This window comes from Caretta caretta, chromosome 17 (assembly GCF_965140235.1).
Source record: "Caretta caretta isolate rCarCar2 chromosome 17, rCarCar1.hap1, whole genome shotgun sequence".
Taxonomy (NCBI): domain Eukaryota; kingdom Metazoa; phylum Chordata; order Testudines; family Cheloniidae; genus Caretta; species Caretta caretta.
The window spans coordinates 20,375,268-20,948,456 of record NC_134222.1 but is presented as its reverse complement, the minus strand read 5'-3'; the positions used below and the strand labels follow the sequence as shown (position 1 = coordinate 20,948,456).

Genomic DNA, 573,189 nt, shown 5'->3' with positions numbered 1-573,189 from the left:
CTCAATTAATTTCACCCACAGTACAATGTTGTAAATTACCATAATCTACTCGACAAGGACACACATCACAGCTTTGGTCAATACATTACAAAAGAGTTGTAATGCAGAATATAGGCACAGGCTCCAGCTATTACAAATATTGCCTTTTTACAAACAGGGATTTGCAAAATGTGTGTCTTCTTACCTATCATGACCTAAAATCAGGCTTCTGAGTAATGCTGGGCAAATTACAGTTTTTTTGGTTCACTGGCAATTTTCAGAGCAGGCCGAAAATGAAAAAAAAAAATTGTCAAGTTGAAAATATTTTCACTGCAGATGGCACAAAATGTCATTTTGACAAAATCAGAACGTTTCATTTCCATTTTGACCATATTCAGTGTTTTAAAAATAAAGCTAAGGGAAAGTTTGGAACCAAAAGCTGTTGCCAACCTTTAGATCTGGTTCCTTTTGTCAATATGACAATTGGATACCTATAGCCATGTCCACATTCCCATTGAGAAGCTGCACATCTCGGTTTGGGTACCTCAAAGTCTCTTCCCCACTGTGACAAAGCTCCTCCTCTACCTTGGTGGGTCCTGCACTTATTGGCAGATTTGGCTCGCCTCATCGATTCACAGTAGCCCTCAGTTTGCCACTTTCGTGGCTCAAATCTGCCGTTCACTCAGATAACCTCATCACTGGCCATCACGGGGAAAAAAGAGTAAGAACAATCCCCACAGTTTCTGCTGATCCACCACGTGGGTCAGGGACCAGCTCAGAGACCTCCCCTCTGGTGGAAGCAACAGTCCAGGTCAACTCCTCCGGTATCAAGTAGGGAGTTGGGGGGGATGGAGGGATGGGGGGAACCCAGGCCCGCCCTCTACCCTAGGTTCCAGCCCAGGGCCCCGTGGAATGCAGCTGTGTAGAGTGCCTCCTGGAACAGCTGTTCGACAGCTACAACTCCCCGGGCTACTTCCCCTTGGTCTCCTCCAAACACCTTCTTTATCCTCATCACAGGACCTTCCTCCTGATGTCTGATAATGCTTGTACACCTCAGTCCTCCAGCAGCACATCCTCTCCCTCCCAGCTCCTTACACGCACACCTCACTAACTGGAGTGACAGCCTTTTTAAACCAGGTATCCTGATTGGCCTTAATTAATTCTAGCAGCTTCCCAGTTGGCTGCAGGTGTCCTAATTAGCCTGCCTGCCTTAATTAGTTCTAGAAAGTTCCTGAGTTTTCTGGAATAGTCCCTGTTATCTTACCCAGGGAAAAGGGACCTGCTTTAACCTGGAACTAATGTATCTACCTTCGACCACTCTCTTGTAGCCATCTGGCCTGACCCTGTTACACCACCTAAAGCAAAACCAAGCCACTTAGCAGTTCCTGCTCCTATAAATTCTTTACATTTTCTGTCATCTTTCTCATCCACTGCTGCATCCTGTATGCCTTATATGGCAACATCTCTTATTTGGCATTCAGGACACCTGGGTAATATAATCCAGTATCTTGCTTGCCTTTTTTATTCAGGTTTTATTTATTGGGCTGATGGTTTTCCTGCATCTTCAAACATTGTATCCTGTTTCCACACAACTCCCCCAAATGTGTGTGCTGAATGGTTGTTCAGTCCTTATAGAAAGGACAATGAGTTGGTCAAGTTCAGGATCCTGACACAGGGAAGAAAGGTAAGTAGCAGAATACGGACCCTGGACTTCAGGAAAGCAGACTTCAACTCCCCCAGGGAACTGATGGGTAGGATCCCCTGGGGGAATAACATGAGGAGGAAAGGAGTCCAGGAGAGCTGGCTGTATTTTAAAGAATCTTTATTGAGGTTGCAGGAACAAACCATCCTGATGTGTAGAAAGAATAGTAAATATGGTGGGAGACCAGCTTGGCTTAACGGTGAAATCCTTGCAGATCTTAAACATACAAAAGAAGCTTACAAGAAGTGGAAGGTTGGACATATGACCAGGAAAGAGTATAAAAATATTGCTCGGGCATGTAGGAATGAAATCAGGAGGGCCAAATCGCACCTGGAGCTGCAGCTAACGAGAGATGTCAAGAGTAACAAGAAGGGTTTCTTCAGGTATGTTGGCAACAAGAAGAAAGCCAAGGAAAGTGTGGGCCCCTTAATGAATGAGGGAGGCAACCTAGTGACAGAGGATGTGGAAAAAGCTAAGGTACTCAATGCTTTTTTTGCCTCTGTCTTCACGAACAAGTCAGCTCCCAGACTGCTGCGCTGGGCATCACAACATGGGGAATAGATGGCCAGCCCTCTGTGGAGAAAGAGGTGGTTAGGGACTATTTAGAAAAGCTGGACGTGCACAAGTCCATGGGGCCGGACGAGTTGCATCCGAGAGTGCTAAAGGAATTGGCGGCTGTGATTGCAGAGCCATTGGCCATTATCTTTGAAAACTCGTGGCGAACGGGGGAAGTCCCGGAAGACTGGAAAAAGGCTAATGTAGTGCCAATCTTTAAAAAAGGGAAGAAGGAGGATCCGGGGAACTACAGGCCAGTCAGCCTCACCTCAGTCCCCGGAAAAATCATGGAGCAGGTCCTCAAAGAATCAATCCTGAAGCACTTACATGAGAGGAAAGTGATCAGGAACAGTCAGCATGGATTCACCAAGGGAAGGTCATGCCTGACTAACCTAATCGCCTTCTATGATGAGATTACTGGTTCTGTGGATGAAGGGAAAGCAGTGGATGTATTGTTTCTTGACTTTAGCAAAGCTTTTGACACGGTCTCCCACAGTATTCTTGTCAGCAAGTTAAAGAAGTATGGGCTGGATGAATGCACTATAAGGTGGGTAGAAAGTTGGCTAGATTGTCGGGCTCAACAGGTAGTGATCAATGGCTCCATGTCTAGTTGGCAGCCGGTGTCAAGTGGAGTGCCCCAGGGGTCGGTCCTGGGGCCGGTTTTGTTCAATATCTTCATAAATGATCTGGAGGATGGTGTGGATTGCACTCTCAGCAAATTTGCGGATGATACTAAACTGGAGGAATGGTAGATACGCTGGACGGCAGGGATAGGATACAGAGGGCCCTAGACAAATTGGAGGATTGGGCCAAAAGAAATCTGATGAGGTTCAATAAGGATAAGTGCAGGGTCCTGCACTTAGGACGGAAGAACCCAATGCACAGCTACAGACTAGGGACCGAATGGCTAGGCAGCAGTTCTGCGGAAAAGGACCTAGGGGTGACAGTGGACAAGAAGCTGGATATGAGTCAGCAGTGTGCCCTTGTTGCCAAGAAGGCCAATGGCATTTTGGGATGTATAAGTAGGGGCATAGCCAGCAGATCGAGGGACGTGATCGTCCCCCTCTATTCGACATTGGTGAGGCCTCATCTGGAGTACTGTGTCCAGTTTTGGGCCCCACACTACAAGAAGGATGTGGATAAATTGGAGAGAGTCCAGCAAAGGGCAACAAAAATGATTAGGGGTCTGAAACACATGACTTATGAGGAGAGGCTGAGGGAACTGGGATTGTTTAGTCTGCAGAAGAGAAGAATGAGGGGAGATTTGATAGCTGCTTTCAACTACCTGAGAGGTGGTTCCAGAGAGGATGGTTCTAGACTATTCTCAGTGGTAGAAGAGGACAGGACAAGGAGTAATGGTCTCAAGTTGCAGTGGGGGAGGTTTAGTTTGGATATTAGGAAAAACTTTTTCACTAGGAGGGTGGTGAAACACTGGAATGCGTTGCCTAGGGAGGTGGTGGAATCTCCTTCCTTAGAAGTTTTTAAGGTCAGGCTTGACAAAGCCCTGGCTGGGATGATTTAATTGGGGATTGGTCCTGCTTTGAGCAGGGGGTTGGACTAGATGACCTCCTGAGGTCCCTTCCAACCCTGATATTCTATGATGCTATGATTCTATGAAAGTAAGTCTATAGTAACCTATATCGACAGCAACAAACAATGTAATAACATCCATGGTGAGCTTCACTGGGTCTAGCACTGCGGAATATTGCACTGAAATTCCCTCATGTCAAGTAACACCTAGTGCCGAGCATGAGTCCTAATTCACAGATTAAAAGGAATATTCAGCTAGAATGATTTGGGTCCATTTTTAGTTGTCTGTCTTTTCTGCTGACCACTCCTAGGGATAGTAATAAAGACTTAACTGGGTTGTTTTTATGATTGATTAGCCACCTGATAGGAGAGAATATCGATTGTCCTGTAGTAATCCTAGTGGGCAGAGATTATGTTCAAAGGACAAATGCAATTTTTGCATGGTTGGTACTTCCAAGATAAAGCCAAAGTGCCCTTTTATAACACGCAATATATCACACCGAACACAATCAAGCCTGTCAAACAAAGGAGTTGAACTAGTCCTGTTTATAAATGATAACTCTAGGAGTATGCATTTTGTATAACCTTATACCCTGGTGAGGGAAGGGTGCTTTCTCCAAGCCAGCCCTGGATTTATTGTCCCCATGGTTAATATTGCTTTGTTCTGTCAAAATAGAAATAGTACAGATGTTCATAAAGGTGAACCCTGTAAATCAATAAAAGACATTCTTGGTAAATCCTACTCTTACTGATAGAAAGATCTAAGCAGTATTGGGGTTTTTGTGCTGATCCTTCCAAAACACGGAAAAATGCATGTCACGGAAAGAAATGCTTTCCCCTTCAGGGGCCTGAGCGATGGAGGGAAGTCACTTTGGATTGGAAAAAGTTAGATCCTCCAAGGTCTTGTCAAGCCCTCAAAGTCCAGCTATGTCAAAATGTATTCTACTCAGCCAAGATCGATAGGAGCAGCTCAGAGGAATCTTTCCAGTGCTAGATGTCTCTGCAACATTGCTCAGAACTTCACATGATCTCTGGGAAGGGAACATGGTGCTTTTCACAACTCCCCAGGTTTTCAGGCTGGCAGAGGTCAGGAGGGACATGATCGTTCCCCTCTATTCGGCATCGGTGAGGCCTCATCTGGAGTACTGTGTCCAGTTTTGGGCCCCACACTACAAGAAGGATGTGGACAAATTGGAAAGCGTCCAGCGGAGGGCAACAAAAATGATGAGGGGACTGGAACACATGACTTGTGAGGAGAGGCTGAGGGAACTGGGCTTGTTTAGTCTGTGAAAGAGAAGAATGAGGGGGGATTTGATAGCTGCTTTCAACTACCTGAAAGGGGGTTCCAAATAGGATGGCTCTAGACTGTTCTCAGTGGTACCAGATGCCAGAACATGGAGTTTCAGTGGGGGAGGTTTAGGTTGGATATTAGAAAAAACTTTTTCACTAGGAGGGTGGTGAAGCACTGGAATGGGTTCCCTAGGGAGGTGGTGGAATCTCCTTCCTTAGAGGTTTTTAAGGTCAGGCTTGACAAAGCCCTGGCTGGGATGATTTAGTTGGGCACTGGGCCTGCTTTGAGCAGGGGGTTGGACTAGATGACCTCCTGAGTTCCCTTCCAACCCTGATATTCTATGATTCTATGAGTTCTAGCCTGAGCTCCTGCATGATACACACTATCATATGAACAAGGAGCTTTGATTGAAACTTCTGATGATCTGAAGAGCAGAAATAGTGCTGATGACTAAATATTGCCTGGCACTCACAGGTCCAGAGTTTCTAACCATTCTGAGAGAGACGCACGCACGCACTTTATTTTCTTCTGGGCTTTGCAATGAGTGTGTGACTTGTTAACAATAAAGGAACAAGGTCTGAAAAATAAGCAGCAGTGTAGCATTTCCTCAGCATCACTGAAATAGGAGGAACCTCTTAGTTGTCAGCTCACCACAAAGTGATCCAGACCCATATTCCAGCACTAGACTGTGGAGAAGAACAATGGATTACCCACATCATGGCAGTACATAGATCTACTACATCTGATGAAGTGAGCTGTAGCTCACGAAAGCTCATGCTCAAATAAATTGGTTAGTCTCTAAGGTGCCACAAGTACTCCTTTTCTTTTTGCAAATACAGACTAACACGGCTGTTCCTCTGAAACCTAAAATCCATATGAGATTCCTGAAGAGCACAAGGAAGAGTGGATGAATAGTGGTCACTGCTTTAGGGATAACAGAGCATGTCCAGCTGAGCAAACAACAAAGCAAATACAAGGAAAAATGGCCTTGTAGCTAGGCTACTGGATGGAGATCAGAGGTCAATTTCTAGTTATTGGAAAGGACACTTAGCTTCTTTGTGTCTCAATTCTCCATCTGTTTAAACCAATGGTTCTCTACTGTGGTCCACCACTTGTTCAGGGAAAGCCCCTGTCGGGCCGGGGCGGTTTGTTTACCTACCACGTCCGCAGGTTCGGCGCATCGTGGCCCCCACTGGCCGCGGTTCACCGCTCCAGGCCAATTGGGGCCATGGGAAGCGGCGCAGGCCAAGGGATGTGCTGGCTGCCCTTCCTACAGCCCCCATTGGCCAGGAGCAGTGAACCGCGGCCAGTGGGAGCCGCGATCGGCCGAACCTGTGGACGCGGCAGGTAAACAAACCGACCCAGCCCGCCAGGGGCTTTCCTTGAACAAGCGGTGGACCACAGTTGAGAACCACTGGTTTAAACTCTAAGCTCTTTCAGTCAGAGGTTGTCTCTTACTAAGTATCTGTACAGCGTCTGGCACAATGGGCCCACAATGGGACTACTGTAAATAAAAAAGGGGGAATGGGAATATTCCAAATTTTCATCTCCAGCTGTCAGTTGGAGGGGTTTGTTCTGCTACTGTTGACTTGATTTTTAAGTCTTCAGGAGATCTACAGATTAGAAGACAATCACTGTTTTCATCCAATTTCCATACTCATAGTTAATTTCAGGTGGTGAGGATCCATTGGCTGGAAGCGGAAATTGAGACATTCAAACTGGAAGGGAGACACCAATATTTAACCGTGAGGGCAAACAACCCCTGGATCAGAACACCAAAGGGATCCAGTGAATTCTCCATCACTTGGGGACTTTAAATCCAGACAAGATATCTTTTTAAAGAATATACTAACAGACCCACAGCCTGTAGGGTTGGATGCAGGAATCTCTGGGTAAGCATATGGCCTGTACTATGCAGGAGGTCAGACTAGATGATCACAGTGGGCCCTTCTGAGCTTAGAATCTATAGGCCTGATAGTTATTTACACTAAGGCCCTTTACATCACTCTAGCAATGTAACAGGACCTTAGAGTGGATCTAGCTGTAATCCACACCCACTCCAAAGCTCCTTTAGCATGAACAGAGCGTTGTAAAGGGGCCTCAGTGTAAATGAGAATCGAACCTTATGAATCTAGGAGTTTAAGCAGGAGGTACATCACTTACAGCCATTGGCGATATCGGTGTCAAGCCTGCCCATTGGTATCAGAAATGACAGGAGAAGAAGCCCCAGAAACCCAAAACCCTGAAGAACAGTTTTCTTCACAGGGTTCCTTTGTTGCTGCCCAACTTTGAGGGTTGTCAGGATCCCAACAAGGGCAGTCAGGACCAAGAGCCAAAGCAGGGGCAGACCTGGGGCTCGGAGTAGCCGAGGGGTTCATAGTCAGATCCAGGCCAGGGTTGCTATCAAGGGTTGGGGTCCAGGTTTCAGAATCCGAGTCAGGAGGCGACGTGCAAATCAAGCCAAGGTCAAGCCGGGAGTTCAAAAGCATAGAGCAGGAACAGTCATGGCAGCTACAGAAGATCTGCTCTGCTCCCTGGACACTTCCTGGAATGCCTCTTGGGTTTATATAGAGCACGGGGCCAATCAGGATCCAGGGGCTGCTGCCTGTCAAACCCTTACGGCAGAATTCCCCATGGTCGGTGTCAGCAGCAGGTCATAGGAAGTGGAGCACAGATAGGTTACAGCTGCTCTTGGGTGGCAGCAGGGAGCTGGGAGCTCTGCAAGCTTGGGTTCTAGACCTGTGGAGCTGTGCCAGAGTCCATTGGATGGGGAATCAAACCTAGGGAATCAAAACTCCATCGAGCCCAGAAGACAGGCTGCTAGACCTGGCAATTTGCTCCAGATGACAGGTCCGTTTTAAGCAGCGTGGGCACAAGAGAGAAGGAACCCAGTCCTCTGTGAGTTAACGCAGAATCCTGCAGGAGCATGAGCACTGATGTTGATAGCAGTCCACCGGATTCTTAACCTCTGTCGAAAACTGTCACACTAAATATACGGCTCGCCCTGGTGCGTGCCGCTTTCACTGACTTGTCACGTAATATCTTTGAGGGCCAGAGGCCACCCCAGTGCTTCTATCAATCCAGCTGCGTACCTTGCCTTTTTGCATTAGTCCCTTATGTTGCTGTCAGCTCTGGTAGCCAGGCAAGGCTGTTTACTGATATCCACCACATAGTCAATTTCAGAGTGATCTTGATAGTCGTGACCCCTCTCTTCACAAATCACATGGGTTGAAGGCTATAATTATGGAACGTAATTAGAAGTTGACTTTCATTTAATGGAGGAAGCAACATGTCAAGAACCCCAAGAGCCCACTGAGCTGAAGGCTATGAATTTTCCCAGCTCCCATCCCCCTGCTGCCCTTGCTTCGGAGCGCTTGAAGGCATCCGCATATTTGTTGCCAAATGCCAGTTGCACTGGGGATGACCTGGACTAAGATGATGCTCTCACCTCAAATATACTGTCTCCTGGCGGAGCACTGCGCTTAATCACTGCAAATGCTTTTGATTTAGAGATGTACCTGATGGGATCTACCAGGAGTATGCGATGCCTCGCCAGCCAAAGCACCAACCCAGCGGTTCTCCAACTTTCCCACACTACAGCCTCCTCATCTTGATAGGCCTTCCCCCCAAATATGGGATGGGCACAGTGATCACCACCTGTAGGTTGAGAACCAGGCATTACACTGATGCACCAGTGAACGTGGTAGTCGGGTGAGGTCCTCTACTGGCAATGGGATGGAAGAGATGACTTTCCCGGTCGTGTCCCCTGATTTCTGTGAACTGCTTGTTCTGAGGGATGTTTGTACTGTATTTGCCCTTTGTACAGAGGTGAGTTTCACCCACTGAAAGTGACAGATCAAACCTTGTGTGATGCAGCTGAGCGCTTCAAAGCTGCCTAAGGTAACCGGATGCTCAGTTCCCATCAAAGTTACCAAATCTTCTAAGGTCTGTGAAAATCTGAGCCTTGATTTTTCAGTCTAATGTAACCCTATACTTCCCAGTGTGTTCTACAGTTAATTTTGCCAGGCCATCAACTGGCAACTATTAGCCATTAGAGAATTATTGCAGCAAAATCCCAAACAGAAAATGACAACACGTTTCCCACTGGGGACAAGCATGATCACAGCCAATGCCTGCTTCCTCTACGTTGCTCCACCAACATCTTACCCCTGCAGTGATGGGATGGTCCTAGGAGACAGGCTCTGCAGCCGGCTTGACCCATTCAGTCCGTGATTTCACTGATGAAAGGCCCAGTTAGTATCAAGTGCAATGCTGGCTTTGAGATGTGAGCTCCTGTCTATTGGGCACTGGACTGAAATCAGCAATTTGTTTCTCACAGATCCATAGAACAGTAATTTGGTGTTGCTCCCAAACTCTGGAGATGGATTCAACCGAGTAACTTAGAAGTCCATGGATCTGAACCCTTTGAGCCATCCAGTCCACCCAAATCCAAGCCGCTTTTGGCATGACAGCCAAAATGGAGACTCGTCACTAGATCGCAGGTCAGCTTGGGAAACTGGCACGACCACTAGGGGGCTCAAGAGAGACAGAGGTAATTAAAGGGTCTCTGGCACTAAGAGGAGAGTGAGTCATGGCTCTCAGCAGGGTCTTGGTTTTGATGGGCTTAATGAATATGAGAAGCTGCGATTGTTTACATGGCATAAAACTCTGAGAGCAAATGCTCTGATTCCCAGCGTCCCCAGTGCACTCAGAAGTCCAGCTCCCGCTCAGATGTTTGAAGCAATGCCAAGTGCCAAGAGAGATGGCACCAGGACACAGATCTTTGATGTCTGGATGCCCACTGCCCATGTTGCCAATCCAAGTCCCAGTTTTCAGGAGCAGGAGATGGCACAAGAATGTAAATGTGGATCTAAGGAGACCTGGGATTTCGAGTCGCTCTTTGAGGGGTAGGCAATGGGGGCAGAGATAGAAGGCACTGAATGCTGTATACATTTTGCTGTGGTCCATGCCTTAGAAATGTAGATTAGCCTGTGATATTTTCACTCCCCATGTCTCTGATTAAAAAACATTAAGAAATCTAGCTTGGAAAACATTATAATAATTCATTAATTAAATAAATACCAGAAAGCAGAGAGAAATATGCCAGGGTGCTGGGATCATAGGGGCTAGGAAAGACACAACCATATAGGATAGGAATTAGATGAAGACCACCAATTCCAGCAAAGCCACGTCCACAGTATGCATCCCTCGGCCCCTCCAGGCAAAGACCTGCCTTGCCCCAGTGAAATCATTCAAGCCAAAAGCATTGCTGGATTCCAATCAGAGATGAAGGAAGATTTTTGAAGCTACTTCCCAACTGTCTTGAGTGAACATCCCAGCTCACTTTCCTCCCCCGTGACAGAGCAGGGTCCAGGGAAAATGATGAGGTTTTTATAGCTCTCTGTGGTAAGCAGTTAATATCTCTCCGCGGCTATAGCTCTGGACTCCACTGCAGGGCTGGACTAATTCACCGCAAAATCTGACTTTTCATTTATCACCCTGACACCTAATAAATATTTCTTGGTAAAGCCCAGGAAAAGAGGTGGGGGGAAGGGAGAGAGAGAAGAATACATGCTTGTAGTCACCAAGTGCTTTCAGTTCAACACAGTGTGTGTGGTATTGGGAGGGGGATTAGGAGAGAGAGAAACTGGCTGGAAAGCAGGGGGCTGAGACTTTCCTGACTGGACAGCACATTTTAACTGGAATGCTTTGTCATATCAAGAGAAATAAAACTCTTCATCACCTTGTAGTCAAGGTGCTAGATGGAGCCGTAGGTCCAACTCCCAGCTCCGCCACAGACTCCTTGAGTGACCTTGGTCAAGTCCCTCCATCTCTCAATTGCACATTAGTAAAGTAGGGTTAAGAATCCGGTAGGAACTGAGTCTTGCTATGTGTCTGCACTGTCCTAGCACACGGGCCTCTCTTCTCAGCTGGGACCTCTCGGAGCTACCGTAATGTCAATAATAATGATTCAGGACAAAGGACCCCACGTGCAGTAAAGACGTGATGATGTGTACACGAAGATGAGAGATCCCACAGAGTCCTAGAGCTGTATTCTCCTCCCACTGCCCCGGTGCGCCACCACCGACGTCTGTGGAGTTGAGTGACACCTCTGAGAGGAAAACCAGGCCCTTGTTGGCTACTGCATCCATAGAGACCTAGCTGCCTCTACAGCCACCATCTCTACAGCATGTGAGGGCCTCACAACCATCCCCCCGAGCCTGCTGTGAGACAGCCAACTATCACCCCATTTTACAGAGGCAGTACTGAGGCACAGAGCGATTAAATGACTTGCCCACGGTCCCGTGAAAATCTGTGGGCAAATCAGGAACTGCACATGGATTCCCCTAGTCCTAGCCCGTGACTCAACCCTGAACCCAGCTTTCCTGGCACTAACAGCTGTTCTCCCACGTAGATGATGAGTAATCCCCACTGAATTCTGGGGAGGAGAATAGAGCCCTTGGAGTTCAAAAATGCCACAGGAATTCCTTTTCCACGGGAACTCTTTGTCAGTGAATGGCACTTACCCTACAGGGTGAGAAATCCCCTACAGGAGATGCCCCCAGCACTGCACTTCATAGAATCATAGAACCATAGAAGATCAGGGCTGGAAGGGACCTCAGGAGGTCATCTAGTCCAACCCCCTGCTCAAAGCAGGACCAATCCCCTCGGCCCTCCCCCCCCAACCCCCCCGCAATCCCCTCAGCCCCTCTGAAACTGCAGCTGCCTCTGGGGTAAAACTCAGGAGTTCCGTAATGCTCACATGCTTTGGGTTGCCAATGGCCAGCCGCTTTTGAGTCAGGCTCACGGCAAACGGCCACTTGGAATTTGCTCTGCAGGGTTCGTTTGCCTGGAGCGATGAGTGAAAATAGCCACAGATGCTAGTCTCTGTTACAATGTTGGGTATCCGAGCACGGTTTACCACAAGATATAAAGCAATGGAGATCCAACCGCGCCGGAAGCCTACAGCCTTCTTCCCAATCATGCTGCTTCAAGCCAGGAAGGGATCTGTCCCAAAGGAAGTGCCTGAGATACATGCCCATCAGTCACTCTGATATCATCACGCTTTGTTGCTTCATTGTGTCTCACACAAGGACAGGGTGAAGATTTCTTTCTGTGAGACAACCTTGCCTTTCTCCCCCCCGGGGGCAGGCTAGCCCGTGCTGCCAGCCCTATTTAAAGGGACAAGCCTGAGCAGAGCTAATGTGGGCACGTATGCCCACACTGGGACTTACGTTTCCCAGCTGCTGTGTAGACTAACCCTACGACAGCCGGATTTCTGCCCAGCACAGAGGGCTTCTGGGAGTTGTAGTCCCAGGACTGATGAGAGTTAGAGGCAATCATGGCAAGGAACCCTGGGAAGGCATGTCAGAGGACAAGTGACCCATTGTGGGGAAAAAATATTTGATAATGGGCTCTTCAATCTAGCAGACGAAAGTAGAACAAGCTCCAATGGCTGGAAGTTGAAGCTAGACAAATGCAGGCTGGAAACAAGTGAGGGTAATTAATCATTGGAGCAATTTGCCAAGGGTCATGGTGGCTTTTCCATCACTGACAATTTTTAAATCAAGAGGGGATGTTTGTCTAAAAGATCTGCTACCATGCAAACAGGAGTGATCTGGGGGACATTTCCTGGCCTATGTTATACTGGAGGTCAGACAATCACAGATGATCACAACGGTCCCTTAGAATCTATGAATCTTCTACAGAGAGGCATACAGAGTGACGGAGAATACAAAGTAACTAGGGGACCCATAGGTGTTTCAGCCTCACCAGTCCACGGATCTGGAAAAGGCCTAAAAAAGACAGCTGAAGGCCATACTAAAATAGTTGAGGGCAGGTTAGATAGAGAGCTAGATTGAGCTGAGAAATTCAGGGCATGCAGCAGAGCAAAGGAGGCAGGTTTGGAGGAAGAGAAGCGGGGGGTTTTGGGGTCAGGCCTGCTGCCCGTTTCATCATCTAGCTCCCCAAGGCTGGATTTTACAGAAGAGGGAAGGTCTGATTTCCCCCACTGGGTGTTGCTGTATGACTGGGAGAAAGGAACTGGGTGGAGACCTGCTTGTCCTTTGGACTATGGTTATTCTGGAAGAGATGGAGTCCTGGATCAGCTACCCAGGCAGGAAGACAGAAGCAGTGGCCTTCCCCCTACAGGGAAAGGGAAAGCCATTGTTGTAACTGTTATGGAAGAGTTTTAGCAACAAAGACAAAACAAACATTATGTCGGGCACAATATTGACTCATTTAATTGGTGAGCAAGATGTTGGACCGGCCTCCCACATGGCTTAAATTGTACATTCGCAGAGCACTGTCTTAGCTTATCATGCTCTCAGTGGGGAAGGCTCCATGCAGAGCAATCACATGCTGCCTCAAACCAGATCTTCGCAAAACTGCAAATCAAAGGAAAATAGCACACAACAAAGTGGGAACAAAAGGGATGGGGAAGAAGGGCCGGAGGAAAAAAACAAACCTACTCCCAGGTGCACCTTGTTGTGGTTCAGAAAGGAGCAGAAAACTCTTCTGTTGTACTCATGCTGGTAGACATGTCTGTTCTCCTGCTTCCCTTGGCCAGTCCATGCCAATCTACCGTGACGATTGCAGGATGGGATTGCAATTAAGGCAATGGAACTTGGAAGATCTGGACCCAAATTCTGGTTCTGCTACTGACTCCCTGTCTGAGTCACGTAGGCCCAGATCCTCAAGTGTAGTTAGACGTCTAATCTCTCTCTGGGCCTCTGTTCCCCATCAGTAGAGTGGAGATCATGAGACAGACAAAGGACGGATTATTGTCTCTAAAGGCCAGATTTTCAGAGGTGTCTGAGGTTGCACATAAACACCTAGCAGTGAGGCTCCTAAGTCACTAACGGTACATCTACACTGCAATAAAACGCCCGCGGCTGGCCTGTATCAGCTGACTTGGGCTCACACTGCAGGACTATAAAATTGCTCTGTAGACATTTGAGCTTTGGCTGGAGCTGGGCCTCTGGGACTCTTCCCCCTCACAGGATCCCAGAGCCCGGGCTCCAGCCTGAACCAGAACATCTACGTTTTAATTTTATAGCCCCAGACCTCGAGCCCTGCAAGCCCAAGTCAGCTGACACAGGCCAGCGATAGGTGTTTTATTGCCATACCAACATCCCCTTAGGGCCAGATTTACAATGGCATTTTGGTGCCTAAGATTACAAGTGGGATCTACAAAGGTGCCTAAGGGAGTTAGGAGCTCCTGTAAATCCCACTAGGCACCTGTCTGCAACCTCAAGCACCTAAATCCCTTTGTAAATCTGGCCCTAAGATCTTTGGGGCAGGGGACTGTCTCTTGCCATGTTCATGTACAATGACCAGCACAATGGAGCCCTGATCTCAGTTGGTGCCCCTCGGTGCTACCGTAACACAAATAACAGGGCAGCTGTCCCATGGTATTTTGGTTCCAATGGGACCCTCCTAAGTGTGCTTGAAACCTGCTAAGAAACTTTGATCTCATGAGATCTCAGACCTGTGTTTTCCCTGCAGGTTCTCATTGCAGCCATGGGGTAAAGGAGCTTGGAACTCATAGACTTTAAGGCCAGAAGGGACCATCATGCTCATCTAGTCTGACCCTCCTGCACAATTAGGGGCCTGAATCTTCCCAGCCTCTCACCTGGGGCATGTCATTTATTCCAGTGCAAAGTACCTTCCCATTCAGATCTGAGGAGGCCTCGCCTTCCAACTCTGTGCTGCAGAGGAGGCATGGTGCATACTCCTGTGAGTTTTCTCTCCTTCTCAGGGGCCCTACTGGGCTAGAACCCTCTCCCAGAGCTAATAAACCACCGGGAGGCACAGTCAGACCCAGGGAAGCCAATCATCTTGCAATCTCTTGACACATGAACATGGTCGATGGCACAGTGGGTTAATGCTGAGGTCCCCACAGATGGACATTGAATCTAGACTTGGCAACAAATCACACCAGTTTGGCTCTCCCAAACACGCTAGAAGCTTTTTCAGTCACATCAGCATCACACAGCTGCAGCAAGCACCTAAGGCTCTGGGTGGCAGGAATAGCTCCTAGTAGGAGAAAGTCCATCTATCCCTCCCGCGCTCTGGATTGAGTGCAAAGGTTTTCATGTTCAGGGTGGTGGAATTATTCTCATGGGATTTGAAAGAAGCTTGGAATAGGATTTAGGGATGTCTGCCATGGAACCTCTTCAAGGCGGTCTGTGACTTCCTTGTTGAACATGAGCTCGTGGGAATGCCAAAGAAAAGCTGGCGACGGGCCATGTGGCCAATCGACATGTTTAATGTGGAGATTATAGTTCTCTGGTTTAACACTGCCATGTGAAACTTAATCTGTTAGTGCAGGACTTACTGTCTCCGTTTGTATGTACTGTGCCTAACCCAGATTGCAGTCATTTGCATGAACAGGGCTTCAAATTTGGTTCTGTCAGCACTTCCATTCCAATTCCAAATTCTGAGGAGTTTTTCTAACTCCCCATAAAGCATCTGCTCCCAGATGGAATGTAGCATACCAGAGGGGGTGATATAGCTGCATAATTCCCATTAATGCTAATGTTCATGATCTCCTGGGCCCTGTAGAGAGAAAATACTTTCAGAATTCAGACCGGGAGCCGATGTCCTTCCCACATGCAGTCTGCAGACATTTGGCTGGGGAGTTTTGCTTACGCCGTCACTAGGCTGGCAGACTTTGCCGACATGTATACTTCTCGTACTTAGGGGGAGCCTAAAATTGGACCAGAAGTCAGCCTGAAAGGCAGGGCACAGTGGGCATGAATTATGAACTCCAAGCATGCGCTCAGTGGCAAGAAGATATTCCATTCACAAACGTGCCTCACTTTCTGACACACGCCTGCGTGTCTAGCTACCATCGAAGTGGAAGAAAGCTAAACAGGGACCCGCAATGAAGAGACGAGAGGAGGCCAGTGCACTAAAGAGCTGTGGGGGAGGGGCAAGGAATAGCAGAGCGGAAGGGGCTTAGGTCAGGCCTGGGGTGCCTTGGTTGATCTGTGGGAGCACACCCAGCATTGGATGAGAAAGATTTCTGCAGGTCAGGATGGAAGGGCCAGGGCAGAGCTGTGAGAGCTCCTCTGGAAGAGCAGGGGCCACAACCTACGTTGACCTGAAGTCTTAGCAGAGCTGTGCGTGGGGAACCACGGCTGGCATAGCAGGGGTGGTTCTGTTCATTGCATTGGGAGAGCGGGGTCAGGACTAGCCGTCACGTGGATTCACGCACAGGCTGCGGGGACAGGTTGAGATCCTTTGCAGGAATGTTTGCACGGAGCAGAATGCAATCAGTTTCTGCAAAGGCAGACCGAGGGCTGTCCCTGTTCACCACCATGGAAGGGGTCAGCCACCTCCTCGGAACAGCCGGGGCCAACCCCAGAAACACAGTTTAAACAGAGGGAGATGCTTGCCCTCAGATACAGTTTGCCACTGAGTATCCTCAGTGGATACAGTTTGCCACTGAGATCAGACAGAAAATTCATTTCCCATGAGGCTGCTTCCAACCTTGACTCCCGGGGGTACAGCCGCCAGGAGAAAACCAGAGATACTGTTTCAAGGCCACAGCCTCTTCCCCTCCTCCCCCTCTGAAGTTCTATTATTCTCTGAGGCCTGGGATAGCCTCTGAAGTGGTTACAAATTGGGGGGAGCATTTCCAGCAGAAGGCAGGTGACTCGGAGCAGCAGACATGCAAGGCCATTGATGTAAATATTGTGTGGAGATGCGGCTCTGGGAGTCCTGCAGTGCCTGGGGGAGGTTTTTCCTGAGCTCCTTGTGGGGGTCCTCCTCTCCTCATCTGGGAGCTACTGAAAGGTCAGTGTCCAAAGAGGAGAAAGGTGCTAATCAGCGCTCTCACCGCCTCCCACCCCAAAGCCGCATGATTAGCGCCCCAGGGCAGCGAGCGGGAGAGGAGAGACCTACTGCTTTCAGGAGACCTTTCCCCACTGCAAATGGGATGGGGAGGGGGGTATTGGCAGCTTGTGCCACCTCATCCCCAAGCCCATGCACAGAGCATGGAGGGAGGCAGGCTGAGGCGTGACATGGTGGGGAGCAAGAATTTGCCAGGCGATCAAGTGGGAGATCTCCGCACTTACCCTGTGCTCCGATCAGTATGGAGGGGGATGTTAGGACAGATGAAGGAAGAGCTAGAGGACAAGCCTGGACATTGACAGATCCCTGAGAGGGGCTCCAGAAGCAAATGCTTGGGGCCAACTGAGAATGGGGATTCATCGTGCAAGGTGCTGCACAAAGACAGAGCAGGACAGTCCCTGGACAAAGGGTTTGTGGTCTAACGAGACAAGCCAGGGAAGGGGAAAGGGATGGAACATACAAGCAAAGGGATGATTGCAAATGTCATGTTAGTCCCACAATATCTAATATCTATCTTCTTTGGGTGGTGTTGCGTTAGGAAGGGGGGAGGGAACCAATTAACGGCCCGGAGCCACCCTCTTCCAGCCAGCTCTGAGTAGTGTTCACTGTGGGTAGAAGCTCCAGGGGTCAGATTAACAGAGTCATGGATTCAAGGCCAAAAGGGGGCCACTGTGAGCATGTTGTCAGATGCAGTCTGGCCGGAGGTTTGATGCAGTAGCATGCATTCAAGGACTGGGGGGAATCTCACAAACAGAGCAAGGCCCAGGACAGGTCACCTCTCAGAGGGGAGACTTACAAAGGAAAACCCGGGAACTCGTTAGGTGACCCTCTTGCCTTTCATTCACGGGTGACCCAGCACGCGGCGTTAGCAGATGTGCTACTGGAAAGACTGTCCTTCTGATAGGATGTAAATCAGACTCCATGGCACTCGTGCTCATTGAAGATCCCATGGAAAAGACTGCTCAACAGAATGGGGTGTTATATTCAGTGTCTGGGCTGAGGGCTTTAGACATTGTGGTTTGCTAGTATTATTCTTTCTTGAATACCAGCGACTGTGTACTTGGCATGTTTCAGATATATATGGAGGCAGAACCCCTGCCTCTGAAAGTTTACAGTCTAGATTAGACTCTTAGACACATCCCACCCAAGAAGTGGCTGCATTTCAGCAGTGAGTGAAGGGAAGTGATCATGATAAGTATCTTATAAGTTTGTCAATGTCACCTTAATGTCTGCCTTTGGCTAGGAGTATGGTGAATCAATATGATATTGGTACAATCCAGCATAACATCTCCTCATGTTAAAGCCCCAACATCAAGGGTATGAGAAGCAGAGTGCTCCCAATGGCAATTCCATGGCTCAGGGGTCTTCTGTAATGCAGATCAACACAATTATGGTCTATACTGCAGGTGATTATATGTAAATGATTGGAGCGACTCATATTTCCTCTCCGATTTTCATCAATCCCATTGATAAAGAAACCAGGAAACCATTAAGCACAAACCTACCTTTTATTAAAGTTTTGTTTCAGGAGCAGAGTGTTAAATCCGCACACGGCTACAATAGCTCACAAGGAATTCACGCCCCCCGTGTATGGTCTCAGCACAAAAGCCTTTCAGCCTTGCAGTCTGGGAAGTGTGCCAGCCCAAAGGGGGCAGTAATAAAAAGGGTGATACAATGTGTCGTAACTTATGCAAGAGACAAGGCTGAGCAGAGGGGGCAGTGCAGTGGGTTCGTGTACTTGTCTTTCCCCTCTGCAAGCCTGAGCTCAAATATTGCCTGAGGTCCCCGGCCTATGAGATTCCACAATCTATTCCCCATATTAAAGATGCAGCCAGAGCTTTCCCCAGAGCTGGCAGGGCAGAGCTAGCTACCGCGGATCAGCTCAATGCCGTGCTCTCTTGGGTCAAACTATTACTGTCTTTAGCATGGCTGCATTAGCTCAGCGACGGGCTACTTGCAATCGCCCCCCCCCCCGCCCATATAGTGATTATTTGCAGTTTATTACTCAGCCGCTAAAGCCTCTGCGTGTTACACAGTTCCAAACAGGGCGTGTGCCATGGTAAACAGAGGAGGCAAAGGACACGTGCTAACCACGGGGTTAACCCATGTCAGCTTGTGGTAGCCCAGACCACCAGAGCACGGCCACACACACTGTGCTCTCACTGGCTCTGGGTCTGGCTGTGGCCAGCCATACAGCTACCCGGGATCGTATCCCCAGACTATCACCGCAGCTCTCTCAGTCACTCTGTGCTGACATTCGCAGGGTTGGACAACTGGTCTGCCGGCTCTGGGGGAGCAAAACTCCTTGTTCTGGGTCTATAGCGAATACCAGCCAAAAGGGGGAATTGGCATGAACTCAAAAGAACGTGAAATAAGACAAAGTGAGTCAAAAGAAAACTGCTTTTGAAGCTTGTCTGCGCAGAGTTTACGATTAACTCTGTGTGCGGACACACTTATAGAAGAGTGTGCCTTAAATTCACCTCAACCCACATTAACCAACCTTGATTCTCCTCGTGATCTGTATGGAAAGCAAAGCTGGAGAGAGGGAAGAGCTTGTAAAACCTTGCACTGCTCTGTCTTTACCTAGGTTTAAATGCTCAAGCCAGCCTTTATAGTAGGCTAGCAAGGTGTTAATGGCGCTCACTGAAAACTCAGCTGAAGGCACTAAGGTTTTGTCCACACTGTCAAGCTGGTGCGCTGTAGATTCACATCCTGGTTTGCGGCACACTACGCACCATGTAGACAAGCCCAAAAGCAGCATCAGAGTTATCTGCAGGTTCCCCCAAGGGCGGTGGAGAAAGGTTTGGAACCCAGTGTCTGAAATCTAGTAAGGGTTTGTTCACACAGAGACACTCAGGAAAGTTAATCCAAATTAAGTGAAGGTGTGAATTTAAAGCAGATTAGTTAAACCTGTGTAGACACGCTAATTCAGAATTAATGTGGCCTTCATTTTGCTTTAATTCGCTTCACATAGGCTTGTTAACGGGCACTGTTCTGCTGCATCAAACACTGGGGATCCATGAAGCCGGGCAAGCGGCAAGCAGAACACTGAGCAGAGGCAGAGTGATCATCCACATTCAGTCAGGGGACAGAGCATAGGTAGAGATCGCAAGATGGTCCCCAGCAATGGGTGCCCCGGGGGGCTTATGGGAAGGGATTGCAGGACCGTAGCAGCTCGATGTGTGAGATTGCCCGGGGCTGCTCATTTTCACTGCAATTACCTCGGGGTAGCCACACGTGTAAACAGCTGCCTCAGGGTCTGCCCTATAGCTCCGGGAATGGTCTCACTTTGCCGTGGGCACTCACTGAGACGTGTGAAGCTGGAGCATGTGAAGGGGAAACCCAGGGCCAGGATTTCACCACTCCTGTTTTAAGACGGAATGTAACCGTCTCTGGTGCACTTCCAGAGCCAACGAGCACTGAACCCTTAAAGTCCCAGGAGTTAGGAAAGGACAGTGTAATAATGATAATAGCAATATGGAGCCGTCTCTGTTTGCAGGAGAAAACCAAGTGCAAGGCGACACTCCGATGCTGTTTATAAGAACCTGGGACTTTCTTTTAAAGAGACAGCTGGGGGGCTTTTTTTAACCTCAGGAGTCCAGAAACATGAGGCAGTAACAACCCCTGGCTGTTTGAGGAACTCCAGTCACACCCTGACGTGTTATGTTGCCCTCCTTTGCTTGCTGCAGTTAGCGCTGCTCTCTCGAGTCTATTTAAAATGGCTGCATTGACTCCCTCTTGAAAGAGGAGGCTGGAAATGCAGCATTAGGAGAACGAAGACGGCAGCAGAGCAAGCTAACCGCCTGGCGTCAGGCTGTGACAGCAAGGTTAGAGAGCCACATGCCACCCTTCCCATAATCCTCTGCGCTGCTGCAAATGGGTGCCAGAGGAATTGGCCCAGTGGTTTATGAGAAACTCCTGGGCTCAAGTCCATCCCTGGTGTAACTCCATTGAAAGCAGTGGGAGTACACCAGGGATGCGTCTGGCTCCCAGTGATCCAGCTGCAATTTTGATTGAGCCGGGCTGCATCTGAGGAAGGCTGGACGTTGGGAAGGGGAGCAGGGAAGTGACTTCCCTCCTCCCTATTCTCACACAACTCATTTAGAGCTATCCCTGGAGTGGAGCAGAATGCATCGGCTTGGGAGCCCTGGGATTCGCACATACGGTTCGCTCTGGATGGGTTCACCGTCCCGGAGTTCCAGGTTCGAACAACCCCACAAACGCAAAGCAAACCACAGCAGAAACAGCCACGCTTCCTGCTTTCTCCCACTTGACTCCATAAAACCAGCCCAGGTCTGCCCAAGACGTCAGCCAGGCGTGTTTGGATCTCTAAGACTCGGGTTAGATGTGGCTAGAGTGTTCTCCACTCCGATACCTGGGCATGCAATCACCCCATCTCTGAGCTGCAGCCCCCACAAGTGACCCAGACCCTGCTCTGTGGAACAGGCTACCGGTTCCCCAAACCCAGAAAAAACCCTGTATCACGTGAAGCAAGAATGAGCTGAGGAGTGGCTAATTGTCTTAAGGGGGATAAAACCCAAGGATGAGGATGGATCACTTAGGGCAGCCCATGGGGTTCTAACTAGGAGTGGTGGGACTCAGTTAAGCAAAGGGAAATTTAGGCTGGCTATGAGGAAAGCTTTCCTAGCAGCGGGGCGGTGGAATATGCTCCCGAAGGGGCATGGTGGCAGCAGCATCATTTGGGACATATATAACTAGACAAAGCTCAGTAAGGAACAGGTTACGCACACTCCCACAGGCCCTGCTTCTGGGCAGGGCGAAGGAAATTAACTAGATCAGTGAGTCTCCACTTTTTCCTTACCAAGATCCCATTATGATGTGTATTTCCACAGCTCCGCAGTCAGGGACCACGACTCCGTTGCACTAGGCCCTTCCCTGCTAGCTAGTTGGGATCTTGCCAGGGTTCCCCTCCCATTTAGCACTATGGGGAGATGATTTGGAGGTGGGGTTGGGAACCCCTGAACTAGCAGATTTAACAGGGAGGGATCCAAGCCTCAGAGTTAGGATCTGTGGATCAGGGAGGCTGCAGTTCATGGTCCATCTCTGCCCTTCCCTGCTCAGGCCTTGTTATGCAACGGTGCCTTTAAGAGACCCAAAGAGGCCAGTTCTTGGCAGGTGTGTAAATAAAGATAGGAAGGGCTGCTCTCCTGAAGAATCCCTGCCCAGAAGTGGTGCGTAGGGGGAGAGGGGTGGTAAAAATCATTACCTCCAGCCCAACAAATCCCCCCCAGTGACCACAGCAGTCAGACATTGCCTGGTGGCAGTGGCAAGATAATTAACGCCCATAACTCTCCTGCCTGTGAACCACGGGGAATAGCTGGCAGATCAGTGCTTCCTGCCTAGTCCTGTCACCTCGAAAACTCCCTTCAATGGAAGAGAATCATTCCTCCTGGTCCCTACTGCAGTCCCAATCCCACATCCTCGCTCCGCTGCAAGGCTAGGCTCCTCAGAGAGGCCAAGGACTAAATGAATACAGGCACCACACTACCCTCTTGTCAGAGGTGTCCAGAGAATTGTATTGTATTTAGAGGGGAACGGAGTTGAAACCACTTCTCAAATCCCATCAGCACAGGGGTGAGATCAAGATCCAGCCCACCTCTGCCTGAGCCAACAGCCACCTTCCAAAGCTTTGCCCATCTCTGGCTGCAGCCCAGAGTTTGGTCTGATGCACTAACACATAGCTATCCACATATGTTTATATACCTCTCAGAGGACCATTTTGGGTATGCGCTGAAAGCAGGGGATGTAGAGTCAGAAGAGCTTGGGCCTAATCCCAGCTCTAACAGTGACTCTGTCTGCAACTTTGGGGAAATCACGTATTGTCTCTTTGCCTCTTCTGCAAAATGCAGGTAACAGTACTCACCTGCCTCATGTGGGTTCTGTGAAACGTTATCAACTAATGTCTATGGCACTCCATTCAGTCTTCCAGCAGAAGGCACTAAAAAAGTGTTAAGTGTCTTATTCTGCAAAAGTCAACTAAAATAGTTAATACTCTGGGGCTGGGTACTCTATAGAAGATGTTCTATAGAAGTGGAGAGCTGTTCTTCTGACTCAACCCTACCAGACAGATCAGGTGGGTCTCATTTGCTGCAGCTTAGGAGCAGGATAGACTGAGTATCTGAGGCAAAAGAAGAAAGGAGATAAAGGAGGAGATATCATTTCTATAACATCATGAATGGTGTGAAGAAAGTGAATAGGGCAGTGTTATTTACCCCTTCATGAAACACAAGATCCAGGAGGGAGAGGTGTCACCCAATGAAATTAATAGGCAGCAAGTTTAACATAAGGAAGAACTTCTTCACACAACACACAGTCAACCTGTGGAACTTGTCCATATGTCTGTGGAACTCACTGCCAGGGGATGTTGTGAAGGCCAAAAGTGTAACAGGGTTCAAAAGGAGAATTAGATAAGTTGATGAAGGACAGGTCCATTGATGGCTATTAGCCAAGATGATTAGGGTGGCAACCCCATGTTCTGGGTGTCCCTAAACCTTTGAGTGCCAGAAGCTGGGACTGGGTGACAGGGCATGGATCACTTGATAATTGCCCTGTTCTGTTCATTCCCTCTGAAGCATCTGGCACTGGCTACTGTCAGAAGACAGGACACTGGGCTAGAAGGACCGTTGATCTGACCCAGCCTGGCTGTTCCTATGGGAGCAAGCAGAAGAACTGCCAGCTCAGGTGGGGGGCTGCTTTTGTAGGTTGTCCTGCTGTGAGTTTTGTGAATGAAGTGAATATTAATGGCAAACCCCTGAAAGTGGGTGACATTTTTGGACAGTGCCCTATTTGTGCACATGATGGTACCATCCCCCCATTCATCCCAGCAGTCCCACTTCACAAGCTACATATGCACAGGTAGGCCGATTCAGGCATTGGCTGAAAGGCAGCAGCCTCTGAGGTGGAACGTAGCAACTGATTAATGATGTGCACCAACACCACACGTGATCTCAGGACAGATGCAGGGAAGGAAACCGTCTCCAACCAGGAGGATTTGACGGCTGTTTCTATTGTGACAGCCAGATGGAAATGGATTTTTTACAGTGTCTCATGCCAGCCTCCCTCACTGTTACCATTACGAGGCTGGGAAATGCCGATTGCAATTAAACCTTTCATTCCTCAGCGAAAGGCAGAGTTTGCACACAGTGAAAAAGGCGCCGGTCAGCAAAATAAGTCCAGCATTCTTTGCAAGATGGCCGTTCCCAATATGCCATCGCTTTGCTTGCCAGCCGCCCCGAGATCTCCCCCGGGCTTCCTTTATCCTTTCTGAACTACAGCTTGGCAGAGACGCACGGTAATCTGAAGGGGTGGATGCTGGCAGAGGTGGGAGGGCACTGCAACCCAGCCACGCCGGTCATTATCATAGACTCATAGAATATCAGGGTTGGAAGGGACCTCAGGAGGTCATCTAGTCCAACCCCCTGCTCAAAGCAGGACCAATCCCCAATTTTTGCCCCAGATCCCTAAATGGCCCCCTCAAGAATTGAACTCACAACCCTGGGTTTAGCAGGCCAGTGCTCAAACCACAGAGCTATCCCTTCCCCATTGTTAACTTCTGCTGGAAATCTTCCTCCCAGAAATCTCTGCAGACCTGCTCCTTTCGATAAATAAATAGTGTCTCCCCGGTGAACCATCAGCTGCAAAGCACCATCCTGCAGAGACGCTGCCATCATAATTTGCCGTGTCCTGACTGCCCGACAGCCTCAGTACAGAGCCGTCAGGTTTATGTGCCACTTAAAACCAACCTATTAGCAGCAGAAAACGTCCTTCCTATGTGTGTTGACTTGAACGCGAGGGAGTCAGCAACACTGCGAGCCATGTGCTGTCCATGCCGTGTGGCAGGAGTCCCAAAGGAGCCGATAGGTCCATATATATATGTATATGACCCGATCTTCACCGGGGGCAGCTATGTTCATGTATGTGCAGGTTCTCTCTGTGCAGCTTATAGAAAGGCATCGCTCACATCCCGCAGTACACAAGCAGACTTTGAACACCAAGGTCAAGAGGCACCTGTAATTTCCCAGCCATGCTTGTATTCTCTGTATATAGGTCACGAGTCGAGCTTGATGCTTTCTACATTAAGACACTGAAATATTTTTAACAAGATTAAAAATCAAATGTAGGGTCAACCCAATTATCCCAAACTGTCCCTCCCGCTTTGCGACATGGCCTTTGGAAAAATCTAGCCTTTCTCCTCGAAGAGCACAGGGCCCTATTTTCAAGGACTGAGCACATGCATTCAGGGCCAGCTTTTCCACAGAGCTCAGTTCCCCTTCAGACACAGACATCGTTTTCCGACAGTCTCAGCCCCCAGCCGCTCCGCTCTCAAAAGAGCTCCTCGCCAAACGCCCCAATGCACTGAGGTCTCTTGCAAACCCGGCCCTGGTTATGGGTGCTGAAAAGCTGGCCCTGTGACCCAGGACTGTGACCCGCTCATTGAAAATACACCGAGGGCTGAAATTCAAACAAAAAGAAATAGAAGAAAGAAAGAAAGAAAAAGAGTTGAATAACTTTCCTTTTGGTTTTAGCCTAGTAGCATCATAAATGCTGCTGCATAAATCACCCCTAGACCAAGGAACTGAAATAATACAGGGGAAAACACTGACTTCCCATTCATCACGCTCCCCTTGACATATAATAAATGCTTCTCATTCAACCAAAATGAATTAGCATGGTAGCTACACCAGGCTTACAGACTGATGCCCATAGATTACTCCACTGTTTGCACTACGGCTAAGGTACCTTTTCCCCTCCCACCCGCTCTCAGAAAGTCATAACTCAATCCTCTATACAGCGAGCCAGGCTTGTCTGCAGGGATCGGCAGCATGAAGCTGCTGCTGTGAAGGGGCATGCGAATGCTTAGAGCGAGAGTAGCACCTAGAAGCCGCAACTGCGATGAAGGGCCCGTGATGTTAGGTGCGGTACAAACACACAGGGAGAGGCAGTCCCTGCCCCAAAGAGATTGCAATCTAGCTAGGAACCAAGAGGGGATGCGACTCACCTAAGGTCACGTAGCAGAGCTGGGAAAAGAACCTAGGTCCCCTGACTCCCAGTCTGGTACCCTGCCCACTGAGCAGCACTGCCCCTCCGAAAGTCACTGGTATCCGTTTCTAGGACCCACCAATGTAGGTCATGCTAGCACCACTCTGCAGCGACCTCGGGAGACAGTCTCGAGGAGTGGCAGCCGTGTTGGTACCATGTTCATGGACCCAAGGCAGCAGGGCCAGGCCACAATGAACATGCTTTCTCCAGGCTGCAGGGACCCTACAAAGCAAGGTGCTACTCTATAGGGGGCCACAAGACAGGAAAATGGAGGGACAGCCATACTGGCTCCAGGATGCAGTTAGCCCATGAGCTAGGGATGGAGCAGGGAAGCCATAAGGGCCTCCAGTCTGCAGATCCTAGAAGACTATTCTATAATGGCGAACCCAGGCCAGCACCTGCCTTGAAGGTCACAGAAAGAAAACCACATCAGCGCTGGTCTGTGGTGTCATGGCAGGAAAGCTATACTGGTACCCATCTGCAGGAAGCCTGAGAGCCAGAGTTACAAGGGGCCGCCATCTGGGGGCTCCTGATGGAGAATCCATCCACGTCAGTCCATGGAGACGGAACAGAGCGAGGCCACCCGCAGGGACCACATCAGCCGGGGTTGTGATAGGAAAGCCACATCAAGGCCAGTTAGAGGGACCCCCCTCCTGGGCACGACCGTGGTGAGCGAGCCAACACGATGGGGCTGTGGTGCGAAATCCAAGCCCAGTTTATTGGGACCCCTGCTGGGCCAGGTTGTGCTGCGGGAGGCCATGATGGCACGCCATTTTAAAGCAGAGTGACGATGACTTTCACTGATGCGCTGAAACTTTGGTGGGTTAAAACAGTTTGGAAGCTGGGAGGGGCGAGTATTGTGTGAGGGGTGAGTGATTCCTGGGTGTCAGACTGGAACGGTGTGAAACAGGTGATAAATATTTAAGCGACTGAGAGGAGAAGTGTGTAATGGAACTGCTGACAAATCCTTAATTAGAGCCTTGTATACACACCGAGAAAATACATTTAGCCATATAGCTGTTCTGGGGGTTAGCGCCTTTTCACAACGTGCTTAGGCTAAAATAAACATTTATTTTCAGATTGGGCAAGTTGTTCACCCAGTTAGCTTAAAGTGGAGGCAGGCGAAAAATTCACAACACATAATTTACCCCATTCATTTAATTTAGCTTCTTTTTCTTCTTGGGAATATTTGGCAGCTATTTTGCAAACCCCTGACTCACAACAGGGTGCAATTGCTTGTGTGAGTTGTCTGCCACCTGCCTGCTGGGTGACTTTGGCCAAGGCACGCACTCTGCCTCAGTTTCCCCACACAGCCTTGGCTATTTAGCTCTTCGGGACAGCGTCTGTTATGATGTGTTTGTACGCAGTTGGGATCTCTAGGTGTTCCTGTGATACAAATAATTAATAATACCTAGATATTATATAGCATTTTTCAGCAGTAGATCTCAAAAGCGCTTTACAAAGGAGGTCAATATCATTATCCCCATTTAACATATGGGGAAACTGAGGCACGGAGAGTGGAAGTGGCTTATCCAGGGTCACCCAGCAGGCCAGTAGCAGAGCCAAGAACACAACCTACATCTCTAGAGTCCAGTGCCCTATCTACTACGCCACACTGCCTCTCCCCACTGAAGTCAGTGGGGCTATACCTGTGAGTCACTGCCCACCAGTATGAGTCAGAAGTTCATAGTCTGATAGCAGGTGGCAGCTTACCCAAATGTATTTGTTGCTTAAAACAAAATGCCCCCCAACAAACCCAACATGTTGAATAATTTCAAATGATCTCTGTTGATTATGAACTGTCCTCTGCCACCGTGCAGTAGATGAGTTCCCTAGTTCCGTTGCCTTTGGTCAGATAAGGCCCATTGGATCCTTTCTGGTCCCTGACTGGCTGAGCGGGCGCTGCCTATAAAAGTACTCATGTTTGATGTTCACCCTCTGCAAACATCCACTGTCCTCAAGACTCGCTGCGAGACCTCCATTCTCACGAGATCAGATCACTGAATTGAGCCAGCGCTTTTTCAGCAACTCTTGCTTCTCAGTGTCTCTTTCTCGTCATCCATTTGGCCTGATATTCTGACCTGACTGGCAGATCATTAGACCCAATTGGACCATGTTTTGCTGTTGTTTAAGACTCGTGGAGCCAGAAGGGACCATTACGATCATCTAGTCTGACTTCCTCGCGCAGTGGTTCCTGATAGCTTTTGAATGTCAACACCATCTGCCATCTCAGCTGTTTGGAATGGGCACTCGTATAAGTGGTTCCATTTTGTATGTACTGTAATAAATAAATTAAATACGGAAGCCAGCCATTTGTGGCCAGGTTTTCAAGAGAGCTCCGGCATGTTGGACCCCAAGGCCTTGATCCTCAAAGGTATGTAGACCCCTAACTCCCAGGATCTGGGCCCATGTTCTTTGGAAAATCTGACCGTAAGTATCACAAACAGGGGCTGAGCACTTTAGCAAATGTAGCTCCAACTTGGGGTGCTGAGCCTTTGAACTGCTGTTCCTTGGTGTCCACAGCAACATGGCAATGCTCTGGGAATGCCCAAGTCCACCCTGGTAGACAGGGATGTGTTGGGTTGTGGGAGATTGATTACCCTGCTGTCTTTGCTTACTGCTCTTTGGTTGCCAGCCAGTGGAACCGATGTCCTGCTTTGCATAACGCTTGTACTGCAAATATTATTAACCTCATATATCACTGGGGCATGTGCACAAACAGGGAGCACCAGCGCTATTCAATCTGCTTCTATAAACAGAAATGGGGCCATTTAATAAGCGTGAGGCATCTGGTGTCTTTAGTTTTTCCAAAAGACAAATGTGTCCAGGAAATATTCCACCTTGGGTTGTAATCTCATCAGCTTTTACAAGCTAAGCAGGGTCAGGCTGCGGTCAGTGCTTGGATGGGAAAATCCACAGGGCTGAGAAATATGCTGTTTCGTTGACGCTGTTTGCAAAGCAGGGTCAGGTTTGATCAACTTCCTGACTTCAAAAAAAGGTTTGAAATTATCTAAATGTTTCATTTTGACCTTTTCAAAATGATCAATTCTAGTTCAAAATTACTTTCATTTAGAAATTTAAGCGAATTAGACGGAAGGTTTACGAAAAAAAGAGATGTAAACAAACCCAAAACATTCTGAAATTATCATATGGAAACATTTTGATTGACCCAAAATGCAAAGAATTCCATTTTTTCCATTTGCAAATGTTTTTGAGATTTTGACTTTTCATGCCTATTCGGGTAGGGGGAAAATGTTCAAACCTTTGGAAATATTTGTGGGATGGGAAAATTGTCTCCCACCCAGCTGTATTCCCCAGTGCTCAATGTTTCTTTTTCATGTTGGGGGACAAGTTAATACAATTAGTACAATTAGTTAGTCCTAAACTAATCTTAAAAAAAACCAAACCCCACAAACCCTTCAAAAATGCAACAGATCAAGTTGCTGGCATGGCTTACTAATGATTTACAAATACTAGACTTAGGTAAAAAGTCTCCTGAAAACCCATGCTTTGGGAACGTAAATGTTGACATTGTGTTCCCCATAACTTCCCCAGTCAAATAAAAAGTAAAGGTTACGATATGTATACACATATTAATATACATTGAAATATAAAAATGATGAATTGTCGAATGATAACGAGTTTTATTAGCTTCGTTTAATAGTTTATAATTGATAGGGAATGAGTCTGGCAAAGGTAACACTTATTTCAAGGCCTTGGCTTGTATTGTTTTGCCAATCTCTTTCTTTTGATTTGTTAGATAATGCTTATTGCTGACAGGGCAAAGGTGATGTTTTGTTCTTGCGTTGGAGGACTTTGATAAAAGGAAGTTAATTAATATAATAAATACACAACAAATGTAATGCTAAAAGTCCTTGTGAAGGAAGGAAGAACTTACGCTCCAATCTGCGCGGGGAGCCCCTAGGACGCGTGGAGGGGCTGCAGGGGACTCTGGCCGTTCAGGACAGCTGACCAGGCAGGACTCTGCCGCGGGGGAGTCCTCTGCGGCGCTATATTCTCCGCGCTTATCTCGGGGTTACATGGGGTCAACAGCTGGTTACATTCTTATATATATAATTTATGCTTATTACATAAACTGACTCGTTTACAGGCAAAAATATGCTGAGCTATGCTACAGTATCTTTTGGCAGGGTCTGTCAGACAAAGTTCATTGAAACTGCCTGCATCATAGAATCATAGAATATAAGGGTTGGAAGGGACCCCAGAAGGTCATCTAGTCCAACCCCCTGCTCGAAGCAGGACCAATTCCCAGTTAAATCATCCCAGCCAGGGCTTTGTCAAGCCTTTGTCAAGAGCTTTGTCAAGCTCATCCACCGCTTACCTCCAGTCACATACTCAGTCCACGACTTAGCTCCTCGCCAATCTTCCGCAACCTTGCCCCTACAGCCCCAGACGGAGTGGAGGCCAGAGACTGAAATGACCATCACGAAGTACAAGAGAGATTCCTGGTACCCTGGAATTCAATAACTCAGGCCCCTACCTATTCACCCTTATCTGTTTGTTGTCTGTCATAAATATATGATCAGAAACTATGTCATAATAATTCTGTCTAAAAATGTATAAATAATCAGTTTTCACCTTCAAGTCTAAACTGGGTGAGCTCATGACTCAGTTTCCCATCTTACATTCAGATGGGATATAAAACCGGAAATGCCAGCCTAAGAGAGGTCAAAACCTCAAAGACATCTAAGGGAGTTGGGCGCCAGTATCCGATGTGAGTGGGACACAAAGCTCCCTTGAGCTTATTTGCGAATCCCAGCCTTGGTCATCAAAAGCCCCATGAGGCTCAAGAAGGACTGTTAGCCCCAGGGTTGCAACAAAATTCCCCATTGCAAAATTACATGCCGCTCCCTACATTTCCCCTAAAATTTCAGATGCATACAGTATTTTTGCTCCCAGCACTGAACTTTCCTGTACTGTTAAAGCTACCCTCATCCTACCTCAGTACTGGCTTCATTTCCCTGGTGGGCGAAAAATGATTTCTGTGTTCACTAGTCTGTTAATCACTTTGAGATGAAAGGCCCTATAGAAAAACGTATAATAAGGCTTCGATATTGTATCATTAATCATCATTATCGCTTACCGCAGTTGTTGCATACAATGGTCTTCATGAGATCAGAATGCAAACACCCCAGGCCGCATCAATCGAAGAACAGAGAAAGGGTTGGGAAACAGGCCACCGCAGGGCATTGTGCTGTTCTAAACTCCCCATACATCTTCTCTGGTTTTTTGAACATTTTAATTAGGAGCCCATGCAACAGTGTTCCAGGACCTGGAAAGGATCCAGGGGTCTGAAGTACAACAGGTGACAGCTCTGCACATGTGAGAACACGGGATCAGTCTGGTAATAGCCTTCTTAAGACGCAAATGAAAAAGCAGGTCACAGAGGCAGCTGCAGCTTACGCTGGAGGCCCAATGATGAGGAGGAATGGAGATTAGTGCGATGCCCGGGGACAGTTTGGATGTAGGTGGGCTCTGCTTTAAGGCTGGGTAGGTGGGTTTTAAAGGAGATTGGAAGTGAGAGGACAAAAACAAACCACCGAGGCTGGAGAGAGGGTTGGGAGAAAAATATGAGGCTACAAAAGTGAATGTGCACCAGTGCAAGGAGGGTGGCCGTGGCATAGCGGGGAGAGGTGGAAGCTGAAATCACGATTCTCATGAGTGGGATGTCAGGACAATAGACAACTTGCAGGAGAGAGGCAAACAGGGATGCAGACCTGGCTGGTTGGTGTTAGTCTGTGTTAGGGAAAGTGGCCACAATGCTTGCAAGACACCTTGACGATCAAGAGTAGCCTGGTGCCTTTTGAAATACTGTACAAAGGCAACAATTACAGACCACCACCACTATCCCTCCGGCCCCAACTGAAAAAGAGGATGAAAAATTTCTGCAGCGATTCTTGAGGGACTTGGTTTCTCCCGTGCGTGTCGTATCCTGTGGTTTCAGCTACCTGATGTCTCATGAGCAACATCCAACCTAAGGCACGTCAAAGATTATTCTTTGTTAAGTGGTGGAGAAGACAACTTCTTAGTCTTGAGAAAGTAGAGAGACTAGCCAGAGAGAAGTCATCTGCCTCTAACTGCAAGGGCTGCTCTATCCAGATCCCAGTCTGGATTCTGGAGACACTTACATTATGGTGTATGGAGGACTGAATTGCAATTGCAGGCTATCACTTTAAGGGTGTGGGGCAGGGGCATTCCTGGACCTGCTAGGGGGCAGGCTAGGGGGCTCTATAGGGAAGCCTGTGATAAGAATTGGTTCTGCAAAAAGCCAGTCCACAGCAAGGTGGGTTGAGTTGGGCGTCTCAGCTGGCTGCTCCCTAAGGCATTGTCTCTCTCTATTTTGGGGTTCTTGTGTTAGGGTTCTGAATTCTAAGAAATCAAAGAGTGTTACATTGCAACCTTCCAGCAAGAGAATTTTACGTTATTTAATCTAACTTCTCCAGGTTTATGCCTTGAACATAACACCTATGTTCCACTCTAAGGGTCTAGACAAAGCCCATTGTTAAGATGGGAGCCAATCATAAGCACTGGAGCTGGATCTGCATTCAAATTTCAAGCCTTCCCTCCCCTCCCCCTTCCCTTCAAAGTTCTAGGATATTCAAATCCAAGCTTTGGGTTGAAACCCATCTCTAGTGAGCAATAAGGAAGGTAGGGGACCAATGATCACAAGCAGCTGAAATTCACCAGGCTAAAGAATGGGTTTGCAGAAGACAAGAGTACAAAACACTCAGATTTCTCAAAGGCACTGTTGGGGAATTAAGACAACTAAGATGCAATGCAAGGAAGTACTTACAAAAAGCCAGTGTTGTCACCAGTTATCACTGCTCCAGCTGCGTGGTCGTAATGCCACTGAAATCTGGATCCAGAGTTCTGGCTCCTCTCTGGAAAGGTAAGTGTAAACCAGTGGACTCTCACCCACTCCAGGGAGCTCAGCAGACAATCACTAAGGTGAATTGGCCCTCTGGCTGAGCCCAAATCCCATAGCTCCAAATGGCACCACGCCTGGCCCGGTGGGCCAGGATGACCAGATCACAGCAGAAATGGGGGTGGAGGGGAAAGGACATCAGCGAGAATGAAGCTGTATTTGTAAGAGGGTTTATCAGTATTCAGTTTATCAGGAATTCCGAAAGCCTTTCGCCCCATTTCCCCATAAGTTCTCTTACCTCTTAGGCAAATCCACAGTTTCCCAAGGAAAGCAAGCCTTATCTGGTGCCCAAACTCAGGATATTTTCCCCCAAGGTGACGGCCATCCTGCCTTTGTCTTCCTATAGCTGTTTTTCTCCCATTGCCTCTTTTCCAAAATCCCAGTCTCCTTTGGTATTGCCTCTCCACCACTCTGCCACATTCATGGAATGAGCTGGGCCCGGCTTATATAGATGCCAGAGTAGACCCCGCCCCTCCCAGTAGTCTCTGAGAGGAGTGGTTAATTGGAGTCAGCTGACGGAGGGTTTTCCTCCCCCCAAAGTGTTTTAAGCCCTGTGTTTGGAAGAAAGGAGAAAGGTAAGCGCTGAGATGTATTTATGCTTTTGCCTCTTTTTAATAGCAGGTGCATTTATAATGCATGATTAATTATTTTTCATTTCCATGTGTCCCGTGAAATGTAAATGATATGCAATGCGGCCTCCCCGCCCCCCTCACTATTCAGCCCTGCTCCATGTAGATGTAACATTTGTCACTGCTGTAGGATGCAGGTTATTTATGAACCTGCTATTCACTGAAATATGTGCAGGTGGTTTTACACTGACACCAGGGTGAGAATTAACCACATTTCGCTGCTCGTGTGCTGCTTTAACCACGTCACCACTGCTCTATTCACCAGGTCCGTGTCTCTGACGCACGCTTGCCACTTTGGTGGTGAATCAGGCATGTTCAGCAGAACCCCCTGGGGGAGTATCCCAGACCCAAGCTATTGAACAGGCATTGTTGGGCATTCACCTCCTAGCACTTCATTCCATCAGCCTCATGAAAACAATGTCAAAGAGGGGCCAGGAAGCTCCAGCAGCCATTTGGGTTTGACAAAAACCCGTGTGAAGCTGAACTCATTACACTTTCCGATTGCTGGAGAAAGACCATCCTAAGATCTCTTAGCGTAGGGTGACCAGGTAGCAACTGTGAAAAAACGGGACAGGGGGTGGGGGTAAATAGGCTCCTATATAAGAAAAAGTCCCCAAAAACGGGACTGTCCCTATAAAAATAGGACATTTGAGTTATTGGGGGAGATTTTCAAAGGTGCAAAGGGCCATTAGCTGCTCAACTCCCCTTTGTGTCTTAGAAAATCTACCCTATTATTATTAATATTTATTGCAGACCCCACTCAGGGATTTGGCTCCTCCTGTGCCATCCACACACAACCCCAAGATGATCCCTGCCCTCAAAGCGTTTACAGTCTAGGGAAGACGATCAGTGCCTACAACAACGAGACGGGGAGCGCACAAAAGTCACAGTGAGACGCTAGCAATCCATGTAAAAAGCCACAGTCACGGCAGACCAGCTGCTTAGCCAAGAGTTCAGGTCTGCTACCTGCTGCGGCGCTTGCATGGAGACCGTCTGTTGGCACCAACATTGCTTCTTGCCCTGAGAACGGCTGTTTCAAACCCACGCGTGCTGCCTGTTGCAGTACACCCCAACTGGTGCCCGAACACTACTGAGCATTTACAACCATTGAGCAGAATCACCAGCTGGTAGATGGACCTGCTGTGCCCTCAATGTGTTTCTGTCGATGAATAGAGACGCTCATGGGCCATACAAAGTAGCTTTATGAGGACAGCTAAAGAGTAGCAACCTCAGCCCAACCACTAGGAACTGTGCTGAGCTTGTCTCTCTCACACGTCTAAGCTTCACCCCAGTTACCACTAGTGAACGGCTTCTTTAAGGCAGACATATTCAGACCAGAAATAAGGTGCAAATTTCTAAGAGTGAGGCTAATTATCCATTGGAACAGCTTTCCAATGATGGAGAATCCACCACAAAATGTGGTATTTTTTAAATCAGAATTGAATGTTTTTCTACAAGATGTGCTCTAATGCAAATTGGTCAGTCCTATGGCCTGTGTTATACAGGAGGTCAGACGAGATGGTCTGGCTGTATGAGCTACGAAAATGCTTTTCCTCTCTGTTAAGACAGCCTCACACTCATCTCCCCTAGAACGCAAAGGGTTCAAAGCTACATTCTGTTCTTCGCTTCCATTTTCTTCCAGCCAAAGGTTTTCACACAGATTTATTATACTACAGTAATAGGGCCAAGTCTTTCCAAGATCTCAGCACCCGTTTAGGCAACTAAATAAAGGCCAGATTTTAAACAATGGTTAGCTCCCAATGGAACAGTTGTGACCAGATTTTCCAAAGAGCCCGGCGCTCAATGAGCTGAGCTCTTGTGAAAATCTAGCACCTTATCCAAAGGTGCTCAGCTTCCATTTAGACAGCCGACTATCTGGCCCAAATTTTGGCTGCATAGCTCCTTCGGAAGTTCCCGACATATAGTGTAATTAGGACCCAGCAACGGTGCGTTTTCTTAATTTCTGTAACCTCTAACCAATGATCGAGATCATACTTTATTCTGGATTCCCATACACACAGAGCAAATATATTGGTTCAGACAGAATGGCTTTCCCTGCGGCATTGTCTCTTAACTTTCATTAAGCTCTACACACACACACACATACAAGCTGTAGCCACATTACTACACAGAGCTGGTTGGAGAATGTCTGGGGGCTTTTCTGTGGAACATTTAAACGAAAGTAAAAATAAATAGTTTTCACTGAATTTTTCAGTGGAAAATTCTAACTTTTCATCCAAACCTCAAGAAAATATATCCATTTTCAGCAACTGAATTTTTGGCTGAGAACCAAAATGTTTATGATTTTCAAAAAAAAAATGGCCCCAAATTTGTGGTTTTGACACATCAAAAACTTTTGAGGACAGCAGGTGCGTCCCGTGAAAAATTTTCTTTTAGCCGAAAAGCCAAAATCTTCAACCAAATCTATAGCACGATATGGGCATGCTCTAGCGCCCCCTAGTTAAGACCCGTCACCACAGATAAAACAGAACAACATTCAGTGACCATAGGAAAATTCAAGCTGTATGCCACATATATATCATCTTACACAGAGGCATAGATACTTGTGCTGTGTTTGAAATACACTGTCTGGGCTAGAGCAAGTCAAATATTTCCCCCCCAAAAGTGTTTTTTCTCTCAGAAAATGCCATTTCATCAAAATGGAACATTTCCCGTCACCTTCAGCCCCCAACTAAAACCTCTCCAACGCATTATCAAGAATCTACAACCTATCCTGAAGGACGACCCATCACTCTCACAGATCTTGGGAGACAGGCCAGTCCTTGCCTAAAGACAGCCCCCCAACCTGAAGCAAATACTCACCAGCAACCACACACCACACCACAGAACCACTAACCCAGGAACCTATCCTTGCAACAAAGCCCGTTGCCAACTGTGCCCACATATCTATTCAGGGGACACCAACACAGGGCCTAATCACATCACCCACACTATCAGAGGCTCGTTCACCTGCACATCTACCAATGTGATATATGCCATCATGTGCCAACAATGCCCCTCTGCCATGTACATTGACCAAACTGGACAGTCTCTACGTAAAAGAATAAATGGACACAAATCAGACGTCAAGAATTATAACATTCAAAAACCAGTCGGAGAACACTTCAAGCTCTTTGGTCACTTGATTACAGACCTAAAAGTGGCAATTTTTCAACAAAAAAACTTCAAAAACAGACTCCAAGGAGAGTCTGCTGAATTGGAATTAATTTGCAAACTGGATACAATTAACTTCGGCTTGAATAGAGACTGGGAGTGGATGGGTCATTACACAAAGTAAAACTATTTCCCCTTGTTTATTCCCCCGCTCCCCCCATTGTTCCTCAGAGGTTCTTGTTAACTCCTGGAAATGGCCCACCTTGATTATCACTACAAAAGGTTTTCTCTCCCCCCACCCCACTCTCCTGCTGGTAATAGCTCATCTTAAGTGATCACTCTCCTTACAATGTGTATTTTTTCATGGTCTGTGTGCATATATAAAATCTCCTCACTGTACTTTCCACTTTATGCATCCGATGAAGTGAGCTGTAGCTCACGAAAGCTTATGCTCAAATAAACTGGTTAGTCTCTAAGGTGCCACAAGTCCTCCTGTTCTTTTTCCATGGGAATGTGTTGATTTCAATGAAAATTCATTTAAAAAATGGAAACGAAGCATTTTGGCGAGGTTGAAACAGAGCAGACCATTTTGATTTTTGGTTTGGCGACAGCTCCTTTTTTGAAGTGATTTTACACCCTAATATAAAATGACAACAGAATATAAAACAGTGTAAAAGCTGGAATCACCTTGATTCTGACTTGCTCGAAAGGAAACGTTTCAGTTGAACCAAACCAACTTTTATTTGTTAAATTTCATTTCAATTTTGATTTGCGATTTTGTTTGTTAAGCTTTGAGACAAAAACCAGTTTTGAAATGTCAGAATTTCCTGCTGAACAGATTTGCTGGGTTTCAGCCAACTCTCACCTGGGTCTGATTCTCCACTAGCTTCCCCACTGCAGAGTTAGCTATTTACACTTGTGCCAAATGGATGTAAAATGATACCACTCTAGTTTAAGCGCATTTTGCGCCACTTTGCACAATTGTAGATGATTATACAGTGTGCAAGGCAATGGAGAATCAGGTCATCTGTATACAGGAAGGGGCCTGATCCTGAGAACTACTAACCATCTTCACCACTCCACCACTTCTAAGGCAATGGAGCTAGTCCTGATATATACCTGTGTAATGAGATACAACTTCATTTGGGGTTGCTGGTGCACAGGATCAGAACCAAATATGGGATCTCCTCCATGAGACTTAGAAACTGTGTCCTCTATCACACTGAGCTCAATGCTGAACAAATATCATTATTCCAAGAAAGTGGCATGGTCCAGGGGATGGTGCCCTGGGCTGAGCATCAGGAAACCTCAGTTCTAATCCCAGCTCTGCTGGCGACCTTGGGCATGACCTCTCTTGGTGCCTCAGTTTTCCCATCTGTAAAATGGCAATATTGAACCAGAAAAGAAATAATATTCAGCTCTTCTAGTAATGAGCATTCCAAATCACAGTCAGACCCTCAGCGGGGTTTCTTCATCTCTTCCAAGGCCCATGGAGGATATACTTAGGATAAAGTCAGGCAGATTGCCAGTGCTTAAAGTTTGTGGGAGATGTTGCTCTCCAAATCAAGGACAGAAAGTGCAAAAGGCATCAAAATGGAGTGAGCTTGTCAGGGTGAGGTGTGGGATGACCATCTCCTTGAAGAACAACAAACACAGATAATAAAGCGGTCCTAATTCCTATTAAGGAGTGTGATCAGACCTTATGTATATGCAAATATTGGTGCTGTCTTTCTCCCCTGTGAGGGAGGGCAAGCTGATTAAAATGTGGCTGATAATGGCAGCGCATTTGCATTTCATCAGAAGCCATTATAAATGTCTCCTCTTTGTTCACGGTGACTTCTGCGGTATATAAAAACATCCCATTGGATTAACAACAGCCCGGTCCTGCTGCCACCTGTTACAGGCTCACCGGTGCCTTGGGAAAACTTTGAGAAACAGTTCCGCATCTCTTGCCTCTTTGTTCTTTGTCACCGGCAGACATTTGCATGGAAACAGGCTCTTTGTTGCTTAGGAATCCATCTATTCCTATTGCTTATTCCACACCTGAAGGCAGGAGACTCTAGTGTGGTTGGTGACAGCAGACAGAATATAAGCAGCTAGAGATGGGAAGGGCCCATTACAAAAGCCATTTTTCCCATCTCTCCACCCCACAGTGTGGGATTGTTCCCTACCGTATATTCTCCAGCGCTTTGTCCAACCCCCAGGAACTAACTCAAGGGATGGGATTTCCATCCAGTGAATTATGAGGAGGACACAAGAAGGGATGGGCAACTAGTGAGGAAAAAGCAAGGACCGACCCAAACCTTTGCCAAATACAGCCAATCCCTCACTGGCTGCCCAATTAATAGAGTCCAGTTCCAGGTCTCCATTACAGCTGGTCAAAAATTTTCCACCAGAATATTTTTTGTCGGAAAATGTTGGATATTTTCAGGAAACAGAATTCCATCAAAACATCCATTTGCAGATCAGAAATGTCAGGTTTCTGAGTCAGGTGTCTCTCATCAGAACCATCTAGAGGGGCCACCCTGGCCCTCAAAAACCTTCCCGTTGAAAACGTCGCTGAAATCAATACATCTCACCAAAGCATTTCAGCTTTGAAAAACAGCCTGCTTCAGCAAAAATCCATTTTGTCAAAAATCTTCTCACCTGCTCTATAAATCAGTATGGCTCCTTTGTCAAGTGCCTGTTTCCCTTGGAGTTACCCCAATTTACAGCAGCTGAAGACCCTCCACTTAGTCCTGAAGACAATAGAGCTCATGGTGAGTTGCGACCCATTATGCATCCAAACTTCTTGAGTCCAAATTGTAGAGTCCTTTTGGGCCTTTCTCCAAACCCCAGACTGATCAGGTCCTCTCGAGGTTTAGTCTGTCTTTAGGGGACTAGTATGCAGCATGAGCAGGTGATTTTTAAAAAATACATAACTTAGTGTTTTTATGCAAATAGCCTTAACAACAAATAATGGAGAGGAATCCATTACAAAAAATCTTTCCCCTTCTATTCTTCTTTTTCCCCCTGTGTCCCCATTTAGCCTTTCAATATGGTTTGGGTAGTTCTTGAAAGATGTACTACAAAGCTTTTAATAAAAGCAAGAATGAAAGAAAGAATACAATTTAAGATCCCAAATCCGTCCCATAGTACATGTCTAGACTCCCACATTACTAATACACTTATTGCTTTTCAAGAAGGTATTTGAAAAAATCCGTTCCTCTTTCAACTCTTCTGCTAGACCTCACACTTGGGAGTCAAAGCATTCCTCATTGGCTATGTATCAAAATGACAATACAAACAGTGACCCCTGTTGGATAACACTGCTGTAAATCATACATAGCACTTATATTATACTTTTCAGTTCTGATTCTCATTTACACCACTCTGGGAGCATACATAGCTTTCACGTGGGTATAAATCTAAATCATTATTCATGGGGGATCCTGCTTTTAATTCTGTATTGTGCACCGGCACTGTGCTCAGTTCTATACAAAATATAAAGTCTTATCAGATGCATCTGACGAAGTGGGTATTCACCCACGAAAGCTTATGCTCTGTTAGTCTATAAGGTGCCACAGGACTCTGCCACTTTTACAGATCCAGATTAACACGGCTACCCCTCTGATACTTTTTGTTACTGATATCTGCAACTTTAGGGACATGGTTTTGCATCTTGGATAGTTCCCATCATAGAATCATAGAATATCAGGGTTGGAAGGGACCTCAGGAGGTCATCTAGTCCAACCCCCTGCTCAAAGCAGGACCAATCCCCCATAGTTGCCCCAGATCCCTAAATGGCCCCGTCAAGGCCCCCTCACTCCTACATCATAGCACAGCCCCATACAGAGCTGGGTGAACAGGGTTGTGAACATTCCTTCACATCATGAGTGCTTCGCTGGTTTGTCTAGTATTGCCCTCTTTTCGTCAGCTTTGCACAAACATTAGTGCAAGCAGGTTTTTACCTGTACAAGCATTTGTGGAGTGGCTATTTACATGCAAATACTGATGTTCGGCCTCAGAAGGGTGTGCGAACCTATGTATTTGCTATTCACCATCCTCATGTTCATAACATTTCAGTCAGCCAACCGGGAAGCAGATAATAATACCATGTAACTTAGGTGGCCAGTTACACACCAGGAATAGCAAATAGTCCAGTTAAGCTGTTTGGGGCAGGGACTGTCTCTTGGTGATGCATTTCGTTCTGCACCTACAACAGTGGAGCCCTGATCCCCCATTCAGACCTCTAGACCCTACTGGAAAACCAGTAAATAATAAATAACGATGATAGATTGGAAGGTATTAACTTTATGTTCACATAAAAGGTCTATTGAACAATTACGAACAGCAAATGCTCCAAAGTCTGTTTCTTAATTTGCAAAGAGGGTAAAAGGGCAACATCTGTTGGTGAAAATAGCTCATTTGACCAGCTCGCGCCCAGATGCTGCTACAATTGCCCGGAACTGTTCTGTACAAGCAGAGCTAGGTGACTACAATACCGACCCTGCAAGCACTGGCATTCTCCAGCGGTTAGGACCAAGCTCCAGGTAATGACACTCCTACCACTGCATGGTTTGTCCCTTTTGGAGGCAGAGGTCAGCTTTGGGGGTCAAGGCTATGGAATGAGTCTCAAGAGATCTGGAGTCAGTAGCACAGACTTGCAAATATGATCTTTGGGCGAGTCGCTTAATTTCTCTGGGCCTCAGTCCCCCACCTGTACAAGCCCCGGGATAATGGGGCTTCTTTTCTCACACCCCTTCTCTGTCTTGTCTGTTTAGACTGTAAATGTAAACCACAGACCTCCGGGGTGTGGTGCTCCGAAGGGTTCAGAAGAGCGTCTGGGTGTGGGGTTTAGCAAATAGGCTCATTTCTCTGCATTGCTCACGGCCCTCAGATCCAAGAGCCAGCCTCGGAGCTCCAGAGCGCCTGGCAGCACCTGATCAAGCACTTACATATCTCGGGGGTCTCCAAAACCACAAATCCATGGAGCAGCCTGCAGCTAAATTTAGAGCCCCATCATCCATGCCTCAGCTGGGGTTTTTTAACTGATTGATTGGATTTCCCCAGTGCAATCGGGGCCTCTCACAGGAAATCCTTGTTTCTTTGGTGAGCTATTTCCTGCCCTCTTGCTCTGCGAACTTCCAGATAAGCCGTTCTGAGCAAAACACGAAGTGCTGTGTCCCAGGTGAGCTCCTTGAATCAAAGCGTTGAGGCTTGATGTTCACATACATACCAACGAATGCTAGTAGCCACATGGCACTGACTCACCCTTGCCTCAGCTTGCGCTGACCTCTGGGGCAGGCAAAGAAGAATCTGCCACCAGAGACTACAGAACTTTCTGCCTTGAGGTATCTGGAGAGGAGATCTCCCAGGGTTTTAGAGGAATGCTGTGCAAAACACAGTCATTTCCATTCACAGGGCTCACTCAACCTGCCTGAGTATGGCTCATAGGGTCAGGTTCAACAGGATCCAAAATTATATAGAAGAACTCAGTCCCCCAGACCAGGCAGAGCTCAGTGAGGCTGACCCATCACTGCTCTATGGCCACTGGATGCCAGCTACAATGTGTCACTCCCCGAAGGCCAAGTTTCTCAAAGCCTTCCAAGGAATTTGAATGCCTATTTCTCATTAAGATTAATAGGAACAGGATTCCTGGGATGGCTTTGAAGAAGGCTTCCTAAAAGCCCCCTGTTAACTAGCTGTTTCTCCCACAGCCTCCTCAAAGAAAAGAACTCTGGTCTTTGTAAGAAGGAAACTGCATTTGACTTTAACTGGTAGTAATAAACTGTGAATCACTAAACATAACCCATCGTACTGCTCAGTGGCTAAGACCCATCGCTGCATCGCCATTCAGGATCACCAACCACATCGATTTACCTAGGTTTCAACCGAAGCTGTGAACCAACGTTTCAAAGCCAATTAAAATATTGTTAAGCAATTGTGTGAATAAACCTGGATGCAGCTACAAACGGGAAATAATGATAGACCAGCAAACCTGGGAATCCTAGTGTATCTAACCTGCTGTGGGTATTTAATGATGACCTCAGTTTGCAGGGTGTCATAGGAATAAGATTGTTAGGGGGCTTATTCCTTCACCCACTTACTTCCCTGGTCCTTCTCACATGAACAGAGAGCAACAATACCCGAAGTCCAAAGGTGCAAACAATTCAATGTTTATTGGGGTGAACTTCCAGCAAGCATGATTCCAGTTTCCTTCCTTAGTGTCCCCCTTCCCAGCTCTGACACCACAGAGCCTTACACCTGTGTCCCTGTTCCCATTTCCCCCTTTAGCCAAACATGATTCCAATTTCCTTACCCCCATTCCCTGTTCCCATTTCCCCCACCCACACACCCACCCACTCACTTCCTGATTGACTGCAGACTATAGAGTAAAACTTGAGTTTGGCTTAGCTATACCTTAACCAATCATTTTCCTGAAATTTAACTAACCAATCCTAACATCTTATAACATGATTATGTAACCAATTATATCCCACCACCTTAATTAGTTTACACCCAGCAAAATTAATGATACAGCAGACAGGAACAATCACAGAACCAGACAGAGATTATACAGACAAACAATAGCAAAGTGGGAACTATAATGACAAAACAATACAGAAGTGAGGATTTCACATCCCAGCTATTGATAAGTGAGTTCTTGCCAGACAGGATGCTATCAAACTAAGTTTCCTTTTACATCTTCTAGGCACTTCCCTTTCTCTGGAGGCGATAGGCATTATCAGGACAGCAGTGTATCCTAACAGCCCACTAGCACCTTCTTTCAATGGGACTAGTTCGGGATGTGAGGAGGTGACCGGTCGCTTCCCAGCTTATGGCTGCCTCTGCTGCTTAGCCAAAGGCCTTAGCCTAAGAACAGGGCCTCAGACTGTCACAGGGAGAAAAGGCCTTATGCAGTCAGACAGTTATTTTGAGTCTCTCTTTTGTACTTCTAGAACTAACTAAGTGATAAGAATACACCTAAATTCTTAGAGTATAGGCCTTTACAGACAGGCCTGAATATCTATATCCTAACAAAGATAATGGCTGTTTCCCCATGTGTACCTTAGGGTGAATCAGAGCTTCAGTCGGCTCTGGGTCTTGCAGGTTTGTAGGGAGCTATTATGAGGAGCATCAGGAAAAAGCCCAGTGCAAGCAGGCAGGTGGGTGGCGAATGGCGCGGAGTCGGGCTGCCAGCTCAGAGAAGAGACACACACGTGATTCAAGGTCTAGACGCTTTTCAGTGAAAGACGTACAGAGCTCAATCTTTACACGATACTCCCAGTCTCTAACAGGGAGAGGCAGAGTACGATTCAGAGGCTTGAAGTTGGAAGTTAGATAAAGTCATACGGGAAATGCGGGGTAAAATTTTAACCATGAGGATAATGAACCAATCGGAACATCTTACCTAGAGCTGGGGTGGATTCTCCATTACTTGGGGGGTCTTTAAATCAAGACTGGAGTTCTCTGGCCTGTGGCATGCAGGAGGTCGGAGTAGGTGACCATACTAGCCCTTTCTGGCCTTGGAATCTATGACTCTATAAATCTTCTCTTTGATTCAGCTCCAGCCAGTACTGTCCTCTCAGCAGTCACTGAACATCAAGCCCGCTTTTTTTTCTCTCCCTCTGCTCTGTGTGTGTGTGCGGGCAGGGGTCATTTGTAGTCCTGAATTCATGGTTGGCTCCCCTGACGCTCTGAAGTTCACTCGCTCAATTACTGAATTCTCAGGTCTCGGACTTAGCTGGCTGATTCTTCACAGGGAACCTCACGGTCTCTCCCTTCAGGGTCTCTGACCTGGCACACTTTTCTCTCTCACTACAGCTCACTTCATTAAGCTTCACAGTGCCGGCCTCTCTCTTTGTTGCTTCCGGTACTTGGTCTTTGCTCCTTGGCTTGGAATGTTACACTCAAAACAACACCTAGGGTTTTATCAAAGCAGATCCTCCAACGCTGATGTTAACACCACTAAAACCAAATAATCTAATAACTGTAAAGCCATTTCATATTAGGCTGGTGGTCTGACACCTGTTTTATAGTGTCTGCAAAGGGGAACGCCTGTTCTTATTTGTGTTATGTTTGCAATTTCTGTGGGAATAAAAACAATAGCTTTCTCTTATTCTTGGTAGTAAATATATATAAAGTTCCAGTGGTGTTTATAGAGATTTAGAGATATATAGAGTGGTAGTTTATAGAGATTTTTAAGACACAGGAGTTGAAGTCTTGGCCTCACTAAGGTGACTGTAAATTCAAGGCAGAGAGCCTAGATGAAATCTTGTCCCTGGTGAAGATAGTGGGTGTTTTTTCAATGTATTGCTCCAGTCTTGAAATCAGATCTGGCTAAGGTACTTATACGGTCTCTATTACCGTAGTGCCTTACAATCGCTCATATCTTCACCCTCAAGACACCCTGTGAGGCAGGGCAGAGCTATTATCCACATGTAACAGATAATTACTCAGAGGGTACGTCTACACTGCAACGACACACCCGTGGCTGGTCCACGTCAGCCAACCCTCCCCCCCCTCGCGGGGTCCCAGCGCCCCGGCTCCAGCCCAACCCACAATTCTACAGTCCCTCAGCCTGAGCCCCAGTCCGCTGACACAGGTCAGCCCCGGAGGTTTAACTGCAGTGTAGACGTACACAGAGACACTCAGTGACATGCCCAGGATCACGCAGTCTGTGAGAGCTGCAAATTGAGCCCAGATCTCCCACTCCCCAAGCTAGTGCCCTCACAGCCAAACCCTCAGCCGGCGCATGGGAGGTGTTTCTGCACCGATCCACCTGCAGGATCGGGGCCTAAGTGAGAGATGCACAGAGCATGAAGCTAAACCAAGGCGGGGGGGTAAGGAAGGGAGAAGCCAAGGTGGGAAACGACCCGTCAGAAGGCTCTGCCGTGAGACTCATACTTAAGGTTGATGGACATTTTTCAAATTTTTTTTTTATGGAAAGTGCCTTTTTTGCCCGAAAAGCTGTTTTCACAGGAAAACTGTCATTTCATTGGAAAACTTTGAGGTTTTGAGGTTTTTCATTGCAAACCAATATTTATCTGGAGCGGGGGGGTTGGTTTAATTTTTTGCATCAGAAAAACCCAACATTACATTTCACCTAGGCTGAAACTCGAGCCCCCCTAGTGCACAGCAGGGCAGCCCTAAGTGGCACCTTATTTGCGTGACCCTGATGGGCTTTCTGATGGGGGCAAAATAGCTGGCCTGCAGGATGTCCCCCAGCCTGCCCTAACCCCTCTGGCCCCTGAACCAGCCTGGAGCCGGTAAGTGATGCTCTCCTTTGTGCCTATGCAGGGGAATTCTTTCTAACTCTGCTAAGTTAATGTTTCCATCCTGCTTCACTTGCCGTGTCAAGCAATTCAAGCACTGGCAGCATTAAGATAAAGAAGTTCGAGTTCCCAATATACAGATTGACAAATTGAGGCTGCTGCTCTCACCACTGGACTCTACCACCTGCATGTGTTCTCCCTTTTCTCCCAGTCAGTTCCCTTAAGAAGTGACTGTCTATTGGCTTGCCATCCCAATAGGGACACGCCACTCTGGGATGTTCTGGCAACACCAAGGACCTGACCTGTGAGGTGCTCAGCAACTCCTGGAGGTGCTGGGTGCTTTTGACTCCCATTCGCTCGGGGCTGAACCTTCATGGGTCCCTCAGTGCTTTGCAAAATCAAGCTTCAAGCACAACCCACTGGCAAGTGTGTCCCATAGATCCTCTTCTGTGCTTTTTATTTTAAGTTCTGGCGATCACCAGTTCTATCCCCGGTATGGCGGCCATCACACAAGGAGGTGATGGGCAGGCAGTTCGCAGAGGCAGGGTCTGGCGGATGGCAGGACTGTTTGCTGCAGGGCCGATGCCGGCAGAGCGAGCTGCGGGTATGTGAGGCTGCTCCCAGACACTTTCATCTGCTGGGTGGGGATGGTTATTAATGCTGCTTCTCAAGGGATTATGGTGGTTTTCATATTTCTCTCCGACAATAGACTTATTGGGAAGGGTTCACAAGGAAAGGAACCAGACTTACTTTTAGGGAGCCTATTGGTAACTTCAAAGATGGAGGGGGGAAGGCGGAATTGGCCTGAGCTATTTCCTGTTGCGTTCCCCTGATATAGTTATTTGAGCAGCTTGGAGCTTCCCTGTCACTAGCTCAGAAGTAACAGAGCAGCAAGCGACAAGCACCGACATTCTGCACTGTATCTCATGGGCCGATCCCTGCAGCCAGCACATTGCGTCTGTGTTCCAGGGCAGTAGTGGCTGCCCCTCCAACTCAGGAAGGAGTTTAAGGGGTAGATTTTGACCTCAAAAGCCCCGAAAGGATTCAGGACCAGACTGCTACAGAGTTCACCCCCTCCAGTTACTCACCCTCCAGGATTGTCCTGGAGTCTCCAGGAATTAAAGATTAATCTTTAATTAAAGATTGCGATGTGATGAAACCTTCAGGAATACTTCCAATCAAAATTGGCACGCCTATCACCCACACCTCCTCATGCCGTACTCCACCCAGCTGTGATCAGAGGATGCAGTCGTGCAAACAGCCCCCTGTTTTAAAAGGAGAGGGCTGGCAGCAGGATGCTCTCTGAGAAGCATTCGGATCTCTGCAACAGGCCCTGCAGGAGAAAAAGTCATGGGCCAGGGTCCCATTGTGCTAGGCGCTGGACAAACACAGAACAAAAAGACAGATTACTTAGATGGTAAAATCTTTGGGGCAGGGGTTAATTAACTAGCATATTATTGCATTATTCTATACATACAGAATATAGCAGTCAGGCCAACAATGAGTGCTTTTGAAAACCCCAGCTTAAAATTCCAGCAGCATCGTTTCTAAGAGCACAGCATACCAAAGATGCCGGCTCCCCGTGTGCATTCCCTGTGTACTATCTGGCAGTCACCCTCCACCCCAGAGGTGGCTGCAACCAGTGCTGTCGTATATGCATGGCCATAAAGTGGGTTTGGAGCCTGCAGATTCAAAAAGAATGAGGACTTGTGGCGCCTTAGAGACTGACAAATTTATTTGGGCATAAGCTCTGGTGGGCTAAAACCCACTTCATCAAATGCATGCAGCGGAAAATACAAATTCAAAGACGCTTTGCAAATATTTTTTGGAAAGTTACTTTTAATAACTCAGCCACTTTAAGGAATATCAGAATAGGGTTTTTTATGGTTTGAGTTCTTATTTCATTTATTATTTATAAAAAAAAAAAGTCTCCTTTTTTGCCAGAAAGAAAGAAAACTTGCCTGAACTCATTGGTGGGCTGACTCAGTGATTTAGTTTTTTGCACTGGCTACTTTTTCACTCCTCTCCTTTTGACTGCTAATTTCTTTAATTTTCCACTTAAATCCTTTATTTGTGTGATAGCACTGTCCAGCCTTAAGCACGTTTTCCTTGTCTTTGAGTTTTATCTCTCTTGGGTTTTTTTAATTAAAAAGCAGCCCCGAATTAGGTCACTGTAAAACATTTCCACTTCCCCACCCCTAAAGAGAACCTCACCCTACATTGAATCCCTCCAGACCTTTATGTTTTTTCTGAGCTTAGCATCAGGAAATAAGGACCTCCATTCTGCATTTGACTCATTGCTGGAGTTCCTTAATGGAACCCTCTCACTGCAGTGAGGAAACATAGAAGATCAGGGTTGGAAGGGACCTCAGGAGGTCATCTAGTCCAACCCCCTGCTCAAAGGAGGACCAATTGCCAATTTTTGCCCCAGATCGCTAAATGACCCCCCAAAGATTGAACTCACAACCCTAGGTTTAGCAGGCCCATGCGCAAACCACTGAGCTATCCCTCCCCCATATATAAGAGTATAAAGCACTCTTAGCAAGAGCTTGTAAAGAAAGGATAGTGTAGAACAAGTCAGGATAGGAATCAAAAGTGCTACCGTCATTCTGGAATAACTCTGCATTTTATTCCACAATATCTGTAGCAGACTGTTTATTCCGCAGTAGCTATTTTGGCCAATTTCCCCATGCAGACAAGCCCTAAGCTTTCCTCTGCTCTGACATTATTAGAAATGGGCCTAAACCAAACCCTCAGTCAGAATTTTCGTATCTTTATAATGCGTCCAAAGCCCAGCCATGAGCAAACTCTCCTGAATTGGAAGGACAGGGAATTTGAAATCAATTCTCAGCTTCCCCCGAGACTTGAAATCCTGGGGCCACTGAAGCTAATGGCAAAACTCCCACTGATTTCAATGGGGTCAGGATTTCACCTGGGGCATCTGCTTTGTTGTTTGGCTTCAGACCATTACGTATCCATTACCAGTCCTCAGTGGATGCAAACTGGTGTAGGTCCGTTGATCTCACTAGGGCTGCCTCAGGTTACACGAACGAGGGAGCGGGATTATCAAACACATCTGCAAACTGAAAAGGAGGACTTGTGGCACCTTAGAGACTAACAAATTTGTTTGAGCATAAGCTTTCGTGAGCTACAGCTCACTTCATGGGATGCTTCTCTTCTCTAAAGTGCCAGAAGTACTCCTTTTCTTTTTGCAAATACAGACTAACACGGCTGCTACTCTGAAATCTGCAAACTGAATCCCACCCACTAGCCACAATCAGACCCTGCATACACATAGAGCCCCATTGACTTCAGGTCGGTTTTCAGGACAGAGACCTTGGACTAATTGGGGATTTAGACGCAGGGTTTTGGCTTGAGCCCAGCTCGAATTGTTTAGCTATTGCAAAGCTATTACATTGCATGAGGCTTTTCATGGGAAGCCCCCGTTTTTCACGGCTTCCTGAGAAATTCTCCCTTGAGAGAGAAACTTCCTCTGATTGGTCTTTAGCGGATTTGCTGTGCTGAGTGTTTCAGTCAAATCCCCATCATCCTTTCTGAGTTATTGGAGGGTGAAAAAAATTACCCTGTTAAGATTCTGCCTCTTACCAGTGACCCAGTCCAGCAGTCTGCTTTGATTTTTATCTCCCATTCCTCCCCCCCACAAAGAGCTGACTCCTCCATTAAAATTATTTCTATGGAAGGAGTTGCAAGCGACTGGACAACCAAGGAATCCCAGGAAGGCTCATTTGGGATCTGCTAAGATTTGAGCAGATCCTAAAGAGGTCCAGTTTCCCACCTAGCCTGGCAAGGCCCAGAGGCCACCACTGGGAAAATCTGCAGGAGAGAGACTGCAAATGCCTCCTTGAAATATACACAGCATAGATGACCAAGAGATGCAAAACAAACCAAATTTGGGGGAGGGATAGCTCAGTGGTTTGAGCATTGGCCTGCTAAACCCAGGATTGTGAGTTCAATCCTTGAGGGGGCCATTTAGGGATCTGGGGCAAACATTGGGGGCTGGTCCTGCTTTGAGCAGGGGTTGGACTAGATGACCTCCTGAGGTCCCTTCCAACTCTGCTATTCTATGAAATTGGAAGGCCAGATTCCCATCCTGGTGCAAACCTGGAGTAGTCCCATTGACTTGGACTGAGTGGCTGCAGGTTTACACCAGAATCTGACCCTCTAGCTTCTTCTGCTGCTGCCAAGAAGACCTGAGCAAAAACCAGACCAGGCTATGAATAGCTTCTTTTGCTACCCTGGATTGTGCAGCTTCTGTTACTGACTCCCACCATGGCTCAGGGCTCTGTGGGAATTATGGATATTTGCAGACCAAAGTATATTAAATAATACATTCACCCAGTTACTGCTCTCCATTCATTCACCTGCCCTGAAATGCTGGCTGCTCAGCAACGGGACAAGTGACATGTATTTCAGCTTCAAGCTACGCTGAACAGAGAGGAGGGATGGTGGGGGCCTGAGAGAGAGATTAAGGCCAGGTCTACCCCTAAAAATTAGATTGACCTAGTTACATTGCTCAGGGCTGGGGGGAAATTTGCACCCTACGAGGCATAATTAGATCAGCCTAACCCCCACTGTAAATGCAGCTAGCACGACAGAGGAATTCTTCCATCCAACCTGCTACCATCTCGCAGCGAGGTGGATTATCTACATTGACAGAAACCCCGCCAAGTATCTACACTACAGCCCGACAGCAGCCGTCGCTGTGGTGTAGATGTATCCCGATTGTGCATGTGTCTGAACCAACATGATCCAATAGGGCCCAAGCCAGGAATGTTGCTGCAACTTTGCAGCTGACCAAGTGAGGCCGAAATGGTAGGAGAACCTAGCATCACTCCCCTTTCATTACAGCCCCTGAGCTTGGACTCTTCAGTGTGATTAGCCACTTGGATCCCTGTGTGATGGGGGATGAGAGGCAGTGTGGCCTAGTGGCTAGAGTATGGGATTGGTCCTCAGAAGGCCTGTGTTCTATACCTGGCTCTGCCACAGGACTGCAGGGTGACCTCAGGCAAGTAACTTCCCCTCTCTGTGCCTCTGTTTCCCCAACTAAACTAAGCTGGGATTGCCCCTCTCCCTTCTGCCCACCTTCTAAATACAGAGCTCCAGCCAGCCATGTGCCCTGCAAAGGGCACCATCCTCCTAGATGATCCCTGCAAGGGACTGGTTTGTCACCAGCCCATGGAGGCCCCACTGCCACACCAGAGTCTTGCCAGGCATAGATACAGGCAGGCACACAGAACAGCTCCTCAGCCCAAGCGGGGGCTATACCTCCCAGGGGATTTCCCCCTTTGCCTCCCTCCGGCCCTCCTGCTTCAGGGCTTATGGCAGGATTCATCCTAGCTCTTTCAGCTGAGCACCATCTGCCAGGATTTATCCCCCCTTCCCCGCCACCGCTGCCCAGCACTTATAGGGAACCCCTGTCCTCTCCTCCGCTGCACCTGGTGCATTCATGAGCCAGGCTGGCTGGTCCCAGGCCTCTGGCACTTCTCGGGGCAGACCTCCCTGTTCCCATCCTCCTACAGAGTGGAACTCCACTAATCTCCTCGAACACAACCTGTTGCAGTTAGCCCCCCAGCTCTGATGCCTTGTCTGAAGCTGGTGTCTGGCCAAATTTGGAGTGCCTACAAGAAGAAAACCAAGCTTTCAGTATTATCTATTTCCTCATTCTTATCTCCTCCCTTTGGGAATCTCCTCGACTACGGGTAACCTCCTCCTTTTTAATTTCTAAAAGCTGATGCTAAGTAATTGTTTAGTATCTTCATTGCTTCCGCTCTCCTCTATCTTGGACTCCCTGCTGTAATTCATGGACGGATCTGCATTTTCTCTCGAAAAATCCTTTCTTTGTTGACTGAGATACTCAGCACTAATTGGCACTTATTATTTCTTTTAAGCCTGTAATTGCTTTTTCTTTTTTAAACTTACTGGTTTTTTTTTCCCTAAAATTGCTCTGGCTTTCTCTTCTAATCAGCCCAAATCTTGTTCTGTGCGAAGGATGCTTTGAGTGTGTGCCAAAGGTTTTCCATTGCTCTACCACCTTGACTCCACATATCCACTGAGTTTGCTTCAACTTCTTGATATTTACAGTAAAAGGTAGGGGTCAGGGGACTGGTATTCTCTAAAATTCCTATGTAGGCACCTAATGCAGAGAGTTTAATGCCAGAAGGAACCATTAGATAATCTAAGTGTGACCTCCAGCAGAATCCAGGTCTTGGATTTATATCCAATTACTCCTGTAATGAGAGCAGATTTCACAAGACCTCAAGCACATTAGATGAACATTGGGTGCTGAGCCGTTTTGGAAATCTGGCCCCGGGTGCTTTATAAAGGGAGCTAGACAAAATGTTATGGGTAAAATAAGAACTGATCCAAACTTTTGCCCAAAACTGAAAGCCAAAGCATTTCTGAGTTTGGAAAGGATTCACGTAACTTGTTTTCACAGACTTCTGAGCACTGGGAATCTCAGCAGAGGTACAGAGCAGACCTAGTGAGGCTTGTTTGTCACTTAAAATATCAGAGTTGGAAGGGACCTCAGGAGGTCATCTAGTCCAACTCCCTGCTCAAAGCAGGACCAATCCCCAATTTTTGCCCCAGATCCCTAAATGGCCTCTTCAAGGATTGAACTCACAACCCTGGGTTTGAGCAGGCCAATGCTCAAACCACTGAGCTATCCCTTGCCCACTGTGAGCCCAGGTTGGTTTCTTCCTGATCAAAAAGGGAGAGATTGAAATTGCTTATTAAACCCCCTTCCCTGAGTTCATACTTTGTGCCCTCTGAGTTTGCTTTTCCTACACACATAATGCTCCCAATGTGTCCAACTAGTGAGAGGGTTGGGGGTGAGCAAACTAGGACATGTAGATGTGGCATTAGAAAGAGGGATAGAATCCTCTAAGCCCTGGTCTACACTAGGACTTTAGATCGAATTTAGCAGCGTTAAATCGATTTAAACCTGCACCCGTCCACACAATGAAGCCCTTTATTTCGACTTAAAGGGCTCTTAAAATCGATTTCCTTACTCCACCCCTGACAAGTGGATTAGCGCTTAAATCGACGTTGCCGGCTCGAATTTGGGGTACTGTGGACACAATTCGATGGTATTGGCCTCCGGGAGCTATCCCAGAGTGCTCCATTCTGACCGCTCTGGACAGCGCTCTCAACTCAGATGCACTGGCCAGGTAGACAGGAAAAGAACCGCGAACTTTTGAATCTCATTTCCTGTTTGGCCAGCGTGGCAAGCTGCAGGTGACCATGCAGAGCTCATCAGCAGAGGTGACCATGATGGAGTCCCAGAATCGCAAAAGAGCTCCAGCATGGACTGAACGGGAGGTACGGGATCTGATCGCTGTTTGGGGAGAGGAATCCGTGCTATCAGAACTCCGTTCCAGTTTTCGAAATGCCAAAACCTTTCTGAAAATCTCCCAGGGCATGAAGGACAGAGGCCATAACAGGGACCCGAAGCAGTGCCGCGTGAAACTGAAGGAGCTGAGGCAAGCCTACCAGAAAACCAGAGAGGCGAACGGCCGCTCTGGGTCAGAGCCCCAAACATGCCGCTTCTATGATGAGCTGCATGCCATTTTAGGGGGTTCAGCCACCACTACCCCAGCCGTGTTGTTTGACTCCTTCAATGGAGATGGAGGCAATACAGAAGTAGGTTTTGGGGACGAAGAAGATGATGAGGAGGAGGTTGTAGATAGCTCACAGCAAGCAAGCGGAGAAACCGGTTTTCCCGACAGCCAGGAACTGTTTCTCACCCTAGACCTGGAGCCAGTACCCCCCGAACCCACCCAAGGCTGCCTCCTGGACTCAGCAGGCGGAGAAGGGACCTCTGGTGAGTGTACCTTTTAAAATGCTATACATGGTTTAAAAGCAAGCATGTGAAAGGATTACTTTGCCCTGGCATTTGCGGTTCTGCCTTTGCAAAAGGTTTCTGGGGAGGGCAGCCTTATTTCGTCCTTCATGGTAGGACACTTTACCACTCCAGGCCAGCAACACGTACTGGGGAATCACTGTAGAACAAAGCATTGCAGTGTATGTTTGCTGGCATTCAACCAAAATCCGTTCACGCGGTGGGAGGAGGCAAAATGCGACCTTGTAACGAAAGCACATGTGCTATGTATGTAATGTTAACTTTCAAGGTTTACCCTGAAAGAGTGTAGCCACTGTTTTATAAAATGTGTCTTTTTAAATACCGCTGTCCCTTTTTTTTTCTCCACCAGCTGCATGTGTTTCAATGATCACAGGATCTTCTCCTTCCCAGAGGCTAGTGAAGCTTAGAAAGAAAAAAAAACGCACTCGCGATGAAATGTTCTCCGAGCTCATGCTGTCCTCCCACACTGACAGAGCACAGACGAATGCGTGGAGGCAAATAATGTCAGAGTGCAGGAAAGCACAAAATGACCGGGAGGAGAGGTGGAGGGCTGAAGAGAGTAAGTGGCGGGCTGAAGAGAGTAAGTGGCGGGCTGAAGACAGGGCTGAAGCTCAAAGGTGGCGGCAGCGTGATGAGAGGAGGCAGGATTCAATGCTGAGGCTGCTGCAGGACCAAACCAGTATGCTCCAGTGTATGGTTGAGCTGCAGCAAAGGCAGCTGGAGCACAGACTGCCACTGCAGCCCCTCTGTAACCAACCGCCCTCCTCCCCAAGTTCCATAGCCTCCACACCCAGACGCCCAAGAACACGGTGGGGAGGCCTCCGGCCAACCAGCCACTCCCCCACAGAGGATTGCCCAAAAAAAAGAAGGCTGTCATTCAATAAATTTTAAAGTTGTAAACTTTTAAAGTGCTGTGCTTAAAGTGCTGTGTGGCATTTTCCTTCCCTCCTCCACCACCCCTCCTGGGATACCTTGGTAGTCATCCCCCTATTTGTGTGATGAATGAATAACGAATGCATGACTGTGAAGCAGCAATGACTTTATTGGCTCTGCAAGCAATGATTAAAGGGAGGAGGGGAGGGTGGTTAGCTTACAGGGAAGTAGAGTGAACCAAGGGGCGGGGGGGTTCATCAAGGAGAAACAAACAGAACTTTTACACCGTAGCCTGGCCAGTCATGAAACTGTTTTTCAAAGCTTCTCTGATGCGTACCGCGCCCTCCTGTGCTCTTCTAACCGCCCTGGTGTCTGGCTGCGCGTAACCAGCAGCCAGGCGATTTGCCTCAACCTCCCACCCCGCCATAAACGTCTCCCCCTTACTCTCACAGATATTGTGGAGCACACAGCAAGCAGTAATAACAGTGGGAATATTGGTTTCGCTGAGGTCTAAGCGAGTCAATAAACTGCGCCAGCGCGCCTTTAAACGTCCAAATGCACATTCTACCACCATTCTGCACTTGCTCAGCCTGTAGTTGAACAGCTCCTGACTACTGTCCAGGCTGCCTGTGTACGGCTTCATGAGCCATGGCATTAAGGGGTAGGCTGGGTCCCCAAGGATAACTATAGGCATTTCAACATCCCCAACAGTTATTTTCTGGTCTGGGAATAAAGTCCCTTCCTGCAGCTTTTGAAACAGACCAGAGTTCCTGAAGATGCGAGCATCATGCACCTTTCCCGGCCATCCCACGTTGATGTTGGTGAAACGTCCCTTGTGATCCACCAGAGCTTGCAGCACTATTGAAAAGTACCCCTTGCGGTTTATGTACTCGGCGGCTTGGTGCTCCGGTGCCAAGATAGGGATATGGGTTCCATCTATAGCCCCACCACAGTTAGGGAATCCCATTGCAGCAAAGCCATCCACTATGACCTGCACATTTCCCAGGGTCACTACCCTTGATATCAGCAGATCTTTGATTGCGTGGGCTACTTGCATCACAGCAGCCCCCACAGTAGATTTGCCCACTCCAAATTGATTCCCAACTGACCGGTAGCTGTCTGGCGTTGCAAGCTTCCACAGGGCTATCGCCACTCGCTTCTCAACTGTGAGGGCTGCTCTCATCTTGGTATTCATGCGCTTCAGGACAGGGGAAAGCAAGTCACAAAGTTCCATGAAAGTGCCCTTACGCATGCGAAAGTTTCGTAGCCACTGGGAATCGTCCCAGACCTGCAACACTATGCGGTCCCACCAGTCTGTGCTTGTTTCCCGAGCCCAGAATCGGCGTTCCACAGCATGAACCTGCCCCATTAGCACCATGATGCATGCATTGGCAGGGCCCATGCTTTCAGAGAAATCTGTGTCCATGTCCTGATCACTCATGGGACCGCGCTGACGTCGCCTCCTCGCCCGGTATCGCGTTGCCATGTTCTGGTGCTGCATATACTGCTGAATAATGCGTGTGGTGGTTAATGTGCTCCTAATTGCCAAAGTGAGCTGAGCGGGCTCCATGCTTGCCGTGGTATGGCGTCCGCACAGAAAAAAGGCGCGGAACGATTGTCTGCCGTTGCTCTGACGGAGGGAGGGGCGACTGACGACACGGCTTACAGGGTTGGCTTCAGGGAGCTAAAATCAACAAAGGGGGTGCCTGTACATCAAGGAGTATTTCAGGCAGGACTGCACGGAGGGTTCCAATAAGAAATGGTGCACCTAAGTTATCGTTGTTATTGGAACAAGGAGGTTAGCCTGGCCTCTGATTGATACATGGCTAGATTTACCTCGCTGCACCTTCTCTGTGAGTGACTGCAGTGTGACCTAGAGGAATGAGTCCCCTAGACAGGGGAGGAGGCAAATGAGTACAAAACAAATCTGGTCTATTTCTTGTTTTGACCCACTCCATCTATCTTTTACATCTTTGGCTGGCAGCAGACGGTGCAGAAGGACTGCATGCCATCCACATCTCATGGCTGCTTGGCAGAAGATGGTACAGTACGCCTGCTAGCCATCCCCATCTCTTGCCTGCCTGGCAGAAGATGGTGCAATACGACTGCTAGCAATCCTCATCTCTTGCCTGCCTGGCAGAAGATGGTACAGTACGACTGCTAGCAGTCCGTATCGCCTGCCTGCTCACCATAAGACGGTTCAATAGGACTGACTGCAGGACTAAAGAGAATGACCTGGTCAAGTCACTCCAAATTTAGTCCCTGCGCCCATGTCTGCCCAGGCGCTCCCAGCCGACGCGGCCAGGAGCACCTCGGACACGATGAGGACGACTACCAATCGTATTGCACCGTCTGCTGCCAGAAGGCAAGGGGTTGCTGCTACTGTGCAGCAAAGCCGTACCGCGTCTGCCAGCACCCAGGAGACATAGGGTGACGGTTACCTGAGCGGGCTCCATGCTTGCTGTGGTATGGCGTCTGCACAGGTAACTCAGGAAAAAAGGCGCGAAATGATTGTCTGCCCTTGCTTTCACGGAGGGAGGGAGGGAACGGGGGCCTGACGACACGTACCCAGAACCACCCGCGACAATGTTTTAGCCCCATCAGAGCGCTCCATTGTGACTGCTCTGGACAGCACTCTCAGATGCCCGATTGTTTGCCATTGCTCTGACGCTGGGAGGGGCGCTTACAGGGTTGGCTTCAGGGAGCTAAAATCAACAAAGGGGGTGGCTTTACATCAAGGAGTATTTCAGGCAGGACTTCACAGAGGGTTCCAATAAGAAATGGTGCACCTAAGTTATTGTCCTTATTGGAGCAAGAAGGTTAGCCTGGCCTCTGATTGATACATGGCTAGATTTACCTCGCTGCACCTTGACTGCAGTGTGATCTAGAAGAATGAGTCCCCTAGACAGGGGAGGGGGGGGAAGCAAATGAGTACAAAACAAATCTGGTCTATTTCTTGTTTTGACCCACTCCATCTATCTTTTACATCTTTGGCTGGCAGCAGACGGACTGCATGCCATCCACATCTCATGACTGCTCGGCAGAAGATGGTACAGCACGACTGCTAGCAGTCCGTATCGCCTGCCCGCTCACCATAAGACGGTTCAATAGGACTGACTGCAGGACTAAAGAGAATGACCTGGTCAAGTCACTCCAAATTTAGTCCCTGTGCCCATGTCTGCCCAGGCGCTCCTGATCGACCTCACAGAGGCGACCAGGAGCACCTCAGACATGACGATGACGGCTACCAGTCGTACTGTACCGTCTGCTGCCACAAGGCAAGGGGTTGCTGCTACTGTGTAGCAATGCCGTACCGCGTCTGCCAGCACCCAGGAGACATAGGGTGACGGTTACCTGAGCGGGCTCCATGCTTGCCATGGTATGGCGTCTGCACAGGTAACTCAGGAAAAAAGGCGCGAAATGATTGTCTGCCCTTGCTTTCACGGGGGGAGGGAGGGAACGGGAGGCTGACGATATGTACCCAGAACCACCCGCGACAATGTTTTAGCCCCATCAGGCATTGGGATCTCAACCCAGAATTCCAATGGGCAGCGGAGACTGCGGGAACTGTGGGATAGCTACCCACAGTGCAACGCTCCGGAAGTCGACGCTTGCCTCGGTACTGTGGAAGCGCTCCGCCGAGTTAATGCACTTAATGCACTTAGAGCATTTACTGTGGGGACACACACACTCGAATTTATAAAACCGATTTCTAAAAAACCGACTTCTATAAATTCGACCTTATTCCGTAGTGTAGACATACCCTAAAGGTGATATTGAGTTGTGGGTGATTTAGAGGGAAGATTGCACTGATCGTTAGCCTGGAGACACCATGATGGCACTTTGCAAATGGGAAGGAGGTCCCCAAAGGCACTAAGATCCTCTGGTGATCTCAGTGACTGATCTGCATCATGCCTTCCATACACAGACTTAAAGGAGCTCCAGCTTTGCTGTGCACAAGTTTCTTAGAGACTCTGGAACAAGTTATATATTTTCAGCTGAGCACCACATGAAATCACATTCCTTCCCAGTGAAAACAGCCAACAGGGATTGTTCCTCACTGCTCTCTCTGCAACTGAGTAAAATCAGATCAAGCTTACCCCGGCCTGATTTAGAAGCAGAGCCAAGCGAATAATTGGGAATTCGTTTTGAGCAGAAACTGAATTTTTTCCAGATTTTAATTCATAATTACTAATTCTTTCAGCCAAAGCTATTCACCAAGTTCAACGAATAGTCACAAATCATTTCAGTGCTCTGAAAAAAAAAATGTCCAGCAAATTTACTGTCCAGCCCCACCCAGCTCTACTCAGGAGTAAAATCTTGAAAGCGTGCTGAAACCCCGCAGTGAAAAAACACAATGAGGCAATGAGCCTCAGGTGACCGGATAGCAAGAGCGAAAAATCGGGACGGGGTGGGGGTAATAAGTACCTATATAAGACAAAGCCCCAAGTATCGGGACATCAGGTCAGCCTAAATGAGCCTAAGTTTCCACTGCCCATGTTGTCATTGACACCTATGTCAATGCTGCCAGCTAGAATTCTCCATTCACACACACTGGTGGCATTTGCACAGGAGTAAATGACTAAGCCAGGCACAAGGCCATGGGGAAATTAGGCCCAAGGTGTATTACACCACACTGCACCAACCAGCTGTTAAGGTGAAAAAGGTACTTTACAGAGCCTTTCCCACAAACTGAATTTCAGGCCAGGGCCCTATCTACTGGAGCCCAGAGACACTGTGGCCTCAGGACACCTGGGTTCTGTTCCCAGCTCTGACCTGCTGTTTAATTTTAGACAAGTCACTTCCCTTCTCTGTGTCCACTTTCCCACCCAGTCTTGGTTTTGTCTCCGTCAGCTGTCTCTCAGTGCAGACAATCAGAGGTGTGCTTGCAGCTCACATAGGCATAATCTAGCTAGCCTGGCTAAAACCCGTAGTGAAGATGCAGTGGCATGGGCTGTACAAACCCACCTGGATCCCTGGGTATGTATTCACGTTGCTAGCCCCCACTAGGGTCCATGCTGCAGCCTCTTCACTGCTATCTGTAGCTGTGCTAGCTAGATTAAAGCTACCTCTGGTATGCCTACCCGAGCCGCAATCGCACCGCCACCTGCAGTGTAGACAGACCCTATCTCCTTGTACAGCACCTAGCACCGTAGGGCTGAGATTGAGGTCAGGGCCTTTAGGTGCAACTGTAATATAAATCATAACCATAACAAAGTCAGTGTCACTGCAATATGGTCCTTGAACTTCTTGCATCCCAGGAGCAGGTTGTGTAAGAGCTGCCATACTGGGCCAGACCTATGGTCCATCTAGCCCAATATCCTGTCTCCAACAGTGCCCAGTACCAGAGCTTCAGGAAAACTGTACACAACAGGGGTGACTAGCTTCACCCCTGTCTTCCACTCTCAGCTTCTGGCAGTCAGAGATTTAGGGTTGCCCAGAGCAAGGGGTTGCATCCCTGACCATCTTGGCCAACAGCCATCAATGGACCTATCCTCCAGGAACTTCTCTAATTCTTTTTTGAACGAATTAAATCCAAATGCATCAACAGGAGCGGAGTGGAAACAATGGGAATAATTACAAACACAGGAAGGTTTCCTGTGGGATTTTCCTTTTTTTTAAGAAACAGGTTTCTCTTTCAGCACCAGTAACCCGATGGGAATCTGATATGAACATTAGCAAGGGAACAACTCGCTAACAGATTCTAATGAAAGATTACTTAATGGAATACAGTGTGCTAGAATGACATCCAAAGCAACAACATCAACAAATAAAATCACAATTAATAAATTAGTTTTAAACTTTTCATAGTATTCCACTGGGTTCTCTACCTCTCACACCCAAGACACAGTGGCTGCATGGACTTTCAAGGTACATTCGGGATTATGATCATTAAGCCTGTCTGACGGTTTGTGTGTTTTCACCCCACAGGAAAGAGTGCCATTTTTCAGAGAGCAAAATGGCAAATTTCACAGGGCGTCATCATGAAATGTATCAATGGCCAATGCCCAAATATCATCTCCATCGACTGTAAGACTTTCCCATCACCTAATCTCTTTCAGAGGGATTATAGCTGTCCTCTGCTTTCGCGAATGATGCTTTCTTTAACGTATAGCCACTCTGCAGTTGGAGTCGTTATTTCCAGCTCTGATCGACGTACTCACACCAGGGCTGATTGAGCTTGCACGCTAAACACAGCATTGTAGCTTCAGTGGCCCAGGCACTGGAAGGGGTGAGCCACCCTGAGTACGTACCGAGGGTCTCAGACAGGGTTGTATTTAGGTGGCGAGCCCATCCCACCGGCCACACCGCCGTGGTGGCAATGCTATTTTTAGGACGCTAGCTCGAGCAGAGCTAGCATGCCTATGTCCACCCGAGCTAGGAATTTTGCCTCCAGCTGGGTTGACGAACCCTAGGTCAGATGCCTTCTAGCCATCAGAGGTCTGACCAGAGTCAACACAGATTGAAGTCTCCACAAAGTGGTGCCCTTCAGGTTGCAGACAACTGCTAAGATGCTCGAGAAGAGGATGTACCTTCATGAGGGGCCCAAGCATGACCTGTGGCTGCTAATTCATCTCTCATATGAAGGTGCAGTCTGCAGGGGTGACAGGTCCCAGAACGCACGGCTCCCTCTCAACCCAAGCGGGTGGCTGCTTAGCTCAAAATGTTGTGTTGCACATGGGATCTGTCCTCTCCGTGTGGCCACGTTACAGACGGCAGCTGCTCTAATTTATGCCAGGTAGGTGCGGCCCTATGTCTCCGAGCCATTTGCTTGGCAGATTTTTGGGGCTCTCCTGCTGTCCTGGATCTCGTTGAGAGACCCATAGCCATGCTGCGGTTCACAGCCCCATGGCAGCTAATGGTTGGTCACATCTTGTCCAGCATCCCAGGAGCCAATGCAAGATTTGTCCCTGCAGCACAGTGTGTTCACTGCATTGGCTTCAGTGGTGTTACTCTGGATTCACACCCCCTGGGGCCAGTAAGAACAGAGGGCCAGATCCTCAGCTGCTGCAGCTCAACAAACGCTCCATTGACTTCAGTGGGGTGAAGCCAGTTTACACCAACTGAGGATCTGGCCCAGAATCAGGTCCGTTCGGCTGTCTCCTAGTCCTAGATGGTGGAAACAGGCGCCACAGTTCAGGGCAACTGGACCCGTATTTCCCCCTCCTTGTCCAGCCAGGGCACCCACTCTAGGCTTCCGGCTCCCCAACTGCTACCTCTCCGCAGCGGAGCATCGTTCTCCCTCTTGACCAGGGTTTCCCCAGGTTGCACAGGTCCCTGCCTAGACCTGTGCATTCCCCAGCCAATCAGACTGCCTAAACCAGCCAGCATCTGTGCTTTGCTTTCTCCACAGGGCTCTGAACAGCCATCATTGCCCAGACCCCTTTCTAAGCAAGCTCATTTCACCCTTAAGGTGACAGCATTACAGGGAAACCATAGTAAAGCAATAAAAGAACCTACACACATGCTGACAAACTTACCAGAGAGATCTTCCCCCCCCCCCCCCCCCCGATCCCCGCCCAACTCCAACAGAGGCTCTGGTAGGAGTCAGTCCTTCAAACCACACCAAAGGGTTTTCCTGTGGTCACAAGTTCATAACAGCTTTTGCTCAGCGCAAACACACGTACGCACCGCCATTCCTTTATTCAGCTGGATTCTTTGATATTCAGAGACTGGTAATAGGTAATCGGTCTGACAATGGTTCTCTCCTCAGGGCGTAGCTTCAAAAAGTTGGTCCAGGCCCCGAAAGGTGGAGAATTTGCTTTCCCCACCCCCCAGATATTTCCGATGCAACTCACTTAACTTTGTTTGTTCCCAAAGTTTCTTCTTGTTTAGCACACTATTTAAATAGTCCTGTGAGTCTCATAATGCTTCCCAGGGTTTACACTGGCCACGTCTCCCCCCTTAGAGACGTTACACCCAAGCCCACACAAATATATAAACTTCGCAATTACAATACAATGCATTCCAAAGCTATTGAAATTGAATTCACGAAGCCCTTGCAAAGATACTGGAGGAAATTGACCAGGAACCTGCTGTGACAGAGGTGGCAAAGTTAAGGTTACAAACATGGGTGTCACAAGGAAAGAGCAGAGAGCTCATTAGATATTTCTATAGTGCACTACAAATAATTTTGCTTTTCTTTTAAATCCCTGCTAAAATAGATTCATGTGAGATATCATTTATTCATCCTACAATTGTGGCAGTGGCCACAGATTGAATATGAATCTGTCCAGGAAATTTTGTGAGGGTTTTAGTTATTTATAATGTGATGCACACTAGGGATTTATTTCACACCATAACTCTGATTGGATTCCAGTGGAAGGAGCCCACCTAGAGAGAGAATGAAACCCTCACCAGCCTCCATCACCCTGGGACTGCAAGTAGAAAGGGCCAAATTCAGACTTGATATTAGTAAGTAATTGCAAATGACAGGCAACATGGCCTAGTGGCTAGGCCACTGGCTGACAGTCAGGAGACCTAGGTTTCGCTCCCAGCTCTCCTGCTAACCTTAGACAAGTCACTTGTTGTCTCTGTTGTCCTTCTCACCCTGTGTCTGCCTTGTCTATTTAGACTGTCCCCTCTTTGAGCAAGGGACTGTCTCTTGCTATGTGTACATACAGCACCTAGCACCTTGGTTGGGGCCTCTACATGCCTCATAATCCCAATAACAGTTAATGATTGAGCTGCATTTCCTGACATTGGGTCTGAATTTGACACCATGCAGCTGATGAAGATGAAAATGAGCTGAGTGACGAGTATAAGCCAGGCCTGCTCGGTGTGGTGTTCTGTCCCCCTCTAGTGATGGCTAGGCCAACTGGAGCTCAAGGAGCCTGCTACTGGCATGGCTAAGAGACAAGGGTCTTTTTGCTTAGGCAGTTAGTGGCTCACACATTAAGATCCAGAAGTCTCAGGGTCAATCCCTGCTACTGACAACCCCACCCAGGAGTGTCCATGTTACCTGATCCATTCATGCATCCGATGAAGTGAGCTGTAGCTCACGAAAGCTGATGCTCAAATAAATTGGTTAGTTCTAAGGTGCCACAAGTCCTCCTGTTCTTCACGTTACCTGAGTTATACAAAGCGTAGCCTGCCGGTTCCAAGGTTTCTACTAAACAGCATACAACCACCCATCACAATGGGAAATCTTCAGTCAACAAGAGAGCTTTTCATGTGGAAGAATTTTCCTTTGGAATAAGGGTGGGGGGGTTGTTGTTTTTTTTTTAAAAAGGAAAGAAAATTGGAGACAGGGGAACTAGCTGCCACCAGGGAACTGGGAACCAGCTTCAGAGCCTCTCACCTAAGCTTACCAGTTCAAATCCAGCCTAGGGCAACCCTGAAAGTTCTTTACTGTCCAACGGCCAAGAGGCATTGCATCTGGTTTTCAGTGAACAACACAAAAACCACCATTGCAGCTGAAATTAATTGTCAATCTGAACTGACACCACATTACCTGAAAGCTATTAGAAACCTTATCAGCTTTATATGAAATGTGGGGAAAGCCATGAAAGGAAGAGATGCCTGTTGATCCCCCACAACATGGGTATTCCTCGAGCCCCAGCATCCTGCTGGTGCAAGTCACTCCTGGGTGGGTCACTGTGCATGTGAAGGATGGATTTTTACAGCATTTCGCATGGGAGATGGCATTTGTCCCCAAACATCTGAAATGATAAATGCAGAAAGAGTAAGGCTGACACCAGGCAATGAGGAACCTTTTAAAAGTTCAACCTGAGGCTCTGGGCCAAATGCAGCAGTGTTGTAAGTGGGAGTGCAAGTTACATGCTGGGTGTAAATAGCACCATCATGTACTTTGCATCTGACATTTATGCTGGGTGTTCCAGATGAGTAATTTACAAGCCAGAGAGCAAAATGAGGAGGTTAGCAGAAAAGACGAGAGGTAGCCACTCAGACACTACTGGGACAAGTGTGGTGTAAGAATCAGAATAGAATAGAATAGAATAGAATAGAGGGTGTCAAACAGAAAAGTAGAAGGAGAAAGTCTATTCCGCTGCCCGTCGGTTAGTTGCTTCTCCTGTTATCTCCCAGCCAGAGCCCCGGGCTAACTGGGCATTATGTGGGCACAGGAGTCTAGTTCATTACAGGATTGGAGCCTAAGCCCAATGATTTTCATTAAACTAAATCCTTTCTGTCCTCAAAACACTATCTGTTGTGTACCACAGGCAGAGAACAGGAGAGACCTAATTGATTACATGCAATATACCTAGATAATCCATGCCCCACACTGCAGAGGAAGGTGAAAAAAAACCCAAGATCTGTGTCAATCTGACCTAGGGAAAATTCCTTCATGACCTGAAATCAGAGCATGTGAGCAAGACACCAGCCAAGCATCTAAGAAAGATGATTTTCTGTACTGTCTCAAAGACTGGGCTATCCCACCCAATGTCCTGTCTCCAGCTGTGGGTAAGCACTGATGCCAAGATGGGGGGGGGGAGCTAAACTACCCAAAATACATCTGGTCAATCATCATGGCGGGTAGGGAGAGCAGAATTCCTTCCTGACCCCCAACAGGTGACCAACTGAAGCCCTGAAACATGAGATTTAGTTGTAGACATTTTCCTTATACAAAGCTGCAAGTGCTGTGAGCATTCTGAGGGCAGAGCAGGCAAATTCAGGGGAGGGATAGCTCAGTGGTTTGAGCATTGGTCTGTTAAACTCAGGGTTGCAAGTTCGATCTTTGAGGGGGCCATTTAGGGATCTGGGGCAAAAATTGGGGATTGGTCCTGCTTTGAGCAGGGGGTTTGACTAGATGACCTCCTGAGGTCCCTTCCAACCCTGATAGTCTATGATTCTATGCACTTTGTTCTCCCCCTAGCCCATGAAGGAAGGGGATGAATAGGGGGAGTCATAGATTCCAAGGTCAGAAGGGAGAACTCTGACCATCCACCCCAATACCCCATCCTTCGCTCTCACACACACACACACACACATACAGTGAGAGAGAGAGGCTGGAGAATTTGTGGATTAAATACTCCGGAGGGGATTCTGCGCCAAAAAAATAAAAAATCTGCACCAAAAAAATTAAAAATTCTGCATATTTTATTTGTCAAAACAATGCAATATAATCACCCCAGTTTCAATCGTTTTGGTAATTTATTTAAACTATAATACAGAAAAAAGTCACAATAACTATTCAGCATTTCCTAAGCACCTGAAAGTTAAGTTACAATCACTTGGTAACTAATCCCCTGCATTCCAGTTATAATCCTGAATTTTCATTTAAAGTACATTACAGAACACCAAACAGCAGAAAAAAAATAGTAGAATGTCCTTTTCATTTGCTCAGGCTTTCACTCATGAAAGTCACACAGTTTTGCTTATCATTGTCCTGGACCTGGCTGGGTACTTTAGGATGTGCTTGGTTCTGAATGTCCTGATATTTTATTGAGTGCCTGGTAAATGTTTTATTTGCCCTCAAAGTCTTTTTCTTTAAATGAGTAAGTAAAATAAATCCTGAGCTGTAATCTAACCCCATTGTGCCACTTTGCCACGGGAAGAAAGTGCATAGATTGTCCTCGCTGATTCCCTTCCTGTCATTTATAAGGCTTTACCTCACTCTGGCAATGTAGGGGCCTTACAACTTTAACAGGTTTTATGCACCTGGGGGAACTGACTGAGAATGGGAACAGTCAACTAACAATAGGAACTTAACAGTGTTACTAGGCAGGCAGGCTGCTACATTTCTGCCTCAGTGACAGAGCCTGCTTCATGCGCAATAAAAAGCCCTACCCCTCCACACCCGACGAGCCAGAGTGGCAAGCGAGAGGGACAGAGTCTGTCTCGCTTGTTGGCCAGCCCCGCCCCTTGATGGTGATTGATGTCTCCCCTGCCGGTACACATACCCAGCCCCCTGCAGTGATTTGCACTCTGAGGCTGCGCCCGGAAAGCTGGAACAGACACAGTGCATGGGCCGCCGGGGAAGAGGCATATTGCCCCCTGCAGATTTCTTTTGCATTTTTCTGCACGGGGGGCACAGAAATATGTGGACCATATGAATTCTGCACCCCCGCACAGGGGCGCAAAATTTTGTCAGAAGCAAAAAAAATCACATCTTTTAGAAAGAGCTAACCTCATTTTACAGGCACAGGTTCAAATCCTAATATAGTCAACTCAGCCCTTCAGCCTTCCAAGATGGATGAATAATGCTGACTTTGGTATGCACATTTCAGGGGACCCTTACAGAATGGAAAAGTCCTGTCTCTCATGCATTGACATTAAGGAGTTCATGGCATTTTTCACAACCGCTGGCCTGTGTGTATAGTGGGCATTTTGGACCAAGACCCACATTGGCAATGAACAACAGGCTGTGTGCTAGTGGGCTGCCATCCTCCACTCCCAGAGACAGCTGCATTTCAGTTGTATAATGTGAATACTCTGTTGTAGGTGAAGTGCTTTGGGATCATGCTATAGAAATGCAAGTTAAAGTCCAACTGGCTCGTCAGAACGATTGCGCTGTGCTTGTGCTTATATCCACTTGAGACAATTTGTCTGCCAAACATTCACTCGCCAGCTGGTACAGAAATGATTGACACGAAGCAATAGCAAATTTCAAGAAGTGGAGTTATATTAGCTAGCCACACTGTTGAGTGCTTATGATCACATGGAGGCTTTCCAATTTCCCTGAAATAAGCAGACACCCAATATAACAGCACAGAACTTGCGGGCATCTGTAAAACCTATTTTTCCTTTTTGTGTAGGACACATTTCTTTCATTCTTGGATTTCAAAATAATTGTGAAGATACTACGTCAGAAGATCCACTTGGATTTCTTCTGTGGACGGCAAATGGTATTTCATTTTATTTTTTTATTGCAAGTCAAATACCAGGACATCTGTCTAATCTATCCAGGCAATCATACTACTTTAATCCATTGTTGGACACCCCGGGATAGAGTGGCACAGTTTTCAGTTTTTATTTTATTTTATTTTTCCTGAGAATGTATCAGTGTTTATTACCACCACAACAAAAACAGGTGAAAATCAGCGCAAAAAACTATTAATTTTTCTGCATAAATATCGAGGTTTATTTTGGTGGATGGAAAGACCGGGGGGAGGGGGGGAAGTATTCTGTAGATTAATGCTCTGAATTCCGTTCATCAATGTGGTTTGCTGCAATACTAAAACAGAAGTCAAAACACAAGGCCACCTCTGAGTTTAAGAAAACAATGAATCGCTAATCCCTCAATAAAACTTTTCATTTGAATAAACAGTTTATTGCTATAGACTTAGAACTATTCGCCTATAAATAGTTACACTTAATAACTGGGCTACACCATTTGCAGCATGTACACTCAACTTCATCCTCTTCTCCTGTTTTTTGTTTTTATAAACTTTCGAATACTTCCTTGCGGTCTGGACCATATTCTGATAAAGATTTTCATTTTCTTCCCATTTTAGCATGTCAGATCTTTAAATCGTTACCTGCTAACACCTTGAAATGTGTACTTGGTGGACGTGAAATTATCAGTACGTTCAGATGCATAGGCACTTCAGAGCTTGCGTTCATGCCTGTTTGTTTATTGGGTGGTATCTTCCAGAGCAGGGATCGGGAACCTTTGGCATGCGGCCGGTCAGGGAAATCCACTGGTGGGCTTTGAGGGTTTGTTTACGTGCAGCGTCCGCAGGTTCGGCTGATCGCAGCTTCCACGGGCTGCGGTTCGCCATTTCAGGCCAACGGGGGCTGCGGAAAGCGGTGGCCAGCACATCCCTCGGCCTGTACCACTTCCCGCAGCCCCCATTGTTCTGGACCTCCCCTGTTACCTTACCCAGGGAAAAGGGACCTGCTTAATCTGGTGCTAATATATCTGCCTTCTATCACTCTCTTGTAGCCACCTGGCCTGACCCTGTCACAAGAGTAATACATACTTCCTTCAACAGGCACTATATATATTACGATAATGCATTAGTCTGTGTGTATATCTCATGCAACGTATTGTATTTTCCTAATAAACCCAGTTATTTTTTATATATTTGAATGATACAAAAGTAGGATGAAAATCAGAAAAACCTGAATAATACTTTTTGGAAAACCCGAGATTTTTTTGGAAAACCGAAAACAAAGGGGCTCAGTTATAGCATGCCACTGGGTGGGCACAACTGTGCTGTAACACTCCAGCTGAACAGGACCCCACACACAGAACATACTGAAGGTGCTGACCTAGACCTCAATTCAACTATATCTAAACATAGTAAAGATCAAGCTACAAGAGAGACATTCAACCTTGGAGTAGATAGGGATAATTCACTGTCAAGTCAATGAGCAACATTCTGACTCCACTGGTGTAAATCCAGGGTAACTCTGCTGTAAACTTGGAGTAACTCTTCCAGTGAAACCTATATCAGAATCTGGACCAGTGTACATTTCATGTTTACCCCAGGGCTAAATCTGGTCCAGGAATTGCATTTAAACAGTATGTGGTTGGTTTGTTTGTTTAATCTGCACATAAGCGCCATCATCTCCCGTGCTGTGTGTCTTGTCAGGCTACATGTAGCAGCTGTTAAAATTTGGCAGATAAGATGAAGCCCCAGATGTTTTAGTTTTTTTGGGGGGGGAGGAAATATCACTTAGAATTTTATATTTTAGAAGATTAATTTAAGACATCCAGAAAATGTATTTTGTTTCCCGTTTCAGACATAGGTCCTCCCCCCGACACATACTACCAGCTTAAAAAAAAACAAACAAAAGCTGCTTTTGTTGAAAAAGAAAAACAAATGTTTGCAGTTCCCAAGTCCCTTTGTGTAGATGGATCTCTTTTTGGTATCACAGAGGAAAGGGGGAAAAAATGAAGGAAGAGCCAATATGTTCAAAGCACCGCTAACATATTCTGACACCCTAGTTTCTTTTCTGGAGCCATAACAGGTGGTCCTCTTATGACTGTCTCTTTCTGGACAGAGATTTAAAGCAATCACACCTTCAACCGCATGAAAGCCCCCAAATGTGAAGCACTTTTCTCCTTTCCTTAGGTTTTTGATAGCTCTTGTCTCCGGGTGCCCAAGAACAACCATCCCCTTTGGTTTAGCTCTGTCACACTGTCTGGAGTGGCTCACAAGAGCGAATGCCAACTTCACGGCAGACTGTCCGGGAACAGAGCACAAACCCCAAACTGGCTGGCTGTTTTATAATTAAATCTCATCAACCAAGTAACAATTGTGAACTCCTAAAGCACTAGAATAGCCTCCCTATGGAGTCACAGACAGCCTTCTGCAGCACTCAGGTCTATCTTACCACCCCAGGCAAGCCAGCCTCTGTGATAGATGGTCCCTTATACCAAAAATCACAACAATATTCAGGTTACTCACAGTCCCAAAGTACCAGTCACTTACCCCAGGTCAATTGTACGCTAGATCCCCCACCAGAGACAGCGCTTATAGCCAAACCTGTAATAAACTAACTAAAGGTTGATGAACTAGGAAATGGAAATAAGAGTGTTATTTACAGGTTAAAGCAGGTAAACACACACCTGAGTTGCAGTCTTAGATTCCAAAACACAATAGAAACTTCTACAATAAGCAAACTCCATATGCCCTTTAAGCATAAGCTAGCAGTTTTGCCTGGGTTAGCCCTAGTCACTTAGGCCTGTCGAGGCTCCTAACTTCCATTTAAATCAATGGAAGAGGAGGAGCTGGGCCCTAGCCTCTCTGTGCCTCAGTTTCCCCTGCTGTAAATTGGGGTCAATAGCCCTGCTCTACCTCACAAGGGCGTTGTGAGAATTAACCCAGGAATGGGTGTGAGTCGCTTACAGGGCCCCCATCACCACAGCCCCTAAAACAGACCGACCACTTGGCAAGTGAGATTATATTAGGCACACATGCTAGAAATAGGCAACAGTCATTAGAGAGAGAGCAGGCGTCGATAGTGGTCAGCTTGCTTCATTTGAGGAGGGCTGCACGTGCGGTTTGTGGAGTCCCAGAGCGGTCTCTGTCCTCTGGAGAAAAGGCAATTTGGTGCCTTTTAAAGCAAAAAAAAAATAAAATTAGGTGTTTTAATGAGCCCCAGAGAACGTGACTCTAGCAGGGAGAGGTCAATAGTACCCAGGGAAGGAGGAATGGCCACCATCCACACTGGGCAATTGTCCAGACCCTCCCTCCCCGCTGACCAGCAGGTATCGCCTCTTGGGTGACAAGGAGGCTGCGTCCAAATCCCTAATGTCCTGGCCAAGACGCAGCACACTCTAATAGAGGGTGGTAACAGTGTGGACATCTGGGCAGCAGGGAATGAGGCCCAACCTCCATGATCTTCTATGTAACTGTGACAACCTCCATGATCTTCTATGTAACTGTGACAAATAGTGCTACACACACACACACACACACACACCCATCAGGAGATTGGCTTAAAAATCGTGAGGGTTTTTTTTTTTAAATAATAAATTTGCAGGACGGGATGTTTTCCTTCTGGTTTCTAAGCCTTTAGCAGGCACTCGGGTCCCGTTTTCACTCTTTTCTCCGCGACCATAGACTCAGAGAAACATAGGGCAGCCAAGAGGTCCATCTCCCCACACTGAAGCAGGGCCAAGTAAACCCAGACCAGCCCTGACAGGTGTTTTTCCAACCTGTCCTTCAAAGCCTGTAGTGACAGGGATTCCAAAACCTCCCTTGGAAATCTGTTCCAGAGCTTAGCTTGAAAAACTTTTAACTCTAGGGTAGCTATCAAACCTCAGTCTCCTTGCTGCATTTAAGCCCATTACATCTTATCTTACGTTCAGTGGACATGGAGAATGCTTGATCACCATCCTTTTTATAACAGCCCTTCAAATATTTGAAGACTGTTATCAGATCCCTTCTCAATCTTCTTTTCTCCAGACTAAACATGCCCAATTGTTTAACCTCTCCTCACAGAAAACTTGACCTAAATCTTTTATCATTTTTGTTGCTCTCCTCTGGACTGTCTCCAATTTGTCCCCATCTTTCCTAAAGTGCGGCACCCAGAATGGGACACAGCGCTCCAGCTGAGGCCTCGCCATTATTGAGTGGAGCTGGACGGTTACCTCCCACGCCTTACATATGACACGCCTGTTAATACACTCCAGAATGATGTTAGCCTTTTTTGCAACGGCATCACATTGTTGACACATATTCAATTTGAGAGCCACTATCACCTTCAGATTCTTTCCAGAAGTGCTACCCCCTAGCCAGTTATTCCCCATTTCGTAGTTGTGCATTTGATATTTCCATCCTAAGTGCAGGACTTGCCATTTGTCTTTACTGAATTTCATCTAAATAGAATCATAGAATCATAGAATATCAGGGTTGGAAGGGACCTCAGGAGGTCATCTAGTCCAACCCCCTGCTCAAAAGCAGGACCCAAACCCAATTAAATCATCCCAGCCAGGGCTTTGTCAAGCCTGACCTTAAAAACTTCTAAAGAAGGAGATTCCACCACCTCCCTAGGCAACGCATTCCAGTGTTTCACCACCCTCCTAGTGAAAAAGTTTTTCCTAATATCCAACCTAAACCTCCCCCACTGCAACTTGAGAGCATTACTCCTTGTCCTGTCCTCTTCCACCACTGAGAATAGTCTAGAACCATCCTCTCTGGAACTACCTCTCAGGTAGTTGAAAGCAGCTATCAAATCCCCCCTCATTCTTCTCCTCTGCAGACTAAACAATCCCAGCTCCCTCAGCCTCTCCTCATAAGTCATGTGTTCCAGACCCCTAATCATTTTTGTTGCCCTTCGCTGGACTCTCTCCAATTTATCCACATCCTTCTTGTAGTGTGGGGCCCAAAACTGGACACAGTACTCCAGATGAGGCCTCACCAATGTCGAATAGAGGGAGACGATCACGTCCCTCGATCTGCTCGCTATGCCCCTACTTATACATCCCAAAATGCCATTGGCCTTCTTGGCAACAAGGGCACTCTGCTGGCTCATATCCAGCTTCTCATCCACTGTCACCCCTAGGTCCTTTTCCGCAGAACTGCTGCCTAGCCATTCGGTCCCTAGTCTGTAGCTGTGCATTGGGTTCTTCCGTCCTAAGTGCAGGACCCTGCATTTATCCTTATTGAACCTCAACAGATTTCTTTTGGCCCAATCCTCCAATTTGTCTAGGGCCCTCTGTATCCTATCCCTGCCCTCCAGCGTATCTACCACTCCTTCCAGTTTAGTATCATCTGCAAATTTGCTGAGAGTGCAATCCACACCATCCTCCAGATCATTTATGAAGATATTGAACAAAACCGGCCCCATGACCGTCCCCTGGGGCACTCCACTTGACACCGGCTGCCAACTAGACATGGAGCCATTGATCATTACCCGTTGAGCCCGACAATCTAGCCAACCTTCTACCCACCTTATAGTGCATTCATCCAGCCCATACTTCCTAACTTGCTGACAAGAATACTGTGGGAGACCGTGTCAAAAGCTTTGCTAAAGTCAAGATACAATACATCCACTGCTTTCCCTTCATCCACAGAACCAGTAATCTCATCATAGAAGGCAATTAGATTAGTCAGGCATGACCTTCCCTTGGTGAATCCATGCTGACTGTTCCTGATCACTTTCCTCTCATGTAAGTGCTTCAGGATTGATTCTTTGAGGACCTGCTCCATGATTTTTCTGGGGACTGAAGTGAGGCTGACTGGCCTGTAGTTCCCAGGATCCTCCTTCTTCCCTTTTTTAAAGATTGGCACTACATTAGCCTTTTTCCAGTCATCCGGGACTTCCCCCGTTCGCCACGAGTTTTCAAAGATAATGGCCAATGGCTCTGCAATCACAGCCGCCAGTTCCTTTAGCACTCTCGGATGCAACTCATCCGGCCCCATGGACTTGTGCACGTCCAGTTTTTCTAAATAGTCCCTAACCACCTCTTTCTCCACAGAGGGCTGGCCATCTATTCCCCATGTTGTGATGCCCAGCACAGCAGTCTGGGAGCTGACCTTGTTCGTGAAGACAGAGGCAAAAAAAGCATTGAGTACATTAGCTTTTTCCACATCCTCCATCACTAGTTTGCCTCCCTCATTCATTAAGGGGCCCACACTTTCCTTGGCTTTCTTCTTGTTGCCAACATACCTGAAGAAACCCTTCTTGTTACTCTTAATATCTCTCGCCAGCTGCAGCTCCAGGTGCGATTTGGCCCTCCTAATTTCATTCCTACATGCCCGGGCAATATTTTTATACTCTTCCCTGGTCATATGTCCAACCTTCCACTTCTTGTAAGCTTCTTTTTTATGCTTAAGATCTGCTAGGATTTCACCGTTAAGCCAAGCTGGTCGCCTGCCATACTTACTATTCTTTCGACACATCGGGATGGTTTGTCCCTGTAACCTCAACAGGGATTCCTTGAAATACAGCCAGCTCTCCTGGACTCCTTTCCCCTTCATGTTAGTCCCCCAGGGGATCCTACCCATCCATTCTCTGAGGGAGTCGAAGTCTGCTTTCCTGAAGTCCAGGGTCCGTATCCTGCTGCTTACCTTTCTTCCCTGTGTCAGGATCCTGAACTCAGCCAACTCATGGTCACTGCCTCCCAGATTCCCATCCACTTTTGCTTCCCCTACTAATTCTTCCCAGTTTGTGAGCAGCAGGTCAAGAAAAGCTCCCCCACAGTTGGCTCCTCTAGCACTTGCACCAGGAAATTGTCCCCTACGCTTTCCAAAAACTTCCTGGATTGTCTATGCACCGCTGTACTGCTCACCCAGCAGATATCAGGAAAATTAAAGTCACCCATGAGAACCAGGGCATGCGATCTAGTAGCTTCCGCGAGCTGCCGGAAGAAAGCCTCATCCACCTCATCCCTCTGGTCCGGTGGTCTATAGCAGACTCCCACCACTACATCACTGCTGTCGCTCACACTTCTAAACTTAATCTTGTTGAATTCAACTTAATCTTGTTGAATTCAAACCAATTCCCCAATTTGTAGAGGTCATTTTTAATTCCAAGCCTCGCCTCCAAAGTGCTTGTGCAACCCCTCCTAGCTTGGTGTTCCTTTCAAGCTTTATGAGAAAACTCTCCACTCCTATTATCCGAGTCATTAATGAAAATAGCGAATAGTTCCAGACCCAGGACTGACCTCTGTGGGACCTCACTAGATACACCCTCCCAGTTTGACAGTGAACCATCAACAGCTACTCTTTGAGTACAGCCTTTCAACTAGCTGTGCACCCCCTTATAGTAATTTCATCCAGATGGCATTTCCCTTGTTTGCCTATGAGACTCTCATGTGGGACTGTGTCAAAAGCCTTACTAAAATCAAGATCTAGCGTGTCAACTGCTTCCACCTACCTGCTGGGCCAGTAACCTCGTCAAAGGCTAGAAACTTTTTTAAAACATAAGAACTGAGATTCTACAGCAAAAACACTGGACAGGATAAAGGTGCTGCGGCATGTAAAGAGTTAACAAGTCCCTGCAGGTCACATGGCATCTTGGGAGCAGAGTATAAAAGGAAGGAGAAGTTGAGGCAAAGGAGAACTAAGAGGAAAGCTGAGTCGTCCCTTCTGGCTAGCTGAGTGAAGTGGAGAATATTGCCCAGTGGTTTTCAGTTGATTTGCTTTTGTCTTGTGGACAGCAGAACAAAGGAGCTTCATTTCCCTTCCCCAGCTGGTAAACCACGTGCCACGTTACAATAAGCAATGATTTATCATTCATTTGTTTCCATTTAACCTGTAGCCACCAAAAACACACACGTGTAGAAATAGCCCCAGCTCCGGAATACTCTCCCCGTTCCCACTAGCTTTCAGTTCCTGGTCTTCCTGGGGTCATCGCCCCAGCTATTTCCCAACAAATCTTCATGTGCCCGCCCCCCACGTTCCTGTGCTTTCCTGGAGATGCATCCAGCAATTTAGTGCAAATGCTAAGCAGGTGTCAGAGCTGGGACCGTTCATAATACCAGCAGCATGTAGCCCTGCCAGCTACAAGTACTGCGGAATTTTAGCTCTTACTGAAAGTTACTAGCCCTTTGGGGTGTGTCACAAACCCTTGAAATGCATCCCAGTGCTGTGCAGTCTGCAAACAGACCAACAATAGCGAGGTTTGACCTGCAACAATCATGCGCAGGTGTTAACTCTGAAGACTAATAATGATCTAAATATCAAAATGGCTATTTATTTCCCTGCTGATTGTCCCAAAGTAGCTGGATATTCCTGCTGCAACAGAGGGCAGAGTTTGAATATCATTACTTCTCTCCACCCTCCCAGTTGGACCCCTGCATGTAAGTACAGGTCTGTTTGGTAATAACTGCCATGAGGTAGTCAGGGCTGGGGCTGAGTTCTAACCCTCATTAGAATTCCACAAGAGGGGTCAGATGATCTGGAGAACCCAACATGTGCATTTTCATCTACACAGAATCAAGGAACTATGGCTTAGAGGATGCACTGGGACAGGAGATACCCCTTCAACTCAAATGAAACAGATTCTTGTTGTGTCCTGTTTCCACCAAGGAGTTGTTAATTACCCTCGGCGGGCATGTCTACACTGCAGTGTAAGCCCAGGGTTAGTAGAACTCAAGTTAGCAGACCCTGAGTTTGTTAACCTAGGTCTTGAGCGTCTACACTCATTTGTGACCCCAGATTAGGAACTGTCAAACCCTGGGTCCCAGCCTGGTGCTCCAGTCTCTACACTGCATTATGGGGGCCTGAGTCCAGCCACCCATCTCCCAGACTTCCTCGCGCCCTCCTCAAATCTAGACACTCTAGCCCTTTGCTCATGGTGCAGTGTAGGAAAACTTGACTGTCCATCAAGTTTGACTGTCTAGAGGACAAAGAAAGTCATCCCAGGGGATTGTGGGAAACTTTGGGGGAACTCCCAGAGCACAAGTCCAGTGTGGCTGCATCTACAATGGCAAAGCAATATGGCTTGACCCAGGCTTGGACCCTCCAAGCCCTGGGTTAGTGCCATTTGTGTCTAGATAGAAGGGGGTTCAGGCTTGAGCCTGAGTTCAAACCATGGTTTTACATTGCAGTGTAAACATACCTGATGAGTCCCAAAAATATTACCATATAACCTGCATTTTTGATGAACAGAAAAGAAGTAAATTATGGACAGGAAATGGTTAACAATGCAAATATGTGGCAAGCACCGATCACTGGTAGGACAGTTGCACCATACAAATATTCATTCCTTGATAGCGTGTGGGAAATTGGTGTTCAGCACCTAGGGCTGGACATCAGCACAAACCCCTGAGATAGATAAATGCAGTGTCCTTCCCTTGTCACTGAGTCTGCCGTGGCAAGGCAGCATGAGAGGCAAGAAATGTATCTTCCTTCGGATTCCAAATCAAATTTGCCTCCACCTTGGGGTGTCTGACTCCACAAGGACGTCTAGGAATCGTCAGAAGCACGAGCTCCATCACTGTAATGCAGAGACGCGACTGCAGAGTTAAGAAAACACACCCTGTATATGATGTTTTTATGAAAGCAAATTAAAAACCCCACACAAAGACAAGCTCTCCCTTCCAAACAGATGGAAAGGTTGGCAGCCTCCTCCGTTCCTTCCAAGACTGTGCATGCAAATAGATCAACACTCCAGCAAGGCTCTTTGAATAGACGTTTCTCAAAGATCTCTCTCTCTCTCGTATCTTATCTTTATGATCTATATTGCATTATCTATAGGCTTTGTAGGGAGCGGGGGGAAAGGAAAGAACCCAGCTAACACTTCATTGATCGTTTCTTATTCTCCCTGTCTTTTGATATGACTGGATTTGACTTTGTAGTCTCACCACTGTTAATACTGATTAAAAATAAAGTATTATATATTGATATCATCCATGACAGCCTCGCCTTCCTTGTCCTTCAGCGTTAGCGAGCGAGGTTCTGAAGCAACTGATGCCCTGTAAAACTTAGTATGGAGGCAAGTGCGTGAGAGAGAAGATCAGAATGGGTTCTAAATACACTGGCATTTGAGTGAGGAAAGGAGCTTAACGGCTTCTGAATTTATCTGCACCTGGTGCTTATTCCTCACCTGAAGTTATAATCCTTTAGAATCAGCCATCTCTATATCATGCTGGTATCGCATACAGAGGATTACAGTAATTAAAAATCCCATGGCACTTTTTACTGGAGTAGGTAACAATGTACAGTGACACTGCCATGTTCAATTCAGCCTCAAGTGAAGTTATTCCCTGTCTGTAGAAGTAATGTGTCAGGATGAAAGGTGGCTTTGTACCTGGAAGGGATTATTATCTCCTACTGCCTGAACCCAGCATAATTTGCTCAAATCCCCAGATCTCTTCTTATTGCATCCTGAACTATTTGAATTATGGGGCTAGAGAAAAAAATATTCTCAGGCAAAACAAAACTATTTTAACTCTAAATCCCCGGTAATAATACAAATGAAGGATTTCAGAGTAGCATCTGAGATCAGAGCCCCGTTGCACTAGGCGCTCTACAAACACATAGTAAGAGACAGGCACTGTGCTAAAGAGTTTCTGATCTAAATGGCAGAGCTGAACAAAAGTCAGAATGGCCATCCTGCAGATGCTCCCTTGATGCACCACACAGCTCTATCTAGCATATTGCCTTATGGGAAATGTAGTCCGACAGAACAGGAGCTGGAATGACAACTCCCATAAGGCGATGCCGTGATAGCTTAATTCAGTTTAATATTTCATTGAACTGATTTGCAACAGAATATTTTGGAGCAGTTCAAAAATCAAACTAGTCCATTTCAAGCCAAACTGACCTGAAATGAAATACTTCATTTCAATTCTCCCAGTGGGAAATGAAACGTTTTCAAGAAAATCAAAATTTTCCCATAAAAAAATGTCAATTTTGTGGAAACTGCATTTCCGTCAGAATCATGCTCCGAGGGAAAATTCCAGACCAGACAAGATAGACACAGGGTGGAAGGAAAGGAAGTATTACTATCCCCATTATGAAACCCAAGGTCACACAGGAAGTCACTCAATCTTTCTGTGCCTCAGTTCCCCATCTGTAAAATGAGGATAATTATTAAAGCTGGTTGTAAAACAGGGACAATATTTCCCCCCAAAAAATTCAATTTTTTCCCTTTTTTCATTGAGATTTTTATGAAAAAATCTCACCAATTTCAGAATCGGAACCAGCTCTACTAATTCTTTCTGCCACCCTTTATCTTGTCTATTTAGGCAATAAGATCTTCAGAGCAGGGACTGTTTCTTACTCCATGTTTATACAGCTCCTACCAAATGGCGTCTCAAGGTGTTGCCGTAAAGGAAATAATTAGTAATAACTGTTTTTTTATCCTGTATTAGCTTATGATTTACTTCAATGAAAACAAAATCAATGAGAAAGTTTTCTAAAGAGAAGTCTCAAATTTTAGAAAGCTTGGAAATACCAAGTTAAGGACCCACTGTACAAAAAAGTCCAGACATTTGAAAACAAGCAAATGCACAGTTAACATAACACAAACAACCTTAACTCTGCCACCGTAGCACTGTCTTCCTCCCACCTGTTTCCAAAATGCAAAGAAACTTATCGTACCTTTTGTGCATGAAGAACGGAAAACGTGAAGCCCTGGTTTCATAGCCAATTTAGGAGGTTTGCATATGTCAATAAGCTAGCTGTGTTGCCCAGTGGTGGAAATGCATAGAAAATAAATTGACAGTTCTTGAACGAAAAGCATCCAGAGGGCAATCATTCCTCACTCTAATTCTGTAGACTGTATATGGCTGTAAAGAAGGTGAGAGTCGGCCCATCCACTGCATGAGCGGAATATTGCCATTTTTGCGGCTACCCTGAGATGAATGGATGAGGTTGTCTCCACTTCCTGGCTGTTTTCAGGGTGGCGTTAGCAGGGCAGAGGTAAGGTCATTGGATGAAATGAAGTGTGCATTTACACATTTTCACCAGGCGCTGGCGGGCTTCCCAGAGGGCATTGCTTTCAGCGAGCAGTATGATCAGACGTCGGAAGAAACTGCAGTAAAACAGGGAAAGGGTAGGGAAAATTTAATAGGAATGAGAGCGTCTGAAGAGACTCAGCATTATTCATTTCCACCGTCATGCCCACTCCAGACAGAAAACTCTTTTTGACATACAACCTCTGGGCATCTCACCAGGTGGATGTGATAATAGGTATCTCTGATTCTTAGAAGGGGGGAAAAACCTACCCTTGGGTCATGCCAGTTTATGGAAATCATCTATCATTTATCTGATAATTTAAGCACATCTGCATACTAAGCTACACACAACCAAAGGAGCTCTCTCTATTCCACAAAACCTTGCCGATGCATTTTTTAATAGAAAACATCAGTCCCAACTAGCCTCAAGGAACAATCCCACTTTAATCATCCACCGCACCAAGGACTAATTTTAGACAAAGGTTCAATGCTCCAAGCCATCTATACCATGTAATAAGGGAGCCAAGTCTTACATTTGTGGGGAAAGGTTCCATCTCCTTTTCAAAGTTGTAATTTCCTATAGTAATTAACACAGGATCTGAAATACATCTACAATGAGACTCAGCTAAGTTTTGCATTAAATGCTGTCTGATCTATTTCTGTTCAGCCTTGAACTCTTTGAGGAACATTTGTAAATGTAATGGGTACTCTGTTTCCACCATTGCTCCTGAATAATTCATGCAGTGGCAGGTCCTACACATGCTTGTTCTGAGAATCAGGAGATTTGGAATTCTTCCCTCGCTCGCTCGTCATGGTTAATGGATTAAGGTTTGCCCATCGGACAGATTACTGCTGCCAGGAAACCAGTCGACTCACCAACATAAAAGTAGCACAGTTCACATATTCACAGGTTCAATTTAGAAGCATATCTGAATGTATACAGACTGGAATTAATTGGAAAGTGGAGAAAATTTAGATTTCGGGGGGGGGGGGGGAAATCATCCCGAATTGGGCAGGAAAGCCAAAATTTCAAAATTGTTCCACAACAAAATTAGTAAAAGAATAATAATAATTGTGGTTCAATCAAAGCATTACATTTTGATACATTCAAAACGCTGCTCTTCAGTTTGGACCATTTTTGCTTTTTTCCCCCCTATATGTAAAAAGTCAATTTCTAAATGAAAAGTCATTTCAAAACGAAAACTCAAAACTTTCCCATTTCAAAAATCTCAGCAGGGGACATTTCAACATTCTCAAAATTATTTTTGCCATTTTTTTCACCAAAATGAAATTGGCCCAATCGTAGTGTTTTTGATCAAATATTCGGTTTAGTCAAAACAGCATTTTCTGATGGAACACTGCTTTGACAACATTTTGGGGATCAGCTCTCTTTAACCTAAGAACTCTCACAGCAGGATCTCAGAAAATTACTAATCTGTCCTCATTTGGGTCAGATCATAGAATTATAGAAGATCAGGGTTGGAAGGGACCTCAGGAGGTCATCTAGTCCTACCCCCTGCTCAAAGGAGGACCAATCCCCAAGATCAGAAATATTGTCAAGAGGCAATTTGGTTGATCCTAAAACAGTCCTGTGGAGTTGTAAAGGCTCACCACTTCTTTAATGTGGGAGTAACAGAACAGAAACGGGGGCACGTTTAATGTCAAGAGGTAGGACTTGCCTTCAAACCTACTGGGAACCAAGCTGGGCATGGGCACTGTGGCTGTGACATGAACTGCTGTATTTTACTTTGGAGAAGATTCTTCCTGAGCTATGTGTCCACACGGGACGAGACCATCATGTAGAGCCCTGCAAATCTGCGGATATCCGCTTTGTATCCGCGGAGATCTGCAGCTGCGGACGTGGAATCGGTTGTATTGATTGCCACCTTTGCGGATCGGACGCAGATCCAAATGTTTGTATCCACGCAGGGCTCTAACCGTGAGATAGGGTGTTGGTGTGGATACATGTAAAAGGGGGATTGTAGATCATGGGTTGAATAGAAGTTAATTATCATGGATGCATATCCAAATTTTTGTATCCAGGCAGGGCTCTGCATTTCAGTTCTGCCCTTAAAATGTGGGAGCAAGCAATGTGAGTAACATCCTGTCCTCATCCTCCAAGCAGCTCACTGACCCTCAGGTCTGAGATGGCTTTCAACACCAGGTGCAACTCAATACTGCTGCTTCTCCTCTGGATTCCAGTATAATTTGTTTGTGCTTTTTCAGGCCCCACACTGTACACCAGCTTTCAGCATGGATCTTCAACAGAGACGTTCACTATCCCCATAAGCACTTCAACATGGGCCAGGGATGGGCAGCCAGGATAACAGCTGCGTTGCCTCAACAGAATCTAATGCACTCAGAGGAAAATTCAGAGCCCGGGTCAACTGGATCAAGAGCTCTGGCCTGGTGGTCGGGGATGGGTGGCAGGTGAGCTCCCTCCCACCCATGCTTCAAGCTATCCGGTGGAGTGTGGGTCCGCTGCTCTATCTTGGCATTTATCTATCCACCGCGCATCCTTCTCCGCCGGAGAACTGGCAGGATTTGGAGGCTAGAGTGGGTGAGCGGCTGCAGAGATGGACAGGACTGTTCCGGTGTCTCTCCCTGCGAGGGAGGGCACTGGTGCTGAACCAGCTGGTCCTGTCCATGCTCTGGCACCGACTCAACACCCTGAGCCTGGCCCCAAGGATCCTGGCCAGGCGCCAGAGGATGGCTCTGGAGTTCTTCTGGCCGGGACTGCACGGGGTCTCTGCAGGGGTTCTGAGTCTTCCCCTGGAGGAGGGAGGACAGGGTCTGGTTTGCTTGCGCAGCCAGGTCCATGTCTTCCGCCTCCAGGCCCTGCAGAGGCTCCTTTATGGTGCAGGTAGTCCGGCGTGGCGCACGATGGTGCATGCCTTCCTGTGCCGCCACCGAGGGCTCCGATATGACCGGCAGCTCTTTTTTCTCCATCCGAGAGGCCTTCCACGAGACCTCTCCGAGCTGCTGGTCTTCTACCAGGACCTCCTCCGGACCTGGAAGCTTTTTTCGGTGACCAGGTCATTTGTAGCCACCGAGGGAGCGGACCTCCTCGCGGAGCCCCTGCTACACAACCTCGATCTCCGTGTGCAGGTGGCGGAGTCTCCCTCGGTGTGTCGGAGGTTGGTCCTGGCAGAAACCACCAGAGTCGGAGACCTCCTGGATTACGACAGGGGGGATTGGGTGGAGCCCCGCGCGCTCGGACAACGCATGGGGCTTTCCACCTTTCCAAGCCCTAGGCGTGTAACTCCAGGAGGTGAAGGCCGCTTTGGCACCTGATTCTCTCGCTTTCCTGCGGCGAGCCCTGCGAGAGGGCGTTCCCCGCCTACCCCTCACCCCTGGCCCTCCGGACATTTTTCTTGGGCCCCTCTTCCATGAGCCCCCCCGGCCTTCCCGCTCCCACACTCTGAGCCGGCTGCATACCCTTCAGCTGGTCCAGTTTCGAACCACACCCAGAAACCATCTGCACACGCTCGTGCTCCATACATTGCATTTCCTCACCCTCGTGTCCCGCCCGGCACCAAATGGTGGGATTATCTTCCACCTAAAGAGGGTGAGGAGCCCCGGTGGGCCAGCCTTTATTCCACCTTGGTCCCACAGCCCGCCGGGGACATTAGTTGGCGGCTCCTTCATGGAGCCGTGAGCACGGGCGTGCACCTGGCGCGGTTCACTCCTATACCTGAGGATTGCCCCTTTTGCTGCTTGAAGGAGAACCTGGCGCACGCCTATCTCGAATGCACCAGGTTGCAGCCCCTATTCCGGCTCCTCCAGAACCTCTTGTTGAGGTTCTGGCTGCACTTTTCCCCACACTTGTTTCTCTTTGCACACCCTATCCGTGGCCCCACAAAGCCGTGAGACCTCCTCATCAACCTCCTCCTGGCTCTGGCCAAAGTCTCCATCTATAATACCAGGAGGAGGATGTTGGACGAGGGGGTGCTCTGCGACTGCGGGGTCTATGTCCGTTCCTCCCTCGTCTCACGCATCTGGGCAGAGTTCCACTGGGCAGCATCCGCTGGCTCCCTCGACAGCTTTGAGGAGCAGTGGGCGCTGTCCAGCGTTCTCTGCTCGGTGTCCCCATCCGGTATCCTCATTTTGAGCCTCTGACCTTCACTCCGATCCCTGTTTTTCATTAGTTGTCCCCCATAATCCGTTGGTCCCTGGGTCCGGTGGTCCCTCCCGCTAGGCTGGGGGAGGGGCCTTTAGTAGGGGGTGGGCTTGCGGCCGCCCACCTCCCGGGTTTTCCAAAACGACTAGCTGAAGGGCACCAGAGTCCCTGAGGCCTCTGTCATAGGGGCAGGGGCATGGTCTGTAAGGGACAGGCCACTACACCCTCAGGATAAAAAGAGCTTTGGGGGACTCAGGCCCCCTTTGTGCAGGGCAAAGTGCACAGGCACAGCGCGAGACCACCCCTGCCCTGAAGAGCTCACAGCCAAAATAGACCAACCTGACAAATGAAGGAGGAGAAACTGAGGCACAGAGCAGGAAAGTGACTTGCCCAAGGTCACCCAGCAAGCGAGCAACAGAGCCAGCAATAGAACCCAGCTCTCCTGAGTCCACTGGACCGTGCTGTCTTTGAGCTCAGCCCATCGGGTTTGTATGGAAGTCCAGCTTCCGGGATGGAAGGCTCCCGAGGCAGGCAAACGATTGTCTTCACGGTCAGTGCTCAAAGCAGATCGCGTGTCGCTTGGCTTGAGCTTCTGCGGGGCTGGCAGACAGATAAACCTTGCTTCTGACTTGAGGAAGGCAACAAACTGGCAGTGGAAATCACTTAGGGAGGATAAATCTGCCACGTCAAGATGTCGGCATACACTGGGGGGGTTAAGCCTTGTCATGGGGAGGAAGAGAGAGGAGCTCTAACCATGCTTCAGAGCAGAGGCCTCCTTCATTCCAAGCTCCCCACCCCCATAAAAACCAGACTTTCCTCTCCTGCTTCGCTGCAGGCTGGCATTGCCAGCTGGCGCTGCAGAGACAAATCTAATAAAATATGTCCTCCCACAAAGACAGTGAGGATAATAAATCACCTTGGAAGGACTCCTCCTGTGGTCTTCTCTTTCCACCCTCTACCCCCACCAAGCTCTTGTCCCATTGCCTCCTTGGTCTGCTTTGCCCCGCTACTCAGAAATGACACACTCTGCTCCTGCTGCTCCACCCCACCCCATCTGGGCCATTGACTGACCACTAGGCTGCTCAGCTTGTGACCATGGCCACAGTCAGCTAATGCACGGCAGGCCAGATCACTGGAAATTTACCCCCAGCACGTGGCCCACTAAATGACCATAGAGACAAGCCCTGAGTTCTATCTTGCTCCTGGGGGAGGGGTCACATTGGCAGGTATCAGAGGAAGACGGAAAACAGAATTTCTCTCTCCCTGGATTTTCCAGCGTTTCAAAACATTTGTTTTCATTCGGCAGCGGAACAAAAATCCGTCGTTTCCAACTTTCTCCCAAAAGTTTTCATTTGGAAACATTGAAAAACCATTTCCTCGGGGTAAGGTCAAGTTATGCTCTTAACATATTAATAGCAGAGTCGAGACAATCAGAAATTAAATGAAAGTCAAAAGCAAAGGTTTCACCAGCATCAAAAAAAAAAGTGAGAAAGTCAGTGTGATTCATTGATACTTTTCGGGGGACAGTTTTGCTGGAATAGGCTCGTTCCCGCGAAACTTTTCAAATTTGATGAAAGTGCGTTTTCCCATGGGAAAAGATGTTCCGTCAAAATAAATTGGACCAACTCTAGCAGGGCCTGGGGAAAGATGCCCACAGTGCAATTATGGTCTTAATATGCCATCATCCAGCTAAAATCCTAAGAATGCGGCAGCCTAAGCTATGGCTGGCCCACTGATCGGGCAGACCTTCCAGTGGTGGATCCTCCGGCCAAGACTTCTGGACTTGGTTTGCTTTGTTCAAATGCCCTTTTCATTCCAATGACAATGCCCGCCTCCTCTCTGTCTTTACTACCATGCCACCCTGCTAGCTTAAGCCTGTGGATCCCCACCTTTATTGGAAGAGCGCCTCCTGCTGATAGCAAGGTAGACAGATGGAGTCATATACCCCTTCGTGCCAACACCTCCCTCCCCCAGCACCTCTCTCCTCACCGTCTCTCCTCTCATTTGTATTCCCTCTTTTGCTCTGTTTTTATTCATTTTTACATCTTCTTCTTCTCACTTGCCTGGAGGACTCATGCTGCAAGGGGAGTCGGTTGCGGGTCTGGGGGTCTCCTAAGCCCAGGTAGACGCTCATGCTAGCAGGACTCAAGGTAGTGTGCTAAAAATAGTAGTGGGGCCATTGTGGTGCAGGCTCTCAAGCCGAGGGGGGTCTATTAGGCCACTATTTTTAGCATGCTAGCTCAAGGACCACTAGTGCAAGTCTATTTATCCCAGGTTGGCCGGGCTCGCTCCCAGCTCCAATGTAGACCTCCCTTCTGGGGCTGGGAGGCAGACTCACACAGCTCAGCTGCGTATTGGGGGAGAACACAGACACCGAGCCTGGGTTGATGGGCTGCTCCCTGAGCCTGCAGCCCTACACACATACAGTGCACCTGGGGCCACCTCACTGGGGAGGAAGAAGGGGGGTTGCCCAAGTCACCGCTGGGAAGTAGAGCTGTCCGACAATTTTTTGACTAAACTCTTTTCCATCGGAAAGTGCCGATTTGTCAAAACAAAAACTTTTTGCGGCAAAGAGGCTGTTTGGACACAATTTTGAACTCGAAAAACTTTGGAAAAGGTTTCAAGGTTGTGGGCATGTTTCCTTTTGACTTTTTCGACATGAAAATCCCCAGTTTTCCAGTTCAGAATGACTTTTTTTGTTTAGAACCCTACGCTCATTGTGATAAAGACCAAATTTAAAACGGAAACAAAACTTTTTGATTGAATCAGAAGTATTTTCCTTTTATTTATTTTAGATTTTCAGTTTGTGAAAAAAAATTTGTTGTTGAGATTTTGGACTTTTTGAAAGAGGAAAAAAAATTTTGAAATCTCTAAAATTTTCTCAGGGTGCGAAAACTGTTTCTTTCCCAGCTTTGGTGGGGAGAACACATAAACAGTCACACAGCTTTCCCCACCCCAGCTGCTCCTCACCCAGCTACAGCAGCTTGGTACTGTAGCACCTGCTTTTAGCTCTGGAGGTCACCGGTTCAATCCCCAGTGTGATGGCCAAGATGGGTGGCCTTGAGAATAGCATATAGTCCATGCTGCAGCAAACAATTTGTGACCCTGGGATTCCATGAGGGACTCAGGAAAAGAGTCTTATTGAAAGGTAGCAGAGCACATACAGGCCCGAGCCAAAGGACTCCTATTTCTACCTTGCTTCAAGTTTCAGAACAATCAGTGGAGGGGTAAACTCATACGCCACATGAGATGGTTAGGGCAAGGCTCAGGGAGTCAGGACTCATGCATCCTGTTCCTTCCTCTGGCTCCGGCTCTGTGACTTTAAACAAGTCACTTGCCCGCTCTCTGTTTCAGTTTCTCCATCTGTAAAATGGGCACAAGGATCCTAACCAAACTTTTGCAAAGCGCTCAGACAACCACACCCTGCACTTTGATTGCACCTCTGACCTGAGGAGCTTAAACTAACCCTGCAGAAGATTGCACAAAGTTAGATCTATTGGCAAAATACTCTACCTTGCATCCGTGGGCTAGCATGACTGTGCCCCACCCACGCACACTTAAGATATGTCGGCAGGTCAGTTGGAGGTGTGATTGCAGCATGATCCGGTGTGGCCATGTGAGCTTTAATAGTAATGAAAAGGTAGCAGCCCAGGCTTTAGCACCAAGGACACTGGGTGCTTGTCGTCATTGCTGGCCCATGTCACTGCATCTTCTCTGCTAGTTTTAGCCATGCTAGCTAGATCAAAACTAGCACAGGTCTGTCTCCCCATGCTGCAATCACCTCTCCGATTGCAGGCTGGACACACCGTTAGGATCAGATTCTGCACTGAGCCCAGGGTGAGGGCTGATTAACATGCAGCCTTCCAGTCTTGGCGGTCCATCTGAGTTATGACAACCTGCCACCAGCTGCTTATGGGCAGCAGCACTGGCTGAAATCCCTGCCACGGGAGCTGCGGCTCCACCCCGACTCCTTCCCCGCCGTGTTCTCTACGCCAGGCCTTGTGAACAGGTCCTTGGCTTCATCCAAGGGCTTTAAAAGCCCCTGCATACGCTATCGCAACCCCTTTCCCTGGCACACTGGCAGAGGTACCAAGCCCTGCTCCTCCCCTGAGCACCCATTATTATTTTCCCCATGGGTGCTCCAGCGCCAGAGCACCCACGGCGTCGGCACCTCTGCACACAGGGGCCAGAGCGGCGATGAGATTATCGCCTGGCTCTCTAAGGACCTGAGTTTTTGAATTGCGGATGGAGCGGTACGCGCTCAGCAGAGCAAACCCTGTGTCTCAGGGAGTTTTTCAGACAGCAGTTCTCTCGTCCACTAGCCCAAGCCAGGTTTACAGTAACGCTCCTCCTGAGGGGCCCGGAAGCATTTCCACTGTCACCGGCAGCCACCTCTTAAAAGGTGGAGGGGGGAGCAGCAGCTGCCAATACTCCACAAAAAGAGGCAGGAGCAAGATCTGTAGCCAGCTACTGTGCTTACAAAACAGCCTCTTGGGAATCTAACGTCCACGCAGCACAGACAGGGGCTCCGTTGATAAGGTCCCGCCTGCATGACCCCCACGTAAAGCCGCAGACTACTCAGTTTATTGATCTCAGCAGAAGAAAGGGCCCAGCTGACCCTTCGGGGACTTGAACCTTCCTTTCCTACTGTGTCTAGTTCTTTAAGCCTGGCTGCTTAGAACTCAAAGCTCTTGTCCCTGGCTTTGTGCTCCTTTCTGGGAGCCTGCTGTTCCTTTTTGTTTAAAGGGCCTGCTTTTTCTAAAAGGCAACGGCAGATCTAGCATCCTCAATGCCACGTACCATAGTCAAGCGCTCAGCCTGGGGACTGGGGAGTACAAGTATCCGTGTGCAGACAGGGTGATCTGCATGTGCACGTTGCAAACACAACGGTGGAAGCTGCAAATTCAAGTGTTTTTGGAAACCCGGCGTCCTCGATACTGTATATGGCAGGATTCGGTACAGTGACTCCCACGTGTAGCCTCAGGGCACTTTAGAATTAACACTACGTGGCATTCCGGGGCGCTGTTAAACAGCAACTGGGTTCCACCCCAAAAGCAGCTGCCTTTCCATAGTAGAGAAAGTGATTTTTTTCCCCCCTGTAAATAGTCTGAAGCATTCTGGGATCCTTCCATGTGAAAACGCTCACGGAGAAGGATTCTGCTGGCCTTTGGGAGGGAAGGTCTTTGAGCTGCTCTGAAATAGCCCTGCTCTTCTTAGGTGCGTCCAGTGGTTAGGACAATGAGGCTCTCATCCCTGGCTGGAGCCTCTTGGGGCTACCCTAATACAAACAGTGATAATAATCCTCCTAGCTTCCCAAATAGGGCCAGGTTCTCAGTGGAGTAGTATGAAGCACAGTCTAGTGGTTTGGGCATGGAAGTAGAAGTCAGGAGACCTGGATTCTGCTGTTCCGGGCTCTCCCATTGATCTGTTCCGAGACCTGAGGCAAATCATTTCCCCTCTCTCTGCCCGCTTAGATTGCGAGCACATCAGGCCAGGCACTGTCTCTGTATGGACAGTGCCTAGCACACTGGGGCTCTGATTTTGGTTGGGACCCCTGAGGCCTTATTCAAATAACGAGCAGAACAGCTCCTCAAGCATAGATCGGGCAAACCTCTCTCTCCCAGGTCGTGCCCCTTCCAAAACCTGCAGTTATTGGGGAAGGGAGAGAATCGCCCAAACTTGATGGCAGTCAGAAAGCATGGGGAAAGTCAGCATTGTGCATTGTTCAATGGCTTATCCGTTCATGATGAAACTTCTAGATGGGTCGCTCAGGATCACCAGCTGGCCGGCCATTAGCTAGCTTGGTATTTATACCTCATTCACAGGATCCTTTTAGTCAGACAGAAGCCACATTCTGCCCAACCAATGTGGTTTAAAGAGTTCCAGGACAGGCATGCGCATCCACATGAAGTCAGTCGGTGATCACAAGGTAGCGCAGCCGAGGCAGGCGTGAAGACATTTAATACAGATTTCCCCAATAAGGCTGCGAGAGATGAAAACACTGCTACAAGGCGTTGCGGGAGGCTCAGAAATTGCTCTGTGAAATCAGCCGCAATGGGTAGTTAAATGGGAACCTTGGGGGTGTTCTGAAGTCTCTTTCATAGCTCAGCGCAAGAGAACTGATCTTTAAACTAAACAGATTTGTTCCTTTTTTTTCTCTCTCTCTCTCTTCCCACAGGTTCTTGCTACTGGAGCGGCTAGGCAGGGAGCTTGCTTGCCCAGGCCTCTCTCAGCATGAGGAAAACCCCAGGGGCCAGCTGCGTGCAGGTACGTGCTCAGAGATGTTGGTGACGGCTGAACCCACTAATGCTAGCTGAGGGAATGGCTGTCCCCATCTATCCAGCACGTACATGCAGGTGGGCTCAGAACAGTGTTTTCTGGGAGGCGTACAGGAAGCTTAGACCGGAGCAGGAGTCCAATTCACCGTCAGCATTATGCAGGCTTCCATGTCCACCACAGGCTACCTGACTCCTGCAAGCCCCATGCCAAGTGTTTGACCTATTTGCAAATATCTCCTGTATCTGCTACAGCTGACGGGCACCAGTTTGGGGGTAAGTCTCAATAACCGGGTAAGAGATGCCCCCTCTGCCCAAATACGTTCATATGCCCCTGATGTGCCCAGTCCACCTGGGCACGCACTCCCCTCCTTCACGAAGACGTGTTTTTTTTCAGTCTGGGCACTTCCTGTCATGTAGGGTGAGTCATTTGGTCTCTGAGCTACACAGGGGTCTCCTCTTGGTTAGACGCAGGGGAAGAAGTCCCCAATTTTCAAGTTCCGGTTTTTGATCCAATTACGATTGGTTTTCTTTTCACCGACTGCTTAACACTGTGGCTGAGAGAGGAGCAGGTGGGGCAGGGAATCATGGGCCTCTGCGGTCGGGTCACTAGCCACGTAGGACAGCAAAATGAAGGAAGGATGAGAACAAAGAAGGGAAGATAGTCTTGTGGCTAAAATCAGGCCTCGGGAGATCTGGATTTGATGCCCAGCTCTGTCACGGATGCCCTGTGACCTCGAGCAAATCACTTACATCTGCCAGTGCCCCAGTTCCCTGCTGTAAAATGGGGCTAGTGATTCTTCTCTTCCTATACAAATTCATCGTAGTTTAGTGTGCTCATGTGATGGTGATGGGGATCAAATAAGCACCTGTAGAGATGGTGAAGAGACTGCCTTAGGCCACAATTCCACCAACGTAAATTTCTCCCGCTACAAGGCAATCTCCATCCCCAGTGCAGAAGTCGTTCCCACTCTCTCAGATGAATCGCTCTCCTTTAGCAAGTGTGACTTTTTTATGCTTAAGAAACCAGGGTGATGTCCCAACTCTAGCAGTAGGACCAGTGACAGGCAAGGGCAGCCAGCTCAGACATTCTGCTGACAGAAGAATCAAAGACCAAAAAAACCCGCTTGTTTTTATTGCACTGCCGAGTACGAAGGAGGTAGCCAGAAATAGCCACCACTGGGATAAATCAGCATCATCATAAATAGCAGCAACTCAAATGCGTGGGGGGGGGGCGGGATTTCTTGAAAGTGCTAGATTAGAGGCTTTGACACGCAGCCCAGGTCCCGAAGCTGCTACATCATCACGCCTTGCAGCACAGACTACATTGGTTAAGCACCCCGCGGTGCAGAAAAGCCCATCTTGCCAGGCGTTCAGGGAAGGGTCTTGGCTATGGCACCCACCCCAGCAAAACAGTGACAAAGCTGCTAAAAGTTGTACCCTAGGCTTTGCATTCATCACGCACTAGTGCTACAAGCTTTTGCCAGTGTGTTTGCATCCGCCTGCAGGAGTCTGCACAGCCAGCCAAACGGGGATCTGTCCTCCAGTCGGTCATGAGTCTGGTCCCACGATAGGGAGAAGAGGAGGCCAATGGCCGAATGGCATCAGGGAGGGATTGGCAACAGAATGGAAAGCCAGCTAGTGAGCGAGATGAGATGGCTGATGATGGATAGGGCAGGGGCTGGGTGGGGGGACATCATTGGCTGGCACCAGCTGGAATGTGCAGGCAAATGTGGTTATCACTGGCTAGAAATAAACAGGAATATAGGTGTGTTACAAATAAGTCCTATACATTTATGACACCAAGTCTCCTGGGCCCAGATCCTCAAAGGATATGTAGGTGCCTAACTCCCATTGGATTCCATGGGAATTAGGTGCCCAAATATATTTGAGGATCTGGGCTACAGCAATTACTGTTACAATGGACACAGAGACAGCAGAATAATAAAACACACCTTCCCCAGGGTCTGAGAGTAAGTTATAGCCTTTGGAATCACTTCCTATCCCAGGAGGTCGACTTGGCCACATGGGACTTCCGCAGTGGGTATTAAAAAGCTAAGGGTAACCCTGCCTGGGCGAGGAGTCAGAGCAGAGAAGCCAGGGGGCTGGGATATTTCAGTACCCAGGTGGCATCTCCAACACCAGCAGGTTTCTCTCTTGGCTGCTTTAATATTTTCGCCACTACATATAATTTTCTAATAATCACCCACTTAACAATGTTCCCTTTGCCACACAATTCAGGATATTAATCCTATTAGTCGGTGCTAATCCTGTGCAAAACAAATAGAAATATCCAGTCTCTCATTTACTCTGTCTAGAAAAAAAAAGGGGTGGGGGGATGGGAGGGGGAGAGAGAGACAAAAATATTTTGAAGGTCTGCAGTTTTGTATATTAATGTAATGGAAGTGGGCTTTCCATGTAGAATTCTATTATCATGTAACAGGGAATCACGCAGCCCGGTGATCAGAGGCAATTTGTCAGATTAGGCATTAACTATCGTGTTTAGAAACCATACATTTTTCAACCCATTGGGGCATCACAAAACAATATCTTAGATTTTCCCTGCTCTTCTTCACTGCAGAATCTATCTTGGGCCATCCAGCCCTCCATCCCCCTACCTCATTAATAAGCCTTGCTGAGTAGGTAAAATAATAAATAATAATAATAATAAGTAAAAGAGCAAAGAAGGGGAAGGGAAGAAAAATGAAAAGATATAGAAAAGAACTTCATTTTCCAGCATGTTCATTTCTCTGACTTCTGTTAAGAGTTTGCTAGAGCCTTGTGTTTGCTTTTTAGCAGCACTTTGCATGGCAAGACTGCCCCCTAGAGGACCTAGAGGGAATCATAGAATATAAGGGTTGGAAGGGACCCCAGAAGGTCATCTAGTCCAACCCCCTGCTCAAAGCAGGACCAATTCCCAGTTAAATCATCCCAGCCAGGGCTTTGTCAAGCCTGACCTTAAAAACCTCTAAGGAAGGAGATTCTACCACCTCCCTAGGTAACGCATTCCAGTGTTTCACCACCCTCTTAGTGAAAAAGTTTTTCCTAATATCCAATCTAAACCTCCCCCACTGCAGCTTGAGACCATTACTCCTCGTTCTGTCATCTGCTACCATTGAGAACAGTCTAGAGCCATCCTCTTTGGAACCCCCTTTCAGGTAGTTGAAAGCAGCTATCAAATCCCCCCTCATTCTTCTCTTCTGCAGGCTAAACAATCCCAGCTCCCTCAGCCTCTCCTCATAACTCATGTGTTCCAGACCCCTAATCATTTTTGTTGCCCTTCGCTGGACTCTCTCCAATTTATCCACATCCTTCTTGAAGTGTGGGGCCCAAAACTGGACACAGTACTCCAGATGAGGCCTCACCAATGTCGAATAGAGGGGAACGATCACGTCCCTCGATCTGCTGGCAATGCCCCTACTTATACATCCCAAAATGCCATTGGCTTTCTTGGCAACAAGGGCACACTGCTGACTCATATCCAGCTTCTCGTCCACTGTCACCCCTAGGTCCTTTTCCGCAGAACTGCTGCCTAGCCATTCGGTCCCTAGTCTGTAGCTGTGCATTGGGTTCTTCTGTCCTAAGGGGAAGAGAAGGGAGAAAAAAACCTTTGCAAACCCGCTTGGTGTTATGGTTTAACATGAACTTTATCTACCTGACAAAGGGGTGGGGCAATAAACGGCTCTGCAGAGGCCGTGGTAGTCGCTCGAGAAGCATGCAACGCACACGGCGCTGACCTAAGCTCGATTATAAAGGTGTAAAGAGAAAAGGCCACTTTGGTGTAAGTGGAGGCACTGTTGCATCCCATAAAGAGACCGGGTTTTGGTTATGTCAACCGGCAAGGGGTCAGCTGCTCAAGAGCTGGTTTGAGAAGGTTTTCGGGGCCATTGCAGCATTTTTCTTCTAAGCCGGTCGTTTAAGAAAGAAGAGCAGACACACAATCAATTCGCTGGGTGCAACACCGAACCCTAAAATAACCTAGCTGGCCTCCATTACCACACTGTCTGGGTACCTCACATTCTCTAGCGCATTTATCCTCAGCACTCCGTGAGGTAGTACTTCCTATTATCCACCTGGTAAGGAGAAGGAACACCGTTCCAAGGGTACATATTTTCAAATGTAGTTAGGCTCATCACGTCCACTGAAATCAATGTTGAGGATCCAGGTGCAAGCAACTTGCCCAAGGTCACATAAGAAGTCGGTAGCAGAGCAGGTACTTGAAGCCAGGTTGCCCAAGTCCTAGGTTAGTGTTGTAATCACTGGATTCGTTCCTCTCACAGAGCTTCTCCTCCACCTCACCAGCCAGGCTGGACTTTGTGTCTTTCTGCCGTCTGCCTCCATTGCACAAACTATGGCCCTTCTCTTCCCCACTCTGCTCCTCTGCTTCCCCCTCTGTTCCTCAGGCCCAGGAACCTCTGACTGTGTGCAGCTCTTCTGAGTACATCGTCAGGTCTCAGCGAGACCTTGGCCAACTGTTGCTGGTCTTCAGCCCTTCGTGAGTTCCTGGGAGCAGGTCAGCCAGAATACACTGCAATCCACGCCCCCAGGAGAGCTGAAGAACGCAGGGTGGGCTTTTCTAAAGCATCTGGTGGTGGCTTCCCGCAGTGAGAGTTTCGCCATGGATTTCAATGGGAGCTGAGCCAGGCCACTTTTGAAATGAAAATCCTGCCCTGACCAATATCCCTGCCCATGTGGGAGCATCACACCCAGCAAAAACCCGCAATGGATTCCAAATGACAGAAAAACAGAGCCACATGGGGAAATGAGAAGCAGAGGGGGAAGGGAAGGCCAAAAGAGAGTGACAGTCCAAGGTGGGAGACAGTATCAACATCAGCCAGGAGACAGGGAGAGGGTTTCGAGGCACAAAGCAGAGCTGCAGGACAGGAGCATCTCACATTCTGGGACCCGCTTCCTGCTAGGGGTAGTTCTGATGTTTGCAAAGTTCTCCCTCCGTCTGCACTAGCTTGCTCCTCGCTAATTGTCCCCAGATATTCCACTGACCCAAACACATGCATAATTGATTGCCATAGCTGCTGTTCTACCCCCACACAATACCAGACGCCTCCTGATTAGCAAGTCTAATTCTCCCTGCTCTAACCTCCTTCTTAGGGGACTCTGCATCTCAAACAAGGGAACCAGAGGCATGCCACAGACCTGTCACTGTTGCCAAACAGAAGGAGCTGTCTGGTGTCCCTGGGCTGGTGTTCATTGACTGATCCTTTCTCCTTACTAGCAACACACACACACACCAAAGTCACCACTTGGTATATGCTAAGCGCTACCTACCATAATTGCTAAGTGCTGTCCAAACATTAGCTAATTAACTCACACCACACCCCAAGAACAACATTTGTAGTCCTGCATACTAAGATAGGGATAATAAGATCCCACACTGTAGGGCCCCAATTAAATGCAAGTTAGGAAGGAATCACACACGCACACACCATGGTAAAATAAGCCAGCTGTGCTCAGGTGTGAGGATGCGGGGAGGTTCCCCTTCCAACAAAGGTGCCAGGATTTACCACTGCCCCAGGCAGGATATCGGATAACGAGCAATGGTCTCATGCCACATGGAGAAAATGGGTTTCCTGTTACACCGGTGCAAATCCAGAATAGTACCATTGGCATCCAGGGAGTTACTCTGGATTTACACTGGTGTAACCAGAATACAATATACACAGCGGCCCTGCTTCTCTTCTCGCATTGAGGTGACTCCAGTTGCTTCTGTGACGTTACTTCGGATTCCCACCAGTGTGAGGGAGAGCAGAATCAAGCTCCCAGGGGGCTTGTTAGTAAATAAGGATCAGCCACCAGCTATCTCCCTGGCTGGAAGCAATCCATAGAGGCAGGGGGTTCTCAGCAACTCAGAGTTCAGCTGTTAATTTGCTTTAATTCCAAACTATCGGGTGGTTCCCTTCAGGCTTTTCTAGATTAACAGTCAATAGACATGGCGGGATGGCCATGAAAAGGTGTGTTCCCCTACTTCTCTCTTTGCTTCAGCCATCCCAACACACTTACACTGATGATGTCCATCTCTGACCCAAACTGGGCATGCCACATTAGCTTTTCCACCACCATGCCCACAAACAGATGATAGGAAAATAGATTTAAAACCGCAGGGGGAGCCAGATTTTGTGTTTGCTTGGGGCAGTATTCTTCTGCTCCAGCCTCAAAGCATAGGTGTGTTGGAGTGTGCGTGTCTAGGCTATGTAATCCTTTAGCTCCTCCTAAAGTCTTTTGGATTGTCTTGCCTGCCGAGGCGTATCATCCAGCAACTCTACACTAGAACTTTTAGAGGGACTCAGACAGTTAAACTTTACTGATGCTTCTCAGAAAGAACTGCACGACAGCTAGTGATACAGTATTTCCTTGAAGATCTAACTGCCTATACGTTCAGTTAAAGACAACTTGAGAACCATCGGTAAAGGCACCATCTAGGTGACTCATAATATTACTGGCCACGTATTCCTCCACTATCCTTGAAAACGAGTGAGCACAAACTACATGAGGATGAGTTTGCAGGGTAAACACATACTAGGGCAGCCCGAGGGTAGGCTGCTCTGGACCTGGGGAGACAGTGGTGAACCTTTTACTCACCTGCCCTTTTAATGTCAATGTTTGGGATTCATTGGCAAGACAACTGGCATGGCCAGAGCTACATATAGGTGGTTTCAGAGTCTCCCACAACCAGAAAGATCTAAGGCAGAAGTGGATGTACGACCCCCGAGAGATTTTCCGTAAGTAGCCAATGCTGTGATTCGGCACTATCAATGGCAGAGTCACCGTTTGGCCAGCTTTCAGATGCAAAACAAGCCAGCCACAGCACTAGTTTGGACAGTTTTCACTGCCATTCAGCACAGTGCAACGACAAAGTGTATCTGGCTGATGAATCTTGCCCATATGCTCAGGGTTTAGCTGATCGCCATATTTGGGGTCGGGAAGGAATTTTCCTCCAGGGCAGATTGGAAGGCCCTGGAGGTTTTTCGCCTTCCTCTGTAGCATGGGGCACGGGTCACTTGCTGGAGGATTCTCTGCTCCTTGAGGTCTTCAAACTACAATTTGAGGACTTCAATAGCACAGATATAGGTGTGAGGTCTTTTTTAGGAGTGGTGGGTGAAATTCTGTGGCCTGCATTGTGCAGGAGGTCAGACTAGATGATCATAATGGTCCCTTCTGGCCTAAATATCTATGAATCTATGAATCTATGAATCTAAGTGGCAACTGGCCTGAGAAAATGGTACGGAATGGCTTGAGGACAGGTGAGGGGCATGGGGTGTTATTCTGAATGTAATTCAGCTATTGCTTTGAGTTTTAATTTAATAAATATTGAGCGAAAGAGAGAAATAGGAACACACAGAATGAGATGGTGGAATTCCTGGGTGCTTTCCAGAGCAGATGAAAGACACGGGGGAATTCTGGCAGATGAGGGAGTGTTTCGAGGTGAAGGTATGGCACAAGGATAGAAAGAGTGCACGGGGAATACAATGCATATATTAGTGTACCTAGTATCAGAGCTGGAACTGTGCTAGCAGAATAGCTAGAGCTGGAGGATATTTGCTCCTCTCCCATAGCGGTGGAAGCAGGAAGGCCCCACTGTAAAATGCAGCTCGACTGGGAATGCCCCTTCAGCTCAGAATGCACCAAGTAACGCACTGTGAACGATGAACAGTGCTGAATGCCTATTGTCCATTGTATTTTGATGTGGCAGGAGCACCCTCTGGCGACTTTAAAAATACCTTCTTTTGTTAATATATGCAGGAATGTTAGTCTCCAAAAAATGCATTAGGCAAGAGTGCACACGCAGCAGCCAGGGGACTGTCTCCTTTTCTCTTTCTTCTTCACTAGCTTGAGAGCCAAATACTGGCTGGGTGATAATTAGGTTCTACACCTGTTATTTCCAAGTAGATTTATTTGTAGGGCCCACGTGATCCTTTATTAGAAGTGAATCTGGGATTAGTTTGGGGCAGGAGGGACTAAGGGAGATGCTTCATGTCCTGCAGCAGGAAAATAAACTCATTAATTAGCCACATCTCCAGCTTCTCTGCTTCCTTCTGTGTGCTTTGCTGGTAGCACCAGGCTGAAGAAAGAAAGATCAGCCAAGAAACGCCCCCGACAGCAACAGAGTTCCAGAACTCACTGGCTGGAGAGAGGGAAGGGTGTCAGCTACTGCCACCCTCCTGCCCCCAAGAAGCGTGGTAACTACTCACCTTCCTAACTGAGTGGCCCCACTGAGCTCAGCTTTGTTTGGTGTGGAGTCTATGGAAGGAGGCCTGGGGAAACACACCCACAGCTCACCCAATGAAAGAGCTGTACAACAAATCCGTGCCAACAGCCACCTTGACATCACAAATGGCCACTGATCTGGTCACATGACATGGAGAACAGAATAAGCGCTGCAAAAATAAATAAAGATCTTCCCCTCATGACCTATGGAAGAATCTTGATAAGTCTACAACCGCATTGGTCCCTATATTTCAATCTGCAGTCACTTGTGCTAGCTCTTTCCTTGCAATGCTGAGTCTGCGATATGAATTGACCTACAAACACTTCTAAACTCACTGTTTCACATGGCTTCCAACCACAACCTTCTCTTCCTGGGTTCATTTGAAGTCAACCAGTATTCATGACACGTTTTAGGTCTTGAACAGAACCTCGGGTCTCCAGCTTCCAAAGTTGAGAAAAATGGTCACGAGAGAACCTAAGTCGAGAATACGACTAAAGGGTAAGAAGAAAAATCTGAGCGGGTCAGATTCCATCCAACAAAACCAGCAGCCAATGCACGTCCCGGTCATTCAAACACCTAAAGAAAAACTTTCAAACTGAGGAAATACTGAAGGCAAGACTAGTCCAACTGTTTCGTCTTTGCTTGTGGAAGAGAAGTCTCTGCTACTCGGAAAACCTGAGCAGTAGCTGGTGTGATGAACATAAAGGATGCTGCCTCCTGTACACAGATCAGATTGATCGTTTCTCTCCAGTGACCTGTTCCAATATCGTACAGACACTACAGTGACAGGTGCCGTATCCAAACCTCAATAGAGAAGAATTAGGTGGAGCCCTGAGGACCATTCTATTGCAAAAGCCTATCTATGCTGCTGGTTATTTATAGTCCATTGTCCCCTACTGAAAGGCAGCCACCTCTGGGGACAAATCAGTGGCTTTGGAGATCTCTAGCCCCTCTCATTTGGGGACAGATAATTTAAAAGCCACAAGAGTGCCGAGATTCTCCTTTGTATTTCAGTCTCTAGCTCTTTTCCCTGCGACAATAGCCTTGGAGAGGGAAACCCCTCGGTGAATTGATGGCGAAGGCTTGAAGGAACAAGGAGGTGGGCTCCACTTCTACGGCTGCAGGCAGGTAAGGAAACCTCAAGATCTCCCAGAGCACACCCACCTTTAAATGAGGCGAGCCGTTGAGATTGAGGGGTGTCCCCACTGACTCTTCCTAAAGACCCTAGGGCAGCACTGTGGAGAGTGGCACCATCAGGGTAAACCAGAAAGTGATTCTGATGGATAAGGAGGATGTTTTGCAGGCAGGCCCCAGAATGGTGTGGCAGGCAATGAGCAGAGCAGACGACCAGAATTATTATAGGGCATCTGCCATGGTAACTAGGGGCATCACAGAGATCACCAGGAACACCACACGTTATTTTAGGATGGGAAATAACTGTAGGTTCTCCCTACCAAGATCCTCCTAGCTTTAGTTACTACCACAGTAATTGGGCCATGACACCAATGTTAACATCCCTGCTCTCTTCCAAAACATGCCAGGAGACCTTTACTCTCTGTTTCCAGTCTTGTCTAAGAGGGGACATCTCCAGCTCCCTAGCGCCTAGCATTGCTTCAGCACTGAGACAAAAAGGAAAGACCAAGTGGCTTGCTAATACCTCTTTCCGAAGCACCTGGTGATGCCTTGGCTATTTCCCATCCGAGCATGGACCAGGCCTCACGCTGAAGGCCTGTAGTACAAAGAGCCAGATTCAGATTACACACTTATTCTTGTCTCGTCTAAGGAATACGCAAGGAGCAAGTTACTACTCGCCAGAGTAAGTATAGCAGAGTCTGGCCCAAGGCAATTTGGCTGCAGGATTAGGGTTGCCAACTTCCTGATTGCAAAAAACCGAACACTCTTGCCCCACCCCCTAACCCCGGGACTCTGCCCCATCCCTTCTCCAAGGCCCCGTCCCCTGCTCACTCCATCCCCCTCTCTGTCCCCCCACCATTGCTCATTTTCACCAGGCTGGGGAAGGAGGTTGGGCTACGGGAGGGGGTGAGGGCTCCAACTGGGAGTGCAGGCTCTGCGTTGGGGATGGGGATGAAAGGAGGCTCTGGGCTGGGGCAGGGTGTTGGGGTGCAGGAGGGGGTACAGGCTCTGGGAGGAAGTTTGCATGCAGGAGGGGGTTCCGAGCTGGGGCAGGCGGTTGGGCGGGGGGTAAGGGCTCTGGCTGGGAGTGCGGGCTCTAGGTTGGGGCCAGGGATGAGGGGTTTGAGGTGCAGGAGGTGGCTCCAGGCTGGAGCCCAGGGGTTCAGAGTGGGGGAGGGGGCTCTGGGCTGGGGCAGAGGGTTGGGGCGTGGACTCTGGGAGGGAGGTGGGGTGTAGGAGGCGGCTCAGGGCTGGGGCAGGGTGTTGGGGTGCGGGAGGGGTGTGAGCTCTGGGAAGGAGTTTGAGTGCGGGAGGGGGATCAGGGCTGGGGCTGAGGGGTTTGGAGTGGGAGGAGGCTCAGGCCTGGGGCAAAGTGTGAAGGCATGGGAGGGGGCGCAGGGTGCGGGTTCTGGGAGGGAGTTAGGGCACGGGATGGGGTGAGGGCTCCGTCCAGGCTGCGCTTACCTCAGGCGGCTCCCGGAAGCAGCCAGCATGTCCCTCTGGCTCCTCGTGGCGGGGCCATGGGGCTCTGTGCAGCCAGGCCAGGGGCAGCATGCGAAGTCTTCCTGGCCGCCCCTGTGCCGAGGGGCTGCAGGGACATGCAGCCGCTTCCAGGAGCCTGCCTTAGCCCCACTGCGCCACCGACCGGACTTTTAACAGCCGGTCAGCAGTGCTGACCGGAGCCCCCAGGGTCCCTTTTCGGCTGTGGCCATTCCAGTCGAAAACCGGGCGCCTGGCAACCCGAGGCAGGGTTTGATCAGAGCTGTTCAGTTCATTCTAGCTTTCCTCGGCCACGGGCTGAACGAGTGGCCTTCACTCCCAGAAGCGTAAAAGTAGGATAATTTTTGAGCAGAAGACTGAATGCCATTGACTAGGTGGTTCCAGTGACTGGTGCCTGCGTACGTACATGCGTACACATCATTACAAAGAGAGGCCTGGAGGAACTCTTGGGAAAACTAGACTAGACGAGGGGCAGATTTCTTAGACCTCCACCGCAGAACCAGGCACAAGCCTAGAGAAATAAAAAGTTTATTAAGATGAATGCTCTTTGGCTTTCCATCTCCAGGCAGCATGGCTCCTCCGTTTCCATAAACCCATTATCTTCACTGCTGTTTCATTTAATTGGAAAATGTCTATTGCATATTCCAACACAAACCTTGGATGTATATAACAGGCACTTAAAAGCTTTCAAATATTTCAAGTTTGCTCAACACAATTATGTTAACGGAAACCCTGTGGGACTTTTAAAAAACACACACACAATAGTCATAAAGCATGTGTTCACATGGCTAGAAATGCCATTACATTTATCCTGATTAGAATTCTCTGCGCTTTTATGGGCTCACGCAGCTATTGGCAGAGGGGGAGAGAGAAGTGGGGAATGACAGTAAATTATTTGGCTGGTGAAGGTCAAGGGAATGGAGATGCTTGTCCCAGAATGCCTGTTTCAGTGCAGGCCCAAAGAATGCTCCCTCCACACACAGTTACTACGCTAACTAGGAAGCAGGTGACGCAGATCCATTTGTCCAATGTTTTGCTGTTTATGCCCCATCTACGGGTAGATCCAAGCAACAACGTATCTGGAGCTAGAAACAAGAGTTATAGCAACTCACACTTCGGGGCTCGAACTATCCACCTGCACTGATCAGGAATGAAATCCACTGCCCCGGTACAACATTGTGCATTGTGGGTAAGGGCAGGGCTCCGTTTTGCCCCAGAGCATCAAAGTCACAAGCAGGAAGGCAGATGAGATAGACACAGAATAGGAACAGGCAGGATCCTGGACCTGGTGGATCAATAGTGTGAACCAATCCAGCAACAGGCATTGTACAGGTCTTGCTGGACCTGTGTGGGCCATTATTGGAAGTAAGAGGGAAAGAAGTTGGCAGATGCCAGTCCATACATGGTCCCTGCTGCCCCTCCCCGAGCTGAGGGTGCCTATCACAAGGGTAGCAGACTTTTTGCTGCATTGACTACCACTGCGGGAGTGCTTCATATGGAAATGGGAAAATAAACCTTGCCCAGTGTCATACTCGCCGACAACGCTTCTGTTGGGAGTAGGAGGTGGAATGAGCAAGATTAAAGTTTGAGTGTCTCTAATAAACCCAAAATTTGTGGTGCACTAGGAGAGGAATTTAGAACATTTTTACTACCAAGCATAATTTGATCCAGAGGCTAATGTCAATTCAGTTTCTATTTCCTCCTCCCTAACAAAAAGCCATTGAACTTAACGCGAAGCTGCTATTTCACTAATGACATAATACTAGCATTAGCTCAGTCAGCCACCTGTGACACAGAAGATCATGAGGTGCTCCTGGCTTAGCAAGACTCAGGGCTACTCTTCAGTGGCTCATCTCATTCACTACTACGCATTCCCAGAGGTGGGGTTGGGCGTCATGCAGGGTTCCATGTAGTCTCCCTTCTGGTTCAGCATTTATGAGGCTGTCAGAAGGGCTAGGGAGGAGGTATGAGCCGTGGTACCTTCCGCATACTAATGACATCCAACCCAACATCGCCATCTCATCTGACCTAGCAGGAGTCATCAAATGCCTTACTTGGGGCTTGGTTATGATTAGGGCACATGTGAAGGAGGATGAGCTGCAAACTGCATGATCTCTGAATCCAGAGTGGCTGAGTGTGGCGTCCAGCATGGCAACTGATCCCAGAGACGTTCTCTTTTCTTTGTGAAGGGCAGGGTGCCCAGCCCTGGGTATGTGGGGCCCAGCCCTTGTAAGAGAATTAGCCAGACAAGGGAGCAAGAGATGGCCACGGACAATGCGAATGTAGCTAGTATTCCCACTCCTGGAAATATTTTGGAAGTACCTCCTCCTTATGTGACTATAAAAGCACTGAGATATCGTGTAATTGACAGATTTCTATTATTGCATATTTGTGAATTCAATGGGCTGAACTGAAAAGAGAAGAAACATGCTGGCAGATCTCTTCCAACAATCCCCAGCCAAGAGCAGCTGTCTGGACTTTCCCAGACAGTCTTCAACTTCTTGCAACGATTTAAGAATAAATTCCAGATTTTTAGCAGGCTGGCTGTTGAATCCATTTCAAAACTACACCCAATTGGAATACTAAAAATTCATTTTGCTATTCAGGAGTACAGCTTGGGGGGAAAAAAACCAGGTACAGATTTTATCAAACTCTTTTTGAGAAAGCCCAAAGGAGGCTTGCGAGACTCTCAATGAAAGAGCCAGATCATTCAAAATATTCTGTATCTATAAAAGGAACCGGAAAAAATATTTGGATATTTTAGATTCTCCAAGTCATGGTACAATAGCAGGTTGGGCCCCAGCAGTTGGCTGCGCTGATAAATGCCTCATTAATAAGAGATGTAATCAGTTGATGTAGCTAGGGAAACTCTAGAAGCAGTCGACAAAAGTAGCACTCCTTGCCTCAATGTGGTGAAAGTTAATGATCTTTGGGGGATTTTTATTGACAGGGTATAACAATTTAAGATTCTAACAACCTAAGATTATAACAAAAATTTTCAACATCTGCTTCCAACTGTTGCAGATTCCTGACCATCTTGGAGTTAATAGAACCATCCATTACTTCTGGAGCAATCTGGCTATCATGATCCATGCTTTTGTCACCTCAAGACCACACCATTAAAAATCACACCGTGGGGCTACACCTTCACGTCAGCCCGGAAACGGATGCTGGCACAGAATGCAAAGCTCCCGGTGAAGCAGCATATCCTGTTGGGAACACACAACGTCAGCACTATGGGATCTACACTGACTGTTGATTGGTCTTTGATCTCTAAAGCCCTAGATGACGTGAGACCAACCTACAGGAGATGCTAGCTACAGCAATATGGCATGGGAAGACCACCCTACTGTCAATTTTTTTAAAAAAAGAAATGCAGCTAGCATGGGTTTGAAACTCACCCCTTTCCCTTCGGTCCAAAATTGCCCAAGTTTCTTGACCTTCAAGGTAAGCTGCCAGGTCCTTCTTGTTATCCAGCAGGGAAAACTACGTCAGGTAGTTCTGGGTGAGTGTAGTGAGGCTACACTGGGCTGGGACACAGTGGAGCAGGGTGGGCCTGCGTCCCCCTGCCCCCACCCCGGTGGAGGGGCCAACTCCTGCCCGACACCGGGAAGCTCCTGCTGTGGAGAAGGCGCCTCCCTCCCTCCCTCCCCAGGCACCCACTTAAGACTGTATTGTTTGCTGGCTGCCTGAGCCCCGCCCAGGCTAAAGCCAGCCCCGAGACAGTTTGGTTCCAGACCGCGTGAGCCTCCTCAAGCTCAGGCCCAGCCCACCTGTAGTCTCAGTTTAAGCGACGACAGTTTTAGTCGCCCAGATCTGGCTAACCCCTGATGGGGACTGTGTGTCACCCCACCCCCCTGGGGGCTCTAGACTGTCCTGTGGACTCTGGTTCTGGCCAAACAGGACTCCTCCGGTGGGCAAGGGTCCACTACAGTGAGGCAGATTTTGTTAGGGCTTGATTTTACTTCTGGCTGGGTTATTGCCTGGTTTGGGGGTGCATGAATGCTGTTTGCCTTTGTAGCTGGTGTGTCTCATTTTAATCTATGTCCTATGACTCTAGAGACCAGGATAGGGGTCTTTTCACAGGGTGACACTGGCCCTTTAAGAGTGAAGGGGCCAGTGCCCCTATAACTCCTCAGCTGATCCCCCAGTTGGGCTAAAAAAGTCTGGAAGGGGCAAGTGAGAGCTGCTGGAGAAGCAAAAGCAGACACTCACAGGGAAGAACAAAAGGTGGAGAACATTATTGCTGAAAACTGACCAAAGCTGGGGTTCCCCGATGATTGGAAGGCTTGGGCAGGGTCCACTAGGAGAAGAAAGATCCAGCTGAGTCAGGGAAGCAGGGCCCAGAAGCAAGAAGATAGATTCCCTGACCCCCTGGTAAGGAAGTTTGGAAGAGTGAGACACCGCAGGAAGGGAAGCGCTGTGGGAAAAGACCTGAGTAAAGGGGCTCAGGGAAGACTGGTGACTCTCGGGCAGGGAGGACTGGGGCCCTAGATCAGGGGCAAAAGGAACTGGGAACAAAGTGCTGAGTGGATCACTTGCTGTTGATGTTCCGGGAGAGGTGACTGGGAAACACCCACTGTGTGTTTATGGTGGAAATTGGAAAATGGTTTGACTACAAGGTTTGGGGGAAGTACTGCACTTGTGTATGTGAATAAGTTATGCTCAGAAGCGGGCATTGTATTAGATAGTGAGCGATTATGTTCCTTTATTTAGCTCAAACAGGAAACTGAGGTAGGCACACCCGCTATGCCATGACCTGCTACAGGAGGGCACCCCAGAGAGGGGCTGCCTTGTCATGGGCCTTTCTTTAAAAAAATCTAAAACTTTGCATGTTTCGCAGGCATGTAGCCAGTGCCATGAGAAATCAGACCACTTTTCATTCTATTTAACAGCGAGCCATTTGAGTGTTGTTCGCGCATAAGCTGCATTTGAGCAACATTTGACCCAAGAACAACATTAATGCTTTACATATTGCAAGTGCTGGACAAACATTCTCCGTTTATTTAGTCAGCCATGCCAGATCTGACCATTGGTCCATTTAGTCGGCTATCGCATTCTCCTGCCATGCTAGCTTCGGCCATCGGCCCATCGTGCCTGGCATCTGAACACCTGCTACGCCAGATCTAGCCCTGGACCCTTTTTAGTTCATTCGGGGGAAACGGATGACAAGTCATTGGCCAGTTCTGCAGCACTGTACCTGGAGGGGAAGAGGACAGTTCCTTACATTTCAGGGCAAGATATGAGTTTTTGTCATCGGAGCTTGGAGATTTGCACGGTTATGAAGTAAGCGGGCCTGGAGGATTATATAAATAGCAGCCCACCAGGAACAAATCATGGAGTCAGGCTGCAAATGGCCCTAAAGAAGAGGAGAGCTTGTCTGGCTAGCAATCTGTACCTGAACGATTGTTCAAAAAAGTTCACCAGAATGTCACATATCAGCAAACACATAGAATCATAGACTATCAGGGTTGGAAGGGACCTCAGGAGGTCATCTAGTCCAACCCCCTCAAGGATTGAGCTCACAGCCCTGGGTTTAGCAGGCCAATGCTCAAACCACTGAGCTATCCCTCCCTGCATGAAAACCTCGGCACCCACCTGACTTCAGCAAGAGCCAGAAGTAGAAACACAGTCATCTTGCTCCCTTCGCTATCTTCTCCGCCAACCATGCCAGTCTATCCAATGGCTACACGCTCTTCCTTTCCCAAGAGCCTCTTGATTCCCCTCATCCCTCTCAAGGGCAGACAGACACATAGCTGCTGCAACAGAGGTCAACAGCAGATGGAATCTATTTCGCTCAACAAGGTTGAGCCACCAACCCTTTCAGATGAGCTGCAGGGCTCCCAAAAATGGAGCTCTCGATAAAGGCATGAGGTGCTGAAGAAGAAATCGCAGAAATCCCCTGACCGCTAACCCAGCTGGGCAGATGCGGGAGGGAAGTAACGACACTGGTTGAGCCAGCTGCATTTTAATAGCTCAGAGTTGTGCTTCTTCTGAGACCTTCTCCCTTCCTTGCTCTGAAGGTGCCACCCACTATGCTGAAACGGCAGCACCCTGGCATCCATTGTCCTAGCACAGCTCCTTCCCCCGCTCTTACCCCTCTGGTTCCAAAGGGCGGAGTTTGTTTTATTCCCCTCCACCCCTCAAAGCCTCTGCATTTTGATCATTTCCACACACACCACCTCGCCAGCATCATTACTAAGAAGTGCCCATTCCCCCAACCATGCAGCTGCTTCATCCAGCACACTCCCCGTTCGAGAGGAAAGCCAACACCACCTGGGCCGTTTCAGACAGCCGTTCGTCTCCCTGAGCACCCGAAAAGGGCACTTGCTCACAGCAGGGACATTTTATTATGAAATACTATTTGGATTCACAGAGCAGGATGGGAAAACGTCCATCCCACTCTGATGCTAAGGGGACGGGGAAGGAATGCCCTTTGTGTCATTTTCCAGGGCTGGTAAAAGACACTGGCTTGACAGCCCTGAGGAATAGCACCAGCCCCTAGCAAGGGGCTGATACCAATGTTCCTCTAACCATGCCATGGAAGAGATCACCACGAGGGGTGAGGATTGTTTTGTCTCTGTAGGCCAGCGAGTCCTCCCTGCTGGGACTGCCAACAAGGGGCCCAGCTAAGGACTGTACCTTCTTTGGGGCAGGGAGCGTCTCCCCCTCTGTTTGGAAAGTGCCTAGCACAAGATGGATGATGCCACAAGGTAAATAATGAATGAGAGCTATTAACAAAGTTTGTATTAAAATGGATGGAGCAGGGGTGCCAGAACAGGGGGGCATGCCCCCCCCCCACACTTTTAAAAGGGCATGGCCCTCCCATTTTTTACCGGCTGTCAGGGCAAGCGGGGGGGGCGGGATCTTGGGGAGAAGGGGGCGGGGCCACAGTTCAAGCACTTGTGCCCCCCCCACTCACACACACACTTAAGGCGTTTCCACCGCTCCTGGCATGGAGCAAACGAAACTGGCATCCGCTCCAGGGTAAGGTCATCCTGCACAGGCAGAAAGGCAATGCTTGTATTCCGGGGGAAGTATCTGAGCCATTAGCCATTATGCCATCAATAACACACTGAACCACCAAAAGAGTTTCTTACTCACTATGTTTTGCATTTACACAGGGATAGAGCAGTGACAGTTCTCCCAGCAGGAAGACATAGGAACAGCTCTGCCTTTTATAAAGGGAGCCAGAGGAAGCACAGAATTGTCAGGTAGAAAGCAAACAGGCCCACACTTTTTGTATTGTCCCCATTCTTACCTTGAAGTGCACTCACGTTAGACTGCACTTCAGGAAAATGATCATTCTCTGAAGAACTAACAGCCAATAAAGTGTAGAGCATTTATCAAGGAAAAAGGGATCAACTGGAGAGAGACTTCTGCCATGTTTCTCTAATATTTTTCAGGCATGAATAGACAGTCTTGCAATATATTTAATTTTACTCTTACATATTGCACTTTTCATAGGGCTCAAAGGGCTTTAATAAAGGCTGTAAGCAGCATCCCCATTTTACAGATGGGAAAAGTAACTTGGCCAAGGTCACACAGTGACTCAGTGGCAGAGTTGGGAATCAAAGCCAGATCCCCCGACTCTCAGCCCTATGATACATAAAGTCACAACTGATAGTCCCCTCCTGCAAAAGGTTTCAGGGCCATTCAGCTGATCTGGAACTATCTAAAATGCCAGCTTATGCCATTCAGAAAGCCAAGAGCTGGTGAAAATCATTTGTATGTGCTGCCAAGAAATACAGACCCTTGATATGTACATGATGATAAATTCATTCATTGAATAATGACCATTATAGAGAACCACAGGAAAAGCACTGGAATACACAATATGTGTATACACACACACACACACACACTATATAGCACTTCTAATGGCCAACAGCACTTCCACTAGTGGGCATGGTGAAGGTGCCCCCCTGCCTTGAGGTTTAGGAGACAGTGGTGCGTGCAAGGGTGATTTGCAGTTAGGAGGGGGTGGCTTTCCAAGCCTGCGGATTCAAAAGAGCATTTTCCTCTCAAGTTTAGTCGGAGGGGCTGGAAGCAGTTGTCTATGGACTAACCTTTCAGACTCACAAGCAGCCCGTAGCGGGAAGGGTAACGGGCAGCTTTGGGAACGCAACCCAGCCTTTGCAATCACCGTTCAGGGCTCTGAATTTTTACGCACACACCACGGGCTCTAGAAACTAGCAGGGACACATTATAGAAGGTGGAAGCAAGCTCAGCGATTGTCCAAGTCACGTTGGGAGCAGCCTTAGCCCCAGCGGGTTATGCAGAGGCCTAACAGTAATTCTAATGGGCAACCCAACGTTTGATCCCGAGCTCATGACTGAGCAGCAGCGCAGTGTTCGGATGAACATGGCACCTCCCAGTCCTGGAGACTGATCATTCCACCAGAAGTGTAGAAAGGGAGGCAGAGCTCTGGAGGTTTTGGCGGGGGATTGATGGGATTCACTCTGAACGACTGGCAAAGCCCCCTTCAGGGCAAACGGGAATTTGAGGCTCCAGGGCCTTAACTCTCTTTCCCCAAACACTTACACACACTTCATATTTCAGCATCTAACCCTTCTGCAGGCTTACAACCATCCCCAAGTCAAGGATCACTCCCGACGCCCCTTCCCCAAGCTCAACAGCACGGTCTGACCTTCCCCCTAAAGTCTACCAAACTCCGCTCCCAGATACCAAAAGGCCCCTTAAACCAGCCACCTGAGGCAGCTCGTCTCCTCTTACCCCACATCCCCAGCAGCAACACAAGCCTTAAGTGATTTTAGCTCCGTTGCACCACAAACGTGAATGCACCGAGCGCTCCTCAAGAGCGCATTTCTAAGGAGCCTGGAGGCTCCAGTGCAGTGTAAATCAAGTGACAGCACCTCGCTGGAGGCTTCATAGTTTCTAATTTCCTCTCCAAGAAAAGCAGTAGCATGAGCTGGGCTCCCAGCAGTTCCCGCATCCCCATCCACCTCCGCATACGCTGTATTTAGAGGAACACTCAAAGCCACCTCATCAATTCTCTCCAGAGGAAACAAAATCCAAGGCAGTATCAAGACTTTACAACCTCTACTTTTCTTGCCACACAGTCCTAATGTAAACCGCGCTGGGTATTTCCACTTACAGACCCTGTCGTTTCATTTTCTCTTCCGTTCGATTTTTTTGGTCAGTCCCAGACAGCTGATTTAGGGGACGCTCCCAGAGGAAGGGGATGAGGTGCATCTCTAGTTGCTAATCCACGCTGAGCGTAGATCTTTGCTACCCACCTCTGCAGGGCTAGAACCGAGACGGCTCCTGCTCAAAGAGCATCTCCCGTGCTACTGATGCCTGTGGGGCTGTCCTTCTAAGGGTCGCCACCCCCAGGAAGGGAAGGGGTAGTATTTGTGTGGCCCTACCCTGCCCCATGGGGGGGGGGGGGTCTCCTGTGTTCCCTCCAGCACTTACCCATTTGTCCGGGGATGAGGTGGTGCTGCGCCAGGCAGCCGTTACCATGAAGGCAACGGTGCACACGCCTCTGCCCGAAGGCTGCAAGGACGCTGATGGGGGGGCCAGATGGAGGTTGACTGAGCATCTGTTGGCTCGGTCGAGCCTGTGGACTTCTTGGCCCACATTGTGTTGTAGGCCGAGCCATGCCAGTTCCTGGCAGACTCACGAGGCTCCAGGGGGAAGGTGTGGCTCGCTCTCTAGCCGTGGGTGGGACTTTAATCTCATCCTTCAGGGTGCAAGGCAAAGGGACCAAGCAGGGCAGTCCACAGCCGACCAGTAGGCCCGCTCCTTCCATGACTCCTTGGTTACCTACGGGATCGACCGTGGATCGCTGCATGGTTCCACAGGCATAGTGCTGCCAGCTGTGAGGACCCTCAAACCCCACAACGAAGCCCACTACCACCACGTTTCTGAACATCAGGGGCTGCAGGGCGAGCATCTGCAGTGCCAGGTACTCTCCTTCCTTCAGGCAGGGCGGTACTCTAGTCATCCTGTAGGAGACAGACGGATCTAGCCACCAAAACCAGGTAGTGGGTAGAGTGGGGGATTGAGGGAGTACTTCAGCCAGCTCACTAAGTTTTCAGGCAGGGTAGTGACCCTGTTCTCCCCAGACTTATGGCCTGCAGTGCTGGGGGCTGGCAAGGTTGTGCCAGGTTACATCCTGCACGTCCCAGCCTGTGCGGAGGGGCCGATCCTCATCCTTGTTAACATCTGTGCCCTGATACCAGGCCCAGAGTGGGCACGTTTTGACCTTCCTTGGCATCTCGGATCCTCGGGAGTGCCTGGTTCTGGGTGAGGACTTTATCATCATGGATGCACAGTACCGCCTCGGGAGAGAGAAGTGCCAGGCCCCTGCAGATGTCCTCTGGGAGATAGCCAGCCATCACTCCCTGGGGGAGGTCTAGCACGACCACCACCCAGGTGAATACCACTTTCACTTGTATCTGGGTGGAGGATGCAGTTCGGCCTTCTGTCATTTTAACAGCAGCCTGCTGGAGGATGGGGGCTTTGTGGCATCCTTCTAGGAGTTCTGGCTGGCCTGGTGGTAACAAAGGCCTACCTTTCCCTTGGCATAGAGGTGGTGGGATGTGGGGGAACCCCTGGCCCTCCAAAGCTAGTCATCAGGTCCCAGGCCCATGAGCCTCCCCCCAGCTGCCCCCCAACATGACACCTGAGTCAGCTGTATACCATCCAGCCAGTCCGTCTCCAAACCATGCAGCCCCTTACCTCAGGCCCTCCAGACCTTGTTATCGGGCATCTGCCCCCGAGCCTCCTCCTCGCCACCATCTGAGCCAGCTGCATGATCTGCAGCCGGTTTGTTTCTGAACTGTGCTGAGGAAACATCCATACACAGTCATGCTCCACACGTTTCATTTCCTCACCCTGGTGTCCTGCCCTGATACTAAATGGCAGGATCTTCTGACACCCATGGAGGATGAGGAACCCCAGTGGGCCAGCCTGTATTCCGCCTTGGTTCCATGGCCCGCTGGGGATATCAACTGGCATCTCCTTCATGGAGCCGTGAGCACAGGTGTTTACTTGGCACAGTTCACCCCTATCCCCAACACTTGCCCTTTTTGTGGCATAAGGGAGACTCTAGCGCACATTTGTCTCGAGTGCGCCTGGTTCCGGACCCTTTTCTGTCTCCTCCAGAACCTTCTCCTAAGGTTCTGTCAGCACTTTTCACTACACACCCTGTCCATGGCACCCCAAAGTCACGAGACCTCCTCATCCAACTCCGCCTGGCGCTGGCCAGCATGGCCATTTATAACACCAGGAGGAGGATGCTGGACAGGCAGGTGCTCTACGACCACAAAGAAAGCAGCGAGTCCACAGGAGATCTCAGAGTAAAGGGGGGTTTGCTGGCTGACCACTGAGCCAGAGTGAGGACAGCCCTGGAACAGGTTTAGATCTTCTCCTGGGGAAAAAGAACTGTGGAGAACAAGCGAGTACAATCCTCAGGGAGGAGGAACCAGACAGAGGAGTCTGCATTTACTTTTGGACTTCGATACTCTGGAAAGGATGGACTTTTATGTCGTGAGTTAGGTGGAGGGCCAGGTTGCTGCAGCAGGTTTCCACGGCCACCAAAACGGAGCCACTGCAGAGCCATCCTTGACCACAAGGGATGCTCTGGAGTCAACAACCCTGTTACCGCCCTCCAGAACTTGACCTTGGGCCCCTGCTTGGAGACCCCCAGCCTCCCCTCTCTGTGCACCATCCAAGCTGGCCGAACAGCTCATCATTCTGCCTCTGAACCATGCCCACACAACACCCCTTCATGTTCATCCTGTGCATGTCTTCATCCTTGGGGCCTGCCCTGACACAAAATGGTAGGGCGTCCTCCCACCTGGTGGGGGAGAGGCTCCCTGCTAAGCCAGCCTGTCCTCCATCCTGGTTTCACAGCACCCCCCTCCCCTCTGCCCCCTCATTTTGTACCTTTGACCCTCACTCACGTTCCTGTTTCTTTTGTTTTCTCAATCAGTTGATTCCTTGCCCTGTGGCCACTCCTGGGCTTTGTCCATGGGGAGGCTCTGCCCCCCAATCACCAGGATTTAGAGAGGCTGGACATGTTTAACTTTGATGTGGGGGTGGGCTGGCATGTGTGGCATTCCCCTATCCCCCTTATCCTGTTTAGGTCATCACCATACTGTGTCTTTAGTGTGTGTGGTTGTGGTGTGCTTGCTCCTTGACTAAAGTCTACAGTGTGGTCTGGTTGTTTCGGGGACGGTGTCCTGAGCCTCGCGGCCTGCTAGGCAAGGCTGAGGGCTTCTTAACAAGGCTTTAATCCCCAAATAGGGTTGCTAACCCTCCAGGATTGTCCTGGCATCTCCAGGAATTAAAGCTTAATCTTTAATTAATCATAGAATCATAGAATATCAGGGTTGGAAGGGACCTCAGGAGGTCATCTAGTCCAACCCCCTGCTCAAAAGCAGGACCAATCCCCAATTAAATCATCCCAGCCAGGGCTTTGTCAAGCCTGACCTTAAAAACTTCTAAAGAAGGAGATTCCACCACCTCCCTAGGCAACGCATTCCAGTGTTTCACCACCCTCCTAGTGAAAAAGTTTTTCCTAATATCCAACCTAAACCTCCCCCACTGCAACGTGAGACCATTACTCCTTGTCCTGTCCTCTTCCACCACTGAGAATAGTCTAGAACCATCCTCTCTGGAACCCCCTTTCAGGTAGTTGAAAGCAGCTATCAAATCCCCCCTCATTCTTCTCTTCCGCAGACTAAACAATCCCAGTTCCCTCAGCCTCTCCTCATAAGTCATGTGTTTCAGACCCCTAATCATTTTATATGTGTTCCAGACCCCTAATCATTTCATAATGATTATGTCATGTGATGAAACCTCCAGGAATACATCCAACTGAAATTGGCAACCCTATCCCCAAGCTCTTTAGCACCTGTCAACTCTTAACCGGGGGGCGGGACAACTCAAGGAGACCAGGGCTTTAAAAAGCCCACTTCTGAGCGACCAGGAGCGGCTAACAGGGAAGTTTTGCGAGGGAGTTAAGTGGGGGTCTATATACACTTCATTAACATTCTTGAAACTTAAGGCAATAAACACCCCCCCATCCCCCGATAAAAACAAAACAAAGGAACAAGCTGCAGGAGTAAAGAGAGAATTCAGGGAGAAGTCCAGCAACACAGTGGGGCTATCCAGTTTATTGCACCCAATGCAGCATGTATGATTACCTGCCTTATGGGGGGGGGGTGGCATGTGTGCGCATTCGGTGCAAGGAGCTCCTGGCCCTCAGAGACTGCGTACGGGCTTTAGAAACCAGAGTGGCTGAACTGGAGGAGCGAAGGGAGACAGAGGTACATAGATGAGACTTTCCAGGGCACAGCAAAGTGATCCTACCCCTAGTCTGACAGCTTCTGTGCTGTGAGGAGGATGAAAGTCTCAGGGAAGGAGAATATCCAACTGGAGCAGAGGGAAACGATCCCATAGTTAGGATCCTCCTTCCAGATGATGTCATGGTATCCTCTCGCACTGAAGATGCCTCTCCAGGGGAGAGAATTCCAGTTATTGGGAAGAGACAGGTAATAGTAATGGGGGATCTGATCATTAGAAACATAGATAGCTGGGTTTGCGATGACCAGGAGAACCGCATGGTGACTTGCCCGCCTGGTGCGAAGGTTACGGATCTCTCGAGACATCTAGTGCTGTGGAGGAACTGGTGGTCGTGATACATGTTGGTACCAGTGACATAGGAAAGAATAAGAGAGGTGTCCTGGAGGCCAAATTTAGGCTGTTAGGTAAGAGATTTGAAGTTCAGAACCTCCATGGTAGGATTCTCTGAGATGCTTTCAGGTCCATGCACAGGGCCAGTCAGAACTGCAGGGTCTCAATACGGGGATGATCTGGGGCCAATGCCAGAGCCCATGTTCATTTCACCTCCCCTTGGGGCTGCCGCCCCTTCCTCGACCTGGGCCTGGGCACAGCCAACTACATTGTTCGGGGGCAGTAATGCTGCACCAGGGCTGGTGGACAGAGGCCAAAGGGGGAAGGGGAGTTGTCCCTCCCCAGGGGGGAGAATGGGAATGATATTGGGAGCCTGCCAGGATAATAGGAAGTCAGGGGACTTCAGCCTCTGCCATGGGATGAGCCATCCTATTTCTTAGAGGAAGCTTGTGGTTCCAGGAGCAGTGGTGGGAGGACTACCATGTCCTAAGATTGAGGACGACCTTTTGGAAGGAGGGCAAAGGGGCAGCACTGAGAACTGGTGGGCTCACAGCTCCCTCTTAAGCTATGGGACAGATCACAGGTCACTGGGTGGTCCTGCTAGGATGGAGGGTGTCATCGTCTACTAGTGCTTCCGCAGAAGCAGCACACCAGCTTCACCCTTTTTGAGCATCCATAGTTGTAGGGCAAGTCTCCATTGGTGCCAAGCTCTCACTCTATTTCATCCAGGTGAGTAGACCAGAAGTTGTAAGCTTGCTACAGCCTTGACCTAGGACAGCTGGGTCCGTTCACTCAAGCTGTAGAGACTGGGGTTGCAGGTTCAATCCCTGGTGCTGCTGACTCACCCAGGGATGTGGTGTAATAGTCACTACTGGAAAAGGTGGAAAGATTGTACCGGCCTGAACACTGTGCTTGACAGTATGGTTATTTTAAGCCTGCATGAGATCTCTCCAGTAGATATTGTTACTTGACAGCACAGAATAAATATCTGCACATCTCTGGGGGGAAGCAACTAAGCAAATTGATTTTAAAAGCCAGCAGCACTATCCATTGTGCCATCTATCAAGTGGAAGGGGAAGTGGAATTGACACTCTGCAAATCAAAGCAACCGTTTCTAAAATGTGATGTTAGACCCATTACCAGCTTCGTATATTTCATTTCATTGTGCATGCAACCAAGCACATTATTGGCTTTTTATTTCCCTCCCTGTTTGCTTGAGGATTTTGATTAAAATTAGCAACTATTTCAAGAGCGGCCATGTTGTGCTTAAACCATTAGGTACATTCATGAAAGATATTTGTTTTAGGAAAAAGGGAAACTGAATAATTGGTCATTTGTCTTTAACTTAGGAATCAAGCAATTGCTTCATGGATCCTGGCTCCGTAAGAGCTCTGCCATTTATGAGAAAGGCATTTAAGCAGCCTGCAAGAAACCACACATTCTCTCATTACGATGCAGGGGGAAAGGAACAGCGCTACACATTGACTGTGGGTTGCGTGAGAAACATCAGAAACCTATAGCTTCTGAAACCACTTTTGGCTAATTTGGCCTCTTTCTCCAGCTGCATTCTAATGAACTCCTGCCTAGGTGCTAGGCCTGATCCTTTAAACTGGACAAAGTTTGGACATCTAGATGACCTTATTTCTGAAGCTAATCTGTTTACCTAATCTGCAGAATAAGATTGCATCTATCCTCCCCTTTAACAGGACAATGCAATCCATTGACATCACAGGTGGTTCACCCACTCAGATCTTCATTAAGGTGCAGGCAGTCGCAGATCACATCAGACTACATTGTATATCCAATCCAGATCAAGTGTAGAGCTGGGCAAATGCTGCCCAATAATTTGTGAATCTTCATTCACATTTGCAAGCCTATTCACTAAGCCTGTTTACTTTCTACAAGTGCTCTAGCCTATGGGGTTATCAGCAGGAAATGTTTCCTTGAAACTTATTGCCTGGAAATAAGGAATGTTCCTGGAAAGCAAGTTTCAGCTTTAAAAAAATGGGTATTTGCCTGATGTAATAAAGTGATAGGAGTAATCAGAGCATTATGGGATGGAGCCAGGCTCAGGTCCACTCTTCCCTTACTTCCTGCTTTACAAATGGGAGCTTTCATGCATCCACACCGTTGTGAGCAGTTGAATAAAGTAGCAAGTTCCCAACCTGCAGTCCTGTGTATAAAAAAAGTATTATTTTTGTTAAACTGAGCAGTCCCCTTACAAAAACACTCAAAACGTGATTAATGCTCAGCTGATCAGCAGATGTACAATGTAACCTATGGGTCCAATCAAATTTCATATTCACCACCATTTAGGGATCTGGGGCAAAATTGGGGATTGGTCCTGCTTTCATAGAGTCATAAAATATCAGGGTTGGAAGGGACCTCAGGAGCTCATCTAGTCCAACCCCCTGCTCAAAGCAGGATCGATCCCCGACTAAATCATCCCAGCCAGGGCTTTGTCAAGCCTGACCTTAAAAACTTCTAGGGAAAGAGATTCCACCACCTCCCTAGGTAACGCATTCCAGTGTTTCACCACCCTCCTAGTGAAAAAGTTTTTTGGGGGGAGGGGCAGGGATAGCTCGGTGGTTTGAGCATTGGCCTGCTAAATCCAGGGTTGTGAGTTCAATCCTTGAGGGGGCCATTTGGGATCTGGGGCAAAACTTGGGGATTGGTAGACTAGATGACCTTCTGAGGTCCCTTCCAACCCTGATAGTCTATGATTCACCACTTGGGCACAGTCTTATTTCTTATTGACTTGTATCTGCTTGTTTGCAAAAGAAAACCCTTGCATTTTATTTCCGTTCATGAAGATAAATCCATTGTGTATTGTATTTTCTAACAAACCTCTTTCTAAATCTGCAATCTGTACCATCTTGCAGCAATGAAAATTAGAGATGCAGTGAGGCATGTATTTTAAGACATAACATAATGGGAATAGATTTAACTACCATTTTAGATTTTGGCTAGATTTTTTTCACGCTACGTGATCTTCCTTGGTAGTTAACGCAATGTCAGCACTTGTATTGATGTGCTCTTAGTGCAGACTGCTGATAAACGTGCAGGAGTATGTTACACACACAGCATAGTGGAGTTTATTCCTTAGTCAGCTCATCTTTTAGGTGAACCACGCATGTATAACAGTGGGGGTGAGCTACAGGACTTAGGAGGGCTTGTTTTGCATCAACTTCTGGGGCCTTTTTTAGCTTGGGCACCTTCAACACTAGGGGCCCTGAAGCAAACATATGTACTGTATATGATCGATCCTTCCTTTTAATATGCTTAATTTCAGACTCCCTTAGTATCTTTCTTCTGCACAGTTCCTTCCTCCCCATAACTAGCTCTATGAATTTTGAATAGCTAAGAAGTTTGAGAAAATAACTGATGAACAGAAAGAAGCAATTTATACAAAAAAACCTCAGTGCAATTGTTTCCCCAGCACTAAGGAAGACACCTGTGGAGAGGGTGGGAGGAAAAGAAGTGAAGCTAAATTGGACTGGGGGTTCAATTATGGGGAAGGATGGCAGAATCACATTTGCTTCATGGAGAGCGGTGGGAAATATTGCCTTCCTTGATTTACCATGTGCCACGTTCCTTCCCTGAGTTAAGCAGAATCTGATTGAATGGAAGGCAGACTCATGTGTGTCTGATGTGATTTATCAGAGGCAGGCACCTGCCAGGCCTTCTGGGAAATCTGGGAGAGTCCCAGTTACTGTGTCTCTCTAACAGACTGGTGTTTTAATACTGAGCTCCCAGCAGCCCAGAGTTCATTCTCTGCCATAGACTGTAAGCTTTTTAGGGCAAAAAACCAGCCTTGTCTATAAAGCCCCATGCATATTTATGGTTCCACACATACAAAGAGCTCAGCAAGGTTATCAACTGGTGTCAGCCCGGCAGGATTTCCTGTATGACCCCACGTTGACTAAAGGCTTCGAGGGTGAATGTTCCTTGGGCTCCGCCATTTAAAAGGAGATGCAGGGACTATTAGCCTGCGATAGGGCAACCTCAAGCCTGCTGATCTTATCTAGGCCTTCAGTGAGCCCTACACGATGAGGCATGGGGAAAAAGAAAGTCTAATCGGGAGATCTCCAGTGCAAGGCAGTAATTTTAAGCCATCTAGCAAAGCCAAACGTGCTGTGCTCGTAGGAGTGGAAATCCCAAATTGGACACACAGATGTCTCGTAAGACGAGCTCGAAGAGCAACAGCTACTTTGATTTATATGGTATTTTATCAAGCCAAATGTTCCCTGAGAGCTTTGCAAGATGAGATACCAACACAGCCTATAAAACTAGCCATCTACAATAGGATGGGGAAAAGGAAATAAAAGGCCTTTTAGCATTTGAATTATAAGAGAGAAGTGGGAACGTGCCAATCTTCTGATAATCCCTAGGCAAGGAAGCTCAGAGAAGAGTTGTAGTGGTTTCGATATGCAGATACGCATTGCAGGGGAACATGCTGAACAGGGCTGCATCCAGCCATCTATGAAGTCACTGGTTAATGGGGACAGGTTTTTGTGGGACTAGTTCTAGGGGAGTTACTAGCTATGGCAGAGAGATATGCTGGGGTCCATTCCCCAGCAATCAGGAGCACTGGAGGATCTCACATTCCACAGGATATAGAGTACTCAGAGACCAGTTCAAGACTGTGCAATGAACTCCTGCAGGAATATAGAACCTCACCTCCTTTTGTCCCCAGGTGAAGCTACTCTACAACCTGGACTTCGGGCAACAGGCATCATACAGCAAAGTATAATTGTACGAATTCAGTTTTTCCCTGAGTAGAGGGAGAAAGAACCCCATAACAGACTCTAGTTACATCCCACAAGGCACTTCAGAAGGTGTTTAGATAGTACGGTGATGAGCATGCTGTAAGAAACCTGAATAGGAGTGTTGATCCTTTAGCACATACACGTTCCTGAAAACTACACTCAGCACCCTTTGGGCTTCGCTGTTAGGTTTTTATCTTGGCCCTGGATCTAAGTGGTCAAAGGGTAAGGCACATTAGGTCATGCAGCAAGAATGCTGCAAAATGCTAAAGGACGCAACACAAGAGGTGCTGTTGTCATCATGAACAGGTCCGACTACCAAAAGGAGGCTGCCAGACAACTCTCCAGTACCAAATTCTACAGGCCACTTTCCTCAGATCCCACTGAGGAACATACTAAGAAACTGCACCATCTACTCAGGACACTCCCTACACTAACACAGGAACAAATCGACATATCCTTAGAATAGCCCTGGTCGGGGCTCTATCTACTACCCAAGATCCACAAACCCGGAAATCCTGGACGCCCCATCATCTCGGGCATCGGCACTCTCACTGAAGGACTGTCCGGATATGCGGACTCTCTACTCAGACCCTACGCCACCAGCACTCCCAGCTATCTCCGTGACACCACTAATTTCCTGAGAAAACTACAGTGCGTTGGTGATCTTCCAGAAAACGCCATCCTAGCCACCATGGATGTAGAGGCTCTCTACACAAACATCCCACACACAGATGGAAATCAAGCTGTCAGGAACAGTATCCCTGATGATGCCACAGCACAACTGGTTGCTGAGCTCTGTGACTTTATCCTCACACACAATTATTTCGAATTTGGTGACAATATACACCTCCTGATCAGTGGCACCGTTCTGGGCACCCACAATATGCCAACATTTTTATGGCTGACCTGGAACATCGCTTCCTCAGCTCTCGTCCACTCACGCCTTCTCTACCTACGCTACATTGATGACATCTTCATCATCTGGACCCATGGGAAGGAAACCCTGGAAGAATTCCCACTACGATTTCAACAGCTTCCACCCCACCATCAACCTCAGCTTGGACCAATCTACTCGGGAGGTCCACTTCCTCAACACCATGGTGCAAATAAGTGACAGTCACGTTACCACCACCCTATATCGAAAACCCACCAACCACTATGCCTACCTTCATGCCTCCAGCTTCCATCCTGGACATGCCACACGATCCATTGTCTACAGCCAAGTGCTGAGGTACAAACGCATTTGCTCCAACCCCTCAGACAGAGACCAACACCTACAAGATCTTCACCAAGCATTCTCAAAACTATGATACCCACACAAGAAAATAAGGAAACAGATCAACAGAGCCAGATGTGTACCCAGAAGCCTCCTACTGCATGACGAGCCCAAGAAAGAAACCAACAGAACTCCACTGGCCATCACATACAGTCCTCAGCTAAAACCTCTCCAACACATCATTAATGATCTACAACCCATCCTGGACAATGATCCCTCACTTTCACAGGCCTTGGGAGGCAGGCCAGTCCTTGCCCACAGACAACCTTCCAACCTGAAGCATATTCTCACCAGCAACGACCAGAGTAACTAATTCAGGAACCAATCCATGCAACAAACCTCGATGCCAACTCTGCCCACATATCTACACCAGCAACACCATCACAGGACCTAACCAGATCAGCCACACCATCACCGGTTCATTCACCTGCACGTCCACCAATGTAATCTATGCCATCAAGTGCCAGCAATGCCCCTCTGCTATGTACATCGGCCAAACTGGACAGTCCCTACGTAAAAGGACAAATGGACACAAATCAGATATTAGGAATGGTAATATATAAAAACCTGTAGGGGAACACTTCAACCTCCCTGGACACACAGTAGCAGATTTAAAGACAGCCATCCTGCAGCAGAAAAACTTCAGACCAGACTTCAAAGAGAAACTGCTAAGCTTCAGTTCATTTGCAAGTTTGACACCATCAGCTCAGGATTAAACACAGACTGTGACTGGCTCGCCAACGACAAAAGCAGTTTCTCCTCCCGTGGTGTTCACACCTCAACTGCTAGAAGAGGGCCTCATCCTCCCTGATGGAACTAACCTCATTATCCCTGGCCTGATTCTTGCTTGCATATTTATACCTGCCTCTGGAAATTTACAGGTTACAGGGCAGAATGGGAGCCTAAAAGTGGCCTTTCAAAGCCCTTTAAATACCAGCAGAGGCTAACAACATGGCTTAGCCCAGCTGAGGCCAAAGATGGTTGAGAACATTGCAGGCATGGCCCAGAATCAGAGCATCTCCTTTGCTTTGCAGTTCGGCTTCAGTCACCAATTGCAAGGAGGCAGCTGACATTAGACTAATGAAATTCCAGTAGCCACACAGACAAGTAGATTTGTTGAATTGTCCCAAGGCCTTCCTAATCGTTATTAAGTTAGGCTGTTTTCCCTGTGGTATCCATTATTCTGTGTATTAATGGCCCTTCAAAAAAAGGGGTTTAAACAGCTTGCAGATTCCTTGATCATATAAATAAAAGTTTGCAAACTGATAGTTAGATTATAAAGTGTTTCATGATCAATTGATTTTAAATTCAGGAAACACAGCGGTGGACAAAGACAGACTGTTTCTCTCTCAGCTTGGCTTTAAAGAGCCAAGCAAGGGAAGCAAAGGGCTTCCTTTTTGAGACCTCTTTCATGTCTCCCATCAGAGGCACAATTAAGAAAAGCCTTTGTCTTTTAGCGCAGCTTTCTCCTTTGGTTAAGTTAATACCATCAGTGCTAGAAATGCTGCTCCAGAATGGAGTGAGTTACCTAGCCTGGGTCTCTAAATGCTTGAAATTCTTTAGCTCCCAGTGGTTTTCACTAGTACCAGCCCAAATCTGGTATAGACGCTAGTTCTTGTGACCACTTGTGCCAGCTCATACATACCCTGATCATCCTTGTTCCCCCATCACAAGCTTACCAGCTGTTTGATGCCCCCTTTCTCTGAATGGAAATGTTCCATCCATTTATGGAAACAAATATTCCATTTGCCAGAAGTGGAGCCTCCAGCCAAATCATATCGTACAAACGGTCGTGATATGCTCATGAACATGTTGCTTTCACTGGTACTGGGGGAGGAATCAAGCTAAGCCTGAGTTTTGCTACCTTCTGGGAATGGTCCAAGAACTCTTTTCTTCAGCCTTTTCCTACATAAGGTGACTATCGGCCCCAGAAACACCTGGATTTGTTTGCTCTTAAAGACTATGGCATGGAGTACATTCCTTTTCTACAGGTAGGGCCCTACCAAATTAACAGTCCATTTTAATGAATTTCACAGTGTTGTAACTGTGGGGGTCCCAACCCAAAAGGTATATGGAAGTGGATTTGATCACTCCCCCTGCGCCCCCCCGAGCTGCCATGCGAGGGAAGGACAAGTCCTGTCCCTCCCCAGCCCATCAGGGACTCACAGCTAGGAGCCCCCTGGCTGGGGCACTCCCAGCAGCAAGGGGGAAATCAGATTTGAAAAGTGTGAATTGGGAGTGCTTTGTTCCAGGTGGGCCTTGAGTGGGCCTGATTGTTATAAAAAGGCAGCCAATTGCGAACCAGCGGAGCGGCTAACAGCGGGAGTTTGCCTGGGGAGAGCCCACTGAGGCTTTCATCTTACTGGCTTCTCTGAGTAGTCACTGCAACAGCTGAGGAAGCTCTTTGAAGGAAGGTAATATGGATGGGGAGCAATCAGCTGTTGTGACCTGCACAGGATGTGCCATGTTTGTCTTTCTTCCACAGGACAGAAGTGACTTTGTCTGTACAAAGTGCAAGCTGGTCTCCATATTGGAAGAGAAGGTTCAAGGTCTGGAGAAACAGGTATCAACCCTGTGTTGCATAAGAGAAACTGAAGATTTCCTGGACAGACGTCAGGACATGCTTCTACGGACACAATGTTCTGAAGATTCAGAGCAGGCTGCGCAGGGGGGACAGGAGGACGGTGAAGAAATTTGGCAGCATGTGACCTCCAGAAGAAGAAAGGGGAGCATCCATGTACCAGCAACGAAGATACAGGTGAGCAACCATTTTCATGTTCCCTCCACAGGTCCTAATGCAGAGAGTGGACTAGATGATACATCTGAGGGAAGGGAGCAGAAGGAGACTCCACCGATTGGAAGGCATGAGATGCACTGTCCTAGGGTTGGGGGTTCCACGACCGCCACTCCCAGGAGAAGGAGGCCCGTGGTGGTGGTGGTCAGGGACTCCCTCCTAAGGGGGACCAAGTCATCTATCTGCCGTCCCAACCAGGAAAGCAGAGAACTGTGCTGCTTGCCAGGAGCTAGGAATCAGGATGTGACTGAGTGTCTGCCGAGACTCATCAAGCCCTCAGATTGCTACCCCTTCCTGCTTCTCCACGTGGGCACCAATGATACTGCCAAGAATGACCTTGAGCAGATCACAGCAGACTACGTGGCTCTGGGAAGAAGGATAAAGGAGTTTGAGGCGCAAGTGGTGTTCTCGTCCATCCTCCCTGTGGAAGGAAAAGGCCCAGGTAGGGACCGTCTAATCGTGGAAGTCAATGAATGGCTATACAGGTGGTGTCGGAGAGAAGGCTTTGGATTCTTTGACCATGGGATGGTGTTCCAAGAAGGAGGAGTGCTCGGCAGAGACGGGGGCTCCACCTAACGAAGAGAGGGAAGAGCATCTTCACAAGCAGGCTGGCTAACCTAGTGAGGAGGGCATTAAGCTAGGTTCACTGGGGGAAAGCCCTGAAGTAAGTGGGGAAATGGGATACCAGGAGGAAGCACAAGCAGGAGAGCGCAAGAGGGGAGGACTCCTGCCTCATACTTAGCAAGCAAGATGATCAGCGAGTTATCTTAAGTGCCTATACACCAATGCAAGAAGCCTGGGAAACAAGCAGGGAGAACTGGAAGTCCTGGCACAGTCAAGGAATTATGATGTGACTGGGAAAACAGAGACTTGGTGGAATAACTCACATGACTGGAGTACTGTCATGGATGGATATAAACTGTTCAAGAAGGACAGGCAGGGCAGAAAAGGTGGGGGAGTTGCACTGTATGTAAGAGAGCAGTATGACTGCTCAGAGCTCCGGTATGAAACTGCAGAAAAACCTGAGAGTCTCTGGATTAAGTTTAGAAGCGTGAGCAACAAGGGTGATGTCGTGGTGGGAGTCTGCTATAGACCACCAGACCAGGGGGATGAGGTGGACGAGGCTTTCTTCAGGCAGCTAACAGAGGTTACTAGATCACAGGCCCTGGTTCAATCACCCAGATATCTGCTGGGAGAGCAATACAGCGGTGCACAAACAATCCAGGAAGTTTTTGGAAAGGGTAGGGGACAATTTCCAGGTGCAAGTGCTGGAGGAACCAACTAGGGGCAGAGCTCTTCTTGACCTGCTGCTCACAAACAGGGAAGAATTAGTAGGGGAAGCAAAAGTGGATGGAAACCTGGGAGGCAGTGACCATGAGATGGTCGAGTTCAGGATCCTGACACAGGAAAGAAAGGAGAGCAGCAGAATATGGACCCTGGACTTCAGAAAAGCAGACTGACTCCCTCAGGGAACTGATGGGCAGGATCCCCTGGGAGAACAACATGAGGGGAAAGGAGTCCAGGAGAGCTGGCTGTATTTTAAAGAATCCTTATTGAGGTTGCAGGAACAGACCATCCTGATGTGTAGAAAGAATAGTAAATATGGCAGGCAACAAGCTTGGCTTAACAATGAAATCCTTGCTGATCTTAAACACAAAAAAAGAAGCTTACAAGAAGTGGAAGATTTGACAAATGACTAGGGAGGAATATAAAAATATTGCTCGGGCATGCAGGAGTGAAATCAGAAAGGCGAAATCACACTTGGAGTTGCAGCTAGCAAAAGATGTTAAGGGTAACAAGAAGGGTTTCTACAGGTATGTTAGCAACAAGGAGAACGTCAGGGAAAGTGTGGGCCCTTTACTAAATGCGGGAGGCAACCTAGTGACAGAGGATGTGGAAAAAGCTAATGTATTCAATGCTTTTTGCACCTCTGTCTTCATGAACAAGGTCAGCTCCCAGACTACTGCACTGAGCAGCTCAGCATGGGGAGGAGGTGACCAGCCCTCTGTGGATAAAGAAGTCATTTGGGACTATTTAGAAAAACTGGACGAGCACAAGTCCATGGAGCAGGATGCGCTGCATCCAAGCGTGCTAAAGGAGTTGGCGGATGTGATTGCAGAGCCATTGGCCATTGTCTTTGAAAACTCCTGGCGATCAGGGGAGGTCCCGGATGACTGGAAAAAGGCTAATGTAGTGCCCATCTTTAAAAAGGGAAGGAGGAGGATCCGGGGAACTACAGGCCAGTCAGCCTCACCTTAGTCCCTGGAAGGATCATGGAGCAGGTCCTCAAGGAATCAATTCTGAAGCACTTAGAGGAGAGGAAAGTGATCAGGAACAGCCAGCATGGATTCACCAAGGGCAAGTCATGCCTGACTAGTCTAATTGCCTTCTATGATGAGATAACTGGCTCTGTGGATGAGGGGAAAGCAGTGGACGTGTTATTCCTTGACTTTAACTTGCTGGCAAAAATACCGTGGGAGACCATATCGAAAGCTTTGCTAAAGTAGTATGGGCTGGATGAATGCATGATAAGGTGGATAGAAAGCTGGTTAGATTGTCGGGCTCAATGGGTAGTGATAAATGGCTCCATGTTTAGTTGGTAGCTGATATCAAGCAGAGTGCCCCAGAAGTCAGTCCTGGGACTGGTTTTGTTCAACATCTTTATCAATGATCTGGGTGATGGGATGAATTGCACCCTCAGCAAGTTCACAGATGACACTAAACTGGGGGGAGAGGTAGATACATCGGAGGGTAGGGATAGGGTCCAGAGTGACCTAGACAAAATTGGTGGATTGGGCCAAAAGAAATCTGATGAGGTTCAACAAGGACAAGTGCAGAGTCCTGCACTTAGGACGGAAGAATCCCATGCACCGCTACAGACCAGGGACCGAATGGCTCGGCAGCAGTTCTGCAGAAAAGGACCTAGGGGTTACAGTGGACGAGAAGCTGGATAGGAGTCAGTGTGCCCTTGTTGCCAAGAAGGCTAACAGCATTTTGGGCTGTATAAGTAGGAGCATTGCCAGCAGATCGAGGGACGTGATTGCTCCCCTCTATTCGGCATTGGTGAGGCCTCATCTGGAGTACTGTGTCCAGTTCTGGGCCCCACACTACAAGAAGGATGTGGAAAAATTGGAGAGAGTCCAGCGGAGGGCAACAAAAATGATCAGGGGACTGGAACACATGACTTCTGAGGAGAAGCTGAGGGAACTGGGGTTATTTAGTCTGCAGAAGAGAAGAGTGAGGGGGGATTTGATAGCTGCTTTCAACTACCTGAAAAGGGGTTCCAAAGAGGATGGCTCTAGACTGTTCTCAGTGGTAGCTGATGACAGAACAAGGAGTAATGGTCTCAAGTTGCAGTGGGGGAGGTTTAGACTGGATATTAGGAAAATCTTTTTCACTAGGAGGGTGGTGAAGCACTGGAATGGGTTACCTAGGGAAGTAGTAGAATCTCCTTCCTTAGAGGCTTTTAAGGTCAGGCTTGACAAAGCCCTGGCTGGGATGATTCAATTGGGGATCGGTCCTGCTTTGAGCAGGGGGTTGGACTAGATGACCTCCTGAGGTCCCTTCCAACCTTGACGTTCTAAGATTTCACAGGGAAGGGTTTATTTCATGGTCCACCACATGTTTTTCATGGCAGTGAAATTGGTAGGGCCCTATCTGTGGGTATTCAACACACTTCAAACTTCACTGCAAAATAATATTGCGAAGGATCATTAGCTTGCCAGGTAGAAAATTTTGCAGTCAAAGTTTGAATCTTCACAGAGCGCGAGTTGTGGCTCTGAAATCATGACCCAGTTTTGTTCGAAAACCCATGGAGTGTCCACCAATAATGCCCATGTCCTTTTGTCGATTACTTCATTACATAAGAAGCTGCTTTGCAAACAGTTACCATATTTTTCCCTCAGAGGTGGTGGCATTCTAACGGAGGATGAACTATTATAGTTAAGTGATTTTAGGAATTTTGGGGTTGGAAGGAGTTTGCTTTGGAAAATGTGAGCACAAGAGAATACACTTAGGTTTTTAGTGGCCCGGAAGGTGACCTCTGACAGATCATTCTACATACTTTGAGCATTCAGCCAGCAGCTCTCATCTTAGAGTCTGACAAAACTGGAGAAAGTTTCCAACAGTATTTTACCAACTGAAACTAGAGGTTTCTGAACAGACGAGAAGATTGTTTTGTATTCAGCCACAGAAGTGCCCGCTGAAGTTTTATGCAGGGTTAAAGACATTTTGCAAGGAAGCCGTAAGTGCCTTGTTACAGAGCATTTCCAACACAATTTCTGTAAGTACAGCTATTAGCTGTACTTAGGCAAACAAGCAATTTGACTGTGCATGTTTGAGTTTCCTATTTCTCCCCATGTAATTTTATGGAAAATAATACGGACGAGACAAATTCTGCACTAGTTGCAGGTGTGTAACGTGAGAAGCAAGCGGATACAATACAGATAAATATGTAGGTAGATTCAACAGCTTCAAGTTTCTAAATTCATACTTTGTATTTCAAACTAGTTAATATCAGAGTTAGAAAACCTAGTGTCACAGGCTGGCAGGTGCCCTTTAGAGGGGAAGTAGCCCAGCCCACCTAATGAGCCACCGCCCCATCAGGTCTAATGAGGGATACCTGGCCCCTTAAACAGCTCAATGGGAAAAAGAGGAGGAAAAGCTGTAAGGAGGTGGCAGGAGCCCAGGGTGGGCTGGGGAGAAGGAACTGAAAGAAATGAAGGCTCCCGCATGGATTCTCCAGAAGAAGAGGGAGAACAAGCGGGAAAGACTGAGTGTCCTGCATAGACGTTGCAAACCCAGCAGGAGCAGGAAACAAGTTGTACGGAGCCCAGGGAGGTGGAGAATGTTCTGTGTCTAATAACAGAGGGAGAATAGAGGCAAAGCAGGCAAGAGAGCAGCCCAGATTGTACCACGTTTGGAAAGGATTGGGCCAGCAGCGAGGAGGGGGATGTATCACCACAGGGTGGCTGGCCCCTTTCACGGCGTCAGCCCCACCTGGGATTAGATCAGAGCACCTCCCCAGCTGGGTGATCATAAATGAGGTCCAGTGCCTAACTGCGGCCAGGGCAGTCCAGACTCCTGGCCAGAGCCATCCTCTCAGCATGGGCTTCCCAGGGCTGGCTTCTTAAAGGCACAGGCATCCAAATGCCTGGTCACTGCAGCTCCTCTTATCTGATGTAACCTACTGAGGTGCTGCAGGAGGAGACTTAATTCAGTGAAACCAGGCCTCCCCTACACCACCCTGAATTTCCCCTACGCCCCCAGTGGTCAACTAGTCACATGCAGCGTTGCCAATTTAGTCATTGATTGGAAATTTGCATTGAAATTGAAACATTAATACACACTTTAAAAGCATAGACAGTGTATGATAAAATACTTGTGCCTGAAAAAGTACAATAGGTTTGAAAAGTATGAACAAAGACTAACTTCCTCACACAGCTGTTTTTGCTGACAATGTTTGTGCATTCATTTCGGCAATGTTGGCCAATCTTCTAATTTCAAAATTATGATTGTAAGCAAGGGCTGAAGGAGCTCTCCCTTGACAGCTAATGATGAGCCAAGGAAGGGGGAAGGCTTCAGGACCAGACTGTATTTACATGAACTCACCTACTCTGCCTAGGTATCCAGCAGACAGAGCTGTGTTGCCCAAGGGATCAATTTTGGCTGGTGCTGGGAGTTTCTGTACTAAATTATTTTTATAGAACGTAAGAATGGCTATACTGGGTCAGACCAATGGTCCATCTAGCCCCATACTCTGTCTTCCAACAGTAGCCAATGCCAGGTGCTTCAAAGGGAATTAACAGAACAGGGCACTTATTGAGTGATCCATCCCCTGTCATCCACTCCCAGCTTTGGGCAAACAAGCTCTCAGAGCATGGTGTTGCATCCCTGCCCATCCTGGCTAACAGCCATTGATGGACCTATCCTCAGAAATTATCTAGCTCTTTTCCTAATCCTGTTCTAGTTTTGGCCTTCACAACATGCCCTGGCAAAAAGTTCCACAGATTGACCATATGTTGTGTGAAGAAGTACTTCCTTTTGTTTGTTTTAAACCTGCTGTCTATTAATGTCATCAGGTGACCCCTAGTTCTTGTGTTATGTGAGGGAGCTTTTCACTTTCTCCACACCAGTCATGATTTTATAGACCTCTGTCATCTCTCTCCCTTAGCAGTCTCTTTTCCAAGCCGAAAAGTCCCCCCATCTTTTTAATCTCTCCTCATACGGAAGCTGTTCCGTACGCCTAATCATTTTAGTTGCCCTTCTCCGTACCTTTTCCAACTCCAATATATCTTTTTGAGATGGGGTGACCAGGACTGCACGCAGTATTCAAGATATGAGCATACCGTGGATTTATATAGTAAAAGTGGAAGAGCTTGGTTTGCCAGACTGATCAGCAAAGCCAATGCTGACAAGCTACGTGAAAAGGCTGCAAAACACCAGGACTCTGGACTGCATCGACATGCAGAAAGCCTGATAAGCCAATTTTAGAAGTACTTAATGAGGCTGTTAAGAATGCTGGAGACAACACAGTTTATGGGAACAAACATGGGAACACACTCTCTTTAAGCAAGAGATACCGCACACTACAAACTGGAGGCCAATGTTAAGTGCATTGTCAGTTCATCCTGAAGTTGAACACTGGTTCCAACCAAGACCAGCAAATGTTCACTATCTTTCTGCAAGAAACTCAGCTGACTGGCTAGAAGCATGTGGTACAATAGTGAAAGACCCAACAGTTGAAAAAATGAAGAACTCCCTCACCACATTCAGAAAATGTGCATACATGGCTGATGAAGGCACCAGTGGAAATGGGCGTCAAGTATTAAGTCACTGTGTACGTTATCTTGATGTCAGGGGTAGGTCAGTAGATGAATTTCTAGATGTTCAGGTTAGAGAAGACATCGGCTTCATCTCTGGCAACCTACATGTTAGAAGAGTTAAATGCTTGTCAATTGAACCCCAAACAGGTGGCTGTTTGTGCATTTGATGGAGCTGCAAACTTCTCTGGAAGACATGGTGGAGTACAACCTTTGCTCAGGGAAAAGTGTAACCCTAGTCTCTCCAATACACACTGCAGAGACCATCTACTCCACTAGCACATGCTGCAGAATCTTCAAAAGGCATTTTAAAAGCTATATATTTAATGTCTTCATTGTTCTCTTTTTCAGCAAGAGTCCAAAAGGACTGAACATCTTGGAAAATATAGAAGTTCAAATTAGTCCAACCTGGGAAAATCCACTGGCTCTCTCATGAGCGATTCTTGGCTGTTGTCTTAAAATTACTGCAACCATTATTATTGGCTTTGGAAAGTATCTACCAAGATGGGACAGATTTAAGTAGTGAGGCTGGTGGACTACTTTTGTTACTAAGTTCAGAGAAGACTATTGCCATTCTCTCTTGTAAGTCTACTGTTGAAACTACTTGGGTCATTAAACAGTGCCATCCAGGCATCTGCTACAACAGTAGTAGATCTTTGTCCAGCACTAGAAGCTACACTTGGATCAATCAGAGAGCTATCCATTGAAAACATACTGGAAGAAGCAAAGACTTCAGTTCAGAAGTTGAATAATCAGGGCACTTATATTAACTCCTTAAATGAAGACGACACGAAGTGTTTGTTAAGCCAGCTGAAAAAGTAAAGTACACAGACTTGATTCTTACATCTCTACAAAAACAAACAACAACTTTTGGATTCCATCAGCCTCGACATAGCTTTTACAGATGCCTGTCTTATAAAACACTGACAATTGAATGGAGTGAGGCACTACCAGCAATGGGGCTGCCATGTGATCGGGACAGAATAGAGAATTTGAACACAGAGTGGAATATCATATGACGAACAAAGGAAGATTTGACTTCAACTTCTTTATCATCACTAGTGGCTCGACCCAATCTTTGTGCTACATCTCCTCGATGAAAGAGGTAGGAGTTCATTTTTTGCTACTTCCAGTCATAACAGCTACAGTTGGGTGTTTTTTCCTGTTGAATAGAATTGTGTGTTCTGAAAGAAGTCATCTTCTGCCTGATCATAAGCATATCATGAAGGACTGGCAGTACTGGACACATGAGAAGCCACCAAAGATGAATGCATGGCATTCGAGAAGTTCATTAACAGAGTTGTGCAAAATTACAACAAGAAACCAAGAAGGATGTAGCTTCATAGTAGGCTTGTATAGCCAACTGTAATTTGTGTGATTTAAAAACATGAGTTAAATCTAATAAAATGGTCGTGAAACATTTTTCAGTTTTTACTATGGTGCCATACAGCCCACCTTTGCCCTAACAGTCTCACCCCTCATTGATCCTCCTCTCGCCCCCTGTATTTTTGAACACACCCCCTAATTTCAATTTCTGTGGAAAACACTGCAGTGAAATATTCTGTGAGATACTGGTTTATATCGCATTCTCTCAGCAGCAGGATTCAGCATCAATTATCCTCCTCATGTAAATAGCAGGGTAGGTTTGTTTATTTTGCTAGGCTGCTTCGCTGGCTCATTTGTTCATGGGAGAAGCCTGAACCTCTAAAGAGCTATTCACCTCACCGAAAACACCACATCCGTTTTTCAATAGAACTCTTTGCCTCCCCACTAAGGTTTGTCTGAGTTCGATATCCACAGTAGTAACCGTTATAATTATCCTAGGTCATGTTTTATAGAGATCATGAGCACTTTACCAACTGGAGGCTCAGATATGGCTCTAAAGCTTGAGCAATGGGGTGGTGGTGGTGGTATATCTTCAAGCAATGGTGGTAGGAGTGATGTTTGTGCTGGTGGAAGCCAGGAGAAGTCTTGGGATTACCAGGAGCACTGGGGAGTGAGGGTTGGTCTCACCAGTACAGAATGGGTGTAGCAGCCTACACTCCACACAGTGCCTGGCTCCTCTGGGGTGCTCAGTATAGCTGGCAGGGCCTTCTGCCCCTCCCCGTTTGCTATCAGGGTATTTAGGCAGCAGCAACGTTATGGCTTCCACATGCATGGGAGTGTTTGGGGGAGGGAAAGGGCATTTTGGACCTCTTCTCACCTACACCACCACCAATGCCTCTCTGTGATGGCAGCCATATTTTGAACCTGTAAGAAATAAATAGCAAGTGCTTCTGCCAGGAAAAATTTCAGGTGAGTTTAGCTGGCCCTCAGTAAGGGAAATAGAAAATGAAAAATACCTCTCTCTCCTTTCTACCCAGCCTCCAGAGAACAACATACACCTGCATGGAGACAAACCCATCTGGCTCATCTTTATCCTACAGACGTCAAAATCTATTTCTGGACAAGCCCTTTCATCTCCAATGAGCGATTACCCCAGGAGCTGGCTGGATTCTACACTCCCTTTGATCAGAAACCTCTCTCAGTCAGGGCAACAGGACAAGTGTATTGCTCCCTGTGCCTGCCTGCCGAGTTGATGAACTGTAATGGCCAGAGATCGCACAAGCCTAGACGTATATTGAAGGCGAACCCTAAGGAAAGTAAGAGTTTAAATTATCCTCTATATGTCCCATGTCCCACTACAATGAATTCGGGCAGGGTCGGTTGGAAGCCAAACGCTTTATGCTTCCATCCCAAACCAGTGTCAAGTTTTAACAAATGAGGACAAGTCAGCAAATAACCACCTTATGTTCTTGGTGGTGATGGGGGACTTCAACTACTCAGATAGCTGTTGGGGAAATAACACAGCAGGGCACAGATTGTCCAACAAATTCTTGGAATGTATTGAGACAATTTATTTCAGAAGGTGGAGAAAGCTACCAGGGGAAAGGCTGCTCTAGATTTGATTTTGACAAATAGGGAGGAACTGGTTGAGAATTTGAAATGGAAGGCAGCTTGGGTGAAAGTGATCATGAAATGGTAGAGTTCATGATTCTAAGGAATGGTAGGAGGGAAAACAGCAAAATAAAGACAATGGGTTTCAAGAAGGCAGACTTCAGCAAACTCAGGGAGTTGGTAGGTAAGATCCCATGGGAAGCAAGTCTAAGGGGAAAAACAATTGAAGACAGGTGGCAGTTTTTCAGAGAAACATTATTAAGGGCGCAAGAGCAAACTATTCCACTGCGTAGGAAAGATAGGAAGTATGACAAGAGATTACCCTGGCTTAACCAGGAGATCTTCAATGATCTAAAACTCAAAGAAGAGTCCTACAAAAAGTGGAAACTAGGTCAAATCACAAAGGATGAATATAAACAAATAACACAAGTCTGTAGAGACAGAACTAGAAAGGTCAAGGCACAAAATGAGACCAAACTAGCTAGAGACATAAATGGTAACAAGAAAACATTCTACAAATCATAGAATGTCAGAAGGGACCTCAAGAGGTCATCTAGTCCAAGCCTCTGCTCAAAGCAGGACCAATCCCCAATTTCTGCCTCAGATCCCTAAATGGCCCCCTGAAAGATTGAACTCACAACCCTGGGTTTAGCAGGCCAATGCTCAAACCACTGAGCTATCCTTCCCCCATCCCCTTTTCTAGATACAATAGAAGCAAGAGGAAGACCAAGGACACAGTAGGCCCATTACTCAATGAGTGGGGAAAAAACAATAACAGAAAATGTGAAAATGGCAGAGGTGCTTAATGACTTTTTTGTTTCAGTTTTCACCAAGAAGGTTGGTGGTGATTGGACATCTAACAGTGAATACCAGTGAAAATGAGGTAGGATTAGAGGCAAAAATAGGGAAAGAACAAGTTAAAAATTACTTAGACAAGTTAGATGTCTTTATGTCACCAGGGCCTGATGAAATGTATTCTAGAATACTCAAGGAGCGGACTGAGGAGATAGCTGAGCCATTAATGATTATCTTTGAGAAGTCATGGAAGACAGGAGAGGTTCCAGAAGACTGGAAAAGGGCAATTATAGTGCCCACCTATAAAAAGGGAAATAAGGACAACCCGAGCAATTACAGACCAATCAGCTTAACTTCTGTACCCGGAAAGATAATGGAGCAAATAATGTTTGCAAACATCTAGAATAAAATAAGGTGATAAGCAACAGTCAGCATGGATTTGTCAAGAACAAGTCATGTCAAACCAACCTGATAGCCTTCTTTGACAGGGTAACAAACCTTGTAGATAGGGGGGAGCAGTAGATGTGGTATAGCTGGACTTTACTAAAGCTTTTGATACTGTGTTGCAGGCCCTTCTCAAACAAAGTAGGGAAATGCAACCTGGATGGAGCTACAATAAGGTGGCTGCAAAACTGGTTGGAAAACCGTTCCCAGAGAGTAGTTATCAGTGGTTCACAGTCATGCTGGAAGGGCATAACGAGTGGGGTCCCGCAGGGATCAGTTCTGGATCTGTTCAATATCTTCATCAATGATTTAGATAATGGCATAGAGAGTACACTTATAAAGTTTGTGAATCATACCAAGCTGGGAGGGGTTGCAAGTGCTTTGGAGGATAGGATTAAAATTCAAAATGATCTGGACAAACTGGAGAAATGGTCTGAAGTAAATAGGATAAAATTCAATAAGGACAAATGCAAAGTACTCCACTTAGGAAGGAGCAATCAGTTGCACAGACACAAAAAATGGGAAATGACTGCCTAGGAAGGAGTACTGGGGAAAGGGATATGGGGGTCATAATGAACCACAAGCTAAATAAGAGTAACTGTTGCGCAAAAAAAACCCAGAAAACCACGAACATCGTTCTGGGGTATATTAGCAAGAGTGTTATCAGCAAGACACGAGAAGTCATTCTTCCGCTCTGTTCCACACTGTTTAGGCCTCAGCTGGAGTATTGTGTCCAGTTCTGGGCTCCACATGTCAGGAAAGATGTGGACAAATTGGAGAAGGTCCAGAGAAGAGCAACAAAAATGATTAAAGATCTAGAAAACATGGCCTATGAGGGAAGATGAAAACGGTTATGTTTCAAAGTACATAAAAGGTGGTTAAGGAGGAGGGAGAAAAACTGTTCTTCTTAACCGCTGAGGATAGGACAAGAAGCAATGGGCTTAAATTGCAGCACGGGAGGTTTAGGTTGGACATTAGGAAAAACTTCCTAACCATCACAGTGGCTAAGCACTGGAATAAATTGCCTAGGGAGGCTGTGGAACCTCCATCACTGGTGATTTTTAAGACCAGGTTAGACAAACACCTGTCAGGAATGGTCTAGATAATACTTTGTCCCCTGCACTCGTGTTGTCCCCCTGCACTCATGGCAGGACTAACTGCTAGCTGTAGGCATTTGCTACATCAGAGAACAGTTTTCTATAATCAATCAGTAACAGCTACAGGTAGCCCATTCCTTCAGGGAACAGTTTCCTACACTTCAACAGCTCTCTGCATTGCTCAGGGGAGGGGGCGGAAGCCGGAAAGAGGCAGGGTGGGGACTTGGGGGAAGGAGTGCAGTGGGGGTGGGTTGTCCCAACCCTGAACCCCCTTAGGGACATCCCTGCTCCTGGCATAGTCCACCAGGAGGGCTGGAAACACCAGTAAGGACCGAAGCTTGGAAAGAGCTGCTGAGACCACAGGAAGCGAAAAGACTCCTGCAGGGACCTGAGGACAGGTACAGGAGAGCAGCAGAGAGCCCAGAGAGCTGGACAAAGCAGGCAGAGGCAGCAAAAGGACTCCAGCTAGAGGGCCAGGAGTGGTTTGTTCTGAGGACTGTTTTGTTAATAAACCCAGACCCTAAGGAAGGGCGTTATTGGATGGAAATTCTTTGTGGGTTATTCCCAAGAACCTGAGCCAAATGGGAAATTGAGGCAGGGCACCACAGACACACCCCAGGCCACAAAGGGGCAAGATTGGGAGGTGGTTGATGCTATTACAGGGTCCCCATATTCCAAACGCCCTTTGACACCCAGTCAAATGTAGGAGCTATTTAAAAACAAGGAGGGTGAGAAATAAAAAAAAGATAAGAACCATGAACCTGGTCTGTGCCCCGTGTGCAATCTTTTAAAGCTTTGTGGCGTGGACCTAGATTATTCCAATGTGGTACATTTTACACAGGGTATAATGCAGCGGAGAGTCAGTTGACTCGTCCACACTCCGGTTGTTTCTCCATGGTCAGTGCAGCTTTTATTTTGGTGAGTTTTGCACACAGGTGCAGGAATGTGGACTTGCGGAAAATTTTTGCCCTTGGGAAGGATGTAAGAGGACACAATATAATACACATACTGAATATTCGTTAATCAACTTCTACACAGGCAAGGACATGTGAACATGGGACACTAAGGGCTGTATTCAGAGGCAAGATAAATGCAGCAAAAGGCAATCCTCATTGGTGGATCAAAGGCAGAGGAATTGTTGAAAACAGGACAGGAAATCAGTCATACTGGAAGTCACATGACCTAACAAAATAAACTTGTGCTAGAAGAAAGAAAAAGAAAAACAATTAACAATTCCAAATTACAAATCAAAGTACAAAAAAACCATCGCAAGTGCTATAATAGAAATACAGATGGAATTGCTAAAACCTAAATGTTTTTGATGAGCATTAGCTATTAAAATAAAAAACAAAACAGCACAATGACATGCATTGCACAACGATAATACAGATAAATGACGAAGCGTTCCGCGTAATAAGAGTCATAGAAACATTTTTAAAGGAGCAAAACTATCATTAAAATGGATTATAAGGAAGAGCGCGCAATTCAGGGAATCACAGCAGCAGATAAGAGTACTTTGCAGCTTGAAAAGTGCTATTTAGCCCAGCCTGCCGAGTCCAAGGGAATAGGAGGGTAACAGCTCAACACTGCTGTTCAACGCGGCCTACTGAGTCCAGGGACATATAAGGGGTCAGCTTGTGAGTGCCAATTACCCGGTCCTCTTAGATATGGTGTGTTTCTGATTCGGAGGGTGGAAAGAACCCAACCCTGGGGGACCTGGGTGCAGGATAGCTCCATTGCGAGGGAACTGACCAAAGGGAAAAGTAGAGCTCTAAGAACACAAGTGACAAGCAATACGTGAATAGAATTATCAAAACTCCCCTCCCCCAAACAATTAGCCAGGAAGACCCTTAGTATTTGGATACTGTTACCATTACTTGGGGTACGCTCATTTATTGGGGTTAAGTGCGTGAATAATCAAGAATCTACAAAAACGGTATAGTCATTTCTTAAATGGTTTGCATGCCTGTAATCACGGTGATTTCTTTTCTTTTCTTTTTTATGGTTCCCGTTTCTCTATTATTTACCTGTATGGTCTCTGTCTGGTTCTTTGATTTTTTTTTGTCTGCTGTGTAATTAATTGTCCTGGGTGTAAACCAATTAAGGTGGTTGGATATAATTGGTTAGATAATCAAGTTGCAATACGTAGGATTGGTTAGTTGAATTTCAGTAAAATGATCGGTTAAAGGCATAGCTGAGAATATTACTATATAAATTGGGGGCAAACAGGACGTCAGTTGGGGGAAATAAGGAAAAGAGGAAATTGGAATCATTGCTTGCTGGAAGCTCACCCCAATAACCATAGAATTGTTTGCATCTTTGGACTTTGGGTATTGTTGCTTTCTGTTCACGCGAGAAGGGCCAGGGGAGTGGGAGGGTGAAGGAATAAGCCCTCTAACAGGTGAGACTGAAATGTGTATGTTATAGGGGTTGATTTCAGATTCTTCAGAATTGGAGAAAACTATTTTCTCCCCAAAAGTGGCACCAAGAAAAAAAGTTACTTGTACTACACACATCATTATGGCAGGTAAGTAGAGTGTTTCCATGTGTATTCATTTGTTTTCTGAACCCATTATCTTCAAGCACCTCTGCTTGTCTTTTGTTTTTTTATTCACATTTTTGTGCTGTTACATTTCCTGTCCTGAGTTACCAGGACTATACTCTGTTACAATCTTGTAGGTGATCTCATTATCTCAAAACAGTCGATCTGCACTGATCGAATACAGCCACATTTTGTAAGCCACAAATACTTCAGAATTATGCACATAGCTGCAATTTATTTAGGTCGGTCTTGTGACTGGCCTACGAATAAGGCATTGTTGATTTTGGTTTACCCTACTTATATGTCCACAATGTACACTCATACCTTCTAACTGAGCTTTGAGTCTTATATGGATGGATACTGCCTGTTTCCACTTAAGTAACTGTTTTCTGTTGTGAACAATTCTCAGGGAACTCTTTTGAGGGAAAAATTGGGAATGTTTTGGCATATCTAAGGAGTAACACATATCCTGAAGAAATGAATAAAGCAGGCAGACTGAACCTGCGTCGATTTGCTGTCAACTTTTCTTTGGAAGGCAAGGAATCCTTTCATATAAGGCTGACGTTACACTGGAAACTTCAGCCTGAAAATGATGGTCCTGATGTCCCAGCACTGGGATTATCTGGAGTGTTAACCTTCCCTCCAAGGGGACCGGGATCACTAGTTTTATTCAAATTTTCCAGAAAACCTCCTTTGCTACCTCTGCAACAAACAGTGGGCAGGGACACGAGAAAGGAGCATAAATTCTAAATGTTACCAAAAACCCCTATGACTTTGCTTCATTTCTCATGTATCAGAGTAACAGCCGTGTTAGTCTGTATTCGCAAAAAGAAAAGGAGGACTTGTGGCACCTTAGAGACTAACCAATTTGAGCATAAGCTTTCGTGAGCTACAGCTCACTTCATCGGATGCATACTATGGAAAATACAGAAGATGTTTGTTTTTATACACACAAATCATGAAAAAATGGGTGTTTACCACTACAAAAGGTTTTCTCTTCTCCTGCTGGTAATAGCTTATATAAAGTGATCACTCTCCTTACAATGTGTATGATAATCAAGGTGGGCCATTTCCAGCACAAATCCAGGGTTTAACAAGAACATCTGAGGAAGAGGGTTAGGAACACAAGGGGAAATAGGCTTTAATAGAGACTGGGAGTGGCTAAGTCATTATGCAAGGTAACCTAAGTTAATTGTATCCAATTTGCAAATGAATTCCAATGCAGCAGTCTCTCGCTGGAGTCTGGATTTGAAGTTTTTCTGTAGCTCACGAAAGCTTATGCTCAAATAAATTGGTTAGTCTCTAAGGTGCCACAAGTCCTCCTTTTTTCTCTCACGTAGGTTACCCAGCGTGCTGCAAGCACCAACCACCATCACATACGGTCACTGAGCAATGATTTCTAATTTTAAAAAACACAGCTAGTGGTAACCATACACTGAAATTCCTCCCTTGTACTCCAGCCATTACGAACGATACTGTATATAGAGGACTTTGATATGCATATGCCTTATAATTAATGAATGGCTTTGCAAATAACCGGTCACAGCTCAAGTGCGACACTTGATTTCATCAGCAAGTCTCCCTCAGCGGCGGATTAGCCACTGACTACTGGGCCCAGGCCAAGGGGCCACGGCCAATGGGGGAGCCCCCGGCTTCCACCCAGTGCGTGGGTGGAGGAAAGCCCTCCCATGTTGTCCCCACCCCAGCCCTGGCAGAAGCCGCGGGATGGCAGGGGAAGCCCCTATGCCCGACCCCATCTCCAGCAGAAGTGCCGGGTGGGGCAGGAGAAGCCCCAGCACCCTGCTCCTGGTCCCCTAAAGAAGCGCAGCACTCAAACCCCCGCCACAGCCCTGGGACTGGAGGAGCTCTCACTCCCTGGTACAGCCCCGGGGCCATGACACAAGGACAGAGCCTCTCTGGTCCTGGGGCTGTGTGGGAAATGAGCAAAGGAGTTGTGGGGCAGGCGGAATGTCAGGGAGCCTAGGTGGAACATGGCTGGGATCCTGGGGAAGAGGCCGAAAGGGGTAGGGCCATGGGTGGTGCAGCAGGCGGACATGGTGAGTAGGGGCCCAACAATTGTTCTGGCCCAGGGCCCTGAGAAACCTTAATCATCCTCTGTGCTCCATCTTCTATGATCAACAGAGGGGACATTGTTCCATTCTGCAAAAGGAAGGACGGTTGTCGTTGTGCATACCATGAAACAAGCCCTGCAACTCTTTGAAGTGTGTCATGACAGTCCACGTGCTGGACATCAAGGAATATTCAAAACAAGAACTGCGCTGACATCAAAATACTATTGGCCAAGGATGAGAAAAGACATTGCCGATTGGGCATGTAAAGTAATGAAACTAAATCCTGAAGAATGCTATTTACAATTGGAATACCAGTTCAAAATTTATAAAAATTCTAAAAATATATTTGGTGTGCAAATGTGAACTCTGTTCCCTTGCAAATACTATTTCCGTAACGAAATGTTAATATCATATTGTTCCATCCAAACTAGGTTGCGCGATGTCTGCATTGCCAGAAAGAGGGAAAGGAATTCAATCTGGATACCACCTTGAAAAGCAGAAAAGTGAATTTTGGAATCAGACACGATTGTTTATCATTATGCATCATTATTACTGCTATACAATGAGGCCTTGATTTTGAAACAAGTGCAATGCATAAAAGGGGCACAGCATAGTTCAGCAATGACCCCTACTGCTCCTTTGTACTGGCTGGGCATTTTTCTTCAGCTTTCCTCTTGTATCATTTTTTCCTAACCCATTCCTGTACTTTGTTTGTTTTTCTCTTTTTATTCTCTTTTTAAAAGTGGGCTTTACATTCTGATTGTGTGGCTATGGTAACCATATTACATTGTGGACTCTGCTTGCGACATATGGGTCTATTGAGAACATTTAGTAAGAAGCATGTGAAGTACGACCATAACTCGTACCCTTGCACAGAGGTCACTCAGATCTGGGAATTGGTGGGAATGGATTTAATTGGGGATAGGTCCTGCTTTGAGCAGGGGGTTGGACTAGATGACCTCCTGAGGTCCCTTCCAACCCTGACCTTCTATGATTCTATGACAGCAACAGGGCAGTTACCCCCCTCCTAGGGGGAAGGTTAAAGGCAGCTCAAGTAGGTTGATTGTGTGGCCACAGCTGTGACTGCCTCCCCAGTCAGGCCACAACTGGCCCCGATATAAGGGCTCAGGGAGGAGCTGGGTCAGACTCACTCCAGCTGCGAGTGGGAAGGACCTGGCCACCTGGGAACAGAGGGTCCCTGAAGCAGAGCAGGGCTGAGGAAGGGCAAGAGGAGCTGGGGAGCTCCAGCCTGGCAACTCCCCAGGCTGAGGCCTTGTTTAAGGCCCAAGGAGATACTGGGGCTGCAGAGGTGCAGCCCCGGGATAGGCAGAGGCAGCTGGTCCAACCCCCTTGCCAGTGATGAGTGGCCATTACAGACTGCAGTCTGCCCCAGAGAAAGGGGGCTAGGTGATGACTGGCAGAAGCCACTGAGGCAAGGTGGGCATAGAGGGTTGGGGGTCCCCGTAGGACAGGAGACTCAGAGTGTGGGGGTACTGCTGGGGGCAGAACCCCAAGGTAAAGGGCACCAGAGTCCAGTAGGGATACCAGCCAACAGAGGGTGCTCAGAGTGCTGGAATTGAGCTAATTCCCAGACAACCAGCAGGAGGCGCCGCGGCGGTGAGTGCTCGTTCTGTTACACATGGTGGAGAATGCGGGCATAGATGGTCACCCCTGATACAAGGGGCAGGGACAGGACTGGGACTATTGCCAGGAACCGGAGGTACAGAGGACGGGACGATGGGGCTCTCTTTTGCAAAGGCCCCTGGTGCTATCCCTGGTTGGGGTCAGGCATCAGCGCCCCAGCAGAAGGAGGCTGACAAACCACATGGGCGCAGTAGCATAGCTGTGTGGGAGCAGGGCAGCGGCTGCTTTCCCACTGATCACAAGTGGGGCCTTTCATTTTTACTCACCCGGCAGTGCTCCGGGTCTTCAGTGGCATTTCAGCAGCTGGTCCTTCAGTGCTGCCTAAGACCCGGAGCGCTGCCAGGTGAGTACATGTGGCTGACACCTTTTTTCATGTCCACTCCACCTGGCTATGCCACTGCATGGGCGAAGGGGATCCCTGCTGCAAGTGATCTGGGAGACCCAAGAGGGACTCTGGGAGGTGCAGTGGGCCCTCCAGGAGCAGTTGGGGCAGCTGGCGGAAGGGCAGCGAGCCCTGCTAAGACTGCTGAGGCAAGAGTTCAAGAAGAACCGCGGAGAGCCGGAAGGGAAGCCCAGTGCCAGGGCTTGAAGGGCAGGGCTTGCTACGCCTGTAGGAGGCATGGACACTTGAGGGATTGTCCCTACTGTGCTGGGGGCAAGAAGCTTCACCTGGAGCAGGGGAAGGGACAAGGCGCTGGGTGAGGAAACCCAGGGTGCGACGGAGCTGTTGGGCCTGTGGGCATAGCAGACACGTATGGTGGGCATGCCCAGGTCCGAGGCGGAGGGTCCAAGTCAGCCCTGGTGAGAAAGCTGGACACAAGGAGGACCACGAGAGGCCCAAGGCAGCGAAGAGGCAGGGAGCCTGCTGTGGCTGCCGTGAACCGGGCCACATTGAGAGGGGCCGAAGGAGGAGGTGCCTGGGGGCCCAGAAGGGTCAAAAATGGACAGGGTAGATGCCGCAGGGATGATGGCGGACTGGCCACCAACAGGAGGTGGCAGATGCAGCAACGGGGATGGAGGGGACCCAACGGGAAGTCGGGACCCAGACCATCACGAGGCAGGTCTCAAACGGAGGAACTGAGACAGAGTGGACCCAGCAGGAGGTCAGGACCCAGGTGGTCATAGAGCAGGCCACAAAATGGACCCAGACCCTAAAAGGTGGAGGGTCTGGGGGATGCTGACCTGCGGGCGGGCTGGAGGCAAACACCTGGGAAATGGCCAAAGGGTGGGAGGCTGTGGAAATGAAGCAGGCAGCCCTGGAGAGGCAGCTTTGGGGAGCCCAAGCAAAGTCTCTCCTACCCCCAGGGGTAGGCATTTTGAGGGGGGGAGGTGTAGCAGGGCAGTTACCCCACTCCTAGGGGGAAGAAGGTTAAAGGCAGCTCAGGTAGGTTGACTAGAGAGGCGGCCACAGCTGGCCCTGATATAAGGGCTCAGGGAGGAGCTGGGAGAGAGTCTCACTCCAGCCTGGAAGTGAGAAGGACCCGGCTGCCTGGGAACACAGCGTCCCTGAAGCAGAGCAGGGCTGGGGAAGGGCAAGAGGAGCTGGGGAGCTCCAGCCTGGCAACTCCCCAGGCTGAGGCCTTGTTTAAGGCCCAAGGAGGTACTGGGGATGCAGAGGTGCAGCCCCGGGATAGGCAGAGGCAGCTGGTCCAACCCCCTTGCCAGTGATGAGTGGCCATTACAGACTGCAGTCTGCCCCAGAAAAAGGGGGCTAGGTGATGACTGGCAGTAACCACTGAGGCAAGGTGGGCATAGAGGGTTGGGGGTCCCCCGGGACAGGAGACTCTGTGGGGGGTACTGCTGGGGGCAGAACCCTGAGATAAAGGGCACTGGGTTCCAGGAGGGTCACGGGGGCCTGAGGCAGGCGAGACACCGGCCAGCAGAGGGCGCTCAGAGTGCTGGAATTGAGCTAATTCCTGGACGACCAGCAGGAGGTGCCGCAGCGGTGAGTGCTCGATCTGTTACAAGGACCATTACCAGCAACAACGAATGGATTGTATCTACTGTACGAAGTCTGTACCGACAGCCATAGATTCTCTTTCAAGATGGTTGGAAGCCTTTCCACTTTGAAGAAAGTCAACATATAGAGGTGGCCAACAGCATGTACAAAATGGTGGTTTGACGTGGATGCCCATGGCGGATACTGACAGATGTCCGTCCTGAATTCAATCATAAGGGAATTATTTTGCAGGTTATTTTTACTATGTATTCAACCTCACCTTTGTTTTTTGTTTTTTTTTAATTAAAGGCACATTGATGACTACCGTTTGAGATCACTGTACTTTTTTTGATACACTGCTGTTCGTCACAGTCAGGGTTGCTATAGCTTTTGGGGGGGGGGGGGGGGTTGTCTTCATATCTACCAAAAAACCCACAACTTCTTTCCAATAGTAATATTAAAAGATGGGCTATTCCTGTTGCTAATTACACATAAAAGTAATGGCAAATAGGCGAAGGAACGTTCCTTAAGACAAGTCTGTATGTAAGTTTATGGTGTAACTTATTTATTTTAACTTGTATATTTGCATAAGATAGGAAACAGAACGTAGCTTCACAGCCCGTACACCCACAAACCAATGGCTTGGTTGAAAACACTAATAAATCCATCAAAAGATAAGTGAATGGGAATATTACAATACTAATGGCAAGTAGAGTGTACCATGCCAGAAGAGCAACTCACTACAAAGTCTTCAAAATCAGTGTGTTACACTGAAAGTGTTTTTGATTATGTATAAATCTGTTTCAGTCTAGATGGTACATGTGCTCCCCCCCCCCACAAAAAAAATTTGTTAGAGCAATTGTGGAAGATGGTTGACACTGGGAGTAGTTGGGATGAATTCCTTAAGCCCATTTTGTTTTCTTTGCAAATTAAAGTACACACAACAACTTCACCCTTTTGACTAATGTTTTGCGATCATAGAATATCAGGGTTGGAAGTGACCTCAGGAGGTCATCTAGTCCAACCCCCTGCTCAAAGCAGGACTGATCCCCAACTAAATCATCCCAGCCAGGGCTTTGTCAAGCGATGGCCCAGTGTTTCCAGAAGTCTGAGCATTACATGGTAAGTATGTTAGTACCACATGTTTCATGTACATATGGCATTCTGCGTCTTGATTTACAAATACAACCCCCTCGCCATTTGTTTACAAAGATCCCAGACATGAATACGTTCGGGAAAGATTTCTGCAAAGAATACAGCATAAATATGAAATCTGACATTGCACTGGCTCTTTGTAACATTTCTAAAGCACAAGAACAGATATTCTACTAAAAGAGACTTCTAAATATGGGGAAATAACAGTCCCCAACATCAAATGTTATGTTACAATGCGAGAAAGAACAAGAAAAGGAGGACTGCTGCAATCTACTTATCAGGGACCATACAAAATTAAGACTCAGGGTAAGAGAAATTGCAAACCATCTCAGGGAAACTGTTAGGAACCATGTACAGTATTGCACACTTAAAACCATTTAAAGAGCCACCAACTTTATCTGCTGGAAGCAAATAAGAGGGAAACATAAAAATAGAAATTTCTATTAATTGAACAGCACACACCCTCAGAAGAGATTGGAAAATGTCACTATCTCACAAGTCTCGTGACAGCACAGTGAAAAACAGAGGTCCCAGCAATGAAAGAAGAGTATATAGGGCAAGATATTTCAAGCAATGATACAAGTGATGATGAGGATGATGTTGATATGCTTATGGAGGATGGGGAAGACAAACAGTGGTTTCTGAAAGGTAATTGGTTACCACATCTTTCTTAAACAGGTTTTTAACATCGTTCCATTTATGATGTGTATATTAAAGGTTTTCATGTACAAAGTGGCAGCATTCAGAGTAGTAAAACAGAGAAAAAAGGAAACTATTACCATGCATGTAATTTTTTTTTTCCCTAGTCAAATTTGTAATGACTGGCAAAAATGCAGACTGGAGGCCAAAGTGAGGAAAATCAAACTGTATAGCTCTTTTCATTGCCTGAAGCCAAGACGCTGGATAAGTGAGGTGCATTTAAGTACCACTAAACATGTATGGTAACAGGATTGATTCATCAATTATTAAATTGTTCCCTTTATTTAGTCACATGTTGTAGGTTATTGAGGCGTATTTGAACTGTGTAGTCGAGAAAGCAGGTGGAAAGGTAGGCCACTTACTGTGATGGTACATGAAAGTATAAATTGTATCAAGTAAACCAATCACATGAATATGTGGTACAACGTAATTAAGTCCAAATACCCTTGAAATATCAATATAAACCTAAAATTGCAACATTTCAGTGTATTTACTGTTGCCAAACATGTACTGAAATTTATTTGGAGATGCATATCAGACAATCAATCCTTGACAGTTCAGTGGGTCCATGAATTAAACACAAGTATGCGAACAGCTTAGTCAGTTTTGACATTGAGTAAGACAGAGCACATTGATTACAAATCTTTGTTTTTACAGGACTTACATATCTTATTTGTAACACTAAGGATGGATCCCTCATGCGTCTGTCTATATGAACTTCATTACGTTCTTTATGTGCCAGAATGATTAATGCATTAATAACTTGATTGACTGTCGACAAGTACAAGCCATCTCATCCGTACTTTCCGTAAGCATTCTCTCAGGCAGAGCAACACAAATGGAAGTGAAGGTAAACGCTAACAAGCTTTCATAGCTAGCATGAGCAAAGCACATTTTCATTTGGTCAGTTAAACACTGTGTGAAACAGCAAATACAATACTATGTTTGATGGGGAATGAGCACTGTAATAGTAATCCATGAAATGAAACTGGGAAATACAGCATAATCTACCTTTCATGGTTTGCATCACTGGAAACTCATTGCATTTCTAATTTTTTCCCCCAACGTATACAGAGTGGAATTCTTCGATATAGTACTGCTTCCTCACCACACACCAGGTCATTGGGTTCTTGCGGTAAGATGTTTTCTATTGTCCTTCGGGATTATGGGCACTAAATGTGGTATTATATAATATTTGTAACACAGCTGGATAGCAATGCTAAAATTTCCCGGGTTGTGGGTTTTCAGTGAGTTCAGTGCATGCAAAGGAAAGTGGAATGTGAAGGTAACTCTTGACATTCCAAGAACTGAGTTGTAAAAAAAAAAAAAAAAAAAAAACTACCATGAAGACTGAAATTCTGTTAATGTGACTTGGAAGAATACAGTCTAATGATTTGATCAATGAATTCACAATATGCTTCTCTTATGTTAGTGAGACATTACAAATGAGAATGTTAATGGACTGTTTTTTGAGAAGTTATATTGGCAATGTGGTGATTTCAACAATTTTATAATTTGTACATTATATTTACACTTAGATAGCATTGATGAAAACAAAAGAATTGTTGTTAATTGACCCCTAGTATGAGATGAGATATGAAAGAACATGCCTGAGGAATTGTACGTGATTTTTAGTGAGCAGGGGCAAAGGGTAGTGTCTTCGCCGCCCCCCCAAAAAACGCAGGACCCACCATACAAACATCGGCCTTCTTGTCACAATGTTTTTTCTAAATAGAAGTGTGTGTTTGCAGAAACATATTTGCAGCAGAAAGACATCAGTATGGTAGAAACACCACAAGAGGCTAATACTGCGTTTAGAAGACAAATAGCAATCCTTCTCATGAAGGAGTCAGGTCATAACTTTCTCCCATGTACTATGGGCTCATTAGGCACATGTGAAGATAGCAGGAAGAGTTGAATTATGTCACGTAACAGACAGTTATCTTAATACCCCACTTTAGGGGTATTATCTCCCAGGTCTGGTTCTGTAATGGTGACTCTGTAGCCATAGTATCTTTAAGTACCAAAAAACTTGAATGGGGTGAACGGTTGCTATTGATAGACCAGTTAAATGAAATTGGATATTTTTATACCCAACTGCAGTATGGTAAAATTTGACAAAATAGGACTCAAAAGAAATATGCGCAAGCCAGTGATGGGATTAAAATATTGACAATTAATGAATCAAGATTTGCATTTAGCGTGTTAGTTGTAATGTAATCAGCTACGTTGATTTTTTCAGACAGCATGGAGGACTACTGCATATACTGCAACCTTGTCAATTGTGAAAAGGAAGAAGGATTGCACGATGGTAAGAAACATAGAATTGGATCAGAAACCCATACGATAACCTGCCTAAGGATCAGGATTCTTGTAAAAATTCCACAACAGTAAACACTTTCATCATGTTTATAGGCATATCTTAGGTAATGCTGACATGTGGAAGGAATAGCATGAGTGAATGGAAATTGTGTAACATTATAACTTCTGTGATTTCATTTTCTCAGTTGTTACTTTTCCAAGGTCCAGTGCGAGTCTTGCAAGAGGTGGGCACACATGCCCTGCATTCCAGAAGGAACCCATCAGGAAAGCATGACTGATGAGAATGAATGTGCATAGTTCAGTTCTTTAATGAATTGTGTACATGCTTGTTGCTCAAAACATCTTGAAACAAAAAGCAATTTTTTTATGTACAACATTATAATGTTTTTAAAATTTGAAAAATAATTGTGTGTGTCCATGTGTATAATGCAAATTATACAAACACCTATCCCTCAGAATTTGCTACCCCTGGACCACAGGATGTGAAAAGCACCCCTGGACCGGTGACAGGCGCATGGGTAGTGAAGTCTGGTGGATGGGGACCCACATTGCCGCAATTTGCTACCCTTGGAAGTAGCCATTTGACAGGGTCAAGACTGTCCGCCATACCCCCAAGTCTTACCTCACTTTACAAGAACTTATCCACACAATGAGACAGTATACCTCAATCAATTGCAAATTAGCGAGAAGGTAGCAAATTGTGTCAGCTAGCAAGGCACCCCATCCCTCTGAATTTGCTGCCCCGGACCAGAGGATGCGAAAAGCACCCCTGGGCCTGTGAGGGGTGCATTGGTAGTGAAGTATGATGGCTGGGGGCCACTTTGCCACAATTTGCTACCCTCTGTACCCCACGTCTCACTTCAGTAGGTCACAGACAAAATGAGACCTGTAGAAAGGCAAAGGTGACTCAGCACAGCACACCATGGTTGAATGCACAAGTCTCTCTCATTCTGACCCTGCAATAATCAAATCAGTCAATTGCAAATGGTGTCAAGGCAAACCCCCATCCCTCCGAATTTGCTACCCCAGACAGATGGTAGCAAGTTCTGGTGGAAGCAAAAATGCCACCTTTTTGTGGCAGGAGCTGCTATTGGTAGCAAAATTGGACTGGTGCTTTTTCTTCCACATTGTGTCAGTGGCTGCCCCCCCACCCCGGGTCCCTGTCTGATTAGACGTTTCACTTGGTGCCCTCTTGCCCTGCCTGCAGCCTGGTGGGGAGGAGTGGTTAGCCTTTTCCCCTCCTTCGGTGTTCATCCAAGTCCCATCAAATGACAGGAGATACAGTAGATGGGGCCCACCACGTTGATCCTGCTTCCCACCCATCCTCCCCTGTGGCTATCCTCTTGACTGCTGCTGCTGGGCTGCCCACCATCCTCCCCGCTGGGGCAGCAGTGGGCACAGGTGCAGACTCAGTTGCTCCCATGCCTTCAATCTCCTCAAATTTTGGGGGAGTCCCCCACAGCCAGCAGGAAGGGCTGGGGAAGAAAGGTAAAAGCCTCTCTGGGAAGGCCCAGCCCGCCATGGTAGGGGCTGCTGCCCTCTGCCGTGGCCCTTCCATTGGCCGTGACATTAGTTCCTCCTCCCCCCGTTGTCCCCTCCACCAGCTCTGGGGATGCCCCTCTCTTGGCTGTGGGCACAGTTCCCCTGGGTTGCATCTGTTGACTCCCTTGACACCATCACAGAGCAGCAAGTGCTGTCTGGGGTTCTCAGCTCAGTGTCCCCTTGTTTTGACCTTCCCACCTGTCCTTGTTATTTTTCCTGTTGTCCCAGGCTCAGTCGATTCCCCTCCATAAGCTGGGGGAGGGCTTGTGCCCACCATGAAACCCAATAGGACCCTCTCGCAGGCCTCTTCAGCAATGTACATATCAATGATCAGCAGGTTCCCAGGTTAGTCTGACCATCGTCATACAGACGTTGAGCATGTTGAGACCCTAGAACTGCTACGAAGGCTCCAGCTGTTCTGCACTGGGGTGCTGCTCTGCTGGGTGAATTCCCTTGAACAATGAGCTCCTGTAAAGAGATGCCTTCCCTGTCCAAAGGACAGGAGGTGTTTTAAAGGCTCTAGGTTTGTCTTGCAAACAGCTAGGCAAGATAGGAAGGTGAATCTGGTAGAAGTTCTCCCCTCTCATAGGCTGGTGGAGACTGATCCAGGTGTAATGCCAATGTGACCTGCCTTGTTTTCTCCCCTGACTCAGGACAGGGAAAGGATGTGACCAGGGAGAGCTGTGGGCCATGCTACAAGCCTCTCAGGAGCCCAGGCCACTGTGGGGAGCCTCGGATCCCACACCTACCCATTGGGAAGAGGCTGGTGTTGCCCCTGAGCCTAAGGCAGGCATGGAGTGGCACTACAGGGAATCAGGGACAAATGCTTTCCCAGAGGACTGGGACTTGAAATGTACATTTTGGGACTGTCCCGCCCAATTAGGGACAGGCTGTCACCCTACTGTAGGCCCTCCCAGAAGGGAAATGTGTGCCCGTCAGAATAGGTATAGCACAAGGGTTTAGGCTGCAAACCCCAACCTCTGGAGCTTAATTCCATCGCCGTGTGGTAGAGGCCTTGTTTCAAGAATATTCCCACAATTTCTGAAAAAACAGAGGAAACATGGCCTCCTTCACACAAACCCTGCCCCGGAATTCATTTTTAGCACCAAGGGTGCTTGGTCACCAATGAAGAAGGCACTACACATCAGCACCACTTCTGAGAAGGTGGAAGCAGCCACAGGCCCAGCTGATGCTCAATATGCTGGAACCTGACCATGAGACCCAAGTGCTCATGATGGCCAAGGCTGACAACTGTGATGGCCACTCCTCCGCGCCCATGGAGGAGGGAAACCATGGTTTGGAGTCAGGGGTGGACAAGGTGAACAGAGAAAATGTTCAGGTAAATATAAAAAATTGAAGGCTGGGGGATTGTAAAGGGGTAGGAGCCATCCTAGGGTTGTGTAAATCTAAACACAAAACCGTGGGAACTTACAGCTGTATCTTTTTTTTTTTGGACAAATCTTTCAACAGCTCACCACCACCTTTCTAGAGACCCTGGACAGCATTGCCAAGAGCAAAGATGAATCAGGCTCAACTTGTTTTCTCTCTCAACACAAATTGTTCAAGAGAACCCCAAGTGTGACGAGGACGATGGCTGTGAATTTAATGAAGCTAATGGTGCCTATGCTACATCATGAGCATAAAAGTTATGCGGTCTATTGTTTGCATTTGCTTATGCTGTCCTTAATCATTGTCTTAGTGGTAAACTTTTTGAAGACCAAGGGCTGTGCTATAAATGCGCCGGGCCAGCAGCTGTGTGAACTGGACTTCAGAGGAGATAAACTGCAAAGTCCAGGCCCTGTGTGCTGACCTGTATCTGGAAAGCTGTCAGGGTGACTATTGCCTTCAACTGGTTGTTAACAAGCTCCAAAAAGGAAAGCTGAAAAGGAAAATTCTCCCGGGGCAGCTAACAATTGAAGCCTAGGAAATATATTTTGAGTATGTCTGGTCATTTAACTGGTTTTGTTTGTAAGCAAACACATAGCTGGGGAAGAGTTGGGGTGAGATTAGAGAGTTAAGTTTGTTGAGAATAAAATCAAATAGGTATTTAAGAAAACAGATGTTCCAATTTAGCATCACTCAGGCCTCTAACTCTGACAATGCCATAGTCAGAACAGAGACACAGCCAGCATAACCAGGAAGCGGCTCTGAACCCCTTCACTAACAAGCAGCCGCAGACCATGAAGCTTTAAGACAGTCCAGTGCTCAGATCCATCAAAGCCAAAGGACAAAACAAAACACACTGGTAAAAGGCAACGCAGACCCCCTCCAGTGCTTCAGCGGTGAACATCACACCAAGCCCTGAGAAAACTGAGTGAAAACACAGATTTAGAAACCTGCACTTCAGGGATTGCGAACAAAAAGATGTGAAAGTTCACACAGTGCAAAAGTCATGGAGTGTTTGAAACGATTGATGACATATGGTCTCTCTTCAGAGATAGTGACAAAATTTGTTAAAACTCTTTGGGAAGATTAGGATTCTTCCAAGAGAGGCGATAGATGGTTTTGTCTTGGTCGTTGCAACGCCAGATGTCCAGAGGGCACAAGACACATATAAAGCTTTAAAAAAAAAGTGAAAGTTTTTCAAAGGTTAACTTGTAGCGTTGATATCAAGGTTGTGCAGACAAGGGGCTGTAAAAGGGGTTTGAATGTTCAGGGTTTGGGGGGTATTAGGGGTAAGAACAGGGTTGCACAAGAGTTACTGGGAAAACATTGAGGGGGGGGAAATCAGCATTTGGGGAACAGATTGGCCCATAACTGATTGGTAGCAGAGTTACTACAAAAAAATTTAAGAGGCTAAAAAGTGATGAGAAAAAACCCCAAAAAAGTTGCCCCCTGGTGTATGCTCAAACTGACATGCCAGAGAATGAAACGTGGGTCTGTCCCTGGGCTTGGAGGGGGTAGTGGTGACTGAGTGATTTAGAATATTCCCCAGAAGAGTCTGTAGAGGGGCTCTCAGTCACTCCTGACGAGCCATGTTATAGCTCTTTGGAGGCAGACCCTCAAATAGTGTCTGATGTTGATGTAGAAGGCATCTGATGGTTCTGCAGAAGAACCACCAAACAACTTTTGGGATGGGCAGCCCCCAGACAGATGTGTACAGGGAGCACGAGATGCTAGCATTGGGAATTACCTAGATTTAGAGGAGCGGCACTGGGGAAGAAGTTCATTTTGTCAATCTGGACCCCCAAACATACATATATGTATGGAACAAGAAAGAAGTTGGCAACGGGAATTACCTAGATTTGGGGGGGGTGTCGGTGTATTGAGGAGTTTTGTTTTGTCAATCTTGAGTGAATAAATTCAGCTCAGCAGGTGGTTGAAGCCATACACTGGGGGGGGGGGGGAAATACAGTTAGTTCTTGATGACGTTAACAGTAGACTAGCCCCGATTATTACATTCAGTTATGTTTTAGAGAGTCGTAATTGCTGCCAACCTCTGTATAAAGAGCTGCTCGGTAAACATCCCTTTTATCAGTTTTGTGGAGGGGCTGCCCCATGCTTTTGACGATGACCGTTTGTTTCCTAACCAATAAAGTAAATGATTCTCAGACGATATGATGAACTCTGCTTGTGAAAGTGATGAAATTGAGAAAGCTTTTACTAAGTATGTGCAAACAGGAACCCGAACATTATGTATATAGTTCAAAATGCATTGTGTCAGAGAAAAAGTCACAATTAAAGCTAATGCTCTTGGGGCAGTCCTACAGGGGGCAAAACCCACCCAATAGGTAGAAGTCGATGGGAGGAGTTCTTAGAGGTGTCACATGACACCCCTTGCTTTCAGTCATGTATCCATCTTCACCCCAGAAGTAATACCCCTAAGGCGGGTCTTAGGGTGACAGGTGGGTGGGGCCTGACAAGTTAGGGAACAGGGCCAACGTTTGATTGATGGTGGGCCCTTATACTACTAATCTGTACTCAGGACCGAAACTGTGGTTAGTGGACAGGAAGCCTAAAGACTTGCGGATTGCAGGCAGCTTGGCCTATGAGTTTGTGGACACGAATGAAAAAAAAGACCCAAAGGGGACTGGCCTAAGCATGGATCCGGGGCAAGGGAACTCATGGAAGCATCCCAGAAGCAGGACTCCAGTAAATCCAGAGTTGTGGGAAGTGGCCGAGGGCAGCAATTCTCCCCTAATGAACCAGAGACCTGAGATGTAATTACTGAGGACAAAAAGGGCGTAAGTGGGCACAATGCCCAAAGGTAAAGGAAATGGTGATCAAACAGAACCCTCAAAGAGGGGCTAACACATCCTCTGTTCAACCAGGGAAACAACCCGTGACTGTCACTACCCCCTGAGCAGCTGGCTTTGTGACTGCTTCCCTCAGCAAGGTCAGTCACATAATTCACTCCTGGAGCCAGACAGGCTGGCTCTCACTCCAGGCCCCAGAATACATGTCCTCTTGTACTCCCCCGGGCCCAGGTACCTCTGATCCCCAGAGCGACTGGAAGGTGGTGGTTAATGGGAAGATATTCCTGGAGTGGGGACATTCTGGGACAGAGAACCCTTGTCAAATTCTGTGATACAGGCATGACTGATGCCTAGCTAGCTGGGGGCTCATGGCACCTAGCAACAGATGACCATGGATGGTCCACCCTCCTTAGGAGGCCAGCTAGGTGTGACCAGCTGGAGGACAAAGGGCTGGGCAGTGGCCAGGTGGGGTTGGTAAGTGTGGGCTGCTGAGGGCAGAGAGAAGCTTCTGGACTGGCACTAAAGAAGGGGCAGAAGGCTCTGATCTGACTCAGACTATGCTGTAACTTTCTGTTCTCCATGTTAACTAAGGACTTACTATGCTATGTTCCAGACATCTAACAAACACTTCTGCTTTTACAATTGCAGCAGAGAGTCATGCCAGTTAAAGAAAGTGCGGAGGTGGTGGTGGGTATTTCTCCCTTTGGGTGGCCCAGTCTCCCTCAGTTGACCAATGGAGATGGACTCACTGCAGGGAACTCACGGCATGACCCAGGGGTTCTGAAGGCCCCAAGGTTCAGTCCCAGGAGACGGGGAAGCCAAGTGGCTTACGCTAGTGAGTCTCTGACCCTAACGGGGCTGACATATTGAAGGGATCTTCTTAGAGACTCTTCCACGAATCCACTCAGACCTTTAACAACCCCAATGCAAAACAGCAGAAGCATCAGGGCAGTCCAACATTCAGATACATAAAGACCAAGGACAAAACAAAAAACAGACGGGTAAAAAGCAACACCACAAACTCCTCCAGTTCCTCAGCGGTCAACACCAAACCAAGCCCTGAGAAAACTGTGCAAAAAAACCCCCACACATTCACAAACCCAAAGCATGCGCTTTAGGGGTTGTGAATAAAAAAAACCTGAAAGCTCCTACAGTGCAGGGCTTTCTCCTTATAAAGTATCTAGCAATTGTTACGAACTCTTCTCCCACCTCCTTAAGCTAGACACAGCTCGTCTTCAGTATTCTAAAAAAGTTTGGGGAAAATAGGACTTCATTCAGAAAGCTGATATCCCCATGGGTTCTAAAAGAAAGGAGGACTGTAAATTACATCAGACAAAAGCTCTTGTGTGGGTGATTTTGAAAAATACTTTGATTTTTCCAGAGGGGATTCTGAGCGGGCCTCACTATTCATGGAAAGGGGCCTGGGTAAGAGAGGCACCCTCAAGGGTACACAACAGCTAAGGCATAAACAAAGGTGGGGGACAGTGTTTGGGGGATACATAGATGGCTGCCAAAAAGTTACGGGCAAAGGTCACTATTAACATTTTTTAAGAGGCTGAAGAGATGAGGAGAACAAAACAAACACACACAAAAGAACGAGATGCCCCCCATTGGAGGTGCTCAAACTGGTGTCTGAGAATGGGGAGGCACAATCTGACCTGTGAGGCGATAATGACTCTCAAAGTGATTTTAAAAATTCCCCAGAAGGCTCTCTAGATGGGTCCCCGTCTACTCCTGATGATGCTCGCGGTGTCCCCTCGGAGTCTGACTCTCACATAGCGTCAGACGTAGAAGACACAGGGGATGATCCCGTAGAAGAGCCCCAAAGTAACCCTGAAAATGCAGATGCAGACCCCCAAACAGACTTGTATATGGAGCGAGTCAGAAGTTGCCAATGGGAATTACCTGGGGGGGGGGGGGTCGGTGTAGTGTGAGGAATTTTGTTTTGTCAGTCTTGAGTGAATAAATTCAGCTCAGCAGGTGGTTGAAGCCATACACGGGGGGGATACAGTTAGTTCTCGATGACGTTTACAGTAGGCTAGCCCCGATGATTGCATTCAGTTATGTTTTAGAGCATCGTAATTTAACCAACCCTTTGTTTTTGATAAGAACTAGGGAGATGTCTGTTGAAGATTCTTTAAATCAGACCGGAAAGCTGCTACAGAGCACTAGAGAGATGCAAGTCGATGGGACGTAGCGCCTCATTGTGATGGTTGTAAAAAACACAGGCGGGGATGGCCATAGAGAGTTTTAAATTCTATTCTCAGTAGTCAAATCGTCCATAAAAAGAGTGTTTAGTGGACCTGACTTACACCGGTACCAATCTGCGTTTTGTGGGCAGGCTCTTGGCCGTCATGTCCGACTGTAAACCTACAGAGGGAAGTGGTCAGTTGGGGTGAGAAAGTTGCATGAGAAATGAGGGTGGTCAGATCAAAAAAGATTATGCTGAGATGTGGTGGCATTTGAACAGCATTTATGAGTCAACAAGCAGGTGGGGGGGGGTTAAAGCAGGGGGCCCGGTGTACCCCAAGACTCTTCATCCCGTTGCACGATTACTATGAGGCTCTGGATGTGAAAAAGTTGTTCAGTGTGAAAAATTATTGAGTTTTGCCAGGCAGCGTAGAGTCATGCCCACTCTTGCAGGTGTTACTGTCTCTGCTTGCGTGGGACGTGCTTTGACAGCGTGAGCGAGCAGCTGAGGTGTCCTAGCTGTAGACTGTATTGTCGGTCCGAAGAGTGTTTAGACAGACACGTCAACTGGGCATCGAAAAGCAAGTCGAATGCCTGTCTAAAACTTTGTGATAAGTCTGGGTCTTACGTGGACAAGGGGCACAGGTGTAAAGGGAGGCGCTGTAAGCAGGGTCAGGGTTTGATCACCGGTGCTGCAGACAGCCACCTGTGTTTACAGACGGCATGGGAAGCCTGAATCACCAAGAAGTATTTTTTACTACTTTGAATGCACGCAGGAGACTGGGTTGCATATGCCCAATTGCATATTTGCTATTTTCCCTAAAGCTGGAAAAATCCTAGGAATTTAAGGGTGGTGAGTGTGTGTCTTTCTACCTTTGTTAAGCCCTTTACTGGCAAAAAGTTCCAGGACTACATGTTTATAGAGCACAAATCCAAAAGTTATGATGCGTACTTTGTTGTTAGACAGTTACTGAAGGAAAAGATGTGGGTAGAAATGATAAGTCAGGGTAGTAAACTAGTGTGTGGAAGTTAAGGCCCTAGGCGTTCATTTTATAGACACTTGAAACATCTTGCCCATAAAGCTTAGCAAGCTGCCGCAGGCGATGGGGTTTGAAGGTTGCAATGGGTATTTCCCACATTTTTTAACACTTTAGAAAACCAAATTTATGTGGGGCCTATGCCTGGGGTGAAGCACTATGGTGTCGACAGCATGATGCCTGGGGAGAAAGCAGAATTTCTTGACTGGTATCGGGTCAACAGCTATGAGATGTTTGACTTGCAGAAAGAGCTTGCATATTATTGTCAGCAGGATGTCAAAATTTTGAGATGGACCTGTATCCTGTACAGAGAAGAGATCATGAAAATGACAGATGACAGAGATATTGTAGCGGTGCCCTGAAATTCAGAGGTAAAATTGTGTATAGATCCTTTCCTGTACATAAGCCTGGCAACTGTCTGCATGGCTATGTACAGGTTTATGGTTTTGCAGCCTAACACAGTAGCTCTTCTCCCTCCAGCCAACTATCACAAACGGAAAAAGAGATTCGACCCCATCTATTCAGTGGCTGTTGAGTACTGCTCACAAAGAAAATACACAGCTACAGCATCCTTTACGGGGTAGGGAATTACAGGTAGGCTCCTACTTTCAAGACGGTTACGCCATCGTTGACCGGGTACGCACCAGCCTTTGTGTTTAAAGCCTCTTTTTTCCACGACTGCGCCACCTATTGTGAAAAAAACACAGAACCCTATGATGGGGGCAACTCTTGGGTTTCTTTAGTAGAAGATGAACTATCTGCAAGACTTGGTTATGTAGTGAGCACCCTCTGGGAGCACAAGTGGGAGGTGAGGATAGAAATAGATAGGGAGCTTGTAGTTCTTAAACAGAGCCCAGTTGCCTCAGTGTCTCTTGCCTAGGGATGCTCTTCTTCGGGGGAGGACTAACGCTATCCTCCTGTATTACAAACTTAACCCCAGTGAAGAAATCCACCTATGATTTTCCCAGCCTGTACCCTTTTGTAAAAACCAAAGAATACCTTATCGGACACCCTGATATAGTTCATGACAAATCTGGACCCCTTGCAAATTATTTTGGAAGTGTGAAAGTTAAAGTGGCCTCTTTTCCCCCATTGTTACCTGTCAGAGCGGGAGGCCAACTTTTCTTCTCACTATGCCGAACCTGTGTGGAAACCAAGCAGTGGGAGATGTGCACCCATTTTGACAAGGAGAGGGCCATCCTAGGGACTTGGTGCATGGTGGAATTGAACACTGCTGTAGTGAAGGGATACACAGTGGCTATGAATCTAGAAAATCTGGCATTTTGAAGAAAAATCTGAAACTTTTCAGAGTACATAAAATTACACTTCCATCAGAAACAAGAGGCTTCAGGGTATCCCAGTTGGTGCACAAAGAAACACAAAATAAATACATTAACCATTTCTACCGGAAAGAAGGCATGTGTTTATGCTAACACGAGATCACATTGAACCCCCCTAAGCACCAAATCACTGAACTGTTTTTAAAACTCTGTGGGGTAAATTTGGCCAAATAACAAACCTACCCAATACTAGCATCGAGAGAGACCCTGACAAATTCTTTCCATACCTGGTTGCCCCCAATTACGAGGTTTCATCCTGCGAGTTTATAGACGATGAAACAGCGTGCGTGTCTTGAAAGCATGCAATAGTCCGCTACTGGGACTGGCGATACCAACATTTTCATAGCCTGTTTCACCACCGCTTACGCCTGCTTCGTATTATACAATCTGTAAGACAGACTGCAAGAGCAGTCCCTGGACCACGACACTGACTCGGTGATATTTGTGAAATGGGAGGATGACTGGGGCTCTCCTCTCGGGGGATTATTTAGGGGACCTCACAAGCGAGATCTGGCCAGATCAACACTTCATGGAGTGTGCATCAGCTGGCCCGAAAACATACAGATACAAGCCGTAAGGAGGAAAGGCCTGTATGAAAGTCAAAGGGATTACCCTGAATGTAGCTAACTGTGAAACGATCCACTTTGACACAGTTTGAAAGATCGAGTCCTGGACTATAGCGCAGAGCTGGGAGAGAACACCCCTTAAAAGACTGAGGTGCAGCAACCCTCTATCATAAGGAATAAAAATCAGTGGCAAATGGAGACAAAGGCCCTTAAGAAAACGCAGAAAGTAGTTTACAACAAGAGGATCCTCGGAGAAGGGTTTAAACCCCTGCCCTATGGCTTTTGAAAATGGATAGGAGGTGGAAACACCCCTTTTCTGTAATTCTCGCAGGGCCCAGCAACTGCAAGAAAAGTTACTTTATAAAAAGTGTGTTGGATAATGCCGAACACACACTGTCCGTTACGCCTGAGAACACTGTGATGTCACAGTCACTGCCAGCCTCTGTATAAAGAGCTGCTCGGGAACATCCCTTTCATCGGTTTTGTGGAGGGGCTGCCCCATGCTTTTGACGATGACCATTTGTTTCCTAACCAATAAAGTAAATGATTCTCAGATGACATGATGAACTCTGCTTGTGAAAGTGATGAAATTGAGAAAGCTTTTACCAAGTATGTGCAAACAGGAACCCGAACATTATGTATATAGTTCAAAATGCATTGTGTCAGGGAAAAAGTCACAATTAAAGCTAACGCTCTTGGGACAGTCCTACAGGGGGCAACCCTCACCCAATTGGTAGAAGTCGATGGGAGGAGTTCTTAGAGGTGTCACATGACACCCCTTGCTTTCAGTCATTTGTCCATCTTCACCCCAGAAGTAATATCCCTGGGGCAGGTCTTAGGGTGACAGGTGGGTGGGGCCTGACAAGTTAGGGAACAGGGCCAACGTTTGATTGATGGTGGGCCCTTATACTACTAATCTGTAGTCAGGACCGAAACTGTGGTTAGTGGACAGGAAGCCTAAAGACTTGCGGATTGCAGGCAGCTTGGCCAATGAGTTTGTGGACACGAGTGAAAAGAGATTCAAAGGGGACTAGCCTAAGCATGGATCCGGGGCAAGGGAACCCACAGAGGCATCCCAGAAGTGGGACTCCAGTAAATCCAGAGCTGTGGGAAGTGGCCTAGGGCAGCAAATTTCCTCTAAGGAACCACAGAGACCTGAGATGTAATTACTGAGGACCAAAAGGGTGTAAATGGGCACAATGCCCAAAGGTAAAGGAAATGGTGGCCAAACAGATCCCTCAAAGAGGGGCTAACACATCCTCTGTTCAACCAGGGAAACAACCGGTGGCTCTGTCACTACCCCCTGAGCAGCTGGCTTTGTGACTGCTTCCCTCAGCAAGGTCAGTCACATAATTCACTCCTGGAGCCAAACAGGCTGGCTCTCACTCCAGGCCCCAGAATACATGTCCTCTTGTACTCTCCTGGGCCCAGGTACCTCTGATCCCTAGAGCGACTGGAAGGTGGTGGTTAATGGGAAGATATTCCTGGAGTGGGGACATTCTGGGACAGAGAACCCTTGTCAAATTCTGTGATACAGGCATGACTGATGCCTAGCTAGCTGGGGGCCCATGGCACCTAGCAACAGATGACCATGGATGGCCCACCCTCCTTAGGAGGCCAGCTAGGTGTAACCAGCTGGAGGACAAAGGGCTGGGGAGTGGCCGGGGGGGTTGGTAAGTGTGGGCTGCTGAGGGCCGAGAGAAGCTTCTGGACTGGCACTAAAGGCTCTGATCTGACTCAGACTATGCTGTAACTTTTCTCCATGTTAACTAAGGACTTTTTACTGTATGTTCCAGACATCTAATGAACCCTTCTGCTTTCACAACGCTGGCAGAGAATCACGCCAGTTAAGGAAGGTGGGGGAGGTGCTCCCTTTTGGTGTCCAAGTCTCCCTCCGGTGACCAACGGAGATGAACATGCTGCAGGGAGCTCATGGCATGACCCGGGGTGCAGGAGTGACCCTCCAAGGTTCAGTCCCAGGAGGTGGGGACCCCAAGTGGCTTACCCTCGGAGTGTGTGACCCTAACAGGACTGACACACAGAAGGCATCTTCCCAGGGACTCCTCCAGAGCTGTTCAAGAGCCCTGGACCTGTGGATCCATAAGAACTACTCAGGGTGACCCGTCTGCTGAAGTTTTCTTAAATCAGCCCACTAAATTGCAACAAAGTAACAGATCCAGACAGCTGCAAGGGCACAGGAGCCAGCGGAGCTGTAAACAGGCGAGTTTTGAGGGAAAGACTAAGAGCCAGGCAAACCCCATTGCCTCTGGGACTTTCTAAACTTGAGTCAAGAGTCTATAAAACATATACCCATGTTTGTGAAAGTTAAGACCATTAGTTTACTACCCTGAGTGATCCATTCTCTGTACTATATTTGCCTTCACTAACTATCGACAAAATACACCTCACAGCCTTTGGAACTGTACACCATGAATGTGGAATCCTGGAACGTTTTGCCAATAAAAGTCTGAAAGGCAGAGACATTCCTTGCCCTTAAATTCTCATCATTTTTCTGGCTATAGGCACATTGCAAAAAAGCAACTGGGCACATGCAACCCTGTGTACATTCAAAATAGTAAAATATATATTTTTCTGCATGGAAAAGAGTACCATACCAACACCCCAGAAACATTCCTGACAAATTTGGCTCCCTCACAAATGACTCTGGAATTGCAAAACTTGAAGTGCACCCCCCGAAGCCTCTCTTCCCTAGTTATCTATCAGAATGAGTGAAACTTATATTCCCACTATGCGTGCAGAAACTGAGCAGCAAGAGACATGCATCCATACTGCTGAGGAGAGGGCCATCCTGGGGACTTGGCGCACTATGGAGTTGAATGCCACAGCAAAGGGGTATGTGGTGCTGAAAGTCTAGGAAATCTGGCATTTTGAAGAAAAATCTGACTTTTCTGAGTACATAAAATTACACCTCTGTCAGAAACCAGGGGGGCCAGGATATCCCAACTGATGCACAGACAAAGACAAAAATACTTACATTCATGGATTTCTACACTAACTTGAGATCATGATGAACCCTGCAAAGTGCCAAATTGCTAAACTGTTTTTAGTTCTCTGTGGGGTAAATTCAGACAAAGAACAAACCTGCCTAATACCAGCACCGTGAGAGACCCTGACGAACCCTTTCAGTACCTGTCCCCCACTACCGCCCCAGTTAGGAGTTTTCATTCAGGGAGTTTGTGCATCTTGGAAGCATGCAAGGAAACACTACATGATCTCTGGCAATATAAACACCTTCACAGCTGGTTTCATCACTGCTTATTCTGGCTTAGAACTGTGCGACCTGCTAGACAGGTCCCAAGAGCGTTGCCTGTACCATGCCAGACTCAGAGATATTTGTGAAATGGGAGGGAGATTGGGGGATGGGGAGGGTGTTTATGGGACAAGTGAGATCCCACCCAATCAACACATCATGGAGTTAGTGGCAGGAGGAAAGATCTGTATGAAGTCAAAGGATTACCATGACTGTAGCAAGCCACAAAGAAATCAATTCAGTGTGTGAAAGGTCTAGTCCTAGACTATTGTGTAAACCTAGGGGAGAACAGCCCTAAAAAGGCATAGGTGCAGCATCCCTCTATCATAAGAGACAAAGTCCATTAAAAAAAAATTACAACAAGAAAGGCACCACAGAAGGGCTTGAAACCCTGCCCTGTGGCTTTGGGGCATGGATACATGCTGCAAACACCCCTTTTCTGTAATTCTTGCAGGGCCTAGTGCCCTTGAGAAAAGCTACTTTATATTAAAAGAGCACACTCCTTGTACGCTGAAGGGCTACAATACAGGAGTCTGGCCTAGCTGGATTCACTGCAGGAAGCCACAGAAACAGGGATCACTGGTGCCGACAGCCCAGCCTCGGAGACCACGGGCCTGCCCCGTGGGTCCTTGGGGACACTGAGGCAAAGGAAGAGCCAGTAACTGAATATGGACAAAGGTTCAGAAAAAAAGTGAAGACATCATGCATGTTGTTCAAGTTAACCTTCAAGACAGTCAATCCGAACAAAAGGCCTGGCATGATAAAAATACTTGTAAATACTGTTTTGAAAAAGGAGACTTCTTGGTGTTAAGCCCTGTGGGGGGAAAAAAGTACAAAATGCAAGATTCTTGGGAAGGACCTTTTGAGGTAGTAAATGTTAAAAAAGCTCATGGTAGTGCTGTTCCCCAGCTAGTCCATGTAAACAGATAAAGCCTATTCCAGCAGGGAAGCCATGGCAAACATGATCTATTGTATAAAAGGGGAAACCAAGGCACAGCACTTCATTGATTTGATGGCTGAAGGCCAAACAGACTCAACTCTGGAAAGTATCAGTATCTGCAGGGCATTAATACCAGTCAAGAGGACAGAGGTGTTGTCTGTGCTGCAGAAAACAAGTGTATTCTAACAAGCCCAGGACGACACTTGCTAACTCATAAAATCATTACAGAAGGATCACGCAGCCACCTCCCAGCAGACCCTACAGGGCCACTGGCAAGGTTCAAGAACAAATTTGTACAGAATTACAAAGCATGTTAGACCTAGGAGTAATTAAAGAGTCTGACAGCTCTTAGGCATCACCTGTGGTCTTGGTCCCTAGGAAAGACAACACTAAGGTTTTGTGGTGATTATAGAAAACTCAGTGCTGGCACAGTATCAGATGTGTATTCCATATCAAGAATTGACATGCTGGACATTTTAAAGCAAAACTAAATCTCAGTTTTTGATTAGGAATCTGCAAATACCCTTGAGTTATAGGTAAGGATACACCGAAAAAGAAATCTGCTTTCATCTCTGATATGCGAGCACATTGTGAGAATAACTTCGCTTTGAATTTAACATAGTTTGCTAAGATAGGCATTAGTTGCATTTGCTCTTTGTCTTGTAACTATTTTTGATTTATGCCTCATTAGTTGTACTCAATCGGTTTGTAAATTTGTAATGTATCTAATCCAGTATGTCTGGGGAACTACATTTGGGATAACAGGACATAGGTATATCGTGCTCATTAATAAAATGGCAGACTTTATAGGAGCTTATATTGTCTAGGAAAGCTGGACAGTGCAGGACATTTGTGGAGGAAAACCTGGGACTAGCAGTGTGCTGGGGTCACCCCGCGATATAATTCAGGCTGGTAGGAACTTGGATGTGACTGACAGGCCATAAGTGCCCACTGGCACAGCTGGGAGGGACTTCCATGCTGGAAGCTGTTTGGAAGCAGCCATCATTCCTAAAAAAGGGAATAGGTTAACAGTGGAGTATTGTCACTGTTTATCGAGATATGCTCTGCATTTAATAACTTCATGAGCTATAGGAACATGTCAGTTTCCCAGTTACTGTACAGATTTATCAGAGGTAAGTGTAGCAATAAGACACTGATCTTTATTTCCTGGCCCTGTCACTTGGCAGGAATCTGCATCCCAGCTCCAGCAGCCATGGTTAAAAGACAGACCCATGGTCACGCATACATGCTGAGAGATAGAGAAACAGATTTCCTGCACAGTAGACATGATGTCTACGTATTCACTTCAGTCGTTGTACAAATATTCTACAAATACATGTTTCAACTACAGCTGCTTTAGCCTAAGCCATCTGTTCTAGTGTGAAATCCTCAGCTTTGAAACTGAAAAGCACGCTTGTGCTGGAGGTATCCATTAATTATTTTGCCATAATTTAGCGTTTGACTAGTCAAACACTGAAGCGCTTCCTGCTGATTCATCTGTTGTAGCTTCCCGGGTTTCAGGGCTCCATTTACCTCTGGCACCTTGTCTATATATGAACATTAAGTTTCCCCATACACACATTTCTATTTTCTCCCTTTAATCTTTCCCTTGATCTATTCACCTGCCTAGATTAGAGGGAGCTTTCATCCTCCTGGTTTTGCTATTTCTGAATCTACAATCAGGATTGCAGCCCTAGAGGATCTGAATATTTCAGACTGGCCCAGTTACACTGGATTATAACTGGTGTTTTGAGTTTTATCAAACATGCAACCTGTCCTCCCAAGGGCTGTAGGTCAGAGCCACTACTGACCATCTGAGGGCAGATTGCCAGCTTGATCCTCTTCTCTATACCTGGCCAGTCCTGTCTTATCTGCCAAGCCAACTAAAAAAAAAAAAAAAAAATCACAATTCATTAACAACCAGGCAAGCACGGAGGTGTCTATTCCATTGCCTCAGAACCCTACGAGAGCCAATTTAGCTGCATGTTCTGAATGGGGATAAGTGGCCAGCAGGCCATTTACACTTCTCAGAGTTCTTGCCTTTGGTGCTCAGAAGCCAAAATACAAGTACCCTGGATACAAATAAAGGGAGTTCTTGAAAGTAAGCTAGTTCAGCAAACCATTACAGAAAACAATGTTTCAACCTTTCTGGGTTTGCCTACCTTGGAGGAGACACTGGAAGCCATTTTTGAAGGCTTACCTTGAAGGACTTTTGGGAAGAAATAATTTCAAGAGAATAGCAAACATCTGGTCCTGTTGAAATGTTGGCCACTTCATATACAGTAAGAAAGCCACAGATAGGTTGCCCAGAAACTGAGACCTTGGTTTGAGTCCTACAACTCGTTTTCCTACAGCACTGTTGGCAACATAAATACACTGAACTATGCTGATTAATTGCAGAAGGCCGCCTCTGAAGCTTATAGGGGCTTCCAACACCAGGTGGCTATTTTACAACCATTGCAATCCCTCCCTAATGGGAGGGAAGTAACCTGCACTTTCAACTGTGCAAAGAGGATGAACATTGCTACAATGGAGGCCTCTTGTAGAGCTGCACAGTAAGAGCACAGTTTTGCTGCAATTTGTGGCATCTGTCATGCAGCAAGGCAAGAAGCCTTGGGTCGGGACACATCTTCATATGTTCAGCTAAAATTTCCCTCTTAGGCCTTGTTTATGTCAGAAGGTTGCACCAGGAGGAGTTTACCTGAACCATTGAGTCCACACACAGTTCTTCTCCATAAGTGGTTTTCTGGACTTCCTTCAGCTGCAGTTACTCTGTTTTCAAGCAACTCAATTGAGGTTAAATAGGTTTAATGACAGTGTGGGTGTCTCATTTCCAAAAACCAGGGCAAGTAGTTCTCACAGTGGAGACGTGAGTGGTCTGTTTACCTTTTCTACACTACTGTAGAGGTATTTGAAGCCAACAGTCATTTACCTTTTCAGATAGCACCGGCAGACACACAGGTGCCATTTGAGAGACATTTTTGTAGTGAGTAGCCTCCTCTTGAGATTCTAAGCAGTGTAGTTTGATGTAGCTAAATTGATGGAAATATTCTAATGCAATTTGTTAACTAATGGCTTGTCTAATCCCATTGCTCCAAGTCGTGCCTCCTTGTAGCTCCTTAAATAAATCCTTTGCCACTGATTTGTGGCTAGTTATGGCTACCGTTTTAAGCCCATTATGCTCTTAATATCCTTCGTTTAGAGTCTCACCATCTTTCTGGGAATGAAGGTGTCCAGAACAGGATTTACTCCAGGAATGTGGCTGCTCCCAAGAAGCAACATTCAGCAAAATGTCAATTATTTAACTCTGGAAAAGTAGAGTTAGTTTAACTTGTCTAAATGGGACACGTGGGTTAACCCTGCTCCTTTTAAAAAAAAAAAAAAAAAAAGGAGGACTCAAGCTCAGGAATGTGCTGTGTGCAAGAGCTGCCACCTTCTAATAAGAAGAGTGGATGATTTTTATCTTCATTTCTTGGATCTGAGCAATGTAAGGATTTGTTACTATCACCATCTGCACCTGCCTGGCAGAGCGCGTGTCCCGCTATTTGCTCATTCCTGTTAAGAATGCAAGTGCCCTGGTTGTGCATTTGGTTAAGGCCGCACATAAGAGTCTGAATTCACATCTGTTCAACAGAATGAGTAGGTAAGAAGTCTTCAGCTGAGAATCAATAAAAGTGAGACCTTTATTGCTCCGTTTAACTGTCTGGAGACCTGCCTACTCCTTTAGCATGTAACTGAGGAACGGCGATTATTAGAGGAACTGCCCCCCTGCATACGTGAGCAACTAGCTTCCTTCAGCATGCTGACGTGGGACACCTCCCCCTCTGTGCTGAAACGGTTTACATTTCCAGTGCATGCTGCTGCTGCACATCACACGAGTTTATCCATTCTCATTGCAATGTATTTTGCTCAAGCCATCTCTCGGCATTGGTTTCCTAGCACAAGAGCTAAACTAGCTCTACTGATGACATATTTCAGTCTAGGCCTTAAGTGGCAACATCTGGTCAGATAATGGCCAGGAAGTCCAGGAGCAAGGGGCGCTTGTTCTCTCCACAAGCCCCCAGCCCTGACATGACATGCTAGCCTCAATATGGCTAGGAAAGGCTGTTGTCGCAGCCTCTATGGCAACCCCTAGGAGTTGACTCCCTCGCCTCTGCAGAAGCTCTAAGAGGCTATGCAGCCTGGTAGCAGGCAGCCTCAGAGGAGAGTAAGCCTTCTTTTTGATAGCTTTGTATCTCTACGGCCAGCAGTGAAGATGGGGCTGGTTTGCCCTGGCATTTGAATTAGTTTTGCATCCTTCCTTTTGAGGCACAGAAATCTATGAATGCTTGATACTTGTGTGGCATCTCATGTTCAGAGTGCTTTACAAACATTGGATCCATGCTACACCTGGAGTTGGCTGGTATCCCTGTTTATAGGAGGAGGTTGCCCCAAGGCCATGCTACCCAGGTCTGGCTCCCAGGTGGTTTCTATTTTATAAGCCTTTGTTTCACCTCTAGCAGTAGGGTGCTTCTTTAATACAATGTAAATGCTAACTGGTCTCTGACCTAAGTTTCTGATCTGAAGCAGTTGAGAACTCATCTTCAGATCCAAACTGGTGGTTTCCTCTGATTACGTATGTGCAGAACCAAGTCTGGTTTTTGGGAGCTCCTTGGCCTTTTTTAAAAAAAGTTAAAGATGGCTTGAACATGGGGCACAGATGTTTGTCATGCTTTATTTCATTTAGCTCTCTAGTTTTATCTAGAATGCTTCCTTTTAGATGCCTTCCTACGCCCATTGTTCTGCACATTTGGGTGGAATTCATGTTCCCCCTCTTGAATTAGGCAAAATTGCTCCTGAGATGGATTTGTTAGTTTCTAGACGACTTGGGACAGATTTAGCTACAATTGGAGATCAAGTTTTGAAGTTGATTCATACGCACACCATTTCATTGCCCCCATACAATTCTGTTCTATTGCTAGATCTTTGTTTTTAATGTTTAAAATATATTGCTACCTTCCATCAGTCATCTTGGGGACATAAATTGTCAGATTTAAGGATCAGATGTTATATAGGCAGCTATAAAAGTATGGGAAGTGAATCGATCAAAGTTATGAGACCCTGTAACTCTAAGATATTAAAATGAAACGGGAGAACCAAGTTTGCAAGAATGATTTAATCATGAAGCAGTGTTGCGGGTGCTGAGAAGGCTAGTGTAAAGGTGTATGGTAACTCCTGCATCAAGACATTGGAAAGGAGTTAAAAGCACCATTAACATGATTTTAAAAAAATATATATATCAAGCTTTAACTGTCAAGGGCAGAATACTAAATGGAAATAGGACTCCCAGTATGGTCTCATTTTCTGAGACTAGTAAAAACATCAGAATGCCTTGCCAATTCTAAGGAGCAAGAAATTACACTGACATTCATACTTAATTCACATGAACAAGACATTGATTATGCTGTTATGTTGGATCATATTAAAGAAGTTCTGCATTAAAAATCACAAATGAGTTTGATTCCCCATAATTAGTAATACCCTGGAATTTAAACTAAGAGGTCTCTTGGTTTTTGGTACTGTCTTTCTCCCTCTATGTGTAAAACTTGCAAGTTGCTAATTGTGTTAGTACATTCTAAGACAGTCTGTTCTCAAAGCAATTCTTTGTAACAACAACTACTTACACAGAGAGAGACTCAAAGCAATACTCTAACAATAGAAACAGCACCCAGAGACTCCCCGCCATTTTGTTGTATTCATCTGGCTTTGTTAACAATTGTGATTAAAATAGAGATAGAGGATGTATGTGGATGGATGCTTGGTGTGGATAATAATTGAATGATCAGGGGAGGTGCCAGCCTAAGAATCCAGTGTCCATCAGCTGAAGAAGGCGTCAAGTGGAAATAACCAGAGGACCCCCAGAGGGCAGACTGGAATCCACCCAACAGCCTCAAGAATGGGAGAACCAAAGAACAAGATAACATCTGGCAACACGGAGCCGTTAGGAATGTGACATCTGCTGATTGATTCAGCAACAGCATGACGAAGCAATTCCCATAGACTGGCATAGGAAGAAATTCCTATAAAAATGGACTCTAGAAAGTGAGAACTTTGGGGTCTGATTCTGCAAACCAACTTCCAGGAGCATCAGATGAGCATCTGACAAGGCCCTGCTCCCTCCTCATGTCCAGGCCACCTGGCCAGTGGCTTGGCCTGAGCAACTCTAAGGCTGGTAACTATGATAACAACCTTGCAGAACCTGTGTGTGTGTGTGAATAAATATGAAATTGAATGGAATGTTATAGCTATAACTGCTTACTATGATTCTCTGTATTCACAGAAAATGTGGTATTTTGCCTTTTCCCCTTTAATAAGATCCTGCTGGTTTTTATTTTATTGGTATAACAGTTACCCTCTTTTTGTATCATTCAAGACAGTGTCTACACCCAGGCCTGTTTCATTTAATGCATGGAGTGGTCTTAAATTAGTTTCTTTGATTTTTACAAAGATTAAATTGAATATGCACGTTCAGGAAAGCAAGTTGATGTTCAACTCGGACTGTTAGTAGTGGGCAAAGAAACCCCACATAGTATATTGTTTCATGAATCTTAAGATGGTTCCTCTTCCAAAAGGTGCCGTTTGCTAGGAGTTTGGGCTCATTTTATATTCCCGGAAGGAAAACCGGCCTGCATTCAGTTCCAAACAGGTTCTTTATAAGGATTTGATGGTTCAATGTGAAAGAAAAACCCTAAAACTAGGCAATCTTGGTTAAGGTATGCACTAGATAGCTTTATTCAAGTTACCAATTCAACTTACAGTTATAAAAAAAGTTTAGAGATGCCAGATGGAGCAGTACCTTTAGAATCCTAACCAGCTCCCACTGGAAACTGAAGTAAACTTGCTATTCACTATTTTGAGCATCGGGGGGACTTAATTCCATATTAGGGGAAAAGGACAAACTGAAATATTAAGATCACACCTGAAAAATCTGTCAGATTTTGTGCCATGACTAGAATAAAGAGTTTTCATGGAGGAAAATAAAGCTCCAAGACCACAGAGAAGCAACTAGAAATCATTGTCTCAGACCTAAAGGAAAGGTCTGTAGCTCAGAACTGCAATGCTTTTCATAAAGGTGCACTGCCAGCTATCAGGCAGCAGCCAGTACCAGATGCTTCAGAGGAAGGTTCAAGAAGCCCTGCAGGAGGCAGTTATGAGATAAAGCCCTTCCAGGACTCAAGTTTTTAGCTTTAACTTTGGATATTTTTGGATTGATAAAAGCAACGTCCACTTTTTCTAAATTCTGCTAAGCTCTTGGCCACAGTGACATCTTGTGGCAAGGAGTTCCACAGGCCAACTGTGCACTGTGTGGAAAATTTCCTTTCCGCTTTAAATTTACCACTCTTCAATTTCAGATGTTCTCTCTTTACCCTCTCTAAAGAATAAGGGAAGGTAGCTTAGAAACTTCTAGCCGTTCATTTTGCATACCTTTACCACGTTTCTTCTATTCATCTCCTCTCCAAGATTAGTCCCAATCTTCAGTATTTAATGGATTCTGTGCTTCTAGTCACTCAGCCACGTATGAGCCCCCCTTTCTATCTTCTGATGTAGATAGACTAGAGCTAAAGTAGTATTCCAAGTGATGCCATACAATTGCTTTCTACAGCAGCACCGTAACATTTAATTCCTTTTATTATGCATCCTAAAAATAAGTGGTTTGCTTTTTTTTTTTTTATTAAACCACTACTACACATTGAGCAGAAGTGCTCAGTGAACTGCCTACAGTAACCTGGTCTCCGCTGTGCTGTTTGGAACCCCATAAAAAGGGTGTATGAATAGTTCACATCCCTTCCAGATGTTGCATATCAACATTGACTTCATCTGCTCTCATGTTGCCCATTTCTTAATATCCACTCGTGCAGGGATTTAATTTGGCCTCTGACTGGTTTCACAAAACTACTATTAACTATTCTATTGATACTTTCAGAGAATCCCCATATGGGACTCATTCCTGGGGATTGGCTCAAAACAGTTAGGTTTTTCGGTCGGTGCTAATGTAGCTACATAGAACTGAAGGCAGAATTTTTTTTCCCCTCCCTGCATTGTTTAGTGTCAAGGAGAGACAGGGAACTATAGCTACAGTTTGAGTACTATGCTGGAAATTGTGAATAGCTGCCATGGAGAGTCTTTGATCCAAGGACTCAGGGACCTGATTAAAGCCAATGGGTGTGTTAAACACCTTTCTTTCTGGCTAAATGGAAGCAGCAATTAACCTGCTTCATGCAGAGAGAGGTAGAAACAATAGCAACTACTGCCCAAGGCAGTCTGCCAGATGCCAAGACCTGAGTAAAACCTAAACCAGGATCTAAGTTTTGGGTTGGTGTGAAAGGCAGAAAGCAAGAGAAGCCGTGGTGAGTGTGACGCTGAGCTGAAGTAGAATGCTTCTTGGGCACAGAACTTGGAAAGGCAGGCTTGGGAATTTCCAGGCAAGAAAACTACTTGCTTCTTCTACTGCCTTCTGGGAAACAGGCTTGTATGTATATTTTGTAAACAATACAGTACCAAAGAATACCCCTGACTTATATCACCAGGCCAAAATAGACAAGGATGTCATTCACCATGCCTTCTTAGTTACACCATTCTTCTACTTTGAGACTCAACTGAGTTAAGCAGATTCAGAATTACTATTTTGGCTCACATCTAGCACTTAGTCTCCTAAAAGCTAAATTATAAAGCTGCCTGGCTTGGCAGTACAAGTCCAACATCTTACGATGGGAAAGATGAACTGACAAACTCTGCTCTGTGTGAGCTAGGGAAGATCTCATTTGGCGATTACTGGGTCTTTAAATATGAAGGTGTTCCTAGATGTTTGTAGCATCCACACTTTTCAGATTAGTTGAGACATTGACTTGCTTTCACTGAAAGCAAAGAATGGCACCTCTTCCCAAGTTAAATATAGAGGCAAGATGAAAGATTCCTCAAGTGAAATTGCTACATCTCAGATCAAATAAGTGGCAACTACACTGAAGGATGGAGCAGAGCCATTTCAGGCTGGGTATTAAAGCCCACCCAATCCAGATTTCAAGTTAGTGTGAAAAAAACTCAAAACACTCATTTAGCTCCTCACAGTTTGAGTGCCCTCAGAGGTTGGATACTGATTTACTAGTAAATGGTCAGATTGCATTGCCACTAGACCAACTATTCAGCCTGCCAGCATGCTATGTGGTATCAATCCTCCACAACACCCACACTGAGTACGCAACTGGTGTCTACCAGCTTATTGCAGCTGGTTTCTTGTGTTGCTTCTTAATGGACTCCTACTTAGGGTATGTCTACACTACAAAATTAGGTCAAATTTATAGAAGTTGGTTTTTTAGAAATCATTTTTATATAGTCGAGTGTGTGTGTCCCCACAGAAAATGCTCTAAGTGCATTAACTCGGCGGAGTGCTTCCACCGTACCGAGGCTAGCGTCGACTTCCGGAGTGTTGCACTGTGGGTAGCTATCCCACAGTTCCCAGTGTCTCCGGAAATGAGATTCAAAAGTTTGCGGTTCTTTTCCTGTCTACCTGGCCAGTGCATCTGAGTTGAGAGTGCTGTCCAGAGCGGTCACAATGGAGCACTCTGGGATAGCTCCCAGAGGCCAATACCTTCGAATTGTGTCCACAGTACCCCAAATTCGACCCGGCAAGGCCGATTTAAGCACTAATCCACTTGTCAGGGGTGGAGTAAGGAAATAGATTTTAAAAGCCCTTTAAGTAGAAAAAAGGGCTTCCTCGTGTGGACGGGTGCAGGTTTACATCAATTTAACACTGCTAAATTTGACCTAAAGGCCTAGTGTAGACCAGGGCCCAGAGAGGTGCTTCATCTAGACGACCCAGTAAGTTAGTTTTAATAAAAGCAACCCAAGGAGATAGCTGCTGCATTTCACCTGATTTTAGTTCAAAATTCTGAAGGTACACCCAAAAGTTTCAGACAGGCTTCTAATGGGGAAATGGTTTTATTGAGTTAGAGAGATACGTCTGAGTTTGCAATAGGAAAAGAGGATTGGTGAATATGGCAAAATAGTGCCTTTGTGTAGCTTCTTCCCCACCTATGCTGAGCCAGCAATCCAGAAGTTAGATTTTTTGTGGTGATTCAGCGAGGAGAAGCAACTTCTGTCTGCATTTTTTAAGCACCACTTAGACCTTTAATAGTGAGAACCAATAAAGGTGTTTGTGTAAGTGGACAATGGATTCTGGTTATTTTGTGTAATCATTTATTCACTGACTGGTTTGTGGAAAGAATGTTTTGCTGTTAAGCAGAATCAAAAGCAAAGTAAAGAATGGGCAACTCAGATTCAGAAACAGAAGAGTATGTTTGGAAACCTATCAGGAGGAGGGAAAAAAGCAGTTTAAGCAAATGTTTATCCATAGGATTTCTTAATACCCTCATCACTAAGCCACAAGTCATTTCAGCTCATGTGTTTAAGTGCATTGCATTTCTAAGCTCAGAAGGGGAAGCACACCTGAGATTCTAAAGAAACTGAGGACCAGAAACTCTCGCTATTTACTTAGATCGGCTTTTTAGTTACTGCAGTGTATCAGTCCAGACCATGTTCATACCATGCATTACCCCTCCAAGGCATTTCATTAGAGCAAGGATGCATTAGCAGCTATTTGCTAGCAACTAGACAGTCTTTTCCTTTACAGTGTTTTCTTCTAGAAAGGAGATTAAAAAACTTGATTTATAGAAAGCAGTTAAATCTCATTTTTAGTGTTCCCCATTCAGATTAAGGGAATGTTTGATTCAGTATGTCCTATAGACAATTGAAGGGCCTAAAAGCTGCCACAGCATCCAGAGAAGAGCCCCTGGTTGTCAGGCACACATTCCAGCTAATCACTGACTCCAGTGTAACAATAGGAGTTAGATTGTGTTCAACACCAGAGCCAAAAAGACTTACACCATACCTGCTTTACACCTGAGACACATACCAATTAACCTAGGTTCCTGTGGTAGGTAGGACTGTAGACATAGCTACTAGACCTCAGACTGCCCATTCATAAATCCTAATTTTCCACCCAGCATTGCACAATGGAGTTTCTTGGATGTTCCCAGAAGTTGTTTCACCCCCCATAAAAGACATATTCCATGATATTAACCAAGTTAGTTTTAAGAGGGAGAAGATGATAGCAACATACATTCAGGTACCAATATTCATCTTGGCTCAGATTGCTTAGAACAGGGAGATTAAGAATAAGTAGGTTTAAAACAAACCTTGTTTCTAAAAAGCCCTTCACTCAATTCATTCAGTTGAGGAAGGTAGGTAAGGTTGGGAAGACAGTTAAGTTACCATCAGGCAATAGTTACTGACATAATAGGTTTAACAAGGGAGACAGAAGTCAGGAGAGGTTTCTCTTGTCTAGCTGAAGTACTGTACTGCTGTAGATTAGAGCTAAAGGCTTGAGAGATCTGAAGAAGACCTCTCAAGTCTCTGTACAAGAAAAGTCAGCCCCTTCTCCTCTGAGACTAGATCCAGAGGACCCAGCCTACAGGTTTGTAGAGGAAACCTCCATATTCTAGACTTCCTGACTAATTTAGTAATCCTCTGAGGCCACTAGAGAAAAAGATATCCTGATTTATAGGAACCAGTTAAACCTAATTTAGAGAGGTCCCTGTTCAGATGTTGTCAGCACTTCAGCCCTCATTTTGAGCTAATGCTTCCTATAGTCTCTCCCCTATCCAAAGGGCTGTCAGAGTTTGGGTATTCAAAAGATGGAGCATTTGAAACCAACACCTAGCCCTAATTTCTGCAAACATCCCCACACATCCATCCTTCCTTCCCCCATAGAGCCATGAAGCAGCAGGCCTGCTCCCTGGGAGTCTTATAACAAGAGGAGGCTGGTAAATTGGGTTTAATCAGCAGCGGCTGAGAAGCTCCCTGCCCCAGTTAACACCTGTTTTCAGGCAGTTACAACATTCTTTTCTTAAAGAGACAGCTCAGGCAGTCGGGGAGGGAAGAGTCTGGATTTATGTTCCTGATCAGGATGGAGATTCTTTTTAATGTCATTTTAAATAAAGTTATTTCAGCATGCAGCTATCTCTATTGTATTTATTTCAGGCACTTCCCCAGTTATTTTATAGCGGAGTTTAATTACTCTCTGCTGTTTAAAAAATAATTTTGACAATGTACAATCATAAATTAGCCATCTTCAGCTCACCAGACTCACACCTCTGCCATTATACAAGACGTCCTTCAAGAAACCATGAGCTATGGGGAAGCACATCATTGTAGAGAGGGCTGACTAGCAATGCAGAAAGGGTGATGGATAGGATGATGTTATGATAGGTAGAGCTGGCAGCAGGACCTTTGGTTAGGTTGCTCAACATTTTCCATTATAAGACCCTGTTTTCAGTTGCTGATCACTTTTGCCAAATTTTAACCCTTTAGGCTGAAATTTTTGATGCTTGACGTCTGTCTCAGGCTGATTGTTTTGGGGAAATTTCAGCCAAAAAAGGTTTAGCTGTTTCTGAGAATGAAGCGAAGGAAAAGTACATTGTTTCACCTGTGTTAAAAAAATTCTTGAAGCCAGTAGAGACTTGCTAGAACTTAACAGCTAAAATCTCAGAAATAATTCCATTCTTACTGAACATGCTCCAGCCCCTTACAACTCTTGGTGCTGACCAGCCTGCACATGTGCCATCCCTCCCCACCGAGCGATTGAGCTTGCTCCAGCCCAGAGGTTCACGAGGACTTTCCCTGCAATGGAAACTATCCCTAACCCTTCGATGGCTGCTCCCAGCTGTTCAGGACCAGGGCTGGGCCAAGCACTGGAACTGAGAATAGAGGGAGCCCGTCTCTCCTGTGCTCTCAGTGATCCCCCTGCTGGCACCAAGAAGGGGGAAGCTACCTGATTTTAATGCAGAGGGGACAAAAGACAGGCTGGAGAGAGGAAAAGGAGTGGACTGAGGAGTCTAATGAGGGGAGGGAAACTGTGATTGGGAGTTTGAGGGGGGAGACTAGGATGGGTTGGGCAAGGAGACTGGGAGCCAAGGGGAAAGGCAGGCTGGGAATGGTTAGGCAAAGACACTGTGGCTGGGAGCTGGGTGGGAGATTGGGAGCCAGAGTGGGAAGTGGAAGCTGGGGGGGCAGTTGGCTGCTGGAGTGGGTGCTGAGATCAGATGAGGAGCTGGGGAGAGGAAGGAAATTGGGACTAGCTGGACAACACGGCTGGGACGGGCAACCAGTTGGGGAAAAGGGTAGGGGAAAAGAGCGCCAGCTATGACAAGGAGCAGGGATGTGGGGGGAGAACTGGGACTGGTTGGGTAAAGAGACTGGGACAAGAAGCCAGAGTGGGGGTGGGGAGACAGTCTGATGAGGGGCCTGGGAAGGAACACTGGGAGTGGGAGCCAGTGGGCGGGCGGGGGGGAGGAGGGGGAGCTAATAGACAGATCGGACAAGGAACTGGGCTGGGGGGGCAACTGGGACTGGCTAGGTAAGGAGACTGGGACTAGTCTGAGAAGCCTGAGAATTGGAGCCTGGAACTGGGTAGGCAAGGATTATATTTATGGAATGGATCCCTCCCTGAAGAGCTAGATAGCAGCCTGGCATTCATATTAATCTGGGTGAATGGAGCCAAGGCTCAGAGTCTTAGTGGCATGAACAGACCTCTCTGCAGGTCTATACGTCAGCCTGGCATTAATGTTAAATTTAGGGGATGGAGACCGGCCTCAGGGTCTCCATAGCAGCAACAACATCAACAGTGGTGTGTCCCCCTCCTCATGTCCATGATGGTATCTTGGAGTGGAATGTAGGTCCCTGTTTTGACTCACCTGGTGTTTTTGGAAAGAAGAGATAGTGCAAGGTGTGTGGTAGGAGAGAGAGTCCCAGAGGGGCTGAAGTTCTGGCACATGCAGGTGCAGGAGAATCTGAGGCAGCCTACGTTAAAGCCCAGGAAGAGGGGGATGCAGTAGGGACTGTGGTTACTGCAGGGGAAGGAGAGGAACCACATTTTGATAAACAAAGTGGATTTATTAGAGAGAAGATTCCTTAAAGTTATCGTGCAAATCCTCCTCATGAAAAGTCACGTATGACAGCATCGGTCTCTCAGGCAATTGGTGATGCTTTTTTGAAGCATGCAAAATTGCTGTTACACAGGCACAGAGTGGAAGTTGGTTGGCTGACCTCAGCTGGCCATTGACTGTCTTTTGAAATATTGTTTTTGTTTTATTCCGTGAATGGAATAGGATGTTTTAAGAAATTACCATTCTGGGCATTTCAGCCTTAACTCTACCTGTGAATTCTCATTTCATCATTTGGGTCACACAATAATATGCCAGTGTTGGGATTTAAAGTGGGAAACTGAGTCACAAGTCCACCCAATTTAGGCTTAATCAATTTTTGCCTTTATTTATACAATTTCAAACAGAATTATTGTCACTATAGTATCTGAACACACATTTATGCAAGGAAATAATACCAGACAAGATGGAATAGGTAGAGGACTCAAGTTACCACATGCCAGTATGCCGGGAAGTTCTCCTCTACTTGATGATAGTCATCACCTGCCCTGATCCCTTGGTCTTCTCCTTCAGACCCATCTTTCAGTTTCTGGTCAGGTGTTTCTCTGATTTGGACCTTGTTCACTTGGATTATTATGAATTTCCACAATCTTTATTCCTTAACTTTTCTCCAATCAGCTTTTAGCACATCAAGCCTTTGGGTTTTATGCAACCCATACATTATGCACATGCAAGCTTTAGTTTACACAATCTCTGCATTTGTTGCTGTTTATGCAGTTTTTAAGTCATGTTGTTTTTTGTCACCGTGTTCCTGGGACTTCCCAGAAAAAAGGCTTCTTTTTACAAGTTTGTGTATTTTTACCTCAAAACTTCCAGCACATGCGACCTTTTTGCAGTCAGCAATAACATCATTTTAAGCAGATCAGCAATTCTGTGTAAAATAAAAATTGGCAAAACTACTTATGCCAGCACACCCTTGGCCTAAGTGTTACCTCATCAAAACTCATTCACTATCCATAATTACAAATCATTAAAATACAGCTTTCAAAGCTTTTAATCCTACCATTTAGCAATTCTTCATTTTGATATTTCAATATCATATTCAGTAGGTGTCGATCATCCTACCCACTTAATCTCTTTGGGGTGGGGGTGTTATGGAAAACACAATGCCCCGTTTCTGTCAAAATTACTTATTTTCTTTAAACATGGGTTTTCAAAGGCCTTTTTCACTCAGGGTCCAGTTTTGCCTGGGAATCATTACAAAAACAAAAAACGTCATTAGAAATTTTCCTGTGTTGCATTTTGAGGGGTGTCTTAATTTTACAGCCGTGATAATTAGTTGCTTTTAATGATACCACAACACTAGTATTAGAAGAGATAATGTCTCTGCGATTCGAGATTCGTTGCTGCATCGGAAGTAAGATCCAGAGACTGTGTGTTGCTGGAAGAGGTCTGCCCTTTTCAGTAGTCGCCTGTTAGTGAGCGCTGGCGCCTAAGGGAGTTAAACTCCCAACTTTTATTTGGTTTTGTCACTCGCCTGATCAAAAGCCCATGCAGTCAACAGGAATCTTTTCATTGGCATCATTGGGCATTGGATCAGGACCATAATAACTGTGCAATAGCAGAGGGAATTTATTCTCCTGAGATCAGAGCTCTTTTGTTTGTATGTTAACCAAGGCCTACTTCCACTTTTGGTTCCAGAGAACCCATTGTCTACCTTTGTGAATGCACATGAACTGAATGAAAGTGTACCTTGTCTATAAGTTCTCAACAGATGATATTCAGCCCTGTGCAGAGGAATAGCAAAAGCCCTAGACGTCACTAATCCCATTTAAGACAGGTTTCTAGTGGAACTTAAGTGGCGCTTAGCCTTCTACTCAGAGGTGAATTTCACCCAAACAGATATGACCATGAAAATAAACTGAAGAGTCAATCAAACATACACCTTTTCTAACTTCAGAACCCGGGAAAGTCTTCGAAACCACTTCTCACACACACAAATTATTAATCCTGTTCAAAGATTGGGAGAGTGGTAAATAATGAAGAGGACAGGTCATTGATTCAGAGCGATCTAGATCTCTTCGGCTAGATCTATATTACAGACCTTACAGCAGGACAGCTGTACCCATGCAGGTCCACCGCTGTAAGATCTCTTGTGTAGCCACTCTCTGCAAATAGGAGAGAGCTGTCCCGTCGACATAATTAAACCACCCCCAACAAGCAGCGGTAGCTATGTTGGTGGGAGTAGCTCTCCTACCAACATAATGCTGTGCACACTACCACTTATGCTGGAGAAACTTACGTTGCTTGGGGCGGGAGGTGTTTATTCACACCCCTGAGCAACATAAGTTTTGCTGACAAGTGGTAGCATAGACATTGCCTTAGTAAGTTGAGTGCAAGCAAACAATATGTATTTTAATATGGCTAAATGTAAAGGTGTACATCTGGGAACAAAGAATGCAGGCCATACTTATAGGATGGGGGGCTTTACCCTGAGAAGCAGCAGCTCCGAAAAAGACTTGGGGGTCATGGTGGATAATCAGCTGAACTTGAGCTCCCAGTGTGATGTTGTGGCCAAAAGAGCTAATGTGATTCTGGGATGCATAAACAGGGGCATCTCAAGTAAGAATAGAGAGGTTATTTCATCTCTGTATTTGGCACTGGTGCGACCATTGCTGCAAAACTGTGTTCAGTTCTGGTGCCCACAATTCAAGAAGGTTGCTGATAAATAGGAGAGGGTTTGGAGAAGAGTCACGAACGAGTAAAGGATTAGAAAACCTGCTTTATAGTGATAGACTGAAGGAGCTGACTCTATTTAGCTTAACAAAGAAAAGATTAAAGGGTGACTTGATCCACAGTACCTGGGGAACACATATTTGATAAATTTCAGAGGAACAGCCGTGTTAGTCTGTATTCGCAAAAAGAAAAGGAGTACTTGTGGCACCTTAGAGACTAACCAATTTATTTGAGCATGAGCTTTCGTGAGCCACAGCTCACTTCATCAGATGTGTACCGTGGAAACTGCAGCAGACTTTATATACACACAGAGAATATGAAACAATACCTCCTCCCACCCCACTGTCCTGCTGGTAATAGCTTATCTAAAGTGATCAACAGGTGGGCCATTTCCAGCACAAATCCAGGTTTTCTCACCCTCCACCCCCCCACACAAATTCACTCTCCTGCTGGTGCTAGCCCATCCAAAGTGACAACTCTTTACATAATCAAGTCGGGCTATTTCCTGCATAGATCCAGGTTTTCTCACTTCCCCCCCACCCCCATACACACACAAACTCACTCTCCTGCTGGTAATAGCTCATCTAAACTGACCACTCTCCAAGTTTAAATCCAAGTTAAAGCAGAATATCTGGGGGGAGGGAGGGTAGGAAAAAACAAGAGGAAACAGGCTACCTTGCATAATGACTTAGCCACTCCCAGTCTCTATTTAAGCCTAAATTAATAGTATCCAATTTGCAAATGAATTCCAATTCAGCAGTTCTACCCTCCCCCCAGATATTCTGCTTTAACTTGGATTTAAACTTGGAGAGTGGTCAGTTTAGATGAGCTATTACCAGCAGGAGAGTGAGTTTGTGTGTGTATGGGGGTGGGGGGGAAGTGAGAAAACCTGGATCTATGCAGGAAATAGCCCGACTTGATTATGTAAAGAGTTGTCACTTTGGATGGGCTAGCACCAGCAGGAGAGTGAATTTGTGTGGGGGGGTGGAGGGTGAGAAAACCTGGATTTGTGCTGGAAATGGCCCACCTGTTGATCACTTTAGATAAGCTATTACCAGCAGGACAGTGGGGTGGGAGGAGGTATTGTTTCATATTCTCTGTGTGTACATAAAGTCTGCTGCAGTTTCCACGGTACACATCTGATGAAGTGAGCTGTGGCTCACGAAAGCTCATGCTCAAATAAATTGGTTAGTCTCTAAGGTGCCACAAGTACTCCTTTATATTTGATAAAGGGCTCTTCCATCTAGTAGAGAAAGGTCTAACGTGAACCAGTGGCTGGAAGTTGACGTTAGACAAATTCAGATGGGAAATAAGGCATAAATTTTTACCCGTGAGAGTATTTAACAGTTGGAACAAGTTACCAAGGGCGCTGGTAGATTCTCATCACTGACCATTTTAAAATCAGGATCAGATGTTTTCCTGAAAGATCTGCTCCAGGAATTATTTTGGGGCAGTTTTCTGGCCTGTGCTGGGAGACCAGACTAGGTGACCACAATGGACCCCTCTGGCCTTGGAATCTATGAATGAGGGAGTAGGGTCTTGGGAGAGAGGGAGGGTTTGTCAGGAGGGAGAGGGATTTGCCATAAGGAGATGGGGGGTCTTGCTGAGTGGGCGGAGTCTGCAATGCTGAGGCAGTCTCTGATGAGAGGGTGGAGTCTCTGTTGAGGGGGCGGGGTCTGATGGGGGGTTGCTTGGGGGGGGTCTATGCTGAGGGGGCGGGGTCTGTGCTGAGGGGGCGGGGTTTGCCTTGAGGGGGCGGGGTCTGTGCTGAGGGGGTGGGGTTTGCCACGAGGAGGTGGGGACTAGGCTGAGACCGGAGTTGTTGAGGGGTACGGTTGTCAGCTTTGGTTGGAGGTATTCCTGGAGATTTCATCACATTACTTGATCTTTCATTAAGGATTACTCTTTAACTCCCGGAGACTCCCGGGTAATCCTGGAGGGTTGGCAACCCTACTGAGGACCGAGGGTCTGCGCCTGGGGGGGTGAAGCTCCCGCGAGAGAAACGCGGCCACCGCTGGGGGCGGAGTCAGTACCGAGGGGGCGTGGCCACTTGCAGAGGGCGGGGTCAGCCGGCGGGGCCCCACTCCCGTCCCGGCCCAGCCCAGCCGCCCGTGCTCGCGGGCCCGCGCGCATGCGCGATGCCCGCCCTGCGTGGCCGCGAGTCCCGGATTTGAAGGCGGCGCGGGGGCGGCGGCGCGGGCCGAGGGGGCTGGGCCGGTCAGTCCCCGGATGCTCCTGCCCGCGGCTGCCGGAACCAGGTGCCTGCGGCGCGGCGGGGCGCGGGGGCCCGGGCTCTGCTCCCTCCGGGGGCCCGGCCCGTCTCCTCCCGGGGCCGCGGCGCCCCCAGTCCGGCCCTGCCGCGCGGACAGCGGGCTCCGGGCCCGGCTCGGCCGCCGAGTCGCTCCCGGGCCCCCCCCCCCCCCCCCCGCTCCCTGCCGGGCCGCCGCCGGCGCCGCTGCCTCTGCAAACCCCGGCCCAGGGCGTCCCAAGCCGGGCACGGGCGAGGGCCGCTCCCCCCGGCGGCGGCCTTGTCTTGCCCCCCCGCTCCCCTGGCCCGGGACGGCCGGTGTTGAAACCGCCGCGACCCGGTGGCCTGCACCTGGCCCGTTCCCGTGTCTCTCTCCGGCTTCAGCCCAGGGAAAGCCCTTGGGGCGATACTCGGGGGGCAGCTTACGCTGCTCAGAGACTTAGGAAGGCGCCTTGATTTGTTCCCCTTTTTCTCTGGCTTAGTGTGGCGTCGAGGGAGCTGTATGCCGGCCGTTTTCAAGAGCCTCTTCTTACAGACTGCCAGGACGCTCAGCAGAAGGGAAGGACTTTGCCTGCCCCAGAGACAGGCTTTTCTACTGAGATTTGAAAGTTGCCTTCTGCGTCTCCTGGTGGCCAGCCCGTTTACTTGGTTCCGATTGCTGGTAAGAAATAAGTCTCTCCTTTCTGCCGGCAGAAACCAGGGAGCTTGTGCTGAAGACTTTGCTGTGCCCTCAGCTGTGCATGTTTGGCATCGAAGGGTCTGCACGACGGTCCCTGATGAGATGGCGGAACAGAGGTACTGCGTGGACTATGCCAAGCGCGGCACAGCCGGCTGCAAGAAATGTAAGGAGAAGATCTTGAAGGGGATGGTGCGCATTGGGAAGGTGGTCCCCAACCCCTTCACAGAGTCGGGCGGGGAGATGAAGGAGTGGTACCATGTGAAGTGCATTTTTGAGAAGCTAGAGAGGGCTCGGGCCACAACAAAGAAGATTGAAGACATCACAGACTTGGAGGGTTGGGAAGAGCTCCAGGATCCGGAGAAAGATATGATAAACCAGTATATCTCAGGTGAGATGCTTGAGGGAGAGCCTCTGTGCCCTTGTCTGGGGCCTTAATAATCGGTAATATTAGGCAATGCTGTATGTCAGTGATTCCTACCCAAGAGTATCTGGACCAGTAAATGGCATTGCAGTTCTTTGTGACTAGTGCAGCTGGCTCTTCCTCTGCATTATAATGAGTCTCCAGGATGGGCCACTTTCCATTCAGTGGTGCTGTAATCCATCCTGGAGATTGAGAGCTGTGAAATCATGAAGTGGATTTGGAAAAGCCCAAGTTGCTCCAATTCCCTCATGTACAGGTGAATGGGAGGTGTCAGGTGCTAGCGAGTGTAGCTAAATTCTTTGGTTAAATTAATCTACTTGCTCAAGAAAGATTGGACGCTAGTGTTGTATGCTGTAATTCCACAAGCCTTTTACAGTTGCTGTCACCTTATTGCAATTGCCTTTACCATATACTTAATTTGTCCTAAAAATGGCCTGCTTGCACTGAAGTTGGTAGTATTTGCATTTGCTTTTGCTTTTAAAACATCAGTACTGCTTCTATGCTTTTGTTTTCTACAACACCAGTTATTCCACTGAGTCGTAATTTTTTTTTTCTGTTCCCAGTCTATATTGAGGACTTCCCTTCACAAATTTCTCATCTTTAAGCCATTTCCTTGAAAAGCTTTTCACCTTTTGCAGTCAGTCATACCATTTAGCTGTTTAATCAGTTGACAGTGGTCACTGTTGGAAGAGGAGGAGCCTTGTATCATTCCACTGGGGCTGAGTGCATTTGCTTCTGCAGTTGTTACAGACCCTGGCTACCTTAGAAACCATCTAAGAATCAAAACTTAATTTTTTTCCAAAGAGGTTGGCAACTAAGGCTTTGGAGTGGATCCTTCCTCATTGCTCCATGATACTCAGGGTATGTCTTCATGGCAGAGTTAACTTGGGTGATTATCTGGGTTAGCCTAGTGTGAGCAGCCATACCACAAAGCATACCTGAGTTATTGTGTCCTCATTGATGCTGCACCCTCACTTGTGTGTCACTAGAACTTCTGGGAACATATCCCGTGGTTCATAAGAATGGCCCTACTGGGTCAGACCAAAGGTCCATCTAGTCCAGTATCCTGTCTTCCAACAGTGGCCAGTGCCAGGTGCCCAAGAGGGAATGAACAGAACAGATAATCACAAGTGATCCATCCCCTGTCGCTCATTCCCAGCTTCTGGCAAACAGAGGCTTAGGGACACCATTCCTGCCCATCCTGGCTAATAGCCATTGATGGACCTATCCTCCATGAATTTATCTTTGAACTGCAGTGAGCTGAGGTGCTCTGATTCTTTCCCAGTGAGTTGAGAGAACTTGTCTGTCCTAGGGGGCAGTTGAGGGGAACTGTGGGAAGGCATTGGAGGACTATCGGCATTCGAGCTATTTATTATTATTTGTATTACCATGGCGCCACATTCATGGACTAGGCCCCCATTGTGTTAGGCACTGTCCAAACACAGAACAAAAAGAGGGTCCCTGCCCCAAGTAGTTTAGCCCACATCCTCACTGAAAAATGGGAGGATTATCAGCCTGAGTGAAAGTGGCACCCAGGCTCTAGTCTATCCCTCCCCAGATGGGCCAGTTAACCCAGGTTTAAAGCATCCCTAAACTCATGTAAGGTTTTTATGTGGGGATCAGAGGGGTTAGAGGCAACATCTAAACAAGTGCCTGAGTTAACTCTGCAGGGAAGACCTATTCTCCGAATTCAAGCACTAAAAGAGTGGAGGAGAGAAGCACTGTTGTCTAATGGTGATAGCAAGACACTGGAGCCTCAAATCTTGGCTACCATTCCCAGCTAGCTCTATCTTGCTGTGTGAGCTTTGTCATATCACTTAACCACTCTTAGTTTTCTTATTTGTAAAATGTTTACCTATCCCCTCCCTCAATGTGTTTTGTGGGTTAATTGTTTGTAAGTACTCACACAAGTTGCTCATTGCAAAGTATTGTGAATTACTTACCTGATTTTGTTGTTGGGGATTATGGGTTGCTTTGACCCGATGCTTTACCTCTTACTGTGTTCTACAGAGGCCAGTTCCAAGGCTGCGAACACACCTAAGAAAAAGGCGACTATCCAGGCGAAGCTCTCCCCCAGTGGACAGATAACCAGTCCCAAGAAGGAGCTGCTAGCTACCCCCAATCCATCACCAAAGAAATTCTCTGGCTTCACAGGTGGGAATTATTATGCTGATGCTGGGGGAACCTTTATTCCTCTTATAATATTAGCATTAGCGGTGGAGTTTCAATTTGAGTCAGACCTCAGTAGTTTATATCTAGTGAATAAGAAATGATTTAATGCTAACAAAACTTCATATTTTATTTACTTTGTGTAGACAAAGTTAAGTGTTTTCTAAGCTGTCAGTCATAAAAGAACTGATGTTTGCATTATTTTGGTGATGTGTACAAAAGGGATAAAATCTACCAAATCTTCTGCCCAGAAAGAGTAAGACTGCAGAACTGCATTTATATGTCTAGATCAGTGGTTTTCAATCTTTTTCATTTGCGAGCCCCTAAAAAATGCAGCCCCCTTTGGAAATCTTAGACGCAGTCTGCGGACCCCCAGGAGCCCGTGGACCACAGGTTGAAACCACTGGTCTAGATGGAATGTTGACTCCAGATATCGGTAATCAGAAGGACCTGTACCTGTCAGTGGAAAAGCTCTGACTGACATTAGGGGAGGAGGATCTGGACTCAATTGTATTCATGAACAGTGATTTTGAAACCTGTAACTGAAGTGGAGAGCATTTTTATTTTGTGACTTACACTGGCTACCTGGCTGGTTCTTTGAAGAGCCTTTGAGATTTGGAAACTGCACCTTTTTCTACAGGAAGAAAGGTTGAAATAAATCAGGTAGCACAATCTGGGATTTTTTTTAATATTTAGTGAAACTTGTTAAAATAAAATCACTTTCCCTCAGAATTGTGAATTCAGAAATGTGGGCACAGCCGTTCTTTGCCTTGGTTCCGCTGGAAAAAACTTCATTTCTAATGAAAATTCAGTAAACGTGTTTTATTGTACTGGACAAACTCTGGTTTTGTAAGTTATTTCATCGTGCTCAGAATTGTATAACGGAAGCTAGAGATGGAAAGACTCCATTACTTCACCCAGTCTTTCTTGCCCATGTAGGATTCTCTCTTATGCTATTTTCTAGTTTTGTCCAGTTTAGTTCTAAGAAATTGAGCATCCATCTTTCTTGTGGGTGAGGGAAGGGAAACCACAGAGTTGGCAAGTGTAGAAATAAATTTCTCATGGTTTTCAGAAGATAACTGTCCAAAAGCTATGCAGATCTTTTAATCCCTCCCATGTGGAGTAGTATCCTGTTAACTGAAAGCTTCTGCAATAAGTTGAGCATTTGCTGGTTAGTTCCTGAACCTTGTGAGCAGTAAAGAGGCTTGGGTTTAGTCAACTAAGTTATTGCTAAGGTATTTATCCTCTTGTCTCTGTAACATCAAGACAAACAGATGCTCACCAGGTACCCAAAGTAGTTATAGTAGAACCTAGTTTATCAATATGCAACTGGAAATTAGATTGTGTCCCCTCACCTCTTGCATAGTAAAACAAATTCCAAATCAGTTAAAACAAATTCCAAGTCCCCTGATTTTATTTGGATGAACTGGTCGTATTGTACATCAGGTGTCCAGATCCGGTTTGTGACTCATGGGATGGGCTCCATCTTGGCATCTGCCTCTGGAAGTTGAGTGGGAAGAAATGAAAAATGGTTTGGGAGGGATTCTAAGGGAGCCAGCAGCTTTGTCAAGCCTTTTTCTTCCACTGAAGGTTGCCTTTTGCTGTGAGAGTATTGGGGAAACCTGATGCTGGAGTGGAGAATTGCCTATAAAGTGAGAATAAAATGAAATTATCAGTCAGCGTGATGATTTTTCATTGAGATTTTAACTTTATTTCATAAACTGCAGAAAATTCTCACGTGCTCTGAGTGCAAGGTACATACTAAAGTAGTTGAATTTTTTGTTAAAAATGCACGTTCAGATTTTCAATCATGATTTTACAAATCTCATTGATGTGCGCTTCACTACTCACATCTGAAGCTTTGCCAGCTTGTAGGGATTGTTCTTGCTTTTCGTTTGCCTGGACAGTAGTGACCCTCATCTTCAAAGTTTGTACCGTATCATCCCAACCTACTTATTAAAAGTTAAATACATGCTGTGTCTCCTTTTGTACAGCTAAACCGGGCAACTCTGATGAAGCCCCTGAAAGCTCTTCCCACAAGTCTAGCCTCTCTGCAAAGAAGTGTGACCCAAAGCACAAGGATTGCTTGCTGCGGGAGTTCAGAAAGTTGTGCGCCATGGTTGCCGAGAAGCCCAGCTATAACGTGAAAACGCAGATCATTCAGGACTTCTTGCAAAAAGGAACTGCAGGAGGTATGTGTGACTCCTGCTTGGCATTTTTCTGTGTTGGGAGGGCATCTGAAAATAATGAACAGCAAAGGCCACTCAGCTTTGTCAGGGATGGGGACAAAGGACAGTCAAGTCCATGGGTAAGATGTGATTCTCAGAGTTATGCGCTGCACCACTTTTGTGTCTGTTGTGATGTGGACAGTGCCTACAGTGTGGACTGCCTTGTTCTTGTCTGTTATCTAGATAATAAGTTCAATAAGACTGGTTCCCGTGGTGGGATCAGGAGAAATTTTTGTAGCTGGTGCTAAATTTGCAGTATCGGAATTAACTATGGAGGACCAACTGGGAGGTGCCCTTGAATGTAGAGTAGTACCCCATAGGGCAACACATGGTGGGCCATGGTTGTGTTGCTATCTTTTAGAGTTAGTACTTACCTGATGGCCCCTGTGTATGTGAATCTAGAGCCTGTTGCTGAGACCAATGTCTAGTAGTTTCTAATGATGCACCTGCCTTTTTCCAGATGGCTTCCATGGTGACCTCTACCTGACTATTAAGCTGCTATTACCAGGTGTCATTAAAAGTGTTTACAACTTGAACGACAAGCAGATTGTCAAGCTATTCAGCAGGATTTTCAACTGCAGCCAGGAGGAGATGGTCCGAGACCTGGAGCAGGTCAGTAAAGGGATGGAGACTGCAAGTTCATTTCATCTCACTGTTCAGCCTCTTGATACTGAAACCATGCAAATTTTCCTTCACTTGAAAGGATTATAAGTTTTCAGAGCTGCAGTTGGTGATTCTTTTTCATCATGAAGCTTCCCACAAACTGGACCTTTTATATAATGATATTCCAACAGAACGCAGGCTAGTGTTATGCTGCGCATCAGTTAACCCGCAGCATCCAGGACTAAAGGTGTAGTAATGCAAAAGTTCTGAACAATACTCTGGTTGCACTTAATGCACTGAAATCTTTGCCACAGCTACCCTAGAGGTTCTTGTTTTGTCTGGCTTATTCCCATTTAACTGATTGTTTTGCAAGGATTTACTTTAAAATAAAAGCAAAATTGTAATCCAAACGATGATGATGGGTCCACTTCTGTAGGCTTAGAGTGTATTAGCCTCCAGTGAACTCAGCAAGAGTTCATGGCACATAAACTCTACAAGATTGGATTCATGGTGAGGAAATTAAAGGCACCAAATATTGCAGTGGTGGAAAATATGATGACAGCAGGACACAGGGTCTGTGTCTTGCATATACCACTTAAAAAAGAAATGGCTGGGAAGACAATCCCAGTGCTGCATCATTGTTGCCCTTCCTCGCTCTTTGGTTGTGACCCATTCATAGAGGTCTGGCATCAGACTCCCTTTTTCCCCTCCTACTAAAGATCTAGTTATTGACCCATACTTCATCTCCAGTACCCCATCCCTTTTGCCTTAGTCTCCTGCCAAAGGTTTGATAAACACCCTGGTTTTGTTTGTTTTGGAGACAGGGAGATGTTTCTGAAACGGTGCGCATCTTTTTTGAAGAGAGCAAGTCCTGCCCTCCTGCTGCCAAAAGTCTCCTTACCATCCAGGAAGTGGATGAGTTCCTCACTCAACTTTCAAAGCTTTCCAAGGAGGACGACCAGCAAAGTGTGCTGCAGGATATGGCTAGCAGGTAGGGTGAGACACGGGTTAAGTCTAACTCTGAGGCCATAAGCACAAACTAGTGGGTGGTTCTGGTTATTTTTTTAAGGGGATAAGGATCTGTCTCTTACATTTAGATAACTGGTTTGAATCCGGCCCAGATTGGTAGTCTTTGCACTCTGGCTTTTTGGCAGTCTGTGTGAAATGTCTGTCTCAGTGCAGTTCCTAGTGGATAAGTGTGCACCTTAAAAACTATAACCACAATTGTTACTGACTGAAAAGGCCATACAGACTGAACTTGCTATTCGCATCTATAAAGGGTCCTTCAGTGGCAGAGTTAAATCTCATTTGAGTACTGATCAGCGTGGAGAGCATGTTGCTTTTGCTCATGCGCTGTGTAAAGAATTTCAGTCTTGGCTATCGAGTCGGTATCTAGCACCAGCACTAAGCAAAAGGTTAATAGAGAAACTTCAGATCCAACCTGCATGTAAAGCTGCTGTTCTCAGCCACTGTGAGGGAAGAAACCCTATAGAACCTGGGCATGTCTTGCTCAGTCACCATATAAGTGTCAGGCTATGGACCCGTTACCGTATTTTTAATTTACATTAATTTGTTACATTTCAAAATGAAGTTGTTAACGATCTTTCTACAACTTCTGTATATGAAGAAATAGAATTACTGTAGGGGATTAAATTTGAAGGACCCTGCGAAGTTCTTCAAGCCATATATTTTGGGGCCTGTAAGAGTGTAAAATCTCATACATTTTTGTTCTTTGAGCATCGTAAGGGTTTTGAATTGATCCTTCCGGACTTGAATAATGATAAAAACGTGAGCCAAGATGTTCCAGTGTGGCGAATTATTTTTAGTGCCTCCATTTTTGGGTATTTAGCTTTTGAGATACCTTAAAGGGGCCTGATTTGCAGTGCCCAGCAACACTTTCTGAATATCAGATGGCTTGAAAGCATCTCACGTTGGACACCCAAAATCACTTTTAAAAATCTGGACCCTGATATTTACCATGCCACACAGACTCGGTATCACTCATCTATCTAAAGTCAGGTATTTGATACTTCATTCCATCCATACTTAATTCATGATTCAGCTGACGTGGATAGGAGTGTTACAGAGCGCAGACGTCCGTGTTTAATCTTTCTGTCAATGAGACTGAACTGTTGCCACCATCAATTTTTTTCTCAACTGATGTGTGATAAGAGCTCCACTTCCGCCAGCTTCCTGTTTGCTTTTCCTAATGACTGTGTGTCAAGTGCTTGTTTCTTGGTTTTTGCAAATATGCTCTTATTCTACTGCTACTTATTGCCAAAAGAATGAATTCCTTGGAGTTTGCAGCGAGACCTTCTTGGGTTTTTCCATTTTCCCAGATTCGACATGTTCTCAATCTTTTTGGTAACTCTCGTTTAATTTGTATAGGAGTTGGTCTCTCTTGTCCCTCGCTGGAAAATATTGACTTGAGAGAATCATCCTTTAACTGAGTTAGGAGTAGAGGAAGTCAGTAAAATTTTCAGCTCTGCCATTTACTTGGGTGCCAGGGCCAAGATCCCACTGAGATGACACTAATGCTCAACATCTAGAATAGCAGTTCTCAAACTTTAGCAACCTGAGGACCCCCATTTTGATTTAAAAATTTTCACGGACCCTCAAGCTCCCCACTCAGCCCCAGGCCCTGACCTCATTCCACCCCTTCCCCAGGGCCCCACTCCTGCCCCTCCTCTTCCCTGCCTCTTTCCGCCCCCTCCCCCAAGCACACCCCGTCCCCACTCCACCCCATCCATCCTCGTGCCCCCTGCACACCGGGGAACTGAGGATACTCCAGGGGGTCCATCAGCCCTGCCAATCAACTCCTCCCCCTCCAACCTCTCCCCCTCTCTCCCAGGGCATCCTGCATGCTGCTGAACAGCTGTTCCCCAGTGTGCAGGAGGCACTGAGAAGGATGGAGAGGAGTTGAGGGGGAGGAGTTGATCAGCGGGGCTGGCGGACCCACTAGAATACCCTCACAGACTCCAGTTTGAAAAACGCTGGTCTAGAAGGTTGATACAAAGAAGTCTCTCCTCTGACCTCCTATGCATATAATTTGCAAAGCAGTTTGCAATGATGCTATGTAAAACAGCACTGGATAGCCCTCCTCCGAGAGATGGTTGTATCAGCTAAATAACCCATTGTGCAACAGTGAGAAAAGGGCAAATCCCTGTGTAAAATCCTATGGCATCTTTAATATTTAGACATTTCACACAAGGTCTCTTCTAAAAGCCCCCTTACCACCACATGCAGTACATTGCATAGAACTTAGTTTGCTACTGAAGGATGAAAGGTTTTGACCCTGCTGGGATTTGAATGATGAAGTGGGTTTTAGCCCACAAAAGCTTATGCTCAAATAAATGTGTTAGTCTCTAAGGTGCCACAAATCCTTCTCATTCTTTCTATGGTTCTGGAGAGTTTTAGAGCCTTATCTTAAAATTTAGATCACTGGCGAGCCATCTCCTGAGTGCATTTCTTTTGATTACTTGCATAGATTGTTGGGAGCTGAGTGAGTGTTTCAATCAATACCAGACACCCTGATTTCCGTACTGTGACCTGCTGAGTGTGTGGCTTGTAGCTGCTCTAACTTCAGCAGACAGTGGGCATACCTCCTACCTAGACAGTGGTGATATTGCTGAAATGCAGCTGTGCCATCTGTCTTGTGATTTGTATAACACACATGTAACAGTGAGATCGATTATACACCTCGCTTTCCAGGGAAAGTGATGGGAGCTCAATTTCCTCAGTCATTCAGAGCCGTAAAAAGTACGTTGCAGTGACTGGTGGCATGGCTTTAAGCTGCTCTTCTGCAGAGAGGCCCACCTTGTGTTATATAACTGCTATTGTAGTGACACTGTATAAGCTAAAAACTCTATGGGACTCAAATTTCAGAGGGGGTCCCCATCTTTAACTTCTGCTTCTGTGTAGTCATGCTCTCATTCTGCTGCAGTGTTTACCCCATGGTACTGAGGTTTGGAGCAGATTCCTTTCCCTATTATCAAGGGAAGGAGTAGGTCAGATGAACATCTTCTGATTGAATCCTCTTTTCATTTTAGGTGCACAGGGAATGACCTGAAATGCATCATCAGGCTAATAAAGCATGATCTGAAAATGAATGCTGGTGCAAAGCATGTGTGAGTTCCACATTTACTGTCTGAGAAGTAAAAACGGTAGCAGGCAGCAACCTCCTTAACTGTCTGTAGAAGGCTTGGCTTGAGAGAGTGACTTTCTTTTTTCCCCCTTAATTGTTTAAAGGTTGGATGCTTTAGATCCTAATGCTTATGAGGCATTCAAAGCCTCCCGCAATCTCCAGAATGTGGTGGAGCGAGTGCTGAGGAACCAGCAGGAGGCTGACAAGTTGCCAGGTTTGAAGCGAACCCTCAGCGTCCAGGCCTCACTGATGACCCCTGTTCAGCCCATGCTGGTAATATGGATTTCCTCAGTACCCTACATAGGAGGTAGAGATGAGGATCCTCATACAAACTGTCCTGAGATATCCTGACCTTTAAGAATCAACAGAAGCATAAATGGTTGTGCAAGATTGGGGTGATGGGGTGTGAGGCACTGATATAATACGTGGCTTTAAACTGCTCTTCCATGTACTAAGTGTGTTGTATAAGTGTTGTAGTGATGTCACACAAGCAAAAATCTCTCTGGCTCTCTCCTGTTTGTTCTGGCTTTTCTTTGGGAAGTTTTGTAGAAACTAGTTAAAAGTAATTCCAGTCACTACTTCCACAAGTGAAGTTTTCATGGGATTCTTCTTTCCTGTCTTCTGTAAGGCTGAAGCCTGCAAGTCAATTGAATACGCCATGAAGAAGTGCCCCAATGGGATGTATGCAGAGATCAAATACGATGGGGAGCGAGTCCAGGTCCACAAGAATGGAGATCACTTCAGCTACTTCAGCCGAAGCCTCAAACCTGTCCTCCCTCACAAAGTAAGCAGAGTCCTAAGCTCCGTTTTGTAATTTGCCTTCTGTTTGCTTTTCTCCTCTCCAGGCTTGTGTGATAAACTGTGAATTTCCCAGCAGTTCCTGGAGCCAAGAAGCCCAGTGTCTGTTGCAGACCATTGTGTACCATATTAAATATGAATTTTAAAAGCTGCATTCAACATTGTGGGCAGAATTCATTGTTAACCTCTTGGGGTATATCTACACTGCACAGTAAGCCTGGGCTCTGACTCAGGTTTGAGCCTAAGCCCTGCTTTCTTCCACACACAAATCAGCCTGACTTGGATCAGCAAGCACTCAGGACCTGGGTCCTTAGGAACCTTCTAGGGGGTTGGGTCACAGCCTGAGTCCTTGGGTGCAAGCCCTGTGATTTTTTGCAGTTTGGATACAGCTCAAGCTGCCCATCCCAGTCAAAAAGTCTGCATAGTGCAGTATGGATGTTTGAGACCTGAGTCCAGGCCAGAAGGGACCGTTGTGATCATCTAGTCTGTCCTTCTGTACAACACAGGTCAGAGAACTTCCCCAAAATAATTCCTAGAGCAGATCTTTCAGAAAAATATCCCATGTAGATTTAAAAATTGTCTGATGGAGAATCCACCACTATCCTCAGTAAATTATTCCAATGATTAATTACTCTCATCATTCTAAATTCATGCCGTATTTCCAGTCTGAATTTCTCTAGCTTCAATTTCCAGCCATTGGATCATGTTATACCTTTCTCTGCTAGATTGAAGAGCACGTTATTAAATATTTGTTCCCTATGTAGATCAAGGGATTTGTTCCCTATGTAGATCAAGATTTGTTCCCTATGTAGATCCCTATGTAGGCTGTGATCAAGTCACCCCTTAACCCTTGTTATGATAAATATATTGAGCTCTTTGAGTCTATCACTATAAAATGTGTTTTCTAATCCTGTAATTTGTGGGAAATGCCCAGGAACTGCTGGGAACTGAGGGTTGAGGGTCATTTTGACACCACCCGTTCAGTGGTTGATTCAAAGACACCGTGCGTGAAGGCAGGTGAATGATGCTGGGCACTTGGTAAGATTTCCATTAGGGGGTGTATTTATGGCATGCAAGAGAACTGATTCTTACTGTGAGGCACATGGAGAGGCTCAGACTTGTTGTACCTTGTTCTGAAAGTCTGAGTCTGAACTCACTCTCAATCTTCTAGAATTCATGTCCTATATACAAACCTGATTCCTACCTCTCCTTTCCATAAAAAGAAAAGGAGTACTTGTGGCACCTTAGAGACTAACCAATTTATTTGAGCATGAGCTTTCGTGAGCTACAGCTCACTTCATCAGATGCATACCGTGGAAACTGCAGCAGACTTTATATACACACAGAGAATATGAAACAATACCTCCTCCCACCCCACTGTCCTGCTGGTAATAGCTTATCTAAAGTGATCAACAGGTGGGCCATTTCCAGCACAAATCCACCCTCTCACCCTCCACCCCCCCACACAAATTCACTCTCCTGCTGGTGCTAGCCCATCCAAAGTGACAACTCTTTACATAATCAAGTCGGGCTATTTCCTGTTTCTCCATAACTCCCTCTCCCGGCCCGGGAAAGTCTGCAGGAATATGGTTCTGCCCCTCCTTTGTACCTACCCCAGTCTCTTGCCTACACCTCTCATTGTCAGGGATGCTTTGGCTGCCAACATGGCGTGGGTTAGTTGCAGTAGGATGTGGTGGGGTTTGTGAATGGCATTGTGTTTAATACTACAGCCTTATCTGCTACACAAAGTTGAAAGGGGGAACTTGCTCCTCCTGCAGGTTACTGCCGGTATGTTCCCATGTGTTTAAAGCTCTGGTTCAGTTAGCTGTGGCTTATGTATCTCTCCAGTGTACGATCACTTGCTGCTGGGGTAATGAGAAGCTGTCCAGCCAAGCACATTGCATTCTGAGTGGAAAACATTGTGTGTATTGCTGTTTGCTTTCCTCCCAGGACTTCATGAAGGGTGGCCCCCATCTTTGCTAAAGGAGTGAGACAGACCCCTAGGCAGACTTAGAGTGTAAGGAAAGTAAGTCATTGCTATGTGCTTTTTCAGGTAGCCCATTTTAAGGACTTCATCCCCCAGGCGTTCCCTGGTGGACATAGTATGATCCTGGATGCGGAAGTTCTTCTGATTGACAACAAAGCAGGCAAACCGCTACCCTTCGGGACCCTTGGAGTGCATAAGGTACCAAAGTGGGCACTTGCCATGTGTTGCTGCTATGGTCTGAAGGTTAAAGCTGGTGGTTTAGACGTGATTAGTCTGTCACCTTAAACATTTTTATCATGCAGTTCATTATCACTTAAGGCCATTCACCTGTCCAGTGCTGAACAGAACATTAGAGGAAGATCTGGCCCCTGGCCCAAGGATGTGATAGTGTAAATTAGAAGTTTCAGCTGAGACATAGTGCACCAGATTATCAGAAGATCATCTGATCAAATGGTGGCCGAGATGTTTGGGAAACTTCAACCCAGGATGGATATTAAAAAAAGGAAAAAAAATTTTTTCCAGGGACAAATCAGTCACTTACAGGCTTCTCTGCCATTGAGTGTTCAGGATTGCTTGCAACATTCTTTAGTAGGTGGAAAAGGACAAAATGATACTGACGTGAGCTTTAGGTCCACATCAGCATGATTTTAAAGTTCAGACCTATGTTAAACTGAGGTGAGGATCAGGGCCATAAACTGAAAATTAAATTGGAACTGTTTTACTGATTTCTGAGGAGCTGCTTATCTGAAATCAATGGAAGGTTTGTTTGGGTTTTCCCCATAGCAGTAACTCCTTATACTTGGGTTGCTTTAAGCCATTAATATCATGTAGCTTTTACTACCAGGTCACTTGGGAATTATTAACATGTTTTATTTTCCTATTTTATGTGTAAAGAGACACTGTAAATTTAAATCAGGCTTTGTAAGAATGTTTATGACTGTTACAAAATACAATTTTAGTATGAAAGATCAAAGAGGGGAAAATATTTTTCTGTTTAGTGTTTTGTACGCTTGAGAGCACTTTGCATATAGTCACATTTCTCCTGTGTTCCTGCTTGCATAATAAATTTTGATGCTCAAACAGATTGATTTCTTTGATCTTAATTGTTTTGCAGAAAGCTGCTTTCCAGGATGCCAATGTCTGCTTGTTTGTGTTTGACTGCATCTATTTCAATGACACCAGCCTGATGGACAGGTGAGTTTGACCGACAGCTTCATTGATGTTCAGGATGGAGAAATAGGTTTAGGGCAACATTTTCTAAAGCACCTAAGTTCCATTTTTAAAACTGACTTAAGCATTTGGGAGCCTAAGTCACACTGAAAGACAATGGGATTTAGGCTCTTAAGTACCTAAGTACCTTTTGAAAATGGGACTTGAGCTTTTAAGTGGGGCACTTTTGAAAATATCAACCCTAGTCTGAAGATAGCTCTGCACATTTTCCTCCCCAAAATTCTGGCTGACATACTGGCAAATGGAATGTAGGACACCGATTTCCAGTCAGAATTTTAGGAAGGAAATAAAACACTCTAAATTTTTAGTATTGCTTACAATGTGGTCAGTATTTGAGAGCAAAAGAGTAGAAGCCAGGACTCCTTGGTTCTGTTCAGAACTCTGCCACTAACTACTCCTGTTGTGAGCTTTGGCAGGTCACTCTCGTGTGCCACAGTTCATTTGTATAATGTATACAGAATATATTGTGTGTAATGAAGGCTGCCTAATTCACAGAGGGGTTGTGAGGCTTGCTCAGTATTGGCAAAGCACTGAGCTCCGTGCGTTATCAGTGCTACAAGTGCAAGTTGTTAAAAATGGAACTTTCTACTTCTCTGTGTAGAAATAAATGTAGGAAGGCATTTGCAAAGTGCTGTTTAAATGTTCGTGTGACTAGTACTTAGTGTCTATGGGGATCTTTTGCTTCTCCTTGGTTGATGTGTGTGTACTGTGTTCCTTAGGCCCCTGCGTGAGCGTCGAAAGTTTCTCCATGATAACATGGTGGAAATCCCCAACCGGATACTCTTCTCTGAGATGAAGCATGTCACGGTGAGTTCAGTTTCAGCTAGCAAAAAGGCATCTTAAATAGTAATCTCTCTGGCCTATGACCTGGGCACTTTGCTGCCCCATGATTAATGGAGCAGCAGTATAGTTCTGCAATTGTTGTGATTTTTATCTTGGTGATTGTCCTCATGGATTCCACTTCTGGTGTGCTCAGATTCTTTTGGCCTTCAGTGGCTAGGGCTGCACCTGCACGCTACATGCCCTCACATTCTCCTGCTTGAGGGCCTAAAGGTTGGAGTGGGCTCATCATTTCTTTAACTTCTTACAATCTGTGGCAGCAATATGGAACCTTTGTAGTGTCTGCTTACTCTGTGCGCTGTGCAATTTTTCGTAGGCTAGTTAATAGTATAGTTAGAAAAGCTCCTGCAAGAACATAGGGAGCAGCTGAAATCCATTGTGAGTGAGGGATCTTAAGTAGTCCAAACATCATTACTGGCTGCATTAGATGCTTCAGATACAGCAGCTCGGTCAGTGTCCCCTTCCATCAACATGAGCAGTGCTTCATGGCTCTAATCTTTGGAAATACTGAAAGAGAGGGGCCAAATGACAATTGGGGACCTTCCATTTGAAGGTTGTGATCTGTTCAATGGATTTACTGATGAATCCCTGCATGCTTTGAAAGATTCAAGAGCCACTCACTGGGCATTTGCACACCAGCTCCTAGGAGGAAGCAGTGACCTTCTGCTTATTGCTACAAGCCATAAGGACATCGGAGCCACTGAGAGACAAACGGGTTCCAGCACAGGAGGCCCTGTGCCTCTTTTTCCCCAACTGCACACCCTGTCTCTACCTCACAGCAAGTTGGTCACCATCGTTGAGAGCCAATCAGAACCATTCCAAGATTTATGCCCAATTTTTTCCTCCCCCTTTGGCAACCATCTTTTTTATTTTTGGGAGACCTGGACTCGGATTAATGGTTCTTAGAAATTATAACAAGGGATATTCCATCCCATTTCAGTTGCTTCCTTCCCACCTCATTCCCTGTCGCAACAGTTAAAAAAGTGGATTTCCTTCGAAATCTTGGAGCAGTGGAAGGAGGTGCATTTGGAACTCATAGGGAAGAGGTTTTACTGATGTTATCTAATCCCCAAGAAGAAGGGAAGCTAGCACCTGATTCTAGATTTGAGATGTCTCAACAGGTGGAGGTCCGTCCATGCTTTCACACAGCACTATCTATACCTTAGCTGAGGCATCAAGGTCTGATGCCTGCTTTGGTAGAGTTGTCCTGCTGTCATTATTTAAATAGGACTCCTAATATCAACCTCCTGAATGAGATTACTGCCTTTTAGTCACCAGAAGTGGAATCCATATGACAATCACTTGACAAAAGAACAGTTACTTACCTCAGTGACTCTGTAGTCCACATGGATTCCACAACCAGCCTTCCTCCTCTTCCTCTACAATAGAGTCTTATATCATCTGGATGCTGTATGGTGAAGGAACTGAGGGACAGTTGGGTCTGCTCCACCATCTTATACCCGTAGGTGAGGAGCACAAGGATGTCAAAGACTTAGGTAAAGCCCCAAAAGACACTGCCAGCCAAAAGAATCTGCTCTCGCATGTGTGGAGTCGTGTGCACCAGAATTGGAATCCATTTGGATGACGCATCTAGAATAACCACATTTACTGTAAGGTCAATGACAGTTCTTTGTGTTTGGAGACATTGGTGGCAGTCGTCATTGCATGCACAGACTGACAATAGAGAAAAGCAAAAGTGGGACTGTTCGCTCTGAAAATCACCTGCTGAAACCAGCTTCTTGTTCATTTCCCTTGCAGTCACTTCGTATTCTTTATGCATTTCTGCTCCTGCCTGAGAGCTGTAATGGTCGGCACAGGAATGTCCGTGAACATAGCCCCATCTGGTAGGGTAATCTTAACACAACCGTTTCCTTTCTCTTCCAGAAAGCTTCAGATCTGGCAGATATGATCACTCGAGTCATCCGTGAGGGGCTGGAAGGACTGGTGCTGAAAGATATAAAGGCAAGTCTGCTTATGGTCACGATCTTTCCTTGCTTAGACTTTCTCTGGAATCTTGGAGTAACAATTTCTCAGGATAAGATTTCACCATATGTAATGTTAAATTGTTTTAATCTAATCTTACCTTGAACTCTACTCTTAAGTAGATAAAAGCCTTTGAACTATGCCGAGAATGCCTTACAGTCGATTTCATTTGAGCTCCAGATTACTGTCACTGCTTCTTACCTAAACCATTTCTTAATTCCTTCCGCACTTGCATATTGTTTTCTTGCCATCTGGTCTCCTGGTTTTCTAAATGCGTTTGATGTCCCTGCAGCAGGGCTGTATTGCGCTCATGTTCCTGTAGCAGTGTAGTCCAGTGGCTAAGGCACTGAACTGGGAGTCTAGAAACATGGGTTCTAGTTGTGGCTCTGTGACAATAGGCATGTCACTACATTTCCCCGTGCCTCAGTTTCCCCCTTTGTAAAATGTGGATGATACTTTAATCCCCTTTGAAAGTGATTTGAGACCTATGGATGAAAACATTACGTGTCACTTATTTATTATTAGCTTGTGTTTGAAGTGTCATGTCATGCTGGATTTTGATAGGTGCTGGTTTCATGAACACTGGAAGCCTTAGTCTAAACCTTTCCTTGTGAACTGGTGTATCAAAGTGCTCTAGTACAATGTTTCTCAACCTTTTGGATACTAGGGACTGACTTGCTGCATTCCTAAGTTGTGTCAGGGAGATCTCGGGGACCAGCCCAGTCCAAAGACCAGTCGTGGAAACACAGCTCAAGTACAGTGTGGCCAAATAGAAGTCCTGGGCCACTTTTTTAAATGGTTCCCCACAGAAATCTGAATAGGCTTCTTTCTGATTCAGCGTTCTTGCTTGTTTGCAGAGTATGTACGAGCCTGGTAAACGTCACTGGCTAAAAGTGAAAAAGGACTATCTGAATGAAGGTGCCATGGCTGACACGGCAGACTTGGTGGTTCTGGGAGCTTTCTATGGACAAGGCAGTAAAGGTGTGTCTCCTCGAACTAACGTGAGTCGATAACTTGCCTATGCTTCAGGTGGGAGAAAAATCTCTGGCTCGTTGGTTTCCAGGCTACTGTGCTGGTCCTTGGCTAAGATTTGGCTGTACCAGCTATTGCCTGCTATTGTCTGTGTGGGTGGGTGTACTGTAACCCATAATACAGCTAGCAGCCCGGCTCCATTGTGGGCTAGAGTGCGCTGAGCCGAATGAGTTGGCAACTGGCGCACTGTGGCCCAATGTACAGATGCTCATTGTTAAGCTTTGTGGGTTGGGGTTTGCCTGGCTGGAATCCCGGTCACAAGCCTAAGTCCCAAGATTCACAGAGACTGGGACCCACTGTTCAGCTTGATGGCTCTTTGTGTGCCGTGAAGTGGTGGGCTCCTCCTGGCACTCCGATGCTGAAACCCCTGCTCCCTGTTCCAGGTGGGATGATGTCCATTTTCCTCATGGGCTGCTATGACCCCAAGAGCCAGAAATGGTGCACGGTGACAAAGTGCGCGGGTGGGCACGATGATGCCACCCTGGCTCGCCTGCAGAAGGAGCTGGACATGGTGAAGATCAGCAAGGTGAGGGGGGCTCTGGCATGTGCCTGGGTGGGCACATCTTATATTTGGATCCAAGCTCAGCGTGGGAGGCTACTCGCCATTCGATTCCCATTTAGGCTACTAGACATTCCGACGAGCAGCAGCAAATGGCAGTTGGTGTGGTTTGCTGTGCTTTACCTCACTAGCCGCTAGAGGGGAGTGTTATTTCAGAAACGCCAAGGCCTGACTTTCAAACGCAAGTGCCTTTGACGCCGAAATCCAATATCTCAGGCCACTTTAAATCTCATCTAGGTGTAGAAAGTTTGCAAATACTGGGCTTGGAGCATTTACCTCGTATTTTAGAAGGTTGAGAATTCATTTTGCCTGGCAAATCTATATAGACTAAAATCTGTTTATAGCGAGTTAAACTGTTCGGGGAAACACTTAATTTTACCTGGCTATGATTTGGTTCACATACAGATGGAAGCCAATTCTCCCAAATCAGGAGAGGGGTTGCTGCAGATCTAAAGGATACTCTGCCTCCAGTACCTGCTTTCTTGGGGCATGAGGGAGTACCTTGGGCTCTTAGTGGTAGAGATCCCTTGTGTGGAGATGCAGTGAGCTGTTGCTAATCTACCAGGTGTTTAGTGCTAGTGATGATGATGTCATATTCAGGCCTGTATATTTGCCTGAGATAGAATTTTGGGTCTTGTGTGCCCATTTGATTTTTGATATTTTTATATTCTTACTAATGTGTAAACAAAGACACTTGCATCTGCCCACAAGCAGATTAGGGGGGAACAAGAGAGAGAGCTAAAGTGTTGCTGGGCAGAATGGGAGTGTAATATACGAACACACACTTGAAGGACAGTTCTGCCTCAAACTCCTCTCTTGAGATAAGGTCAAGTAACCAGTTGGGAGGGGCGGGGGGGGAAGATATAAGAAACACGAAAAGGCCAAAGAAATACCTGTCTCTGACCACAGCACAACCTCACTCCGTAGCCTTCCCATGGGATACAAAAGAAGTGGTGCCGAAGCCCCAAGACCCTTCAAAACCGAATATGACCATAAATTGTAAGGGGTGGGACCTTTATAATTATGCCTGCTAAGGAAGGGGAAAGGGGGGACACTGGGATAAAGGCTCTGCCGGTGTGCAGTGCTATGGATATGCTTGCCTGATTAACCCCAATAAACATCGCACTGTCTGCACTTTGGACTTCTGGTCTTCTGCTTTCTGTCTGCGTGACAAGAACCAGGGTAAGGGCTAACATCCCTTCAACACATATTTGCTGTTGGAGCAGGTTCGTATTTTAACAGGCATGTTGTTGTAATAATCACCCTTCCTATGTTTGATCCTGTCCTCTTGGACTTCTAGGATCCCAGTAAAATTCCAAGCTGGCTGAAAATTAACAAGATCTATTATCCAGACTTCATTGTTCCAGACCCAAAGGCAAGTGCTTCCATGGACAGATCATGCTTTCCAGGGGTGGCATGCAGCAGTGCACTAATCTCTTAGTCAAGGTAGAGGTTTTCTATGCTACAGAGCAGTTTGTGGTGGGGCACTGAGAGGAAGCACAAGTTCTTAATGTTGCATTTGCAGCCTTTATTGGGAAAAATATTCCGGTGCATCAAACCTCATCTAAGATTAAAATACTTTAAAATTGAGGTTTCCAGCCCAAGCTGCTAAGAGAGGAATTGACAAAAACCTTTAGATCAGTGGTTTTCAAACTGTAGGTCGAGACCCAGTGCTGGGTCGCGGAAAGTCAGGCACTAGGTCGCTCTGGTCAGCACCGCTGACCGGGCCATTAAAAGTCCCGTTGGCAGTGCTGTCCGGCTAAGGCAGGCTAGTCCCTACCTGTTCCAACAGCGCACTATGCCCCGGAAGCAGCCAGCAGCAGGTCCGGCTCCTGGGGGGGGGGGCATGGGGTTCTGTGCACTGCCCCTGCCCTGAGCACCAGCTCTGCATTCCCATTGGCCAGTTCCCGGTCAGTGGGAGCTGAGGGGGGGGTGTGGGGGGACAAGTTCCTATGGGCAAGAGCTGCGTGGAGCCATTTGCGCACCTCCGCTGATGAGCCAGACCTGCTGCTGGCCTCTTCTGGAACGCAGCAGAGTCTGCACTGCCAGAAGAGGCAGGAAGCCTGCCTTAGCACCACTGCTGACAGGGAGCCACCCGAGGTAAGCCTGTGCCCCAATCCCCTGCCCCAGCCCTCACTCCCCCCAAACCCAGAGCCCCCTCCTGCACCCCAAACCCCTCATCCCCAGCCCCACCCTAGAGCTTGCACCCCCAGCCCAGAGCCCTGACCCTCTCCCACACCCTAATCCCCTGCCCCAGCCCAGAGCCCCCTCCCACACCCTGAACCTCTCATTCCCGGCCCCACCCTGCAGCCCTCACCCCCACACCCCATCCTCTGACCCAGCCCAGAGTCCCTCCCACACCCGAAACCCCTCTGACCCAGCTCCGTTTTGTCGTGGGCCTCAACAATTTTCTTCAACTGGGTCCCCAGGAAAAGAGTTTGAAAACCATTGCTTTAGAGGATCCGTTTACTTCTGGAAAAATCCTGTTTCTCTGAAACCCCTGATCTTAGCAAACTCACTTTTCCCAACAAATCCATCCTGGCGAGGGACCTCACATGAACTCTCAGGCAGAAAGGAGCTTCACGAAGTTAAAGGGCTGGTGAAAATTGAATTGCAACCTTAAATATGAAGTTGCTACTGTCACTCCATAATTTTGCAGACCGCTTCAGTGCCATGCATATCTGTTACATTTTATTATCTCGAAGTTGACACACACGTAAACCCAGTCTGCGATGTTTCTGGTCATATAATTGAAAATACAACAGAGTTACTAGATATGGCTGCCTGTAGGTGTTTGGCAGAAGATCTAATGGCAACACTCAATGAATTAACTTGTGTGTATTTAGCTCAGTTTGGCCTGATCTCTTGTAGTGAGGGGGGGGAGGGCTCAGACATGCATTCAGTTAGTAGATGAGACGGAGGATTACAAAGGAAAATAATGTAGGGCTTCCTTGCTGATGGATCTCCAATATTCTCGGTCTAGAAAGCCCCTGTGTGGGAGATCACAGGTGCTGAGTTCTCTAAAGCAGAAGCCCACACTGCAGATGGGATCTCCATCCGCTTCCCTCGCTGCACCCGGATCCGAGATGACAAGGACTGGAAGACGGCCACCAACCTCCCTCAACTCAAGGTGAGACTTGTAATATATTCCCAGGTGCAGCATAGTAAGGACATCAATCCAAAGGGAAACCCCTTCATAAAGTTGCAGGCAAATTCAGATTGCATTGTGTGTACAAAGACATTTGCTGGAAGCGGTGTTCGTGGTGGTAGGCTGCATTTTTGCACTGCTTCTGGGATTGGTTTGGTTATTTAGATTGTACGCTGTACGGGACAGGGACCATGTGCTTCTGTTTGTACAGCGCCTAGCACCGTGGAGCCCTGTTCTTGGTTGGCTTAGGCACTACCATAATAAATCTGATTAATAATGACTGCATCTTTGTACTTGTCACTTCCTTGACTGATGGAAATGGGTTCTTGGTTGCCTTCACTAGTCACCCGTTGGTCAGCTCTGTTCTCAGCCTCACCATTGTCGTTCGGTGTTTAATCATGACCCTTTATGTTCTCCTGGTGTCTTGTGTGGAGCAGCTGCTAGGAATTTAGGAGAGGGTGGAGGATGTGGAGCAGGTGCTGGAGAGAGGATCCCAAGGGAGTGCCTGGCTTATCACTTGTGTCTCGTGTCTCTGGGCATATCATGTCTGATGTCAGGGAATTCCACTGTGGCTAACGGGCAGAATTTGTTTCCTTGCGGGGCAGGAGCTATACCAGCTCTCCAAGGAGAAGTCCGATTTCAATATTGTAGCAGAGGAGGAGGGGTCCACAGCCAGCAGCAGTGGCGAGAATGAGGGAAATTCTAGGTCTTCCACACCCCACAGAATTGCTAAGACACCCCCAAGCAAGTCACCTGCAAAAGCCAAGAAGCCAGAAGGTAAGAGAGTGCCCTCCACAGAGTCTAAGGGCCTCTGGGGATTTGGGTTTGGTGGCTGGGCTTTTGTTTGCCTTCAGCTAACACTGGTGTATGTGTTGCAGCACCATGTACCTAACGTTCGTGTCAGTTGCACTGTGCAAAGGTCTGAGCACCTGCAGTTTGGGCGTGGCAATTCACAGTGTAAAGTGAGTGGCTGTGGCTCTGAGGCCCACTGGGAGTGAGAGGAGGTGGAAGCCAGGCTGATGTGGTCCTACAGCCCAGTATTGAGACACACTGGTCAATAATAAAAGCACTCCCAGATACAGTGGTTAGAGCAGGGAACTTATTCTCCTCTCTCCCTCTGTGCATACAAACCTGCTTTAAAACACACCTGTCTCTGCAAAATGCACTAACCCAGGCCATTCCTGTTGACAGGCAGCAAAGCAGTTGTTAGATCTCCCGCAAAGAAGGCGGAGGAGAAGCGAGGGGAGAAACGGAAAGCAGCTGAGCCGGATGACAACAGAAAGAAGGTATGGACGGCTGGGTGGGGCTGGCTTCAGAGCAGTGCGGGAGCTGCAGGGCAGTTAAGAGACAGGGAAAACATTAAACGCATTAGTGTTTCAGAACAAATCTGAAGCAGAGGCCATGTGCTGTGCAGGGGGCAGCTAGGCTGCTAAGGTGTCTGCCATACTGGAGTCTATTGGCCTGATGTAACCTTCCCCTGAACCTTGGGTAGCAGCAGTAGTATTCTCAGGTGAGCAGTAAAGCAGCTGTTCCCAGCAGGTCAAATTCAGCATGGCCCAGCAGCAAGCAATAGCCAGCCATGCCCTGGGGAAAAGGGCTAAGGGTTGGCCTGGAGCATGCCACTGCCAAGTGGGGGCACTGCCATCATTGGTTCACTTCCAGCTTTGCCGCCTTGCGTCCAGCCCAAGGAGCTGTGGAGACCCAGAGCCCCACCTCAGGGAGACTGGGCTCCGGAGCTGCCCCCTGTGCAGTTGATCCAGAGATTGGGAGGGAAAGGAGGCACGTCCTCTAACTCGGCATTGCGGGGTCTGCTCGCTCTCCGCACAGTACAGTGGGCTAACCAGGGAGCAGCAGAATAGAGTCCGTTGCTTTGGGACACATTCCCCGGCATGGCAGCAGCTGGCTGTCTGAAAAACAAGGGTTGCTATGCTGCAGTTCGTGAGGCCTGGCATGTGCAGGTGGGTGCTTTAAGCCTCCCTGCCTCAACCTGAGCATCAGGCTGCTCTTGGCTACTGCACCCGGTGGAAGAAGATCTGCCAGAACCGTACCGAATCTCTGGGCCAAGCCAACAGTCCATTCAGGCTAGGAGGAGGTACATTCAGGCTAGGAGGAGGTACTGGAGAAGCCAGTAGGGGGGGGGGAGGAGCCAGGAGGAAGCAATGGGAATGTGCTGTGAGTTACTCCAGGGGAGCTGGGGCCTCGTACCCCCAGCACATGCAGACCCAAGTCTCGGCTGGGAAGGAGACTCGGAACAAGCAGAACTGCTCCTCAGAGGGGCTGTTGTTTGTTGTTACAGAGCAGACCTGGAGAGAGAACCAGCAGGTGAGCTGGGCACCCAGGAAGGTGCTAGCAGATCAGCATGTAGAAGAGCTAGAGCCTTTCCCAGCCATTCTCAGAAAGAAGCCTGTTAGCTAGTCATTAAAGACTGAAACTAACTGACTAGATTTTTCTGTCACGAAAGAGCCCGCTGATGTGTTGCACTGCAGTTGGGGTTTGCAGGAAATGGCTGTGGCTTCTCGTAGATGCGGTGAGCAGGCATGTTGGCTCATTCAAGAGCCTAGCTCTCTTCCAGGGGTTGTCTGTTACGCAGTGTGCATTCTCAGTCCGCCTCTGCCCTCCATCCTGGGCAAAGCAGTGATGATTCAGTATTTGACCACTGGATCCATTGTAAGCCAGTCTGAGTTCGGTGATATGTAAAAGCAGAAATGGTAGCAGCAAGCTCCTCCGGCTGAGCCTCTGCCTCCCCCCACTTCCTTTCACGCTGAGTACGGAGTGGCTGAGATAACAGGGCTTGTCAACCCAGAGCACATCAGTGCCCATTGTCCTGACTCCAGCAGTGGGCTGGACTAGATGTTGTGATGGAAGGCACGGCTACTGTTACTGCACCTGGTCGCTGGTGCAGTGCTGTGTGTGGAAGCGGTCGGATTGCACAGGGGAGGAAGTATCTGTCCTGATCGCAGCTGGGGATCACCTTGTGTCTGCAGTATGAAGCCTCTGAGCCATTCCAGTTTCTGCATTAACGAGTGTACTTGTGCGGCTTACGTAAGTGATTCATCATTGGGAGGATAAAGTCACATGGCTATATGGCCTAGGCCCCCGAAAGGATTGTAGAGTTTGGGGGGTTAAAATAAATCAACTGATCTTCAGCCCTAGCCATTAGTTGGGTGACTGCCAGTAGGAATCATAGGCCAGGTGGGTCTGCAGAAGGAGAGCAATCGCATCATGGATCGGTCTGGGGAGGTGTTCCATGCTGAGAGCATGGTGTGGAGGAATGCACAGCCACCTATGAGATGCCTGGACAGACTGGCAGTGGGGACAGGAGATGCAGGCAGAGCTGATCAGGAACTTGCAGGTGAGGTAAAGGAGCTTTCACGTGACACAGTAGATGAGGAACGGGCTGGAAAAATTGGGCTTTGCTGTGCCAATCAGCAATAAATCCTTCAACAAGCAAGTGCATTGGCTCCTGTAGCAGGCTGTGCTGGCCCTGCTGAGTTCTTTGTGGAAGGTTTGAGCTTTGTGGCCTTTGCATGGAGAGAGAGAGAGAGCGCAACGCCTCTGCTTCGCTCTGTACGAGCTGGGGGTGGGGTGCGGGACCAGGTCCATGGAAACCTGTGGGAGCAGTCCCTGGGTTAGTGTCGGCTGGAACACTCCTGATGGGGATAGCAAGTGCGAACTCTCAGGGCTACCATGCTGCACTAGATAAACTGAAAAACACCAACTGCCAAAGTCACTGGGCATCTCCAGGCTTGGCTACACTTACATTTTATAGCGCTCTAACATGCTGGCTCAGTGGTGTGAAAAATCACCCCCCTGAGCGCAGCAAGTTGGAGCGCTTCAAAGCGCTCGTGTGGCCAGGCTCCAAGCGCTAGAAACAGCACTCCCAGCACTCGGAGCCGGTCCCCTCATGGAGGTGGAACGCTGGGAGAGCTCTCTCCCAGCGCTCGCACGCGACCACGCTCACACTTCACAGTGCGGCCACTGGAGGGCTCCCGCGGCAGCGCTTTGAAGTGTCTAGGGTAGACGTAGCCTCAGCAGCAGACATGTTTCGGTCGCTGGGCCCCGAGAGCAGCCGGCGAGAGGTAGCCGTTGGGGCTAATCGTGTCCCTGTAGCTCTTGGTAAGGCACTTAGCTATGGACGGAGAGTTCAGCTGCAGTATCTGACTTTCACAGGAGTGTGTCTGTGTGAGAGAGGTCCCAGTGCAGATGGATTAACTGAAGCCCAAAGAGTGAGGGATTTACAATGGTAAGACAGCCTCAGAACTGGGATTAAAACAGGATCCTCTTGGTTTGCAGCCCCCTCTTCTGAGCGCACAGGACTCTGTACTTGAGGGGCTTGTGCTTGGAACCTGCTGAATGCTTTCAAAGAACTGAGATTGGGGAGCTGGAGGGCGTTTATTCAGTTTGACAATGTCTGCTTGGGGGGGGGGGTCCTGCTGGGTTCTTAGCAGGCATTGCTGCAGAGTGAGTAAGGGGTTGGCTCTATTAACCCCTACCTACAGCACCACCTGCTAATCCACCACTACGTGTCTCAGAACAGATGTGTAGCTTTCACACTGCACAGTGGCAACACAGAAGGTAACGCCCTGTGCTTCCTACCCATCTGAGTTTGGGGGGCATCTTGCTTCTTCAGCGTGCTCCCTGTTCACCTCCTGCTGGGAGGTCCCATTTGAAACTATACTGAACATTTTCAGCATGGAGGAAAGAGAGTCTGTTCCCAAAGCTTGTATTAAATAAGCTGCATCCTTATTTGTGTTGCAGTATGTCAAAGTCAGATTCAAGACTCACTGAATTTGTCAGACCACTCTGTTTATTAGCAAAGCGCTTTGCCAGTGCACCCAGATATGTGAGCCTCCTGCAAAAGCTCAAGCTAACTTATTTAAACAGATAAGGGAAAGCCAATTTAACATAGGAGACAAAAGGAAGCAGAAACTGACAAGATATATACATATCTTATTTGCATACTAATGTTTACCAATCTCCTAGCTCAGTAGGAGCTCTAAGTTAATTAGTTTGAGGACCCATTGTCTCACACTCCTTGATGTTTCTCTTCCTGACAACCATACTTCAACAAACCCTTCAAGCAGCATTTCTTTAATGAATTATAATTTCAATATAATTCATTCTACTTTCACAAGTAGCACCCAGAGACCTCTGTCAGCCCCCTTGCGGTGGGAGCTGTATGTAGTGAGAGTCCATGCCTAAAGAGCGCTTAATCTAGTAAAGCACCCAGACCACTCTAGTCTCTTTCCCAATCTTATTTCTCCTCACCATCTTTTTCTATTTCCCCACAATTTGCAGATGCTGCTGGACATATTTACAGGGGTGAAGCTGTACCTACCGCCCTCCGTGGAGGACTTCAGCAAAATCCGCCGGTACTTTGTGGCATATGATGGAGACCTTGTGCAAGAGTTCGACACTGCCTCAGCAACACATGTAATAGGGGATGTTGATGAGAACCTTGGAGCCAAGCGCGTCTCTCCTGACTGGATCTGGGAGTGTATCCGGAAACAGAGGCTAGTGGCCCCCCGTTAAAAACTCAAGGCAGCTACCTGGCCCAACACTGCTGTGCTCTAGGAACACAAGGGAACAGCAGCAACTAGGCAGGTGGAAGAAAGGCTGAGATCCTTTGCTTTTCTATCCACATCTCTATCAAATGTCTGGAGTTCCTCACAGGTGGGTTCTAAGGATCCATAGCAACCACTTTGATTTTTATCAGTGCCAGCTGGAATGAATTCAGAGATCTCACTAAAAGATGGCACCATTGGAATCCGTTCTTTCTGCCCATCATTTGAACCCGTCCATTCGCTCTCGGTGCTGGTTTCATCTGTTTTGTTTTAAAGTTTGGGTATTTTTATAAATAAAAACTACACAGTGTCTTCTCCTTTCCGGTAAGGACACAGATATTTTTCTCAGGCTGTTCTGTATCTGAACAGAAGACAAACCCTGGCAGCGTGTACAACTTCCTATAGACCTATTACCAGTATGAACTTGCTGCACTATTATAGTTCAAACAAAGGAAGGCTAGTCTAAACACTCTGCCATTTATACTGCTTGGTATTTTCTCCTCTGTTTTATTTTAAGACTGTTGTTGGCTAGGCTAACGTGTTTTAACAATCAGAGCTATAGGCTAGCATCCAGAAACAGTTTAGACAGTGTTTCATTTTAAAACTGGGCCAAATAAACTTCCATTAAGGGTTTGTGTCCCCAAGATATTCTTTTGTCACAACCAGGCTGCTGGGATCAACAGTTAGTGAAGAGCTAATTCTGTGCCAGTGTCTCCTGGAATTTGTCGATTATAAAGCCAGAAGGAACCACTATGACCATATAACAGAGCATAGGACTTCCCTGAATTAATGTGTTTAGAAAAAAAAATCTAGTCTTAAAGTGGCCAGCAGTGGAGAATCCACCACAGCCTTGGGTAAGTTGTTCCAGTGGTTAATTGCCCTCACTGTAAACATTTGTGCCTCATTTCCAGTCTGAATGTGTCTAACCTCAAGTTCCAGGGATTGGAATTTCGCTATACTTTTGTCTGCTAGATTGAAGAGCCGTTTCTCATGTAGGTACTTACAGATTGTGATCAAGTCATCCCTTAAGAGAAGATTTAGCTAAACGGACTCCAGGATCCCTATCAATATCCGGGATGTTTTCCAATCTTTTCCCATTCTCATGGCTCTTCTCTAAACCCCCCTCCAATTTTTCAATCTCCTTGAATTGTGGCCACCAGACTATTCCAGTAGTAGTTGGTTACATCAGTGCCATGGAGAAGTAATCTGATCTCTTGGCTGCTGTGCACATTTCATGGAGTGAAACTTGGGAGCTGAGTTATTTGCAGGTTTTGCCATCTAAATATACTGCAGACTATTCCATGACACTAAACTTTATGAATACACAGCTCATGTATGGCCTGGGGGTGGGACTCAGATAGAAAATAGGGTTGCAGAGAAATAGATGGATATTTAATGGGGGTTTGATAACTTGGAAAGTAAAAAATCATGGATTTTGGAGTCCAAGTGCTTTATTAGAAAGTTACTGTTGTGATTGTCCTAGTGTGTTACAAGCAAGGCTGGCTCAGAACAGCCAAACCTGTAGCTGCTGGGTCAGGTTCAAGTGATAGTATGATGCTCATGCTCCCAGTGCCATGGCGTGTGAAGCAGCAGATGCATCTTCTCCCCTGCCCCACCTTGTAGAACATGAAGCCTCCCTACTCTCCCCTCAACCTCTAGCTCCTGTAATGTGAATGTACCATGTGGTTTCTCCATCATTGCAGGGTAATGAAGTCTTTAGTCCAGGGAAGGCCACTCAGCACCCAAGGTTTGGGCTGGACTGTTTCACTCATGGCAGCACTTAAATAAGGTACTATAAGGAAAATTGTATTTCTCTCTGATGATTTTCCTAGGCTGCTTATAAAGGAAACGGTGGAAGCATGTAGATGCGGTGGGATGCTTGCTCTACCCCACTCATTTTATAACAACTTGCTTCTCAAGGCAATGCCTCTAACTTAAGGACTGTTCCATTCTAGCATGAACCGAAGATCTCTGGCTTGTTGGTGTCTAGGAATATTTCTCTAATCCACACTTGGATTATTTGTTTCTACCTCAAGTGAGGCAGTGTTCAGAGTTTTGTCTGAAGTATCATTCCATTGAATGTGGACTGTAACCAAATTGCCTCTCAAAAGGTCATTTTAGAGATGGTCTAATGGATCTGATTGTCAGGTGGGATGACCTATGCCCCTCAGGTACATAAAGCAATTTGATAAATTTAGGCCAAAACATGCTCAGGAATTCTAAGGAAACACAATGGGTTCTTCCTTTTCCAACAGGCTTCTTGGAATCAATTTAGTAAGATGCTCAAAAGGATTTCAGACATTTGTTAGTGAGGCCTATTAATGTAGGTTTTTATTTTAATTTTCTTGCTCACTTTAAGCTTTAGGATGTAGTTTAACTTTGCATGTTGGTTACAAGTTGCTTTGCAGCGGTTGTGTTGGCTCTTATTAGTGTTTACACACACCTGCATTAAACACATAATATGAAAATGGCAAAAGGCTGATCACCCTCAAGTCCTGTTGACTTCAATGGCAGTTGACTACTTTGCTATAAGTAGGTTAAAGATTTCTACTGTTGAGAGTTGAGCTTTCTCCATCTTTTCTTCCTCAGACTTTTGAGGAAGAATAGCTCCAGGTTGGGTCGGGGGAGCTTGGTGATGAATTTACATTCAGGTTCATATACTACACAGCATAGGGGTATTTTGTTTCATGCTTCTCCTTATCTTTTAAACTTCAAAAGCAGCAGTAAGTCAAACATCTCTGCCAAGCCCTCTGCTGCTCCCAAAAAGAGAGAAACTCAGAAAATATCAATAGTTGGATAAATCAAATTTTCACTTTATTATAAAATTATAAAGCAGAACTCTGTACCAAAACTAGTCTATTTACTAGGATTTAAAGAATTTAATAGAATCCATTTCAAGTAGAACATTAACTTTCAAAATATTTGAACAAATGTGTACACTGTACATAAAGCACTTGACTATTTTAATATATTTATTAGTTCAGATCAGTATATTCCTTTGGATTATGAACCAGTTTCCTCTGGCTTTTAAAAGTTTCACTTAAAAATAAATTCTATCAGTCACCCCTACAGCAAAGAATCAATTTTTGCAATGGGAAAACTATTCACTACCAAACTAGGAAGGCAAATTGCAAGCTTGAGGTGGGTGTGTACATCATCCCTGCAAAAACTGATCTGCACTAGGGCCTTTCTACTGTAGAATACAGGCAGAAGAACCTTAAAGACCAGAAGCTAAGTAAACTTACTCACTGACTAGGGAAAGTGTCTTCCTCCACCTAAGCCCCTCCGGCCTGAGGTTATTGCTGAACATGGTAAAATGCATTATTTTTCACAGTGAATTTGCTAGATCAGGGGGTTCATAAGTTTAGGCCACATGTAGAGGTTGATGTAAACACCCTCTTCCCATTCATGATTGAACAGCTCAATAGTAACTTCAGCCATTACTTGTATGGGAAGAGTATTTAACATAATACAATTTAGCTGCTGGCAAAATGTGTATCAGTACCCCTCTGTTTAGGAAAGTCTGGGCTCAGCCTTTTGCCAGAGATTATAAAAACAGGTCAAACTGTCCAGAAGTAGCAGCTCTCTTACCATGAAATGAAGAGAGACAGGGCAAGGACACAGATCCATGAAACAAGGTGAGGCTCCTGTCCTTCCTCTACAGGAACTGCTACAACTAAAAGTAAAGGCCTTCTCTAACAGACAGGTGCTGCAGATCACAGGGCAGAGGCCCCTTCCTTTAAATATCTATCCATGAATGATACTTATGAGCTACCAGGAATGGTTTACTCTCTTCCACAAGACAGACCCCCTCCCCCCCCCCAACACACACCCCAGGCATTTCTTGCAGCAGAGGCATTGCTACTGTTATTTACAGCACTGTTAAATAGTTGCAAAGCTTACATAGGTTGGCAGTTACTTAAGATTACCAGCTGTTACCACAAGCGTACCTAGATCCATCCATAGAAGCTGCTTCTTTACAGACCTCTCTAATGGTGCAGAGCCTAGGAATGGCCACTCTCATTCGAGTGGACAAATACAATTTTTGTATAGAGATGCTGCTCCTGGCCCTATACCATACCATGCATGTGCCCACACATTCATTCGGAACACCCCTGCACTTACTATGATAATGTAAGAAGAACTCAAAGTTACAGTTCATGTAAGGCCTACAACTGTGTGTGAAAAACAATTGGAAACAACTGTTAAGCCTTAAATGGGTCCAGGAGCCATGTGGCATAAGATAAGACCCCAGTGTAACCCTAATTTAGCTGAAAAATCTTATTTAACGCATAATAGGATGATTTTGAAATTGAATATTTTTCTGGCAGTTCAGAATGGAGTATTTCCAGAACACCTTGTAAGATAACTTTTTTTTTTAATACCCCATAGAGGGGAAAAAACACTGCAATAGGTCCACTGGGACTTTCTAAACCACAGATGTCATGAACAGTTTTTGATTGATGTCCCAAGTCTACCTTGCAGAATTCTCTCTAAGGGTGAAGCTGTAGCCTCATCCCCATAAAAGGAAAATGGAGAAGTTATCTTGTGCTCTTCAGCAAACCGTCTTTGCATATTTGGCAACACATCAGGACTCTGGAACAGTGAATTGGTAAACAGGCAGAAAAAGGAAGGCTGAGGACTGATCATCACTATCCTCAAATCATAAGACAAATCAGCAGACAGCAAGAAATGAGACTGAAAATACACAACCCAGCTGTAGAGGTTCACAGTGGAAAAAGTCCTCCAAACTTCACAATCTCTCTCTGACAGCTTCATCTCTAGGCCTTAGGAGATCGTTATAAGAATACACTGCTGAGAGCTTCATGATTGAAATGTCTCACCAATCCCTTTTAGGAGCACTACTCTGGCCATAGTGGATTTTTCCACTAGTGTTCAAACATGGTAGGGGACTAGGGCCTCAGGGTCCCAACTCATTAGTCACTGGAGGAGGTTGACTCTCAGCCAGTTCAGGTATACAGGGATTTCTTACGTACCCTGCAGGCGACACACCATCCTTTGGTGTTATAACAAAGAACCACCAAGGAAAGGCAAATTGTAGGCAGGAGGAAGACAAACGCTGCCTATGCTGGGTAAGCTTCAAGAGGAGGCTCTATGCCCTAAGCCACTTCACTGCCTCTTGTCTTTCAAAGGGGAAGAGTGCATCTTTAACAGTATGAAGTCTTGCCTCCTTTCCATATTAAGGTGTAGCAATAGTGAATGTTTCACCGTGATCTTACAGGGCTTGGCTTTGAAATAAATTCTGAATATGAAAAAGCTAAAGGCCACAGAGGACAAAAGTTCAGCCTGGCCTGCAAGCATAAGGAACTAGAGATTAAAATAAAGTTACACGTTTTTTTAAAAAAAAAGCAAAGCCTAGGGAGAGGGAACCAGCCCAATAAGATTTTGTTCCCTGAAAATAAAAATACCAGTGGATGTGTGACCTGGAACAGAGCAAATTAAAGAGGGAACCAGAATGGGAGAATTCAGTAGCAGCAAAACAAAAGCAAATGTCGTGCCAAAACCTCAGTCCACCTTATTTATTACTGTGGAGGAAATAAGCCTCGGAAGCTGGGGTCAGTTTTGGAAAGCCAAGTGATTATTTGTCCCCCCTCATCAGTTGATCAAGCTAGCCTAGAATGCAAGCTGTTAATTATTTCCATCTCTGCTGCTGACGGTGGGCTCCTGGAGTCTAGGTACTGCAGGGTAAAGCACTGTGGTGTGAAGGGCACAGCCAGTCAATGGCTTTAATCAGAACAATTCCCCAAGCTTTCTCCTTTCCTCATCTCGCCTGTGAACTTCAGGTTTCTTGTGAGGTCCTGCGTGCCAGTCTCTGACCTACCTGTAGAGGTTTTTGACCATCTCTAACAGCGGATGAGGCTTTAAGGCAACACTGGTCTTCCTCATGCTCACTCAGGACTTAAATACATGGACAGCTCTTATCACATACTGCCTGCATATGGGACACTCACTCATACGCTTTCCACACTTGGTGCAGGTGACCATGTGGCCACATTCTAACAGGACACAGTCGATGGGTGAGTCCATGCAGATTTTGCAGAGATTCTCTTCAGTGCTAGGGAGCCCTGCACTGCCTGAGGAAACTGAAGACAAAAGGGGTTATACGTATTAGATTTAAAGAAACGATATCATGGCGTTAGGACAGGATGTTCAGTGTTATCCAATACACATATATTAATAGTGGCTTCAGTGTCAAATATCAAATTATGTATAATTATGTGAGACTAAAGTTCAGAAGCACCATCTTTTCACAAGTGTACTAAGCACTTGTAAACAGTCCTGCTCCTGGCCCTGCATTGATACCGATGTGGGACTATTTACCTGATCATCTGAGAAGGAGGAGCTGAAAATTTATGCCTAGAACAAACACCCCCCCATATGAGCACACAAGAGCAACAACTAGTCCTGAGAATCTTTGTGGTGAGATCGTTGAACAAACAAATTACTTACCATTTTGATCATCCGTGTCGGAAACTGCAATATAAAAAGAGAGGAGAACAGCTGCATTATGTAGGACGACGACTATGGGTAGGCTAATAGATTGTCTACTTCAAGTACAGTTAATTTAAGACCTTACAAAGCAAAATGACTATCTTAAATTATTTCTGTATTTTATAAAAAGACATCACTTGAACTCCAATTTTGTGGTTTTACACAATTTCTCTAAAAGTTTTCCTCACTATGTTCTGGTACAAAAGATCCTCACAGGAGGCAAACTGAGTGACTATATGCAAAGTGTTTGGCTAAAGCACAAAGTAAACAAAATGCAGGAAGAAAAGTCTTCTGGTCCTTCCTTTAGTTATAATCTTACTTTAACGATAGTACGTTACAAATTTCAGAGAGAGGTTTGATTTAAGTTGATATTCCCCTGTAAATGATGATCAAAAATAAATACAGCTCTAAACCTGAAAATTAAAGATTCTGTTCTTAAAATGATTCTCAACAATTGGCATAGCGGGTTTCCATGTTTATCTCCTCTCAGAGTCCATAACAAATAGCCTCAGTTTACAAATAAAGAAACATTTTTTTCTAACTACTAGCCCTGAAACTCAACCTGAGTTCTGAGAATTAAAATGGGTTCTTTCCTTGTTGCAAGTCACCCCCAGGAACAAAGAATCTGCAGAGCTAACAAAGCCCTCAGTGAGACCTATATAACAACTATTTTCCAATTGCCCCTCAGTAATAACCTATAGAAACTGCTGGCCACAGATATGCATGAATGCATCTGGTTGGAACTTAACAGTTCTGGTGATGATGCACAAGAATTAGGTGGGTTTCAGACTAGCAGCCATGTTAGTCTGTATTTGCAAAAAGAAAAGGAGGACTTGTGGCACCTTAGAGACTAACAAATGTATTTGAGCATAAGCTTTCGTGAGCTACAGCTCACTTCATCTGAATGCATCCGATGAAGTGAGCTGTAGCTCACGAAAACTTATGCTCAAATACATTTGTTAGTCTCTAAGGTGCCAAAAGTCCTCCTTTTTTTAAGAATTAGGTGGTAGCTCGAATCTTCCACAGCTCTGTTGGCTCTGGCAGGAAGAACACATTTTGTCACTAGAGTCAATCACTCTCACTCTCAATACACAATGGAGCAGTTGCCTTCCTGAGTTGAACCACACTAACAAAGCTTTTATGTAGGTAAACACAGGTAGTGGTAAACCATAGGCTTGGCAGGTTAGATTATTGGTAAATATGGATAAACAGGTTTCACAGTACAAACAAACTGATGAATTAAATATTTCCATCAATAATCAAAATGTACACATAAGCAAAGTAAGATAGGGCTGCTTTAGAACTTAAGAGTTTGATTTAAGGATATTTACTCTGTATCTTTTGACGTGAGGTTGACAATTAGTGTTACCTCACCCACCTTGTCTCTTTAAGCCTAACCATAAGTTTACCAGCATTCACTCTGACACGCTCTTGCCTTGTTTATTTAGTCCTTGATGCCTCTGTCCCAACTCTCACTTGCAAAGGGCAGAGGCAGAAACTTTTGGAGGAGCCATTCGAGAAGAGGGAGGGAAGAAAAAGGAGACCATAGCCCCTTCTCCCTTTGACTTGCTGCTTGCTTCTGCTGATGCCAAAGCGAAGAGTTGAGAAGGACAGTTAGCCTGGCAAACTGATTCAGTTCCTCCTCCTTACCCAGATGCTGAAGGTCCTTCTCTTTATAAAGACGGGTCACTCTCTCCATCAGCTCCCACTTCTCACAGCAGCCTTTATAGTTGACAAAGTTGCGAGCCAGGATTTCCTTCAGCTGTCGCACAGAGAGTGCATCAATGTCTCCGACACTCGTTAGGTCAGAAAGAGAGGCCCTCCGTCCCTGTACCAGGTTATCCTCCGAGTCAACAGACTGAAATGGAACAAAGACAGACTAACATTTGACCTCACAATGTGATGACAGAATTCAAAGCAGCTTTTCGTAGGTTTACTAGCAGGAACTCATCCATGGAGGTGAATGATCTTTCATCCTTCCAGTTACGAGGAACACAGGGGCCTTCTAGGAGGGAGATAAAAGCACCTCCTCCTATTATAAAGTTACATTATAATGTCCTCCACTATGGAGGACACGTGTGTTAAAGTGACACCAGGTGCTCTGCATATATGGTCATCCTGCCATTCTCCACGTACAGAAAAGTGTCTTCTGGCGGCTGTACTCCGAACTGCTATTCTGCTGCTCTGTGCAGTACCCGCGGTAGGGGCAATTCTTCACTAGCTGGCTGTTGGACGAAATAACCCTTATAAGAACCCTTCCTATTTCTATGGTCTGATTTTAGGGGACACACACAAACCTGTGTCTCCTCCTCTGTTGGTGCTTCTGCTGCATTCTCAATTTCTGTCATATCGTCTTGGCTTGGAGGCACATGCCCATTTGCCTAGAAGAGGAAATAAATCTTTCACTAGCAGGGAATCTCCCTGCATATCCAGAGTGGAAATGGGCTTGAGCACAGAGCATGCACTACATACGGTGGAATTAGGAAAGTCATTACAAGACAAAACAGAGCCACGTTAGCAGAAAGTAAGTTTCCTATACTACATTCCTGCCACGTTAGCAGAAAGTAAGTTTCCTATACTACATTCCTGACACTTAAACAAGTAAAACTCAATTTGAAACTTTAGTGTTACATTTGGCCCTTTCAGGTCCCACCTTATTATATATTGAGCCCTGTTAGAATACTTGATGATGTACAATATACCCCCACATGTTGTTCTCACGGGGCTTACGAGTCTGGACTGGGAGGAGACAGATGGTATAGAGACTCAAAATGGCGTTGCACAAAGCCACCTGATTATCATGATGTGAAATCTTGACACTGCTCTACAATCCTTCATTGTGAGGTGGCATCCATGTGTGATGTCACTGACAGCACAATCACTAGAATATGTCAAGAATTTGTGCTGTGTTTCTCATTGAGAGACCACTTCAAGATTGCTCAGATCAGTTACTCAATGACCATTAGGGCACGGTGCTCTCTGCACATTGTTGCTGGGTTTGGCGTGTTGTGTTGGAGATGTTAAGTGAGGGATTAGCTGCCCCTCTCCTCCAGCTCCCACACCTCAAACTGCTCTGGAGATTACGGTTTCCCTAGAGTGGAGTGCTGTGTGGACAGGTAGGGGTGAGAAGCTGCAATGGGGACAGGACAATGGCAGCTGGAGAGGGAGGGCAGGGGTTCTGAACACTGGACTGGGTGAAAGGAACAGACCTGTAATCCCAGTTCCTATTGATTCCCCATCTGTGGCTTTGGGCATGGTATTTATCCTCTCCACCTCAGTTTGCCTTTTAGTAAAAATGGAGAGAATGTTCCCCTACTACTTAGGGTAACTGTGATCAGTTAATATCTGTAAAACTTTAGGAAAATGAAAAGCATTTTAAGAGCTGATATTACTGAGAATTCCCACAAGATGACCAGATGAAACCAGGAGTCAAGCCAGGAGCTGAAATTTGCTGGAGAAAAAACTTAGAACTCATAGGTGAACACAGGTATTTCCAAACATGAGCTACCGCGATGGCAGTAAGAAGCCCTTCTAACTCCACGCGTGAAAGATGTCCTCAAGAATAACTCCATTTTTAAACAAGATACCATGCCTCATGATACACCTATAGAGAAACTAAGCAGCACACTTTCTGAGATGGCCCCAGGATAAGTAAGCCCGCCAGGAAGGCCCAGAGTAGATGTTAAACATTAAAGATTTGTCTAAACAAACAGTTCACAGGAAGCTGGGTTGTAAATCCACCTCGCACTAGTGCACTAAGTATCTGCATGGACCCTGCTGCCATGCACTCAAAGTTCCACAGTGCACTTGGATCTATCCCACTTTGAAATAGGAGTAGATTAAAGCACAGTAGGGAACTTCTAGTGTGCGGCAGGCTAATGTGAGGTAGATTTACACCCCAGCTTGCTCTGAATTTAGTGTTTGTATAGACAAGCCCTAAGGAAACATTCCACAGCAGTCAGTAGAAAGCCTAACAACAAAGCAAGGCAATATAAATAATCAGATGACTAATTTCCTCTAAAAGAATTCAGCTGGACCGTTTCTGGCACTCTCTGTGCCAGGACTAATAACTTTTGGCCTCAGTCAAAGCATTTCTGCAGACCCAAATCAGTAGATGATCAGACTCCAGGAGCCCCCTCAACCATCCTCTTCCCCCACTGTTTCAACTCCAATATCACTTTGAAATTTTGGAGACCTCCTGGCACAAGAAATAAGGAAATACAGAATGAGGATATAACATTTTAACAGCTGCTTGTAGTTGTCAGTATGATATCAACATCCTGGCTAGAAAAGGAAGTAAAATATGCTTTTAGCATCAGTATAGATATTAAATATCCATATAACTTATTAGTCACAGGAGTATCCAGTGCTGATGTAAGGGTGCAAAACAAAGCAATGATCAGACTGCCTTAAAACAGTGACTGAAGTATCCAGTATATCCAAACAAGATCCAAAAATAAGGTTGAAAGTCCAAAAAAAAAAAAAATTAAATTCCATTAATGCAGGCAGGACAAATGCCACAACTGACAAACAGCAACAATGAAACTCACAAGTTAGAACAATTCAGAAACTAAAGGAATTCATTCTACAGCAAAATGTCTGAGGTCCTTACTCAAACACTGCAATCAGTGGGTGTTTGCCTAAGCAAGGACCTCAGGATTTGACCCCCTGGACTTAGCTTTACTATGAACATGGGGACAGCCATGCGTAATACGCAGCTGAAGCACTGTCGTTTGTGGTAAATAGAAGCCCTGCAGTCTCATGGCACTGATCTTTAATCAAGGAAGATATGTGCAGAATTTTGATGGCAAAAACACAGGCAGCATCTCAATAATTAATCTGACAACGAGAGGGAATAAGTACACTAAAGGTGCTTCTAACTGGAGACTGGTGTACCTGTTGATGTTCCTGAGTTATTGGACTCAAGATGGAGTCTGCAGACACTGGAGAGGTATCTCCATGTGAGGTAGAAGATGCTGTGCTGGTCTCTGGCAGAATCACAAAGCTTTGCTGTCCAGATGTGCCAGAATTTAACGGCGGGATTCGTATTCTATCCTCCTGGGTGATTACAGGCTGTTGCCCAAGAATCAGAAACACCAGGTCTTCCTTTTCACGGCACAACTCTGTGGAAACCTCGTGGAGTGCCAGATAGTCTCGTAGATCCTTCACCTTCATCTTTATCAACTCCTCCCGCTGAAACGCTGTGGCTTGGAACCGCTGACAGAGATGGCAGAGAAGGGGACTGCTTTCAGGCTGGCTTGAACAGGAAGTGCAAAAATTCTTTTTACAGTCAAAGCAGATGTGCTGCTCAAAACAGAAGAGGGGGAGAGAAAAGACACCAAGCCACAAAGGTTTAGAGTGATTATCGAAGAATGGTATTGGGGTTAACACAACATGCAAGCTGGAGATAATATAAATTGAAGCCCATGTCCTAGATCAGTGGTTTTCAAACTGCAGGTCGTGACCCAGTACTGGGTTGCAGAATGTAAGACACTGGGTCCCAGCGGCTCTGGTCAGCACCACCGACCGGGCCATTAAAAGTCCCGACCTGTTGCGACAGCACACTATGTCCCAGAAGCAGCCAGCACAGCAGGTCTGGCTCCGGAGGGGGGCGGACACGACACTGGGCTCCGCCCGCTGCCCCCGCCCCGAGCACCAGCTGCACACTCCCATTGGCCAGGAATCAGCCAATGGAAGCTGGGGGGGGGGGCAGTGCCTGCGGGTGACAGCTGCACAGAGCCACTTGCGTGCTTCTGTCTAGGAGCCGGACCTGCTGCTGGCCACTTCTGGGGAGCAGCATGGTCCATAGTGCCAGGACAGGCAGGAAGCCTGCTTTAGCACCCCCCGCTGCGCTGCTGACTGGGAGCCGCTCAAAGTAAGCCTGTGCTCCCACCTCTGAGCCCCCCCCAAACCCGGAGTCCCCTCCTGCACCCCAAACCCCTCATCCCCAGCTCTGCTGAAATCAACCATTTTCTTCAACTGGGCCACCAGAAAAAAAGTTTGAAAACCACTGTCCTAGATAAATCAAACCTTATTTATGAAAGATATGTCAAGCACACAATGTGTGCTGTTGACTGAAAGAAAATTAACAAATATTTCTGACGTGTCTGGATTCAACACACAGTTCTTATAAAAGAAATTAGATAAATTCTGTTACACAAATCACAAAAATGTTTTTAAACAATAATGAATGCCAACACTGCAACGGTTTTCAATGGTTTATTCTGAACCCATCTGCCCAGCTAAATCACAGATGGAATACAACAGATCTATCTATTGTGATACAGCATGGCCAGAGGGCAGCAGGAGAGGGTCAGAAGGGAGCCTTATTCCCTGTACAGGGAAGAAAGTTTGCTATAGATTAATTAAAGCACCTGAAGCCAGTCATCTGATCTGCTTCAATCAGACAAGGGAAGGAGTTGAAGCAGAGTGGATTGGTGCTGGAGCAGAGAGCAGTTTGGAGGGAAGCAGAGGAGAATTTGGAGAAGTGCTGCAGTGGGCTAAGACGACCAAGACCCTAGGTAAAGGGACACCTGGTTTGTGCAGAGGGAGGGCAGGAAGCCCCACAAGCTGAAGGGCATGAGACGGAAGTAGCCCAGGGGAAGGAACCTCTAGTTTAAGCGATTTACCGCTATCCCTAGGGCCCCTGGGCTGGGACCCCGAGTAGAGGTCGGGCCCGGGTCCCTCCCTCTCCACTCCCCTCCTCTAGGACACTAGTGGAGCAGTTAATACCCCAGTTCAGGGGTGAGAAACGGTGCCCTGAACCCTCCCCAAGAAGAGAAAGCGCGAGACCCATCAAAGTAGTGCCGGCAATTTGCCACACTATCCTATAAGGGAACAGACTTTCCGAAGTAAATCAGATGTGTGTGCTGGTTTAAAAATGTAAACAGTAGCATGCATAAATTATCTGCTGGGGGAGGCCTCTGCCACGAGGAAAGGAAACAAGAACAAGTTTTACAACAATGGCCAGTTTTTCAAAATAATTCAGCTTCTATTTTCCAAAATAAGTAGCAAGGTTTTCAAAGGAGCCCAGCACACTGGCAACAAGGTAAGTTCTTCAGAACCTGGCCTTCAACGTCACAATGACAGTGGCTGGGTGCTAAGTATTTTGGAACATCTGAGCTCTTCTGAGAGCCTGGCGGCTTCAAGCATCAAAAGCAATTTTAATGTTTAAGTTCTGTTTGTTCATATCTAAGTTTTTCTACTACCCTCAGCACCCTGGGCACAGGGGCTTGATTTTCAGAGGTTCTGAACACTCACAGCTCCTGCTGACAGCTGGAACTCTGTTCAGCATTTCTGAAAGTCAGGTGAGAGCACTCACAATAGGATCATCATTAGGACAGTCACTTGAGTCCTTCTTCTCTCCTGTTTTTTTGTTTGTCTTTTTGTTTGTTTTTTTATGCATGGATGGATTCAGTGCTAGTAAAAGGTGCCAGGTCAGCCGTACTTGGGACACTTCCCCTCTACAAAACAGGTACAGCGTATGCAGTAATGTACAAACTTTCGGTCCCCTCCTAAGTCTGGCAGTTTACCTTAACCTCGAGAGTGACCACCTCTAGGGTGTGACTCAGCAAGCTGATTCAGTACTTTGCCCTTCTCTTGAGACTGCCAGTTACGAAGGAGATTTTTGTGTCAGGATCAGTTCTCCATTGGCAGTTGGACTCAGACCAAACTTTGGTGGCCTATGCGACAGATCAGCCATTAGATCATTTTCTATCACTACAAACCTGAACTGGATTTGTATTCTATTACTAATCCCCCTGTTTCCCACATCCATTTAGTCACTGGCTTTCTTCCTTTAGATTTCACCATAAATTTGCACTCCTGTCCAGACTCTTTAGCGCTATGCAGTAAGTAAGGCTAAGATTTTGTCACGTCACAGACAGGTCACAGGCAATAAAGAAAAATTCACGGAAGCCGTTACCTGTCCATGAGTTTTACTAAAAACATCTGTGACAAAATGGGGATCTGTGGGTTCCCGTACAGCCTGCCCGCTGTATGTGTGGCTAGGCGCTCCAGGGTCCCCCACCACAGGTTGGATATCAGAGCTCAAGGGGCCCCCCATTACCCACAGCTCCAAGGGCCCACGGCGGCCAGGAGCTGCTGGGTCCCCCCCCTCCTGGGAGCTGCAGGTTGCCCCCACCACCTGTGGCAGCCGCGAGCTGCCCCTGCCACCCACAGCTCTGGGGTCCTATGGCAGCCGCGAGCTGCCCCCATCGCCCACCGCTCCGGGGGGCCTACAGCAGCTCCATGGGCGCCTGCTGTTAGCCAGGAGCTCGGAGCTTCCACTGCCGCCTGCGGTGGCCAGGAGCTGCGGGGTTCCCTGCTGCCTGTCGGGGCCAGGAGCTTTGGGTTTCCCCTACCACTTGTGGTGGCTTGGAACTCCAGGGGCCCTGCCACTTACCCCGCAGCACTCTGCCCCTCACGGACAATGGGGGATTCTGTGGCTCCTAAATGCTGCAGGCTGCAATCATGGAGGTCACTGGAAGTCTCAGAGTCCGTGACTTCCGCACCCTCTGTGACTAAATCGTAGCCTTAGCAATAAGGAATCAGAACTTGGGCTTGAAAGCAAGAGATAGAAACTCTTGAACCAAACACAAAAAACTCTTTTTTGTTTTATGAATTACTTATAGTGAATGAGAAAATCTTCAACTCCACTGTGCATAAAGTTCAAAGAAAGCAGATTTATAGATTCACGCCTCTGAGTCAGCTGTTTTAGAACAGGAATTCAGGGTGTGGTTTTTGAGCTTGATCTGTTCGGATGTTTTCTTCTCATGGATAATGCCTTGAGAGGTATGACTACTATACCTCTTAAATAAGCTCCCTCTCAACCTAGATCACTGCTCCCCCATTTTACCCTACTGAAGGGTAAATATCCAGCTGAATCCCTGGCCAGTGACATCTGTGGGACTTCTGCTGGTGTTCTGGAACTTCATAAAAGACCTGTTAATGGGGCTCGATGGAAAGATGCAAAACCTCCTCCCATAAACATTTCTAGATAAGAATCATCTCCACCCCTTTATACCTATCCTGAGGTTATCACATAATCAGTACAGATCGTAAATCAGATCGTAAACACCAAAGCACACAATCTGTCTCAGGAGAAGAACACTCCTATGCAGGACAAAAGTAATTCAAGTCCATTAAACTACAAGATGAGTTGCTGGCAGGAAAGTCCTAGAATATCAGGGTTGGAAGGGACCTCAGGAGGTCATCTAGTCCAACCCCCTGCTCAAAAGCAGGACCCATACCCAATTAAATCATCCCAGCCAGGGCTTTGTCAAGCCTGACCTTAAAAACTTCTAAGGAAGGAGATTCCACCACCTCCCTAGGCAACGCATTCCAGTGTTTCACCACCCTCCTAGTGAAAGTTTTTCCTAATATCCAACCTGAACCTCCCCCACTGCAACTTGAGACCATTACTCCTTGTCCTGTCCTCTTCCACCACTGAGAATAGTCTAGAACCATCCTCTCTGGAACTACCTCTCAGGTAGTTGAAAGCAGCTATCAAATCCCCCCTCATTCTTCTCTTCTGCAGACTAAACAATCCCAGTTCCCTCAGCCTCTCCTCATAACTCATGTGTTCCAGACCCCTAATCATTTTTGTTGCCCTTCGCTGGACTCTCTCCAATTTATCCACATCCTTCTTGTAGTGTGGGGCCCAAAACTGGACACAGTACTCCAGATGAGGCCTCACCAATGTCGAATAGAGGGGGACGATCACGTCCCTCGATCTGCTCACTATGCCCCTACTTATACATCCCAAAATGCCATTGGCCTTCTTGGCAACAAGGGCACACTGCTGGCTCATATCCAGCTTCTCGTCCACTGACACCCCTAGGTCCTTTTCCGCAGAACTGCTGCCTAGCCATTCAGTCCCTAGTCTGTAGCTGTGCATTGGGTTCTTCCGTCCTAAGTGCAGGACCCTGCACTTATCCTTATTGAACCTCATCAGATTTCTTTTGGCCCAATCCTCCAATTTGTCTAGGTCCCTCTGTAGCCTATCCCTGCCCTCCAGCGTATCTACCACTCCTCCCAGTTTAGTATCATCCGCAAATTTGCTGAGAGTGCAATCCACACCATCCTCCAGATCATTTATGAAGATATTGAACAAAACCGGCCCCAGGACCGACCCCTGGGGCACTCCACTTGACACCGGCTGCCAACTAGACATGGAGCCATTGATCACTACCCGTTGAGCCCGACAATCTAGCCAACTTTCTACCCACCTTATGGTGCATTCTTCCAGCCCATACTTCCTTAACTTGCTGACAAGAATACTGTGGGAGACCGTGTCAAAAGCTTTGCTAAAGTCAAGATACAATACATCCACTGCTTTCCCTTCATCCACAGAACCAGTAATCTCATCATAGAAGGCGATTAGATTAGTCAGGCATGACCTTCCCTTGGTGAATCCATGCTGACTGTTCCTGATCACTTTCCTCTCAAGTAAGTGCTTCAGGATTGATTCTTTGAGGACCTGCTCCATGATTTTTCCGGGGACTGAAGTGAGGCTGACTGGCCTGTAGTTCCCAGGATCCTCCTTCTTCCCTTTTTTAAAGATTGGCACTACATTAGCCTTTTTCCAGTCATCCGGGACTTCCCCCGTTCGCCACGAGTTTTCAAAGGTAATGGCCAATGGCTCTGCAATCACAGCTGCCAGTTCCTTTAGTACTCTCGGATGCAACTCATCCGGCCCCATGGACTTGTGCACGTCCAGTTTTTCTAAATAGTCCCTAACCACCTCTTTCTCCACAGAGGGCTGGCCATCTATTCCCCATGTTGTGATGCCCAGCACAGCAGTCTGGGAGCTGACCTTGTTCATGAAGACAGAGGCAAAAAAAGCATTGAGTACATTAGCTTTTTCCACATCCTCTGTCACTAGGTTGCCTCCCTCATTCATTAAGGGGCCCACACTTTCCTTGGCTTTCTTCTTGTTGCCAACATACCTGAAGAAACCTTTCTTGTTACTGTCCAGCTTCACCAGTTTCCCCCTCCTCCCCCCACTTGTTAATATAAAATATTACTGTTGGTCTGATTTGTTGGACACTGGACTCCTGAAGGGATCTAGTCAATGTAACACTGTTCAGTGCAAAGATGGGGAGTGTTGTCTGTGCACCATCTAGACTAGTCGAGCGAACAATCCCTATTTTAACAACCTACAGTGGGGGTGCTCATCACAGGGGCATCTGGATACATTACACAAATATTAATGGAGAACATCTATTGTGGCCAATACTTTCCCTCTTCCAGTTAGCCATCAGAGAAGATTAGAGGGGAGATGCAATGCTTTAGTTTAGAAGCATCTGGTAGTCGTATCTGAAAAGATTGAGTTTTTCACCACACTCAAAACCTGGCAGACTGGCTCTGAAGGAACAGCAGAGGGACCTCATTCCACAGCTGAGGACCCTTCGCCTAGACTGTCCCTGCATTTAACACTCCGGAGCACAGAGGTGTTCAGCTACCACAGGGGCATAGTACAAGAGATACATCATCTAACTGATCTCAGCAAGGGATCAGCAACAATAACCCTGTCACAGTTCAGGGCAACAACCTGTATCCCCCCTCCATGGTCCCTCAAGCCCACCTGCTCTAGGTTCTCAGTTCCTCAGTCATCACCTCTCCCGAGAGAGGTGCGTGTCCACCCTCCCTCCCAACCAAGGTTTTTCAGGACTGCGCAGTTACGTACCTACACTGAGTTCCCCAGCAAATCAGAGTGCCTACAACAGGCCAGGGTGCTTTGCTTTCTCTCTGAAGGCTATGAACAGCTGTAATTGACAACCGTTACAAGCTACCACACAGCTCTCTCTAAGCAAGTGTGTTTATTTTTAAGATGAAAGCATTAGAGAAAATATATTAAAAATAATAAAATAACCTATATGCATCCTAAAAAGCTAAGCAGAGATCAGCCCTCAACTCCAAGGTCTCTGGTAGGAGTCAATCCTTCAAACCCAACAAAGGGTTTATTCCTTTGGTTACAAGTTCATAACAGCCTTACTTCAGAACCAGAACAACCAGTCTTCCCTTTATACAGCTTGCGCCTTTGATCTCGGCCTCATGTAACAGATGATCAGCAGACAAAGGCCCACTTCTCAGGGCGTAGCTTCAAAAGGCTGCATTTTTGTATAACTGGCAGTGGAGAATTTGCATTCACCTCTCTGTAGATACTTCCCAGGAAATTCATTTCACGTTTATTGTCTCAAAAGTCCATTCTTGTCTGACATATATTGTTTAATATAGTCCTTTGATCATCCAGGCCTTACATCACATCTCTCTACAGAAGTTACATATAGTCTCAGGCCAGAATAATACATAACCTTTGCATTTAATACAATGGACTCCAAATATATTTAAATGTAATTCTATATGTTTTTTTCAAGGATATTGCAGGGAATTGCCATATCTGTCACAAATGCCAACCTATCAGCTAATTTTGTAATATTTTAATCAAAACACTGCCTAGAACTTAATCTTTGACAGCACACTCTAAATTGTGAAAGGTTCAGTTTGCACTAACAACTAGGGTTCCAGAGATTATAGAATTCCTATTCAATTCACTTGGCACATCATTTTGTTTGAGATAAAAGTGAGTCAATGCCAACATTCAAGATTTAACTAGAGCTATTGTTTTATATCTTACACCTGAGCTTGCCAGGAGCTTTTCCAGTAAGTATTCTTCAGAGAAAATGGCCTTCCTGAAAATGTCAGCCAGTGGCTGAGACACGTAAACCTTTCTCAGGGGGCGGAAGAGGAGGCAGCAAGGAGAACTTGACCTTGCCCCAGAAGAACGCCTGGTCTACCTTGCTACCAGCAGGAAAAAATATAAAATCAGCGAAGCCTGACTTAAATTAATGGTCATCCTGTGAAACAGAAAGCCAGGATCAGAAGTTAGCTTGGAGAATAAGGAAGACAAGATTGCTTTCACTACCAAGAACAACTGAATGTCCTTTAAAGATGCTTCAATGATTATATAAAGGCATCTTATTAGATACAAAGAAAATGTCCATACTTGCCTCATTGCAACCGTCTTCACTGTTCTCTGCCCTGATCCATTTAACAATGTATCAGGACTGATATATATGTGGTAAGGGGGTTGAATACCCTGAAAAAATATATTTCTTGAGAGGTCAACGTTCTGTTGAATCTCACTTTTAACAAACTCATTTATCTGTATGGCCTCCAATTTGAAAGGACTTCGCTTTCATATTCATTATGTTTTACATATAAGTGGCTTGATTTAAATATTAACTGGGTACCACAGTTCAAAGTAACTGCTTCAGCCATCCTAGGATAGGATACAGAGTTCTTCGAGTGCTTGCTCATATCGATTCCAATGAGGTGCGTGCGTGCCACGTGCACAGCCGTCGGAGAATTTTTACCCTAGCAACACCCGGTAGGTCAACTTTGTAGCCCCCTGGAGTGGCACCTTCATGGCGCTTGATATATACCCCAGCCGACCCAGCGCTTCCTCCGTTCCTTCTTACCACCTGTAATGGCCATTGGAACTGTGGAGTTCAGCTTTGCTGGTCTCCACTCTCGCTAGCACTTACAGTTTCTAGTTATAATAGTTCATAGTTTATAATCGCTCATAGTTATACTTGCAGTTAGTTAGGATTAGTGGGTTGGGGGGGTTTCCTCTCCTCCCCGATTTTCTATTGGGCTCATGCCCAAAGCTCCAGGATTCAAGCCCTGCAGTTTCTGCTCTAAGCCCATGCCAGTGGGCGACCCACACAACTTGTGCCTGAAGTGTCTGGGGGAGTCTCATCAAGCAGACAAGTGCAGGATCTGCAAGGGTTTTCATCCCCGGACCAAGAAGGAGCGGGACTTTCATCTCAAACAGGCCTCAACCTCCTGCGGCGCGCCAAGATCCGGCGCCGAGCGCCTCGGTGCCCAGCGCTCCAGCAGGAGCGGCACCACGGTTGGACTGTGACTGAGACCCACAGCACCGACGCTCCCCGGCACCGCAGCCGACATCATCGGCCTGGCACCACTCCCACTCTCCTGGCAAGAAGTGGCACCAGAAACCAGCAAAGGCTGGCCCGCCGACACAGAGGCCAGCCTCCTTGGAACCGCCTCTGGAGGCGCGTCCCGCAGGGAAATGTCGAGGGGCACAGTCTACGGCCTCAGCACCGTTGACTCCGGCCCTGGGAGGAGAGCCGTTAAGTCCGGTACCCCTGGACTCCCCGGTACGCAGCGTGGTCAAGGTCCAGTTGCCATCCACCCCGGATACCTTTGCGACTGCAATGGACCTTATTGCCATGATAGCATCGGCATCCCCATAGCCTCATGCCAAAGCACCGGTACTGCACGTGTGGCACCGTCCCGAGGCAAGCTGGCCCTGATCCACCCATTGGCACCGTCGGTCGAGCCACGGCACTGATCTCGTTCTCGGCACCGTTCCTGCTCGCAGTCCCGGCACCACTCTGCCCACTGGTTGCCGTCAAGGAGCAGATGCCGGACCCAACACTGCTCCCAATGCCGCTCATCGTCTAGAGCCAGGTCCAGATCCAGGCACTGTTCCAGATACCGGCGCCGCTCCACAGCATTGTGGCACCGTTCACTTCACCCCGTTGGCGCGACCCCGTGCAGATCCACTCGGCACCACCGTGGCCTTCCTGTTCCATTTCCCATTCTTCGGGATCGGAGGCAGGGTTGCGCTTCTCGGACTGCCGCCATTGGGACCATAGCCACCTGGAGTCGGGGGCTGGGCATTGGCAGGCACAAGAGCAGGGTCCTGCTCAAAGGTCCACCCAATGGCTGTTCTGGACACACTGGGAGTACCACCAAGCACAGGGTGCTCTGTCTGGGGCTTCTCGCTCAGCCCCGTCTGAGCCACGAGTGCCAGAGGCTACTGCCACTCAGCCCCCGCCCCGGGAGGCATGGAGACCATGGTGGCTCCTCTTCCCGCTGCAGGACCTCCTCTAACAGCAGTTCCTGCTCCGGGCCCTGAGGTCACTGGCACAGGACAGCTGGGCCCAGCTCCGCAAGAGGCCCTAGATGACCCTCTCCCCCCCCGTATCCTCCTCCTCCTCCTCACCCGACGAGGCGGTGGCAGGCACTACAGTCTCGGGTCCCCCTCCTATAGACCTCCATGCCCACCAAGACCTCTTGCATAGGGTGGTGCGGAACATAAACTTGCAAGCGGAGGAGGTGGTAGAGGTGGAGGACCTGGTGGTGGATATTCTCTCAGCAGAAGCTCCATCAAGGGTAGCCCTACCCCTTATTCGGACTATCCAATCCACCACCAGAACAATCTGGCAAACACCTGCATCCATCCCACTGACTGCTAAGGGAGTGGAGCACAAATACTTTGTCCCCTCAAAGGGGTACAATTATTTGTTCGCCCACCCACATCCTTGTTTGCTAGTGGTAGCATCAGTGAATGAGAAAGAATGGCAAGGCCAGCAGGCCCCAGCTCTCAAATCAAAGGACGCCAGGCACCTTGATCTGTTTGGGCACAAAGTTTATTCTGCGGGGGGTCTTCAGCTCAGGATCACTAATCAGCAGGCTGAGCCATTACAATTTTAACTCCTGGAACTCCATGCTGAAATTTAAGCAGTTATTACCTCCTGAGTGCAGAGAAGAGTTTGGGGCCTTGGTCAATGAGGGCAAAATAGTGGCACGAACCTTGTTGCAGGCATTGCTGGATGCTGCAGATTCTGCCGCATGCACTTTGTCCTCAGGGATAGCGATGAGGCATATCTCCTGGGTGCAAGCTTCCTACCTGCCACTGGAGCTTCAGCAAACACTGCAGGACCTCCCCTTTGATGGAGGGGGCCTGTTTTCGGACAAAACCAATTCCAGGCTACAAACGCTTAAGGACTCAAGGGCAATAATGAAGTCCCTGGGCATGCACACACCGGCTACCCAGCGGAAACCCTTCAAACCGCAACGCTCCAACTCCCTCCTCGACCAAGGCAGGATTTGTATAGGAGACAGGGGCGTAATGGCAGGAGGAAGCCCTCCAACCCCCAGTCTGCGCAAGGTCAGGGCCAGTCTGAACCATCCTCAGGCTCAAAACAGGCCGTTAGAAGGGACGCTCAAGAACGATATACCGGACCTCATTCAGGATCCTACCCCACCCTTCTTGAATCGTTTATCCCATTTCCACCGTGCCTGGGCCCGCATAACCACAGACCACTGGATCCTCCACATGGTGGAAGTAGGATGCTCTCTCCAATTTTGTTCCTCCCCACCGTCCTTCCCTGTCCCTCTTCAGGGACCCTTCTCACAAGCAACTCCTTATTCAGGAGGTTCAGATGCTCCTCGCCAAGGGGGTGATCGAGGAGGTCCCGAGGGAGCTAAGGGGCAGGGGGTTTTACTCCCATTATTTCCTAATCCCCAAGGCAAAGGGAGGGCTTCGACCCATTCTGGACCTGCGCAGACTCAACAAGTTCTTGGTAAAGCTGAAGTTCTGCATGGTCTCCTTGGGCACCATCATACCTTCCCTGGATCCTGGAGACTGGTACGCCGCCCTCGACATGAAAGATGTGTATTTCCACATAGCGATTCATCTGGCGCACAGATACTTCCTCCACTTTGTGGTCAACCGCGAACATCATCAGTTCACAGCCCTTCCCTTTGGTCTCCTTCGTCGGCAGCAGGTGCAGGTATACCCTTACCTTGACGACTGGCTTATCCATGGGAGCACCAGAGAACAGGTGCACTCCCACCTCTGCTTGGTTATAGACACATTTCGTCGGTTAGGCCTCTTGTCGCAAAATCGACACTAGAACTGACCCAGAGAATAGAATTCATCAGGGCGGTTCTAGACTCCGTGCAGGCACGAGCCCTCCTTCCAGATGCTCATTTCCAGGCTATTGTGGCCCTCGTCCGGAGCCTTCAGAGCTTCCCAACCTCGTTGGCAAGAAGTTGCTTGAGTCTTCTCGGCCACATGGCTTCATGCACGTATGTAACCAGGCACACCAGACTTCGACTCCGCCCATTATAGGCCTGGCTGATATCAGTCTATCGCCCAGGTTGGGACACTGTCCCAGAGCGGGTCCTGACCTCCCTCCTCTGGTGGCTAGATCCCCAGGCGGTATGTGAAGGAGTTCCTTTTCACAGCCCGCAGCCCTCCTTATCCCTTGTCATGGATGCGTCAGCCCTGGGATGGGGCACCCACCTCGAGGACATTCAGACACAGGGATATGGCCCTGGTCCGCACTCTCCCTTCATATCAACGTCCCGGAGCTGATGGCGGTGCTCCTTGCCTGTCAAGCCTTCTTGGAGCGGCTGCAGGGTCGTTGTGTGGCGGTCCTCACAGACAACACCACAGCCATGTTCTACATAAGCAAGGAGGGGCCCACTCCTCCCCCCTCTGTCAGGAGGCCGTTCGACTGTGGGAATTCTGTATAGCCCACTCCATTCACCTGGTGGCGTCCTTTCTACCTGGGCTCCAGAACACGCTGGCAGACCACCTGAGCAGGTCCTTCCACTCCCATGAGTGGTCACTCCACCCCAATGTCATCCACCCAATCTTCTGAAGGTGCGGGTTTCCCCAGGACGACCTGTTTGCCTCCCGCAGCAATTGGAAATGCCTGGCGTTCTGCTCCCTCCAGGGCCACTCCCCGGGCTCTTTCACAGACACCTTCCTACTCCCATGGACGAGCCGACTGTTTCACGCCTTTCCCCCATTCCCCCTTGTGCACAGGGTCCTGCTCAAGGTTCGCAGGGACAGGGCGCGAGTGATTCTGGAGGCTCCGGCATGGCCAAGGCAGCACTGGTACGCTGTGCTATTGGAGCTCTCTGTGGACACTCCAGTCCCATTGCCTCCTCTTCCCGACCTGATTACTCCTGGTCACGGTCGCCTCTGCCATCCCGACCTGCGAACACTCCACCTCATAGTATGGATGCTGCGTGGCTGAACCCTTCAGAACGTCTCTGTTCGGAACCTGTACAGCAAGTACTGATGGGCAGCAGGAAGCCCTCCACTCAGGCTACGCATACGGCTAAGTGGAAGCAGTTTTCATGCTGGTGCACTCAGCGCAACACGCCCCCTCTCCAGGTGTCCGTGCCTCTCATTGTGGAGTATCTCCTGGACCCAAAGCAGCAGGGCCTGGCAGCATCGTCTGTCAGAGTTCACCTTGCGGCCATCTCGGCTTTTCACCCAGTGCGAATGGCCGCTCGATCTTCGCCAATCCCATGGTTGGCAGGTTCCTCAAGGGCCTGGACCATCTCTTTCCACAAGTTTGACAGCCAGTCCCCACATAGGACCTTAACCTGGTCCTCTCCAGACTCATGGGGCCCCCGTTTGAGCCACTGGCCACCTGCTCCCTCCTCTACCTCTTCTGGAAAACGGCTTTCCTGGTTGCTATCACGTCGGCACAGCGTGTTTCCGAGCTGAGAGCCCTTACCTCGGAACAATCTTACATAATCTTCCATAAAGATAAGGTGCAGCTTCGGCCTCACCCGGCCTTTCTTCCCCAGGTTGTATCAGACTTCCATATCAGCCAGGACATTTTTCTTCCGGTTTTTTATCCAAAACCGCATTTCAGTCACCAGGAACAGCAGCTGCACTCCCTCAATGTTCGTAGGGCCCTTGCTTTCTACACTGAGCATTCGAAGCAGTTCCAGAACACGACCCAGCTCTTCGTTGCAGTGGCGGACCGGATAAAAGGCCTCCCAGTCTCCTTTCAGTGGATCTCTTCGTGGACCACGTCCTTCATCCACGCTTGCTACGATCTGACCGGCCTACCAACCCCGCCCCTCACTGCTCACTCCACAAGGGCCCAGGCTTCGGCGGCGGCATTCCTGGCCCAGGTGCCAATCCAGGAGATCTGCAGAGCCACGACTTGGTCCTCGGTACACACTTTTGCTTCACGCTACGCCATCATCCGGCACGCCAGAGAGGACGCAGCGTTTGGTAGAGCAGTCCTACAATCCACACATTGCTTCAATCCGACCCCACTGCCTAGGTAAGGCTTGGGAGTCACCTAATTGGAATGGATATGAGCAAGCACTGGAAGAAGAAAAAACAGTTACTCACCTTTGTAACTGTTGTTCTTTGAGATGTGTTGCTCATATCCATTCCAAACCCTCCCCCCCTTCCCCTCTGTCGGAGTAGCCGGCAAGAATCAAATGAGGGGGTGCTGGGTCAGCTGGGGTATATATCAAGCGCCATGAAGGCGCCACTCCAGGGGGCTCCACAGCCAACCCACCGGGTGTTGCTAGGGTAAAATATTCTCCGACAGCCGTGGACATGGTGCGCACACACCTAATTGGAATGGATACGAGCAACACATCTCGAAGAACAACAGTTACAAAGGTGAGTAACTGGTTTTTTTCTGTGATCCTGTTGCAGCAGAATCAGATTCTAATATATCCTTTAATTCATTTCCCTGATGGTGGCCTGAAGTCATATCACCTTAGACCAGACAACATTAATGACATCTTGGTAAACAAATGAGTAAAATATTATCTTCACGACACTACATACACTTGTTGGTTTTATTTAGAAGCACAAATCTGAATAAATTATGGAGCAAGTGGGTAGTCCAAAGTCTCACTGTGGAGAATAAGTAACTCAAGAAGTGTGAATCAGTAAACAATTCTACCTTCAGTGAACTGGCCACCAACTCTGTGGGATGCTATTGATGGGGATTCAAGTAGTAGGCCATCAATTTCAGGATGGATTCTATTAAAATACACATTTAAAAAAATCAGGGTTCCATTGTTCGTGGATTAGATTTTTGCAAAGAGATAAAGTCTTTATTACCACCAATAATGTACCACACTTGGAACTATGGCTGCCTATCTCATTCATATCTTTCACTGTGCTGACAAAAATTACCTATTCCTCACCTTTTATTCCCTGTTGTGGAAAAGAGTCAAAGTTTGATTCTCAATAATTCTTTTGCCATGTATTCTGTAGAGAGAGATGCTCTTTTACTGGGGACATATTTAGAGGATGCCTAGTGTAGTGGTATAAAGTACTATACACAGATAAACTGCCTACTTTCAGAACAGAGTTCTGAGTACACATATATGCCTGAACCCTGCTTACGAAAAAAATTTATTTCCAAAATTTTAATCCTTAGAATAGTTTCTTAAGCAATGTAAGATTCTCATAATATAACAATACCAAAACCAGCCATATCCATGTTGTCTCTACGGGCAGACAGGTAAAGCAGCTTTATCAAGAGTTATCTTCTCCCAGACACATGTGAGCATCCAAACGTGGCTAAAAATGCAAAATCAAATTCGATGAATTTCCCAGTCCAAAATTTCCAATGCCTGAAAAGGGGTAAAAGCCAAAACAAATATGACTCCTTAGCAGTTGCCGAGCTGATTGTAGGTTTTATAGCTCTTTTTGAAGACTATGTCATGAAGCAGTACCTTAAAATAGAGTTTTTTAAAAGTTTAATTTATCCAGGTCAAATGCCTCCATTCTTTATTCATCACCCTAACTCTGAGAACATGGTACAGATCAAATACTGGCTGTGTCATGGAGTGTGGATTCTAACCAGCTCCTAAAGACTTTCAGGAAGCACTCTGGGAACTTCCCCATTTAAATCATTTCCCTGGCCAGAGGCTGCTGATTAATTTTGAATCTTGTGACACCAATAGTTTTGGCAGCTGCAATGCACAAGGATCTAGTACACAAAACGGGGTAACAAGTAAAACAAAACAAAAAAAGAAGTGCAGAAATTCAGGGATGAACACTAAACTGGCAATTCACTCCCTATAAACAGTGATGGCTTTTTAGCTGAGGACTAAATGTTTTAAAGAGTTTTAAAGAGTCAATTTGAAAATAACTTAGTTATGATTTCAGGTACTACACCTGCCTAATTGTTGTGGTTTTGCAATGACATTTTCCAGTTTTTAAAACGTTTTCTCTTCTCCCCTATTACTGTGTAAAGACCCACAAGACGACCAGGAAAAACAGACTACAACATGAATTGCTGTCAAATGCCTGAACAATCTACAAATAAGCTCAGTAACCCTAGGTGGTCATTGCAATAACAGTAGGTAACATATTTTTAAAGTGGTATCCCTTTAACTGATTATAAGTAGCTTGCTGTCCTTTAATAAAGCATCCAGTACAGCCATGACTACTGTGCGCTAACAAGAACTGTTGGTTATTTTCATTTGTGCCAGCTAATTGTGAAAGCAACTAGGAAATAAAGAAGCAAGGCAAGTTGTCTTCTGCTATACATTATGTCCCTAAATCAAGGGCCTCCTTTGGTTGTGTGTTTTGCAGGCTCTTGAAAGTGACTCTGTAAATAAATGATCTGGGAGTCAGATTGTGTATGTCAGTCAAACCAAATGGGTGCCCAAATCAGTGGCTAAATTCACCCCTTACCTTCCTGGAGGAATTTTCAAAGTGCATCCCACATGCCTTACAGTTCTGTTCAGAACCTGTAGGAGAAGGGTAGGAGCTGTAACCTGGGTTGGAATACGCCTGGGGTCTGGCACCCTGCTGCGGCCGCTGCTGCATCTCCTCAGGTTGTCCATCCAGACAAAACCAGTTACAACAGGTTGCCCACATAATAACTAAAAGGGTGAGAAAAAACACAAGTTAAATAACGTACTGGAAGCCACATATTTGCTACCAAAGTGAGGGCCGGGCACGAACTGAAATGTTTATGCTTCCTTCACTAACTAAGCTACTTGACAGCAAGTAGCAAGGGGACTGGATCTTTTCTCTTACCAACTGCAGGCGTAGGCCAAAAACGTACATATATGCAACACACAACATGCTCTAAACCCTTAATGAAAATGCACGGGCAGAGTTTCAGAATGGACTTTACTGACATTTTTCGGAGACTCTCGTTAGGGCAGGAGGAAGACTATGTTTAAATTCCACTCTGTTGTGCATGGGCATTGTTCAGAACTCTATGATCGCAGAACAGTCATTTGTATTACACTATGGAGCTACAACCGAGTGAGGCAGTTTTCAGTTACTTTGCAGTAGGGAGTAAGGGAAAGGTTAGAGGCACTGGTGAATTTCTCCCTCAGAAAGATATTAGAGACTCGTGTTCTCTCTCACATGGTGCTTGTGTAAGATTAACAGCGAGACCCTAGCTGGTTTTTCTCGACAGCCTGGCTCCACATATAAAGCTACAGCTGCAGGCCTGTAAACAGACAAGAACAGGCAGTGTCGGTGCCCCATGAACTCAGCTGGACTCAGCTGAAATGGAAACAGACAGCTACCCTAATTTGCGTCCTGCACTCAGTAAGCTTCCAGACAGTGAATCAGTGTTAACCTCTGCTAACTTATTTAGAAACACAGTTGAATACAGGGGAGCTAACTGATAAGAAATTATGAATGTCTCTACGTATCTATTTGCTTGGGCCCTGGTGGTAAGAGATATACCCCTACCTAGACTCCTTGAGGAAACAGTGTGGAAACAGAGGGGGAGAGCAAAGAGAGGAGGGGGAATGCTTCCTCTCAGTATTTTTGGAGCAAAACCATTTCTGCAAAAACATTTCCGTACTTATTTGTAATCTACTAAGCACATAGGCCTGAAAACATTCCTCTGGGCACTCAGACCATATGCTAGGTGTCATCAGTCACTAGCATAAGGAAAGGTTTCAGAGGAACAGCCGTGTTAGTCTGTATTCGCAAAAAGAAAAGGAGTACTTGTGGCACCTTAGAGACTAACCAATTTATTTGAGCATGAGCTTTCGTGAGCTACAGCTCACTTCATCAGATGTTTACCGTGGAAACATCTGATGAAGTGAGCTGTAGCTCACGAAAGCTCATGCTCAAATAAATTGGTTAGTCTCTAAGGTGCCACAAGTACTCCTTTTCTTTTAGCATAAGGAATACACTCTGCTTCCCACCCTGTATTTGCTGCATTCATGTTATAGTTAACAGACAGATACTTTTACGCTTCTTTTAAATCTTTCAGCCTATTCTGTCCAGAGGCAGCAGAACCAGGAAAGCAGGGGGCAGAGCGGGGGGCTAACACCCCCACAATGGAAATACTGGGGGGCTCAGGTATACTTCTGCCCAATATCTGGTGGAGGCAAGCACGGAAGCTGGAGGAGAGATCAGAGCAGATTAGGCCAACCGCCAAGGAGCAGGTAGGATTGCTCTCCTCTCCACGCCTTCCAGCCACCACAGGTCCTGGCATAGGCACCTGGCCTGAGGGAGGGGCAGGAGCACACGTGTCAGCCACTGGGATCAGGGACAAGGAGGCATCACTGTGCCAGCTGCCAACGGAAAGAGGGAACACATGGCATTGGGCACCAAGGAATGGCAGTAGGAACTGCCAGGACACCCCTTCCCAGCTGCTCCCTGCCAACTCTCAGTAGCTCCCCTCGCAGCCACTCCACACCCCTGATTCACAGCAAGCTTCCCCCCTGAAATCTCCCAGATTCTGTCAACATTGGTATCTGCCAGTTCAATTTTCCTCGATTTTCCAAACCCCTGGAGTCAACCTTTTTTCTTAGCTAGGCTGTTTGTGCATGTTCCCTACATAACATTTTATGACATGATTAAACCATACTTTGGAAATTGGTGAATCAATACAAGCTCTGAGGAGTGTTTGGCATGAGGTGCTAACATAGTATTTGAATGTTTTATACAATCAGCCCTGTTGGGCTGATGTACTTAAACAAGGAGGCTTTTGAAGTTTGGTGCAGTTCCAATAATCTGCAGATTTACTGGACTCTTTAATCCTTTCAAAGTGTAGGTGAATTTGGTCTATCAAAGTTACCACTGTCGCTATAGTGGACACATGCCTGAGCATGACAACATAAGCTTGCAGGTTCAGCAAATTTTAATGTTCAAATAGAAAACAAGAGTCTTGATGATACAGGAGAAACAGTTCATACAGTGTGTCATGCTGTGAATTATACACTTAGAGCAGCAATTAGACGTCTCACCTTAGATGAAAAAGCAAATGTATGCGATTTTTAAATTTTCAGGTTAACTGAATTAGTCTCTTATGCTTATGTCTACATACATCACCTCGTGCTGACAGCCTGTTCTTTCTAACTTCCACGAAAATAATCTATTTGTGTAGGTGCACGGACTTTACTTCTATACCATTTGAAGCTGTTCTGAAATATGCTGAGGGGGCTAGTCTGCTTTATTTTTGCCCAGACGTTTTTAAATAGGAATGTACCATGGGAAACGGAGGGTGGGGGCGGTATATCCCATATAACAAATATTTGGGGATAACTACCATACTGAAAAATAACCTGGTCATTTAGGCTAATAAACAATACAGACTGGTTTACAACTGTATGTGTAAAACCTGGTGCCAGAAGGTTTTTAACCTTACACAGTTTTTATGTCAAATTATAAACAAGTTTAATGACCAACAAAAAGCAGGACAAATGGTTATTGACATGGTGCAAGGTCTGAGGTCCCAGTATGTTAGTGGAGGAGCTGTAGTTAGTCCAGCATTCTATATTATATGTTCATGGTACTTGTTCCAAAGTAAGAAAACACACCTCGTGTTCAAGGAATACAGTCTAACAAAAGCAGTCCATAGTACAAAGTCAGAACTCTGTACTCTGGCATGGAACAGAGTAAACCCATAGCATGAAGTTTTCATTAACACGCTAACAAAAACCGCTCCAAAAGAGGTTATGCTCTCAGACAGAAAGAGAGATAGGTAAAGATTCCAAGATGTTAAACTTAATCTTCTGGACAAATTAGTTTTATGCACAATATTTGTACATATCCAATTTAAATCACTCACAACTTAGACAGGTTTCAGAGTAGCAGCCGTGTTAGTCTGTATTCGCAAAAAGAAAAGGAGTACTTGTGGCACCTCAGAGACTAACCAATTTATTTGAGCATAAGCTTTCGTGAGCTACAGCTCACTTCATCAGATGCTGTAGCTCACAAAAGCTTATGCTCAAATAAATTGGTTAGTCTCTAAGGTGCCACAAGTACTCCTTTTCTTTTCACAACTTAGACAAATTCAAAGAGTTCTTATGAAAAAGGTGAAAAAAATTTTTGAAATACAGACATAAAAATTAGAAGGAAATGAAAGACTGTTTATGTGGCAAAAAGGAATAAATGAAGCTAGTCAAACATGCTGCAACCTTGAAATAGGGATAAATACCAGAGAGGAAGAGGAATTATTTAAGCTCAGTACCAATGTGAACACAAGAACAAATGGATATAAACTGGCCATCAGAAAGTTTAGACTTGAAATTAGACAAAGGTTTCTAACCATCAGAGGAGTGAAGTTCTGGAACAGCCTTCCAAGGGAAGCAGTGGGGGCAAAAGACCTATCTGGCTTCAAGATTAAACTCGATAAGTTTATGGAGGAGAAGGTATAATGGGATAACATGATTTTGGCAATTAATTGATCTTTAACTATTCATGGTAAATAGGCCCAATGGCCTGTGATGGAATGTTAGATGGGGGTGGGATCTGAGTTACTACAGAGCATTCTTTCCTGGGTATCTGGCTGGTGAATCTTGCCCACATGCCCAGGGTTCAGCTGATCACCACATTTGGGGTCAGGAAGGAATTTCCCTCCCGGGCAGATTGGAAGAGGCCCTGGGGGTTTTTCACCTTCCTCTGCAGCATGGGGCACGGGTCACTTGCTGGAGGATTCTCTGCACCTTGAAGTCTTTAAACCACAATTTGAGAAATTCAATAGCTCAGACATAGGTGAGAGGTTTATTGCAGGAGTCGGTGGGTGAGATTCGGTGGCCTGCGTTGTGCAGGAGGTCAGACTAGATGATCATAATGGTCCTGTCTGATCTTAATATCTATGAATCTATTAAAAAAATGTAAATCTATTTGTACTGGTGTTTGGACTAAGGGATAAAGTAATATATAACTTGCTAATGAAGACAACACCACCTAGCCTCGCCAAACCACAGTGAACTAGAAAAAAAGGAAAGAATGGAAGTAAAGAACATTTGCCCTTGCTGAGACATTGACAAACAGACCAGCTGGCAGCAGAATAGTTCAAAGATAAGGTTCAGGTTTCATCTTGATTCTTTTGTGTGTATGGTAACTAAACTTAGAATCCAGTTACCTATGCTTTTTCATAGATTTCCAGGCCAGAAGCTACCATTATGACCTCCTGCCTGACCTTCTGCATAACACAAACAGAACTTAATTCAATGATTCCTGCATGAAGCTCAACCAACTTCTGGTTGAACTAACATATACTTTTTACGGAGACATCCAATTTTGACTCCAAGTGATGGAGAATTTACCAGATCCATTGGTAATCTGTTCAGTCACTAATTGCCCTCTCTGTTCAAAATATGCATCTTACTTCCAGTTTAAATTTTGCTGATTTTTACTTCTAGCCATTAGATCTTATCTGTTTTGTCTACCACTTTTAAAAGCCCCACAGTAGCAGGTATCTTCTCTCTGAGCTTGTCTAAACTTACAAATTTTGCTGATACAGATATACGCCTGAGCAGCAGTACAAAAGTAAGGAAAGAAAAGCATTGGTTAAAGGACGAAGAGTACATGGAGTTGGCATAAAGAATATAGTATTTTTAAATTTCAAAACATGTCCAAGCTTAGCTCCCATTAAGTTCTCCGTACAAAGAAGAATGCGGAGATCGTTTTTAGATAACTGCACCACATGAGAAACAGTCATCAGCTTTCCAGCTGAGTAACTGGCAAAACTTGTGACACCTCTTTGGCAAATATTACTTCAGCAATGGACTAAAGTTTACACAGTACAATGACTCAGAGCTGATAATAAAATCAGAGTGCAAAGTCTACTCAGTGATTTCTGCTTTACATAATACACAATTCAGCAAATAGCCCTTCATGTATCCTGTATGTTAATTTTCACCCCAATTTTAGTATTGCAGTGTTGGATTGTAACACCAGGTAAGCCTTATTCCCTCACTGTGATGTTGTTGTGTGGCCATAGGGGTGGTGGGGTGCTTTTGCAAACAGATTGCTAACAGTTAAGTTTCAGCTGTGATTACTTAAAATACTGTTAGGTTTTCAACTGTCGGATGAAGCATTGTTTTATCAATTCATTTTCACATCTAGTTTATCAGATGACGGCTTGACTGGATTTATGTTGTTCACTTGGTGCATGTAAATTCACTCAATTCTTCAGAAATGTCAAAATTAAAAAAATCGGGGAGGGGGAAAACCCAGGTTTGCCTTACTAACAGAACTCTTTCCTAGGAATTTGAACTTCTGTAAACCGCAGCTCAAATGACCGACGTATACTAGACGCTGTGCCACCACTGAAGCACCAGCAACGACGGACTTGCTGATCATACCTAAAGCAGCCTTCCATGAGACAGACGAGAAGTCATAACAGCAATGATGATTCTATCCATGTGGCACAAGGATTCCTGGTCCCTTTTATTTTAATGAGCTGTTATAGTCTGAGAGGAAAGTACGGAGCACAGTTCATTGTAATTTAGTTTTGCTGCAGAAAGTAAAAGTACCCCCCATTGAAGACTACAAGGGCTAGATTCCCTCTGTGACACGCTAACTAGCTAACATAACTCCCACTAAATGCCTGGTGCCACGGTATTATTCACAGTGATACAACAACTCTATATTCAAGAAGGTGATCGTATTTAAAATTAATGGAAACAATTATTAATTGCTTTGCCTTTGGCATACTATACCACCAGATTTACTTGACCTTGGTGGATGTGTCAGTTGAAAAAGTAATACACACACAAATAATTACAAATAAATTTAACAGTATGAGACATAACTGTTTTAGATTATGTAAGTAAGTACTATCTTATAGAAGACTAATAAAAAGGTTGTCTTGTCGGAAGAAAATTGTGAAAACCAAGGAATGTAAAATGCCTGAAACCAAATGTTTTACAGAGACAGAAGAGTTAAAATCCTAGAAAATTAGAAAAGGAGTACTTGTGGCACCTTAGAGACTAACCAATTTATTTGAGCATGAGCTTTCGTGAGCTCATGCTCAAATAAATTGGTTAGTCTCTAAGGTGCCACAAGTACTCCTTTTCTTTTTGCGAATACAGACTAACACGGCTGTTCCTCTGAAACCTAGAAAATTAGAGTGTACAATTTTAGAAAAACAAATCCTGAGAACGTGGGAATTTCCTAAGTACTACTGGAACATAAAAAAATGCTCCACTTGAAACTGTTTTCTGAGACATAAACTGATTTAAGTTACACCATGGTCTGTATATTGTACATTCAGTATGTGTTTGCAAACAACAGTTGTAAGAAAGGCCATGTTACAAAAGGAATTTTGTAGACAGAATAAAGTTATACTTCAGAGTGAATACAGCAATGAGAAGCTAGAGGTCTACTACTACTCCCATTGAAGTAGATGGGAGTAGGAGTAAGTCTTAAGTCTTCCAATATTTATCAATCATACGGTTATGTACATACACCAGAAATCAGTGCTTCATAACTGGGGGTTTGGGGTAGTTGGCTGGTATGTTTTTAAAGGCCAGGTTGAAAAAAAAATGACTTCTTTTATTCTGATAGGGTACGAAATTTGACAAAACAGTTTCCTTCAGTACTGGGGAGTAAGAGACGAGACTATTTTCCGCGGTACTTTAAAGTTTGAATTTAACTTTATTAGAGAAGTATTTATAACTTGTTTTTTGTGCTACTAGAGGGCTTGCCAGGAAAGCAAAGCCATTACTATTTTAAACACAGCACCAACAATGTGCTAGAATCTTTTGAGAGATATAGGATTATACAGTCCATGTCAAAAAATCTTGCAGTCTCAGGGCTTGTCTACGCTTACCGGGGGATCGACGTGTGGCGATGGATGCATCGGCGGTTGATTTAGAGGGTCTAGTGAAGGCTTGCTAAATCAACAGCAGATTGCTCTCCCATTGACTCCTGTCCTCCACCTGAACAAGAAGCACATGGGGAGTCGACGGGAGAGCATCTCCAGTCGACATCGCGTAGCGTGTACCCCGCAGTAAGTAGATCTAAGTACATTGACTTCAGCTACGTGATTCACTTTAAAATTTTTCACTTTTAATTACATAATGTGTTTGTAGTAAGAGAGAGTAACCTCCAATGATTAGGGCTCTACCAAATTCATGGTCCATTTTGGTCAGTTTCATGGTCACAGGATTTTTAAAATGGCAAATGTCATGATTTCAGCTATTTAAATCTGAAATTTCATGGCGTCGTAACTGTCGGGTTCCTGGCCCAAAAAAGGAGTTGTAGGGAAGCTGTAAGGTTATTGCAGGGGGGGGAACTGCAGTACTGCGATGCTTACTTCTGCACCGCTGCTGGTGACGGCGCTGCCTTCAGAGCTGGGTGCCCGGCCAACATCTGCCGCGCTCCACCTGCCCAGCTCTGAAGGCAGCGCAGAAGTAAGGGCGGCAATATCGTGACCACCCCCTAAAATAACCTTGTGACCCCCCCCTTCAACTCCCTTTTGAGTCAGAACCCCCAATTTGAGAAACACTGGTCTGCCCCATGAAATCCGTATAGTATAAGATAAAAGCACACAAACGACCAGATTTCACGGTCCATGACGTGTTTTTCATGGCCATGAATTTGGTAGAACCTTACCAATGATGGTCTCCCTTCCCCTCTCCCCTAGACTATGCTGAGGAACAAATACATATAATATTACGTAAAATATTCACTCATCCATATTTTAAAGATATGCAAATTGTTCCTGTGGAATATCCTTTCACATTAATATAACCATACTATCTAGATATTTATTCCACACTCATCACCACAAAAAATTATATATATATATATGAACATACATACAGAACAGTACGGAGAGAAGAGAAAGCCCTGGAGCCAGCAGGATGGCTGGGAACTTCACTTTACAACTATTCTCCTCTCCCCCAATACTAACCAAGGTAAAACAACAATGCAAGTGTAAGTGTGTGTCCTCTCTCTGCATCTATGTATGTAAAACATATATATGGGAAAGGAGTGAGGCTTGCATTTAGTTCTGAACAGTCAGTTTTGTGGTCATCCTCAGTTCCTTGGGAAGGGAGTTCCACAGACCTTTACCAGTTGCCAAGAAGTCTCCATCTCCAGTTCCCATTAGCCTCTATCAGCTGATATTAAGGGACAATGAAACTATTTACAAATATCTTGAAAAGAGGAAGAGAAGCTCTGTAAAATAGCTCACACCTAGCCCACCGAGGGCCTGGAAGATAAGCATCAGGTCCTTAAACTTGATCAGTAGCCAGCACCACAAACGCAACAATGGCATAACAAACTCCACCCAACTTTCCTGTCAGCAGGCCTTCTGCTACATTATACACTCGCTGTTTCTTTAGTATCTGTGGATTCCTACCCAAGTATAACATGTTGCAACAGTCCAGTCTCAAAGTCCATTCGGACCACCACAGGATGTAGTCTCCTAGCGAATCAGAGGTGGAAAATGTTTCAATTTGAGAGTTTAGTATCAAATAGAAGTTCAGGAGGATTCCTACACCATGTACCTGTGATGTGGTATATACCCCACACTAGCACTAAGAGATTTAACGGGAGCTACTGAATTCAATTAAGGCACATAGTTACATCTTGCAGGTGGGCCCAGCTAAGGAAGAAGCTCGGTGGGGAGAATAAAGGGAGGAAGCCCAGATCAGAAAGGAGCTGCAAGAAAAGAGGGGAAAAACTATGCAGTTCCTCTCTGGTTACTAGAGAGTGAAGGAAGCGCCTAGAAACAGGCAGATTGTACAATAAGCCCAGGAAGGAGCTGTGGGAAAAGACCTGAAGGAAGGCCAAGGTAGGAAGAAGTCCCAGGGAGGCAGCAAGGAGTCTGCAATAGCAGATCTTCGCTGCTTGCCACGTGGTCCATGGACTAGAACCCAGAGGAGAGGGAGGGCCTGAGTTTCCCTACCTGCCATCGGAAAAGGTAGCTTGGAAACACCCTGACAAAAAGGACTGCAGGCTTTGGAGCCAAGCCTCCAGAGAGAAAGCCCTGGGAGGTGTCACTGTGCACAAGAGCAGGATGACAACCTTGCAGAGTCTAGGTGGTCCTGGTGGTGGTATTTTTTTTAATTGAGCTTCAACTTCTAAAATCATTTTTGAAGTTAAAAATAAAGAGCAATGCTGCTAGTCATACATAAAATGGGCTTCTTTTCACACTCTATACACTGGAAGAGGAAAAATGATACCACACAAATTTGACGGAACTGTGATGCTGGAAAAGAGGAGTCGAAATCCATGATACTGCAGAAGAATTGTGCATCAAAGTATAAAACTCAAGTAGATCTGTAAGCATAACCTAAAGCCCTGCTGTCCATCTGTATTCTGATAAAAATCTGATTTCAGCTTGTTCCAATGTTTGTGAGCTTTTACTCTACTTGACACAGTTTTAATTAGAGGTAGATACAATACTAGTGATTTACAAATACAGCAAACCTGTTGCTTAACTAGTTTTATTCAAGATAAACCTGAAATTCATACCCAAACTGGCTCTGAAATGCAAAGGGAAATGGAAATGCAAACTAAACACCTCCTCATTCAGCATGACACACAGGGCTTGTCTACACTACCGCGCAGGGTTGATCTAAGATATGCAACTTCAGCTATGTGAATAGCGTAGCTGAAGTCGACGTACTTAGATCTACTTACTGTGGTGTCTTCACTGTGGTAAGTCGACAGCTGACACTCTCCTGCCAACTCTGCTTGCGCTCCTCGTTCTGGTGGAGTACCGGAGTCAACAGGAGAGTGCTCAGCAGTCAATTTATCGCATCTATACTAGATGCGATAAATCGACCCCCCCCACTGGATCGATCGCTGCCCGCCGATCCAGCGGGTAGTGTAGACAAGCCCATAGAGAGCAGAGTCCACTTCACAGCATCTAAAATGGTTGGAAAAATTGAGTTTTCAGATAATGGATAATATGTCTTTTTGTTAGAAGTGTGTAACAGGTAAGAGACCTGGGTATAGTAGACAGACCATAGTACTAGAAGACCGGAAATCCTGCATGCTAGTTCTGATTTTAACTCCAATACCCTTTGTGGTCTTGGAAAATGAATTAACCTTTGTAGACCAGGCCTGGTTTACACTTACAAATTAGGTTGACATACCTATGTCATTCATGGGTGTGAAAAATCCATACTCCTGTGCAGTACAGTTATGCCAACTTAACCTCCAGTGTAGACATAGCTAGGTCAATGGAAGCATGCTTCCATCAACCTAACTACAGTTGCTCAGGGAGGTGGTGTTCCTACAAACACAGAAAAACCCCTTCTGTCTGTGGTGTAGGCAGGGTGGATAAAAATCAATGATTTTTTTTTTATTTAAATCGGATTTTTTTATAAGTTTTTTCCTCAAAAAGCTTTTTATCTAAAAATAGTTTTAATTAAGATACATTATAGCTCAAAGATATCTCATCATGGAATGGGGATTATAAATTCTAATTCTATAGTATGAGACAATATATTCATGTAATGTTGAAGAAAAGTTTTGTGAGTGAGTTCCAATAGTTCATGGATTAGGGACCCAATTTTATGGGGTTCCACAGGCTTCTGTATAGATTATTTAGGTTAATCTTTCTCTCTACCCAATGGGACTCAGTGCTCAATCTAAAAGATAGCATCAGAGATGCTTAGTTTTGCCATTCTCAAACTGTGGATTTGTCTCTCCGGAGGTAACATGCTTGTTAACACCAAAAATGTTTTTAAATAAATAATATACAGAGGTGAGAAATAACAGACCTCAACTCTATTGTCCCTCTGCAAATTTGTGTACGCAGAGTCAATCCCTTACCTCTCTCTAAAAGTACAAAGTTTCAAAAAGTTCAATGAATAGAAGATTGTTGGGGGAGGAACAGATCCAGACAAGGAGAAGAAGTCTGGAGATAAATGTGAGAAGTGAGGCACATATGCTTGTTTTGTTAAAATATTATGTTTGCTGTTGAAGAAAAAAATCCAGAATACTTAACATTGTTATTTTAGTTAAATAAAACAATTAAAGCGTCTGTCTGGTGATGTTCTCCTAATATAGCATGGCAAGAAAATCCTCCAAATATTAATGATTAACCTGTTGAATTGGAGATAGTTCACCTCCCACTGACTTCATAAATATCTGCTTCAATTACCTTTGGTAAATGAAATAACCAAACAATCATTCATTTTCTGAGATAGCTGTAAAACTAATCTGAGAAGTTTTCAAAATAAATCACTGCTTAAAAATGTATCGTGTGTACCTTCTAAAAATGAAACCTACATCTCTCTCGGAGTTGTGAAGAATATGTATTAAGGTTACAAAAATCAACAAGAATGCAGAAAACCATGTTTTTAGATAGAAAACCATGATTAAATCAAGTCTTCCTGACTAGTGATTTAAATCATGATTTAAATAAATTTGATTTCAATCAAATCCACCCTAGGTGTAGGCAGGGTCTACACTACAGAGCTATGTCAACATAGCTACGGCGCCATACCTATCCTGGTATAGTTCCTGTATAATAAATGTACCCTCAGTTTCCTCATCTATAAAATAGGAATGAAAATACTTGCCTCCATACAGGAGTGCTATATGGGTAAAAGATTGCAGACACTCTGAGGCTCTGCTCTATACATGCTCTTTTTAAATAGTAAATATCATTATAGCTCCAAAAACAATGTCCATTTAGCACTGAACTGTTTGAAGTCCAAGATTTGCTCCATTCAGTTTTGGATAACTGCTAGAAAAAAACCCAAGAGGACTGAATATGATGTCTGATGTAAGTCACTAGGGCTAGTAGGAAATGTTGTGTGACATTTATACTGCTATCCATTACAGAGCTGAACCTCTCAGCTTTCTAGTAATATAATGCATTTTTTATGGGCCTGGAAAATTCTGAATCAGATGACCTTAAAACGGCATCTTTTCAATTGCCATCTTGCTTCTCTGTCTTCCTCCAATCTTAATTCCAGCAGCATATTAATGGTTGGTAACCTGTGAACTACTAGAGCTAGAAACCAGTGCTTTATACCATCTCAAAACTTGCAAACCCAACTGTCAAAGAGTATAAAGCAATAATATGTACCTAGCAGTTCGAAAGATACCATCTCTACAATCTTGTGGAAACATTGTCACTTCAGGTATGTATGTATACAGTGCAAATGGTTGGTAACCTGTGAACTACTAGAGCTAGAAACCAGTGCTTTATACCATCTCAAAACTTGCAAACCCAACTGTCAAAGAGTATAAAGCAATAATATGTACCTAGCAGTTCGAAAGATACCATCTCTACAATCTTGTGGAAACATTGTCACTTCAGGTATGTATGTATACAGTGCAAATGGTTGGTAACCTGTGAACTACTAGAGCTAGAAACCAGTGCTTTATACCATCTCAAAACTTGCAAACCCAACTGTCAAAGAGTATAAAGCAATAATATGTACCTAGCAGTTCGAAAGATACCATCTCTACAATCTTGTGGAAACATTGTCACTTCAGGTATGTATGTATACAGTGCAAATGGGCGCAACCTTCCCAGCCCAGATAGTCTTGTGCTAGCAGGGCTTTAGCTAGGACGCTAAAAATAGCGCGAACTCTTAGGAGCAGGATGGAGCTCAGGTTTTCAAGCCCAGGGTGTCAGTTATTTTTAGCACCCTAGCTCCATTCTTTCTACCTGGGCTGGGAAGCTTGCCTCCAGCTAGCTGTATTATAGACCTACCCAGAGGTGCTTAGCCGGCAGATCGGTACAAACACTCTTCAAACCAGTAACAGTTTCCAAACACTGGCACCCACAACCTTGGCAATGAATACAAATTGATTCCTAAGTTTTGGCTTCCCTGCATGGTGTAACAACTGCACCTGTACTATGGTGGAACACTACACTGATCTAGTACATACTTTAGAAAAATCAGTGTAGACTGTCAAGAGGAGCACAAGGAAATCAGGCTGCAGTTCAGAATTATGATTCACCAAAGGTACTGGAACTCACATCCCCCCAAAATTGTATTTCAATAAAATAGGCATATTACAGTGGTTGCTTATACAAGACGCATGCATAGAGGCATTCCCAGTAAATAACATAAATTTGACAAACCTGGTTAAGTCACCATGCCAAGTTATTCAAAAGCCACACCAACAATTCTAAAAAAAGATGGCAAGGTTAGTAGCTACTGATCACTTCAACTGTCCCACAATAACCAACATCAACGAGATTCCAGACCTATATCATGGAGAATAAATCCCCCATATATGATCCAAGTCATTAGGCATAAAAGGTCCATATTTTAGTTCCCAACTAATATAGTACTGCCAACTCCAAGCATTCAAAAATCATAAACAACACCCCCTGCCCTCAAAATCATGAGTGGCTTAAAAATCATGAAATTAAAAAATAAAAATAAAAAAAATAATCTGGGGAATTTTATTTGTCTTTTGGGTCTTAAACCTTTAGGGTACTTTTGAGTCACATTTTCAAGTTCCTCTTGGCAACCATGAAGACAGATTTGGGGTGGAGGGGGGAAGGGGAAGACAACTGCTGAGATTGTCAAGCTCATGCTCAAATAAATTGGTTAGTCTCTAAGGTGCCACAAGTACTCCTTTTCTTTTTGCAAATACAGACTAACACGGCTGTTCCTCTGAAATCTGTCAAATAATAATATGATTACTGGAATTGGGGCTTGAAGAAAAAACCAATCATGAAAGTTGGCAGGAGTTGATCTATCTTGTTTTCTCTCACTCTTGGGAAAATCTCTCTCACTCTTGTAAAAATAACTTTTGACTGACCCAGTATGCTTACTCATTCGATTCTAAAACAACTAAAGATGTCAATTTAATCTCTTCCATGCACAGGCAGCATTCTGTGATGGGTCAGAAATGACAGCTGTTGTTATCTGGCATTCTAACACAAGAAATAGACGACAGTTCTGACATTAAAAGGCACTATATTATGTTGTCTTTATAGCCAAACAGCCTTTTAACATCAAATTAAGTTATATCCACTCTGACTTCTAGTTTCTTAACTTGATGGCTCATTAAGAATTGTCCATTTACATGAAGATGGATCTTCACATTGAAAACATACATTTATTTTGGAATTAAACATAGAAGTAACATGTCTTAGCAGCCATCAGGATAAGAACATACACATCTCTACGGGCTTGTAGTTCTGGAAATGTCATAGGACATGTAATCACTGAAAATGTCATCACTGCTGGGAAGGGTGATCTTACATGTAAAGCAATGGACTGAGTCAGGAGAATGGAAATGCATAAATAATATTAAACATGCTATTTTTGAGATCTCAAATTTTTAGAACACACAGACTTACATTACAAAGAGATTTTTACTCACAAAAACATGTGTTCAGAGATGACATCAGTACCTCTACAACAATCAGGTAAAAGCCATTCTTTACACAGTTTTAAGGTGTCACCAGCATCAACTGTAGCAGTAGACAAGGATATCTGAAAGCCAGGGTGGGAGCACCCCCCCCAAAAAAAAAAAAAGTAATTTTCAAGTATTTTGCTCCAAAATGCATTAATTATTTGTAATATTTAAATATACATAATTACCTACATTTTGACATCTTACAGTTTTGTATGTGTTTTTAAAATATTTCAATTCACTTTTAGAGCTCCAATATATTTAATAGCATCAGTGGCAACACATTTTAGCCATTTCTTACTTCATCCTAGAAGGAAATCACAATGCTGATTGAATGACTTGTGTAATTTTCATGGGAATATAGTGATGTCATACACAGAGGATTGTGACCTTTCAATGATTAAACAGAAGAAAAAAAAAAGAGATGGGGAGGGGAAAAGTCTTGGTATAAACACAAAAATAGTAAAGCAAGTTAGAAGAGTAAGCTGCTTTTTGCACAAGTGCCTGCATCCAGAATCTTGCAGTTCTCCTCTGTGTAAAGGAAGCCTCTATAATAAATAGGGTTAGGCCTGATCTACACTACAGAGTTAGGTTGGCGTAAGGCAGCTTATGTTGATCTAACTCTGTAAGCGTCTACACTAAAATGTGGCTCCTGTTGATGTAACCCACCCACCACGCCAACTTAATAACTCCACCTCCCCGATAGGCCTAGTACTTAGGTCGACGCAGCATCAGTCTAGACACTGCATTGCTTATGTCAATTTTAGTGGCCTCTGGGAGGTGTCGCACAATGCCCTACTGTGACCGCCATGGTCACCATTTTGAGCTTTGTTGCCCAGCAGACAGGTACACAGGTATACACCCTTCTACTCTAAACGCTCACAAATTTCTGAAATTCCATTTTCTGTTTGTTTAGCACGGACAGCTCACCTAGCGACTGCCCAGCTGACCATGCTGGTTACACGCCGCAGACGTGCTCCTGCCTGGAGTACACAGCAGGTGGTGGAGTCCTGGGTCTGTGGGGAGAAAAGACTGTGCAGGCACAGCTATGATCTAGCTGTAGAAACGTCCATATCTGCGAGCAGGCCGCTTGGGGCATGAGGGAGAAGGGCTAAAAGAGGGTCCCGTAGCAGTGCCACATGAAAGCCAAGAAGCTGCGGCAGGCATACCAGAAGGCCAGGGATGCTAACAGTTGTTCTGGTGCCGAGCCGCAGATATGCCACTTTTACAAAGAGCTGCGTGCCATCCTCGGCTGAGACCACCCCGAAGAGCCCCGTGGTACTTCGGGGGAGTCAGAATCACAGGCCCCTGAGTGAATAGTGAGGAGGTGATGTTGGACAAGGGAGGAGTAGTATGGGGGACAGATGACCGGGGGACCCAGTGGTGCAGCCAGCCAGGACCTGTTTATTCCAGACCAGTCGAGCCAGTCCCTACAGTCCAGCATGGGCAAGCCTGATGCAGGGAAAGGAACCTCTGGTAAGTGCGCAATTTGCTTTGAAACTGCAGGGACACCTCTGTTCATTTACTCTTTTTTAAATCATGCTTGAACACGTAGTGAAATAATCAATAGATGCAAAGTTGCTATCTGCTTCTCACTCCCTTGTACAATTAGACCAAGGGAGCCCTGCACAATAATTTGTTTAAGTGCACTGGGATGTCCCATGAATCCTCCATAAAGATCTCGAGGAAACTTTTCTGGAGGTAGTCTGCAATCCTCTGCCCAAGGTTTCTGGGTGGGGCTGCCTTATTTCTTCCGCCACAATAGGACACTTTCCCACACCACTCAGCAATTACTTCAGCAGGCACCATTGCAGCGCACAGGCTAGCAGCATAGGGTCCCGGTCTGCAGACAGACGCATGCAGGAGCTGTTCCCTTTCAGCCTCCATTACACGCAGGAGTGAGATCTCAGCTAACATCACCACTGCCTGTGGAAAACGGTACCAGCATTCAGTTCAATTCCCCTAACCACATATAGTCATGCCCATGAGCTACCACACCCCCATTGTCCCAACTCGCCCCCTGTCTTTGGGCGGTATTCACCATGGCTGGGACTGCCGCTGTGCTCTATGAATCCCAAGGAGAAGTGAGAATGTAGTGCCTGTAACTTGTGTGGATGAAGGGGAGTGAGTTCAGGATACCAAGTTTCCGTTTATCTTGTGAATACACTCTCAATAGTACCTCTGTGTACTGTATCTTTTGCATCTGGAAATGTGACCTTGAGGGTCTCTCCATCCACACCAGCGGAGCGGCTCAGTCAGATAAGAAGAAGAAGGAAGAGGACGTGTAGTGACATGTTTCAAGAGATCCTGCAAGCCTCTGGTGCTTCAGATACTGAGCACAGAGCTTGGAGGATCACCCTCAAGGACAGAAAGGACAGGGATAGAACGGAGAGGAGAAAAGCAAAGGAAAAGGAGAGAGCGAGCAGCAGGAGATGCTACTAGCACTTCTCAAGCAGCAAACGAGAGATGCTGGAGACTCCTGTGGATCTTCAGGTTCATCCGTGCTCGCCTTCCTCTGCAGCCCATAGATAGTTGCATTCTGGGACCTCCCTACACACATTCCCAGGAAATCCGGGGCTGATGCACTAGCCCATCACTCCACCCTGAAGGAGAGTACAGGCAATCACAGCCACACATACACTGACCTGTGAGAGATACAGTTGGTGTTTGTGAAATGAAAATGAATTTTCTTTCCCCTTCAAAGGTTCTTTTCCTTGTATTTATAAAGTTTAATTCATTTATAAATATGTCTGTTTGCATAGGTTTGGAATAAAAGTCTATTTATGGAAACTTAATTCATCTTTATTAGTTCACAACATATGCTGGGTGAGTCTGACATCATTCACAGATAATGGCAATAGGTACATTCATTTTCAATGTTATATTACTACACACTGAGCACTCATTATAAGGTTCATACTGGGGTTCAAAAAAAACCAATGCCAAGAAGAGCACACTACAGCAACATACTTTACTGTGGGTCACTATTAAAATGGTCTTTCAAAGACTCCCTAATCAATATAGCTCCCTGTTGAGCTCTTCTTACAACCCTAGTATCTGGCTGCTCAAAATCAGCAGACAGCCATTCCACCTCCACCCTTCACCCCAGCAGAAACTTTTCCCCCTTTGTTTCACAGATATTATGAAGCACACAGCAAGCAGCTATAACCATTGGGATTTTCTTTCCACGGAGATCAAATCTCATGAGTAGACAGCACCAGCAGCTTTTCAAACAGCCAAAGGCACATTCAACGGTCATTCTGCACCTGCTGAGCCTGTTGTTAAAGCGCTTCTTGCTGCTGCCAAGGTGGCTGGTGTACGGCTTCATGAGCCACGGGAGTAAGGGGTAGGCTGGGTCTCCCAGGATCACTACTGGCATTTCAACATCCCCAATGGTAATCCTCCGGTCTGGAAAGAAAGTCCCTGCTTGCAGCTTTCTGAACAAGCCTATGTTCTTAAAGATGTGTGTGTATGCAGCTTCCTTTACCATCCTGCGCTGATGTCAGTAAAACATCCCTGGTGATCCACAATGCTTGCAATACCATAGAAAAGTATCCCTTTCCGTTGATGTACTCTGTGGCAAGGTGGTCTGGTGCCAAAATAGGGGTATGTGTGCCACTATCACTCCACCACAGTTCAGAAACACCATTTCTGCAAAATCATCCAATATGTCCTACACATTGCCCAAAGTCACAGTCCTTCATAGCAGGACGCAATTAATGGCCCTGCATTCTTGCATCACAGCAACCCCCACAGTGAATTTCCCTGCTCCAAATTGATCCCCAACTGATCATTAGCTATCGCCAATTGCTTTTCCACGGTCAGTGCAGCTCTCATTTTGGTGTCACTCTGCTGAAGGGCTTGGGAAAGCTACACACACACACAAGCACACCTAGGAATGTGGCCTTGCACATCCAAAAATTCTGTGGACACTGCGAGTTATCCCATACCTGCATAACAATGTGATCCCAACAGTCAGTGCTTGTTTCTAAGGTTCCGAACCAGCACTCCACCTCTGCAGCTGCTCTGTGAATCCAACAACCACCTTGAATTGTTTCTTTCTATGTCCCACAGCAACCTAGCCTGCAAGGAGTCATCATGTTCCCTGTAGCTCCTCTGGCAGCTCTACAAATACCGCAGGATCAGGCGCGCCATGCTTGCAAGGCTCATCACAACAATGCAGAGCTTTGCAGGATCCATCCTTCTCACACAGATGGAGTGGGTTGTGGGGCTTTTGAAAAGAGGCGTGAAACATTATGGGATGGAGATAACATTATGGGTTAGAGAAAACTGCACCATGTTTCCAGTCAGCCCTGTGTGACTCATTTGCCCCCAAGAGGCAGTGCAAACCCTTCCCAAAATACTATGCGCTAGACGGTGGCAAGTTGCTCAGTGGGGTAACTACAGATGGTGCACTGCTCTCTGCATCAGTGCAAGCTCTGCTAGTGAGGACATGCACCACGGACACAAGGAGTGTACTGTGGATGTGTAAAAGTGATTTAATTATTGTGGCGGCTGTACATCAACGTAACTTAGGTTGACTTAATTTTGTAGTGTAAACTTGCCCTTACTTATGGTAACAGAGGTCCCTGTGCACCAAAATGATATGAAATAGCAACACAGAACAGAAGCTGACTGACCTTATAAGGAAACAAGTGATCACATACAACACCTGACAAGTTTTTCAATTTCTTTAAAAACTACAAGGCATGAACTACGCAAATATCAGTCTCCAGTTTGAAGAACCTGAATTTTGAATTGCAGCATTCTGTGAATTAAAAAATATAAGAATTCTCTTCCTCAATTTCTAGGTTTTTGATTATAAAGTAGGAAGGGACATTTAAGACAAAGCTTTATTTGAATCATAAAATAAACTGTTTCCAAAAACATTTTGCAATGCTTGTATAATGGCCTCAAGAGAGTCAGTAATTTAGACAACTATGCTACTAGCAGTCACAAAAGCTACATTTTAGAGCAAGCCCTGCTTTGGAACAATTGAAACTTTCTCCAGTGCAAAGTCCACACACAGGCAGCAGTGTTTCCCTGCAAGCATCTAACAGTTTCATTATTGTTTAATCACCCCACCCCCCAAAACACCCTCCAACCATCTATTAGGCTTCACATTTCACCCGACTCTGCAATTAGCCTAGAATGTCAGGCACATATGGGAAGAGTTTCCTGGATTCACATGAGAAAAAATGCTAATTGTCTAAACACAGAAGCCATTCATCCTCCTATAATTACAGAGATCCTGATCATTCTAAAAAAAATTATTTCAGGACTCCAGGACCCATTTGTGCTCAAAATTACAAAACCAGGTACCTGTGAAGACCCCATTAGAGATGTGATGAATAAAAGTAGCTCACTGCAACTAGTTAAAGGACAAAGGGTCCACCAATCCAACTCTCCTCACGGGGACCACAGCAGAGTTACCAAAGTTGTGTTGTATCAGAATGCACTAGTTGCAAGGTACAATGCAGCTTTAACTTGCTACCCACCACCCCTCCCATCCAAAGAATTCCATTGCTCAGTGCCTTGCCTGAGCCACAGATATCTAAAGAGAAAAAAGTTCCAAAGGAATATTGACGTGAATGTGTAAGAAAACTATGAATGCATGATGCAAGCCTACAAAACATATCATCATTGCACATAAACCGAAAGCACTATAAATAACCTCTCATTAGCAAATGTTTACAGTGGATGATTTTAACAACCACAAAACTGACTGAACGGTATGGTATGAAGAAGCGATTTACTGATACCATAGAATGACTGCTTTTAGAGCAGATTGTTTTGACACTGACAAGGGACAATATCAACATAAGCTTGATCTACATCAGGAGTCGGCAACCTTTCAGAAGTGGTGTACTGAGTCTTCATTTATTCACTTTAATTTAAGGTTTTGCGTGCCAGTAATACATTTTAATGTTTTTTAGAAGGTCTCTCTCTATAAGTCTATTTATTATATAACTAAAACTATTGTCATATGTAAAGTAAACAAGGTTTTCAAAATGTTTAAGAAGCTTCATTTAAAATTAAATTAAAATGCTGATCTTACGCCGCCAGCCTGGGATTTCGTTCACCTAGGCCGGCAGTGGGCTGAGCAGGGCCTGCGACCAGGACCCCGGCTGACAAGGGCCTGGCAGCCAGAACCCCAGACCAGAAGCGGGCGGAGCAGGGCCAGCGGCCGGGACCCCAGACCGGCAGTGGGCCGAGCGGCTCAGCCCACTGCCAGTCTGGGATCCCAGCCCTGCCCGCATAGAGTGGGTACCTACCTTCTCCCTGGTTCTCGCCCATTCTCTTCCTCTCTCTCTGCACTGAGCTGAGGGTGGGAGTGCACTGAGCACAGAGCTGGGGGTGAAGGAGTAGGCTGGAGGTTGGGGTGTTGGGCCTGGCCAAGAGCTAGAATGACAGAGGGGGCTCAGGGTTGGGGCAGGAGGTTTGGGTGTGGAGTGCTTACCTGGGCAGCTCCCATTTGGTGCAAGGGGTGCAGGTGGGAATGTGGGGGGGGGGGAGAGTGTGCAGAAACTCCCATTTGGTGCTCAGAGTGGGGGTGGGAATGTGGGGGGTGCAAGAGCCAGGCATGGGGTGTGGCGGGTGCAGGAGTCATAGCAGAGGGCTGGGGGCATGTGAGGGGGTGCAGGAATCAGGGCATGGGGTGTGGGGGGGCTGGGTCTGTGGGGGGGGGCTGGAGTCAGGGCTAGGAGTGTGTGAGGCGGGTGCAGGGATCAGGGCAGAGGGCTGGGGGTGTGGGCTAGGGTCATGGGAGTGCTCCCAGCCCCCTGCCCAGAGTGGCTCATGGCAGGGGGCTGGAGGGGACATGCCCTGATTCCACACCCCGTCCCCAAGGCCCTGTCCCCAACTCTTCTCCACCTCCTCCCGGAAGCAGCGAGTGCGCTGCGGGCTCGGCTTCTCCCCCTCCATCACAAGGGCCATCAGCTGATGGGCGGCAGGGAGGGAGAGGAGGAGGGGCAGCAACCCAGCACGCTGGGGGAAGAGGCGGGGGAGGAGGGAGCTTGCCTGCCCTGCAGCAGTAGCCAGCAGGACTAACCTTCTTCACCCTGCCCCCACGGGGGTGGGGGGGGGAGGAGGGCAGGCCAGGGCAGGCAGGATTTTTAATGGCACACTGCTGCCTGCCGGGGTCCCGGGGGTTCGGCAGCGGGCTGAGCGGGGCTGGTGGCTGGGACCCGGCAGGCAGCAGCGTGCCATTAAAAATCGGCTCACGTGCCGTGTTTGGCACGCATGCCATAGGTTGCCGACCCCTGATCTACACATACAAGTTGCACTAGTGCACCTAAGGGTGTGATGTTGCACGAATGTAGTTAAATCAATGCATTTTTGTGTGTGAGCACTCTTACATAGGTTAAAACCCAACTTACATAGTTTAGCTCTTGGGGCAAGCTAAACAAATGAAGGCATACCAATTCCTATTCAAACCTTACCTGACATAGGAAGTCAGTGTGGCTTTACCAAAAAAGGAAATCTAATTAGTATTCTAGAGCAAATTGAGAAACTCAAGTGCAGTAAATTACTAGGTACTCAATAGATATTGGGAGATCCTGAAAAGGATGCATCTTGTCTCTAAAACATGGGTGGGCAAACTACGGCCCGGGAACCACATCCAGCCCTTCAAACATTTTAATCCGACCCTAGAGCTCTCACAGAATCATAGAATATCAGGGTTGGAAGGGACCTCAGGAGGTCATCTAGTCCAACCCCCTGCTCAAAGCAGGGCCAATCCCCAATTTTGCCCCAGATCCCTAAATGGGCCCCTCAAGGATTGAACTCACAACCCTGGGTTTAGAAGGCCAATGCTCAAACCACTGAGCTATCCCTCCCCCAGGGAGCAGGGTCGGGGGCTTGCCCCGCTCTGCGCATGCTATGGCTCCACGTTGCTCCTGGAAACAGCGGCATGTCCCCCCTCCGACTCCTATAGGTAGGGTCAGCTAGGGGACTCCACACGCTGCCCCTGCCCTCCCCCTCTGGAGCCCTCACCTCCTCCTGCACCCCAACCCCCAATTTCGTGAGCATTCATGGCCCTCCATACCATTTCCATACCCAGATGTGGCCCTCAGGCCAAAAATTTGCCCACCACTGCTCTAAAAGCAAAAATTGTTTCTAAAGACTTGAAAGTCAATAATGTGGAAATGTATCTTCTAGAAAAAAAAAGCCTTGAGGAGTTTCCAGGAATTACAGATTGATCAGCCTCACCTCCAGTTTAGAGAAACTGAGTAAGTCTAACCAGATACCTCAAGAGAAAGGTGTATGATCCCCACAGTAGACAGCTGTAGGATAGCCTGCCTCGACATGAGGTTTCACCATGATCTCTATAGAGACTAGTTTAAGGCCTGAAACATTAGATTTAATATTCCTTCCAAAATATGTAGGCACTGAACAAACATTTAAATCAGTCCCTGCCCCCAAAGAATTTACAGTCTATGTCAGCGGTGGGCAAACTGGCCCGAGGGCCACATCAGGGTATGGAAATTGTATGGCGGGCCATGAATGCTCACAGTTCCCAGTCAATGGGAGCTGCGAGGCTGGCGCTTGGGGCAGGGGCAGCGTGCGGAGCCCCCAGGCTGCCTGTATGCGTAGGAGCCGGAGGGAGGACATGCCGCTGCTTCCGGGAGCCGTGCAGAGCCACGGCACGTGTGGAGCAAGGCAAGCCCCGGACTCCGCTCCCCGTCGGTAGCTCGAGGGCCAGATTAAAACGTCTGAAGGGCTGGATGCGGCCCCCAGGCCGTGGTTTGCCCACCCTGGTCTAGGTTATAAGTAAATGAAACCAACAAACTTGGTGGGTTGAATTACAAGGCTACAGTATTACAAGTAATCAGTACATCTTTAGCTATGAAAATTAAAAGCATGTACTTCCAAAGCCAACAACAAAGACAAGGAATACAGGTTTGGGATGGGGAAGGGAGGAAGGAATTAGATTGACAAAATAAATGCATCTAGTATGCTAACAAGCCCCAGATAGTTTAAAGATATTATTGCATGGCTTTCTGCCTTAATTTTATTTTTAATCCTGCAAGCATAGGAAGAGAGGGTACGGGGACACTCCATTCAAAGGGCATAACTCTTGTGGAAACCTGTGGAAGTCTATTTCACCTCAGTAAAGGCATGGGTAAATAAACATTTATCCACAGACAAATTACAGTGGAAGATATCTTTGCTTTCATTAAAGTCTGATTAATACTGACAGAGGAAATGCCCAAACCCCTCTGCTCTATAGTTAGACAGTTCCCCAACCACTCACAGGATGCATCCTGAAGCAGCCAGCACTGGCCAGTGTAGTAGACACGATAATGGATTTAGGTGGATCAATTTGTTTCATTGGACCCAGTTGTTCCATTAAAGCCAGTTATGTTTATCCATAGGGCAGCTTGCTGATATAACCACAAATCCTTCTCACCACCAACACTGTGAACACAGAAGTTGTTATAGGGACATAGTATTTTGAATATGAGAGAAGGGAGGGTCTAGAACAGTGGTTCTCAACCCACGGCCCAATCAGCACAGAGCTGCGGCCCATGTGACATTTTCAGGGACGTACAGGTAGAGTATATTGCAGGTGGGCTAAACGGTGGCTCACGAGTCGCATGCAGCTCTTTCACAGTCGAAGTGCGGCTCCTGGAGCTCCCCGAGCACCCCATCCATTCTCCACCTTCAAGACTGGGCAAGGCGGGAGCTCGGAGCTTCTGCCCTGCGGCAGTGTGGTAAGACATGGGGCTTCTGCCGGGAGGGGGTTAAGGACTTTAGCCCTCGGGGGGAGCATCGGGACAGAAGCCCCACAGCCCAGCAGGTGCCGCCCCATAGGGCAGGTTGTGTGTGTCTTGCGGCTCTCAAACTTCTGAAGATTATTGTATGCAGCTTGGAGGTTCAGTAAGTTTGGCCACTCCTGGTATATTGTGTTGTGTGTGGATGAGGCCCACCAAACACAGAGAGCTGCATGTGTATCCCACAATGGTAAATAGGTTGAGGACCACTGATCTAGAACATACAGGAAATAATATAAAAATATTGTTTGAACACAGATAGTTCACCCCCATTACTCTTCTGCTAATACTTATATGGGTTCAATTTATTTGGAACTGGCAAAATAAAATGGTACTAGTGAAAATTATGACACTGAGTAAATTTCGAACAAAACCAAAAAGGATTACTGTAGCCATCTATGCCACATCAATTTGCAGTTAGTACAGCTAGTGTAAGAAAAAGAAACCCCCCACTGCCTTCAAACCTGCAGAAAGATAATCCTAAATAAAAAATTACTTTACTTTCCAATCACCAGCGTAATGAAAGGGAGTGCTGAAACCAGAGAAGTATTTCCCTTAGTCCAGTTCCTTATTGATCCAGTCAAGTGAGAAAGACCGAGTAACACAACTTAATACACCATAGCATTATAGTTCTCTAAAGAGAACATCTAATTAAGAATTGCACAACATGCTCTAGGACATATCATATACATATTCTGTGAAAAAAAATTAGTGGCAATGCAGAGTCTTAATAAACAATACATAAATGACACACACTTCCATCTCTCTTGGCAGATTAAACATCACCTTGCACACTACTAGAATCTGTGAACTGTAAAGCTAAATTCTTCTAGCTAGCTAAATTCTTATGTCATGCTTACCTCTACAGTATTGGCTTGCCTTCTGCTATCATAAAGATACATTAGATTAAGGTACATGAACTGTTATGAAGTGCAAGAGTCCTTCCATGAACGTTCAAAACGTGTAAAGTACTTGCAGGTGCTTCCTTCCCCGCCCACCAAGTGCCTAATCTGTACAAATTCAGACTGGACTATGTGTAAGTGAGTTTTCAATGTGAGACACTTATTTACAATTAATCATAATACTGCAATGTTTGTTAGAAGCCTACCTTGACAAGGCATGTCATTACTTCCCCAGCAACACTTTGTCTAGCTTACAGGAAAAAGCCTCTGAAGAACAGGCAAACTACCTTAACTTTTCACCTGGCTCACAGATAATGCCCCTTTGCCTTCCTGTTAACGTTTCCATCGTTATTTACACTTTGTTAAGATAAATATTTAATTTTTGCCTGATTTTGTTTATGACATAAAAACAGGAAGGGTATTTCCACTATACGGGTAAAGTTATTCATTGAGAAACTAGTTTGGCTCCATTACATCAAGAAAACAGCATCCTGGTGCCATTGGCATTGTACCAAATGAGCAAGGACTTTGGACATGATAAAATGCACATGACAGCAAACAGTTTAGGCAAAATAACAACACTGGACACTTCCACAGCACTCCACTGTCTGGCAGCATTTACACATAGTAGCTAACTGAGCCTCAAAACCCTCTGCCAGGGGGTTCAGTGTCACTGTGGCCGTTGGACAAATGGGGAAAGCGAGGCACACAGAGAGGGAAGGGGACTTACTTGCCAGCACACTGCAGCGAGGGTTAGAAATACAGCAGCTCCGAACTCCCAGTCCCCACAAGCTCAGGCTTTACCCACAAGACTTTGTTAAGGGGCTCTCCAACCCTTCTCCAACCCCTCCGCAGCAATACAGCCCCCTTCGCCTCACCCCCTGCCCAAGAGAGAACAAAGCCCAATGACCCCCCAACACCTCCCCCACACACCTCTCTCCTACCCCCCCGGGACAGCCCCCCCAACCCAGGCAGCCCCCCCACCTCTCTCCTGCCCCCCAACCCCAGGCAGCCCCTCCGCCTCTCTCCTGACCCCCGCCCCTTCTGCCTCCCCCAACCCCGGGCAGCCCCCCCCACCTCTCTCCTGCCCCCCCAACCACAGGCAGCCCATCCCTCTCTCCTGCTCCCCCCAAAACCCCGGGCAGCCTCACTGCCTCTCTCCTGCCCCCCCAAACCCTGGGCATCCCCCCCTTCTCCTGCCCCGTGCCTCTCTCCTGCCCCCCCAACCCCGGGCAGCCCATCCCTCCCTCCCTCCTGCTCCCCCCAAAACCCTGGGCAGCCCCCCCACCTCTCTCCCGCCCCCCCAACCCCAGGCAGCCCCCCCACCTCTCTCCCGCCCCCCCAACCCCAGGCAGCCCCCCCACCTCTCTCCCGCCCCCCCAACCCCAGGCAGCCCCCCCACCTGTCCCCCCTCCTCTCTCCTGCCCCCCAACCCCGGGAAGCCCCCCCACCTCTCTCCCGCCTCCCCAACCCCAGGCAGCCCCCCCACCTGTCCCCCCTCCTCTCTCCTGCCCCCCAACCCCGGGAAGCCCCCCCACCTCTCTCCTGACCCCCGCCCCTCCTGCCTTCCCCAACCCCGGGCAGCCCCCCCACCTCTCCTGCCTTCCCCAACCCCGGGCAGCCCCCCCACCTCTCCTGCCCCCCAACCCCGGGCAGCCCCTCTCCCGCCCCCCCCCAAAACCCTGGGCAACCCCCCCTCCTCTCTCCTGCCTCCCCCAATCCCGGGCAGCCCCCCCACCTCTCTCCTGACCCCCGCCCCTCCTGCCTCCCCCAACCCCGGGCAGCCCCCCCACCTCTCCCGCCCACCCAAAACCCCGGGCAGCCCCCCCCCACCTCTCTCCCACCCCCCGTCCCCCTCACCTGCTCTGCCCCTCGCTCCCGGGAGGGGGTGTCTCTGGTATCACCCGGCCCGGGCCGTCCCCTCCGGCGAGGGCGGGGGGAGGGGGAGGGGAGGGGAAGGGCGCTGGCGCCTGCATCGAACCTCCCCCTCCGAACCGCGCGGCGGCGGCGCTATGACAACTCCCCACCCCGGCGCCGCCAGCCAAAGAGACGTGGGCCAGAGCGGTGGAAGCCAGCGAGAGGAGGGCTAGAGCGGCCTCTCGGCCCTGCCGGCCGGCGCCGCCACAGCGACCGCTGGTGGGGAGGCGGGGGCAGCGCCACTCAGGCCGGGAGTGGTGCTTAGATCATGAGGGCGGAAATAACTAGTCCCTGGGAAAGAGGGTTCGAATCCCGCCCGAGGCAGGGGCGGGTCCCCTCACCTAGCTAGCAAGTGTGAAAAATCAGGAATTCTTTCAGGGAGTGGGGTAGAGTTGCTTATATAAAATAAAGCCCCTAATATTGGAACATCTGGTCACCCTAGCCTCACCCCACTACAGAGCCTGGTGCCAGGGTCCCCTCACCTTGTAAATCCCACCCTTGGACTCCAAGAGCAAATCCCCAGGCCCGACCTAGCTGGAGCTTCATAACCCTGGGCAGGGCCCTGTTTCAGGATCAAAGCTGAATGCCCCCAGGCAGAGTCCAGGTTCCAACATCATCCCGTGAAGCAGGGCCTGGGTCTAAAATCTGACGCCCCTGACCCGTGGGACAGGGATCTGGGTTCAAACATTTACCCCAAGCAAGAGCTGGCTTAGGGTTTGAATCCCTGCATGGGACTCAACTGGGGGAATAAATCTGAACCCAAGACCAGCCCTGCTGGGGGTTCAGATCCTGGCCAGAGTCACAGGTGCTCTTTCTTCTCTTTGATGCATTGAGTTCCACTGCGATTACTGTTTCTGGCTTTTTGGGGGCAAAGAGTGAGATCATGTCTGCTCTGGGTGCATATTAAAAATGCCTGGCCACTTTGCGCTTTTCCACTAACTTGCAGCTGCATGCACATATCACAGTGGTGGAGTGCTATTGAGTCCTCCCTGCAGAAAGGTACTGTCAAGTACATACAAGATAATCTCACTTCTATGAGATATTTGACCATCTTGTTTGCCCTAGCAGCCTCCAGTCATAGCAGCTCCCATCAGATTTTGTTTCAGTTCATAGGGATGTCTCAGAATGCATTTTTCACTCTGTTTTCAATTTCATCTCCTGCATTTGGAAAACTATCTAAGGTGCCTTATCTCCCTCTGTACAAGGAACACACTGCATAGCTTGCATTAGAGGAGAGCTGGGTGTGGGCACCAAGATGATTAGCCAGATTCTCATGATATTTAGGACACAAGCCATGTTCAACCATGATTTCATTATAAATGTAGGGAAAGTCAACTTTGGTTGGAAGTCATGCTTTGCCACACAGCTCTGGCTGCTGAATCCAAGATCCTGCCTCTTGCACTGACCCCTACCTTTCAGCTGAAGGCAAGACCCTATAACCATAACATCACTGATAAAACAATACATGCCACTTACATCACACTTTACCTGTTCAAAGTGCTTGAAATGCAGCCAGAAGACTCAGGACATTATCTCTGTCATGAAACTCGCCCCCGTTATTTACCTCACAGCCAACACCAAGAAGGCAGGAACTGCCCCACTCTAAGCGATGGTCTGTCTAGTCCAGTATTCTGCTGTCAGCAGCAGCCTCTCTCTGTTGCTTCAGAGGAAGGCATAAAACACCAAATCGGCTCTGCACGCTGATCCAGGAAGGACATTTCTTCCTGACCCCTTCTGGTGAGCAGCTTATTCCCTGAAGCGTAAGGATTGATAGCTTGTAGCAGTATAGCTCGGCTTTATGCAGTTTAAGCCTTCTCTGCTTAGCAATTTCCTCCAAACCTTTTGCATCACAGCTCCATGATTGTGAAACATACTCTGAGAACAAGCAGTTGCTTCGAGTTTCTTCTTCATTTCCTTGCTTCTGAATATTTGCATATGTTCTGCCCCAGTTGGGGGCATGAGATGAGTCACTACAGTCATCCATAGTGTGGGGAAGCTGTGAAATCAAACTATTGCAACAGGGCTTAGGGCCTTTGGAAGAAGGAGACAGGAAAGGAAGGACAGAACTCTTCCAATCTCCCCTTGCCTCTCTGCCTACTTCCCACCCACTCAAAATAGCCACCCTGACATTTGGAGGCGGTCTTTCATAGAGCTCCTCATGTCCAGCCCTCTGTTCTCCCCCTATCTCCCACCACACATCCCCTACTTCCCAACCCACTCATTCCCCACAGTCCACGCTCTCCAGTTTCTTCTTTCACGGACCTTGGTCCAGCTAGCTAGAGTTCTCTCCCCTCCTCCTTCCCTTCCACCAAGTCACTGCACTTCTTCCTATCTCACCTCTGAAGCTTTCCTCTGACTGGCACTTGTGGTGACTAGAGAGCACAGCAATTGCCCAGAAACAAATTGTTTTTTTGCCTCTGGAGACGTTTCCATCTCTGCCCTAATGACTTGGACACTCCTCGGATTCAGTGCACACATTTTCCAGAAGACTCACAAAGTACGCAGAAGAGAACACACACAAAATGTCGTTAAGGCAAGGTTAAAGTTGCAGGCAGGTTTAATGCTGAGGCTTTCAAAGCCACCTTAGGGCTCCGCATGCCCAATGGCCATTCAAATTGCTTAGGTAGCTTTAAAAATCTCTGGCTAAATGCAGGTTACGTAAGGTTGAGGTCAGACTCTATGATCTAATAGTCCCTTCTAGTCTTCACCTCTATGGATCTGTGACAGCATCTGGAAATTTTTATATAATTTCTCTTTCCTACTCCACCTCCCCCAATTTGTACTCCACCTCGGACTCCCAAACTAAATGGAAAAAGTAATAATGACAGATAGGAGTTTACCTGAAAGGTTTATAAACCGGTGTGTAAACACAGCTGGTACAAAAGACATAACAGGTCAAATTTGATAGTGACTTTAAGGGAGCTGGGCCAATCTGCAGCAGCAGAGAATTCGGCCCCCGGTATCTCCACCAGACACGCATGACAACTATTTGCACAGAAAAGTAAGATTGTAAGACAAAAGTCAGTTTGCAAGCTGTGTGGGACAGGGGTTGTCTTTTTGGGTTCGCATAGCACGGGTACTGGTGCCGGATCAATACAAATAATAATTACAAATGGCTTCCAATGATGTTAAACCTATTTTATTTATATCTGGTCACATGGTTCTTTGCTACTTTCCTAGACTACCATGTTGACTTAGCTATTGTGCTTATTGTTCTCACACAGCAATGCATACGCATTACATTGTTGGTTGGCTGAGTTAATGGAAGGTGTTGTACACCTTCTTGTTAAATTATATCCCTGAGAGAACAGAGATCTTGGGTTCTCACAAGCACTGTAGCAACACACAGGTGACAAACAAAATCCAATGGTAGCAAAACCCAGACCTGCTGCTGCCTCCTGGGAAATTCTGAAAAACATGCAATTTAGGGCAATTAGACCGAAATCTCAGATCCCTTTTGTGTGTTTCTTTGCTCCTTTCATTACCAGGGACATTTGCCTGCAGACGAAAATAGAAAATAGACCGTAAGTCCATTTGTACTCTGGGGAAATTTACAAAAACTCCTTCCTGAGTCAAACACCAGTTTGGCTAGAGCAGTGCCAGCAGGAATGGGAGCCATGGTATAGAAAGAAGCTGGACCGGTTTACATCGCAGCATTAGCGAAAAGCAAGTCTAATCAACGTGATGGTAAAAATGGATCCAGAGACCAGAGCCTTGTCTACACTAATGTTCTCACCGGTGCAAACACTGATTCAGCTAAATCGGGGGGTGTGTGTTTTTTTGTACTGTTCCCTGAGTTCAGGCCAGGCCTTAGAGTCCATCTGTCCTCACCTGAAATCGTGATCATTTGCAGGCGCAGCAGCTGGTCTAGAATAACCTCATTAAAACAAAGTTCCTGTTTTCCACGCAAAATATTCCTTATAATAATAATTTTTTTAAAAATGAGTCAAAGGAATACAGAAAGCGGTATCAAATACATCAGCCAAGAAGTGCGTAAACACAGGACCAGATCTGCTACTGCTGTCAGTCAGGAGCAACACCCAGTTTGCACCAGCTAAGGATCTGGCCCAAGATACTTATACCTTTTTCCAGCAATATACCAAAATACCAATACTCCCACCGACAATCTGGGTAGCAAAAATGTGACCATAAAAAGCTCTGAGAACTTCTCTTGTGGTTTCTCTTCAGCAGCCTGTGTCCACCCTCGTGCTGCGACAGAATAAGCAGAGCGGGACCCAGGCCTGAAGGCTGCTGTAGTGATGACCCTTTAGAGGTAGAACAGGACTAAAACTAATGGCTGCTACAGTAGATGGAATTCCAGCTCCTGAAGGTCTTGATGGTATTCTTTATTGAGGCCTCCCAGGGACCCTCACCAGAGGGCTGGAGGTTCTGGGATCAGGCAGCTATAAAAAGCCACGTTACCAACAGTCTGGTGTTTACCCAGCAAAGAATTCAGCAAAATTCCCTTTCACCTCACGACACCCTGAGACAAAGGTTCCCCTGACAATCCACAAAACCCCCAGGAAAGGGCCTGTGGTTTTAACGCACTCCAGAAGAGTGGTACAGCCACACACCGCGCTTGTCCGACTCAGACGCATTCCTCCGAGCTCTCCTTGAAGCCCAAACCTCTCTTGTCCAGGATGAGGGAGTTCCTTAACTGGCGGGGACAATAGGAAACAGCCCAGTTTCTACAGTCCTTTCTTCTGGGACTCCAAGCATCTCTCCTGGGATGGCTCTGCAGTCTTCACCTTTGCAGCTAATATTACTGCCCACAGTAAATCTGCTGTTCACTTTTCACTCTCCATCAGCATCCCGCTCCGGAAGCGGCTGGGCTCTCATCCAATACCCCACAGCTTCCGATGTCCAGCTCCACCTCAATCCCAGTTGGCTGTAAGGGAAGCCAAGAGGAAATTAAGCTCACATTATCGAAGGGCTTGTCTATACCGAGGCATCCAGGAAAGTTAATCCGAATTAATTGAAGGTATGAATTTGAACTGGATTAGTGAAACTATTAAATCCCGGTGTGAACACATTCGTTCAGAATTAAGTGGCTTTAAGTCAGTTTATTTTAATTCACTTCCAAAAGTAAATACACACAGGGCTTTAATGTGGTTTAACTAATCCATTTCAAATTCACACATTTAGTTAATTCAGATTAACTTTCCTCTATGTCCACATGTAGATAAGCCCTAAGAGTCCATAATTAAGGGCACATCCGTACCTAGTATCAGTGTTACACTGTAAGCTCTTTGGGGACAGGGATCGTCTCTAACTATTTTATTTAGTGTCCAGTACAATATGGCTCTGATTTTGATTTGGGCTTCTGGATACTATTGCAATACAAATACACTTGACAACAATTTGGCTCAGGAAGGGAAACAGAATATAGGGCTAGATCTTCAGGTGGTATAAATCAGCATAGATCCAGTGACTTCAATGGAGTTACACGGGTTTACACCATCTTAGGGCTTGGCCCATAGTATCTAATGGGAAGCTGCAGTGAGAACAATATGATATAGTCACCCATGTTAGTAACTGACCAGGACATCTGAGCCAATGTTCTTCTTGCAAGTAGGTATATGGGATCTTTAATGACCATGCGTAGTCAGGAGTGTTTCGATGGAACAACTGAGTCAGTGTGACCCAAATTAGAAATGGAACAACTGATTTAGTATGTCTGGAATTATAAAATGGGCCATTTAGAAGCAGGGGGGGAAAATACATGCACTTCCACAGTTTATAGCTTGGTTGTATTTTCTTCAAGTCCCCAAAGCCCATCACAGCGTCCTGCCGGTGACTCCTGAATGAAGCCAGAGTTCTTGCATTACTTCCCTAAGGACTCAGTCCTTGCCTGGCATCCTATCTCTGACTTAACTCCAAGCCACCTTCTCCACGGCCATCCTCACCACTCCCAGATGGGCTCTCCGGAAAGTCTCACCTGCCGGGGCGATTTTGTTAAGGAAGCAATGCGACGGGTGCTAGCTTTTCCCCAAGTGCCTTCTCTGCTCTCTAACAGCACCCGGGTGCTGGGCACAAAACTCCAGGAGCGACCTAGGGCTGGTTTCAGGTGACCACTGCTGCCATCTCTCGTCACGTGGTTAGTCACCTGGAATGCAACAAACCAGCTTATCATTTCCAGCCAGTTATCAGCAATAATGGCTACTTCTTGCAATGAAAACTTAGACACTTAGAACGTAAGAACATAAGAACGGCCATACTGGGTCAGACCAAAGGTCCATCAAACCCAGCATCCTCTCCTCTGACAGTGGCCAATGCCAGGTGCCCCAAAGGGAATGAACAGATCGGTTATCATCAAGTGATCCATCCCCTGTCATGCAATCCCAGCTTCTGGCAAACAGAGGCTAGGGACACCACTCCGGCCCATCCTGGCTAATAGATTAGTAGAAGATGGGTCCATCAATGGCTATCTAGCTCCCTTTTGAACCCCATCATAGTTTTGGCCTTCACAACACCCTCTGGCAAGGACTTCCAGAGGCTGACAGTGCGTTGCGTGAAAAAATACTTTCTTGTGTTTGTTTTAAACCTGATACCTATTAATTTCATTTGGGGGCCCCTTGTTCTTGTGTTATGAGAAGGAGTAAATATCACTTCCGGATTTACTGTCGCTATACCATTCATGATTTTATAGACCTCAATCATATCCCCCCGTGGTCACCTCTTTTCCAAGCTGAAAAGTCCCAGTCTTATTAATCTCTCCTCATACAGAAGCTGTTCTATACCCCTCATCATTTTTGTTGCCCTTTTCTCAACCTTTTCCAATTCCAATATATCTTTTTCAAAATGGGGTGACCACACCTGCGCACAGTATTCAAGGTGTGGAGTACCATGGATTTATAGAGGCAGTATGATATTTTCTGTCTTATTATCTATCCCTTTCTTGATGATGAGGGAGCGAATGGATGCAATCAGCTGCTTCCACTGGTTTTTGTTCCTTTCCTCCTTGTCATGACTGGCCATGCTGCCCGTCCAGTGCTTAATTTGTAATGAAAGAGGTGCCGGGGCTCAAGCAAGTTTTTTTTACTTTAATAACTGATGCGGGAGGCCTAGAGGTGCCAGGGCTATGAACTGCCAAGCCTAGAGGTGCCGGGGCTCACCCCTGGTACAAATTAAGCCCTGTGCCCTTCGAAATATAACATGGTGTGGCTCTCTGTGCCTCTCCAGTGGCTATGCCATGTATACAGGTTTACAAATACGTTACTGCTGCCAAGCTTATCTTTTAGCTCAAGCAGTACTGGACAAGCTTCCCCAAGCAGGCAATTCTCCAGTCCACCACAGTCCAAATCCCTGCCTGGCCACCACTTTATGTTTTAGAAGCATGAACCTCTACTACTTGAGCTAAAGCACCAGGTCTCTTAGCTCAAAAGGATTCAACTCACAAAACACGGTCTAGCCATTAGAGGGAGACAAAAGGCCACAGCGCGCTTGCATGGGTTACACAAACTGCTGCAATAAGATCTGTGCGTTGGCTTAAAACGAATGCTGGCCCCAGACTGGCAATGAAGCAAGGAGAGGCCAACGTATAGCAGACTCCCTCATTCCTGGGGACTGCAGTCCCTCCAGGTGGTGAGTTTAACCTTGAATCTGTGATTTTCTTCCCCCTCTGCTTCTTTGCTTGCTGCTTTATAGGTGATCAGAGCAACAGCAAAGCTGGACTCTCCCAATACATTTTAATGCCTGCTCCAGTATATTGACTATTCATGATTTTTCTCTGCCAGGACCTCTCCATTCGGCACACTGATCAGGGTCACAGCACTCCTCCGAGGAGTCAAACCCTCAGTGCGAACGCTCAGCCCCAGAACCAAAGGAGGACAGAGCACAGGGGCCTTTCTAGTCACCATCCATTTATAAATGCTGTAATGCCCTGTACCTACCCAAAGACAACTGGCTCAAGGGCCACTCTGGTAACTAGCCAGACACCTAGATTACATAGGAATCTACATCAGTTGTTGCATCAGAGAGCAATGCAAACAGTCCCGTCATCTACCCGTCCTGAACTCCTCCTGGATCAATGAGTAGAACTAGCTTGTTGGCAGAGTTACTAAAAGCCACCGCTTGCTCCGCTCTGTTCTCACCATGCGGTTACATGGTGGTTGTGGAAGTGGAGCTGCAGTTCAGAGAACAGTCCCCGGCCACGGATGCTTGCAGAGTGGCAGGAGTCCCGTTGCCTGCTCCTGTCCAGCTTTGAACAGAGTCACCTCTGTCATACTCCTCTGCCCCCAAATTCTTTTCAACTCCGGATCCCCTGCTTCCAGCCCAGGAAGAGCAAGGCAAAGGCCAACGAACTCACCACCACAGCCACGTTAAGTTCTCTGGCGAGCGTCTTCAGTTCCCTGGCCAGCTGCATCATGAGGGCCAAGCCTGTGGAAGACGATACAATGGTATTTCAGGGCCGGCTTCCATCGGCAGTTTCTTAGAGACCTAGGACCCTCTCCTGAGAGGATGGATCAGGAGCAGTTTCCTCAGTCCTCCGCAATCCCACTCAGGCAGGTGACCCCGATATAATATGGGAACTTAGTGCAGTTGATACGTGCATATTTGTCAGTCCCTGGATATTTCTCATAACCAGGGAGCAAATCTACCATAGGCAGCAGCAGTTCTATCTTTCCCTCCTCCAGCCCCACCACACACCCCATTAACGGGCACCCCCCCTGAGCCAGGGGGACCAGTGCTAGAATAATATCGCCACCTAGCTCTTCTACGGTGCTTCTCATCCATAGATCTCAAAGTGCTTTACAAAGGAGGTCAGTAGTATTATCCCCATTTTACAGATGGGGAAACTGAGGCACAGAAAAGGGAAGCAACTGATGCACGGTCATCCCATAAACCAGTTGGAGAGCCGGGAATAAAACTCCTGAGTCCCAGTTGAGTGCTATATTCACTAGGCCACGATGCCTTCCCCCACTAGGCCACATGACTGTCCATGACCCATTCAACCCTTTGCCTCTCTGCTGAGACTGCCATGCAGCCCTAATTGTGATGGTGACCAGTGTGCACACTTGTCCTCTAGAAAATTTTCCCCTCCCCATCCCATGGGGGCTCAGGGATCAGACTATACTGGGGATCATCGATAGCCCAGAATACCAGCTGGAAATGTTGCAGGTAATTAGCGAGATCCAGAAGAAAAACACTGGAATTGTCTGTCCACACCATGGGCAGCTGCAGTGTTTCCTTGCTGCAGAGATCCAGTTTCGAATCCTCAAACCATGCTCGCTCCACGGTGCCCCTCACTCACCCTCCGCCTGCCTGCCTCCGAGGAGCGGGCAAATCACAGCTGAGACGGAGTCAACCACCAGCACCTTCACCGGCCCCGAGGAGCTCAGGACCTAGGGAGCAAAGCCCAGAGCAAAGTGTGAGGGCAACACACGCAGAGTGGCACCGGTAAAGCTTGTGCCAGCACGGGATGCGTGGTCACCAGCAGCTCTGGGGCAGGATGAATAGATTGGAGTCCTGAAGAAGCCTGGAAATCCTGATGTCAGCAGAACAGTCCGCCCCATCCTGCACACTCGGATTCATGCGAGCAGCCCCCTGGCTTCCCAGGATCAGGCCACCGCTCGGACTGGGTGGATCTTTACACAAATCACAGCGAGAAAGCCAGAGCCCCACCTCCTGGGACATGCTGCACCGCAGCTCCTGTAACACATCCAGCATTTTATAGACGTCGAACACCCGGGCCACCTGAATCCTCTGCAGAGCCTCCACCTGCAGGGAGAGGAGAGTAGAAACATCACGCAGAGACAGCTCATTCAGACCCGGCCTTTACCCTCTCCATAAACCGCACCAACGTCCAAACCCAAAACAAAACCTTTCAAAGTCCGGGTGGCTACAATACGTTAGAACCTGGTGCCCAGCATTCTCAGCCAACACATCTACAAGCATCTTTAATTCAAGGGTCCTCATCCCTGCCCACTGCCCCCGTGTAGCAGTGCCATTATCCCCATTTTACAGGTGGAAAAACTGAGGCACAGAATGATTAAGGCCAGTTTGGCAGCTTAAATCTATAACAAGGGACCTGAATAGGTGGCCTGATTCTCAAGAGGTGCTGGGCACCCAGAGCTTCCACTGAGCCAGGAAAAGAAGGTTTGGGGCTCATAGAGGGAGCCAGGAGAAGCCCAAGAAGACAAAAGGCTGGAGCATGGAACTGCCTGAAAGTCTATAAGAGGGAAAATTGGATTTCTGGGTTCTGGGGCACGCCGCTGTCAGCGACACCAGCCGAGGAGTCACTAACTCTGTGGCTCTCCAACTGCTCCCAGCACCAAGTCAGTGATGCAGCCACACTGACCTGCTCCTCCTCATCCCCCGTCCTGGTCTGAGCCAGCTGGAGCAGGCGAGAGGCCGTGAACCCGCCCGTGGAGTCGACGTAGAGGACATTCTGCTTGAGGTCGTGGGACGAGCTCACGGCTATGCTGAGGCACACCTAGGAGGGAGAGCGTGTGGATGGATCTCACCCCATTCCAGCCATCCTTCCTAGCGGAGGGGCTTGTTTTCATACTGAACCCCAGCACATTACACCTGAGCCAAGCTAAGGAGCGGGCTCGCTGTCTGCAAACCACTATGACGCAGCGACCGGACAGCGGAGCCCCCAGGGCCCTTCACCTCTGCTGGTCGGGAGATTGACGCAGGCCTCACCAAACAGATCCAGGCCTTTGACTCCATCCGGGCTACTGCCATGTGCTCTAGGTAAAGCCTGGTTCACAGCCCTAAGTTTCAGACATGGTGCAAGATGAGTCAGTTTAACGCGTCTCTTTCTTTGGGCTAGTAGCTGAAGAAGATCAGTGGCCACAGGGGATAGGATGAGTCTGGATTCTCGCCGGCAACAGCTGTTTATTGGTCAATTGTTGTAAATATCCCCCAGTTAGCACCAGTGAGCACAGTATCAACCATCAAACAATGAAAGGTGGAATAACGAATGAGGCCCGAGCTCCCTCTTCCCTGTGGATGCCGAATGTGCCACAGGTGACGGGGTGTAGGGAGCTGCCACCTTAAATAACTGGGGCAGGGGGAGGCATTATAACATCTGCTCTGTTAGGCACAGAACGGCCCACCTGTGTCTTGCCACTGCCAGGTGCTCCTGTGAGCTCGGTCACTTCCCCAGTGTACAGGCCAGAGTCCAGCAGCTTGTCCAAGCTAAAGGAGAAACACACCACAACAACAACGAGAATCAACTATACTGAGCTAATGAAGGCTGGAAATCAGAAACCTCTGGGTATCTGTGTCTCAGATGTACTCAGCCAGCACATTCACATCCCCACAGACTCTCCCCCGACCTTCCCCTCGCTCCCCTTTCCGCTTCTGGCGAGGGAGGGCAAACGACAGCAGGGCAGGGGTAGGAACAGAGTCTGAACAGGGAATGGGGAAGCTCTGGAGCATGAAGGCAACAGGTGGGCTTCTCTGAGGGGTCGCACTCGATTATTACAAGCAGTAGGGACAGAGAAAGGCGGAGTGGTTGATACCCAGTATCGAACGGTTAATTTCTATGCCTGGTCCTCACGCTCAGGGCCATCACGACTCAATGCTGTTCTGGAAGCAGTAACCATCCTTAATGGCTCAAATCGCCACCTGGGCAAATGCTGATAACGTTCTGCAACCGAATGGGATAAAACTCTCCGGCACCGATGCAGCAGCTGTGCAAGTGCATGGGGAGATTAATACATTTGGCGGAGGGGTCAGAGCAAGGTTCAATTGCAGGAGTGTAGGCTGGTGGCTTGAAATAGGTGCCCGGTGCTAACATGCTAATGCTGTGGACCAGCAAAGCTGAATCTCTCTCCTCTCAAGAGGCAGCCCCGCTGATTCCAGATGCACAAGGTCCCCAGCTCAGCCCCTGCTGGGAGGGAATCCCTGACAGATACCGCGTCAGCTCAGATCTCAGCCAAGCGGCTCGAGCTGTCTCCAGGTTGAAGCTTAAAATCCAACCTGGCTTCTGGCTGGGGAAGGGATGAACCCTTCAGCTTTAACCCTTGCCCCGCTCCCCTTCGCATGCGACGTCCTCACCTCTCACTCCCTGTGGACAGGATGGCTGTGGAGCTCTTGAGTTCCTCGTAGAGATCCGCCCCGTTGACAGGAAAAGCTGAAAACTGTGCCAGCAACACACGTCTCACGGCGACCAGGGCCTGTGGGAACAGACGGCCATCCCCAAATGGGACACTGAAGAATTCGGAGAGAGCTTTGTGGCACAGACTGTCCTTGTTCTGGTTTGTACGGTACCTAGTATAATGGGTTGTGGTCCGTGACTGGGGCTGCTAGGGGACTACCTCAGTACAAAGAATGACGACTTCCCCACAGAAGGAGCTTTTGCAGATAGACGGAAGGCCCTAAGGAACATCGGGTCAGATCTACAGCTCCCAGCAGACAGACTGACTGGAGTGGGTGATGCACTGTTAGCCCACTCATGCATTAAGGTGAGGTCTCTGCAGACAGACGACCCACATCAAAGCATTTGGCTAAACATGGCTCTCTCCGGCAGGCTACAGCTTTAGCTCCCAGATTAAAGATCAACACCAAGGAATCTCTTCTCACCTTGTAGGACAGGGAGCACTTCCGGGCAACTTCCTCCAGGTCCGAGGAGACAAGGTCCACCACTGCAAGTAACATTCAGAGATGAGCAGCTGGAGGCCAAAATGTAACAGCCCTGAAATGCCAGGGAACTCCTTAGACACAACACAGCGGGAGGCTATTCTGCCATGTCCTCCCTGGGCCAGAAGACATAACATGTAGCTGTACACACCTACACACACACAGACACCGAGCTGCGTTAACTGAGCTCAGCCCAATGGCTAGCAGGACTCCCTGAGCAGCGGTGAATCAAAGGAGCACTCACTGAAGAGGTCACAGGGCTCATCTGAGACACGTTCACTCCTGGGCTTCTAAAGGAACACAGGGTAAAAAGTGAACGGCCTTTGGGGCTGAGCAAACCCACTGCACCGTCGGCGTTAGCTGCTCAGGAGACGCGCGGGGCTGCAACGGCAGGGAGCGCAACCCGGCAGGATCCAAATGCGTTGGCAGAGTGGCGTGGGAATAGCAGACAGCGCCTAAGTGCAGCATGACAGTGCCCCCGCAGAGCCTGGAGAGGCCCAGCAGACAACGCGTGACATCCAATCTACAAGGCGTGCCAAGTGCCAAAACGCTGCGGTGCTGGACACGACGCCAAAGCCTCGGGGTGCGTGTCCCTGGGAATAGGATGTGTGACTGCGGCACGCGCAGACGCCCCTGAGCTCGCGAGCTCAGAGAACTGTGGCAAGGAAGCCACGGCACACTGTACGCACCCGCTTGGGACCCCGCGTATGTTCTCGCATGGCCGCTGCCATAGCGTTACTGCTATTGTTATTCAAGCCGGCTAGGTCACGGCTATGCTGCATTCACAGCACGGACTGCAGCGCAGACATAACCTCCGATACAGAGAGGAGACAGACACAGCTCCGGATGTCTGGCTGCCTTAACGGGCTGGGGCTTCAGTCACATGCCCCCCGTCACTGCTGAGGAAGGCATGAGCCCCATCTCCCTCCCTACTCTGCTCCAGCGAGAGAACAGAGTCCAGCAGGAGGATCTGGGAATGCTCCTTGAGCGCAATACTGAGCTCCCAGCCAGTCCTCACCCGTTGGTGCGGGAACACAGCCCCGCAACACAGGCCAGCGGGCAAAAGAGCTCTGTGCCCTCCTCTGACTACTCCCTGGGGTTCGCCCAGAAGTCCAGGTGGGGGAGACCCTACTGTTGAGCCCCCGGGCTGCCCAGTTACCTGTTGCAATGCTGTTGGCTTTCAGAAGCTGGATCATCTCTGCCGTGAGGCCGGGGCAGAGGCCTGCTCGGAGTATCACCATGTCCCTGTGACAGCCCCTGAAGGGATGGGGACAGGATCGACATGTGGGGAGGCCGAGCGCCACGCAGTCCTGCACCCTGCGCAAGAGAAGAGGGCTGGTCTGTTATTCCGGGGACACGGAAACGCCATTGCCCTTCACTCTCCGTACCACCCCCTGCTTCTTGGTTGCAGCGGCCCAGCTCAACGAACAAAGCCACGGCCAAGTCCCGCGGCCAGCACTGCGAGCGATGACCATTGCAGGGCTCGCCATGCTGCACCGCACACCAGGGGCCGTCTCTCGGGATCGGGGATGGACGGAATCTGTGTAGCCTGCCTCTAGATCACAGCGGGGCCTGGATCCTCAGGTCACTCACAGGTTCATGCATAATTATTATTTATTGCGCGTCTCGTGCCAGCACCTAGAGGCTGTCATGAGGGATCTATTGGGCTAGGCACTGGACGCACACAATGAAAAGCCAGTCCCTGCTCCATCTTTCCAAGAGAGGTCTCCAAGCCCTTTGCGCTGGTCCCAGCATCTTTGCTTGAACACAGCGGTGGCCGGGAGTTTGGCAGGGTAGAAATCAGAAAGCCTGCGCCCGGCTCTGCCATTGCTAGCGAGGAACACGCACGCACAACACCTCCCAGCTGTTTGCCAGGCGATGGCCAGACCCTTGTGACTGCAGGGGGACCTCAGGCCTGGCTGCAGGGAAACAACCAGCCCTAGGGAACCTTACTCCTAATGTGTAGGACTGCAGGGAAACCAGCATGCCATGAGCAGGGCTCCTAGGCACTACAGTCACACAAATAATAAAGAATCCCAGAAGAGCCTGGTGCACCGAGAGCCCTTGCAGGAGCACCCAGCCGAACACGATTCTGAACACGGCATCACCCCATTCCCGTTCCAGCCACTCCCCCGACACGCACGGCTCTCACCGTTCGCACCTCTGTCTCCAGTGCGGACCTGGAGTAAGCGGCTGCGTTACGGGGCTCTGGCAGGGCTAGCCAACCCGGCACCCCCCGCCCCAAGGGCGGATCAGCCCCACAGCGAAAGGGGACGGGAACCAGCTCAGCCCCGCAACAGCTGCGGAGCGACCATCCGCCCGCAAGCTCAGCCCCGAGCGCAGAGGGGCCAGAGGTCCCGCTTTGAGCGGGCCGCTCCTGATATTCGGGGCTTTGTCTTATATAGGCACCTATTGCCCCTCCCCCAAGCCCTGTCCCAATCTGTCCCACTTGCTATCGGAGCATGCCCGGGCACCAGCGCTTAATCTGTGCCAGGGCTGAGCCCCGGCACCTCTGGGCTCGCTGCATCAGTTATGAAGGTAAAAGCCTTGCTTGCCCCCCCGGCACCTCCTGCATGACAAATGAAGCCCTGCGGAGAACAGACCCCCTCTGACCCGCCACTGGTGAACCCCAGGGAGACACCGCTTGCTCACCTGCGCGCACCATGCCCCAGACAGCTCAGATCCCCAGCTCAGCTCCCCAAGGCTGACTCTGCCTCCACTTCCTGCTCCTCTGCCGGGTTCAGAGAGCAAACAGCAAGGCAAGGCTCAGCCCTCACTGCCTATCTCCACCTGCTGGCTGCCTGGGGAGAGCAGCAGGAGGAAGGAAGTTCCAGCAGAAGCAGGAAAACACTACCCACATGTGCTTTCCCGAACCAGGGCCACAAGTTTGAAATCATTGTAGAACAACAAATGTTTTGCACTTCTGTAGCCCCTTCCTTCCCAGAGCTCAAAGCAATCATATTGGAATCACCCCCAAGGTGACAGTGCCCCCCACTATAGTCAGATCCACACAGGGGGACCCCTGGGACCTAACAGTAGGATCCAGGCCTATAATAACTGGAAGAAGTTAGGTTTCAGAGGAACAGCCGTGTTAGTCTGTATTCGCAAAAAGAAAAGGAGTACTTGTGGCACCTTAGAGACTAACCAATTTATTTGAGCATGAGCTTTCGTGAGCCACAGCTCACTTCATCAGATGTTTACCGTGGAAACTGCAGCAGACTTTATATACACACAGAAATCATGAAACAATACCTCCTCCCACCCCACTGTCCTGCTGGTAATAGCTTATCTAAAGTGATCAACAGGTGGGCCATTTCCAGCACAAATCCAGGTTTTCTCACCCTCCACCCCCCCACACAAATTCACTCTCCTGCTGGTGCTAGCCCATCCAAAGTGACAACTCTTTACATAATCAAGTCGGGCTATTTCCTGCATAGATCAAGGTTTTCTCACATCCCCCCCCACCCCCATACACACACAAACTCACTCTCCTGCTGGTAATAGCTCATCTAAACTGACCACTCTCCAGGTTTAAATCCAAGTTAAACCAGAACATCTGGGGGGGGGGGGGGGGGTAGGAAAAAACAAGAGGAAACAGGCTACCTTGCATAATGACTTAGCCACTCCCAGTCTCTATTTAAGCCTAAATTAATAGTATCCAATTTGCAAATGAATTCCAATTCAGCAGTTTCTCGCTGGAGTCTGGATTTGAAGTTTTTTTGTTTTAAGATAGCAACCTTCATGTCTGTGATTGCGTGACCAGAGAGATTGAAGTGTTCTCCGACTGGTTTATGAATGTTATAATTCTTGACATCTGATTTGTGTCCATTTATTCTTTTACGTAGAGACTGTCCAGTTTGACCAATGTACATGGCAGAGGGGCATTGCTGGCACATGATGGCATATATCACATTGGTGGATGTGCAGGTGAACGAGCCTCTGATAGTGTGGCTGATGTTATTAGGCCCTGTGATGGTGTTCACCTGCACATCCACCAATGTGATATATGCCATCATGTGCCAGCAATGCCCCTCTGCCATGTACATTGGTCAAACTGGACAGTCTCTACGTAAAAGAATAAATGGACACAAATCAGATGTCAAGAATTATAACATTCATAAACCAGTCGGAGAACACTTCAATCTCTCTGGTCACGCAATCACAGACATGAAGGTCGCTATCTTAAAACAAAAAAACTTCAAATCCAGACTCCAGCGAGAAACTGCTGAATTGGAATTCATTTGCAAATTGGATACTATTAATTTAGGCTTAAATAGAGACTGGGAGTGGCTAAGTCATTATGCAAGGTAGCCTGTTTCCTCTTGTTTTTTCCTACCCCCCCCCCCCCCCAGATGTTCTGGTTTAACTTGGATTTAAACCTGGAGAGTGGTCAGTTTAGATGAGCTATTACCAGCAGGAGAGTGAGTTTGTGTGTGTATGGGGGTGGGGGGGATGTGAGAAAACCTTGATCTATGCAGGAAATAGCCCGACTTGATTATGTAAAGAGTTGTCACTTTGGATGGGCTAGCACCAGCAGGAGAGTGAATTTGTGTGGGGGGGTGGAGGGTGAGAAAACCTGGATTTGTGCTGGAAATGGCCCACCTGTTGATCACTTTAGATAAGCTATTACCAGCAGGACAGTGGGGTGGGAGGAGGTATTGTTTCATGATTTCTGTGTGTATATAAAGTCTGCTGCAGTTTCCACGGTAAACATCTGATGAAGTGAGCTGTGGCTCACGAAAGCTCATGCTCAAATAAATTGGTTAGTCTCTAAGGTGCCACAAGTACTCCTTTTCTTTTTGGAAGAAGTTAGCAACAGATTCCTCCCCTTTTTCTTTTGTCAGCTGTTTACTTTGGCAGTGCTTCATACAATCCTTTTCATTGCTCCTCTGTATAGTCAGTTGGGCCCCACGCCTGCAAGGAGCTTCTGTGCACACAGGCGGGTCAGACACCTTACTTCGCCCCCATCCTGCATGTGTTTAACTTCATTCATGTGGGCAGCCCCGTCAGGTGCAATGAGGCTATGCTCGGGCATATCACTCAGCACATGCGTGAGCGGGACTTTAATTGTTTAGCCCAGATCCTCAGAGGTATTTAGGCACCTAACTCCAATTGAAATCTAGATCCGTAAGGCCCACTGATTTCAACAGAAGTTGGAAGCCTAAATACCTTTGAAAGGCTGGGTCTTTCTTCCTTGCTAAAATACCCCTCACAGAGAAAGCAGAAAGAAAAACTTTTCTACACTGTTTTTAATAGCATTTTGTAAAGAATTAAAGAGACACCAGGGCCCCTGTTAGAAACAAACACCGGTTAACAATAATACCACTGAGCATGCATACAACACCTAGGTATCTTCAGATCATAGTACACTAACCAGCTTGCTGTAGAAATCCCTTGTCAATCATCCAAAACTGCTCTGAATCTGATATGTAACTTAAAACGACCACAATTTTTCTATGGCTCAGTAAGACAACTGCAGAAGAGGGATGGAGGAGAAGGGAAATCCAAACGTACTCCCAGGTGGGATTCAGTTCTAATCAGCTGTTTTATAGAAGGATGTGTCCTGCTTGCCAGCCAGAATTAGCACAGGTGATTGCAATTAAGTGCCTCCCTGGATCTATAAGTAGTGGGAAGGCGGGGGGAGGGCATTTGCAGATTGATTGCTAAAGTAGTAGATATTGCTAGTGTTTGGTGAAGGGCTGGTTGGGGAAGAGTGTTGGTGCTGAGAGAAGGGAAGTTTTGAAAAGGAGGAGCAGCAAATGTTAATGAAGTAAACTAATATTGAGATTAGTTAGAAACTAGAGCCAGGTATAGAACTGAAGAGCAAGGCATACTAGATTACTGGTTTTTCTGAATGAATGTCCCTAAACTCCATCTCTCTTTCTGACCTAATCCCTGCTGAATGTTAGGAGCAAAAATTCATTCTTACAGTGGCTTGTATCAAGTGAGCAAGGATTGCAAGTTGGTGCTCTTTTCTCTTGCATAAACTGCTAATTAGGAGAGGTTCATGAAATGCAACTCTTTATTTTTGTGAGGGTCTCTAGGAAACAGTAGCTAGAATCTGCATACTAAGGCAGCAGAAATGAAACCTCTTAAAATATTCACTGTAAGGGAGCAGGCAACTTGAATGCGATAAGAAAATCTGTTACTTTCACTGACATGGCTCCTTCAGAGGAGGACTTGTAGCTTTAAACAAGTCTGTGGTCTTGTTAGTGTTCATGTTAAAATTACTCCAGCAGCTTCAGGTAGCAAATCTAAAACTCTGGGTCTGCAGAGTTTTAGCTCTGAGCACTGCAACCAAATAGCTACCTGAAAGCAAAGTAGCTAAAGTCCTTGATAAGGATCCTGAGGTAGAAGTAACCAAAATGCTCTTCAGGGGTATATTGAAGCAATGTTTGATTTCTGGGCTCAGTTAACTGTTCTCTACAAACATGCAGTGATCATTAGCTAATACTGCAAGTTCTCTGGAGGCTTTAAATACTATCATAGCTTAAGAATGGGTAAAGCTTGCTGTTGAAAGACTTCTGTACAAATTCTTGATCTAATAGTCCCACCCTTGAGTCCACTAGGGCTAGAGTGTATAATCCACAAAGCAAGGAAGGGATACTTTTCCTGTGCCAAACTCTCTCTGACATGCTAACCTGCTACTGATTCTCTGAAAAGCAGGCAGGCTTCTGTGATATAGGAAGAGAAAATGAAACCAGTGTCAATTTCAGACCTGTTTAATGGCTGTCTTAACTACACTCTGAGTTGGCTTCTGAATGACCATCTGAATTAACCTCCCTTTCTAGTTCCATGGGCACAAGTAGCCTTTTTAAAGAACTGACCGCTTTCTTGGAAAGTGATCCTAACCTGTGGAATGAACTGCCACAGGATCCAAGGTCTATCACAAATTTTTCCACCCTAAGGCCAAGGAGTTTTTGACCTGACTTTCTCTACCAATACCAAATACAGCACTGTGTATACTCTTAAAAAAACAACAACAACGCATTCCCCTGCACACACTTCTCCCCTGAGGGGAAGGAGAGCAAACACATGAGATGCTAGTCACTCTGCTTAATGCATGACTGGAAGATGCTCAGATACTATGGTAATGTGCTTGGTATAAAATCCTACATAGACTATAACAAAGCAGGGTTCATTTCCTTAGTGCCGTTTTGGAAATGGCTGGCGGTTAGCTCTGCTACTCGGTTGAATGTTTTGGCTGTACAGTAAGAAGTCAACTCTGAGATTCTGTGATGCGCTCAGTGGGCTAGTAAGATATCTTGCTAAAAGCTTCTCTCCCCAGATCCTGCTTATGACACACAGCCCTATTCAAACTTCTTCAAAGGTACTCAGGCCTGGGAATACTGCAGAACTGTGCTGAAAACTATGTAGCTAGGAATAAGCATAGTCCCTTTTAGCTTTCTCCTTCAGGCAGTCTTTGTCTTGTCACGAGGACTTGAGACACTTACTGGAATCTCAACTCCCTACAGAGCACGCTGACAAACAGCAGGCTGTTCCTTTGGAAACTCTCTGTCGGATCCTCTGAACTGGTAGCCTTGAGCCTACCTCTTAAGTCTACCACTTCTTCCCCCCCCCCCCCCCCCGCCCCCCATCCACAAGGCTTGTTATCCTGTCAAAGAAGGCTATCAGTTTGGTTTGACAGGATTTGTTCTTGACAAATCCATGCTGACTGTTACTTATCACCTTATAGATGTTTGCAAACTGCTCCAGTATCTTTCCAGGTACAGAAGTTAAGCTGAGTGGTCTCTAATTCCCTGGGTTGTCCTTATTTCCCTTTTTATAGACACTAACTTCCCCTTATCCAGTCGTCTGGAATCTCTCCTGTCTTCAATGACTTATTTCAAAAATAATCACTAATGGCTCGGATATCTCCCCAGTCAGTTCTTTGAGTATTCTAGGATGCATTTCATCAGGTCCTGATGACCTGAAGACATCTAATTTGTCTAAGTAATTTTTAACTTGTTTCCCTATTTTAGCCTCTTCTGATCCTACCTCATTTTCACTAGTAGTCCACTACGTTAGACATCCAATCACCACCAACCTTCTTGGTGAAAACTGAAACAAGTCATTAAGCACCTCTGCCACTTCCACATTTTGCATTATTGTTTTTTCCCCCTTCATTGAGGAACGGTCCTACCCTGTCTTTGGTCTTCCGCTTGCTTCTAATGTATTTGTAGAATGCTTTCTTGTTACCATTTATGTCTCCTGCTAGTTTGGTCTCATTTTGTGCCTTGGCCTTTCTAGTTTTGTCCCTACATACTTGTGTTTGTTTACATTCATCCTTTGTAATTTGACCTAGTTTCCACTTTTTGTAGGATTTTTTTTTTTAAGGTAATTAAAGATCTCCCGGTTAAGCCAGGGTGGTCTCTTGCCATACTGCCAATCTTTCCTATGTAGTGGAATAGTTTCCTCTTGTGCCCTTAATGTCTCTTTGAAAAACTGCCAAATGTCTTCAATTGTTTTTCCCCTTAGACTTACTTCCCATGGGATCTTACCTACCAACTCCCCAAGTTTGCTGAAGTCTGCCTTCTTGAAATCCATTGTCTTGTGTGGTTTTCCCTCCTACCATTCCTTAGGATCATGAACTCTACCATTTCACAATCACTTTCACCCAAGCTGCCTTCCACTTTCAAATTCTCAACCAGTTCCTCCCTGTTTGTCAAAATCAAATCTAGAACAGCTTCTCCCATAGTAGCTTTCTCCACCTTCTGAAATAAAAAATTGTCTTCAATACATTACAAAAACTTGCTGGATAATCTGTGCACTGCTGAGTTGTTTTCCCAACAGATGTCTAAGTAGTTGAAGTCCCCCATCACCACCAAGTCCTGTGCTTTGGATGATTTTGTTTTAAAAAAAGCCCCATGCACCTCTTCTTCCCGGGTCGGTCTGTAGTAGACCCCTACCGTGACATCACCCTTGTTGTTTACCCCTTTTACATCCTTTGCCAGACTTCCAGCCTCCTTTGCCAGGTGACACCCTACCACCCCGAGTCAGCATCAGCCCCGCCCATCAGGTGATCTGTTGCTTGGTCACCACCCCTCTGGGGGCAGACTTGGAAATCTAGTTTCCCCTGGCAATAGCCAGCTCTTAGTCCACAGGTGCTTCCATTTGAACTGATCATTAGGGTTTAACAGCCCTCCATTGTTAGCTCTCCGCTAGGTGCAAGAGTTTCTCCTGGCACCACTTGGGCGTGGAGGGTACAGAGCTAAGGTGAAGGCACAGGATGATCTTTTAAACAAACTAGTGCTTAGAAAATAATAGTTTGTATGTGTGTAAACCACACTGCAGAGTCCAGGTAGGTCTGTTATACCAATAAAATAAAAACCAGCAGGATCTTATTAAAGAGGAAAAGGCAAAATACCACATTTATTGTGAAAACAGAAAGAATCATAGTAAGCAGTTATGGCTATAACATTCCATTCAATCTCATATTTATTCACACATTCATTCATACACACACACAGAGGTTCTGCAAGGTTGTTATAGTTATTAGCCTTAGAGTTGCTTATGCCAAGCCACTGGCCAGGTGGCCTGGACATGAGGAGGGAGCAGGGCCTTGTCTGATGCTCCTGGAAGTTGGTTTGCAGAATCAGACCCCAAAGTTCTCACATTCTAGAGTCCATTTTTATAGGAATTTCTTCCTATGCCAGTCTATGGGAATTGCTTCATTACGCTGTTGCTGAATCAATCAGCAGATGGCACTTTCCTGAGGGCTCCGTGCTGCTACATGTTATCTTGTTCTTTGGTTCTCCCATTCTTGAGGCTGTTGGGTGGATTCCAGTCTGCCCTCTGGGGGTCCTCTGGTTATTTCCACTTGACGCCTTCTTCAGCGGATGGACACTGGATTCTTAGGCTGGCACCTCCCTGATCATTGTTATCTACACCAAGCATCCATCCACATACATCCTCTATCTCTATTTTAATCACAATTGTTAATACAACAAAAGGGTGGGAAGTCTGAGTGCTATTTCTGTTGTTACAGAGTATTGCTTTTGAGTCTCTGTGTGAATTGCTTTGAGAACAGACTCTGTCTTAGAACGTACTAACGCAATTAGCAGCTTGCAAGTTTCACACAGAGGGAGAGAAACAGTACCAAAAATCAAGAGACCTGTTAATTAGTAATACCCTGGAGTTTAAACTATGGGGAATCAAACTCATTTGTGATTTTAATACAGAACTTTAATATGATCCAACAGGTCCCCCAAACCACCATGAGCCATTTCTCTCTCACTCGGAAACTGATTTGTGTAAATCTGACGTAGGGCAGGTTATTCCATGGCTGTCCACTTGGGGGTTCTTGCACCTTCCTCTGAAGCATCAGGTATGTGCCAGCGTTCCAGCCAGGATACTGGACTGGATGGACCCACTGGTCTCATCTGCTCAGGCAGTTCTTCATTCTTCAGACCCAGAACTGCCAAGGTGCTTCAGAGCAAAGAATCCTTCTCTTTACCTCCCCGCCACATCTCCACAAACATGCCACCAGCTCTTTAGGCTCCAGAACTTGCTGTCCCCTTTGTCAGAAACTGCCTGTTTCAAGGGCAGGACGATCCCATCTCCCTCCCTAAATCTATATTCCTTGAGTAGAGACATGACACTCCATCTAGGAGACTCAGGACCACCAATTACCCTGTCTCAGTGACAACACTCTTCCACCCCTCCCCCCACACACACCTGCTCTCTCGAGTGATGGGGATTCACTCTGCTCCCAAGTGGTCCATCCTGCTACCCAGGGTACCTCTACCATGGTGCTGGGGAGAGGGAAGATCTACAATTGCCACTGGAAGTTGTTTGGGTTTTTTGTTTCCCTCCCCCCCCCCCCCCACCTCCAGGGGCAAATCTAAAATGAGCAGAGCAGCATTAAACTAGGCAAGCCTGGCATCAGGGCAAAATACCATCAGTAAGGGGAGGGTTGGCATGAGAGGGTTAAACTACCCTCTGGCAACTTCCCCTAGCTGTGCAGAGTTCTTTTCCTCCTCCTTCATTTACAATGACAGTGCCTTGATGTTGGTCACTCCAGTCCATTTCAAGTATTACTAAACACTAGAATCTCCCTGGTAGATCTAGTCCTGGCCCCCCAGATTGCCCCACGCCCACCCCCTTCCTAGGGCCAGCGGGACTTGAGGGATCTTTCCAGACCTCCACCATGAGGGCAGGAAAATGAGCCAGTCTTGGACAATAGGCACCTGCATGCCCCAATGCCCTCCCATGGCTCTAGGGCACATGGGCTCACCTCTAGAGGCACCCACAGCATGCAGGTGCTTTTAAAGCCATCTGGGCTTCCCAAACTGCTATAGAGGGGAGAGCAGAGCAGAGCAGATCAGGCAATGGGTGAGACAGTCTGGGTCTGGCACAGCAACCTCTGAGCCTGGCCCGGAAATCTTCTCTCTGCACCACATTCTGGCTTGTTTCTCCCTACTATTGGAGGAGACAGACCTGGGGCCCAGTGGAAACTTCTGGCCTATGTCCCCAGCTCCAAACTAATTATCGACTTCTCAAACCAGTCCTGGGGGAATTCCAAACAGCCCTGCTGTGCTGGGAGGCCTCAAGTCATATCTGGTCCTTGACCCTACTGGTTCTCTCTACCTCGGAGTGCTGTTATATGGTGGAGAGCAGCGATCCTCAGCTGGCTTGGTTACTATTTTAACAGTACCCCAGAGTGTGTGAGGTGACCCCTTCCCCAAGGAGCGTACACGCTAATTTTAAGATGATGCAAAAAAAGAGGGGACAGAGGTGAGGGGCAATACCAATAAGACTATGGGGTTTATTCAGCAAAGGCCAATATACAGCCCAGTAGAGCACGGAACAATTGAATAAGTAATAGGGGTTCTGGCCCCCAGATGGAGCCCTAGTAAAGTAATCCCTCAGGAGGCCCTGAAGTACCAAAACAGAGGCTGCAAGCTAGCCAGCTCTAGGTAGACGTGTGCCAGGGTTTCCATCTCGCCACAGAATGCCCTTCCCCCAACCCCTGTCCCAATTTGTCCCACTTGCTATCTGAGCATCCCCGGGCACCAGTGCTTCATCTGTGCCGGGGCTGAGCCCTGGCAGCTCTGGGCTTGCTGCGTCTGTTATGAATGTAAAAACCTTGCTTGCACCCCAGCACCTCCTGCATTACAAATGAAGCCCTGCGGAGAACAGACCCAGTCTGACCCGCCTCTCTCCTGTCCTAGAGGAAGAGATGTCTCTGGCACTAAATGTGTTTAAGTAAAACAGTGAATGTGAAAGGGCCACCCTGGGAAATACGTATTTTTACCATCCAACAAAGTTCCAATTTGCTGTGATAGGGGGAAGACTGCTGGTTCCCCCTGCTATTCCCCAGTCTGCCCAAAGCCCCCGTGCCCAGCCAACCAACTACCACCAACATCCCCCCCCCCCCCCCAAGGGCTAATATTCCCGGAGGGGAGGGGATGGGGTTTGTTTAGCAGCGCTGACTCCCAAAGGAAAATGAAACTATCTACCTCCATGCTATGGGGCTAGGCCGGGCGAGAAGTGTTCCCCCAACCACCACCTACGTGTAGGGGCCCTCTCGCGCTTACCTGAGCCGATGGCTAACAGGGAGGATTTTCAGTGATGTACAAGAAGGGTAAGTAGCACAGCTGCTAGAAAGAAAGTGAAACCTCGTCCACAACCTAACCGGTACGAAAGTCCATTCCAAAACCTTACCGAAGCCAAAGAAATTTTGCTCTGTTTCACCGTGGCTATTTAATCAGTGATATTTATGTGCTGGGGGTTTTTATAGTGAGCAGGTTGGCCAGTCATGCCTCAGACTGCTTTTTAAAAACATTGTGGTCCATTGGCTGTCAGGCAGAAGATGCCGGAGCAATAACCTTCAGTCATGCTTCCCAGCCAACTGGCACGTGCTTTGGAGTCAGGAGCCTTGATCTCCTGCTTATTTCTACTATTGCTCCCCTGAAGAGGTGCATTTGGCATGGCAGGTTTATAGGGTATTCCAGGCAAAATTGGCCAGTCACCTTTAACTTGGAGACCCAGCAGACACCTGCTCTGTCATGGAATCTCAGAAGTTAGAGATGGAAGAGACCTATTAGGTCATCTAGGCCCCGTCCAAGCCAATGTGGGATTGGATTGCAGCACCTGGGTACAAGAGACAAAATGAATTTTAGAAGTTTGAGCACAGTAACTTGTTCCTCTCATCTCCAAACACTTCCCCAGCCAGATGGCAAGATGTGGACTAAACTGATAAACTTCATCCCCATTGAACGTATGGATTGCTTTGCCATCTGGTCTCCTGTCATCTGAAACGGCAGGCTTCTTTCCTCAGTGTAGCTCTCAGCTTCAAGTCATCGGCCTCCACTACTTCCTATGGGAGACTTTTCCAGTCTGTGATAGATCCCAGAGTTAAGAAGTTCTTCCCCATATTCAGCTTGTTTCTCTTTGCTCTTCATCCCATTGCCTCAGTTGATGCCTGGTGGAAGGCATCTCTGTAGACTTTTCCCTTTCCTGCCGCTTACCCAATTCAAATATCAATATTCTACCCACTGCGTCACTCCTGTTAGCCATCAACTATCAAGGTGTTAACTCATGTACCTAATTCAGTTGGACTGTAGCTTCTCTCTCAAAACACTCTCCTCTTTATTGTGTAATTTATTGATGGGGGACAGAGGTTCAGATGTCCCAGCTCTACCTTTAACATTAAACTGCAAAAATGTACTCTTGCAGGCAGGTTTTGGAGGCTCTCCCACATCCTCGCATGATAGAGCACCTGCTATTTTGTTCACCCCCTTTATGTGGTTATTTCTCCCATATCAAGCTGGGACAGACAAACTCCAGTGTTAGTTTTTCCATTGGATCCCTTCATCTAATGCAACCAGGTGAGTGTCTGTGTACACCTGCAAACTTCCAGCCCTACAGCTAGGTTTCAAAAAAAAAATTAAGACAGCTCACAATGGCCAGGCATTCTCTCAAAATTAGCATAACTTTTCTCTCCTGGGTGCTGGGTTTTGCATAGATACACACCTGGATGCCTCTCGCTCCCCATGGAAGCTGGAATGCTACAGACATGGACAGAACTTGTGATGGTGGTGACTCCTGGAGTTACCAGTTCTTCTTCCTGGAAAGGCAGTTACCGAGTGCTTAAAAATCTTCTTGAAATTCCCTTTCATGTCTCAGTCCTCCTGAATAGAATCAGCTATTACGCTGTTGTGCTTTCTCTGCACCTTCGACTTTCACAACATAAATTTAGTCTGCAAACTCAATATAACCATAGCGATAAGTGTCGCTCTGTATTCCTTTTATCCTAAGCCACCCTCTTTCTACCCCATTGACATTAGTCAACCAAACTGCTCATAAACCAATATCTTCAGATGTTTTGCCTTGATGGATTTGTTTTAGATTACAGATTAACTGTTTAAACTGAACTCCTCCATGAGCCATTATAAAGGTCTCTTGGGTTTTATGAAGACACTCTATAAACTCACGACATGGTGTTGATGTTTGTGAATTGTCAGCATGTTGTCCTAATGAAGGCTCCAGTCATGGTGCCCCAGGAAGGAGATCGGACTAGCCATTCCATCTGTTGAAAGTGTCTCTGGAGACTGGGACTAGAGGCCCGAAGGGAGGGATGGCCTCCTTGCCAGGGGTGTGCTATTTGCAGGGACTCAGCCTTACTTCCCTTTTTGAGCTTTCAATGCAATATTCCACAGGGCTAAAATGTCCCTCCGGGGGGTTCGTTTTATTAACATAAATTGGTCAAAAACACTATTTTAAAGACCCTAAATACAGTTCAACAGCATAATTCCCACTCCCAGCTCTGCCCTCCTCTGGCAATTCTGGAGGTTTTACCTCACTGCCCATCCATTTTCTATAGCAGGGGCCTCTTTGGCTTGGTTCTCTCAGGCCTCCCTTGTTCCATCCTGCCTCAGGACCTTCTGGCCTTGCCCCCGCCACCTGACATCCTCAAATTGCTCCTTTATTTAAGTCCCAGGTGCTCTCAGACCGTCTCGCTCAATCCCACTTGGAACTGGTGCAGGTGGGCCACCTCATTCCACTCCATGTGTGCCGCATATTTGTCTGACAGCAGACATTGTGGCCAACTCCTGCCTGTTGAAGCGTCTGCAGGGGGGCTTCAGCTGAGCAGGTGTGATGGGGTCCTCCACTCACCCCCCAGGATGGTGCTGTCTCTTGGTCATTCTAGAGAACAGCTCACAAGGTTAACACCCCTTTCCGCGGTGGCAAGCCATCTCTCCACTTCTCTTTCTGGGTCTGCAACTGCCTCTTCGTGACTGGGCCCTCCAGCCAAGACACTATTTGCGTTTCCCCTTCCTGGGTTGGAAAGTCTCCTCCCACACACAGTGATTTTGCCCAGTTGGGAAAGACCCCCTTGTAGGACCAGTGCCTACAGGGATGTTTGGAGAGGATGAGAAAGGTTGAGGTATGACTGGTTGCCAAGGTGTAGGTTGAATCATGGGTGCTGATGGGATTGTTGGTGCAGGCATTGGAGGAATCGCAGAGTGTGCGTCTGTTGCAATGGACAGCAAGCTCCCTGGAACAGCGGGAGGAACCTTTCTGTTTAACAATCCTATTGGCTCAAGGGGTGTAGTGTTAATAACTCTTAATTGCTCATTGACATTGGCCATCATGGCTTTGATCGCCATCATATCATTCTGGAGATTCTTTATGGCTCTCTCAGGTAGCTATTATCCTTAGCTGGAAGATTCGCTAGACGGTCCTAAATCTTTTGTAATAGGTCCGAGGTCTTTGCCTCCGTTAGGCCCGCCTCGTAATTTGAATCGTCCGCTGCGCTCTGAGCTGCCTCTACCGCTTTGGGGTCCAGACTCTCCAATAGCTTGTCCCTGGTGTGACCTGCTAAGTCATCCATTGGTCTGTGCATCTGTCACCTGCAGTCTTGCTGCTCCGCCTGCCGCGGCCTCCGGGCCTCCTCCTGTATGGACACCTGCGATGCGCGTTGTGACTTTAATTGCAGTGCTGCTGGTTGTATGTTCTCCGTGATTCAACCTACGAAGTAATTCGACTAAACGCTTAAAACTCGTGTCCTCTAGCTCAGTGTCCATCTAGCATACTTTTCCCCCACAAACAGGCTCAGGCAGTCTTCCTGTTCACCGCCTCGTAGTGCCACTCCCTCAGCAGCTGGCAGGGAACCCGGGCCTGCCTTCTGCTCCGGGTTCCAGCTCAGGGACCCTCTTGCCAGCAGTCAAGGTCTGGTCCCTCTTAGACCTTACTGCCTTTCCCTGAACCAAGCCCTGCCTTCCTGGCTGGCCCCCCGTCTGGGTTTACCAGCCCAAACACACCTCCCCTCTCCCAGGGAGTGACCACAGACTTTCCCAGCAGCCCCCTTCTGCTGCCAGTTTCCTGCCTTTATAGTCCCAGCACTGCTGGTTCCTCCTTAGCTGGGCTTCCTCATTCAATCAGGGGGTTGCTCAGCCACCTGATTCCTCACACTGTGGCCTGTTGGGTTAATTAGCTCCCTTCCCAGTGCACATTAACCCTCCTAGGGCAAGCGTGGGGTGAACACCCCCTGGCAGGGGGGTCATCAAAAATTGTGGACAATGCCCAGAGGAAAGCATTTCCATCTGTCAGCGTCTCGCTGTCATGCCCCAGCAATGCAGAGGCCCAGTCATATAATATCAGGGTTGGAAGGGACCTCAGGAGGTCACCTAGGTCCAACCCCCTGCTCAAAGCAGGACCAATCCCCAATTTTTACCCCAGATCCCAAACAGCCCCCTCAAGGATTGAATTTACAACCCTGGGTTTAGCAGGCCAATGCTCAAACCACTGAGCTATCCCTCCCCCCAACCCAAGGCTCCTCCAGTGAACAGGCTGATCACCAGTCCCACCTTGGCTTGATCAGTGGCCTGGAGACAGAGCATAAAGAGTAGGCAGCACTGATGAAGCAATCCCTTCAATTTGACTGTTCCTGTCAAACTGTTCGGGCCCTGTTCAGGTGGTAAGGCTATGGCCCAAGCCTGGGCTGCCTGTTCACTGAGGGCTTGGTTCTCTGCCAGAAGTTGTCACCTGAGCCCCCAGAGCATGTCTCTCTGCAGATCAGAGGCCTTGTGGGGTTCGCTAGGGAACAGGGTGCATGTTGGTCATGGAGGGGTGAGGGGGGTCTGTACAAACTCTCATGGCTGGGGTGTGGGCAGCCAGGCCGAGTGGATGGAGACTGAGTCAGAAGCCAGGAATCAGAGGGGCCAAGCTTTCTGGTGTCTGAGTTATTTCCACTTTTAATGTTGTATTTGGAACACAGCTGGAATATATTGGGTAATTAAAAAAAAAAAAAAACACTGTGTGAGAAATCACTTGATGATGACCTGTTCTGTTCATTCTCTCTGGGGTACCTGGCACTGGCCACTGTTGGAAGACCAGATACTGGGCTAGATGGACCTTTGGTCTGACACAGTATGGCCGTTCTTGTGTTCACCCTGCAATCTTAACTCCCCTAAAAATGCAGTTTTTGTAGTTCTGAAAAAATAAAGTTTCTCTAATGTTGCAAGTATCGGGGGTAGCCGTGTTAGTCTGTATCCACAAAAACAACGAGCAGTCCGGTGGCACCTTAAAGACCAACAGATTTGAGCATAAGCTTTCATAGGTAAAAACCTCATTTCTTCAGGTGCATAGAGTGAAAATTACAGATGCAGACATAAATATACTGACACATGAAGAGAAGGGAGTTACCTCACAAGTGGAGAACCAGTGCTGACAGAGCCAATTCGATCAAGGTGGATGTAGTCCACTCCCAACAATAGATGAGGAGGTGTCAATTCCAGGAGTGGCAAAGCTGCTTCTGTAGTGAGCCAGCCACTCTCAGTCCCTATTCAAGCCCAAATTAATGGTGTTAAATTTGCAAATGGCTTTTAGTTCTGCTGTTTCTCTTTTTTTGTTCAAGTACAGCTACTTTCAAATCTGTTATAGAATGTCCAGGAAGATTGAAGTCTTCTCCCACTCGCTTTTGTATGTTACCATTCCTGATGTCCGATTTGAGCCCATTTATTCTTTTATGTAGAGAATGTCCGGTTTGGCCAATGTACATGGCAGAGGGGTATTGCTGGCACATGATGGCATATATCACATTGGTAGACATGCAGGTGAATGAGCCTCTGATGGTGTGGCTGATGTGGTTGGGTCCTCTGATGGTGTCACTAGAGTAGTTATGGGGACAGAGTAGGCAACGAGGTTTGCTACAGGGATTGGTTCCTGGGTTAGTGTTTCTGTGGTGTGGTGTGTAGTTGCTGGTGAGTATTTGCTTCAGGTTGGGGAGCTGTCTAAGCGAGGACTGGACTGCCTCCCAAGATCTGTGAGAGCGAGGGATCATTTTCCAGGATAGGTTGTAGATCGTTGATAATGTGCAGGAGAGGTTTTAGCTGAGGGCTGTACATGATGGCTAGTGGTGTTCTGTTGTTTTCCTTGTGGGTGGTTTCTGGGCTCCCGTCTCATTCTGTCAATCTGTTTCCTCACCTCCCCAGGTGGGTATTGTAGTTCCAAGAATGCTTGATAAAGATCTTGTAGGTGTTTGGCTCTGTCTGAGGGATTGGAGCAAATCTGGTTGTACCTTAGGGCTTGGCTTTAGACAATGGATCATGTGATGTGTCCTGGATGGAAGCTGGAGGCATGTAGGTAAGTATAGCGGTCAGTAGGTTTCTGGTATAGGGTGGTGTTTATGTGACCATCACTTATTTGCAATGTAGTGTCCAGGAAATGGATCTCTTGTGTGGACTGGTCCAGGCTGAGGTTGATGGTGGGGTGGAAATTGTTGAAATCCAGGTGGAATTCTTCAAGGCCCTCCTTCCCGTGGGTCCATATGATGTCATCATCAATGTAGCGCAAGTAGAGGAGGGGCGCTAGGGGACGACAGCTGAGGAAGCGTTGCTCTAAGTCGGTCATAAAGATGTTGGCATCCTGTGGAGCCAGGCGGGTACCCATAGCAGTGCTGCTGACTTGAAGGTGTAAGTTGTCCCCAAATCTGAAATGGTTGTGGGTGAGGACAAAGTCACGAAGCTCCGCCAACAGGTGTGCACTAGGTCTAATGTTGCAAGCACCTTATTTCATTGGGAAAGCACTGCACAACCTTTAACTGCTCTCCTGATTAGTGTGCCACTGTAATTCTGAGACCTGACCCTCTCATTGCCTGGATGAGAAATTATCCTGTGGGAAGGCATAACTCCTTGGTAGGATTCAGCAGTTGCCGTGGGGCAATGCGGGACTGAATGTGAGCATGGGAGCTTTGCCAGGCTGGCTGTGAGCACAGTGGTCTCTGGGCTTTAGCAGCTCGACATGGATTCCAAAACAGACCAGAAAAGCAAGAGCTGAATGGGATTCCTCTGAAACAACTTCTCGAAGGCGCTGGGAGGCTCTAGTTGTTGCAGCTGCCGCCCGGTCTCTTCCCAGTTACAGGAGTCAAACCATTGGCTCCTGCGGCTCAGATGTCTCATGCTTCCTTAGATAGACAGGGAAGGGGGTCTGCGCATTTTGGGCAGGGGTGGTCCATCAACCCAGCTGTTGGCTTTTCCTGTTTAAAAAGCCCACAGTCCAGGTTTCGACAACAGTATGCAGGTCTTTGAAATGCATTTTCCCTCTTTAGCAGGAGGCATCCGAATCCTCCAATTCAAAAAACTCTTTTCCTTTTGAAATCTGACCTCACCCCCAGCCCCTTGTTCACTATCCTGCTGTCCTGGGCTTCATGACCATTTCACTGAGCTATATAAAGCACAGGAGGCCAGCATATCGTGTAGTACAAGGGGAGGAAGCAAGTGGACGGGCTTAGCAAAGAAGAGTGTGTCCCAAGCTGGTGACTGTCTCAGCATTTTGAATTATCCACACCAGGTATGGAGGGCAGGGATGGGCAGGACCCAGTGGGATGCAATGCACTGCCTTCGTACTTTAAGGAATTGACTTGTTTTTATTTGAAATGCATTTCCACTGTGGGGGTGGGGAACTCTGAGTTCAGTGACAGGTGACACTGACAGGCTGCAGGGGCAGCTAATGCTGCCCAAATATGGCTAGGAACTGAAATGCGAGATAGGGTCTTTTCTCACCATGTGATGCATGCATACTGACCACCATTTACTGTGCGGATTTTTAAGACTGCAAACCCCTTTCCCCCCTCCCTCCCCCCCACAATACAAATTGGCTGCTGATAAAAAGATTGTCTGGCTTTAAATAATGCTTTTAAAAAGCCAGGTCAGCCCCTTTCACGCTGAGGAGTAGTTTGGGTTTCGTTTTAAATGCTTCAGCCTAGCAAACCACTCCAACTGGCGTACTGATCGTACACTAGTTCTGGCCATGGAAAGGGCTTGAGGTGGCTCTAGAAATTCTTTCCGCAGAGTATGGACAACATGAATCCATAATCTGAGGAAGTCCTTAGTTAGCCTTTTTTCCTACTTGCCTTGTTGGCTGGATTTTTAAAAGTCTGGTTTTGAATTTAGTTAACAATTAGTTGGTTGACATTTATAAGAAAAAAATGTAAATGGTAGTGTCAAAATTCGAATTTTGACAAACTCGCATGCGTTTTTCACTTCTGAAAATGTTTTCCTGTAATGCCGAAATACAAAACATTGCGTATTTATTGTCTTGCAAAATTTCAGTTTTGCCCCTTCTTTCACGGCTACCACAAATGCAGTGTGATACTCTAGACTGTCCAGGCTGGGTTTGTTTTGACCCTTTGAGCTTAGTTGCATGGTAGGTGTTTTGCCAATTTCTTGACAAAAATGTAGCCAGAAATACCAGTGACTGCGTGTGGGGTCAGATCCCTAGATCTGTCCCTCTCACACAAAGGGAACATTTGCTCTTTTCCTGAGAGAGCAAGGCTGGGAAATTCTTTGGCTAAAACGTTTTAGTGCAGACCCACTTTTTATGCCAAGTTCAGTAACAAATGTTAAGATTGGTCCCTAAACTAATCTCTGAGGAACTCCACTAGTAACCTCCCTCCAGCCTGACAGTTCACCTTTTGGAATGACTCACTGTAGACCCCCGTTAACCAGTTCTTTATCCACCTTTCAATTCCCATATGAATCCCCATCTTCTCCAATTAACTAATTTCCCATGTGAAACCATGTCAAATGCCTTGCTGACATCCAGGGAGATTAAATCTATTGTGTTTCCTGTGTCTAAAAATATCAGTTGTGATCTCAAAGAAGGAGATCAGGTTGGCCTGGCACGATCTACCTTTTGTAAAACCATGTTACGTTTTATCCCAATTACCATTATCCTCTGTCCTTCACTATTTTCTCATTCAAAATTTGTTCCAAGATCTTGCATACAATTGAAGTCAAACTAACAGACCTGTAGTTTCCCAGGGTCCTTCCCTCCCCCCCCACCCCGTTTCTTAAAAATAAGAACTATATTAGCAATTCTCCAGTCATAGGGTACAACCTCTGAGTTTATAGATTCATTAAAAATCCATGCTATTGGGCTTTCAATGTCATGTGCCAGTTCCTTTAATTTATTGGCTAGAGATTATCCGGGGCCCTTGATTTAGTACCATTAAGATGTTTGAGTTTGACTTCCACCTTGGATGTGGTCATTTCTACCTCCAAATCCTCGTTCCCATTTGCCACCGCCTCTAAGCTCTTCATTAGCCTCGCTAAAAACTGAGGCCATTTTTATTTAGGTGTTGGGCCATGCCTAGACCATTTTTAATCTCCACTTTACCAGTCCCACGTCTTTTCTTGTTGGAGTTGCGTCACATACATTAATATATGTAAATAGGCTGTCAGCGTTCTCCAGGGCCAGTTTTAAGAGCAGCTACACTTCCAGCAAGACTGTGCTGGTTCTCCCAAGTGATGGCAATATGAGCTTTCAATTTCTCTCCCCTGCTTCCTTAACCTTCAGTGAGGTGGCCGTAAGTGCTTGTGTTAAAATCTGCAATGCATGGCCTCTTGCTGAAGCTGCATGCATTGTGTGCGGATCATGAGATCAGACTGGTTCTAGGTTTAACTACTGTGGCAAGGCACCCGTTCTGCCTTGCCAGACCTAGTGCGCCCTCCTCTGGCAGGGATAGGGCCTGGGGTAAACCAGCCCCACTCTGGAGCATGTCTCTTCCCTCTTTCAGGTTTGTTTCTCAGAGCGTTCCCGGTAGGCCTCAGGGAAGGCCTGAGAAGTGCTCCTCTGCCAAACAAGAGGAAATAAGTCCATAACGCACGAAAAAAAGGGAATACCTTTCCCTAGCCCCCTCATTGGGGCAGTTGTTGTCCTGTCGCCAGCTCCGGGGTGTCATTCCTTCCCCTAAACAGGCACTGGGTTTGGGTGTCTCCCCTATGGGGAGGAGCGCAGTCTCTCACACTGGAGAAGCCAATCTCCCTGATGCCACCAGCCTGGCAGCAGTTTCTTTCCCCCTTGCCTCACCAGGAGAGAAGTTTTAACACATTTCAGGCAGCCCTTAATTGGACTCAAGGTTCCTTAATTGACCTGAAGTAACCCCTTCCCAGCTTGTAGGAAAAAGGGTCTTTTGCATTCTAGGGCTAATATTCCTGTTTTCCCAGACCCTCCTGCCCGACTTTGTCACGCTATCCAGGCACTGGGATCTGGAATTCCAGACTTCTACTGTTTAAAATAAATGTACATCAGGAAAGAATCCAGAGTGGATGGAGGACTAGTTCCTTCCATCTCTGGCTCATTCAGTCCAACTTCCCTGATTCCATAGTACTTAGCTCCCTATTACAGCAAAATTATCAGGAAAGGGCTGTGAAAAGATTTTGGAGACCAATTAGAGCAACTCCCCATCCCAGTATTGCTACCCTGATGCTGACATTCTGCATTGTCCTGCGCTAGTTACCCAGCATTATGCATCCCTTTTCCACAAGGGGGATGTTTAATCTTCCCTGCACCCTATGAGGCAAGTAACTGAGCATAGAAAGCGTTGCACGTTTTGCAAATTAACCAAAGCATTAACTGAAATTGATACTGCCCCAAAGACTATGAGAGAGGCTGAACTGTGGCTTCCTTCCCCAGATGGAGGACCCGGCTCAGTTGAAGGAGGAAGGCAATAAGTATTTTCAAGCCGACGACTATGAGAATGCTATTAACAGCTATACCAAAGCCATGAAACTTACCAAGGACAAGTCACTGCAGGCCATTCTGTACAGGAATAGGGCAGCCTGCTTCCTGAAAACGGTGAGATGAGAACCTCTGACCTGGGTCTGGATTAGGGGGGATTATAGCAACTCGTGATGGTGGACAGGTGGGTTTGGGCATTGGGGGGCTTAGCTGCTCACTTTATTAATTATAATAATTAATTATAAAAATAATCAATCACTTTTTTAATATAGAAAACAGTGCCACTCGCACGGCCAGTTCCAAAACGTTTTGCTCTCCAGCATGTCAAGTTGTGAGCCTGGAGACATGCGGGATACTGGTGGTCTGCAATAGCTTTGACCCACTTGCATCACAACTAATTTCTAAGGCGTTACATTGATCTAGATGCACTAAAGGGCATTTTTCTTTCCGTGGAGTGTTTCTGGTTGGGCCACAATCTCACTTTGGAGATGAGCATTTATAGAGGTCTAATGCGAAGGGATAAAACTCAGGAGGGGTTTATTTACTGGGAGGGAATGGAGTTGAGCCACGGCCCTCAGTCGCTTGTCCTTGTGTCTGAGCCTTCCTGCCTATTCAACAAACAGGATCTGACTGGAACACACTGCCTAGCACAAACCAAATGGAAACAAGTAAGTTCTTAAAAAGCAGGGACCACACAAACAGAGGCCTTCAGTTATTCTCAACCTGCCAAAGAGCCATAGTCCTGCAGTATTAACTCTGCCAGCACTCGCTACCAAGGGGATGTTAATTCCAGCAAAGTTCCAGGTGACGCTGTTTGAGGATGAAGCAAAAATGCCAGATGCTACAGCCTACTATGCCTCCAGGGCATAATGTACTAGCTGAGCAATGTTAGCCTCTGGGCCCAGCCTGTAGAGAAGGGCCCCATGCTGCTTACCAGTTAAGGGAGGTTTTAGCCCAAACAATAGAGGTTTTTGGTAGCAGAGGGACCTGAATTCTTGACCCCCATCCCTCTGTGTACGTTTTATATAGATGTGTCTCTGCAGTATATGAATTTGGGTGCCAGCTTATCCGCACACATAACAAATTTCAGAGTAACAGCTGTGTTAGTCTGTATTCGCAAAAAGAAAAGGAGGACTTGTGGCACCTTAGAGACTAACCAATTTATTTGAGCATGAGCTTTCGTGAGCTACAGCTCACTTCATCAGATGCATACCGTGGAAACTGTAGCAGACTTTATATATACACAGAGAATATGAAACAATACCTCCTCCCACCCCACTGTCCTGCTGGTAATAGCTTATCTAAAGTGATCATCAGGTGGGCCATTTCCAGCACAAATCCAGGTTTTCTCACCCTCCACCCCCCCCACACAAATTCACTCTCCTGCTGGTGCTAGCCCATCCAAAGTGACAACTCTTTACATAATCAAGTCGGGCTATTTCCTGCACAAATCCAGGTTTGTTTCCTCTTGTTTTTTTCTACACCCCCCCCCCCCCAGATGTTCTGGTTTAACTTGGATTTAAACTTGGAGAGTGGTCAGTTTAGATGAGCTATTACCAGCAGGAGAGTGAGTTTGTGTGTGTATGGGGGTGGGGGGGATGTGAGAAAACCTGGATTTGTGCTGGAAATGGCCCACCTGATGATCACTTTAGATAAGCTATTACCAGCAGGACAGTGGGGTGGGAGGAGGTATTGTTTCATATTCTCTGTGTGTATATAAAGTCTGCTGCAGTTTCCACGGTATGCATCCGATGAAGTGAGCTGTAGCTCACGAAAGCTCATGCTCAAATAAATTGGTTAGTCTCTAAGGTGCCACAAGTCCTCCTTTTCTTTTTACACATAACAAAGGAGTCTAACTCACACTAGGCTGTTTACGGTGACTTGCTATGATGATTTCTACAAAAGACCATCATACACAAGCCTGCCTATTCCCTGATCATCTTTGCTACTGATTTGGCCAGGAGAAAACTTTGAAATGATGCAGAACCAGCTCTTTGGAGATCCTCCATTGCTCAGTGTTTGCACTGGAAGCTGTTACAACGTATCTTATGTGACCAACTTTCTCAGCCCTACATTTCTGTGATTCTATGCCAGTAAGGAAAGAGTGTCTATTGCCCATCTTTATAGCTAATAAATCTCTATTCCCTCTGAATCGACAGGAGAGCTATGGCCAAGCAGCATCGGACGCTTCTAGAGGTAAGCAGAAGGAGAGGTCTAAAAGTCTACATACACTTGCTCGTCCATCTAGTCTGTTCTCAGAGCTGGTTTTGTGTCCACTTAATAAAATCAGTTAAACTCACACTTAAACTTTTTTTTAAATTTTTTAGTGTTAGTTATGTGATAGGTTTTGCGTAAATGAAAAGGTAAAGACGAAAAAGGTAACTACTATATGCTGTACTCATGTAGCTTTACTGTTTTGTGTAGTTCAAGAAATCCGCTATAAATTGTTTTGCTTATAACGCTAAATACCAGGATTCTACACTAGTTCATATAAAGTTCATCCTCTTAACTTTACAATGAAACAAGAGCATCACTGTTCCATGTGCTCAGAGAATGGGGTGTGCCGGGGAACGGGAATACAGGTATCCTCTCTACATGTCCATTGTGCTTAAAGGGGGATGAAAGTGTTCTACCCGGGTAAACGTGTCCTTAAAAACTGAAGATTTAAAAAGATCTCAAACCTCAGTGAACGCACTCTCATTAGGAAAGGGACCAATAAGAAGACAGTAAATATCAGAATGCCATTATATAAATCCCCAGTATGCCCACACTTTGAATACTGCATGCAGTTCTGGTCACCCCATTTGAAAAAAGATATATTAACACTGGAAAAGGTACAGAGAAGAGCAACAGAAATTAAGGGTCTGGAACAGCTTCCATATGAGGAGAGATTGAAAAGACTGGGAGTTTTCAGCTTGGACTACTAAGGGGATGTTCTGATAGAGATCTATAAAATCATGAGTGGTGTTAGAGAAAGTGAATAGGGAAGTGGTGTTTACTCCTTCACATAACACAAGAACCAGGGATCACCCAATGAAATTAGTAGGCAGCAAGTTTAAAACAAACAAAAGGAAGTACTACTTCACACACTGCTCAGTCAACCTGTGGAACTCCTTGCCAGGGGATATTGTGAAAGCCAAAACTATATTGGGTTTCAAAAAGAACTAGATAAGTTCATGGAGGATAGATCCACCAATGGCTATTAGCCAAGATGATCAGGGGTGAAACCCCATGAGCTGGGTGTCCCTAACCTCTGACTGCCAGAAGTTGGGACTGGATGGCAGGGGATGGATCACTCAATCGCCTGTTCTGTTCATTCCCCCTGAAGCACCTGGCATTGGCCACTGAGGGAAGACAGGATACTGGGCTCAGTGGACCTTTGGTCTGACTCAGAATGGATGTTCTTATGTTTACTTTGGCAAATCCATTCAGTGAACTAATAGGGAAAAAAATCTCTTCCCTAGACAAAAATCCATGTTCAAGTGGTCAGTGTGGATCCCACTCTAGGCACATGTAAGCCTCACGCACTCAAGATCTGAATCTTTTGAATAGCAGTGTCCATTGGGCTACGTCTGTGCCATGCACGTCCTCATGGCTCCCCACCCCCCAAACCCAAGGACATCAAGGATCTGGTGACCACTACTGTCCCTCCGTTCCCTCTTTCCACCCATGGCACTGAGACGGAATTAGTGATGTCTGACCCACTACCTCTTAGCCCTTTTTCCTCTGATTCTGAGTCAGAATGGAATCCGTTTTCTCCACCCTTATTAATTTTTTTCCCCTTTTAATTAAGAACCACTAAACCTTTTCGTTTCGCTTGGTGCTCTGTGCCTGATGGCAGACTCCAAGCCTGCAGGCTGTAAGCCTTGCCTATCTTGCAATGCTTAATCCCTTTCATTGACTGCCAAAGCTATTGTCTTTTTTGCCTTTACTGTGAGTCAAACTAACTTAAGTACTTAGGAAGTGCCCATCACCATAGTACTTGAGCAGCTTGCAATCTTCAGGTATTTATCCTCACAACTTCCCTGTGAGGTTGGGCTAGACTGTCATCCCCATTTCACAGATGGGAAACCGAGGCACAAAGAGACTAATTGACTTGCCTAAGATCACACAGGGAGTCTGTGGCACAGCAGGGAATTGAACCCAGGTCTCCAGTCCTCGGCTAATCTCCTAACCACTGGGCCATCCTGCCATATTCCAGTCATATTCCAGATTGGCGTTCTGTTCGCTGAACATTCTCTCCATGGACATGGGATTATTGGGACACCTGCCTTGAGCTTCACCTGATGGACAAATGCATGCTGGCAACCTCAGACCCAGATGAGGGAAGATCAACCTCTGATCAGGTCCCTGTAAAGTCATCCCCTACGAGTGGCCCATACCAGCTGGCGTGACTCCAAAGACCAGTACTGACTGGAACTCTGTGTCCAGTAAAGACTTGGCACTGACGACCACTCCAGTACCAGCAATGTCAGTATAGAACCTGGGGCTGCCTCTTCCCATGGTATAAAAATTCTCGAAGGGATTGTTGCATACTGACCCACCCGTCCGAGAACCCCCTCCTGCCTGGGATTTCAATGTCGTTCTCGCAAGAGCTGCTTTTGGGATCCTCTTTATAGCAGCTTTCCCTCAAGACTCCTCTTAGCTGCAGTCACATTGGCTAGAAGGGTCAGTGAACGCTGAGCTCTTATGGTTGAACCCCCTTGTGCAACACAGTTTTGAGACCTCCTCTGAGGCTTAAGCCTAACGTGGTCTCTGTTTTCCATTTGCAAAGTCTCCCACCTTACCTGTATTCTCCCCAAACCCCATTCGGCGCTTGGGGAGAAGAAACGCCACACTTGGGACATTATTATTCTGTCTTGCTATGTTAAAGCCCTTCAGACTGTCTTCTCATCTCTTCGTGGCCCTCTCCTCCCAGATGATATCAAAATGGATCACGCACCGCCTATCAGTCAGCTACCAAATGGCCAATAACTCCACCAGAGCACAAACTACCCCTTCTGCCAGCTTCAGGAACATGCCCAAACTGGAAATCTGTAAGGGAGCTCTGGGAAGTCACTCCCTGATGTTCATTAAGCACTGTGCCCTTGAACGGGTATTACCATCCCTGGTTGGTTGGATCAGTCAGGATGACTCAACCCCACCTTCCAGGTGAGATGCTGGTTGTCGGTCACCTAAAGTGGGTTCCACACTGACAACATAGATTCATAGGCTTTAAAGTCCGAAGGAACAATCATGATCCTCTAGTCTGACCTTTTGCACATTGCAGCCACCGAGCCTCACCCACCCACTCCTGTAATAGACCCCTAACCTCTGGCTGAGTTACTGAAGTCCTCAGATCATGGTTTAAAGACCTTGAGTTACAGAGAACCCACCGGTTTCAGAGTAGCAGCCGTGTTAGTCTGTATTCGCAAAAAGAAAAGGAGGACTTGTGGCACCTTAGAGACTAACCAATTTATTTGAGCATGAGCTTTCGTGAGCTACAGCTCACTTCATCGGATGCATACCGTGGAAACTGCAGCAGACTTTATATATACACAGAGAATATGAAACAATACCTCCTCCCACCCCACTGTCCTGCTGGTAATAGCTTATCTAAAGTGATCATCAGGTTGGGCCATTTCCAGCACAAATCCAGGTTTTCTCACCCTCCACCCCCCCACACAAATTCACTCTCCTGCTGGTGATAGCCCATCCAAAGTGACAACTCTTTACACAATGTTTACACAAAGAACCCACCATTTACACTAGTTTAAACCAGCAAGTGAGCTGTGCCCCAGGCTGCAGAGAGAGGCAAAAAAACCCCCCAGAGTCTCTGCTAATCTGACCCAGGGGAAAATCCTTCCTGACCCCAAATCTGGCAATCAGTTAGACCCTGAACATGTGGGCAAGACCTGCTGGGCGTCTTAATGAACCAATTACTTTGTCACTGCTCTTTTGAGCATCATTCCATGTTTTTGGAAACCGATATACAGCTTGCATTTGACTGTGTCAACTATCAGATAGGATAGAGGTTTATTGAAAGAACAGGGTAAGTACTTTCATCGTTACTGTCTTAGTGAATTCTCTGTATGGGGCTGGACTTTGAAGCAAATGCTGATTCCTTTTTGTACTTGATCACTTTCCTAGCGATTGACATCAATGCTTCAGATATTAAGGCCCTGTACAGGCGCAGCCAGGCTCTGGAGAGGCTGGGGAAGTTGGACCAAGCCTTCAAAGACGTCCAGAGGTGTGCCACCATTGAGCCCCACAACAAAAACTTCCAGGAGACCCTGAGGCGTCTGGGAGCCAATATTCAGGAAAAGGTAAAGGCCTTTGCAACAGCACCAAATACTTGGCAGTGCACACAGAGCTTTGCATGCAGGTGTATTGAAGCTGACGATGCACCTCTGTACTCCAGAGCAAGCATCTCCGCTGAGTGCAGACGGTAACTGTCGCTCGGGGGGCTGGAAGATGACTTGCCATGTGTTCAAAGGCCTGCGCACTACACAGAGAGAACAGCTTATGGGCTGAACCTCTGGCTCTATCCTTGCGCTTCAGAGGTGGAAAGATACACAGGGCAAAAGTCAAAAACCAAAGTCCGTGTGCAGCTGAAGCTGATTGAACAGGCGGTGTAAAATGATTGCAGTCTGAGACAGAGATGCGCGCAGCCGAAACAGAAATGGGAGACCTCCGCCTCGGGTTTCTGCCCTGGTGCCCAACACGTGATGCTCTTTCATCCCTCTGCAGCTGCGTATTGAGTTCTCCACCGATGCCAGAGTGTCGAACATGTTTGACATCCTGCTGGATGGGACCAGTGAGAAAGAGAAGCGAGAGAAGGTGAGACTTAAAAGGCAGCTGGCGAGATGACTGATATTAACTTTGTCAGACTTCAAAGCCCACAGTCAGGAGCAAAAGTCGTCCTTGCCCTCCCCAGCCATTCAAAGGGCTCCAGATACATGAACAAATAGAAGGGGGAAAGGGAGGAGCTGAACTCAGTGAGACGGCAGAGAACTGACCTGCTCAGAGCGGCAGCCTACAGAGCCGCTGGAATGTCAGCAAAAGCTCCCAAATCACAAACTCAAGTCAAAACCAGATCTGATGTCTGCAGCTTAGGCCTGTATCTAACTGCCCATCCCTTATTCCCCCTTGTCAAGGTTCCTTCCCCACTCTGAGCTCTAGGGTACAGATGTGGGGACCTGCATGAAAAACCCCCTAAGCTTATTCTTACCAGCTTAGGTTAAAACTTCCCCAAGGTACAAACTATTTTACCTTTTTGACCCTGGACTTTATTGATGCCACCACCAAGCGTCTAACAAAAATAACAGGGAAAGAGCCCGCTTGGAAACGTCGTTCCTCCCAAAATCCCCCCAAGCCCTACACCCCCTTTCCTGGGGAAGGCTTGATAAAAGTCCTCACCAATTTGCATAGGTGAACACAGACCCAAACCCTTGGATCTTAAGAACAATGAAAAAACAATCAGGTTCTTAAAAGAAGAATTTTAATTAAAGAAAAAGTAAAAGAATCACCTCTGTAAAATCAGGATGGTAAATACCTGACAGGGTAATCAGATTCAAAACATAGAGAATCCCTCTAGGCAAAACTTAAGTTACAAAAACAGGAATATACATTCCATCCAGCACAACTTATTTTATCAGCCATTTAAACAAAACCGAATCTAACGCATATCTAACTAGATTGCTTACTGACTTTTTACAGGAGTTCTGACCTGCATTCCTGCTCTGGTCCCAGCAAAAGCAACACAGACAGAGAGAGAGAACCCTTTGTCCATCCCGCCTCCCCCCCCGCCTCCAGCTTTGAAAGTATCTTGTCTCCTCATTGGTCATTTTGATCGGGTGCCAGCGAGGATATCTTTAGCTTCTCAACCCTTTACAGGTGAAAGGGTTTTTCCTCTGGCCAGGAGGGATTTAAAGGTGTTTACCCTTCCCTTTATATTTATGACATCCCTCTTCCTGCCGCTCCCTCCTCCCCAAAGCGTTTGCGAACGTTCAAAGGGAAGGACCCCAGCTCCACCTGCTCCTTGCCCAGTTGAGTCGTATGTCGCTTAAGAGAGCGCTCCTTCCCCTTCCCATGAGACATTATTCCACAGCCTAACACCGTGGCTCTCAACCTTTCCAGACTATTGTACCCCTTTCATAGATTCATAGATATTAAGGTCAGAAGGGACCATTATGATCATCTAGTCTGACCTCCTGCACAATGCAGGCCACCGAATCTCACCCACCCACTCCTGTGATAAACCTCTCACCTATGTCTGAGCTATTGAAGTCCTCAAATCATGGTTTAAAGACTCCTTTCAAAAGTCTGATTTGTCTTGTGTATCCCCAAGTTTCACCTCCCTTAAAAACGACTTGTTTACAAACTCAGACACACACATACAAACCCATCACAGCACACTATTATTGACACAGTGCTGACTCTCTCATTTTTACCATGTCATTCTAAAATAAATCAACTGGAATATAAATATGGTCTTTACATTTCAGCGTATAGTCTATCGAGCAGTATAAACAAGTCGTTGTATGACATTTTAGTTTGCACTGACTTCGCTAGTGCTTCTTATGTAGCCTGGTGTAAAACGAGGCAAATATCTAGATGAGTTGATGTACCCCCTGGAATTCCTCTGCGTACCCAGAACCACTAGCCTAACAGATCTTGCTGTCAGGAAACTCTTCTTTCTCTTCATTATTCCTAGCTGTCCCCCCTTACACCACCCCACATGATTCCTTTTCAGTTGTGATGCCTTCAAATATTTGCAAACTGTTAAAGTTTCTGACACCTCACTTAGACAACCTCTATTGCCTTACCCCTTTTTTCTTTATCCCTCTACCGCTACGTCTACACTACATGCCACTGGCCGCGGCGTTTAGTGTACATGTAGCTATGGGCTGCAGCGAGAAGCACGGGGAAGGGCTCCAGGAGCAAGGAGGCAGTGGGAGACGCTAAAAACAGCAGACATGGCTTGGGTGAGAAGAGAGCCGGGTAGGGTATGTGCTTGAGTACATCCCTTTGTCCTTCAGGCATCTTTACTGGTCAAAGCCATGCTTCTCCATCCACAGACCTGTTTATCTCTGCGGGGGGTCTACATGGATGTGTACACTGCACACCGCTGAAAGAAACATGCCGTGTAGATTTACCCTAAATCACTCCCTTCCTTCGTGCACCAAAGTCTCCTTCTGAATGCAATGAATTCACTAGGATGTGAATTGAGACGGTCATTTCACAGAGGCCAATGAAGGGCCATTGGCTACCACTCCTTGAGTAAAAAGAAAAGGAGTACTTGTAGCACCTTAGAGACTAACAAATTTATTTGAGTATAAGCTTTCGTGAGCTACAACTGACTTCCTTGAGTACTGACGCTCTGACTTCTTTCATCTCGTTTTTACCCAGGCTGCGAACAATCTCATTGTTCTGGGGCGGGAGGAAGCGGGAGCCGAGAGGATATTCCAGAACAATGGGGTAAAGCTGCTGCTGCAGCTGATAGAAACCAAAAATGCGGAGATGATCCTAGCAGCCGTAAGGACCCTTTCGGGCATGTGCACTGGGCACAAGGCAAGGGTAAGTCGCATGGCTCAGAAACCCTGCCTCAGTCTCTCGCTGCAACCGGGGGACTCAAAGGAACCTGCTTCTCGCTATTTCAGAATGGCTATTCTTACTTCCATATCTATCTCCTCTTACTAAAAGGACGAGGAAAATAAATGTTGAACTCCTACGATCTGGCTGTTCATGGAACTGAGTCTGTTTCTAAAAGAAACATGAAAAACGAACCTTGCACTGAATGAAATACAGAGAAGCCAGCGGGTGAAAGTTAGCTTTTATCGGGTGCTAACTTGACAGGCTGAACCTGTAATGCTGTTCTTGGGCTTCAGGTTCAAAGATATTCTCCAGCATGTAACTGAGGCTGGTTTAACACCGGCCCTTGTGAAATTAGCTGTATGTACAGCCACAATCCTGTAGAAGGCAGCAGTGACCAACGGTGGGTTAAGCCAGGATCCTGGACTCCATGCCAAGGCATCCGAGGTTGCCTGGTAGAGCAGTGAGATACATGGTCTCTATGAGAAGGATGGGAGGTGGTTAGCTAAGACCTTCATTAGGTGAAGTCAGAGGCTGGAGGAAGAAGATCAAGGGATCTAGAAGGCCCACCAAAACTTTGGGGTCTATGAGCCACCTTTTAAGTTAACCCAGCCCGGAGGGTATTATGGTCCTCAAATGGCCCATGAAAAAGTAGCCCCCTTTTTTTATCTAGGAGCATATGACACAGACCCATGACAATCCAGACTCTGTACTGATAAGCCGCAAGACTTTGAGACCATATTTGTGTGGCTGCATGTGGGGGTACACGCAAAACCACGAGAGACAGCACTATCTACCAGTGACCAGCCAGCTTTCGCTGAGCTCTGTACATTTTATTTAGGACAAAAGCATGACAAAGAAAACATTCTATAAAAACAAACCTGTCTACCTCCTTGTCTACATAGAGGCAAGTTCCAACCTTTCAAATCCTTTTAGCAGGGTTTGCCCTCCCTCCCCCATTTGTCTCATGCCAAACTGAGGATCAAATAGAAAAGGAGGACTTGTGGCACCTTAGAGGCTAACAAATTTATTTGAGCATAAGCTTTCGTGAGCTACAGCTCACTTCATCGGATGCATTCGGATGTTTGCGAATACAGACTAACACGGCTGCTACTCTGAAACCTGAGGATCAAATGCGGGTCTCTCGGTCAGTTCAGGCTCACCCTTTCTATCAAAAGCCCTTTATTTGCCCACTGGGCCTCTTGATTCGCTCTGAACCATCTATGCAATTCACCCCAAGGCATGGTGCTTCTCTAAAGTTATCTATTCTAGGATTTGCGATAATCACACCCCCCACCCCGATTTTAGTTCCTGTAGGAAGCTCTGTAATGGTCCCCCATGGAACCAGAATACAGTCCCTATCCCACAAAGATACAGATCACATTTACCGTTAGAAAATGTTATGAATGTTCCCTGTGCCCGTGACTTCTGGCACATCTTTTGAAGCAGCTGTGCTTCCGAGGGCTTTCATCTGTCACACAGGTCACTGTACACTGAGTCCATGGATCTATGTGCAGGCTGTAATGTGTACTGCCCTAAACAATACCTGATTGATTACAGAGCCGCCATTGTGGTAGCATTATTATTTACAGTAACTCCTCGCTTAACATTGTAGTTTGGTTCCTAGAAAATGCTACTTTAAGCAAAATGATGTTAAGTGAATCCAATTTCCTCATAAGAATTAATGTAAATTGGGGGGGAGGGCTAGGTTCCAGGGAATTTTTTTTTGCCAGACAAAAGACATTATATACATATACAATGTAAGGTTTAAATAATTTTAAACAAACAATTTAATATTGGACTCCCCAGTGATTGTGAAGCTTGGTTGAGGCAGGGGTGTAGTGGGGTCGGGGCACGGGAGCTTGCCCTGCTCCGCCCACCCGGCATTCCAGCTGGGGAGTTGGGTCGGGGCATGGGAGCTTGCCCCGTTCCACCCACCCGGTGCTCCTGCCAGGAAGCGGGGTCGGGGGCTTGCCCACTCCCTGGCTGGAATGCCGGGTGTGTAGAGTGGGGTAAGCCCCCGCACCTCGACCCTACTCCTCGGCAGGAATGCCGGGCGGGCGGAATGGGGCAAGCCAAACAACCTTATAACTGAACATTGCGTGACTTTAAACGAGTATGTTCTCTAATAGATCAGCAACCTAATAATGAAACAATGTTAACTGGGACGACTTTAAGTGTGGAGTTGCTGTATTTGTATTATTGTAGCACTGAGGATGCTTTGTTATCACCGAGCAGGACCCCATTGTGCTGGGCGTATGACAGTCTCCCTGGGAAAACTGCAAGTATAAAATACAGATGATTAAGTCCTCCCTTCTAGCCAATCCCTTGGCTGGAAACTGCTCTCTCTAGTTGTCTCCCCTTCAGGATCTTAGTAGGACAGAAACTTCTCCTATAAATGCTAATGTGAGGCAGGAAGTAAAAATATAAAAATAATACATAAAATCTATAACAATAAAATAAAATACAAAATGATGGTGTCTAAATTAGCCGTTACCATTCCAGAGAGGAATCTTGGAGTCATTATGGATAGTCCTCTGAAAACACCCACTCAATGTGCAGCCAAAAAAGTCCACAGAATGTTGGAAATCATTAAGAAAGGGATAGATAATAGGACAGAAAATATCCTATTGCCTCTATATATAAATCCATGGTACACCCATATCTTGAATACTACATGCAGATGTGATCACTCCATCTCAAAAAAGAGATACTGGAATTGGAAAAGGTTCAGAAAAGGGAAACAAAAATTATTAGGGGTATAGAACAGCTTCTGTCTGAGGAGAGATTAATAAGATTGTGACTTTTCAGCTTGGAAAAGAGATGACTACGGGGGGTGGGGATACGATAGAGGTCTATAAAATCATGAGTGGTGTGGAGAAAGTAAATAAGGAAGTGTTATTTACTCCTTCTCATAACAAGTACTAGGGGTCACCAAATGAAATTAATAGGCAGTAGGTTTAAAACAAACAAAAGGAAGTCTTTCTTCACACAATGCACGAGTCAACCTGTGGAACTCTTTGCCAGAGGATGTTGTGAAGGCCAAGACTGTAACAGAGTTCAAAAAAAAACTAGATAAATTCATGGAAGATAGGTCTATTAATGGCAGGGATGGTGAACCTACCCTCTGATTGTCAGAAGCTGGGAATGGGCAACAGAGAATGGATCACTTGATGATGACCTGTTCTGTTCATTCCCTCCAGGGCACCTGGCATTGGCCACTGTCTGAAGACAGGACACTGGGCTAGATGGACCTTTGGTCTGACTCAGTGTGGCCATTCTTAGTTCTTACGAAGTACCACTCCCTGTGCTTGTACTGCACAAATTCAATATTCTACTGTTATTTCGTTGCCCATGCCACGTGTGAATTGTGATGAGTGTGAAATGTAAATTGCTTTATGTAGATAATATGAACTAGAACACTGAATCCTATCTTTCATCTGGGCAGGCCACAGCAATCCTTCACCTCCTGGGAATTGATAAAATTTGCATGTGGATGGCTGTGGATAACGAAGAAATCTCTATGGCTGTTTGCAATCTCCTACAAGTCATTACAGACTCCTTATCAGGGGAGGGAGAGAAGGAGCAACATGGGAAAGAAGCAGCTCTGGTGCTGGGTAATTAATTCTATGTAACCACTGAATGATGGCAGAGATGTGAAGAGATCTAGGGTTCCCATTGCACTGAACAGTAGATCCACCCACAGGCAACTAAAAGCAGAATTTGCAAACACCAAGGCCAGGGGTCTAGGCCACATAGTATCCAGCAACAAACACTGTTAAAAACACCTTTATTCAGAAGACCTGTAGGCCCCAGAACCATAATTAGCATACGCAACCATAATGCTTTTCAGTACGTGTATGAAATTGACACGTTGGCTAGGACACAGCCCCATGTATGTTCTAATGAAATAACCATTCATAAGTGGTATTCAGTAGGGTAATCAGCCTTCAAAGTGCCCTTTCTTTTAACCGGCTGCTGCCTTGTCTTTTGTGCAGACACGAAGAAGGATTTGAAGATGATCACAGTGCACCTGCTGGACATGCTGGTCAGTAAGAAGGTGTCTGGGCAAGGTCGGGACCAGGCTCTCAACCTGCTCAGCAAGAACATACCAAGAAAGGATCTGAAAATCCACGACAACTCTAGAACCATCTTCGTCATTGACAGTGGTGAATGCCCTTTCCCCCCACCTAGACTTGAATGTGTGTCATGTGCAGCAAAACTTCCCAAGCCGTCCTCTCTTAGGGACACTTAAAATCATCCCCATCTAGAAAAGTAATCTGATGTGGTGGGATGCCAAACTCTGGATATTATTCAAACAGGAAGAACTTATTGTGGGGTTTTTTTTAAATCCTGTTTTGGGGGGGGTGGGTTGAGGTGGGCTCCACTGAAACACTTCAACCCTAACACCTTCTTAACGAAGACTTATGGAAATTTAATCCAGAATCTCCTCTAACATTTCAAAGCCCCTCTTCCTCATTGCAAGGCCTTCATACCACTAATATCAGCAGGTTTTGGGTCTCTTTAAATAAAGCACAGATCCCGTTGATGAACAAGTACTGTGAAAAAGACAATATTATCTTGCCCATAATGTTATGACTGCTGTTTAACAGCTCAATTCTGCAAACTTTGTTGTCATGGGTAGTCTTTACTTGCATCAGTAAATCAATTGCTTACGTGTTTGTCTAAGGGTTAACAAGATTGTATTAAGTTAATTTACAGGCCAGATGTCAGAAAATATTGCAATCTGTACAGTTTGGTGCAGGAGAATGTCTGCTGCACAGTCCATAAATTTGATACATGCCTGTCCTCTCTAAAAGCCCTATTAATTCTGTGTCCCAGGTCTAAAAAAGATCTTGAAAGTCGTAGGCCAGGTTCCCGAGCTTCCCAATTGCCTGCCCTTAACGGAGAACACCCGGATGATCACTTCCATTCTCCTGAATAAGCTGTATGATGACCTGCGATGTGATCCCGAGCGAGACAACTTCAGAGAGATCTGTGAAGAGTACATCAAGTGAGTTAGGGTGGGGACAGACACCCAGAAAAGCAAAATAGAGCTCCAGGACCTGGGATTGGATCAGATGCTGTGTAATGCTTTCAGATTCTTAGCAGTAGGGACTAGGCCAAAATAAAATGTGCCCTATGTCTTATTCTTCCACTGTAGTTAAAAAGCTCTTTGCAGGCTAGAGCTCTTCAAGGGAGGAGGCAACCAGAAAAGCTCTATGTAGGGAGGGCGCAGTCATGCCTCCCCCTCTGGCTCGCAGGGAGGCCACACCGCCTCAGTACGTCACCAGGTGTAGCGTCCCGGCCTTTGTAACAGGGTTAATTCCCCATGGTCAAGAGGCCCTAGTCAGGGTAGAGCCGATAAACACTCTATAGCGCTAATCCTTACGCAGGGGAGCGCTGGGAAAACAGGCAGGGAGGCAGCCACCCCAGGGGTGGGATGGCAGGGGAACGCAGGCCCGCCCGACTCCACTGCCTTCCAACCCAGGGCCCTACCAGTAGCGGGGTGTCCCACCGCCAGGTCAGCGGGGATCTTCCTGCAACACACCAACCGGCTGTTAAGCCACAACACCATCAACTAAACCTCTGGGCTACTTCTTACCCAAGTTCCAGATCCGGCTCCATGGTCTCCAGTTCCTCAGGTTTGTCAGAGTATTCGGCCTCCAGCTCCAGGCCACCACCTGGCTCGGCGGCAGCAAGCAGGGCACATCTGTCTCCTTCCCTGGCTCGGCCTCTACTGGGCTAGGGCCTCCGCCTTTTGTACTTCCTACCCCACCTTTCAACTTCCCGTGGGAGGGCTGGGCCTGGCCAGACTCCGCCCAGCTGGGTGGAGAAAGTGGTCCCTCCCCCTCTGGCTCAAAGGGAGGCCACACTGTCTCATGACACACTGAAGGGTTCAACAGATTGATAATGGAAACTCTGAGCCTCTCCTCTTCAGGCTGCCATTAAAATCTAGCCTACAAGCCACGGCACAGTCATCCATGACTGAATGCAGGCCCGCTTCCGAGTGACGTAATCCGCATCTTGCACTTACATAGTGCTTTTCACCCATACCTCTGCAAGCACTTGAATGGTGGCTTAGCATTTTTAATCCACAGATGGATAAACGGAGATACAGGGAGGTGAAGTGCCTCACTAAGGGTCACACAAGTCAAGGGTAGAGCTGGGAATAGAAACCGGGGCTGACTCCCGGTCTGGTGCTTTCCTCCGCTGGGCCACAGTGTAAGTTTCTGTTCTGTTCTGAGTGAACCTGTGTCCATGTTATCCAAATAACACAGTCTGGCAGTTGGTGCAAAGAAAAGGACTCCCTTTATCTTTTTGGGTAAAGAAGTTAGAGGGTATTCTATCGCCATAGTTCAGAGGAGGTTCCTCTACTCATGGATGGGGTATTGTGGGAAAACTCACATGGCATTTTCCCGCAACTGTTCCTATCTTGTGGCTAAAAATAAGGGGCTGTTCAGAGTTGGTCGCTGTGATAAAAGGTGCTGGACTACATCCCAGTTTGGAAATGGAGCCATATTTAATAGAGGATGGGGGCCACAGCGCGTGGCCCTCAAGGAAAGAGACTGGTAATGCACCAGAGGCTCTGGCAATAACACTGCAGTCTCCCCCTCTAATCCCACCCCCTGCTAATTTTTTTTCTGCCGCCCCCTATAGGAGCAAGGTTGATCCTCAGGACATGGATAAGACTCTCCATGCCATCCAGACAGTGTCTGGGATCATGCAAGGGCCTTTTGACTTGGGCAACAAGTTGCTGGGCATGACGGGTGTCATGGAGATGATGGTGGCTTTGTGTGGCTCTGAGAGAGAGATCGACCAGCTGGTGGCTGTGGAGGCCCTCATCCATGCCTCCACCAAGCTGAGCCGGGCCACCTTCATCATCACCAACGGAGTGACGCTGCTGAAGGAAGTCTACAAGAAGACCAAGAATGAGAAGATCAAAATTCGAGCTCTCGTGGTGAGTTTTCAGTCCTCAGCCTGCTCTGCTACCTGCCAGCACTTTATCATCCTGTCCTAGGAAGAGCTCTACCTCTGTACCCATTCCAGGGGATGGATTCAATCTAGGTTGGCAATGCTGCAAAGGTCCGCTGCTCAGCCAGGGTACTATCTGGAAGAGCTTGCACTAGCGTTCCTCCTCGAAAGAGTTTGGGGAAGGAGGAAGACATGGCAGCTTGCAGGTCTCAGCAGAGAACAAACTTTGTAATGCAACAAGACTCCTTGTGTCGGCCATCTTGGCTTCCTCTCCATGAGGCAGTGGAATAGCAGTGACTGCTAGATAAAGTTGAACCGCTGTGTCAAGTTTCTTTTAAGGCTTGTGCGTGGGGACTAAAGTCTTTTCATTCATATAATGGACAGTGAATGGAGGCCGGGCTTCAAAAATATAAATGGAAAACCTGCTTAGAGCAATACAGAACTTTGTTTGCTGTAATCTGTATCAGTTTATGTGGAAGACAGTTCCTTACCTTTCTCTTAAATTTCAGCTAGACTTGAGGCTGGCGCTGAGAATGTTACATATTCCTGTACCTAGCTACATAGTCTCCTTTCAATCTCTCTAAGGGTCTTTGCAAGCTGGGATCAGCCGGAGGCACTGACTATGGCCTGAGACAATTTGCTGAGGGATCCACAGAAAAGCTGGCAAAACAGTGTCGAAAGTAAGCAAAACTGAAAGGTGCTCTTGGGATTCTTCACCTGTTACTTGTGTTCCACTCCTTTCTTTCAAGAATATTTCTCAATACCAGCTCTACTGGGGAGGTCCTCAGATACATAGTAAAAAGAAAAGGAGTACTTGTGGCACCTTAGAGACTAACCAATTTAGTCTCTAAGGTGCCACAAGTACTCCTTTTCTTTTTGCGAATACAGACTAACACGGCTGTTCCTCTGAAACCTGTCAAGATACATAGTACTTTCCCTCAGTTGACTAAAAAGTTGTCTAACACTGAGACACTGATAACATCTAGATGATACTGAACAGAGGTTCCTAGCATTTCAGGAAACATTTAGGAATCCATGTCTAGAACTCTTATACCCCATTTTCTGTTTCCCCGCCCCTACTTCACCATTGTTAGCAACCAAATCCATCTGGTTCCTCTCTCACTCTCCAGCTAAGAAACCAAAGAAGATAACCCTATTGCCTAAAAGGTATAATATATTAAAGGTCTCTCTTATAAAATGCATAAGTACATCCCCACACCCAGATTCCCGAGGCGAACTTTGTATCCAAAGATAACTTTCACCATTAGGATCCATGGTTTCCTGAGTCTGCTGCATGGTGTCTAAAGATGCTGGTAAAAATAAAGCACAGTTCCCCAGCACCCCTTTGGGGTTTTGCCTCTTCCTGTCCTGTAAATCTGTTCTCATCATTCAGGTAAAATGATGGAGCCTTTGTCTCATTCAGGTGGCTGTGCAACAGCAGCATTGACATCCGCACCAGGAAGTGGGCTGTGGAAGGTCTGGCATACCTAACCCTGGATGCAGACGTGAAAGATGACTTTGTGGAAGATAAGCCAGCCCTGCAAGCCATGTTTGAATTAGCGAAGGTACTGTCTCCTCTCCACAGCCCCTTGCCACGCTAAAATAATCCCCTGTCTTCTGCCTCCAGCCTTGCAAACATTGCATGGGTTGATAATCTTGATGGGCAATCTTGAAGGTGACAAAGTGGTGGGGGGGGGGGCGGTGTTACCATCATTCATGAAATGATATGATGCCTCTTAATGTCCCACCAGGCTGGTGAGTCATCCACCAGCTGAACGGTACCTTCCTTCGGAGTGCTCAGTATGTTACTTACCTCTTGCAGCATTGCCTATAAGTAACTATACATCCTTAACATGGTGATAATGAAGTGCAAAGACGTCAAGTAACTTGCCCAAAGCTGCACTATAAAACCCAGGACAGAATCCTAAACAGAGTCCTAAACCCCATACTCTTCTCCAGCCGCTACACCACACTACCAGTGGTCCCCTCAACATCCCAATCCAGTTTAATGTTTCCATTTACTGTGTAGACGAGTGACAAGACTATCCTGTACTCTGTGGCTTCCACGCTGGTGAACTGTACCAACAGTTACGATGTCAAAGAGCTGGTCCCAGAGCTCGTGCAGCTGGCGCAGTTTTCCAAACAGCATGTGCCCGAGGAGCACCCCAAGGTAGGTTGTTTGCACCCAGGACTGCCGACCCCCTACATCTTCTCCTCAGATGGTGGGGATTCCAGAACCCCCACAACAATCCTTCTGAGAAGTGCTGTGTCCCCAGCTGCTTCATGGGAAGGCTTAGCTGTGGGCTCCACAGAGTAACATTGCCCATCTCCTGCAGTTCAGGTTTTTACATGTTGAGCTGCACATCCTGGGGACTAAAGGAAGATACAGAATATTTAAAGTTTAAGCAGTGCTTTCTTTCATTATACAGATGCCTCGAGGCCCCAAAATGAGACTGGGACCCCCATTGTGCTAGGTGCTGTACATCCAGAAAGTCAGTTCTTGTCCTGAAGAATTTACAAGCTAAACACGTAAAACAAAGGGCAGGGGGAAACTGAGGCACAGGGAAGCAATTTGCCCAAGGTCATGAGGCAGGTCAGTGGGACTAGCAACAAGGTCTCCTGAGTCCCAGTCCATTAGACTCATCCTGCCTGCCTACCTGAGGAGACAGGATCTAACCAGGCAGCAAGCCGGGGTGTGAATGTCCAGCACAGCAGCTTGCCCCCACAGTAACGCCCTGTGTGCACACTGGTGCTGGTCACTAAAAGCTCCAGCGTGAGCAGTCATGTACCTCAGTTTGAAACAGGGAGTAGTTACTGCATACCGCAGAACTCTTAGTGCGCCATGCCAGCGCCCAGACGGGGCCAAGCTGTGCAGTCCAGCTTTCTCCGCAGTGCAGACATGGCCTAAGTATGTGACTGTATATGCAGCCACCACCCCTTCGATTAGAGACTCCACCCCGCTCATGGGATCCCTGCTCATTCTTTTCTAATGCCCCTTTCAGGACAAGAAGGACTTTGTTTTGAAGCGAGTGAAACGGCTGCTGAAAGCTGGCGTCATTTCTGCCCTGGCCTGTATGGTGAAGGCTGATAGTGCCATCTTAACGGACCAGACCAAGGAGCTGCTAGCCAGGTATACCTGCCTCATGCAAACACACACTGAGGCCAGAAGCGGCATATCTAGCACTGAGGCTGCATAGGGCAGCTGTTTGGGTAATCACTATAGGTGATCTTACACGAGAAAACCTTCACTTAAAACCTAACGCGGGGGCCCCACTACATTTCACAGCTCAGTTTCAAGCCCAAGTGGCTTAAACTTCCAAGTCACAGAAGAAACTGGTTTGGTTGCAAATGTATTAACCACTGAGCCACATTAAAGCTCGTCATGCAAAGCGCAATTTACATTATGTCAAAAGAAAACTGCGCGTTGTGGATTCACACCAATGAGCTCTGCTAATAAAAGCTAAAGGTGGCAGCAGAGGAAAATGAGTTTTTACAAACATCTAAACGTTGGTCCTGAGACTAACTGACCGTCTATCACTAGGCTGCAGTTTGGATTGCTAATCTGACAAAACTTTAGACAAATCTAATGGAACAGGGAGGAATGGAAGAGGATCAAAGATGTTACAGTTCTCTAATTTAGGGTGTTGTTGCACTGTATTAAAACTTCGGTATCACTGGGGAATATACCTGCTGGATGTAGTACTATTCACTGAACATCAGCCACTCGCATCATAACAGAGTGAACAGGTGGGATGTAGTCTCTTTGCAGATCGGTTTAACTGAGCAATGCTGGTTTTTTTGCAGGGTATTCCTTGCCTTGTGTGAGGATCCCAAGGACCGTGGTACCATTGTAGCTCAAGGTGGTGGAAAGGTAACTGGTGATCATTACACCTTTAGAATATTCTGAAACAGATGTTCACAGTTAGCAATGTCCAGCCGCTCCAAGCCATCCGGGGGGAACTGTCCTCATTTAACACGAGCCATGGGGTGCCTAAACTAATTATACGTACTGTTAATGATCTAAAACCTTAACCCCTTGAAAAAAGGGAAAGTGGACAGCCTGGTTATGGTTTTTAACTTGAGCATGCAGGAAAACTAAATTCTCCTTGGAGGGCTTGCACGTGTCTGTTCCACTGTAGGTGTCTGGGTGCCCCAGGGCACAGTTGTCAGAGAGTTTTTTCCCTTACAGTGCTGCTCTTGGAACTCTTAATGAGGCCACCGCTCCACCCACTCCGCATCACTGCCGCGTCACGCACAGAATTGCGGCTGCCTCCTCCACCCCAGTCTTCAGGCCCCTCTCCTGATGGCCTGGAGGCTTTGTAGTAAACTTTGGCGGAGGAGCCCGGCTCTAGAGAAGTCCAGGATATGCTGCTGAATAATAGGAAACCACCAACTCATCAGTTGCCAGGAGCTGTAGCTTGCCTTATGCTATCGCAAAAGCATAAATGCAAGGACTTACTCTGTAAAAGAAAACGGGTGAAAGGATCAAATAAAAGGAACCAATTACATGGCTGTGTCTAGAGTCATAGCATTGTAGGGAACTACGTGTACTGGAGTTTGGTCCAAACTGAAAGGGATTTTCCCTGTTCTTGCTTCTATTCAGCACATGCTGACCTTAAAACATCAAGGACTGGCAATTAGCACTATCAGAATACACCTAAGGGCTATATCAGCATTGTGCCCACATGTGGAGAACCGTTCTCTCCATTCCAGCCCGATGGCTGTAAGATTTTTAAAGGGATTGGACAGACTGTTCCTGCAGGTACAGAGCCCTATTCCACCATGGAGCCTCAGTCTAGTCTTAACAAAGCTGATGAGTCCCCCCGCCACCTTGAGCCTATAGTGACTTGCTCTGTTGCACCTTTAGATGAAGGAAGGTAGCGTTTTTTGTTACGTCATTATGTCAGCCAGGAGAGTGGGGGAGTTGAGGGCTCCAGTACCTGATCCTCCATATGTGGATTTCTATGCAGACCAAGCCTACCTTTGTCCTCACCCAAGTTTTCTTACAAAAGTGGTCTCCACTTTTCATATTAACTAAGCAATTTTCTTACCGACCTTCTTCCCAAAACCTCATGGTAACAAAGGGAAGGAGAGACGACATGCTTTGGATGTTAGAGCTTTAGCATTTTATCTGGGATGGACTAAACCTTTCAGGTCTTCCTCTCAACTGTTCATTATATTTGCGGACAGAATGAAGGACAGTCCTCTTTCCATGCAAAGGATTTCATCGTGGATATGCAGTTGTATTCAACTGTGTAACCAGCTGGCTACCATGAAGCCACCAAATAGAGTTCAGTCATTCAACTAGGTCCCAGTGACCTCTCGGGCTTTTCTGGCTAGCACGCTCATATTGAATGCTTGCAAAGCGGCAACTGGTCGTCCTGTCATGCACCAGCACGTAGCAAGAGGCAATCTCTCAACAATCTAGAGACAATGCTAAATTTGGATGAGTGGTCTTCCAGTCCCCATTCAAACAGACTCCAAGCCCACCTCCAGAGGGGACTGCCTGTGAGTCACCTACAGTGGAATGGACACGTGCAGTCACTCGAAAAACTGTAACTGTTGTTCAAGGACACGTGTCCATTTCACAACCCGCCCTCCTCCCCTTCTGGGTCTTTCTGGTAGGAAGGAACTGAGGGGGTTCGGGGCAGCTCAGCCCTTTATGCCTGTGTGCGAGGCAGCAGAGGGCACTCAGGCTGCCCCAACAGATACCACTGGAGTGCACAAACACCTACAGTGGAATGCATGTGTGCAACACAACTTGACAAACAAAGTTATGGAAAGGTTAGTAACTGTTGTTTTTTACAAGACCAGCCTTCTCCCCAATATTTGAAATATATACATCCATACCCTCCCCAAACAAACAGCAGGGATCCAGGATTCAAATATCTGCCCTACCTAGCTGCCTTGTTGAGTGCACTACGAGCAGATTTGCTGAATGAGATGGCGCTTTCGTTTTCTTGCATCCTCTTAAGAGATGACGTTTCCTAAAGCGATGCTTGCTGGGATCCAATCACAGGTAGAGCACGTTAGCATTTATAACTGTGCTATAAACTCCAAAAAGTAGCGCCTCGACCAGGCACATCAGTAATGATTTCCTCTAATATCTGCTGGCTCTTGCATCAACCAGGAATCCTGTTCTACTGCGCAAGAGAAGTTGTCATTTGGGCTGCTGTAACGCTGACCCTTCAGTCATGCCCCATGCGTGCCACCAGTCAAGCAATGACAATAGTTGATAGCAACTGAAATAGGCTGTGGGCTCGTGTGTGGGTATTTGACAACACAGAAATATGAGATCCAATGTGCTCTACAACTCCGAATTTTATTTGTCCACTAAATTTGGACAAAACTTGACTCTTCCAGAGACTTTTCTGTAATAAGCACAAGTAACATAAAGACAATACTGTAAATCTTTTCATAAGCCTACATTCTTTGCTGTCTGTAATAGGCCCTGATACCTCTGGCACTAGAAGGCACAGACGTTGGCAAAGTGAAGGCTTCTCATGCTCTAGCCAAAATTGCTGCCATTTCCAATCCAGACATAGCATTCCCAGGAGAGAGGGTAAGTAAATGCAATTTTCCCTTGAGGCATTTTTGTGATAAACCAATGGAAACGCACAGAGATCCAGAAAGATCCAAAGAGTGACACTCCAGTATTCCCTACTTTTAGGTGTATGAGGTGGTCCGGCCGCTGGTCAGCTTGTTGAATACAGAGAGAGACGGGCTGCAGAATTATGAGGCTCTATTAGGTCTCACTAACTTGTCAGGAAGAAGTGACAAACTCAGGTAAGTTACAATGGTTTTGTCACCTTTTCCCCATACTGCCACTTCATCAGATCATAGACTATCAGGGTTGGAAGGGACCTCAGGAGGTCATCTAGTTCAACCCCCTGCTCAAAGCAGGACCAATCCCCAATTTTTGCCCCAGGTCCCTAAATGGCCCCCTCAAGGATTGAACTCACAACCCTGGGTTTAGCAGGCCAATGCTCAAACCACTGATAAAGCCAACTCTCCTTTCACGGTGTGTCAGAATCGCTCCGGAAATGGCCCACACAGACCAATGACTTGGTGGCTGGTTATTAAAGTGTTTGAAGATTTTTTTCCCCCCCATTAAAATTTTTAACCTTCATCCAAAAAAAATGTCAAGGAAATTTGAGTTTTTGTTGGAAAGCTAAAAATTTGTTTTTCTATGAAAACTGAAAAATATGAAGATATTTTTTTAAAGAGTTAAACTACTCAGAGCCACTCTTCATGTGAAACTCTCTGTGATGTTTTTTCACCCAACTCTAGTCAGTTCCATCCCAGGAGCTGGATTCCTACTGGGGAACAATGCTACCATTAAGTAGTAACATGAGACCAGCGGAGGGGAATTCTGTTTAATGTCTCACTCTAATTCTCATGGCATGTTTTGTCAATATACCTGGGTTATCCACCACTTCAAATAGTCTTTCTCAGTTTAACAATCCCATGAGCCATCCAATCTCCAGGGAACGTTTTTAAACATCTGTAGATCTTTGCAGCTCTTGGTCACCAGTGGCCAAAATTTCTAGCCCTCTGACACTCAATGGTGGTCTGTTGTATTAATACAGATGGAATAAGTGAGCCCAAAGAATCAAAGATGTTAGCTTGACCCTGTCGCTGTCCAATGTTAAACAGTTTGATATACCGAGACGTCAGCTTGCTTAGTACCATGACACGCACATCAGTAAATATTCTTTTAACCTGTTATTAAAGATATACAAAAGAAAGAAAAGCAGTTAAAGCATTTGAAATGGAAAGTATTAAATAAGGGATTCATTTTAACACCATCCCTTGTTCCCTTTCTCTTTAACTGAAGAGTTTTTAAGGAGAAGGAAAAAAAACAAACTTGTTTGACAGCCTTGAAGATGTTTGCAGTGTTGTAGCCATGCTGGTCCCAGGGTATTGGTGAGACGAGATGGATGAGATAATAAGATACTGCCTCACCCACCTTGTGTCTCTCTCTAGGGTGGTAATAACGGTCCTGTGCCGGTGGGGAAGAGAAGAAGTTAGTTGAGAAGGGCTGGAAATCCTGCTGCTGTTAAAGTCCGGTCCGACTTCCTTTAAGACTAAACAAGACAGACACACCCCCCAGGGGGAAGAGAAAAGAGCAGAACAGATAGAAAATGCAGCTTCTATCTCTGGTGTCGGCTCTCACTTGCAACTTCCCTGCTGGAGAAACACAGGCCCGGCTCAGTGTCTGATCAGCCACTCCAGGACCTGTATCAGCATTGGGCTATTTAGGGCATTGCTTTTAGCTGCCTTTTTCTGGTCACAGGCTTACAGCAGTGCAACAAAATATGCAGTCTTGGCCAGACAAGCCAGACTCTTATTAAGCAGAAGGCAAAAGGAGAGGGATAGGAAAGAGAAGAAATTAGGTGGGGAAGGAAAAAATCTTTGGGGGGGAAGGACGGGGAATAACAATGTCACAACCCAGGGGGTGCTTGGGCCCCGTGGAGGTGGTGGTGTCATCTGGCTCCTTCTCTCTGACCAGGACATCTTTCAGGATCAGGATGAAGAAGATCTGGGGACCCAGGAGACAGTGGGGTTGGCAACAATGATGGGGATGCTCTCCCCTTCCACAAGGCTGGTTAGCTGGCTGAGGGGTAGCTCCGTCCATCCATCTTGGCTAATTTTCTCCCAAAAGTCTTTTCTCTTGTTAAGAGGGAGTGGCTGGCGGAATAGCCGCCCCCTCGTTATTTTGTTCACCAATTAGGCCCAATTTTCGACACACCAATTTTGGTTTATTGATTTCTGAGCTCCCACGTTTCTCGCTGACCAGGCATGATCTTAACACCCTCCTTGAGTTATAGCAGGGGGCCTTTAGGTTTGCACTAATCTCGTTTTTGTCTCCCTTTCGCACTTTTTCCTGTCAACGTTTATTGTTACGGGTGATTGTGGCACTTTATGAACTTTCTCACAGTTGAGCTCAAAATTAAGGTAAACGTTTAGGCCCAATGATCATAACAGGTCTCATCGCCCTCCTGCTACCCCAAACTTTTGTTTTTGTGGTTGAATTTATTTCGAGGAGGAACGAAGGAGAAGTCTAAAGTACTGGTCCTTTAAGATTAGGGGAGGAGCAAGAACATAGAGACATACTTGCAAATCTGAAGGAAAGTCTGGGACAGTGGAACACAAGTGTATCCATACTGCGTCACTTAAGGGTGTGTTTGCATGATGCATAGCTGCTTGGAATAGAACAGGTTGAAAAACAAAGGTCCTTAAAAGAAACTAAGCTATCTGTAGATCAGGTTTCTGTCCTTGCAAACTGATGTGGCGAGTACCTGCTCCCCTTCTGAATGCACTTTCATGGTCCACTGGCAAAGTTCAGGGGCAAAGAAATTCAATTATAAATAGGGCTTCTGATTTTAGGTTTTGGCCAATAAACCCCAATAAAATACCCCCACTACAAAAAGAATGAAAGTGATATGTATCTAATAAACACTGGAAAAGATGACTATTTATGTTGACTTCACCTCTTTCCCAGTGCAGTTTATTTATATAGGTTCTGTTCCTGCTCCCTGCTTTGTATCTAAGGGCTCACCTACACAGAGCAGTAATGAGGACCACTGGGGTCTGATTTCTAAACCGCACTAAGGTGTTGTGCATTAATTGATCCCTGTAGACCCTGCTGGTGTGCACTAAAGGTTCCCTAGTGTGCTTTAACATTTGAAACGGTATTATGTTAAAGTGCACTGGTGAACACACGCAATCAGTGTTATACCAGGGGTTCAATAACAACGATACAAAGCTTAAACTAACATGTAAGTCATTTTTATACTTTAATTTTTATGATATGTAAGTCCTAGTTACTCAAAAATTTTGGGAAGCACTTGAAAAATATCTTCTCATTATCCAAGAGAGCCCAGAAAACCACTGATATTTGGACATCTACATAAAACTTAAATTACTAAAAATAAACCCTGAAAAACAAAGCCTTAATTATAAGGAATACCCTACACTTCTCTCTCATCCTGAAGAGGCTGTCCTATCTCAGTGCCTGATCAATCAATCATTTTCCCTAATATTGGCTTGTCTTTACATTAGCTTGCTCATTTTACTGGGAAGATGAGCAATTGCTGAGGTCTACTGTTTGAATTTTATTCTTTCAATTTGAACTCACGCAGAACTTCAGGACAGTCTCTAAACAGCTACAGTAGTTACTTCTCCAGCTCTGCAAAAGGGACTTTGAACTCCACCCCTGGCTAGCATGGAGCATTCTTCATCAAAGACACATTCCGTCTCTAAACACAGGGTATTAACAAGGTGTTAAGTAATATAAAGAAAATGGAGTTCTGACTGTTTACCCAACAGCTAAAGATCATGAGATGTTACGCTACTAGAACACTATGTAATCAAGATCAACCTGCTCACGAAAGCTCATGCTCAAATAAATTGGTTAGTCTCTAAGGTGCCACAAGTCCTCCTTTTCTTCCTGCATGATTGGCATTGAAATGACCTGAAAATTATTCCTGTTATAAGAAGGAAGGGGCAGATAATCATAGAATCATAGAATATCAGGGTTGGAAGGGACCCCAGAAGGTCATCTAGTCCAACCCCCTGCTCGAAGCAGGACCAATTCCCAGTTAAATCATCCCAGCCAGGGCTTTGTCAAGCCTGACCTTAAAAACCTCTAAGGAAGGAGATTCTACCACCTCCCTAGGTAACGCATTCCAGTGTTTCACCACCCTCTTAGTGAAAAAGTTTTTCCTAATATCCAATCTAAACCTCCCCCACTGCAGCTTGAGACCATTACTCCTCGTTCTGTCATCTGATACCATTGAGAACAGTCTAGAGCCATCCTCTTTGGAACCCCCTTTCAGGTAGTTGAAAACAGCTATCAAATCCCCCCTCATTCTTCTCTTCTGCAGGCTAAACAATCCCAGCTCCCTCAGCCTCTCCTCATAAGTCATGTGTTTCAGACCCCTAATCATTTTTGTTGCCCTTCGCTGGACTCTCTCCAATTTATCCACATCCTTCTTGAAGTGTGGGGCCCAAAACTGGACACAGTACTCCAGATGAGGCCTCACCAATGTCGAATAGAGGGGAACGATCACGTCCCTCGATCTGCTCGCTATGCCCCTACTTATACATCCCAAAATGCCATTGGCCTTCTTGGCAACAAGGGCACACTGCTGACTCATATCCAGCTTCTCGTCCACTGTCACCCCTAGGTCCTTTTCCGCAGAACTGCTGCCTAGCCATTCGGTCCCTAGTCTGTAGCTGTGCATTGGGTTCTTCCGTCCTAAGTGCAGGACCCTGCACTTATCCTTATTGAACCTCATCAGATTTCTTTTGGCCCAATCCTCCAATTTGTCTAGGTCCTTCTGTATCCTATCCCTCCCCTCCAGCGTATCTACCACTCCTCCCAGTTTAGTATCATCCGCAAATTTGCTGAGAGTGCAATCCACACCATCCTCCAGATCATTTATGAATATATTGAACAAAACCGGCCCCAGGACCGACCCTTGGGGCACTCCACTTGATACCGGCTGCCAACTAGACATGGAGCCATTGATCACTACCCGTTGAGCCCGACAATCTAGCCAGCTTTCTACCCACCTTGTAGTGCATTCATCCAGCCCATACTTCCTTAACTTGCTGACAAGAATACTGTGGGAGACCGTGTCAAAAGCTTTGCTAAAGTCAAGAAACAATACATCCACTGCTTTCCCTTCATCCACAGAACCAGTAATCTCATCATAGAAGGCGATTAGATTAGTCAGGCATGACCTTCCCTTGGTGAATCCATGCTGGCTGTTCCTGATCACTTTCCTCTCATGCAATAAATTAAGAACTAGATAAATTCATGGAGGAGAGGTCCACCAATGGCTATTAGCCAGGATGGACAGGGATGGTGACCCTAGCCTCTGTTTGCCAGAAGCTGGGAATGGACCACAGGGGATGGATCACTTGATGATGACCTGTTCTGTTCATTCCCTCTGGGGCACCTGGCACTGGCCACTGTTAGAAGACGGGATACTGGGCTAGATGGACCTTTGGTCTGACCCAGTGTGGCCGTTCTTATGAAGGGATGGCTGGAGGAATGACTGGTTTTTAAATTAGTGAGAAAAAGTGTCATGGTTTAGATGGAGAGAGCTTGTTTTTAAAGGCTTTCCCTGCCGCCTCCTGTCTGCGGGCTAATATTTCATGGCAAGCACATTGTAGCACGTGCTGTGACCATATCTTTCTGCTGCCCTTTAATTCAGGCTGAAGATAATCCGAGAGAAAGCCCTACCAGACATCGAGAACTACATGTTTGAGAACCACGACCAGCTCCGACAGGCAGCCACAGAGTGCATGTGCAACCTGGTTGTCAACAAAGAGGTAGCCGTTTTCGCTCTGCATGTAATTAGACGGTGGAACTCATTGCCACAGAATGGGGGAGGCCAGGAACTTGGAAAGATTCAAAGAAGGATTGGATCTTTGGATGGGTAACAAGAATATCTAGAGCTATAATAGTTAATGCCAAACAATGTTTTGGAAAGGATAATAAACCGTCCTGCGTCAGGGCTTAAGCCAGCCTCTATTAGGGATTAAGCTGACACTCACTGGGGAACAGATTATCCCACATTTCCCCACTGTGGGGCTCCTTCCACTTTCCTCTAAAACATCTGGAGCTGGCCACTGTTTGAGACAGGATACTGGACTTCAATGGACCACCGGTCTGATGTAATTCCTTGATCAGCGGTGGCCAACTTGAGCCTGAGGAGGAGCCAGAATTTACCAACGTACGTTGCCAAAGAGCCACAGTAACACGTCAGCAGCTCCCCATCAGCTCCCGCCCTGCTCCCAGCGCCTCTCACCCACTGGCAGCCCCGCCAATCAGTGCCTCCCCCTTCCTCCCCCACCTCCCGATCAGCTGTTTCGTGGCATGCAGGAGGCTCTGGGGTGGGGAGAGGGAGGAGCGAGGGCATGGCAGGCTCAGGGGAGGGGGCGGGAAGGGGTGGAGTGGGGGCAGGGCCTGTGGCAGAGCAGGGGGGGCCAGGGGCAGAGCCGTGAGCCCCCCCCCCGGCCCGTTGGAAAGTCGGCGCCTGTCGCTCCAGCCCCGGAGACGGTGCCTGTACAGGGAGCCACATGTTAACGTCTGAAGGGCCGCATGGGGCTCCGGAGCCCCAGGTTGGCCGCCCCTGGCCTAGATGCTTTAATACGCGTTTTCTATTATGTATTTATATCCGACGGTTTGTGAAACTGCTGCTCCAGTATGAATCCCATAAGCCTGGCAACTCGCTCCCCATTTTTGCCTTTCATTCTGTTGAGGTTCAAGAGCGCTTTGTGGCCGATGGAAATGACCGTCTCAAGCTGGTCGTGTTACTGTGTGGTGAGGACGACGTGAAGGTCCAGAATGCAGCGGCAGGAGCCCTGGCCATGCTGACAGCAGCACACAAGAAGCTCTGCCATAAAATGACCCAAGTGGTAAGAGGAAAAATCTGATGCCCAAAACACTAAACAGTCTCAACAAACGCTCAAAGGCAGCCTGGGAATGTTGTAAAATTCTGATCAAAGGATTTTAAAGAACTTCTACAGCGACAAATTTAAGTATTTATGTGAGATCCTAGGGAAAGCAAATATTTTGGCGTATAAAACCTTGCATGTTTAAGCTAACTGTCTAATTTAGTGACTTCCAACAGGGAGTGACCTACTACAGCTGATTTGAAACTCCCTGCCCCAGGTTCATCTCCTGTTATTTTTTCCAAGGACTAAAACAGCCTTTTTCACCTCTCTGGTTGGGGACTTGTGGTAGCAGGGTCTGTCCCTGTGCGCTCTCATGTCCAAAACCTATGGTTGGTGTAACCCCCAAGATCATTACAGTCCAGCGTGGCAAGGTTCTGGGTTTATTTATCATGTCAGTGGCTAATTTTGATGTATGTTCATTTTTTCCCCATTTTTATTGTTTTCAATGTTCGCTGCTGTAGGAAACTGTTGGGAGGTCAGACAATTAATACCAGTAGATGTTGAGATTCAAAAAGTTAAAGCTCTAATGCAGTGAAAACACAAATTGATGTAAGGCACTTTGATTTGTGTATTTTGACCTGTGATGTTGGCAAATCCTTAAGTTCTCAAGCAACGTTTCTCTTTGCCTAGCTGTATAGTTTGATTGCTAGCGATGGGAATATTTTTTCCATCTGTGTGTGTGCGGTGAAATCAATGTCTACCAGTGCTTACTGATGATCAAATTCTTCCAAGCCGACCTATAATGTATATAAGACAGGGTGGACCCACTGTACCTACAGTTCCTCCTCAACCAAGTTGTTGGTTTTGTAGTTAGCTTATTTTATTTTTATTTGTACTTGCTTCGCTGCACACAATTTGTATGTATTCTGGGGCTGCCCCTCCTCCTTTCGTGGCTGGCGCCTCCTTGATGCGCGCACACACACCTGTCAAGGGCGTCTTCGTTTCCCGGAGGCTTTTTTCTCTTTTTCAAGGCTATGCCCCAAACCCTGGGTTTTAAACCCTGTCTGACTTTTGTAAAACTGGGATAACTCAACCCCTCTGAAGTATGGAAGTGAGACTAAATTCATTGGTATAGATGACGTGCTCAGCTGCAACAGTAACGAATACCACAGTAAAGTCTATTTAAAAAAAAAAAATCACCCCCCCAACCCACCATTTCAGCTAGCTTTACATTGTGATGGAACCATGCAAAACGCTGACCTCTGTCTGTATGGTGTCCACACAATAAAAACCAGGGTCCAAACCTTGGATTCAGGTTCCGTTACAAAGGTGGATACAGCCCGGCCAAAGACTGGGAGGGCAGGTGCTGCTGCAGATCTGGATGCAGGTAGCCCCAGAGCAGTTTGTGGAAGCCCTTCACTCAGCCAGCACAGCACCTGCCCTTACCATGCAAGGGCTAAGTATTCAGAAATTAACTGTGGAAAGGAACGTAGTGCTTGTTATGCGAACTGGTGGCAGTTCTCACTCCCAGACGACAACTTGTCTAGGAATTGAGGCCAGTTTTCATGCACTGGAATCAACCTGTTTGCAGACTCTCCTTTTCCTAAATTGCTACTTTCACCCCCTTGAAAAGTGCCTTACCTAGAGGCAAACTACCTTGCACTTCAATGATTTCCTCTGCTGTAGAAAACCTTTTTTTAAATTCACAGCTTTTTCTTCCTTGCAGACAACCCAGTGGCTGGAAATCCTGCAGAGGCTCTGCTTGCATGAAAAGCTGGAGGTCCAGCACCGTGGGCTGGTGGTTGCTTACAACCTGATCAATGCAGACCAAGAGCTGGCCAAGAAACTGGTGGAGAGTGAGATGCTGGAGATCCTGACACTCGTTGGTAAACAGGCAGATGACTCCAAGAAACAGCATGTCATCAATGTGGCTCGTGAGTGTCTCGTGAAGTGCATGGACTATGGGCTGATCAAACCTTTCTCCCAAGCATGAGACCCCACGGCAATGGCAGCCTGTTGAGAGAAACCAAACAGAAGGGGAAGGCACATGGAAGGTCTACAAATCTACAGGATCCACAGAAGGAAATTCAGTTTAATTGCCAAGGCTTTGCTGAGCACAGGGTATACTCAAATTTATTTTTCCCCAGGCATAAAGATAAAGTCATTCCTAGACACTGCAACCTGTAGTGCCAGGATTCCATTGCTAGCCATGAACGCAAGTTCCACCATAAAAGAATCAATCCATGCAATGCAGCCAACTGCTGCTGGTTCAGGAAGTCTCAAAAGTTTAGGGCAAGATCGAGGTTCCAAGTAGCCTTTCTTGATGGAAAAAATCATGTTTTATATTTCAGCAGTTCCAACTGAGGTTAGAAGAACAGAGGTGAAAGGCTGAATTGTCTCACGTCACATTCATAAAGGAGTTTGGTTTTTTGAAAATATTTGATGTTTGTATTACTGGAATGCAAATGTTTAGTGTGAGAATATTGGGTGGATTCTCCGTTAATAAATTCTGTACTTTGTTCTGTGTGAGTTCCTTCAATGTTGCATGATCTCTGTTTGTTTGTGAGTAGTGAGTAATTCATGAGACCCTTTCTATGAAGTGCCTGTCAGCCGACCACTCTATCTACATAGCAGTGAATCTCAGAAATATGGCACAAAAACCAACTCTCACCTTGCAGAAAAACGTTTCAAAAATTGCCAGTTCTGTTCAGATGGATGTGCAGGGACATCACATAGCCCTGCAAAGGCAGTTAGGTTGCTCTGACATGACCATAACGTGCCAGTAGCACGAATACGACTGCGTGCAATTACGGTTTGCAGGAATATTCTCTCACTTTTCTCTATTGTGGCAAATTGCCGGCACTACTATGATGGGTCTCGCGCTTTCTGTTCTTGGGTGGGGGTTCAGGGCATCATTTCTCGCCCCTGAACTGGGGTATTAACTGCCCCACTAGTCTCCTAGAGGAGGGGAGTGGAGAGGGAGGGACACGGGCCCGCCCTCTACGCCGGGTCCCAGCCCAGGGGCCCTAGGGATAGCGGTAAACCACTAGATCTAGTGGTTCCTTCCCCTGGGCTACTTCCCTCTCCTGCCCTTCAGCTTGTGGGACTTCCTGCCCTCCCTCTGCACAAACCAGGTGTCCATTTACCTAGGCTCTTGGTCTTCCTCGCCCACTGCAGCACTTAAAATCAATCATAGAAGATCAGGGTTGGAAGGGACCTCAGGAGGTCATCTAGTCCAGCCCCCTGCTCAAAGCAAGACCAAGCCCCAATTTTTGCCCCAGATCCCTAAATGGCCCCCTCAAGGATTGAACTCACAACCCTAGGTTTAGCAGGCCAATGCTCCAACCACTGAGCTATCCCTCCCCCAACACACTTAAGGTAGTTTTATTTAATAAACAACTTTAAAGAGCCGGTTTTGTACATTTTTAATAGAATTCCAATCTCCATCCAAATGCAGATTGATACAAATCACAATAAAAAATTATCTCCATTCTCTAACATGCCATAAATGTATTCAGATTCTTAATTTTTACTCTTTGTAAAGATCTAGAATTGTTTAAATTAGCATTTAAAGCTACAGCATTAGCAAAAAAAAGGATCAAAGAGTGAAGGCTATTTTTGGTCGCAAAGGAACATGGTTTAATGGTTATACCAACCAATAAGAAATAACCTTTCTCTAGGAAAAATTACTTAAATATAAACAAAAGAGAAGATTAAAATCAGTGATTTAAGTCAAGGGTTCCTAATTGCTGATTTAAGTAGTGATTAAAATTGGTGATTCCAATTATTTTGGTTTAGGCCCATCTACCCTGGTATCTAACTTCAGACATTCTGGGCCTGATTTCCAAAGTCGGTGAGAATGTAACGCCAATGATTTAGTCACTATAGCTGGATCTACACGGGGACTTAAGCACCATGACGCCCACCATGGCAACATCTAACTTAGGCACTAGAAAGTCGTAAGAACAACACTGCGATCCACAAAGATAAGCGCCTAGGCTCCCTGTACAATGAATGGGAAGAGACAGGCGCCTTCGACTGCGATCCACAAAAGGCAGCATGCTAGGTGGGCTAATGGGAGATGCCAACAAGACAGGTGTCTGCTAAGCCCGCCCTTTTCTCAGAGTGAGGCCCCGAAGTCCAGGCTGCAGGGAAACCCTCATCTCTGCTGGTGATTCACAAATGGCAACCGCTGTCCTGGAGACAAGCGGCTCAGACACATAAGGTGGCTCTCCGCAGGAACCGGTTTGGTGCTTGTCTCACACCACAAAAAAAGCCGCAGGAAGTGGTGTCCACTTTATAACTTCTGGCCCAGTGGTTAGAGCACTCACCTGAGGCATGGGAGACCCTGGGTCTAGCTGCCTGCTCTAATCACTATTATTTATCCACAGCTTCCTCAGGAGAGACTGAGGGAACCACACATCAGAATGTGCCCCCTAGCTCAGGGGTGACAGTGCCCTCCTCAGAGGTGTCAGACCCCTCTGGCAGAGAGGAGGGAACTGAACCTAGGCCTGCCACGCCCCAGGGGAGTGCTCGAACCCCTGGACTGAAAGTTCTGAGGTGGGCATCACCACCATCTCTTTCTCCGGCCAGTTTTGAATGGGACTCAATGCGGTAAGCAGCCTCTGAGTATACCTACCGAACCACCTCCGTAGAATTAATAAATGAAATTGTTTGTAATTGTTCACTTTATTAATATAACTTCATAAGTAAAGTTTTATGAATTAAACTTCATTCATTCATAAAACCGGGTACCCCAATAACTGACTAATTGACAATTAAGCTGCTTGTTAAGAGCCACAGCTGTACTTGTAAATTTCACTTTCAATCCAATTGCTGCTGAAATGCTGAAACTTACACTGCTTCAACATTGTAACTTCTGCTCAGTGTTTGTCATTCATTATACTTGTCTATACTGTAACTTCTGTTCACTGTTTGCCATTCCTTACACTTGTCCATATTGTAACTCAAAATCCATTTTAACTTGTCCCGAACTCCATTTTAAAATGCTCACTCCATTTTGTAAAAGCTTGCTGCAACCTTCATTTTTGCAAAACCCTGCTGTAATCTTGTTAGTTTAGTTTAGATGTGTGAATGAGGTATGTATGGATGATGGAATCAACCTCTAGCGCCAGCCTGTCCTGGTGAAATAAAGTTCAAATACCAACGGCTGAAGACGCAGACAACAGCCCTAACAAAGTAAGAAGAGTCCACCCTAAGAAGAAAAGAACAAAGGTACAATAGAAGGAAGATCAAAGCCGGGACCGAGGCTGAAAGTCACATCTGCAATTGACGGGTGATCAATCACACCGAACGCAGGGCAGCCTGACACAGCAAGACCTATAGACTCTGGATTCAGACTAAAAACCTATAAAAAAGATGGGTGAGATGGAAGACTTTGGGTAACGTTCTGCTGCCAACCTTGAGGGGCATCAGTGCGCGCCTGACAGAGACCCGGCCCTTCCTCGTGTCCGGTTTTCCTGGCCATAGCCGCCATGATCCCAAGCTGCGGAATCAAGCCATGAACTCAAGCTACGTTCAGGACTGGTAACTATCCAGCTGCTGCAGAACATCTGATGTGTGTGTATGTAAGTATTATGTATTAGCTAGTGGTTATAGATCAAATTGTTATCATAATAAACGTGGCATCTTTGCTTTGTCCCCTAAAACGATCTTGTGTAGTTTTGTCTGCATAACACCTCCTGCACAAAACTTAGTCTTCCCCTGGTTGGTGAATCGCTCTGGGCTTAGGTGAGACAAGTGCCTAGGCTCCTAGAGGGAGGGAGCAGTACACATGCCCCAGCATCTGAAATTTAAACAGCTAGGGAATTTGCACAGCGGAAAGTTAGGCCCCTAAAGTGAATTTAGGCCCCTACAGGTTTTAGCCAAGCCAGAGTTTTGTGGATCACAGTGGTGCATCTTGGAAACCTGAAGATCAGAGACCATTCTTGAAACGTTAGCAGGAAGGACTGATTAGCTTCAAGTGGACCATTCTCACTATATCCCATGTAGCTCCTTTGGTTTATTTTACGGACTGGCTTTTTAAGACCCCCAGGCCTCACCAGGTCTCATGTAGTTTATTAGCCTGGGAGATGGGAGCGCTCTAAGGTAAAATTTCACCCATGGTGAGATTTGTATTTAGGTCTGAATCGTGGGTGAAAAACCACAAAAGCGACATGACTATCACGGGTTATTAAACAGATCCCGAGGGAACCACCAGGACACTTTCAAGCATTACCTTTCATACAGCAAATGAAGTTGTAAATTAGCTCTGGATGCCACACAGAGTTTAAGATTTTCGGAAATCGCATTCTGTGTAGGGACAGGGACTGGGTTGATCCCAAATACGATGTTTCTCTCCAGGCCAGAAAAGCGGCGGATGCTGTCGAGAACAATGCCATGACCCAGCACATTGTCTGCCGTTGTGAAACATGCGTCCAGTTTGAAATTTTTCATCATCGCTCTCATTTTGGGTTGTAATATGCACTGATACCTATCCTTCTCTTTCATTGTGTTGCACAGGATAGCAATGTCTTTCCCGGAGTAACCACTTCGGAAATATTGGCGACAGGTATCAACCACATATGTCGCTATTTCCTCCTCCTCCAAGTTTTCTTCTACCCTACAAACACCTGGCAGGGGATGGCCACATACAGCTTCATTGAGCAGCATTCTTAACCGCTCAAAAGGAATATCAATTTGTGGATATTTTACAATATTTTGCATCTCTTGTTCCATGGTATTGTATATCTGGGTGGCATTCCGGACCCCTATAGTTAACCACTCCTGAGGATATTGTTCTGATGGATGTGGAAGACCGCATGGAAATGGGTGACTTGTTTGTAAATAGTCCAAGAAGATCCAGAGAACACCAGGTTCGCAATGACCATGTCCTTGGGTGATGCACTGAGCTTTGCTGTACCAATCGCCATCCTCTGACCGGAAATTCTGGGCCTCATCAATTACTATGTGCTTCACTGATTGATAATTCCCCTTTAAGAAGGCAACTCGGGTCACAGGCCGGCAAATATTTCTCCTTCTACAAAATAAAAGAAGACATTTGGCATGATTAGTGTGAATTTTCTGTTGGTCTGTGCAGCTGATCCAATTTAGAGGAGTGACAAGTGTATCAAATCACCTCTTTCTGGCTATGAACAAGCTTGCAAACTTTTTGCTTTTAAGATTTCACTTCTGATTATTTAAAAAAACCCACATTTACAAAGGGCAACACACATTCAACACCGAAAGCATGTAGGTAATTGATGAGTTACATCAGAAACAGCACACCTCCGATGTGTTACATAATGTGCACAAAAGCAGTAGAGGAAGCATTTCAGCGGTTTGAGCATTGGCCCTTTAAACCCAGGGTTGTGAGTTCAATCCTTGAGGGGGCCATTTAGGGACCTGGGGCAAAAATTGGGGATTGGTCCTGCTTTGAGCAGGGAGTTGGACTAGATGCCCTCCTGAGGTCCCTTCCAACCCTGATATTCTATGATTCTATGAGCTTTTACCCACCCAAAAAGTGCACGTATCTGACATAACAACAATAGAAGTATGTTAATGTACTTGTAAAATATTTTATAAAACACTTAGTAAAAGGGTACCCAAAAATGTATTATAATTATTGGGAAGCAGCTCATGCAGATTGTCTGAAGGATGTTATGTTGTGTAGTCCCCCACAATTTGTTAATTTATAGTTTGTTACTCCACTGCTTAAAATCATTATAGACCCTACACAAAAAGATATTACAGAAAACAAGCAAGCATTATAAGGGGCTGCAACAGCCAATTAAGGTGATTTGCATAATTGTTCTATTACCTTTACAGTTCATACACTCAGATAATGACTATATAGATATATATATAGATAGATCATATATAGATACATAAAAATTGCTTACATAGATTACAAACGTACTTCGGATCTCATTCAATATGAGCCTTATTCTCATTTACATTAAGGCCCCTTTACACAGTTCTAGCCTTAGCGTAAATGTGACTAGGGCCATTATAACGAGGGTCTCTTTCAGTGTATAAATGATTTCAGGATTTGACGTGGGTCACTGTGCACAGGTTGGCTGGGAAGCAGCTCAACTGGACCCCCCCCCCCCCCCCCCCGGGGTCTGAAGAGTGGAACGCCACCTGGCTGGCCACAGGAATCAATCTTGACTCCTGGGGTGAATGAGTCCACGTGAGCAAACTATGAAACAAACTGTCATGCCCAGTCCGGTGAAGGCAGCTCTGCCGCCTTCTCCATCAGTGGCACCCTTCCCCTCCTGGCCGACAGCGAGGAGCAGAAAGCAGTTCCCAGCTGATTCACCAGCCACCTCCTTACCCTGAGCAGCAGCAGGACATGGGTGTGTTTGGACAGCAGAGACAGGACTTGAAGGGAGGCTGGGGATGGAGGCAAAACAGTTTTGAGGGGTGGGACAAGACCTCAGTGCTGGGGAAGGGAGTAGGGAGCAGAGGCGACAGGAAGAATTGAGGAAGAGGGAGCTGCTGGTTGGGGCAGAGGGCTAGAAGCAATGGTAGCACGGGGGGAAGAATGGAATAGCTCCGGGTAAAGAGAGACTGGTAGAGAAAACAGAGATGGGACAGACATTAGGACCAAGGGAGGGATATGGTGGAGAGGTAGAATGTGAGGAAGGCAGGTAGAATGTAAAGAAGGCTCCATAGAGCATCTGGCAGAAACCAAAGCTGACCTTCCCCACATTCACCCTCAAAAGAGGAGAGGAACAGAAACCCTGCCCGATGTCCCCTAGAGGTGAATACCCTCTGGGTGCAGGGGGTTAGGTGGCTCACAGAAGTGCAATTTTCCCATCGAGGGGTGAATCTCACCCAAATTGTTTTAAGATGGTTTGTCAAAAAAGGCCTCCCAAATACCATTAATCCCTGCCCATTCTGTCCTATAACATGCAAACTACCCTCTTACTTATGGCATCATCTCAGCACTGGAAAACTTCCGATTGATAATACTCCACTTTACCACTGATTTGTTTAACCCTACTTAGTAGAGCCAGAAAATTATGAGTTGAGGGCTTGTTTGTAGACAAGGCCTTAGAGAACAGTGGTCCATTCCTTTATTGACTGGCAAAAAATGTTTCTCAGTCTTTAAAAAGACTTTTCTTCCTGCATTAAACATATTTCCCCATCGTCCCTCTGGCATTTGATATGATTTAACAGCACAGGGTTTTGAATTAGCTACACAATACTTACTTCACAATTGCTGTCAGAGGCTGGTACTCACAAATGTACAGAATCTCATCAGATTTGCAGTGGAACACGTTCTTTATCCTCTCTATGATATTCAGGGCCACAATTGTCTTCCCCGTTCCTGGCAGGCCATAGATAAACAGCTTCTTGAATTTGTGAAGATTCATTGTTAGTATCTCATACTGTTTAACGGTGAGAAGGTTGAAAAATTCACAGCCAAGCATGTCACTTAAGAAGGATCTAAAACTCAACAAGATTATCACAAGTGAGTGAAGTAAGTCTGGCATGTCATTGGGCAAGAGGACATAGGAAAGGGGATGCTTGACTTGTACATGTGAGTCATTATTTCGCTCTCTGTTGATTCCAAGGTGTAGGAGATGGGGAATCACACACACTTTCTGAGTGTATCCCCCATCATTTACCAGTTTCTTCTTTAACGTACAAGCAATATGTTTTGAATATTCAAACCCAACCATGGAATAATCCTCCGTGACGGTGTACAGCGTTGGGTATTTTTCTGTGGCTATTAAGAGAGCATCACAGACAACATGCTGATTCTCTGGCAATCCAACAGCAACAGCCCAGCTTCTTGCAAATATCAGTAGTCCCTGAGAATATTGCAGCTCTTCCATTTGCTCGTTCATTAAATCCTCCAGCCCTGGATACTCTGAGAACAGCTCTTTGCTGAGGTTGTCTGGTTTGTATGTTATCCCATTACCATTTACTAGAAATTGAGAGAATTAGAAAAAAATATATATTTGTATGATTATTCTCTTTTTTCAAAAGCTCTACAAGGCCATTTAAAAAGCTATTCCAACTGAATTTATGGTTGAAAATATATTGCAATTCATTAGTTAGCACAATTGAAAGGAGTATTATGAAAAGTAAAAGTGCTGGAAAATATTGAAATATTTCTGACATTGAAAGGAATTATTTCACCTTTCCTTAACTGTGTATTTCCCAGATTTGAGGGCACTAGGTTATTACTTTTTAATTAGATGAAATCAACCAGACCTGAATACAAAACCATTTTTTCCTTATTAATTTACTGTTGGAGACCTGTGTCTATATTGACTATGTTTCACTGTACGAAACAGTTTGCTATTCCACTTTAGAAAAAATGAAACCAGAAACTCATTCAAGAAAATTTTATGATGAAAATGAAATATTGGCAGAAGTAGAAGATCACAGAGGAAGAGAAGTGAGAATTTGTGTGACCTAAACTGTATTTTGCTTATTTTCCATATGTTTAAAGGGAATCTTAATTAAGAATTACTGGCATTCCATATTTTAGTTTTTTTGTTTTGAGGTTTTTTAAACTGCAACTTTCCCTTATGGCATTTGTCAAAAAGTTTAGCGATATGAGTATTCAACCTTTGGAGTTTGTCCGCATTACAAAGTATTACTCTATTTGTGATAGTGAGGTAAAGGACTTTGACTTGGTGAGTTCTGTGTGGTATATCTGGGGAAGCAGAGAGAATGTGTTTTATATAACTGCATTTCCTGCATTTCGGTTTTGCACAGCCGCACACTTAAAGTGTTCTAGAACTGGCAAATATCTAGACCCGATTATCTCTAGGAAATACTCCCTCCTCAGCTAGACCACCTTCCCCTACAAAGTCCCAATGAATTGTTTGATTTCCTCCTCATTCTTTTCATTAGATCAAGCCATATTATTTGGATGACCCATGTCACAGCCCAAATATTAAATATACATCAGCGATATTGTGAAGAACCCACAAATTGCAGAGAGTATATGTTTCATTAAACAATTATGAACACTGAAACCTCTCATATCTAACAGGACTGGTTTGAAAATGATTCCCAAACAAAGCAAAAATGTGATGAATTTTGGCTTTTTTTTTAAAAAGCTTAATTTTATCAGACATTATTATGTTTAAAATATAAAATGCCATTTAATATGACTAATGAATTGAACACAGCTGGAATAATAATCGAAAAATATTCCTAAACAAACAGGCCAAGTTCAGTTCATTGCTATTCATCGAAGTCCCCGTCTGTGTTCGCAAACAGTCTGACAGCCATGCAATTATTCAGAAAAGCGCTCGACAATGCTAAATTCCTCTCAAATATTGAGACAAATAGTTGATCTATCAATCTGTAACAAAAGCTTGCTAATTATTAATTATTCCCTATTCTCTTGTTTAAAATCCTTTGATCCTCCAGTCTTGGAGCAAAACCTATAACATGGGACATATTATAGATCAGGAACAACAGAGACTGAATAGTGAATAGTTAACAGGAACTTTTCCCACACATCCTAGTCTTACCAATTTGGAGAACAGGTTCAGTTTCACGACTATTCATAGAAATCAGAAAAGATTCAGGAATGATTCATTTCCAAAAAAGGGCGTAAATTGTAACAAATACTGAATATATTTGTAAGAAAACTCCACTTTGACCAGTTTAAGCAGAATTTCACACAAATTATATTTTAAGGAAATCCAGCAAACCCAACCAAAATGTAAATATTATGGGTAGGATTTTCAAAAGCACTCAGCCTTAGTTTAACTCTACCCTCATTGAATTTAATGGGAATTTACCACTGACTTCTATGAGAGCAAAGTTAGGCCAATCCTATGCGCTTTTGAAAATCCCTCCATAAAACTCCAGCAAATTCACATTTTAATATTGAAGAACATAAACACATACATCAGGATACTTATTTAACATACAGTAATGCTATCGTACTCACAGCTTTCTTAGGTGAAAAACATTGAAATAAGAATTAAATATCACATAGGATCACTTGAAAATCACTTGTCCTTGCCTTGAGTGCAGGGGACTGGACCTTTCGAGGTCCCTTCAGTCCTACTCTTCTATGATCATACATTTGTATACATGTAGTAAGTGTGGGAGTGCAGTGTCCAGGGAACAAGGAGGATTCAGAGAGGTCAATATGAAGACCTACCAGCTGGTCTGTTTCAACCAGTTCATACAACCTGTTAGTGCATGCTGTCCCATGCTTGTAGTCCTCATAATTATTTGAAAACAATGTGAGGCAAACGGGGAATAAGTAATTTCCTACTACATTTTGAAGTGAGCTGTAGCTCACGAAAACTTATGCTCAAATAAATTGGTTAGTCTCTAAGGTGCCACAAGTCCTCCTTTTCTTTGTGCGAATACAGACTAACACGGCTGTTACTCTGAAACCTACTACATTTTAACATTCGTTCTAAACTGAAATCTTCAATCATGTCAAAATATGTAAATCAGAATTAAACTACAAAAGCATACCTGGAAATAGAGATTCTTGCAGATCACGCAGACAAGCGAGGCCTTTGTTGGAAAACACTGTTTTGGTAAGTGGGGGTGCACATGACACACTCAGCTCAGCCCTGAAAGCTTCACACAAATTTGAAATCTCTAGAAACATAAATTAAAGCTCATGTTAATACACTATTACTGCACCTCTTCACCACCATAAAGAATTTTACTCTGTATGCACAGAATTGATTTGGTTTTTCCATTGTAAATGAACTGGTGCAGCATATGCACCCTGTCGAAACTTCAAATGAGATGAGGTTAATTAATTTAACTGGAGGTGCTTATCTGGGAACCCATTCACAGCTGCAGTGTGTCCCCCTTCAGGTGGCAGAAAGGGTAGAATCTTATTGCCACAAGTTGGGAGTATGCAGTGGGTTTTCGGTTGCAAAGAATTGGGTCCCTCCATTCCTGCGGCAATCGTCATGGGAGGAAAGGGTTAAGGAAAAGGCATAAATCAGGACCATGATATTGGATCTTGGTCCTGTTGTTTTCATCTGTAATTATTTCTTGGATTACCCTGGGATAAGTATCCCCAGTTTTTGGTGCATGCTAATGAATGAAAAGTTGGAGGTCAAATAAGGTTTCCACTATTTATGATTAGATTAAAAATTGATGACCCTCAAGCTTGGCTTGTATTGTCAAAGCTCATGTAGATGATTTTGCAGGATTTGGGTTGGCACAGTTGGTGCGGACTGGTTATTGGGTGCCGCAGAAACCAAAGATTATAGGCGAGTGCTGTTTGCATCTGACCAAAAGAGCAGAAAGCTACTCGTAACTTATAATAGCAGGTACGGTAATAAAATTACAGACAGAAGTCCCTATAATCTTGTAAGAGTCTGGGGTACCAACCAGTGACTTAAGACCACTTATCACATCACCAATGGCACCGCCATGCTAGAAATACTGACGTTAGCGCTAATATGGAAAAATAAACTACAAATTTTGATTTTTTTTTCATGTTGACCTGGGTCAGTTGCCATCATCAAGGATGTCCATTCGTTGGCTGTCATCCTCATGATCTCATTGCCCTTCACAGTCCATGAGTCCGGAGTCTCCGAAAACACAACACAACAAAACGGCTGGATTCTCACAGCACAGACATAACCATACAAGTTTTGATCTTCGTCATACACCTCCAGCATTTTGCATTCTAAGTTCACTCCAGGCAGAGAACTGCAGAAATGTGAAATGGGTAATTTCCCCTTAACATGTTCTATTACTTCTTTTAATTCACTGATATTTACTTTGTCATTCCTACATCCAACAACTGTCCCGTTATCATCCACTCCAATAAATAAAAATCCTCCTTGTGTGTTTGCAAAGGCAGAGATGTAATTTGGCAGGATCTCTTTCATGTATTTCAAAATGTTCTTTGTTGTAAAATTCTTAAATTCAACATGCGTCGACTCCGTGAAATTTAGTTTCTCCCCAAAGCAGAGACCGTCTCTTTGATAAAATCTTTCAGCAGATATATACAGGTTTTGTTCCTGCTGAACGTCACTTAGCAGAGCTTTCTTAGCTCTTGGTCCTGTCCCCTCACCACGTTTTCTCCTGGCAGAAACTTCCTTCTCTTTGAGAAATTGCACTGCTTCAGTAGGACTCATGCTGTCAGTTCGAGTCAGAGATCTTTGGCACAAGCCTGTCCTTAGGCTGCAAATACGGGGTGAAGATGAGCCGTCACTGCTCCATGACTTCACAAAAATTAACACACAGTTGTTTTCCCGCATATATTCAAAATCAAAGTATTTTCGAGACATTTTAGATGGAGTAAGTTCTGTAAGGGCTTTTTCTATATCCTGTCCAATCCCATGTTCTTCATAATTGTAGTCCTTATTATCAACCTCTGCCTTTATCACTCCTCCTCCTGAATTCAGAAATGCACATGCTGCTCGGGAAATGTTACCAACTTGTTTCCTTCTCAGATTGCAATCTGTCATCTTCTTCCTGGATTTCTCGCCAAAAGTCACTTTTCCCACTTTTAAAACCGCATCCGGATAGTCTGTGAACCAATCAACACAGAGAGGGCTCTCCTCCATGGTCATCGTGTTCCTGAAACAATGAAAGCAACAGGTCTCCCTTAAAACATTACACAGAACAAAGTGGCAGGTTTCAGAGTAGCAGCCGTGTTAGTCTCTATTCGCAAAAAGAAAAGGAGGACTTGTGGCACCTTAGAAACTAACCAATTTATTTGAGCATAAGTTTTCGTGAGCTACGGCTCACTTCATCGGATGCATACTGTGGAAAGTACAAAAGATCTTTTTATACACACAAACCATGAAAAAATGGGTGTTTACCACTACAAAAGGTTCTCTCTCCCCCCACCCCACTCTCCTGCTGGTAATAGCTTATCTAAAGTGATCACTCTCCTTACAATGTGTATGATAATCAAGTTGGGCCATTTCCAGCACAAATCCAGGTTTTCTCCTGACCCCACCCCACCCCACCAACCCACTCTCCTGTTAGTAATAGCTTATCTAAAGTGATCACTCTCCTCACAATGTGTATGATAATCAAGGTGGGCCATTTCCAGCACAAATCCAGGTTTTCTCCCCACCCCACCCCCCACCACAAACCCACTCTCCTGTTGGTAATAGCTTATCTAAAGTGATCACTCTCCTCACAATGTGTATGATTATCAAGGTGGGCCATTTCCAGCACAAATCCAGGGTTTCTGGGGACATACTGCTGCTTTCCTTGGGAGTCATTCCTAGGCAGTAAGGATTTACCCTTCCACTTTCAGAGCGTTTCAGAAAAAACTGAAACACACAGAAAGGAATCAAACTGTTCGTTACATGGAAATAAATCCCCACTGGAGAAATTTAGCCCATGCTCATCTAGGGAGGAGTTAAAGTGCTCTCAGTTTCCATTGTAAGGACAATAAAACTCTGCTACTGTCTCTAAACTCTGTTAACCCACCAGGGCAAGCAACTGTCTCCAGCAAAACAGCCCCTGCAGCAAAGCTCTGACCTTTTCTTCACCACCTTTTCCAAAACCTACTTGAAACACTTAAGGGCCCGGCCCTACAAGCCCCCCCAGTCTGCAAATTCCCCCTGCTTCCCAATGCATGTGCAGAATGTTCTCCAATTCAGGACTATCTCCACTGTTTGCTTTCAAGGATCTTGGCTTTTTCTGTGCAGGAAGAAATGTCTTAGAAAAAAACAGGAAACTGATGTTAGCCGAGTGCTCACGCTCAGGGCTGTGACCACGCCACGATAGGACCCCAGTACCCCGCTGCCCGTCTGTTTCCTTGTAACCAGGTCAGTTTCTCATGTTTGCAACTTGCTCTCAAAGTGCCAGACGTTTCACGTCATGTCAGCTTTGGCTGGGGGGGGAGGGAGAAACGCCAGGGGAAAGGGAAAGGGGCTGATTTCCAACCGGAGCTCCTTGACCCCAGCTTTAAGCGCAGCACTGATCAGCCCTCACTACAAAGAATGGTCCGAAGTCTCGTTCACACGGACGCCACTTCACGCCGCTTTGGCAGCGTGAAAGGGCCTTAAAGTGGCTGTAAGTGATATTCACACTAGGGCCCCTCACTTTACACTCCTGCGTGAAATCCTGGCCCCACTGAAGTCAATGGCAAAACCCCAGGGTGGTGTAAAGTGGTTCTAGTGTAAATGAGAATCAGCCCCCCACCAAGACCAAGACACAATTGCTGCTCTCGGCACCACAAATCCGAGACTGACTCCAAGGACCTGCCCCAGTGTTCCCGAGCAGGGGGCCGCCCAGGAGCCTTCTAACCTGGGTTTCTGACCTAGGAGATGCCGGCTGGAAATCCCGCGGGGGATCAGTAGCGGGGCTGATCATTATACACGGCAGCGGGCACATGCCGTGTCCGGGGGGGGCTGGCCGCGCTCCGCCCCCCCCAGCCCAGGGGAAGCGAGTCTGACCTTGCTTCTCTTCTGCTCTTCGGAGTTTGCTCGGCCGACGCAGACAAGGCGCCTCTCGGAACCGATCTCAACTCCCCACCTCCCGAGCGCTGAAAGAAACGCTCCTCTTGGCCTCAGTTCATTTCACTCCCCCCCGCGGCTCGGGCCCTGGGTCCTAGCGCTACTGAGGTGACCGGACAGGGCGGAGTCTGCGACAGAGACAAAACCGGCCGAGTTGGACCCACAGCGCCGAGCAGACGCGGGGCTAACCCTGAAGAGCTCTGCCAGCAGGAAGACAGGCGAGGGGGCCAGGAACTGCTGAGGTCTACCCCCCCCCCCCCAAGCCAGAAACAGGATGCTGTAAAACGTCATCTGATTTCTTTGTAACCAAGGAAATTGTGGATACAGTCTAACAGGGCTACCCCCTGGTATGGGACCCTGTGATTCTGCTATAAGAGTGTCCACCCCCAGAGACATGCATGGAAATACCTGAAGGTGTGAATTAAACCCCAGCTGGTTATTTTGGTCCCACTTTGCATGTAGACAAGGCCTTAACCTCTCTTTGCCTCCACTCTTACATTTGTACAATGAGGCTGGATAATCACCTGGAGGATGTGAGGATTAATTAATTTGTACAGTATTTGAAGGTGAAGGGTGGGATTTTCAAAGCTCCCAGAAAGATCTGGGCACCCAGTTCCCATTAGAAGTTAGGTTTCAGAGTAGCAGCCCCGTTAGTCTGTATTCGCAAAAAGAAAAGGAGGACTTGTGGCACCTCAGAGACTAACCAATTTATTTGAGCATGAGCTTTCGTGAGCTACAGCTCACTTCATCGGATGCATAAAAGTGGAAAATGCAGTGAGGATGTTTTTATACACACAAACCATGAAAAAATGGGTGTTTACCACTACAAAAGGTTTTCTCTCCCCCCACCCCACTCTCCTGCTGGTAATAGCTTATCTAAAGTGATCACTCTCCTTTTTGCGAATACAGACTAACACGGCTGTTCCTCTGAAACCTCTCCTTACAATGTGTATGATAATCAAGGTGGGCCATTTCCAGCACAAATCCAGGGTTTAACAAGAACGTCTGAGGAACGGGGGGGAGGGGGGGAGGAAAAAACAAGGGGAAATAGGTTACCTTGCATAATGACTTAGCCACTCCCAGTCTCTATTCAAGCCTAAGTTGATTGTATCCAATTTGCAAATGAATTCCAATTCAGCAGTTTCTCGCTGGAGTCTGGTTTTGAAGTTTTTCTGTTGTAATATCGCAACTTTCATGTCTGTAATCGAGTGACCAGAGAGATTGAAGTGTTCTCTGACTGGTTTATGAATGTTATAATTCTTGACGTCTGATTTGTGTCCATTTATTCTTTTACATAGAGACTGTCCAGTTTGACCAATGTACATGGCAGAGGGGCATTGCTGGCACATGATGGCATATATCACATTGGTGGATGTGCAGGTGAACGAGCCTCTGATAGTGTGGCTGATGTTATTAGGCCCTGTGATGGTGTCCCCTGAATAGATATGTGGGCACAGTTGGCAACGGGCTTTGTTGCAAGAATAGGTTCCTGGGTTAGTGGTTCTGTTGTGTGGTATGTGGTTGCTGGTGAGTATTTGCTTCAGGTTGGGGGGCTGTCTGTAGGCAAGGACTGGTCTGTCTCCCAAGATTTGTGAGAGTGATGGGTCATCCTTCAGGATAGGTTGTAGATCCTTAATAATGCGTTGGAACACCATCCCCGATAATGTCACGGCAAACCTGGTGGCTGAACTTTGTGACTTTGTCCTCACCCATAACTATTTCACATTTGGGGACAATGTATACCTTCAAATCAGCAGCACTGCTATGGGTACCCGCTGGCCCCACAGTATGCCAACATTTTTATGGCTGACTTAGAACACCCTTCCTCAGCTCTCGTCCCCTAATGCCCCTACTCTACTTGCGCTATATTGATGACATCTTCATCATCTGGACCCATGGAAAAGAAGCCCTTGAGGAATTCCACCATGATTTCAACAATTTCCATCCCACCATCAACCTCAGCCTGGACCAGTCCACACAAGAGATCCACTTCCTGGACACTACGGTGCTAATAAGCGATGGTCACATAAACACCACCCTATACCGGAAACCTACTGACTGCTATTCCTACCTACATGCCTCCAGCTTTCACCCTGACCACACCACACAATCCATCGTCTACAGCCAAGCTCTACGATACAACTGCATTTGCTCCAACCCCTCAGACAGAGACAAACACCTACAAGATCTCTATCAAGCATTCTTACAACTACAATACCCACCTGCTGAAGTGAAGAAACAGATTGACAGAGCCAGAAGAGTACCCAGAAGTCACCTACTACAGGACAGGCCCAACAAAGAAAATAACAGAATGCCACTAGCCATCACCTTCAGCCTCCAACTAAAACCCCTCCAATGCATTATCAAGGATCTACAGCCTATCCTGAAGGATGACCCATCACTCTCACAAATCTTGGGAGACAGGCCAGTCCTTGCCCCCCCCTCCCCAGCTCACCTCCGCCGCCCCTCTGAGCATGCCGCATCCCCACTTCTCCTCCCAGGCTTGCCGCCACAAAACAGCTGTTTTGTGGCGTAACAAGCACTGGGAGGGAGGGGGGAGGAGGGGAAACACAGCACACTCAGGGAAGAGGCGGGGCTGGGGTGGGGATTTGGGGAAGGGGTCCAATAGGAGCAGGAAGAGGGTGGAGTTGGGGCAGGGACTTTGGTGAAGGGGTTGGAATGGGGACAGGGTAGGGATGGAGTTGGGGCGGGGTCAGGGGGCGTACGAGCATCCACCGGCACCAGGAGAAGTTGGCGCCTATGGTTATAACACTACAAGGCCCTGGCCACTAAAATCCAGTTTGTTCTTGCCAACATAGATGGGACCAAGCTCCATTTTAGCTGGGTCAGCGCATTGCTGTGCTGAAAGAAATCCCCCAGCATTGCAGGTTTTTTAATAGATGGTGTCATAGATATAAAGGGAAGGGTAACCACCTTTCTGTATACGGTGCTATAAAATCCCTCCTGGCCAGAGGCAAAACCCTTTCACCTGTAAAGGGTTAAGAAGCTACGATAACCTTCCTGGCACCTGACCAAAATGACCAATGAGGAGACAAGATACTTTCAAATCAGGAAGGGGGGAAACAAAGGGTTCATCTGTCTGTGTGATGCTTTTGCGGGGAACAGATCAGGAATGCAGCCTTACAACTGTTAGTAAGTAATCTAGCTAGAAATGCGTTAGATTTCCTTTTGTTTAATGGCTGGTAAAATAAGCTGTGCTGGATGGAATGTATATTCCTGTTTTTGTGTCTTTTTGTAACTTAAGGTTTTGACTAGAGGGATTCTCTATGTTTTGAATCTGATTACCCTGTAAGGTTTTTACCATCCTGATTTTAAAGAGGGGATTCTTTTACGTTTTCTTTAATTAAAATTCTTCTTTTAAGAACCTGATAGATTTTTCATTGTTCTTAAGATCCAAGGGTTTGGGTCTGTGTTCACCTGTACAAATCGGTGAGGATTCTTATCAAGCCTTCCCCAGGAAAGCGGGTGTAGGGCTTAGGGGGATATTTTGGGGGAAGATGTCTCCAAGTGGGCTCTTTCCCTGATCTTTGTGTAAGATGCTTGGTGGTGGCAGCATAAGGTTCAAGGACTGGGCAAAGTTTGTACCTTGGGGAAGTTTTTAACCTAAGCTGGTAAGAATAAGCTTAGGGGGTCTTTCATGCAAGTCCCCACATCTGTAGCCTAGAATTCAGAGTGGGGAAGGAACCTTGACAGATGGCATGAAATAATACAGGTTTTTCCTATCTTAAGGAAAGCCAAGTGAATTTATCCGCTGACCAAAAGGCCTTTTTTAGTGTCTCATTTATTCCTAACAGCAGAAGAAAATGTACATTTTAGCACATTGTTGAAGCTCATCACACCCTCAGCCCAACCCACCTGTAGCTAGTGTTCCAACTATTTGACAATGTCCTGCTAGTTTAAGTGTTTTCAGTTTCTACTTCAGGATAACCGTCTCTTAGGGTCTGTCTACACTTGCAGAGTTTTTGCGCTGTAAGTTTCACTGGTGATAGGGAACTGGTGAAAGTAAAGCGCTGGTTTGTGTCCTCCCTTCATTCCTCAGACATCAGAGAGTGTTCACATTAGCAGCACTTCCATCGCTGATGGGAGCAGCGTACTCAGGGCAGCTATCCCACAGTGCAGCTCTCTCCAGTTTGATGATAGGTCCTGCGAGAAGGGGCTGGGGGCTGGGTCCCTGCACAGCCGCCTCTCCCCAAACACTGATCAGCTGCAGTAGGTCAGCATTGCTCCAAGCAGGGGATCCTTTGCTCCATGGAGCAGCTATCGTCACCTGGCCAGATAAGTGAGCACTTGCCAAGAAAACAGGAAGGGGAGTTTCAAAGTTCCTGGGGCTTTACAGGGGTAGGGGTGGATGTCTGTTTACCTGGCAACAGAGGAGCAGCACTGCTGGCCAGAGTGGTCACCTAGGCACTGTGGAATATCCTCAGGAGGCTAAAAGCTGTGTAAAGAGGAAGAACATGTCTTCACTTGCACATCACCGCAAAAGCATCCCCGGTAAGAGCTGTACGCCTCTCGTGGAGGTGGTTTTCCTTTTCCGGTGAAACTTCTGAGTTTCACTGCAAAAAGTCATTGGCAAGTGTAGACGCTCCCATGATTTCTGCACAAAAAAGGGACTTTTTCCGCTTTAAATAGCAAGTGTAGACATGCCCTTGTATATTACCCAAGTCATTCAGGCCTTGCCTTCACTAGGAAAAAAAGTGAACTTGAGGCTCCTCACTGGGGTTTATCTTGACCAGCTAACATGTGTTAAGTTTAAAACTTGCCTTGTCTACACTAGAAGTTTAACACAAGTTAGTTAGTTAGCACATGTTTACTAAGATATATTTAAAAAGACACATTTGTACTATTAAAGGCAAGTCCTGATTACTTAGGTCAGATAAAAACGTCAGTTTTCCTGAAATAGACACTGAAAACACTTTGATTTAACAGGCATTCGCTGCTATGTTTTAAAACACACATCTTTTTCTGAGTATAAACGGGTCCAAAAAAAAAAAAAAGAAAAAGAAAAAGAAAAAGAAAATTAGGAGAGGTCATTCAGCCAGGACCTGCCACATTCACAAGCCCATGAAAGTGACGTCTGGATTCACCTGTTTTCACTTAGCAGCTGTGCCTGTCGGAGTGCAGAGCTCGGTGTCTGAAGGATAGAGAGCATATTATTAGCAGCATAGTAGTGCCTAGCAGCCCAAGCCCAAGGGACAATGTTTGGCTAGAACTGGAGATACCATATGCCAGAGTGTTCACTGTGAGGGGTGGCAAACAACCAGAATAAGAAACAAACATATTGTGACCTATAAATGAAGATTTGTTTAATGAGCCGGGATGTGGATTCTGTGTAGTTGAAGCATACTGTGGAATGTTGTATGAAGCATGTTGTATGAATCTTCTTTATATCCAGAAATAAAAACATTTGACCTACTACAGACTCTATACTGCCTCACAGTGCTCTAAATTAAAAATATATATATTCAAATTAGTTATTGCAGAAAACAAATTGTATAGTAATAACGATAAGATGTTAAAGTATTTGCCACATATAATTCTGCAATCTTTTTTTAGTATTATTCCTCCTTGCTACAATCAGTAATACAGCAATTCACAAAATAAAAATAAGAAATCAGATTGCAATGAGTCAGAGCAAGCGATCTACACTATCACAATATGACAATCCACACAAAAGGCAATTTTTTAAATTAAAGTAATCACCAGGTTATTTAATTTAAAGTTCAGAGAGAGAAGTAACAATGTAGTTAGCATCTAATTACCATTCTGTTCCCTTTGTACTATCATAATGATTCAACAGTTTTCAGATAGATTGATGATTGATATTATGTTTGTGCCCTGGAACTTAAAGCATTACATACATAACCACCACTGTGGATATATGTACAATGTATGCGGCTCAGGATGGACAGATTTGTGCTACCACATCAGTTTTTATTTCTGTGCAAGCGAGTTTGTAATGAGTGGTTTCAGAGTAGCAGCCGTGTTAGTCTGTATTCGCAAAAAGAAAAGGAGGACTTGTGGCACCTTAGAGACTAACCAATTTATTTGAGCATAAGCTTTCGTGAGCTATATCCGATGATGCATCGGATGAAGTGAGCTGTAGCTCATGAAAGCTTATGCTCAAATAAATTGGTTAGTCTCTAAGGTGCCACAAGTCCTCCTTTTCTTTTTTTGTACTGAGTGTATAGCAGCTGAGTGGGATGCACAGTGAATGAGGATTGCTCAGAATTCTAGAGCTTGTTGATTTAATTGGTTTGGGTTTTCTTTTACTAATTCAATTTGCAGTCAGGGAACTTGAGTATTTTATTGAAGTGTGTTTTTTCTTTAACAAGATACTTATCTTGTATATATTCATATGTACACACACGCACGCGTGCACCACACACACACACACTCTTCAGTGTGTCTGGAGAGGTATTTTTTCACTGGTGCTTTTGAATATTTGGGACACACCATAAACAGAGGTTTACATTTTTTCTCACATGCTCTACAAATTCTGGTTGGCAATGACAGGTAGATTTTTTGAGTCATCAGCCCAGGAGAGTAATCAAAGCCATGCTTGCAGATAAGACTACCTAGAGTTAGGGTGGAGATGTAGAGGAGGAGGGGAAGAGGAGGAGGAGCTGTGAGGACACTGTGAAGAGGAGCTGTGAAGAGGACACTCTCAGAAAAGGGGAGGATGATGGCCCATCAAACACAGCGCTTAGAGAGCAATCAAAGAGATGGGAGAAGAACCACAAAAGGACAGAACCACAAAAGCCAGCTGAGGACAACATTTCAAGAAGGAGGGAGTGGTCAACAGTGTCAAAAGCTGCCAACAGGACAAGGAGGTTAAGGATGGAGCACATACCCTGAGATTTGGCCACAAAGAGTACATTAGAGACTTTAGAGGAGTGCAGAGGGCAGAAACTAAACTGGAGAGAGTCAACAACAGAAGTGGAGGACAGGCACTCCAGACAGCAGTTACAGACCTCACGTTCAATCAGTTTGTGAGTGCACCACCGTCAGCTTTTTCGTACTTTGCACTCTTCCATACAACAAATGAAGTTGTAAATTAGCTCTGGATACCACACAGAGTAAAAGATTGTTCGAAATCTCCTCCTGTGTAGGGACTGGTTTGATACTGAATACGATGCTCCTTTCCAGGCCAGAAAAGCGATGGATGCTGTCAAGAACAATGCCATGTCCCAGCACATCATCTGCCATTGTGAAATCTGCATCCAGCTTGAAATTCTTCATCTCATTTTCCATTTTGGGCTGTAGCACGTGACGATATTTATCCTTCTCTTTCACTGTGCTGCACAGGATAGCAATGTCTTTCCCAGAGTAACCATTTTGAGAAATATTGGAGACAGTTTTCAACCACATATGTTACTATTTCATCCTCTTCCAAGTTTCTTTCTACCTTAGAAACACCTGGCAGGGGATGGGCACATTCAGCTTCATCCAACAACATTCTTAACCGCTGATGAGGAATATCTATTTGTTGATTTCTTACAATCTTCTCCATCTCTTGTGCCATGATGTCGTATATCTGGGTGGCATTCCGGACCCTTTTGGTGAGCCACTCCTGAGGACATTGTTCTGATGGATGTGGAAGACCGCATGGAAATGTGTGACTTGTTCTCAGGCTATAGAAGAGGAGCAAAAAACCCACTCCATCCAGAAGGAACACTGGGAGGACTTCTGTTATCATGGTCTGAGTCTAAAGTAATTTTGATTTTGAAAGACTTTTGAAAGACCAGGCCAGGATGAGTTGGTGCCAGGGAATGCAAAGGGCCCACGAAGAAACAGTGGCTCCCTGTGATGATCCCACCACAGCACCCAAGTACCTGAGCCTAGTCCGTGCTAGAATTCACAGCATTGTGAGCACTGATGCAGCTGTATGTAATTTTGTCCTGGACTTGCCCCAAAGGGGACTGCAACCTCTCCTACACTGGAGAGCTCAGAAGCCTGAAGAATGGGTGGTGCTGGCCACGGAGGGCTGTGTAAGAGCAGGCAGGTGTGCGCTGATTCCAGCTCATCTCAGCTACAGCCTCTGCCAGCCAGGTTTGTATACAGCATCCAGCAGATACCAAAGCTGCCCTCCCGCAGTTTACCCCCAGGGAAGACAGCAATACAAACACTATTTGCCATCCTCTAGGGAGGAATCTCCTCTAGGGTGCAGGGGGTTAGCTGGCTTCTGGGGGTGCATTTGCATCTCCCTGTACTAGCGGAGGGGTTAATCTGACCCAAAATGGTTTAAGGTGGTTTGTGGAGAAAGCCGTTCCAAATGCCATTATACCTGTCCAGATTGTTCTGTAACATGAAAACGACTAGCTCATCTGTGGCATCATTTCAAGCTATGCCTACACTGGCAAACTTCAGACCGATAATTCTCCACTGGCTGTAGCAATAATAGGAACTGTTAATGTAGACAGGGTGCAGGCATGTCTACCACTGTGTCATCTACTGTGACCTTGTGTGGAGCTACACTGCCGGGGAATTAGGAGTCTGTTTGTTCATACTGTAGACAAGGCCTGAGAGCAGGAAGGTCTTTCTACAGCTTGTAAAAGATTTTTGGGTATTGATTTTCCTCTCCCTCCCCCCCATTTTAGATACATTTGGGCACAATGTTGACTTACATATAAATTGCTCACCTCACAAATTCACTCAGTGGCTGGTTCTCACATAGGTAGAGAATATCTTCAGACTTGCAATGAGACACGTTTTTTATCTTCTCTATGATTTTCAGGGCCACTGTCGTTTTCCCATTTCCTGGCAGGCCATAAATAAATTGCTTCTTGATCTTATGGAAATCTGTTCTTAGTAACTCATATTGTTTAACAGTGAGGAGATTGAAAAACTCACACCCAAGGCTGTCACTTAAAAAGGACCTAAAACCCAGTAAGATTATCACAAGTGAGTCCAGTAATTTTGGCATGTCCTTGTGGGATACATTGTAGCTACCAGGGTACTTAACTTGCAAATCCAACTCTGTATTTCCTTCTTCATTGGTTCCAAGCTGTAGGAGATGGGGAATCACACACACTCTCTGAGTGTATCCCCCAACATTTACCAGTTTCTGTTTCAATGCACGAGCAGTTTGTCTTGCATATTCAAACATATTCACAGAACAGTCCTTCTGAGTCACAGTGTACAGCATTGGGTGTTTGCCTGCGGCTATTAAGAGAGCATCACAGACAACTTGCTGATTCTCTGGCAATCCGATATCTACAGCCCAGCTCCTTGAAAATATCAGTAGTCCCTGAGATGCCTGCAGCTCTTCCATTTGCTCGTTCATTAAATTCTCCAGCCCTGGATACTTTGAGAACAGCTCTTTGGTGAGGTTTTCTGGTGTGTATGTTATCCCATTAGAAATTACTAGAAATTGAGAGAATTAGAAAAATATTAACAAATTTTATGTCCAATTTCTTTTCTTCTTCCTTTTATTAAGACACTGCAGTACAGTTTGAAAAGTTGTTCCAACTGAAGGTATTGATGGTAAAAATAAAAGGAGTACTTGTGGCACCTTAGAGACTAACAAATTTGTTAAACTGGTTAGTCTCTAAGGTGCCACAAGTCCTCCTTTTCTTTTTGCGGATACAGACTAACACGGCTGCTACTCTGAAACCTGATGGTAAAAATGTTGGATTGGCAATCCTGACGGCTGAAGTCCCTTATGCACAGAACCCGTACAGCCTGAGCAATGGCAAATGGGCTTTCCTGTGACCCATGGCCCCAACCCCCTGCCCATAATCATCCACCAGTGAGTCTCAGCTATACTCTGTAGGGACCCCCATAGGGATGAGAGGGGAATTCAGTCTCCATGGGCCACTAATTCCTGGGCACCTCTGCTCACACTGCCAAAGGAGGGGCCACTTGCAAAAAGTTTTTAACTGTCCCATCTTCACCAAAGTTCTGAGCTGCTGTTTCTGCCACTTTTCCTAACTACTCTCTTAACACTTAACTCCTTTTCTAAAGCTGAATTAGGAGCTGTTAATAATTACTTTTTATAAAAGAAACAGAGTTACTCCCTTGCATACAGTTTTGCAGGATTGGGCCGTTAGCCCATTTTTAGGTGTCAAATCATTCACAAAGCTGTCTTGATTTCTGCAAATGCATTTGTCATCCCCAGGGACTTGCGGAATATTTGAATTACGTGATGAATAATTTTCAGACTGCAGATTGTTCACAAACGCTTTGCTTTTCCTGTTTGCTATTCGTGATGTACTGGTCACACAGTAATGATTCTGCTCCCTGACAGCATGACAGAAACTTTTCAAACAGGAGAATAAATAATAATACCTAACCAGCATGAATGTTCAGAAAAATTGTCGTGCGTGCAAAAATCTGTGACTGTTGAAATTTGGTAATATTTTCAGCGAATAAGTAGTAAGACTTCACAAATAGTAGCAGACTGAACTTGGGCTATGTATTCAGGAATCTGTTTTCTTATTCAGAGAGCTCCACTGAGCTTACAAATAAAGGCCCTGATCCTGCAAACTCTGATGCACACACTTTGAAATCTACTGATGAAAAGCGCTATATAAGAATTAGGTATTATGATGCATTTGCTTAACTTTACTATGGTGAGTGGTTAGGATGGGAGCCAAAACTTTTTTAGGCACTTTTGCATTCTACAAGCATTTCACCTGAAATGTTTCCTGGAAATGGGAAGCTGGTCTACTGTCTCCCGAGGCTGGGTACCCCTTTCTCTCCAAATCGATGGTTTTGTCAGCTTCACTCATCTTCTAGCTTCATGGGAGCACCAGTGAGTGCCCCCTCAGTCCTTATAAAAGTCTCCCTTATAGCTGAGAGGAAAGACTCACTATTTTACTTCAGTCTTGCATGCTACTGAACAAGCTACAGAACACACCCCACAATCTCTGTATCTGCAGCGACTCCCCAGATGCCTCGTCAGGGATTATTTTGTGTGGCTCTGTGATGGGGTGTATTCGACCTTTGCAGCCTCCTGCTGGGGGCGCCGTGGTCCTACTACACCCCACCCCAACAAGCAGCAAGGTGAGAGGGGAAAAGCAGCGAAGGTGGGTCCTCCAGCTTGCCTAGAGAGGACTCTCCAGAGCAGCTGTTCTGGAAACCACAGAGACCTGGGACTAGAGGGGCTAGGAACAGCCAATAAGGGCCCTGCTGGCCCAGATAAAAGGAGCCACCTGCCTTAGCAGTTCAGCTCCAAGCTGGGACCAGAGGTATGTGGAAGGGTGCTCCTCTCTGGCCAAAGGAGCTAGGCAATTAGTTATGGCTGGCTAGGCTTACATGGGGTGGGATCAGAGAAAGACCTGAAGACATTGGCCCTGAGATACAGCTGGAGATAAAGGACTGGTAGGAAGAGGCTCAGGGAAACTGCAGTAAAGGATTGAGTACATGGCTACTGTGTATAGGATCCCTGGGTTGGAACCTGGAGTAGCTGGTTCTGTATCTACCACAGGTGAAGAGGCATAAACCCCACAAAGGGGCAGGCCTTATTTGAGAGCCGAAAGGGCTGAATTTGCAGGGCTCAGAGCATGGGCCAAAGACCCTAGCAAGGACTCTTTAATACCCCAGAAGGGATTCATTTAGACTTTGTGACTTGGCTGGAGGGCCTAGCCATGGAAAACCTGCTAAGGTTGGCTGGCAGGGGGCACCGAGGTGAGAAAAGGACTGCAGCACTGCACCCAGCTGCTAGGAGGCACTCAAGAGGTGAGTGCCCCTTTACAGGCTCTAATTAACCAAACCATGCAAATTCACAACCTCCTAGTTTAAAGTAACACCTTTTTACACATGTAGCATGTAACTTTTGGTAACAAAGTTTTCCTTGCGTACCCTGGGCAGGGCGGAACCTAAACAGTAGCCCTTGAGGGGAAAGAAGTGGGGATAATTTGGGGACAGACCAGAGGACTGCTTCAGTGTCTAGGGCCCTAGGGCTGCAGTTCTGGAAAAGGCACAACAAGAGCCCCTAGTGTGAGAAACCACTAGGTGACAGTGCTGTCATACCCTGGATGAGGGAGAGAAATGACAGACCCATGATGGAGATCCAGCGACTCTGAGAGAGGCTGGACAAAGGTGCGTGGAATGAAATTTTTCACCGGTGGTCACTGTGTGTTCATTTTCTGGGTGCTCAGTTTGAGACACCTAAAGTGCTGAGCTCTCACAAGTGTAGCTGAACTCAGCGGCAGTGCACGATGCTCAAATCCTCTGGCAGCCTGAAGGAGGGAGGACAAGGATGGGAGTCAAGAGGCCCTTGAATTTAATCCTTCCTCTGCCACTGATTCACTGAGAGGCCTTGGGTGAGTTGCTTCGTCACTGGATAACTAGAACATCCCAAATTTCTCACAAGCGTTCAGCAAAATCATACTTCATTTGCAAACTTATAGCAGAAGTTCATTACTTCTTATTACCTAGTGCCCTGTTTAAAATGGTTCAGTCATCCAGTCAGGGAGCAGATGTGGCTTAGGTGTTCAATCACACATCATGAAGAATGAACAATGAATAGTTGACAGGAACAGATTAGGAACAATCCACAGTCTGAAATTTATTCATCTTAATAGTTACAACAATTGAACATGTTCACGAAAATCAGGAAAGGTTCTGGAATGATTCGTTACTCAAAAAAAGCCTAAATTTGGAAACAGCATTATCATTTCATACACCTCCACCAGCTGTATAATGACATCAAAAAGTGAAATATAAAACAAATATTAAGGAAATCCAGCAGACCAAAACTAAATTCAATATTAAATGTCTGAGACCCCAAAGACCCCAGGAAATTCACACTTAAGTATAAAAGACATCTACAAGGACACCCATTTGACTTACAGTAATTATATAGCACCTGCACATTCTCTTATGTGAAAAACATTGAAATAAGAATTGAATATCACATAGATCACACATTCAAATAAATTAACCATGGTGAGGGAGGGTTGGCCAGAGAGGTAAGGAGGATTCGGAGAGGTCAAGGTTGGTCTGTTTTTCACCAGTTCATACGATATTGCTAGTGGCTTCAGTCCTTAATTCTTCAAAAGCCAGTATTGTGCGTGCATAGAACATCACTTCTTATTCCACTCTAATGTTATTTGTAAACCAAATGCCTTCAAACATGTCTGTCAATGTACAGAAACCAGAAATAAACTAATAAAAACCAAAAAGACATACCTGAAAATGGAGATTTTTGCAGATCACGAAGACATGTGATGCCTGGGTTGGAATACACCGTTTTAGTGAGTGGAGATCCACATGATACACTCAGCTCAGTCTTCAAGACATTAACTGGATTTGAAATCTCTTGAAAAGTAAATTAAAATTTAATATTAATATACTTATTTCACCCCAGCACCACCATAAGGATTTTTAATGAGCATGCCCTGAACTGCTCTCAGAATTGCTGTGGGTTTCGCATTTGCATTCATTTCACTCAAAATGAAATGAGATTAATTACTTTAACTGAAGGCCCTTATCTGGGTACCCAGCTGCTGCAGCAGTGTCCCTTACTTTATGGCTACCTTACAGTGGCTGAAAGAGTAGAAGAATTCATTCTTTTGCATACTGGAGATATGGAGACCCTGAAGTTGGGAGTTGATTGCAAGGGCCAAGCATGAAGGAGGCAAGGTAGGAAAAGTAAGGAGAAGGTATAAATCAGGACCAAGATATTTGATTGTCCCATTGGTTTTGTCTGTAATTATTTCATAAGGAGGTTGAAATTGGGAGAGAAAGAGCTTGATCTTTGGTTCACACTGATGAAGAAAAGGCCAGTGATCAATAATGTTTTCACCATTTGCGATTTGATTCAGGATGAGGGCCTCCCCTGGCAGGGTTAAGGAGGAACATGGTTTATGGTGTCTTCTGTATGCGGATGACACTCAACTTTCTGTTACTGTCTCTGCCAATTCAGATGATGTGGTACGTTTTGATGAAGACTGTGTCTGCCCTTTTAGGCCATCTTCGTGACAAAAAATTAGTGATGTTGACTACTTTAATGTAAAAACTATCCCTGCCTTGTCTCCACTAGAATTTCACATCGAGAGCCATCTTGAGTTACCTATCTCGGTGTAAAAACACACCTGTTTTGTCAGCGAAGACATAACCTCACTGAGGCTGTTTATCCACTATTTGCTACTCTTGTTTGCTACTTGGGAGTCTGGTTAGATTCCCAGTTAGTACTGGAGGGTTCTCTTTCAGTGTTAGCCAAAATGGCTTCCTCTGCTCGCATCTAACCAGGAGGTTGGATGTGAAGCTTGCTACCATGATTCCTGCTTTTGTCACCTTAGACTAGGTGTCTACAAAGTGCAGTACACAGGACTGCATCTTAAATCAATGCAGAAACCGAGGACAACGCCAAGTGTTACAATATTCTTGTTCAATGGGGCATCTCGCTGTTGAGCATATCACACCAGGGCCTTGTCATCTGCTCTTGCTCTCTGTGGGTTTTTGAGTGGAATTTAAGGTGTAGGTTTTGACCTATAAAGTTCTAATGGCCTGGGACCTCCCAGATTGAGAGACACTTCTCAACTCAGGCCATACCACCACAACTGAGATTGGCAGAGGCACCTGAGCTCTCAGGATATCAGAGAGAGCAGGAGGCTGGCAGGGCATTCTCCTTGCGGGCTCCTCTATTTGAGAACTCACCCCTCACACACCCCTTTCTTGATCTTCATGATAAGCAGAAAGGCTCATCTGTTCATGGGGAATTTAGGAGGGAGATATTTCTTAAGGGGCAATATTTGAAGAGGATGGAGTATTTTTTCTCTCATTTCTGCTGTGCTATAAAAGGTTTTTAATTATTTCCTGCCATGTATAGTGCAGTTGAGGTGAGGGTTTGATTTTGTATTTAATTGTGGTTTTTTCCCCTAAACATCAAGGACAATGAGAGCTTGGGACAACCTCCATTTTTGTTTGCTCCTAGAACTGCTAAGAAATAATAATGAAAACCAAAGATTTCTGTAACCTCCACTCAGAGTAACAAACAGTAAGTGGTCCTAGGGTGATGAAGGACAGGTTTGATCCAAAGTGAGTCACAACCGTCAATCGGAAGAAAGTGATATAATCCTAGTCACCGCGGGATGTAATCCTAGTCACCTAGGGATGAGTGTCATTAAGGCAAAGGGGGGAGGGTTAACTGAATACTGTGATTCTTCCCATCTTCTTCCAGCAGTCATCTGCCAAGCCCCTCCTGGGCTCCATTCTCCATTGCCAGGTCCTGGCCTCTGTAGTGCTTCCTGTAGCTACTGGTCTCCTCAGCTCTCTCTATTCTGTCCTGCTTCTCTCATCCCAGTAGGCCTTGCTACTGCTTGCATTCACCTGATCTAGCAGGAACCACTAGCACAGGTGATGGCTGGGGTCCTCTGCACGGCCCACCTCACCCTGTGACACGAGGCACAACACAGTGTGATGGAGGGTGACAAAATCAGGGCTTAAATGCTTCTCCCTCCCCCTTTGCTGTGTGAAACATCTCTGCAAACAGGAGAAACCGGCTGGGCTGTAGACACAGTGTTGTCCTAGAGTAAATGAACCGAACAAAGAAAATATTTTCCCCTCCAATTGTTTAGACATATAATACTTTTGGCCATATGTTATAACTTATGTCAGATTTTTTTTCATCTCACATTGTTATAAGTGATTTCTAAGTTGACAGTGTCCCTTTAAGAAAAGTATTGTGGGACACCAGTGACTTTAAGTTTTCGAACCACTTCATTTGTCAAGTTGCCAGTCATGCTACCAAGCTAGAAACACTGAAGTTTAGGTTAATATGGGAAAATAAACTCTTAAAGTTTATATTTTTAATCATTTGACCTGGATCGGTTGCCACCATCATAGCCGTCCAGTCTTCGGTCATCAGTCTCTCAATGCGGTCACTCTTCACAATCCATGAGTCAGGGTTATCCGAAAACACAGCGCAACAAAAGGGTTTGATTTTCACAGCACATAGATAGCCACGCAAGTTCCCATCATTATCCCGCACATGCAGGATTTTATGGGCAACATTCAGTTTTGCCTGAGAATTACAGATATGTGAGATAGGCAACTTCTTGCTGACATATTCTATTACTCTGCATAATTCATTGGTTTTAACATTTTCTTTGCTACATCCAACCACTTTTCTACTGTCATCCACTCCAATAAACAAATATCCCCCTTGTGTGTTTGCAAAAGCAGAGATATAATGTGGCAAGTTGTCTTCAATGTGTTTCAAGATGTTCTTTGAAGAGAACTCTTTAAATTCCACATGGGTCGACTCAGTGAAATTCTGTTTCTCACCATAGGTGAGGTGGTCTGCATTAAAAATATCTTCAGCAGAATCATGTATTGACCAGTGTTCAGGAAGAACAGATGTCTCAGCTCTTTGCTTTGTCTCATCAGATTCTCTCCTGTCACAAGCTTTCTTCATTTCAAGAAATTCTGCAGCCACGCCAGAATTCGTTCTCTCAGCAGAAGTGCCAGATCTTTGGTACAAGCCTGTTCTTATGCTGCAAATCCGTGGTGAAGGCAAAACTTCACTGCTCCAAGACTTCACAAAAATGAATAACTTGTTGTTCTGCTGCATACATTCAAAATAGTTTTCAAACTTTTTAGATGAAATGAGTTCCGTAAGGGATTGTCCTATATCCTGCCCAAGCCCATCCTTTGTGTAACTGTAGCATTCGTTCTCAATCTCCGCCTCTACCAAGCCGCCTCCGGAGTTCAACAATGCACACGCTGCTTGGGAGATTTTACCATTTTGTTTCCTTTTCAGTTTGGTGTTGTGCATTTTGTTTCGTGTTTTCTCGCCAAAAGTTACTTTTTCAACTTTCACAACCACATCAGCATAGTTAGTGTTGAGATCAACAGACGTGTGCTCCTCTTTCAGGGCCATCCTGTTCCTGAAACAAGCAAAAGGATAAGTCTCTCTTAAAGCATTATATTAAAACGATAGGTAGGGGCAGCGGGAGAACTGAAGACCATGTGTAATGCCCCTTGGGTGGGTTGTTGGCAGAGGGGATTGAACCTGAGGCCTCTGGATCTTAAAGCATGAGCCTCTACTCCCTGAGCAAAAAATTCAATTCAGTTAGCCAAGGCTGTAGGCACCACCAGCAGGGGAAAGAGCACCACACAGAGTGGATGTGGGTTATACGTCCATCCTCTAACACAAGAGACAGTACCAATGGCTCTGCCATATTTGTCCTGAGTAGCGTGCACTGAGTGGGGTGCTTTTGTGGGAGACCCAGGGGTTGCATTCTAGGGTGCAATCCGGACCAGTGAGGGGTTCTGTCACAACTTGCCTTTCAACCGTGGGTGCCTCACAATGCTTTGCTGTTGTAGCTCCCAACTTGGGTCGCTCACAACCAGCCTACCAGCATGCAGGTCACACCGTGAGTGTCTGTATATAGCTACAGCCCTGGTCTAGCAACTCTGACCCCAACAGCCTGTCAGCAGCAACACCAGCCACGCTCTGGCTTCCAGCAGCCTTGGTTACTACCTGCAGGGTGATCCCAACACACGCCAGTCCTGAATTCTCCCAAAAGCGTGTGTTCTGCATTGGACAGGTCAGATATTATAGGTCTGTTGCCCCGGTACGGGGGCCAATATACAACAGATTGCTACTTTAATTGGCGTTACCCAACATTTCAGTTTAAACACAAACACTGAATTAGTTTGATTAAAGAATACAAAACGTTTATTTAATTCCTTGTACTCACTTAAAATCTCTCTTTTTGTAGTTAAAGTCAGAAATGGTTACAAGAGAAATAATGATAAAACACTTTCTAGTGCTAAAACTTAACACGCTAGATGTGGTTCAAGATAAAATCCTTACCACATGTTCCCAGTTGGGGCCAAGTAATCCACCAATAAGAATTCTGGATGCATGTATCCAGTCATCTGAACCATTAGAAGTGCAGCATGCAAATTAGCTGGAGAGCAACTGTGATGATTGGTTGAGTTTCAGCTGAGGTTACACTGGCCCCACTTAAAGGCCTGATCTACAAGTTAGGTCAACATAGCTACATCTGTCAGGGGTGTGAAAAATCCACTCCCCTGAGCGACATACCTATGCCAACCTAACCCGAGCACAGACCTAGCTGTGTCATTGACGTAGCTACTGCTGCTCAGAGAAGTGGTGTTCCTACACCCACAGGAAAACCCCTTCTCTCAGGGTAAAAGCAGTAGGCTACTGGTTATACCGGTATAGTCTCTGTAATGTAGACATCCCCTAAGAGTGGTCTGAGCTGTTGACACAGCCCTGTCTTACTCCATTAATTGAATAAAAATGTCATTTAAAAGGGATTAAGGTTGGTTAAATGCAACATTCCCCCACTACTGGACACCATCTCAAAAAGGTTATTGCTCAGTTAAGAGGGGGTTCAAAAAAGGGAAACAAGAACATGAAAAACTCTTCACTGGAGAGTTTGTCCATCTGTTTCAGAAGTAAAAGGATAAAGAGTTTAGCAACAGTCAAATATGCATTTCTGGTATCTTATGTCATAGCTCTGTTGTGAGACAGCTTTAATCTACTTTACAAAAGATGTACATTTTAAACCCCAGCACAACAAATACAATATCAACGTGTTATAATCCTTCCTACTGTTAAAAATAGATACAAATTAATTCAACATTATACTGAAAATACAGAACTGTGATGTTATGCATAAAAGCATTATACAAAGATATATAGGAAACACATGATGGTGTAGAAAGTTTTTATTTTTTAAGCATGAGGTTGGGATGGCTGGATACTCTAAGTGGTGAAGTGAGATCAGAGATCTCATATCCTCACTGCATGTACTAGTTGGACTGATTGTTTTCTGCCTTGGTGCTTTTCCCTGTGACTATTTTTGATTAGAGACTACAGTTTCCTGTTCCCTGAAATGGAAACAGAAAGTGTTTTGCTAAGTGGGGTGAATTGTTTACTTCAGGTATCCTTCTGCCACAATACTGCAAGACTATTCTGTAACTAACCAAAGTGGAAAAGCGACAGTAAATGGGGGAGACTATTTTTTTTCCTGCGTTTTCATGAATGGGAGAACATGACTAGCACAGAAGGCCATCTGCATGCCAGGAGTTCCCACTCTCATCTGCAGAATTAAATATTGTAACACTTTGCTCTCTCACTTAAAGACTATTTCAGAAGAACCTGAGACACACACACAAAGCACAAGAAAGGAATGAGTCTACTTCTTGAACTCATGCCGACGCTAGGATTTATTGAACTCATTCCTACCTTTACATGACCTTAGGAAAGCGCTTTGAGATCTATGGATAAAAATGCAATGTAAGAGCCAGATATTATTATTATTATGAATGTTGCTTGCATGTAGAAAAGTGCTATCAGTTTCTATTGCAAGGAACATGAAACTGAACTATCTACTAACCTAATAAACCGGTTGTGCAACTTAGGATCTTGTCTCTTTTCAAGGAAGTGCTGCAAAAAAGCTCTCCTCTTTCTCATCAAACCCAAATGTAACACTTGCTGAAAGCTTGTCTACCTACAGAAGTTGCATTAAACTTTAACTTCAATTAGTTTAAAAAAATGTCGTTAAACTGGTGCAAACTCCAGTGTGGGCAGTTACATGGGTTTAAACTTGAAACAAAGACAAGAGTATCCACACACAAAGCTGCCCTAATTTAATTCAATTAGTTTGGTACTGAATACAGCTCGTCCTTGTCAGCTCTTGCTGCTGACTGTGTTTAGTCCTGGTACAGCTAACCTGATGGCAGACAGGCGTGCTCTGTAACTGTTTCATTCGTAGCACAGGCAAGACCAAAGCATAAGGGGTATGTATTAAAAACATGTAGGTTAATTCAGACTTACTCTTTTAAGGTGTCACACGTTAGGCGCCCAAAAACGGAAACAGCCAAACTCACTTGAAAATCTCCGCCAAAGAGACAAATTGTGCTCTTAGTCACACTGGTAAATTCAGGAAGAAATGCAGTGACTTCACCTGTAACTGATGGAAGGATTTGACCCAGAGTCTTTTCACGTAGTTGTTTGCAGTGTTGTAAGCTGTGTTGGTCCCAGGATATTAGCGAGACAAGGTGGGTGAGGTAACCTTGTCTCTTTTCACTTAGAGCGGATCAGAACTGTAATTCTGAGATTGCACCTTTACATCTGTAACCCTTCTGCCAGGCCAAGTTGATAGCAGCAAGGGCCGGGTTCAGTACACAGGGGTTCCCTCTCATCAAAGCAAATGCAAAACTGGCTCGAGCCCCCACCCAGTGACCTGGGAAAATCTTACACATCCCCTGGGCGCCTCAAAGAGGCAATACTTCCCCTCTGGCAAGCACAGAGTCTCTGTGTAGTAGAGAATCTTTAATAACATGAGGTAAATGACATCAGCATTAAATTGGGGAAACACCACAACTAGTGTTCATTAACCAAACCATGAGCAAAGACCCCACCCCAGAAAATTGGGCCACATCCTTTCCCTCGGTTCTTGAGTCCAGCAATCCACAAATCACCCAAAGTCCAAAAAGTCCAGCCCCAGAGTTCAAAAGTTCATCTGCATAGTGTTACTCCCCAGTCTGGCTAAAATGTGCCTGTGTGTGGGGGAAAGAGGTAAGGGGCACCTTACGTGTCCTGAAGCTGACTGCTCCACAGGGCTCCGCTCTGCACAGCTCGCCATCTCACAAACAGCTCTGCTCAGCTCGCCGTCTCACGAACGGCTCTGCTCAGCTCGCCGTCTCACGAACGGCTCCGCTCTGCACAGCTCACCTCGCCGTCTCACGAACACTCCACCAGCCTATCCACGAACAGCACCACTGCACTCTAGATCTTCTGGCTCCCTGCTACTTGACACAGCTCTCAGTAATTTCAGCTCATAGTAGTGGGAGCCTTAGTGCTGGTTCACCATAAGGCCAAAGTGAATGCAGCACAGTATCTGTAGCAAGACTCTTAATAGACCCAAAATTAGCTCTAGACATTCTACAGTGGAGAGAGACAGAGGTGCAATTGGTGCTTCAGGCCTTTACAAAGGGGCCCACACCACCAAATACTAATATCTGTCTCAAATCTCTCTCCATTCACAGAGTTTTGGAACCCATGTCCCTTGCCTAGTGAGTGCTACTCAGTTGATGGTGAGTCCCTCCATCATAACAAAAGGCCAAGTACAGTTCCACGCACAGTTCCCATAATCAGGGTAATAACAATTTATTCTTCCCGCCCGAATAACAAAGACACTGGGGATCCCACAACAGCCAAAGTGACCATTTGGGCAGTTATGGCCTCATTCTAGGCGGGGTGGGTGTGTCTATGCAAATGAGATCAGCCCCTGAAGTTCTTTTCCACAACTTGCCGCACCTCACCACCAGATGTCAGGGTGGAGCCCATCCTGACTCTGCTTACACATCAACTCTGTATTTCGTAAGGGAGGAAATAGTGCATTCCACCACCAGCATAGTGTACTGTAAAGTATCCAGGAGTGGGCTGTCTGGCTGACTGTGTTTCCCCTACGTTTCTGGGTCTCAGCTTAATCAACATGCAAGAAACACAACACAAAAGAAATCGCATCTTACCTTCTTCCTGGTTCTCTTGCACTCAAGCAGACAGAGGGGCCTCTGTGAATTTTGGGTTTCACCTTCTTGCCTCCCTCAGTCTGAAGGAGCCTGTCCTAACTTCAGTATCTCTTGTCTATCCTGTCTCGGCTGGTGGAAGTCGATGTACCTCCTTTTACTGCAAAGGAACTATACCAGTTTACCAGGATGATCTTCCCACTGGGTTCATCCCTCAGACTGCGTCTCCACCTCTGGGTCCTAATGCTGGTGAATTGGCCAGACAGCGGGTTGTGACAGGAGCAAAACCAGGCACAACTGGGTCACTCAGAAGACCCCACTGTCCACATATAGTGTGGGAGAAGATGAGCTGCTCTTTAATCCTGAAGAGTGATATTTCATTAACTCTTTATGTGCTGCATGCAGACAGGCACAGTCTAGCAGTCAGAACACAGGGCAAGGAACCAGGTACTGCCATGTTCTATCCAGTGATGAGCTGCCAAAATCTTAACAACGGGTTCCCTCCTCACCCCACGAGGGGGTCGTTGCTCACCGCCGCCCCCCAGGACTCCTGCCCCATCCAACCCCCCACATTCCTTGACGCATCCACCCCCCTCCCCTGTCCCCTGACTGCCCCCAGAACCGGGCAGGAGGGTCTCGTGGGCCACCGTAGTGGGTGCCCACCCCACCCCTAAGAGCCAGAGGGACCTGCCGGTGGGCGAGGTGGGGAGTCCCGGCGGTGCTTACCTGGGACAGCTCCCAGGAAGCCGCCGGCAGGTCCCTCTGGCTCCTAGGGGCGGGGGAGTGTAGCTGGGGGGGGAGCAGGGGGAGCGGCCCCTCCCCCCACTGATCGCATCAAAAGTGGCTCCTTAGGTGCCGACTCCCTGGGTGCTCCGGGGCTGGAGCACCCACGGGGAAAATTTGGTGGGTGCAGAGCCCCCACCGGCAGCTCCCCGCCCTGCGCCCGGCCCCAGCTCACCTCTCCTCTGCTCCGCCTCCTCCCCTGAATGCGCCACCCCACCCTGCTTCTCCTCCCCCCCCCCCCCCCCCCGGCTTCCTGCAAATCAGCTGTTCATGCGGGAAGCCGGGGAGGGCTGAGACGCAGGCGGCAGCTTCCCGCTCAGGCCGAGTGTGGCAGAGATGAGCTGGGGCGGGGAGCGATTCTGCTGCACGCCCCCCACCCCCCCGGGTTACCTGCTGCGGCGCGGGCAGCCCTCCTCGTGCCCCCCCAACCAGAGCTCACCTCCGCCTCCCTGGGCCTGAGCGGGAAGCTGCGGCCTGCTTCTCAGCCCGCCGCGGCTTCCCGCGCGAAGAGCTGATTCACGGGAAGCCGGGGGGGGGGGGTGGGGGGGGCGGAGAAGCAGGGGGGGGGCAGCACGTTCAGGGAAGGAGGCAGAGGCGAGCTGGGGCCGGGGCGGGGAGCTGCCGGTGGGTGCTCTGCACCCACCAAATTTTCCCCTTGGGTGCGCCAGGGCTGGACCACCTGTGGAGTCGGCACCGGTTCTAAAAGGGCTTCTAAATTTAACAACCGGTTCTAGCGAACCGGTGCGAACCGGCTCCAGCTCACCACTGGTTCTATCTAGTCTAACACACTGAGGTATTTATACCACCACACTCCTCACAGTCATCCATAAGTTCTAATCCTGGCTCTGACTTCAACATGCAGGGAGACTTTGGACTAGTCTCTGTAGGCTTCTGTTTCCCCATCTTTTTGACAAGAGAACAAGTTTGGCTGACAAAGGTAATAGTGTTAACATAATATACTTAGACTTCTGTACCCCATTTGACTTGGTGCCACACAACATTTTCATTAAAGAGCTAGAACAATACAAAATGAACATGGCGCACAGTAAATGGATTAAAAACTTGCTAACTGCTGGGTCTCAAAATGTAAGCGTGAGCACAGAATCATCTTCAACAGGGTGTGTTTCCACTCGTGTCCCACAGGAATCAGTCCTGGCCTTTCTTTTATAATGGTCTTTTTAAGGCCTGCCACTCTTGAGACATGGTCTCCTGAACCAGGACCATTCTGGTTTGTGGCGTATGGAAAAGCTATTTTTAATCCCCTTCCCCACTAGGATCCTCTCTTCCTTTTGACCCATCTGCCCCAGCTGCTCAATTCTGCTGGAAGTCTGTAGCAATTCTTCTTTGAGTGTCCTCCGTGTGGTATCCAGGTCTTGAACCCTGGCCTAGGAGTCCCCAGACAGCTGCCAATGTCTACTGAAACCTGGTAGGCTGTAAGCTACTGGGACTGTGGCCCCAGCCAAAGCACCACCCACAGGAGCTCTGAGTGGAGGATTGTCTGGCTCCACCAATTGGTCCAACTTTGCTATTTAAGTCAGAAGGAGGCACAGGAAGTTTGAGCAACAGGGTGATCTCCTATGTTGCCTGTGTTGGACCTGCACCCAGCCCTGTTCCTGATTCCTGCTCTGCTCCTGGCTCATGCCTTCACTCCTGTTCCCATCCATGCTTGATCCTTGCATCTCCTCCTGCCCCTACATCTCACCTCCAAGCCTCAGCTACCAGTCCTGGCTCTGACCCTGGCCTCTGACTTCTGACCCTGACTCCTGTTTGACCCTTGGCTCTGGCATTTGGCATCTGATCTCGGCTCTGGCCCTCGGCTTAGTTTCTTGGTTCTGACTCTGACTTGACCCCCTGGCTCTGATTACTGGCAGTTGACTCTGGTGCTGACCCTTGGCTTCATTCCCCAACCTGAACGCCTGCTCCTCCCACTAGACCTGACTCCTGCTCTGACTACTAGACCAGGGCGCCTACATCTTGGTCCATAACTCTGCTTATTGCTGCTCTTGGGATGTGTCAACTGGGTGCAGCCAGGATGGTGGAACCTTTTAGTAGCAGGGCCTGTTTTGGGCACTTTGCCCTTCCTTCAGTGTTGGAGCCTGTTCTGAGAGTGCAGCTATAAAAGGGGGAGTGACACCTGTTGCAGCCTCAGTTCCTTCAAACCGCTGTCGCGTTAGGACACGAATTACAGCAGATCCTTCTAGATCCAGAGTTGAGTGACTTTAGACTACGTCTGACAATGAGATGGCTGAAGACAGCTGCTTTTCCGATTTCTCTTATCACCCCTTGCACTGCACACCTTGGAGATGCTTTTGGGATGCATATGCTCTCCTGTTCCCTTTTTCTTGTATTGCCCTTGGGACCGTTCTAAAGCGTAAATGCAGAACCAGATCTCTCTTGCTTGTCATTTACTCATTCATTTGCATTGCCATTAATTAGTGAGATGTAAGGAAGCTGGGGAGCGTAGCGGGCTCCTAACTTTATTGTGCCGTGCAGGCAGTCAGCTCCTCATACTGTGGAGTGAGAGCTCAGACTTTCCACACTACATATGAGAGTGTGGGTCAGTGAACAGAGCTGTGCTACTCGGCCCGGGGGTGGGAGGGGGGACGGGACACAGAGCGAAACGAGGGCAATGTAAATAACAGAGCAAAGATGACTACAAACTGGAGGAGTGAGAAGGACTCTGAATATGTACTGGGGACGGCTAACATGTATGGGAGCAGACCGTGCTGTTAAGGCACATGCCCACATTGGAAGAACTGTGAAGCTCCATCCCACACATACACACCAGGGGAGATCCGAGAGGCCATGGGTCAGATTCATACACTAGCAGAAGGGGAGTTTGGAGGGGTAGGGGGGCTTGTACCTCCTCTATTCATGGGTTGGCAGTCGGACAGTTTTACACCTGTGGTTCTTACACCTGGCTGTGGCTTCTTTGTGGCTGTTTAGCTGGTCAAAGCCCTATAGGGCAACAAGGAATCAGTTCTGTTCTGCCTCAGGAAGACATAATGTCTCCTTGAGCTCCCTGGAATGGAAGGACAGTATTCCCATTGACATTTATGGTACAGTAGTAGGATATAGTATACAATGCCCCCTCATGGCTGGCCGTCACAACTAGGAGACCTTGTCCTGCGTTCTCCTCATCCCTCTCTGGGGTGACTATCACAGAACAGTTTGCTTGCAGAGTGCAGGTGTAACCCACACACCTCCTGCCCTGGGTGTGGTGTTCTGTCCCATCTAGTGGCACCGAGACCACTTAGAGAGAGATGAATGAGTCTGCTCTACAGCCTTAGCTAAGGGCTACATGGCTTGTAGCTCATGCGGTAGAGGCTCATGCACTAAGCTCGAGGCCCCAGGTTCAATCCTGCCCGCCGATGACCTGTCTGTATTGTTACTCAGTGAGTGGAGGGGGACTGTGTATGTGTATCCCCAGGTCCTTTTCTGCAGAACTGCTACCTAGCCAGTCGGTCCCCAGCCTGTAGTGGTGCATGGGATTCTTCTGTCCTAAGTGCAGGACTCTGCACTTGTCCTTCTTGAACCTCATCAGATTTCTTTGGGCCCAATCCTCCAATTTGCAACTCTAAGGGGATGGCCAACGGTTCACCCTGAGATATACATATCTGGTTAGATTGGGGAGGTTGAATGTGAGCATTGTGAAGGAGAGAACAGCAGCAGAATGAGAAGCAAACAGCAATTTGTAAATTAAGATTTATTTCATGTGATTTTACAGACAGATTCTTTACGTTTGAGACAAGCAATGTAGTTAGCACGGACCCATTTTAAATCCACGAAAGAAAACACCTGACATATTAACAAATGGAATCTTAGCGTACAGTTCTCTAAATTTGAATCCAAGCATGTATAAAGCCATTGCGTAGCTGCAGGGAAGCAGAAAATCAATAGTCTGATAGAAAATGGTCAATTATGTGCTACATAATCAGGAATCTGGTTTATTATTTTTCTTACCACCGGACAAGCAAATCAGGTTGGGGGGGGGGGGGGGGAATAGGATGGTAGTGACGGCCATGCTGGCGCCTGGATGCGTGGAACAATCTGGGGAGCAGGCACTGTAATCCACTTAACTACCCCTCAAGAGGAAAGTTTGAGCGCAAGAGGTAGCTGCGGGCAGGTTCTCAGCAGGGAACCGGAAAGCAAAGTGGTGCTATTAGCAAAAATGCTGAATTCTCTGTCCTGTTGGAAAAATGCCACGTTCCATGCCCTCGGAGTGGCAGAATCCGCAGGGCATTGGTAAGAGATGAACTGGGCAGTTCACACCTCTTAGAACTGTTGTTTTAGGCTGTCCGCAGACTCAAGCAGGCATCACTGAATCTGTTTACACTCCACAAGGGTGAAGGCTGGAAACATTTTTTTTTTTTTTTGAAAAATGGGTAAAGGAAGGCAAAAATGAGTGAGTTCGTGACCTCCATGAAACCTGTTCGTCAACTCCTTTTCTCACCCTCCTCACGGGGTTGTGACCCACAGACTGAAAACCCTGGAAATAATACATTGCATTGTAAAAACTAATCTAGACCCAGGACACAAACTTTGTTCCTAGCTGAGCATTGTGGAGGTTCAGCATTAGAATTTACAATTATGTTATTTAGTTTGAGTTAGCTGGCAGCCAATTCAAACGCAACCAAAAATTCTAGCCAGACAATGCGCTCATAGTTCATTCCTATAAGGACAAGCACAAAATAGCTTAAAACCAAAAAAAGGCAATAAAGTCACTGCGCCAAATTCATTCCTGGAGTAAAACTCCATTCAGGCTGGGGCATAGAAAACTGGATCGTGAACTGACTGCCAAGGGGGTTCTATCTTCCACTCTCAAGTTCTATCAGCAAGTCTGATAGTTTGAGCCTATTCCATGGATGGCTTTGAAAATTATCTAAGAAACCACTTTTTTGTCCACTGGAATGATCTCCTCTGGGCAGCTCCAGTCAACCGGTATTATCAAACTAAGACCAAGACTTTCAATATGACCTGGAATTCTTTGTGGAGCATAATTGCTGAGAAGACTCTGCTGTTGCATACAGATGCTCAGACACTCCAGGGATCAGGAGGGCCATACGGCCACCTAGATAGTTCTAGACCAGTAGCAGGTATTGCAAAAGCAGACATGGTCACCCTAGGTACAGTGAGTTGCAGTGATCCAGACAGGAGGTCACAAAGGAAGGGGTACAGTTTCCCAGCCCAAGCAGATGGAAGAAGTTTACTGAAAGCTGTAGCTACTTGAGGATCAGAAGGATATCTAGCCTAACACATCTGTCAAACTGGGTGCAAACTCCCAATCAAGGCTGACTCTAGTTAAACCCAATGACTTCCCTTGAGTTTAATCATAGCCTGATGTAAATCTTGGGCACCTACTCACTTCTCTTAAAAAGAAAACCTTCCACATATTTTGCTAAAGAACTCAGTTATCAAATTCCAAAAGATGTAGACAATCATTGGCTACAGAACATAGATGTTGAATTAAAGAGGGAACCAAAATTCTGAATGAGAATGAAGAAAAGAGAACCCAGCAAAGACCCAAGACCCAGGGCTGTACTTTTGTAGTTAGTAGTGAATGTAAGTAGATCTGAATAAGCTTTCCCTTGCTCAAATATAAGTGCAAATTAATCAGTTTTGCTAGTTACTTATTCCTAAATACCAATCAAGTTGAACTATGAGCCAAATGTAAGAAGTGGTTTGGTTTGCATTGAGTAACCAAACCAAACCTTTGTTTGCTCTCACAGGTTACCCTAAAAATGTTTTATATAGCATCTGAAGTTCATCATTCCAAGGTTCAAACCTAGGGTGAACTCCTGGTTCCATTGACTTAAGAGGGCTAGTATTTCACCCCTAATATTCTGAGGCTACCAAAGTTTCCTTGGACCATGCAGTCCTGTCCTATGCCAAATAACTTGCAAGGTTACATCACTCCAAACTTTCCTCCTCCAGGGTTCTCTGGTTGCCTTGTAGCATTCCATCTGGGCTGGCTACCTTGGGAGCTAACTGCTCTTGGAACCAACTGCAGCATCAAATAAAATATTTGAATTTGAAGTCTGCTCCAGTTGCTCAATAATATTAATGCTTAGTAATGTTCTAATGTCTCCCTCCGGAGAATTTCAAACAGGTCCCCAAACTTTAAAGACGCCGCAACACCCCTGTGGAAGACAGGGAAGTATTATCTCCAACACCAGGCAGAGACTAAGTTCTACATTTTCAAAACTGGCCTCTCATTTTGTATGCCCAGCTTTCGAAACTCAAGACCTGATTTTCAAAAGTGCTTAGCACCTAAAACTTCAGTAGGAGCTGTGGGTGATCAACGTATCTGAAAACATGTCCATAGGGCCAAACATTTCTAAGCTAGGTATCTAACATTTGGTTCCTAAATATAAAAAAATCCTCTTTTTCAGAGTTGCTGAGTACCTGTAGCTCCTACTAACGTCCAGTGGAGTTTGGAGTGCTAACCACCTTTCAAAAAATCCAGTTATATTTCTTTAACAGCCTAAACGTAGGAGCCTAGGTATCTAACCCTGGGCACCCAAAAAACAACAACCCAGGAATCCAAAATCAGAAGCCACTTCTGAAAATCGGGCTCAAATGACTTACTTGCACAGTGTAGCCTTGGGGAAGTGGTAAGGTGAGGACTAGAACCCAGGAACTCTTCCAGTCCCCGCACTCACTCCAAAAACGTGTTGCCTACCACTTGTCAGTTCATTCTCATGCAACCAAAGTCTAAACAAGATGCTGCACTAGTCCATGGAAACTCTCAACAGTAGTTAGGACCCACAGTGGTTCAAATTGCCCATTGCATGCCATGTCACTTTATTTCTGTTTTATCGTGCATCGGGTAGTTTATTAGCTAGGGACTGTGAAATGTCTCCCTTTTGCAAATTTGGAACCATGGGCCAAAAACCATATCATGAATATAGCTCATCCTCTCTGCACTACTAGAACCATAGGCAAACCCTAGATGGGTTATTAAACAACTCCTGAGTAACCACTGGGGATCTTTTCAAACAGCAAATGGAGGTGTAAATTAGCTCTGGATGCCACACAGAGTAAAAGGTTGTCAGAAATCTTGTCCTGGGTAGAGACTGGATTGACACCAAACACAATGCTCCTTTCTAGGCCAGAAAAGCGACGGATGCTGTCAAGAATAATACGCTTTCCCTGTATTTCATCTGCTTCTTGGAAAACTGGATTCAGCCTATATTTCCTCATTCCTATTTTTAATTCGTGTTCATATTTTTTTTTATCATCGTTTGTGCTGAACAGAATAGCAATCTCTTTCTCTGAGTAGCCCTTTTGTAAATAGCTAAAACATTGTCTAGCCACATAATTTGCTATTTCGTTCATATTTAAGTTTCTTTTTATGGTATAATCACCTGATACATCGTGACCACATGTGGCTTCACTTAACAAGTTTTTTAAACGCTCATAAGGAACATCTCCTAATTTTTTATCTTGTACAATCTTTTCCATTTGTTTTTTTATGATGTCGTATATGTCCGTGGAATTACGGACCACTTGGGTTAGTGATTCCACTGGGTCATGCTGACGTGCAGGTGGAAGACCAGATACGAAAGGGTGACTTGTCTGTAAATAGTCCAAGAAGATCCAGAAAACACCAGGCTCATTATGACTTTGGGTGATACATTCAGCCTTCCTATACCAACAGCCATCCTCTTCCCGGAAATTCTGTGCTTCATCAACTACTATGTGTTTCACCTTTTCAAAGTTGCTCTTCATGAAAGTTACTCTTGTCACAGACTGGCAAATTCCTTTTTCGCTACAATATAAATAAAATATTTGATAAATATTATTGTGTGTGCTGCAAAGTTCTTCTCTAAATCTAATCAATGTAGATTGAATGCTGTGTCAGTTAAATCATTTTTCTGTAGATTTGCAGCATACCAACAAAACCAATTCCCATCCCATTAAAACTTTGACTTTATTAAGAAAAAAACTGACTCTTACCAAGACTAATGCATGCATCCCAGATACCCACATACCTTGAACACAAAATTATACCAGAAATCTGCACTCCTCGAGTTTGTTATGTATAGGGCCCTACCAAATTCACAGTCCATTTTGGTCACTTTCACGGTTATAGGATTTTAAAAATTGCAAATGTCATGATTTCAGCTATTTAAAGCTGAAATGTCACGGTGTCGTAATTGTAGGGGTCCTGACCCCAAAAAAGGAGTTGGGGGGGAGGGGTAGCAAGGTTATTGTAGGGGGGGTTGCCGTCCTGCTACCCTTACATCTGCTCTGCTGCTGGTGGCACCGCTTCCGAGCTGGGCGGCTGGAGAGCGGCGGCTGCTGGCCCGGAGCCCAGCTCTGAAGGCAGTTCCCCGCCAGCAGCAGCGCAGAAGTCAGGGTGACCTGGGATGGTATCGCCACCCTCACTTCTACGCTGCTGCCTGCAGAGCAGGGCCCTCAGTCAGCAGCCGCCGCTGTCCAGCCGCCCAGCTCTGCAGGCAGCAGCGCAGAAGTAAGTGTGTCGTGGTCTGGCATTGCCACCCTGACTTCTGCCCTGCTGCCGGGAGGGCGCTGCCTTCAGAGATGGATGCCTGGCCAACAGCCGCCGCTCTCTGGCCCCTGAGCTCTGAAGACAGCGCAGAAGGGTGGCATTACTGTGATCCCCCCTAAAATAACCTTGTGACCCCCCCCGCAACTCCCTTTTGGATCAGGACCTCCAATTTGAGAAACACCGGTGTCCCCTGTGAAATTGGTATAGTATAGGGTAAAAGCACACAGAAGACCAGATTTCAAGGGGGGAGACCAGATTTCACGATCCGTGACACATTTTTCATGACCGTGAATTTGGTAGGGCCCTAGTTATGTAGCAAATTTGATCTGAAAATTATTTGAGATCATTTTTTGTGTAGGGATGCATACAGACAGGAATAAGAAAAGGAGTACTTGTGGCACCTTAGAGACTAACCAATTTATTTGAGCATAAGCTTTCATGAGCTACAGCTCACTTCATCGGATGCTGAAGCTCACGAAAGCTTATGCTCAAATAAATTGGTTAGTCTCTAAGGTGCCACAAGTCCTCCTTTTCTTTTTGCGAATACAGACTAACACGGCTGTTACTCTGAAACCTACAGACAGGAATATTTTCATTCTAATTGCATTGCCTTGCTATAGACAAGTTGTATGGTAGCTTCATTGCAAGGAGCTTAATGTACCTTCTATTAAAAGGTGCAGAGTGACTGTGTACTTGTAATATATTAAAATATAATATTATCCATTTAAAGCATTTTTTCCACACATAGGCTTGTAAACTGGTTTTTTTTAAAGCAGCCCTTCCTCAGCAGGCCATTAAAATCTATTTTTTTACATCATCGCTCTGAACTGCTGCTTGTGGCCTTTCAAAATTCGCATTCCTGGGGAAATGGGGGAGAAAAGAAGGGAGGAGGAACTATTTTAAAAGTTTTCACTTTGATACTTATTTTCGGGATCTTAGATCCATTTCCAAGGAAACAGAAATGAGCACTAGCCACAAGTAGCTGAATCATTTTCAGCTGCTGACCTCCACTTCAAATGTCTGCTTTCCATGGAAACAAGACTCTCAGTTGAGTGTCCCAGCTTCAGGATGCCTGCTCAGATTTATGACAGATTAATTTTAGAAACTTGCTACACGCTTTTCACTGGTGCTTTTGAATATTTAGGACACGCCATAAATCCAGGTTTCAGTTTTTCTCACACGTGCTACAAATTCTGGTTGGTGATGAATCTAAGACTCTGATCATCACAGGAAAGGCAAACTGAACTGCTATGTTATGAAGCCATGTGGCAATGAGATTTAATACTCTATGACTACAATTCCTCAAAGCATTTAAGCATGTGCTTAACTTTAATCCCATGCTTTAGTTCCGTTGATTAGCATGAAAATTAAAAGAATGGAGTCTTTAGAATGTTTATAAATAAATCCATTTCAATCACAATATTTCTAGAATTCTTGTGGGTTTGAAACTAAGGCTCTCCTCTTTGAAGAAAGGAGGGGGAGGAGTGATAAGGGACTCCCACCTTAGCTTTTGTGGCTTTGACATGTGGGTGCTACACATCACTTCTTTGATAAACCCTAGAAAAAGAATAGCTTCATATCCTTTAACAAGCAGGAGGTGCCTGCTACTTGAGAAGACAAGCCTGTTGGTTGGCTGCCTTTTAACCAAACAGTTCCCAGTATTACAATCTACAGTAGCTTCATAGAATCATAGAATCATAGAATATCAGGGTTGGAAGGGACCTCAGGAGGTCATCTAGTCCAACCCCCTGCTCAAAGCAGGACCAATCCCCGGCTAAATCATCCCAGCCAGGGCTTTGTCAAGCTTGACCTTAAAAACTTCTAAGGAAGGAGATTCTACCACCTCGCTAGGTAACGCATTCCAGTGATTCACCTACACTTCTTTTTCCCTATAATCACCTCCTGGCAGGGGGTGGCCACATTCAGCTTTCTTTAGCGCCCTTTTTAAGTTCTTATCAGGAATATCTATTTGTGGATTTTCTACAAGATTTTTCATCCCTTGGAGCATAATATTGTATATGTGAGTGGCATTCTGGATCCTTTTGGTTAGCCATTCCTGAGAATATTGTTTTCTTGGCTGTGGAAGACCACAGAGAAAAGTGTGGCTTGTTTGTAAACAGTCCAGGAAAATCCAGAGAATACCACGTTCATGACCATCGTTTCCTTCTGTGAGCTGCTTAGCCTTTGTGTACCAATCTTCACTACCCTTTGACTAGAAATTCTGGGCCTCATCAACTACTATGTGCCTCACTAATTGATTATAATACTCCTGAAAGAAGGTGAATCGGGTCAGTCTGGCAAATGTTTCTCTTTCTACTCAATAAAAGAGAACATTCAACATCATTTTGTTGGATTTCTGCCTGTGCACTGATCCAGGCCCCGATTCAGTTAAGGTACTTAAGAACATGGCTAACTTTAAGCATGGGCAACGAGGAGTCCTTGTGGCACCTTAGAGACTAACAAATTTATATGGGCATAAGCTTTCATGGGCTAAAACCCACGTTATCAGATGCATGGAGTGGAAAATACAGCAAGCAGTATATATATATATATTACAGCACATGAAAAGATGGGAGTTGCCTTACCAAGTGGGGGGTCAGTGCTAACGAGGCCAATTCAATTAAGGGGGAAGTGGGTTACTGCCCCTTAATACTTCCACCCTAATTGAATTGGCCTCGTTAGCACTGACCCTCCCCTCCCCCCTCCACACACACTTGGTAAGGCAACTCCCATCTTTTCATGTGCGGTATATTTACACCTGCCTACTGTATTTTCCACTCCATGCATCTGATGAAGTGGCCCACGAAAGCTTATGCCCAAATCAATTTGTTAGTCATTAAGGTGTCACAAGGACTCCCCGTTGTTTTTGCTGATACAGACTAACATGGCTACTCCTCTGAAACCTTTAAGCATGGGAGTAGTGACACCACCATTCTAGCACCAATGTAACCATTTGTATAGACCGGGCTCTCGGACATTTCAGCACTCTGTCAACACGACAACTTGCTGAAACACCTGAGCCCCGTCCACAGTAGTGTCTCTACCATTGTAAATGCTGGTGCAGCTGTATCAGTGTTGGAATTCAGGTATGTAATTTTGTACCATACATGCACCAAAGAGGGCTGCAACTTCTCCTAAACTGGAGAGCCTTGAAGCCTAAAAAATAAAAGCAAGCAGGAGATGCACTGATTTTAGCACATCCCAGCTACAGCCTCTGTCAGCCAGGCTTCTGTACAACATCCAGCAGAAATCAAAGCTGATCTCCCCCAATTTAGTCCCCAGTGGAGCCTATCAATAGAAACCCTGCCTGCCCTCCCCTAGAGGTGAATCCCCTCTGGTCTGCAAGAGGTTAGCTGAGCCACAGAGGTGCAGTTTCCACATCCCTGTGCCAATGGAGAGATCAATCTGGCCCAAAATGTTTTACAGTGGACTGTTAAAAAGGGCCTTCCAAATACCATAACAACAGTCCAGATTGTCCTGTAACATGAAAACTACCCTCTCTCGTGGCATCATCTCAGGCTGTGCCTATGCTGGCAACCTTAAAACCTATAATACTCCACTGGAGATGGGTATGATGGAAACTGTTCGTTTAGATAGGGTTCGGGCATTTCTCCCACATGTCCTCTAACCCTGCTTTGTGGGGAGCTGTGCTGCTGGTGAATTGAATGTATTGTTCACACTGTAGACAGAGCCTGAAACATCTGCTACTTTGCAAAAAATTTGTTTTGGCTACTGACATATGTTTTCTCCCCAATTTCAATGCCCCTTTGACATTTACTATTAATTAACTATGGGCACAGTTTTGAGTTGCATACAAAATGCTCACCTCACAAACGTTTTCAGTGGCGCGTTCTCACAAATGTAGAGAATCTCATCAGACTGGCAGCGAAACATGTGCCTTATCTTCTCAATGATCTTCAGGGCCACTATTGTTTTCCCTGTTCCTGGCAGGCCATAGATAAACAGCTTCCTGCATTTGTGGAGATCTTTTGAAAGTATCTCATATTGTTTAATAGTGAGGAGATTGAAAAACTCACACCCAAGTCTGTCACTTAAAAAAGACCTAAAACCCAGTAAGATTATCACAAGTGAGTCCAGTAATTTTCTTATGTCCTTCTGGGATACAGTGTAGCTAGCAGGGTACTTAACTTGCAAACCTAATTCTGTATTTCCTTCTTCATTGGTTCCAAGCTGTAGGAGATGGGGAATCACACACACTCTCTGAGTGTATCCCCCAACATTTACCAGTTTCTGTTTCAATGCACGAGCAGTTTGTCTTGCATTTTCAAACATATTCGCAGAACAGTCCTTCTGAGTCACAGTGTACAGCATTGGGTGTTTGCCTGCAGCTATTAAGAGAGCATCACAGACAACTTGCTGATTCTCTTGCAATCCGATATCTACAGCCCAGCTCCTTGAAAATATCAGTAGTCCCTGAGATGCCTGCAGCTCTTCCATTTGCTCGTTCATTAAATTCTCCAGCCCTGGATACTCTGAAAACAGCCCTTCGGTGAGGTTTTCTGGTATGTATATTATTTTATTAGAATACACTAGAAAGTGAGAGAATTAGAAAAACATTAACAAATTTTATGACTATTTTCTTTTTTTTTCTTTTGGTTAGACACTGCAATACCATTTTAAATTATTCCAACTGAATTTCTTGATGTTCAAAATGTTGGATTGGCAACCCTGCAGATCGAAGTCTTATTTTGCACAGAAACCAGTACAGCAGGAGCAATGGCAAACAAGCTTTCCTGACACACTACCCCAACCCCCTGCCCATAATCATCCACCAATGAGTCTCAACCATACTCTGTAGGGACCCCCTGTAGGGATGGAAGGGGATTTCAGACTCCATTGGCCACTAATACCTTGGTGCCTCTGCTCAGGGCATGTCTACCCTACAAACTTAAGTCAACCTATGTTAAGTCGACTTACAGTAATTACTGTGGTGGTTCATGTCCACACAACCCTCCTTCTGTCGGTGGTGCATGTCCTCACCAGGAGTGCTTCCACCAACTGAAGAGGGGCAAGGAGGGGAGGGGGAGAGGGCTGAGAGCCCGGGCTCTCAGCTCTGTGGCTGCCCCCAGTCTCCCCCACTGGGAGCCTGACTGACCCCCTAGGCTACGTGTCTGGAATGGTGGCTCTCTCTTTCTGCAGTCTCCTGCCTCATTCACCTCACATCTTCCAGCACTGAAGGTAATGGTGCTATGGCTAATTCACATGGGGAGTCGAGGAAGCCACATCTCCATACAACAGAATAATACACTACATAACATCCACTTGGCCAGATCCTGGGTTGGTGTAAAATTGGCATAGCACTATTACTTTCAGTGCTGGAAGACGTGAGGTGAATGAGGTGGGAGACTGCAGAAAGAGAAAATATGGTCTGATAGTTGAGGACGTTCACAGCTGCCCTGAGGACTTGGGTTCTATCCCTGGTTCTGCCACAGACTTTTAATATGATGTTGGCCAAGTCACTTAATTTGGAATTTTCCACAGGTGGCCACTAAACTATGTATTCCTCATTTTCTGGGTGCCCAGTTTGGGATGCTTCGGGCCTGACTTTTAGAAGGGCCTAGCACTCACAACTGCAACTGAATTCAATGGGAGCTGTACATGCTTGGGTCACCAGATCCCAACTCAGTGCTTGTCCTTCCAGGTTCCCATGAGCGTTAATCCTGCCTCTGCCACTGACTCATTGCATGTCCTTGGGTGAGCTCCTTTGTCACTGGATTACTGGAGCATCCTGACTTTCTTACAAGCATTCAGACAAATTATTATTCCTCTGTAAATTTACAAGAGAAGTTCATTATTTATGATTATTTACTGTCCTGTTTAAAACAGTTCCCTCCGCCAGTCAGGGAGTGGAAAGAACAAGGTGTGACATAGGTGTTAAACCACACATCGTGAATAACAAAAAATGAATAATGAATAGTCAATATGAACTGATTATAAACAACCCATAGTCTGAAATGTATTCATTGTAGCTATTCGGCAAATAGTTACAAACATTGAATGTATACATAGAAATGAGGAAAGGTTCAGGAACAATTCCTTAGCCTAAAAAGCGCCTAAAGGCAATCAACATTATTATTCCAGTTAGTTCAACCAACTGTAAAAGGGACATCAAAAAGTGAATAAAGTGCAAATACTAAGAAAATCCAGCCGACCAAAACTAAATTCACATATTAAGAGTCTGACACCCCAGAGGCTGCAGGGAATTCACACTTGGATTTTAGGGACAGCCACTTAACACAGTAATTCTGTAGAACCCACAGCTTTCTTGTGTGAAAAATTAAAAATGTTGGAATAAATATTAAACTTCACATAAGATCGCACATTTACATAAATTAGCCATGGTGAGGGAGGGTTGGCAGAGAGATAAGGAGGATTCAGATAGGTCAGTGTTAAGACATACCAGTTGGTCTGCTTTAACCAATTTATATGTCCCCATTGCCTTCAGTCCTCAATTCTTCAAAAAGCATGTGTTCTACATACATAGAATATATTTTTTTCTATTAAGTTCTAATCATTTCTAAACTGGATGCCTTCAATCATTATGTCCATCAATGTCCAGATGCCAGAAATAGACTAATACAAAACATTACAGACCAAAGAGACATACCTGGAAATAGAGCTTTTCGCAGATCAGACAGACACGTGAGGCCTTTGTTGGAAAACACGGGTTTGGAGAGTGGGGATGCACCTGACAGACTGAGCACAGTCTTCAGAACTTCAGCTAAATTTGAAATCTCTTTAAAAGTAAATTAAAGTTAATATTAACATACTTATTTCACCCCATCACCCCCATATGAATTTTTACCCAGCATGCTCTAAGCTGCTCTCATAATTGGTGTGGGTTTTGCATGGTAAATGCACTGGTCTAGCATGAGCACCATGTGGAAACTCTCAAAATGAGATGAGATTATTTATTTTAACTAAAGGTTCTTATTTGGGTACCCAGCTGCAGCAGCAGTGTCCTTTCACTTTAGCGAGGCTGAAACGGTAGAATAATTCTGCTACATACTGAAGATATGGAGACACTGAGGTGGGGTTTTGGTTGCCAGACCTTGGGTTCCCTTATGCCTATGGTAGCAAGTGGGGGAAGAAAGGCAGGAAAGGTCATTAGCAAGTGTAAATCAGGACCAAGATATTTGATTTCATTCCCATTGGTTTCTTGTTTAATTATCTCTCAGGAGTGTGAACTTGGAAGAAAAGGACTTTGATCTTTGGTTCATGCTGATGAAGAGAAGGCTGGTCATTAATAAGGTTTCCACCATTTGTGATGTGATTAAGGATGAGGGACCTCCCCAGTTTTGCACATGTAGCTGAAATTGAGTTGGATGATACTGCAGGGACCTATATTGGCACAGAATATGTTTATCAAGTATTCAATAAATGCATGCTCTTTGCAACCGACCAAAAGGGTAGGAGAGCACTCTCATGTCGTTCTACAGGATTCCAGTTTGTTCTCCCTCTTGTTCAGTGTGTGCATAAAGCCACTAGGAGGGTTAATGAGGAAGTGTGGGCTGTGGTATCTTCTCTGTGGCTTTCTCATACTGTCTCTTCCAATTCAGATGATGTGGTTGTTGTGTTTCCCTGCATCTGGTTGAGATTAGGACATGGACGAGAGACTCAATCCAGATAAAACAGTTATCAGATGTTGATAAGGTGGGAACGGAACTGGAATTTTGGACAAAGACTCTGTCTGCCCTTGTGAGGCCATGTTTTTGCTGTTGCCTTTGTATAAATGTGTTTTTACATCGAGAGAGCTATCTATCTTAGTACAAAAAGACACCTATTTTAGTAATGAAGACATAGCTTAACAGATGTTGTTTGTCCACCGTTTGTTATTCTTGTTTGCTGCTTGGGACTCTGGTTAGATTCCCAGTTACAGTTGGAGGGTTAGCCAAAATGGCTTCCTCTGCTTGCATCTAACCAGGATGTTGACATCTTATCTTTTGGTTGTGACTCTCACTACCATGACTTGTGATTTTATCACCTCAAGAGTGGGTGTCTACAGTGTCTACCAGCAGGACAGTGGGGTGGGAGGAGGTATTGTTTCATGGTCTCTGTGTGTATATAATGTCTTCTGCAGTTTCCACTGTATGCATCCGATGAAGTGAGCTGTAGCTCACGAAAGCTCATGCTCAGATAAATTGGTTAGTCTCTAAGGTGCCACAAGTACTCCTTTTCTTTTTGCGAAGACAGACTATCACGGCTGTTACTCTGAAACCTGTCTACAGTGTGCTGCACCTTAAATCAAGCCAGAAACTGAAGACAGTGGAGAAACGAGAAGTCGCCTTCTTCCATGGCGTGTTTTGCTGTGAGCATATCACACAGCCTTGTCTTGCTGTCTCTGGGTTTCCAAGTGGAGTTTAAGGTGTAGCTTTTGACCTATAAAGTCCTAAATGGCCTGGGACCTCCCAAACGGAGAGACACTTCTCACCTCAGGCCATACCACCACAGCTCAGACTGGCGTCGGCATCTGAGTTCTCATGACAGAAGACAGAGGGGGTGACTGGCAAGGTATTCCCTTTGAGGGCTTCTCAGTTTTGGAACTCGCTCCCCAACCTTGGTTCAAAATAGTCCATATTTGTTGATCCTTCAGGGCATGCTGAAAGGCTCATCTGTTCATTGGGGGTGTGGGGCTTCGGAGGGCAATCTTGCTAGAGAGGAACTATTTAATAAGGGTGGAGTATTTTTCCCATGCTGTAAGAATTTTAGTTATTTACTGCCCTACACCATGTGATTGGCATGAGGGTTTGATTTTATATTTGATTCCCTGTGTGTTATGTTAAGGATGTCTAGAGCTTGGGAAAGACACCTTCTATTTGTTCCTAGAAATTATAAATGGTAATAATAATAAAAGACTTCTGTAGCCTCCACTCGAAGATTCTCCCGTAGCTCAATAATGTTCAGTAAGAAAATGGAAGTGGCCCCAGGATGGTGAAGGACAAATTTGGTCTAAATTAACTGAGTCACATCCCTCAATTGGGACAAACTGATGGAATCTCATTCACCATGGCCTATGGATGAGTATACTTTAGGAACTGTTTAATGGGGGGTTGTAACTGAATACTGCACTTCTGTCCACCCTCTTCCAGCAGTGGTCCACCAACCCCCTCCAGGGCTCCATTCCCCAGTCCCTCTCCCTGAGGAAACACTGCTGACCCAGGCCCCTGTGGAGCTTCCTCTTCAGATCTCTCTCCCTTACCATGAACAGTAAGCGCTTTATATCCTGCTTCCCTCTACCCAGCAGACCCTGCTGTAGCCTGAAGTCACTTGATGTGAAAGGGAACCCAGGCACAAGTGGCAGCCATAAGGGCTGGAACTAGTGGTGCCGAGGGTGCTGCCGCCCCCCCTGGCTTGAAGTGGTTTCCATCATACACAGGGTTTACAGTTTGGTTCAACGGCTCTCAGCACCCCCACTACACAAATCGTTCCAGCCCCCCTGGTGGCAGCTGGGTCCTGAGCTCCTCCGAACAGCCCACCTCACCCTGTAACACACAGGGCACTACACAGTGTGATTAAGGGTGGCAGAATCAGGCCTAAATACTTCTCTTTCCCTGTTGTCTGTCTGAAACACCTGTGCAAACAGGAGAAACCAAATGGCTGTATACACAGTGTTGTCTCGTGAGCACAGTAAACAAATGGATTTTTCAAATGTGGTAACCTTGGTTATAACAGCAAACAGGTAAAATAAATTCTGACAGACGTGTGAATTTTAACTTGGCAGTGTCACTTTAAGAAAAGCGTTCTGGGGTTGGAGCACCATTGATTTTAAATTTTAGGATCACTTCCTTGTCAAGCCAACAGTGGTGCTACCATGCTACAAATGCTGATGTTAATTTTAATATGGAAAAAATAAACTATGATACTTTTATTTTTAAAATAATTGGACCTGGGTCAGGTGTTGTCATCAGGTCCATCCAGTCCTTGGCCATCAATCTTTCAAATCGGTCATCCTTCACGATCCATGAGTCGGGATTATGCAAAAACACAGCGCAACAAAATGGCTTAATTTTCACAGCACATACATAGCCATACAAGTTTCCCTGATTATCCCGTACATTCAGGATTTTAGGGACAACAATCAGTTCTGGCCGAGAACTGCAGAAATGGAAGACGTGCCGCACCTTCTGCCTGCCACTCTTTACTATCCTGAGTAATTGATTGGCTGTTACATTCTCTTTTCTACAACCAACAACTTTCCTCTCATCATCCACTCCAAAAAATAAATATCCCCCCTGTGTGTTTGCAAAAGCAGAGATGTACTTTGGTAATTTGTCTTCAATGTCTTTCTGGATGATGTTCAGGTTGTCTGCTGAAGCAAACTCTTTATAGTCAACACGTGTCGACTCAGAGAAGTTCAGCTTCTCACCATGGGTGAGGTGCTGTACATTAAAAATATTTTCAATTGAGTCATGTTCTTCCTCAAAACCATTCAGAACGGCTCTCTCAGCTCCTTGCTGTGTCTCATCAGATCTTCTCCTGGAACACTCTTTCTTCCTTTTGAAAAATTGTGCAGCAACACTGGAATTCATGAGTTTAACAGAAGTGCCACATCTCTGGTACAAGCCTGTTTTCTGGCTGCAAATACGAGATGAAGATGAAATATCTGATGAAGATGAAACTTCAATTCTCCATGATTTAACAAAGATTAAAAGTTTGCTGTTTTGCTTAATGCTTTCAAAGTAGTCTGCAAACATCTGAGATGGAATAAGTTCTGTAAAGGAATCTTCTATATCCTTCCCAAGCCCATCTCCTTCATTGTAGCCCTCATTTTCAATCTCTGCCTCTATCAAACCTCCTCCTGAGTTCAACAATGCACACGCTGCTTGGGAGATATTCTCTTTTTGTTTCTTCTTGATGTGTTGTTTGTTCTTTTCCTTCCTGTATGTCTCACCAAAAATTACTTTTCCAACTTTTACAACCACATCAGGATACTTAGTGTTCAGGTCAACACATGGATGCTTCTCCTCCGTGGCCATCCTGTTCCTGAAACAAGGGAAAGGATAATTCTCACTTAAAACAATAAGTGTGGGCAGCAGGAGGACACTACCTGGATGTCCCATGAAAGTACCTTCTTCTGAGGAGGTACATTAGCAGGTAAACCTCTCACTCTGATGGGGTCATTTTGTTTTTAATTCTAATGTTATTAAAATGCAATTATAAATAATGCAGTTCACATATGGCCAAAGTGAAAAAAAAATCTTTGTATAAAATTATTGTAACAAAGAGACCAAATGGAAAGGATGCAAAGCCAAGATGCTGGTTAAGGGTTATAAAATCTATTACCTAGGGAGTTCAATCTACTGAAACGGTGTTGGAATTATTCTGGATGAAACCGTGCAGAGGCATGTCATAGCGGTTACCAGAAGATAAGACCTACTGATGAGTGTTAAGCTGTGTTAAGCAAAAGGTAACTATCCTAATAGTAAGTGGATACATAGGCACTGGCTTCCTCATTTCCCTGGCGTGTTTGATCCCTGCTCTGCCCCAAGACCCCACCTCTGCCCAGCCTCTTCCCACCCAGCCTCTTCCTGCCCCCATTCCTCCCTCTCCCCTGAGTGCACCCGGCCCTCGCTGCACCCCCTCCCTTCCCAGCGCCTCCTGCATGCCGCTGAACAGCTGATCCCAGCAGACAGGAGGCACAGGGCGGCGGGGAGGACGGGGAAGAAACTGACAGGCTGGGCTGTCATTGGGTGCTGAGCACCCCTATTTTTTTCCCCATGGGTGATCCAGCCCCATAGGTACAGAGTCAGTACCTATGAGTGGGTATGCACCACAGTTAGGAGAGGATTACAGCACATTGCCACTAACAGCAACAGACTCTGCATCATCACAAGGACTGCTTTCTGCCTCCAACTAATAAAAGACATATACCCAACAGATTAACCAGCTTTGCAGTACAATACAAAACCTTCATCACAACCTCAGCATGCAATAGATTTACCACATTATTCATGTTAAGTGTGGGGTGTGGTAAGGGTTTATGGTGGAAGCATGAGGTCATAATTAATGGTAGAACCAGGAATAGAACCCAGTACCCTTGAGCCCCACTCTGCTATCTTAACCCCAAGACCTGTGTGATGGAGTGTACAAATTCCACACGGGGTAACAAGGGGCTAAGGGATTATTTTGGGCCCAGCCACACCCACCCTGCCACACCTGCAGCAAATGCTCCATGATCTGATGGAGGAATTAAAAGACAGGGAAACAGCTCATTTGAGGGCAGACCTGGAAAAGAGCAGATCTGCAGCCCAGAGCTCCAGCCGTGCACTGTGAAGACTGAAGTCTCTGAAACAACTGCCCCAAAGGGGCCCTCCCTAAGGGAAGGGAGAACCCACCCCCGAAACAACCAGAGGCAGAAGTATTCCCCTCTCCCCTGCATGTGGACATTGGAAATCTCCTCTTATTTTCTTGATTTGGACTCCCCTATCAGGGGAAAGGCTTGGTCTGAGCTGACCTAGTGGGGAGCGGGTGAAATAGGAAGTGGCCCAGGGAGGGCAGCCTTAAGCAGCCTCAGTTGCCAGATCACTGGTTGCTCAAAGGGTCCTGGGTAGCAGCCCAGTGGAGTGGGAGGACCTGGGCTCCCATACTAACAACCCCGCTGTCAGCCACAGATTGTGGCCTGGGCCATGCTTCCCAACCAATGCCTGAGTGAGGACCGCTACAACCTGCCTTCCTCTTCTTACTAAACTTAGGCTCTAACCAGCACTGTTTCTGCAAAGGAAACTCATCTCTCACTAATTTATTACCTCTTATTTATTTATATCTTTGAATGTCAGCAAAGTAGTGGACAAAGGAGAACCAGTGGACATAATTTATTTAGACGTTCAAAAGGCCTTTGACAAGTCATTTTAACAAAAAAAAATTACAAAAGAAACTAAATAGTTGTGGAAAAAGAGGCCAAGTATCATGGATAAAAAAATCTGGCTAGGAGACAAAACAAAGTAGAATTAAATGGTCAACTTTCATTTTAGCAACAGCCAACAGTGGAATGCCTCAAGATTCCACACAAGGTCTCGGGCTGTTTAATATATTTATTAATGACCCGGGACAGGGGTTAGCAGCGAGGCTGCAAAATTTACAGATGACAAACAGTTTTTTAAGTTAGTCGGTACCAGACAGGACTGTGAAGTATTTCAGAGGGACCTAGCTAAGCTACACGAATATGTAACAGGATGGTAAATGAAATTCAATGTTGATAAATGCAAAGCAATGCACAGTGGAAGGGAAGATTTAAACTACTCATACACCTTACAAGATTCTGAATTAACTGTATTAATTAAAGAAAGGGACCTGGGCACCAATGAAAACTCCTTCTCAATGTGCAAATATAGTCTAAAAAGCAAAAAGATGTGAGGATGCATAAAGAATGGGGTGGAGAATAATATGGACAATATTATAATGCCTTTATATAAATCAGTGATGTGGCCTCATCTAGAACCCTGTGTACAATTCTAGTCGCTCATCTCAAAAAGGACATTGCACAGTTAGAGAAAGGCAATGAGAATCACTGGGAACACAGGAGAGATTTTTGGTGAAGAGACATTGAAAAGATTGGTTTTATTACCTTAGAAAGGAGACAAATAAGGGGGGACACAATAAAGACATAAAATAATGGTGTCAAGGTGATAGATCACAAGCTCTGTTCTCCTGGTCTCATAACACATAAACAAGGAAGCACGAATTGAATCAAAAGGTGACAAATTCAAAAACTAATAAAAGTAAATACTTTTTCATACAAAGTGTACACTATGGACCTTGTTGTCACAGGACGTCACTGAGGCCAAGAATTTAGTAAGATTCTAAGAGGGAGTGCACATATAAATGGGTAACAAGAACATCCAGGGTTATAATAGTTCATGCTAACAAAAATATTGGCAGGGATATTAACTTCATGTTTCAGAGTTTAGGCAAATCTTGCTGGAGGATTCTCTGCTTCTTGAAGTCTTTAAACCATGATTTGAGGACTTCAATAGCTCAGACATAGGTGAGAGGTTTATTGCAGGAGTGGGTGGGTGAGATTCTGTGGCCTGCGTTGTGCAGGAGGTCAGACTAGATGATCATAATGGTCCCTTCTGACCTAAATATCTATGAATCTCTAATTATTAGAGGTTGAGATGAGACATCATGTGGGGGGGAAGGGGGATTATCTGACATCTGTCTGCTGTGGAGTTCTTACACCTTTCTTTGAAGCATCTGGTGCTGGCCACCCGATACTGGGTCTGATCCAATATGACAATTCCTTTGTTCCTATGTCAGATATTTGAAATTGATTTAAAAATCAGTTTTGCAGTAAGATGAATCCAGAAACATGGCTGAATTTATGCCCAGAAAGATTCCAAAATAGATTATTTGTCAAATTCTTATCAAAATAAAAAGTTTAATATTTTAAAACTTTTAGTAAAAAAACAGATCTCTTCCTTTTAGAAACATCTGACATATTAAGTTGATCTGAAAATTCATGACTTCTATTTTTAAGCAAAGTGTTTCTGAAGTAAAAGGATAAAGAGTTTAGCAATAGTAAAATCTACATTTCTAGCTGGGTTGGAAGGGGCTCAGACAGCAGCTCAGACCAGCTCTGCCCTGTGTCCCGTTTTCCCTGGGGAAACAGGGTCACCCTACTTTCAGTGCTGTGCAGGTGGGAAGGGAGGGGAGCTGCTGCCAGGCGCAGGAGGGAAGTGGGGAGGGAAGGGATGAGCTCTACAAAGACACAGGCAAGGTTATCCCCGCTCCCCTCCTCCCGCCTGCGGCTGGAGGCAGCCCTGTCCCTTCCCGCCTTGGCACAGTGCTGACAGGCCCCCGCTGACCAACTCCTGGCGCGAACCCGGGCGGAAATCTCGGGGGCACCTGACCCCACATGTCCCCCCCCCCATTTTCCCACAAGGAATGTTTCATTTGTTGGGGAGGGGGCTGGCTGCCCTGGTCCGCCCGCTTCTGGCACCGGTGGCCGCTTTACACTCCTAGGGTGTAAAGTGGTCTTAGTGTAAATGAGAATCAGCCCCCCACAAAGACCAAGACACAATTGCTGCTCTCGGCACCACAAATCCCAGAGGTTTCAGAGCAGCAGCCGTGTCAGTCTGTGTCCGCAAAAAGAAAAGGGGGACTTGTGGCGCCTTAGAGACGAACCAATTTATTTGAGCATCAGCTTTCGGGAGCTACACCCGATGCAGTGAGCTGTAGCTCACACAACTTATGCTCAAATAAATTGGTTCGTCGCTAAGGTGCCCCAAGTCCTCCTGTTCTTTTTACAAATCCGAGACTGACTCCAAGGACCTGCCCCAGTGTTCCCGAGCAGGGGGCCGCCCAGGAGCCTTCTAACCTGGGTTTCTGACCTAGGAGATGCCGGCTGGAAATCCCGCGGGGGATCAGTAGCGGGGCTGATCATTATACACGGCAGCGGGCACATGCCGTGTCCGGGGGGGGCTGGCCGCGCTCCGCCCCCCCAGCCCAGGGGAAGCGAGTCTGACCTTGCTTCTCTTCTGCTCTTCGGAGTTTGCTCGGCCGACGCAGACAAGGCGCCTCTCGGAACCGATCTCAACTCCCCGCCTCCCGAGCGCTGAAAGAAACGCTCCTCTTGGCCTCAGTTCATTTCACTCCCCCCCGCGGCTCGGGCCCTGGGTCCTAGCGCTACTGAGGTGACCGGACAGGGCGGAGTCTGCGACAGAGACAAAACCGGCCGAGTTGGACCCACAGCGCCGAGCAGACGCGGGGCTAACCCTGAAGAGCTCTGCCAGCAGGAAGACAGGCGAGGGGGCCAGGAACTGCTGAGGTCTACCCCCCCCCCCCAAGCCAGAAACAGGATGCTGTAAAACGTCATCTGATTTCTTTGTAACCAAGGAAATTGTGGATACAGTCTAACAGGGCTACCCCCTGGTATGGGACCCTGTGATTCTGCTATAAGAGTGTCCACCCCCAGAGACATGCATGGAAATACCTGAAGGTGTGAATTAAACCCCAGCTGGTTATTTTGGTCCCACTTTGCATGTAGACAAGGCCTTAACCTCTCTTTGCCTCCACTCTTACATTTGTACAATGAGGCTAATACCACAGACCTCACCTGGAGGATGTGAGGATTAATTAATTTGTACAGTATTTGAAGGTGAAGGGTGGGATTTTCAAAGCTCCCAGAAAGATCTGGGCACCCAGTTCCCATTAGAAGTTAAACACTCAAGTGAGCAGCCCTGACTCTGAATACTGCCCTGACCTGCTGAGTGGAGTGACTGATACCTTGAGGTAGTCACTTTTCAGAGTACAGCCCCATGTTCCATGCCTAACCCGTTCTGAGACAAGCAGTGAACCAGACCCGAGGACGATTTCTTCTTCTTCTTCATAATTTATTTGCAGTGGTGCCCACTATGTATTAGGCACTTTCCAAACACTTAACAAGGACAGTCCCTGATAGGAGGTGTTCCCAACCTAGGAACAGAGCTCTGAGGAAGGGAAATAACAATAGGCAACTTACACCCTTTTTATTTAAAAATCAACAAAAGTCACTCTAGACAGCATGGCTGAGGTGGGTCTTTAGGAGGGACTTGAATGTGGATAGAGTAGGGACCCTTACAGATGAGCTCAGGAAGCTTGTAACATGCCAAGGCGGCTGCACGGGAAAAGACACGGAGGTGGTTGTGTGAGAATCTGCCAAACGAGCAGATGAGAACTGTGGAACTCATTGCCAGGGGATGTTGTGAAGTTCAAAACTATAATGGGATTCAAAAAAGAATTTAAGAAGTTCATGCAGGGGCACCATTTCAGATTTTGGGATGGGGGATGGGGGCAACTTTAACTGTGATTACATGGGCTACTTAGGCACCTGAAAACTTTTTTTTTTTCCAGACAATAATTTAGAAATTAGCTGACGGGAGCACTGTATCTAATTCCTATATACAGAAAGAAAATTAAATAAATATGAGACCCATTCAGCTCTAATACTAACATGTTCTGACATCTTGTGTCATGTCACTTAAGGGACACTGATCAGGCTTAACATTTTAAAGCATATGCTTACTCTTGAATATAACAATGGAAACAATTGTAGAAAAAAATCTAGATTACTTTCTATCATTTAGGCTATTTACTTTTTGCAGTTCACCAAGCTTGGAATAGATCATTTAATGTTTGGAAACATCCTACTAGGGAAAGGCCCCGCAACTTTATCCTGCACCTGCCTGGGGCTCTAGGGGTGATACCTCATGTCATAAATATAAAGGGAAGGGTAAACCCCTTTAAAATCCCTCCTGGCCAGAGAAAAAAATCCTCTCACCTGTAAAGGGTTAAGAAGCTAAAGTAACCTCACTGGCACCTGACCAAAATGACCAATGAGGAGACAAGATACTTTCAAAAGCTGGGAGGAGGGAGAGAAACAAAGGGTCTGTGGGTCTGTCTGTATGCTGGTTTCTGCCGGGGATAGACCAGGAATGGAGTCTTAGAACTTTTAGTAAGTAATCTAGCTAGGTACGTGTTAGATTATGATTTCTTTAAACGGCTGAGAAAAGAACTGTGCTGAATAGAATGACTATTCCGGTCTGGTTTCAGAGGAGCAGCCGTGTCAGTCTGTCTTCGCAAAAAGAAAAGGGGGACTTGTGGCACCTCGGAGACTAACCCATTTATTGGCGCATGAGCTTCCGGGAGCTACAGCCCACTTCCTGGGACGCTGCCGTGGGGAGATTTACATACACAGAGGACACGAAACAGTGGGTGTCGCCACACACCCTGTAACCAGAGCGATCGCTTGAGACAGGCCAATTCCAGCAGGAGAGCGGGATCCCCTTACAGGGTGCGCGGTGACACCCACTGTTGCGCGTCCTCTGTGTCTATAAATCGCCCCCCCCCCCCCGACCAAGACACAGTCGCTGCTCTCGGCGACACAAACCCGAGACTGACGCAAGGGCCGCGGCGGGCACACGCCGTGTCCGGGGGGGGGCCAGGCCTGACCTCCCGCCCGCCGCTGGACCGAGCTCAACCTCCCGCCGCCTCGACCCCGCCCCTTCCTGCTCAGACCCCGCCCCTTCCTGCTTCGGGCCCCGAGCTCCTCCCGGAGCCCGCCCCGCCCCCGCTCAGCGCAGCAACGACGTTCCAGAGCCCCGCCCGCCGCCTGGGTCAGCTGACCCGTGACCCAGACGGGGCGCTGTGATTGGCTGCCAGGAAGGGTCAGTGGGGTCGTAAAGACCAGCATGGCGGAGCGCGGCACGGAGCCTGGTGAGCCGGGCGGGGAGAGCCGGGGGCAGTGGGCTGGGCTGGGCCGGGCCGGGCCGGGGGCAGCGGGCTGGGGGGCCGGGGGCAGCGGGCTGGGGGGCGGGGCAGCGGGGGCTGGGGCCGGGGCCGGGCTGGCAGAGCTGGGCTGGCTGGACTGAGCCGGGGGCAGCGGGCTGGGGGGCCGGGGCCGGGCTGGGCCGTGGGGAGCGGGCTGGGGGGCCTCGCCTGGGCAGAGCCGGGGCTGGGGGGCCTCGCCTGGGCAGAGCCGGGGGCAGCGGGCTGGGGGGCCGGGGCCGGGCTGGGCTGGGCCGGGCCGTGGGGAGTGGGCTGGGGGGCCTCGCCTGGGCAGAGCCGGGGCTGGGGGGCCTCGCCTGGGCAGAGTCGTGGGGACTCAGTGAAGTGGCTGGTTTTAATGGGCTCCGAGGTCCATTTCCTGCTCTGCTCGGCGGCCGCTACCGTGTCCAGGCGGGGCAGCCCCCGCCCGGCCCCCCGGCCTCCCTGGCGGTGTCTGTGCTTGGGGGGCTGCGTGGGACACAAGGTCGCGCCATCTCCTTGCTGCTCACTCGGCCTGTGGCCACTGCTGCACTACAGCGACTTTAGCGTGGCCGCCGGCTACAGCCATGCTGTTACTGATCCACCTCCCGCAGAGGCGGTAGCTAGCCTGGTGGAAGAATTGTTCCCTTGACCTAGCGGTGTCTGCAGCAGGGTTAGGTCCGCTTAACGGCCTCTCTCGGGGATGTGCATTTTTCACAGCGCCCAGCAGCACAGGTAAGTCAACGCACGTTTTCGGTGCAGAGCAGGGCTACGTCGGCACTACAGAGCCAATCAATGCCAGTAGAGCTGTGCCAGCCTCGCCCCGGCATACACCAAGAGGGCTTTTTCTGCACCACCTCACCAATGCCATTAGTTAAGCCAACTGAAGCACTTTTCGGTTGTCAGAGTTGGGGTTCTTGCTAGCTAGCTATGTTGATATCGGGGTTGTGGTTTTTTCCACACCCCTGACTGACCTAGCTATTCCAGTATAAGATTTAAGTGTGGACCAGGCCTCACATGGATTGCAAACCTCCCAAAGATTCTTCCGTTGACTCTGTGCTGCTTCATTTTGGGGAGGGAAGATAAAGGCAGGAAAGAGAACACTGTCTAAAGCAGTGATACTCAGATTGAGGTTCACGAGCCACAAGTGGCTCTTTAATGTGTCTCCTGCAGCTCTTTGCAACACATGGTATTAATACATTGTGTGACTTAATTATTAACCAATCAGGATGCCTTTACTATGTTGTTAACCAGTTGTAGTTGATAAAATAACACTTGGTCAGTCATTTTGCTACGAAAGTATATAAAATATTTAAAAACAGTAAATGAAAAATAATGAACTCTTACTACTGTGGCTCTTTTGGGTAATGTTGATTGTCAATTTGGCTCCTGAACCACTAAGGTCTCAGTATCTCTGGTCTAAAAATAGCATTTCAGTTCCAGAATTAGAATCAGTTAGTGGTGCTTTTTGCCACAGAAAGTAGGTTCTGTGTTGGAAGAGTGAGATGTGCCTAAAGCAATGATGAGTGAAGTATAGTTTGACCTGGTATTGCCAAGATTTTGTCTTGGTTCTGACCAGGGTGTGATAATGTAATCTTCTCTCTGAGCTGATTCTGGTTACATTCATCTAGAATTAATTATTCATTCTTTGGACACTAAATATTTTTATACATCCTTTTAAACCGATTGAATTATGTATCTAAGCAGCCATCCTGGTAGGAGCTATTAGTGAGGGAAAATGAGAGAAATCCAGTGTTCGCTTCTTATATAAAGCTTTGCACTAACTCATTTTTTGAGTAATCAGTTGTGTTAGGACCACTGCATCTTGACTTATTTCTGAGGATATAGTGAAAGCAGGTTACATTCCTAAATTCTCTTTTCCTTATAATGAGGGTGGCCTATTGAATCTTGGGTGTTCCATTTTATTTACCTTTTTACAAAATATGCAAACTTGGTTAAATTGTAATTGAGTAAATTATGCAATAGCTATTAATGAGGCCTTTTTAAACTGTGTTCTAATTCAGCTTTCATTTTCTTCCAGGTTTGAGTAACAGTTTCGTGTTCAGATGTCTGTTCACATGGAGCACAATGAACTAATTGGAGCATCAAATCCAACGCAGTATCTTTGTCAGACTTGGGTGGGGATTTTAGAGCAATACTGAATGCTTAAAGGATGTGACCAGTTAAGTAAAGCCTGCTTCATTAGAAAGAGGTGCTGGGGTAGAAAAAGATTTATTAATTTTTCTACTTAAAACAATAATTGAAGTGCAAATACAGACTGAAGTTCCAGTGTCATGTACAGTAACTACAATGTTAAGCGAGGAGTTATGTTCCTCAAAAATGCTACTTTAAGCAAAATGATGTTAAGCAAATCTAATTTCTCAATAAGAATTAATGTAAATTGTGGGGGGTTAGGTTCCAGGGAAATTATTTTCACCAGACAAAAGATATATAGACACAGTGTACGTTTTAAACAAACAATTTAATACTGTACACAGCAATGATGATTGTGAAGCTTGGTTGAGGTGGTGAAGTAAGAGGGTGGGATATTAAACTAGCACTTGGCTTAGCCCTCAAGGGTTAAAACATTGTTGTCAATGTAGCCTCACGCTCTACAAGGCAGCCGGAAGAATGGAGGGAGACGGCATGGCAGAGAGACAGACACACACCATGTGTGTAAGAGAGACAGACACGCATTGCCCCTTTACGCTGACCCCACGCTAAGTACGCTGCCTTTTTAAGTAGATCAGCAAGTTGAGACAGCAGCTGCTGCCAGCAAGCTCCCTCTTTCCTGAGCCCTGTCATGGCCCCCTGCTCTATGGAGAAGGGGTACAGGACGGGGGGGAGGGGGCAGGAGTAGGGGAAACACTGACATTAGCACCCCTCTCCCCCTTCTGCACAGCAAGCAGGAGGCTCCCGAGAGGGACAGCTGAACTGCCTGGCTATTGATAGCCTGCTGGGCGACTGCAGCACAGGGAACTGTGGGGAGCGGGGGGCCTGCCAGTCCACCCTGGTTCCAAGACCCCACCAGCTAGCTCCAATAGGCTGCTCTTTCTGCAAGCAGTGAACAAAGCAGGTGGCTGCTGAATAACATTATAAGGGAGCATTGCACAACTTTAAACGGGTATGTTCCCTAATCGATCAGCAATGAAACAACTTTCACTGGGATGACTAAATGAGTTACTGTACTAACTTTAAAATTACATAAATCTTAGGTCATGACACTAATGAATCATTGATTTAAAATTAATTTAAAAGGCTCAAAGTCAATAAGACTAAGCGTAATTCAATGGAAAAGTCAGTGATCAGTTATAGGCTGCAATAAGGAGACTGAAACTGTTTTCTTCACTTCTGCTAGCTGAGAGAGAGCAGCACTATTGGACACCAAAAGACCCTAGGAAAAAAAAATCCTAAAACTACCTTTTTAATAAACACTCTAGCCCCAGTCTGGTAGCCTTTATTTACATGAGCAGTTGTACTGAGTCAGTTGGACTACGTTTGTAGGTCTGTGTAATCAAGCCTTCTGGGGCTGGCCATGTTGTATTGCTCTCCTGGAGCATCTTGGTTATCAATTTTTCAGAAAAAAATGTAACAACTGTTGGGAAATATTTGCTGAAGCAAGATGTAATAGATATAGCTCAGATTTGGAATTAATTCATATTAAATGCCTTGTAAAATCTACTCAATATTGGATAATCTTTCACTGAATGTGACTTTTTTCAATAAGGTGTGTTTACATGAGCTCACTTAAGCTGGTGAAGTGTCTATATAGATCCCAGCAGGAGGCAGCAAAATGAACCTGACTTCCTGTTAATATGCCTCCAAAGGTAGAGGTAGCCATTAGCACTTGTCTGGTATCTAAAATGACAGCTTTCATTTTAACAGTGTACAGGAGTTAAGGACCCTTCTTGTGCCTCAAAGGATTAAAAAAGAAGAACTTGGCTCTTAATGTGAAAAGATTATACAAGTTCTTTGCAGCAAGTTGTTAGAAGGCTAAACTGCTGTTTCTATAATGTACTGTAATACCATACCAGCTAGGATAGTCTACTGCTGCCCTCTGTAGAAAACAAGGTTCACACTTCATGAAAAGCCACTCCTTCAAACTGTCTAAAATTATCTGTGCTAAACTAGATCAACCAGAGTGCTGTGGAAGCAGGAATCACTTTAAAATCACCACTAGCCAACTTCTATAGTCTGCCTGCTTAGAGATCAAAGGAGACATTTCAGTTTGACCAAATGGACGTAAGGTGCTAAAGGAAGCTACTCTACACCAGTCCTAATTAAAAGTGGCAAACTGCAGCCTGAGTCTTGGCTCCTCTTCAATATGAGGGCACTGCTTTCGGATTACAATTTTCACAATGTGTGATTTTACTTTGATCCATTGGGTCTCCACCAGCTGTCCATGTTAGGATGAAAGCAGCTGCAGTCTGATTCATTCATGCAAATATAAACTTTCAGATAAGCAGTTTACCAGTGGTTTAAACCATTAGATAACAGAAGTGGAATGAGTCTAGTTAGGTCCTAATTCCCAGTGTCCTGATAGGAAGGAAGAGAGAAGCGGCTTTGCTATGCCAGTAGTCGCTACCAGATTTGAGGATACATTCAACAAAGCAAGTCTGAATTGGCACAGTTCGTTTTTATCTGGCTTCAGTCACATATGCTCAAACCCAATTCAGACAGAGGGCATCCGTTCCCTGGTTCGTGCTTGTGCTGCCTGGCTTGCTAACTTCAGCCTGAGTTGTCCAAGGGGAATGATGGGGGGGAGAAGCCTAAATTTATGGCAAACTGATATGAATTGGGGGGCACAGCTCTGTTCATGCTCTCTTGTGAATTCTAAGATGAAGTAGTCTAGAAGCAGAGCTAGGGAGAACGTGATGACTCTTAGGAACGTAGGAAGGGCCAGGCTGAAGCTGATCAGTGGTTTTTTGAGGCCCATATCTGCCTTTGACAGTGGTCAGTACCAGAGCTTTCTGGTTGAGAGGCTGTCAACCTAGCCCTTGCATCTTGGAATTGGATAGAGCAGCATTTAAGGCAACGAAAACTCTAGTGCTGCTGCTGAACTTAGTGTCCAAATGTGCCTTAGAGTCTGATTATTCTGCTCATGAACGGTCACTGTACCTTTTGCTGCCCTAGTAATGTGCTGTATATACAGTCTGGCTGGCAGAAAAGTTGTGTTCCAGGTAGACAAGAACCTAGAGTATACAGGCCCGCACCCATCATGTATCTGTTTTGTAAGTGTCAGTGCAGTGCACTCCCTTCAGCTTTCAGGGGAGTACAGCTTAACAAGGTGCTGCAGCTCTGTAGCATAGCCAGTGATGGGGCACCTTTGGTGACTCTTTACGTAAGTGTAGACGCAGCGATAACAAAACACAAAGCCGGATGTGGAGAGGACTGTGTCGTTGGCTCGGATTTTGCGGCACAACGGGCAGACGGTCTTCAGTTTTGGTACGAGAGGTGAGCCTGTGCCATGGTCCAGGTGCACTGGTGGCGGAGGAGTAGGCAATGCAGTCAATGATTTGATGGTCTCCTGGTTCTCAGATGAGTACCACCAGTCCAGAAACTGCAGGAAGAACACGCCCACGGAGAGGCTGGTGGACAGGGATAAGGCAACACATCCCAATGCTTTTTTCACCGCTGATTGCACTTGCTCCTTAATGCTGCAGCAGGGAGATAAGGTACAGACCGATAATTAGCACCCCGCCTAGTCACCTGTGTAAACTAATAGTGCAGAGGCAATACACGACTGCGTACCAGAGGGAGACTTCAGGGCTAGTCAGCTACTGCTTTTTAAAGGATACCTTGTAACAAATGTGTGGTGTTTACATTATTTAGAATCAACTGAGGAAATGAACAACACAGGTATTTTAGGGAGGTGTAATTTGGTGCATGGGGCACAGAAATTTAAAACTTGGAAAATAGGTCCAGGCCCATTGAAGTTCTTAGGTGGAAGGACTGGGGTTGAGAAGGATTGGGGTACAAAGGAATTAACCCATGCTTTAGTTTCAAAGCAGGCTCAGGTTTGGAGTGTCCAGAACTCATTGCCTTCTGGTCAGGATTTCTGTAGGAACAGAATTGCTAGTCCCAGTCCACTAGTGGACAACTGGTCCGTCCCACTCACTCGTTCAGTGGCAGTTTCAGAAGACTACCCAAGGATTGAACAGGTCACAGAGACTGAACTTCTGCAAATTAAGGCAGTTTTGGAACCAGGGACCTCTGAAATTAACTCTGACAGGCAGGCTACCAGACTCTGCTCCCCCCTTCAAAGGAGGTCACATTGAGCTTTTAAAAATGAAGGAAACATATGTGACAATAATAGGAGCCCTGTTTAACCCCCTTTTGGTACCTCTTAACACTGAGACAGTTTTATGCTAAAGCACCATCTGGGGAATAGAAAGACAGCCCCAAATTCCCACATAACACTGCAATAATTCTAAGCTCTATTTGTCTGGCTCCTTTCTAACTCACCTGTGAGCTGGCTGCTGGCTTGCAGTAGCTGCTGCTAGTTTCTGCTCCAACACCTGGATGTCCTCTGCTGTCAGTCTAACCAGGCGTACACCAGCCAGGGCCAGCAGCGGGGAATGATGCTGAGCCTTACCAAGGATATAGCACAGCTGCTGGCTGAGAAACCAGCCCTCCCAGGCCATGTTTACAAAGGGATAGGCTGCTAAAAAGGCCCTGTAAAAGCGCTTCCAGGATGATGATGGAGGATGGATGGCATATTCGTCCTCTTCCCTCAGACTGGAGACCAGTTTCTCCAACTTTGTTTTCAGATAAGGAATGAGAACCAACAAGAGGACAGACTTCCAGTGTTCCTTCTTTGGCAACCCAGCACTGGCCAGCTGATGCAGCCCCTTGCTGTCTCCCACCGCTATCCTCTTTAGGCCATAGAAGTTTTCTGAAAAAGAGGCACTAAACTGGGACAGAAAATGCTGCTGGAGCAACAGATCCAGGAGGGTGTAGATCTCATCAAACCAACGCCAGAGGAAGCCATAGCGGCCGGGATTGGATTCAGCAAGCACCTAAAATAAGATCCATGGAACAGGGAAGGAGGTGGTGTCAAAGACCCACTCAATCAGTTAAAACAATTATGACCTATGTATCCAGTATAAGAAACGGTTCAGAAACACAGACTTGAGCAGTGATCAGAATAAGACACTGGCTAATAGAACTTTGGCCCTGTGGAAAATTTATAAATTTTGAAGTGGGTTTTAGCCCATGAAAGCTTATGCCCAAATAAATCTGTTAGTCTCTTCTGCTCAAATAGATTTGTTAGTCTCTCAGGTGCCACAAGTACTCCTGTTCTTTTTACAAGTACTCCTCGTTCTTTTTGTGGAAAATTAAATCCTTCAGTTTGCTACCAGCATATGACTGGCAATACTGTATCTATGTGTGACTTAAGCCAGATGCGAATTCCAGGGGTGAAAGGCGAGTAAAGGGCATTTCACAGGGGACATGGTAGTGATCACCCTCATTCCCCAATAATGAAAGTGCATCCCCTAAAACATTAACTGTCTGCATATGTATCCTCACTGAATCAAAGACTCAAATGCACTGTATATATTTGTGTTTTCCCTCCATGAACATTTCTTCAATATAAATGCCTTAGTACCCCATGTCTGGAACTAAAGTAGCATTGTCAGCAACAGTCCAGGCAGAAAGACTTAGATCTAGGCACTCATCCCTTCGTGTGCTAGAGAAAAAGTTGGTCTAAGCACAGGACTTGGAGCCAAGACCTCATGAGCGCCAGTCAGTCCTAGTTCTACTTTTGACTTCATCCGTTTTTTTGGACAAGCCACTTCACCTCACTGCTTGAGTGTCCCTAGCTGGAGAGAACATTTTCCTCCCTCACAGGCTTACTGAGAGGATTAATTAATGTTTGTACAGTGATCTGAAGATGGAGAGTGCTAATCAGTGCACTAATTATATGCAATTTATCCCATTCTTCAACAGCACAAAGGAAATGTCATGTACCCACCACAGGGCGACTTTCCACACAGAGGAGCCCTTTGACTTTCTTTTTGCGAGTCCAGAATTCTCAGCTCCTGTGCCATTATAGCATCAGCAGTGGAGAGAGGTTGCAAGCTGTGTGCTATACTGAGTCAATGACAGGCACAAGAGTTCTGTAGCCTAAGACAGCACTTGGCCCTTTTATAGCACCTTCCATTCAACGATCACCAAAGTGCTTTCCCAACGCTAATGAATTAGCTCTCCCAACCTCTGTGCGAGGTAAGTATGGATTATCCCCCATTTTACAGGTAGAAAAACCAAGGCACAGAGAAATTAAGTGACTTGCCTAGGGTCTATGGAGAGTCAGTGTCAGAGCCAGGAATAGGCTACAGAAGTCCTGATTCTGCTTTAATCATTAGCCTGTACTTCTTCTCATGGATAGGCTAACTGACACCAAGCACATGCTTGACACAAATTCGAATTATGATTCAGCTTGAACACTGTCACTTATTTTCAGAATCATGACACACAGAAAATGATCTTCCAAGGTTCAATCCATAGCACATGTTTATGATGGAGTAGTAAACCCCTGCCACTAGCTGTTTCCAGTGAAAGTACTGACACATGCCCTTCCTTAACATAACACTGCTGCCCTAAAGCTTTGCAAACGCAATCCAGTAGCGCAGTCATCGAGACTTCAATGCTATATGCAGAAGCCCCCAGGCGGAGACTTTAGAACAGGGGTTCTCAAACTTTTGTACGGGTGACCCCTTTCACACAGCAAGCCTCTGAGTGCGACCCCCCCCTTATTAAATTAAAAACACTTTTTAAAATATAGTTAACGCCATTATAAATGCTGGATGCAAAGTGGGGTTTGGGGTGGAGGCTGACAGCTCACGACCCCCCCATAGAATAACCTCGTGACCCCCCGAGGGGTCCCAACCCCCAGTTTGAGAACCCTTGCTTTAGAAGGTACCATTCCCCCCTAGGAAACACACCCCCCCTTTTAACTTGGCTGTAACCTAACACCAAACTCACTGGGTGTCATATTTTTATACATGCACGTTTCCCCTGCTCTGTGGAGACCAGCTCCCCTCTAAAGTCTGGGGGAGGGGCGGCATCTTTACCTTGGCCACATGCTGAAGTGCAGGCCTCAGGGCTGACATCAAGCTGTCCTGGGCCACCACTTCGAAGACGGAAGGCCTGTCATCGCTGGCTGAAGCAGCGGTGAGATGAGCCCCATGCTCGGCCATGGCTTCCCCCCCGCAGAAGGATCCCGACCTTTCCCCACGGTACCTGGGACAAAGGAGACAGGAGGTGGGGGGGTTAATGCTGAAAGTCCCGCCCAGCCCGCGGGAAAGGGCTGCAGGCCGAGCAGCGGCTGCGACGCTGGCCTCTGTGCCCCACGCGCGGGGGTGGGCGAGCTGGGCTGCCTCAGCAGGGGGGCGAAGCGGCGCCCGCAGGCCGGTGGGGCGGGGCCGCGGGTCACGCCAAGGGGCCGGCCGAGATGGGGCGGGGGCGGAGCCGCCGGGCCCGCGGGCCGCCATACAGCGACCCCGCCGCGGGCGGGGGGATCTGGGGGGCCAGGCTCCTGGGGGGCGGGGCGGGGCGGGGCGGGGTCGGGTCTCACCGGCCCGGCCCGGCCCCACCCTTACCCCAGCGCCGGGCCCAGGCTGGCCAGCGCCCCTCCCGGGGGGCGGGGGGAGCATCCCGGGCCCCACTTGAGAGCAGCCCCCGGAAGCGGGAGCAAGAGGCGACGCTCTGCCCCCCAGCCGGGTCTCTATGGCCGCGGCGGCGCGGACACTCTAGGCGAGGGGAGGGGGGAACTCTATCGCTTTGAGTCTTCCGAGCCGCCTCGCTTCCGGTTCCCGTCCCCAGCCGCCTCCGCCGCAGCGGTGTGTGTCCGTGTCCGTGCCCCGCCCTGTGCCCGACGCCCCGGTGAGTGGGGGCCGGCCCCGCCCGCCCGGCCCATGGAGCAGGCCCGGCTTGGGGGGCCGGGCCCAGGGCGGGGGGCTCCGGGGGCGGGGGGCTCCAGAGGGGAAGAGGCGCCCCGGGGGCGGGGGCAGGGCGCCGGGGCGGGAGCTGCCCCCGGCGGGCCCCGCCGCCCTTTGTTCCCAGCGCCGCTCTCGCCTCGCCAGGGCCGGGCGGAGAGATTGGAGGCTGCGGCCCCTCGCCCCCCCCTTCGCCGGGGCACCGCCCCCCCCCCCGGGTGTGTGTGATTCGTGGCGGTGCCCAGGACGGACCGGGCCCCGCGCTGGCCGCCCTGGGCCCCGCATCCCCCCGAAGCGCCTTAAGCCCAAACGTTGGCGGAGCCAGGCCCAGGCTCCTCGATACTGGTGGAGCACGGGCCCCCCCCCCGCCCCGTGTAAGGCGCGCCCCCCCCCGCCCCGTGTAAGGCGCGCGCCCCCCCCCGCCCCGTGTAAGGCGCGCGCCCCCCCCCCCGCCCCGTGTAAGGCGCGCCCCCCCCCCCCGCCCCGCTCAGACCGTCCCTCGCCGCCCAGGAGCTGTGCTATATCCTTGGGCTGGCCCAGCGCGTCAACTGGTGAAACTGGGGCTGTTCCCTAGAGAGGCTGGGGACCCACCCGTCGCTCCAGAGCGGGTCTAGCTTCCGTGCCCCAGCTGGGACTGTTCCCCTTCCAGAGTTCCCAGGTTAATCACCCGCTCAGATTGTCTCCGCCTGAGACTTTTCCCGATTATTTTTTAATAAGGCTAGTGTCCTCACCACTGAGATTACCCAGGGCCCGGCACAAAACTAGATGGGGCCTGTAGGTTGCTGTTACAGAGTTTTGGGTGGTCGGGGTTAGTGTTTGTCATTTACAAGACCCATCTTTCTTTGAGGCTATTGTGTGAGACTGTTTATGTCTCTGGATGTAGTGATTTCTTTATTCCTGCTCTAGTCACTGAATTAGACGCATCTAGTTCAATCTAAATTTGAATTTCAAACACTTAAAGGAACAACGTGCTGGTGAGCCAGCAGGGCTGCTAGATGAGACTAGAGCCCACTGGGTATTTTCTTGTCATGTTCTTGTTCTTATCTGGGAGTGAATGTAGGCCTTTTGTTGCAAACCTCAAAACCATTCCTCATTTACCTGTTCTGAGTTTAGCAGGTGCTGGTAAGACACTGGGCTCCAGGATGATGAATTATAATTACTTTATAACCTCGGTCATCTTTAAACATCCTTCAGTTCTTGCTAATAAAAATATCTGTTTTCCATCTTTTAAAATGTTTCAGCTTTCCTGCTGTTTTGAATTGTGCAGAAGAAGCTGGCATTTCCTTGACAGTTATTTGAAACCATTGTCATTTGTGAATCACAGCTCTCATGTCTCTCTTTGTTTCTTGGTTTCACGTGAGACTAGCTGTGCCCTGTAATGTGTTTGCTTAGTAAACCAGATTATACTGAGTACCACTGGGAAATTGCCTTTGACAGCATGTGTGAACCTAGCTCAAACATAGAATGAAGCAAAATATTCTGCACCCTGGGGAAAGGCAGCCTTATATTGTATTTGGAATATTGTAGCTGTGGTACTTAATAAAATAATCGTCTTAAATGTTATTTGTATCTGCCAAATCAGGAGGTCATTAAGACGTACTGTGACTAGATTTAAATAAAAGATGAGTAATTTTATGACTGCTAATGACATTTGTAGCTGAGCAAGCTAAAATAATAAGGGTAATGAAATCTCAAGCCTCAGGGCATAAAGGTTACCTGTGAAGTTTAGCAAGGAATTTTCCTCCTCTGTGTAGCATTGCACTATTAAAATGTGTGTTATTGGGTGTCTGGCCTTTCCTTAAATAACCAGGTATTGGCCATTATTAGAATACCAGACTAAATCAGTGCAGGGTCTGGCGAGGGTGGTAGATCCTGTGTGTAAGAAAACTAAAGCATAGCGAGAACTACATTAATTCTCAAAAAACTGGTATTGTGCCCATTACTTTAGTAAATGCAAGACATTTAAGTCCTCTTTCAAACTAGGCTAAAATCCTAAGCAGTGCGTCAGCAATAACATTGCAGCTGCAAGTAGGCTGCCTTTTTAATTATGAAATGAGACTTGTAGCAACTTCCTCTCTTGGAAAGCTATGGGGATTGCTGCCAAGACTGGTGAGCTTCAGGAGTGTAAATTCAAAGTGATACTATATCTCCCCCTTTTTGTTTTGAGTATCCTTCTGTCTCTGTTTTCAAAATTACCTCTTGTGTTGCTGCTCCCAAACACAAAGCTAGCCCAGTGGTGAAGCAGGAGCAGAACCAGAGTGAACAATCCTGATCAAGGTCACCCTGCTGCAGCTGCTGGGCTGAGGGTAGGTACACCTGCAGGAGCACCACAGGCAAGAGCTGATGAGGATGACGCCATATAGAGAATAACATTTGCCATTTTCCACTCCTTGGCAGCTGGACGGGACTACAGCTGTGCCTAGAGTCTCCCCCATGGAGCAAACTGAAAGTGATCAGGATTATCTCATTACCTCTGCTGCTACTACTCATAGTAACTTTACTGCTGAAGCAAGAGAAGCAGCAGCATGAGCATCATCTGGAGGCAAAGGAGGGAATATAAACAAAATATGAGGGAAGGAGGTATGATAGGACCAGGAGCTCCAAAAGGTTGTGTTTAGGGTGGTGGGGGATGAGCAGCACAAACAGGAAGTGGTGTTGGTCTGCTATTCTTTTGGGACAGAAAGAGTTCAAAACCAAATTTGTTCCCTTGGGCCTGGGAGCTCTTGAGGCAGCACAATCAGCCTCTGCGGGAAAGATGTCTGGCTTGTTTTGTATCCAACACTTCAGGCTGACAGGAGGAGGGGGCAGGCTCAGTCTGTTACAAGGGGATCCACATCTAGCTTTTCAGCCGAGGGAGAGTCGTTAGGAAGAACAGAGGTGTCCCTATTTCAGGAAAAATGGAAGCGTAAGACTGAAATAGGGGCTGGAGAGAGAGAAGCAGTAATGAGTGGAGAGAGGGAGAGCACGAGAAATGGAGACGACAGAAATGCACGTAAGACAAGAAAGGAGATCGGACAAAAACAGGAAAGGAGAGGGAGAAAAATTAGGAAAGGAATTGATTGGATAATTATAGGGGCAAGTTGTATTTCAGGTTTTTGGCTGTGATACTAATTTCATAATCAAAAGAAATAAGGCTTCCTTCTCCTGTGCTTGTCTTTTCCCCAGGTACTGTTTAAAAGCTTGTGGGAAAGTCTCTTTCCTCCATGGCCGCCACCAATCACATTTTTTAAAAAATGTAAAATGGATTCTACATTCTTCCTGATATGTTTGTGATATCCCTATAATTTGTACATGTTGTTAGTAATCCAGTAGGTTTTGTGAAACAAAGTGCAAGTAGTTGGGAAGCCATTGTGACTGCAGTCCTATAGTAACAGACCAACGTGTGCCCATGGAACCCGGTCCTCATGACCAACGTACCTATAATACCAAACCAGCGTTTGCAGTGCAGCCCTACAGTAGCAGGCCAATGTGCAGATGGCGTGGCAGTGAGATGGAAAAGATTTCAGCTTCAAGCTTCCATAAGTTTCTTGTAAAACACTTTTTAAAAAAGCGATGCTGTGTGTTACGAAGAATGAGGAAAAACGTTTTTTTGGTGCATGTGAGGAACGGTCTGTTTTGCAGTTCCTTCTCTGATGCAACCCCAAAATGCACCAGTAGGGGGAGACTACCCTTTCCTTACTTATATCCCTCCATTGTCTGAAATGGATGGTTCTGAAACATGAATCGGCTTCCATAAATGAATACTTCTTAAATATACCTCACTTTTGAGGGGAGGAGGTGAATGAAATATCTGGAGAACACATAAAGGTCTTCCCCCTCAGTATAATTAAAAGCATCCCCACCAGGGAGGATTGAAAGAACAGGGTGGGAGATTGTTGGACCCCTTTCCTGCCCTATCAGAAACAAACTGCTATGTTTTGCCAGCAAACTTCAGTTGAAACTTCCTTGATTAAAAAAAGAAGTATTTGCTGAGTTACCTCACTAGTTGGTGCGGCACAAAGGTTGTATGTACAGAACCCTTGCTTATTCCCTTATGGCATTCTTGCTAAGCCTTGTTTCTCTGCGTGTGGGGTTTGCATAGTGGGTTGACAGCAACTGCAACTTCTATTCAGATGTTCATTGTTCTTGCAGGTGTGCTAAAGAATCGGAACCATGACGGACTCGAAGTATTTCACAACCAATAAAAAAGGTTAGCTTTAAACTCTTACAAAATATTGCAGGTTCCTGGAGATGCTGGGTGGCTATCGTTTTAAAGTGCCTTTTTTGAACTCCACTTGGAAGAATTTGTGCTCTCCTGTTAGCTTTGTCCCCATTTCTCCTTTCAATCATCCAGGGAGAAGTTCTTCAAAAGTAGGCCATGAAACAGTCACTGAGCCCCTCCTTCCACCTTTTCCTCTGGTAGCATGAAAAGGCAGGACTGAAGTGCTGAATAGTCTTGCAGTGCGCAAACTCAGTGACCCAAGTTACCTTTCCTGACTCCCTGATTTTCCGGAGCATCAGGGAAGCAAAACTTGGAGATTTGAAACGTACAGTGACTTGTTTGGAGGTTTAGGGCTGGATTGAAGGGTTCAGGACCATGGACAGTTGTCCAGTCAGACAACTAGATGTATGCTTGGGTTGGGTGGTGGGGAAGAATAGGCTTGAAGGGTCTGGGCGTTTATACGTGCACATTTTTAGCCATTTGGAAGGCTTGTTATGAGTTCACAACAGGCTCTTTTCTAAAAAGTTGTGGGTCCTCTCTTGCTGCCTTCTCAAAATCCATGGGGAAATGTACCAGAGGAGCCAGATATCCAATTCATCCCTACCCCAACCAAATTCCTCACCCCTGTGCTCCACATGATTCTCCCTTGACTGTATTGTAACCATGGTTGTCACTTAGCCCTAGTGATCATCCATAACACCTTGTTGAAAAGAGGTAGTGTTTCTGAAATATCGTGGATCATGGGCATAAAGTAGCCATGATGCACACTTCACCTTACTCCACCACTGTGGAGTCATTTGTCTTACTCGTAAACTCTAGCCTAAAGGACTAGCAGTAAATAGGGACCATTAACTCCAAGGCCTCCAAACTCTGCCTTTTCTATTGACCTTAGTGCTGCTGAACTGATCCTGCGTTTTGTTGTGGCTGCAGATCAGAGTCTGGGTGGTTGGGGTAGAACGTTGATTTTTGTCTCTAGCTCCTTCCACGGTGCCAGAATGTCTGAATGTTTCTGCTGAATGGTCCGCATTGCCGTTTGTGTTGTCGTTATGCTTCAGAGCGAGCACCCTATTGAAACAAAATGAATTTACGTCTTTTTAAGAGCTTGTCTGCACGGGGACACTCAGGAAATTGAATTCAGATTAAAGAAAGGTGTGAATTTAAAGTGGTGTAGTTAAACTGCAGTAAATCCCTGCGTGGATGTTCTTACTCAGAATTAAAGTGGTCTTAATTTGGTTTTAGCTTAATTCACGGTAAATTCATCTAAACTGAATTAAGGGCACTTTAATTCTGAATGTGTGCGTCCACACAGGGATTTAATATGGTTTAACTAATCCACTTTAGAAGTTAATTTGGAGCAACTGTCCTGAGTGTCCCTGTGTAAATGAGTCCTTAGAGAGAAATGACAGCCCTAACTGCAGGTGCAGCCAGATAGCAGGAAAGTGGATCTCACTGGGATGGTTATAAGATTGCCATAACCTTTTTTAAAAAACCAGAAGCTTACATTCCACAGAAACTGATGCAGACACAAGGAAAATGCTGGTGCTGCATACTGGCTCAGTCAGACTCTTGGGCTTGCTCTCAATAAGAGTTATGAGCTGGATGTCTTTCTCAGATGGCTGGCAATGGAAGCAGCCACAATATTGTTCTTCAGAACAGTAACTTCTGCGCCTTTCCAATGGCCTACTTGAATCATTGGCACTAGGGCAGGGAACATACCTTACTCTGTAAAACACAAAGTGAATTTACAGCATTATAGAAGTCATTTATAACAACTCCGCACCTTTAATGCATCTTTCTACAAGCCAATTCTGCTGCTGTTTTCTATGGAAACTGGCTTGCTAACATAATGGACCATCGTCGGAGGAAGTAGGAGGGCATATAGCTTGACTATCATCTTTGCAGTTCATTCCTTTCTGACTTCCTGGTCTTGCCTGATCAAACCTCTTGACATCCACTGTATTCATGAATCTAACAGCACTTGCTAGGCTTCAGGAACTGAGCTAATGTTTAGGGAGAAAAGTAGGATTTATGTACCTCTCAGCATGCTAGGCTGCTTTAGCAGGCAGGCATGTCTGGAAAAAAGGTAGGCTGTCCTAAAAATGCCATTTGGAATAAACCATCTTTAAGGATGTTGATTGCAGTCTTCTTTTAAATGAGTTGGTATGAAATGTCAAGCAGGTTTCCCTGGCCCATATCGCATTACTGGCTTTTAAACATGCTCAGCAATGGTGCCTGATGCTAATGAATCAGTTTCCTCAATGTGTTCTTTATAGTTTTCGAATCCCTTGCCATATTTTGTTTGTGGTTTAGATAATTGCCTTCATTTCCTCCACCTGCAGTCTGGCATGGTGGAATCAACAGCACAGCTTTCCGTCCCAAAGGGACTGTTGTCACATGTAGACTCCTGGCTTGACCCCTCCTTTTCCTGTTTGAGCAGTGATCAAGCGAAACCAGAAAATCTGCAGGGACAGAAAATGTGGCTTTGTTCTCATAGCTGTTCGCTATCGTGCTTTCAGATTGAAAATCCATGTCCTTGTTCCTACTCTAAAGGCCACCCTCCACCCCCCCAAAAAACGTTTTTGGCTCTGCCAGGTATTTGTGTGTCGAAAAATATCTGGGGAACAGGCACCTCTCATGCCATTTAGCCCTTATTTATTGCAATCGTGGACTTATCTAAAGGAGAATCCTACAGTAGTTTGTCTGCATTGATCTGTGTGGAGCAAAGGTTTGGGCTAGAGTGTAGCATTGCAAGGGGTGCTTTGATCCTCCACGAAAGCTCACCCCTGACATTACCGTTGACTCCTGCTATGCTGTCTCTCCTTGTTAGGTGGCTTGTGGTTTCTGTTGATGGTGATTCCTTCTCTGTACTCCTGGGGAAATCAGCTGCCAGTGAGGGAAGGGTTTGCTTCCTTTCCAAACCAGCCGTGTCCTACAGCTGCTGTCTGAGCAGAGTTAAGGGTCTGGTTTGGTGTATATACATTATTCTGTGCTTCTGACTCCTCATGGGGTTTACTTTATGGCTGCAGAGATCCAGCCTCAACTGATTTTGCACAAGGGTATAGCTGGAAGAATTAATCTCAGGAAAGGTCTCTTCAGTTATTTTATAGGTGGTTTCCAAATCAAGGCATGAGTCTTCCTTGAGTGTCTTTGCTTGTTCTATCTTTTTACCTCACCTGTTTTTTGTTTGACTAAAATCGTCCTTCCCTATTTTTGATGCTGCTGGTCCTGCCATGCCTGTATTGCACAGTGATCTGTGTCATCCCACTGTTCCCTCACTTGCGTTTGCAGGAAGCAAACAGTGACAAGAGCGAAGCTAGGAAAGTCTGGGCAGAATTCTTAGCTAAACTGAGCCACAATTTCTTACATGTTCTAGTCCAGCGTCTCCCCCCTCTGCACCTGCGATCTTTTTGATCGTAGTAATATAATAGTTTCTTTGTGCTCTTTCTCAGTGGCTAATTTAGTGATGTGGTTTAGTGTCCCAGAAAGTGGTGAGATTCTACCGTACATTGTGGCTTTTATTAGCAGTTTCCTTTGGGGCTGTGTCCTCCATACCATTGCTAGAGCACTGAAGATCATCTTATTTCTCGTGGCTAAACAACAACCCCCAGACATTCTTAAGATCACTGTTACTAAGCTTAAGAACTCGTCAGCACTGCTGTTTAACTGGTGAATGGAGCTGAGCAATGTTGGGTCACTTCCTCCCCAAGCTCCCCCTTCTGCTCCAGAGGCTGATCATGCTGACTTGTTGCTGGTCTCTTCTGCCCCAGGCTATCAAATTTGGGCCTCCCATTTGGTGGTTTTCTATTTTCCCCGGTGCAGCTTGTGCTGCAGTTCTTCTAGGGCCTCCTATAACCTCATGAATCATCCACCAGCCCAAAGATGACGGAAGCAGCATTTCAGCATTGATGGGAGCACAAGTCATTTTCTAGGTAACTCTAAACCTAGATCCACTGAAATTCAGACTGCTCTGTCTCCTTGCAGGAGAGATCTTTGAACTGAAGGCTGAACTCAACAATGAGAAGAAAGAGAAGAGGAAAGAAGCGGTGAAGAAGGTTATTGCTGCCATGACTGTGGGGAAGGATGTCAGGTAAAGGCTTGTTCCCTCTCCCATATGGTCTCTAATTTCATCATCTCCTGTGTGGGAGCCTTTCTGTCTTGAGACACTGTGACAGCATATGAATTCACACAATCATTTGGGAGGTTTGATGGATTCTGAACATCTAGTAACCTTGTTACTAATTCTGACCCAGTTATAAGTGAAATGCATTTAACTCTTATATAGCACTCTTCACCAGTAGGTCTCAAAGCACTTTATGAAGGACGGCAGGATCATGCCCACTTTGCAGATGGGGAAACTGAGGCACAGAGTGGCGGGGGGGAAGTGACTTGCCCAAGGTTACTCAGCAAGCCAGTGGTAGAGCCAGGAATAGAACCCTGGTCGTCTGAGTCCCAGTCCAATACTCTATCCTGCTGGTCTCCTCTTAATTTCTGTGGATATTTGTCCATCATAATACTATCCTAAACTGGGAATGAATAGGCAGTCTCTTCTTTGGGGAACTCCAGGGTTGGAAGAGTAGAGGAATTATAGGCCAGGATCAAGTGCTTTATTTGATTGCTGGAAGGTGGTGGTCAAGAAGAAGCTTGCTAGCACTTTGCTTGGCTCAAACCAGTTCTAGCTCTTCGCTTACATGGGCAATAAATTAATGCACAGAATTAAAAAGTATTCTCCAGTTCTGGTTTAGCCAAAGGCTTGTTAAACAAAACCTGTTCGTGGCTTAGCTACGTTAGGTGTCCTATCTGAGCTGACATTTTTTTAATCCACTTGTTAGCCTAGATGGGGCTTTTGTTTATAGTTTAAAAAGGTAACTCAGAGGTATTGTTTTCAGATGATTGTATGCCAGTCGTTATCAGACAAAGTTTTGATTTGAACTAACAGTCATAAACTAGGCCTTCGACATGTCATCAAACTCCTAAAGAGGAATGTTTATACTAAAGGCAAATGGCTATAAGTATTCTTGTGCTGTCTTGGCAGCAACTTGCTTCAGTCAGGGCTTCCAGATTCTCCTGGATCCTGCAGTAAAGTCGTCATAATCCTGGGTTCGTGGTCTGTTGGCAGGGAAATGAATGTAAGGTTGAAAATTAACATTATGACTTCACTGCAGGACAGAGGAGATGATGAACTGAAGAGACAGCACATTTCAGGTAGCCCAAGGCCCATCACCCATTAGCTTTGAGATCTGCATAGCTCTGAGAGATGCAGTAATCCAGTATAACCTTCCTCTGAAATGCTGTTTACAGATTGCTACTTGGTATTTATATGAGCTGTGGTTTAATCTCTTAATTGTTTTAGATTATACTGGGCTGAAATTTGGTTTACAGTTTCAGTCTAAGTCAGGTCTCCTGTCCTCTACTAAGCATTATGTGAAGTGTTGCTCTGTTCTCTGTTGTTTCAAGTGAACCCCAGAACTAGACGTGATGTTAACATTGTTCAGTCAACTTCATAATCAGATACATCTTCTACAAGAGTGTGTTGCTTTACCTGTCTAGGCACTGGTTTATATTAAAACTCAGGAGGAGATTAAATGATTAAACTATTAGAAAATAGTCTCCAAACTGTTTGGGGAGGAAAGTGCCCTCTGATTTGAATATATAATAGAGGAGCTACAGCAGAACTCCAGACTTTCCCTAGCCTCAGTTGATTCCACTGTCATGCAGTCAAACGGGTCATTTACCCTTCGTGTGCCAGTTCATCTGACTTCTTCGCTTTCCCCTCCCTCCACTCTCCTTTTATCCAGCTCACTCTTTCCAGATGTGGTGAACTGCATGCAGACCGACAACCTGGAGCTGAAGAAGCTGGTGTACCTGTATCTAATGAACTATGCCAAGAGTCAGCCAGATATGGCCATTATGGCTGTCAACAGCTTTGTGAAGGTAACTTGGCCCAGGGCTCATCAGAAAACTGCCTCATATAGTTCATGTCAATGTGCTTTGTTTGGCATGTGCTTCTTCTAGGCTGCAGGTAATCTATATACTTGTACTCCAAAGTCTTTGGGCTTGTGTGGGACTCCTGTGTGGGGGTGCAGGAAATTGAGAATTCCTATGCTGTCTCAGACCCGAGGTCCCTCCGTCCAGTAACCCATATCCGACAGTGGCAAGTGTCTGGTGCTTCAGAGGAAGGTGCATAAGCCTGGCAGTAGGTGGTTCTGAGAGAACCACCCAGAGAAAGTTTTACTGACCACCGTCAGAGGGGGGTTTATGTTCCTTCCAGAGTTATAATAAAGGCTAAAACATGAACAAGAACTCTGGACTTTCTGGTTATCCCTTGAAATTTCTAGTCCTCTTTTTGAATCCCGCTAACATCTTTGCCTCAATACCTCGTGGCAATGAGTTCCCCAGGTTAACTGTGCATTATTTAGAACAGTATTTCCTTTTATCAGTTTTAAATTACCTACCTTTCAATTCCATTGATTGTTCCCTTGTTTTCTTGTGTGATCAGACAGCTTGAATAGCAGAGCCTGATCCACCTTTTTTGTACTGTTCATTATTTCACATGCTTTTACCATGTCATTTATACCTACATCTTCTAACACACTTGACTAAAATAACTTATTTCCTAGGTATACTGTGGTTTAATGCTTTAAATAGAATTGAATTGAACTGCCAACATCCAAAGAGTACCAGTAAATAAGTCAGAGCATGTTTCTAAGCTTTTGATGTGGCAGGAGGGAATGAGTATGCTGCTGGGGGGAAGAGGGAAGGCGGGACCGAGTTCAGAAGGGACATCTGCTTTCCAAGGTCAGCTGTGAAGGTGCAGCTCCCTACATGAGCAGACTGAATGTAGTTATCCATTATATCTTATTAGTGAGTGATCTAGCACTTTCTGACCTCCTTCTTTGTCTGCTTTAAAATTTCCCCTCTAATGTGTTACGGGGGGTGAATTTTGAAGGGCGGTAGTGTAGTTTGGAACAGTTCAGGCTAAGTCACCATTTGAGTTACAGTTCCTGACTTCCAGGAGTTAAACACATCTGTCAGAGAATCACTTCCCTGTATACATCTGAAAATCAATCCCTTTCAGGTGTTTTTTCCATCATAAGAGATTAAATAGTACAAGGTAAGCGTGCCTCATGCTTGTTGGGGGCTATCCTGCTCAGGTCTTTTGTCTACTGAATTTTGAAGTACTTTGTTAACAATGTCAATGAATCGTGTCTGATCTGTTAGCAATTAGCAGAAACAGGCCGAATTTCTAAAATCGGGTTAAAATTACATTAGTCTTGAGGTTTGAGATCTATTGTGTCCAGTTCTGCACCCACCCTCCCCCACATAAAAGCACTGCTAGGTTGAGGGATCTATGATAGCTAAGGTCTGATGCATTGTGAACCCCAATTTTATGGAGACACTATGTAGGACATTTCTTTCCATTTCTGGAGGTCTATGAGAAATTGGCCTGGAAGAAAGTCCCATTATGTTAATTGCCATCTTCCATCCACTTGAATTCTCTCACAATTTTAGCAGTCACTACATCAAACCACCAAGGTTAGAAACCACTGTGTTCTAAGAATTCCCGGCTTTCACATGGCAAAAGCATTCCTCTCTAGCTTACTGTTCTTGAGATTGGGTGATCAAGGCATGTCAGCTGAAGTTTTGGGTGAGGAAAAACAAATAGCATTGAGAATATGACTTAGTTATCTGCAAGCTGCCAGGGCTAGAAACCACTGCGAACCAGTAAATAAAGTTTTCAGAACCAGTAAGCTTTCCCAGCCTTTTGTCCTTGACCAGAAAATTGCCTTCCTCTAGTGGGAGGACCCATTGTCTAGGCTAGGTAAAATCAGAACATCCTGATCCCAGCTTTCAGCAGCTATGGTGAAAAACATCAGTGGCTTGCTTTACAAACTCATTTGTTGCTGTTGCTTCCCCCTCAGGACTGTGAAGATCCAAATCCGCTGATCCGTGCTTTGGCAGTCCGTACTATGGGTTGCATCCGTGTGGATAAGATCACAGAGTATTTGTGTGAGCCGCTCCGGAAGTGTCTGAAGGATGAAGACCCTTATGTGCGGAAGACGGCAGCCGTCTGCGTGGCGAAGCTGCATGACATCAATGCCCAAATGGTGGAGGATCAGGGATTCCTGGATTCCCTACGTGACCTGATTGCAGACTCCAATCCAATGGTAACGTACCTCAAATGCACTTCCTTCATACTTGTAACAGGGCAGGTAATCAGGAATACTGAGAGTTCCTAAATGCACTCAATGTTCCACTTCCTTATGGATGTGTCCACTAGGGAAAATTCAACCCCCATAAAGAGCGGGGAGTGGCTTGTTCCTCCAACACACTCACCTTCTCTGTGTCATCATAGATTTCTCCACCATGTGACTCTTCCACTGGAAATCTTTATAGAAATAAACTGAAATTTTACGCCAGACCTTTTCTTGATGTGTACATCTGCCTCCACTTCCAAACCAACTTTGCAAAATGCTGCATTAAAGAGCCACACTGGAGCAAAAGGAATGTCAACTTGTTTGTCCAAATTTTTGAAGGGTAGAGGGCAATGAAAATACAGTTTTGCCGTGAATCAGCACTTGTGCATGACAGGAGTCAAGAAGCAGGATTGGAAGCATATTGCAATATTTTTCTTTAATAGATCTACTGATTTGAAAAGAAATGTTAATCAGCTTTCTAGCTTGCCCAGTCACCCTTTGCACTGTGGTGGTTATGAAATGGAGTCTGGTGCCTCAGTCGGGCTGGCATTGAAATCAACCAGTGAGTCAGCTTTCTCTCGATTTTCTCCCTGGCTGAGACTTGAGAATTACTCCCCTGCCCAGTTCTCCTGTCTCAGATAATGAACACAGATAAATTGGATAACTGTGAAATTCAATCTCATTCTGTAATTGCCCAGCCCTACTGGGCAGATGGTGAAATGCTGCCACTGTCCTCTCAAAGGTATCTCCTGTTTCTTTCTGAGGCTGTGGGTTCTGTTGGCAATAACAGAAGTGTTGAGCTCTGCTGACACCCAGTAGGCTTGTTTTTGTATTCCCTTCATTTCCGATATTAGCTTGTTTAATTCAGGGCTGATCCCTGAGAATGACATGTTGGACGTTACCATCTGAGCTCTGCCAGGCACCGGATGTTCCCATGCGCGCGCTCCCTCAGTAAACCACTAAGAACTCTTCATTGGCACCAGAGGTCATTTAACTGTTAGTTATCCCCAGCCAGCCAATCGGTCAAGCGAGGGGACCCCCTGGAGGAATCAAAGCTTGGGTTCCGAGCTGTGCTGCTCAGCTCCTGCAAAGAGAGGAGCACGGTAGTATCAGTGCCTCTTCCAGCCAGGTCAGGAGCTGTACTCATTGACTCCTAAATGAGTCCTGTCTGGCTCTCCTCAGCCATAAGAATGGCGCTGCCTGATGCAGGGCCGCAGGTGGTCCCGGAGCACTCCCAGCCCCATCACTGAGATATTCCTCATTTTTAGTCATTTTAATATCTAAAGATGTGGGCTGTGGGGGGGGGGAGAGATTTCCCGTCCAGACAGTGGATCTTCAAGCCAGGCATTGGGCACCTTTGTGGGGACGTCTGTACTAAATGAAAACAAACCCAGGCTTTCTAAGGAAATTCAGAGCCAGTGCAGTTACAGGTGCAAGTGAGATGCCATGAGATTGCTCTCTGTCTGTGTACTGCATACATGTACAAAGAGAAGCAAGACTTCCATGACAGCAACACCCACAAGTGCAAGAATTGTATTTGTCCTGGGAAAAGGCGCAGACTGACATCGATGGAGAGTCTTGCCCATTGAATTGTAACACTGCTAGCAATCTCTTGCCATTCTCCCCAAGCTTGCTTTGCCCTTGATTTGACAGTGGTGGAAGAAGTCTCCATCTGATTAGATGTGCCCCCAGCGTTTCCTCTAGTCTTTATGAAAGTGCTTAGCTTAGGTGATTTGAGCCCCTTTCTCAGGGCCCTGAGCTCATTTATTGCTCTCCTGGGTCGGAGTTCTTCAGCACCATTCTGTTGCCCTTTGATGGGTGCAAAATGCTCAGGGTTCAAATCTTGCATATTCCTCAATAAGAGTTAAAAATGTACTGTAAAGTTTATATGATACCATGTCCCTAATTGCTCTGTCTGATGCAACATGCAAGAAGAGACCGTGGGATTCTCGAGCTTCAGTGGTTTCAGATAAAGCCACCATCTGAGTGGTTTGGGGGCCTGTACCTTTGCTGTGCAGGTGCCAATATCTACCAGTCAGGAGAGAGATCTTGTTTGTGTGACACTGAACTCATCTCTAGGCCTGTCCAAACCACTTAACCGCAATTGCTTTAAGCAGAGTGAAGAATTCTCTGTAGTCTTAGGAGGAGCTACAAGTTTCAGCACTTGCTTTTGAATGTAAATAAGTATTGTCTTTAACAGTTAAAACATGAGCATTACGTTTGATAGTAAATCAAAAAGCTGAATGAGCGGCATTTAGAGGCAGTGGAGTCATATACAGAAGCCAGCAGTGGTTAAGCAGGTAGAGCCTCTTCGTTCGTTATTTAGAAGTGGAGAGGGACAGGCTGGCTGGATATTTACGGAGAGGGAGTTCCCGCACTCGAGGAGCTACCATAGCGAAGTCAGGATATGATCTCTGTCTAGGAGTTCAGCTATAGGCAGCTGGTGTCATAGTTCAGGTGTCCATCAGGAAAAGGTTCAAGGAGGAGGTCTTGAATATAGCATGAAGAGAAGAGCCTCTTATGAAATTCATTGCTGCAAGGGTAGACCAATGAGTCTGGCGCTCTCACCTCCCCCCTACCCCTCGGGTAGGTGGCAAGACAGCTTTTGCAAAGTAAATAAAGGTGTGAAGACGTATCTAAGGGGAAATGGTTTTCTCACCCAGTGAATGACGACGACAGTTACCAGTAAGCTCTGTGTCAAGTCAGAGCTGGAACTTGCTAAATATCCCTTTCCCCTCCATTGTTCCTGCCTTTTGCAATGAAAGGGGAACATCAGCTTAAAAATTACACACACCTCCTTCTCCTTTGGGTTTGCCTACTATAGCTACCAGTAACACCTAAGATTGCTGTAACGGGAAAAAAGTGAGAGGAAAAACAATTCTGTTTTGTTTCCTATTGTTTGCTTTGTGCGTTTGACAGCGCATGGCATGGTGTCAGTTTCACTACTTCCCCTTTCTAGATAGTTTTGCCTTGTTTGCGTGGGTCTTTCAGTTATATTGTCATCACGAAGAAGGCCGAAATGTTGCTACCCCTTGTGGATGAGCATGGCTTGTGATGCTAGCCATGTAGCCTTATAACTTTGTGTAAAATAGGCAGGGTTGGGTGTGCTTACAGTTCCTCTGCATCACAAATTTGCTTTATTGTTTTAATTTCTATTTTATCTGTAAACGACAGCCCTTTATTCTAACACCATGTATAAAGAGAACGTACATACTAAGACCTTTCAGAACAGGCTTTTGTAATAGTTGTCACAGTATCTCTCTAACTCCACTTGCATCTTTGTCATGGCTTGTCTTCGCTATGCGGCTAAATCGGCACTGTCGCAATTGATGCAGCAGCGTCGATTTAGCGCGTCAGGTGAGGATGCGATAAGTCGATGGGAGAGAGCTGAACCATTGACTTAATTAATCCACCTCAACGAGAGGTGGATTATGTTGACAGGAGACACTGTCCCATCGATGTAGCTCAGTGTAGACGCTGCTTTAAGTCGATGTAAGTTACATTGACTTAGGTTACATAACTTAGGTAACAACTAGCGTTACTTAGATGAATGTACAGCGTTAATGCTCAGCGAATGCTGATGCTTTGCTGACAACTTCCATCAGATCATTCGTGGCCCAACAGTAACAAGGGGAGTTTTTGCTATGGATACTAACGAAAAATTGATTGCTATTGGTATGCTTGGCATGGTACATTTCCAGTGCAGTCTGGGGGAGTTAGCTGCCCACTGAAATTCAGTGGGAAGTTCAGTGCTTAATTCCATTAGGTTCCTTTGAAAATCCCAGAACTCAGTTCTTAAGGTCTCCTCTAAAAGCTTCATAAACAATGAACTGCATGGAAGAGAACCTTCCTCCATTATGCCTGTATCTGAAGGAAGAATGGCTGGAGACTTGGCCCTGGAGATACAACTTTCCTGGCATTTCAGATCTGATGGTTAGTCCACTTAAGCCACCACCTTCAGCTTACATTATTGGTTTCCTTTAAAGCTGTGTCTTGAAACTAAGGAAGGGGCTGCTCTGCAGCCAGTGGTAATACGTGGCACTCACCAAGCGGCTTCAAGAATGGGAAGGCATTTCTAGCAGCAGTGTTTTGAAGTTCTAGGCTTCCCAGTTCCCCTGAGGGCTGTGATTTTTATGGTGGAAAATGTGACTACAGGAGCTCTCCCTGTTCTGAGGAGAAGGCCAGGCTTGCCATATCCTGTGAGCAATGTACAAAGGACAGCCCCTTGCTACTGTCTTTCACAGACTCCCCAGCTGTTCCTAGGATAGGTGGATCAATGTGCCAGTAAATGTATCTAGATTAGTGGCTGTAAAAAGTCAATGCTCTTGTTTTAATACAGTTAAGTGAATTATTAGGAGCGCTGAGATGGATGGATTAATCTATAAGACAGCTCCAAAGGGGGAAATTATGCAGTAAATCTGTCCATCAGCAGGGGTGCTGAGAGGGAGTCTGTTCCCATACCTGGACCCAGGGCCAGTATTTATGAATAAAGACCGTGGTGGGCAGCAACTTGAGGAACCCTACAGTATACGCAATCCTTTTCTTCACTGTTGTTTCTAGGGACTACAGGCATCCAGCGAGTTGGATAATCTCTTAATGCAGTTCTTGCAGGAATCATGAAGAAACGTTTCTGCTGGTTTGATTGTGAAAGTAGAATGGCATGAGAGTGTCCCTGCTCTTGGCGACTTTGGAACACAGGTCTGATCAACTTTGTTCAAGCCTGTCATTTTACGCTGCTTGTGTATGTCTGGCAGCTCCATCAGTCTTTTATGCACAAATTGAATCATGCAGAGTATTGCCAACCTGTTGTTCAGGCCTTCCTGAGAGCTGTGGAAAAATCAAGGGCAGGTGGTAAAATGCCAGACCCGTGCTGGGCTTTAGCTAGAAAATAAAAGGTTCTTATTGATCTCACAGCTTTTTAGAGACAGTAGAGCTAAAGGGTCTGGCTTTCACAGAGGCAGAGATTAGGGGACGTGCCAGCTCTGATATTAGATGATCTCTTTCGAGATCTTTGTTTTTTGTTCTGTCCCGAGTTTCACATGAATATTGATGTTTACTTGGAGACGCTGTGTCCCTGCCATGCGAATGGCTCTGTCCTATATGAGGCATAAGGAGAACTCCTACCTTCTTGTAGCTGATGTTGACAAGGCTGTGAAGATGTTAGATTCTGCTGTTTAGTTTCACTTACAGGATCCGATCTTTCACCAGGAGTTAACAAGCCTTGTCCTGTCCTCCCTGCTCCATCCACCACCTTGACATGAAGAAACCACTTCAGTAAACAAACCTTCTTCTATTGCAAGTGACTTGAAATGGTGGTTACTCATGACTACTTCTGAAGCATTTTAACCCAAAATTAAATGAAAAAAGGAAAAGCACCGGAGGACAGCAGCAAATGGGGCATTTGAATAAACGGCTTGAACCAGCCCAAAGACTGCTGATGAAACCAGCTTCCTTGCCATCCCTCAGTACCCAGAATAACCCAACTGATTACAAGGAGGGGCACATTGGGATAGCAAAGCCTTGCGGGGTGAGTGAAGCCCTGCAGCCCCCGTGCTCACCAAACTCTCCAAGGTAGCAGCACAAAAATCACTGAGCTGCCTGACGTATGCAATTCTGTTGGCTTGACTCAACTCGGGCTTCGCCAGAAGAGAGAATGTGGGCGTGAGGAGTGACAGCAATGGAGGGGAGAGATTTATTCATAAGAATGCATTGATTTGACTTAGAACAGCATGTGTGACTTACAGGTTTGGCAGGGAGGTGTGGGATTGTGTTTGTCTATTGTTTTCAGGGGATTGCATGTACTTCGGCAGGCTTCATACATGCTCGTCTTCTAAGAGTGGGCAGGGTGAGCTTTAGGGGGCGCTCTTGCAGCTATTGAGACCTTAACCTTGGTTACACCCTTTCATTAATACTGCAGTTACAGTGATTCACCAACCTCCTATGATCGAGCATGGGAGCATTGGAAATTCATGCCTCTTCATGGCAATCTTTTTACTCCAAAACTCAGGAGTTGTGTCCAAATCTGTGTTAATAGATTCTAAAGCCAGAAAGGACTATTGTGATCATCTCGTCTGACTTCCTGTATAACACACCATAGGACTTCCCTGAAATAATTCTTGTTTGAACTCAAGCAGATCTTTTAGACAAATATCCAATCTTGATTTAAAAATTGCTAGTGTTGGCAAATCCATCACAGCCCTGGGTAAATTGATCCAATGGTTAATTATCCTCACTGTTTTAAAAAAAAAAATTTCATCTTCTTTCCAACCTGAATTTGTCTAGCTTCAAATTCCAGCCACTAGATGTTATACTTTTGTCTGCTTGATTGATGAGCCCATTTTTAATTTTTTGTTCCCCTCGGAGGTGCTCACAGACCATCTAATACAGATTAGAAGAGTCATCTGTTTCCTATTCAAAAAGTCCAGCTCATCCCTGCGTCCTGCAGTGTGAAATTGAGTGAGTGTGTTGCAGCGAAGCTGCTTGCCAGGAGTTGTGTGTGTTACATTATTTCTGTTTTGGGGTACAAACCAATATTTACTAACAAGCTCTTTCTCTTTGATCTGGTTCTTAAACCAGTCGAAAAGGAATGCTGACTGGAAGTTCTCATTTAAACGAGTTTCTATTTCTAATTAAACAAAAGACAGCAGCAAGCTAAAAACAGCATCTCTCCCTGCAGCTTGTTATCTCTTGTGCACAATGGTGCAGCCAGCTGGCTGCAAACCTTAACTCATTCGTGTTCTCATTAGGACAAAAGAATTTTCCTCCTCTCTTGATGAGACACAAGAATATAGAGCAGCTGCCATTTTCTGCGGATGGAATGTTTAGTTTCCTCATTTCTAATGGGTTTTTTTCAGGAGCTGGAGTGGGTGGGAGTGCGTGTGTGTATATAATATATATATATATAAAAGTCCTCCTCCCAAATGGCACAAACAGCCATTGAGATGGCTTTTTATTGCGCATCTGTAATCAGCTGCTTCCTAGCCGGATGGGCAAATGTTAATCATTCCAACTGGATGTTGCATAGAGTTATAACTCCATCTCGGGCCTGCTGATTGCCTGGTAATTGAGGAAAGGATTGGGATGTGTGTTTCTACCAGTTGAGATCCCCCTCATTAGGACGATGTTAGGCTGTAAATTACAGGGTGACCTTGTTGAAAGCAGATATTTTCTCTTAGAATAACATCTCATTATGGAAGAGTCATGGGGCATTCAGAGATTGTAAGTGTTCAGAGGCCATGACATTATCCTAGCAATTCATCAGAGGGGTGTGTGGATGTGTACATAAATGTGCATATCATTTTATGCACACACACGTAGATACCCCTCGGGTGCCATAGTCTGGGCATCTAAACATTTTAAGATTTTATTCGTTCATTGCAAGGTAATAGTCCAACATGCTTTTGAACAGGTTTAAAACTGTGTCCTCTCAGTTTATTCATGAGCTTTTCTGTGGTGTTCATCACTAGCTTCTCCACTCCTCAACCAGGATGTGCTTCCTCTCTCTTTCCACAGGTAGACAAAGAGAGAAACTGAGGTTTGCCCATTTTTGCACAGGGCTCTAAACAGACCCCAGGTCTCCTCCCAGCCCTGACCCTCAACACAAGACAGGCCTTGCTCCTTGTTCGTCATGAATTTCCTTTTGTGACGCTTAGCACAACCAGGGTTGGAATAAATATAATGCTCTGGGGGCTACCTGTTTAGATTGTGCTTACACCTAGCCCTGTTCAGCCTTCTGGATCCTGTTCCTACACTGATGGCTTCGAGCCAGCTCAGTTCAGGAAAGGCGCGTCATCTGTTCTAGTCACCTTGTTCTACTGAAGCAGGGTTTTTGTTTAGAACACCACATTTACTGACTTTGGTGGACTTGTGCTACTTCCTGACATGGCAGATCCCTGGGGTTGATAGCTACTCTTAACAAGCGTTAACAGACGACGTTAACAAAGCCACAGCAGTAAGTAGCTGATCCAGCCTGGCCCTGATTACGAGGTTCTTTGAACACTCGTAATAGCTACTGGTTTAGATTTCAAGCAATGTATATGTTAAAAAGTTTACCTGTTCATGTTAATGACAGCCCAGGATGCTGTACTTCTAGTGAACCCTTTCTTGGTGTGTAAGGGAGATTGGTACTTAGGTTTTGAATCGCATGTAAAGAGAGCGACTGATTACCAGGTTTTTCAGTATTTCCGTCTGCACAATAGCTTGGTTTTTGGCTTTTGTCTCTGGCTCGGCAATTAATGACTAAACCAGAAGGTGGCAGCACTGTACTACAGGGAACGTGAACTCCATCTGCTCTGTAGCTAGTTCGCTTGGGGTTCGTAACACTGAGCTGGTCGACTCTTTTCAGCAATATAAACAGTAAGAGAAAAGCACAACAGGGTATCCATCCTTGTCCGTACCCATCCTTTCATTACGTGGGTCCAACGCGATTGTTCTCTCCTTGATTCTATGGCTCCCTTGGATGACTCTTAATCGGTGGCATAACTGTTCTCTGCAGACATCTTCCCTAAATTCGATTTGTGCCAAGTTAGTATCTCCTCCCATTACGTCATGCCCTCAGGTTTTTAGTATTGAACACTAGTTCAGTGTTGCAACATCTCTCCTCTTTAGTCAGCCTTAATGAGCGTCTCCAATTAAAATGCAGTTCTACTCTGTAGAGTGACTAAAAATAGCATAGCAGAGTTCCACGTTTGCCTCATTTTCATACCCTATTTGGTCAATTTACAAGGGAAAAGATGTTTTTTTTCTGTGGGTCCTACAAACTCAACCTGGGTTCTGAGACTCAAGCTGAGCTCTTCCCTAATGCACCATCACCGGGCCAAGTTAGACTGCCAGCAATACCTGTGAAATCCAGCCATCTTCAGTCTATGGCCTTAGTAACATCTCTGAGAACCCATTATCTTCAGAACATGCCTTTATTTCCACCCAGGTTGATACACACAAAGGAAGAGAAGTCAGCTCATGTTCTGAGTTGTATGGGTTCTCTGCATGGTTAAGAAGAATAAGATTTAGTAACAAAAGTCAAAAGATCTGGGAGTAGAAGAGGGAGCAATCTGTGCTACCACCTATATTCTTTTTGCTAGTCTCTGTACATCAATGAGTAACAAATTTATTTTTGTTTATAGAAAACCAAAATGGCCAGTGCTGATGCAGTTCAAAGGCTGAATGGCTCTGACCGATGGCAAGATTGTAAAATCCAAATACATGTGTGGTGAGGAAGGGAAGTCTGGATATGGGGTTGGTATACCACAATTTGGCTGACGCGAGGAAGCTGTCGGGAGGGTGGTACCAAATGGAGACCGTCTCTCTCCTCCCAGACCACTCATTTGGTTGCTAATCTCATCTCCATTTCGCTGCCTGTGAATACAGGATCTTTAGAGATCAAGTGATCCAGGAGTTGTACTAGTCATTCAGAAACTCCTGTGTTCTGAGGAGTATAAATAGTGGTGGTTAAGCTAAATCTCCATTGCCCATCTTTGTTGGGGAGGCTGATTTGTCCCATTTTCGTGAGAAAAGAATCTTTCACAGCTGACATAGGAAGCTGCTCTGCACCCGAGTCTGTTTGAGGTGGCGGGCTCTTATTTCTGCAGCAGGTGAAGTGTGCTCATGTTTCTGAGTGGGACTGTCCTTCACAAGAATGGGAACAAATGAGTGTCGGTTGGAAAGGAGTATGAGAGAACCGTTTCCGCTAACGGTGCTATCTGGGCGATTTATCGTGTTAACACCATCCACAAACTGCCCCGTCAATCAGTATGGGTTGAGCCGAGATTAGTAATTAGTACCAAACTAATCAGGAAACACACACCAAACCCCAGGTCACGTGATTAGACTCTTCTTTGTGTCTGTGTCTTCCCTGCAGCATTAACAGCATGCACTCTGGGGACACTGTTATATTCAGCTCTGACAACCAGAGCTGGTTTGGGCTGAGAAGCCCATCATATGGATTGGTTGGAAACCCTCGCAGTCCAGGGTTCCCATCCCCCCTCAGTTAGGTTATAAACCTATTTAAGATGGGCTGGGTCTCCATACTTTCCCCATTCTCTCTTGCTGTCTCTATTACCCCCTTGGGTGTTCTCTCTGCTGAGGTCAGACCTAGAGCAGGGGCGTTTGGTCTTGTTGAACGATCTCCTGGAGTGAATGCAAGGGGGGCCTTAGCCCAGCCCTCTTCTATTGGGTTGGGGTGGCTCTGTAGGCCCTCTTAAGAGACTCTATCTTGAAACATGAAAACCGATCCTATTCATTTGGAAAGAGTGACTAGTTAGAACCAGCTAACATGCTCTTCTCTTCCCCCCCCTTCCATTTATTCTTGGGGGTGAGGGGGTTATTCCTTTCACTAGTCATTTTCATGTACTAAAACTGAGAACTGGAATGCTCATTAAGAAAATATGCATGGCCATTGAGCCCACGCAAAGGCCAGAAGTGACCAGGTTTGCACACAATCTGAACTGTCACTCATTGAGCAGAGGAGAGAGCTTCACTTGCTCATAAAGACTTTGCGTGCAAGCATCTGGGTTTTGTGGTAGAACCTCAATTAATCGCGTGTTCCTGAAGGGAACATACAGGGACTGAGGGGGGAGGGATAGCTCAGTGGTTTGCGCATTGGCCTGCTAAACCCAGGGTTGTGAGTTCAACCCTTGAGGGGGCCATTTAGGGATCTGGGGCAAAAATTGGGGATTGGCCCTGCTTTGAGCAGGGGGTTGGACTAGATGACCTCCTGAAGTCCTTTCCAACCCTGATCTTCTCTGATCCTCTGAGAGGATTGAAAAAGTGCTGGGATGGGCTTGTCCCTGTCAGAGCACTCGGGTGCTTGCTGAGTAGCAGAGCTGAGCCGCAAGGATTCGGGGAAGGCGACTGTGTTCTGTAGCTGGATGTACCTTCTGCAGCATTCTGGGGCTCTGCAGGGTAAAACTTGTGGTGGATTCATTTAAATTTTAAAAATGGGGATTTTGATTGAATTCAATATGAAAATACCACCTAGCTTCTATGCAGTGCTTTCCTTCCTTGTGGAGAGAGCACTGGACTTAGGGACTTTGCCAGTGCCCTGCTGGGTGACCTTGGGAAAGTCACGTCCCCTCCCTTCCTCAGTTTCCCCAACTTAAAATAGGGGTGATAGCTCCTTTTGTAAAGTGCTGTGAGATCTATAGATGGTGCTATGTAAGAGCTAGATGGTATATTTTTTTCCAAAGGAGGAAGCTGATTGCCATTACCCTTGTGACTTTTTGCTGCCAGTCTGCCCGGCGCCTGGTTTTCTGAGCCATGGAAGACCTACCAAAGAAATGAACCCCATTCCCCAGACGGAGTTGGGGATTTCCTCCTCCCTGCCCATGTGCTGACCAGTCTGGGGTTTATATGAGTCCGCTGCGCTGTACTGGAACGTAAGGACTCTGACAGCGACACTGGCAGGTTGCAGCTGGCTCTCTAGTGCCGAGTTAAATGCCTCTCGGGCTGCTGTGCCCCTGGCTTCGATGCCTCTTTGCTGTGCCTCCTGGCCACCTGAGGCTGAAGTTTCTTCCTCCTCCGCCCAGCTTGTCTGTTGCAAGATGAATGCCTCCCTTTGGTGTCCCCAAGCCACGAAATCCTGGGTCAGATATGACCACACTGCTCCTGGTTAATATGCCTCTGCTGCTGGCTGGCTTTGTGTGTGAAGGGGAGAATGAAGAACTCCCTTTCGTTAGACCCAGAAGTCCATTGCACGTACCAGAGCGGAGTTGTTGCTAGATTACTACCCTGTCTTCAGTCAGCAGAGATGGCCCAATCTTCCAGTGCCCACCTGTGTTCAGTCGCAAGTTACATTTCATGCCTCACCGAACTAATCCGAAAACACACAAATACTTCTCTACAGTGTTTGAGTTTTGGCATGTCACTAAGTGATGCAGAAAGTGGGGGAGTCTTACACAAACTTTTGGTGACCAACTCATCACCAAGAGGCTAAAGAGAAATGTTCTGTGCTGCATATTTTGTTTCCTTTCCAGTGACAAATGCCCCCTGAAACATTCATGTTTGGTCCCATCTTTGCAATGAGGCTGGCAGTGCAGTTCGCCTCAGCATTCTGTTTTCTCTGTCCCATTTGGGCCAAAGGAGAGTTGTCCAATCATGTTTTAAGTAGCTGAGGACTAAGGGATTGCCAGATCGAGATGGAACCTGGTGCATGGAGAATATAGAGGCTTTTGCTGATATAGTAGAATTCACTCATTTGCTGTTTTCTATCTATCAAGCTCCCTGCTCAGCTGATAAATGAGCAAGACAAGGCCTGGGGATGAATATCTCTTAAGCTTTCCTATTGTGCTTTCCCCTCAAATGGCCAGGAAAATAGCCAGCAGCTGTGAGCACTTAGCTGTGGGGTTTATATCCCATCACTAGCTTATATTTTTCCTATAGCACCCATTGCCACATAGCCTCAAAGTGCCGTACACAAATCATATACCTTTATCAAGCAGTGTGACCATTACTGCATCAAGAAAAGGAGGACTTGTGGCACCTTAGAGACTAACGCATTTATTTGAGCATAAGCTTTCGTGAGCTCACGAAAGCTGATGCTCAAATAAATGCGTTAGTCTCTAAGGTGCCACAAGTCCTCCTTTTCTTTTTGCGAATACAGACTGACACGGCTGCTACTCTGAAACCTGTCATTACTGCATCGTGTATCTTTCAGAGAACCAAACCACAGATGAGTGATTGGGGGGAGTACGGTTACTAACTGAGCAGCAGTGCTTAGATTATGATGTATTTAATTCAGAAGGCCCGAGAAGCTGAGAAACCAGCCGCTTAGTTTTGTTGCATTTTACTTACAAATACAAATTGGACACCACATTGGTTTTAAACAGGGATGGGTGGGGAGCATGGATTGTAGCAGACACTGTATATTTATACACGTTAGCTGCCAAAAGTCGACTCTGCAGCCATTGTAGGAAGATCTCCTCCTTCCAATTACTGCGTAATCATTTAACACCTGCTACAAGGTACTTCTAATTTCGTAGGTGTTGCACTGTTCAGCTGAATGGATCATTCCAAGATCTTGACTATCAATCAGTGCTCTGACTCTGAGGCAGTTTTAGCTCCTGATGGGTGTCTGGCCTTTATTTTTCGGACCAGAATGGCCCTTTTTCAGCTGTTTGCTGGCTAGACCTGCAGTGTGCACTTGTCACTGCCCCCAGCAGTATTTTCTACCTGGCTGCCCAGACCTAGCTTGGTTGGGTTGGGAGGGTTTGGACAGTGCCTCATGCCTCTGTTTTAAATGGTAACCTGCCTGTGTGCGGACAGGGATCATCTTTTTGCCACTGGATGGCACCAGAGAGCAACTGCGGGGGGGAGATTTCAATGTGCCTCTTTGGAAAAGTTGTGAGACAAACCCTGGTAGAAGATGATGAATACTTGAGTGAGGAGGATTGGAGATTTTTTTTATGGGGTGGCGGGGGTGGGGGGATGAAACAGCACTAAACAAGGAGTCTCACGGCCGCACAGGTGATCCCAGCCATCTAGCCGAGCTCTGTGTTCCCTGCACGGTGTGCTCGCAGCCGCGCCGGGGAAGCAGACAATTCGCAGTGCTGAGGTCGGCGTGTGCGTCCCCAGCTAGTTTCTCTGCTGCCTGCAAAGAGCAGTTCATCAAAGCAGAGTTTAAATCTAGAGTGCCTCTTGCTTCTCCTCATGCTGCCAAAGCCCCCCTCATTCCCCAAAGTGAGAGGAGAAGTAACATGATATTTTAGTCTGGCAGAAAGCAGCATGCTAGTGCTGCCACTTTAAAAAATAAGTGTGCTCCAGCATGCCTGCTGAAATCTAGCATCAGTTTTCCTTCTCTTCCCCGCCCTGCCCCCACCACGCTCCACCCAAAAAACCAATCCCACTGCCATAAAGAGCAAGTTAGGGGATGTTTAATGGTGTAAAAAACCTTAGAAAGCCATTTTCGGGTCTGGATTAAATACTGATCACTTGTATAGTACTTAACCTCCAAGCATGTCCGATGTTCACGCGCCATACCTCTGAAGGGGGAAAGGAAGTGGAGGACCATGACTTCCCCGAAGCTCCAGAGGGAACCTGTGTCATTGTTAAGGTTGGAGCTGGGGAGTTACTAGTTTTCAATCTTGTGCTCAGACCAGGGCAGTGCCTGTTCCAGTCACCAGGCAGGGACAATACTTGGCATTTAACTAGAGGTCACCTGCGCCCATTAGATAAATAAACTGGATGAAGGGCCCTGTGGCCCTAATCTGAGCTATCTTGCACCATTTAACTTGAATGTATCTTAAAGCTATTGTGCAGGAGGCAGATTGCAGTGCTGAGGTGAGGAGTTGTTGCAGGAAAGGGGTATGACTGAGTATGAGCAGAAGATCCTGTCAGTCTGGTGTTAGTGCTAAAGCCACTCTCGTATAAATAGTGTGGATCTTATTCTCCAAGGATCTGAACGCTTCCTCTGATAGTGAAAGGTTGCTTCACCCATCTCCCAACTGAAAAGTCAAATTGCATCTGTGGCTGTAGGAATGATCGTTCAGATACGCATCCGTGCAAATGCCCATAGCCTCCCAGCTGGGTGTCTATGTAATGAAACAAACGCACTGTATATGCCCCATATGCAGCTTTAAAATGCCAACAACTCTCTCCTCCTGGGAAGTACCATATGCCCCCCTAACCTTTGTGGGGAGAGACTGCTGTACATCCGAGATCGCGGGGAGGGACTGTGAGGACGGCCTCCTTGTTGAGCATTGGTTGCTTTACTCTGCATATAAACCAGCCAGCCACATCTCTCTGGCGCTCCTTAATCTGTTCACCTGCTTTTCTCAGTTTTCTTCCTCGTTTTAATGGGCTAGTAAGTGGAAGATTCCTGTTTTAAGCAGCAGAACATTACACTTCATTAGCTGCATTACACACTTGGTTTAATTTACAATTAGCCTTAGATAATAACAAAGTAATCTGATTGCTCATTCTGGTGAGCATCTTATCTCCCCTCCTGGTTTACCTCCACTCCACTCCGTGGAGGCTGGTAACGAAAGACCCATTCTCTTCCCACCTAGCCACCTCCTACTCCCTTGTTAATATATTTCACTCTGCCATTTGCATTGAGCTGTGGGTCTGAGCTGCCAGAAGGGATCATTCACAAATGCAGCACGGCTGCTTAATGCAGGTTTCTCTAGGGCCTGGTCAAGCCTGTTAGATTAGCTACAGAGAATGTTTCTCACTAGCGCTGTAATGCACCATGTATGTTTATGGTGTTAAATACATTTTAATAGCCTCCAGCATGGGATTTTTGAAGGAGCCTCAGTGATTTTAGGTATCCAGATCCCTTTGAAACATCATTTGAGTTCCCAACTCCCTGGGGGAATCCTAGCCTAAATGCAAAATTATCACTGTTCAGCCAGACTGTGTTATAAACTGTTTGCTACACCTGCCTTTGAATGGTGTTTAAGTGTGACATTTGCCAAAAGCCAGGTGAGAAGCAAAATCAGCCAGTTTATGATAGTTGGTGATTCAGACCAGGGTTTTGTCTGGGATTAGTAAAGCAGAGACTGGAGCCCCCAAGATGCTCGGGGGGGGGAATCAAATCTGACCCAGGCCCAGCATTAGTCCTCGTGCCATGTGATTTATGATGGAAGGGTGGGTCTTGAAAGAGGGCTGATGCAAACAGGAGCAGCATCCTTACTTGATGCCATTGGGGGGTGCATGGTTTGGGATGTATAAATAAATTAGCTAGTGTGATGATTGAGCAGGGAGTCCGAGGAGGTTGCTCATTAGATCAGAGTGGCATTGGCAGCTGGCAGTCAGCATGGAGGATCCTCTCTTGGTTAGTGATGGAAGAATCGCTCAGCTAAGGAAATCAATCACTAGGCTTTTTTTTAAAGCACTCAGCATTATGGCATCTAGAGCTTGAAATACAAAATAGCTAGCGTACATGCATGTGCATGCCATAATTCTGGAACACTGATTTTCTAGCAGCTGGTGACTGATGCTTTGTAAAACTTTTGAAGTATTGTAAAATATTTGCAATATTCGTGTCCTTTTCAGAGCAGTGTACAGGGAAACCGAAAGAAACCATCCAGAGGAGCAGCAGACTTTTATAGAGGCGGTTCTGTAACCAAAGGTCAAGCAATTTAGTACTAGAAACCTGGGGGACACTTTAGCAGAAGAACATTAGACGTGGGTTTCCCTGTATGTGATGTGCAGTGTTGTATTCCATTCTTATATCTCTAATGAAAATAAAGTTAGCTCTTATATGGCACTTTCCATCAGTAGCTCTCAAAGTGTAACCCACACACCTCCTGGGTGTGGTGTTCTGTCCCATCTAGTGGCACCGAGACCACTTAGAGAGAGAGATTGAGTCTATTCTACAGCCTTAGCTAACAGCCAGATGGCTTTTAGCTCATGCAATAGAGGCTCGTGCATTTAGCTCCAGAGGTCCCAGGTTCGATCCCGCCCACCGTCGGTGTTACAAAAGCACTTGATGGGAAAGGTCAGCATGATCTCCATTTTACAGAGTTTTATATAGTGTGATCTTGGGTAGTTCTATATGTTGAACTCAGGCTTACACCTCCATAGCACCCAATGTGCATTTACAGCGACAGAAGCTTTTTTGTTGATATATTGGGTAGCAGTTCTCTATTAAGAATCTTCATATGATGCCAGGTTAGGATATACAGCTCCCAAACTCCCAGATTACACCTGAGAGGGAAAGTCTTGTGATTTGAGCCTGGAACTAGGGGCTTGTTACTGCCCGGCAAACCAGGCTGTGAATCACCAGGCAGTAACACCCCAAGTGAACGCTGCTACAGTGGACTAGAAGTCCGGGCATGTGCTTTGGCTTCTACCACATGTAATGTACTGCAATATTTGCAATAACTGGATATCATACAGCACGTGGTAGACAAATTATTGTAGTGGGAAGGACTTGCAATCAGAGACTGTTCTTGTCTGTTAGACAACCAGTTGGGAGAATCACCTGCTTCAAAATCTGCATGTTGCCTCTTTTCAAACTGGGTTCCTCAGCAGATCCTTGCAGAGCGATAGAGAGTTTTCATTTCTTAATTAGTGTTTTTCACATAGGAAGAAAGTTCTGTAGACGTTCTAGCTCCATCCAAACAGTTCAGACTGGGGCTTATAGGGACTGGCTCGGGGGCAAAATAGGCTTCATGTATGTACCGCTTCCAGTGCCCGTAGGGAAACTGGTGACCTTGTCATGCAACAAACTCTGATCAACAAAGCACAGTTAACCGTCTCTCCTCATTGGAAGTGAGGGAGGCTAGTCTCAATTGAAGTTAAGGTCTGGAAGATCCTGTCGATCTGAATAGATGTTTGAAGCCTATCGCTAGTTTGGGGTATTTTGCCCTCCTGACCCACACCACTGCTGCACGGTGTAATGTCACCTTTCTTGGCTGTACCCAGAATTAGTATTGCAAAAGGCAGTGCTTGTAGAACAGGCCATGTTCCTCTGGACAGGGCAAGCCTTTAGCCTCTCTCTACCTGGCCCATCTTTTACATATCCTCTGTGGACATTACGCTCTCTGCACCATCCACTCTGCTGTGGCCCGCTATTGGTCTCATGCTTTACCAGCAGTGCAGTTTTTTTCCCCTCTCCTCCCTCCCTCAGATACCAAGAGCGTTCTAGGAGGGACTCTAACTTTGGGCAGCCCATGAAGAGCAAATAGCAAGATTGCATTGAAACTTTGGGTCTCCCATGAGCTGCCACTGCACTGCACTGATTAACATGGGTCTCTGATGGTTTGGTGATATCTACTTATCATAGGTCATGATATCGAGGCAAAGTCTCAAACATGGCCCAGCTGCATAACATGTGCTAAGCCAAGTTAATCCCTCGAGTCCTGGGTGACCTACTAACCATGAATGCCTCTCCTCTTCTCTTCCTCTCCTAGGTGGTGGCTAATGCAGTGGCTGCCTTGTCGGAGATCAGCGAGTCGCATCCCAACAGTAACTTGCTGGATCTAAACCCTCAGAACATTAACAAGCTGCTGACTGCCCTGAATGAATGCACCGAATGGGGCCAGATCTTCATTCTGGACTGTCTGTCTAACTACAACCCCAAGGATGACCGCGAGGCTCAGAGGTACATGCGCTGGCTCACACCCTTCATGTGTGGCTAGTAGCCTTCCTGCAGTAAAGTTCTGACGGATTAGCTACAGTGTCCCATCACCTGTGTGAGGGTGGGGGCTTGATGTAATGGACTGTGATACAGGCCTCAAATAGCAGAAATAGACTTCAAATGAAGCAGTTTGAAAATCCATGAGGGCTTGATATTCCAGGTATTGCGCACAGAAGAATCCATTGGGAACTGCTATTAAGTTGCACAGACCCCCATCTCTCTGCTCTCCATGTTTCCCTTAAAGGGCTAGACTCTTCATAGTATACCACGGGTCCAGCAATGGATCCGCCAAGACCAGTGGTGGTGTGACAATTGGTATGTGCACTTTGCCAACACAGAAGCTGGTAGCACTACGCCTCTTAAAGGAGACGTGGAGAAAATAAATTGGGCTCTATGCAAAAAGAGAAAAAAAAGGGCACAAAGAGGGGCTTGAAAGCTTTTTTTGTTTTCTTTGTATGAAACAGCTTGTTTTCTCACATTATTTCAGGTTCTGTCAAGGCTGGAAAATTCGATGGTGCCAAGAAAACTAGTCTAAATTATGGCATCACGGGACGGACGATAAAGTTGAGGGATACATGAGGAAGCAGTTTCCGTCACTGTTTAAAACTCATTGTTTTGGGGAATACCTCTTTAACGTCAGTGACTGACATTGAGAAGAAGAGCTTGGGTTAGATTTCATTCCCCTAACCCTCGCTCTTCAGTTAAGATGTCAAGAAGTCCTAGCAAACGTGTTACTCTTTAACGTCAGTGACTGACATTGAGAAGAAGAGCTTGGGTTAGATTTCATTCCCCTAACCCCCGCTCTTCAGTTAAGATGTCAAGAAGTCCTAGCAAACGTGTTAGACCTTCCCTGGTCCTCCACCAAAGCCAGGAAAGACCAATATCTACGTCCTGCATAGTAGGGGGGAAAACAAGCAGAAAAAAGCATTGCTTGAAAAAAAATCGCCTTCTGCTTTCGGTATCCTTCATAAAGAAACTGAAAGGGCGCAAGCCTCCTTTAATTTGCTGGGTTTTTTCCAGTGCCTGCATTTTTGAGGCAGAACAGATAATCCCCTTTAAAAAAAATTTGCAGGCAGTTTCCCCTCGTCCTTGATGTTTTAAGATTCCCTTGTCTTGTTTCAGAAAACAGGCTCTTGGTCAGCTCTAGGACCCTACAGAGATCTCCAAGCCCCAGGCCTGTGTTGTCCTAGCTTCCCCCGAATGGGGCTGCCTGTTGAACAGCTCTGAACATGTCCCGCTCACTCTTCATATTTAAATTCTCTACAAGTCAGGGTGTGGAACTGAATGGAATATAAATGCAGTTCCTGCCTTATATGGTGGTTGGCATTGCTGACGTCTGATTGCAAGGGGTTACTTGCCAACCATGGGTTCCTGGGTCCTGTTGTGTTTCTGAGAGACCCCCCCATTCAGCTGAGGTCTTATGGGAGAAATTCAGAAATAATCTGAAAATCCACATAGTCTTTTCTGTCTCTAGCATCTGTGAGCGGGTGACTCCCCGGCTGTCTCATGCCAACTCGGCCGTGGTGCTTTCTGCTGTGAAAGTCTTGATGAAGTTCCTGGAGCTCTTACCCAAGGAGTCTGACTATTACAACATGCTGCTGAAGAAACTGGCCCCTCCGCTTGTCACGCTGCTGTCTGGAGAGCCTGAAGTTCAGTATGTTGCCCTGAGAAACATCAACTTAATTGTGCAGAAAAGGTACAGGCCAGAGTGCTGCTCTCACTGGGTGTGGTGAAAGGGGATCTGGCTGAGTTAATCCATTCAGAAGTTTCTGTGTGTCCAGGTGTGCTAATTGTGAGGACCCAACCCCTGGCTCTGAGGAGTTGGTTGACTAGTCCCGTTTCCTGTATTCTGGAACGCACGGTTGTCGGCTAGAGTCATTGACTGTTTTTACAGCTGATTAGTTCTACCAGCATCACTGTTGTGTTTCTTTAGCCACCCAAGATTTCTTGGGGAAGGTGATTTAGGACATGCATTCCTTTCTCCCCTCTCCCTGCCATAGAAACACAAAAGATCCTTCCCTCCACTCTCAATCAAAGAATCTAAACCGGGAGAAGGAGATCAACATTTATTTTTCTCAGCAGGTTCAAATACTGTGATCTCTTGATAATATTGAGAAGGTGGGATGGGTGTGGCACAGGAGCTGGTACATTTGGGGAAAATGGCTCTATGTTGATATAGGTGTCTAGCCACTGACGGAAGAACTGAAGGAGAGACTCTGGTGGTGTAGGTGGCATGATGTGTTGGGAGGGTGTTATGCGTGGGTGCAGGGCAGGTGGGGATGGAGGCAGAGTTAAAGCAGCTTGAACCCGGCAGCGTAAAAAATCAGAAGGCTTAGAGGTAAAAGATGGGTGTTAATTGGCAATGCAGGTCTAATATATTTGTGTGCAAATCATTGCTAGGCGCTGGTACCATTGTGTTCTTAGCAAAAGCGAAGGTTGTCCTAAAAATCAGGTCATCGTTGTTGAAATGGAAAGTCATTGAGTTAAAAGTGTGTGCAATTGTGTTGTGTGTATGTGTGTGTTCCCCAGGCCTGAAATCTTGAAGCAAGAAATCAAGGTATTTTTTGTGAAGTACAACGACCCCATCTATGTCAAACTGGAGAAGCTGGACATCATGATCCGCCTGGCATCCCAGGCAAACATTGCCCAGGTCAGTTACTCCAACTGCGATCATATCCCCGATGGATGGGGTATACCGGCTCCAATATGCATGCCGTGAGGGAAGATTTATGCACAAATTAATACCTCTAAAAGTGTTCTCTGAACTGTGGTACAATAAACAGCAGCAAATCAGTGTTAACTCTGGCACAGTGTACAATCTGCAGTTACTTAACAGAGGGGTTGGAAATTCCTTAGTGATTTAGATGTTAATAGCATTGTACAAACCTTGCAACACACTTGTTAGGTAGGAGTCTGAATCTGCAAAAAGAAAAGGAGGACTTGTGGCACCTTAGAGACTAACAAATTTTATTTGAGCATAAGCTTTCTTGAGCTACAGCTCACTTCATCAGATGCATGCAGTGGAAAATACAGTGGGGAGATTTTATATATACAGAAAACATGAAACAATGGGTGTTACCATACACACTGTAACGAGAGTGATCAGGTAAGGTGAGCTATTACCAGCAGGAGAGAGAGAAAACCTTTTGTAGTGATAATCAAGGTGGGCCATTTCCAGCAGTTGACAAGAACGTGTGAGGAACAGAAGGGGGATGGGGGGAATAAATGTGGGGAAATAGTTTTACTTTGTGTAATGACACATCCACTCCCAGTCTTTAGATAGGGGGTACATTTTACAGACTGGAGTTGCAGAAACAAACAGAGCTGAAGTCACTTGCATATGAGTTGGTGGCAGGGTCGAGATTAGAACTTGTGAATTCCTGCCCACTCAGTGTTCATATTCCCATTCTGTGCTGCTTCTGTCCTGTCATCCCAGTACCTGAAATTCCACCATGGTCTATCCCTTCTCTCCTAGGGTGTGTTTCAAGCACTAACCCCTCTTCGTTAACACAGAGCGATTCCATCTGCAGCTGATGTGCCACCCTGTTCCATTTTATAACTAAATATTCTTGTTTAATGTGGCATATTTAAAATAGCTGTTTGTGTCACAATTTATGGAAAGTGATGGAGCAAGGCAGCCCCATGTCACTGATCTGCAGGGCACATGGAAAATCTGTGGAAAATCAATTGCCGGCAATATAGATGTGTAGCACTCCTCTTGGATTTTGGTCTGCAAATTCCTCACTAAATTTTGAAGTGCCTTCTGCTAGATAATGCAGTTGATTTTCAAGAGCTGCAGAGTAGTCTGGAGGACTAAGATCAAAGCTGAGAACTTGGACTCTCATGTCTCCTTCCCAGTTCTAAAGCCACATTTATAAAGCAGGCAAAGCTCAATCACAGAACTCAATAATGGCCTCAAGTGGAACCTGCTGAGAATAAACCCATTGCTCCCCATCTGATTCACTCTGTGTTTCCACTTGGGACAAGACACTTAATCTGTTCCTCAGTTTCCCCATTTGTGAAATGGGGATACTTGCCTCTGAGGGGTTTTGAGATGTAGCTGATGTTGGTACAGCACTTAACGTTACGTAGAGCTGTATGTCTGTAAACGTTGTACATGTGCCTAATACTATGGATGGGCACATTTTAAATTAACCCAACTAAATACTTTGAGCCCAGAATGTTTAAAGCTCTCTGTGCTCTGGGGATCAGTAGCTTCATTTAATTTTCAAGTACCTAAGTGGCATGGCTAGGTAGAAATGGAGGAGGGGCCATTGGAAATGTTATCCAGACTTCATGGCTCAAATGACTCGTATTTTGGGTGATGCTTTTCCCAACAGGTCCTGGCGGAACTCAAGGAGTACGCTACCGAGGTGGATGTTGACTTTGTCCGCAAGGCTGTGCGAGCTATTGGACGATGTGCTATCAAGGTCGAGGCAAGTAACTAGCATTGGTTTATAGGCTTTACTCATTGCCACAATATCTGAGCACTTCAGAAATCTGAATGGATTTCTCCCCTTCGGCCTTGTGTGGTTTCTTATCCTTATTTTAGAGGTTGAGTCACTTGCCCCAAGTCATACTCTGTGAGTGTGTGTGTATGTGTGAGTGTGTGAGAGAGAGAGAGAAACAGAGTCTGGGATGGAACTCTGATCTCCTGAGTCCCAGCTCAGTGCCTTAATCACAAGATTGTCCTCTTTCTCTCGGATCCCAACCTACTGGAAGGATAGTGGCCAGATCCTCATCTGAAGTAAATTGTCATAGCTCTATTGGCTTCAGTGGAGTGATGATAATTTATACCAGCTAAGAATGCCCTAGTCGCTGTGAGCTGGATCTTTAAAGGAGAGGTCCTATTTGTTTCATAAGAAATGCAGAGGACTCAGTGCAATGAAGGAGTGGCTTGTGTCCCCAGTTCCATTTAAATAGGACCTACAAAAAGAATTGGGGAGTGTTTTTATTTTTTTCAGCATTCGGAGTTGAAGTCAACTGCAAAACACACTCAAAAAGACTCTATCGGGTTGTCTAGTTTTAAAGATCTGTAAAACCTGAAGCTTTATTCAGATGTCTGTTAGTCTGACTCACGCGAATGGCTTTCCATGAACATTTGCAGTTATCTAGAACAACAGTGTAAAAGATCCCTTGTCAGTTCAACAGCCACCTACAAATGACAGTATTAAGGTGGTGTATTGATTTAACTTTTAAAGCAAATCTATTGTTCTGAAAGGTGCTCGACAGCTATCACTGTAGTGTAAGGTTAGGTTTGTAGTTAAAGTGATTTAGATAAGCCAGTGGAAAGAGCTGTGTGGACTGTCTTATTTCCCAAAAAAGGCTGATTTAAATGGAAACAAGAGTATCCACACAGGTTTGCACCACTTGGACTAATCAGTGCAAGTTTGTATGTAGACAAGGCCTCAGACTGCTTCATCCATCTGCAGGATATATATGGCCTTTGATTAGCCCTCTTATCCCCACCACCTTGCTGTTCCCTGGTTCTTCTGGCTCAGATCAGTGCTGATAGAAAAATTTGTCCCTGCGATGGAGTTTCCTCCTCCATCTCTCAAAGCTGCCCAGAGGCAGTGATCAGCACTGGTCTGTCTGGATTTCCGGGCTGCAGTGTCGCCGGATTCCAGCATGCGTCCTCTGTGGCCAAGTAGTCGGGAACAGGTTATTTGAAGAGTAGCAACGGTGACAGAAGAAGAGGATCTGAGATTGAAAGAGCAGAGGCTATTAAGCAGTTTGGACGAATTAGAGGTGGTACTTTTTAGGGGCTAGGCTTCTCAGCCAGTCCCTGACAAGTCCACTCCAGGCCCTTTAGAATCCCTTCAGGTTAGAAGTTGGGCTACGTGTCCCTCCTCAATACAGAATGGACAGCACATTCCCAAGGTATCTGGATGTCATCGGAGTCTGTCTGTCCCATCTGGTATTCATAGAATCATAGAAGATCAGGGTTGGAAGGGAGCTCAGGAGATCATCTAGTCCAACCCTGTGCTCAAAGCAGGACCATCACCAACTAAATCATTGTGTGAGGGCCATGCCCAGCATGAACAGAGGCTAACAATGTCCCAGCTAATTTGCAATGGCAGTCCGTTAGCATGTAACCCTACCCTTGTATATCCTAATTGGTTGAGTTAAACCTTGCTTTTAGCAACCTCCCTTTGATGACTTTGCTTTTACAGAATAGTTGTGTTTGTCTGACAAGAACCAAATTTAAAAGGTAGCAAGTACCATGCAGCCTACTACAGGGTAAAATGACACTTTCATCTCTGGGTTAATCAGTATCTGTTCTCAGTGCCCCAGAGTTTACTCCAGGCTGTTTTCACTGCACATGGGGATTAATGGAGGGCTCACTGCACTCTCTCAGCCATCCACGTGCTTGAGTTTCTGATGACTTAGAAATCTGCCTTTGACAGAGGGTGCAGCCAGCGGGAGCTCATGATGAATGAGTGTTCACAGGGAACCACATCTCTGCCTTCAAGAATCCTGCCTTTCATCTAATTGTGTCTCTTCTAGAAGAGTTGGCTTGTGAATAAATTTGTATCTACTGTGACTCGAGACAGCACAGTGGCGGTATCTGGCGCAGGCATAGAGGCTTGTGTCTCACCTGCAGGGTGAAAGGGAAGCACGCCGTCCACAGCTGTGATCGGAGGAGTACAAATGAAGCCTCAACATGGCTCCAAAGGCGTCGCTGGCAGGGGCTGAGAAGAGACTGCATGAAAGTAGCAGAGCTGCGGCTAACGTAACAAGCACTATGGACCAGGGGAAGGCAGGGAGAAGGGAGTCGTGTTGTTAGTGGACTTTGGTCCAATCTAAGGAACCAGCAGCATTTTAACAAACCTCGCAGTATTTGTTCCTCTGTTGTGCACTTCATAGGACACTGCAGAATTGTACTGGGTTTCATTTGGTTTCTATATAGCACGTTTTTGTTTTTTTTTTACTCACTTGTATCCCCCCAGATGAAAACCCTTCCTGCTTTAGTGCTGGCTCCTATAACTGGCCAGTTTAATAAAGGATGTACATTTTTCGGTAAAGTGTCCACTTGCAGGAACCTCTGAAATGCCCATTTTAAAAATAACTAACTATCCACAGGAGACGTGGTGCATCTTGCCATGGGGATTTGAGGACTGCTTCACTGAACAAATCCCCCGCTGGCCGCTCCCTTTCAAGGGAGGCTCATGCTAAAAATCAATTACACATATTATTTAAACAATGAATGTTGTCCCCTGTGTAACAGATCACACTTCAGTGTTCAACAGGGAAGAATTGCAAACATTAACTTGCTTTTCCTGTTAACTGTTTGCATTTCTAAGCACTTGGACAATGAAGAACTTCCCAAATCTGACCCATGTCTCTTTAAGATCATATAGTAAAAAATAAAAGGAGAAGTCTTTGTTCCCAGAGAGTGAAGCTTTGGAACTGTCCCACATCCACCAGGAGGCAATGCCAGGGGAGGGGGAATAGCCCAATCCTGCACAGCTACTTGGCTGGCAGAGATGGTGTTTGGCCTGGGGCCTTGCTGAGATCCCCAAGCACTGCCTTGTGCTGAAGAGACAGCCCACAGGTCTGCCTGCATGAGATTTGTAAGTTGGTTGCACTGAGGCTCTTCTGGTTGACAGGCCTCAAATGATGTTTTGTCAAGTGAGAGAAGAGATCGGAGCAGCCTGTAATCAAGGCAGACACCTTTAAATTACAAGAATTCAGATTGCTTTTTCCCTGCCATCTTAATAGTGTGGTACATACCGAGCAATAATATGGAGAGGAGGTTTGTATTCAGCATCTATCTGTCACTGAGAATTTCTGAAAAAAGAAAAGGAGGACTTGTGGCACCTTAGAGACTAACCAATTTATTTGAGCATGAGCTTTCGTTAGCTACAGCTCACTTCATCGGATGCATACCGTGGAAACTGCAGCAGACTTTATATACACGGTATATTCCACGGTATGCATCCGATGAAGTGAGCTGTAGCTAACGAAAGCTCATGCTCAAATAAATTGGTTAGTCTCTAAGGTGCCACAAGTACTCCTTTTCTTTTTGCGAATACAGACTAACACGGCTGTTACTCTGAAACCTGAGAATTTCTGGGTCTTCTGCTTTCAGTGCAAGCATGCAGAGATGGAATGAGGCAAATGACATGGGTGAGCCACGTTCTCTGCTTTGCCCAAGTCAGGGCTTTAAGTCAGGCTGAGGTTTGTCTTAGAGATTTATGCCCATTGTTAAACTGAGTTTACAGGTTTCCTGATTTAATCCCCCTTTGTTCCTCTTCCACCCTCCCCCAATGCTCTGACACTGTGTAGCTCACTCAAATTGCAAATCCACTTGAGTAAGTTCTGTTTGTACCCTATACTGAATGCTTTATGAGTATATTTATGGGGGCTGCTTATGCATTGCCGTGAGCAATCTGTTCCTCACATTAATCACCTGCTGTGTAATGAGGCGTCACATGCACTCCCCTAGCTCCCAGTTGGCTATCTTCGTTTTGAGCCCTCTGGTGTCTGAGCCACTTAGCTCTTTTGTGGCATCCTGCTTCGAGTATCCCTTTATCTCCTCTCTCGTAATGAATACAGCTCTCGTTTCTAGGGTCTCCAGATGGCACGGAGAGCATTCTAGGGGCCAGTTGTTGCCACTTTCATGGAGTCCGAGTCTGGGGTTTGAAGCTAGTTATTGAGTAAGATGCACTGGTAATACCTAATCTTCCTGAGCTTCCAGTCCGGGGTCTGTCACTGTCCCTGCAGTGCTTGCTTTGTGCTACTAACCCAGCCATAGCGATGGCTTTTTGCTGCTTCTCCCCCCTCTCTGCCAACACATGCACACCCACGCCTTCTGCCAGCCCCTCTCCAAGTACCCCACTCATGTCTGAACAGTGATAAGCAACTCCTGCAGTGCACACGTAGTAGCTCGTTCTGTATATTAGCCAGCAAGGGGATGGCCTAAGTATCTCTGCAGATACTATCCATTAATCATAACTTCTGCCTGTATGCAGACCCGACCACCTGCTGGTACAGAATCATTTCAGCCATAACTTTGTCCTTTGGCAAGAGCTTGGGTCAAAGAATCGATATTTCTATTGAGTAAAGCGCCGAATTCCCTGTAATACACAGGCACGGATCACCATATGGAGCATGCTCTGGAAGTCCATAGACGTGCTCTGAACTGGTTGCCCTCCTTTATCTTGTGGGACTGGCTAAAGTACAGCCCCATTTTCTTCCCCCTGCTCCTACTACTTTGGGCTCCAGTTACGTCCGGCGTGCTGGGTGGAAAGGCACCACGGCCTGTACGGTTTCTTCGGCTTGTCTGGAGCTGCAGCTGTAGTCTGACTGTGCTGCGTCTCTCCTCTCCCCAGCAATCCGCAGAGCGCTGCGTGAGCACGCTGCTGGACCTCATCCAAACCAAGGTCAACTACGTTGTCCAAGAGGCCATTGTTGTCATCAGGGACATCTTCCGCAAGTATCCCAACAAGTATGTGCAAGTACTGCCTGTGTGATGTCGTGAAGGAAAACAACCTACGTTCCGCTTGGCACAGCCTAGCCAGCCGCTCATATTGTCGGTATAACTAATTTTAGGGCGTGTGGTGGCCCTCCCTCTGAACAGTGGCCCCCATTCGGACTCTGGTACAAAGGGACTCTAATGTTGGATTGCTGTCTGATTTCACAATTGATGTATGGGCAGGATGACTGGCTCTGGTAGGAGGCTCATAAACACATTTCACTTTAAGAGATTCCAGGCAGAGGTATTGAATGAAATGCTTATGGGCTTTTCTACCGCTTAGCATTCTCACAGGGTGGGCCAGTACCCCCTTTTAGCCCTTTTGTGCAAGGGGCTCTTGTCCATTCAGCTAGGGCATGATGCATCGGTATCGTTCAGCTGAGTCTCCAGGATCAGTTGGTACTAATGATTAACCTCCTCAGGTTTCTATGCCAGATCCAGCTATCATTACTAGGGTAGATGCCCTCCGCACCATCAGGATAATCAGAAGAGCGTGGGAAAGCACTTACCGAATATTAAGCCTAGGATCCTATGCCAATGGCCATGTCCCAACTAAGCCATTAGGAGCTGGGGGTGCGTAATACACAGATTAGAATTTCCAGCCAAGAAGGGCTGCCAGTGAAAATGCAGGATCTGATACAGACTCGAGGGAAGTGATTCAGCTGATTTGAACTGTTGAATCAAAGATCCTTTTTTTGAGAGAGTGAGAGAGAGAAATGACGGCAACTCTGTGCCTGGAGTTTCTCTCTTGCACAGACTTGCTACAAAGAGGGGAAAAAATTACAAAGCTCTTGAGGAGCCCTTGAAATCTACCTCCTTTGACACACACCCCTTTGGAAGGGGAGTGTGTAGGAATAATATCTTGAGGTAATTAATATCCTTGTTATGTGTTTCTTGTGGCTCATAAAAGTGTAAATCATTTTGGCTTGGGTCTCAGGGTGTTTTGGCGCGAACAGCCCAGTGAGAGTTGGATGCAGTTACACAACGCTTTGATTTGACCTTGCTAATGGCTGTGCTCTGGTAAATCAGGTATGAGAGCATCATTGCCACATTATGCGAGAACCTCGACTCCCTGGATGAGCCAGATGCCAGAGCTGCCATGATCTGGATAGTGGGTGAATACGCAGAGAGAATCGACAATGCGGATGAGCTGCTGGAGAGCTTTTTGGAGGGCTTCCATGACGAAAGCACCCAGGTAAAACTGTGCTCACCACCCCTTCTCTCAGGTCCTCGTGCAGTGTGTACAAGTGGCTGACGGTTGGGTTGGTCGAGCTGGTTGGAAAATGTTTTTCCCCCACAGAAAACTGATTTGGTTTTTGAATTTTAGCCCAAAAAAACCCTTTGATTTGGGAAAGCTGATGCTGTGCCTCATGGGAAGTGTCGTTTGGGTGTCCCATCCGTAGGCGAGTCTATCTGGTCTGCCTACATCTACCATAATGCGCCCGTGTCCCCTCCTCTTTAGGAGGGTGTTGGATGCACAATGGGAGATCTAGCCTGGCCGCTGAGGGCAGCCCATGGAGAAGAATGGGGACATTAGGCAACGAATTACAACTCCCATGAGGCGCCACAGCAGCATCTCCAAATCCACCGATTTCACTTTTTTGATGTTGGTTTTGTGACAAAAATCAAACCTTTATGTGGAAAGCAGACCCTTTTTGAAGGGACACTGTTAGCCAAAACCCCAATTTTCTGTCCTTCAATTTTGGTGGAAAATTTTCAACCAGCCCTATATGTTACGTTTAAACAGCCTGGGGTACCTTAAGTCTGAGGCTGGAATAATGACCTTCTTGGCTGTCTGGAGGATGATTTAAAAGGTTTGTTTTGCTTCTTCCTAGAATACTGATCAGTGCAACGGATAGGTGGGTTTTGCTCTGGGCAAAGGAGAAACCTGATGTACATTAATTAGACCGATAGGTCTTAAAATAACTGCCCCATTGGCCATGATACTGAGAGATTGTGCTGGTATAAACTATAGGGTAGTCTGCACTGGGATCACTACTACCCTGACAGCATGTTTTGCATGGCTGGTGAAACGAATACATTGTTTGTGACATAGACTTACAAAGGACAAGCTGCTAAAACCAATTTGAGCTGCTAACCCATTGGGTAAGACACTAACATGCTTCATGGGAAGCATGTCTTTTGTTTTACAATTAGCAGCTGCTTGTTGCCGGCCGTGGCATTAAAACACTATAACGAGCATCCCCAATCTTGATATGCGACAAGAGACTCCAGTAGCTCTGCGCTAGCCCCCATGCTGAAGCGAACCTCGTGTACCTGAGGCAGCGCTGATGTGGTGTAGCTCATTTAATCTCTTTGCTGTGTCCCTGCTTTATCTTAGGTGCAGCTCACCCTGCTGACTGCTATAGTGAAGTTGTTCTTAAAGAAGCCCTCAGAAACACAGGAGCTGGTTCAGCAGGTCCTGAGCCTGGCCACGCAGGTAAGCCAAGCTATTCAGTGAGACAAGGTGCTGGTAAGCCATGCTGTCCGTGCACTGCGGTTGCAGGCAGTTTGGCAATGCCAGGGCAGTCTTTGCCACCAAGAGGCAAGATTCAAGGATGTCTTCATGCACACCTAATTTCTCCCCATTCAGGGAAGAGGGCTTGGATCTACAATATACCAGTTTGCAAAGCACTCTGCGTCAGTTCTTTTGCGCTCATTCAGCTGCTACCCAATTCTTTCTCAGCCCTCATTTCTGCCTTGGTGTTTTCTCTTCACTAGCAAGTAAGGCACAGGATGGGAGAGTTCTGTAAGAATCCAAAGAATTTCCTCCTCCAGGAAAATGGCTTGTGACTAAAATCATGCACTGGGTGGAAGAGCAGGGAGAGATAGGACTGGTGGCAAACCCTTCCTAACTAATGGATGCTGCAGCAGAAACTAAGCAAAGTTCTGAACCCACAAGCATGAGGATTTCTTTTAGTCCCAGGCTGCCCACAGATGTGCTAGTTGTGGTGGAGGTTTTAATGATGGGCTAATATCCCAGATCCCAAAACCTACTCTGCTGAGTCACAAAACACTTAAAGGCACCCTAGGATCATAATAGGCTACTTTATTTTTCACAAACCTTGATTCAGTCTGGTTTATTGTATTTTCAAATGAATAACAAGGCATTGCTAGCAATAGGCCCTTTAGTGTGGTGGTGTTCTGAGCTCTGATTCATAGGTAGAGATCCCTGTTTTTCACTTTAGCGTGAAAGAATGGGCACGTTTCTCTTCTCGGGTTAGAAGATATTGTTGGTCTTTGCATGTCTCTCATGGGCAGGATAGGAAAGAGGAGGGGAAAATCTGAGTCCCCCCGCAGTTCTGGTTCAAGTCGCATGGTTCTGTTGGCTATGGGAAAGCTGCTACCGAAGAAGCATTCTGACTTGAGTCTGAATGTATTTAAAGGCAGTCTGGAGCAAGTGATCTTCCCCTCAACCTCCCTCCTTCATCTGCCCTCATAAAGGCCCTGTCTGACCTTGAGCAGGTGACTATATATAGGATGAATCAATATCCCTTGTTGGGATCAAGAGGGTTTTAAAAAAAAAGTCCACCATTGAGATGAGCAGCTCACCAGGCGAGGTGCCAAAGTGAGAAGGGCATTAGTAATTGACCTCTAAAGACCTGAGATCATTTCTAGATCATTGCAAGTGAAATGAGTTTAGCCAGCTCAATCTCATTACAAATGGACACTTGTCTATTGCATGCTGGAGAAAGTCCTGAGCCGGGGTGAGGGATGGAGGGGGATTATTGCAAGTCAGAGGTCTGGGATCACAGAACTTGAAAAGGAGGAGGCTGATTGGGTGGGTGAATAAGGACACACAGAGTGTTAGACATATTGCCAAAGCTCTACTGTGAAAACTCACAGGCACTTATCCACGTTATGCTGCTAAACTCCAGCCTGGGTGATCAGTGGACAGCATTTGTTTGCCTTGTTTTTTTAAGCAGAGCTTTTATTTAAAAAAAAAAAAAAAGAAAGAAAAAGGAATGTAGATTTCATGCTAGGGAAGAGTTATCTCCAATAAAACAAAAACGTTGACAGCTAGGGGCCTGGAAAATGGAAGAAAGCCCTAACGATCTGTTCAGTTTGTATCTTCTCATATATATTGTATTAACTAAATGGAGGAATAAATGAGACCTTTCTGGCATAAAAATACTCTAGATAAAAGTAAATGATTAAAGACAAATCAGCCCCATCCTGCAGTGTTGTCTTGTTCCACCAATGTCCTTGGGTAAGACATATTTCCAGTAATCCTTGATCATTGTCTTTCATGATACGCATATCATGCATATTCTATCAGTATGTGGCTAAAGGAGTCAATTTGATCCCCTTCCCCTGTCCTTCTGTCTTCACTATGTGTCCTTCAGGACGTTTTGAAGATCACATTTGAAATTAAATTGTGATAGTTCTAAAGCATGGCGTCAACTTCTGTGCTTAGTAACCTTGAGGACTTGATCCCTTTTAAATTCCACTAGATGTAAGTTCTCCAGTTTTCCTCTCTGACCAAGTAGGTTAGCTGTGTTTGGAAATGAGCGCAAGGGGTCAGACCCTGCAATTTTTATTACTAAGGATGATGTGATTGCCACAGAATAGCAATCTGTTGATAGCATCTTTAGGCTGCTTTTCCAGTGGGTAGTTTCAATGCAAGAAAGCAGGGTTACTGCAGAAGCAGGATATCGTTGCAGTGGTCAAGCCTGTTCAACCCCTTGAGTAATGCAGTGCTTTGTCTCAGGATTCAGACAATCCAGACCTGCGGGATCGCGGCTATATCTACTGGCGCCTTCTCTCCACGGATCCTGTGACTGCCAAAGAAGTGGTCTTATCGGAAAAACCTCTGATTTCCGAGGAGACTGACCTGATCGAGCCAACTCTGCTGGATGAGCTGATCTGCCACATCGGGTCACTGGCTTCTGTGTACCACAAACCACCCAATGCTTTTGTTGAGGGCAGCCATGGGATCCACCGCAAGCACTTGCCAATTCACCATGGAAGGTAAGCCGGGAGCAAGCATGGAGGGTGTCAGAGGGCTGCTGTTTTCTTTCCTCCTAATAAGCCCACTTAAAAGATGCAAGGGCCTGCTACAAAAGCTAGATTTTTTTTTTTCCAGTTGCAGAGATGTCTGCACATCATTCATCGAGCCTTCTCAGAGCCTGTCCCATGATAGGATCTCACCCTGGTTGTAGCCTCTGAGCTTCTAGACCAAAGGAGATGGGAAGCATCCTAGAGATGAATCTGTTCGGTATTGGGCAAGGGGAAAGAGAAGTTCACACTGTTCTTTGAGAGCACATGGGGGGGAGGGTAATCTGATATAGGAGCTGGGAAAATAGAGTGGTGCAGGTCTGGCAGGATGAGAAACACACCAGCCAAACCGCACACAGCCAGTGGGAGGTGTACGTTTCTGTGATGGTACAAAAGGTTTGGGGGGAAAGCAGGACTTAGAGGCCTTTGTTATGTGGAAAGTGTCTCCCTTCTTGCACTGCCAATTACACTATTGGCTTTTCCTGCTGTGGGGAATGCAAAGTGGGGAAGAAAAAGCCAAGATCTCTCTCTGATGCTAGGAATCTTTGAAAGCAGGGAGCATGGCAAAACCTGTTGGCCACAATCACTGAAGTTTGGCCTGGGCTAACATGAGGTCAGGTTGATGTCTGAACTATGGTGGAAAGCCTGAACTACCCTATGACAATCAAAATGGGTTGGGTCGTTACCTGGATATCACACCATTTCTCTACAGTTAAAGAACAAACCAAAAAAAGCCCCACTGAGATCGCAGCCTGAGAAATTGGCTGGTGCTCTGGAATCCAGTAGTAAGTGTTACCAATCCTCAGGGATTCTTGCTGTACTGCTGCTCACTTTGTTACCATGGCTGCTTTCTCAGGTGAGCACTCCGGCTTGCTAAATGTATTCATTCCAGTTGCAGCTCTGCTTGCAGCAGGCGGTCTGAGATCAAAGCTCACCTTTCGAGGCAGTGTACCAGAAACCCTGGGAAGTGACATCTGGAGCGCTGTACTTTTTTGCCATCTTACTGACCAGTCCATATAGGCAATTGTTCCTTTGCTGTTTTCTAGCACCGTCCTTCTATACATACTGCTACTCTTAACAGCTAAAGGAGTTTCTGTAACTTGACTGACTTTGGGATGTTGAATTGCCTTTTCCCTGGTTATGAAACATCGCCTGGCAGTACTGCCCCAGGGCCTGCAGTAACAAGCCCTTAGGAGACCTGTGTTTTGATGTACAGTGTAGTACTCGTGTGCACGGAGGCAGGGAAAGTTTTATGGCTGCACTGCTCAGGCACTCTTCCCACCCACAGGCTCTCCAGGATCGTAGAGGTGTTGGTCCCATAAGCAGCTCGGATCCACAGTGTGACCAGCTGTCTTGTGCAGTGCTCTTCAAATCATTGCAGACGCCAACATCTCTTACTTGTCTAACCAATTCAAGGAATTCATTTCTCACTGAGAGCTCTAGCTTTATCAGCTCCCAGTGCATGCTGCTTATCTGACTTGACACCGGCTGCTGCTACTCAGCCAGCCCACCCACTCTGCTCTTTCAGCGTAGCTATGTTTTATATCTCTGCATTGCTCTGGTCTTGTTTGCTACTTAATTACCTGTTGCCTGGGCCGAAAACAGCTCTGGCTTCAGCAGCAGCAGTAGTAGGGAAAAGGGGGGATGGGGGGAATGAAAATTTTAAGAAGCCCTTTAAATTCTGATACCAGGCTCTGGCATCCTTCATAAATTAAAAGTGAGTGCTGGGGTTCCGTGGCAAACCGTGTTTCCTCTGCTTGAGGTCAGCCTAACAGAGTCCATTACTGTAACGATCTCCCTTACTCCCAGACGAAGGACAGATTGATCAAGCTCATGCAAAGGCCTCCTGTGCAGCAGTGCTGCTGTGAGCCAAATTGCCACCTTCAATCATGTCTTCATAATAAGCAGCCTGTCGGGGGCACTGCTGTGGGGAGAGTGAATTCATGCACACAGGGTGTCCTCTTACTGAATGCTAGAAAACTGACTCGCGTTTTCCTAATGCTGAAAACACTGGGAAGTCTGTTCGTTTGCATATGGCAAGCTAAGGTTGCCTAGTGGAAGATAGTGGCTTTTAGCTTTTCACCCAGTAGCTTGGATGGGATCTTGGTTTCATTTATGCTGTGAATAATGCCTTTTGGAAGCAGAACCCCTTAGCAATGCTGTTTGCTACCAGCTTAAGTTAATGAGGTTTTTTCCCTCTCAACCTGCGTAGTGAAATTGAGGAGGAATGGAATGAGCTGTGCAGAGATCTGTGTTGAATGTCATGTTATGAGGGTTATCGTGACCTGATTGTCTTGGTCGGTGGGCAGAAATAGCTGGCTAAGTCTTATGAGGCCTGTGGGCATAATCCTATGAGACATTAGTAATAGTTGTGGTCAGCAGTGTGAAGGGTATTGCATGTATTAGGGAGTCTATTTTCACTTAAACAAAGCACTGTGCTGGCTTTTATCTGCGTCCCAGCTCTCAGCTGATGGTCAGCACCCAGCCACATTGCAAGCAGCTCACGGCTGGTCAGCTATTTCTGGTCAGGCTCCACCAATCTGCATACGTACCAAAGTTGTTACCTGTAGGGCCTCGTGGAAGGAATACTGTGGGCCAGAGGAGCAGCTCAGAAGAAGGAGTTGTGCACAACTCAGGTGGAGCATCGCGCTCTCTCCAGCTTCCAGGGATTTGTCCACACTGTTGTTCCCATCTCCTCTCTACGCTGCTGCTGGTGGGAGACTTGGGTGGGAGGTTCGCGTCTGCAACGGTAGACAGTCACATGTGCTCCAACAAGTGTTTGCTGCTGTTCTTCTCTGGGGGTGGCAAAAGCAGAGGAGGCTAGAGAAGGGACTGGTTAGGCTAGGACACAGGACCCTGGAGCTATGCTGGTGTCCTGGGAAAGCCCAAATACATTTTCCAAAACTGCCACCTGAATTAATATAACCCTCTTGCTGTAGTCCCAGGACAATAAAAGAACAGCAGCATTATAGCATGCCCCGTGTCCTTCATAACCATGTCATTCTTTACTCCTTGGGGTCTCGTAGGAAAAGCCCAAGTTACGAACAAAAAGCTTTTAAGGAGAAAGTCCAGTGTGGGCAGATGTTCTGAGCAGGATATTTTTATTGTGTTTTAACATCAGCTGAAGCGATCTGCATTATCTTTCTTGTAAATTTCTCATTGGGTCCTGGGGCAGCTAGAGTGAAAGTCCTTTAAGGAAACTTACTTGGTAGTCCCCACTAGAATAATAAGCTTCCTCCTTAGCCAAGCCTGTGCATTTTTCCCCAAGGTTCGCAAAAAGAAAAGGAGTACTTGTGGCACCTTAGAGACTAACCAATTTATTTGAGCATGAGCTTTCGTGAGCCACAGCTCACTTCATCAGATGTGTACCGTGGAAACTGCAGCAGACTTTATATACACACAGAGAATATGAAACAATACCTCCTCCCACCCCACTGTCCTGCTGGTAATAGCTTATCTAAAGTGATCAACAGGTGGGCCATTTCCAGCACAAATCCAGGTTTTCTCACCCTCCACCCCCCCACACAAATTCACTCTCCTGCTGGTGCTAGCCCATCCAAAGTGACAACTCTTTACATAATCAAGTCGGGCTATTTCCTGCATAGATCCAGGTTTTCTCACTTCCCCCCCACCCCCATACACACACAAACTCACTCTCCTGCTGGTAATAGCTCATCTAAACTGACCACTCTCCAAGTTTAAAGCTATTACCAGCAGGACAGTGGGGTGGGAGGAGGTATTGTTTCATATTCTCTGTGTGTATATAAAGTCTGCTGCAGTTTCCACGGTACACATCTGATGAAGTGAGCTGTGGCTCACGAAAGCTCATGCTCAAATAAATTGGTTAGTCTCTAAGGTGCCACAAGTACTCCTTTTCTTTTTGCGAATACAGACTAACACGGCTGTTCCTCTGTTCCCCAAGGTTGTACATTCCTTCATAGGCCCAGTACAGGCAGGATCATATTAATCTCCCAAAAAAACCCGCTCAGAATCAAAATCTTTATTATGTTTTCATTTGTGTTTCCTTCGTGGCTCCTATTTTGGAAGAGTTTGTGGCTGCTTCTCCCAGTAACAGCTGTGCTGGAGCTGAGGTTTCTGTCTGATTTTTACCTCTGAAATTTCCCTCCTCTTGAGTTGTGGGACTTGTCTGACCAGTGGAAGGTTCTCAGAGCACGTACTGAAGCTCCAGTTGTGTTACCTCCAATTGGGGTCCTAACAGAATAGGTTTGTCAGCTGTCCGTATGGAACACCTCACTTAGAACTGTTTGGCTGCTGTTCATGGGTCACCTGTTTCTGCCTTGTTTGCTCCCTGGTGCTCCAAAGCCAGTAACAAAGATGACTAACCATTCTCCCTTATTCATTTCGCTTCTCTCCCCCTGCAGCACTGATGCAGGAGACAGCCCAGTGGGAACCACGACCACTACAAACTTGGAGCAGCCTCAGGTTATTCCATCGCAGGGTGACCTTCTGGGTGACCTTCTGAACCTTGACCTGGGCCCTCCAGTGAATGTACCCCAAGTATCCTCCATGCAGATGGGTGCTGTGGATCTCCTGGGAGGCGGGCTGGACAGCTTGGTAAGCACTGTCTCTACTCACTTTCAGCTGGTAAGAAATAACGAACCCCTGGAGGAACCATTCATGGTCTGTGCTGTTGGCAAGACCTTGGTTATTCACTCTCTTTGGTGCTTGCAGCCCTGAGCCCAACGGCAAATCAGAAAGGCCTGGAACACTTGGCCATTTTTACTTCCAGGCCAGTCTGCTGCCAGATTCTTCCCTTAGTAAATGGGATGTTGTCACATGCTGTAGAATCCCGCTGTATGTTGGTAGGTCTGTTTCATGCTCTGTCTGACTAGGAAGGGGGACTAAGGAGTTGCTTTTATTTTACAAGGACCAGTGCTTTGTAAAATACCTTGGCTCCTCTTCAAAAGGATCTTTGTGTTGCCCTCCAGTTTCAGTGAATCCTGTTAAAAGGTCCATCTTTATGGCCTGCTGTGTACAGCTATACCAGCCTTACATCATCCAGAGTATTCTCCAGAGATGTCTTGGTTTAGTATTGGTGACAAGTGAATTGTGGCTAGGCCAGGAGAAGCACTCCACTGCTCTGCCTAGTCCTCCCCTTCGCCAGAGCAGCTCACAAGGTGGTATTCAATTACTAAAAGGGTCAAGCTCCAGAGCAAGAATAAATACACAATGCCTCCACTCCACGGAGGGAGGCTGGGCAGAAGCTGTAATGAGAATGATTATGGAGAAAGAGCTGGGTGGGGTAGTCCTCAACCTCTGACAGCCATGCAGTAACAAACAGCAACCCACTTAGCCTTTAGCGCTGTCTAATCAGCTTTCTAACATGAGACGGGTTAGAAGTGGGAAGCTTGTCATGCGCTTGAATGGACCCTGATGCAGCAAATCTTTATTTGCCAAATACTCCATTCACTCTAGTAATCTTAGTAAAAGAGTCATTAAACACACACATCCAGTCCTAGCATTTCCCTGGCTAATGAACTGGAAACCCGGTGACCTTTAATAGCTGGCAGAGGTCAGATGTGTCCACCTGAACGCTTTGTCTCCAGCAGAGGTGCACTTCACACCAGTGGAGAAGGCAGGCTAGTCCCTGGCTGGAATTCTGAGGAGCCCGTGCTGTGCGGCCATGGCAGTGGAGCACGGTGCACTGAGCCAAACGACAGCCACTGCCACACGTTGCAAGAATGACCAGGCGCTCCGAATCACAATTTCTTGAATTGCATCTAAACCTTCCACGAAACAGTGCCATCCGTGGCCGCTCCAAAGAGCGACCTAAATCTCTCTGTGGGTACCTCTGTATTGCAGTGTGACCTCGTGGGCAGAGTACTGGACTGGGACTCAGGAGATCTGGGTTCTATTCCTGACACTGGCCTGCTGAGTGACTTTAGGCAAGTCACTTTCCCTCTGTCTGCCTTAGTTTTTCTATCTGTAAAATGGGGATAATGATCTACTGATGGAAAGCACTGTATAAGAGCTAGAGTTCTGGTACTGTGCGTGCAGTGCACCCAGTTTCTTTATTATTGTTTGAGCTCAGATACCATCGTGATGGGTGCAGTATAACGACCTAATTAGAATAGACTTTGGGAAAAGATTCCTATACGTGTTGGAGTTGTTATTGTAGGGACCCATTTGGAAATACAAATGTTGGAGCAGGAAGCCTAGAGTCTTGTCACTTGTTTAATGTTCTGCTTCTGCTAAAGTAAATCCATGGGGCTATGCAGTGTCCTCTGACAAAATGCTGTATCTTGGCAGAGCGGTCACCCCTGCTTCAGTCTTCAAGGGAAATAAAATGGTTGCCTGCATGAGTAACAGACACAGTGCTAGAGCGACCTTCCAGATGGAGCTTCCCCCATCACTTACTAGTGATGTGCCGCTGCACATGTCCCTGTTGTGTTTTCTCCCTCTCTGTGATATGTACAAGTGACTCTCATCCTTGTATATCCCGGGCTTCCCTCTCTGCCCTTCTTTCCCTAAACTAACCTGTTTCTGTCTGTGTGTTGTTCTGGATGTGAGAGACCGAGCACGTGCTGCGTGTGCGTAGGTACAGGGACGTGTGTGTGGGACGTCCGAGTTTAACAACCCAAACTGCGGTTGAATTGAGTCTCCGGGAGGGAGACACTTCCATCCCCCGCCTCATAACAAGGGATCATCACATGGCGAGGGGGCAGTGGGCAAAGTGGAGGTTCTTTTGGCCGCTCGTACTGTTTCATAATGAGTTTGGGATCCAAAATGAATCTCCTATCTCATCTTCCTCAGTTGTTACTTTTCTTCCCTCTGCCATCCATACGTCCCCCTGGAATTTTGTTTCTCTTCCTCACCCTCACATTGCAGTCTGTCTTTCTCCCTGCTTTGAGTCTCCCTCTTCATTGTTTTAGGGTTCTTCCAGGGACCTTCATTGTATTCTCCCAATTGCCAAGGACATTTGAATATGGCTTTGTGGGGTCAGTCTGTGCTGCGGGAAGGGATACTAAGGAGTGACATGAACAGCGTTTCTTTCCTCAACTCATGCTGCATCTGTGCCACTCAGTCCTTGCTGCCTAGTAGAGAAAAAGCCACTGTGTTTGGTTCTGAGCTGTGACACACGGGCACCTCTCCTTTTGTGAGACTCCTCTCCCTAATCTATCATTAGTCTCCCCAATCCCCCTCCCCTCCTGTTTTCATCTGCTTCCTCCTCCCCTCTGTTTTTCCTTCCTCTCTCTAGAAATTGCCCTGCCCCTCACCACCAGTAAACTCCTTGGTGCAGAGAAAGGTGGTTATTTGAATGCAACAAACATCCAGTCTATGCCACATGTTTTTAGCATGACCCTGCAGCCCGAAGCGCAGTGTGGGGAGATAGTGGCCTGACAGAGGTTAAATGCCCCAAGGAGCTCCGTGTCTGTAAGTTAACTGCTCTGTACATATTTACAAACCCCTCTTGATCATTGCGGAGAGAAATGGCCCAGCAAATATCCAAACTCGTATATGGTGAAACCCATCTCCGTGGCTGTGATTAATGAGAATGCACTGGTAATTGAATGACTAGAATGGCTACTGGCAGAATCCTTCAGCTAAATAAGTCTTTTCTTTAGTCAAGGTGCTGGGCATTAATCTGATAGGTAAAAATGCTGCTCTCAAGCATCACCCATTACAGAAATAGAGCCCTCAACAAATGCAGGCCTTCTATAGAGAGGGTGTCTCACTTCAGAGGGATATGCTCAGTGTGCAGAGAAACAAGACATGAAAGACCCAGCTAGACTGATGCAGAGAAGAAACAGCCTGATGAGCAAATTATCATTTTATATTTTAATTTTTTAAATTTTTTTTAAACAGATTGATTTCTCTCCCAGGCATTTGAATGGTGACAAGATTGTTTAAAACTTGATACACAGAAAATTAATACTGTGCATTTCATTGAATTCCTCCCTCAGCTTTGCTAGGCCTTGTCTCTTGTGGCATGTGAGACTTCCAGCCATTTGCTAGGTTAATTTCTTTAGCAAATAACTTCTATTTTATCTAAAGAGTGAGTTACAGTATAACAGATAAATATGTAGATATAGATCTAGTATTGCCCATACATAGAGGGGCGCCTGGCATATTTGGGGTGCCTGGCATTATCTGCATACCCAGCTGGCTAGTTTCAGATGACTGTGTTCTTTCAAAAAAGCCAGCTTTGTTGTTGTTCGTTTTTTAAATGATAGAGGCCTGCCCATTAGTCCCCAGTGGGAATGAGCCCCTTGTCAGTAATTTTGTTTTAAAGAGTTAAACCATTTTATTATTTTACACACGTGCTGTAATTACTTTCCTTAATGGTTCTAGCTTTGTCTGTATTTTGGCTCTGTTAGAGCAGGAACCTCATCTGATGGTTAAAACCCTGGACTAGGAGTCAGTCCTTGGGTGCTCGGTTCTGTTCCTGGCTCTGCAACTTACTTGCTTGGTGACCTTGAGCAAGTTATTTAAACTTACCTGTGCCTCAGTTCTACAAAATGGGGGTGATAATTGTTAATTTCCCAAGGCTGTTGTAAGACTTAGTTCATAGAATTGTAGGACTGAAAGGACCTCGAGAGGTCATCTAGTCCAGTCCCCTGCACTCAAGGCAGGACTAAGTATTATCTAGACCATCCCTGACAGGTATTTGTCTAACCCGCCCTTAGAAACCTCCGGTGATGGAGATTCCACAACCTCCCGGGGCAATTTATTCCAGTGCTTAACCACCCTGACAATTGCGAAGTTTTTCCTAATGTCCAACCTAAACCTCCCTTGCAGCAATTTAAGCCCCTTGTTTCTTGTCCTATCCTCAGAGGTTAAAGAAATGGCCCTAGATGAACTGGGCACACTGCAAAAGACACGTATTTGATAGGGTTTTAGGAGAGTTAAGAGCATGTTCTTGGATCAGTGATGTGGTGGAAAGGAGCTCTGGTGGCTGGCTGAATTCCTGCCTAATGGTTTAATGCTGCTGGGGTTATGTTAAATTGAGCATTGTGGTACCTTGAGCTTTTTATGGGCACCTCCTTTTACTATTTAAATCAAAATAAATAGCTAATAAATAGTTTTGAGATCCTCTGATGGAGGCGCTCCTAAAGGACCAAGTATTATGACAGTAAGTGCTACTGAAATCAATGGTACTTTGCGTTGTTCGTGTGACAGCTCCATTAACAGTGTGCTGCCCTGATTGTGCACTGACGTAACTGTTCACGCAGGATGAGAGCTCTGTCTTTCTGCAGGCCCCTAGATCCTGTTGTTCAGAAAAGCGCACACGGAACAAGAGTCCATTAGCTTGCGTATTGAAACTGCCCATGTGTGAACCAAAGAAAAGAGGTTGCAAATTGAAGTGTGTCTAACAGCTTCAAGGAGGTCTATCGATGTGGCGCGCACACAAATCCCTTTGCAGCTAGAACCATGCCTTAAATAAAATTAGCCCAAATCAATCCTCATACTGGCAACAGCTTGCTTCTTGGCTATTTAGCCAACCAAATCAATTGATGCTTATTCAGAAAATGCTTTGTTTTCCTTGCTATTAGGTAGAATCATAGAATATCAGGATTGGAAGGGACCTTAGGAGGTCATCTAGTCCAACCCCCTGCTCAAAGCAGGACCAATCCCCAACTAAATCATCCCAACCAGGGCTTTGTCAAGCCTGACCTTAAAAACCTCTAAGGAAGGAGATTCTACCACCTCCCTAGGGAACTCATTCCAGTGCTTCACCACCCTTCTAATGGAAAAAGTTTTTCCTAATATTCAACCTAAACCTCCCCCACTGCAACTTGAGACCATTACTCAATTCACAGGAGATTCACACTGTGCAAGTTCTTAGTAACGTAGCGTTTTCATCTAACTCCCTGAACCATGACAACATAGTGAGATGAATAAAATCATGCCATGTTAGCCCGCGAATTAAGTAAGGCTCCATGTATTACATAGCTGCATCGACAGATCTAGCAATCGTACGGCCAAGGACGATTCAGTTTTTGGACCACGAGTGTTGCAGCTCTTGTCAGTAATTCCGTCTCTTCTCACTCTGCACCTGGACTAGATTCTTTGCATACCTCACGTAACATTGCAGACGTGACTGTGGGAGCCTGTAATCCACGTATATTGCCCAGACATCTGAGAGTTCTGTCCTCACGGAGCACCGTTAACGTGCAGCTAGGTGCTGTAGTGTTGTATGGCAGTGCCGGAGTTGCCGTGCAAGTCAGTGTAACTGCTCCCAGTGGAATAAAATTGCAGGACAAGTTGCCGTTCAAGAGCAGAGCGTCTGCAGCGTCATCCAAGCCAGTTAACATAAAGCAGGGCTGTTGCAGTTGCTTGACGTTCAGGGCTACTGTTGCTGCTCTCTGGAGGTCTGGCATCTTCCTCTTTTGGGTGCAGTGGCTTCTAGGATATTACAGTGGTGGGACCATATGCATGGCTAGGCAGATATAATTGAAGGCAGTCCTTGCTACGTCCAGTAACTCTCTGCCTGCCTGCTTGCCACTCTCCTTCTCCGAAATGGCTGCTCTGGGGGAAGTACTTCAGTCATGGGAAAGGAGCTCCTGTTTCTGGCAGTGTGACCTTCAGGACAATGCCAGGTTGCTAACCCTAAAAGCTGTCCAAGCAATTTGCAGTTGCTTGTGGTCAAGCCTCAGGTCCCCAGAGACTGTCACCCATAATGCTAAGGGCAGTGATTGTTTACCAGTCCTACCATAATAGTAAGACTGTCAGGCTGGACTGGGTAAGGGGTGGTGTTAATCCAACTCTAATCTGAGCATTCTGCTAGCAGAGTTGTCTTTAATTGTCTGCTCGCATCTAGCATGGGGTGCATTGTGCTTCCTGCTAAGGGTGGCTTGCCAGTTAGACACCTGCTGTTAAAATGAATGGAGATGGTTAACAGATCCTGCCAGTTCTCCAGGGAATTTGTTCAGCATTGCTTTACACTTGACTAATATCTGCTTCTTTCCTTCTTCATTCTGCCTGTCACTGCAGATTGGAGAGGACACTCAATGGGTAATTGGTTCCTGTTCTCATGGTCTGCCTCCTTTCTCTTCATTACTCATACACCTCACTGTTATCACCTTCTCCATCTTTTCAGTTCATATTAAAATAACACACACACCCCCCTCCCCTGGCAGAGGGAGCAGGCAGGCTGGAACGGTGGTCTCTAAACAGGAGACGTTTATAGATATCCTGGAAAGGTGGGGGCAGAGAAAGCCGTATCAAGCCAACAGGTGGTCCAATTGAGACTGATCTTCTTGTGCATAGGGTGTACTGGGCTCAAATGGGAGCTTGTTGCATTTATTCGGAATCAGTCACAGTTTAAACCAGGTGTGTCAGTTTCCCTCTCCAGCATACTGTATAGACAGTGATGCCTCTGTCGAAGAGGCCTCGGGCTATGTCTACACAACGAGGTGGTGGCGTGACCCCTCGGCTTGTGCGCACATTACAGCGTAGCCGCGGTAGCAACAGCAGAGGCATCTCTCAGCTGTGCCATGCATGCCGATGCCAGGTTTCAGGCGCAAGTATGTGTACGTGAGCAGGGGAATTACAGCTCTAGGTCATAATGGGGAATAGCCTTTGTCTGTCCCAGGGTCTCCTGGTCTCTGGGGTGGCACAGATTATGCGTCAGCTGAGTTTTGTCCCATGCATATGAACTAACGGAGGCGGAGGCCCTTGCATGGCTGTGCAGAAAACCGTTAGGTGGTTTGAGAGCGACTGAGAGGCTTCAGAGGGACCTAGGTCAAAGCTGCTTCTGTCTCCAAAGACATCTCCAGGAGGCAGCAACTCAAGGGGGATGAAAGCAAGTAAAATGTTTCAGGAGGGGTAAAGGAAATTCTCTAGGCCGGAAACCCTGCCTCACATTTCCTTGGCCCTCAGCAATGAGAAACAGGTGCTCCTGCGCCCCTCTGTCAGGCCTCTGTAGTCCATGCAGAACCACCACTGGCAGGAGGACTGCCTTTAATCTGGCTCCTTCCCTTTCACCTGTCTGGCATGGGTGACCTCTACCAGGAATTATGTTCCCACCACATAGTTCAGGGACTGCACCTTGATGTGTTAGGAAGGCTTCGGTGCCAACTCTGATGGAGAACCATAAATCTGGAGTTCCTTCAAAGACGAGACTGCAGTTGGGGGCTCCTGATATTTACAAGCCGTGCCTTGCCCAGTCTCTCTGAGATTTCCCACTGCACTCGCAGACCGGCGGCGCACAGCAAGATTGCCAGCGTTACAAAGAATTGGTTGTTGTCTTTCAACCTTGAATTTCGAGCCTGTGGCTTTCCAAGATGAGCTGAGTAAGAAACTGATAAAAAGCTGATAAACATCTGTCTCGGTTATGCAGAATTATTCCCAATAATTTCCATAGTACTTTATATAAGATCTTTGCTGCCTGATGGGAGTGTTTTTCTTTTTTTTGTTTCATCAGACAAGGGTCCCAGAAACCCCTATCCTCTGCGATAACATTTAGAAATGAGTCTGTTATGACCGGGTCTTGCAGCTTTTCCTTCCATTTGTTCTCTGTTGTTTTTTTTTCCCCTGGACTTCACTGCTTTTTGATGTAGAGTGCAGAGCCGGCTGACACCTGCAAGCAAGAATATAAAGTGAGAGAAGGTGTAATAGTTGCATGCAATTATGTGGCAAGCCAGTCCTAATACAGAAGTGTTCAGGTCTTTCCTTCTACGATGTGGCTCAGACTGAGAGAGCTGTTTGAACAGCAGTCCCCTGCTGTGTCAGACGGACGCATTCGAATGGTTAGAAACTCGGCAGCCGGAAGATTAATAAACCCCATTTTGCAAGAAATCAGTATTAATCGGCGCACACAGTTACACCACAGTACTGGTGTTTTAGGCCTTTCACCGCTCCTCTTATTTCACACTAGCATCATTCACCTCGTCTGTTGACTCTGATGTAAACCAGGAGAAATGATCACTTGAACCCTGCACACTTGTAGGCTGAAAAAGAATGGAGCTCCATGCTGCTTTGAATGCCAGCAGCTCTCTCTCCTCACGCTAAGCATCGAGATCTATGTATGAAGAAGCAGCTGCTGTGGTGTGGGGGAATTAGAGCTCAGAGGAAAAAGGGCCTGGAGGATTTTGTGCTACCGTGTTGCAGACCTGGGTTTTGGAGTGATTTTGGGGCAAGCTTTATGAGACAAAGAGTGCGCTTAGATTTTCTGGCCACGAGGGAGGCTAGTGTAATTTTGCAGTGTTCTTTAATGCCCCTTTAGCGGTAGGCAGCATTACGGCTAGGCGGCTACTGTAGGGGATGGAAGGATATACCCGAGAGAGGCAGGGGGTCTGGAACAGTTCGTATAGTGGGGGTGCTGAGAACCATTGAACCAAACTAAACCGTGTATATGATGCAATCCACTTCAAGCCAGTGAGTGGGGCAGCACCCCTAGTTCCAGCCCCTATGGAAAGAGGGAAACCCAGAGCAACAAAGGGGTTGGTAAAAGCCAAAGGATTTCAGGTGCCCGTGCTGTCATCCAAAAGGGCCCTGCCTTTGCCTTGAAAAAGGCCTCCAAGCTTGTTCCCAAGCCAACGTATTTGTATCCACTGCGGAAGAAAGCAATTGGTTAATATGCCATCTGTTGGCCAATTTAAAATACAAACACACACTTGCCATGAGAGCTGCCAGAAAGTGGGGCGGTAATGGCCAAGAACAAGTGCCATATGGTGGGGACGGGATGTACGTGAGCCCTGCCGATTCTGAGCTTGCACAGCTCCAGGGCCTGCTCTGGGCCATTCTGTCACCTTTCGTTCTCTTCTTCCATGAGCACTGGATCAAGCACACGTGGACCTTTGATGATCCTATTTGTCAAATAGCCCCACATACCTCTGGGCCAAACTTAGCAGCAGAGCCTTCCATATAACATTCTGCGTTGTCCCAGCAAGCCAACCCTTCCCCATGCGATTGTCACTGCATTTTTCCATGTACGCTCTTGTTCTTTTTGGTGGTGGTCTGTCTTTGTCGTCAGAGCGTGTGTCTTGTGTCCTATGTGTGACTGGAAAACTGTGTGGTGAGATACATAGCACTTCCCTGTTAGCAAAAGCTTGTGAGCTCAGATAAGCCTGCAGAATGAGGCTCTCTGGTAGATATTCAGTATGGATCAGTATTGCCTTATTATTTATAAATGTTGATGGAATTGAGAAATGCTCTGTGCAGGCAGCACTGCAATATCAGTAGTATTACTTATACCTGTGTTCATGTAGATATCCCCCTGGGATCGCAGGTTTTGGTCACATCTGGTGACCCCAGCACTGAATAGTCTCTTGAAAATCCAGAAAGGTGCAAATGCACAAGTAAATTGTATCATGGGCTTTACACCTTTCAGCCAAACAATCTTCACATTTTCAAGGGAACTTCATGGTAAGCTGAAAGAGCAAAGGAAGGCTTAAAGGTAAACTGCAAAGGCATGGTGATCCAGAGAGGAAGGACAGCAGAAATGAAAGAATTTGGAATAAGGTGGTTCTAAGAGGAGCATGTTGGACAATTTTAGCTGCCCCAAATGGCAGCTTGGTAGCTTCAAAGAGATCATTATTAAAATACTGGATTACTTTGTTCTCTAAAGTCAGGCCTCTTATCACTGTAGAGCAGGCCCCAGCATACAAGTAGGAGCTCTTCTGTTTTCCATATGGGGTAACTGAACCCTTGGAGGGAAAGTGTGTACTGCTGAGCTTGCACAAGCAGTGGTCGCACTGGAAGTCCACATCCCTTCCCCCTTTCTGAATACTAAAATTAGTCACACATTAAAAGGATACAGCCAAGATGTGTTTAAATAATTGTGAAGTCTTTGCTTTTTCTGCACTCTAGAAACTACTCCCTAGAGCCCTGAAGCTTGTCAGTTTTATCTTCCGTCGTGGTTACCCCTACTGGATTTTTGTAGAGCTGCTCAGGACTGCTGGTAGCTGACCTTACAGGTTTCATGGAAAAGCACTCGTGCATGAAACACACAAAGAATTACACAGACTTTGTGAAACGGATGATAGGTCGTAGATTGGATTGGCTTTTTCATTGATCAACCTTCAAAGTACTCCTTTTTTTTTTAAGATGTGGACTCAGTCCCAGTGGGAAGATGGATTGAAACATGTTTATTTGAAACATTACAAGGCGTTAGGTTATTCACCAGCTTCTTCTCTAAGCAGCTTTATTAGCATAAGAAACCCCCACTATATGTGCTTTCACAACACAGAGTGTTCATCTGGCCTGTGCATGGTGAGTGTATGAGACATGTTTGCAGCGATTCAGTCGAGTGAACTGCAAACTCTATTCTTGGCATCCAATACCTAGCTTAAATGAACTCTGCCTTTCTCTTCTCTCTCTCCTTTCTCTCTTTCAGCTTGGCAGTGACCTTGGCGGGGGCATTGGAGGAAGCCCGGCAGTAAGTGCCATCAATTTTTTCCAGTAAAAAAAAAGCTCCCTCTAACATAATAATTCTGATATAATCTTTCCCCCACACACTGCTGCTTTACTAAACCACTGTGTTTGTGAAAACAGACGGCTGTCACCACAGTGAATGGCAGTGGGGCCTTCAAAAGTGTTTGGGTCCCCAGGTGAGTTCTTCAGGACTGGAGCTGCCATCTCTGGAGAGAGTCCCCCACTCCTGACCCTAATGAGCAAAAGGAGGCAGAGCTGTTTTCTTCATTGAATGGCCCTGGTCTCCTGCTGTTAATAACTGAGTCCTTCAGGGAAATAACCGAACTTCTGTAGCAGAGGCTTTCCATTCCTGGCTAACAAATGGGACTAGATATCCAGTCTGGACAGGAGTGAACCGTTTTTGATCATGGGACTAAGAGAGCTCCTCCTCCGCTGGGATGACATGACCCTCTGCGCCCAGCTGTATCATGGCTCTGCCATAATTTCTGGATGTGCAAAGTCCTTTGGTAGTATTTCAATGCAATCATGGCAATTAGTTTGGAGAAAGGAAAAGGATTTAAATTATCTTCTCCTTTTGCCAGGCATGTGGAGACTTGTTCCCTAAAGTGTATCCTCTCGAGCCTAGAAGTCTTTTTTTTTTTTTTTTTTTTTCCTACCTAGACAGGAGGGGACTACTAGTGGCGGTTTCAAGGATACCATGTGGGTAAGGTGATAGCAAAGATTGCAGGGATTAGTCTCCAAGAGCATTGGAATTCAAATGCATTATTTAGCACTCTTGATAATTCAGCAGGGAAGCTGTAAAGTGCTTTAAAATATTCAGGATATTGCCCAAATTCATGCCTTATTTAATAAGCAGCATTCTACTTTTACACTGTTCATCACTACCCTTTCTTCCTAACTCTTGCAGGTGGGACAGACCTTCATTCCATCATCTGTGCCTGCGACTTTTGCCCCTTCACCCACCCCAGCTGTGGTTAGCAGTGGACTCAACGACCTGTTCGAACTCTCTACTGGTATTGGCATGGCCCCTGGGGGATACGTGGCTCCGAAATCTGTACGTAAGAGAAACATTGGTACAGTACGTTGTTCATCAGTGATACAGCTTAGGCAGTGTCAAGGTTCCTCCCCCACTCTGAACTCTAGGGTACAGATGTGGGGACCTGCATGAAAAACCTCCTAAGCTTATCTTTACCAGCTTAGGTCAAAACTTCCCCAAGGTACAAAATATTACACCCGTTATCCTTGGAATGGCCGCTACCACCACCAAACAATTACTGGTTACTGGGGAAGAGCTGTTTGGACGCGTCTGTCCCCCCAAAATACTTCCCAAAACCTTGCACCCCACTTCCTGGACAAGGTTTGGTAAAAAGCCTCACCAATTTGCCTAGGTGACTACAGACCCAAACCCTTGGATCTGAGAACAATGAAAAAGCATTCAGTTTTTACAAGAAGACTTTTAATAAAAAATAGAAGTAAATAGAAATAAAGGAATCCCCCCTGTAAAATCAGGATGGTAGATATCTTACAGGGTAATTAGATTCAAAACATAGAGAACCCCTCTAGGCAAAACCTTAAGTTACAAAAAAGATATACAGACAGAAATAGTTATTCTATTCAGCACAATTCTTTTCTCAGCCATTTAAAGAAATCATAATCTAACACATACCTAGCTAGATTACTTACTAAAAGTTCTAAGACTCCATTCCTGTTCTGTCTCTGGCAAGAGCAGCACACAGACAGACAAAAACCCTTTGTTTGTCTCCCTCCTCCCAGCTTTTGAAAGTATCTTGTCTCCTCATTGGTCATTTTGGTCAGGTGCCAGCGAGGTTACCTTTAGCTTCTTAACCCTTTACAGGTGAGAGGAGCTTTCCCCTGGCCAGGAGGGATTTCAAAGGGGTTTACCCTTCCCTTTATATTTATGACAGGCAGCATGGAGATAATGAGACTGCTCAGTTGTCCCCTTCGTGCTCTTTGGAGATATGGGATGGAATACATGAGTTACGTTCCATTAGTTAGATCTTCTGTTTCCCTCAGAGTGACAGCAATTGTTGAAGGACAAATCTAACCGGCTCTAGACTTCAGTTTTCAGCATTTCCCTACTATTGCCAGTAAGGTAATGTTACTGTAGGAAGGATTTGTGGGAGCTGCAATAATTTTTGCCACTTTCCCCATTGGGCAGCTACTAGCTAGATACCCTGTAGCAGGATTCCAAGATTTCACCCCATTAGTGCTGATCAATAAACAGAACATCCATTTGTATGAGGGGAGTCCTGTTTGAGGCATTAAAATAAATCCGTGGTTGGCGTGAGCACCATGTTAGTGGGTGCCCTGGATTTGCACCTGATTGTAGAAGAGAGAGATGGTGAAAGCACTGACTGAACTGTTTTTGTTATTCATCCAACTCTTGATGATTCTTCAGTATCAGCAGAACTTGGTCCTGCTAACAAGGCTTTGGCCAAGCTAGAATAGCCAATGTGAAGCTAGATCTGTGGGGAAAGCATCCCATTTCAGAGCAGCCGTTGGAATGTGGCGTTTAGTTTTTCCATGCCCTAGGTGTCACTGAGGGATGGAGTTCTTCCTTGTGACACCAATGTGTTCACCTTCTTCCTGTTTGGAGCCGCCACTCATTAAAGCCTTTGTTAATCTCCGTGAATAACCAACCAATAATTATTGTTTACAATAATATAAAACCCATGTGCATAAACTGCTCTGCAGCTTGTGCCAAGCTTTCAGCATTTGGCTTCTTGCTGGTACTATGCCAAATAAAAGATTGTATACAGACATCCCACCAAGTGTCAAGTTAAAAGCACTATCCACTGCTCAACCAATCACCTTTACAGTCGGCATTCTCCCCAAAGCACGTCTGCCTAGATGTGCTGTCAGACCAAATCCTGAGCATAATGAAGTGGTTTGACTTTGTGCAAAATGTTATAATCACACAGCGATCTGGCCTTCCTTCAAAAGCTTGTTGTATTCAAAACAGCATTGCCTGCTCTTCAGCCATGTCACCAGGATGAACAAAAACACCCCAGTATGCCATGCTCTCAAAGTCTCCATCAGTGTGCGAAGCGTTGCATGCCATGATGCTACCTGGCACTGCCTGCTAGGCCACTCTAGATATTCATAGATTTACAGCTTGAGCCAGATCTGGGAATTTCACTACATGAGGCCTGGTGTGACGCCATCAATCGTGGTTACGCTGGCTGGTGCAACAGCCTCATTAGTCCGTGTTAGCTGATGGTCATGATTCCCCATCAAAGGTTCTACAGGAACAGATAGAAAAGGAGGACTTGTGGCACCTAACTAACAAATTTATTTGAGCATAAGCGTTCGTGAGCTACAGCTCACTTCATTGGATGCATTCCTGGATAGTTTCCTGGGTTAGTGGTTCTGCTGTGTGGTGTGTGGTTGCTGGTGAGTATTTGCTTCAGGTTGGGGGGCTGTCTGTAAGCGAGGACTGGCCAGTCTCCCAAGATCTGTTTAGCCCCCAACTAAAACCGCTCCAACTTATCATCAAGGATCTACAACCTATCCTGAAGGATGACCCATCACTCTCTCTCTCTGCTGGTAATAGCTCACCTTAAGTGATCACTCTCATTACAGTGTATGGTAACACCCATTGTTTCATGTTCTCTATGTATATAAATCTCCCCACTGTATTTTCCACTAAATGCATCCGATGAAGTGAGCTGTAGCTCACGAAAGCTTATGCTCAAATAAATTGGTTCGTCTCTAAGGTGCCACAAGTCCTCCTTTTCTTTTTGCGAATACAGACTAACACGGCTGCTACTCAGGAACATATAAGAGCACCAGCACCATGATTGTCCTTGGTTCAGTCTTCAGGATTATCCCAACACATGCCCTGGAGGAATCTGCCTTTTCAAGAGATGAGTTGGTCCTGGACACCAGCCCCCTTCCATTTCTGTGCAAGTTGGTGTTATCGAATGTTGCAGAGCTCCAACAGGAGCTTTGTAAATTAATAGAGTTTTATCAATGGAATAGGAGCAGCAGGTTTGGTATTGCTCATTGGTGAGCCTGATTGCTTTGCTCCGCATGCAGCATACTTGGTCGGCATTTATGAGCTTATGGACACTGTAACAGTTGCTGAATGAATGGATTGCACGACTCAGGACCTTTCTTTGAAATGTTTTAAAACTCCGTAGGGTTCACTGGGTTACTCCAAGCTGGGCTGTGCTGGTGCTGAGCAGGATTTCTTGTTGTATTTCAGGTTTGGCTGCCAGCAGTGAAGGCTAAAGGACTGGAGATCTCTGGGACATTCATTCACAGGCAGGGACACATCTACATGGAGATGAACTTCACCAACAAGGCTTTGCAGCACATGACTGACTTTGCGATTCAGTTTAATAAGAACAGGTGAGAAACCCACATGCCCTTGGCAGGAAAGTGGCAATGTTCTAGAAAGGGCTCCTGGCTCAGTTTCCCAGTTCTAGACATGGGCGTGGCTGACCTGGGGTTCCCAGTCTGCTGCTCATGACCCTCTAGGGCACAATTTTCATTGGCACTGTGGGATTTAAAACAAATCCAGACACTCTCAGGGGCTCTTTCATTGGCTGCATGTTGTAAGTTCCAAACCACTAAATAGGATTAAACTAGCCGCCTTGATCTATCTGGTTAGTCATCTGTGGGCTACCGTTGGCCCCTTGCTAACTAAATAATCTTCCATTTACTGGCTGAACAGCATGTGAAGGGTTAGAAGATAAAGAGGGGCAAACAACTGTTCTAAAACTTCCACAGAAAACGTTCCTAGATCAACACTAATACAATGAAAAAATTAATGGTAATGATTTGTCATTAAAACCTCTTCAGTTTATGGTATCGTTAGTTACCTGTACTTATTACCCATGGGTGCAGGTCACCAGCACAGTGAGAGTCAAAGCATAGCCCACATCTTGGTGAAATTTCTCTTCTTCACCTCGTCTGCATGCAGTCAGGACAAGAACTGTGCATATGTTCTACCTAGAGTCCTAGATTACTTCGTTAGGTTAAATGCTGGAGGTGGTGAACTTTTTTGAGAAGGCTCATAGCTGCTGTGTGTGGGACTTTCAAGAGTGCTCTGTGTTGGCCCAGCAGTTCTCCCCATGAAGTCAATAGTAAAACCTCCATTGGTTTCAGAAGAAGCAGAGTTAGGCCAGCACTGGGTGGCTCTGAAAACTGCACCCTGTATGTCTAGTAACTGTAGCATGCGCATCTGACACATTCATCCACCCGAAAATGAGTTCATCTCAGGGCAAAGCCACAGTACAGCCCGTAATAACCCAACTGAGAATCTAACTGGCTTAGGTGAGTGTATAGAGTGGGGAAAATGCTACCCCTTAGTTAGTAGAATGCAGTTTGACTGTGGCCACCTGAAGTCATTTATGCTGCTGGCACCTGCTCAGGGGTAGATCTGTAAGGAACAATTTTAAAGACCCAAACAGGCCTCGATGTACATGTATATTTCAGTCCTGAGAGCGAATGTTTAATATGATGTGCTGACGAGTTCTGGCTATGGGTTGTATGAAATACAACTGAAAATATCATAGATTGATGCATCTGTGTTGTTTTTAATACAATCTGCTCTCTACAGGCTGCCCTGCCCTGGTGAGCAAGCGAGCATATGGTCCCCTCTTTCTTCTAGCTCTGAAGCTGCAGCTGCCCCTTTTTACATGTCAGTGATGTTTTGAAACAGCCCCTGGATCTGTAAAGCTAAAGTGTCTTTTTATAGCTGGTAAAGCCTTAGTCAAGTACACCTAAGCTGACAGGCTGCCGAGTCAGCAGATGTAACCGTCCCCAGCGAGTCGACGAATGACTGCATTTCCAAATTGAGTTGGGAGGGAGCGCAGCATCCACACAAGACTGAAACTGTCTGGAAACTCAGGTCTTTTTAGATAGTTATCTAAGAGAACAAATATTGTCAGTGAACAAATCACCAGGTGAAATAGCTTACGGTAAGCACAGTGGGTAGCAAAATCACTTTGCTGGAAGGAGCTGCCACTTGCCGTGTAGTAGAATGTCTAGAGCGTACAGATCGCTATTCACAAACCTGCCCTCACAAAGAGAAGTGCCCTGTTAGTGGAGTCCCCGCTCTCGTCTCTTTCACATTTGTACCTGCCTTAGTCCGAGAGAGGGTACGTGGAGTGGTCTGCCATCGCTTACGCTGAGCGGTGTGTCATGGGAACGCTGAGTCACTGTCAAGATTGTAAAGGCCCATTCTGATTAAAGTGCTCTCATTCTAGCATGCAGATTCCTCATTTCTTAAGAGCGGCCTTCTAGAGGAAGGGAAAAATCGCTTCCAAAATGCACTGGAATCCTCTCTCCCTTTCGGCAGTCATGGCCTTGTCTCCGCTGGTGGTGGCATGTAGGGTACACGTAGCTACACACTGCAATGAAAAGCAGGCTGCATCCCCACTGCGATGTGTAACTACCTTTCAGGCTCTGGCTGTGGGGAGCTGCCAGAGCCATTCCCTCCTGACGGAGATATTCCGCCGGAGACTTTACCTGCTGCCTGGGCCTCCCACTGTATAAAGCCCTGTTTAAACGCACTTTGGTATTACACTCCCCTGGAAGATGTTCAGACATAGGTAGTGTGTACTTCGCGAGGCACAGTGGACCAGCATGTACTGCTTTTGCAGCAGATCGACATGTATTCCTTAAATTAGATGTGGATTCTCTGGCCAGTCCAAACAATTCCGCTTCCTTATTGGTCCAGTGCAGCTGGAAATTGGTTTTGGCGGTCTCCCCTCCTATCTCAGCTGACTCCCTGTGCCTTTGGAAATGCCACACTCAGCCCTGCCCAGCCCCGGCCTCCTAAAGTTCCCCTCCTCCCCCAGTCACTGACCTTCAGATTTTGGGTGATGCGGATATGTCTGTCTGGACTCTGGAGCACTATGTAATCTGAAGCTTGGGACGAAGATGGTCAGCAGAGAGGCAGCCAGACTAGTAGGATCGACTGTATGGGCAGAGATTCAAGAACAGTTCTACAGGACAGCATGGCCACAGAGGGGGCAGCCAGGTTAATAGGTTCCATGCAAGAAGCGTCTGGTCAGGAAGACTGTGGTGGGTGCCAGTGAGGGGAATGAGCTTTCTCCCCTGTCTGCTCTTGCTGCTGTTTTTTCTTCCCGTTTCCTCCTTGTTCCCAGCTATCTCAATGGCCCTTTCCGTGTCAGTATACATCGTGTGGCCTGTTCCCCTGCCGTTGAGCCATAGCAGTGATACAAGGCCTGTGAGCAGGAAGATTCCCTTTCCCCACACACAGTACCACAGCATTTATTGGGTGCTTGTCATCCCTTCAACAAGCATGTGTCAGCCAATGTAAAGAGAACGCCGAGCATTTCTAGTGCACCCATCACCATGGTCTCTTCCCCACCTGGCCGGGAAATGCAGCCCACCTTCCGCTCAAAGGAAGGCCCAAGAGTAGATCACCAAGGCTTGTTACATACTCTGAAGGTCAGATAGACGGGGAAAGCAAAGTTAGGATAGAAGGTCCGAGAACTGCCTCGCTTTATAGCGGTCCTGGTGCAAACTGCTGATTCCTCTTTGGTTAGATGTTTCATGGATGTTCTCTGCCTGCCCTGTACTAGTTCTTGCATCTCTGACCTTTGCTCCTAGCTTTGACACAGGGTCCACAGCTGCCTGTCTGCCTACATCTCTGGTGAAAGTGAAGTGTGTTTGTCCCAGGGCGTGAGCCTTCCTTCCAGTCCTTCTGAATTCATGTCCTAGTGAGCTGCTCCTTGCAGGGCAGGCTGCTGCTCAGCAATTAGACTGGCCCCATGGGAGAGAGAATGGAAATGTCGCCAGAAGATAATCTCTTGGCTAGGGTGGGCCCATTTTCAGGGAGACCAACGAGACTCAAGTCCATGTGCATTGTCCTATTTCAAGCAACCACCTTGATGCCAATTGTCACCTATTTCCCTCTCCTCTAAATCACAGTGGGGCACATCTCAGGAAAGGCAGTAAGCTAAGCCAGCCCACGCTAAAATGGAGAGCAGAGAGAACCTTTGGGACGTCAGTCCCTGACCCCCTTCCCTTTAAAATAAGTGACTACGTCGCATATAGGGCTCTCGGAAATACAGCGCTGTGTGAACACCCTCTGGCTTTCTCTCGCCCAGCTTTGGAGTCATCCCCAGCACTCCTCTGGCCATTCATACTCCGCTGATGCCAAACCAAAGCATTGATGTCTCCCTTCCCCTCAACACCTTGGGACCTGTCATGAAAATGGAGCCTCTCAACAACCTCCAGGTAAGGAGCATCTGATGTTACATTGGGGGCTCACAGCTCAGTTGTCTTCCTCCTGCTTCTATTGGAGGTCACCTCTGTTTGGGGGCTCCTCCACCTAGGAATCCGGAAGTTCACTGAAATGCTGAGCAATGGCTTCTCAGGGGCGGGCAGTGTGGCCTTCTGGCCAGCAATCTGTTGGAAATGGTGGGGAGGGGGGTTTGTAGCACTTAGGGGTGATCTAGGTCCCCTCTCATCCTGAAAGATCCTGAAGTACTTTGCAAACCTCAACTGACACGCAGTGCAGCCACCTCTTGGGTGGAACATGGCCAAGAGCGTACAGCAAGGCTGCATGGTGTAGGACAGGAGGCGAAGATGATTTCCTTGGTTAAACTGTACGGAGGAGGCAGAATGTAGTTACCAGAGCCGGGCTTTGCCCTGGGAACTGGGCTAGTCACTTTCAAGGCTTGTATTTAACACCTTTTCCAAAGGCTGTGTGCTCTTCTGATTATATGGAGTTAAAACATGCTCCTCTTTGATATTTTAATACCCCTCCCTCCCAGCACCTTTACAGCAGGAAAACATAACCCTTTTAACCTCAGATCCAAGGCACACTGCTTCAGAACATCTGCCCTCTGTCACGTCTGGTGTGGCCTCTGCAAAGTGGCGGCTTGTGGCGGATGATGTACACGGGAGCTCCTGAACAAAACTGGGGAAGTTGGCCAGTGAAGCATGGAAGTTCTGCAGAGCCCAGATGCCATGCGGTGTTACTGTACAGTACTGAAAAGCCATGTGCACTAGGCAGTCGTGCAAGGCTATGCAGATTATCCGATGAATGAGGGAGGCTGGGTTTGCTATCTTTCCCCCTCCGAAAGGGGGATACCCATCTTGTTTAATCTCCCCCAAGGAGTGACTCCCTTGTGTTGTATCTGTTCGTATTGGCAGTAAATAAGCCAGCTTTCTTGGAGCTGCGTGAATAGAGCAGATTCAGATGTGCTCCAGACAATGTGCATATGGAGCTAGTTGAGAGGGTAGGGTGGGGATTTGCCAAGAGCCAGGCTCTAAAGGAGAGGCAGAGCCACGAACATCTGGAGATGATGGCTTAACATGAAAGAATAAAGGAACCCGCAGGAAAGATGGCTGCTGCTGAAGTGATGAAATATTTATCTCGCACTGCTAGTTTTTAAGTGGTGCTTCCTCATTGGTACTTTCTCTGCCCCGAAGAGCTACGGTCCAGGAAACGGAGGGTATGGGGTTGTTAATGTTAAATTAATGAAGCTGTTTTGTATAGTTTCTTTCTCAGGCCCTTACTTCTCAGTGTAATACAGGGGTTGGTAAAGCAATTCTCCCTCCAGGGGGCCTCACAGCGTCCCTTAGTGCAGCTTGGGGTCAGATATTTCAGTGGAGATTCTGGGGTCTTGGCACTGCTAGGTTTATCTATGTTGCATTCATGTCACCTGTCAGGCAGATGCAGCTGTCAAACAGAATGGAGTTTTGCCCCGTTGCCAGAGTCTGCAGTAGCTCCCTGTTTCCTGGAAGCTGGCTGGTTCGTGGTTCCCCAATGCATCTCCTGGGTAGAGACTTCTCGTATCCAGTAGATGCAAATAATCAGCTTCACAGCACATATATCTGTGACTTGATCTGGGGCTGGGGGAGATTGGGATGAAGTGGGTCTGAATATATGTATCCCATTGGTTTGGTCTCCATTTGCATCAGGGACCCAGACAGAGTGGAGCACTTCCCATGTAGAGAGAGTTCTTACTCCCTCCAGGGTTTAAAAAAAAATGCAATGATTAAATTGTAACTTTCATCTGCCTGAACAACAGTTTCCTTCTCTTGACTGTTCCGCTCCGTGGCTTATGATTTATTAATAAGCCTTTGGGCAAACCGCAAGAAAATAGCTCCACAGCTTAGTTCCTGAGGCTCCGAATTGGCATCACATCAAGAGTGATGCAATAGTTGCTTCTGGATGAGTGGAGCAGAGATGAACAGGTCCCTTACCCCACAGCCCCTCGGCAAAGTCACAGGAGTGTCTGGATGAGCCGCACGTGATCGCTCCCATGCGGGGGCCTTTTCTGCTTAGAGAGAAGGAGACGGGGCAGGGGGGTTACTAATGCCCTTGGAATCCATTCCACAGAGGGAGTAGTGCAGCATTTTGCACCCTGGTGTCGGAGACCCATACACAGATTCCCCAGGGCCAGGAATAGCTAGGCATGTCAAGGTAGTGATTACATCCGTTTGGTTCAGCTGTTATAAACACTAACTCATGGGGACAGAATGAGCGAGTCCTAGACCTTCCAGATATGGCTGTGGACATGAAGGGGTGTCCCATAAACCACAAACACACACGGAAGCCACTGCTTCCATTGATCAGAAAGGAGATGAAATAGTTGGGTTACCATGAAACCTCCAAAGACATCAGAATGCAGTTTGTTTCTAGCAGAAAATGCTACAGGAATAAAGCAGAGAGGAAACATATGTGGAAACCTCCATCTGCCTTATTTGGAAATAAGCAGAGCATTCATTAGTGCCAGATCTGCTTGCTCGTTGACTAGCTACCTCATTGCCATACAAGTTGGCTGCCCTTTTACAATCAGGGAAGCTGCCATATGGAGTAATAGTATCTCTCTCAGCTGAGAGTTGACTCACGCTGGTAACAGAAGCCAAGTTAAAAAGTACTGTTGTTACTCTCCAGACGGCAGTGGATTTGATGGAGATCTGTCATTGCGCTGACAGCACCCAGCTCTGGAATGGCATTCTTTGTGTTTTCCCCCAGAAACAGTGACTTTTAAAACATCCTACAGAAATCACTTGGATGGTTGCCTTACTGAGAGAGCAATTTATAGCAAAATATAGACACGTTTGTATTTCTCTACACCTGTTTTCATTGAAGAAAGAAAACTCTCAGTAAGTTGAGTGCGACATTGCATGTGATTTTCTGTGCATGGAAGTGTTAGGAGCCCCGTGTACAGGATTTGTTTGAACTTTAAGGCCCTTAATTTCATTTTTTTATTCTCCGTTTTTGTTGCAGTAACAGAAAAATAAGTCCTCAGGCAACCAAACTCATCTCTAAATTTCCATGGCATGTGAACTAAAAACTTCAAACGCTAGTGGCTCATTCTGCAGGCAACAATTTCAGAAGTAATGAGTTTGTCCTGTTCATGTTGTAATTTTATTAGAATGTCGTCTTCGCTTTGTGCAGTTTAATTTTTACCTCTTTCCTAATCAGCAAAAGTGATCAAAATACTTAACACATTATCAAAAAGCAACACATTAGAGAAAGGAGAACTAAATGTTAAGAGATCTAGTTACGCAAGATGCAGTCAGGGTCCACACATGGCATTAACAGCCTTCCAGACTGTGTTTACCAGTAGTCCTGCCGTGTATGAAAAAGGATAGCACCTTCCTTCCCACCTCACTTCCAACCTAATATTGAAAATGGTTGTATTCTGCTGATGGGAACAGGCAGCCAAGTTCATCAGCCATTGTGGCAAAGTTTGATTGACCCTTAAAGGATGAAGCCAGATGTAAATACAGAAGCATCTCGGCCCTGTAGACTTAAACAGACTCCAAACCCCACTGTGGTACATTGTATTTATATCCCTGTTACATTCCCCCAAAAGAGAGCTGCTATTGAAATGAGCCTTTTAAAGAGTATCTGTTGCTAAATGAGATCTTCATGACTTAGTTCTCGTTTTGTTAATTTCCATCCGTGCTGGTTGCTTAGGAACATTTTCAAATTACTTGGCCTTTCATAGGCCACCTGGCATTTGGCTTGGTCTCACCACCACACAGCGCTGGCTAAATCCAGTGCTATTTGCTAGGCTCTTCTAACAGTGCCCAAAGGTGCCAGGGCTGAGCTGGCCTTCAGAGGCCCTGGGTTGACAGCAGGCCAATGATATGCAGACTTGTCGGCTTCTATTTTTCTTTCCCCACCTTGGAGCAAGGTGTGGAACCCACGTGGCAGTTACATCTCCCCTGGAGATCGCTGGGGCAGTTGCTTTTTCGAGTCTCCGTGCACATGGGAGACGGTGGTAGTGGTTCTGCAGTGAGAGCCTGCGGTGGTTAAAAAAAATAAATCCATTAATCCTCTCCAGACCAGAGCCAGATTTGGAACAAAAAAAGCCATGCTGGAATACCTTGCCGGGAACTATCCTGTACCAAAGCGAAGGCCCAGTCCTAATACACCCCCCTTAGAGGGTAGTTCAGAAATCCCCTCGATGTTGTAACTTCTGCATTATGCTGAGCAGCTGTGGGAGGAATTGCAAGTGTTGCAGTATCCTGCCCCGATATACGGGATACTTTGTGAGGTTTTTTTTATGTTCAAGACAACTGCAGCTGCTGAACCATGAAATGAGTAAACACTTCTAAAATTCAGTGCCTTCTGTCACTTGAAAATGATGAGCTGTGTGTGGGCTGTGCTCACTTACCATCTGACCCAGAATTCTGGGCCAGCTAAAACCACGTATAGTCCAGAGCCTAGCTGCACTACAAAATCCACCATCTTGTGGCCCCGCTGTGTTAAACCCTGGGTTGTCTTTTTACTCGTGTGGACAGAATAAAACGTTCTAACCATGTTGGGGAGCCAAGTCTTAACTCTGGTCGAAATCTAGACTGAGCGTTTCTGTCCACACGGGCAAGAATAAGCTATGTTATAACACTGTTTAGTCCACTGAGGGTGTTTAACAGCGAAGAACCTATTTACCATTGGCTGCGTAGTAGTGCTTGGGAATGTTTAAACTAGTTTCCCGTCAGAGTTGCACCCAAATCTCATTTTACTGAGCTTTGCATCCATGTTTGGCCTGGATTTATCGTTCCAAAGGAGCACTTAATCTCTGCTGGAGGGGTAACCTGAAGTAGAGCTTTAGCTCATACATTGCTGTCCATTCTGGATTTCCACGCTGAATACAACCACGTTTGCCGGTTGTTCTACATAGTTCTGCCCAGCACCGTAAAACTTGCTTCCTTTTAAAACTTGCAATCCTGGTTGTGGCTGGCAAAATTGGCTCCAATATAGACAGGGCTTTAAGGCTGCGTCTGTACTAGTAATTTCCCCAGAATTTTCCTTCTCAACCCGCAGCCTGCTCAGCTGTGTGCTAAAGGCTACAGGCTCCCAGCTGCCGCCCAGCCCCATGTGGCAGGGCTCGGGGTCCAGGTCCTGGCTCCCCCCTGTGGCGGGGCTCAGGGTCTGGGCAGCTGGCTGCCGCCCAGCCCCGCACGGCAAGGTCCTGGCAGGGTCTGGGGGTAGGGTCCTGGCTGCTCCCCACGCCCCGTGGGGTCCAGGCAGCCAGCTGCTGCCTGGCCCCCCACAGCAGGGTCTGGGGTCCGGGGTCAGGGTCGCTGCCCCACGCCCAGTTGTCCACTCCTGGCCTCACTCTGTGGAGGGGTCTCTGGGCGGAGGGTGCTGAGCACAGGGGTTGGGGGGATGGACACTGTGGTTCTCAACCTGCGGCCCAGCTAGCACTTTGGGAAATAGGTTTAGAACCACTGGTCTAGACGATGCAGAGGTAGTGATGATGGTGGCCAGTCTAGCCTGGCAAACCCATAATGCTGTAGTAGGGGAGAGTTTCAGAAAACTGACTTGCTACTACACAGACCTAGAATCATAGAAGGTTAGAGTTGGAAGAAACCTCAGAAGGTCATCTAGTCCACCCCAGCTCAGCTGTGTGCTAAAGGCTACGGGCTCCCGGCTGCCCTACCGCATGGCAGGCTCCTGGCTGCCACCCTGGAGATTTGCAGCTCTCTATCCCAACAGTAACTGCCTGCACTGGATGATTTAATAAGAAACAAGCTAGAATGAATCACAAAGAGCCTTAATGTACCTACTTGTGCCTGGAGCATTGAGGTTCTCTTGGGATTTTAACGTTCTACATCGACCATGGATGTGTTCCATTCCTTGGCGTTACCTTCTATCAATCACCAGGGCTTGTTCAGCGCAGCTGGTGAACTAGCAGCCGAGCGCACGACTTCAATATTTCAAAATGCCCTTAAAATTCTTCTGACTTGGCTGGCACACATTTGTAGCGATTGTGTTTGCCAATTGCTGCATTTCTTCATGGATAGTGATACTGCAAAGCACTGTGAAATCTAGAACAACTTCCAGTTGTTTCCTCCAAACTGCGTTTGAAGAGTGTAGTGAAACCTCCCGTTCAAGGGTCAAGAGAAGGTGCAATTCTCTTCTTGGAAGAAGGCTAACCTTCTAGGTAAGCCACTGGAGATCAGGAGACCTGGGTTTTGTTCCCAGCACTCCCTGAACAACTATGGGCTAATCACTTTGGGGATACTTCCCTGCCTCATGGGGATGTTGAAGATAATTTCATTAACGTGTGAGGGGATCTGGTGCTGTGATGAAGGGGACCATACAAGTACATGAAGAGAGGAGGTGACGTGGGAAGGCACTGAGTGCTTTCATAAGCAAGGAAACCGTTTTAGCCTCAGCAAACCGATTCAGTTCTGGGAGGAGAGACGGAAAAAACAAATATCTCTTCTAAGTGACGAATTGACTGAGTGTTGAGCATGTGTTAGGTTAGTTCCATGGTGCCGGGGGGGCAGGTTTGGGGAGTCGTTAACCCTTCTCAGAGGGTTGGAGGAGACATTAAGACTCCCTCCTGGAAAGACATACATGAAGGTAGAGGTCCTGACAAGCACATGGTGGAGGTTCCAGGCAGGGCTCTGTGATCTTGTCACGTCTCACAAGCCAAGCAGGGCTGGACCTGGTTGGAGCTTGGCAGAAAAATCTAGGGAAACCCAGACACTACAGAAAGGGGTGATGACGATCCACTAGGGGCTGACCCAGTTCCTCAGTACGTTAGGAGGCATTGTGCTGCTGGAGGGGAGTGTTCTCTGGATCAGCCTTAGTCTTGTATCAAAAATATTGACTGCTTGTGGCACTTTTTGCAAGAGATGTGTTAGCTCCTCTTTTGGTCAAATTGCAGTTGACCCCAGTGGTTTCATCTGGGTACTGTATTGTGCTCTTCCTGCCCTAAACCGTTGTCTGATGCTGTGTGCTGTTAAACAGCTGTCATGTTCCACCCCAGAGCTGGCTGTATTTTGGTGGCAGGTTAAACTGTCTATGTATCTGAAAAGGAAGGATCTTCGTGGGAGAAAACTGGCAGGGCCCGTCAGTAAAGATGTGCTGCTAATGCTACTTAGCTGGATCCTTTTTTGAAGCCCTTTGTTTAGGTGGGTACCGTTCCCCACTGTTTGATAGAAGGGAAACTGAGGCACAGAGGTGGGGATTTGCTCATGGTCACAGTGGGGAGCCAGTGGTAGTTGGGAATAGAACTCAAATTCTCCCAATACCTCCCACAGATCCATGTATCGTTTTAACCACAATCCGGTATAATCTCCAGCACTGGTGAGTCAAGCAAGTAAACAGTGCTCCCTCTTGCACTTCATTACCCTTTTTTACCTTCAGACCCAGGTCAAAACCAGACCCTGCTTCTGAGCATCGGCTTTATTTCATGCCTTGAAGAGAGAGGTGCTTAATCCAGTTTTGTTGCCTGGGCCTTTCTAGCTCGCTAAGGCGAGAGCCATATCCCAGTGAGGTGGGGAAGAAATCACCCCTGAAAGCATCTGTTCTGGGTAGTTAACACCCAGAGCACAAACTGGAGTCTGCAGCAGGTTCCCTCAGTTTGCCAGACCTGTCCTCATTGGCATGAGATGCAGCACATTTGATACAATAAAATGTGCTTGGAAGTTACCATCGAGCCAGACGCACATGAGAGCCTCTCCTTCCTTCCACGGATTTACTGTTCCCTGACCATTGACGCAAACAGCATTTCAGGACGTGACAGCTGCAGCCAAGGGCATGGCATCCAGCCTGGATGCTCTAGGCACTCCAGTCTGCTGTCTGAGCTCAGGATTTGTGCTTCTAGGTAGAGCACGCAGCAATCAGCGGCTGTCAAATGCTGTAGGATCCTGTGAACCAAACCCATCAAATAACACGAGGGGAAGTAGAGAGCATTCATGTGAGGTTTCTGGCTGCAGACATGGTCATGGAAATAAACCGTGGCCTTGTGCTGGCAGAGGTGATGTAAAAGAGAGTCCTCGCCTTGATAACACCATGGCTGTAAGGTGCTCTGATGCAACCTCTGGGTATATCTACGCTGCAAGGGGGAGCGTGCTTTCCAGCATGGGTAGACAGACCCATGCGACCACGTATCTATCTGCTTAGGCTGGGAAGCACAGTCCCAGCTGCAGGGAAGATGTATCCTACAACGTAGGTGCACAGTCCTTAAGTCAGCCTTGGTACTCCCAGGGTGTGTGCTTTACTGAGTACACAGCATTACAGGGCATGGCGAGTGCTTCCACTCCCATCTTTAGAACTTCGTTTTAGTCCTAATATAGTTTGGGTTTGATTTTGTTTTTTAAGTATTGCACACCCACGATGTCTAAGAAATTAGCGTTACACACCCTAGAACAGCAGCTGCCAGCCGTCAGCGTTCTGATGTCCTCCTGCAGCGAAAGAGTTCAGACACAGCAAAGCAAGCGAACATGAATCCTAACAGTTTGTTTCTACAGCGGATGCTCTTTCAGGCAATGGCTCGAGGCGCCAAAGGGGCGCAACTGAACAAGCTCTGAGCAGTTGGGTGCCTGGCGCAGGTTTTGCCCAGGTGAGACCTTTTCAGTGTTAGAGCAGCATCACAGGAAAGTCTGTCTGAACAAATGAAACCTGTCCCCTTTGTTTTTGCAAAAGACTTTGAATTCTGCCAAACAAGAGACTATAAAGAGAAAAGAGGGTCCCCCTTCCCCCCCCTTCAAACCAGGTTGCAAATGGAAAGCCAGCTTCAACCAGGGTGTACCAGGCAGTCTCCCTCTCAGAAGAGGTTGAGGCTGAAAGCGCTGGTACATTCTTAATTACACACTACAGGCAGGCAAACGTCTGTGAAGGGTGAGCCCTATTTGGATCCACAAGCTCCTGTGGAACGTTTGTCTGGATGAGAGGGGTTATTGAAGATGAATGGAAATTCCTTCTGAGTGTGTCAAGCAAAGTGCTGTTATACAAGGCTACAGGGAGGCAGCTGAATGGAGCAGGTTGTGAAGAATTTTTTGAGGTCGTTTGGGGAACTTCCTGTCAGCAGCGACTAGCCCACAGTCATCCTTGCTAGTAAAAGCACCATACCTGTCAGGGGAAAACTTAGATAAAAGAGGAGTTAAGAGAACCTTTCGGAACAGAAGAAAGAATTCTCCTGGCCCAGAACCAGAATAGCCTTCAAGTTTTCTTGGAAGAGCTTGTAATAGTGTGTGTGACTGTATGTATCAGAAGCTGCCCTGCTGAGCATGGACAGCAGTACGGGAGCAATGACAGGTACGTGGGCTGTGGTCTCTGGCCCGCAGAGCCTTGTTTTTAATAACCTCCCTCCTTTGTAGATAGCCCTGCTGTCTGCAGCAAGCTGTGGCTAACCCCTGTAGCTTTGCATGGTTTGCACAACAGACACAGGAGTCAGAGTAACAGCCGTGTTAGTCTGTATTCACAAAAAGAAAAGGAGTACTTGTAGCACCTTAGAGACTAACCAATTTATTTGAGCATGAGCTTTCGTGAGCTACAGCTCACTTCATCAGATGTATACCGTGGAAACTGCAGCAGACTTTATATACACACAGAGATCATGAAACAATACCTCCTCCCACCCCACTGTCCTGCTGGTAATAGCTTATCTAAAGTGATCATCAGGTGGGCCATTTCCAGCACAAATCCACTTTAGATAAGCTATTACCAGCAGGACAGTGGGGTGGGAGGAGGTATTGTTTCATGATCTCTGTGTGTATATAAAGTCTGCTGCAGTTTCCACGGTATACATCTGATGAAGTGAGCTGTAGCTCACGAAAGCTCATGCTCAAATAAATTGGTTAGTCTCTAAGGAGACACAGGAGTGCATCAGATGCATCTAGAGTGGGAACCAGAGATCAGAAATCCCCAGGCACTCTTGAGACCTGCTCCCAGGCCAAAGGTTTGCAGTGTTCTTGCGGTGCACAGCCGCATGGGGAAGCTGTTCCCTTTGTGAGTAAATGTCCTACTTGAGAAAGGTGCTGGGGTAACATCTCCAGAAATGTAAAGTTCTCGCTCCATGGAATCGGTACAGCACAAACCCTTCCCCACTCCCAATGTGTTCCTCTTCTGGCTAGCCTCTCTCTCGGGGATCAGAGAGGAAAGCAATCTTTTCCTGGGCCTCCCTCTGGTTTCTGGGCTGTGGACACTTGCCCACTAGGCACTGTACTGAGACTGTCAGCCTCCTCTCTCGCAAACTGCCATCAGAAGGCTCCAAACCAGCTGGCTGAAGCTCAGGCAAAGTGACCTAGCACTCATGAGACTCCACATCACTGCTCCAGTCTCTTGAGCCACCCATAGCCTCAACGAGGGAAAAGGGGGTGGGAGGGTGAGAGACAGAGAGAGATTTTTATTGGCTTTCATGGGTCCAGGCTCTAACAGATGTTCTCTTGAAGCCCTGCCGTACAGAAAGAAGTACCTGGTGATATGTAAAATAAACCAGGACTTATCGTGTCACAACTGGGAGCTTGAGCACTAGCAGGATTACCCCCTCTCTCACGTCAGCGCTGCTCCCGGTTTGCAAAGGCTGCTTGTGAAGGCTGATTGCAGAGGTTTTCATTAGAGATGCTGAATGGTTTTGCAAATGATGTCATCAGTGAACCCTGTGATGCAATTTGCTAGAGAGGACGCTGGGCTGCTTTGCTGTGTGGTGTCAGGAGGAAACGGTGCTCCAGTTCCCTGTGCCAATCAGAATCGTCGGGCTCAGCAGAGTGCAGCGAGCACGGCGGGCTCAGCATGCTTCGGCGGAGTTGAGAGGGAGGCCAACAGATACCTTTTTATAGCACTCTTGTAACTGCAGAAGCAAGATCAGTATATTAATTTGGTGTGTTCCTCTAGATCTGTGCCTGGAGGGAAAGGAAGCTCTTTCCCCGGCCCCTGTTGTAAGCTGCTGCTGTTGTATAGCAGCGACAGTTAGCTACAGAAACTAATGAACCTCTGTTGCTGTAGAATAAACACTGCCGTTATTCATAGAAATCAGACCTAGGAAAGATAGAGTCCACCTCCCTGCCATGCAGCATTGCTCACTACAGTACGTCTTACTAGTGCAGAGTCCAGACCAATTTAAAATGCCCCGAGCGTTAGAGCGGCCCCATTCCTCAGGCGATTAACATGCCGCTTAATAGATTTCACTGTCGTTTTCCCAGACATTTAGCCAAACTCTTTCCAGCTTCAGTTCAATCCCATTACTTCCTAGTTTATATCCAGTGTTACCCCCATCTCCCTCCTGGCTGACTACACTCTTCCTGTATTTCTAGACACCTCTCTTTCTCCCCCCGCACTCACCCATCCCCCGGATCGTTTAGCCAAACCTCACACGTTTCGCTTGGATAAGTCGTTCCTTCCAGTCTCCCAGTTAGTTTGTTTAGATCTCTCTAAAGTGATGGCAAGAACTGAATATAATCTTCCATCTGCCTCTCAACCTTCAAGCCTGCCAGCATGTGATGTCAGCAATCAGTGTATGACAACAGACCATAATGTGGAGCTATTTGTATTTATTGGGCATTTACAAGGTGTAATGGTTTTAACTAAGCCCTGCTTTTAAAAGATCTTTTCTCACTGCGTGAATTAAATATACACACTTTTGCAACAACAACAAAAGACATGGAAAAAACAAGTTCTTTCAGATGCAAATCTCCTGCTTTTCTCTGCTTTCTGGGGACCCTCCCAAGTGCGCCAAAAGAATTTTCAGTTGTTCAGAACGCTGACCTTATTTCCTTGCATGTATTCCAAACCAGCTGATTGGTGTGTTCAGATTTCCCATCACCCCCTCCTCTCCTTTATCAACAGCTATTTCTACTGGGATTAGCTTTATTTCTAAATAGGCCCTACAGACTACATGGACATTTTATTCTGCAGACAAAACATGGAGGTCTTTAATTTTGAATCTGTGGATTAATCTGGTTCACCACTGTCTATGAATCCTCTGACTGGTCACCTAACTGAAATACAAACACAGTGGGTGAACCAGATTAACCCATAGGTTAATCTGGTTTCCCCAGGATCTTCAGGGAGTGAGGTGATGAAACGAGCTATAGCTCATGAAAGCTTATGCTTAATAAATTTGTTAGTCTCTAAGGTGCCACAAGTCCTCCTTTTCAATTCCTGTTGACATTCAAGGGTCTTTACATATCCCAGCCACAGCCCATAACGAGATGGTAAGCATTTTCCAGTCAATACTGTCTATCCAATGCCTGGGTTAGGATTCACATATGCCAACGAACTGCGGATATCCGCTAAACTCTGTTCCAGCGACATTGTGTGGTGTGGGCAGAGAGTGGGAGAGGGAGAAATAAAAGGCCGGAGCCACACTCATGACCTCAGTTATGACCATATGTTTTCAGGCCCTCTGGTTTGCCCCTACTATTGCCATAAGCCTCATCAAGGCGAAAACTCAAGTGAGGTCACTCTTCTGGTGAGCAAAAAGCAGTCAGTCCTATGCAGACTGGTTTCTTGGTAGTGCTAAGAGGCAATCGTGTGCCTCTCTTCAGCTGTGCGAATTTAAGGGGGTGTTATCGATTAAACTTTTCACCCATTGATTGCCCTCCCCCAGTTTCTATAAAGCAGATCCTGTTCCTTTGAGCCCAGTGCAGAGCTGTTGACTCTGTCAGCTACCACCATAGTGACATTTACAGCTTTCCCCAGGGTAAAGCCACTAAACACCAAGGAATTCAGGCACTGTTGCAAAAGTGTGTTAAATGTCCCCCTTATCCTGGAGTAAACTGTACTATTGGTCTTCTCTGTGTGCGTGTGAAACACAGGAGGTGTCAAGGGTTAAAAGGAGAGGAAGTGGTAGATGGGGGTAGTGAGGTGAGAGCGGGGGATCTGGGTTGTATTCCTGATTCCGGCACTTACGTGCTATGTGACCTCAGGCAAGTCACTTAGCCGTTGGACTTCAGTGTCCCCATTTGAAAAATGCAGCCTTGTGAGGCACACCGAGGTAATCTGACGAGCGTGGCAATATACGTGCTAAGCAGCATTAGCGAGGTGTTGCTGAGACACGTCCAAGTGCAGTGCAAAAGGGAGCGTCCAGAGTTAGTGGCCGTCCGAGTATGAACCAGCAAATGGAGCCTGTGCCCAAACTCCACCTACATGCTGCAACAAAGAAATCACATTCAATGCAGGAGAAAGGGAGAGGGGACATAGGAGACCGGCTTCAGGCTATGGAGTATTCAGAGCGTGGCTAGACTGAGAAAAGAGAAACCAAGGAATCTGTGTGGAGGGGAGAGGAGGACAGGGAGATGGAAAGGGGAGTGTGAGCCTAGCTAGTGGGAGGCCGGCTGAGATTGTAGAACACGCAGGTTGGGTGCGGAAAGGGCTAGGTTGCAAATAGGAGGGAGGGGACATGAATAGAAGGTTAAAAAGCCCATCTGCGGACTGGGGCGTGAAATGACAGAGTGCCTGCATGCAGCCAGAATAGATTAGTGTGGGGGGGCAGGGGTGATGGGAAATGAGGGCGGAATAAGAAATTAGCATGAGGCCACTAGCTGTGAGCCCACAGCGGCTGGCACAGTGAAGAGCCCATGGGAGGGGAGTGAGAATTGATGAAGGAGCAGGCTGGGGGCACTCCTTGTCAATACCTGCTGAGAGACATTCTTCCAGGCTCAGCAGCGTCCCCACATACCCCAGTGTGCACAGCTGGCCTTCACCTCCAGGCAGGGCCGTTAAAGATCACCACCCCTAGAAACGCACTAACTCCCGAGGACAATGTCCCTGTCCATCCCCAGCATGCTACAGAAAATGCCCTAATTCTCCTGTTTCGTTTCCTGCCAGGTGGCTGTGAAAAACAGCATCGACGTCTTCTACTTTAGCTGCCTTATTCCTCTCAACGTGCTTTTCGTGGAGGACGGCAAAATGGGTGAGTACTGTTTGGCCAGCGTCCCTCTGCTCTTTGGAGAGCCACGCGGGCAGGCAGAGTACAGTGTCCTGACAAAGCACAGCTTGGTGCCAGTCCATCTGTAGCAGAGACCCATCTGTACTGGGGTGCCAGGGCAGTGTAGTTAGCCAGTCCCTGCTCTCCTGCTGTTGCTATTCAAAGCAGTTGCATTTCCAGAACATCCCTCCTCTGGTCTGATTATATCTGCCAAGCATAGGTACGCTGTGCCAAATCCTGCTCTGATGGAAGTTGTTCATTGACTTCAGTGGGACCAGGGTTTAGCCCATAAATCTTACGCTGTAACCCCTTCTTCATGTTCTCTCCTGTTCAATAGTCTGCTTTTTACATCAGAGGTGGAGAAGGTGCCTGGAAAACAGAATCCTAGCTGGGTTCTACGTTTGGCCCTTTTTGCTGATGGGAAAGGGAAATCCTGCATGATGTGGTTCTTGTATTCTGAGCTGTAGGCTCTTCCTAACAAACCCCACCTGCTCCTGACTCGTGAAAGTCTGCTGCAGCAAAGACATTGGGAACAGATCCAAATGGTCTTCAAGACTTTGCTGCTTTCAGTAAAACTAGGCTAGACAAATTGCTAGCCACCGTGTTTTAGGGAAAACTCTTGAACAAGACCCCAAGGGATGGACTAGATGCGACCTGGCAGGCCTCTTCTATCTCTGCAGCATGTCCTTCTGCAGTGACTCTTGGGAATGGCAATGTGGGTAGTTCAGAGAACCAGGAGGGTGGGACACTGACCGTTGCCTTTCCTGTATGTAGAACGCCAGGTCTTCCTTGCCACGTGGAAGGATATTCCAAATGAAAACGAGCTCCAGTTCCAGATTAAAGAGTGTCACCTGAATGCTGGTAAGTAACTTTGTTCTGGACCGCAGCGAGCCTTCGTGTAATGCACAGGAGTGACGATATGAGAGTCGAGTTTTTTCCGGTCATTAGCATTGTGAATTGACAACACTGACAAAGCAGGATTGCAGGTACAGGCCGAGCAGTTCCAAATTCTAGCCCCAAGGATTTGTTTAACCTAAACTTTCAGCTGAATTCCATAAAAGGAGGTTTCCCTAGTGAATGTCTCTGAAAACAGTTCCCTCCCTAGGATTTCACCTGTTCCCTTTTTCCTTCTGTTATAGTTCTTACATTATCCCTTTCCTGTTTATTTGCCTTCCTTGTCATGGTGTCTCTGAGCAGGGAGCTTTGGGCTTGATTTCAAATCCTTCCTGCTCGTTACTGTGGTTTGTACCCTAACCCACATCACAGAAATTTCATATTGGTTCCAAGTTGTCGTCTTTCATTGTCAGGCTGGGATCCCTAAGGCTAGTTAGCTGTAGGGGCAGCTGTGGTTGAGTGGCTTGAGAACAAGACTAGGAGTGAGGGAATGTGGGATGTAGATCTGCCACTAACTTGCTGTGCCACCTTGGATGAGTCACTTGTCCCTCCTGTGTCTTTCCCCATCCGCAAGTAAGTGGGTATAACCTGGCCTAGTGGTTAGAGCACTGGACTGGAGTTCTGTTCCCTGCATGACTTTGGACAGATTACTTCAGTTTCCCCATCTGCACAATGAGAATAATGATACTGAGCTCCTTTGTAAAGTGCTTTGAGCTCTCCTGATGAAAAGCCCTACAGGAGAGCTAGGAGGTGTTATCTGCAGATGAAAAGCCCGGTGTAAGGCCACAGTCATATATTGCTATTGTTTATTGTTACGTTGCTGGCTTTCAGCTGTACCCTGTCTACTTGAGCCAAGTGCTTAGTCAGCTGTTTGCCTCTACTAGACAATGAACATCTCACGAGTACAGAAGACCATTTTGCCACTGAAGGATGAGGGAGTACGTGGCCAGTAGAGCTGCACTGTTCGTGTTTGAGAGGCCTGGATGGGATCCAAGTGCTTGTAACTAAAGCTAGTATGTTTTACAGAGAGGTGTGTCCCTCTTGATCACAAACCCATGGTTCTTTCTCTCCTGCCTGCCATCACGCAGGGAGAACGCTCCTCTCACTTCAGTCACAGGCAGAAACAACCCCCTGCCTTTGTAGCCATGACTTTTTTTCCATTTTGGACCACAAACGATGTGATGCAAATAGCAGCTGTTGGATCTTATGACTTGATTCTGTTCCTGGGGTTCTGGCGAGGGCAGCCTCTCTGCCGCTCCCTTTATTCCAGCCTCTCAAATGGCACGCAGACATTTCCACCTGATTGGAAGTTCTGCCCTGTAATCCATCACACCCTTCTCCTTCCACCGTCCTCCATTAGCTACTCTGTCTGTTGGGCGCTGTGGCACAGAAGGAAGGTTTCGTTCTTGTAGTGGAGAATCTGTCAGGGTTTTAAAGTCCTTCCCCCATCCCCTCGGGCCTAGATTCTAAACATTCAGTCTCCGCAAGTGGCTTTATTTCTGACAAGACTTACAGAAACAAATTCTTCTGCCCTCTATAAACCACAGTTGCAGTGGATCTGTCTGCTGCGAGGAATAAGGAGTTTAATTCCTGGTTACTTGACATACATCAACGGGCCATCTGGTCCGTTTTTGCGGCCATCCCACTGGCCAATGCTAAGGAAGCTGTAATGCCTCTAATTGTAGGATACCGTACTGTCAAGGTTTCTGCCTGACCCTTGGTTGTGATTAGCCTATACACTGCAGTGCTTTCTCCGCTTTACCCACCTGTTCCCCTTCACTGGGAGTCATTAAAGGATGCAGAGTAATTGGCAGCATTCACTGTTTGGCTGCTTTACCAGCCATGTGCCAGACCTTCTGCCTGGGCTTGCTTGGAATTGTAATGAAGCCCAGCTCTCAGCGGAGGGGCATGCAGGAGCACTCCAGTCCCGTTAGATTTCTGCGCGGTTGCACTCTCCATGTGAGTAATAACATTGCTCTATTGCAGTTTTATCTGCAGCCATCACCAGGGCTCAGAGAGAGGAAGCTCCTGTCAGTCTTTTAGCGAGAGCTTTGGAAACAGTGCCTGTTTGAGTGTGATCCATTGCTAGGGAGGCTACAGTGTGTGCCAGCCTCCTCTGCTTGTTTAGGGAGGAAAATGGGTCATGTCTGATAAACAGACTTCAAATCCTTTTCTCAGCTGACACCTCTGTTCTTGTCTTCGGAGCTGATGCCTCGTCCCTGCTGCAATTACAGGAGCCATTTTCTGCACTGACCACCTGGATCGTGGAGCCAAGCAGGCTGAGAGCTAGTGGGTGCAGAAGGCTGAGAGCCTGACATGGGAATAACAGGTGTTAGGCTGTGTCTACACTGGTGCAGACTTGATGTACATGCAACACGATTTGTACCCTTGCAGTTTCAAACTGGAGGAAGCTGCACCAGTGCAAACCACCCGGCACTGGTGTAAATCTTGTCTACACTAAGGGTTTGCACTGGTGGTCATGGCTAAAAACCTAGTGTAGACAAGACCTTACTGTAGGCTACCTCTAGCCATCGTCCAATCTTCCCTCTGAGGGTAGTGGCTTGCAATGCTGAAGTCTGTGTGTACTTGCCCTGGATGTGTGGATTAAACAATCTACCTCTGTTATCATGGCCTTTTTCTCACGAGAGACACCAGCAGTAGTTTAAAGCTTTCACTGTAAATTTCAGCTCTCCCGTGTTCGTTATGAGGAATCTGAACAGTGTAGCCGTGTAACTTTCATACCCTTGGCATAGACGGGGACAGAGATACTCAAGGGACCTAGTCCTAGCTTTCAGCTGTGCCAGGGTAGCGGTGGCCATGAACAAAGCTTGTGAATTTCAGTGGGTGTTGACTATGATTCAAAATTTGCTGCGATGCTGCTCTTCAGCACAGATCACTGCTTCCAACAGCTGCTAGTTTTCGACAGTTGTCCAAGCCGTCTTTGTCAACATAAATCGATATGAATCCCATGAGACCCACTTAAATAATTCCTGAATAGCACATGCCCACACATGGTGGTGCGATCTTTTCCAGGTTTAGGAACTCTGTTAACGACAACATTCATTCTCCAGTCTAGCTGATTTCCTGTTCAACAGCACGAATTGAGCTGTGAGCTAAAATACCCCCATTTCCCAGCTGATCTGCCATAATCACAGCAAAACCGGTTATTTAAATATAGTAGCAGAGCTATAGCAGACCTTTGACAGATGGAGTGAACACACCGACAATTGTGCATAGGCTCCTGAGGAGCCGAGGTGGGGGCTAATTGAAACAGTCTTCCCTCGATCAATGCGCTCTGCCTGGCATCCTTTCTCCTTGCCATAAAGACCCTTCCCTTCTATCTTCGTGAATGCTTAAATCTTACAAAATCCAGACAGAAGATACCAGAAGCCCTGCCATCCAGCTGAGTGATGAATGCTGATTTCTGTGAGGGGACATTTAAATTAGAAATAAATCTCTTTACAGCAGAGATCAGTTTTTTTACTGAGTCAGGGATGCAGCTTGCTAATTTCTTGTATGGCTCTGTGCGCTACTATACATCCAGGATTGTGTGTCTGTCACTGGGCAGCAGTCAGATTTCAAAGCACCTCTAGCCTAATAACTCTGGTTATTTATCCTTTTTCCTTAAATAAAAGGCAGATCGAAACACAAACATTTCTATCAATGAAGACATTTCAAATGTTACTGAATCTTTGTGGGCAAAATGTACTGGAAGGAGCAATCCTACGCTTGTCTCCCCAGGATGGGCTAGCTGTGACTTTGTCCCTTGAATCTTGAATTTGTATGACTTTATACATTCAGGCTCAGATTTTTAAAGGTATTAGGTGATGCTGCACTGCCTCGCGGGTTGAGGAGCCTACGCCTCATTTTCAAAAAGTTATTTAGGCTCCTAAATCAGTTCGGTGTTGCAGTGCTGAGTGCAGCAACGTCTAAATACCTTTAAAAATCTGGGCCTATGCCCCCAATCCCATAAGTGACTACAATGCCCTCATGAGTCCCATTGCAATCAGTGGGTCTTGCTTAACAGTCGTGTGCAGATTGGGCCAGAGTGTGAATAAATGGACTCCTCTCCTATTTAAGGTATACATATGGGTGCATTTTATATTTTAAATACATTCAGGTTCTGCACATGTATCTGAGGCTATAGGGAAACAGTTGTATGATATTTTAGCGGAGAAACCATGTGATCATGTAATTAAAGATTGTTGTCATGGATACACACAAGGGGTCAGAGTTAAGATTAAAGGTACAACCTCAATTTTCTCATGTGCTGGCTTTTATGCTAATTTAAGACTTTGGTACCCCGATGATTCTGCTCACATGAAAAGGCAGGGAAAAATCCAGTTAAAGGGTGAGAAGAGCTTAAAAAGCTGCGACCTCCAGAGCAGTGAGGGGCAAAGTTTAGAAACTCCCCAGGCGTAGAAAGATTTCAATACAGGGTCCTGTTCTGCACTGAAATTCTTACTCGTGAGATGTCGGAGCTGCCATCTGGATATGGTATTAAACAGGTTCATAGTTCCCAGCATCAGTCAGCGTTCCTGCCATGCATGTGCGATACCAAGTTCATAAATGTATTTAGCTTAGGTAATTTTTTGGAAAACACACATTCTCCTCCACTGACTAACGCATGTTAAAATACAATTTTCCTTTTTCACGCTAGAATTTCTTAAAACATGTTAGTTTAAAAGATGTTAATAGATTTTTAAGGCCAAAAGGGGCTATATATTATCATCTTGTCTGCCTACCTGTATATTTTAGCTAATACGTTTTAAAAACACACCTTATACCCTAGTCCAGACAAGCCCTTCAAATAAAACAGGAGCTGTATTGTCTGTGGGTGTGCCAGAATCATAGAAATGTAGGGATGGAAGGGACCTCAAGAGGTTATTTAGTCCATCCTCCAACGCTGAGGCAGGACTAAGGAAACCTAGACCATCCCTGGCAGGTGTTTGGCCAACCTGTTCTTAAAACCCTTCCACGATGGGAATTCCACCTCCGTGTGCATACGTGCACACATACAATTAAAGAATAATGCCAGTCTGGCTGTATGTAATCTCGCTGTCATTCTGTTGAGCAGTTCTGATAACCTTGTTTGCCCTGCTTCTTTATCAGTGTCACCAGAACCCTGGGGTGGAATGACAGTCCCGTTATTTTCAGTTGCGTGTGTTTTTATTAAGATCTTAGTACATTTCTATTCTTTTCCCATACAATCCATGCCTTTTGTTTGCTGCTCTTCGCCCGACCCTTGACATACAAATGAAACCCTTCACTGGTTTGCACTTCAATACTTGGGCTTAATCTAAAGAATGCTTTTGATCTCTTAGTCACCATAGTTCTGTGCTTTGTATGTAATGTCCTGGGAAGATTGTGTTCCTTTGTCTAAAGTGGCTTTCTGAGTCCTCTCCAGCCCTTTGCTGCTGAGAGAGGTTTGAATACAGTGGAGCTAATTCTGACACCAGAGTCGGTGTGATAAATCTGTTCAAAGAACAAGACGGGACAGGTTTTCAAAAGATTTCAGCACCCCAGTGCTTCCATTGGCACACCTAAATAAAACAACCAGATTTCCATAGCTCTCCAAGGGGAGGAGCTGGGCACTGGGCAATTTTGAACATATGGCCTAGTTCTCCATATGCAGGGTGAAATACAGCCTCCCTCCTAAAGGAGGCTCGCAGGCAGGATCTTTACAGCACAAATAGGTCCATGTTCCGTAACTGGTCTTAGCTCCTTTGGCCGGTTGTGGGCAATGCTTGTACAAGTTGACTGAAGACTTGCTCTTCCCCAACCCTGATTCCTTGGTTCTATGCAGTCTAAATTTGTGGAGTCACACGGTTCCTTGCCAAAAGAGTGGGCTCCTTCCCGGGATTATGAATGGCAAAGAGGAGATGCTGACGCCAATAAGAACAGAGTACAGAAAATGGCAGGTTAACTCAATGCCTCAGACATTTTGTTCTCCTTCCACAGACTCCTGACCTCTCACCCTACAAATGAGGGACATGTGGGGGATTGGACAGTGCATGGGACATGGGGCCAGATTTTCCACGGTGGTTAGGCACCTAAGGATGTAGATGGACACCTAGTAGAATCTAGAGAAGCAGGTTAGGTGCCTAACTCACATAGGCAGTTTGTGCACCTTGCTAGGCTCCCATCTGATCTCTAGCTACCTAAATACCCTTGACAATCTGGCCCCGGGCACTTTTCGCCTCATGCTCTGATTTCAGTGGCAGCCCAGATTGATAGGGACGGTAGTTACCATCTGCCTGCTCAGTGGTCTCTCTAATGGATTGGTGGGTCACAGTAAATTTCCCAGCAGACAGATGTCCACATTACAGACCCAACTCCCCACCCCCACCAAATGTCCAACTGGTGCTTTTGCTGAGAGGCCAGTTACTGAATGGGTATGGAAACCCCTTGCCCCCCAACCTTAAAGGTGGGCTCCTCCATGTCAGAATTAAACCCCAGCTTCTCCTTGATCATGCAGTAGAAGTCAAAGCCCTGTGCTTCTGACATCACTTGGAAATGACTGATTCTTCATGATGGGATCAGGCAAGATTTGCAGATGCACCTTCTGCTTGAACCCATCTCTTTACTGGCTCCGCAGGCTCTGTCAAATGTCGCTAGAAGCACAGGGAGGCATTTGAGGGTTGCATGACTGCAGACAAAGTAATTAGGTTTTGTTTGCTGATTTGTACTGTTCACTGCTGAATAGTATTGAGGGCTCTGAACTCAGAAAAAGGCCCATCTCAATAAGTAGGTGGCAAAGCTTTATATATGTAATCCTGTATCCGGGACCTAGTCAGATGAGAGTAGCCATCTGGTTCAGTGTGTGTGTGAATTCCCTGTGTTACAAAATGCACAGTTCAGATATTTTTGAGCATAGTATATTAATCTTATTTTCCCTTTATAAAATTAGGCCTCGATTCTGCAAAGACTTATGCATGTGCTTAACTTTACACAAGCAAGTGGTCCATTGAAGCCATTGCAACTGCTTGCAATGTAAAGCAAGTCTTTGCAGGATGGAGGCCTTAATTGGCAACTGGCATCTCATCCCTCCTCCCTCCTTCCCTCCCAAAAAAGATCATTAAATTTGTCATTAACAAGTATGGGCAGAAGTGGTGGTGGCTGTGGCTGTTATGTATTCGAGAGGTTTCCCCAGAAGGAAAACTCCTTCTGTCATTACCTTTTTCATCTAAAAATTCAATTAAAAATAACCCTTTCTGTATAGAAGACAAACATGTTTTTAAAAAAAACAACCCCTCACAAAATCCTATTTGAAGTTGCATATTGAGGACGGCTGTAGCTTATCCTGTGCTGCTAAAGGAACCATGAATCCTTCGGATGGGTTTGCACTGTCATCGGGTCCCATAGGTGCAGAGAAGGGCGTCTGCACGCAGTCAGCATGGCCTTTTGACAAGCTTCTGCTTGTCCTGTAAAAACAACAGGAGGACTTGTGGCACCTTAGAGACTAAGATTTATTTGAGCATCAGCTTTCGTGAGCTACAGCTCACTTTTATAGCCCACGAAAGCTGATGCTCAAATAAATGTTAGTCTCTAAGGTGCCACAAGTCCTCCTGTTCTTTTTGCGGATACAGACTAACACGGCTGCTGCGCTGAAACCTGCTTGTACTGTGTGGCCATTAACTGAGGCTTTGCCTTGTGTTGCAGTTCTTCTCACTGATAAACACGCAGCACAATTCAAAGCAAGGCTGATCTCACAGCTCCCAGCAAATGTCTGTTTATAAAGGCAGTGCTGTCGCATGGCATTAACTGTCCTGCTTGAGCAAGGCACTGCCTGGCACTGTTGCCTAGCGACGCTGCCCGATCTTGGAGAAACTGACATTGGTTTAGACTTGCTTACAGAGAAGTGGCTGGAGCTGCTACCTGGGGATGGAAGGAAACTGGAAATGACACTCGCCCTCCAGTGTGTGTTTATCCTGAAGTCTGTATTAATAGAGACGGAGGCAGAAAGATTCAAATGACAATCCAAGCCCCAGCACGCTTGTCTTTGGATTGTTATAAGTGGCTGAGTCACCTGATGGCTTCTGTGTCCAGCCATCTTATGATGAGCTTCCAAGACAGCAAAAGCAGGAACCTGGGAGTTCTAACCCCAGCTCTGTCTTCCCGTGTGATCTTGGACCGCTCCACTCCAGTTTCCCTGTCTGGGGAACAACAGTTGAAAATGACATGCTTGGCCGAATTAGCAATTCTCTAACATCTTTAAGGCTTGCTGCTAGTAAGAGGCCAAAAAACACTTCTCAGCAGGTCCCCAGTTTAGACTTAAGGGCTCCAATTGCGATTAGATTCAGTGCCCCTGCTGGGGGTCAGAGCCTTTAGTTTGCACCAACAGAATCCAGGCTGTCGGGATGCCAATCCTGTGCAAGGATGCGCCTCACCCTCTGTAATGTATTGGTAGCAACCATCATTAAGGTGACTGGAGCAAAGGTATCGGAAGCTGTAGAGCTGGTACTCTGCCTCTTTGTGCGCTTTGAACCTGCATGCTGCCAGGGAGCAGCTGCTGCTAAACATCAGGGTTTAAACGTGACCCATTCCATTCCCCATGGGAAGCGAATCTACCCCTAAGTTGCAACTAATATGTGGCTGATGTTCCTTTCAGACAGGAGCAACTGCCCAATGTAGCATCCCCACCATTAGTAGAGCTTTGCCTTTCGGGTCCTCTGCAGATTTTTCTGTGTGGCAATCTGCTTAGGTTGCACAAGAAACAAATGTGTTGGTTGTATCCTGATCCCCATCTGGGGCTTGTCTGTGCCCAGCACAATTGTCAGCTGATACGGCTTGTAATGGAGCCTCTCCGTGCCTGTTCTGGCTCCATTTGAGCTTAGGAGCGGACTGTTCTGCCCTGCATCTTTTCCTAACCCAGGTGGGCCCTTCGTATGGGGTAGGAGGAGAAGTGGGGAGTGAGGGGTTTTGGCTCAGGAATTCATTAGTTACTTGCCTCTCCTAGTTTCCATAGTAACCAAGGAAGAGAGGAAAACCCAAACCTGACTCTGTCTGAGTAGTTAGCTGCATGAACCCTGCCCCTCCTCTGCAAATCACTGTCCTAAAGCCTCCAAGGGTAGCGGGGTTAGTCCAGCTGCTGGTCTTCATTGAGTACAGCCTGAACTCAAAGTTCCCATGCTGTGGAGAGAGCTTCTCCGCTCTTCAGGGATAATCGATTCTACAGCAGCTCAGCTGCAGCCCTGATCTGCTGGGTAAGTGGAGGAAGGAAAGGCAGTTGCTCCAGGGCAAGATTGCAGTGTGAGCGTGAGAAGTCAGACCCCTTCCCTGCTCTCTGTTGTATGGATTGAGATTCAGATGCTCTTTCTTTGACCCCCTGCTCCAGTGCTGACTTAATCACTTCCATTCTTTAAACAAACCCTTTGTGTGGCGCTCTGGATTTTAGTATTTGTGAACATGGGCGATTGAAGGTGCTGCCTGGAGACTGGCTGGTCAGGTACACGCTTCCTATGTGAATGCTGTACTGTCCTGCCACCATACCATCCCTTTTCATGTAGTGGGTTTTCTGGGCCAGTGCCTGCTGCCTTCCTTGAGGTTTACTTGCCACTGTTTCCAAAGGGCACACTGGGTCTGTCCAGCTGCATGCAGCCAAATTTGCATTTTCCTCTCCATCTTCCTGGTTGCTGTGGAAAGTACAAGCTACTGACTAGAGTTCAACACAGCCCAGCCCATTCGTTTCCACGCGCACGCACCTCACCATTGTAGGGTGAACTGGCACAAGGGAACTGTTGAATTTGTGAGGTTGGAAATAGACTGTATTGAACTTTCCTTCTGCTCTCTCTAGTGGGTGAGTTGAAAATGCCGTGCTCTAATCAGCCAAGTGCCATCAGCTCACCTGTGCGGTAAACACTTGTAACAGTTTTGGAGCACAGGAGGGAGCTGAGTTTCAAAACGGGCATCAGAAGGCTCCCCCCAGCGTGTATTGCTTGAGGAGCTTCCATCTCCCTTTTGCTCAGGAAGGCGATTCTGGGAATACAGGCCACATCCTTGTTCCTCCCTTTTCTGAATTTCCTGAGCCTATGAATAATTGCGCCCTCAGCCAATACACGAAAGGATGACCATGTGGTCTAAGTGATTGGAGCAAAAGGATTGGCAGCCTGGGGCAGCTTGAGTTCCAGTCCCACTTTGTCCCCACACCTTCAAGCCAACTGGAAGTTGGCTAGAACACAAGAACCACCTGGTGAACTTGTAGATAGAATATCAGCTGAACTTACCGCCGTAAGTAACGTCCTGGAAAGCCAGGAAATTACCCCCGTAGCCAACAGCCAGGAGTGGCTGGGACCTCAAGGGACATTTGTGGTTATCTCAAGAATCTCCTGACTATCAAAAGCTGGGAGTGGAAGAGGGGGGTGGATCACTCCAGATTTGCCCTGTTCTGGACACTGCCCCTGAAGCTCTGGTATTGGCCACTATTGGAGAGAAGATGCTGGGCAGGAATGGACCATGGTCTTGACCCAGTATGGCCATTCTTATGTTCTTGTGTACTGAACTTGCTTTCCTAGGTCAGCAGGTTGTGTGGCTTTAGGAATGAGACTTACAGGGGTACTGCTCATATCTTGGCCTCTATGGCCCAGAGTTTTTTCCTTCTGGCCTCAGAAAGACTACAGCCAGCCCCTCCTTAAGTTGGGTTTTGGCTTCCACAGGCCATCAGTGTGGGCCATTGATTTGAATGCTGTGTGTTCTGGATCCCTGCTGCTGTTCTTGTTTCTCTGTAAGGTGCCTGAGAAATAGGTGTCATGGTTACAGCCGTATATTTATGTGCAGGTAAAATTATATGTCTCTTCCTAGTGCTACAGTCACAAATCGTATAAAAACCTCATCACGGCCCCACTGCCGAGAGGCAGAAAGGAAAAGCGTTTTCTCTCATCCGCTAAGTCACTGAAAAGGGATTGAATTCAGAGAATTGTGTTAATGACTGAGAAGCCAAAGTTGAAATTTAAGCAGTGATCTCGTTTGTTCTTACCCAGCAGCATCCTCTGGCTCAGAAGTGCATGGCACAATGTCCAAAATCAGCTCGCCCAAGTTCTGGGCTTTTTTGGGGAACTAGGAATCTGCAACTCCCAGAAGGGACCCAGGCCTTGCTGAACTCTCGTCTTGCCTAGAGTAGTGTGATCATGGAGGTGGGAGTGTGACCCCTGCAGGAGAAGCAAATGCTAAATTAGCAGGGAGACCCAAATCTGAAGGGAGGTCTCCAGGGAAATGGAGCACTTATGACCAAATCTGCTCTTGCCTCATTTTCTAGTGTGCACCTTCCCCCATAAACTCACTGTCTCATGCAGTTGCCAGTTCTTCCTCATCTGTGCATTCGTTTGTTCTGTTTGTTCACTGCCTAACACAGTGGGCCCATGGTCCGTGACTAGGGCTCCTAGGGTCTAGGATAACACAGATGACATTTGGGGGTATAGTTCTGTATTTTTGTCTCTGTATGTCTGGTGTGACCATTGATTTAATAGAGGTGTTTTTCTATTTGAAGACACTGTTTCCAGTAAGCTGCAGAACAATAATGTTTACACCATTGCCAAGAGGAATGTGGAAGGCCAGGACATGCTCTACCAGTCTCTGAAGCTCACCAACGGCATCTGGATCTTGGCTGAGCTACGTATTCAGCCGGGGAATCCGAATTACACAGTAAGACCCTTTGGCTCTTGGGGGGAGGGAGAGGAGAGGTCACACATCCTTTCCCAAGCAATCTCAAATCTGAGTCTGCTTTTTCCCAGCATGCTCATTTGGGGCAGGGCCTGTTAATTTCAACACCAAAGGAAATCCCTGCTGAGCCGGGAGGAGTTGGGAAACCACTGATGATAGCTATGTTCGTGGCCCGCTGAGCTGGGTTAATGCTGACTCAGCAGCAGACATTTATTGGCCAAGATTGTTACCACTAGAATCAGCCAAGAGAAATCAGCACAAAAGCATTGCCAGAATTCTCCACAACCCCCGCCTTTCCACCTCCCCCTCTAGTAAACAAGACTAGATTTCTGCCATGCTGACTGCTGAAGCAGAGACCAGCTGTCCGGACTTCGGAGATTTCTTTGGCCTTGCCTCTGTGGCAGCCATTCAAAGGCAAGAGCGCTGCTTGTCCCACATGTAGCTACTTCCTTTAGCTGTCCTGCCTCCCTACTGCTTATCGTAGATTCTCCTCGCTGCTGCTGGAGTGTCTCTCCTGGTTTGAGAATCTCAAGGCACACCCCGGGGGGGGCCCTTTGTGTGGAAAGAAAATTAAAATCCTTGAAAATATACTACCGAAAAGGGAGCTTGGCTTTGCGTTAAGCTCCCTAGTTATACAGTAGTGCGAGCAGGGGTCTGATTTGCAAGCTGGTCTGCTATTGGGGGAATTGGCAGCTTGGTGGTTAGCATTGCCCTTAAGGGAAAGCACCTCTCAAGGTTATTGACCTATGCCAGCCAAATACCACCGGCACTGTCTTGGTTTCGTGTGGTGTGAATTCCGATTCTGGGGGATAGGACTACCAGGAGTGTACAGGTCCCCCCTTGAACACTGGTGCAAGTCTATTAATCATACTGCTAAGGAGTAGGCATTCGTAAGGGTGGGGTCCCATTTATCTTCTGTTGGTCCTTTCCCCAATTCGGTCACAAAATTGGCTAGCTTTCCGTACGTGAGCGGGAGTGCGCTTTCGCAGAACTCAGTGCTTCGGTGGTAAGTAGCTTTTGGGGAGAGCAACTGGGACTAAATACTTGAAGTTGTATGTAAATTAGAAAAAAAAAACACAAAAACCTGGTATCCTGGAAAACACAATGGTAACCTGTGCTAACATGGTGTGGCTCTTTGTCACCCCCTTGAGGTTTGAGTCTGCTGCTGCAGCAGAGTTAGGGGACATGGTCTTTTAGCCCAACTAGTAGAGGCTCATGCTTTGAGATCCACAGGGTCCTGGGTTCAGTCTCCAGCTCAATGAGCACAATTGCTAGGCCAGACTGGCTCTCTATTAAGCATCTGTGTGCATCACCATTGGTGTGCATGGCACCTTGTGGGACGGGTGAAGCACCATGGCAGCCTAGGCTGGGTGGAGTGTGGATCCAATGCAGTGAAATGGGTCCTGAGGAATTAATAAGCTGGCTCGTAGAGATGGGCTGTGTGTTATCTGCTGCCTTCTTATGCTAACCTCGGCTTCGCGTCTCTCCTAGCTGTCCCTGAAGTGCCGGGCTCCTGAAGTGTCCCAGTACATCTACCAGGTCTACGACGGCATTTTGAAAAACTAACATCATGGGTCCATGTCTCACCCTGCAGAGGGAGGAGGGGAGACTCTGGATACTCCCATTATCGGTGCAGGCAAAGAACTCTAACTGGAAGCAGCTGTATTCATGTGTAGGATTTCAGACAAACGCACCGAGAAACCAAGGTAGCGATTAGTATCCACATGCTAATAATAATATAGGGAACAACTGTTTGATATTTTTAGCGTCCATGGAAACTTTGTAACCACTGCTTCAACCACTCCTGTGTCCCCCCAGCGCCACTGTTCTGTCGTTCTTTCTTGTGGGCTTTTCCATCTCGTGCCAATGTTTAGCGTTTTCTAAACCGCGGTAGGCGTAGTTGATATTTTGTAATATATGGCTCGTTTAAAACCTGAGAAAGACAAGTCTCTTGTTCATTAAAACAAGGCAAAGGCATCATAGAAACACAAACTGCACTTTATTATTTTATATTTTTTATACGTTTGGGTTTTTTTTCTATTGTAACCAGATGAAAAAAGGAAAAAAAAAAAGCCGATCTGGAGTAGTGAAAACATCCAAGGGAACACAGGTGAGCTAGGACTAAAGTAGCCTTGAGGAGCCAGTGATATGTGGAGAGCACCGGTTCGGATCCAAGGTGCATCTATTTGGGTTGGATGGGGCTTTGGGTCGTACTTGTGCTGGGGGGGCTCGATGCTCATCCAAAAAATCTGTGTCCCAGCTATCTTGCCTAGTTGCAGTCCTGGGGTTTGGAATTGGGTCTTCATTGCATGGGGAAGCAGGAGCTGGCAGGGTCTGGTTTGATAATGGGGAAGCAGATGGCAAAATGAGGACGGAAACAGCATGTAAGGCTCTTGACAGAGCGTGGGGTGCAGTCATTGCGTTTTTTTCCCCCTTTCCCGCTCATTCCCTGTGTCTTCCTGTGACAGCCTGTCTGCCTTCCTCCCCCTGGGTCAGCTTCAGCTTGCTGAGTTGGGTTCTGCCTAGCTCCGAATGCTGTCCAGGCTGAAGGACCCGTGCGATAAATCTGAATCCCGGCAGAGGGTGGTCACAGCCACTTTGCTTATGGTTCTCTATGGGAGCATCCTCGAGTGCTTTCCTGCTGAGGGATGAGTGCAAAAGCTGGAGGACACAGCAGCATCTGGCCGTGCGCTTTAGGTTAAATTCTCTGGAGGAGTCTAAGCCACTCCTCGTCCCCCTTACACCCGCAGTCACTGGCATTGCCGGGCAAATTGCCCCTGGCTTTGGAAAGCCTTTTCTCGCAGGGTCCTGGAAGAATTGCCGTCAAAAGTTCCTGAGGAGGAAGTGCCCATTATCCAGGGGTGCAAAGGAGAGTCGCCGAGAAGCTGATTGGGAGTCGCAGCTCACCTCCTTCCCCCTCCCCCCCACTTGTGACACCCAAAATATTTAGTGAAGGGGGAGAGTCTTGAGTGCAATCTCCTGCCCTGTAAACCCTCAGGTCCAGATGACCCTACTGCTGCAGGGGCCAGTGGGTGCTGTACGTGAGGTGATCTCACAGGCTCGTTCCCTCCATCCTCAGTCGCCAGAGCTGGGCTTTCTGTGCCAAAGGCAGTAGACTGAGGGTCATTTGGGTTCCTAGTGTCTGAAACTCACTGGCCTGGGAACACAGGGTCCCTTACTCCTCTCTGCCTCAGCTCAGGATGGAGGGCAGCTGTTTGGGCTTCCTGCCAGCCAGGGAGTTTCCCTGTCACAGGCAAGGCACTGGAATAGACACCATAAAAGGTGAAACAAAACCGGGGATAGTAGCTGGCTTGGCTCGATCCGTCTACGCAGTGAATGTGTCAACCCAGCCCCAGAACGGCTTCTGCAGTCCCCACTGCTCTCAGCTGACGCTTGGCACAGCACTTCCCCCAGTGATGCCCTTAATGTGACCACAAACAACCGTCAAAGCCTGTGCTCTTGAACCCCAAGACTGGGCGGGGATCACCTGTTCGGGGCATGTGAATCTGGGGATACAGAACGGGACTGTAACGGTGGACCAGGAGAATAAGGGGGAAGGGAAGGAGCCAGTGAGGTTAGACCAGGTCACGGGCAGGATGAAACATGGTTCCATGGTGGGGAGACTCCGCTCGAAGCCAGTTCTCAGCCAAGGAAGCAAGTGAAGATTGGGAGCAACTGCATCCTTTGCTGTATGTGCTGGCCGGCGTCCTCGGTGCAGAGATCATTTGGCAGCATGAATCCTGGCTGGGCAGAAGGCGGGACAGAGTTGTAGAAACCGGGCACTTGAGCATGCACCAGCTTGGCTGTTTGATTGGTTGTCTAAAGCCCTGAGGATAGCTGGGCTGCGAGCACTGCGGAAATAATTATTACAGTAATTCATAAAGTGCCGGCACACGCTTCTCTCCCCTCAGAGCCAAGCTGTGAAGCAGCATCCGGCCTCTCATAAGTTTCCACCGTGGAGTTCAGCTTTGTGCCTGGGAGGGGGCAGAGCAAGCCTGAGTCCTGCCAGGGTGTGAGGGGGCAGCAGGGGAAAGCCCTGTTCTCTCTGCACAGTGCCCCATATTCCCCTGGCTGTGGTGCTGGCTAATGGAGATTGCTGATTAGGGCACTGACCTGGGAGAGGCGGTGGAGGATCCCTGGGAATAATGGCATGAGTCTTGCTCAGTTAAACCCCCTGTAAAGCCTGAACATGGGAAAGAATTAAACAAAACCTTGAGCAAATCCCTCGCCTGCCCGGAACTCCTTCCTCCCTCCCCGGTGTCTGTGCGTCTCTTCTGGGCCTGTGCTGTGTGTGTGCGCATGCCGTGAAGCGTGGTCTGCGGGAAGGGGAGCTGGAGGGCAGGCAAGGAGCATTGCTCAGTGTCGATGCCATTCCATTGTACTGCATATCCACTCTGATGTGTTCACTTTTTGGGAAAGCTTTACCTTCTGTCCTTGTCAATAAACTTGTCATTTACACTAACGCCCAGCTGTGGTGTGCTTCTGTTTGGGAAGAGGGGCTGGCAGGGCACTGCTGGTTTGGGGCTGGAGGATGCAGCAGGAGCAGCTGATTACTGAGAAGCACTGGTGTCCTTGCCAGGCGACCCGTGGACCAGAGGCCCCCATTTCTGTCCATCTTTGACCTTGAACGTGCTCAGACTGCCCCAAACTGGTCAGAAGCAGACAAGGTGCCATGTGACTAGAGATTTATTTGTGATGATTTCCCCGGCCGCCCAAAATAAAACCCTACTCTGTTCCCTGGCTGCTAATGTTCCGTAACACCCGTACCAGCGAACACACATTTCCCCTCCTTCACTTCTGTGCTTGGCATTATTTATGGTGTGCGTTACCATAGTACCCAGAGGCTGCCACCGAGATCAAGGCCCCCTTATGCCAGCTCTTCAAACACACAGTCTTTACCCTAAAGAGCTTTCAGTTTAAATATACTGGGCAGATGACGGGCAGGAGGGAAACTGAGGCACAGAGAGGGGAGGTGACTTGTCTAAGATCAGTGGGAGAGCTGAGAACAGAACTCTGGTTTCCTGACTCCCACTCTGGTGTCCTGGAGCTACTAGACCGTGATGTTCTCCTCGACTTTATCATTTGCTAGTTAAATTACAATGCACTATTGATTTTGTGTGCAGCTTTGAGGCTTCCAGCCACTTTCAGCTCCACGTGCTCTGCACTTAAATCACTGACTCAGAACCTGGACAGGCTGGAGAGGTTAAAATAAGGAACCTCGGGTGCATAACTGGATCAAGCAGGTGGAGGTTGGTGGGCTTTCCCCTCTTCCTTTGGGAGTCTCAGTTCAGGAGGCACTGACCGTGAATGGATCCGATCCTGTAGTTGGGAAGTTACTGTGCTGAGCTCACAGCATTGCCAGATCTGATGATGGTTCGTGTTCTTCTTAAAAGCCCCAGTTTCTGGAGTCAGGTGAGAATCTCAGCTTTCATTTAAAGTAAGACCAAGTTCCTCGCCCACATGGGAAAAGCCTCTTGAACAGGACATCCCCTAAAGGAGCCAAAACTAGGAAACTGAAGAGAAAAGCCCCCCAATTATTTTTAAAAGTTAGGGTTTTTATCCATGGCTTTTTGCAGGCCTGACTCAATCTTTGAAGCCTTGGTTTGGTCAATGAGTGGCCCCTGTATCATGCCCTGATGCTAAGTCAGCTGCAGCGTGGGAGAGGAAGACAGAGCGCAAAAGAAAAGCAGCCAGTGAGTTGTGGGTGGGTGGAAGGTGGCTGTAAAAGGAAGACTTGGGCCCAATACCAGACCAGTGACGTGGGAGGTGGGGAGATCTAGGAACCCGAGAAGGGTTTGGTCCTGTGGGCACTGTGTGTTCGTAATTAGGGGGGCACCTGGATTGTCTCCTCCATGCTGGTCAGGAGCACATTTAAATAGTCCCGGAGAGGAGGCGAAGACAGGGCAAGCTGAAAATAGCCATTCTAACAATGGGGGTGGGGGGGGGGAGTGGAGCCCATTCACACCCTTTGATTAGCTGCAGCAGCCTGAGCCCTGTAATATGGGAACCCTGCTGAGTCAGGGTACATCTGCACTGCAAAACAAACCCCGGGATAGTAAATCTCAGAGCCCAGGCAGCGGATTCAGGCTTGCGCTACAGGGCTAAAAATAGCCATGAAGATGTTGGAGCTCAGGCTGGAGCCCAGGCTCTGAAACCCTCCCCCGTCCTGGATTTCAGAGCCTGGGCTCCAGCCCGCATTGCCACGGCTATTTTTAACCCTGTAGCGTGGGCCTGAGTCAGCTGACCCAGGCTCTGAGGTTTACTGTCACGGGGTTTGTTTTGCAGTGTAGACGTACCCTTTCTCGCTCCAGGTTGTTACCCAGAGACATGCCTAATGAAATCCCTTCCATTCACTCCTTTCTGTAGCAGCTGCTCCATTGAAATCTGCCTTCAGCCTTGCTTTCCACCAGGTCAAAGCGCATTCAAACGCTTTGTCACCTTCCACCAGTGAGCTGTGGTTACCGATGCTTTCCGAGTGGGAGCGCCTTGCTCCATAGCCGTAGTAAGAGAGACCCGAGCCCCAAAGAGATTAAGTGATTTGGCCAGGGTCACACAAGGGAGTCTGTAGCAGAGCTGGGAAGCGAACCAACCTCTGCTGTCTCCCTACCATGTTCCTCATTAGACACAGCTGACGCGCAGGCTCATGAGTTCCCCTGTCACCAGCTCTTCCTCGCTCCGCGGCACCAAGCAGTTTATCAAAATAAACTGTGCAGACATTTGGCTAAGTTTCTCAGCGTAACTAAGTGTCCAAATGACGCTTAATGGCTCCATTTCTCCATGTCGCACGGCTGATGAAATACATGAAGGCTGGGAATGGCTCTTCCCTCATCAGGAAAGTGTCCCTCAAGGGAGTCTCTTCCTGATGCTCCGGGCTGCTCAGTCAGGGGTTTATTACTAGGTGCATGTCATGGTGTGATTGGGCACTGATTGGTCAGGCCTGGGGTCAGCTTTATTTGTGTGTAACTTACGCCAAATAATTCTTAGCTGAGCCAACCCTTCTGGGGTCACAGTGGGAAGGCAGGGGAGATAGACACTCTCCACTCTAGCTCATCCTTGATGGTTACCTCCATTTACCATGCACTGGGGAGAGGGGAAGAAGTGGCACAGGGGGCAGGAGCCATTTGTCCACGTATGCACTATTTATTCAGACGCAATGGCTAATTTTGAGTGGTTTCACCTGGATCCCTTTGAACATCTCTTCCCATTGCTTAGCTGCTGCCGAATAGCAGCCCCTCAGAGAGGCCAATGGATAGCAGAGATAGTTAGGGGTCACAAATGATGTCAGAGAAGCCTGCTTTCAAGTGGCACTTTCCAGCTCTCTCTTTCATAAGCATAGGAACCCAGATCCTCAAAGGTATTTAGGCCTCTAACTCCCATTGAGGATTGGGGCCTGGGTACGTTGTCTAGTGGTCAGAGTCGTTCCTGGCTTGGCCACTGACTTGTCATCTGGCCTAACCTCACTTAGCATCTGCCCCTCAGCATGCTCCATCTCTAAATACTAATGCTTTTGCCTTTCTCTCATAAGACCAGCCCTACTGGGTCAGACCAAAGCTCCATCTAGCCCAGTATCCTGTCTTCCGACAGTGGCCAGTGCCAGGTGCCCCAGAGGGAATGAACAGAACAGGGCATCATCGAGTGAACCGTCCCCTGCCGCCCATCCCCAGCTTCATTCCCTGCAAACTAGCATCTCCGGGGAAGGACGGGAAAAATCAGTTATTGTCAAAACCAAAAAAAAAAAAAAAAAAAAAGGAAAACTTTGGAAAAAATAACAAATTCTCCATGCAAGTGTTCATTCTCTACAAAGGCATTTTTGTGTCAAAAGCGTTTGAAATGGAAGCATTTGACCCGTTCTCATTATTAGATGTTTCTCACAATTATAAAATTAAATGGGATCCTGTCTGTGTATTTGTCTAGGATACAATCGACACGTGGCTTCAGCCGCCTCCATGATCGTGGTGCCAGTCCCATTTTACAGAGACGGAAATGGAGTTAGAGAGATTAAGTGACTTGGCTGAGGTCGTAGGTTCAGGGGCACAGGGCTTATGGCTCCGCCCCTTACTCTAGCCATTTGGCTGGGCTCTCTAATGGATATAAGACAAGGTTTGGTGGTAGCAAGAGTTAAGTTGGGAGTATTGGGAGGTCTTTGGCTGAAAGAACTCAACATTATGGGACCAGCCCTCGTCCCATTGCTCCACGCACCAGGGAGATCATGGGAGCAGTGCCTAGAGCGAACAGTCCCTGCTGCCTTGCCGCTGCCCTGCTGTGTCAGCAGGTGCGATCTCCCTGCATTTCTGGGTCTCACCTGCTCTTTGTTGGCCAGAGTGATGAGCTGGAAGCCCCCTGCGCTCTCTTGACAGACGTGCTCTTTGAGCTCTGCCTCCGGGAGAGAGTCATCAGGCAAAGAGGGCCACTACTTCTATTTCACACCCATGACAATGGAAGAGAGCAGGGAGGTGACCTGTCAGGATGAACTGCTTTGCAGCACAGCTCACAAACCCACGTCCTTCCCCTTCCACGGCTCTGCTGGACTCATCCCGCTTCCACGTCCATATTCCAGCACCCTAAAGCTTGGCCGATAGGGGACAGGAGCCAGCCTAGCAGTTAGTCAGTCTGGCCCCTGCTCTCAAGCAGAGCTGCCCTGTGCATTCCTTGCACCCTTAACCCAGCCATGCGGATGTTAACAGCGAGGCATATTTAGCACATCGCATTGGGGCAGCCCAGCTGCAAAGGGGCTCTGAAAGGAGTCAGCACAATGTTATCCAAGAGTTCCCTCGTCTATTGATCCAGCAGCGCCCCTCTGCTCCAAATCCCTGCAAGGGGAAGCATGCCCCTTCCACGCTTTCCCTCTCGACGGCACGGGGAAGAGGCAGCCCGTTCTGATGCAGGTGCATGGATCTGGGACAGTGCGGAGGCTGGCCAGCTGCTGCAAATGTTCATTTCCTCACCGTTGACCGATCAAACCATTGTCCCCTTCAAGGTCAAATCCTGTCAAACCAACCAAATAGCTTTCTCTGCCAGGGTAACAAGCCTAGTGGAGAAGGAGGAAGCAGTAGATGTGGTATATCTTGACTTTAGTAAAAAGAAAAGGAGGACTTGTGGCACCTTAGAGACTAACAAATTTATTTGAGCATAAGCTTTCGTGACACTTCCTTTTGATATGGTCTTGCATGATCATCTCATAAAAAACTAGGGAAATACGACCTAGATGGAGCTACTAGAAGGTGGGTGTATAACTGATTGGAAAACCGTTCCCAGAGAGTAGTTATCAGTGGTTCACAGTCCAGCTGGAAGGGCATAAGAAGTGGGGTTCCACAGGGGTCAGTTCTGGGTCCGGTTGTGTTCAATATCTTCATCAGTGATTTAGGTAATGGCATAGAGAGTACACTTATAAAGTTTGCGGACGATACCAAGCTGGGAAGGGTTGCAAGTGGTTTGGAGGATAGGATTAAAATTCAGAATGATCTGGACAAACTGGAGAAATGGTCTGAAGTAAATAGGATGAAATTCAATAAGGACAAATGCAAAGTACTCCATTTAGGAAGGAACGATCTCTTGCACACATACAAAATGGGAAATGACTGCCTAGGAAGGAGTACTGCAGAAAGGGATCTGGGGGTCATAGTGGATCACAAGCTAAATATGAGTCAACAGTGTAATACTTGCAAAAAAAAACCTTGTAAGCAAGACACAAAAGTAATTCTTCCGCTCAGCACTGATAAGACCTCAACTGGAGTATCGTGTCCAGTTCTGGGCGCCACATTTCAGGAAAGATGTGAACAAATTGGAGTCAGTCCAGAGGAGAGCAACAAAAATGATTAAAGGTCTAGAAAACATGAGGAAAGATTGGAAAAACTGGGTTTGTTTAGTCTGGGTAAGAGAAGACTGAGAGGGGACATAACAAGTCTTCAGGTACGTAAAAGGTTGTTATAAAGAGGAGGGTAATCAAGTGTTCTCCCCTGATTACAGGACAAGAAACAATGGGCTTAAATTGCAGCAAGGGAGATTCAAGTTAGACATTAGGGTAGTTAAGCCCTGGAACAAGTTACCAAGAGAGGCTGTGGATTCTCCATCACTGGAAATTTTTTAAGAGCAGGTTAGACAAACACCTGTCAAGGACAGTCTAGATAATGCTTTGTCCTGACTCAGTGCAGGGGGCTGGCCGAGATGACCTCTCAAGTTCCCCTCCAGTCCTATGATTCCACCCGTATGCGCTGGCTGCCAGCTGCACCCAGATGTACAGGCTGAAGGCAAAACGAAGGAGAAGCAGAAATCCAAGCCAGCCCTTCCGCTGGATCCTTCCCCACGGCCTGGCACCGAAGGCTGGCTTTTGCTGCGAGCGGAGGGTGGGCTGGCGGGGGGGGGAGGAGCAGGTGTGTGTTGTTGCCCCGCACAGCTGGGAGCTGAGGGACAGCGTTTCTATGTTTAGCTCTGCTGTGAGCTGGTGCCTCTGGGTTTTTCAGACACAGACGCAGAAAGTGGGAGGGGCCAACGAGGCTGATTCCTAGGCAAAGGGTGCATCTGAACAAAACCAAACAGCCCGGTTCTTCGAGGGGCCGAGCGGTGGTCGTTCCTATTGAGGTCAATGGGGGCTGCGGCTGCTAGACACCGATGGAGATGAAGCTCCATCGAGTTTTAGCAGGTGGGCAAGTCAATCTCTATGCCTCAGCTCCTTATCTATACCCTTCCTCACAGGGATGCTGGGTGAGTGATGCATACATACCTACATGGATAAAAGGAAACGCTTTTATGCACAGCCCATGTGTAACCGGTGGAACTCACTGCTCCAAGATGTCCTGGAAGCAAAGAGCGTATTGGACCTTTCTGTGGAGGACACGAAGGCCCCCAGTGACGTGAGACAAACGAAAAGATGTCCTGGAGATGTCACACTTCAACCTCTAACTGCCTGGGGTTAGGGAGAGACTGGTCAGGTGATCCCATAACTGTCCAAAAGGTTCTCTGGAGCTACTGGCACTGGCTAGCGTCTGAGAGGGGATGGTGGACTAGATGGGCCTCTGAGCCGGCCTCGTAGTGCCTGTGTGTCATTCCCTCTCCGATGCCTCAGACCCCAGCTTGATCCAAACAGGGAGTTAGCCGGCTCTCTGCTGTCCCATGCAAGCAGCCTTGTGACTTGATTCTCCAACTTCCTTCCTCTGGCTGCCTGGCCTGACCTCCCCAGTGTGGCAGAGCAGATTGTAAGCTCCTGGGGGCAGGGATTGTATCTTTACTTGCGGCGCCAAGGGCCACTCGCGCTCTGTACAAAGGCTAATGGTTTTTGGGGTCCTCTTAAATGATGGAAAATACACAGCGCATTTGAGAAAAGACACCGGCAGGCCTAGAGGACGCTCAGGATTCTGGGGGCTGAGTTTTCAGACGCCACTGGGACTGAACCGCCCTTAGAAGAGAATTTAGAGCAGCCCCCAGTATAGGTGTAGCACTGATTGTTGCAAACCTCTCTGCTTCCTTCTCACCAGCTGGGTTTCCAGACCGGCTCGGGGAAGGGAGCTGGCAATGGGATGGCAGCACCCGGGCAGTCCCCTGCTGTTTAGCATTCTGGTGGCCGCAGCCAGCGCGTGGTAGGAGGGCAGAGGCTGAGAAGGTTCTGAATTTCCATCATGCTTCCCCGAGGGCTTCTGCACAAGGACCCAGTCAGTCTTTCTCCCGCTGCGCTAGGCACTGTACAAACACAACTAACAGCTGGGCCTTGCTCCAAAGAGCTGGCACGTGCCCACCTTTTGGAGCACGGTCTGTCAGGGCTGCCAGCTGGAAAGGGGGATGCTGGTGATAGGCCACCCAGCTGCAATGGACTTGCACGGCCTCACCTTGCTCCCATTCCTCTCCCCAAGGGTCCTCCTCCTTCCAGACACAGAGAGGAGCGTGGGTGCTCAGCACCTCTGGAAACCAGGCCCTGTTTCCTCAGCAATGGGGCGATCTGCCCCAGCCCCATGGCAAGGCGACCCTTGTCTTGCCCAGCATGGGGTCGGTTTACCTCTGAACTTGCTAGCCAGTCATCGCACTGTCCCTGCCCCAAGCCACGTAACTTTGGGGCCGAGGAAGACGGAGGCAGGAAGAACCGGCCTCCTGGGTGGCTGAGCCAGCGTGTTAGTCAAACGGGAACAGGTCCATGAGGGAAGCAGCAGCTAGGTGGGAATTACTGTGAAGCTGCCGGTTCCATGCAGAAAGTCTCTTCCTCCCCCGAGGGGCAAGCTTGTGATAGACCGGAGAGTTGGAGCGGCCTTTGGTTCCACCCTCTGCAAAGCAAGTCAGAGCGGCCCAGCTAGCCGTGATAGAAAAGCATGCTCCAGGCCTCACCCAGAGCGAGGGGTGGCACATCACACTTGCCTTATGGCTCAGCCTCTCCCCCTGAGAGCGCCTTGATCAGCACCTGGAGCTTTGACTCATCAGCATCCGTTGCCCTGACCCCCCTCCCCGCAGTGCTTCACCACAGCGGGTCCCGGCGCCCACAGCTGCGTTCTCTTTGTTGTGGCGTGTGAGCGAAAGGGGGGACGCAAGCTCCAGGCTTCTGATTTTCCAGCATGCTTCCCCGAGGGCTTCTGCACAAGGAACCAGTTTGTCTTTCTCCCGTGACCCTCCTGTGTACTCAGCCTCTGCCTTCCTACCACGTGCTGGCTGCGGAGCACCCCTGGGGCTCTGAGGGCCCTGGTGCACCCCTGGGGCTCTGAGGTGCCGTGACAATACTTAGGCCCAGTGCCTCAGTCCTGAGGGGGCCATGAAGAGTGGTCACCCACATGGCAAGCGGGACACAGCTGGTGAAGGGCTCTGCTGGCCATGGCGGGGGAGGGTTGACACACTCATGGCAGGTGCAGGCAGCGTGGGGCATGGGGCTGGGGGTCAGGAGACCTGGGGGTCTAAGCAGCTCTGCTGGTGACCTGGGACAAGACACATCCCTTCCCTGTACCTCTGTTCCCCCTCCCACCCTTTGTTAGGAGGGTGAGTTCTTCAGAGCAGGCCTGTCTGTTACTAGGTGTGTGTACAGCACCTAGCACAGTGAGCCCCCGATCTACTTCGGAGCCTCTAGGAGCTACAGCAACACACTGAAATGAAAGCACAAGGCCCATGATAGGGCCCTTAATGCAACTGCCTTCCTGCTGCGCTTCCGCGGAGCTATTTCTCGTAGGCACGAAATGAGCTTAGAGGAGTCTGTCTGGCACCTGGTGGTGGGCACCCTTGCAGCTGTTCAAGTCAGCACTCTCCCTGCCTTTCAATTCCTTGAGCTCAGGCAACAACTTCTAGCTCTTGCCCCATCTCTCCCTCTTGCTCCCTCCTTCTCTTGGAAGAGAAGGTGGAAAACCTCCCTGGAAATTTTGCCCTGTGCCATGATGGACACAGGAATCTGTACAGAGTGCCAGCCCCTTGCTGAAATGTGCAGGTCTGATGCAGAGAGAGATTAAAGGACTTGCTCAAGGAGTCTGGGGCAAAGCCAAAAGCTGAGTCCAAGGCCAGGACCGTCCCTTTTCTTTCTGGAGAAGAGCTGGTGCCAGGAGTTCCTGAGATCCTTGCAGCTGGCTTTATGTTTGTCAGTGTCTTGTTTCAGTGGGGTTAGAAAGAGAATTCCCAGACAACTGGAAATAAGGGGAATCCATGTCTCCTCCCCTCCCCTCCGTGTTAAAATTTCTTTTATAAAGAAAAATGCTGCAAGTGGACAACCTCTCTGTGCGTATTTTTAAAGCCTCCAAAAACAGACTTGGATCTCCAGTGCAGACAGGAATGGAGTCTGAATTTTCCTGGAAAGCATCAGAAAGGTTTATACGAGCTTGCATGCAAAGATGACCACTGACCGGCCCCGACCCGCTCATACTGCAGGGTCCTGACATGGGGGGCGGAGTTTGATACGTGGAAAAGCTGTGGGCGCCGTGCTTGGGTAATATACAAGAATAACAGAATATACAAGATACAGGAGAACAACTACAGTACGCTGCTGGGGCCAGTCCAGCCCCTACAGATGTCGGCAGGCATCGGCTCAGACCTCTACAGAGCTGTCATCTGAGGAGCTCGCCCTGATCAGTTAAGTTTCACAACAGCTTTGGGAATTAGCCAAGTGTTAGCTCGGCTTCTCTGACAGTCTAAATGGGATGTGGGACAAAGGTGCCTTTATAGCACCGTTCACGGCCCCGATCCCAGGACCACTGCGGCCTGGTCCCAGCCGTGACATAAAGCAACATGCATCTGCTCTATGTTCCACCAGGGCTGTGGGGTAGCTGGGCGCAGGAAGGTCCCAACCCTGCACCCCGTTTCCCTGGCTACACCCCTATGCAGAAGACAGGCTGGGCTAGCAGTTACCAGAGGTTTGTATGTACAAATGTAGAGGGTTGTGAAAACAACAAGGCTGTGTGTATTTCACCTGGTGCATTGGCTCTGTCCTCTGATAATGTGGCTTTAAGGGCCTGGTTTCAAGTCCCCCCCAACCCCATATGTGCACTCACAACTTTGCCCCCGCGCCCGTCAGTGGACACGCCTTTGGGGCACTAATCCCCTTGCCTACCGCTGGTCAGTGCCAAATGCATTTGAGCACAGATGCAAACTCCTGCAGCACTGCATGCGCCAAAGGGCATGCACTGCACAATACGCGCCGGCAGAGCCCGGCGTGAGTCCCTCCCCGAAAATCCGGCCCAAACCATCTCATGCCATTAAGAAATAGAATCGTAGAAGATCAGGGTGGGAAGAGACCTCAGGAGGTCATCTAGTCCTACCCCCTGCTCAAAGCAGGACCAATCCCCAACTAAATCTTCCCCCAGAACCATGCCCAATTCAGCATCAGGACGCCAGGGAGAAACCGTGACCCATTGTACGGGTGGAGAACCGAGGTGCAGCTCCTCCAGAGGTATTGGAATCAATGGATGGGAGGACGCTAAATCCCTTGGAGGATCTGGGCCTGGGAGGTTAAGTGATTTGCCCGAGGACACACGGGGGGGGCAGCGGCAGAGGCTAGGAATGGCACTCAGCGCTCTCCAGGGCTAGCCTGACCCCCAGGCCCAAGAGGGGCCGGGCTCCGGCAGCTCCACCCCTCGGAGGCTGGTGCCAGGGTTCAGGGAGCCAAAGGCAGGGTGGGCCATGCCGCTGGGCCCGGTGCATCCCCCCCTTGCTCGGGGGCAGGGGCTGCTTGGGGGGGGGGCTCCTCGTGGCCTTCTGTCCCCAGAGCCTAGCGGGCTCCCCTCCCCGGCTGCAGCCCCCCAGCGCCGCTGACGCCCTTCCCCGGCCTGGAGCAGCTAAAAATATCCGCCGCCGCCCCCCGACTGCGGGAACGTGGCGGGCGCTGTGACCCAGCGGAGCAGCTGCAAGGCGAGGCGGGCGCCCTGCCCGCAGGGAGCCGGAGGAAGGGGCAGGCGGCCCGGAGGAGGGAGCGAGCGGAGCTGCCCGAAGAGCCGAGCCGAGCCCCCCGCCCCGGCGCAGGGCGAGCGTCGCTCCCAGCCCCCCCGGAGCAGCGGCAGCCCCCGCTGCCTGGCCGGAGCGGAGTCCCCGGGAGCTGGGGGCGGCTGGATGGAAAAGCGACCCCCCCCCGCCCCCCTCGCAGCCCCGCTTCCAGGGGGTCCGGGCGGGCAGCCGGTGCCTGGGCTGGGGGGCAGCGCGCCCTTGGGATTCGCGCCGCGGCGAGGTAAGGACCCGGGGGGGCCCGGCATCAACCCGGCTGGGGGGGGGGGGCGTTTTTCCAGGCAAGGAACAAATCCGGAATCAGAGTTGAAGGGACCTGGGGGTGGGGGGAGCAGCCACAGTCCAGGATCCCCCCCAGGGCGGGGGCAGGGGAAGAATTCAATAGCCCCCCCCCGGCACAGTCTGATGGGGGGCGGGTGACGGGCACCTGGCGAGGGGGCCGGGCAAACCGCCCCCCGGTGCTGAGGACAGAAGTGGGGCAGACAGCTGGGGGGGGGCCGGCCTGGCAGCAAAGGGCAGGTTGCTGGAGCCTTTCGAACCGTTTCGGGGGTTCCAGGGTCGCCGGCAGGAAGGGGGGAGACAGGGTGGGTTGGGCAGGTCCCGGGAATAGCAGCGCGGTCCCTGGTGAGATTCCCGCACGGGGGGGATGGCCGGGATGCTGCCTCCGTGCGGAGGAAGAAGTTTAACCTCAGTCTGACTCCCCGGGCCCCTTCCGGCTCCCCAGATACTGGACTGCTGAGCCCCCCCGCCCCCCTCCCTCCTGCTGAGCCCCCCCCCCGCCCCCACCAGTGCCCCCTCTCCCTCCTGCTGAGCCCCCTGCCCCCCTCCCTCCTGCTGAGCCCCGCCCCGCCCCCACCAGTGCCCCCTCTCCCTCCTGCTGAGCCCCCTGCCCCCTCTCCCTCCTGCTGAGCCCCCCCCGCCCCCACCAGTGCCCCCTCTCCCTCCTGCTGAGCCCCCCCCGCCCCCACCAGTGCCCCCTCTCCCTCCTGCTGAGCCCCCCCCCGCCCCCACCAGTGCCCCCTCTCCCTCCTGCTGAGCCCCCCCCCGCCCCCACCAGTGCCCCCTCTCCCTCCTGCTGAGCCCCCTGCCCCCTCTCCCTCCTGCTGCTGTTCGGCCTGTAATTCAAGGGAGAGCTCGTCAGCCTGGAGCTGAGGAGATGCTGAAATCTGAACCCTGAGCTTCTCCCAGACCGTCTGTCCCTGACACACTGGGGAGTCCTCCCTCCAGGATTTGGGGCTGGCCAGTTTCACCGGAGACCCACTCCCTCCCCCAGGCCCAGGGATAACCCCGCCCAAGCTCTCCCTGGGCTCCCCCTTACACTGAGCTAGTTGCTAAGGTTCCATCTGGGTGTCGCCTACTTTCCCTACAGCACATTGAGGTGTGCGGGGGGGCGAGGGGGGTTAGCAACTTATTTTCCTTCCGCCACCGCCACACAAACTCGCATGCACATCCACTCGCCGACATCCCGACACATGCTCCCCGTCTATGCGCTGAAGGGCACACGCGGGCTGACCTGCGCGCGCGCTACAGGGGCCCTGGGGACACGCTTGAGTGCCCGTGCTTTCTGCACCGGCCTGGGCGCTCGCTTGCATGCGCCTGATGTGCAAGGGCTGGCTGCAAAGGCTGACAGGCGGCTGTCACCCGGCGCATCCCTCTGCAGGTGCGCCCGTGGGCCGCTGTGCACACGTTCACTGCATACATGCACCCTTGATGTGCAAACATACATGCACCCTTCAGCTGCCAGACTCCCCCGTGCACGTGGAACCCTCGCTCGGGCTGTGAACCTGTAGACAAAACCTTTGGCTGCAAGGGGCCGTAAGAGGGTGTCTAACCACGGTGGGAATTTGGCCGATATAAAAGTCTCAGCTGGACTGAGCTAGTCACTCCTTTAGCTCAGGGCACGGCAGTCATTGAGGACTGCAGATGTGGTCCCACCTTAGCGTGCACTGTTAGGGGCACCAGTCCTGTGAAGAGGAGGGAGCTTTGCCTAGTGGTTAAAGCACAGGGCAGTCAGGAGACCTACATTCTATTCTCAGCTCTGCCATTGGCCTGCTGGGTGACCTTGGACAAGCCACTTGCCCGTCCATGCCTCAGTTTCCTCCTCTGTTGGGCAGGGCTAGCAGTCAAAGGAGGCTGGTGAGCCTCGATGGGTTATGAAGCCCCGGAGGAATGGAAGGTACTGTGGAAATGTAGAGGGCTAGGAGAGTTCAGATTATCTCATTACAATTCCAGTTTCGCTCTGCCTTTAGAAATCCTCTTGTTTCGCAACAATAACCTGGCTGTTTCCTTTGCTGGGAGGGCAGAAGATTGGCCTAGTACTGAGAGTGAGAGCTGTGTAGATTGCTCCTTGTGGCCGCTGTGAAGGGAGGAGGAGAGGCATGTTTTGGGCCTTTCAGATTCCCTGAGCCCAGGAACCGCTCGCCTTGTCCTCAAGCAAAACAAGCGGCTGCTTTGGACTCAGCATCTGCAACTCAGGGCCCAGTCTCCCTCTGGAAACAGGGACCAAGTGGGGAAGGAATCAACACGCTGCCAAGCTCCCTCACTGTCTCTGAAAGCAGGACCTTGTGGGAAGGCAACCCCTGGCTTGGTCCTCCACCTCCCCACTCCTTCCTACAGCCCGGGTACCCATCCCAAACTCTGGCCAGGGGGCTACATATCTGGGAAGGAAGGGCAAAGGAGGCTGGGCCTGGCATTGCCACACATCCTCTGCCACTCCCCCCACCCCCAAACACATCAAAGGCCCCTCAGAAGCGAGTGGGACTTTGTCTGAGGAGAAACCACACAATGGAACGCGGTTACCAATGCTGGCCAAAACCACGGCCCTCCAGCTGCATCCCCCAGCTCCCTCGACAAGGATCTCCCTGCCTCTCGTATGGAATTGGCTTGGTGGCTCGTGAGCTGGTGATTATGTTGCCCTCTTGTGGGGGAGACCCGCAAAGAAGATAAAAACTTTAATACTGCTGCAAGCTAAGGGCGATTCTCCTGCATCGTTCACAGCCACAGGCCTGTGGCTCTGAGCGCGGGAGAGATCTAGCAGAGCAGCTGTGTTACCAACGCTGAGGCCTGGTCTACGCTTAAAACTGGGGCTGACGTACCTTCGTCGCTCAGGGGTGTGGAAACCTGACCTAGTGTAGACACAACCAGGGCAGCAGAAGAACCTTTCCATTGACCAAGGGAAGTGGTGTTCCTACAGTGACGGAAAAAACCCTGCTCTCGCCATAGGCTGCGTCTACACTCCTTGTACCAGTTGCTCGGACTCTGGAGCCCCAACCAGCCCCCCATGCCAAGCCCCCCTGATTGTCCTGTTAACATAAAGCTCCCTATTTTCTCTGCTTCCTCTCCATTAGTCCTGCATCTCAACCACACCTTTCCAGCGAAGGAAGAGAGTGAGCCTGCTGTTCCCTGTTGACAGGGGTTGCTGTTGGGCCAAGTGAGATTCAACCTTCCCAAGGGTTCAGCGCCCTGCCTTCCATCCAGCCCAAGTCAGGGCTCGCCTCTGTTGTTCTGGCTATTGCTAAGCCGCTGGGTCATCTGTTTGACTCGGCAGCGCCCTGGCTGCAGTAGTTTGGCTCACCAAACTGTAAAAAGAGCACGGCTGTTGCCTGGACGATGCAAGGAAGGCGAGGGTTAATCATCCGAGCTTTGATGAAAGCATCGTACCTGGTTAAGGACACTCCTGCGTTTCCCGTAATCCTTGCAGAGCAGTAGCCTAAAGAGAGGCAGGGCCTTTGGTCCTGCACATGCCGCCCTTCTGGGTTCCCATCTTGATTTTCATAAGGTTGAAATCTTCCTAAAACGCATTGGAATCCTCCACCCCACAGCCCTGGGCTGACCCAGCTCCATTCATGTTGCACGTGACAGGGTGGTGATGTGATGGGTGGGGTGCGTGTGATGCTGCTGATGCGGGGATGACTTGTTGAGACCCGGCAGTGTGACGTGCATGGAAACATGGCAGCCTATGATGGTGTGAAGCTGCCTGGCCAAGGACTTAGTTCCAGGAGACAATATTTTCTCCAGGTAGTGACCAGCACCCTGGTTCTCGTGGCTGAATTCCAACCTGGGACCCCAGGAATACGAACCAGGCATGACTTGGGGAACAGCACCTGCCACAAGCGATGCTGGGAGGAACGTGTGAGCCGGGTGGGTGGAAGAAAATGCAGAAGCAGGAGAAATATTCTGACCCTCTATAGTGCGTTCCATTTGAGCATTACCAAGTGCTTTACAAACATTAATTAAGGCTCCCAGCCCCCTGTGAGGATGGTCGGTATTATTCTCTTCTCATCTCACAGGTGGGGGAAACTGAGGCACAGAAAAGGGAAGGGGCTAGTCCAAGATCAAGTCAGTGGCTGAGCCAGGAATAGAACCCAGGAGTCCTGACTCCCAATCCTCTGCCTTAGTTGTTTTGGGGAAAAAGAGAAGACGTTAGCTGAGATGAGCTGGAAATCCTGCTGCTATTAAAGTCTGATCCTACTTCCTTTAAGACAAGACAAACACACCCAAGAGGGGAGAGAAAAGAGCAGTCAAGATTGAAAATGCAGCTTCTGTGTCTGGCGTTGACTTTCATTTGCAACCTCGCTGCTGGAAAACCACAGGCATCGCACAGCTACTCTGAGACCTGGCAAACTTGTACTGGCATCGGGGTGTTTCAGGCATTGGATTTAGCTGCCTCCCTGGTCACAGGCTTATAGCAGTGTTGTAAAATATACAGTCTCGGCTTAGACAGTGGGTAAAAAGGAGAGAGGAAAGAGAAGACGTAAGGTGGGGAAGGAAGAGGGGACACACATGGAAAGGTGGTGTGACAGTTTCACAATCCCAAGCAGTGGTAGGGATTTAGCTGGAGCCACTGCAGGTGGCATTGTCATTGGGGTCCCTGTGTCTGGTCCGGTTTGGTCAGGACATCTCTCAGGATCAGGGCAACGAAGGCACAGCGGTATCATAGTGTATCTTGGGATGCAAGGGGACGGTGTGGGTGGCAGCCGTGACATTGGTGAAGTTCACTCCTTCCCCCTTTCTTGTCTTTCCGTCAGCCAGCATTCACGTCTGTCCATCTGTTTATTTTCTCTTCTAAGGATTTTTTATGAGCTGGACAGAACAGCCCGTCCCCTCATTGCTTTGTTCACCAGTTAGACTGTATTTCAGATGCATTGATTTTGGTTCATTGATTTCCAGTCCCCCACTTTTCTTGCTTACCAGGTGTGATTTTAACACTCTTTGAGTTGTAGCAGGAGGCCTTTGGGTTTGGACTAATTCAATCTGTCTCCTTTTTGCACTTTACATCTATTGTTGTAGGCTATTGTGGCACTTGATCAACTTTACTCCATTTTTCACAGTGGAGCTCACAATCAGAGCAAAGTCGTAGACCCATGTGGTTTCCCACATCTGTACCCCACAGTTCACAGGGGGGATCCCTGACATGGTGTCAGTGGTGGGATTTTATGCTACTGCAGACGTAAAGGTTGCTAGCCTTACCCTATACTCATGACACAGTTAAATGTTAGCCACAGTGGGTCAACACTGCACTGTCATGGGGACTGGGTCAGGGCTGGCCAGCAAGCAGAACTGAGCTCACCCTGAGGTCCCTGTTTATTTCTTTTCTGAATCCTCTGCTTCTCCTGGACATAAAGAAACCCCTTTTCTTTCTTAGCTGCACGTGCCTGCTGGAAAACCTTGGATACAACCAGACTTCTGCAGACAGTGGCCCCATAGAAGTCAATGGAAGTTTGATCATTGACTTCAGAGCAGCCAGGATTTCAGTCAGCGTGCGGCCATATGAACATGTCTCCATATGCATCTGTCCGGCTGTGTGTGCGTTGTTGGTTGCCTGTCTGTGTGAACGTGGCAAGGTGCGTTTGTCTGTGGGCAGTGCTGTTGTGTGTGGATGAACGTCTATATGTGCCACATTCTGGGTTGTGAATGTGTAGCCACGGCTCCGTGAGTCGCAGAGCGTGTATGCGTCCCTGAGAGCGTATCCACATTTGTCTCCAGACACGAGTGTGCGTCTCTCGGCTTGTGTCCACGTCTGTAGTACTCGGCAGATCTGCCTGCTCAGAAACTAGCTTCCATCACGTGACTCACATAACTGATCAAACCCTGAAATTAAACATTAAGCTGTTCACGCAGCAGAGTGATGGCCCCAGCTAAATGCGATTCCACTTGTCCAAGTGAACACGAGATGGATTTTCCAGCTCTGGGAGGGGTCAGTTTAGGAATGCCCTAAGCTGTGGCTGGTGAATCCCACCTCTTCATCATGCCCAGCAGCCTGTACTAGTTTACGCTGGCCACTCATCTAGAGCTGAGATAATAGCTGATTTTGTTTGGTTTGGGTGCCAAACTGGAAAATCGGAGTGGAAAGAGAATCATTTCAGTTCAAACCAAAATAAAAAATTTTGGTGGTTTTTGTTTTGTTTTGTTTTTTCTTGCTGAAACAAACCAAAAAAAATAATTTCAGGTCGAACAAAATACTTTGTGGGACACAAACCAATTTTTTGTGTTTTTTGTTTTTAATTTCCTTCGGGGTTGTTGTCAGGTGTTTTTCACCTTTATTTAGCTTGCTAAATTTCCAGATGAAATGTCAAAATGCTCTAAAATTCTTTCATTCTGGGCCTTCACTTGATTCTCGGGGGTGGGGGGGCTGCTACCAGGTCACTTTGTATCTGTTTCTCCATCAGGGCCAAATCCCTTGGGATATGCAGCTAACAAACACTTTCACGTTTGGGCTGCCCCATTTTGGTCTGCTTGCCTCCAGAACAGGGCCCAAGTTCAGCATTTGTCTACATGGGAACACTCAGGAAAGTGAATCAGAATGAATGTTTAAAGTGGATTAGTTAAAAATTGCAGTAAGTCCCTGTGTGGCCACTTTTATTCAGAATTCAAGTGGCCTGAATCCCATTTAGTTTAATTCATGTAAATTAAGCTAAACTGAATTTGTGCCACTTGAATTCTGAATAAGAGCATGCAAACAGGGGTTTAATGTGGTTTAACTAGTCTACTTTAACTTCATGCCATTAGTTAATTCAGATTAATATTGCGGAGTAATAACTAGCCTCGTGTGGACGTGCCCTTACGCAGTTTAGAAGGAAGGCCTTGAATTTACTTGCAAGAAATTGATCCAATGACTCGGACATTGGTTCGAGGCTCAGGACACCTGGGTTCTATTCCTAGCTCTGCTGGTGGGTAGCATTGGGCTAATCATGTCCCCTCTCTCTTTCCTTTATTTTGACTGTTTAGATTGTAAGCTATTTGGGGCAGCGACCATCTCTCACTTCGTGGACAGGGTTACTGGCTTAGCAGGTGGGTGTAAGCAGTAGATTCGTCTGTTTCGATTTTACTCAGGCTTTTGACGCAGTCCGACACGATATTCTCGTAAGCAAACTAGGGCCATGTGGTCTAGCTGAACTTACTAAAGTGGGTGCAAGACTGGTTGAAAGACTGCACTCAAAGAGTCATCATCAATGGGTCTCTGTCAAACTGTCTAGTGGAGTCCCACAGGGGTCAGTCTTGGATCTAGCATCACTCAATATCTTCGTTAATGACGTGGATAATGGAGTTGGGAGTATGCTTATCGAATTTGTGTCTGGCACCAGCCTGGATGGGGTTGCACTAAAGAGAACTGCAAAATACTACACTTCGGGTGGAAAAATCAAAGGGTTTTTTTGGGGTCATCTGCCTCCCTTCCTTTATCAGGAGCTGTGCTGTCGGCCTTAGCATTGGGAAGGCGCTGTCAGGGCATGTGTGCTTAGCGCTGCCTTGCCCGCCCTGGCCATGCCTTCCAGTGCTGCCTTTATGAAGTAAGGCTAATCGAGTCTCATGCTTCATGGCAGAAGCTGGTTGCCTGCAGGGGTCAGGAAGGAACGGGGCCCCCATCACGTGTAGCACTGCGCAATTGGCCATGGGAAGAGTGGAGGACCTATTGGGATAATGTGCCTGCAGCCAGAAGCTGAATATTGGACTGGGTAGACGTATGATATCATCCAATATGGGAACCGGGGGGCAGGAGTCTGGATTAGATGGGCCTCTGGACTGGTCCAGCAGAGGAGGGGGCAGGATGGCAGGCTACATGGATCTACGGAGTGATCTGGTATGGGAGAGAAGTTAGGATACTGGTCTCTGGATCAGTCCCATATTGTTTGGGTCTGTTACAATCAGCGTGTCTTCTATGTGCAGTACTAGGGTGGTTGTTACATGTCTGCTCTCTGCTGAGGAGTTGCACCCTGGCACAAGAGTTGCACTGTTGCCCTTTGACAAAAGTGTTCCATTCTCAGAGCCTGTTGTGCAATGCATTACATGCCTGGCTGCTTCCTTCACCCCAGAGGTGGCTGCATTTCCATGATGCTGAATGTAGTGAGTTTGTCCAGTTGGGTGCGTTGCAAGGTGCTTTAACTGGTCATTACTGCCCCCCTTTTAATTGTTGAAAAAAAGGGGGGTTGTGACTTAATATCCTGCCTCATTTCCCTTCAGTGTAGCTGGTTACCAGACTCTCTGGCTCATTCTGCTCCCTTTGAGCCACTAGGGCTGCAGAAACATCTCTAAGTCCTCTCCTGGGGGCACAGCCCCACCAAGACTGGAGCCCTCTCCTAAATCTCCCTCCCTGTAGTCCCCTGCACCGGGGCAAGGAGAGGTAGGCAAGGGGAGTGATGGAAGTGTGATCCCTAGGGGACTGGCGCCAACTGGTGTCATTTGAAACATCCCCTAATGGGACTGTTAAGAATCTGCTACCAAGGTGGCAGCGAGGGGGGAGGTTGGAGAGAGCCAGGGCTTTGTCAGCACAGGTGAAGGAAAGGGGCAGAGGTAGGAGGAAGGATGACCCAGTGGTTGGAGCACTCATCTTGCATTTGGGTGACCTGGGTTCAATTCCCTGTTCTGGACAAGTCACCGAGTCTCTCTGTGGCTCAGTTCCCCACCTGTAAAATGGGCATAACAGCTGGGCTGGGATGATGACTACATTAAAAGACCATGAGGTGCTCAGATACGGTGGGGCCAGATAAGAGTCGTAGCTAGCTAGGCAGGGCTGTGTTGTTTGTTTGGCGTGAGGCTGCCTGGGATACTTGGAGGTGCCTTGTTTGACTGGGTCGCTCTTGGTCTTGCAGTGACAGGCTGGGCGGAGGAGGAAATGCTTCCTGAATGGGGCTGAAACCGCAGCCGCTGGAATATGCAGCCCGGGGGCCTTCCTGGCAGTGCAAACGCAGTGGGCTGCACCAAGGAGCCGATCGCCACGTCGCGTGGGGGGGCCACGGCCGGGAGGCATGGTGACAACTTTCAAGGTCGCTGTGCTTGGGGCTCAAGGGGTCGGGAAGAGCGCCATCGTCCGCCAGTTCCTCTACAACGAGTTCAGCGAGGCGTGCGCGCCCACCAAGACACGGCGTGTCTACCTGCCGGCCGTGGTCATGAACGGCCACGTGCACGACCTACAGATCATGGACTTCCCACCCATCACGTCTTTCCCAGTTAACACGCTGCAGGTACGTGTGCCAGGCGCTGACCCGGTAACGCCAGCCAAAGGCAGATGGGCCTGTTCGTAACAATGGGAGTCGGTTCCGAGTCTGAGGTCACGTGCTCTGACTCATCAACAGAAGAGACCCACTGCCATGAGTCTCCTGCCCTTTGACTCGGCGTAGGGTGTCTGTTAAGGACACTAATCCACAGCCCTGCAAAGATGCAGCCCAGAGATATTTTTGCAGTAGTTTTCCTCGTAGGATCAGGTTGTGTCTTATGTGTCTGGGGCAAGATTTGCCTGGGAAACAAATGTGTAAGAAGGGGGCTGCTCGGGAAAGGTTTGTTCTAGTGCTCTGAGCCTAGGAGTGGGAATCAGGACACCTGGGTTCTAATCCCTGAATCGCATCATGGCCTCGGTGAGTCTTCTCAACTCTTGGTGCCCCCATTTCATGAATGGCTTTGAGACCCTTGACTGGAAGGCGGTAAACCAGGAAGGTGTCGCCACTTCGAATGCTAACGTATTGCAATTTGGCTAATTTTCATGATAGTTAGAATATACGGCAGGGCACAGTCGGCGGTGTCACGGGAACTGACGCCTTTCAGTGCTGGAGGGATTATGTCTCCGTGAGAATTGCAATGAACTTTAGGAATCCCATAAACATGCAGAACATGCATGGTGACCGGATTAGCCAAACCCCAAATAACCAACCTGCCCACCTGCGGCTCCAGGCTGAGCCCCATAGAATCATAGAATATCAGGGTTGGAAGGGACCTCAGGAGGTCATCTAGTCCAACCCCCTGCTCAAAGCAGGACCGATCCCCAACTAAACCATCTCCTGTCAGAGCATGTGCCCCTCTCCCACAGGCCTGAATCCCCATTTAGAGCTGAACATTTTTGTGATGCCCCCAGAACATTTTGGATAATTTGGGTACTGTACATAGTTCCAGAGGAGAAAGTAGGAAGATAGAGCACTGGACTGGCATTCAAGAGACCTGGCTTCTATTCCTGGTTTCGCCACTGGCCTACTGGGTGACCTTGGGCAAGTCACTTCCCCCTCTATGCCTCAGTTTCCCCCTTTGTAAATTGAGATAATGATCCTGACCTCCTTTTGTAAAGCACTTTGAGATCTACATAAGAGCTAGGTGGTATTATTATTATTATTTATTTTATTATTATTTAAAGGATTGTGTCTTCTTAACTCCGCCTAGGCATTTGAGTGACCGTAGGAATTGTGGCCTACGTTCAGTGGTCCATCCCTGTTCAGCGAAAGCATGTGCTTTCCTTTAGACACCTGCTTAAATCTCACTGGATATGTCTACACTGTAGCTTGGAGGTGTAATTTCCATCATGGGCAGAGGAACACACGCTGGCTTGGATTGAGCTAGCGCGCTAAAAATAGCAGTGTAACCATGGCAGCATGAGCCAGTACAATCCTGCCTACGAACCTAGGTACATACTCACGTGGCTAGCTCCTCCTGCCACCCCTGGGGCTGTGCTGTTGGTTTTCGCGTGCTAGCTCGATCAAAGGTTGTCTACATCTACAAGATCTGGAAATTCCACCTCCAGCTTCAGTGTTACATGAAGCCACTGACTTAAATGGGAGTTAAGCACAAGCAGAAATGCTTTGCTGACATGGGACCTCGGAGAGTGAAGCTCCTGCCCTAGTTCAGACCCCTCCCGGGGTGGGATAAAAACAGCCCAGTAACGTGACGTTTGGCCAGACTTGGATCTCTGAAGTCTGGCTCCGGAACAAGTAGGTTTGATTTTCCCGGGCACCTAACTCCCTGTGTGAATCTAGACCTGAGTCCCTTGCTTTCCCTTCCTACCTTCCCCAATGTGTCGTTATGTATTTGATCTGCCAGGTATGGTGCGTTTCTTTCGCCGCTCTTCACGTAAAACAAACCTGGCGTCTTCTGAGGATGTTTGGCTGCTGTAACAGAAACAGGCAGTTCTGTTGAAAATTCATCCTAAGTGGGATATTCTGCCCTCCAACATCAGCTGGCGAAATCAAAGGCTGTAACGGATGGCATCCCCACCGCCAGTCTGAGGGAGCGATAGAATTCGTAGCGTACCAGGGCGTCCTGCTGAAACTGTGCAGTACAATTTCACTGATCTCCCAGCAGATGCAGAATGTAAAGTCGCCACTAATGTCTGACTTGTTTCCAGCAATTTGCCTGGTCCTACTGAAGTTAGGTTTCCTGGCCTCTAATTGCCAGGATCGCCTCTGGAGCTTTTAAAAAAAGTCCGCATTACATTAGCTACCCTCCAGTCATCTGGTACAAAGGCTGATTTATGCAATAGATTACATACCAGTTAGTAGTTATGCAATTTCATCTCTGAGTTCCCTCACAACTCTTGGGCGAATCCCATCTGGTCCTGGTGACTTATTACTGTTTAATTTATCAGTTTGTTTCAAAACCTCCTCTAATGACACCTCAGTGTGAGACAGTTCCTCAGATTTGTCACCTAAAAAGAATGGCTCAGGTGTGGGGATCTCCCCCACATCCTATGCAGTGAAGACCGATGCAAATAATTCATTTAGCCTCTCCACAATGGCCTTGTCTTTCTTGAGTGCTCCTTTAACACCCCGATCATCCAGTGGCCCTGCTGACTGTTTGGCAGGCTTCCTATTTCTGATGTATTTTAAAAGTTTTGCTGTTAGTTTTTGTGATCTTAGCTAGTTGCTCTTCAAATTCTTTCTTGGCCTGCCTTATCATACTTTGACCTGCCAGAGTTTGTGTGCCTTTCTATTTTCTTCAGTAGCATTTGACTTCCAGTTTTTAAAGGATGCCTTTTTGCCTTAACTACCTCTCTTAGTCTGTTGTTTAGCCATGGTGGCATTTTTTGTCCTCTTCTTGTTTTTTATTTGAGGTATACATTTAGTTTGAGCCTCTATTATGGTGTTTTTAAATAGTTCCCATGCAGTTTGCAGGCATTTCACCCTTATGACTGTTCCTTTGTTGTTTTCTGTTGAAGTCGCTTCCTCATTTTAGTGTAGTTCCCCTTCTTGAAGTTAAATGCTACTGTGGTGGGTTTTTTGGCATTTCACCCCCTACAAGGATGTTGTAATTAAATTACATTATGGTCACTATTACCGAGCGGTACAGCGATATTCACCTCTAGGGCCAGATCCTATGCTCCACTTAGGACTAAATCAAGAATTGCCTCACTCCTTCTAGGTTACAGGACAGACTTCTCCAAGAAGCATCCATTTATGGTGTCTAGAAATTTTATCTCTGCATCCCATCCTGAGGGATACTTGCCCAAGGAAGTGGATAGCAAAGGTCCTGTGTAGGAGGAGGAGCCGTTCTTGACTTACTTTTGAGTAACACCACAGAGTTGATGAAGATCTCTGGCTGGGGGGGGAAGCATCTCAGTATGAGTGACCAGAATTTCATTCAGATTGTGAAAGCCACAAAATGGGACCAAAATAGAGATAATTAAAGGCTGCTGAATTTCAGATGAGCTGCTTTTGGAGTGCCGTGGGCCATGCTGTGCAGAATCTAATGGAGGGGTAGGTTGAAAGGCGCATATGCCTAAGGATTACACATGAGGCTCTCTGCTATTAAGATACAAGATCGTAACTTTTCATGGAGAAACAGCCTGGGTAAAATCCACACAGTTCCCTCCCCAAACTTGAACTGAATCTGTTCTGAGTTGTGAAAAATCATCATGTGACCTTTTTCTTCATTTCCCATTGGCTCTGGTTCCAGTTAGTCCCAGGATGGGAAGTGCTGGCTCTTTATTTATTGCAAGCATTTATCTAGAGCCCATCCCCGTAATATCTGCACATGACCTCGATTAGAGCAAAAGCAATTTCCAAACTCAAGGCCTGATCGTTTTGGACCAGAATAATTGTTTCAAGCAGAGGTGTATACATCATGTCTACATTGCAATCACAGGGCGTGATTCCAAGTCATGTAGAAGTAGCTGAGTTAGCTTTAATCTAGGCGGCTTGGGCACCAGAAAGACACAATAGCATGGACTTCAGCACAGGCTAGTCACCTGAGGAAGTACCCAGGGTCCCGGTGAGGGCTTTTACAGTCCATGGCTATTTGAGCTAACTCAAGTATGTCTACCCATGCTGCAGCCACACCTCTGAGTTCAGTGTGGACAGTGGCCCAGCTTTTTAAAGGCATTTAGATGTTGCTATGCTCACTCGTGCAATGCCTAACTGATTCAGGAGCCTGTCTCATTTCCACCCAAGTGCCTAATTCCTTTTGAAAATTAGACTGAAGCTCCTAAATCAGTTAGGTGTTGCAATGCTGAGCGCTGCAGCTCCTAAATAGCTTTAAAAATCTGGGCTGGTATGTCTACCTGTGGTGATGTTGGTACCCTCCCTAGAGCGGAGGCAGGTATGCGGGTATAAACTTGCTTTATACCAGTATAGCTTATACCCCTTCCTACATGGGGATAAGCTGTGTCTGCATGAACACCATTATACCGATGTTATTATGCTCACACTAGGGAGTTGTACCACTTTGACTCTATCAGCATATCTCAAAAGGTATAAATGTGTATGTAGATGAGGCTTAAGGAGCTAACATACCATGAACAGCCCTACCCCTAACCAGGGGGAGAAGAAATTGTAGAGCGGTCTAACTCGGTGTTTCTCAGTGATTGGGCCATGGGCCAATGCCAGGCCCTGAGATCTCCCTGGCACAGTTAGCAAGCCAGTCCCCGGTATCCAAAAGGGTTGAGAAACATTGGCCTAACTGATAGAAGAGGGAAGCGGTCCTAAAAGGTGCCTGTCACCGCACTGCGAGTGAGACAGCTGGTTGAAAAAATGCCAGTTATTTTTTAAGGGGCAGGTAGGAAAAAACTGGTTGTGTTGTTTTTTGTTTCTCCCCAAATTTCCCACAAAACAGGTTTGGTTTTCAAAAGCTGGTTTCGGTTTTAAAAAAAAACAAACTCAGTTCTCAGCGAAAGGTCAAAGATCAAATGGCCCCGCCCCCCAATTTTGTAGAGTTAAACAAAAATGTTAAGCAAAAATTTGTTTGGTTTTTAGTTTCTGGGGCGTGTGGGGGGGGAAGGGGGGAGGGTTGGAAAAAAACCTGGAAAACGTTGACCAAAATGGAAAACTGCTCTAATTTGGTTGTAAAAGCGTTTTGATGAAAAACTTGGAGCAGCTCGGAGGAGAAATCAAGAGTGGATGTTTTAAAGAGGCGCTCTAGTTCAAGCAGGAATTAATTCCAGGCAGTTCTCTGGCCTGTGTTATACTGGAGGTCAGAGTAGATGATTACAGTGGTCCCTGCTGGCCTTAGACGCTGAACTTCAAGCATGTGCCAAGGGCCAAGCACAATGCCAGTGCCCCAGTTAAATCCCCTTTGAGCCCTAAATCAACCCTCTGTGCCCTGCACCCAGACAGATATAAATGGGGTTCAGCTGAGGGGTTCTGGGGGAGTTGCATTCATCCCCCCTCAGCTGGGTGGGGTTCAGGGGGTGCTGCAACTAGCCTCCCCCCTTTAGCTGGGAGAGCATTGCTGTGATGCCAGGAGGTCAGTAGAATAAAGGGATAAAAATGGAAGGATTCCCCCAGAGCAGCGGGAGGGGAGGCTGCACAAGAAAGCAGGAGGAGAAGCATTAAACACTGTGCACAAGGGAACAAAAGGTCAGCGCGAGAGCCAGAGAGAAAAAGCAAAGGGTAATTTATTGACATGGCAGACGAAGTCTAACGTACTCAATTATCTCCACGTCTTGGCATGCACCACAGAGGGCGAACGGTGCAAACAGATGGAGATTTCCAGGGAAGGAAGAATGGTCCCTGGAGCGATCCCAAAGGAGTGAAGGGAGGCGGGACACACAGGGGCTTGGCTCACCCTAGCTGCACTAAGGAGGAATAAATGTAGAGAGGGGTAGGACTGAATCACCTGAATGGGAAAGAGGAGGCCTGGCTGTTGAAGGGAGAATGGATGGCTCAGGAGATTGGTCATGGGTTACAAAGGCTTTTCCTTCTAGATCACCCTATTGATCCAGTTCAGTACTGACCAGAAGTCATTGCTTGGGGACTATCAGTAGAACATGATGTGGGTAAGAACGCTTCCAGAGGAACCGATGCATCCATCAGAACTGGCACCTTTCCTGGTAGTCTCAGTCCTCTGCCTTCCTTCTAAGTGAGGTGGGGTCCCTCCAGGGCAGGATTGAGGGGCATGAATAGCTTGGCATGGGTTCTGGGGATAAAGAATACATGCATTTCAGCAGGCCACGTCCATCGCCCCAACGAGCTCTGATTCTGTGGGAGCGCTGCAATGTGCTTCTGAAATGAGTTGATCCAGCCCTCCTGGAACTGTGGGATAGTTTAGACCTGGAGCCAAACTTCACGGCTTGGGCTCATCTCTGGTCAGAGGCAGAAGTTGAATTGCCAAAACGTGGAGCGAGGGGCTCTGCCTTGTATTCCTCTGGGGTTGACTGAAAGGACCAAGTCCTGGAGAGGCCATGAGAGAGGCTGTCCTTAAGGGGTTCCTAGCCCAGATAGGCAGACTCTTTGTCTCCCATGGTGTCTGCTTGTTCATATCACAACCCACCACCACATTCCCATTGTGCCACTAAGGCCTGTGTGGTTGCCACCAGTGCAAAAGGTTATTTGTGTAGTGTGATGCCAATGGATTGGCAAGTGAATCTGAACCTTATGTGGAGGCCAGGCCTTTCTAAGAGAGGTGCCCTTAGATAACAGCATCATAGGAAGCCACATAAGGGCCTGCTTTTCCATGAGTCCCATGTCATGCTCTCCTATCTGCTGGTCAGACCAGCAACCCCTATTCCCTGCCTATGGTCCTATGTGGCCTTCCTGGCTCCTTGCTTGGAACGTTGCACTTCAGCTTCACCTCCTAGCTTCCCAGTCTGTGCTAGCGGTTAGCTAGACATCGCAGAGCTTCATATACAGGTGAAGGAGGGGGTCACCCCCGCTGTAGGAGGGACACAGGCAGGAGTCATCTGGGGCATAAAGGGGGCAAAGCTCATTCCCAAGAAAGGAGGACGGTAGATGGGCCCCACACACAGTACTTCACATGCACTGCAAATAGAATTAGCTCTGAGCCCATGTACACCAGGCATGGATCCTGTCACCCTGCCCTAGTTGCTTTAAATAGCTTCACTTGCATCTCTGAAGCAGAACTTGGGAGCACCAGGGCCAAGGCTGCTACATCACCAAGCGGAAAGCGATGCTCAGCAATCTGTAAATATGCAGTGTTTATAATCACACAAAATATAGGGCTTCTGGCAATGCATAATTCAGCAGGGCTGAGGCTGCGTGGGGAGCAAGATAGCAGGAGATAAGCACCTCTCCCTGGACATCCTCCGACAGAAAGAACGGTCCCTTATCCATTAATGCCTCAGGCAAGGGATGGCAACAGCTTCTGCCAGAACAGCCTTATTGTTGCATGAACAAGGCACTATTGTGAGAGAAATTTACGTCTCTCTCTGTGTGCTGGAGGAACATGGATTTGGCAGCCGAGAGCACGCAGCTTTGTGCTGCCTTCTGGCCGATCGATCCCCGCCCCTTTGGAATGCTCGCTGATCGATCCCCGCCCCTTTGGAATGCCCAGCAGCCAATGAGGATGGTCCATCCATCCACTAGGCTTTATAGCCATGGGTGACACTCCATTCGGGGGTAGCAAGGAAGGGAGGGCCTGCATGCTTCTCTTTCACAGGCGTTTTGTGAAGGGACCGACAGGCAGCCAGTCCTGACAGTCGCACAGCTTTCGAACAGAAAGAGCAACGTGGAGCTAATTCACAGCAAACTTTCTCACACTCATTCCACAAGGGAAAACAACTGGAAAGCAGCTTGATCCACCGGGACATCCAGGATCAGTTTCACACGTGCATCACAAGGGGAAGTGCAATCTGGATGCTAATGCTCTGACAATTGGTGGGAACCTACATTCTGGAATATTGTCTTGGGGAGGAAGAACTGGCCAGCCTGGAACCTGCACTGACAGACCCTTGCTCCAAGTTCACTCAGCTCCCTTTCAGATACAGGGACCCTTTCAACGGTCAAGATACCAAGACTTGTAACAGCCTAGTGCTCCTGTCACTTAACGCCAGAGTAAATCCATTGTCTTCAGTGGAGTTACTCGTAGAAATTGTCCTACTGGCTCAGGTCCAAGTCCATCCACCCTAGTGTCCTATCTCCAAGAATGGCCAGTATCAGATGCTTCAGATGTTTACTCTATGGTAGTGGAGAATCAAGCTCAAAGATTCAAGTTTATCCTTAGTAGGACCCAACTGAGAGGAGTGAAGTTACACCATTTATACATTTGACTCCCTCTCAGAGAAACCAGTTTAACCTTTATAAACCGGCATCAACTTTGCATCATCCACATCAGCCCAACTGCTCCTGTGTCCTGCGTGTTTTCTCAAGTTCTTTGTCTCTGGTGGTTGGGGCTTTTAGCCTTCCTGCCAGCAATATCTACTTGCCTCAGGTGTAAGGCAATCAAACATGTTCACTTTCCTTCCATCAGCATTGCCGCATCTTCCTCCTCCCCAGTGACGTAGGATTATTTGGAATTCTTATAATTCTCTGGTGCCTTTCACCTCCAACCTTCATGAATAAAGCTTCACAACTCCTCTTTGAAGCAGCACAATATTGTCAAATGCATTTTATAGACAGGGAAACTGAGGCACATTGTGACTTGCCCGAATAGTCACTCAAGGATGCACTGCCACTGGTAAAGGTAGAATTCAGGGCCTGCTAGGGTCTCTGCTCCAACCACTAGCCTATACTGTAACGCCTCTCTCTCTCTGCATCACTGTAGTATTTGCTGTACAATTTACCGTTGCTCATTTATCTATTAGAAATCATCCCTTAATCCAAGTGCCTAATCAATAAGCTACTGCAAACAGCAGCTGATCATTAATGAACTAATCAGCCCTCCTTGGTTTGTTTGTTTTCTTGTATTGCCAGTAATTTCATTACACCACTTAACTGCAGGTGTCATTAGGCGAAGCGACTTTAAGCGAAATCTAGATAAGATAATAACAGCCTAGTGAAATCGTGATGGACAATGCTGAAAAAGCCTCGAATGATGGCATTCAAGCAAATTGCATCCCAGCCTCAATGTAATAAGCTGTAATATACTGATCTCCCAGACGTACTGGAACTCTTCCATAAAGATATTAACCCACAGCTAAGAAGCTGCCACTATAATTGTCTTTATCTCTTTGGTAACAATCACTGAAGAGTCACCCTGTCATTTTCATGCACTGACCAGGGCTGGGGGTGGCACCATGAATAAATAGGTTTCTTTCATCGCTAGTTTCAGTGATTCATTCAAACCTTTGTGGTCTGCAAAGCGGTGATCCAAAAGAGTGTCCTTTGCCATTTCCTCCATTCCTAGCTCCTTTTGCTTTATTCCCAAATATCATAACCATGAAAGGGGATGATTCATTGTATGAAAATGTCTCACTACAGGAAGAATTACTATAGTTTCTTCTAACTGTATTTTTATACTCTATAGTCAAGATTTTGCAATTTCTCCTGTATAGAGTGCTGTCCCAATCTATCTATCAAAACATAGTTCATATTGTATGGAATCCTAAATCTCTACCCATTTCCATAGTGTCAGGGACACCTCCTGCTTCCTCAGTCCATTAGAGCAGCTGCCATGTAAACATGGGTGATTCCTCTTTTGTTAGGAATTGTGGGTTGCATCCCTGTGCAGTGAGAGAGGTGCCCAATGGTGCCAGTTTGTATGGCTCACAAGAGGAGCCCAGGCTGCAAGCAATCAGGTCTGTACAGCTTTGTGGTTCTGCCGTGGATTGGATTCTTGTGTCAGCAGGCAAAGATGGAATGTCTCCTATGTTTGTTTCCTGGGACTTGCTCCTCTCCGATCCTTTGACAGCAACTCTTATTTCTAGCGTCACCTTTGAGCTGAGCTTGTGTACAGGGCAACAGCATTCTGGATGCCCTGATACAACCTTTACAAGGGGTTGGATTGGGCACTGGTAATTAGTATTTCTCTGTTTTTTTTCTTGAACAAATGCAGTGTTAGCAGCTGCTGAATGGTGGCATTTAAAAGCAGGGCATATTTTCACCCATGCATCGTGCACAAAACACTAACTGTTCTGTAGGGGAAGCTCCTGAAAAGCCCCAGCTGTTCCACAAATGTCTTTTTATGACCCTAAACTGTATATGTAGCATGCCTCACCCACACTGAACTGGTTCCCTACAGACCGAGACGATGCAGGGAGGAACACATAGCCATGGAATGAGGGTCTGACATTGTGTGGGCTGGGGGTTGTGCCAGGGCATCTCCATCCTAACTTGCAGTATCCCCTTCTATTATCAGCCTGGACCACCCCCAGCTCTGCCAATACATCCAATGCTGATCTATGGCATGCCCTGATACTCCAGTCTTAGGACCACCCCACGACAAGCTCCACCAGTCTCGATCTATAGCTCCTTCAGCTGTTCCATCCTGACCTCCCAACCCTACCCAAACTCAGCTCAGCCAATGACTCTCTATGCTAATGTGAAATACCACTGGCTATTCCAGTTCTGGGCTGCCACTCAGGTCTGCCAACATGCCTCAGGCCTTCTGGTTAGCAAAACCTAGTGTCCTAGTCTTTGCCTTTCCTGGGCAAAGAGCTGTCCTGGCCCAGTCATTCTGTGATGTGGATGAATGGCCACTCTAGACCAGAAAAGGAAATGTAATGGATTTGATCTCACTCTAGTTCAAATAAAATGTGTACAGTCTAGATTGCCAGGAGGTGAAAGCTTAATATGTTCACTGACAAAAACGTTCAGTGAGTTCATTAGGCAGCGGCAAGCACTATAAATCTAGCAAACAAGCTCATTCAGAACCATGGACAGATCCATCAAGAATCTAGCAATCAAGGTGAATTTAGTGCTGTTAGAAAGTACCTAATTAACAGACCTGGAGACTGGGGTCCTTCACGTGCAGGATTTCCCCACAGTGCCCTGCCAACGTGGATATAAAGGGGAACAAACTTTTAGGAACTAGGCTTCTCCCCTTGCCCTCCAACGTCAATCGCAAATCATATAGCCCATCAAACAGCCTAAGAACATAAGTAACTTTGATCGCTTCCCCCTGAGTCAGATTTGAACCCATCCTCTAGAGGTGAAAGAGGACTTAACCCTGCGATAGTCCCTGATCCTGAGGCTTACCCAGGGTGAGGTAGCTGGAGATGCTGGTGAGAGGAGTTGTGTTGATGTCGTTTAGTCTGACCACCTGTAGAACAACAGGCCATAGGACCTCCCGGAATTAATTCCTGTTTGGACTAAAGTAGTGGCTCTCAGACTTTTTTTTACTGGTGACCCCTTTCACAGAGAGACCCTCTGAGTGCAAACCCCCCCCCCCTTATAAATTAAAAATACTTTTAAATATATTTAACATTATTATAAATGCTGGAGGCAAAGCAGGGTTTGGGGTGGAGGTTGACAGCTCACGACCCCCCATGTAATAACCTTGCGACCCCCTGAGGGGGTCCCGACCCCCAGTTTGAGAACCCCTAGACTAGAGCATGTTTTATTTGTAAGGGAGCAAGCCAGAGAAGACTGAGAGGTTAAAGAAGGGGGTGGTGGGGGCTGGGGAAGGTTAGGAACTGGGATGAGATGAGCTTGAGGGGGCAGGTGGAGGAGAAACACAGTCACAGAGCAGTTAGGTGACTCCCGCTTGTCACAGTGAGTCAGCAGCAGAACCAGGAATAAATCCCAGATCCCTTGAGTCCCAGGCCTGGGCATTAACACTAAAGCATGTGCCTGCTATAATTATCTGCTGCTTATTCCACCAGGGTGCAGTGAGGCTGCTGCTGGGAAAACCCGTTATGCCTGTAATATCACCCATCCCAAAGCAACAGTAACTGCAGATTTGGACCCACATTAACTTGTACAGCAGGTCCCAGGGATGCTCGAAATAGAAGAGTACAATGGTGCTAGGGTTTTGGGCCACCAGCCGTGTTTGCAGAAGCAGGCGTGATATGGCATTAGGAGCAGTGCCCAAGTCCAGCAAAGCCTGGGCAAAGACCCCAGTAGCAGAAGGCCTGGCCTGGTCACAGTAGTGCCCTTGCCTATGAGATGGCAGAAAAGCTGGAGAGACACCCCTAGGGCTGTGCCAATGGGGCCTTCTGTGTCTGAGCTTTGACCAATTCCTGTGTGCCTGTTGCAGGAGTGGGCGGATGCGTGCTGCAGGGGGCTCCGGAGTGTCCACGCCTACATCCTAGTCTATGACATCTGTTGCTTTGACAGCTTTGAGTACATCAAAACTATTCGCCAACAGATCCTAGAAACGAGGTAAGTGCCTGCTTGCCTTACCCCTGAGCTGGGGAAAGGCCCCACTCACAAAGCTAAAGTCACCTCTCCATTGTGCATCCTCTCCGGGAATATATTGGGGGCAGAGAGGAAGATGGAGGGTAAGCTGGAGCTCCCTGGCTGAGCTCAACACTCTCCAGCAGTCTCCTGGTTCCCTTCAGTGCTGATAGTCCTAGGGACTGAAATCTTCCAACAGGTGCAGGCTAGAATTAGGCACCTTCCATCTGCACTAAATTCACTCAAGCATCCTAGAAAAGCAAAGGGCAACGAACAGCTCAGAAGGGAGCTCTGCAAGCTGCCCATGAGATATTAAGAGCCACGGTGGGGCCAAGTCTAGTCATTGGCAAAGCAGCGTTGGGTTTCTTACCAGTATTTGTAAGCTGTGCTTGCTGTGACAAGATAGTTGAGTGAAAGGGCAGTTTGCTACAGCAGGTCTGACTTGCATCCAGCTGCATGACTTTGACAAATCGTACCCCTCCATGCAGAACAAGGTTCCCTGCTGACAGCCCGACAGGAGCCGCCAGTCTGTGCCCCCCACGTTACACAAGGGAGGCTTTGGATTGCCATCCTCTGCCACTAGGACAGGCCCAGCCAGGGCCTGAGGATGGGGAGGGATCCCCAGGAGACAGAAATGTTAGTAGGAAGATAAAATAGTGTGCTAGTGGGAAGCAGAAGAGCTGTCGTAGGAAATTGGAAGGGGGTAATGGGTTGGAGGTTAAGGGACTGTGGCCTTCATGCCAGTGAAAGAAACTGACGTGTTTCTGTCTCTGCCCTTCTTCCCTGCAGGGTCATCGGCACCACAGAGACCCCCATTATCATTGTGGGCAACAAGCGGGATCTGCAGAGGGGCCGGGTGATTCCCCGCTGGAACGTCTCCAACCTGGTGAAGAAGACCTGGAAGTGCGGCTACATCGAGTGCTCTGCCAAGTACAACTGGCACATCCTACTGCTCTTCAGCGAGCTGCTCAAGAGTGTGGGCTGCACCCGCTGCAAGCACGTCCACACCACCATCCGCTTCCAGGGGGCACTGCGCAGGAACCGATGCACCATTATGTGAGGCCCTGCTCTCCACCCCCTGCTCCCACAACTGCCCCCAGAGACCCTTTTGTAAAGCCAAGGGGTGGGCGCAGGAGGATGCGAGCAACTCTCTTGACAAAGGAAGCAGTGTCAGGGAGGGTGCCCAGCTCTCCTGGATGAAGCCTCGGAGTGAGCCTCCTTCATCCCTGCCTGTCCCCAGCGCAGAGACGGCATGGTCTGTAGATTCAAGGAGGCAGGGTCTTGCTCCAAAGTGCAAAAGGCTTCTAGGCACCTTCCTTTCCTCCCGCCTCTGCACTGGATCATGGACTGGATGATGCAGTGTCCAGCGAAGAAGGGAGAGGGGCACCTTAGAGAGAGCAGGGATGGGTGAAGTATCACTGGTTACCATGCAGTTGGGGGGGGTGAGTCTCCTGCCATCCCAGAGCAAGGCAAGACTGCTATCAAGCTGCCACTTGGTTATTACCTGATGATGACCTAGTCTTGACAAGTGACAGATTTGTATGGGTAGCCATCTGTAATGCCAACTGCCTACCACGAGGCATGGCGTGGCATCCCCTGCTGCCTTGGTAACCAGAGATGTCTTCACTGCAAACAGGGATACAAAGACCCAATCAGCCTTAAATCAACAGGTCCTTTGCCCTTGTGCCAGGAGAGTAACATGGCATCAGGGAAGCTGAATCCTCCCTTGTTTTGCCCATTGGATCTGGAGCTTCTTCCCTCCAGGGACAGAGCAGCCTGATAGCAAGAGGCATGGCTGAAATGGAATTTTTTATTTTTTTATTTCGGGACAGAATTTTCAGATGGTTCCAAAAAAAAAAAAAAAATCACTCCACCACCCCAAAAACTGGCCGTTCCTCCCCCGTTTCCTTCCTGTGTTGTGTTTCTACAAGCTCCAAACCCTTTTTTAAATATCTCAACAGCGTGAGCACCTGTCCGAGGCTTGCCTTTCTTGGATGGGCTTGTCGGTGTGTTCATTCTCACACGTGTGCACGAAGAGCTCCTCCCCCCCCCTTCTGCTGACAAGACACCCAGGTTTGGCAGTTAGCTGTATCGTTTTTGTTCTTCCTTTTAAATGGATTTTTTTCCCCCAGCTGGCATTTTGGCACTAGGTTTAAAGCAAAATGATCCTGAAATTCTAGTGTTAGGAGTCTGGCAGGGACAGTGGAACTATCTGACTGAAGCAGATTTGCTGGACAGGTACTGGGGTTCTACCTCTTGTTGCTGGAGCTGACCACTGTCAGTTCTGTACAGATTTAAAAATTATCATCAATGAAACAAAACTAGACAGTGGCCTCCTTGAAGGATAACAAAAATACTGTATAGCCATGTACCGAGTGTTTGAGAAAGATCCTACAGCTAATATAAACGCGATGCTTTTCATGCTCCTCTGTGTAAAGGGGCATAAGCATAAATAAGTATCAGGACTGACCGTTTATAAATTGATCTGACCCAAACGCACCTACATCTTATGGTCATGGCGGGAGAGATCAATGAACTTCAGTTAGAAACGCCTGTTTTCTACAGTTGTTTTATCATAATTGACCTGCTAAATTCACCCTGACTTCAGGCTACTTTGCAAAGATTGACTGACATTTCAGATGTCAACGTCTCAGTTTATATGCAAGTATGTACAGTTTCCTAATAGGCAAGGCTATCTCCTTAAACTGTTTAAAAGGGCTGATCAGTAGCTGCAGTGGATCTCGGCTTCATTCCTTCCCACTGAAAGCAGCTTAGTACACACACACACACACACACACACACACACGGGGCTGTTGTAATAGAACAAATGAAACCTGAGAGGGAGAGTTGTGTGTTCAGGCTTTACTAGAAGGAGATGCTCTAATACTTTACACACTGTTATACTTTCTGGGTTCTTCTATTACTTTGTCCTAGACAATCCTTTCCCTAAACATAATGCATGTCAGAAACCCTGGGGCCATCTAACGGCAGACTCTTGAATTACATTATGTCAAGGCAGTCAAGTTGTTTAAAGATCTGCAAAGAAATGAGAAATTGGGTTTGTGCCTCCCTTCACACACACCTTTTTCTTTTGGCTAATTTATGCTTGATAAAAGAGGTCTGCATTTTTTTAAAAAAAAATTATTTTCTGCTTGTGTTTTATACTTTAGAAATACAGGTCTTGTCTGCCCTGTTTTTCCCCTCTTTAACTTGCTCAACCACATGAGAAACACTTGGGAGAAAAGATTTCTTGGTTAAAGTTTAAGGGAGGAGGAAGCTCCCAATCCATACCTGAGACCAACAAGTTCTCCAGTAAAACCAGACCTGCTGCTTCTAAGGTTAAAAAATGTTGAAGCCTTCCTTCTCTATAATAAAACAAAAAGCCCAATACCTTCCCAGTGGTAGGTCCCATTTCACAGTGATGCTATTACTATCTTGGTGACACTTTTTATTAAGACATTTATAAAAAAAATAAACTCTAACTAAAGTTTCATTTTTATGACCAAATCCCTGGAATCTTGCTGTCAGGGTTTATATGATCACCAAAGTCACTTGCTGGAATACAAACAATATTGAGAGCACTTTTGCAATGTGAGAGGCTGCGATTTAGCGGTCTAATTACCACCACCACTAAAGAGAAGAGCATCGCTAAGTCATTGTCCACTGTGCTGAAATTGTGGGCCGTGCACAGGGAGGTTTGCAAAATGGAATGCTAGAGGGAGAACTGAAACAAATCGATAGCTACCCAGGTACTTACACCATAGCCACTTGGACCTTCACAATAACTTTCCTCCTGCTTCAAAAACACAGGCCTCTATCACTTGAGCTAAAGGCAAATCTAGTATCCATATAGGGTCTATGACACACAGCTGAGTCCAGCCAGTAAAGGGCGATCATACATATTCCCAGCAATCAATACATTATTCTATGAATGGTCAGTTGTAAATTCTAGGCTTGTGATTCTACTGAGACATTTGGAGGACTTGGTCATGGTTTGTGACATCAGGAGAACCTTCTGCTGGAATTGTAATTCTAGAATTAACTGTGGCTTGTTATTCATCCTGTACACTGCATGTACTACAATGTAATAACATGCTTTGCTACAGGGGGTTCTAATGTCATCTCTTTGGTATTAACACGTTATGTCCATATTCTTGTTCTCTAGCCAGATTTATCCCTTAAACAGTTTTAATAAGCAAACTCATTTGTAAATGCCAATAATAAAGCGTTTATAAATGTGCTATAATGTAAAAATATCACGTATTAAGCCAATACATAGATTACTATAACCCTGTACCCTGCAGTTTATAACAGAAATTGGTCTAACAAAAGATATTACCTCACCCCCACCTTGTTTTTCTAATATCCTGGGACCAACACAGCTCCAACAACACTGCAAACGGTTTCTAACACACTTAGTTGTAGGTTTTCTAGCGCTGATTAAGTATTTTGAAAAATGTTATAAATGTAATTATCATATTCTACAGTGACTCAGAGAAAATTATATTAGTAATAAGACGACTTATTTATATAGCAATTTTCAGCTTCAGAGTGAACTACAGCTTCAAACACTGAATCCTCGCACTAGTGCGGTGGGGTGTCGTTATTTTACAGGTGGGGAAATAAGGTAGCAAGCTCAAGTGATTTGCCTAAAGCAACAGAAAGAGCTAGTGGCAGACCTGGAATTTAAATTGAGGAATTCCAGGCTTCCAAGCCCATGCTCAGATCCCCAGGCAATATTGGTTGGTGTCAGCATTGGGCTGTGAAGCCACAAAACAGGAGGGAGAAGATGACAAGCACAATAGCATTTATAACTAAGCTCTTAATAAATATTGTAATAACTAATCACATAATTATTTATGCATTAACCTATTTCTAAAAATACCCTTAATACAAAGTGTTACCATTCTCTTTCTTTAAACGAGGTTCTAAGAAGGAACATTTCCCCATATATATTTTTACACACACAACTGTGCTTCCTTGGCAGGAAAATTGTTCCCAAATATTCCTGGTGAGCGTCTTCCCTGGGAGGGCTCAGAAGAGAGCCACATTTCTCTCTGCACTGTGTACCTGTTATTCATTTTTCTACATTGGAGGAAATATACAGACAGTGACTTGAAAGCCTCTAATTAGGAGTCTCTCTCTATTCCCTCCCATCCCTGCCCCAGATGTTCTTCATCTGATCTGTTTATTTTGGGGGTTTCTTGGACTTGGTTGTCCACTATTTCTTGTTGGAGATTCCCAATGTGTCTGTAAAGCCTGTAACACACTACAACCCCGTTATCTGAAATCAGATTAAAATCGGGTGCATTTCCCCTTCTTCTGTACCTACGTCTCTGTCATTTTCCTGCGATGTCTGATTGCTTTCTTATATCCACACTCCTCACCATCACCAAGTGACCAGCATGAGCAGCTCTGCTTCTAGAAATGTAGGAATTGCCAGACTGGATCAGAACCGAACTCCAGCTAGTCTAATATCCTATCTCTGACAGTGGCCAGCACCAGTTGCTTCTGAAGATGCAAAAAGCCCCGCAGTAGCAGATGTGGGATAATCTGCCCCTCCACCCACCTTCCATTAGCTCTGATCCTGGTCTCTACTAGATGAGGTTGGCTTCAGTCCTGATACATGAGGTTTAATATCCCTCCCCACATTTTGTGTGTCATTAATTATGTTAACTCTGGCTAGTTTGATACGCCTATAAAGATCCAATCAACTTCTCATGAACTTTCCAAAACCCAGCAACTTCCTACAGCTTTGTTTTTCTTTTAAATAATCTCATTCCAGCGCCTCAATCTCAGCAATTCCTGACTAAGTCAAATTAATTATATGGGTGGTTTTTTCCTTTTGACCAGTAATCAAGCTAATGTTGAATCCACCAGGTTAGATTTAAAAATAAAGCACAGATCCTTTAGCTGGTTACATTGAAGCTGCAGTAGCTTGAAATCAAACTAAAAGGCATAGCAATTTACAGCATATCATCACTGCTATTTTAACTTGAGAATGGTTTGCTTGTTTTTTTCCCCTTGCACTGTAGACATACCCTGAGTGGTGGAGGAACTGAGCTAAAAGAATAGTTTTACACTGAATGAAGACTGTACCTTATTTACTCAGCAGAAATTATTTTGGTCTGGTTTCAATCATACCCAAGAGGAAGGATAGTGGTGTTTTGCCTTGTAAAGCACAGCTGGCTTGACACCTTGACATTTATTTCTCTCTCTCTCTCTCAAAAAGGTCAGTTTTACAAAGCTGAAAACAATTATGAGCCAGATCAGCTGGGAGGAAGAATTCAATCAGAAAAATTTGAATGATAATTGGGATTTAAGAACACTTTTACGAGCTGCCCAAAAAGCCATAAACCTACAATCAAGTAAGAAGGCAGTATAGGCTGTGAGGATCATGCTGGCCCACTAGACGTGCAGCACAAAAAACACACTGTGTGTAAAGGCAAAAGCACTGTCTGAGCCTGATTCTGTACTGCTACAGCCAGCTTGGATGGCCATTTGCAGCTGGATAAGGGGATGCTGTTGCTGGTGTTTTACAGCAACTGTGCACAGCTGCAAATGGGATGAGATGGGGGGCGGGGGGAATCAGACCCACTGGTTTTTGTCTTGACCTGATTTCCAGCTGGATGTGAAGGGCCCTTTGCCCTGTGATGCCCCGCCATACCACAGAGCATAGCCTTGTGAGAATTTGAAAACACTAGCTGAAAACACTAGCAACCCCCAGCCTGGAGGCAATGATCACATGCAGGAATAGTGAGTACACAGCTCCGCTCTGGAGAACCTGAGGGAAGATGGTCCCTGAAGAGAATTTTAAAATGAAGATAGGGAAACCTAGGGGGAAAATTCCCCCAGCCAGACTGCAGCCTGGACCTATCTCCTTAACCCAACCAGGTGAGATCTCCCAATAGCTAGGCCTGGAGCCTGTGAACGATGGCCTGGTTAATAGTAGCTGTTAATAGTTAATATTAACCTGGTTAATAGTTAATGTTAGATGCATTACAAGTTGGGTATAACTGGCACTAATTGAGGCAGAGGGTCCGGGGGCCATGCCAGCACAGCCCTTCACCTACATGAAACGCTCCCTCACCACCTGAGCTGATTGAAGACCCTGTTGTATTGAAGACCCCATTGTGAGGCCCTTACAAGGTTGGAACACTAGATGAAGGGTGACGGAACATCAGTGATGTCTCCATAATCCTGTGTTGCTACTTAGGGACGAGTGCTCTAGAATATAAAAGAGAATGGACACCTTTCTGTAGGTTTTTAATGAACCATCCCATAGAATTTAATAGAGAATTCTATCCTCCAGTGTTCGGGAAAAAAGGAGGTCATTTGATTTTAGATTTTTTTTAGAGTAATTTCTGAAGGATCCTCTTAATTTGCTGGGTGGTGTAAGCCCCAGTTGGCCAATTTAGGAGAGGCCACGATGGCTCTGATCCAAAGTCAATGGACAGACTTCCATCCACTTTACTGGGTTTTGGCTTAAGCTGTAGGTGCTGGAGCTCAGAACACAGTGATGCCCAATCCCTTTCCTACTCACTCTAATCACCTCACTTAATTGAACTGCCCAACTGTCTTTCCTAACTGCCATGAAACCTGCAGGGCCCCCACGTTCCACCTGACAACTTATCCTCCACTACCGTTGCCAGGTGTCTGGTTTTCGACCAGAACATCTGGTCAAAAAGGGAACCTGGCAGCATCCAGTCAGAAAAGTCCACTTGGCCACAGCAGACAGCAATGCCTGCCCTTTGGCTGGGGGGTGCACTGGGCCAGAGTACCCTTCCTTGGTGGGGGGCAGGAGGAACAATCGTGTATCCCCTGGGGTGGGAGATGCACCGATGGCTGGGGAGCGTGGAGCAATGCCAAGCACCCAGCATCTTGCTCCAGCTAACTTGGGCGGCGCTGCCCCTGGGGTGGGGGGAGGAGAGAGGAGCCCGCCATGGAGCACAGGACACAGCCCCAAAGAATGGGTCTTCACCCACGGCGCTGCAGGCGATGAGTAGTGGGGAGAGCACCCCTTGCAGGGCAGGGTCCCCCTGGGCAGAAGGTGCCCACTACTGGAGCCCCGGTGGCACCCAGGGCAATCCCCTCCCGCCCAGTCCCCAGGAAACAAAAGGGCCGGCACCTTCCCTAGCTCCACTGGGCAGAGCGCCTTCCCCGGCTTGCGAAGGGGAAGCCTCCACGCCCCGACCATGCTCCGCTCCCCAGCAACAGCACCTGGCAGGCGGGCGGGGCAAGAGAAAGCCCAGCGCCCCGAGCCTGGTCCCCCACAGAAGCACAGGGCAGGCAGAGGAAGCTACACTGCGGCCCTAGGACTGGAGGAGCTCTGGTGCCCTGCCATGGCCTCGGGGCTGGGGGAGCTCTACCCCCTGCGGCATCCCCTGGGCCCTGGCCGGAGTGGGGGGACAGAGGTCCTGGGCTGTGGGGGGGGGGCAGAATGGAACAGGGGCAGGGCCACGGGGGCAAGGAGCAGAACAGTGCGGGGCCTTGGGGAGGGCTGCAGGCGGAAGGTGTGGGGAGGAGGCCCCAAACTTGCTCTGGCCCAGGGTCCCACGAAACCTTAAACCGACCCCCACCATACCCCGATTACCCCAGCCCTAGCTCCTCGCTATGGAGACAATCCCTCCCTGCCCTGGCCCCTTGCTCAGGGGACTGACCCCCACTGTGACCTGATTGGGCAGGCAGCAGGCTCCGCATCAGCTCCAGCAGGTGAGTCGCGGGAGACCGGAGAGTGAGCGACGGGGGGGAGGGGGCGATGGAGAGCGAGCAATGGAGGGAGGGGGAAGAGGAGTGAGCAGGGGGCGGGGCCTTGGGAGAAGGGGCGGGGCAGGGGTGTACGGTTTTCAGCTATTAGAAAGTTGGCAACCCTATTCCCCCCCCCACTGCCCCCCCCATCATCTCTACCACCAACTGCCACGGAACCTTCCGGGTCCCCACGTTCCACCTGGCAACTTACCTTCCCCCTAACCTCCCCCCCCATCATCACTACCACCAACTGCCACGGAACCTTCCGGGTCCCCACATTCCACCTGGCAACTTACCTTCCCCCTAACCTCCCCCCCCCCCATCATCACTACCACCAACTGCCACGGAAACTTCCGGGTCCCCACGTTCCACCTGGCAACTTACCTTCCCCCTAACCCCCCCCCATCATCACTACCACCAACTGCCACGGAACCTTCCGGGTCCCCACATTCCACCTGGCAACTTACCTTCCCCCTAACCCCCCCCCATCATCACTACCACCAACTGCCACGGAAACTTCCGGGTCCCCACGTTCCACCTGGCAACTTACCTTCCCCCTAACTCCCCCCCCCCATCATCACTACCACCAACTGCCACGGAAACTTCCGGGTCCCCACGTTCCACCTGGCAACTTACCTTCCCCCTAACCCCCCCCCCATCATCACTACCACCAACTGCCACGGAACCTTCCGGGTCCCCACATTCCACCTGGCAACTTACCTTCCCCCTACCCTCCCCATCATCACTACCACCAACTGTCACGGAAACTTCCGGGTCCCCACGTTCCACCTGGCAACTTACCTTCCCCCTAACCCCCCCCCCATCATCACTACCACCAACTGCCACAGAACCTTCCGGGTCCCCACGTTCCACCTGGCAACTTACCTTCCCCCTACCCTCCCCATCATCACTACCACCAACTGCCACGGAAACTTCCGGGTCCCCACGTTCCACCTGGCAACTTACCTTCCCCCTACCCTCCCCATCATCACTACCACCAACTGCCACGGAAACTTCAGGGTCCCCATGTTCCACCTGGCAACTTACCTTCCCCCTACCCCCCCCATCATCACTACCACCAACTGCCACGGAAACGTCAGGGCCCCCACATTCCACCTGATAGCTCAATTTCCTCCCCCTCAACGGCCACGGCACCATCAAGGCAAGAACATTGCCGGAGGCAGCTCACCATCTCTTTCTACAAGTGACTCTCCATGCTCAATTATCCAGCACCTGAGCAGATGAGAGAACATGCCGAAGAATTGTCATCCCCTGTTTGTCTATTCCTCCTTTCAGGTTTTGCACTTACCCTGCCCTCCCTAGTCACAGCTGGCCTTCCTGCTCTACAGAGGGCTATCTCTGTTCATATGGGTCTCTTTAGCTGCACACAGACACCACTGAATGCATGGAGACTTATGAACATAGAGGAGGTCTGACCTCCTTTAAAGCCCTCTTCCCCTGGGAACAAGTGGGACCTGATAATGTTGCTGTGTATTACCTGATAACTGCCACATTAACCCACCTCCCCGGATCCATGCTCCCTCTAGCTAACCTGTCAGACACAGAGCCCTGAAGAGGGACCCCCCTGTATGATGGGCAGTTTGTCTTCAAGCTTTAAATCCAGAAAAATGAGTTTCCAACAGGTATAAGACACAGATCTCCAACCCTTTCTCCAGCCATCTGTTTCCGACTCCCTTCCTAATCTCCGACTGCCTAATTCTCATGCCACTTGAAACAATCACTAAATTGCCTCCTGATAACGAACCCTGCAGAGAGAGCTGTTTTACCCTTCCTGAAAGAGGAGGAGGGGCGTGCTTGGTGATGAGTCACGGAGGAAAATTTACTGTAAAAAGTTTCAAACCCATGTTTCTACAGACATTACAGAAGCTACAGCAGCGCTTGGAAAAAACCCTTTCAGCGAGGGCTGGGTGAAAAATTTCCATGAACTGTTTTTTCAACAGAAAATTGGCTTTTCAACCAAATGAAATTGTTTGCAAAGAGTATTGGCTTTTTTGGATTTGCCCAAATGCCCCAAAACTGGAATATTTAAACTAAACGCTGAAGTAGTGTGAAATGCTGTCATGCCATGGTGCCTTGTGGGAGATATAATTCAGGTGTCTCAGACTCCTAGTCTCCAGAGCAATGGTTCCCAAACTTGTTCCACCGCTTGTGCAGGGAAAGCCCCTGCCGGGCCGGGCCGGTTTGTTTACCTGCCGCGTCCGCAGGTTCAGCCGATCGTGGCTCCCAGTGGCCGCGGTTCGCTGCGCCAGGCCAATGGGAGCTGCTGGAAGCGGCGGCCAGTACGTCCCTTGGCCCACACCACTTCCAACAGCTCCCATTGGCCTGGAGCAGCGAACCGCGGCCACTGGGAGCAGCGATCAGCCGAATCCTATGGACGCGGTCGGTAAACAAACCGGCCCGCCCGGCAGGGGCTTTCCCTGCACAAGCAGAGGAACAAGTTTGGGAACCATTGCTCTAGAGGCCAGGCTCCCCAGTCAGACTTCATCTCCCATGATTCATCTCCAACATGTGACTTCCAGGATGTGCTAACTACCCTCTCCAAGAAGGGAGACAGTGGTGTGTCATGGGAGATGCATTTCGCTATCAAAATGCCTTGGGTCTCAACAGAAATATTTTACCAAAACCTCAACATTTTCTGTGAAAAGCACCCTGACTTTTCCAACCAGCTCTACTTTCAGACTGGTTATCAAGGAGCTTGTAGTTCTGAACAAAGGAAATTAATCTGTATCCAATGCATTTAAATTAAACACAAGTCTGTGACGGTTCTTCTCCATTTTTGTTGGTTCTGTATATTTACGACACTCATCCAACATGGTTATGTTTGTCAAGGTATTCAATTGATCTATCTCGTAAGGCTGATCATAAATTAACAGAAACCACTCCAAGTGAATGTTTAGCTGATTAGCTAAATAATTTCATTTCATTTTTAAAAGATCCTTCTTGCCAAATAGACTTGTGCCAATGAAAACAATGAGGAGCCCAGTGGCACCTTAAAGACTAACAGATTTATTTGGGCATAAGCTTTCGTGGGTAAAACCCCCACTTCTTCAGATGCATGGAGTGAAAGTTACAGATGCAGACATAAATATACTGACACATGAAGAGAAGGGAGTTACCTTACAAGTGGAGAACCAGTGCCGACAGGGCCAATTCGATCAGGGTGGATGTGGTCCACTCCCAATAATTGATGAGAAGGTGTCAATACCAAGAGGATATTCCATGAATATGCTAAAGCTCTGAGGTCTCTCCAGGGTGCTGATTGTCTTAGTAAGTTTCACTGAAAAATTCATGGCTAAGTCTGGGACAAAATTGGAAGCAAACAGAATTCAAAGCATGCCGTCAATAAAGACGCACTGTCAGAAGTAGGAAATTGTAGACATTTCTTAGGAATGCTTCAGGGTGATAAAGACACTCACACAAAGGGCAGCATCACGGCAGTCACGTTCTGTGTACATATTGTTTTGATTCATTAATGTATCCCTCATTAGTGGGGCCGGGAAGATTAATGGCTATTTTCAATTTCTAATTTCTATGGTCTATTTCATACTGTACCTCTGTTCCATCTGGGCAATGTATCATTCTTTGGCTACCTCCACCGACATCAAGAAGGTATGCCCTGTATTTTGGTTAGATATTTTAAAGGGAGCTTTGAGAGAACGGCTCAATTGGTGTCTTTTTCCATCCCCAGTTTTTAAAGGAATTCAGCAACAAGGATCTTCCTTACTACAATTACCTCTGCTGCTGCACAAGACAAAGCTGTTAAACGTTTTCATACTCCAGAGGGAAAGACAGCAAGAAAAGAAGGAGGATCTTGTGGTTATGGTACTGTACTGGGGTTCAAAGTTGAATTCCCAGCTATGCAATAGACTCCCTGAGTCATCTTAGATAAGTCACTTGATTTTCCTGTACCTCAGTTTCCGCACTGGTAAAATGGGGGTAATAATATTTCTATAGCTCACTGGGGTATTGTAAGGATAAATTAATCCATGTTCTTAGACCGACCATCTTGCAGGGAAACAATGAGTTGGGCAATCAAGCACTCAACAACAGCTGAAGCAACAAAACCCAGGGCTGTAATTCTCAGAATCAGTGATTCCAAACCACTTCTCATACCCACAATGGGGTTGTTAATGTGTTTCTAATGACAGCAAGAGAACATAATGAAAATGGAACATGTGGCAACTTAATGGGTAATGGAAAGTGTAAAATATCCCAAAACTGACCCATTGCAATTGGGGTGGAAGACGGTGACCCCTACACATCTCTCAAGTCAGTTTCAACCCTGCAGCTTTAAGACTCTTGTAGAGGGTGTATTGAAATTCTCACTGAATCTCTGTTCCATTGAGATGGAAGCACTTCTCCACCTAGTATTACCTGCACAAAGAGTTATTAATGTTCCTATCATCCTTACTGATTACAGTTCAGATCTAGATCTTGCTGAAGCCACCTGAAAAAACAACATGGATGAACTGTCCAATCAAATCACTCAGCACATGGTTGAACAGCATTCATAGAATTATAGACTTTAAGGTCAGAAGGGACCATTATGATCATCTAGTCTGACCTCCTGCACAACGCAGGCCACAGAATCTCACCCACCCACTCCTGTTACAAACCTCTAACTTATGTCTGAGCTATTGAAGTCCTCAAATCGTGGTTTAAAGACTGAGGTGCAGAGAATCCTCCAGCAAGTGACCTGCAGAGGAAGACGAAAAACCCCCAGGGCCTCTGCCAATCTGCCTGGAGGAAAATTCCTTCCTGACCCCAAATATTGCGATCAGCTAAACCCTGAGCACGTGGGCAAGACTCACCAGCCAGACACCCAGAAAAGAATTCTCTTTAGTAACTCAGATCCCACCTCATCTAACATCCCATCACAGGCCATTGGGCATATCTACCGCTAATAGTTGAAGATCGAGTAATTGCTATAATTAGGCTATCCCATCATATCATCCCTTCCATAAACTTATCAAGCTTAGTCTTGAAGCCAGATATGTCTTTTGCCTCCACTGCTTCCCTTGGAAGGCTGTTCCAGAACTTAACTCGTCTGATGGTTAGAAACCTTCGTCTAATTTCAAGTCTAAACTTCCTGATGGCCGGTTTATATCCATTTGTTCTTGCGTCCACATTGGTACTGAGCTTAAATAATTCTTCTCCCTCCATGGTATTTATCCCTCTGATATATTTATAGAGAGCAATCATATCTCCCCTCAGCCTTCTTTTGGTTAGGCTAAACAAAGTGAGTCTCCTTTCATAAGACAGGTTTTCCATTCCTCAGATCATCCTAGCAGCCCTTCTCTGTACCTGTTCCAGTTTGAATTCATCCTTCTTAAACATGGGAGACCAGACCTGCACACAATATTCCAGATGAGGTCTCACAGGTGCCTTGTATAATGGTACTAACACCTCCTTATCTCTACTGGAAATACCTCGCCTGATGCATCCCAAGACCACATTAGTTTTTTCACGGCCATATCACATTGGCAGCTCATAGTCATCCTGTGATCAACCAATACTCCGAGGTCCTTCTCCTCCTCTGTTACTTCCAAGTGATGCATACCCAGTTTATAACAAAAATTCTTGTTATTAATCCCTAAATGTATGACCTTGGACTTTTCACTATTAAATTTCATCCTATTACTACTACTCCAGTTTACATTCCTGACCCCATTTGCCATTCCTGATTCCCCCACCCTCCTGTCCACAATCTTAAATATGGAGCAGGCCACATCTGGACCTGACTTGTCCTACTGCCTGGACCTGACTGTCCTATTTCCTGCTGCCTCCTTTAATGAACAGAAATTTAAAAATCCAGAACATTGTTTTGCAAAAAATTCCACATTTTTGTAAATCAGCATTCCAAAAATACGAAAATTCCCACCAGCTCTAATTAACAAAGACCATGTAAACTCTTGCATTCTTGTCTTTATGAACTCACGTTTCCTATTTAATCCTCTCTTGGAAAGCCTAGCCATAGGTCCAAAGTTAGGGATTTTTAATGACCCAAAGGAAAAATAGGTTGTTTTGGAAAAAATTTCTCCCGTGTAAAGTGCAACAAAGGGTTCATCTAGTAAGCTATTTCATCCCTGGGTTACAGGCATCGTTGCTATCAATGGATCAGTCTTTGCATATCCCCACTGAAACAGAAGAGTTACTGAATCAGACGAGTTTTTGGAATGTCTCTATTGCACAAACACTGAGAATTGTATAGTGATCAAAGGTTTAGGAATACGCTATATAACTGGAACAAGCAGCATTATTAATAGACACCTCAAATACTATTTCCAAGAGTTATAACAGTAAAGACAATTCACACATAAATTACACAGAGCATTCGTGGGTATCAAGACACTGTGGGTGGTCTCTAAAGGGCTCTTTCCTGATTTCACAAAGCATCTCTAGCGCCAGCATGTTGGTTAAAAACAAACTCACCATCTGAATCTATGATTGTATTTCTTTCAGCTCTTGTCGTTTCAAGTAACTTCCTATTTCAAATGCATGGATGGCTACTGGTTTAACAATAATAATGACAAGCTTAAAATACGTGCAGGCAACTGTGGCCCAGACCCTGAGCTGAAGTAAATCAAATTTACATCAGCTGAGTATTTGGCCCCGGTAATTTCATGAAAAAGGGGGAAATGGTCTGATTAGGGACTTTGACACAATTCGTGGGCTATTCCACTTCCAGTGTTTTAGAAAACTCCCTTTGAATTCAACGAGAATTTTGTGAACAAAATGAGGCTGGCATGTTGCCCATTTCATATAAAAGGCAGAGCAATCTTGGGGGAACCTTTTCAAAAGCAGGGCTCAATACTGCCTTACAAGTGCACTTGGGATTCCCACTGGGATCAATACAAGAGTCATCCATGGATCTAGGACAATAATAATAATACTTTGCCTTCCTCTTGTGCCTTTCACCTGAGGATCTCAAAGTGCTTTACAAATATTCACTAAGCTCGGTGCCTTAAGAGGTAAGCATTATTAGCCCCATTTTACAGATGGGGAAACTGAGGCACAGAAGGATTTAATTATTTGAACCCAGTTGTCCTGCTTTAAAAACAAGACCATGCTCTTTCTTCTCTCTGCATGGGCTAAACTGGCCTCTGTATTTGCAATTTATGGGCCAAATTCTCCTCCCAATTCCACAAGTACACCATCCCTGGAAATCCACCAGATTAATTGAGAGGGGAATTTAGAAGTACATCTGTCAAAGAAAAATATTACAATGGATTTGGTGTGGCTCTCAGGGGCAAGGAGAAAACGATCAGACATATCACTGGCATCTCCCCCTGCTGATAGTACTTTTGCACTAAAAATATTTACATTTCCATCTGCTGGAAAAGAAAAAATGTGGCAGCCATTGTACCACACTGTTAGTTATCCGTTTTCGCCCTTTGTTCTAAATTCTGCTCTTAGTTCCAGACTTGGGACCGAGTTTTCAAAGATGCCTCATCCCAAATTGCGGACTCAGTTTGCCACTTTGAGGGGTTAGTGCATGTCCAAAAACCAGGAGAGAGCACAAAATTGTACCTGCAGTTTTTGAGGGTCATGTTGAGGCCTCTTTGAAAACCTGCCTCTTAGATTCTCTTCCTTCAAAACAAATGTCGCATTTCTTTGGCCCAAATGAACAGGTTATTTTTTTGAGCCACTCAGCTGAGAACCTGGGAGAACTTCAGCTTCACCCCCAATATCATCAGTTCACTGGCTTCTCATCTGTTGGGCCGCAGTCTCCTCTCTAACCCCGTTTCTCCAATGCGGCTGGAGGAGAATGTGGCTCACTGTAGAGCTATAAACACTGACAACTGGGAGGCAAAACTGGCACCAGCAGGCAAGACATCAGACCCAGGATTCCTCATCTTCTTCTGTGAGCCACACTTTGGTATCTGCTAGGACTGTCTTCTTCCCAGATTGTGGGGAGCCACTGTGTTCTGAAAGCCAAGCCTCTTCCTCGGACCCAGCATTTCCTGTGCTGTTCTGCCTTGTACTATCCAGGCTGTCCTGAGTTGGCCAGATCTGATGCTTTAAGCTATGGGCCTTCTCTTGGGCTTTGGCACTGGCCACTTTCTGTGCCTGTCGGTAGGTCACTGGAGTGGGGATTTTGGATGGCCGTTTCTCAGGTCTGTTGTCCCTGCGTGGGCGGATTTTGGGGCGTAGCTTTAGCTTGTAGATGGATGGCACCCGTTCGGGCTTCTTCAGGGACCTTTTGGGCTTACCTTGAGGCAGTTTGGACTTTTCAAGGCCGCCCACAGAGGCTGGAGAATTGATAGATGCCTTGGGGCCATCAAAGGCTGCCTGAGGAGCTTTGCTATTTCTACTGACTGCAGCAGACCCTGCATGGCTTGTGTGAGGCGGCTGCCTCCTTGACCGCTTGCCTTTGGTTTCATTGAACACGTTCTCCTGGAACAAAGCCCCTTCTGGCTCCAGAAGCTTCTTTTCCACCTGGTTTCCATTCACCAGAGGCGAACTTGGCTGAGAGGAAACCCTCACAGCCCCCTTGGGTGGGATCTTGGCGATCCAGTTCTCCACATCCACTGGGTGGAGTGGCTTGTGCCCCTGGGAGAGTTCGTCCATCACATCACCATAGCGGAATCCAGCCGGGTGCCATTTTGCCTCTCCGCTGGGCACATAGACACCACTCCGGGGCACACCCTTGCCACAGGGCAAGGTCTGCCTGGCGCTTGTAAAGGAAGACAGGGAGGGCGTGGAGGACCTGAGCCCACTTACATCACTGGCTGTGGTGACGCTCGCTAGGCTGCAGTCCAGGGCAAAGTCGCCCAGCTGGTTCCCTTCAGGGTGGTGGCTTTCATCCGAATCAGCCTCTAGAATCTTTATGTTGGATAAGATCTCATCTTCTAGGCTCCTGTACAGCGCCTGTTCCTGGGCCAGGTTGATGGGCAAAGGCGTATACACACGTTCCCTCTCCTCTGAGCAGCCTATTGGATCGCCACCACTCCTGCTGCTGCTGTTATTGGTGTTCCCTGGCTCTACCTCCTGCCCCAGTTTGGCCTTTGGATCCTTGTCCTTCCCTGCTGGATCTGACAGGCCGAGTCTATCTTCTGGACTAGTGGGAAGGTTGGTCAACAATGTCTCTGGCTTGACTGCCCCACTGCATTGTCTGTGCCCCTGAGAGCCTTCCTCAGTCCTGGACATGACTTTGATCTTTGAGAGAGCTGGGGCTTTTGCCATTTCACTGGCAGGGGCTTTCCACCCGTTTCGGAGGCGGGGCTCCCCCTGGTGGCTCTGAACAGGGGTTGGGGGCCTGCTGAATGTGGGGCCGGCTTTGACTGGGATCTTAGTGCTTCTTTCCTGTTTTGGAGTCTGGCCCATGTGTTTAACTGGGGAGGATGGCAACACAACCCCAGCATCCCCCCAGCCGTGTGCACCGTTGAGGCTCTGTGCAGCTCCCTTGGAATCCTGTTGTGAGGAGAGATGAAGAGGTTTCATTGGGCTGCAGGAACGGACCATCCCAGGAAAGCTCTTGACCCCTGATTCCTGAGGCTTGTGAGCCTGTGGAAAGGGTTTGACTCCATACTGGGTGCTCCTTGACGGCTGAGCTGTTCTGTCTTTTGGCACTGTCATCTGGGGCCTGGACTCTGTACACCTGGCTTGCACAAGCCTAGCTGGGGCCTTCTGATTCTTCCCAGGGATTCTACTAGTCTGACGCCCTCTCTGGGGCTCTAGGAGAGCTTCCGAGGCGCCAGAACCATCCTCCTCACTTCCAGTCAGTTGTGAGGTCAGGGAGGACGTAGAAACACACAGCTTATCCCTCCGGCTCTGGGTGGAGGAGGTCTGCTGGGTCGCAGATCTTTCTTCAGCAAACTGCTGCCTCCGTGAAGGAGTAGCAGACCGCTCGGTTGCCCTATAACAGAGACAAAGCATCAGATTGATGTGTCAGTCGCCTCTAGCCCTAGGGAGGCGGGTACCTGCGTTGCTCTGGGCATGAAGCTGGTTCTGTGCTGACAAGCAGTGGGAGGGGGTATACATCCCTCGTTAGGGGCTGTAATCATTGGTCTTGTGATGCACTCACAAGCTGGCACAAAGTCCAGTGCAGGCCACCACCTCTGGGAGGTGGTGACAAGCTCAAATTCAGCAAGACAGGGCCCCATAGTGTCATCAACTCCACTAAAAACCACAGGCATGGGTTACATTTTGTGATACATTACAATAGTTACATTTTGGCGCTGCTGAGAGCGAGGGGCTGAGCGCGCTGCCTGAAGTCAGAGTTAGCACGGGCAGACGCCCCAGTACAGCTCTGCCAGCGTGTCTCTACCCTGACATACCACCCACCCAATCAACGCAGGGACATCACACAGATTGCCAATAACCTACCTGCACCTGGAAACAGCTCTACCTCTTCTCGTTCCAGGCCTTGTCCTACAGCTCTGCCAGTGCCCCTCAAGCCTGACCTACAGTCCCCCCCCTTGTTCCAGTCCTGGACCCTAACACACACAAGCACTGCCAATGACCCTCAGTCCAGTCCTGGGGCCTCACTTGAGCAGAAACCCTATAGCGGCTAAGTGACTCCCTCCAGCTGATCCCAAGATGACCCTGATGGGCACTGAAGAAGACCATGGCCAACTATGCTCAAGCTTGAAACAGGTCCTTTGAGGTGGGAACGAAACAGGAACAACGGGGGCACTGGGAGTCCTGGAAGGCACCACAAAGGAAGCCTGGCTAGCAGTAAAATGTACCGTTCACTGCGTAATTCTCCAGCTTTGTCCAATGCCAGCCGCTCTTCAGTGTCAAAAAGAAAAGGAGGACTTGTGGCACCTTAGAGACTAACCAATTTATTTGAGCATAAGCTTTCGTGAGCTACAGCTCACTTCATCGGATGTTACTCTGAAACTCTTCAGTGTCAGTGACTATACCGACTGCTCAGCACAGCATCCATGGGAGTCATCCGGGAAACCAAGCCCAAGGCCTTTCGCAAACTTCTTTTCATTACCTGGCCGAAGGGACCCTCCTGGGTTCTGACTGCTCCCGCAGGGGCCTGAGCCTGGAATCCTTCTTGCTGGTGCTATCTGGCGATGGAGATGAACGAAGCTTCCGGCTGGTGCTGAGGCTCTGGGGGGTGTAGGTCCTCCACTCCACTGGGGGCAGGGGGCTTTGGGACCTGCTCACGATTAGGGTGGGCTGGGGCTTCTTTGGGTTGTCTGTCCTGGGTGTCGGGCAGACCTTGATCTCATGCTGCACCTGTATTGCCTGCAGCCTTTGAGGGCTTGTCAGCTTGACAGCCTGCTTGTGAGCTGTGAAGAGATTCAGGGACTCAGTATCTCTGGTCACCACGCTCCGGTGGATTAACCTTGTGGGGTGACTGTACTGGTGTGCCAGACCTAAGCAGTGCCGGATAGTACCAACCACTTCCGATTCAACTGTGCACGTTCTAACTCGCCATGGAGCCTGGGGTAGACCAGAATTTACACCAGCCCACTCCAAGCCTCATGGTGAAAATCCCTTGTGAATACTCATGATGGATTGGAAAGTTGGCCCTGTGGCACACCTAGGAATTTCACATGGGTCTTTAACTTCTAGGAATAATTTACTCAGCTGGAATAAAGCAAGATCTCGTTGTCTTACGACATTTCTATCGTCCAGATGCTGAAATGCAGTGAGCAGATCTCACATTATTCTGCCACCGTAATTGGCTCCCTGAGGCATTTTAAACCTTGTGAAATATACAAAAAAAAACAACAAAACCCTAAATACAATAGTCCCAAAGGGCAATTCCTACACACACTCCTAGGCAGGACTGGGGTGTTGCAGGTCTCTCTCCCTTCTGAAGTGCTAACCTGACCTCTAGTGGCACTATGGGAGACAAACGGCTTCCCTGGGGCCTTCTCCATGCTGTAAGGAGGCACCTGCCTCTTGCTACAAGAACCCAGAAAGAAATGACCCCTACCAAAAAGTTCCTGTGACCCTGTCAGAGATTTATAAAGGCTGAGCTGCTTTCCACCCAGCACCGTAGCCATGGGCGAGCCTAGGGAATTGTTCAGATCGGATGTGCTTCTCCAGTCTGTCTATGCTTCTTTGCTGTTCTTCGCTGTGACCCACACAGTCTTCTACTACTGAGGACCTGATGACAGCGAAGGGGACACACCCACCAGATTCTAACCTCATCCAAGGAGAAGAGTCACCCCCCCTGCAGACCTCCCCAAGGCTGCACTCATCGAATCTGCCAACTGAAGCAGCACAAGGAGACTTACACAGCGAGGTGCACCGGCAGGGGTCATGCTTATCCAGATAATGCTCCAGTGTGTCCCAGCCACCTCCAACCCGCACCATCACATGATTCCGGAGGATCTGGAACAAACAGAGCACCCATGAACGGGGGCTCACCTGGGCCTGCAGCGTCCTGAGCTTAGAAATGAGTGAAAGCTCAACAGATGGATATCGCCATCCTGTTGGTTTTTTTCCAGGGAGGTGTATACAGTATTTCACAGGCACATGACTGGGGATGCACACAGGGTTACATGCACACGTATATGTGATGCGCATAATAATAATTCCAGGTGCCATAGCATATTGTGGTTTTCATGGCCATAGGTGGGGAGAGAACCCAGGACCTTTGGCTTCCAAAACAGCCTCTACCCCTTGAATTAAAGGAGAACCTCATACTCTCTGTGGGCCAGCTACTAGATAACATCCTCAAACAGATGTGCAGCCAGGTTTTCCAAAGAGATCAGGGCCAGATTTTGCTGCGCTTGGCGCCCCAGATTTTCCAAAGAGCTCAGCACCTGCCGTGTTAATACAGCACAGCCAGTGCGTATTCAATGTGCTGAGCCCTTCTGGAAATCCCAACGCTACAGACTGACCCTGATCGGCGCAGAATATCCTAGTCTTCCACTGACTTCATTGCTCAGCCCATCTCAGGAGCAGGCGTTTAGCTTGTACACTACAATACACGCATGCAAACACATGCACGCATTTGGTTTACATGCCTGCCTATGCATGCATACCTAGCCATGCATATGGTTACATAGGTGTGTGCACACATGAATAACCGCTCTTACCCAGGTACATGTGGACAATGTGTAAAAAAACCATGTAGTCCAAAGAGAATTTGAATACACTCAGATGAACCGGCAGGGGTGGAGGACCTGCAGCCAGGAGCGCAGTTGCCTATGATTCCTGCCACGGAAAATATGCAGGTTCTCACACACAACACAATACAGAGCTTGCTACCACCATGTCTTACTCCAGCAGGATGCCTCGGGGACCTAGTGATTATTCAGTTAATTGAGAGATGTACATGCAGGTCAGACCATGATGGCATCTCTGACGGCAGGAGAGGGGTTTGAGGGTTAATCTGGGTGGCCACCCCTACAAAGAGAAGAAAATCTGAGGGTCCTCTCCAGGCAACCATAACCTGCAGGGCACATGGCTTTCACTGCAATCACTGAAAAGGCTATCACCCAGGAAAGTTAATGAAGGGGCCTAGAGACCTGAAAGAAACCAACTGGAGAGAATACAGAGGAGGTTGGAGAGAGGGAGGGACGACCCTACCCATGTTTCCCCCCACAGTGAATGCCCTGCTGGTGAAAGGCACCAGACTGACAGCTCTGGAGGCTGGAGCCCCGTACTCATCCACTGGACAGCTGGTATGGCCCTGGCAGCACCAAGGGGAGCTTCCCTCCTGCAGCCCCATTCATTTCTCACCCAGAGAGAGCACTTCTAGGGAGAAAGGGGAACGCACGCTCCATGGCCCAGTCAGTCCAACCAATGGGCCGGCTGGGGTGGAGGGGTTTTGAGACATGGTCCCCTGTCCCACTAGGAAGTGGAGTGACTCATTTCACCAAGTGACATCAGAGGGCTTCCGTGTTGGGTCCCCACTGAGCTGTCCCATCCTACTTAAGGTGAAGACATGCAGATCCCATCACTAATCCTCACTGCCATTCAGCCTGAATGTGTTTTGCTCTGTGCTAACGCAGCATAGTATGAAAATCTCTGCCTTGCGAATGGTCACGATGCTCGGTTACTCTGACTCTGGCCGCCTCGCTTGCCATATCGACACATGCCATCTTCTGGAGTGGGACCAGGCACAACGAGAGGTGAAGAGCCCATGTTTGGTGAATCCCGCCCCCAGGACACAGCATCCCAGCCCCAGATGGGAGCAGCAGTGTAGGTGCCCTTCCAACCCCTAGCCTAGATGAGACGGTCCCGGTAACACACAGACCAATATAACAGCACCTGGAAAGCGCACCCTCCTGGACTTACCCTGACAAAAATAAGGGTGTTGGAATCGCCCACGCGGTATTTTCCTTCAGACACCTTGATCATGGAGAACTGGACTGGGCACGTGCAGCGGCTCACCAGGTGTTGGACCTGTGGAGTCCATTCACGGTCAATAGGAGGAAAGTGCTGCTCCCTGAACACCCTGGATAACATTATAGCTTGGGGAGGGGGGTGCCAGGCTCCTTAGGCCCATTCTCTTCCAGACAGACCGGGGTGCCAGGGCTTATCCAAATCTCATCAAAGCCACTCGATCCTGTAAAAACAGACTGGAAATCCCACACGAAAAGATTTCTGCGGCTGCCTTCTTGTGCTTGGGCCCTGAAAACCAGGCTTCTGGCTCGGGCTATATTTGGAAACTGGGAGCACAGAAGCCATCACAAAAATAAAAATACCCAACAGGGGTTGGGGAGGAAATTAGCTGAACATTCTTGAACCTCTAACGAGATCCAGGTCAGGATCACGTAGCGCTCAATGTGAAGATCCAGGAAATTTAAGCCATGCTAATTTGGACCTTCGGATTTCTAACTGGGGCCAGCTAACGATTGAAGAAATCGGTTCCCTTTGCACTATTTCGTTCAGTAATTTGACTCTTATTATCTTCTAACCCCAGTTAGTGCCACTAACCACTGGAGGGTCTGGCCTGCTGGAAACAGAAGCGCAGAACTCCTGCTAACTCTACTGGGTTTTAAATACCCATGAGCCAAGAATAAGAATCTCTCACATTCAGGTAGCACCTTCCTCCCTGAAAGGTCCCAAAGTAGATTGCATATAACAGAGAACCTCCCTCTACATTGAGACAGGCCCCCAGTCAGGTTCTCCTGAAGTTCACGCCTGGACAGAACAATGAGTATCAGGGAACTCAGACCCCCAGTGGCTTACAGTTCCCCACCCCTTTACCATCTGGTCCAGGTTCTTGAAGTCACAAGGCTTCCTCTGGGGCTTGGGAAGTGGGGTATCCTCAGGGGGGAGGTCCATCTCCTCTCGGATCTCCTCCTCAATCTCCTCCTCCATTTGGATCAGGGTGGGAGCACTCATCCCGAAGCGAGAGGCCCGGCGGGACACCTCCAGCAGGCACAGCACAAAGTTTTTCTCATTCTTCCTCAGCACCAGGTCCTCCGTCTCAAACATCAGCACCTCTGAGGCACAGCAAATGAGCGAAACGTGGGAAGAAGGAGAGGAAGGATGGAGAGAAGGAATGAGAGACAAGGGGAGAGCCAGTGAGAGCAGCAGCGCTGATGTGTCTGGGGTGGTGAATTGTCCCACGGATGCAGCATGTACGCTATGATGGCATTTAATCGCGTGGCCGCAGATCTCTGCAACAGAGACTGTCTGATGTAGGAAGAGCTAAGCAAGGCCTGGTGTGGTGAGACAATATGAGTGAGAGCCAGCCTGACCTATTACCATTCTGCAGGGAGCCAACTGTGAAGACATGGGTGAAGATGTACCCTCTGTGTTTAACCTCTTCAGGCCTAAGGGGGTACAGTAAGTGGTGGGACACATATTGGATATGTCCTGCCCTGATAGGCCAAGTAAAGGGGTACTTGCATGGAAAATCCTTGATATACCAAGCAAATGTGTAGGTACATACAAGGTGTCAGTATCCTTGCATGAACATACATCAGGGATTCCTTAGGTATAAATATGGGGTATCCTGCTCATGAGATGCCAGGCAAGTGGGCATTCAGACCCACCTTACAGTGGGAGAGTGAAGGGGCTCATTCTGCTTAGTGTATCAAAAGGAAGACCTAGAGGTGACTTGATCACAGTGTATAGGTACCTTTGTGGGGAGACAATACTGGCTCTTTAATTACATCTAAGGGAGAAAAGTAGAATAAAAGCCAATGGCTGGTAGTTAGAGTCAGACAAATTCAAGTTAGAAACAAAGCACAATTTTTAATAGGGAGGGTGATTAACCGTAGGAGCTAGCTCCCAAGGGAAGGGGTGGATTCTCAATCTCTTGACATCTCCAAATAAGGCCTTTCTGGAAGAGATGCTTGAGGCAAACACAAATCACTGGGCTCAACACAGGAGTAACTGGGGGAAGCTCTCTGGCCTGGGTTATACAGGAGGTCAGACTAGGTGAACTAATGGTCCCTACTGGTCTTAAACTCTCTGGATCTATGAATCACTAGCATGCCCAGTGCTTTTCTGGAAGTGGATGCTAATGTCTTGATAAAGTGAGGCCGTGAGCACAGACATTGCTTTGGCTGGGGAAGGGTTAAACAGAATCTGGGCTCCCCCCTGGCTCCAGCTGTTCAAGGAGCTGAGGAGCAGAGGCTGGGTTCTGCGTGAGAGAACCAAGGCCTGGATTAGCCCTTCCGCAGCCAGCTGCCAGCTTTGACCAAGGAACTAAAACAACCACGTGGCCACAACCTCAGCCAGTCAACGAGGCAGAGATTCACACGCTGTTAGCGCACACCCCCCTCCCCGACCCTAGCTGCCAGCGCGGCACTGAACCCCAATCGGAGGGGAAATACGGAAATGCGTTAAGGCAGTGCTGCGTTAACGACATTCGCAGCTGCTGTTGCACGGGGCTTTAGCACAGGCTGCCAAAGATTCGGGTGTCTTTTGGAAAGAAGATATTCAAGGGGCAATGCAAATCAATCCAATCTACTAGCTACCTCCGACACATAGCGCTCTTATGTCCCTTTGCCAACTCCTGTCCCTACTGCAGTTTGTTGTTATTGTAGGGTTGACAGTGCTAACTTGAAATCAGATTTGCAATTCCTTTTTTAGGGGGCGGGGAAAGTGTTCTGACTCCCAATGCCTTGTTCTTATTGTTATTCATTATTCGTATTGTGGTAGCACCTGGAGGCCCCAACTGAGAGCGGGGCCCCTTTGCACTGGGCGCTGCTTGTACACACAGTGAGAGACTAGCCCTGCCCCAAGGAGCTGACAAGCGAAATACACAAGACACACAAGAAGGTGGGAGAAACAAAGGATATTGGCCCCCTTTGCAGATGGGGAAGTGAAGCCCAAAGGGATGAACTGAATTGCCCGAGCTCACATGGCTACTCAGTGGCAGAGTCAGGAACAGAATCTAGGCCAGTGCCTTAGGACACGATACTAGACATCATGCCCTTCCTTAAGATGCTTCATCTCGGCGCTCAATCCCCAGACAGCATCTCAGTTTGGGCTAAGTTTAATGAGAAGGGAGGGAAAATGCACTTGTGATCAAGGCTCTGGATGGGATCAGGACACTTGGGGCCTCCCTAACTGGGCCACTTTGTGACCTTGAGCTAGCGGCTTCTCTCCAGTTTCTCCTGTCTATAAATGGAGGATAAAGATGGAGGTGGCGGGGCTAACTGAATGTTTGCAAAGTGCTTTGAGATCCTCAGAGAGAAGGTGCTAAGAAAGAGCGAAGTATATTAGTTTGTCAGCTTTTTGGGGGGCAGGGGCCATCTTTTTGTTCTGTGTTTGTACAGCATCTAGCATCTAGGGTCTGGTCCATGACTGTTGCTCCTCCAGGCTACCATAATACACCTAATAAATAATGTACAGCGCCCAGCACAATGGGGTCCTGGTGCATGACTGTGGTCCTAGGCACCAAAGCAAGACAAATAAATAATGAGAAGAAAAAGAATTGCCATGGGGTGAGGGGGCAGAAAAAGGTGTTAGAAATAAACAGAAAAGAAAATAATGGAAAGAAACTGGAGGAAAAGATCAGAATCCCCTTTACCTTTAATATCCATCTCCTTCCTGCACCACTGGATGAAGTTAGACACGTTATCCCTGGCCTGGAAGGTCCCTGGCTGGGCAGAGTCATTACAGGTCACCCCGTATCTGGGCAGCTGGAGCTTGTGGGCCAGGCCCGGATAGTCGCGGGAGAACTCTCTGGCCACATGGGTGATGTTGTTGGCATGGAAGCACAGCATGGAGCCCGTCTCCAGCACCTCCAGGAGGGACCCAACGTTGACGTCCAAGTCATAGAGTTCCTTGAGCCACTCGGCCAGGTCCTCCTTCATGGCGTAGAGATACTGCTCACTAGACTTGTAGGGCCGGATGCTCTGCACCGTGGCGCCCTGAATCCCAGCCATCTTGCCATGAGACACGGGGCTAAAGGGAGACAGAGAAGGGACATCAAAGACTTCCATGTGGGACATTGAACCATCAACCCCTTGGTTTGGTTCCAGACTTACCCAGGTATGGTGAGTTTCCACCTCTCTGCCCCCAGAGTGGGTTCTCATGGGCCTGTCCCTGGACCCCCCATCGCCATGACTTGCCAAACTGCAGATCTAGGCTGAAAAAGTTGCAAAATTTCTCCCCTCCTGAGGAGCGGCAAGTTCACTGGTGGCACAGCTCACTTGGTCCCCTAGTCGTGGGTAAGATCCCCTAGCCATCACAATTGCATTCCTGCAGGGAGAGCAAGTTCCTCCATCCACCCCACACGCCGCTGCTCGGCTCCTCCGAGCCCTCCACTGGAAGGTGCTGTCCTCATGCCTCATTCCTGCGCCCACGGCCCAGAGCCCTTGCTACCCCATCCCCCTGGAGGAACCTGCCTGCAGCCGTGCCCCATTGCGAGGGGACACACTTTCCTAGGCTGGGAACTGACCTTTCCCCCGGAAGGCTCTCCCTCTTTCTTCGACAAGGAGCTGGGGCGTTTCTCCTTCACCCAGAGCTCCTGCTGCCTGCCCTTCACCCCCTTGGGAATGTCAGAAGCCTGTCTCCTTCCCCCGAGCAGTTGCTTGGAGCTGGAGTCGATTTAAACGGGAAATCACCCCTCCTGGACAGCCCAGTGTTTTGTTTCCTTCCCCAAGTGCTGTTCTCTTCTCCTTGGTGACACAGGCTTGCTACAAACACTCCCCGTTAACCCCTTAGGCTCCTGCTTTCCCAACCAATGGGCCTCACTCCTTTTTTTTTTTTTTTTAAAGCAACAATCGTCCCAAACCAGGAGATTTTAAAACAACTCTGAACTCCCCAAAAGTTTGGGAGCATTTGGGTCTGGAGCATTGGTTTGGGGGCGGTTGTTTAGAAATATCATATGACTCTACGGCATGTTTCCTCCGAGGATCTCAAAACACTTTACAACCATTAATGAATTGATCCTCAGTTCCTCCTCCCCCACGGCCCTCTCTGTGCAGTACTGTAGGTCTGTCCCATTTTACAGATTGGCAAACTGAGGCACTGTGACGGGGAAGCGGCTTGGTCAAGGTCCTACAGTGAGTCAGTGACAGACCCCCCAGGAGTCCCAGTCTCCTGCTCAAAATGCTAAACACACCAGGCCAAATCCCACTCCACCCACGCAGCCCTGCTGAAGTTAGTCAAAGCGGATAGCCACAACTGAGGTTAAAATTTGGCCCTCTGCCTCAATTGAAAACCAGAGTGCCAGATCGTCAGCTGGGGTGTAACTCAAAACACCTGCACTGGAGTCAATAGAGCTGTGTCCATTCACACCAGCTGAGGATCTGGCCCTTTTGAAGCCAGGCACTGCAGGGCCCGGGCTCATCCGGCCTGTGTAACAGTCGATGGTATCACACGCCAACTGGAGCTTGGGCGCGATCAGGAGGGCGACCACATTTTGGTGTCGGTTTTCCAGGACAGAACAATCACACCACGGTGCCACGCCATGTGGGCACAGCACCTGCATCACAGCCCCACAGGGTCGCCTCCGCCCATCGGGAGCTGATGGGGCATCTCCCGATGAAGAAACCGATCTCTGGGCTGTCAGCGTGGCCATGTCACCACGTCTTGCCACACCTAATGCCTCCACACGTAGCAGCCCAAGTCATTCGCTGCACCAGCCTGGTCCCTGCACCCATGATCTCCTAAGCGCCTGGATGAAACCGGGCACCTCTCTGGAGGTTTACATGGATGGCTGCTGGGCAGCAACAAAACACGTGGGGCCAGCGCTACCCCACCCTCCTGTGGAGCTCGTGGGTCAGTGAACGTTCAGAGAGAAGAGCCGAGGAGAAGATGCTGATATACTGATGAGGCCTTTCCCCGTAAACGAACCACATTTCCCTGACTGGAGCCCGAAGAAAGATGTGGTCACATTACAAGGGGGGTCACAGATCCAGAGGAGGGGTGAGGAGGCTGCTATAGGGTGTGGTTAGAGATTATATCAAGGAGAGGTTCTTCAGTGGGAGCTATGGGAGGTAGAACAGACCCCAGCAAGGGCAAAGAGAGCTGGGAGTATGCATGAGTGGATGGACAGATATTCTTGGCCTACTGCTCCCACTGAAATCCACTCTCGCTGGTTTCAAAAGAAAACGGGGCCTTTAGGGTTTCAAAAGAAAGCTGGGCCCTCATGCCCAATGACACAGCCTGGGGTGACCCACCAGGTCACTCCCTTCCACTGGCCTGTGTGTAGAACCTGCCTGGAGAACCCCCAAGGTGTCACAATGAGCCGCGGGCCAGCAGCTGGCGGCTAGGGAGCTGAGAGTGGCTTTGCAGTGAGTGGCAGTGAGGCCTCAGCAGGTGAGATGCAGCTAAGAGGCTTTCTCCTGAAAGCCCTTGAAATGTAATCTCCAGGAGGAATTTAAAATGTGATATTGAATCCTGCCTCAGCATGGTGGGCTAGACTAGGTGACCTCTCGAGGTCCCTTCTCCCCCTCCATCACCCTGGTGTAATATGACAAGGGCCCAGACAAGGAGGGCAGGCAAGTCTTTCTCTACCTTGTTTAAAACCCAGCAACAGACTCTGTCTAATCTCCTAACCCTGCCCAATATTGGGACAAAAGATTTTATATTCCCCTGGGAGTGGATTACCTTAGCAAGGACTCCACGGGCCGCTTGATGCCAGAGAGATCAGAGGGACAGACCCAGCAGAAGCATGGGCTGCCTCGGCTCCAGCCATGATGGATTTCATAGGAACTCAGGACTGAAAGGCACCTCCTGGATCACTGCAGCTGATCCCCTGAAAGCCTCATACAATCCCACGCTCCGTTCCTCTTGGACCTGCCCACTGGCAGTATGCAGGGCGCTCCATTGCGCTGTCCCCAGGCTCAGCGGTGGTTCCAGCAGGAGTTTGGTTTCAAACACTGAACTGTACTGGGCTTTGTCTGGGGCGTCTCATAGTTACTGGCTCTCTAGCTGCATTGACACAAGGCAAATGCTGCAAGAAATGATTTTGCACCATTCCGGCATTCAGTGCTCCCTCTGGGAGTGTGGCATTGCCATGTGCTTGGAGAGAAGGGCGAATTCCTGTGGTCCCCTTTCCCATCCCCTGCTGGAAGGAAGGGGGCGACTCCAGGCCCTGGTTTGATCACTCATTGCTCCCTGCGTTGATTGGCTATCTCCAGGCAGTGCTCCTGGGATTGGCATGCCACTCACTCGCAAGGGGGGGCGGAGCCCTGATAAGACCCACCAAGTCCAGACCCACACGGCTCGAGCGGCAGAGGTGGAGTGTGGCTGGATTTTGGTGGCACGCACGTATGTGTTAATGTGATTTGTTGCATCCTCCCTGGTGCTGGGCAATACCATGTAACATTATGCAAAGACCATTCAGCCAGTGACAAACTCCTCCAACGTGGTAGCTTTCTTAGTTTGTTCAGTGGCTTAGAGTGCATTGCAAGGATTTTACCTCAGAGTTTATAGACACAACAGGTCCCCTCCCCAAACCACACCCACCATTAACTATGGCCTACTGCAGCTGGTTACAGCTTGAGAGAAGAGATGAGCCCCGCATCATGCTTTGGAAGGCAACAGACTGTGGGACCAGATAACTGAGTCCAGAGCTGGGGGCCTCTCACTGGCAATGCCCAATGCCAAGGCATCTGGATCCAGCAACCACCAGCCAAAGCACCCCTCATGCTATGGGGTGAGGGCCATAAGACAAAAGGCAGTTTTGTTCTGTGGTTTCACATAAGTGCCCAGAAGCCTTCGGCCACGTGGTCAACCCAGAGAATGACCATCACATGAGTCAGGCAAGAAAGGGCCCTGGCTGATCAGCAGGGTCACTGGTCCTAGCAGCAGGTAGAGGATATAAATATGCTGGGGCCTTAGCCCGAACTTCATTTTACGCTGCTGTTTTCCCCTCCCCCAGCATTTCGATAGCTTCCCACGTCTTGGTGGAGCAAAGAAGAGGAGGAGGAGGAAGAGAAGGAGATGGCAGAGGAGGAGGCCGAAGAGCTGGAAGTGGTAGAAGAGGACACAGAGGAAGAGAACGTAGTCTCCTACACCCCCCTTTCTCCTCAGACAGACAGCACAGAGCCGGTCCAAGAGCTGAACAAAGCAGAGGAGAACTGGTTCTGGGGCTGGCTCTCGCCATTCTCCATCTTCTCCGGGTTGACCACGGTGGCAAACAGGTACCGGCACTGGGAATCTGGGAGCAGGCCGTGCTCTGAAGAGGGCGACCCACCTGGGGGAAAAGAGGGGAGTCGGCAGCAGTGCTGGTGTGCCTCACAACTACAGGAGGGGAGATGTTACTACAATGACATGACAGCTTGGGAGGTGTCCCTCCAAGTCCTCTAGTGAGGCCAGAGGATCACTCCAACCTGCCACCATTTTCTAAATTCCCTGGAGGCTGAAGTCCTCTGTTCCCAGCTCATGCACAGCACCAGTGGAAGCGTCCCGCACACTGGGCCATCAGTTGTAGCCAGGCTGCTCCAGAGGGACTGTTTGTATGACCTGCTCCATCCGCTGAGACGGATCATTATTAATGTCAGCTCTCTAAAATGATAGGGATGAACTAGAGCTGGGCAGAGAAACAATTTTTCAATTCAGTGGCTGAACCAAACCACTGGAAACCAGTTTGTTGTGGGGCAGCCCTGGGGATTTTTTAAAAAAAACTTGTTAAATATAAAATTGCAGTGAAATGTTTTTAAAAAGACATTTTGCATTAAAAAAATCTAACTGTTCTAACGCAAAAAAAGTCAAAATAAAATGTTTTGATTTGGGGGGAATTTTTTCCCCCTTTTTTCTTTTCTGTTTTTAACTGAAACAATTTGACAAATTTAACCCAAAGTCAGAATGTTTCAGTCGTCTCAAGTCTGCATTTTTTGACAGAGAAATTTTTGGCAGAAAAATGTTGTCGAACTGTGACTTTGGAATACCGTGGTGAGAGTTTTCGTGTTATGGACACTTACCCACTACAAGTGGGCCTGAGACTGGCGATAACTCGTTCCATTCAGACCATATCACAACCTTCACGTGGGTAATGACTTTCAATCACTGCTAACATGGACTGGATTGAAAATGGTGACCTAGAGATGAAACAGGCAACCTCCAGTTACTTCAGTACTGATCCCTACAGCCTGCCAGTGTTGTGTGTGTAACGGATATAAAGAGCAACACTATACTTTCAGCCTAAATTAGTTATATTAAAGGACACAACAAATCAAGAAAGAACAAAAGAAAAGTCTCCATATGAGAGCACCATCTGTGCATCTCCTCTGGAATCTGCTGCTTCATTTCTCCCAAAATGTCAGCAGAAAGAATCAGTGCTCAGAAAGCCAAGTTCGAGATGGATTCCAGACCAGCACTGGTGCGATCGCTGCCTGAATACTGTGTCCATTTCTGGTGTCCACAATTCAGGAAGGATGCTGATAAATTGGAGATGGTTCAGAGAAGAGCCATGAGAATGATTAAAGGATTAGCAAACATGCCTTACAGTGATAGACTCAAAGCGCTCAATCTATTTAGCATAGCAAAGAGAAAGTTAAGGGGTGACTTGATTCCGGTCTATTAGTAGCTACATGGGGAACAGATATTTAATAATGGGCTCTTCATAGAATCATAGAATATCAGGGTTGGAAGGGACCTCAGGAGGTCATCTACTCCAACCCCCGGCTCAAAGCAGGACCCCCAATCTAGCAGAGAAAGGTCTAACATGGCTGGAAGTTGAAGCTAGACAAATTCAGACTGGCAATAACTGTGAGGGTAATTAACCACTGGAACAATTTAACAAGGGTCCTCCTGGTGGATTCTCCATCACTGACAAATTTTAAAATGAGATGGGCTGGTTTTCTAAAAGCTCTGCTCTAGGAATTATTTAGGGGCAGTTCTCTGGCCTGTATCATACAGGAGGGCAGACTAGATGATCACACTGGCCCCTTCTGGCCTTTCAATCTACGTACCACATCCAGTCCCCTAGTTTGTCTCCCACTTTACTCCTATGCCCCTTCAGGCCAGTATTCTTCCTGAGGAGGAAGGCAGGGGAGGATTTCCTTCCCAGCATATCAATGGCATTCCTTCATCAGCAGACCGGGTTAGCTGTTGGCAGTGCAAGGCTCTCCCTTGCTTCCTAAAAAAGCTGGTGAGGCTTGTTCTGAAGGCATCCGTATCTTAACATCAGAGCAGGAGCTTGGATCAGAGGGTAAGAATTTAGCAAGCAGGTCAAAATGTGGGTTCAGAAACCTAACCTAGGAACGTGAGACTTGCCAGACCCCTGTCCCAGATAGCTCTGGTTTCCTCCTGGATTGATTAGACCCTTGATCTATCTCCATCTAATCTAGTGCCCTGTCCCCAAGTGTCCACCACCGGATGCTTCAAGGAAGGTGATCATCTGATCCATTGTACCATGCTGTCCAAAGGCAACATTTCTTCCTTTGTCTTGCAGGTCAGCAGCTGTCACTCCTGAAAGAGGTTTAATGTTTTATTTTCTTAGCTTGCATAACGAATGTTATTAGTCATCTGAAAACTAGCCAGCCATTTAAAAACATGTGTCATTTCATCACCTTGAAACGGACGTCTCTTAAACTTGCCACACCTGTTGCTATAATCAGTGTCATCCTGCAGGGCTGGGGAGAGAGACTAGCCGCACAGCAGAAGCCATGAGGACTTCCTCTCATCTCCCTTTTCCCTTCCAGGAAGAGATCTCCGCAGGAGCCCATCTGTTGCCGGCTGGACAAGAAGAGGCCCCCTGGCAACGCATGCTCCGAGTGCGAGATCCTGTTCTGCAGGAAGTGTGAGGTGCTGCATTGCAACCCGAGGTTCATAGAGCATTGCATCCTAGGCCATGGCAAGGAGGAGCCAGAGGGCAGGTGCTCGGGCCTCATCAGCCCCATTCTGAGCGCAGGTGGGTTGAAGAAAGAGCTGATGGGCTGGGATTTGACAGTTGTGAAGCACTGCTAGGCATACCGGGTGCATGGGCTCCAACCTGCCTCGTGCTGCAGGCATGGCACCGGGCTAGCCCTAGGTATGTCAGGGCCTTACGCAGAGGATCCGTGTGCTTCCCCTTTACCCCCATCTCAACAGAGATCCCCCTCTCTTGCCCTCCCCCTTCCCTACATCAGTCACTTCCCGTCCCTTTGCCCCCATTCTCCCCTTCCTCTTGGTAAGGAGTGGAACCCAAGCCAGCCTCCACGTGCCGTGCCTGAGAAACTCAGTGTGAATTGCACACCCTTCTCTGGGGTCTCCTTGCCTCCGAACCCGCCCATCTCTTCCTGCAGCCCACACTGCTCCCAGAGCCCTGGGCTCTTCCAGCCAGCTGGCTTTCTCTCACGGCAGAGCTCTTCCCAGAATCATGGCATCCCTCAAACGGCCTCGCTAGCCACCTCTCCAGCTCCAATGCTGGCTGGAAGCTCAGCCTGCGTGTGGCGAAACGTCAGCACTGAGGACGCATCGCTGATGCCAACATTGCACAGGGTTAGGGTTAGGGCCACAGTAGATTCCCAAGCTGGTGCAGCTGGCTGAGGGTTGGCACCTGCCCTGCGGCAGGGAGCAGCGTCTAGACCAGCGGCAAAAGGAGATGGGGAAAGAGAGGCCGCTAGACCACTGACAATTAAACACGGAGAGGAGACTGAAAGTTCCAGCATTCATCATTCAGGCTGTCAACCCCCCCCATCATAACGTGTGATCGTCCCTTATTCCAGATTCCATCAACCTGGCTGTCGCTCCAGGGGGAACAGAAGATGAAGAAATGGAGAGAAAATGAAGTTGCAACTGTAATAATTCTCCTTTATTCCCCCATAAATCGCCTGACAACGCAGACATCTTGCATCCGCATTCTTGCTCCTAAAACAAGGTGAAGGGCTGCCTGCCTGACGACGTGTCTACCTGGCCCGGGCGCTCAGTGGTCTTCCGCAGCACACAAGAGCCTTTCCCATAGGACTGGTTGAAAATTAGCCAGTGGAACGTTTTCTCGATGGAAAATGGGGCGTTTCCATTAAACAAAAATGTCCGCAGAAAGCATCTGGTTTTACTCAAACCAATTCGGTGCGTCACTGCAAATGCAAACATCTGAACGTTTGGGACCAAACGACAAATTTATTTTTGGGGTTTTTTTTTAATTTCAACAGGCTTTGGCCAAAACAAACAAACGAACAAACAAAAAAAGTTTGGTTGGCAGCATTTCAGCCAAAATTTTGTGGGGTTTGGTTGCCAAAAATTGAGACATTTTTCAGTTTGGGGCTTTGGGTTTTTTTTGACAAAAAGTCAAAAATTTCCACCCAAAAACCCTCCCAGCAAACCCAAACATTTTCCAACCAGCTCTCCCCTTGCCAGCCCCACCCCACGGAAGAGAAAAGCAATGCAGGGGGTTTCTTATACACCTCAGACCAATACCTCCCCCTCCTCCTCTTCCCCGCTGGCATCTGAATGCTACATATAATAATAAGGGTATAATACAGATTGCATTAGCGATCCAAAAAGGTGACAGGCACTTTCTAACTGGAGACAGAGACAGTCCCTGGATGTGGAGCATGGAAAAAAAATCCCAAGGATGCCGAGGGATTATTCAGGGAGATAAAAAGGGCTGCAACGAAGAGTAACGGGGTGCAAGAGGCTAGGGTAGAGTCTGTTGGTGGAGGAAAGCATTTGACAGTGGACGGAGATACATACATGCTGTACAGTCAGTGCTGGGAGTGGAGAAGGGCTTCGGATCCAAACAAGCGTCTTTCCATTGGCTGCCGTGGACTTTGGATCTAGCCCCAGGGTTTTCTGTG

General features: G+C 47.1%; 12 protein-coding genes, 2 long non-coding RNA genes, 1 other non-coding gene and 1 pseudogene across 38 annotated transcripts; 7 read left to right on the top strand and 9 right to left on the bottom strand.

Moving 5' to 3' along the window:
- Positions 1-181,574: 181,574 nt before the first annotated feature.
- On the top strand, positions 181,575-209,727 carry LIG3 (DNA ligase 3). 5 transcript variants are annotated; one of them, XM_075120732.1, is made up of 21 exons: positions 181,578-181,719; positions 182,192-182,776; positions 184,820-184,963; positions 186,973-187,170; positions 187,667-187,818; positions 188,634-188,800; positions 191,859-191,936; positions 192,058-192,226; positions 192,582-192,737; positions 194,805-194,936; positions 195,853-195,932; positions 196,688-196,775; positions 198,693-198,770; positions 199,649-199,772; positions 200,207-200,349; positions 201,683-201,757; positions 203,366-203,512; positions 204,136-204,307; positions 204,722-204,816; positions 207,701-207,773; positions 208,829-208,965. In XM_075120732.1, exons 1-20 carry the CDS (start codon positions 181,593-181,595, stop codon positions 207,740-207,742), a joined length of 2,952 nt encoding a protein of 983 aa, XP_074976833.1. In that variant the 5' UTR covers positions 181,578-181,592; the 3' UTR covers positions 207,743-207,773; positions 208,829-208,965. The 5 variants fall into 5 exon arrangements, with proteins under 5 accessions (XP_074976835.1, XP_074976833.1, XP_048680248.2 ...); XM_075120734.1 differs by lacking the exon at positions 207,701-207,773 and having other exon boundaries at positions 181,575-181,719; positions 182,403-182,776; positions 208,829-209,727; XM_048824291.2 differs by lacking the exon at positions 207,701-207,773 and having other exon boundaries at positions 208,829-209,727.
- LOC142069477 (uncharacterized) lies at positions 185,786-198,698 on the bottom strand. The gene is made up of 2 exons (XR_012665324.1): positions 198,134-198,698; positions 185,786-186,623 (listed from the first exon to the last, which is right to left on the bottom strand). It is a non-coding gene; the product is annotated as an uncharacterized LOC142069477 (long non-coding RNA).
- Positions 209,728-211,886: 2,159 nt separating the features above from the next.
- RFFL (ring finger and FYVE like domain containing E3 ubiquitin protein ligase) lies at positions 211,887-264,480 on the bottom strand. Of its 6 annotated transcripts, XM_048824282.2 has the most exons (8): positions 263,191-263,308; positions 261,039-261,202; positions 236,912-237,102; positions 220,504-220,911; positions 217,905-217,988; positions 217,258-217,465; positions 215,566-215,589; positions 211,887-215,198 (listed from the first exon to the last, which is right to left on the bottom strand). In XM_048824282.2, exons 3-8 carry the CDS (start codon positions 237,095-237,097, stop codon positions 215,008-215,010), a joined length of 1,101 nt encoding a protein of 366 aa, XP_048680239.2. In that variant the 5' UTR covers positions 237,098-237,102; positions 261,039-261,202; positions 263,191-263,308; the 3' UTR covers positions 211,887-215,007. The 6 variants fall into 6 exon arrangements, with proteins under 6 accessions (XP_048680239.2, XP_048680237.2, XP_048680238.2 ...); XM_048824280.2 differs by lacking the exons at positions 261,039-261,202; positions 263,191-263,308 and adding an exon at positions 264,321-264,480; XM_048824281.2 differs by lacking the exon at positions 261,039-261,202 and having other exon boundaries at positions 263,191-263,322.
- UNC45B (unc-45 myosin chaperone B) lies at positions 261,481-332,423 on the top strand. Of its 2 annotated transcripts, none has more exons than XM_048824270.2 (20): positions 261,481-261,498; positions 299,892-300,053; positions 302,096-302,132; positions 306,066-306,241; positions 306,666-306,755; positions 309,327-309,494; positions 312,958-313,126; positions 313,508-313,678; positions 314,352-314,523; positions 316,170-316,470; positions 317,070-317,164; positions 317,908-318,049; positions 318,514-318,654; positions 319,487-319,614; positions 320,289-320,355; positions 322,933-323,046; positions 323,155-323,270; positions 328,712-328,829; positions 329,763-329,918; positions 331,624-332,423. In XM_048824270.2, exons 2-20 carry the CDS (start codon positions 299,892-299,894, stop codon positions 331,888-331,890), a joined length of 2,790 nt encoding a protein of 929 aa, XP_048680227.2. In that variant the 5' UTR covers positions 261,481-261,498; the 3' UTR covers positions 331,891-332,423. The 2 variants fall into 2 exon arrangements, with proteins under 2 accessions (XP_048680227.2, XP_048680228.2); XM_048824271.2 differs by lacking the exon at positions 261,481-261,498 and adding an exon at positions 296,609-296,765.
- On the bottom strand, positions 267,209-279,710 carry RAD51D (RAD51 paralog D). 2 transcript variants are annotated; one of them, XM_048824287.2, is made up of 11 exons: positions 279,621-279,710; positions 278,128-278,285; positions 276,912-276,973; positions 276,387-276,505; positions 275,441-275,522; positions 274,678-274,812; positions 274,002-274,097; positions 273,631-273,721; positions 272,686-272,756; positions 270,316-270,483; positions 267,209-269,265 (listed from the first exon to the last, which is right to left on the bottom strand). In XM_048824287.2, exons 2-11 carry the CDS (start codon positions 278,207-278,209, stop codon positions 269,182-269,184), a joined length of 990 nt encoding a protein of 329 aa, XP_048680244.2. In that variant the 5' UTR covers positions 278,210-278,285; positions 279,621-279,710; the 3' UTR covers positions 267,209-269,181. The 2 variants fall into 2 exon arrangements, with proteins under 2 accessions (XP_048680244.2, XP_048680245.2); XM_048824288.2 differs by lacking the exon at positions 279,621-279,710 and having other exon boundaries at positions 276,912-277,023; positions 278,128-278,275.
- An 884-nt stretch (positions 332,424-333,307) lies between the features above and the next one.
- Positions 333,308-346,588, bottom strand: LOC125624019 (schlafen family member 13). Its single transcript, XM_048824275.2, has 5 exons — positions 346,286-346,588; positions 343,363-344,447; positions 342,369-342,497; positions 339,114-339,834; positions 333,308-336,936 (listed from the first exon to the last, which is right to left on the bottom strand). The coding sequence occupies exons 2-5, from the start codon at positions 344,438-344,440 to the stop codon at positions 336,132-336,134; spliced, it is 2,733 nt and encodes a 910-aa protein (XP_048680232.2). The 5' UTR covers positions 344,441-344,447; positions 346,286-346,588; the 3' UTR covers positions 333,308-336,131.
- Positions 346,589-353,344: 6,756 nt separating this feature from the next.
- LOC142069521 (schlafen family member 13-like) lies at positions 353,345-354,062 on the bottom strand (annotated as a pseudogene).
- Positions 354,063-355,001: 939 nt separating this feature from the next.
- SLFN12 (schlafen family member 12) lies at positions 355,002-363,194 on the bottom strand. Its single transcript, XM_048824439.2, has 3 exons — positions 362,135-363,194; positions 359,501-359,629; positions 355,002-355,729 (listed from the first exon to the last, which is right to left on the bottom strand). Exons 1-3 carry the CDS (start codon positions 363,192-363,194, stop codon positions 355,002-355,004), a joined length of 1,917 nt encoding a protein of 638 aa, XP_048680396.2.
- Positions 363,195-372,296: 9,102 nt separating this feature from the next.
- On the bottom strand, positions 372,297-392,909 carry LOC125624018 (schlafen family member 9). Of its 2 annotated transcripts, none has more exons than XM_048824273.2 (5): positions 392,609-392,909; positions 387,031-388,127; positions 383,752-383,880; positions 380,950-381,673; positions 372,297-376,379 (listed from the first exon to the last, which is right to left on the bottom strand). In XM_048824273.2, the coding sequence occupies exons 2-5, from the start codon at positions 388,118-388,120 to the stop codon at positions 375,569-375,571; spliced, it is 2,754 nt and encodes a 917-aa protein (XP_048680230.2). In that variant the 5' UTR covers positions 388,121-388,127; positions 392,609-392,909; the 3' UTR covers positions 372,297-375,568. The 2 variants fall into 2 exon arrangements, with proteins under 2 accessions (XP_048680230.2, XP_048680229.2); XM_048824272.2 differs by lacking the exon at positions 392,609-392,909 and adding an exon at positions 392,474-392,602.
- A 2,260-nt stretch (positions 392,910-395,169) lies between these two features.
- On the top strand, positions 395,170-399,047 carry LOC142069505 (uncharacterized). The gene is made up of 2 exons (XR_012665346.1): positions 395,170-395,336; positions 397,408-399,047. It is a non-coding gene; the product is annotated as an uncharacterized LOC142069505 (long non-coding RNA).
- LOC125624168 (Z30 small nucleolar RNA) lies at positions 396,881-396,976 on the top strand. The gene has a single exon (XR_007353226.1). It is a non-coding gene; the product is annotated as a Z30 small nucleolar RNA (small nucleolar RNA).
- On the bottom strand, positions 397,830-404,566 carry PEX12 (peroxisomal biogenesis factor 12). The gene is made up of 3 exons (XM_048823569.2): positions 404,441-404,566; positions 401,832-402,385; positions 397,830-401,023 (listed from the first exon to the last, which is right to left on the bottom strand). The coding sequence occupies exons 1-3, from the start codon at positions 404,564-404,566 to the stop codon at positions 400,624-400,626; spliced, it is 1,080 nt and encodes a 359-aa protein (XP_048679526.2). The 3' UTR covers positions 397,830-400,623.
- Positions 404,469-504,741, top strand: AP2B1 (adaptor related protein complex 2 subunit beta 1). 6 transcript variants are annotated; one of them, XM_048823565.2, is made up of 23 exons: positions 404,469-404,605; positions 409,436-409,493; positions 413,487-413,592; positions 415,301-415,436; positions 417,425-417,670; positions 435,550-435,740; positions 437,251-437,472; positions 438,306-438,426; positions 440,117-440,212; positions 445,112-445,227; positions 446,284-446,449; positions 447,596-447,694; positions 449,966-450,225; positions 454,635-454,827; positions 461,209-461,229; positions 465,554-465,595; positions 466,499-466,645; positions 469,820-469,965; positions 473,700-473,829; positions 487,628-487,712; positions 488,502-488,588; positions 500,107-500,261; positions 501,771-504,741. In XM_048823565.2, exons 2-23 carry the CDS (start codon positions 409,457-409,459, stop codon positions 501,843-501,845), a joined length of 2,877 nt encoding a protein of 958 aa, XP_048679522.1. In that variant the 5' UTR covers positions 404,469-404,605; positions 409,436-409,456; the 3' UTR covers positions 501,846-504,741. The 6 variants fall into 6 exon arrangements, with proteins under 6 accessions (XP_048679522.1, XP_048679520.1, XP_048679523.1 ...); XM_048823563.2 differs by lacking the exon at positions 404,469-404,605 and adding an exon at positions 405,121-405,251; XM_075120797.1 differs by lacking the exon at positions 404,469-404,605 and adding an exon at positions 407,530-407,610.
- An 11,012-nt stretch (positions 504,742-515,753) lies between these two features.
- On the top strand, positions 515,754-542,691 carry RASL10B (RAS like family 10 member B). Of its 4 annotated transcripts, none has more exons than XM_048824126.2 (6): positions 515,754-515,889; positions 524,753-525,124; positions 537,225-537,349; positions 538,154-538,420; positions 539,326-539,437; positions 542,352-542,691. In XM_048824126.2, exons 2-5 carry the CDS (start codon positions 524,909-524,911, stop codon positions 539,423-539,425), a joined length of 708 nt encoding a protein of 235 aa, XP_048680083.2. In that variant the 5' UTR covers positions 515,754-515,889; positions 524,753-524,908; the 3' UTR covers positions 539,426-539,437; positions 542,352-542,691. The 4 variants fall into 4 exon arrangements, with proteins under 4 accessions (XP_048680083.2, XP_074976793.1, XP_074976795.1 ...); XM_075120693.1 differs by adding an exon at positions 522,894-522,956 and having other exon boundaries at positions 515,813-515,889; positions 539,326-542,691; XM_075120692.1 differs by having other exon boundaries at positions 539,326-542,691.
- Positions 542,692-552,299: 9,608 nt separating this feature from the next.
- Positions 552,300-565,154, bottom strand: GAS2L2 (growth arrest specific 2 like 2). 4 transcript variants are annotated; one of them, XM_075120747.1, is made up of 8 exons: positions 564,918-565,154; positions 564,505-564,605; positions 564,045-564,421; positions 561,263-561,501; positions 560,348-560,455; positions 558,337-558,433; positions 557,079-557,379; positions 552,300-555,992 (listed from the first exon to the last, which is right to left on the bottom strand). In XM_075120747.1, the coding sequence occupies exons 3-8, from the start codon at positions 564,400-564,402 to the stop codon at positions 553,970-553,972; spliced, it is 3,126 nt and encodes a 1,041-aa protein (XP_074976848.1). In that variant the 5' UTR covers positions 564,403-564,421; positions 564,505-564,605; positions 564,918-565,154; the 3' UTR covers positions 552,300-553,969. The 4 variants fall into 4 exon arrangements, with proteins under 4 accessions (XP_074976848.1, XP_048680206.1, XP_048680207.1 ...); XM_048824249.2 differs by lacking the exon at positions 564,505-564,605; XM_048824250.2 differs by lacking the exon at positions 564,918-565,154 and having other exon boundaries at positions 564,505-564,911.
- A 2,907-nt stretch (positions 565,155-568,061) lies between these two features.
- C17H17orf50 (chromosome 17 C17orf50 homolog) lies at positions 568,062-572,180 on the top strand. The gene is made up of 4 exons (XM_048824440.2): positions 568,062-568,124; positions 568,361-568,611; positions 571,114-571,322; positions 572,119-572,180. The coding sequence occupies exons 1-4, from the start codon at positions 568,062-568,064 to the stop codon at positions 572,178-572,180; spliced, it is 585 nt and encodes a 194-aa protein (XP_048680397.2).
- The last annotated feature ends 1,009 nt before the right edge of the window (positions 572,181-573,189 follow it).

Excerpts from the sequence above, each read along its gene's own strand:
- UNC45B (XM_048824270.2), top strand. The coding sequence starts at position 299,892 with ATGGAGGACCCGGCTCAGTTGAAGGAGGAAGGCAATAAGTATTTTCAA. Across the intron at positions 319,615-320,288 it reads ACCAAGGAGCTGCTAGCCAG|GGTATTCCTTGCCTTGTGTG; the intron begins GTATACCTGCCT and ends GTTTTTTTGCAG. Across the intron at positions 328,830-329,762 it reads ACCTGGTTGTCAACAAAGAG|GTTCAAGAGCGCTTTGTGGC; the intron begins GTAGCCGTTTTC and ends CATTCTGTTGAG.
- LIG3 (XM_048824291.2), top strand. The coding sequence starts at position 181,593 with ATGCGCGATGCCCGCCCTGCGTGGCCGCGAGTCCCGGATTTGAAGGCG. Across the intron at positions 194,937-195,852 it reads GGACCCTTGGAGTGCATAAG|AAAGCTGCTTTCCAGGATGC; the intron begins GTACCAAAGTGG and ends ATTGTTTTGCAG. Across the intron at positions 200,350-201,682 it reads ACATGGTGAAGATCAGCAAG|GATCCCAGTAAAATTCCAAG; the intron begins GTGAGGGGGGCT and ends TTGGACTTCTAG.
- LOC125624018 (XM_048824272.2), bottom strand. The coding sequence starts at position 392,547 with ATGTGCCCGCTGCCGTGTATAATGATCAGCCCCGCTACTGATCCCCCG. Across the intron at positions 388,128-392,473 it reads TTCCAGCCGGCATCTCCTAG|GAACAGGATGGCCACGGAGG; the intron begins GTCAGAAACCCA and ends CCCTTGTTTCAG. Across the intron at positions 381,674-383,751 it reads GCGAAAAGCTCTATTTCCAG|TGTATTCTAATAAAATAATA; the intron begins GTATGTCTCTTT and ends CTCACTTTCTAG.
- PEX12 (XM_048823569.2), bottom strand. The coding sequence starts at position 404,566 with ATGGCCGAGCATGGGGCTCATCTCACCGCTGCTTCAGCCAGCGATGAC. Across the intron at positions 402,386-404,440 it reads CACTTCAGCATGTGGCCAAG|GTGCTTGCTGAATCCAATCC; the intron begins GTAAAGATGCCG and ends ATCTTATTTTAG. Across the intron at positions 401,024-401,831 it reads AGCCAGCAGCCAGCTCACAG|CATTAAGGAGCAAGTGCAAT; the intron begins GTGAGTTAGAAA and ends TCCCTGCTGCAG.
- SLFN12 (XM_048824439.2), bottom strand. The coding sequence starts at position 363,194 with ATGGCCCTGAAAGAGGAGCACACGTCTGTTGATCTCAACACTAACTAT. Across the intron at positions 359,630-362,134 it reads GATGGTGGCAACCGATCCAG|AGATTTCAAATCCAGTTAAT; the intron begins GTCAAATGATTA and ends TTACTTTTCAAG. Across the intron at positions 355,730-359,500 it reads GCAAAAATCTCCATTTTCAG|TAATTTCTAATGGGATAACA; the intron begins GTATGTCTTTTT and ends CTCAATTTCTAG.
- LOC125624019 (XM_048824275.2), bottom strand. The coding sequence starts at position 344,440 with ATGACCATGGAGGAGAGCCCTCTCTGTGTTGATTGGTTCACAGACTAT. Across the intron at positions 342,498-343,362 it reads GATGATGGCAACTGACCCAG|AGATTTCAAATTTGTGTGAA; the intron begins GTCAACATGAAA and ends TTATGTTTCTAG. Across the intron at positions 339,835-342,368 it reads GCAAGAATCTCTATTTCCAG|TAAATGGTAATGGGATAACA; the intron begins GTATGCTTTTGT and ends CTCAATTTCTAG.
- RASL10B (XM_048824126.2), top strand. The coding sequence starts at position 524,909 with ATGGTGACAACTTTCAAGGTCGCTGTGCTTGGGGCTCAAGGGGTCGGG. Across the intron at positions 537,350-538,153 it reads CAACAGATCCTAGAAACGAG|GGTCATCGGCACCACAGAGA; the intron begins GTAAGTGCCTGC and ends TCTTCCCTGCAG. Across the intron at positions 538,421-539,325 it reads AGGAACCGATGCACCATTAT|CGTGAGCACCTGTCCGAGGC; the intron begins GTGAGGCCCTGC and ends ATATCTCAACAG.
- C17H17orf50 (XM_048824440.2), top strand. The coding sequence starts at position 568,062 with ATGCCCAATGCCAAGGCATCTGGATCCAGCAACCACCAGCCAAAGCAC. Across the intron at positions 568,612-571,113 it reads TTGACCACGGTGGCAAACAG|GAAGAGATCTCCGCAGGAGC; the intron begins GTACCGGCACTG and ends TTTCCCTTCCAG. Across the intron at positions 571,323-572,118 it reads CAGCCCCATTCTGAGCGCAG|ATTCCATCAACCTGGCTGTC; the intron begins GTGGGTTGAAGA and ends CCCTTATTCCAG.
- GAS2L2 (XM_048824247.2), bottom strand. The coding sequence starts at position 564,459 with ATGGAAGTCTTTGATGTCCCTTCTCTGTCTCCCTTTAGCCCCGTGTCT. Across the intron at positions 558,434-560,347 it reads ACACCCTTATTTTTGTCAGG|ATCCTCCGGAATCATGTGAT; the intron begins GTAAGTCCAGGA and ends TGTTTGTTCCAG. Across the intron at positions 557,380-558,336 it reads CTGCCGGTGCACCTCGCTGT|CTCACAAGCAGGCTGTCAAG; the intron begins GTAAGTCTCCTT and ends ATCTCTTCACAG.
- AP2B1 (XM_048823565.2), top strand. The coding sequence starts at position 409,457 with ATGACGGACTCGAAGTATTTCACAACCAATAAAAAAG. Across the intron at positions 447,695-449,965 it reads TCCTGAGCCTGGCCACGCAG|GATTCAGACAATCCAGACCT; the intron begins GTAAGCCAAGCT and ends GCTTTGTCTCAG. Across the intron at positions 469,966-473,699 it reads ATTCAGTTTAATAAGAACAG|CTTTGGAGTCATCCCCAGCA; the intron begins GTGAGAAACCCA and ends TCTCTCGCCCAG.
- RAD51D (XM_048824287.2), bottom strand. The coding sequence starts at position 278,209 with ATGGTGATACTCCGAGCAGGCCTCTGCCCCGGCCTCACGGCAGAGATG. Across the intron at positions 272,757-273,630 it reads CGGAGGCAGGCAGGCGGAGG|GCTTGGCCCTCATGATGCAG; the intron begins GTGAGTGAGGGG and ends CGTCTTCCACAG. Across the intron at positions 269,266-270,315 it reads TAACAAAATCGCCCCGGCAG|CCAACTGGGATTGAGGTGGA; the intron begins GTGAGACTTTCC and ends CTTCCCTTACAG.
- RFFL (XM_048824285.2), bottom strand. The coding sequence starts at position 251,774 with ATGTCATCTCTGAACACATGTTTTT. Across the intron at positions 237,103-251,749 it reads ATCTCTGAACACATGTTTTT|TTATTATGTGGGCAACCTGT; the intron begins GTGAGTAAAAAT and ends TCACCCTTTTAG. Across the intron at positions 217,989-220,503 it reads TAACTCAGGAACATCAACAG|GCAAATGGGCATGTGCCTCC; the intron begins GTACACCAGTCT and ends TTCCTCTTCTAG.